This window comes from Zosterops lateralis (assembly GCF_965231275.1).
Source record: "Zosterops lateralis genome assembly, chromosome: 4".
Classification (NCBI taxonomy): Eukaryota; Metazoa; Chordata; class Aves; order Passeriformes; family Zosteropidae; genus Zosterops; species Zosterops lateralis.
This window is the reverse complement of record NC_139765.1, coordinates 17,678,994-18,255,709: the sequence shown is the minus strand read 5'-3', so window position 1 is coordinate 18,255,709 and position 576,716 is coordinate 17,678,994. Positions and strand designations below refer to the sequence as shown.

The 576,716-nt window shown below is 42.1% G+C and overlaps 5 protein-coding genes and 1 long non-coding RNA gene across 15 annotated transcripts in view; 2 read left to right on the top strand and 4 right to left on the bottom strand.

The window, feature by feature from the left end:
- The window catches only part of MYBPC1 (myosin binding protein C1), a 68,843-nt gene extending 38,118 nt beyond the window's left edge, over positions 1–30,725 (bottom strand). Inside the window, exons 1-5 of the mRNA XM_083860135.1 lie at positions 30,496–30,725; positions 10,187–10,219; positions 7,304–7,345; positions 1,226–1,261; positions 556–591 (exon numbers count right to left, since the gene is read on the bottom strand). Of these exons, the coding sequence (XP_083716261.1) occupies positions 556–591; positions 1,226–1,261; positions 7,304–7,345; positions 10,187–10,219; positions 30,496–30,520 (172 nt within the window). The 5' untranslated portion in view covers positions 30,521–30,725. The remainder of the gene's footprint in view (positions 1–555; positions 592–1,225; positions 1,262–7,303; positions 7,346–10,186; positions 10,220–30,495) is intronic.
- A 27,322-nt stretch (positions 30,726–58,047) lies between these two features.
- Positions 58,048–68,164, bottom strand: SPIC (Spi-C transcription factor). Of its 2 annotated transcripts, none has more exons than XM_083859769.1 (6): positions 68,092–68,164; positions 66,683–66,709; positions 65,960–66,126; positions 64,294–64,406; positions 63,260–63,368; positions 58,048–59,723 (listed from the first exon to the last, which is right to left on the bottom strand). In XM_083859769.1, the coding sequence occupies exons 3-6, from the start codon at positions 66,108–66,110 to the stop codon at positions 59,296–59,298; spliced, it is 801 nt and encodes a 266-aa protein (XP_083715895.1). In that variant the 5' UTR covers positions 66,111–66,126; positions 66,683–66,709; positions 68,092–68,164; the 3' UTR covers positions 58,048–59,295. The 2 variants fall into 2 exon arrangements, with proteins under 2 accessions (XP_083715895.1, XP_083715896.1); XM_083859770.1 differs by having other exon boundaries at positions 65,960–66,053.
- A 26,891-nt stretch (positions 68,165–95,055) lies between these two features.
- Positions 95,056–110,065, top strand: LOC310908446 (protein mono-ADP-ribosyltransferase PARP12-like). 2 transcript variants are annotated; one of them, XM_083859496.1, is made up of 12 exons: positions 95,056–95,442; positions 96,065–96,200; positions 97,880–98,174; positions 99,132–99,230; positions 101,390–101,513; positions 102,268–102,463; positions 103,092–103,212; positions 104,542–104,638; positions 105,549–105,627; positions 105,879–106,009; positions 106,642–106,793; positions 107,621–110,065. In XM_083859496.1, the coding sequence occupies exons 1-12, from the start codon at positions 95,126–95,128 to the stop codon at positions 107,929–107,931; spliced, it is 2,058 nt and encodes a 685-aa protein (XP_083715622.1). In that variant the 5' UTR covers positions 95,056–95,125; the 3' UTR covers positions 107,932–110,065. The 2 variants fall into 2 exon arrangements, with proteins under 2 accessions (XP_083715622.1, XP_083715623.1); XM_083859497.1 differs by having other exon boundaries at positions 95,063–95,442; positions 107,663–110,064.
- A 4,421-nt stretch (positions 110,066–114,486) lies between these two features.
- Positions 114,487–376,626, bottom strand: TBXAS1 (thromboxane A synthase 1). Of its 5 annotated transcripts, none has more exons than XM_083859365.1 (13): positions 376,514–376,626; positions 311,993–312,086; positions 283,276–283,328; positions 252,047–252,143; positions 223,585–223,701; positions 216,208–216,296; positions 213,551–213,699; positions 211,469–211,599; positions 181,078–181,392; positions 121,119–121,207; positions 118,560–118,697; positions 116,537–116,699; positions 114,487–115,933 (listed from the first exon to the last, which is right to left on the bottom strand). In XM_083859365.1, exons 1-13 carry the CDS (start codon positions 376,609–376,611, stop codon positions 115,859–115,861), a joined length of 1,608 nt encoding a protein of 535 aa, XP_083715491.1. In that variant the 5' UTR covers positions 376,612–376,626; the 3' UTR covers positions 114,487–115,858. The 5 variants fall into 5 exon arrangements, with proteins under 5 accessions (XP_083715491.1, XP_083715495.1, XP_083715493.1 ...); XM_083859366.1 differs by having other exon boundaries at positions 115,823–115,933; positions 116,537–116,691; positions 118,551–118,697; XM_083859369.1 differs by lacking the exon at positions 181,078–181,392.
- A 22,469-nt stretch (positions 376,627–399,095) lies between these two features.
- Positions 399,096–409,489, bottom strand: LOC310909134. Its single transcript, XR_014590006.1, has 3 exons — positions 408,150–409,489; positions 399,777–399,936; positions 399,096–399,239 (listed from the first exon to the last, which is right to left on the bottom strand). It is a non-coding gene; the product is annotated as an uncharacterized lncRNA (long non-coding RNA).
- Positions 409,490–409,644: 155 nt separating this feature from the next.
- HIPK2 (homeodomain interacting protein kinase 2) lies at positions 409,645–547,864 on the top strand. Of its 4 annotated transcripts, none has more exons than XM_083858846.1 (15): positions 409,645–409,846; positions 450,937–452,032; positions 513,225–513,348; positions 515,436–515,555; positions 516,268–516,354; positions 517,435–517,619; positions 521,335–521,497; positions 524,141–524,267; positions 525,778–525,899; positions 530,191–530,333; positions 530,688–530,864; positions 533,380–533,661; positions 543,954–544,201; positions 545,205–545,365; positions 547,124–547,864. In XM_083858846.1, exons 1-15 carry the CDS (start codon positions 409,828–409,830, stop codon positions 547,589–547,591), a joined length of 3,522 nt encoding a protein of 1,173 aa, XP_083714972.1. In that variant the 5' UTR covers positions 409,645–409,827; the 3' UTR covers positions 547,592–547,864. The 4 variants fall into 4 exon arrangements, with proteins under 4 accessions (XP_083714972.1, XP_083714971.1, XP_083714970.1 ...); XM_083858845.1 differs by having other exon boundaries at positions 524,048–524,267; positions 533,383–533,661; XM_083858844.1 differs by having other exon boundaries at positions 524,048–524,267.
- Positions 547,865–576,716: the final 28,852 nt, after the last annotated feature.

Genomic DNA, 576,716 nt, shown 5'->3' with positions numbered 1-576,716 from the left:
GCTATGCCAGCTTCATAACCATGGTTGAAGTACCAGCTGCTCATTTTGTTCCAGAGGCTGCAAATCCTGAAATCATGAGAGTGGGTGCAATGTGAGTTACTTGCCAGAGTAGGAAGAAAGAGGTTATGATGATTTTGCTATGTTTTCCCCATCGTCCTTTGAGGTGTGAGAAGCAGCCATTCTCCTAAAGTCTTCTGGGACCTGTGTGTGGGATTTGGGTGAGGCTGAATGAAGGAATGGAATTCCTGTAGGCTGAGGAGGAATGGAACCGCTATGTATCTATCTATACAGAAACAGATATAGATAGATATGTATGTATGTATGTATGTATGTGTCAAATACTGCTATACGTGTCCTGTTCTGTGCAGCACAGCCTTCTCTCACTCCTGGTTTAGCTGCTAGAAACCTCTTTGCCCTTTGAAGCATTTCAACAGCTATAGTTTGCTCCTGTCTAAACAATGAAAATAAAGTATTATCTTTTAAAAATAAAGTCTAAACAGTATTTTTATTATGTAATTTTGGGAGTGTTTCATCATGTTTCTCAGGAGGTCTCACCTGAATCTTTTCTTTCCGCTGGCTTAGACATCCCATCTGAAAGGGAAGAGCAATTTAGATGACACCAGCTCAGAGATCACAGCTTAACTGACCTCAGATCACTGGGATTTAAAGAACATTGATTCTTCATACAAGATTAGACTAAATATTTGGGACCATATCAATGAGGAACTACTCGAATACTAGAAAAAAGTGAACAGCTAAGAAAAGTCCCCAGAAATCTTCCTCACTTTTTTCTAGAAAATCTAAATTAGTTTAGTTCCGTTCAAGAGTTTCTTTAGAAAGGTTACATGAGGCAGATGTTTCCATGATTTGTGTAGTTCCAGGTAACAGATGAATTTCTGTTCCCCAATATTTGTCTGAAGGGCAGTATTTTGATTATTTAAACAGTATACTTATTTATCTGGAGTTGGTTTTGGATCTACTAACCGATATTTTTACCTTCCACTGGGAGATCTACTAAAGACCTCAAGACAGGACTGGAAAGGGACTTAACTGATATAAGGGTCTTGTACTTCTGAACAGAGATTAATAAAATATAGGGCATTTTAAAATTTTTCTAAGTTGTATGTTTTGAATTCAGTCAGCTGGTTTGGACTCTTTCTTCATTAATATTCAAGAGAAAAATACATACATACATACACACTCAAAGCACTATCACAGTCCTAACCTGCTGGTGGAGTACTAACTGAGGCGTCATCTTCATCTGTGAAAAGAAATACAAATGAAAAAGCACATGAAGAAACTGAAAGCACAGGTGATCTGCTTTAAAACAACTACATGAAAATGTAAAACCTGAAAAAGAAAGGGAAATAAATTGCAATATTCAGGAGCACTCACAATGGAAGCTTGAAACTGATGAGGAAAGCTTTGCATAATTCAGTAGCTGACATGGTAAACCTTGATGTTTCAAGCAAATAAAAAACAAAATGAGATGTGGACTGTGATCTATGATTAAATCATGAGTTTGTATGAGAGCTGCGGAATGATTCTGTTTGTTAGAGATGTAATCCACAGTAATTACAATAAGAAAGCCACAATGAAATAAAGGAGAATCACATATCTAACCTGAAGAAGATGTCATTTCTTTGACGACCACGTCTGTAATTAAAATGTGCACCACATATGCATTCAGCATTATTAAATCAAGATATGAAAAAATTAAAACTAGTCCCCTCTCTTTTGTAATTTTTATACCATAATATTAATTTAAAGTGCAAGAAATACACAACTCAGTTTTTCCTCATATCAACAGGAGAATAATTTTAAATAAGGAAAGAATTATTATCACCATGCTGGATTTTCCTTTTGATCACACTAAAAGCTGACTATCTTGAGGTATTAAATCACTACAAGCAATTGTTACCCAGGTATTTTAAAATGGTTAAACATATAATATACATTGAGGTTTATATTTATATATATTGATAACCTGAGAAAAACACAAAACTGGCATTAAACGGAAATACTGTAATCATGTTTATTAGAAAACCAGAATAAGGTAAAGACCAGACTCTTACAAGAGTCTCTTTGAATTTTAGATGTTGACCAGAAACCTCAGAGATCAGCTTTGATAAAAAAAAGCAAAAAGTCTTAGTGTCTGAAAAGCCTAATGGTAAAAAAGAAAGAAAATAACCAATGTATCCTTTGAAAGACAAAAAATAAACTAGATATCTTTAGGATTTAATACACAAGTAATATGAAGATAACATGTTTTTATACAGTATCAGAAAATAATCTGTAGAGCATTTCAAAATGGAGAACAAAGTTTAAAAAGTACAACTTTGGAAAAATATTAACCCACATGTTTAAAGCTACTTTTTGTGTCAGTTGGATTTTTTAATGTCTTTTATATCTGTTTGTGCTTCCATAATCAAATTTTAAATCTGAAGTTATCCTTTGATTGTGACCTTAAAGTTATAATTTATCTATATTTTTTCAAGGAAAAATGTAATAACTATGACAAAAGAAAATATATAATATAGTTGCACTTTTATAAACACTGTCAATATTGAGTGTTTGAGTTTGTTTAACCCCTGAAAGCTAATTAAAAGTCTGTTAATAGAATTTATCTACGTCACTGTAATGTTTTACTCATTCCTTTTTAATGATTCATCAAACTTCATTTTAAAGACCTCTTGGGAGGAGGATGGAAGTTGTAAAAGGTATGCCTACACATGAAGGATTAATGTGCTATCTTACAAATATCTTTTCTTATTAATAGAAAAAAAAACAACAAAAAACCCCCCAAAACCCCAAACAAACAAAAAACCACAAACAAACAAACAAACAAACAAAAAACCCACAAAAACCAAGGAAGAGTTCTCATGACCTGCATCAGCCAATGCCATAACCAGATGTTGAAATACTGATTTTCAGTAAAAGCACAGTAATTATTAAATCATGTCGGATGTTTTAACATACTGGATTAGTAACTAAATGGATGCAAGGCTATGTGCTTCCACTCAAATATTTCTCCATATTTCATGAAAGCATTAAGTGTACTTTCAGCTCTTTTTGTCATTGATGTCACCATTATGATTGATGATAAGTCAAAGAGTCTGAAAAGAGGCTGAAAAAAAATAATTAAGACCAGTGTAAAATATTTGATGTGATGTAACCAACATGATGATGTATGATAACTAAGTTATGAAAGGACCACTTAGATTTCTCTTTCATTTAATAATTTGAAATAAAAAATCCAAAAAGTAGCTATTAGTTTTGCAGAGGGATTTCTGCAGTTTTTCCAGGGTAATCTATCATTTTTCAAGCAAAATGTTAACATCAAAGACAAACAAGGGAAACTGTTTAAACAAACATGTCAGAAGTAGCAACATGAAAGCCCAATTTAATGTTTCAGAAATGGTAAGAGTATGAAAATAGTACATGCTGGAGGAATTGTTTTGATAAATGGGTAATTATCAATCCATCACTCCTTCTATCTCAGGCTTCTAGGACAAAATGGACTGACTGTTGGTTCAGCAGCTACAGCCAATTCAGTTTCTTTGACAAATGGCGGTTTATGCTAGCAATAAAGTCTATTTGAAGATAACAAAAAATAGCAAAAATACCAGATCTGTCAGTAGAACTATGATCATTAATTCACTTATCTTTACCTTCTGCAAGTAAAATGTAATGAAATACATTTTTCAATCAGTTGCATGACAAGAGTTTGATATGGGGAAATCAATTGATTCATTTGACAGTAGGCTGATAAGATGCACTACTCCATAGAAATCTTTATTCTTTGTCTGTGGCACACTCTCATTAACATATAGGGTATTTATGTTTCTTTTCCTTGTTTCTAAATGATAACACTAACTGTGGAACAGACTGAGCTACATTGGGAATAGATTCTTGTTGGATGAAAGAACTCTACCTATCTTCAAAGAAGCTAATCTAAAGACGATTATTGTAACCATAACATTAAAATTTCTGCTGGCACAGCAGATGTAGAAAAATCTGTCCAAAACAATGTAATTGCTCATTTATATATGAGCTGCTGATATCAAGAATTTTATACCCTCTTTCCCCTGATCTGAAACATCCTACCTAAAATGGAAGCTGCTATTCTGCCATCAGCTGCATTGCTGACAAACTTAATGTTGTGCAGAAGTGGCAAAAACCTATTAATTGCATATTATTTTATGTTTCTGTTCTATTGTTTATGCTGAAATTATGGAGAACAAGAAGACTGAAAGTTTCAAATTTAGTTGACTTCAATTACCAACCTGATTTTCAAAAGGAGTTCAGCAGCCCCATCAGAGGGACTTGGCACTTTGGAAACGGTAAACGAAGTACATTCTCACAGATGGGAAGTTTTAGTTGGGAGATGAATGGATAAGTGAAACTCGGAAAAAATACAAGAATGACACATGCAATGAACATTTTAGTAGATGGTTGGAAGAAACCTAGAGGAAAGGTATCAGTAAAATATACAGAAATTTTAGTAATTCTCTGAAAAGCTGGATGGGACCTAAAAAAAGGAATGAGCAAATTGGTATTAAAGTCTGATAATTATTCCAGCAAGTGGAAACAAAATTATAACATATTTAATCTGTAAGAAAATACCAAAATTAAAAATTAAGACACAAGCATTTAAATTGAATGAATATAAGACAATATAGTAAATTTGGAGGTATTTCTGCTGATTCACTTTTTTCTTCTGAAAATAAAATGGATGATCACATATATTCTGAATTTTTACATTATTATAGATACTTTAAAACTGGTTTATTTTATGAAAGAAAATTTTATGTTTACTGCTGTGGGCTACTAATTTACAGAAAAATAACCATGAGATACAAAGAATTTACCACACTGTTTTTCATTTCATTACTTTACAGTGAACACAAAGGAATATAAATACGCAATTTCACACAGACAATAAAAAGAAATAGAACAGTAAAACAGACACACAGGTAGGTATACTCTATCTTCCTAATGTTTGTTGTTAATTTTTTCTTAGAGATGAGGCGAAAATGATGGACTATAGGTTTACATGGACTACCAAGATTTCTTTCCTGGATGTCAGGTCCCAGCACAGTCCTATTTCAAGTTCCTACAGTGTCTACAGTCTATCTCATAAATTATCAGCAAACAGGTCACAGCTGCTGGCACATGAATATTGTAAAATTGTTGTGGAATTCAGATATTAAATGTTTCCCATCTCTTTGCCAATCAAGGAAGTACTCAAATCTGCTACTTCTGAAGCTGCAGAAAGTTTTTTACATATAGCTTATGTAAAAGCTAACATCTAGCTGGTTCTGTCACAATTTCCTTGCTGAACTGTTCATTTTCAAGTGTAAATGATTTTGGACAGGTTGGAAGAATGGAACCTTTTCCCTTTTTGTGAATTATGCTCACCATTATAAAGATTTCTTTTTTTCTGGCACACAAATATGAAGGAACCACTCTATGAAAATATGTTTTCCCTTACATGGTGATACTCTGCAATAAAACAAGAGCTGATAGGAACAACTCCACTGTAATTAATTTTTAGAAGTATTGTTGCTGAGTGTCTGGCAGTGACATTGACTTTGCTTTGCAGCGGTGACAGTTTTACTGGAGCATGGCAGAAGGTCATCTATATACTAATATTCAGACTTTCTTTGGAATTTTTACAGAGGCAACAGCTGCCACCATGGACTGAAACTGGGAAAATTTTCCATAGCAGGGTCTTAAAAAATATTTTTTGGTAATAAAATCCTCCTAGCATTGAGAGGTTTCTGTCAGGAGGAACATTTTTCCTCCTAGAAAATACTTGTGTCTTTCACTAAATCCAAAACAGAAACATAATAATGCATAAGAAGATAACAGAAGTTTTGGATAAGTTACCTACCATGTTTTCATTTTTATTCAGTGAAATGTAGGCTTGTAAGCAGTGAGGAAATCACCATTCATGTTCAGTTTGGGAACAAAATTTTCTCTCATATGCAAATTAAAGCAAGCAACACTAACTGTTGGAATAGCTTGAGGCAAGACCTTCATCTTTTTTCCTATCATTAAGCATGCAAATTATTTCTGAATTGCATCTCCATTACCAAGTTGACAGATTTGATTATTTTGTGTGTTAAAATAATTGCGCAATGCAAGGATAACTGGCAAAATAGCATGCACTGAAGCCTGGTTCAGCATTTTCATTTTCAAAAGGGTACTTGAATCACACATTCTTAGTGTTTATATTTTGACTCTGCTGAGAAAAACAGCCATGCATGTCTTTGCCAAATAAATCTGAAAGTATCAAGTATGCATCCAGTCTGTCTAAAAGACAAGATTTTCTTTGGAAGACACCAAAAGCCAGAATACATTTTCAAGCAAGCCATTTCTTGATTTGCCACGAAAAAGCATAACCATGCCAGATAGAAAGCAAGCATTGCATCAGCTGTAAGCATATCTTGGGCTGGTTTAGCCTTTGATCAGAATTGAGTTTAAAAAAAGAGATTATTCTTTTCAAAATAACCTAATGGGGCACTTGATTTCTATTTTGGCAGGGGTCCTACAAAAAGCAGGGGAATTAGGCCCAGTTCCCTCAAAATGCATCCTCCTAACCAGAAGAATTGACAACAGAGCTAGAATCTAATCTCAGCAGATTCTAGCTTTTTTTTTATTCATTCTTTAATATGTATTAAAATTGGAGCTGATTTTTGCACACATTGCTAGTGGAACAGTTGACTATTTGTTCACAGCAGACAGTCCTCAAACACACTTTTCAGAACCTGTAAAGCTCAACTTCTGGGCTCCCAGGGAAGACAGAAAGATGAATGTGTGATTTTTAATTTCACATGACAAAATCTGTGGGGCTTTCTGAAAGGTAAAATATCAAGTTTCTGTGGTAAAACAGAAACAGTTTAGAATGACAGTAGGATATTGTCCCCTTTATTTAAAAGCATCAGTGTGCACAGTATCTGAGTTTTAGCAAGCTCGGTCAGGGGCAACAACCAGGCTCATTTAAACAGCTTTCTGCTCATGCCAGTCACTTGCAATTTGATCCATTGATTGAGCAGTCAATATAAATACTGTTGCTAAAGTATCAGTCTAGTTTGCAGAATTTTTGAAGATATTCTTGAGCATCATAATTTCCTTGTGCTGGCTAAGTCATGCAGAAAAAGGATCTAGGAAGCTTCACATCACACTTCTGAAATTTAGCACCAAAATTCTGAATTAAAGCTCAAACAATCCAGCATCAGAAAAGCATTTAGGAATGTTTTCTTTACTGCCCATTTTTAAAGTATGGTTTCAGACTTACCTTTACCCTTTTCATTTCCACTCTCCTGTGGTGTTGTTTGTTCTGTGTAGGAAGTACAAGTACAGTTTTGAGAGGATCTTAAAGTAAAAAGAAGGACTTACACAGCATTAAAAAATGCAGGTTCTGCTAGTATTGGAAAAACAACATTAAAGCATGATTGATATATGTATATATGTAATATACAGTTGCAATCCTATAAAGCATTTTACAACCTGTGCATATCAATGCAATTTCTGTGTTTTGAACAAGCCATGTAAGATTGATGTTCCTGGACTCAGTGGAAGAAAAATGCTGGGTTTTTTAGTAGCAGCAGTTGTTAGTCTCTTGTTCCTGGGCTAATTCGCAAAAGCTTTTGAAATGAGTTACATATCACTGTTAATTGGAAAGAAATTGGATCAGACATGAGCTACTGCCACTCAGCTGATCCTTAAGACAAAGTACACAGAGAGTGTATTGAGGATGTTCTTTAATTCTTTATCATCATCTTCATCATTATCAACATAGTCCTGCCAGGACTACTTGTACTTAGTTTTCTTGATCAGAAATGCCAGCCTGTGCTCTACTCTGAGCAGGTGAATGTGAATTATTTTTTACCTCATCTGTATGAGAAAACTTGGACTGTGCTTTGAGCAAAACAATTTCCACACTTTCTCTATTTCAGGATTTTATAGGATTCCTATTGGTTTTGGTTTCCTACTTCATTCAATCTAGAATCTTGTCATATCATGTGAAGTGTGCTGTCTTCAAAGTATAAACACTCAGTATCCTATTGCCTGTAAACAATGGCTCTCTGTGACAAACTTACCTGTCAACTGCCTGACAGAACATGGATTTGGGTGTTGGTCAATAGACTAACATTGTCAGGATGGAATTAAGATAAGTTTTGTTCCATGGAGAAAACATCTGCAAGAGCCAGTTGATGATCTGGTTATCCTGATCTCTTGTTCACATATGTGCAGCCATAGTAACTATGAAAATTAAAGCTGAAACCTAAAAGGAATCTCCACATTCTGGTAGTGTGACAGACTTGTGGATGCTTCTGTCTGGATTTCCTAAATTCTCAAGCTCCATTTGTCAGGTTGTCCATCTTGGTCATATGATCCTTTTTAATGGTAATTTGCTACAGTACCACTGTCTTTTCCCAGTAGGAACTGGGAACAGGAGATTTCACTATTCTTGGGAGATGGCAGCATGTCTACGTATTATTTGAAAACTTCATCAAAGTGTTCCACATTTGTGGCTTGACATTGAGATCTGGAAAGACCTCTCACAATGACTTCCCAAAAATTTCCTGGTGAAGTTCAAGATGCTTGATTACGTCCAATAAACTATTTGTAAGTTATAAAATTTGGAATCTTGAAACCAACTTCTCTCTTTGTGTATTAGCATCTTGAGTCAGGCAGAAGGAAGCTAGAAGTGACTGGCACATCCAGCTTAGAAATATCCCAGTTTGGTCTGTGCCTAACCATAAAGGCCTAATGACACACTACTTATTTTTCAGAAGAAAAACAGGTAAGAAGAAAAAAAAAGGAGGATTTAAAAGTGATTTTGTATTTAATTCTGTGTTTTTAAATAGAAAGGAAGATGGTAATTATTCAAAAATGTTAATTGATGTTTTTAATGTAACACTTCAAAGACACTATTCCTTTCTGTATACAAAAACTCGTTTCTCATTTCAGTTCTACTTGAAAGTTAAGATTGATTAAAAACATGAATTCAAGCACAAAGTATATCAGGTAAGATAAGCCCCTAAGGGTGAAATTAATTAGTTTAATATTAACTGTACAAGTTTTATGGTTGAGTAAAATAGCATTAATTAAAAACCAATTAACTTTTCTTACAAATATATGCAATATGAAAGAGTTCATCACATAAAAATAATACGTGGATAATTTAACCATGAAACTCCTTGTGGCAGATGATACCTTTGTCATTTTTTAATGAAAGAGTGTATTGTTGCAACAAAGATATCTTGAGTCAGCCTTGTAAAATGCCAGTGAGCAGGACAGTAAAAAAAGGCAGATTTAACACTTGTAGGGTATTTGTTCTGTTTGGAATTGCTGTTTAGGTCACTATACAGAGAATAAAATCTACCAAATGGTTAAATTAGACATGCATATTGTAGATACATGTATTAACCATTATCTGAGAATATAACTGAAGTTACAAGGGAATGGCTTGCCTGCCCTTCCAGCTCTCACTAAAGAGAACTCTTGTGCTTTGTGGAGCTTCAGCTTTACCTGAAGCCTTCATCCTTACGAACGAGTTTCACCTCACCTAACTTTGGCTTCTGGAACTCAGCCATTGCATCAGACTCCTCAAGGCAATTATCTGCACATGGATATCTAGTGACATTTTAGACAGGTTACCCGGGAAATGCCCATTGCATGAGCATGTATGGCCCAGGATGTGCTCCAGTGGTCAGAGGTAGAACTATTGAACTACTTAGACATGATACACAGTTTTCAAAGGGCTAAGAGTAAGTGAAATGAATCCCATGCTTGATTCTGTCAACTTTACTCACAGTGTACCTTTGAGGCAAAATGAAAGGAGTATTTTGGTAATTAGATGCTGCCCAGCATCAAAGAGGACAGCATAATTTAACCACATAATTTAAGCGGCAATGATTTACCTGCATCCTGAAGGACATGCAAAATATTAAGCAAACTACTAATCACTCACAAACAAAACTGAGTCTGAAAAATCAGTATTCAGGCAAAGTGAAGTGAGGATATCTTACTTGGGCAGGCTTTTTTTTACTTTTCTTACTGTCCTCTTACTTTCAAAGACACAATAAACACAAACCATATTATGGCTATGCAGTATCTAGCCTCATGCAACTGTGTTAGTGCCACAGCTCAAATTAGCATTTTTTACACTAACCTGGAGGCGGTGGTGCATTTTCATTTTCAGTTTCTGAAAAATGAGGAAAGAAGAAAGATATTGAGCTTCAAATACAAGCAAATATTTTTCAAACATTTGGTATACATTTGTTGATTTCAAGTTCTTTAATATTTAAATACAGTCATGAAATTTATTTTGCTTTGACACATGCAACATGTGACAACTTCAGTGTGACAAGGTCAGAGATCATCAAGCTCTTGTTCTGCAAAGAGAAGTCAGTGAAATTTTTTAGTGTGGAGATAGTTAATATTCATAGAAACATAGAGTCTTTTAGGTTGGAAAGGATCTCTAAGACTATCGAGTCCAATCATTAACCCAGCCAAGTCACCAGTAAATCACATCCCCAAGGACCACATCTACACATCTTTTAAATTCCTCCAGGTTTGCTGAGTGCAGTTCTCTAGGCATCGTGTTCCAGTGGACAACAACCTCTCCAGTGATGAAATTTTTCCTAATATCCCATCTCAACCTCCGCTGGCACAATTTGAGGCCATTTCCTCTTGTGCTATCACTTGTTACTTGGGAGAAGAGACTGAACTCTACCTGTCTACAACTTCCTTTTAGGTAGTTTTAGAGAGTTATAAAGTCTCTCACTCATGTGCAAAATTAAGCAAAATTTCCACTAACTGAAATAATATTAGATGTGACTTTAACTGTGAAGTGTAATGGATCCATTAACTTAGAGGGATCACACAGAGTGAATCCAGAGACCTTCATCTCATTTTCACCACACCATTAGATCTAGAGTTCAATGTACAGTGCAAGCAGAAAGTAAAAAACAAAAAAAAACCAAAACAGTTTAGCTTCTCTGAGTAGGACCTGCAGTATGTTTGGGTTTTCTTTTTTTCAATGATGATTTTTAATGTAAATCACTTCCTTTCCAAGGTGTGATACAGAAACCTGGCTTTTTATCCTATTTAAATGTTACCCTTTTGGGATTACATGTTCTCTCATCTAAAAACATAAGAACAAATTGACTAGCAAAAATATATTTTTAAAACAGAAAAGGAAGCTTATTTTCAACATTTAAAAGGTTTAGGAGTTTACACAGTTTGAATACAACAATATTTTTTGGCACTAGCATTGACTTACATTTTAACTACTTATAACAAGCAAAGATTTAAAGGGTTGAAACCCTGAACCATAAGAGTAGATGGCTCTTAACTAACCTTTGTCATGTTATGGACATTAACCATTGGGACCCCACCTCACGTCAGACTCAGGAAAAAAGTTTCAATCTCTGTCACACAGATATGCTGTGCAAGTATAATATATTTCAAATATAATATACAGTGCAAATATAATTTTAAGCGAGTCAGTGAATTTGATATGGTTTAGGAACTTCCAGTCACATACACAGGTACAACAGCAAATCTTTGTAGAGGTTCTAAAGAAAATCCCTTGCTACAAGGAAAGAGCTTGTGTTGTATGTTCTGATCACAGCACCCACCACACAGAATGGAAAGAAGTATTTTAAAGACCATCACACAGAATGTGAAAATAATTAAATATCTTTAGATAGATTCATAGCAATTTTTTTTTTCTGGACGAATTACTGACATACTAAGTTTTGTTTTGTGGCCTAGAAATATATGAAAAATTTTCCTATGAAAACATGAAAATTGTACCACAAAGAGTATGTCTTGAAACCGATTTACTTTGCTGCCATAACATTCCTCACTGTTTCTACTGAGAGTAAAAATATTGTGCTGAGACATCGTTGTGGCATGGAAGTATGTTTCTTGCATGGAAAAGTAATAGCAGTTGTATAATTTCCCCTGTGAAATTTAACAGCTAGAAACAGGGAGTATTCTTATGACCACTGAATTAGAAAACCCTCCCTGGGTCACCAGTAAGAGTTACAAACTTACAATTAAAAACTCAACAAATAAAGCACTTTCCACTCTCAGATGAAAAGCTTATGAGACTTTTGAGGGACTTGCCTTAAATTTTCTTTCATTTTGAGAGGTATTCTGTGGCTTCACCAACACTGTTATGCTGCTCAGTAATCACTTATCTTAGAAGTACTGCCTCACCTAGCACGGATGTTAGCCAAAGTCTATGGCACAGACCAGACCTGAAACATTATTATAGTCTAAACCCCATCTCCTGCATGCAGACAACAAAAGGAGACGTTGAAAACCTGAGCACTCTCACAGGCAACCTATTCTATTGGACCCTGCTCCTAGCAGAGAGTGTGGACTAGACTGTCTCCAAAGGTCCATCTCCAAAGGTCCTTTCCAACCTCAGCTATTCTGCAAATCTGTGATGGGATGATGACTGAAGCCAGATCAAAAAGTCAGTGTTTTTTTACCTAAACCATAATTCAAGGCTGTTTAGGTTATTGCTAAGAAAACCGAGGCAAGAATGGAGCTCAAAGCAGAGACCTTTGAAGTATAATGTGGGAAGAAAAAAGAAAAGGGAAGAGTTCCAGGCACTGGGGGTGGCAGAAACATGGCAGGTACTTCAACATAATCTTTTGGCCATGTGCAAACCCTTTCACGGTCATGCCTGGCTTACGGTTCCATTCCTGAGGACAGCCAGGAAAAAAACCCCAAAACATTAATAGCTCTGAGTAGTTTCCACCTCCCCAAAGAATGATAGCCCTCTCTGGCTGACCTCTGCAACAGGCTTGTCAGCCAGGACAGGGCTCAGCACACACAACCAGCAGCTTATGGTTGCGCTCCTTCCCTAGGAGGCATGCTCCCTGGAGTCCCCACATACCATTCCCCATGGCCTGTTGCCTAATATGGTGCTCTGTCCAGGCATTGTCAGGGTGAAGAAAGTCTCCAGCACACAACCTGCAACCCCTTTGGAGAAGTGCAGTTCACTGGGTTGCAATGTTGCCTCTTGAGTTAAAGGGGAAAGAGGCTGTTGAAGGTCCAGTTACCACTGAATCGACACCATAATGTGAAGTGCACCTTCTATAGAACAAAGTTAACTTCTGCTTCAGAGTGTCTGAAACAAAATGTCTCTTCTTCGCAGCTCTTTATTTGAGAAGCCAAGAATGTTGTATTTCAGCAGGTTGTGTCAGGCTAAACACGGACCTTGGGTTAGTCATTCGTTGGGAAACTGGTAATGCATCTGGCTGGATGTAATTCTACAGAAAGGATAGGAATGAACTTAGCAGTCCTCTCTACATGGCTACTCAGAAAAGAGAGTGTATTAAGTGTAGTTAGGAAATAAAATGAAAGCACAACTGTTGCTTAGATAAGATCTCCAGAAATGCTTTCATGTCTCAGCCACGTCATGAGATGCATTCAGGATCCAGTTTGACACAAGATATGAGCACTTAGAGCCAAGACATTTTTATTTGTAATTTATAATTATATACACACACATACACACTTGAAAATCAGCAGGAGATGCAACTTGACCCATTACCAACAATTTTTCACACTTATCATGTTGCGTTTTTCAGATAAAATAAAGACTTAAAATCTGTTGCTGTGTATTTAGATAACTAAGCCTAAAGTTCCATGGTATTAACTGATGTGCTAATGTTATGAAAATACCTAAGAACCATGTTAAATTGAAGCTATCATTATTTAAAATTTCAATTCCATTTTAGGTTTGGTTGCACTGGCATCCAACCTGCAGCAGCCAGAAGAAGCTTTGGCAGGAAACTGACATAGGGATGTCAGTTTGTGTATGTTCTCATGGGCTCTGGATTCCCACTTCCATTGGCTTCTCTGGCAGCACAAAGCATAGAAACTCCCTGACATCACATACATTACTTTTCACACTGGAGTGCAATTATAATGAGGCATGATGATGGCTCTAAAACAGTCTCCAGGTCCTGCTCTACTGCTGTGCTGAGAGCAAAGTATCCTGGAGACCTGCAGTTCAGACCTTTCAAGAACTACAACCTGTCAGCAAGCATACTGGGAATGAGGTCTGGCTGGATAACCCTTTCCATCATTCAGCTCTGTACTCATGACCAGCTTTGAGTAGGCTTAAGACTTTTCAATCATTTTAGAAAAGGAGTAGTGGTTGGTTTGTGGTTTCTTTTTTTTTTTTTTTTTTTTTTTTTTTTTTTTTTTTTTTTTGTTTTTGTTTTTGTTTTTGTTTTTGTTTTTGTTTTGTTTTGTTGTTGTTTTTTAACTTTAGGTAAGCATTAAATCAGGGCTTGCAGAAAGCCTAAAGATAACATTTCACTGCCATTGGGCTGGAACACTCACAGGAAGGAGGAGGAAAGTCTCCTGCACTAATTTCTCTCTGCAGTTCTACACAGATCAGTTACAACCCAGCAAAGAATAGCCAAAGGATTCAGGATCTCACCCAGTCTCAGCAGAGGACTTATCCCCCATATACCTGGAAAGGAAAGCAGGACTGTGGCTGCACCATCATGGACACAGGTATGATATCTGTCTTTGCAACAGCAACATATTAAAGAGAATCCCATATGTCAAACAACATGAGGATAGTCACGTAATGCTTTTTGTCACAAAGACCTGTCACTGTCAGCTTGTGTCAGATTTAAGTAGGTGGATTAATTTTGTGGACATAGCCTTGAGGGATCAGACCAATACAACTATTACGTAGGCATTCCTAAAGTGCTGACACCGGTAGTCAGACAAAAATAGACAAAACGCTGGTTTGAGGAGAGAGCAGGACTCACCCCAGCCCCTGTGCAGTTGTTGTGTGTAATGACTGTCCCCTGTGCATGGCCCTGGTAAGATACAACAACCATCCTTGGGGCACCAAGCTTTCTCCTGAGGCAGGTGCTCCACTGAAATAGGTGGGCAGGGAAGGATGTGGAACAGTTGCTTGACCAACCTCACGTCCAGATCAGCAGAAGACAAAAGCAGTAAAGCTTATTTCTTTCACTCCTTATATTCCCAGAAAAAAAGGTGCTCTGAGAAAGAGAAATGGCTCAAAATGGTTGGACTATATTTTTATGGATCACTTCACCCAAATCACAGTGGCATCAGCGATGTGGGTAAAAGCCATAGCCTCAGCTTTTGGGAGACAGGAACTTACTCAAAAAACTATAGAGATTACCAGAATATGAGGAGCATTTCATTGGAAAACAGTACTGTTAGCAGACCCCAGAAAAGGAGCTGGAAAAGAGAGGCCTTGGTTCAAAGTCATTTATAATCAATAAAAGTGCATTCAATTGGACTTAAGTTGAAGTAAATACAATTCTTATTTAAAAAAAAAAAAAAAAAAAGGGAATGCTTATCATTCTGCAAAATCTGAGCACAGTCATACACGCAGGGTCTGCCTGGTGCCTCATGAGCCTGTTCTCCACTGAGAAATAACCTGATTTGTCTGCAACTTCCGCAGACAATTCCCAATCTGATCAGAAGCAAGAAACTACAATACCAGATGAAATCATTACCTTTTTTAATTAATGTCCATGGACATTTTCTATGTGATTTTAAAAATATACCTAGAGAAAATGTTCTAAACAGACATTGGTCCTAAATTCTGAAAGCAAATTTGTTCTAAAGGATTGAAGTAAATAAGCTCTAGTGGCTTATTGGTGCTCTATTGGCTGGCCAAATGACTATTATTGTGGCCAACTGTGATAGAGCCAAACTGATACATTTATAATGTATTTCTAGTTTCTGTTTCCACTTGCAGTGATAGATTGAACAGATAAAATGCTGGGTTTGACTTGTGACAGTGTTTAAAGGCAAAACCAGCAACCTTATGTTAAATACTCCCTCCTATTGTAATAAAGTGAACAAATCAGCTTGTTCACTGAAGTTGTTTTATAAATATCCCACAAGCTGAAAGTGTCACAGTCCAGAGACACACATTTAGGTAGGGACTGAAGAAGAAATAAAATTAACAAAGAGTTTGCTAAGAAAATTAGTTTGGCATATAATTAAAACTCAAACAAACCAAACAAGCCTGAGGATAATAACTAGTGCCAGCATATAATCTCACTGAGAGCAGTCCCATTTCAGGATTATTCTAAATGCTTTCTATTATAAAGAATTTTACGGGCCACTGGAGCCAATCAAACTGTGACATGCTTAACGCAAGAATGTTCCCTGACTTGAGGGCTGAAAAATTGAATGAACAATTGGAGCAAAAGTCTGGTAATCAAGAATTCTGTGGAATGGACTAGACACCAAAGAAATACTTTACAGATCCACATGAGGATCTGCAGTGTAATTGGTGAGTCCAGATTTTTACTTCACTGCCATTCATAGTTATAGAAGTGCATAAAATAATCTTTGCTTATTTAGAGGGTTTTCCTTGTGGTTTCCACTTTTCTGAAATGATACTGCTAAATCAATTCTGACCATACATAAGCTTCCACTTATTTCTTATGCTTACACACAGGAATTAATATCTAAAGAACACTGTAACCATGACCTTGAACAAAAGTAATTTAATAAAATATATGTTTATGTGTCTACAGTCTTCTAAGTTTCTTCTTTCTCAGACTCAAAATTTCACATGTACTGTAACAGGGATCTAGAAAGCTGCCAACCATTGACAGCATTTAAGATGGATAGGGGAAGTTTAGTGGCTATAGTCTGGTTTTCAAGTTCCCATGCATTCTTAGATTCATTTTTAGCCTACTGAGTCCAAAAGGCACCAGGGTGGAGTAACTGAATTCCATTCTATTTCCATGATATCTTTCTTCTCTTACTTTATATCAAAGAAAATAATCCATAAAAGTTAGTTCCTGAGCACTTATGCAGCTAACAGAAAATATTAATATCTATGCTGGTATCTCACACTTCACAGAATAGCAGTAGACCACAATTTGAGTACCAAATGCCATTGAAATTTTTGACTAAGTCTTTTTTCACCAAGTTTTTCAACAATTGCAGATTTCTAATTTATTTCATCATTAAAACCATACCAAACCGAAAATCCCAACTTGTGGGGTTTTTTGACTTCCAGGACTAAAATTTTGTGATGCTATCTAGCCTGATAGATAGCTTTTATCTTGTAGATAAAGTTCTGCTTGTTAACCCCTTATCAGACAAAAGGGTTTTGCTGAAATCTGTTACAGTGTTTACCACTGTGAGGAAATTCAGTTTACTGTCATTACTACACCTTCATGAGAAGGCTTTGTACTTGCAGAGCCTAAGACTATTCATACTGTCATTGATTTATCTTTTATTCCATATCCTGATGTGCTAAATTTTATTTCCATATTTAGAAATAAAAACTTTCTCTTTTGAAACGTCACTGCAAAACTTTTTATACAACGAGGTATATGCAACACCAAATGTTGCTGAGAAAAGTTCTTAGTATGCATTCTCCTCCTAAACGTTCATAATGAAAATTGTGGAAATACCACACAGAATCAGCTTCTTCCTACAAACAATAGAGAGCTTCGAATTTTCCTCTATTATGGCACCACCTCAGTTTCTTTACCACCAACTTAACATGAGTCTGAAATGATTCACAACTCCTGAAATTCTGTACTCCTTTCCTACCTGTTCTCAGTCACTTAAGCCACTCTTTAATGCTGTTCCACATGATGCACTACACAATTCTGGCTACGGTTAAACAGAAGGGAGAAAACTAGCTGTGGAAATATTGCCAATGAGATGGGTGCTTCGGTCCTTCGGTCTAAAGGACAGAAGCAGCACTCCTATTGTACGTTGTAAAACCAACACACACGCAGGAAAAAAAAAAAAAAAAAAAAAAAGCGCACTCCTGAAACGCTAAGTGAGCTGGCCTTGTGAACCTCGCAGGTTTACTCCGGCTCTTCTTAGTCTGAAGAGACGGCACAGGCTCCGGGAGGGGCTGGAGATCGGGGGGCCCTGCAGAGCCACCCTCCCTGCCCTACAGCCCAGCCAAGAAAATTTACTCCGCATTTTTGTGTTTAAAAGGCCGAGTTCAGGCCTGTGAAGGGAAGGCCCCCCTGCCCCTGGGGCTGGGCTCGGCCTAATCCCCGCTCCCGTCCCACAGGGGACGATCGGGTTCCTGCCTTCGGGAAAAACCGGGGATCCGCCTTCCCCGGGATATCCAGCGCTTCAGGGTCTGCAGGGACTTGGGGCAGCTCGGCCGCAGCAGGCCGGGTTCGTTCCGATGCTCGGGAACTGCGCTGTGCAAACAGAAAATACAGAAGCTCGCCGTAGGTCGGATTTCTTTCTTTTCGCTCCTACTCGAGCCACGGGAAATTCTTCTTTTAAATTCCCAAACCTAATTCATCTTTGATATGTATATACCAAAATCTATTAATCCACTCATCAGAATAGTCTGATCCCACTTTAAAAGTACGATAACACCTGGTTTTTTTTTCTCTCTTTCCTATTCTTCCTTGCAATAATTTGTTAATAATTTTTCTCTAGAAGCAAATGTTTTTGTTTATCTCAAGACATTCTCATGGGCAAATTAAAAGCAAAAGACACCACAGTGTGAAACCAGAGATAGAAGTACAGTGACTAATGCTAATGTCCTTTCTGAAAGTTTCAAAAGGTAATAAAGTAGACAAGGATGAAAAATTTCATAAACCACTGAACTGCCGCACAGGAATGAATCTGCTCTTCAGGTTTAACAATACACTTTCAATGGCAGTTGCACTTCTAATTATAGGATAAAAATCAGCAATAAAGTTGAAAGGTCATTTATTTCAAGAGATGCGTACTTAACTAGTAATGAACTTAGTTTCAGATTGCTAGATAATTTCCCAACCAGCTCAGGAAACATTTTACCAGTTTGGAAAAATGTCTTTAGTCTTGCCCAACCCAAAACGCAACACAGTTGTTTTGCTAAGCTCTCCTGAAATATTTCACTGAGAATTAAGAAAATAATTTGCAGTATTGTTTTATGGAAATTACATTATGGACCTGATGCTCTGCATAATTCTAGTGAGTTCCAGAAATTACTGTTTCCTGTTGTTCAGTGCACTCAGAGTAGTCCTGAGAGTCATGTGCAGACAGTCGGAAATCATTCCACGCTGGGAGATTGACCCTTAGGGAGAATGACATCAGCATAAGGCTGTGGTGGCATGAATTCATGCAATCTGTCTTCTTTCAGTCAGTTACAAAGAAACATTTGAGACATGCTGATGGATTTAATTTTCACTAAAATTCAGACTGAAACATTTCAGTGATTTAAAATGAAATCGTGCTGGTGTTCCCATTCCATGATTTTTGATCACAGACTTTTCTCTGACGTTCAGGACAAAACCAGACATTCACATGTTGGGATTTGCCAAAGACTGAATCTATCAGCTTGTTATCAGCTCTTTGTCAGAGTAACATATGCTACAACTGGCTCTAAACATCTTCACAACCATATCCAAATCCCAAATAAGAAAAACATTTGCTAAACTCTATTTGACAGTGGGTGACAGATAATCTGATACTCTGTGATCTTTTCAAGAAGGAGGAGTCTTCTCACACTTCCTTCAGATAAGAGCACTGTCTTGTCATCTGCACTTCAGACCTCAGCCCTCTCCTGAGAGGCAGTCTTAGAGAATGGGATTGCAACAGGAGCCCGGGCTCAGGGCTGTCAGGCGCCTATGTGATTAGGGATTGTTCCAAGTAGTTAATTGCTAGTAGTTAATCCATTATTTGTTTCACCCTGAATTTTCTGCCCAATGCTAATTTTCAGTCATCACACTTGTGGAAAACACCTCACTCAAGATGAAAAAGAGGGTAGTAGCGTCCACTTTTTAATTTGCTAAGGGTAACTCAAACTTATGGACTACAAAATTCAAGGGCTACTATTTTCTGTGAGTTTCAATGTCCTAGCACATGCTAAGCAAAATGGATTTGTAACTAAGTTTGGAGAAGAATTAAAAAACAAACAAACAAAAACAAAACCAAAATAAAACAAAACAAAACAAAAAAACCCACAAACAACAACAACAAAAAAACACCAAAAAGGCAAACCCAAACTGGCGATACAGGAAAGCTTTGTATCAGAGTTGCAGTATTGCTGGTAGAAAACACTAAAAGAGTCAGAAATCAACCTAAAACTCAGAAACTTACTTCTCTATTGGGATTTTGATGTACTGACTTAAATAGTTCTCTCTTTTTGTAAGCTTGTTTTTTGTAAGTATTTATTGTTGCTCAGATTCCAGGGATTCAGCATTGTACTGAGAAACCTTTTAGAAGTATTTTGCTCATGTGGAAAGAAAGGACTCTTTCTGTGGGTGGAAATTTAGGAGACCTACATGAAATCATGTATGTCCTTTTGTGGGTGCTCACATATGAAATCACAAACATCCCTCAGTGTTTCTACTGTTAACGTTTTCTACCTCTCAATCTCATCCTGCATCAACAGAGATAACTGTGAGAAGTGTATGCCTGCACTTTAGAAAACCTAAATACTTAGCTCTGCCTTTCAGGCACGTTTGCACACAGCAGGATATTTGCAGACAAGCTGTGGGGGTTTGTATGAGTGAATCAATGATATGTATGAGAGAAAGCTCTTAAAAAGCCTGACAGCAAAATGCATCTAAGATGCTGTTGTGAATTACACTCACAGCTGATGGCATATGGTTTCTCTCCAGCTAAAAAGCTGTTGGGTAAGAGAAAAAACTTCGTTGCAAAACATGGAAATGCGTAACAAGGGCAAAGAAAAAGGGGCACAGGACGGAGGTCAGATTTCCCCTTTAAAAATAGGGCTAAGGAAAGCTTAGATGAAAGATTAGTAAAGCTGGAGGGAATGCCATGGAAAAAATGTCATCAGGCATCTGACCCTCTGTACCCTCACTGGAGTCTGCATGTGTGGGGGAGTGGCAGCCACAGTCTCCATTGGAATTATGCTTTTCTTTGGGTCTAAAATAAGGATTTTGACCTAGATACTATGTTATAAAAACACAGGATACCAAACATGCTACAGCGTGTGTATGTATATCTCTATCTACATGAGTGTCACAAGATGAGACCCAGAAGCTATTAGTCTATAAATGATTCCATCTGCATGGCATTTCTCATGCGGTTTTTCCTAGATATCTCAAGCCATAGATATTCTCCATGCCACCAGGAATAAGTGTTTTCTGTGATTTTTTACAGGAACCATGATTTAATGGCACTGGAAATGAAGAAAACTGTTGAAAAAAGGATGGAAATTCAACGCTGTGTGCATCAAGGAGGTGTAAATAGTTTGAGATATTTCATTTCAGTTCAGAAAACAGTGAAAGGTCATACCACACATGCTCAATCAGCTCAGACTGATTAGAGGAAGTTTTTTATCCTTCTAGAATTGTTGGAACAGGTTCTAGGGGCCATAATTGGTGCATTTCTTTTCTGCAGGAAAGGAAGATCTTGTGGCAGAGAGCTAAAAAAATAAACACAAAAATACCTGAAAGCTGGAATTCAACAGCTGTTCAGTAGTTTTTTTTTTTTTACTGCTCTTTCTAGTCCACTAGCACACTGGAGTAGGTGAGTATCAAGGAGTAAGACCTCTCCCACCAGCCGAGCCAATAAACTTTTCATTTGAGATCTCTTTCATTTTTAACTACATTTATATTCAGTTAATTTTGTCACAGATTCAAGGCTCTGAGAGAAAGAAAAATCTGGAATAGACCTTTGGACCAGATTTGCAGGCTGGCTGAGCAAAGCATGACTCCCCTTTGAGAGAAAAGTAATTGTGCTGTTGTGTGAGTTGCTTTTGCTCAACCACTGCCTATTCATTGCCCCATCCTGTCATTTCAGCACATGCAGCAAATATCTCTGCACTTAATGTCTATATACACAGAGCTAAGATTTATAACCAGAAATCTGTAGGAAAAGAGAGTCTTCATCTCTGTGGGTAGTTGACTGCAGCCTACTCTTGGCACACATGACCAAAATTAGGAAGTTATTCTGGGCCTGCAAAGACATGATGAGTGTATTTTAATACAGATCCGTCTCAGGAAGCATCATGCTACTACTAAAAAATGCTTTCAGATGCTTCCTAAAACCATAATTTGATCCTACAGAGAATTAAATTAGAACAGAACTTTTTGTAATAATCACCTGATCAACTTGCTGGAGCCATTGCATATAAGGACAGCTGCCCTAGGAAGTAGATCACAAGCTATTTTCAATTAATAACAAGGCCAGGGAGAGCAAATTATGTAAGAATTATTTCCTAATCTCCAGAGAAGGGAGAGCGGTGACTGTCTTGATCATTGCTGCACAATACAGCAGATCTCCCTACTTGCTGCACAGTCTGTACACTTTTGGGAATATGGAGAAGGCACGTGGAGGGGCTCTAAACTCTGAAATTGGTTACCCAGACATGCTCCCACCTTCTGACAGAAAAAACACATGCACTGACCAACTTACAAGTTATCATATTTGTGAATGGCCTTTCCTAAAACAAACAACTTAATTCTGTGGCAAACTTCACTCTCTGAAGCAATTTTTAAGATGGTGAAATTTTTTAAAAATTTTTGAACTTTTCTGAGACTCTGTCATATTTGGTTTTCTGTTCAGCAGCCCTTCAACATTGCTCCAGGAGCTCTAATGACCTGAATTAACCTCCACCTAGTACTAAGATAGAGCAAGGCATGCAATATCTCAGTATTATGACATCTAACACCACCATGGCTAACTGCAGCAGAGACCACGGGTTATTTTGCCACTTTGAAATGAAAATACATGTGAAGACACTTGGCCAATAAGCAGAGAGTTGTGGTGTGGTTGGTCTTCAGAAGAGGCTGTTCTAAGCCATGTGGATATGACATCCCCTATCACCTTAGTCTAGGTCCCACTGACTTCTCTAGGGAGATGCTGATAGGAATACAGGCACGGGTAATGGATGAGGGAGGTCAGAGAGAAACTACTCCCTTTGGTGTAGGCTGCATATTTTAGATGTGAGGGGTTTCTGAGCAGAAATTTATCTTCAGACTTCTTGAATCCAGAGTTGCTTTCTGTCCCTCCCAGCATCCCAGGAAGTGGTGAAGATTAAATGAAACTTTCACCAAAGCATGCTTGCTAGAATGGCTTCCTAGGACATCACATCCTGTTGGACACAGAACTGGATTTTTACTTTAGTTCACTCTCTTCTCTAAGCTGCTTCATCTTGGCTGAACATCTGCTAGTTTAGTGAGCTCCAGGAGCTAAGACCACACCAAAAAAAAATTACAGTAAATTCCAGAAACAAGAATTCTTGGAGTTTCCTAAATCTACCTGTGTTTTGTTGAACACTTTGTAGAATATTCAGAAATAATGCATTATTTAACATAAAAAGTGCTTTATTGCCCAAAGGTACAAATATCACTGATGTAACCAATTATTCATCTAACAACAGGAAGCTGCTGGAGAAAGTGAGCGTAAGTTTATATATAAAGGATGAAAATGAATTATTGATTTGAACAGGAATATGACTTTCTGTTTCCTCTCAATAAAGGAAAACAAAAATTTAATTCTGAGTAGATTAAAACACTCAGCCATGAAATAAAATGTATTGATGCCTTCTTATAAAAATAAAACAAATAAAAGCATCAGATTCTCAAAAATAACAAAAGAATGGCAGTAAAACATTTTTTCATTGTATTTTTTTATCTTTATCAATGCACGAAGCAGATTATAGACTACAAAAGGGTGCTTACTTCTCTGCTCAAGGTAATCTTAGGCTAATGTACTCCCTTATTTATGGGGAAGAGCATCCATCACATGCAAATAATAGAGGAATGTAACTCTCTCCTTGTCTTCTTACAAAACTACCCATTGCAAAAAATCCTTTAACAGCAATTGAACAAACTGTAGAGTAGCCCTGCATTCTTATCTTTGTGGTGCTCAAAAAAAGAGAGGCACATGAATGTGTCCATGATGTGAGCTGAGAGTCTAAGCTGCCATTATAATCAATGGAATTAGATTTTTATTCACTGCTTATGGCTGTAAAATAGCTGCTTATGGCTCAATTTTCATACACACAGGTGACACTCAGATCCTGTAGAGTGTCCATCTGTTTTTTAGCTGCTATTCCATGGTGCTGCAGGCCTCCCACGGGTCCTATCTGCTAGCCCAAGATGGGTATTCTGTGTATCTCGGGGCATCTTACGTGGCAGTAGGGCACCTATGTTTAGGCAACTGCTGGCTGGTCAGCTGAGTAGCACCAGACTGGGCAGCTCTGACTTAAATGAGCGGCTGACTCCACTAGGAGCAAGAACAACGAGTTCACTGGCACATACTTCCAGTTAGGTATCTGGTTCCTAACCCAGAGGTCTTCTGTGACAGTGTAAAGACCATTAGGATCTTTGTAGGGTTGCAAAGTTATCAACATTTTCAGTGGACTAACATGGACCTTCATCTCAGGCAGCTCCTCTTGTCCCTAACACTTAAAACACCAGTGACTCTTCAAAGCAAACTCCCACTGTGTTATAAAGTGAATGATGATGGAATGATGAAAAAATGGCTTCATCTATTGATTCCCTAACAGCAGTGAAAAAGAGAAACCTTTCTTTGAAGTCTTCAGAAATAGCACTTCATTTGTGGCTGAGAGCAGAGAGAGTGGGGTAGGTGGGACGAGAAGGGGCTGTTTCTCAGTCACACAGTTCCTCACACTCAGGAGATAAAACTGCTTGCAGTGGGACTGAGAAAACTAATTACAAATGAAGTTAATGATCTTGTCTGCTTGTCTTGTCCTTCATTTTTCAGATTTTTACATTCGGGATAAAGTCACATTAGTGTCTAAATAAGAACAAGCTTTTTTTTTTTTTTTTTTTTTTTTTTTTTTTTTTTTTTTTTTTCTTCATTCCAGGGCAATTATTAAATTAGGACTTCTAATTTACTGGAATCTCCACATTCCCATGAATGATGGGATTAGTATTCATCCCTATCTCAAGGGAAGTTTCCACAGGTAATTTATTTTTGAACTTGGTTTGCTCTTCCCCTTTAAGCAACACTTGCATGCCCCCTGATGAAACATGAAATACATTCCATGACTTATTTTCCAAGGGCTATTGATGCTACAGGCATGTTGAAGCAGCTACAAATGTTTTCACAACTGAAGTCCCCCCAGATCTCTCTGCTCTTGTTTGGTTATGCAACCACTTTGTTTTGGTAGTCCCCTGAAATGAATATGAAAAAACTCATTCAGTTTTTCATGGAACAGAGGAGTACTGTAGCATTGCTGGTTTTTTTCCAGCCCTCTTAAAGTGATATATTTAGGATGTATGAGGGGAAAGAACTGGGTAGGCCTTTATTTATCTTCCCAACAGGTGCAGTATAGGGAGGCACAAAGACAGTGTTTGCTAAATTCAGTTTTGCCAAGTACAAAGCACTCTCTTATCCACTGAAAAGCTGTTCCCTGCTTTCCTCCTAAACTCCATGAGCTTTTCATTTTAGTTTGACAATATTAAATATTTTATTCTTGTGCACAGATGCACTGTTTTTCACACAGGGTGTACAAGTTTTTCAACTCAAGTAAGAACAATAGCAAGTAAGCCAGGTCAGTCTTGCATTATTCTCCTTCAGCAGTATTATGATAAAGTCAATGCACTGTATAAGAAAAAAAGTTAGTGTAGTGCCTTCAATTTACTCCATAGTAAACCAAAACATAATAGCCCAAAGATAAGTCATGGTGACTTTTCAGTCAAATTATTTTGATTGAAAAAGTTGTCAGAAACTTAGCAACGATGGAGATGGAAGGTCAAAGAATAAATCTGAGATGCCGTGGTATCTCAGAAGGAAGTGTGGGAGCTTCACTTAGAAGTTAGCAATGGGAGGGAAAAGGCAATCTAAGAACAACTCAGTTCCCAGCAGACAACACAATCTGTGCAGGAAGAGCTGCTCTATGGGGAGCAAGACGAGAGCACAGCCCACCCTCACGGGTCTGATTACAGCAGTGAGGCGTAAGTTTGCTTTCCATTTGTGGAGGGCTTAAAATTTATTAGCTAGAGGTGATGAAGAGAAACTTTCTAAAGAATCGAGAAGGAAAATAAGATAAGGGGTTAAGGTTTCACTCTTTCATCATGCACCAAAACTCATTTACCTGCGATTTAAACATGGAGCTTTGCAAATTATACATATGGGCCTGAATTTGAGTGTGGTTTGGCTCTGAGACTGAGAATGAAGGAAGTTTAAAATAAGGGGAATGTATTCTACAGTCAATGCTACAGAGGGGCAATGATGATGGCAGAAGATGGATGTCTGTATACTTCTTTTTTGCATCACTATGCAGCAAGGAGAGAGCAGCTGCACTTCCCACCATGGTGCCATATAAAATGGTTATACAGGTCCAGTCTTCTGCACAGAAAGCACCAAACAATGTTGAAAAATGTTCACATGCTGGGATCTTGAATTTTCAGGAAAACTTTCCATCAGCAGTTTTAAATTTGACACAAGCCAAATCTGTATAGTGAAGCAGAATTCCCATTCAGCTTCTTTTTCACCTATGAAAAGTTGTCTAACTTTGAACTAAAAGAAATCTGACTTTAATTACCTTTTAATCAACCTTCATGCTTAGATTATTTTCCCACTGGAATGTTGTTCTACATGTCTACTTATATGATTTATATGACTAAGTCACTTACTTGACAGTGACTATTAACTTGATACACCAGACAGTCGTATTATTTGGAATGTTGTAAGTATAATGCAAATATAATGATAAAAAAGAAAATCTCACAATGAAGCAAAACTAATTATGTTTAAAAGCAAATAGAAGTAAAGGCTGTTTCCACTGGGTGTCTTCATGGAGAGCAGTGCTACCATATCTCCAAGGCAGTCTGCACTGATATTTACATCTCTTTGCCTCCTTTCACAAACTGCTTCATGTTTTACAGATTGTTCTTCTAACAGACAGTATATGCAAGTAGTTTTCTTCACAACTTTTACATCTATGCTATTTGTAGATTGAATAAAATTTTACTGAAACTGTCTAAAGTAGACACACTGATTTTAATTTTGATTCCTTGCCAAAATGTGGATGCTCCAGGCGGCATCATTCAAGCAGAGCTTGCAAACACTTAGAAAATGAAGTTGGCAGACTTCATAAATGCTTTGGCTCAAAATTTGGAATGGTCGCTTAACTCATGGCCACGAGTTGTTTCCTAGATTGGGAGGCAAATTTACAGAGCTGCCTACTGGGGACAGACTTGCACCTGTCCCTGTGGGATGATGCCCACAAATAGTTTGAAAAGGTTGCTCTTGAGAGACTTGGCCCTTTTACAAAAGCGTGTCCAAATGCCATGGCCTGTGACAGCTTAAGAGGGCACCTAATTAATGAGCAGCTCTTATGATGAGTATTGGTTAAAGGAAAGCGGGGAGAGGAAAGATTGACTGAGTGATTGCAATAAATTTCAGGAAGTAATTATATGAGGGAGGGTTTTATTAGTCACCAGGAAAGCTAAAGGCTGTTAAATTTAAATGCGCTAGTTAAGGTCTTTGGCAAGTCAGCCACACCCCAGTTATCCACTGGGATCAGTTAACCCATTGATGTAAACTTCACCTTGCACATATATTTTGAGCCAGTTAAGACAAAACTGTCCTACAACACCATGGCCATCTACTACAAAAAGCTACAGCTGATCTTATATACAGAACTCAACTTTTTAGGAGTACCATAAAGGCCTTAAATAATTAGTCATGGAAGCCTATTTCTACAGTGACAAATTCCATTAGGCTGAAGCTCTCCAGCAACCTTCTGTAAGCTGAGTGGTGTGTTTAATTTGGTTATCCTATTTGTTAAGAGCGCTTTGTGAGGATACACTGTCACCAAGTCAGGAATTTTCTCATGTTGTTAATCTAATAATCTTAAAATAGCTCAAAGACCATTTGGCCTGAAAAAAAGCCTGGGAGATTGTTTCAGCACTGTCTCTGAAAAATTAAGCCATGTACTTCAGGGACTGCAGTGATATAAAACCACAAATCTGAGATTTTCTAAACATTCAAGTGTTAGCCACTTTCTGATTTCTCAACTACTTGCTTGTATGTGCTGTTTTTAATTTGCAGGACCCATGAAAATGAGGGGTATTGGATAATTCCAGTAGGTTGCTTCTGTTGGAAATATCAGAAAAACTATGCTTAGGTGCCCATGTGATGCAGAAACCTTAAGCCTCTTCTTTTTCTTCTCTGTTTTCTATTGTAGTCCTTCAACAAGCTTGTGAAAGTTTTCTCATTCAGTCCTTCCAGTGGTAATTTCCAGAATTAGTCAGTCCAAGGTTGACCTTCATTGATTAATTTTCTTCAACCCTTGATGCCTTGGACATTACCATGGGAATGGGCATTTGATGATCATGCGAGGTTTTGAATTCTTACTGGTAGAGCTCGTATGAGTAGAGTTTGTACGAGTAGCAGTATTGAGCTATTATTGATACCAAATTTTCCTGCCACTAATACAGTATGTACTTAAACTCTACAAGTACTGTCAACAGCTCAGGGGAGTTCTTGATCAACAAAACAATCTTTAGAAAGCAGCTAATTCCTGAAGTACAATAATATAAACCTATTACTCCCCTGACCTCCTGGCTGCAAATAAACTGGATGCAATAGGAACAACTAGTGTACAACCCAATTTTATCATTTATCCAGAGCTCACTACTCCTTGTGAATTCTATTAAGGTAGAATGCTTCAATAATTTTTAGGTCCTGATTATTGAATCACCAAAAACCACATTTGTTCCACTGTCAATATAATGTTGTTCAGAGCTGCTAAACTTATTTTATAACACAAACATGGAGCTGCATTGGTAATCACTGCATTGTAAGAACATCTTTGAAACAATCTAATTTTAAACAGAATAAGAAACATGAGCCTCCAAACTAATTTTCTTCAAAGCACATATCTTTTGAAAGTGCATAAATATTTTAGGGTTGTTTTTTTTTTCATTTGACAGCCACAGAATGCATTCTGATTAAAGTGTATAATGCCCAGTCAAATAACAGATCAAATAAAAAGGACACCTAATACATGTGTAAATAATTTAAATTACAAATAAGACACTCTAGAAGGGGCTTGGCTCTAGGTTTGATATGGAGGATTAGGCACTTGTATTAATATGTGCACTTGGTGTAACTATTTTCAGAAGAATACTTCATCTGTCATTGTCCTCGAGCACTGAGAAGGGCCAGTAAGTAAAGTGATCACACTGGTCTGTCAACACTGCTTGCTTAAGACTCAGTCATCCAAAAAGTTTAGTTTTCATGTGTCCCCAGCTGAAGAAGGTGCCAAAAATGAGTAACATTACTGACAGTTGCTTTGCTCTTGCCTTCCACAAAACCAGAAAATATTTCAAAAAAGCCTTGTAAAATGTTTGTAAACTTGTTAAAAACCAATGCTACTGATAAGTCAGTGTTAAATCAAATGTACCTATTCAAGCTACACACATCAGCCTAGAAGATACTTCAAGACTGATGGGAAGTAAGTGCTAATTAATTACTTGTATACTTTCTATACCTTAAAGATTACCTTGAAGATTAAATTCAGTTTTGCATTTGGGAATGCATTAGGGAAGCTGTGTGTATAGGTTTCATTCACCAGTATTTGAAAAACACATACAATCTGCATATTATGGCTTTGCAAAAGCTCTTTATATAGTCAATGTCAGAAAACAATCACCAAAAATTCTTACCAAAACATACAGATTTGAAGGAAAAATACAAGAAGAGCTATAGAAATAATGTAAATAGAAGAAGCTTATTTGGCTTAAATTTTCAAAATGGTAGAAAAATAAATGTTAACTTTTAAAAAATTATGAAATTATAGGCCCTGAATATTTTTCTCCTTTTTTCTCAGCCTCCAATGAACAATTCTGTGTCTCAAAAACAAATTACATACTCAGTTTCTTTGCTATGAACTTAATAGCACCGCAGAACGGACCAATGTTACTGAGTGTAACTATCCTTCTGAAACATAAAATAATAATTTCTCTAATGTGGCAAAGTGAATTTTTCCAATCTGAGCTGTACAGAATAACTTACTGCATTCTTCAGTTATGCATTTAGATGTATAGTATATATTTTCATTAGAACCGTAAAGCTTGCATAAGCACATCCTTCCAATTCAATAACTATTAGAAAAAACTGCATGAAAAACATATTAATGTCCTGACTCTTTAAATCATAAGAAATGCTTTTTCCCCTCTTTTCCAGAGTTTAGATAGCTTAGAAGAGAGAAACCACAAATTGCACTACAGAAATCCTGTAGTCTTTATAAAATGAATATAACATTTGCCCAATCAAGTAGCTTCTCAATAGTCATAGTCCATTGTCTAAAACAGTTTGTGCTATAAGCCTGCCTGAAAACCATTTCTTAGTCTAAAAACATAGTGATCTCTAATGATTTAGTGATGTTAAGCGGCTATTGTTCTTAATATCATTTTTGGCTGATACCTGCAAAGTGGTCTAAAAGGCGTTTGGGGTGTGTGCATAGTCATAATTCCTGTAATTAAGAAATGTCAGGTCATGTTCTGTCATGCTTACCATCTTTCTTGGTGGGTTCCGGCATTGTTACAAGGATTCTTTATTCCCAGAGAGTTTCAGCCTTTCAGATGTAGCAAGAAGTAGCCCCAAGTCCAGCAGAGAGTATGTGAGATCAGTGTGACAAGCAGAGGGTAAGAAGAATTCCTCTGCTTTATATACTGCAGCTGAAATATCAATCAAAATAGCACCTCCTCTCTTTTCAATGCAAACACTTTGAAAATTGACAGTTATGGGAAACCCTTCACATCTGTTGTCTGCAGCCTCTGCTCCCTTGGCTTTTGGAAGGAATCTCTGCTGCATTGCATGGGGCTGATGAGAACATCTATAACTTTCTAAATTCAGCTGCACAGCTTGCTCTCTGTGTCCCTCTCTTTAACATGCAGACACGTATGCACACGCAGACAAGAGGCTGAAAAAGTGACTGCCATGCTATTAAAGAGCCCCTCCTGCCTGCAAAACTTGTAGGAAATGGCTGTATACATTTATGCCTCTTCCCACAATATAAAAGTGACAAGTAGGCAGAGGCAGCATGCCTGCAGTGTAACCTCATTTTTTTTCCTTTAGGAGAATATGGTGTGCAAAGACAGAGTGAGAAGTAGAGTGTTTCTCAGTAGTAATGAAAAGTATTATTGTGCTCCTGTGTTCAGGAGCAAAATACTCTATATTCCCCTTCTGTTTACATATGCTACACTTTCTTGGGTCCTTTCCCTGTAGCCACTCTCATTTTGGCATTGGTAGAGACTATAATGTTCCTTTCAGCATGAGTAATTCATTAACTGGAGAGACTGCTGCTGAGAGTTGAGATATTCTCTTCTCCACTCATCCAGGAGATCCAACACTGCCTGCCTTTGCCAAGCCAGGAAACCAGACAGAAGGAATGGAAATCCTATCTGTAGCACATGCACAGAACCACTAAACTAAGCCACTGGGTTGTCCTCCTCTTAGACTCCCACTCAAACTGCAAACATGTAGGCAAGAGAAAGGCAGGTGAAGTGAATCAGAGGGTATTAAGATTTATTTTCTTATGCTCTTTTATGATTTTGAGACAAAAGTGTAGTAATTAGCACAACAGATGAAGTGGTCTTCAAAGGTTTCATGCTATTGAAGCACATGTCCATACCATTAATCAGGTATCAATAAGAACTAAGCTACTCAAAAGACTGCTCGGTGTATGAATGCACCCAAATGTTATGGAAAACCTATCTCACATATTTGAATAGGATTTGGAGATGTAATAGCAGTCATGTGCCTGGTTATTCTATAGCCAATGCATGAGGGTTTCCTCTGCAGTCTGTTTTTTTCCTGTCTATTTAGCCTTTTTATAGACATCTTATAAAGGATAGGCCTTTTTACCTTTTTTTAAAGAGTATAATTTGATTTTTTCTGCTCTGCTCATTGTGATGCTTATCATTTGGCCAATTCATGTGCCTATCAAATACAGACATAGGGCAAGACTTCTGCCTACAAGAACTTAAATAAGGAGTATTAAAGCTATCTTCTTCCTTTATTTCACATAATTTTCAAGGTAAAGCTCCTTGTATCACTGAAATAATTCCTGTCCTTGGAAAGGAAAGAGTGCTGCCCTGGAAAGGCAACTGGAGGTTTTGTCCCTCTTTGTGAGAGGGGTGGCAGTAGGGAAGCAGTGTATGAACAGACTTAATAACATGGCAGAGATCACTTTTTATTGTTCCTTTTTCTTCTGCCTGCATCCAGGCACCAAGCTCTGTGATGGCTGGAGCCAGAGGGGGATGAGCAGCAACTGCTGATGCTCTCCAGCCTGGTGTTTTCTCAATGGCCTTTTGTAAGATGCAAAGATATTTTGCTTTGCATTCCACCCATCATGTGCCAAGAGGTGCTGAGTACTATGCCTCTGGAGATTCCTGTTAATACAAACAGGATTAAACCATGGTCACACTCTAGTACTGATGGGTTAGAGAGGACATCCACTACAATCTCGCAGTGAGAAAGGATTGGTGGCAGATGCTTATCCTTACAGCCTTAAAGAGCTTCCTTTATAGCAAGAGGAAGAAGGCTATTCAGGAAGACAGAATCTTATTCATAGTTTACCTTTATGCTACTAAATAAATTGTTGCTTCGCATATCTGTCTCTCAGGCCAGTCCAGCGGTCGGCTGGACCACCCTGCTAGCTCTGATACGCCCAACAATACCTTTGCGTGGGTCTTGGCTCCGCAGTACCTTCGCCTTAGCTGTCACGGCCGTGGTTCGAAAGAGGGGACACTCTTTAAGGCTCAGGAAGAAGGTTTTATTTGGGAAACACAGGGGCAGTCCCTGGTTCCAGGCCTGTGCCTCTGGAGAGTGACCTCGGGCCTGGTTTGCAGGGGGTTTTTGTTTACCAGAAATCTCAGGGGTGGGCACAAGTTACAAGACCAATGAAACAAAGCCAGGTGGGTAAGGCCAAATGCAATACACAACATCAACGAATCAGGTAAATTAGGATGGGGTCCTGGGAGATCCACCAATCACTGTCCAACACCTCTCCGAAGGTTTTGGGCCTGGGGGATGATGGGCATGGTGGGGGGAGAATATACATTTTGATGGGGGAAAATACAATAGGATGACCGAAACTCTGGGCAGAGGATTAGGTTGCCTTGGCAACTCTTATCAACTTCTGATAAGAACAATCCAAGACAAGAACTTTACCTGGCTAGGGTTAAAGTCCAAATCACATCAAACTTACAACTAAAAAACCTATGAAACAATTTCAGCACCCCCACAATAAATCAGTACTGAGACCATATTTGCTGGACCAAGCAAAAGTGTGTTGTTCTCATCTGCACAGCAAAACTTCCTCTCTATCCTTAAATTGTGAGACTGCAGTCAAAATCTATACAGGGAATGGTTATTGGATGTGCCTAAGTTGTGGTTAGGTGTAGGTGGGAGAATGTTGGCTGGTCCAAAATGGTACCAGGGAGCATCTAACCATCCCCCAGGGTTGTCATCATAGGACAACACTTGAAATCATGTCCTAGCCCTGCTTTATTTACAGGTATAGGCATAGACAGAAAAATGGCTCTATAACTCTGGTAGGAAGGAAGGGAGGAAGATTGGTTATGAGTAGGAAAAATAGTGAAGTACTATATTTGCCTTTGTAGTCAATGAAAAGATCTGTGCTTCTACAGGTCTCTGTTTTGTAAGGGCCAGCTGTGAGTGCAAGCAAAAGGCTCTTCAGCTGCATGAAGTAAATTGAAACTGTGGAGCAGCAGCTATCTGCAAATTTACTAGTCCTTTAATTCTTTCCTGCACTTACATTATACTTGCATAGTTCATTGCATTTCATGTCATGTTCTCATTTAGTCTGATAAAACATTCCTGTGTAGCAAGTTTCCTGTAATGTAATTTTTAGTGGTATAGAAGGTGCTGGTGGGGTAGACTTAGACTGTGATAGTTCAGTGTACCTTAGTGACAGGGAAAGAAGCTTATTTCCTAAGAAAGTAATCCATATTTTATTTGTTTCAGTCTAATTCCCAGCTGAGTCCTTATCTCAAGCACCTACAGGTATTCACATTCTGATCTAAAACAATTTAATAATTTCAATTTTTTTTTTTTTTGTTCCCTGCAGAAATACTGTCACAACTATTACTCATGCTGCTACAATTAGTACTTTGGTGCTACTGGGACTTCCATTCTTATACTTCTTTTCCACATTGCCAGAGTGCATGATAGTCATCAAGCTTGTCTTATCACTGCATAGAAAAGATGAGTTGATTTTGGCCAACAGTTGTCCAGGTTGCTTTAAGACTGCCAAAAAAAGAAAGAAAAATACTGAACAGAATGAAATGCCTGGTGGTAATTTCTAAGCTTATTCTTCTTTGATCATTCTTAGAGATGTCTAAACATGCTTATAATTATCCATCCCCACAACCTGTACATTCTCTGTTACTAAATGCATTTCTCTATTAATTTTATGAAGTTTAATTTTTTTACCATTTTTTCTTGCCATCCTGCTCTGCTTCCTTATGTATGGCAACCACTCACCTTATTTGATCACAACTCATCTTGTGAAGAAGCTGAACCAGAAGAGGAAGCAGTTCCTCTGTGCTGAGCACGTGATTTCTGAGCAAGTGAAATGGCCATGAACCACCTCTGGACTCAGCCACAACCCTATTTACCAAATGACTGAGACAAGCCTTCACAGAAATTCTGAGCTGGAAAGAGCTGAGCTCCACCTTGTTTCTAGCTCATCACCTCTTCTTTCTGTACCTCAGCAGATAGAACTAAATGCTCTGGCATCCCCAGGCATCCTTTCATTAACTCACACTACTGCTAAAGCACCCCTGTTTGTACAGGCTGTCTCATGTCTCTGGATGGAAATGTCCCTTCTCATAATTTGCTATTCTCCCTCCACACATTTCCTTGTGCCCTTGTGTTTTACCTGTCTCATAAAGTGAATGTCTCCTGAACAAAATTCATCCTCAGCAGTGTGGCTTTTGTGTACCACTATAAGCCCTCTTCCTTCACCACCTCAGGGGCCAAACATGTGAAACTCTCTGAGCCTTTCCTTTCCATGCCTGCCTCAATAAATCTTCTGTGGTCTCTTTCCAAAGCATGACTATCCTATTTTAACTCTCTTCAGCTCCTTGAGTAGTTTCTAAATGGCTGCTAATCAGCACATCAAATAATTAAATCATTCTCTCCTGTCTATTTTTAATAAATTCCCTTGTTCAAACATCCAGAGCTGTATTTGCAGTTGCAGCTGCTAGATCTGCATCAATAGCTTCATATTAGCTGCTAGTTCAAGGACTGAATTCTCTCACTTACTTCATCCTCTATTCTATGAAGTTCCTGTCTGCTTGTTGCCAGAGAAAAATCTTCATCTTGTTACAAGCTAAAGGATCAGAACACTCCCAAGAAGACCTCAGAGACAAATCTTTGACCAAAGCATTTTACCAAATGGTAGTCATATGATTTAGTTTTAGATATTTCTGTGAGGAGCAGGAAGTTGGACTTTGTGATTGTTATGGATCCCTTCTGACTTGATATTCTCGGTTTAAAATTTTCCCACTTAAAACTTTTATTGATATTGAGAGAAGCTGATCAATTTAAATAAGAATGCCAGGCAAAAATGATCAGTGTAGATGTGAACAGGAAAGGACTCCCAGTCCACCAATATGTGTTTATATTAAAAAAATAAACAGTATCTTGGGTTTATTCTTAATAAAGAATCCAGAATTTTGAAGTCTCATATAAAACAATTCTTCATCAGCCTTAATATCTGGAGCTTTGGATCTTCTGGGAGACAGTCATTTACAGAGCCCAAGAATGAGGGGTGAAGGATGAAACCACTAGCAGAGGAGCTTCCCCTCCCATCTGGAGGAACTCATAAGCACATTTTTCCAGGGGGACACTGGAATGAGGTTTGACAGTGTCGAAGCCCCATCTCAGTTCCAAATCCCCTCCTATGAAGCAAAAGGATGGTCAGGATGGAAAGTTTCCTTTACTCTCCATGTCTACAGCAGAATTGCATAATAGTGATGAATTCTCTGCTCCAACTCTGCCTTTGCCACATGGGACCTTTAAAATCATAGGTAGGACATTATAGATTTTGATGAATTTATTCATTGCAATCAATGATATTTGATATGTGCTGGTAATTCTTTTTCTATTCCACCAATTAAAGAAACAAATACATTATTTCAATTTGTACTATGCTGGCAAATGGAAAGCTAAAAGTGTTCAACCAAAAAATGCAGAACTGTTTGTGCAAGGGAAGAATGTTGTATCTTAGAATATCTCTTATGTTTTAAGACCTCATTTAATTTTTTGTGAAGGCATTCCTTTTTGTCAGGTATCTAAGTTGAACTTCTGATGTTGATGAAAGACATCTGGATTTACCTGGCCAGCTCAATTTAATCACAGCCTTGCACTGTAGACTTGCCAGGAAAAAACTCTCCTACCCTGTCATGCAACCTACTTTTCTTCCATGTAAATGAGACGTGACCTTTTTTAAGAAATACTTTCTATATTGATGTAGCATCCACAAATGGGGCCTTACTCTATCTAGCAAGACGAGGGAAGATTAAACTCTAAAGCCTACACTGGATTTTTTTTCCAAGGCAGCCAGCTTGGAGACACTTCAAGGCATGTACAAGATGTCGTTGACAGATAAACACCACTTGTCAGCTTTACCTTCTGCCTTACAATGACCCAGAGGGTGACATTACTGTGTAAGCAACACATGCCCCGTGGTGTCCTGTAGCAGTCAGAGTGTTTCCTTTCTGACAGTAAATTCCAATGCTCTGAGGCACTTGGCACCAAAGTCAAGAGCTGGTCCCTAGGTCAGGGCAGCAGGCAGGACAGCAGGAGGAGGAAGAACAGCTTCTTTCTGTCAACTGCTTGGCTGGATCAGTCAGGAAAAGTTAGGATGAGGGTTGATAAGGAAGGAAAAGCGATGGGAACATTGCCGCTTCTCTTCAAGGGAGGCAGACCTTATTTCACTCTGTTTTTAGGAGGAATTTTGAAAGACAGCCTTTCAGCCAGGAGAGGAGAGAAACTCCGTAGCCTAGGCTTTTGTTCTTACTTCCACAGGTAAAACTGGGAGCAGCTCCTCACCTGAGCAATACCTAAGTGAGCAAGACCCATGCTGGGTTTACATGCTCCAATTTATTGGAATCTGTCTGATTGGAAATGTCTGATGCAGGATATCAAGCAGAGGTTTCTTTGGCCCTGGTTTGACCTCTTCATTAAGCAGGGGAAGTTACCTCAGCAGCTTACAAAGAGCACATGGTTTGATCCAGCAAATTATGCTGTGTCACCCTGGGACGGTGTGTCCAGAACTGGCCAATGAGGCCTGGGATGAGGTAAACATTCCTTCACCATTGAAAACCAAGGCCTCTGATCTTGGCTCCTCTCTCAGAATTACAATTTTTTTTTTTGCTTGTTTTCTGATATACATACAGCATTTCACCACTGAAGCTGGTGGATTCATTTTAAATTATTTTCAGTTTGCTTGATCTGTCTAACTAGCAGTTAGACAAATTCCAAAATGTGGTTGTAGACATTTAGCCCTAAAAAATCCTGAAATCCATAACTAGCTCAGCAATAGTGCATTTCCAGGTCTGTTTTCCTACTGGCTACTTTTAACATGTTCCAGTTCTAATATTCTGGTGGTACCTCTTGTACCCAAAGATGCACACCCTCCATGTTAGGAAATGTTTGCACAGGGCCTCAAAATGAAAGCATTAGAAATATATTTATATTAAAAAAAAAGATTTTCTTTAATTTATTTTATTTATTCTCCTTTAGAAATTTTTATCTTTTAGACTTACAAGTTTTACAACTTCATTGAGATGGATACATATTTAAACTACTTAGAATGAATTATATAAACCCAAGTGTCAAAGTTCATTAACATTCAAAGAAAAATGTCCAGATCCCACTGTGAAGAGGCTAAAAACTTTGACATTAACTATTTGATAGCCTGGAAATATTGTGAAAGTGGCTGTTCTTATTCAGATTACAGCCGTCTCAGGTAACCCTTGCATTATACTAATCCTATGAAAGTAGTTCACAGAAATGCCTTCAATTCCCAGGTGTCTAAAGGAGTTCATGCACATAAACCTAAACAGCTTCCTTAACTGGGGCATACCTTAGTTCTGTCGTGGTAAATTTGGGTTGATATCCCATTCTTTTAGCCCACAGTTGTCACTCACACCATTTTTGCTTCCATTGGGAACCTATGGAGTGTGTATCAATCCCAGTTTGCACAGTGGAACCTTATCTTAGTTGCTGCTATGATGTATTATTTCTATCTACACTGCCTGAAAGATACTGCTGCACGTGAACAGATGGAATAAAAGGTGCCAAGTGCTGGGGCTGGTATTATCTTGTATCTATTAAAACACTAGCAAAAGTGCAGTATAGTTATAACAGTATAATACACTTGGCTAATTTGTTTGACATATTCATGGTATAGTCTCCTGATGCACATCACCCAGTGCTGCTGTAGACTGCTGCAGTCAAGATGGCCCCATTCTCCTTTCCCTTCTCTCTTCCTCCCTTTTCAGGCATCAAACTCTCTCTCCTAGCTGCAACCTACACACACATAGTGTTAAGTTTAGCGGGAAATTATATCCTTGTTGTGTCCAAAGTCCACTGTTTATAAACATCCACTTCCTATTCTGGAAGATAATAGAGATACGTGTGAATTGTTGTATACTGGTCTCTTAATTCTAAAAATATCTGTTTCATGGAGAGATTTTCTTTATTTATCAAAAGCCTTTTTCCTTTGTATTGGATGAAAAAAGTCAAATTCCTTTCGAACTTCAGTGAACCACTGGGGGGTCCTATTGATTCACTGAGGGGAGTGAGCATGGCCTGCAGGAACTTCACTGAACAGGCAGAACCAAAAGGAAATCTGTGACCAGCCATGAAACTCTGCCTTGGTGGAGGTCTTCACCTTCTCACTAAAAGCCAAGGCTTATTCATTCACAAAAGCCAAGGTTTTTGTCATTTGCTTTGTGAGCCCGGCCAGCCCTCAGAACTTTGTAGTTCCCCTTGAGCTTGACAGGTGCTGGTGATTTACCTTCTTCCTGTGTACATTTTGTGATGAAAAGAATGACATGCCCCTCTTCTGCACTAATGAATGTCATCTTTTATGTGACACACTTAATCTAAATGGCTGAATGACAGGAATGTGGTGGCAACACTCTAGCTGCATTTATGAACACCTTTTCGTTTTAACATAGATACAGTGCGGCTCTACACTAGGGTTTCCAAAGTCTTTGTAAGCTCTATTCACTCTGAGTCAGCACTGAGCTGCATATTAGTGATGTCTTTTTTAAAAGTGATGAAGAGATTTCCTTGGGGGGAACCCTGTGTATGAAAGATTCTGACTCAAAGGTTTTGGACATCATCCAGCACTAATTTTAAAGATAGGCTATAACTCATAATTTACATGCATTGGTAAAATTGAAAAAGAGTGTTAGAATTAGTTAGCAAGGACTTACTGCATTAACTAAGCTTCACAAACAGCCTGGTGAAAGTAGGCTAAACAGCCCAGTTAAGATAGTCTAGAAAGAATATATTACATATAAAGGAATTAACATAGATAAGTAATGGCATTTGAAGATCCATATGAGGTACTGGATCAAAGAGAGGAGCCCAGAGCTGTGATTTTTGGTCTTTGTCCTTGACTCCCAGTCTGAAGTATATGCTGCTTCCTGGATCTTTAAAACCTGGAAGAAATCCCAGGGGGATATATTTCACTTTTGCCCTGGGCTGAACATGACATTCAGAACAGGCACTTTCCTTTGGGGTGAGATCCTTTGTGCTTAAGTTTTACTGAGTGTAGTGCTAGCTTCTGCCTCTGAACTTGTCTTTCCCAGCCATGGAGTCAGTGGAGTTCTGGTCACAGGTCTCAGTTCAGTTGCTTAAAGATGATCTCACATGGCCATGTGAGATTGCCCTCTGGTATCCATCATAGCCTTTCATTGCCCCTGAGAAGTGTTTGGGCCATCAGTGCCAAATCCATCTCTTTCAGATGACTTAGTCACTGCAGGAACCCCTGGTGGCACTGGATACCTATCTTGAGGCACCACCACTTATCAAATGAGGTTTACAGGGCAATGCAGAAGACAATTTTAGGATAAGGTAGTTCATATTTTGGAATTTGATGGTGGTACCCCTTAAAGTGACCAGCCAATACGCCAGTGCTCCAGTGCACACACCCAGAGAACCTTTCTCAATGCATCTTTCACAGGAATTAATGATTATGAGACATTTCTGGGCTCGTAACGGCAACAATATATAGGATACCCAAAAGTATGTCCTCTCATGTGCTCTCCCCTCTTCCACAGGCTCCTCTCAGCTGCCTCATGTGTGCCAAACCCCAGTGCTTATGCAGCTTCTCCCTGAGCAGCCACAGCAGCTCAGCCCAGTTTGGTGTTTCACCCTGGCTGTGTCTGTGCATCCCCAGAATTGTGTGTGAACCAAAGTATTTAATCTGTGCAGACATGAGCCACTCAGCTCCATCTCTTCTCCACTTCTACCTCCTGGACACACTGTTGGCAGTACAGTGCATCTCAGCATACAGACTTTACAGTCTGGCGTCTGACTATCCCTTTCTCAAAGGCACAATGATGTTTTGGGGCAATTTTTAAATTTAATTTGTATGGTTTATAAAAAAAAAAGTTGGTATTGCAGACACTCCTCTATGGGAAAAATTCTTCTTCCAGAAATAAATCCTTCCTATTCAAGTTAGAGCCTGAGGCTTAGGGTATTAGGAGTCTGGAACCATAACAATACAAGCACATGAGAAACCCAAACAGGGTTGGACAGCATTTGTGCACTATGCCATCACTGCTTTCTTCTTATCAGCTAAATTACTCTTCTGGGATTTCTTCCACAGGATTTTTTTTCCCTGAACATGAACTGTATTAAGCAAGAAGCCTGTGTTCTATCTACTGGCAGCTTAACAAGCATGACCAACTTATTTCTTTCAAGAGTTCAATTAAAATAATAAAAAAAAAAGATTCTGTGACTTGAAATATATCAGCAGTAAACTGCTCATTTATAGAGTTGAAAATTGTTTTTTTGTACAAACTTCTCAGGCAGGCAGTGGCAGTCCAGCCCTTTCCCCACCCAAAAGGAACCAGTCAGAGTCCCGGACTGTTTGTTGCAGTGTTTCTTCTTTATGAGTCTTCCTCATAAACCAATTCTATGGGCACATTGGCCAGTTCAGCTGGACAGTGCTGAACACTGAAATGTACTGAAAATAAGCAGGTATGCCAAGAGAGCTTTTACTGCCTAATAGTGAATATGAAGAGCAGAATTTCTAATCCTGCCCTCTATCATTGTCACCCTGAACAATCCAGTCTCTGCTGTAGGGCTCATACCTAAAGAACTGAGGAAAATGGGTGAAAATCTCCATTTCCAGTTGCCAGTGATAATGAAAATAATTTAACTTGGAGAAGTCTGCCTCTGGCTTCCTCATCACTTAAAAATGATGAGGCAAACAACTGGAGTGGACATGGTATCCTTAGGAACTGAGCAGTTTATACAATGGCTTAGAAAGTCAACATCGTGTGTTCTTCTCTCTGTTGCTGGGCAGGTCTGTCACACACCACACAGGTGAGTTTTATCCTGATTTGTATAAATGTCAGGATGACGGTCTTTGTACAGATAGTTGGGTGTCTGTAAGACGTTGTGTGTGCACTGGCCCACATAGTCATAATTCAGAGAGAGTTAGTCTTTTCAGGACAATAAAGGCTCAAAGAAGATTTTAAACAAGATGAAAGAGTCATGAACTACAAATAAGATGTAATTCTATTTCTACCAGAGGTATCAGAGAAAGAGGGAGTTGTGAAAGAAAACATTTGGGTGTTGTGATAGATAGGATAAAATAGATGCAAGCAAAGAAAATTAAGTCTGGATTGTGGCACCTTCAGGTTTGGGAGAGTGAGAACATTAAATGCAATTTTGCATGAAGAAGGAGCGAGTAGTGAAAAATTCAAAGCAACATAAAGTAGCAAACATTGGAAGGATTTTTCTGATAGCTTAAGCCTCTCTTGGGTTACAAATGAGGTTAAAGCATAAAGGGATATTTAGTCTGAAGACAATCCGAATAACTGAATAAGTAAAATAGCTCTACTGTAAGGCAGCATGATACAACTAACATATTCAGTCAGCCATACTCATCACATAGCTCTGGTGTAAGAACACACCTTTGCATGCAGGTGTGCTTCTTCCCATGTACTGATCCCACTGAACCTAGCAGTGCTCCCTGGTGCAGGTGCTGGTGGGAATATAGGAAGAGGCCTTCTGGGAATTCAAAGAAAATGCAAAAATTTGTCTTACTCCAAAGAAACTTTTCTACCCTGCATGTAAGGGTGTAATTTCCTATCATTTGCAGAAAGAAGGGCAAGAGTGGCCAGCTCTTGATTCTTACAAAGGAAGAAAAAGTTTTGTCAAAACAAAAAAATTCAGCTGTCTCTGAAGGTGCCCATTTCTCAGAAATCTAAATAGTTTCATTCACAGTTACAGTAAAAGTACGTGTGTATCAGCCATTGTGTTTCCAGATGTTAAGAAACACCCAGCTGCCCATAGTTAGCCAGAAAATGACTTGAACTATATTTTAACCCTCTGTCTGTGGGATCTTATATGGGCAAACATCATAGACTAAATGAGCTCTGACATGATGCAAGGTTCGTGTATACTTCTAAAGCTGGTTTCTAATCCTGCCCTAGATACTAAATTAACCTTTCCGCCCTTAGCATTTTGCATGGAAAAACTGACGAACTTATTGAGGAAAGGTCTACTGTAAATAATACTAGCCCTTAATTTTGTCACTATTTAGTAAATAGTGCTAGCAGGAGCCAGCAAGCTCACACCAAATACTATTTTGCTTACTCAGCAACTAAAAGCAAATCAAAGAGCAAAGTGTGCTTACTGAGATGACTCAAGGGATCAAAATGTGTTCTTTCTCCTCCTTAATAACAACATAATACCTAAATTTGTAGTAATCCATATCTGGGATGCCCTTTGGACATTTGCATATTTATCTCAGATTACATTTATTGAGCTGCTTAACAGGTTGTTCATACCATTTGATAAAAGCTTATAATGCAAAGAACTGAGCCTTATCTTCCAAAACCTCAAAATTTTCTGATATTTTCTCTATAGCAAAGATTACTGGATTGTGTCTTTAGATTTTAATGGTTTTAATTACCTATATGCTGTTCTGTTATTGAGGGAATTCATCACAGCTGCTTTTTAAAAATTCCCTTCTCTTTTTCGTTGAAGCAAAAATATCTCCATCTCAGAATCTGCTACCTTGCATGTGCAGCCCACCACTTTCCTGCTGTTCATATGTCTCACTTTCCCAGTCCCCAGAGATTTCTCCTTCATAACATTTTATGCAGTGAAGCTGCTGGAAGAAGGCAGTGGAGGACACATTTCTCAGTCCTTCAAACCCACTGACTCTACTACGAGCAGACCTGCACGTCCTCAAGCACATTCTCCAGTGAACACTGTGCAGCAGATATGGTCTGCTCATTCAGCTGGGGAGGCCAATAGTGCCAAAACCAGCTGAACAGGTTTAAATCTACCAACTTCCCTTCTGGGGGATGCAGCTCCTTTCTCAAGATCTGTCAGTGAGGCATATTTTGGCTCAACCTTTCCAGACACCTCCTCTTAACTGACATTGCCTTCCTCATTGGAGATATCACGGAGGTTGTGTTGCACTGGCAGTATCCCTTGGCACAGTGTCAGTCTGACTCATCTTCCATTTCATTACAGGGTCTGAAAACAGCTGCAGCTGTCAGAGGTTTGCTGTTACTTTGAAGCATTATGATAAAACTGTGCTTGCTAAATTATTCTGGTAAATACAGCTTCCATGGTGTCAGAAGAAAGATACAAAAAAATGAAGTCTTTGGATATACAAAAAATGAAGTCTTTGGATATACAAAAAATGAAGTCTTTGCACTCTTGCAGTGCATTGTGGGCACAATTCCCCAGACTCACTCAACTTTGAGCAATTGCCCAGGAACTCATGACCACACAAAATAAAATCTAATACCCCATTGCAGGGTGAAAAGAAAAACAACTTAGACAGAAAATATAACAGAACCACAAAATATAGTATAACGCATATTGTAATGCAGACATCTTTACAACTTAATCTTTTTGCTATTACTAGAATTTATTTTTCTGTACAATGGGAGAATTTAATGACCATAGTATTTTTTCCTTTTATTTGCAATTTTTTTCTTAAGAGTACAATAACAGGCAATACTTCTTACTTCAGAATTATTCCTGGAAGCCTTAACATCCCAGTTTTATGCATGATAAGTACACTTTTTCATTTTTCTCAAATTTAAAAATATGCACATGCAAGCTCTGCAAAATGCTGACTCTGTCCATGCACAACATCAGCATGAACATGTCGAGTGCGTGAATAACTCGGTTTGCAAGAATAGATCCACTAACTTAAACACAAGAACTTGCACTCTAGTGATGAGTGCACTGTTGGTCCTGTGATGTAAACTTAGCCTTTTAAAGGACACCTACCTGTATTTAAACTGGGTAGTGGTAGCAGATTTAGCTATAGCAGGCAGGAATACAGTACAGGCTGCAAAAGCCATACAAGAGGGTAGATAGATATTTGGAGGGATTTTGCAGGCTGTACAGAAAGAGCTCTGTGTTACCGTGACTATACTGTAATCAGTCCTTGAAATAGTTCTCTTAAAGCTGACAGCCATGCATTCAGATTTAATCTCTGAATATCTGGTGGCCCAGTTCTATACTGCTGTTTCTGAATTCCTGAGAACAGTCACAAACCTGTTTCCACCAGCCCAGCCAGCAACTGAAGAAAACGAATAAGTGTATTGTCAAGACTGGGCCACAGGGTATGCCTACTTAAGAGACAACTTTTAAAACTTCAGTTTTCCTAAATTCATCCTTTAAGATTAACTGGATTTATCATGAAAAATTATTTATGCAATTTCAAATTACAATAATTATGGTGTATCAAACATATGTTTCTGTGAAAAGAACTCATCTTTTACAAAATTGTTGAAGGCATTACAGAAAAATAGTAACTCTTTGTTGAAGCATACAAAGATTCCTATATAATTTTAGTATTTTTATACATTTTTTGCCAAGGATAGTTCTGTCATTCAAGAATAGCCCTAGTTTCCCTTTCTGATTGATGTTTGATAATAACACAAAGACTGACTCTCAATTTTTTTATAAACCATTTTCCTCAAAACCAAACAGTGTCTCAAGACACCCACTGCAGTGAGGAAGGAAGCAGCATTTATTATTTTTTGTTTAGGACCATTTTCTCAGACAGAATTCAGACAAATGGATACAGCCTTATGCCAACAACAAGGATCAGCATATGCAATGTGAAACTGGCTGGCAGCAAGAGGTAAGAATGCGTGGAAAATCCTCCTAGCAGTGTGAAAGAGTAGTGGCACAAGAAATAAAAAGTTAATCTGATTTTGACTATTACTTGCATTGCAATATTCTACTTCTGTTTAATTATTTAAAGATACCATCATTTCAGCTGGCCTAGAACGAAGCTGAAGGCTCAGAGCAATGCTGTGTCCTCCCAGTGCATTATGTGCAGGCAGCCAGTTGACATTTACATTGTTTCAGAGTGATATATCACAAGGAGAGCAAGCAGTTGCTGTTCCTGATGATGTCAAGGTGATGGCACGATGGAAGTCTTCATACTATCCCTGGAATCGCGAGGCAGGAGGCACCCAATGTCTGGGCAGCCGCAGGCAAGGGCTACTCTGCATAGTAGTCACTGTGCTCTTGGAAATCAGAGAGGACATATCTAAAGTCAGATAGAACAGGAGTGGGTCCAAGCTTTTGCAACAGCCCTAGGCTTTCCTGCATGCCGTTTTAAATGTCTCTTTAATTTGTGTTTATCACTTCATTCCTCACTGCTGGCTATGGCCAGAGCTCTGGAGGAAGGACAGCTGTTTCCCTGCTAGAAACTAGAAGCATACATTGTGCCAAAAACACAGGGTTTCTATTTAATGAGAGGTTTCATGGTAACTCCAGCCAAGAGGCTCTTACAAGACTTGAATAATCACTGCAGCTTTGGCACTAATTTAAAGTATAACTAGGCACCTCTCTAGCTGTCTAATTCAGATTAAGTATCAGAGAAACGAGAAGCCTTTTGCACACAACAGGGGCAGTTGGGTTCATGGATTCAGAGAGCAGCCTTCAGTAGGGCCAGCTCAGAGCTGGGAAGGAAGAGGCGGTGGCTGGCTCTGCCCTCTCACCATGGCCTGCCCCACAGAGTGGCTAAGCTAGCATGAGAAAGCAGATTACTTCCCCTCCTCCCTGTAACTCCTGGAAGCAAGGGTGATGCAAGGAGGATCCCTCTGCTCAGAGGTTCACCTTCAACTCAGACTGCCAGCTCACTCCTGTCCCAGCCCAGTTCATCTCTCACCTGTTCCTCAGAGCTCTTCACAAAAGCTATATTCTAGTCCTCTTACACCAGAAAAAGAGAAAGGGAGAAAAAAGACAGAAACTCTAATTTTGTACAGGAGGACAGCACAGCACTGATGCAAGAGGATAACAACAATGAGAGATTTAGAATTCATCAGTTCTTAATTCTTACAAGGTTATAATAACGTAAAAGAGAAGTCTAGGCTGTTGTGTAAGAGGTGGTATCATACAGTTGTTCCAGCAACACTGATACTTCTGTACATGTTCAGAAGAAAGCCTAAGCTTCTGTAAATGCCAAAAGCTGGAAAAGAGACGAGGTGAAAGAAATGTTGTGATCATTTAACAGAGCAGAAAGAAAACTGGGTAACTCTAGATCTGGCAGCCTGACTTCAGTTCCAGGTAGAATATTAGCAAAACCTGAGAGGAGCATCTATTTTTACTTGGATAAAGCAGACAAACATCATGGCTTAAAGCCAAGGGAATGAGACAATGCCAAAGAAATCTGATAGCCTGTTTTAATATGGTATCTGAGTGGGCGATTTTTTTATAAAAAAGACCTGTAACCTATGGAAACAGTTTAAATAATGCCTGGATAAGAATTCAATAAAGTAACAAACACCTTACACACATAATGTGTCTGTACAGAAAGTCCTTGTACTTTTTTAAAGGGTATCTTTTTGTCCAGATATTTTCTTCATAACAAGGAAAAATAGGTTTTATCAACATAATTCAGAAATTAAACATGGGATAGACATAGTAAAAGACAGCAGACCCTCCTGCCTGACATTTCTGTCTCTCCTCTCCTCTCCTCTCCTCTCCTCTCCTCTCCTCTCCTCTCCTCTCCTCTCCTCTCCTCTCCTCTCCTCTCCTCTCCTCTCCCTTCCACCCTCGTCTTTCACCTGTTCTCTTATTTTCTCATTTTGTCTATTTCTCCCTTTCTTTCTTTCTCTCTCTCCTATTTGCCCTTTTGCATACACACTTTGCATACAAACTCATGCTTTCATGTTTCCTTTCAGGTTGTTGGAATGCTGACCACAGGCTGCTGAGATGAGCTGCATTGAAGGAGCACACTTAGAAAAACTTAAAAGAAAGAGAAACTCAATATTCAGTGTCCCAAGAGGTGGAATCAGTGCTTAATTTAATAATGAATTATACCCATCGATTATTATGTTCATATCAAGCTTTTTACTGGGATAAACCATGGTAGTACTGAAATGACTCAAAACTGCATCAGGACAGACCTACTCCACTGCACTATGTATGGGATTGTCTCGTTGGAAAGCATTTCCTGGCAAAATCAGGCAATAAATATGTGTAAGCCCCTACCTGCACAGAGCCTGTATGACCTGCCTGGATAGACCTACAGCAAGTTTGGTTTCCTTTTCCTTATGCATGGGTTTTGGATCCACAGTGAGAAGCAGACATGGTTCTTCTTGTGTGGGATCAAAAGAAACTCTTCTTTCTTTCCATAAGCCAATAAAGCAATGGAATGGCATGGTAAAGACTCCTTTTTTTTTTTTTTTTTTTTTTTTTTTCTTTTCTTTTTCAGATTGGAAGATATTAAAACCACCTTGATTTTTCCTTGCAGTACTAAGGGAGAATGCTTTAGAAGCTGCATGTCAGGAAAATTCAATTGAGAAGGAATGTTCTGGTCTCAGCTGCTGCCAGAACTCAGCCATGGGCTGGCTGATCTCCCTTTCCTACTCTCCTCAAACAAAGTGTTATCTATTTGCTGTGGCACAGCTTCATTCCTCACACAAAGCAAGACTCTAAGTACTGACAGGTTCCCATTCTCTCTGCTGTGCTCTGCTTTGCTTTCTCCCTCCTGGCAATGCAAGGCCATTGCACCTCCATTTCATCAAGATTCAGTAAATTTTATTAAGTCTTCCTGAACAGCTGAGCTTCTCATATATCGACAGTTTCTCTGACACAACCTATGTGCTGTAAATAATTTTCATAGATGGATTCTGAGAGCTTTATATATTCCTTTAGGATTTCTGGATGCCTGCAATGGATGGATGGTTGGGATCACAGGCAAAATTTCAGAACAGCAATGTTGTTATAGTTCATGTACTCATGTCTCCATTAGCATACACAGCAGATACAGAGAGAAAGGTTATGGAAATTCTAGAAAATCTCTTGTAATGCCATCATTGCTTATGATGATGAAATATAATACACAGAGACTGCCTGATTAGGCATAGTTCTCTGCCTAACTGCTGCCTTTGCCCTTTAGTATCCAAGGATGGCGGGGCGGGGGGGGGGGGGGGAGGGGGCGGGAAGAAGAAAAATTGAAGGATAAGGTTCTAAAATTGGCTGTGTCTGGCACAGAGAATTTAATCCCTGCTAGCACTGCAAAATTTATGCACTCCCTTCTGTGAGCACTGTGTAGAACTGCAGAGAGCTCTGAGAATGAGACTTCCTGGAAGCACACTCACCTGGGCTGGTTCAAGTGCCAGTTTTACTTCCTTGAGGACAATCCTGTGCAAAATTGGCATTAATGACTCTCCATGGGAATGAGTATGTTGACTGGAGCAACTGTTTGCAGGGTAGTTCTCCCTGCCTTTTACTTAATGCAGGGCCCAGTGTGAGAAGCTGTCACAGCTGTGCAATGGTATATGAAGGAAAGGTTGTGCTCCCTGCTCTGGAGTGAACGTATAATTGCCTTCTTTGCTTAGTTTCAGAGTAGGACTTGCCACTCAGTGAAAACTAGAGCCACAGTTCAGAGGCTGAGGTGAGCACTGAATAATTTTCCACGCGTGGGGATTTTGCTGCAGAAATTGTGAGTGAAGCCAAAGACACGGTAAGATGGCAAAAACATGAAGATCTTTCCCCTCCTAGAAAATCTTGCAAACACTTGAATGAGAAAGAACTGTGAACCACACAGGTATGCTATGTTTTCCCTCTCTGCCAAGGCTCACCTTGAACGTCAGAATCATTCATTCAAAGCTCACAGTCACTTCCAGAGACAATGGTGGAATTTAAATCCTCAAATTCAAGTAAGATCAGTTAGTTTTCTGAGCTTCATCCCAGCAATTCCTTCCCAAATGATTGAGGCTTCATCCCCAGCTGTGCCTAAGCAGGCAGAGCCCTGCCAGACTTAAGGCAGCCTCCTCCTGCATGTATTGCACAGCTAAGCAGAGCAGGGCCTTAGCATATTGTGAGGACAGAACCTACGTTACCCAAATATTCTTTACTCCAGCCTCTGATCTGAGAAGTTAATCTCAAAGGTGGCACTCAGTATTTATGTTCATACAGTTATGCTCTTACACGCAGTCTAAATAAAGATCCCTGTCCATATGTACATGTGTTGTGTGAATATTTACACATATGTATCAATGGATGCTCAGAGCTAAACAGAAAGACCACTAAGTTTCTAATGATCTTCTCAGAATTTTATTTCCTTTAGCTAATCTTAATTCAATTTTAATTAAATAAGCTACTGTAGTAATTTATTTAAATCTTTTCATAAGTTTTGACACCTTTTCCCTTGCTCTTACAGGTTTCAACATTTGACTGCTCCTATCCTGAAGTTATTACTTAAGATAACCTATTACTCCTATCAATTATTTGCAATAGCAAAGGCTGTAACATAAAATTGCAAAAAAAAACAGGGCTAGAAGGAATCTCAAAAGATTGTTTCATACAGTCCCTATCCTAAGGCAAAATCACATACCATTGCACGATTCCTGGGTTTTTTTTCCTAACATGACCACACACACCTCCAGGGCTGAAGGATGTGTACCTTCCCTAGAGACAGTGCTTCACTGCCCTTGCACTTGCACACTTTTTCCTAACTGAATTGAATCCTGCTTGCTAATTTACCTGGTACCATATGGCAAATGCTGACTTTTAGGTGGCAGAAGAAATGTTTTCAGGGAAAATATAGAAGAAAGTAATGCACTCTTGATCTTAGCATTTGAGAAATTACTTCTATATAATTTCTGTAGCTGGAGAAAAAGCCTGAAACATTCACGAGGATTGCTTTTTCTGAAGTTTATGTTATCACTGGTGACATTTAATGATGAGGTTGCAACAATCTCAATAAGTCACACACAGAAGTAAAAAATAAATTCACGCAATTTTTAAAATTTATTTACGAACCATCATCTGTTTTATTCCTGCAGGGTTTTCAGTAGTTATTGTTATTACAGATGAGACCTTGATACTCCTAACAACACCAAATGTTATTTTGGGCATCCATTCACATAATACTTCTGTAAGAAAGAGCTATGCCAGATTACCAGTGGGATGTGATTTGATATGAGCAACTTATCAAGAACTGACATCAGTGTTTCTATTTTCATTGCTGAAAATTTTCTGTACAAAGCTATAAAACATTCATGTCTAGCAAAAGAAAACAGATGAGTTCCTTACACACAGATATGTAGTGCAGTTACTGGGAAAAGCAAAAGCTGGTCTGGCAGCATTGCTAGCACACTGAGCATGGAGTTGTCCTGGATCAAAGTCACAATAAAACTTTTCCTAGGTCTGTCCAATGTCAAACAGGAACCCATCCCATTGAAGGCTGGTAGACAGTGAGGCTAGAAGCTTTTGGAAGTATTGCAGAGAAAGAACATTAGAAAATACTGGCTGATAGGGACTTGGGACTAGAAAGGGCCAAAATATGGGAGATGACCAGAGAGGAGAGAAAAGGATGGAGGGAAAGGTGTTAGGAATTATGTTAACAATATGAGCTAAGCACACACTGGCCTAACATTCCTTACAGAAATTCCATATACATGAGCTCATGGACACAGTTAGAACACTGCTACAATTACTTTATACTGAAAGGGGAATCTTTCCTTCCCATTGATATTTGTGTTCCCAAATCTTTGAAACAAAGCTTTAGAAAAATTAAGGAACATTGTTTGCATCCTATCTGTCCTTCCTACTGGAAATACAATAAACCTAAGGCTGCTAGACAATGGCTTCTAATGGAGCTCTCAGCTCCCTACAAGCAGAACTTGTCAATTAGCTGGCATTTCACATTTTTCCTAAAGAGGATAGCAGAGCAAATTCTTCTGTGCATATGAGTAAACCCATCTTTTAAAGCTGAATCTTAAATGGCATACAAAGAACACAAAAGGAATATCAATAGCTCTACTGTGATCTAATATATGCCCTTTATTTGCAGCAGCAACTCATTCTGGTGATCAAAAGGTCATTAACCTTACAAAAAATGAAGCTTTAACCAAAATTATTTAAAGGGATGTAGTGCTGAATTTCACAGACTGTGCCAAAGTGTAATCTGAAGTCTTACATTTTTGTTCTCATCTTCAGCATGCCAAAGCTTGAATCATAAAGCTAGCACTCAGCATCTTGGCTGTGGGTCAAGATCAACTGAAGTCACATGCAGGGTAAAGTGGTGAAGGTGACATTGCTTCTACCTGGGTTAGACGAAAGAAGTACTGATCTCTGCAGCAACCTGTGAAGGACTTAAGCTCATGAGTTTGTGACAAAGACTCCAATTCCATTTTTTTCACATCTAAATACTCTGTTTAGTATCCAGAGTAAGAAAGTGTCAGAAAAGACTGGATATAAATTCACCACTGACCTGGGACATACAGTGCTGAGCTTTTTGATCACATGATTGACAACTGGCAAGAGTCTGCATTGTTTCTCTGTTACTTAGTGAGTATATTTGCAAGGTATTAGGAGCATGACATGTGTTGCTACTGGGCAAGAGAGAAAATGGCTGAAAAAAATCAAACAGCAATAAATACTCCTATCCAAAAGAATGCTTCCTCACAACATAAAGCTGAAGAAACAATCAAATGCAAACATCAATTTTTAATAACTTTTATTCTCATGGAGTTGGGTCTGAGCAAAGACTTCCCAATGTGCTTGTCCCTAAATGGAACAGACAATCTACAATGCTTTTTGGAATTAGGAACATTGATTTTGCAGCTCCTAGGCCAGACTAGTCATAACAAGATAATGAATTAACTGGGAGTATTCAGATAATGATTAAAGCATTATATGAAGCATTTGTGTGCCTCTTTTGGAAATGCTCTGATTAAACACTTGTGAGTCCTCTGGGATTAGGTAAGAGCTCCAACCCTCCTGCAATGCTGCAGCTACCAAATAGCACCAAAGTGGTGTCCCTGCAAGGCAGGTTGTCCTCACCCTCAAACACTGTCAGACTTTTCTGCACCTTTTCCCAGATCCTGTCCAACACAGGTAAATAATACAAAAGTTTAAAAATAAACGCAAAGGGCAACATGATATGAAAATGATTTTCATGAGATACAGTTCACCTATCTGATGAACCACTAAGACAAACAATGGAACAGCAACAAATAGGTATCATATTAAAGGGCTAGAAAGGCTTCAAATAGCCCATGCCTTTCTCCTGTTCTGTTTCAATCTTTACAGAAAATCTAAATATTTACTATTCTGGTGTCCAAGAATCACACATAAACTTTGATGTGCATGCATATGTACTGTCTTAACATAAATGATGCAAATATATAAAAACTTTAAACACTTCACTTTGAGTGTTTGAGTTAGGCACATATGTATGCCCCAACTGTTTGAAAATCCACATGAAATAAATGTCATGTTTGGTCGTGTAATCACATAAATTGCATATTTCTTGAGCTCCTGATGAGCTGGACTGCATTTAGCCAGTGGCTCTCCTCTGTACAAGCCTGTGCCTAGAAGGACTTAAATTAATTTTCCACCATACAAAATTAAGACTTACAGATAGAAATCCCTGTAGGACTGAAGCTTAATCTACCTTCCCAGGAAGTACTATTGCATTCCAGGCCTCTGAATATCTTTTAACAGCTGCTGTTGAAAAATTAACTATGACACAGTAGGATGAAGGCACATGTCCATGTCCAGTTCCAGTGCAGGCATTCATGGCCTTGTCAGACTGTGACTCTCAAATGAGGGCTCTTCTGCTTCCAAAAGGTTCTGGCCCAAGTCTCAGGCTGATGAGTAATTTCTCTGACCCACACCTTACATATGTATCTGGAAGCATAAAAAACGTAAGAGTGGCAGAGCTTTGCCACTGGAAAGTAAGAAATTCACCTTTCTCATAGTAGATTAGTTCTTCTTCCTTCCAGTCTCATTAAAATATTATTTTAAGAGCTTAAGGTAATTTTAAACACTTTTAAAGTTGTCATTTTTTCAAGTGAACTGGTTGTTATTTTTTCTTGCAATTAAAATGAATGGAGAGATTTATGGCAGGTGGCAACACCTTTCACACCTTATACTGGAGGGTCAGGTTTCATGGATATTTGACTTCAGCTAAGCAGAGGGTGGCAAAAGTCTAAATCTTAGCAAAGGGGAAGATTAATGTGGGTACCCTGGAACACCTGCTGCTGAAGCCATTAGTGCTTGGGACACTCTCATGCCTACTCTGAAGATGGTGTGAACTGTCCTCTTGCCCTTTGCAGAAGGAGAATCAGGCCCTTACTGAACAAAATTAATAGAAGCAAGTTTGCCATTGGTTTTGTGCTGCTGTCTTTGCCATGTCAGAGGGCAGGCCAAGGGCTGAATTACAGCTACCCAGGGGCTCCAAAATATGAGAAGAAATCAAATTGGCAGATACACACGGGAAATTAAAGCATGCTGTATCTGAGAGAAATCAATACAGAAATCAGAAAGACTTATGTTTCCAGTTACTTGCAGCCTGCAATAGTCCAAATCCTGTAGAGTTGTTTCATTAAAACATTTCTTTGCTTAATCCAGATAATGAATTCCTGCTGCTTTGACCACTGGCAGTATACTTGTGTAATGCTTATTGCACAGAAATGTGGATTTCTCAGACAACCACAAGGAATAAGAACTCACACAAGGAGAAAATACTGATGGAACAACAGGGGTTTAAATTTAAAGTCTGGCAAACAGTTCAGCTCTGTAGGCAGAGCAATGTAAGAAGTGACTTTTTTTTTGCACAGAGATAAGAGAGGGAATTAAATGCTTCCCATATGCAAACAAAACCCTGAAGAATCAATTCTTTCATCCCTCCCTGCAAGTCAATAACCACTTGCAGGGGATGAGTTTGCTTCATTATGAAGCATGTTGATGCTTGTACAGAAGATGAAGTTCTTCTCACTATTCTGCATCTCTTCAAATGTGCTGCTTTTCCAACAATCTCAGCTTTGTCAACCATTGGTTCCTTTTTAAAGAGTGTTAATCTCAACATTGCTGGGTACAGACTGGAAACAAAAAATTTAAAAGCTTAAAAACTAGAAGGCAAACCACCTAATTATATATTATTATTATTATTCATTGGTTTTAAGCCATCGCTTGTGTTTTCTGGATCTCAGGATGACTAGAGAGGTTAGCCAGATCTGCAAAAATTTGTGTCTTCTAATTGTGATTGAATTTTTCTGCTCTAATGAGGCAGAAATGTCAACCTAGATCCTTGGACTACTACACACTGTTAGTACTCTAAATAGATTTGCTGAGTTTTCATTTCCTCTGAAAGAAAATCTTGTATGGCATCACCATCACTCTGCTTGGAGATCCTACCATAATGATTAGCTACATTCCACTTTGAACTGTTATTAATATTCCCCATATGTAATTAAAGCCTCTAATTCTACACAGAGATATTCTGACAAACAAGCAGCTGTCTGTCTTTTTTATTTCATTGTGGTTCTTGAACTCTTGGCTCAGGTTATGTGTTTCTGGAATGTCAAATAAGGAATTTACTTTTCCGTCCATCAGTTTACACTCTGCATGCAGTTTGATGACATCTTGCTAATACAGCCTGGTTGCACTGTAATTCACCTTATAATCCATTGTATCAACAGTGACTATTCAATGTATGACTTCCTAACAAGGTCGCTGGTGCCTCTTAGGTGCTGGTTGCCTTGGGAGAGTTGTATTTTAAAATGTATGCCCAGCATCAAAACTGTCTGGCCTGAACATCCCAACTGTCATAATTAGATATAACTTCCCTCATGGGAAAAAAAGCAAAAGAAATGCTCTGCTCAGGCAAAAAGGTGCCCATAGGACAAGAGGAAATTATCTCAAATTGTTCCAGAGAATGTTTAGACTGGATATTAGGAAATATTTATCCACTAACAGGGTTGCCAAGCACTGTACCCGGCTGCCTGGGGAGTTGGTTGAACCACCATCTCTGGAGGTATTTAAAAGACATTTGAATGTGGTGCTTAGGGGCAAGGTTTTGTGGTGGATGTGGCAGTTCTGGGTGGGGCTCGATGATCTAAAAGTTCTTTTCCAACAATTCTATGATTCTGTGATCCCACAATTCAAATCTCATATGAACTGTTGAGTTACACAAAAAGCCTGTGCTGCCTCCAAGTGTACTGCATGAGTCAGTGGGGCACTGCTCACTTCTCTTTTGGTCACTTCCAATGCATGGATTGAGGTCTGTTAATTTCTTTATTTATTTCTTTTGATGCCTCATAAACAGCAGGAAACTGGATCAGAACATGGCAGGCCTGACTGTTGGCTGCAGGACAAGCTCTGGATGCTGGAATTCTCCTCACCTGCCACAGATCCATGCACATCTGACCATACCTCATGGATGCCCAGCTCCACCTGCAGATACCAAGGCTGATATTGGGATTTTTAAAGAGCCCTTTGAAATCTACCAATAAAGGTGATGCAAGAAAAGACAGGACAATATTGTAAGAAAGGCACTGCTGCTGGTAGATGCACATTGGTAAACCAAGGGCATGTTCACAGGTACTGCTGCCAGTTTTTGGTCCAAATTATGCCACATGAAATTAACAGCAAGCCAGCAGGTAAGACAGCTAAAAGCTGGGTGAAATAAGATCTAAACCAGTGGTAGATCTCAGCAGAGGTCCTCACACAAGAGGATGTGAAGACAAGTGAAGAGTCACTTGCAGGAGGCCTGCTGGTAACTCACAGGGAACTCTGCTGGACCTAAGAAACCCAAGAAAACGGTGCCTCTCGGCAAACACCCTCTGCTATCGCTGTCAAAAAGGGATCTTTCTACACGGTGCACTCACTATTCAGTTTGTCAGGTTTTCTTTAATATATGTGAGACCTTAACCACAATGTTAAATGGAATAGTACAGGAAATATTTCAGTCTGAAATGCAGAATGAAAGGAAACTGATCATTGTTGAAAAAAATCTAAAATTCATATTTTGTTTTCTGATCCCAGATTCTGTCTAATTTCTCAATCAAATCTGTTCATGCAGACAGCAGCAGGCACACGCAATCTCACTGCCCTCAGCTTAGTCATGGATGTAGGAATCTGCTCCTGTAGTTCAGAGACAATGTGGGCCTTTGCCTTGACCTTTTCCATAAAAGAAAGTTTGGAAACTAGGAAAATTGCTGTTAATGGAACATAACTAGAAAATAGCCTGAACAGCCAGCTTGAACTTCAGTGTTACCTTGATACACCACTGACTTACAGTTAGTCATCAATAGATGACTAATATGGTTGTTTAGATGTTACCAAGAATGAAGGGGCAACTCGCACTAACCACACAAAAAAAGAAAGAAAAAAAGAAAGGAAAAAAAAGAATAATACATAGTTTTGCTTACATGTGGCACTTAGGATGCTTTGACAATCCATGGGGCACTTTCTTGGAAAAAAAAAAGCTAACTGCTGTTTGTAGTATTTTCCATTCTTTTTACCCTTGCTAAGCAACACACAAATGGTAAACCCACACATGCAGGTCTGTGATGTGATAGAAGATCTCAGCTTATAAGCAGTGTGGATCGGTAACCCAATGTTCTCTGTGAGACAGCCTCCATGTGAGCATGGGATGGCAGGGCAGTATGACCCATCTGCCACCAGAATGCACATCTGGTTTCTGACAAGGTGGAGGCAGCTGCTTGATGGGCGCTCAAAGTTCTACCAAAGAAAAACTTTCACTGGAGTCAAATTCAAGCCAAACTAAATGAAAATTATTTTTCATGGAAGCTAAGAATCTCACCTACATTTGGTCTACTGAACAGCACATACATCTGTAAGTACTGCATAGGCCAGGCAAAATGGGGTAGATAAAATATGTTGCTGAATTGCTCTAGTTCTGCCTCCTTCACAGAGTCTGTAAGGCTCTTGATGTAATTTCTGCTTGTAGGAATCCTGAAGTCTAAATCAGAAAGATCAGCTTTATATCTTCCTCATGCATCACCCTCAGCCATGTTGGCTGAGCCAGATTTATTTTGGAGAAGATACTGAGCTTCAGATGTAAAACTGATCACTCTCCAGGGTAGTCAGCACAGAGCCCTGATCTGCTGGCATAATGTATCTGCTTTAGTTTGTGGGTTTCGTGTCACAACAGTTTGTGTATCTAGCACAGCTGGAACTGGACAGGTTGTGATTTCCAAAGGCAATGTTGCTTCTGCTGCATCTGCAGCAGTGCTGTGCACGAAGATGAAAAAACTAAACATGGTGGGCAAGGGAAAAAACCTAAAGGGACACTGGGAGAACGAATGACCTGGAGGCCTGCAAGTGTGACAGCCTCGGTGTGAAAAGCTGTCCACTGGTGCCATCTTGTGGGTCCAGAGCCACTACCCATTCCAAAGAGGCAGATCTCACTCCACCGAGGTCCAACCCCCCTGCGTTAAAGTCTGGGTCTCTTTTTAGTGCTATTTAATGTGCTTCATGTTTCTAAGGGCAAATATATTCCACCTTACCAAAGTACCAACCCGAAACCTTGAATTTTGCTTAAGCAGAGTGCGTTGTATTGCATCTATTACATAAAATTACAGCCCTGTACAAGTAAACAAGAGTCAGAGCAAGGGGCAACTATCAAAGTCAATGAGTCTCATCAAACATATCAGGCCGCTATTTATACCTCTCCACAGAAATTATTCTTGTCTTTATTAATATCCAAGCCTACACACTGCAAAATGCAGAACTTGAAACTGAACACAATTAAACAGAAACATCTCAGGACAAAAGACAACTCATATGAATATACAAGTTGATCAGGTAACAAGTATGAGAAAAAGCAGATTTATAGGTATTATCCTGACATAAGGGTCCACTACTCTATTTTTGCCTAAATTTAATTCTTATTCCCCAGTGAGAGGGCGTAAAATTACTGAGCCTTTCAGCTACATTCCCATTTAGAAAAAGAGCTGGAGAAGTGAAATTTTATTTATAAATTTATAACTTCTAAAATAAATGCAAAGCTATGTTTTTTAGGTCAGTACAGAACTGCTGGATAAAAGTGGAGCTCCTCATATTAGTGGCGGAAAAACTGTACAAAACTTAATGAAAAATTAATCAAAAGCACAAGCCTATACTAAATGCCTCATAGTCCCGATGAAACCATTGCCAATATAAAATGTGCACTTGGCAATCCTAATACCACATGTCAGGATTTGTGCTAAGATATGTTAATTTAATTAATTAAGGATTAACAACTTGGTCAACAGGTGCACCCTCATATGGACCCTTATTATTCAGCCAGGCATTCACTCAGAAAATGCCCTTTTATAAAGAACATTGGTGAAAAAAACAGGCAGCAGCTTCATGCAGTTGGGAAATCTCTTCCCTTTCTAGTTTAGGGAAGCAGCAACCATGGTACAACATCACCTAAATTCTGATTGGAGATATGCATAAAACTTCCAGTGACTGTTGTCACAACGGGATCTTTGATGTCCACTAATAGACAAAAAACCCTTGGTCCTATTCTTGAATATACCAGCTTGAAACTACAGTAATTATTTTGATTAGCATAATGGAGAATAGAATATGTTCTACAATTGCTGGATTTCTTCAATAGGCAATGACTATATACCACTAACTTCAAAAGGAAGAAAACAAAGGCCAATATAATTTTTAAATCTTCCTCTTTATGTGTTCGTATGATATCTTAAGGGAAAAGCTATGTATAGAGAAGAGTTTCTGTGCTAGAAAGTATTGCTGGATAACAAAGGCCTGTTTATGTGACAGGTAAGTCTAGCTGTTAGCATGCTGTAATGCGTAACCATTGTTGTACATGTAATTATTGTAACTGGTCCAGTCATCTGCACACTGATATTCTTGATTAGACTGAATGTAGGAATGATAGATTGTTTCTTTTCCCAAGAAATAAGACGGAGCAAGTCTCTTCAAAACAACAGCACTGAACTGGTATGTCAGCTTTCTACGGATCTTAATGATTTCACCTGTTCTTCCGTAATTCCTCAGTGCTCTGGCCATTTTCTGATAGGTCATGATCTTACGGTTTCCCTTTCTTTCTCCCCACAGTTCTGCAAGTTTCTCCTTGTTTTTGGAGACAAACTGGAAGATGCCATTTGGCTTATCCACCCACTGGATGCAGTTTGCCATAGCAGGATCATACAGAGACTCATGGAGGTATTCAAATAGCCGAAGCTTTTTTCTACCTATAAAGAAATAAATCACAAAAGGTCAGAACAGAACTCATGCTTATTTTAAAAGATGAGCAGTTGTCTTTTTCCTGGAAAGGGTCTTATAGTCAAAAGCATAGCTGCACCTAGTACACTGTCCCAAATTAAAATATCAGTATAAACTGTTCAGTGGAAGACCATCAATAGCAAATGGGATCACAGAGATATGAGCATCACAGAACCACAGGATAGTAGTTCTGTTGGGAAGGGAGCCAGCAGGATCATCAAGTCCAAACCACAACCTTGACATTATCAGCACCATGCTCTAGTTCTGAAGGGTGTGCAGATTTGCGGTGACAGAAAGGGATTTGATCATTAGAATTTCAAGAGCAGGTCATGTGGGGATCATGACAAGTATCTGATGACTTCACTGTGGTGGGTCCCAGAAGCATCAGTCTTCCTTCAGACACATACTGTGCAGATGCACACTCAGCGAACTCACAGTAGGAAATTACATCTCAGACAGGGCAGGAAAGATGTTCTGGAGAGCCAATATGAATGTTTTTGAATAAACGGTTTCTCTGTTTATTGAAGACTCAGAGATTTTGAGATGGCTCAGTTTTGTCAGATTCATTTCAGGAGTGTTTTGGGGATGCAAGGTAGTCTTTGATATAAGAAAGGGTAAGTGGGTGAGCAGGTTAGTTTTTAACCAGAAATCTCATGTAATCAAAAAGAGGCTAGATCTTCTGGTACCCTGTGATATTTAAAAAAATCTGCAGAGGTGTCAGCTTGCATTCCAATGCAGAATAAAGCAAGCTTAATACTGAAATATTTGCCAGTTAACTAAGTGCTTCTCTCCACAGGTTCAGTTCTCAAACTTCAGTTTCCTAGTGAGGCTTGTTTAGTTTTGCTTAGATCTTGTGGATTCTCCTCTATGAAGTATTTCTAGTTCCCTTCCCAAAGCCAAGAGGGGATCAAGAAGCTACTGTAAGGAGGAAGAATTTAAGATTAACAGACAAAGAGGAACATTTTGAAGAAGAGAGAATCTATGCAGAAGAACATCTTCCACTTTAACCAAAGTAGAAATAAGCAGCTGCACTTCAAGTTCATAAAGTCTTGTCTTAAGTGGCTATTTTAAGCTAGGAAGAGGGGAAAAGTCACAGTTGCTACGGAACACTGAGGTCAAGCTAAGACATCTGTCAGGGATGACAGTAACTGTATCTGGTAGGAAAGGAAAGAGGACAGAAGTAACAGTCGGACTGGGAAGAAAAAGAGGCTGAAATCAGAGGTACTTTCAGAAAAATTAATAGAAGTTTCATTATCTAAATAAAAATTGGCCTGTGACTCAAAGTACATATTCTACTAGAAATACAAATAGATTACTAAGAAGCTTAAAAGGAAACCTGTTAAAGACACTGCCTTGTCACAGTGGGCACTTCTGAGTAGGTGACCTCCTTATGTCCCCTCCAACCTGAATTATCCTACAAACTTATAGAAAAACAAGACCAGGGGAAAATCCACAGACTACTGTGGACTAAATTTCTGCTGGAGAAGGATAGTGTAGCCAGGTCTGCAGCAGCACCTGACTCAGTGCTGTTTGGCCTCTTAGTTCAGGGGTCATTTCTGCCCAAGTTTTTTTTTTTTTTCTAGACACATCACCTTTAGCTGATGTCCTTGTTGGAGAGGGCTTATTTGCTCTTCCATGTTTATGCAGCTGTGTTTCCAGGGTTCAGCTGTTATCCCCAAAGTGCTACACAGTAGTTTGAAATTGGGTCAGTTAACAGATCTTTGTACTGTATCTCATTGCGTAAGCCAGTGATGTTCATTTTCAGGCCCTAAACATCAGTCTAAGCCAGCAGCTGAGGCCCTGCAGATTTCTTATCTGGTGATTGGAGACAAGCAGATTCCTTCAGAAAGTATTTCAGAGCATCTGCATTAGATTTCAGTGTGGAATTGTCCTGAAGCCACCTAATTGTCTGAGGAATGCATCTAATTCAACTCTGAATAACTTCTCTTGACTGCCTCCCTCCACTGAGCACTAGTTCAGATCATGGAATGGTTTAGTTGTGAATGAACTGGACTCTTTTCAGAGGAAACTTATCTCAAAAGATGCTTTCCAAAAGCATATCTAAGTCAGTGTAACCTTCAGAACTTGTGACCAGCCTAAAGATTGCCCTAAATAAAATTTTGTGAAAGACTTCAAACACAGGATTTGGGCCCTCAGTGCTGATGGTTTCATCTACAGATCTATTCCTAAAAAGCCACACTACTTGCTAGCTTAAGGAAAACCTCTTATGTCTCAAAATGAAACTAGGACGACTAAATTAATTTAGTATAGTGGAAATAGTCTCTCAAATCACAGTTTCTGGCAGGAATATCACTACGGACACAAAGAAATCTGTAAGAGGACACAAAATCACCTCATAAGAATACTTAGCCACTCTGCAAATACCTGCAGGCTGTCTTCTGGAAAAAAAGATTGATGACAGTGTAAAAGAAATAGGAAACAGGAAATTAGGTTTAACAGAGCAGCAATAAGTGAAGGTCAAATCAGATACTGACATGTAAAATTCCCCCAATGCAACACTGGATAAGACTTGGAAAAACAACATTTCTGGATTTGAAAGGCTTCCATTTGCAATGGTGAATTTCAGATATCTTAAGTAGAAAACTGAGAAAGAGAGACTGCTATTCCCACTATCCCAAAGAGTCTATGGTAGCAATAGGAGCAGTAGTAGTAGCAGCTATTAAGCAACAGAGACCACAGTGTTCAGCATCAATGGGCAGAGACAACATCAAAAACTGTCACTATGTGGTTAAAGCTGAGAAAAGGGAAATTCAAAAAAGCAGCTAAATCAGGAAGCTACTTAAAAAGGCCTCATGGTCAAAAGTAGGTACAACAGCTCACAGCTGAAGCTGTGAAAATCTCATCTAGCAGTCATAGAAAGGATGCTTAGTCCCTCTCCACCAAAAACCCAAATAATGAACTCAATAAAAAAATGAAGTACTGCAATAACAATGTCACACGACCAATCATTTGCAAAATAGATATCAATTCAAGTAAAGTCACCCAGAAGGAGCAGAAAAATTGCCATAAAAATGCACACTGGAAGTGACAAAAGCTGAAAGATGATTTGAAAAGTAAACTAAGAAAGGCATAAAATCGGGTGTGCAAAAATATTCATGTATGTAAAAACCTTCAAGAAAATCACTGCTTGTTGGGCCACAAGAAATAAAATAAGTTCTATAAATGGATAAAGATGTTATTGATAGCTATATTTACTTCTCTTCATCAGACTTCATCTTAAGTGATTTGAAGTGAACATATCTCTGGTTTGGTTTTCTATGTAGTAAACAAGGATGGAATCATTTAATAATAGATTTATCACATCTTATAAGACTTTGCAGATGGGAATTGAACACTAGCAATTGTATCCTAGTTACTAGCAAATGTTCACATTTTTTTCCTGTTGAAAGTTAAAAAAAAATAGAAAAAGAAGAAAGCATGATTTGCCAAGAGGTTTCTTTAAAGTAACATAAATTACACATCAAGATATAATCTTTTTACTGACCTTTCCCTGCTTTTAACTGGCCAGCAGCAGCATGCATCACTTGACTTTCTGGAGTATTCTGCAGTGTACTGTAGACAGTCTCATCTGCATAAAAATCTGCTGCACTGTTCTTCAAGAATTAAGACAATAAAAAGTTACTAATAGAGTACATTCTCTCAATAAAAATAAACTTGTGATAATTAATTGCCTGAAGCCTTCAAAATGCAACTTTTCATCACCTCACCCATGGAAGAGTTTTCTCAGCCACGAGGGCACTCAGCGTGGTGTACCAATAACAAGCAGCACTAATTCATGTCCAGGGGCAAGAGCTGCCCACCAGAGGAGAAGCTGAGAGGGAAAACAGCATAATCGCCTCACTCTAGACCTTCAACCCTTCTGCTGGTACCAGGGCAGGAGCAGCTTCCAGAGTTAGGAGAAAAACAGGACCACCTGGACAGTACCCCTACAGACTCTGTAGTTCCCATGCTGTGTTGTTGTTAATCTGCTGGTTGAAAATGGGCTTTTGTGGAATCTGTTTCTCTGTGGAATCTCCCCTGCAATATTAATTTTCCATCACTCCTGGAGACCACACTCCCAGTGCTTTTAAGAATGCATATGGACTAATGGCTGAAGCTATGGTCAGATAAAGCTTGTCCTTCTAGAACTTTTAGAACAAACTGCTGTTGGAGAAATCAAAGTCATAGTTCTTTTTCACAGTGGCAGAAGATACATCAGGGTTGGAAGTTGTTGTCCTCTGTCTGTTCTCAGGTAATAAAAAGAAGCCTTTTTTTTTCTATAACTAATTCCATAGTAGGTTTGTTTGTCAGTTGTCATGTTATGTGATTAGCCACAGAAGAGCATCAGAAGCAAACTGCTGACTCCTAAAAAGATATTATTAATCACATTTTGCAAATATTTCTCAAGGCAGTTTCATCTGAATCATGCCTGGCCCGACCAAATTTCTGTTAGTGTTAGCATAATGATTTGTATCAGAAATCTCAAATGAGCAGTCAGTTTTCCAGTTATGTCTGACTATTAGAAATTAGTTCACTCACAATCACATTTCTCCAGCTGTACCCTTGCTCCTCCACAGATGGTGCTGCACAGTAACTGGGACTTGCTCGGAGGTGATGGTGATGGTTGATCACAGCCCAGCAGTTTTTATAACCTGGGAATTAGGAGGAGGGAGCAAAAAACTAAGTGAGTAAAAAAGAGAAAAGAAGAAAAAAGGAAAACCACAACAGCAAATAATTTGACAGGGTGCTGGGCCTGTCAAAAAGCATTTTATCCTGCGGTTGGCTTCTAGATAATACAGTGTCCAGAGCCCAGCAAAATCTGTACTCCTGCTGCTGATCACACCCTTGGGCTAGTTTTGTTTGCCCTCAAAATGAAAAGCAATTTTTTAAAGATAAAATGTCAGATATTTCATAGCATCATGAAATTGTTTGGTTAGTGGATAACAGAGGACCATAGAGACCACCAGGCATAGTGAATTGGATAAACGTAGACTCCAATAATACACCTAGAAAAAGAAAGAGGCTCTCAGGCAGTTCTGCAGGCTATTAGTACAGTGCAAGTCAGAGTCTCCAATGGCGAATGAAGTAAATAAGCATCAGAACATCTGTAGTGCCTGAAAGAACAACACAGGAGGAACCCAAGGACTTGTGATGCTTAAAAGAAGTGGAGCAGAGCAGCAGGCTAAAGACATTTGAGAAAATTACCCACTGCATGTGGTCAAAAGAAGATATTGAAGGGTATGGGTACACCTATTTAAGTGGAAATGTGGGTGCAGCAGGCAATAGACTAAACACTGCATTGCAAGGGTTTAATAACTCCATCAGCCCTAAGAGCAGATATAAGGAAGATGATTGGAAGTAATTATATATAGTGAATCCTCAAGCATGTGTAAATGTGCAGTGGAGCCAAAAATTTGTTAACAACAGCTGAAGATACAGCTCTACTGGTCTTATTTACATTTCATTTTATAATAGATAACTTCCTCATATGAAAGGCATTTCACACAAAAGACAGCAGGTATTTTGTCCTGGGCTTAGAAGGTTTGTAATGTAGCCTCCTATTTTCCTTTCCTTGCATTTATGCTTACAGTGTAAAAACACTAAACACAAATTTTAAATTTCATAGTAATTTAATTATCAAAATCTTGACAGAACTGAAAAAATTTACAGCTTTCTTGCATTTTAGGTTTTGTAAAATATACCACCCTTGAAGCCAATAAAAAAATTATATTCATTATCCAGACTCAAAACATCATTCCTGCATAAAAATATTTAAGATTTATATGTCAGTGTGCAAAAAAATTTAAATGAGGGAATTAATTTCACTTGTTGATTTTTATTTTTTTTTTTATTCATGGCATAGCAGAAGGGCATTTTGAAGTTAAAATATTAAAATTGGCAAAAGGCTGTTGCACAACAGTCATATATCCTCTGATTATGGGAAAAGTGAGCTCAATGCACCTGGGCTCGTGCTGGGGGAGGCCAGTCCAACAGCTTCCCTATGCTGTGACCTGGGAGATACTCACCACACTGGGCAGTACTGGAAGGGTGGAAACCCTCCAAACAATTTTTCCTCCTTTTCATTCTCACAAAACTTCCCATTAATACAAATCTGAGGAATTACTCTCCCACCTGTATGTTTCAAGAGGTGCTTCCCTGTAAAACTAGGAGCTGGGAAATGAAGTAGAATAAGGGTGTTTGTTACCTGGTGGACACTGCATTTCTCTGTCAGAGTGCTGCTGCAGCACTTCTAGAGCATCTTCAAAAGCCTGGCCCAGCACATCGTGGTCAGAAAAGCTCTGCAAGAACATTTTTCTGTCAGGACCCAGAAAAGAGCAGGCTGGTTCTTTCAACATTGTCAATCAGTCCACCCTAAATAAAAAGTGATGACATAGAATACACGTCTCTTGGAATAGATCTTTGGCAGGCACCAATAATATCACCATTATGGCATCACCATAATATTTTACTATTATGAGAAAGTTCTCACTCCTTTGAGGTCAGTGAGAAAATTCACACAGGCAACATTACTCAACTCACCAGTCAAATGTTTCAAAGTTAATTTCCTTAATTTGAAAAAGAAGTTTACATAAAGGGTGTTACTGCTGGTGGAGAGTTTCATAGTCTGTAATACGGAGATGTTTGTATCACTTGTGTAACATTGTTTATGAAGCCAGAGCTATCTTTCAATAACATTGACATGACAAAAATAATTGCATATAATTTCTGAAGCAGTTAAGCAGAGAAAATGCTACACTATGCCACGATGGGAAACCAAGTGTGGACTTTCAGAAAACTATTTATTATAATTTTAGAACAGCTTGTTGTAAAAAGCTAAAGATACCCTCAAATTTGAGTTTGACTGAGTCTTCTGCAGCATATTTGAACCACTCAATAATGAAAGAGAATATAGGTGTTGTAGACTTACCATTATTTCAATGTCAAGACTTGAATCCTGTTTAAAAGAACCAATATTTTTAAAATTGTATGTTTCAAAACAAGTAATATTTCCCTGAGCATAAATCAAAATAACTAAATGAAACAACTCAGTATTGTTTCCAATTACAAAGTAAAATATTTTTAAGAACACAGATAAAAGGGATTTATTATTAGCAGCTGATATTTAAATTAAATAAATACTTGTGACATTGTATTTTTTAAAATTCAAATTATTTTTTGTTAATAAGTCTACAGTTTCATTAATACTACAACTTTTAGATTATTATCCACACCATCACAAATACATTTTCAAAGATGTTATGAAGTGTTATTGTTGACATTGAGTCTCAGTCAACATAACTTGTAATTTCCCCAAGAAAATACTGGCCTACATTAAATGCAAGCGTTTAAGCCCCTTTGGTTCACAGCCAATTGAAACAAACTTAGAGTTTTTTCTAGTATAGATTAGCATATAACTGTATATGAACATAAAGAAACATTCAGACCAATTGCAAGTTCCAGAGGCAAATTTGATTGTTTAATAAACAGTGTAAATAGACACATTTCCAGCCAGTTTAACATGAACAATATTACTCAGAAACATATCCTTAGTACCTCCTTTTAGGTTTATATTTCTTAAAGAAAACTATAATCAAGTATTTTGCCTCGCAGGTTTTTTCCCCATTATCATTTACATTATTATTTCAAAACTGGAAATATAAAAAACAATATATCAGTATTTTACTCATTAAATACTTGATTATTGTGTGCAATGTTTCAAAATACAAAGGAGAGACAGGGTACATAAATATTACAGAGAAAGAATTTTATCCAACATTGACCATGAATGTTCTAAGCTGGGAATTTTGCCTCAGGTAAGTATGTTATAGGGTACGGTCAAAATTTGCAGAAGTGTTTTTAAATTTTGACAATCAGGCATATATGGTGGAATCCTAGTGACTCAGTAAATTGACCTCACTGAAATCAGTGGGATATTTCTCTCTGAGTACAGTGCAATAAATATTTGAATGACCTGATCTAAATCTATTCTAAAATCATAATGGGCAATGTCAATCCTTTAGATGCAATGGTGGCTATAGATTCCTTGGGGCATAGGGCTGTAGAAATTAAAGACAGGAATCTGCTTTGTAAAGATCCCCACATATTGTCCCCATAATTTTAAGTAATTCCCTTTCCTTAAAGTGATGTTTTCTAACTCAGACTCCAAACTGATACCTTGACAGAACATCTATGATCACCTCAATGCTTTCCAAAGTTTAAAATGCACAAGTACAGGCAAGGTACTGTTGAATGGTCATACCACTTACACTGATGAATTCATACAAAGAAAAAAAAGGCACACCTTAAGTAAGCTTAAAAAAACCCCTAGACACTTACCTAGAAATTCAGTTCCGCACACAAGACAAGAATCTGTCTGGTTTTGGAAATGAAAGAAAGACTGGGTTCTCACAGCAAAGGGCTGGCAAACGGGTTGCATTAAATAGCTGATTTTAGGGAAGTGTTTTGTCTAGGGATTTTTTTTTTTTTTTTTGAGTATAGATACAGTAACCTGCTATCATGTCCCCTAATTCTGCACAAAAGGGGGTGATATATACTGATGTTTAAAAAAAAAAAGTTTTAACTATCGTCCAAAATGTGGTTTTTAAGCATTGGGAGAGATTCCTTTTGTCTGTGACACCTTCTAACAAATCTGTCACTGGTATGGTGGTAGGGTGAATCTAAGGCAGAACCCTACATTCCTCATTTGTCCCACACAGACTGCAGTGAACTTTGAACTTTTATCTGAATCTTCTTTTTAGCTCAGTGTAAGAAGTGGACCAAACTAGACCTCAAAATAAGAGTTTGAAGGAATTTCAGAGTTCCGCTTCAAAGCTCATGTTTGTACCCCATACCCAGCTTTAAGCATTGGCTACAGCATTCAGTACAGAATCAGGCAAGCTGTAGTTGGTGGTCTGCCAAACACTTTCTGAGCAGCTCCAAGACATGATGTTGCAGCCTACAGGAGCAGAACTCCGTGGTTTTTAGCTTAGAGCTTCTTATTGATGACAAAATCTAGTCTGTGCCATAGCTCTTTCCAGCCAAGTCTTTCAGAGGCACATTTTGGAGATTTTCCTCAGCATTTGTCACAAAGCTGCTGTAAAATAGCAATCACCTCTTACATTATTTGTGTATATTCTCTCAACCAAGAACCTAATCAAAAACTAGCCTTGTTATGAAAGCTCAGTGAAATTAATTTGAAGCCATCAACCATTTCTGCTGGTTTCAGATGCAAGCTGCCTTTTCAAAATTTGCACCAAAAAGTTTCAGGATATCTTTGTTTAGTGAAACACATTAATATATGTATGTATTTTTTTTGAACTTCAGGTTCTATTTTGCACCACTTCTCTGGTCTGATTTGGGCTTATAAAAGAAAATTAGCTGGCAACCAGAGGGGACAAGGAGGGAATGTGACAATGAGAGAAACAAGGGAATGAGGGAACAGCAAAGTCAGAGGACTTGGAGGTGCTCCATAACTGAGTAGCCACAAAACTGAAGAGATTGTGGCCTAAAGAGTCACCATAGTGGAGTAGAGGAAATTAGTAAGAAGGAAGCAGCAGTGGAATCACAGGATGAGAAACAAGGAGCAGCAGAGAGAAACCACAATGTCTTGACCCCAAACTCCTGTGCCACTCATTGCCTCACCAAAGGAACTGAGTATAACCTGTGGAGATAACAAGAATGGAGTAGATGTGTCTGGAGTGCAGCTGAGCCTGGGAAAAGGGAAGGGAAATGTTTTAATGTTTATCTTTTTTGCTTCCCAATACCCAAATCAGCAACTAAATATACTACAGAAATAATTAAGTTAAATTCCCAAAGTGCACAAGCAGCAGTGAGGGTGTGCAGCTGCTGGCTGGGTGTAGGAAAAGAGGGTGAAGGTCAAGAGATGTAAGCTAATGGTTTTACCACCACTAAAATGATCCATCTTCCTGAATCAAATTGCTCTATCAGAAAGTTGTTGTTTCATATGAGAGGCTACACCAGAATGCAGGTCAGCAAAATGTTTGTTTTCAGAGGAAATAGGAGAGTGCCATACATAGCACAAGCACACAGCATAAGAACAAGAGCAAATGTTTTAAACCCTGCACCCAATTTGTGCATTGAATCTTTGGCCCAACACAATCTTAGAGCAAGAGCCCAGCCTACCTCACTGTAAGTGTTCAGAAGAGGCAGAGGAAGGTACAGCTGAGTGTCAGCTGACATTTACTGCTCACTCAACACATCACAGAGCAGCCAACAATGGCAGCAGAATGACCTCTACTAAGACATACTATTAGAGAAGAAAGCCTACTTTGATTTTTGCATTGGATGGGAGGATGGATTCCAGATAAAAGTCTGAGAAAGAGAACTTACTCTTCACATCTTAATGTCTCAAACAATTGATGTGCCTGATAACAAAATTTGAGTATCCATTAGAAACCACAACATTGAGCTCTTCTTCCTCCATGTTTTAAAAATAAACTTCAAACAACAGAATTATTGTTTAAGTTTCAGAACTTTCCTCCATCTCTGCTTGGCATAAAAGATACTTCACAGTGATGGTACAGCAGAAGCATTTTCACATCTGAATAAAACCCAGAAGTAAATAGTGCATTACAGCACTTTTCAGAGAGTTTGAGAAAGCATAAAGATTCTTGCATGAGGGATTGTTCAAATAAAGAAAAAAAAAAAAAAAAAAGTCTTACCATTCCTAAAGTAATTTAAAACTTGAAATGGCAAGTTTTCTCACTTGGCATTTGTAGATTTCTTGAAGTTTCTTGAATATCAGACAATTTGTAACTGCCCAAATAGACCTCTGAAAATGGAGGGGGCTTCATAAAAAAAATCCTGAATGTGGCAACTACAGAGATTTTCTGTACTTCCATACTTGTTCTGGCCATTGTCAGATGCCTTTACCACTACTCTTCTGACCAAGCAGCTCTGTAATAACTTTTGCCTTAGGTCCTCATGGGTGTAGAGTCACAATAATTACGCCACCACAGATATTGTCTCCCTGAAAGTGGAAAAAGTTGAGGGATCAAATGCCTGTGCTCACCTCCTGAGTCTAACGATGCTGACCAGTGAACTTTAAAATCGCTGCCATTATGCTCCATTCAAGGCTCAACAGAAGCTGGAAAGTTTCTTGCAGCAAGGATGAAGCCTTTGCTCTATGCAGGAAAAACAGGGATCAACACACAGAGAGGCCTCTTTTTTTACATGTAGTGTGCAATGATAATACAGGCATGAATATCTCACAGCCAATGGGTCTGCAGTCTGAACTTCAAATTAGTGGGCTAAGAAAATCCCTGAATTCACATTCCCAGCCCTGGAATATGAAGAAAATTCTCCTTAAAAAACCCCAACAAAACAATCAAAGTCAAACTTCCAAACAAACACAAAAATTAAATAAATGCACCTTTTAAATAGTCTCACTACTATTGTTTACCATGATTTTCGTCAGATAATTTGATATAGAACACATACAAAAATACCCCAAACAAACTGAAAGGGAAACATAAAAACAAACAAAAAACCAATTATGCCATCATATCATATTAGCAAATCAGATTATGAAACTGACTCTAATAGTCTCTCATTTGTGTTGGAAAAGTTTAGGCTATACATTAAAACACAGTTTTTTGGGTTTTTTTAATACCAAAAGATGAGGAATATATCATAATTTCAAATGTTTCACTTGCCTTACGAATAATTCTACAAATGGCAAGCTCTCTCCAATGCAAAATATACACTTTTATTGTAATTGGTGGTGTTATAGTATTGTTTTCCTTAGCTGCTGGAAATTGGTATAGAGCCACCAAAGGCAAAGGACCTGTGATGATTTCTGCAAACAGAGGTTGACACCACTATTTTCATTACACTAAAGGGAAACTTGCTATGCCAGCCTTAAGGTTGCACATACTTCCCTGAATTCCTGATTTGTTCTAATTTTCTGTCTACTTTATAAAGCATTGCAGTTGGTTACCTAAATAATGTAATTTTGGCATTTTAATTCTCATAAGAGCTCTTTATAGTTATTTACTGGGCCTCATTTTTTGAAATAGCTTGCCCAATCATTATCCTCAAGTACATCTCATGTGTGGAACTTTTTAAGAAAGACAAAAGATACTGAAAATGTTTTACAAATTGAATTTTAATACTGAAATGAGACATTATCTCTATCAGGCACGTCCTTGCCACTAAATATGAAACATTGGCATATCCCATTGGAGATGGGATACAGTCCCAATGTGGATTGCAAGTTTTGATCCAACCTTAAGATTTATTTATTTGGCTAACATTAGATCTGTAACAGATTTCACTAAGAACCAATAAATAATTACAGTCATAAAATTAGTTATTTGGATAAATTATTATAGAGGTTAGGTCTAAGCATTACCTCTGGAATTACCTCTTCTAGGGCATATAAAGAGAAGAGCAGCATAGAAGCTGAAGTTGTATGAGTGGGCAGATCATCTTTTCAATGGAAAACCCACATCTAAAGCCCCCATCTTATAACTAGACCCAGATTATTGGTCCAAATGCTCATGTCAGCAAGGCTTCTCAGGGAGCTTCTTCTTTGGCTTCATCTAACCAAAGGAAGTGAATTTCTGATGGGAAACCCCGCTGAGATAGAAATCAGAAACCACAACAGAAGCACAAGGAACTAATAACAAAAAGTGCATTGGGAGAAAAAACAAGAAACAGCCCTAACTAAAAGAAGATTCTGAACTGAAACATGAACGAATAATTTTGATTCAGTTACAGGTCTAATGAGTATTGTCAAATATTGGGATAAATAAAACACAATAATACTTCAGCAGAAAACTATCAGAGAAGATGGGAATGATATGACAGCATTTCATAAAAATAGCAATGAATAATGGGAAGAGTTCTACTCTAGATCTTTCCCACCCAAACCATTCTATGACTTGATGATTAGGAGGTGAGCCTGATAAAGGATAAAAGTGAAAGTTTTTCCCTGAAAAAGAAAGGAGATAGAAAGAAGTATTTAATATAGTATTTAAATAACCCTTAATAGTGAAACTGGTGAATAGCGAATAGCCAAATAGAAACTAACAGTTTTCCAAGTAACTGAGCTATTTGTGGAAGAAACATACTTTCAGATTCAAGGGGCACTTGATCACACAGGATTAATTCAATCCTCCATTTCAATTCCATTGCCCCTAACCCATAAGGCTGAGAGTTGAAAAATGTTAAGTCTTGGTGACAGAGCTTTTTCAGCTACAAAGAATGGAAGGATGCAATTGTGTTTGTTTCTGGAAAAGCTGGAAAGAGAGACATATAATAACTGCTACAGCATCTGCAACCATTTAGAATTAAAGACCTGTAGCAGACATACAGAAGCAAACAGAATAAATGTAACAGTTCTAACAGTTTTAAGACAAGATACATTCCAGGTTCAGGCAGACAGACCATATAGGCATGTACTGAAGCACCGTATTTGTAGCTGCTGAACAGGAAAAAAAAAAAATCAACTTTCATCATTATGCAGGCCCTAAATTATCTTTAAATCCTCTGGAAATTACCAACAATGGAGGAATATGCCCATAAGAAAAAGTGGTGGAAGTAAATCAACAGGCCAGCCTGAGATCTCCAAGTCCATTGAGGATAGAAATAACAAGTCACTATTAATGAAAATGCTGACATTATGCATTAAAAGAATACAACATGCTATTTTCACTATAAGAATACAAGCTGACCTTCACCTGAAATGAAATGCAACAATCTACAGGATTATATTCTAAGGCCTATAAAGTGTATTTATTTCATTTATAACTTCAAAATAGGCAGAAATTGTGTGAGACAGTATAAAAGAAATTTTAAAAAGAGCAGGGAATATTAAGTTTTCTGCACCATCTTTCATAGAAAACATGCAATTTCATCAGAAGACCAAGAATTAGAAAAAACAACTATATATTGACAATGATCTCCTCAAAATTGAAAAGAGAAAATGTTTTAGGCTTTCAACCAAAACATGAAATATTCCATAGGAGTTTTTTTACAGCTATTCCTGCTGCAGGTACTTTTGTCTTAAATAGTTATAAATACGGTACCCTGAACAGGCGAGACCAATTTCTGCCACATGCAACAGGATGTGCAGCATGTGTCAGCTGCCCTTCCCAGGCAGATCCACTGCAAAGCAAATACACTCCTATTTTTTCTCTTAAAGGAAAATTTTGAATCACATTTTGATATCACCTCCATGGAAGTTACTACCATACTACATGACTGGCACTGCAAAGTTTAGAAGAGATTCAAGCATTCAACCACCAAAAGCATAGTGGTTTGAGCCTCTGACAGAATCTTCATTTTCAGGGACAGACATCTACATTTAGTCCCACCTGGGAGTTGGGCAAATATTTCCCACACAGGACTGAGATGGAAAAAAGTAATGAAGACTTGAAAACAGATCATCTGAAATGAAGGAAGCTGTAAGGTTGCGAGGAAGATGGTAATAAATAGGTGTGAGATGCAATCAGTTGACCAAGTTCACTTGGGAATGTAAAAATATATATGATCTTATAACTGAATGCCCTTGAGTAAAAGTAGTTATAATACAAAACCTATTTATGGCCATTCTTGGTGTTTTAAGTATCATATAACAAAAACAAAACCAACAAAAATCTAGCATATTCTGTCTTTGAAAGAGTAGAATGATGTCAGATTTCTGCCAGAATTCTAGATTTAAAATATACACTTTAAGGAACTGCAGAGCAGCAAAGGAAATTCTTTAGAAATAGAATTTCTGTCTCTAGTAAACTCTGAAGGTGACTGAAAAACAGCTGTCCTGAATAATGGGGACTTATGCTTTGATGAGGCAAACAGTGATGTGGGCATAAAGTGCTATGACTAGCAAATAAATGCTTCCTATATTATCAGGAAAGTGCTGAAGAAGTATTTAGACTTTGGGGATTTTTACAAACTGATGTTAAAGAAATCCTGCATCTTGATGGTAAGGTAGGAGGCATGTCAGTAAGAGTTTCCTGGCCTGGAACCCTTTATAAATGAGTATTTTCCAAAACTAAGTAGTTTTTAAATTTAAATTTCAAATGAAACTGGTATTTAGCAATGGCTTCACAATCTTTTCTATTTCCCTTTGAGGTGCCTGTATTTTGAATCATCATTGAATTTAACAAAAAAAGCAAGAGGCCTGGCATTTACATCATACCTTGGCCTTAGGTATGTCCTGGAAATGCTCTCCATGAAATTCCCCCAACCCATACATGATATCACTGAGTTTAGCTCACTTGTGTTTTATGGGATGTATCTGTGTCGTGGTTTGAAAGCAAAACGAATGAGAGGCTCCAAGTCAGAAATACAATTTAATAAGAAGAAAGGTAAAAAGGCAAAAATAAAATAAATGCTATAATACAAAAGACCACTGACAGAGTCAGAATACAATCTGAGCAGGATGGTGGAAGCAGTCCAGATGAGGTGGTCTTCCTGGAGCAGTGATCCTGTAGGAAGGTCTGGTAGCTCTGGTCCTCTGGGAATCCAGTAGGTAACGGCCGCCTGTACTGTCCCAAATCCCAGATTATATCCAGGTGAGAATGCTTGGCTCCTCCCCCTGGGCGGAGCATCTCACAATGGGATGATGAGTTGTGAAGTGGGTCCTTGATGGCCCATTAAACAGAGAGAACTCCTGGAGGGAGTTACCTGTGAGTCATGGGCCAGGCATTGATGGGCCATTAGCAGAAGACAGCCCAAAGGAAGGCAGCCTGGGAAGACACTGCCCCACCTGGTTCCAACAGCTCATGAAGATGGTGATAGAATAAATACTTTGTGTACATCCTACGCTACAACCCAGGACAATCTGCTAAAGGCAAAAGGAAAGAACATTTAAAATAATTTAAAAATCAAGACCAAGAATCCTTAACAAGCTAAGGCTCCTGACCTGTTATTAAGCTGTTGGGCAGTCAAGTGCTTAATTCAGTCATATGTAAAAATCTTCAATAAAGGCAGGAGAGGTTTTGATTTATAAAGACTTTTTAAAAGATCACTTCAAAGATATTTAGAGCAAGGGACCCAGTTCTAGAAAACATTCAGCTATAATCTTAAATTCAAACCTAATCAGAAGCATATTTTAACTTAAAACTGAGCAAGTGCTTGACATGCCTGGACAAGTTAAGCTGATTAATGAGTGGTAAGAGGAAATACTTTGGGTATAACTCCCCAGAAAGATGTCAAATATCTTCCAGAAAAAAAAAATATAGGATTCCAGAGAATGCAGCCCACAAGTTACATTGTTAACACAATGCCTCACAGGAGAATGACACACATTCCACAACAGTCTTCAAATCAAATTATATTTTTCACCTATCTGCCATACTTACCTCATTTTAAGCCAAGTTCTCAACATTACCTGTAACATTACCTGTGTAAAATACATGTTGAACAACTTTCAGATTCAGGGGATATAGCGACTACTCAGTTAAATAAAGTGCAAGAGCAGCATCACATATTTTATATGCACACCCTAAAAGATCAAACTTTACCACTTGTTAAGGAGTTATAACAACATGGGGGATAAGGTTGATTCTAAATATATGTTGAAAAGATCTGTAAATGCAAATAATGTCAGAAATAATGGAGTAGGTGTTATGTTTTTATGCCAATGTGTGTCCCATGTTGAACATTTGTTCAACACTGTTACCTGAAATACATGGCAAACAGAATAGCCTTCTCCTTATAAAAAATCTTTATGACTCTATTTCTGCTGTTCCTCAGATGCAGAAAGTGTGATAAATGTGACATTGGGTAAAAATTTGTGATAAAAGAATATAGCAAGAAATGTGAGATTGGTGTTAATATAAAATATGAAAAAAGTATGGTCCGTAGAAACTATTCCCCCGCCAGGCTTCCACCGTCCTCAGTCCTGAGACGAAGAGAACAGGACAAGGACCATTACAAGAAACAAAGGCACTAGCCAAGATAAGAATCGGCATCGCAACCCAGACAGTGAAATTCCTCTCCGAATGAAAAAGAGAATTCTCTGCCGAGGAATACACATTGAAATAAACATGGACCGGCGAGCTCTATCCGCATGTGAAAGGATCTTCCCGGAATACGGTCTGCAGAGTCCGACAAATCAGGGAAGCCCATCCGAAAATTATTTGGACTATTTGGACTATCCTGGGCACCTGTTCTGCCTCGGGACATGAAAACCCCTATAAAACCCCGAGCTGTGACCTGCTCCATGTGGATTTGGGAAAACCGTGCCTCAAAGTGCGGTCTTCTCTTCCACCTGGCGCTGCGCTGTGAATCCTTTTGTGGTTTTCTCTTTTTATCGGTGATTGGGATCGTTTTATTAATAAATTGTTTCTTTGTTAATCCGATTTTTGCCGTTGCGTTTATAACAGAAAGTGTCACAGTTTCAGTACAGTTAAAGAAACGCAGTTCAAGAACTGTCTTTTTCCTGCTCTTTCAGATCAACTTTATCTTCTACTAACACCTGGACAGTATTGAAACTTCACCAGGTGAGTAGCTGCTTGAATGGAACATAGGCACAAGAAGGGGTAAATTTGGGAGGAAGCAGTGCCGGAGCAGTATTGCTGTGATTGCAAAGATTGCTGTGTAGGACAGCACGTGAGACACATGAAGGAAACTGCAACGGATAAAGAAAAGAGCAAAAGATGCTGGGAATTAAGACTGACAGCTACAGGTCATCATAGATGGAAGGTGATTACATAGACACTGGCTCTGAACTCCAAGGTGCACAGTAGAATTGTGGGGAGAGGTGCCAGAAAAAGATTTAACCAGGGTTTGAGAAGAGAGGATTGGAACCTTTTTGACAAGAAATTAAAAGGAAGGCTGAGATTCATATGAGAACCTGCACTAATTTTGTGAGACCTGGCTGAAGAGTGTAGGATTAGGGACGAGAACCTTGGACAAATATATCTTGGATTGAGCAGGGCAAGAAGAATGGAAGCCAAATACAGTGGAAAGGGAAGACTGAATTTTGAAAGATAAGGGAAGAAGGGAGTAAATGGAGGGGAAAAGACTAATGCCATCTTTCCACTCCCAATCGCCCAAGACTACAGTGAAGGCCAAGATTTCACCTGGACTCAGAATACTTCCCTGCTGCATAAAACATTGGTGAAATTCTTCAGTGAAGCAAGAGGACAGCTACCTGCTATTGCCATCACCTAAGCAGTTAACTCAGATGGTGGAGATGCAGGTGGCAGACTGAAAGGAATTTTTTTAATGTCGGGCTTTTCCCAAATGTTATTTTTTGTTAACTGAGGCATCTGAAAGTGGGGCATGAGGAATCTTTTTACAGAAGAATATGGGAGTACTCCAAAGGCAGAAGATACCAAATCAAAACATAATCATCTGCCTTTCCTCCTCCATGAGTGTATATTTTAACATTTTCCTTCAAAGGCTCCTGTTTTTTAATGTGCATGGAATAAATTTTGCTCTAATAGTAAATGATCCTGCTCAGTAAATGAGATAATCACATGCAGAAACCCTGCTGCATCTGTTGCAGAAGTTATAAACTGTCTGGTGAACAAGGGAGGCAGGGATGCTCTCCAAGTTAAAGCAGCTGAATGCTACCCTGGAGAAGTGGGTTTGGGTTCTGAGCCTGCCTCTACCACAGAGTTCCCAAACAATACAAGGCAAGTCCCTTTGAGCAAACTTTCACAAGTGGTCACTTACTGTATGTTCCTCATTTTTGGGCCTTCTGACTTGTGACCCCAGCATTAGATTTGCAGAAATGCTGAGCAGGACCAGCTGCAAGTGTAGTCACAGAGTGCTGGTCTGACCCTACAAGCTGCCACAAATGCTGAACTCTCCAAAACAGGAGTCCTTGGGTATCATAGACCAAATATACAAAATTAGTGGGTATTTTCCAATTTAATCTCATTGTGCCATCATTCCTGTAAAGCAGGGATAAAAATTGTCTTCATATCACAATGCACTTATAAATGTTTTAGTCATTATGTAGCACATTGTAATGGAGGAAGTATAAAAAAAGTCCACAAAGATGTTTACAATTCTTTCTTGAAAGCAGTATCTGACTATGTAGTGGATAAGGCTTGGGGACACAATCAGGATTGAAATCCCATAGGCTAACTAGTCCTTAAGAGAGCACTGCCCATTTATGTACTGAATGAAAGAAAGAAACTTGCAGAAGAACTGCTGGTGAGCATGTCATAATAGTGCCATAACACATGAGGACAAATTAAAGCTGTACCGGTCAACTTAATTTGGCCATGTTGTAATTAACTTTTAACTACTTTATTTGAAATCTTAATATCCATTTAAAGGAGATGTCACTGCATGCACAGACAGGAGGGCTGGGGTTTTGTTACTAGTTTGTTACCGTAGAATATAGCTTCATCTTCCATTAAAAAAAATAAAATCAGGGACTTCTAAGGGACTTCTTGATCCTTACCAGAGGTGCTTTAAAAGCAGCAATATTTTTTCCATAATGTTTGAAGACTTTTGACCCTGTTAGATGTATTCATATAATGCAACATTAAAAAAAAATTATAATTAGCTAAAAGTCCCTGTCCCTCAATTCTCAGATATTCAGTATTTATTGCTAAAAATGGCTAATACAATGAAATCTCAGAATAATTAGAGTCAAAAGAACATACAGCATAATCCAGAAAATTGTAGGAAGGGGAATCTGTTGGAGTTCGGACACAACAAATACATTGATAGTGTTCCATTGGTGAAGTGGTCTGGGCTGAGCTTGCTTTGTAGAAACCACAGTTTGATAAGGGATGCAGTTAGAGCATGACATGCCTGTGGCTAAGAAGCCAGAGAATTGGTACATCTGCTCTCCATATTTCATGTTTTCATTAATTTTCAGCAGCTCTGTGCCTTCTAATATAAACATGACATAAAAATCTTGATATGTGTAGTGCAAGATCAAGCAATTGATTGATATACTGAGGAGGACAGAGAGAAATAAGGTCTTTTTCTCCTAATAAGAAAAATTAAAAGCAGAAAAAACAGATTGTCTGTATTTTCCTCTGTGTATTATTTCAGAGTAAGCAGACTGTCTCTTAGTACTATTTGCCTACATTTAAATATTAGGCATCAGTGATAATAAATCCCACAAGTGGCAGAGTTGTTTCTTTTGCCATCTCAGAGTACAAAAACTGATGAAAAAAACATTTGCTTGAGAAAATTACATAGACCAGTAATAACTTGGAAACTGAAAGGCACCAAATAGGAAAATAAGCCTGAAAAAACGTCATCAGCTTTGATTAAAATAATCTCTGTTGCAAGTATGGAGTTCCCATGAGAATGCTAGGAAACAATTGTAAATCTATTTTAGAAGACTTATATGACTCAATATAATGCTTATTGCAAATAAGTTCCTCTTCTTCTAATAGAGCTTGAAACTTGCTAACATTACAGTAGTACAATTCCTGCAGAACAAAAGCAGTATTTCCATGTGCATTTCAGCAGACATATCACTTTTATTTTAAGACTCTTTTGAAGGTGTAAATGCAATTGTTAGACCAAAAATACATAGAATGCATTTTTTACCCCAAAATTTTAAGGCAGATTGGTAGATTGCCCTTGTATGTCAAGAGGGCTAAAAAAAGGGCTAAAAGCAATTCAGCTTTTAGCTGAAGCAAGCCATGCTTGCTCTATGTCCATTTAGAACCTTTACCTTGCACAGATCAACCACAGATAATTCATATTAGCCAGACTATCTTGCTAGCTGGAATGGGTACCCAGGAAAAAAACCCTCTCTCATGTGTCATCATTCAACAGAAAGGACCAAAAATGCAGCAGACTTCTCTAAAATGGTGGGGTTTTTGTACACCAGCACTGTGTGCTACAGGTCATATAGGCTTTGATCCTACTGGAAGTATTTTTCTGCAGAATGCCCTTTATCTGATTAATATCTTTGAATAAACTCCCATTTCACTGCTACACTTCCAGTTAAACTATGCACTCTTGAGTACAATGTGCAAGAGAGGTCTCTGTTTGAATTGTGAATCTTAGGCAGATATTTAAGGAAATATGAACAGATTAGTTACACAACTTAATACACTGTTGCAAGAAGCTTTTGAAAGCACGTGACCATTGCTTGCTTTTAATGAGATCCTTAGTTCCTCCCGTTTATCCCCTGCGGCCACAAGTAGCTGCTACTTATCTCCAAATCAATACCCTGTGATATCCTGGGTGATGTGTCAGTGCCCGAACATTTATGAATTTAGTTGGTGAACACAGAGAAAAGAAAATGAATTCATAGAAAGTAAGTCACAAGAGAACTTTGGAGAGTTTTCACTGAAACAAGGAAGTTTCAATGAAAAGTAGGGACTAGAAGCTGGAAAATAAAGCTGGCAGTTGTGGGGATACAGCTAGAGAGCCGTGCTGGGAGCACTGCTCAACTCATGACAGAAATGGACATGTTAGCATTGGTAGGCTGCAAGCCTTGGCAACTGAAAGCGTAAGTTTGAGAAAGGAATGCAAGAGACAGCAATGGGCTTGGTACGATACGTGCTTAGCACGCAGAACTGAGATAAGACAGCACATACCTGTATTGGTTAGTACAAGGCATGTATTAAGCAATGTACTTGGCATTATTACTTCTTATATAATGGAAAGGTATATAAACTCAGCTAGGTGTATCAATAAAAAAGCTCCATGCATGCAACCTATGAAGTCCACATCTCTTTATCAATCATCATCAAATGGTGCCCCATCTGACGGAGCAACAATCGCCTAGCTGAGCGACAGATGATGAGCCCTGCAGAACAAAGCGCTGCTGAAAGGAAGCAGGAATGCCAGTCAGCAAAAGGAACTCCTCCAGGAAACAGGAGGTGAGCTAACACTCTGGAATTTTGGAGGTTAGCCGCTGCAGGGGATGATGGGTCAGGGAATGTCTGCCCAGGAAAAGAGCGTTTTTGAGCTTATGTGCAGGCTGTTGCGACAGCATGGCAAAACTTTGCCTTCGCACGATTTAAAAGCTTTATTACATTGGGTAGCGGTGGAGATTCTGGGAGTCACCGAGTCCACGATCTTTACATCAGATCTGTGGGACAAAGTAGGAGTTAAGCTATGGGATCTTTCTGCCAAGGGAAATAAAGTGGCTGCGGAAATGCTACCCTCATGGAGGGTGACTTTTGAGACCTTAAAGGCTCAAGAAAACTCCCAAGATACGGGGAACGCCTGTTCTTCTATGGCAGATTCTCAATGCTCTTTAAAATCTGAAGAGACTGCTGCGAAAGTTAAATAAACTGCCGCTTCTCCCTCCTGTGCTGTGGAATCTGAATCTAATAAATCCTTGACTGAAGAGATTGCTCTCCCATGCTGCAGCCAACACCACCAACAGCACCAGCTATTGTGGGGAGAGGGGAGGGGGGCCCTCACGCTCTGTGAGGGTTTTCACTGCCGAATATGACAGCGAGGAAAGCGATCAAGATGGTCTGGAGGAGGATCTCTTTGATCCTGGACCTATTGATCCTGACAAGGAACCTGATTTATATCCCCCCGACCCTCACAACAACTGGGTGCAGTTAAAACGATAAGCACTAAAAGAGGAAGACTTTGAAATTGCTGAAAGAATTGTAGCTCCAGTGATATACAAGGGATCATGAGGGCAAAATGCACGGTGGGAACAGCTGTCCTTCTCGGAAATTAAAGAGCTCCGGCGAGCAGCTACAGAGCATGGTATTGGCTTGCCGCATTTTGTAAGCTTGTTGGACTCTGTGTTTGCTGCTCACACAATGACTCCATATGATTTAAAAACTTTTGCCCGGCTGCCGCTATCTCCTATGCAATACAGCTTATGGGAGAAAGAGTGGGAAAGAGGTTTGCACAACCTGCTTTTAACTTACATGGGCCACAATCAGGCAGCTTATGGGAACAGGACCATATACAGATCCTGCTGTTTAGGGGCGAGAGTGCCCAAAAGAAGCCCTTGATGGACCTCGAAATGCAGCTCGCCAAGCATTTTTTAAGGTCCCAGATGTCAAAACACCTCAGAAAGCATTTACAACCATTGTCCAGGGGCCTCAGGAGCCCTATATGCAATTTGTTGATCGCCTTAAACAAGCATTAGAATGCCAAATTGATAATGCAGATGCCCGTGAAATTTTGCTTTTAAAACTTGCTGTTGAAAATGCAAACACAGACTGTAAAAAACTCCCTAAGTCCCTGCTTAAGCAAGATCCGAGTCTTGTCGAAATGGATGAGGCGTGTAACCAAATTGGGACAATAGAACATCAATATGAGGCTGCAGCTTTTGTGGCAGCCAAAGGCACTTTTGGAAGTGCAGAAGTTTGCTATGGCTGTAGCAAGCCAGACCACCTTAAAAAAGATTGCCTTGCTCGGAAAAGGGCTAAGCTGAAAGCCCCTGATTTATGTCCACAGTGCCACAAGGGTCGTCATTTTGCTAATCAGTGTCGATCTAAGTATGATTCTGAAGGTCACCTGGTCCAGGGAAACCAGAGTCAGAGCGCGGGACAGGGCCGTGCCCCGACACAAATTCCTCAGCCGCTGATGCAGATGCAGCCACTGCAGATACCAGCCACACAAGTGCAGCCACTGAGAACACCCAGCGGAGGACAGCCTCAAGTCTTCGCCCAGTAACTGCAGGGAGTGCCGAACTGGACCTGGCAACCTCAATCACAGTAACGTTGCTTGACTCTTCTCTTCATTCACTCCTCACAGGAATTTTTGGCCCACTAGGGCCCCAAATAAGTGCTCTACTGATAGGGAAGTCTTCAACTACCCTTTCAGGGCTTTTTGTTTTACCAGGAGTTATAGACTCAGACTCTGTTGGGGAAATAAAAATTATGGCTTGGACTCCCTTTCCACCCTGCACTGTTCCCCAAGGTACAAGCATTGCACAATTGATTCCATTTTCACACAATTTGTCACCCCTTTCTGCAGAGTGTGATACAAGGGTGGGAGGATTTTGTTCCACTGGCACCCCACAAGTATTATGGGAGCAAGAAATTTCTGAAAAACGTCCCATTTGCAAGTGTACCCTGTCACTACAAGGACAACAGATGACACTCACTGGTATCTTAGACATGGGAGCAGACGTCAGTGTTGTCTCTCAAGCCAAATGGCCCCCCACTTGGCCCCTCACAGAGGTACCCCAAACCCTCTCTGGGACTGGGGGGAGCAGTCGCAGTTACCAAAGTCTCCATCTAATTCAAGTGATAGGACCTGAAGATCACATAGCCTCTGTGAAGCCATTTGTTTTGCCTGTGCCCATGGTGTTGTGGGGACGAGATATGCTTTCTCAATGGGGACTCAAAATTCAAACTGATTTTTCATTGGGGCCATTGTGTCGCGTGACACCCTAAAACTAACCTGGAAAACTGAAACACCTTGCTGAGTGGATCAATGGCCCCTTCCACTGCCTAAACTACTTACTGAGCTTGTTTAGGAACAATTTCAAAAGGGGTGCATAGTCCCCTCTACCAGTCCCTGGAATTCATCTGTGTTTGTTGTTAAAAAACAAACTGTCAAGTGGCGCTTGCTCCAGGATCTCCGAAAAATTAAGGATGTCATTGAAGACATGGGAGCCCTGCAGCCTGGTCTCTCCTCTCCTACTGTGATCCCCCGAGACTGGCATTTGACAGTCATTGACTTAAAAGACTGCTTTTTTGACATTCCATTACATCCTGAGGATGCACCTAAATTTGCCTTTTCTGTCCCTAGCCTCAACATGCAAGCACCCTTGCAGAGATATCACTGGGTGGTTTTACCCCAGGGGATGAAATGCTCACTATCAATTTGCCAATGGTTTGTTGCTAGGGTCTTCAGCCCCATTCGCCAGAAAATGCCTGCGGCCTTGCTATATCATTACATGGATGACATACTTGTCGCAGCAGAAAAACAGGAGATCGTAAAGGAAGCCCTAGCCCTTGCCACTGATGCTGTAACCCAAGCTGGGGTTTGTATTTCTCCTGAAAAAATTCAGTCTCAACCTCCTTAGAAATACCTTGGCTGGCACATTAGGACCCAGAGTATTTTTCCTCACTCTTTGCAGATTCACACAGAAATTTGTACTTTGCATGATGCTCAGAAACTTTTGGGTTTAATTAATTGGGTTCGTTCCTTGTTGGGAATTTCAAATGCTGACCTGAGCCCTTTGTTTGATTTGCTAAAAGGGGAGCCAGATCTGCTATCACCTCGCCAACTCACACCAGAAGCCTGCCAGGCATTGCAACTGGTAGCTGATGCTATCTCAAACTGGCAGGCAGCCCGATGGGCCCCTGAGTTACCCTTTTCCTTAATCATTCTGAATCCGGCTAGACAACCTCATGCTTTGATATTCCAGTGGGATCCTAAAGCACCTGACCCCTTGCTGATCATTGAATGGATTTTTTTGCCACATCAGATGTCCAAAACTGTAAGCACACAACATGAAATGTTTGCTATGCTTATTGTAAAAGCTAGACAGAGAATTACCACACTTGCAGGTGTGGATTTTTGTTTAATCTGCTTGCCTGTTACTACCTTTTATTTACAGTGGCTGTTGCAGCAATCTGAGGTTTTTCAAATAGCCCTCACCGACTTTTCAGGACAGCCTTCCACACATCCCCTGAAGCACAAGCTTGTGGCAACCAGCTTTAATCTTCTGACAAAACCCAAAAGAAGTGAAGTCCCATTGCAGGCTTTGACTGTTTTTACAGATGGATCCGGTCGCACCCATAAGTCAGTACTGTTTTGGTGGGACACCGGTCGCAACCAATGGGACTCTGATGTCACTACTGTATCAGGTTCACCTCAGGTTGTTGAATTAGCAGCTGTTGTCAGAGCTTTTCAGCGATTTGTAACCCCTTTTAACTTGATAACAGATTCTGCTTACGTTGCAGGTCTTGTGGAGAGAGCTGAGGCTGCTGTACTAAAGGATGTGCCCAATAAGGAGCTGTTTCAGTGGTTACAACAACTTGTTTTTCTTTTAGATACTAAAGAGCATCCTTACTTTGTGATGCCTGTCAGGTCTCACACTACTCTACCTGGTTTTATTGCAGAGGGGAACCGCCAAGCTGACTTACTTGCCTTACCTGTTCAACTCCCAGACCGCCTTTCCCAGGCCAAACTCAGTCACTCATTTTTTCACCAAAATGCTGCTGCGCTTGCCCGCACCTTTGACTTGAGCACACGCCAAGCTGCTAGTATTGTGGCTGTGTGCCCAGACTGCCAGAAACACTCCGTCCCCTCCCTTGCGGGGGGTGTTAACCCTAGAGGGCTTGAGACCCTTCAAATTTGGCAATCAGATGTTACTCATTTCCCTGAGTTTGGCAGACTTAAGTATATTCGTTCTTCTATTGATACTTTTTCAGGTGCCTTGTTTGCATCCTGCCACACAGGAGAATCAGCAAAGGACGTTTGCCATCACTTTGCAAGTGCTTTTGCGGTCCTGGGAATCCCCTCACAAATCAAAACTGATAATGGCCCAGCATACATTTCCCAGAGGGTCAAAAATTTCCTCGCCCTCTGGGGGGTAATCCACAAAATGGGGATTCCTCACTCCCCCACAGGACAAGCTATAATCAAAAGAGCTCATGCATCACTGAAGCGTCTTGTTGCAACAGAAAGGGGGAATGGGGAATGCCACTCCGGCAGAGAGATTGCAGAAAGCATGTTTTTAACTGTATGTTTTTAACTTTTTAAATTGCTCACTTACAGATCCTAATCCTCCAATTGTGAGGCACTTTGGCAACAACTCCAAGTTGGAGGTTAAACAGAAAGCCCCAGTCCTTATCAAGGACCCAGAAACAGGTAAAATTAAGGGACCATATCCCCTTGCCACATGGAGAAGAGGATTTGCTTGTGTCTCAACAGAAATTGGCCCAAGGTGGATTCCAGCCAAGAATGTGACACCTTTCAGAGAACCCTTGGACACCTCTCCTGAGGATCCTGGTCACCCCAACACTTCACCTGCTTCACCCTCACCTCTGCTCTCTCAGACTGCTGAATCCAGAACCACAACTGATAAAAATGAAATTTAGAATGTTTATCCTGTAATGTAACAGTGAGGGGCCACCTCCGTGGCACCTCCCCCCAGACCACCTTAAAAACAGACCTCTAAAGCGAGAGCCCGTTCCCTTCAAAGACGCTCGGCACCGCGGCTCCCCCACCCCCGCCAAAACCAGAGAGGGGAAGAGCAGCCCCGGCCCCCACCCGTTGCTGCCGCCGGGGCCGAGAGGGAGAAAAGAATCGGCCGCTCCTCCCAGCCCCGTCCGCAGCCCGAGCCCGGCGCGGGGGATCCCGGAGCCCGCGGAGCCGCCCGCCCCGATGCGGCTCCAGCCACCAAGCAGTCGGCCATCTGGCACGGGAGACCCCGGCCGCCCGCAGCCGCCGCCGCCGCCGGAGCGGGAGAAAGAGGGGCCGGCTGCTCCCCCCCAAGCCCGGCACGGGAAATCCCAGACCCCCGCCGCCGCCGGAGCGGGAGAAAGAGGAACCGGCTGCTCCCCCAAGCCGGCACGGGGAATCCCGGACCCCGACAGCCGCCTCCCCGGCGTGGCTCCAGCTGCCATGCCGCCCGCCCAGTTTAAGCCCAGTCACAGAGAAGCCCCAAAGCCCGCACGTGGCTCAGCCCGCCCGCGGCCAGCCGCCGGATAGCGCGTCCACAGGCCCGCAGGGCCACGTCCCCAAACGCGCCCAAGCCGCCATCCCGCTCCAAGAAGAGAGAACCCACGCCAGCCACATCTAACAGCCCTAGTGCTGCCCAGCCTCTCCAAAACACCATATTGGATACTATAAAAGCACACAGCCCCTGCCGCCCAGGCCGACCCCGCATGCAAATAAAGGACCTTGAAATGCATCTTGGGATACCGTTTAACACCAAAAATCCCTTATAAAACAAAACTAAGCAAAATTGAAACGCACAGAAACCAATGCTAAGCCGTGTAGACCCTGGAGCATCAAAGGAGCTGATTTCTCAGGTTTTTCTTACTAGCTGTAAGTTAAAAAGACCAAACCAGAGATGAGACCCCCGGAGAAAACAAAAGAAACTCAGAACCCTGGGGTTACTCCCAGTGAGGGCGGGTTCTCCAGCTCTGATCAACTCTCTGCAACAGAGCTGATAAAGACTCTCCTCCTCCACGGCGCGCACGGGCAGCCAAAAACCCCTCGAGCAAATATTGTAAGAGCTGATTAATAAAGGCATTTTAAGGAGATTAATATTATCTCCGCCCATTTTATTCATAACAACAACCCAGCCCGCAACCACCTGAACCAGCCTCTGCCTGACCAGGGAGAACGCACTGGCCTCTTGCCAACTTGTGAGCTGCAAGATCAACTCATCCCTGAGACAGCTGGTTCGGCCCTTCTTACAGCAAGCTGGAAGACCCAGAAGCAACCAGAAGACAGGTTTGGAGGACTAGCAGAGTGCTTAACCTGTCACTGCCACAGTACAGTGGTAATAGTGTTGATGATATAACACAAGCATTGCAAGATGCACGTATCCAGGCATAAAGTCATTTAGAAATAATAGCACGGTGTAAGTCACATCACTTTAGCTGTCGCCCAGAAGTGACAATTGTTTGCTTACATTGTAAGGTACAAACTACTCATAGAATTATACATGCTGTAAGCATTTTATGTTATCGTTGCTTTTGTGAGATTCCCAGGTCATTTACTCCATTAGCATTTATTGAAGAGCAATTAGGGCCCGAGGTTTTTGGACAGCATCTTTCTGGTACTCCAGAAAGATGGTATTTTAATTTATCAGGATTTTTGAGGAGAATAGAATCCATAGACCAATGTATTTTAGCTAGTGATATATACCATCAAACATTAGATAGCTTGATTGTTGAATTGTGGAATCAGCAAGCTATACTTAAAACAAGACGTGGAAAATTCAAATATTAGCCCTTCTATGGCTGTGGATTCTTGGCAAAGGAAAGGTGGCAGCAATGCCACCACTCCCAGAACATAATGTGTGGCTTACGCTTGCTCAGGCCTTAAATGAATCTACATTATGCCTGTCTATGACTTCCCCTGGTGGTCCTTTCCAGACTTGTTTAATTGCCATACCTTTGGGAAAAAGTGAATGGGATGCCTTGTATAATAAAACCATGCACATGGATTGTGTTGCTCCAGGTCGGATTGAGCCACTAAGGTGGTGCAATGATCCATATCACAAAAAGAATAACAGGCCAGCCGAGTGGTACTTTGCTAATGATAAATGGTTAGGAGTAAATAAAGTTTCTGACTTTTTTACCCTTTCCCTACCACCCCAGGAATTGGACATTTTTGGATCCATGCAGGCCTTTGCATGCTTCTTTTTAAATTATACCACTGGGCCTTTTGCTAACCAAAAATTTGGTCTTGATGTTTCAGGCACAGGAATCTATGCCAATGCTTCTGCCTGGTGTAATCACACCATGCCTCAGCCCATTATACCTGGAATTATTCCTATTGGTTTGATGGACAATATATTTTTGATATGTGGAAATAGAGCCTGGAAGGGAATATCAGGAAGAGCAATAGGAGGCCCTTGTACTTTTGGCCGACTAACCATGTTTCACTCCTTTAGGGGTAGTTTGCCATCTCTACACAGGCTGGCACGAGCAAAACGCAGCACACACACGTATAGCCCGGATTGTGATGACAATGTTGAATCCTGGAACCTCGGAGCATGAGTGTTTGCCTCAATTATTCCATCTATAGGCACAGCACATGCATTAAAAACTTTGAATAACCTTGGCTATTGGCTTGCAAAACAACCTAATGCTACTAGCTCTGCTTTAACAGATTTACTAAAGATGTTGATAGTGTAAGACACATGACCCTCCAGAACAGGGCTGCGATTGATGTTTTGCTTCTAGCTCATGGACATGGCTGCGAGGATTTTGAAGGCTTGTGCTGCATGAACCTTTTTGACAACTCTTTGTCTATTCATGCTAACATCCAGGCCCTTCGGGACAGTGTAGCCAAATTGAAGGTGGTGGATGATAATGATTGGCTTGGGCATATGCTTGGGGGATGGGGGCTTACTGGCTGGCTTAAGCATTTAGTTAAAACAGGAATTTATATTTTGACCGTACTGTTGCTTATAATGATGTGCTTGCCTTGTGTTTTGCAGTGTGTGCAGAGACTGATTGATAAGTCAACAAAGAAAATCCTGATGGTGGAACAGAAAGGGGGAGATGTGGGGATACAGCTAGAGAGCCGTGCTGGGAGCACTGCTCAACTCATGACAGAAATGGACATGTTAGCATTGGTAGGCTGCAAGCCTTGGCAACTGAAAGTGTAAGTTTGAGAAAGGAATGCAAGAGACAGCAATGGGCTTGGTACGATACGTGCTTAGCACGCAGAACTGAGATAAGACAGCACATACCTGTATTGGTTAGTACAAGGCATGTATTAAGCAATGTACTTGGCATTATTACTTCTTATATAATGGAAAGGTATATAAACTCAGCTAGGTGTATCAATAAAAAAGCTCCATGCATGCAACCTACGAAGTCCACGTCTCTTTATCAATCGTCGTCAGGCAGTTTCTGATTTCTTGCAAAAGCAGCTTTAAGATTTGTGGGTGTTTTTTTTAATATTTGCTTTTCCACATGCAGTTGACTGCCATCTTCAAAGGCTTTGGGCAGAATGCCTGAAAAACACACCCTCTCCTTTTGAAATCTATTATCTTCTCCTACAGTGACAAAGATCTTGATTTTTCCTTGGTGTGCTCAGAGACTCCAGGTCTCACACTTGTTACAAAGCACTGGTTATCTTCCTGAGGCTCAGGGTGTCTGTGGATTGTACTGTGGATGCTTCTGAAACAGATATCTAAAAATTTAGCTGCTTGTGATTATAGGTGGCTAGAATTGAGGATCCATTTGATCCCTTCAGTCTTGTGTTCCCCATCAGCTTGACCTTACAAAAATAACAACCATTAGCCATAAAATACCAAGGATTTTTTGAGCTACTATGTGCAGACATAGCATTTTTATTCATAAGTTTTGCCTGATGTCATGAACACATCTCTTCATAGAGCTCATAGAGGTAAGTCCTTACCAATGGAATTTCATATTTTGTCCAACACAGGATGAAACATCACATGATGAGGGCAACTTCTGTATTGTTGCTGATTGCAGTGCAGAACGAAATGTGTCCTGGTGCCTGACAAGGTACTTTTTTTTTTGCTCACATGAAACTTTGAAAAAGTGCTGAGTTTTGAAAGGACTCTTTAACTGTTATATGTGTATGCATGCTAAGCAAATTGTTATGATAGAAAGATAACTGGTTTGGTGGCAACTCCTATATTAAAGAAAATAGAATTGCTCTTTACTATCTGTCAACAGGGAGGTCTCTCCCATCTGAAAATAAAATGCTTAAAGGAAGAATTAAAAGACACATTGAGATTCAGTATTTTAGAACAGTAGATAATATTGACAGTGGATTATACAGTGGCAAATGCAGGAAAAACTGTGAGAACAGCAATAGGCTTCTGACTTCAGCCAATTTACTGCTCATTTGAGGATTTCTGTAGTTTTAAAGGAGCTTCTTAGGAGGTTTCTGAGAGGTGGAGGAAGACAGTGTACAAGATGATGGGTGTATGTGAATACATTACCTTTCTGAGTGTATGAAAAAGAACAAAAGCCTAAGGGTTATACAATAAACAGACATTTACACTGGCACCAAGTAACAAAATGTTCAACAGAATAAGTCTAGAAGTGTGCCAGTGACAAATAACAGTATCATTAACTATACTGTAACTTCAAAAGCCCCAAATTATTTTTATTTTCACAAACAAGACCTCTTGAAACTTACTTATATAATGAACCAAGCTATATACAATACAATTTCTTGCATGTCATATTAGGCTGGTTTATTCTTATAAAACAGACAATTCATTCTAGATCCTGCCCAGACTATACTGTTTGCATGAGAAAATATATATTTGTATCCTAAGGCGAGAGCAAAAAATGAGGATTTATCCTGCTCTTTGCAGAGGCTGCAAGATCCCTGGGACAGCCAATAGCCCCACAGTCTGGTGCTACTCACATACTGCAACAGAACTGAGTTTCCTGTTTCTTGCTTTCAAGTTGTGGGTGCATGTGTTACCTGTTGGATGGTTGATTTTTAGGCTTGCATATCACTGGGAGACTCTTGGGATTGTAGCTGTAAGCTCCACATGCTGTCAATTAGTACAGCTTTCAGAAACACTAGTTGTAAGTGAAGAAATTAGAGAAGTACACAGAAATAAAAGGTTGATGGGAGTGATTCCAAGTGTACAAGCCCAAAGACTGCATCGTCCTCAGACAAAACAATCAAAACAATTCTGACCAAAGAAAAAATTAAATGTTCCCAACATACCAACTCTTTGGGACAAAATTCTACTGATTTTGACCATATTTGATTATAAACCAACCAGTTGCCGACAAAATAATGGAAAGTTTAGCTGTGTTTAACCGTGTTGCCAGATCATCACTGGGACAACTAACCCTCAGCTGTTTGTTTCAATGTAGGTTGACAGGTAAGCAAAAACACCTGCAAGCAAACATATCACTTTTGTCTTCTTCTGCCAATTTTCCTTACATCATCTTCCATGACAGACAACACAAAGCTAGGAGTTTCACCATGCTAGCTGGGAGAAAGACTGAAACACATGGATGGGGTGGGAAATGGAGGCACCGTGCACCATAATAACAATGGATGTTTTAAAGATGTATATAAAAATGCGCAGGAAAATCATTAAATTACAACATTTTGAAGATTAAGAAATAAAGCCACAGTTCAAATCAACACAATTATCCATAAACTGTTCCTAAAAATAAAGATATTAGACCAATGATTGACAGCTGCTAATTTCTAGAGTAAAGTTTTCATAGCACAATACATCAGATTTTAACAAAGGTGGTTCACTGAAATGCAGTACCTGAAGCCCCACAGTTATTAAAACACTATGTGCTCTGAGTTCAGCAGCTTGTTCAGAAACTTTAGGAACCTCTTAGAAGGAGCTTATTTCAGGACCAATGCACAGAGCAGTCATTACCTGTAGGCAGAATTGCTCATATGCAATTATGCTACAATGACATTTAAGAAAACAGCCTTACCCTTAAATTAGAGTATTTGAGAGGTGAAGAGGAGCCACTCGCCTTAGGTGCCCTTCATGTCTAATGGCACTTAATTTTACAAATGAAAATTGACTTTTCCGTTAGCTAATACTTCTTAAGAACAAGAAAGTACAATTTTGCTTATATATAATTCATAGGTGGGGAAGTTCTATCAAATCAAAGGGGTACTTTTATTCTTCCTGAGGAACATGCCACAAACTACAAAAAACTTGTGTGAGAAAGAATAACCTACGATTTATTTTGGATGTGAATTCAGGGATGGGAATGTGCTGTAATTCAAAGACAGCTCTGCAAACTTTCTCTCTGCATCAATCATTGCTTGCTTTCATACTTTAATTTTTGTTCTCATGAAAAAAGACAGAATGATAGCTCTACTCCAGAGCCTCAAAAAACTCACTCAGGAGTTCCTGCAAAGCAGGAACAGCCATGTGAACTTCCCTATGATACACATACCAACACTTCGGAATGAATTGCGGTGGTGTAAAGCTAACTGAAAGCACCCCTCCAACCGTGACCTTACACTGCTCTTCTTTCTTGGTTCACCTCTCTATATAATGTTGACATCGGTGTAGTTATTCATGCCAATTTTATCATTAAAAAAATACCATATTTCTGCCAAATGTATGGGTGTTTTCAGATACATGAGGAAAGAAGGTGTGAAAAGGAGATACAATTGAAACAGCCACCCAGACAGCACAGTGATGCTGGGACAGGTCTTTAAGATGTAAAAAGTTGAGAGCTGGTTTGATAGGATGGACTTTGGGCACTGGACAGAAAAAGGAAATGGGTGCTGGGGAGAATGAAAGTTATCAAGTACAATGCTGCTTCAATGTTTTTTATGCTAAAGGGTTCCCTGAGTTTTGGTTCAGTCAAGACATCTCCTACTGGTGGGGCAGTATGCAGCTATCCAGTAATTTGAGAACGTTAGACAAAGCACCAAGATTAAGAGTCTTCCACCCATATTCTCTTTCAGTGATAAAATAGCTGTATTAGGGTTTGGACCAGGTGACCTTCTACAGCCTCTTTCCACCTTAACTGTTCTTTGATACTGTCAACTACTGTCAATGGTGTGGGATCTCTCTCTTTAAAGTGCCTTACTACCAGGTGACTGTCAGTGACAAATGTGACCATCTGCAGGTCTGCCCCTCAAGGAACGACTCAGAAGAAGCGACGACAAAGACAGTCCAAGCTATGGAATTGTTCCATAGAACAAATTACTAAAATAGTGCTTTTCCTTTGTTTCAGGAAAGCTAATCAGTGGACACTGAAAGGAAAGGAGGGATGAAGAACAGTAACACTCCAGCCTCTCATGTTGTTTCCTAAACATTTGTTGATGGCCCGTCACAGGTAAGCTACCGATAGATCTCTATGAACCTGTAAGTGACCGAGTAGAGCTGTTTTTCCGTTTAGTGTGCTTGTCTTGAGTCTACTTTTTGTCATTACCTTCCTGATCTCACAGGGCAAGCAGGAAGTAAGATGAGACAAGGGGAAAGGCACAGCAGAACAGGACTGGCAGAAGAAGGAAGGAGGCAGGACTTTTGTTCAATGAGAATCACCATCAGTGAGAGTCCCCACGCCTTCCACTCCTGTTCTGACCGAAGTGATGGCAGTGTGCATCATTGTTCTGCCACCATTTAAAGCATGCTTCTGACTGTGATGCAGAACCAGGAGTGCCTAAATGACCCAGACGAAGGCAGTTGATTAAAAGATGGGCACTCTTATAAAGAGTTTGGGAGTTCCTAGAGGATGAGGACATTGCTTGGCCACACTCATGGCATGGCCGCTGTGCAGGCAGAAGCAGTGGTGTACCAGTGTATCGGGTGGCACTATGAGCACTGCAAGCAGGGCAGTTGTGTGTCCAGATGTGCGACCACGACTGAGGTTTTGATATTGAAACGGAAGAAGTCTGAGAGCGGCCTTCACTATGTACCGTCAGAAAAGCAGTACAGGTCAGAAACCTTAACTGAGATGCTTTTGACGGCAGAATTCACACCTTAAGTTACACTTCCTGTAACTTAAAGTGGTGAAGCTCCATTCACCTGGCTGATGCTCCAATCATCCCTGCGCCCCTTTTTCCTACAGGAAATGTGTGACCTCCCGGCTGCCATCCCTTTTTGGTGGCATGTGATTAAAAACGTGCTATACAGCCAAAAACTCAGGCAGAGGCGGTAGGCGAAGGACCTCGCCCCGGTACCACTGCCTGTGCCTCAAGCCTCGCCGCGTCGCCCAGAGCAGGCCACGCCCTGCGGGGGCAGAGCGAAGGCTCCGGGCCAAGGCTGCCCGCGGCCCTGCTCCCTCTCGGGCGCTTTCACTTTCGTTTCCGTTTCCGTCGCTTTCCCGGGCGGGGTTTCCTGGCCATGGCGCTGGCGATCCAAGCTCTGCGGGTGCTGTGTGCCAGCGGCGGCTGCCTGGAGCAGGGCGAGCTTCGGCGGCGGCTGCCGGGCCGGCCCTCGGCCGAGCAGCTGGCGGCCGTGCTGCGGGACGCGCAGCACTTCACGCTGGTGCGGCGGCCCGGCCAGGCGGCGGCGGCGGCGGAGGCCGCGGTGGCCGTGGTGGTGGCCACCAGCCCCGTGCGGCTGTGCCTGGAGCACGGCGCGGGTTGCCCAGGGCAGTGCGGGCGGCTGCACCTCTGCAAGTACCACCTGAAGGGCTTCTGCCGCAACCAGCTGGCCAGGTGAGGGACGGGGAGGCCGGCCGCCATCGCGGGGGGCTTGGCCTTGCGCACGGAGTGCCCCTTCGGGGGAAGGAGCTCTCAGTAAAGGCCTTGCAGCCCTTTCCGCGTCAGAAGTGCTCATTGCCCATATCCTTTTATTTTATTTGTGTGTGCGTTGCTGCAGACACAGGCAGTGGTGGTTTCACAGCTTTGGGTCGCAGCACTTCCTCCCCGGCTCATCACTGTGGCGCTTCCCTTCCCGTGGGCCGGGCCGTGCCAGGGGAAAGCTGAGTGTCCCCGCAGGTCCCTGTGCTGCGGGACCCTGGGGAATGTACTCATAGGCTGAGAGGGAGGGATGCTCTGGAGCTTTGGTGGTTTCGTGGTTGTGAGCTGCAGGTCAAAAATGCCGATATTGTCAGAGGGCACTGAGCCTAGAATGACTGTAAATCCGAAATAGCGTGGCAATTATCCTCAGAGTAATTACGTAATCTGCTTTGCAAATCACATAATGGCTTTATAGAGGAGCAATGTGGATTTTTCTGAAATTAGCTAATCTGGTGTGCTTTTTCACCTGTTCAGGGTAATGCTCATGGGGTAGCAAAATAATGCCAGTCATTTTGCTGTTGGGTTTCTGGTGTTCTAGGAAGGGATGCAAGTTTGTTCACAACTTCCACTCTGACCACAATCTCCGTGTTCTAAAGCAGTATGGACTTGAGAATTTAAACCATGATGAACTTTGCCAGCTTCTGCTTCAAAATGACCCTTCCCTCTTACCGGAGGTGAGTATTACTCAGACAGCTTCTTAGCCTTGTGTTTCAGTGAGCATCACAAAGTGGAAGAGGTTTGACGGAGATGGAGATATTGGGGGTCAATTTAGTTAGCTTAATGTAAATCTAAAAATAAATCCGCTTCATCTGTTCTCACCTGTGGTGGTTGGAGCCTAGCTGTCAGCTAAGTTCTTGAACAGTCCAGTCACCCGCTCCTCACTCCCCTATCACAAGCAGAAGAGGTGAGCATTAACAAGAAAAACAAAAGTGACAAAAGCTGTGAATGGGGATAAAGACAGTGTAGCAAGTGGACAAAAAGCAGGGAGAAAATTGTTGCAAAGGAACACTTCTGCTTCACTAAGTCCAAGCAGACTGATGCCCAACTAGTCTCTGAGCAAGTGCTACCTTGTAAGAAGGACCCATTTCCCCGTTCCTTCACTTTCCCTCTGTCCCCTTCCCTGCTTTTTTTTTTTTTTTTTTTTTTTTTTTTTTTTTAGAAAATGACATTATGTGGCTTGGAATATCCCTTTGGCCAGTTTGAACTATTTCCTAGTTTTGGCTGGAATAGAGTGAATTTTCTTTCTAGTAGCTGGTACAAAGCTGTTTTGCATTCAGGATGAAAACAATGTTGATAACACACTCATGTTTAAGTTGTTGCTGGGCAGTGCCTGCACTAAGTCAAGGACTTTTCAGCTTTTTGTTATGCCCTGCTAGCCTGTAGACTGGGAGTGCACAAGAAGCTGGGAGGGAATGCAGCCAAGATAGCTGACCCAGACTGATAAAAGGATATTTCATACCATATGACATAATTCTGAATAGTAAAACTGAGGGGAGGTAGGCCAGGGATGGGGACACACTTATGGGGACTGGCTGGGCTTTGGTTAGTGAGCAGTGAGCAATTGCATTGTGCATCACTTGTTTTGTGTATTTTATCATCATTATTATTTCCTCTTCCTTTTTGCTGTATGTTGTGTGTTTATCTCAACCATACGAGTTTTACTTTTTTTTTTCTGATTCTCTTCCTTATTCCCTGGAGGGAGGGAGTGAGTGAGAGGCTGTGGGGTATTTATCTGTTGTGGTTTCACCTGAAATAGAGTTAATTTTCTTACTAGTATCATGAACAGGGCTGTGTTTTGGATTTAATATGAAAATAACATTGGCAACCCACTGATGTTTTAGCTGTTGCCAAGTAGTGCTTACCTTCAGTCAAAGACTGGTTCCCATGCTCTGCCAGTGAGGAGGTGTACAAGGAGTGGAGAGGGAGCATGGCCAGGACAGCAGACCCAAACAGACCAAAGGGATGTGTTAGCAATACTGTTTTTGTCACAAACCCAAAACATTATGTCTGCTATGAAGAAAGTTAACTCCATCCCAACCAGATCCAGTACCTCTTTCCATCAAATTGGGATCAAAGAAATTCCAAAACTGTTCCAAAACTATAAAATCAAAAAGGTGTGACTTAGCATTAGATCCCATTTTGAGAATGTCTATAAGAATGTTGTATGTTGAAAGATATTTCTAAACATTAGTAAAGCAAAGGAAAAGCTATCAAGTAATCATTTGAAAGATAAGAAAGAAGAAATGTTTCTTTCAAAAGCAAATGTATGCACATAGCTAAGAATCATTCAAACAGTCTAAATGAACACATTGTACTTTGATCTTTAAATTAGTTTTTTCTTCTCCTTCCCAAGGTCTGCTTGCATTATAACAAAGGTGATGGACTTCATGGATCTTGTTCCTTTAAAACATCCTGCAGCAAACTTCATGTTTGCCAGTACTTTTTGCGGGGTCAGTGCAGATTTGGCAGCAACTGCAAACGGTCCCATGACTTATTAAATCCAGAATGTTTTGAGAAACTGGAGAGACAGGGAATGAGCTCAGAAATTGTTGAGAAACTACCTTCCACTTATAGAAACATGTATGACATACAAAATGGCAATAGAAGCATGTATGACATAGAAGATGCCAAGTCTTCACCATGTAAAGGTAAATAATATCTTTTGAATACATCAGAAAAGTCATAGTAGCGAATTTAATATTTTCACTGGTATCATTAAGAAAGCTGAATTTACATCTTGATTTATCTTTTTAGGAGGGACCTTGTACCTGTTTCATTGACAGAAATCTTTGTCTTGACAAGTGAAGTCAAGAGAGGTTCCTGAGAAATAGAGTGCTGGTGTTCATGAAATTTTTAAACTTGAGGTTAAAAAAGCATAATAGGAACTGGAATTAGAGAGCTCTATAATTTTGGATTTTTTTAGGTAAAATATGTAAAGGTAGATACTGTTTAAGAATAGGAGTGGTGGTTGTCTGATTATAAACTATTTAATTGTTTTTCCTTTAATGTAGCAATTGTCTAGGACAAGAATTCACAAACAGCACTATCCTTCTTACTTCTTAGAAGTGTAATATTTTGTTTGCACTTTTCTTTTGAAGTTCTTTAGAATTGTAAGTTAAATATAGTTTAGCAGGTAAAAAAAAGAGATAACAGAATGGAGAATTTGAGTGTGTACGCTCATCACCACTATTCTGCCTGCAGTTCCTTCTTCCTTTCCTTAAAGTGCTTTAATTTACTGAAGTATCAGATTTTGAAACTTCGTGTTTTATAGCTGCCAGTGTGATCAGCTGTGTGGAATGCACAGTTAACTCAAGTCCATCTGGAAGTATAAAGCCATTGAATTCTATTCTCGTTTTGTGGTGATAGCTAAAAACTGTATCTGAGGAACTCAGCAGTTACAGGGAGGAAATCAAGCTCAGAAATAATGGATACAGGAAGGGGACTTTGAGTATACAAGTTTATCAAAGGCTTCAGTGTCTTTCTGGAGCTGAGTGCAGCTAGGTAGTTAGAAACATTGCCTTTAGGCATCTTCCCTAGGGATAGGAGTACTTTTAAGAGGCGCTGTTGATGCAAAGTGTATTAATAGTTATAATTCCCCCCTCTAGACAGAAAACTCAGCACTGGACGGGATTCCTTAGCTACAAAGGATGATGAATCAGAACAGATATGTTTACATCATCTGTACAGAAGTTGTGGCTTTAAAGGTAGGCTGTCTCAAGTATCAGTACATGTTGGAAAAAGCCAGCTCTACAGAGATGGGGGAACTGAGAGGCGTTTTTAAAGATTTCATTCCATTATCAATCTCAGAGAAGGATGTGACACAAGAGATGTAAAACTCAATGCCATTCTATCAGAAGCCAAACTATTTCTTTATTACAATACCTTATAAATGTTTTTTCAGTCTATTAGCTTTTGCCATGCAATGATGCTGATATTTCTAACACTAATCACCACCACTGATCACCACTACTCTTGGTAGCTGAACCAAGCTACTGAAAGTCAAGCCTTTTTTTCTGTCCTCATCAAGAGGAAGTGGTAGACATCTTTCACAGAAGTGGGAAACACAGAGTTTTGCTTATGTTTAGTTAAAGCTCACTTCTGTCTTGAGTGCTATAGGAAAGTGTTTGACCTGGTACACCAAACAGGAGGTTTTTTTCAGCTTTGGAATCTGCCTGTGCTGAAGATTGGCTACTCCACCTTTGTTTACCTAAAGGATTGCCAAATTATAGGAGTCACATTTCCAAACAGGAAAGATACAAAAGATACTCTGAATTCTATATTCTCCCTTGTTTCTTCTAGTACTCTTCTGTTCCATCTGTCTTAGCTGTCTCCTTTTCAAAATGTTCCAAAGTGTCCAGGAAAAAGGCTGCTCTGCCAGCTTTCTTGTTGATTTTTTGTCATCCTTTTTCTTTTTGATGTTATTGACCTGTGTACCGAACACTTCCTCACGTGAACTGTGTGGTGCAGTTTCTCCTTGACTTTCCCTGTAGTTAAGACCTTTTCTTCTGCTGTGGAAATTGGCCTCCAGTTTATGCACATGTGTGCTGGTGATGTCACCTTCACTCTCATTGAGGAGTGACTGCACACTGACTCTTTGAACTTGTGATACGTGGCTCACTGCTACCATTGATCTTCTTGATGGGGCCTGGACGTCATTTGGCCTACTGAAGGGCAAAGGACTTTGAGACTAAAGGAATGATATCTGTGTATTTATCAAAAGAGAGGAAAGGTGATGGTTGTTAACTGGTTGTATTGGAAGTTGTGGGACCTTGCCATGGTGTAAATATCCCCTGCTTTCATCTAGGTTTATCTAGAGTTAATTTTCATCTAGAGTTAATTTTCTTACTAAAAGCCAGTGCAGTGCTGTGTTTTGTATTTAGTATGAGAATAACATTGATAACACACTGATGTTGCTAAGTTGTTGCTAAGTAGTTCTTACCCAAAGTCAAGAACTTTTCAGCTGCTCATGTTTTGCAAATGAGGAGGGGCACAAGAAGCTGAGAAGGAGCATGGCCAGGACAGCTGACCTGAACCTGTCAAAGGGCTGTTCCATACAATCAGAAAATCATGCTCAGCATATTAACTGTGGGAGTTGGCTGGGAGGGGCTGATTGCTACTTGGGAATGGGCTGGGCATCAGTCACTGGGTGGTGAGCAATCGCAGTGTGCATCACTTGTATTCCTTGGGCTTTATTCCTAACTTTTTGTTAGCTTCCTTATAATATATGAAAATACGTATGTAAATGTGTGTATATATATACTCTACTTCCACTTATTATGTTGTATTTTATTTCAGTTACTAAACTTTTCTGATTTCAACCCACAAATATAGCTTCTTCCTTTTCTCCCCATCTCACTGAAAGAAATGGGAGCAAGTGGCTGTGTTGTACTTCGTAATCATCTGAGGTTAAACAATGACAGTCCTTCTCCTATCTTAAAACTAAGCACTACTGTGCTTTGGATTTTTCCTCAGTAATACCGCTTTGTGATTTAGTGGTTAATCATAAATACATTTTTTTCTATTAATGAAATAATAGCCTTCTATGAGCCTGTGATCTTCATTCATTTTTTGTCTCTGAAACTGAGAATGATCTGTGCAATTTTAATGTACAAAGAGAGTAAAATAAAGAGAGTCTAGTATGTACAGAAACTGAACTTCTACCTAAGCCCAAAATTTCAAGTGTTGCTTGTTTATGCTGAAAAATTCTGAACTGCTGCTTGTAATGGCTCCATAGGTGAACACTCTCCCTAGCTATCCTTTTGATGATTTCACCAGCTGGATATACAGCCCTGATATGTTGGAGTTCTCTCATAGCCTGTCAAAATAATGCATCTCCTACTTCTTTATTTTAAAACTTTTACAGAAAAGTGTATCAGAACCCATTTTCACTTGCCATATAGATGGCAATACTCTGAGGGTAATACCTGGAAGGACTTCACAAATATTGAAGAAATAGAAGAAGCATATTGTGACCCAAAAAATATCAGGTATAAACTCTTAAAAAATTAATAATGTTTGGAGCTTGCTGTATTGTATCGGATCCATAGTGGCTGTAAATTGCTACAATTTCATTGCAGTCATTACATAGGTAGTTTCATTTGGCATTCTTCTACTGTTCTCATTTTGCATGAGATTTGTCCCTCCTTCCACCTTTTCCCACAGTCCATGTTGTGGAACTGGCAGAATTCCTGGAGAGAGAGAGAGAAAGAGAGAGAGAAATACTCTTGGGAGCAGAGCATGTGAAGAATATGGAAACACCTTTCAGAGTTTGTAACTGGTTATATAGCACAACGAGAGTATTGGAAAGGGCTCATGCCAATGTGCCACATCCCATGCTGGAAAATTACCTGCTCCTCTTATGTTACAGGTTCTTTGAATCCCTTCTTAAGTTATGTCAAGGTTTTCTTTAGAATATAGTTGGTCAGCAAGAAGAAGGCAGTGTCTTGTTTTCCATTGTTTCTGTTCATCTTCTATAACTTCACTGATTTAGGAGAGGGTTATGGTTATTTACAGTAGAACCAATGTGAGACATAATATTGTAGTACAAAATATGTAGAAAAAACAGAGTTAGCATACAGAATTGTTAAAATAGCAAAGTGCAAAGCACACCTTGTAGTGAAAACACCTTTGTGTTCTGCTTTTGGGTGAGATTAACTTAATTCACAAATTTGTAGTTGGCTTTTGAATCCATGAGTAAAACTTCACAAACAGTTCAATTTTTTTCCCTCCTTTTTTTTATAGATTTGATTATGCTTTTACTGAAGAGGTCTTTTTCCCATTCTGCATCTGTTTTCATGATATGTGCTGTGGATTGCAAAAAGTCCGACGTCTTTCTACAGCCTCCTCAGTGACCAAACCCCCTCACTTCATTCTTACAACAGAATGGATCTGGTACTGGAAAGATGAATATGACATGTGGCAGGAGTATGGAAAACAAGTAAGTGTGGAGAAATGGGGAGACTCCTAACTCAGTGTGAGAAGTGCAGAACTACTGAAAAGTGTACAGTGTTTATATCCTCCTCCTCTTTTGCCACCCTCTTCCTCTCACTCACACTGTACAGATGGACATTAAAGGCCTAATGGGGTCTTTTCCTTGAGATTTTGATTGGTTCGGGTAGGGGACTGATCATTGGTGAGTCACAAATATTATCAACACATAACTATTCAGTGAGTCGTGTCAGATAGGATCACAGTAATAATACATTCATTTCATTATATAACTTTCATTGCTTCTGAGAAAAGCCTCCTTCTCTGAAGTTCCAGTAGTACTCTGCCATCTTTCTTGGTCTAGTTGTTGAATGTGTGGTCTGTCCTGGTTTCAGCTGGGATGGAGCTAATTTCCTCCCTGGTAGCTGGCACAGGGCTGTGTTTGCATTTAGGATGAGAATAACATGAGTAAAACAGTTAGGTTCTAGCTGATGCTACATGGTGCTGCTAAATCAAGAATTTCTCATATGCTGATATATCCTGCACCCACCATACATATGAGAGTTGTTGATTTTTAAACTTGCTTGTCTATAACGGACCAGGAGAAACTTTTTTTTTCTCTATTTTTGGCATGACAGGATGATCTTCATACATCTGCTACTGTCTCGAGTGATGACCTGGAGAAAGCTTATTTGGCTGAAAGTTCTCCAAAGCTGACCTTCAAAGCTGGAAGACATGAATATGAAATTAATTTTGTGTGTAGGTTGCGTTTGCTTTGTTCTTCTGTTTTGTCCCTCCCTCCCAGGCCTCTTGTGGTTTTGAACTACCTTATTGCAGGCGATAGAAGAGAGAAATTTGGACTTTGAATTGCAATTCTTACAGAGACAGAGCTTCTATCAAAGTTCTCAGTATAAGATCTCTTCACATAAGCAAGTAGCATTCTATTCTTTCAAAGCTTATATTTTTGAGAGGTTCTTGTGCTAGGTTTCAAAATGTCTGCCAGAAAGTCTAAGTATGACACTGATGCTGGCACAAACACTAATGGTGAGTAACTTCTAGAAGACTTGACAAGCCAGCTTCTGGTCTACTTTAATCACTGGTTTACAGAAAAACAAATACTTGAACAAGGTGTAGGGTCCAGACAATCCTTAGCATTGCAAGATTTTTGCAGATATTCTCTTCTTATCCTGTCTGGAAAGGCTGAGAAATTACTTTGACAAAGTAGGAAGAAGTTCAGGAAATACAAGCCACTTATGTTGGCACTGTCCTCTCTCAGCTGTTGCCTTTCCTGGCATCCTTTTAAAAAATTTCGTAGAACAGTGGTGGGAATCAACCTGTCTGGACTGTCAGTTTGGTGTAGTTGCCTTTGATTCATCTCTCCTTTACTATCTCATTCTGCGTGAATAAAGCCAAAAAAAAAAAAAAACAAAAAAAACCAAAACAAAACAAAAAAAAACCACTCAAAGCAAAAAACAAGAAAGGGTATGTTATCTACTGTTAGTGATTCAATCAAAACCAAAGCTGGGAAAACTTGTCTGACTTAGAAGTGAAAATTACATAGTGAAGCAATCAGTTTTCTAAGGTTTGGGCTTTTTTAGTAACTTAGGCAAATATATGCAGTGTAGATGTCTTCCAGAACTTAATTCCTAGGCTTAGTGGTGTCAAGAGGTTTTTTTTTGTTTGTTTTCCTGTGTATCTCTCTATGAAGCTGAGTCCTCATTGTCCTGCTGGGTACTGACTCTTAATTGTTAGTATGTCACAGTAGCTGCAGAGGTTCTAAGATCCAGAAGGAACGACTCTAAAATTCAGGTCACTGTGACTTGTTTCTCTTAGGGATCAATAAAAATAAATGATCTCTTATAGATGGTGGGTTCTGTTTACAGGGTTTGAAATCTTCAACTAAATGTAGTAAAAAAGTATCTCTTTTGCAAAATGAGGAGGAGGGAGGCTTTTTGTCAGTGTTTTTGACAAAACAACTTAGTGACAAATGTGGCTGCAGTGTGAAGGCTTTCTAAAACATCTTTGATTGTTCATGGGATTTTGTTTGGGTATTTTTGTTGGTGTTGTTTTTGTTTTTTTTTTCCCCAGCCATGAAGCAGAAGAACCTTTGCTACAGAACAGAGAGGAAAATTTGCAGAAGACCTAAATTTGTCTCTCAAGCAGAGGTGGAAAAGACAAGAGCCAGGTAAACCACAACTGCTCATTCTAATGTGATAGATTTAGTGCTTTGTGAATGTTGAATCTTCCATGGGTGTAAGTAGGGTGAAGAAGTAGCTGTTAAGGCAATTGTGAAAGACATGGAGAGGGAAAGGGACATACCTTTCTTACATGTCTAGCCAGGGCAGTGTTGCCTGGCCTGCAGTTTTCAATCAACTCAGGAACCTCTGCAGTGAAGAAAATTTGGGCTTGGCCACAGGAAGGATGAAAATGTAGGAAATAATGCAATATGTAGCAGTGTGTTTATGTGTACTAGCTTTTTCTGAGATGAGTAATTTTGAAAGCTAAGTGCAAGTTCAGAAAAAATCCTTTTCGGAGCAGCCAGGCAGTCTGAAAGGAAAGCAGTAGTTACAGGTAGAGAAAAAGGTAGGGGCCTGCAAGGAGATAGAGTTGTATGTAACAGCCAATTTTTGGACATTCCCTTGCAGCACACAATCCATGCTTCAACACTGAAAAGAGCAGCTAAACACTGATTAAAATCAGGATGGAAGTAAAGGGAGGGCTGTATCTATCCTGTTTCTGTCATACTGATGTGATACTGGATACATTTGTATTTACCTCCCCAGGTGTAGCAGAGCTTTTATACATGCATTCAACTCTGCAAGAGAAATCCTTACGTATCTAGTTCAGAGTATATATTTCTTTTTTTCTTGTTTGGCATCTTGCTTCCTGACATAAGTCTTGACATGATGACTTGGAATAAATATTTTCATGTGCTGAACAAATACGACAGTTTTGAAATATTTTTGAATATGTTCAGTTGCCTGGTTGCCTGTATTCTCCCTAAGCATGACAAAAATGTTTAGTATAATATGTACATAAAATGTCATGTTAAGTTTTATTTTAATTGTCTATTTGTAATGTCTTATCATCTACAGGGGCGTTAAATATACAGAAGGGTTTAAGGGCATTCCAGCTCATTGGGACAAATCCGCCCTGCCGGAACTGGGTTTCAAGGTTTGGAGGTTTTTTCTTTCTGTCAGTTCTGTCATATAAGGTTTGTTCCCTCACAAGTTCAGTGTTTCTATAAAGACCCTCTGGTTTTCTGCAACATAAATTCTCAATTCCTTTTTTATTTATGTGCTCATTTCTGCTATGTATTTGTATACTGTTTGATACATGCAAATATATCCTGACCCAGATATTAAGAGGGGTTCAGTGGCTGCACAAAAGCATGCAAAAGTAACTTGTCAGTCTTTTCCTTGCAGCTGATTGAGCTTGACTGTTCTTCTGAAGAATACAAGAAAGTCAAAGTGGACTTTCAGCGCACAATGCCCAAAGCAGCTATTAAAAAGATTTGTAGAGTTCAGAACCCATCCCTCTGGGAACTGTATCAATGGTATGTGTAAAATACTGCTCTGGTATGTATGCATGATTTTTATTGTTTCTGCAGTTAGCTGTGTGTTCTGTGCTAAAGATAGAACACACATTCCTGAAATGCTTCTGCTTTCACTCTCCCACTGAAATACCTACCTAGTGTCAACATTCAGATAAAGAGTTATCAACAACCCTAAAACTCAGTCAAGACACAGAGCTTAGAACAGTCACATTCAGGGCTGTGTGGGAGGAATCCTTACTCCTGACTTCTGCCAGGCCTGTGTCCATGACAGCTTCCTTCCACTGAAACCCTGGAGCTGGTAATGAGTCACATCTAGCACAATGTTTTGCAGCTGGTTAAAACTGAAACAGCCTTCAAAATTAAATGCAAAACTCATGGAGGGCAGGCCTTAATGTAAACGCCTGTGTTCAGGGGAAAAAAATAACGCTGATATTCCTCCCTCTCTCTTCAAAGGCCGTGAATTAAAGAAAACATTTGTAGGAAAGCACTTATGTATAATCAAAGCATGTTTGTGTGCCCAAATTAGGCCTTACTGTAAAGATTTTCAGAATATACTCTAAAATTGTTTCTGTTGACTGGAACGTGTGCTAACAGTTGCTGTGGAACTGCAAAGATTCTGCTTCTCATTACAGGCAGAAAGACCTGATGCAGAAGAGCAATGGTGGAAAGGCTGCAGATGAGCGATTTTTATTTCATGGGACTAGTAAAAAAGACATTGATGCCATCTGTCAGCAAAACTTTGACTGGAGAATCTGCGGCCTTCATGGGACAGTCTACGGCAAAGGTTGTTTTTCAGCTCTTTCAGTAATCCTAGATTTGCTGTAAAATTCTCAGTACTCACTGCAGAGGTGTAAAGTTTACAAGGTGGTAATTGGCCAATCCTGGGCTTCTCTCTATTGTGATGTGGGCAACAGAGCTGAATTTCACAAGGGTCATTTGGAGCTAAGGCACTCTGAAAGGCCTTGGCCTCTGCTCTCCTAAGTCCTTGCAAGAAAAGACAGGAGAGGTCAGTTGTAGGGATGATTTTCTGCTAGACTCCAGGCTTACTCTTCCCAGTTTCTCCCAGTTTCTCCCAGCTCCTATAGGAAAGCACTCTGGCTTCTTTTTTTTCCCAGGAATCTAAATGCCATTCTGCTTACAGGCTTTTTTGCGTTGTTAGAAAATTATATCCTTTTACATTGTGCTGTGTACAGGTGTTAGCAGCACATGGAGTGGAATAACTGAAATAGGCTGCCTGGCTGACAACACACCTTTTTGCTTGAACACTTTGTAACTTTCAGAATTGTTAGAGTGTATTTTGAGTTGAAGGGGCCTACAAGGATCATCAAGTCCAACTGCGCTGATGAATATTAGTAGCCTCTGCCAGGAGAGGAAATGCAGTGATATTGGGGAAGGTGGATATCTAGGGTCAGGAGGAAATATTTTAGAGGATTATGATAACATTTTAAATATTGTTTTTTAATATGTGTGTTGTGAAAACTAAAAAGTGCATAGTGGTCAGTTCCACTAAGAGAGACAGAAAAAAAAGTGAAAAAAGAAAGGCTGTTAATGAATTGCATAATGGATTTGTTTATTACTTAATTTTCACACATTATCATTTTGTTCCTGCAGTTTTGGTGTCTTATCAACTCTGTCTTGGTGTCTGTTCTGCAGGAAGCTATTTTGCAAGGGATGCATCTTATTCTGACAACTACTGTGGGCCAGACTCACACACCAAGACCATGTTTCTGGCACGAGTACTGGTGGGGGAGTTCACTCTTGGTAGTTCTGATTACGTTCGGCCTCCCATGAAGGACAGCCAAAACTTCTATGACAGTTGTGTGAATAACTCTACAAACCCTTCTATCTTTGTAATCTTTGAGAAGCAGCAGGTTTATCCAGAATATCTCATAGAATACCAGGCATCGGCAAGACTTCTATAGCAGCAAAACCTGTCATCCTTATGTTTAACTGGTTTAAACGATTTTTTAGTTTTGGCTTAAGAGAGAAAAATTAATTTTGAAGAAGCTGTGTGATCAGATAGATTACTGTTCAGAAACGTTTCTCCTCTGTCTTTTCTGTGCAGTAGAAAACAAGGCATAAAAAGACATAAAGGATGTTTTAGAATCCCTAAAATCCTGTTTCTGTATCCTATTTTTAGCAGCTTTCACATTACCCTGCATTATGAGAGCCTTTCATAAATTTATTAGAAGAAATTGCTGATGGTTGTAGCGCGAGGATTGGCCATGCTGCCAAGTTTAAGCAATTTTTAGTTATTGTTTCAGGATAGATTTTTACATGGGCTCATTGGTCAGAGGCACTGTCCCTCTACCTGTTTATCTTTTAACTCAAAACTGGATAAAACACAGGTTTTTAGTAATCTGTCTCCCATAGGAGTGGATATTCAGGTGTTTGCAAATGTAATTGTATAATCTCTGTGCTCAACTCATTGCATAAATTCTTAGTAGCACTCTTCTTTTTTGTCCCTACTTAATCTCTGCACCAACAAAACCTCAAAAATTAAACTTGCTTGTTTAAAAAGAACAGATCTATTTTCACTTCTTGAGTTTATCATTTAAAACAACTACCAAAGAAACAAGCATAACAGGGGTTGCTTGGTGCTGTGTAACTCAGTTGATTACCAAATAAATACTGTATTTTATGTCTGAGAACACAAGTTTTTCATGACTTTCACTGTGCCTACATATGAAAGGGCACTGTCAGGTGCTGTGGAGGAAGCAGAGGAGGAAACTCATGCTGTTATTTAATACCATACTTAAGAGGGAAATATACTGCTTGTCCTGCTTGGTTATCAGTACTTTGTTTCTGTGGATGAACTTTATGGTTCCCTTTCAGCTGTTGGGGAGGATGGTGAGTGACTGTCCCTCATTAAGTGATCTGTCTCTTTGGTGCAGGAGATTGACAGATTTCCTGTGTAGTCAAGCTATTGTACTTTTTTCAGGAAAAATGTGCTTACCTAGGAAGTAGTCTTCAGCCACAGAGCTGAAACTTTTAAAATCTGAAGATTAGGTTGAATATTTAATTATTCCCATCAGAAGAAGATAATAGTGTTGAGCAGTTAGCTTACATGTGTGCAAAATAAAAAAACTTGGGCTGTCAAAATTTTTTTTAAGATTAAAGTTGCTGATGCATAGATAGATACTTTATCATAGGATTAATGTGCTAAAATACCTATAAGTTAGCTATACTGTACTGCAGAGGCCTTAAGAAATACCTTCTATATGACCTAAAAAAGCTCATTTTTTAGCTGCATTCTGTATACTTCTTTTTAATTCAGCTGGATGATGATTGACAGGTGTTCACTGGGTAACTTACTTCAGCACTGTGGGCCAGGAGCTTGGCCATGATTAGCTGGAGTAAGGCTGTGCAGAGCCCTTTTTATGTGAACTGCAGATCTAGAAGTGTGATACATAAAGGAAAATAACTCCTATTTGTGTTTAATCCCAGTTAAACACAGGATAGGGAAAGGCAAATTGATTTATTATTTCTTTTGAAAGATTTGAAATAGGACATAAATGATAAATCTCATGTCAGCAAATGAGCTTGTCAACAAATAGTATATTCATTGAGGAGGATAATAGTTATGGAGGAAAGCTTTCTTATCTCTGCAGAAAAAGGTTTTTCTGACAAAACAAAAACTATGTTCATCTACATGTTAATGGCAAATGAGAATACTGGTCGTATGCATTTCTTCCTCTGAACATAACCAAAATTTCAGGTAAGATCTAGGATAGCTAAAGTCATGTTAATCTGCCAGAAAATTGAAACAAACATTCTTTTTCAGGCAAAAAGTTGAAATATTTTTATTGACATTTTTTATTGTATTTTTAAAATCTCTAACTTGATTCTTGGAGAGGATGTGTGTATGCTTGTATGTGTGTATGAGTGTAAGTTAAAACAGTGAATAAGATGCCTGTATGTACTTTGTCATCTTTTATTTCTCCATTATCACAGAAAAAGAAAAGTTGCCATGTTTTCTACTTTTGAAACTGCAGTGGTAACTTTCTTGTCTATAGTAATAAATAGGTACTCAAACCAGTAAATTCCTTCTGATGGTTTTCTTTCTTTCAATACTGAAATTACAATGTTTCAATACACTTACGAGTTTAGAGGCTGTTGTTTAGCAGTAGGAGTCCTACAGCTGTTTGGGTTGCATTTGGAAATGAACGGATTAAAGAGATGTGTGCATTAAATCCAGAATTTAGGCAAAAAAAGTAATAATACTGAACCTCTTTTCTGAATGAGGAGGAGCTTTTTTGGCTACTTAAGACAAGCAACTGAGCAGGAAGAGTACAATAATCTGTCACTCACTCCCATGCCATGTGAGGAGAAAGATAAGCTGTGAAGGTCGTTTCCTTTTTCGGTAACGGGTCCATCCTGGCAAGACAGACGGCACAGCCAGCAGAAGCCAAACAGCTTTGCTGTGCCAGCAGTGGGGTGTGGAGCATGGGGGTTTATGAACCCTGATCCTCCACCTGCTGTGCTGGGGAGGGGCTGGCAGCTAGACAAAGACAATGCACTGCACTCTGTCATGAGGGTTATCTGGAGCCGGGTTTGTCATGATATTCTGACTGGATTTTATGAGATGTGTGTGTCAAAATCCTGTCTAAGTGTTGGCAGCAAAGGAGTGGCAGTATCTGGTTTAGATACCTGCAGCCTGGCAAAGTAGGGGCTGGTTGGTGAGAGGAGCTTGTGTGGATGGCACATACCAGCTACAATGGTGTCCTCAGTTCTGCTGGGCTTGGAGAAGGAGCTTTGCTTCTAGGAACCAGTGCTCAGAGATGCCTTAGGGCCAAAGGGCAAGTGGGAATTGCAGAAACGCTGCTTGACTTGGAGAACATCCAGCAGAAGATCCAGGTGGGATGGTTCTTATATGGGCAGCATTACTGGTGCTTTCCTGTTTTTCCAAGGGATAGACTTTATGGCTTTCAAAGCTCCATTGTACTTCTTGCTTCAGCCCATGACAAATTTATCTCTACACGCAGAAATCCTAGCAGTTGAGGGAATACACTCTCCTTGAAAGTAGCCACAGCTCCCAGCAGTGCAGGGAGAAAAACATCTTAGAAACATGAGATTTTTCAAGGTCAGGAGAAAGTGAGTGGGGCCAGTGTGTCTGTCACCAAGCAGTGACAGACAGTTTATAAATCAGCTTTAAATTCTTTTACCATGCTTTCTGCTGTAAGCACATGGAAGAGTCTGGTAACAGGTGAAGCTATGTCCAGGATGTTCAACAAAGGGAAATGAGAAGGTCATCATTGCCTGAAGTATGTCACACAGAGAGGAAATTCTGCAGTTTAATGCCAGGTAAGAATAGAAAGTTCCAATTTGCAATCCATGAAGCATAATCCTTTCTGCCACCCAACTCTGTTTTTCTAGGAATACTATTTTTAAAGTACAAAACTGTGAAGCTTTTTTTCTATCAGCAGCCTCATTAAAAATACCATTTTATACTGACAGCTTTCTGTCATCATTACAAAGACCAGAAGAATATTTAATAGAAGCTTTCCTTTACCAAGCAGCCTTTGCTTCATATCAGCTGTCAGAGAATGACTAAAACCCTTTTGTAACACAGACATGCCCAATTTTAAACAAACTCACAGCTCAGCAATGCAAGACAACACATTTACTGTTTCTGAGGAAAGGAATTATTTTGAACCAGCTTCCTTGTTCCTCCCTAGACACAACTACTGCTGACTGAAGCACGTTGTACCAGAATGCTAAATAGTTACCATACTTAAAGATATAAAGCCATGTTTTGCTATTGCAACTATAAACAGTGCTGAGGGTGAGGGTTTTTGTTGTTACTGTTTTTCTTTTGTTTTGGAGGGGGTTTTGGTACCTTTTTTTTTTTTTTTTTTGTGGTTTGTTTTTTTGAGAGTTTTTTTTCTTAAATAATTCTAAAACCAGTTTTGCTCAAGATTGGTTTGGGACCATATTATATAGGTGCACAAAACCACAGTGATTGCAGTGATATCAGTTTCTGTTTTGAACGGCTGCTGGCAATCTAATGTCTTCTTTTTCTGGAAATGTATGCTTCCAGAGGCTCACTGATCCCTGCCACAGCTTACTCTGTAGGTGTGTTGCTGAGCTCACACAGCTAGGGTGAGGTCCAGTGCCACTGAGTGTCCTGGTACAGTGTCTGCAGTGTCTGGTGACTGTATCACCAACCATTAATGAGAAGGAACAATATGGCTTGGGGCTCTTCCTGTATTACTGGAAACTTGGCAGCCTTTTTCCTGTCTTCTCTAGCTGTCTGTCTCAGCCTGCATGTAGAACAACGGTTGATGCACTTCCAGAAATCTGACTTCAAATGCAAAAATAATTTCTCTGTTCCACAGTGCTACAAACTGACAGGTGAAAACACATAACACTTCCTAACCAGAAGGCTGCAGAACAGTTGAAAGACTCTTAGCACAGACTCAAGTGAGTTTACTTGAACACATACTGTCCACCTTCAACATGGATGCAGATGGGAAAGACTATTGGTTCATTTTCCAAGCCTATAAAATGTGATTGATGCACACCTGCAGCCACTTCAGGACTGTTTTATTTCAGTATCTGAAATTATGCTGATGGTGAGGCATCTCAATGCATCCCAGTCATACCAGTTTGATGCCAGTGTCAGCAAGAGATGCACTGGAGAGGGCTCAAGGATCAGCAGGAGAGCACCTGAAGAGCAGTACAAAGGAATTCCAGTCATTCCAGCCCAATCTGAATGCCTCTCTGCAAGTATATACAGCATGCAGAATAAAAAATGGGATTAGAAATGTACACTCCTGCAGGTCTGTCGTCTCACTGGCTTCACACAGACATGGTGGGATGGCTCCTGTGACTGGAGTGCTGGAATGGAAATATACAGGCTTTTGGGGAAGGACAGAGGAGATGAGAAGGGGGTGTCACCCTTTGTCAATGACCAGGTGTACACCTGGGGATGGATGAGGAGCTGACTGAGACCTTACAGGTCAGGTTTAAAGGGAAGGACAAGGCACACAAGAAAGCTTGTTAAAATTCAAAGATCACTTTCTCCGAGATCAGGAGTCATGCATCCCAACAAAGAGGAAGTGAGGCAAAAATACCAGGAGACCTTCATGGATGATTAAGGAGCAAACGAAACAGAAGTCTACAGAAGGTGGAAGCAAGGACAGGTAGTCTGGAAGGAATACAGAGAAATTGTCTAAGCAGTTAGGGATCAGGTTAGGAAAGCTAAAGCAAGCTCTGATGGAAATAAATCTGGTCAGAGATGTCAAGGGCAACAAAGAAAGCTACCATTATGTGGGTGAGAAAAGGAAGACTAGGGAAAATGTGGGCCCTCTCTAGAAGGAAATAGGAGCTCTGGTTGCCCAGAACATGAAGAAGACTGAGGTACTCCATGACTTTTGCCTCAGTCTTCACTGCTAAGTGCTCCAGCTATACCACCCAAGTTGCAGAGGCAGAGACTGGAAAGAAGAGTTTTTACGAAACCATGGGTAAGAAAGGGACAAGCTTGATTTAGGCTTAGCTTATTTTGTCAAAAATGAAGCACATGAAAAATTTCTAATTCATGTACAGAATACAAACAAGCCTTTGACAGATGATTTCAAATGGAATAAACTTCCTGCCCATTCAAGTAGGCGACAAGTTTTAAGGCAAGGCCCACCCAGCTTTTTGCCAACTGTGTATATAAGCTACACAGTAAATCAGCCTCCAGCACGCTATTTTTAGGAGGGGAAAAATTAAGCATAATGTGAAGAAACTAAGGTAAATACAGCATGTTGCTTTTCAAATATAATATAATCAATGTGTCTGCAACAGGGCACTTCTGTTTAGCATGCCAAAAATGCTCCATGGAAAAAGGAACAATACCAAGACTTCCCCAGTTACTACTTAACCACTATTGCCTATACAGATCTGTTAAAAAAAATAAAAATACATGAAACAGGAAGAGACAATCTTTGAGGAACAAGATCCAGTAATTTGATCAGTGTTCAGGCAGCAGGTGGGAAGAAGGCAGAAAAAGATGCTTGCTGGAGAGAAACTCAGGGACCTACCCAGGCATCAGTGAGCAGATGGCTCCATCCTTGCAGTGAAGCTGAGCAGTCAGTCTCTTCCTCCTGCTGCTGCAGCAGCACTTCTCTGTGTACACCACCAAGAGAGATCCTAAGGAACCCTCAAGCAGATTGTCACGCAGGCAGAAGGTAAAACTTGCAAAGAACCAAAGGTGCATCCTTATTTTTATAGTGCTGCCAGAATTTTTGTTATATCCAAAAATTTTGAAGAAAAAATATAGGAATAAATGAATTTTTAAAACGGGTTCTTGGGGCTGCACCAATCTCTTCTCACAGTTCTGTTGTTGTGGTTTAACCCCAGCAGTCTCTCAGTCCCTCAGAGCTGCTCATTCACACCCCCATAGTGGGATGTGGGAGAGAATTTTAAGAATACGAGAACTCATAGATTGAGATAAAGACAGTTTAATAGGTAAAGCAAAAGCCACACACAAAACAAGGAATTCATTCACCCTTTCCCATGTACAGGCAGGTGTTCCACCTCCCCAGGAAGCTGAGCTCCAGCAGACATAACAGTGACTTGGGAAGGCAAATGCCATCACTTTGAATATCGTCCTCCTTCCTTCTTCTTCCCCTAGTTTTATGTGCTGAGCATGGTGCCATAGAGTATGGAATGTCCCTGTGTGCAGTGGGGTCAGCTGGCCCAGCTGTGTTCCCTCCCAGCTTCTTGTGCAACATTAGCTGTGTGGCAGGTAAAGGCTTTGCAGAGGAGGAGGACAGAGGTAATGTGAGGAGTGGAAGCTACAGATGTTTCAGCTAGGAAGATGCTGGTGCAGTCACACAGCTTGAATGGATCCATGGGACTGCTGCAGCTGGCAATCAGACAAGTTCTTTCCTGAGTGGGGTGAGGCACTTGGGACATGACCTGCTCCAGTGTCACAGACGGAGTCAAGAGAGCTGCTGGGTCTGATGATTCTGGATCCCACTCCTTTGCCACTGGCTTTAGTGCATGAATGCTCTTAATTTCCTTGATTCAAGGAGCTAGACAGGGATGGTGCCAACTGCAACACTTAGAAAGGAAACAGATGTGGTAGCACCACCTTCTGATTACCTTTAAATTTCCTCCAGTCCTCCTACTTGCTTTAAATTCGTATCTTCTTTGTCTCCACTTTCCCAACAGCAGTTCAGCAGCCAGCAAAATGGCTGTCACCTCATTTCTTTGGTCTTAGCTGCTAGAACTTTACTGGTAAGCCAGGGAACACTTCATTCTTCCTCTGTCATGTCAATGGAATGTGCCAAGTGCAAATTGCTAATCTAAGTGTATTTAAAATCACTGAAGGCATGAAGGAGGTGCAACCTCTCCAGCTTTACAGACTCTGGTAGAGATTAAGCATTGTACATGGGTCTCAGCTTTGATTGTTAGTGGAGTTCATGAAACTGTGTCCCAGGTTTTCTGCTGTAACTGTGGTGCTTTTGGGGCTGTCTCTAGGGACTCACGAGTGCATGAGAAGGATGTGTCATACAATGAATTGAAATTAAAATTACTGTAAATTGTAGAAATTTAGCATGAGGAAAACATTCTCACAGATAAATGAAAAGAAGTGTGAGGTAGAAAAGCAAATGAAAGTGGGGTGCTTCTTTACAGATATGATTCACAGCAATTTGAAAACCTCCAAAAAGGACTGTGGAGAGCCCATTTTAAGAAGTGACTGGAGGCTGTCCCACAGGAGGGCAGTGAAGAAGCACCTACTGACCATCAGTGGGACTTTGGCTCCTACCTGTCCTTGGAGTTTTGAAAAATAATTATGCTCAGTGAGTCACTAACAAAGGGTCTCATTCCAGAAAACTTCAGGATGTCCATTTCCTTTTAGCGAGATTCCAGCATAATGTAGACTCCATTTTTTGGTCCAAGTGTAGCTTTTGATTTGAGTTGCAAAGGAATCTGAAAGAGAAAATAGCATCTTATGTGCAGTTGTATGTGTTTGTTTATATATGACACCCTCATATACAGACAGACATTTCTGCTGGAGGACCAGTCCATACCAGGGTTACTGTGGAACCTGTAAAGTACTTGTTTTACAGTCACCTGTGGTGGTAAAATATAAATTGGATTTATAGCCAGAAGCTGAGGCAGTGGTTACCCAGGAATGCTATAGATGTGAATGGAAAGAAATTAACTCTGTAAACTCTAGAGCTGGGTGCAATGTCCATAGCAACAGGCATATACTAAAGTGCTGAGATCCTGTGAAATATGTACACACGTTCTCACCGTCTATGAATTATGATATTTTGTCTGTGATCTTGCCATACTGCTCTCCATTAAGGCAGGGCTGTGTAACAGTTCTTTTGTTGGAAAAAATACATACCTGAAATCACGTTTTGCTTAAAACATGCAGTCTATGCCTCATCTCTCCTTATTATGGAAGTGTCTCAAGCAGTTTTCTCAAATGAAGAGAAGTCACAAAGGCAAATCAGTTGTTCTGCCTAAAACACACTGTCAACTCAAGTTGAGAAGTGCGATCTTTAAGCGTCTGCATGTACAAACCTCAGTCTCTGGGCAGGTCTTGAATTTAAACTTCTGCAAAATCCTCAGCAGAGTCATTTTTGTCTCCAACAAACCCATTTTCATGCCAATGCAGCCACGGGGTCCTGCCCCAAAGGGCAGGTATGTAAAGGGATGTCGTTGCTTCTTGGCCTCCTCTGTAAACCTAGAAGGTGCAGAGATGGAAACCAGTTCAAGAAATGCTTTTTGCTCCTGATTCCATGTTTTTCATTTAAGTCTCAAAAGCTGGTTATTTCAATTAATCTTAATGGACTGGTTAAGGGGATTATTGCTAGATTATGTCCTGACATCCTAAGTAAAAAGATAATTGATTTATGGCCATCAGACTTTGTCAGCTGGTGATTTTAGGAGAGAACATGGAGACATGAATTTTGCTTCCAATCCATCTTTAGTGAAAATACCTCATGTCTTTGGATTCAGTTTTCAAGAACTTTAGACTACTAAGGTCCAGAGAACTCAAGCAGGGTAGAAAGAGATGAGAGGTCACACAGGCTATTTGGAGCTTTGGAAAAAAATAATATTGTGTATTTCCACTAATTCCATCCTCATGCTTAGATAACCTAAATAAGATAGAGCCACTAGTCCAAAAAGTACTGTAGAGGCCCCTAATTCGAGACTGAAGGACCATTAACTCATGTACTAAGCACTGTTGCATATCCCACACAAACAGATCCAGACAGTTCTTGCCTTGATCACTCCCATATTTCATTTTAGTAAATTTAAAATCTCCCTTTACTCCTGCTTTACTCCTATGGCCAATTTCAAAACGGAATATTGGGGGCGGGGGGGAGGCTGGAGCTGCAGGAATTTTTTAATTCCTGCTAACATTCCCAAATATACAAGCTGAGCAGAGTGTTAGTAATTATGGATCATTCATCAGGGAAGGTTCAAAAGGGAATTTATCTCAGATTTGTAACAAACAACACTGTGTGAGTCAAGAGGACTGCAGTCCTTACTAACCATTTTACCCTTTTGTGCTACTGTTAAAGTGGTGAGTAATTAAGAATTAAGAAAGCAATTCTAGATAAGCACTGCTAAAAATACCCACGCCAGACTTCCAGTTACTGCTAAGATTCCTCTCCAGCAAAATCTCTGGGCTCTAACCCTGGCATTGCTCTTCTTTGTGGCCAAAAGATTCTGATGGAGCATATGCCTAGATTTGTTCCAGAAGAAGCATTGGGCAAACCCACCTACACCACACAGTTGTCTTACTGGCAAAGATAGTTCTGGGCTGCCTGCCTCACACCCAGTTGTTAATGGAGCAGGCACATTTTTCTTAGTAAACTTTTGAATGTAATGGCAGCTTAAAATGTATCTGCCCACAAAACTAAATTGTGCTTCCACACAGCACCACATCAGCTGAAACTCTCCCTGTAAGCTCAGCCCAGCATCTGTAACATGGGGCATGTACAAAAACGCAGCTTGACAGGGTGTCACCCACTGAACATATAAATGCTCCATGTAAAACTGTCTTGCCAAGCAAGAACCAAGGATCCTAACTTACACACAGAGATCAGATTCCCAGTGGGAGATGAGGTAGGTTCCCCAGTCACAGAGTAACCACACTGTTACGTTTCAGATGAAAAGAGTGCTCTAAACCAGTAAGGAGCTAGATGAATTTCCCAGGTACAGCCAAAACAGTGAATATATTGTCCCACTTCAGAATTTCTGCACCCAGAAGCAACATTATTCACAGTATCTGATTTGGAAACAGGTCTGAAAACCTCTGCCACCGTTCAACCTTGACCAAACCTCACACCTTCTGTGGGATACACTCCTATCATCACTCGCCTGATTTAGTAGAAATTTTAGAATAGACATGTTTTAATGGTCTAAATAAAACTGTGCTCCTCTTGGTGGAAATGCTGCTTTGGATGAATATTGGGTGACTGTGGCTGTGAAAGAGCAGCAGAATCTGGTGCCTGCACTGGACAGGTTGGAGCTCTGTGCCCATGGGCCCAAGTAAGGACTTCAACCTAAGGATGAAAAGCATTACTCCACATACCTCTCAGGAATGAACTTCTCAGGTTCTGGCCAGAATTCAGGGTCATGGTGAAGGTGTCCAACTGCAGTTTCAATGACAGCTCCAGCTGGAATATGCTGCCCCAGCACTACACAGTCTTTAGCTGCTTCCCTAGTGAATCTGCAACAGCATCATGCATCCCAGATGATTAATAAAGGTTAAAAATACAGCAGGAGAGATCTATACAAGTATCTGTCTTCATCTGACCAAACAATTTCTGGGGTAACACTTTCTCATAGATAAATACAACGACTGTTGCTGATGGCAGTGTCTTCTTAGGTTATAATCATCGCCACTTAGAAGTCCATAACTTCATTCCAGATGGTTGACTTCTGCCCTTTTCACAGGAAAGCATTTCTGGTTGTGAACTGTTTTTCAAAGCATTAACTGCTAAACTGCTATTTTATTGTTGATGTTGGGTTTAGGCTCTTTTTTAATGAAAATTGCTGATGAAAAGTGTCAGTCATCTCTAGTAACAGATAGAAAGAGTATGCTGATTTGCTTCCAGGAAAAAAACATAGTAAATACAGCTTTGAGTTTGTTTATTTGAGAAGCTCACCCCTGTTGGTGCAGAGCCTGAAACTTAGCAAGGGATGGTTTTAATATTAAGGCTGACCGTTCTGCTGCTGGTGCAGCAGAATTGGTTGTACTTCCAGAGTACAACCAATTCACAAGCCTTGGAAAACATTTCACACATATTCATCAAAGACAGGTGTGATGTTAAAAACAAAACTCTGCAGTTTTCTCCCACCCTGTGGTGATAGGTGACAGAGGTGTCCTTAGGAACCTCACCATGGCAAGACTGAGAAAAGTCGCCTGCCAAAGCTCAGCTTGTCTCTTACAAAAGATTGTGTGTGGGTGTGTACGTGTGGTGGTAGGTTATGATCCAGATCTTTGGTGTTTAGGTGGTCACTACAGATCCCAAATCAGCCCAGACCCAGGTGGATACCCTGCTGTCTCAGTCTGAGAACTATTCCTTGCCACCATCTGCAAGCACAGGGGTAAGACAATGTGCAGGAACTTCCTTTGCTGCTTCCCACACTCTGCTTAAAAAGTTTAACAAAGATTTCAGCTTTAGGGCTGTCAGTCTGGCATCATTACAGAAACACATTCTTTCCTTGCTGTCACTCATCTTCCTTTCTTATAGACAAATAAATAACAGAGGTTCCAAACCTGGAACAAAACATTGGCATGCAAAAAACCCACAAACAAACAAACAAACAAATAATTGTCAAGCTATCCTTCTCATTCTTACATGAATTAGGTGATAATGGAAACTGGGGGAGAAAGTTCTCTGGATAGTAAGTTCATTTAAAAAAAATGAAACCAACTCATTTTATAACAAACTTGGCTGCTACTGGTTTTTCCCTTAACCCAGCATTATCCTTGTCATAGGCAGTTAACATCTTCCAGCAGCCCTGGGCTGTCCTAATCCATTCCACATTCATCAGAGTAAAAGCCAGATCAGTAAATAGCACTGACAACATGAAACAAAACTTCAGAACAACTTTGATCGATTCGCATTCTGTCTTCCCACCTGACAAACATAGGTTGTTTCCTAGTGATAAAGCCCAAACTCAAAAACCCTTGTCACTTTAACCAGCAAAACAGTTTCCATTTGTACCCCAAGTGTAACGTAGTAAAGTCCCATCATCTATCCAGGAGCAGACCTCTTTGATAATTACTCTCTGAACAATCCTGCAAATGGCCATAAAAAATATCTTGACTTCGAATCTTGCTGAACATATAGAAGAGAATATGATTTTAAGCTTTTTTTGTATTAAAGTGCCTCCAGTCATGGGTTAAATTTTTCAAAAGCTCTCCCAGCAACCTCAGTTTTGGCTTCTTTCCAGTCATCTGATTTCTTCCCGGAGCTTCATGAGAAGCATTGCAACTGGCTGATCACTTTGAAAAATTGTATTTCTTAATATTTGTATTTATGCTTGTGACAACTTGGAGCTTTAACAATTGAACAGTTTTCTAATTTATTTTTCCCTTGTTTTCAGTTCATCAATACAGTAGAATAAGTCATGTGCGATTTGGGACAAAACATTCAAAAGTTAATGGATGTTACCATTAGTTTAGTTCTGTTAGTATGAAGCAGTGCTAAGTGTAAATAGGCCAAAGTTAAACACACATGTAAAATACAGCTTTCAGATTGTGCAACCCTTCCACAGATCAGGGTATAATAAGCAACAGGTATGGGTTTTGGTGCATATTTCCCAAGCCTAAGTCACAAGGAAGCAGCAGCCTTTGGCTTTCCAAGGCTAGACCTGCTTCAAAATGGCTCCATCCTCTAACCTTGGGGGACATGAAGAATGGTGGGGAAGCAACCTTGGCCAATTCACTGTAAAAATGTGCTTTAGAAATACCAGAATTATCCAGCTTTCCTTCAACAGGCCACATTATATCTTTCAAATGCACAAAGCAGTATTGATGTTGGCACAGAGACTGAGAGACCATTGGTCTTCCAACAGCAGATTTCCATTTTATCGAGCCAGGGAGCTATCCTGTGTAATCAGAAGGGGAAAATAAAGATACCTGAATGCAGGTGGGTACATGCGCAACGTCTCTGCCATCACCATGTCCAGATAGGGGAGTTCTTGTACATTTTGGTAATCAGGCACCATCTGAAAGGGCAAGACAAAAGGAACAATTATGTTTTCTCACATGTAAGTGCCAAGCTCATCTCAGATTAGCTTTAAAATCATCTATTTTTTTTTACTGGGCATCTTTCCTGTAGAAGAACTCGATGTCTCATCTAAAACAGTAAATGATAAAATTATACAAAAATGTGGGCAGTAATTAAATGTGTGTATAACATTCCTTTCATCATCAAAATGCTTTGGTGCACAGCACAGCTGAAAGTATAATAATAAATCAACTTGCTAGGAAGTATTAAAAGCAGGTCATTACAGAGAGCATCACTAGCTGTAACAGAGCTATTGTTTTACATGTGTACCAAAATCTGCACAGGCCCCTTGTCTCTTCCCACAGGCAAGAGCACGACTCACAGTTTGTTCACAAGAAACAGCAAGTCCTTCAGTTACTCTTGTTAATCTTGGAACAACCCCTCTGCACTTTCCCAGTTATAGAAATAAAGCAAAGTGCTGGTGCTGTGATGCCTGTGGAGGGGTGGAGAAGGCACTGGAAGATGCTGGAACCCCAATGAGGAACAGCACGCAGTGGTAAATTGCTCTGCCAAGAAGGGAAGTGCCAAGGTATAGCTCAAATCCCACCTGGCGGGACTGCAATAGTGCCTGAGCCGAGAAGCCTGTTTCCTCCAGCCCTTGTTTAATGTTGCTTAATTTTTCACAATGGTCAATGCCCGAGTCCACGTCTTCACAGTCCTACAAAGCCATCCAACCCTTGACAAAGGCTGGTGGACACTAAAACCCCAGCAGGGCTGTAGCTCAGGAGGCTTTGCCCTGTGAGTGGCAACAAATAGACGAGAGACACCAAACAGCAGCACTGGCACGAATCAGCACACAGATGAACAGGGAATTTCTTCTGCAGTTACCTTCCTTGGAAAAAGGACATCTTCCCTGTGTTATTCAGTGCTCTCAGCAGAGGGCAGCCAAAGAACATCGAACAACCTCATCAGAAAAGTAGAGTTTTGTTTTAAATTAGAGCATCTCCTAAAGACTGACAGAGAGTAAATTGGAGAAAAGCACAGCCGTCAGACTAGACTAAACCTTTTATGAAGATTTGAGGCCCTGGCTGTTCACAAAGGGGACTGGATTCCATCCTTCCTTTATTTACTACACCACATTTCATGTATAATGCATATTTTATTGAATTTTCATGCAAAAACATATGGTACATACTGAAAATACTAAGCAGAGAACAACTCCAGATGGTATGCAGAAAAGGCATACAATAGAACAAGGATACCTTGCAGGATTAGGTTATCCCACTTATTCAGCACTAAGCCACCATGCACCATTTCACATCAACTAATCTTTTCTAGGAAGGAAATAGATACATTCTATTTCCCCCATTTTTTGGCTCAGGAAAGAAAAGCAGAAGCAGAGAAAGTAATTTGCACAGGCTGAGTAGAACTAGTGTGCATGTGCTTCTCTCTCAGGGGAAAAGACCCAACTCAGCTTGTCAATAGATGAAGTATTTTGTCAGTATATGACAAATATTATCAATACAGGAAGTATGGACTGCACCGACAGCCTTTCAGTGTGGCTTTTATCTTGAAGTGGTGCCTGCTCACTCAAACCTTTGGCTTAGGTCAGTGGTTATCAGACAAAGGACTAGGAGCCTAAAAGCCACATGAGAACCATAGTGTAAGGAACATTACTCCAATAATTCCAAGAGCTGCAACCAAAGCTAGGAGAATGATTTTTATCACCCTTCCTTTGCTGAAAGAGATCTGAGGGCTGCCTAATTTTGTGGAGGAAATCAGTAGCAGAGGTTGGAAATGCAGTCTCAAATTTCAGGTCTTCACGGCACAACTCTCTTTCTCCGTGCCCACAGAGGTGCTCCACTCTTCAATGCAAATGCACTCTGTAGTGTGTATTCTTTTATTTTTTCTGCCAGTTTTACAATTGTCTTTCACAACTTCCCCCTCTCCTTTTGATAGTGCTCTCCTGCATCTCTTTGAATCCTGAATCAGCATCTGAGTCTTGTTCCTGCAATCCTTCCTGATTTCATGGACAGGCTGGCTGAGAGAAGAGTCCAGGCTCAGAGAAAATGAGTGGTGGAGCCAAGAGCACACTGAGATGTGTTTGATTCTCTGAACCATGCTCTTTCCACTGAGCCTTCCTGTCTCTCTCATAATCCCTCTACTTACTTCTGGAGTCAATAATTAGGATAATTATATAGTAACCTGATACCATAAGTAGCCACTAAATCAAACCATACATCAATGAATAATATAACACTAAATTATTGGAGCTTTGATTTGCTCTTTCAAATAGCTTCTATACCTTCAAGGGATTAGCAGTTCAGAAAACAAAACAAAGGTGTAAAACTAGCTGATTTTCCTTAGAAGAAAATTCCTTTTGCTTACATAAAGAAGAGAGGTCAGTCGAATGGCAGCAGAGTGACCTCTGCTATCATGAGAATGACAGACACATCAGTCATTTCCTACATCTGATGCAACTTAATTATTGGCACTTCCATGCTTTTAGCATCAAAGTAGCTGGACATAATTTAGTAGTTGTTTGCAAGGTCTGACCTGCAGCTGTGTAAAGTACACACAAGCCAAGCATTTCTGTTTAGAAAGGACAGTTTGTTGCTTTTTTTTCCCTTTCTAAGAAAATATTTTCCATTTGTTTTTCCACTCCCTCTCTTAAAAATATGCCTTTAGCCAAACACATTTCAAAGGAACGTAAATATGCTTTTCTCCCTAAATGTCCCTATTTATGTCTATCAAATGCTGGCAGGTCTGCTGGGGTAAGGGTGATGTTGTGCAAACATGCCAGTTTAACCCCCTGAAAAAAAATTGTCTAAATTGCCTGGTAGTCAAGATGAGGTGGTTCTTTTCACTAAGAAAAATTTCTATCTTTAACAAGAAGAGACGAGGAGTGTGAGGGAGGATTGCATATAATAAAACAGCCTGTATTTTAATTTTGCAGCTACTGCTTTGCACAGCAGTTTTTCTTATGCCTTGCACAACCTTGTAGTGTATTTTCCTTTTGATGTGGATGTAAATGGCCATGTAACATCTTGTGGCATTTCTCTGCATGCATGTTTCCCCAGTTGGATTTCTGGAGGTGAGGTGGTACATCCCAGACTATTCAATCACTTCTGGCATCTAGTCTGGCCACAGACTCTCCTTTATGATTGACAGAAAATCATAAGCCTCCATTACTTAGAAAAAGATGTGAAATTAATTCTTCCTCCCACAGAGTACCCTGAGGTGAAATACCAGCAGTGATTATAAAATTGCCTATGTGCTACAAGGATGATGTGTGTTTTAATCCCCATATAAACTCCAAGGGAGATAACTACCTTCAGATCTACCTCTGCTTTTCAATATTGGTTTTAGCATTTTCTAGGCAGGCAAACCTATTTTTTATCACTGCCCTCAGTTAAATTTTAATTCCTCAATGAACAGCAAGGGAATCCAAGTGCTGACAGGAGCGGTCTGGCCAATCACTCTGCTGCAGTTTGAGATGTTACTGTTCCCAGTTTCTGGCTCTTCTTTGCTGGCTGTGGTTGGTGTCACCACAGCCAAGTCAGCAGAAGGGAATATATGCCTGCACCTCAGTTGCTTCCATACAACGTCCAGCATGAACCCATCTTCAGTGACAGCTCAAGAGGAGGCACTAACTTTTCCTCAAAGCAGTTGATGATCATCCTCCTCTACTGCCTCTGTTTTGGAAATGGTGATTCGAGGTACACCTCAGTGAATAAGAGATTTCCACTTATCCTATTGGCCGTGCTCTAGTGATGCTCAGCATCCATAAATGAAAAAAAAAATCAGAAAAAAATTTGTGCAGCTGACAGTGTGATGTGCACCTGAAATCAATTTAGAAGCAGCAAAGCCTGCTGAGACCACATTCCTCACAAGGCGCATTGCTGAGTCATGGCCTGATACTGAACCAGCTGAGGTTTCTGAGAAATTGCAATCCAAATCCAATGGCTCATGGGCAGGTATGGCTGTGACAAAGTCCAGGTCAGAGAGATGACGTGCAGATCTGCTTAAGCACAGATGCAGATCCACGAGTTAGTTGTGTAATGCATAGCTACACAGTCCACATGAGCTCTCTCCTAAAATATAGACTTTGGATAGCAATAAGATAGGAGTCAAATAAAAAAAAGTCAGCATCACCCCCAGTTACTCTCACCCTGCTCCCTTTCAAATTGCCAAACATGTTACTCAGACCGCAGCCATTCATAAACAGGTCAATAATGTTTCTTGATCAAAGGGACCAAAAGCTGCCGATAAATCAAAGAATCTGCCTGTGGTTTTGACCTTTCTTTGGTCACCTCTAGGAGCTGCTCATACTCCAACAGAACTAGAGCCTATGTGCCTCACTTGGCCTCAGAGCAGAGAGGGGGAAGAAATGCAAGAATGTGAGGTACAAGAAAGTCAGATTAGGGTTGCCCCATAACAACTTTGCCAACAACCCTATCAGGAAAGGAAAGGTTAGAGACTGGACTGCACTCAAAATGTAGATCAATGAAAATAAGGGGTGGGAGGGTTTAACAGGCATCTATCTTTAACTTGCTTAAAGAAAGTCTGTCTCATGTTTGACCACTTCTATGACAATATGCTGGAACCCCTGTAAAACACAAAACTAAAGCCTCCCTACAAGCTCAGGCAGCAGGACAGAGACAAAGTTGATGAAGTAAAATTTCTTATCTTTATCTGAAGAACTTGGACCAAACACTTAAAAAATGCTTAAGGTAGTCCTCATGCAATATTTAGTGCAAATTCTCCCTCCCTGTTGTTTGCACCTGCCAGGTGAGATGTGCCTTGGAGCCAAGGCACCAGGCAGAACCAGCCCATGCTGCTCAGAAAACAGGACCCTGAAGGTCCTGAGTCCCACTCACTCTGGGAGACAGATCACAGCCTTAAGACAGAGAGAAGCCTGCCTAAAATCACCAAGTGTCTGTTGGCCACTTCCAGTGACAGAGGCCTACAGAAACTTCTAGCAAAATATTAAGTTCTTGACTACAGAATCAAGGACAAGGTTCAGGAATGAAAAAATAGGACAACAAGCCTGGTTTCCAGATTGACTGACTTTCCAGATAAAGAGACTTTCTGAGCTGCCTAGCACCTCTCAAATCCTTAGAGCACACCTTGATAGCACTAGAGCCTCTCCCATTGGCATTGTGCCTTCTTACATGCTCTCAGAAACCAACATTAAAATTCTTAGCTCCAGCCCCTCTTGCATCTTTCCCCAGAAGCAAGAAAAAGCTATCCAAAACACAAACTCCCAAGATTTCCATTTATTTCTTTATCCACGTGGGTTACCTGCCACCTCTTTCATCTGCTTGGCTTGTTATTCAAATGGAATATTGTCAGGCTCTGACCCCCACCCTTGGTGGCTGCTCACTGGGTTTGACAGAGTTACTTTGAGGCGTGTATCAAGATGTGACAACATTCAGTGCTTCAAGACACCTCAAACAAATTCCTCCCAGCTCCTCCTAAAGACTGTGAGTGCCAGACAAATTTAGTCTTACAGATTTTTGTTCAAATCACCTGCCAGCCACCCTCACCTCTAACTCCACCTCTCTCTGGTTCACTACCATGCAAGTCAACTGATCATGCTCAGAGGAAGGTGCTGATTTGCAGTCTGAGTTCAGAGCTGGTGGGAAAAGCTGGGGCACCAGTTTCACTCTGATAACTACATCACAAACAGACCTTGCAGCCAAATTCTCCCCATCACTTTGGTGCAAATCCGTGCTGCTCCCTGGGGCTGTATCAGTGTAAAGGAGAGAAAAATGCAGTTCTAAGGATGTACCAAATAGTGCTGGGGAAAGGGCCAGAAGGTATAAGGTTACAGCAGTATCAATGCACTTTAATGTTACTTTGCTTTTTGAATCATTCAGCTCCTGACAGAAGACAGACCTGCACTACCACCAGTAGCTTCCACAGTGCTGAAACAGGGTCTTTGTAGCATCACTGCTCACAAGGAGACTTCTATGAGATAAAATACTTCCTATAACTGAACAGTGTCCCAAAGCCAAACAGATAAACATAAAAGCTGCAACCAAAACAGTCAGAAATTCTCTTCCACTTACATTACTACTGACACATGGTGATCAGCAAGAACAGAATGCATGCCATCAGGTAGAATATCAAGAAAAAAGATAGTCAGGAAAAAAGAAGAAAATCTCTAAGGAAATACTTTATGAGGCAAGCTACAAACAAAAAGAAAGGAGAAAAACAATCTGTTTCTATTTAGGTTTTGTAAATTTGTCAACTTCATCTAGTCCCAGATTGCTAAGAGAAGTGCGTGCCTTTAAATGAAAATTGATTAAATAACTCTAAGTGAGGCTGGGTGCCTGGGGTGCTCTGCTGTCACAAAGGAAGGTGCAGTTCCCCAGTGTGATGATACTGCCAGGCCAGGCAGTGTTTTGTACATAAGTACCCTCACTATGCTAATTTTTATTATTTTACTTAGGCTATGTGGGGGAGAGTAGCTCCCCTCTAGAAGTGGCTCACTACCTATATTCAATGCATGCCTTGCTCCAGTTATTTGTGATGTAGTGTAATCCCTGCTCATGCACTGCAGCAGGCTAAGATCATCAGAGGCACAGAGACTGCCTCTTTCTCACCTCCTTAAAAGCCACTCAGCCCCCAGGAAATCCACCCCGGGTTCTCTCCACAGCCCATCGAGTCTCAAAAGTCTCTCTTTCTACACTTGTCTGACACAATCAAAATTTCTGCTTGGGTGGCAGAAATGCTGAATGGTGAGGGATCTCAGTGGGAGAGAAGCAAGGAGGAAATTAAACAGGAGAAAGGACTGCCAGAGGCCCAAAAGACTGAGAAAGAGAATTATAAAACTGGGATAGGTCTGTCCAAAGGGCATGTCACCAGTCCAAAGCACATTAACCACTGAAGTTCGTGCAAGACTTAATCCTTCCTGCTACAGAAGTGTCCCTTGGTGGTTGCTGCAGATCTACAGGAATAAAGAAGGTTTTTCTTTTTCCCCTGTCAGTAGACATTCATGGTATCACATAAGAGCTAGATAATTTAATTTAATCGTTCCTGCTCCAGCTGGTATTTTCTATATGGAGGTGACAGTGCTTTAAATTAGAGCCTTGCATATAAAAGGCCTGTGTGTTTAGTTTAATCAAATGTTCATTTCCTCATGTTATGTTTATATTAAAAGACATCAGCATGAATTTTCAGGCTGCAAATAGGGGCTACCTTATGGTCTATGTGCTGAGGTTGTCTTTGGTTGTTCTTCATCTCTATGGCAGCCTTGTGGGCTGAGAGCTGTCTCAGCCCCAGGCACGCAGCTTGGGGAAATATGCTCTGGAGAGTACAGTCCAACCTATGAGGAGATCAGAGCTTTGCACAAAATAAATTATTTCTGTAATTTGCCCTTCTTGAGCCAGTCACTGCTTAAGTCACTGGCTTCAGCAACTGCTGGATGAGACCTTTACTGATTTAGTAAACAGGAAAGCATTTGTAGCAGAGAAACAGCAAAATTCTCTCATCACTCAGTGTAATTATTATTTGTTCCAACAGGGGCAGGTCAATTTTAATACCATACAATATTTATGCAGTGTCTAATGCCTTGGAAACATCTAAAGTACATTAGGTGCAGCACAACAATAATAAGAATTTGCCTTTCCATAGTTGTTTTTCCCCTGAGGCTTGTGAAGCGTTTAGCAAGCATTAATTAGTTGGTCATCTTCCAAATGCATGTGTGAGGTTCTCCTGGTAAATAATCCCTCCCCTGCACACAAGGGGCAAGCAGAGGTGCTGAAGACTGAGACCATCACTTTACAACCTTAAAAGCTGAGCACCCACAAGCTCACGTCTTCATAGCCTGATTTTTTTTTCAGCCTCAGTGTGAATCCTGTTCATAAATTAGCAAATACTACTCTGAATGCATAGACTTAAAGTGACCAAAAAAGAAAGAAATCCATTGCACAGCATTTAAATAGGATTTAAACAAAAAGGAGCTTCTCTTGCTTTCAGCTTCCAAAATCATAACTTAAGGTTCAGCCTGTCCTTGAGAGGTACTATGAGATGGTACTAAAAGTACAGAATGTGAAGAAGTGCTTCTGGTGCCAAAGTTCCAATCCTTGCCATAGACTTCTGTACCTCCTCTCTAATACAGTAAAATTTACTGGTAAAGGCCACATCCAGTCCTAGCTCCAAATTTTAACATGTGGCCTTTCTACAAGCCACAAAAGAAAAGTTTGTTACTGTTGAAACCTCTCACAGTTTAACTGAAAATATGAAAAATGGACAAAGAAAGGGGAAAAATGTATTTTCTAACCAAAGCTATTCAGTGTCTTTTCCTCTTTTGCACCCTCTGGAAAGCTCTGACTGCCTTGGGTATAACAAAGCAATTTACAACTGGTAAGTGAAAAAATTTGGTAGCACTTGAAATGGCTTTTGTGTTTTCTTCCTCCAGTACATGAAGAAGATCTCTGAAAAAAACAACACAACTTGTCAGCTCAAAATGCAATACCCCAAGCTCAGTGGGGAGCTGGCTGTGAGCAGGGCTGTCTGTTACTCTGACAGTAACCTACAACAAACTTCTGAAGATATTCAGATAAAGGTGTCTGCAAAAAATCCTGGCAGATGCCTATTCAAGGATCTCTTTCCTTTTATTCCCTGACTCTCCATCTGGGAACACAAAAATTTCCCTAAGCCTGTTCATTTTAGTGAACATTTTAGAGTTTCATTTTAGTTTCATTTTAGCCTGTTCAGATTTAGTGAAGCCATCATGGTGTCATGTTCTGGCACTGTTTTGTGTCTTTGCTCTCCTCTAGCCTTTGTAGACCAGCATGACACGACTGTCCATCTGTTTATGATTTACTTCTCACAGTGACTTGGTCCTGATTACACTGATAAGCACAGTAGGTTATTTGAGGGCTAACTGGACCTCTGCAATGACACTCAAGCTGTACCCACATTGTGGGAACATTTCCAGTCAAAAAAAGGCGAGTGGAAAAACTCCACTGTATCCTCCCTGAGGAGAGCCTTCCTGTCCTTAAGCTCAAGACATAAAACAAACAAACAAAAAATTTTTTTATCTGGCAATCTTTTGCAGTTATCAGTGTCCCAATGAGCCACAAAAGAAGAGAAGACAAGAAAAGAAACTGAGGCCTGGGCCTTTCTGACATTTGAAGATGCATATTCGAGAAGACATTATAAACAACAGTGTTTGGTTCAGGAGGCCACATGTTTCATGGTCTCCTTTAGCACAGACATGAGTCCCTGAGTTAGAGGACCTACCCCTACATGCAGGATCCAAGGATAGAGCCTGGAAAATGCAGTTGTTTTGGGGGGGAACCATGTACTGCCAGGGGCAGTAGCCCTCCCTCGTGTGCTGACTCACTGGCCCTCGTGAGTGCATGGAAATGAAGGGGAACAAAAGCACAACTCAGGGAGCTGCAGGATGGAATCACAGGGTCAGCAGTGAGAAAATACAGAATGCATTTGTAGTTTGAACAAGGTCATTTCCAGCATGTTTTAGGATGATATAAAGCTTTACAGGGAAGGCAAATGGAAAGTATTGCTCACGATTTCTTCTGCTTTATGAGTAAGCTGCTTTGGCCTTTATTTATTTATTACCTCACAGTCCCACAACAGTTCTGGTGTGAAGACTAATTTGCTGTTCTTTCTCTCTTGCTTCTCAAAGATACTTCGCTTCTTGAATCTGACACTTTCCTGTCTCAATGCCTGACCACATCACTCATTTACCTCTGTATTTCCAAGAATACCCTTATTATGAAAAATTTGCAACACCTCACTTCTGTGCTGTCATTTCACTTACAGCCATGCTACTTTAATGCCCAGTATTTTATCATTTATTCTTATTTTTCAAAGCTCAGAAGCATCAAGTCTCAAAAGTTCTGGGGTACAGGGGAACCTGGCCAACATGGTGGTACCCAGCTGGGTTTGAGCCAGGCCTGACAGGGAGGCTACCTTGACCCAGACACCACGGAGCCACAAAGGTGGCACCCATAATCTGACACATTTGATAGAATCATTCAACACAAAATAGTACTTTTAAGCCAGAAAAGTGCGTAAAACATAGTGTTCTGTAGGGGATTCACTAGAAATTTTACCCATATGAAATACCTAATAAGGGATGGTATACACTGCCTTTTTATCATGAATTGAGGCACAAAGAACAGTAGATATCTATAGGAGGGCTAATTTGTGGGGAGGGATTTTCTGAGTACCAAGATGAAACTGTACAGCTGTAGGTTTTTTCTGTAAAGGGCCTGTCACACACACGAGAGCAGCTAGCATATTACCAATCCTGATTGCTCAAACATTATGAGCAAGGCCCCAGCATACTTCGAAATCGGCTGGAAAACACATGAGATTTATGACAAATAACAGTATTTTGACCTTCATATGCCTGCTGGCTTCTGACCTGGGATTCATGTTTTCAGTCTTATAAACCTTTTTTCCTTTTTCTTTTCTTTACTGGTAGTCTTTTGTTTTAATAATGAAATATGAGATTCTGGTTATACACCTGACTTCAGTGTTGAGTGATTTGAGAGAGTACAAAACAACAGAGACTTACAGCCTGATGGCAGGATGCTGGTAATATTCCATTAACTGAGCGCCATGAGCCATCCCTGCCTGCCCTTTGGCCATCTGCTGCTAGCACTCAGAGAGAATCATGCAGACTTTTTTTAAAAAGAAAGAAAAAAAATCTACAACACCAGGAGCTTCATGTGAATAAACATCAGACAAACATGAGCTGCCTCTCAGAGTACCCACAGTACAGTAGCACACATTTTGGGGGTGTGTGAGGGGCATTACTACAAGAGGGGCCTCAAGGGTTAATCATCCAACACCTTTTTTAAAATGACAAACTTGATATCTTGGCAAAGCTTGACACAGAACAAAATTGAAACATGCAGACAAAGTAATTGGGGGGGAAACTGCTGAGTTTATATATAGCATTTTGTTTCTGCTGAGTACTAGGGGGGAAGTGGGGAAGGGAGGAAGTGAGGGGGAGAGAGGGAAAAGAAAGATAAATTTTGGTTGTTGCTGTCAGATGAAGATCCACTTATCTATGGCAGAAGCCCAGAGAGCTGCATGACTCTAAATGAAGAAATTTAATTAAAAAGATAAAAAAAATTAATAAAATTAGCAGGCAAAAACCCCCCAGGACTTCTTGCTTCTCATGCCTACCGTGATGTATAAATAGAGACTATGTGATGGATGAAGGGTGCTTATTATTTCTTTGACTTCTATGTGCGTAAAGAAATCTACAATACTCTCTAGTGAATCAGCAGGATGATCAAAAAGCCAATAGCATTGGCTGCTATTCCAACTTTGCTTCTCTAGTTTAAACCATACCATGTAACATTTTGGCAGCCCCAGTCATAGTCCTAGTCATAAAATACTTATTTCACACTAAAAAAAACCAAACAAAAAAACCTGGGGGAAAGTTGGCTCAATTATGAAAGAAAAGATTTTGGAAAGCAGCTTACTTGGGATCATATTCTGCCAGAGCTACATCTCTCATAAGAAACGTGCTGATAAAAACTGTGAGTGGATGTGATCCTCTTTTGCATCCCTTGCATACTTCAACCTGCCTTCTGCTAGCACAACTTAGAGCAACCTCACAGCTTTTCCTGCCTCAGCTCCCAAGGTATTTGCAATATAGCTTGAAAGAGCCAGAGCATCTTGCACTTCCATCCATACCCACAGCTTTTGCTCATACATTCACTTCCTATTTTATATTATGGCACAGTAAGAGAGATTAGTATTAGTACTTTTGACCTCTCTTCATGTGCATGGACACGTGTGTGTGTACTTTCTGTAACACATCTACCTATTTGAAGTGGCATAAATATGACTAAATATATATATATATTTTCTTCAAATCTTGGAAGATTCATAGTGTCACTGCTGCGAAGTCAGAAAATTCATTCCAAGCCATGTCTATCTAGGTCAGGATGTGGGAAGAATTTTTTTGTGTTCTGCATATGCACATCACCGCTTTTGCTCCTTGGTACTACACAGGCTGGGAGCTGAAGAGCTAGGGAAGATGACAGCTTGCTCCCTGCTTCCACTGGACTTGATAGAAAATTCCTTCTTGTGTTCCTTATAATGGAGTCTTGTCTCATTTTTACCAAAGAGATGCTTTGGCCAGTATACTACAAATACCATGCTGTCAGTGCCTATATGTATCTCTGCCACTATGCCACATCATCACTGGCTCTTCTTTAAAGCAGAAGAGTACCCTGCAAAGCAGAGAACAGGTTAACAAAAGGCTTCATTTATCTCCAGCTGATACCAACATGACAGTGGAAAATGTGGGGTCAGATTCCAGGCATATTCTTGTGAGGGCAGAAGGAGTGTGGGGAGTAGCCCTTGTGTGGCAAAACCACAGGGCCTGCTAGCAGAAGGTCAAGTCCTGATTCAGCTTTCTGAGCAAATTTGGGGAAGTCTTTTCCTCTCCTCCACCACTCCTGATAAGACTGATAAACCCTGTAGATACTGATAGCATGCTCAGAGGACAGCAGCATATGATGCTTGTGTTTAAAGCCTGATCATTACGTGGTACTAATAAAAAATGCCCTGCTCTTAAAAAAAAAAAAATCATGTCATGAATAAGGTAAACCCTGGCAGGTAATACCAATATTATACAAAATAAAGGTAAATCCTAAATGGAAAACAAAATTGTGGACAGACTACTAGAACACAAATTTTACATAGTCCTTCTGTGTAAATAAAGAAGTGAACTTAACTTGCCATTAAAGCTTTACTTTATGATGTGAAATTGCTGGGGGAAAATGGTTGTAATGAATGTTATACACTCACCCACACACCAGCAACAAACCAGCAAAGGAACACACACTTTGCCTACCTTTGCACGATAAAAAAATAGCTGGAATTTAAAGTTTAATGGATCTGCACTCAAGATTTATCTAGCTATGATATCCTTGGGGTCCAAATAGAGGCTGTGATCCATGGGAATTCTCTCTGCTCCCTTCACTTCTGCCCTCTCAAATGATGAATTGGGAACTATGCAGGGAAACTACTGCTGCTATTAGACCTGTGGAAGAGGAAATGCACTACAACTGCTCCCAGAGCAGAAACCAGGATAGGTTCCTGCAGCCAGTGTCAGGATGTAGAAGGCAGGCTGGGGCCACTCTCATGTCCTCTGCTCCCCAAAACCCAGAGGGTCAGATGTTGAGACAAGGCAGTGCCACTCCCTTGTGTGTGGTGCTACCAGCACATCTCTGCTCTTTCCTGGATGGTGCTTTTCTATTTGATTATTTTTCCATCATGCATTTCTTACTTCATTAAGGGGAGTTATTAATCACATGGCCCAGGAGCAGTGGGGCTTCCCTTTAACCCAACATTACCACAGTGAGGGATGGAGCCAGCATTTTGCTTGGGGTTGGAGCACTCCCTGCTCTCTCAGGCTGAAAGATGGCTCAGAGTGCTGTGCATGACCAGACTCCACACAGGACGCAACAGGCTCAGCTTGGTGGGAAATGAAAAGGACATAGACTCTTTTGTCAGCTTGACTTGGTCTTAATAATGTTTAAATATCTGAAGGTCACTGAATTAGAGTTCAGAAACTTGACACAAAGGCTTTTTCCAGGATTATCTAGGTTTGCTGAAGTAAGACAACAAAAGAGAATAAATCAAACTGAGGAAAACCGACTGCTGCTGCTGCTGCTGAGACGTTATTCTTCTCATTAAGCCTATATGCTGAGCCTGTAGAGGAGGCAGCACTTCCTGTCTCTCTTGCTGACAGTTCAGTATTAGAACACAAAGGCAGGTCACTGTCCTTGTCAATACGGTAAACAAAGATAAGAGCTGAAAGCAACAGAATATTTTTTTAACCCTGATAATTCACTCAGTATGAATTCCATTGTGGAGAGATTTATTGTTTACTTAGAAGTCCTCAAAAGAGCTTCTTGAGAATGTGCCGGACACAAAACACACATTTCAGCTAAAAGTGCTGGCTAGACCTGCTCAGGGCATCTGCTCCTTGTCCCTGGACTCACATCTGTGAAACATTAGTGAACCTGCCGGAAAAATGTAGTCCCAAACCTTTGCCCAGATCTGCTTGCTATCTCAGGCTAGGAACTTAAAGAGATATCTTCAACGGGCAGTCATGCTCATGAAAATGCTTTGTCAAGATGCCAACAAAAAACTCCATTGCTTTCCTTCTCCACTTGCAAATTGTCTGCAGCAGAGCAGCACAGGAGTGAAAACCATTGGTATATTATCTGACACTCTTAGTAGAAGGATCAGTCTTCCCTCTGGCTGGCCCAAGTAAAACTCCCCATTGCCTTTCCCTCCCAGCTCATTTCCCCAAATGCAGACACACTACACCACTACAGGGGGAGGCGGGAGCAGACATCATCACTGACAACAGCAGAGACAGCCTTATCTTTTCTGTGTAATGGCTCAGCAGCTTAAAGTAAAGCAAGAGTTTAAACACTTGCTGATTAGGAGAGCAGGGCATCAGATGAGAATTTAGGAGCTGTGAGTGCTGCCATAGATTAGGCCATTTAATCCTGCCATGGCTCCCCTTGCCACCTGGGAAACAGAAGTGAAACCTCTCCTGCTACCTACCTGGGACCTCTGAAAAGTGCATTTGGTAATCTTATCCCAGGAATACCAAGCAAAAATGCAAACCCAGCCAGATTAGATTTAGGCAAACTGCCCTCCAGAAAAGTATAGTCAGGACTGGAGGAGCATCCAAGGATTTCTCATGGTTGGTGCTGTACATTTGACCTTCTCTACCTTTTCATAGGATCTCTGGGTTTCAACAGAAACAGCAATCTCTTTTCAAAGAGGACAAAAGAAGGTTTGTTGAAATGCTATTTTTAAACATGTATTTACTGAGGACATTGTAGGATTGCTAGAGATGGATTACCTACAGTCTTGGGCTGTATTATAAAGTGGATTGTGAGTTTTAAATCTTTCCCTTTTCTGAAAGAACTATAAGCTTAGCTGTGCTAAAGTTTCCAACAGCATTCTTGGGCTTAGCTTTTGTAAGCTGATTTCATCCTCAAAGCCCACATTAGTTCTTGTCCATTTTGATTTGCTCCTTTATATTTCTCTGAGCAATTAAGAACTCTCTTTAGCTCTCACACCACTGCAACACCCACAGGAGGTACATGTCCATATTCCTCTGGTTGTGTTTTCAGATCACCACTACTCTTGCTCAGTGGGTACCAGTTGCTCTATTGCTCGCAGCAGGCATGTACTCGCTCTTTTTCAGCTGTTCTCAGAACCTGTTTTTAGCAGATCTCTTGCCAGATAATCTGGCAACTCAAAGTACAGAAGCAAGTTCATTATCTGTTCCAAGGGAAGTTTTTCCAGGAGCACTCAAAGATGCCAAAATCACAGAAGAGTTGTTTACAAAGGTCAATACACACTGCACCAGTATGCCAACCAGCTTCTGATACTCAGGTCAGCCAGGGTTTATCAATGTAAGTAATGGTTCTTGTTAGTTGTGGGAAACTAATTCCATTGAACTCAGTCAGCCCACAAAGAAGCTGACTGGGTGTGGAGTCTTGAAGAAAAGAGCAGTAAAATTAAGCCATTCCAATGTATTATTGTGGACTCATGGAAAAGGAGGGATATGCCAACCTGTGGTCATCACACCCAAAACACACTGGGGATCTTATCTGCTGATTCCTCCTCATTTCATGTTCTTAAGATGACACAGAGGCCCTGAAGCCATGCACCTACACCCTGTGCTATTTGTACAGCATACAGCATGTTTGTATTGATATGCCATCTGATATATATTAGAGCAATATGTATTGACAGGTACAGCAGGGCTATACCTCACTTTCAGAGTTGGAGGAAAATTCAAGCACAGTCTGCTGAAAACCACTGGATTGCATAATAAATTAGGAAAACTCCATATCAGTACAAGCACCGTTCTACCGACCACTTTCCCTGGACACATTTATCCCAACACAGTGAGGAGAATAAACAATATTACCAGGACACTTTTGCCAGGGAACTGTATCTATGCTATGGCACATATCAATGCAGATATACAATAACTAGAGCTGGTTACAAGTGCTGGTGGAAGAACCACACAGTACATGTGTCCTGTGTAGATGTGAGGCTGCTGAAAGGAGAAAACAACTTCACATCTAGATATGAATATGGAATGCACAGTATACAAATAGGTAGGAGCCCTTGCTATTGGCAAGAGGTATTGGTTCACCAGCATCTACCTATTCTCATGGATTAGCATTTGAACATGTGCTCATACCTTGCCTGCCATTCCTCAAAAAAAGCTTGTTTTTAAAAAGAAACAAAACTACAAACTTCATGGCAACATCTGAAAAGAAACATGGTAAATGGATTGATATAATTTCATCAATTTGGGTGAATTGTAAGTCTATCTCTTCATAGGAGAGAAAAGGAATCAGCCCCCTTTCAAACAGTGGTGACAGAAAAGAGCCACAGAGAACAAGAGTAACTAGCCTAATTTAGATAATAGACTGCTTTAGAATTTGTGCATCAGACAAGAAACAAAATAAAAATATGATTTAAAGGCATCAAACTAAAGATGCTGGTACTGAAAAAAAGATGTTATGCTGATAGAAGTAGTTATATATTTGTATTCTTCCACGTATGCTAAAAAGCTGCACAACATTAACTGCATGGGTTTCTAAGTTAATATAGCTATCAGCTCTAGCTATATGATGTGTGTAGATAAGTATAGCTATATACACATGTGTACATCCACCCACATCCTGTTCTCCCTTCAACACCATACACAGAAATTCACTGTTCTTTTCTGTAAGACCAGCCATTTCTGGAATATGGAAAGAGGAATTCATATACTGTATTTTTCAACAAAGATCTAATTTAAAAACAAGACCAAAAAGAGCACAGATTATAATAAAGCACTCATCCACATGGTATTGACTGAAGTTTTCTATCACAAGGCACTTCAGAAATAAGTATCAGAGTCCCACACCATGACATACACTCACACAAACACATATGCATGCACATATACACACACAAAGGCAAGACTAACAGTTATTTGTATTTCTTACTTTGAGAGACAGGAAACCTCCCTTTGCATCTGCTTTTTTTCTCACTAAGAAGAGTAATTTTAATTACAGACACTTGGCAGGAAGCCAAGTTTGATTTTTTTTTTTAAAATGACATCTGTCTAAGCATTTTTAAACTTCCTGTTCAATGTAACTTCCTTCATTTTATAGACCAACACTCAGTTATAGCAAAAAAGAGAAGGGAGTAGCAAATGATTTATTCATTTTTCATGTTAACTCTTATCAGGTATATCAAGCAGTTCATTGTTCTGAGAACTGATGGTACAGAAAGCAGATTTACAGGGGGAATTTAGGACTCAGGCAGTCTGGGAAATAAAAAAAAAAAAAGAAAAACCATGCATGGAAAAAACCAACACAGTTGTAATTTAACTCTAAAAAAATTCAATGGTTACTGTTTCCCAGACTGATTTTCCTCAGTTCGGCTTGGCTTTTTTTCAGGGGGGAAAAAAAGAGGATTGAGAATGGGGTAAGAGTTAGGGCAACATTAAATACTTAAAATATGAGGCATCAGGCTATGGATGCCAGCTAGGTCAGCTTGGCGCCAGGCAAATTTCTGTTGCATCAGTGAAGCTCCTCTGGGCTTGGGCAGTGCCAGACAGGTAGAGCTGTACTCAAAGTCCACATCCCAAGCTGGCACAGCCTCCTGCTTCAGTCAGGCTACTGGGACAGGGACAAGGAATCCTGAGCACCTCTAACAAAACTGACTGCAGAAAAAGCAAACATTTCATTTTCAGATGCTGAGCATTAAGGCTGCCTTCCCTCCTTTTCCTTTCATTCTGTCATTACTCGTGGCTCACAAGGCTGTATTGCACAGCTTGCTGTTTTCCTCCTGTACATGGAGCATGGGGAGCTAAGAGGTGAAAAGGGGGGGGCAAAAACACTGCCAGAGAAGGAAAGCTGAATAATGCAGGAGCAGGGAAAGGAGAGAATGCAGCAGCAGAAAACAGGAGAGATTAATTCAAAGTGAGTACTGTAGGATGGAGGGCAGGAAGCAAGGATAGAAGCAAAGGTGGATGAGGTGGCAAGGAAACCGTCCTGCCAGTAGTTACAGCTTTTCAGTACCTCAGCCTTCCCCTGAGATTTAGCAGGGAACCACAGCTCTTGGCAGGAGAAGGCGGGGTCCAGACTGCACTGGAGCAGGAGAGCTGGTGAGGAGCATGGAGGTCCTTCTGGCCACCCATTCCCTGCTGTGTTGGAGCTCAAGCCACAGGCAGGTAGCCACATCTGGCTAACACAAGTCCCAGAAGAATGGGATTTATAATGCACATCAGAAATGCAGCTATGTCAGCTGTAAGAGTATCTGTCTCGTGCTGGCCCCACTGCTGGGACACAGGTAAACCTAATGAATTGTTAATGCCTTGATACCAAAGCTGCATTTCCATTCTTTGCTCCAGACAACCTAGATTTTATTCTTTTGACTTACATGTTTTCTTGAGCAAGGTAAATCATCTTTCAGGATACACGAACAACATAAAACAAATGGCCTGGGAAAACTGTGTCTCTCTCCTGCACTTTTTCCTCTGTGGAGATGTAACCTACAGCCACCCAGAAAACACTGCAAAAGTTTCCATGTGATTTTTAATTTCCTGATCCTGTCTGGAACAAGAACTGCAAATGCTGCAAGCCTCTGGAGGAAAAATTTGTATTGTCAGATTCTGCCCTAATTTTCCAAGATCCAGGAGTTTCAAAGAATATCTCAGCTCTTTAAGTGTTTGGAGACCTCAGTCTCACAAGTGGCTGACTGCCTTTTGACTTGAGCCAACACAGCTGGAAAATGGAGAAAAAAAAAACAACAACCCTGAAACCTCACTGAAGACCAGATGTTGCCATTGAACAGAGCTACTGTGTTAATAAAACACTAGCACCCCTGCGCTCCCTGAAACAAAATTAATAGCCCTAATAGATTTCCCAAAGTGTGCTTTATGCCAGAAAGAAAGCAGGAGAAAATTTTTTTATGGCTTGAAGGGACTGTGGAGAGGTATGGTTTAGTACTGGCACTGGGATTTTTCCCACAGTGGAGTGGGAAAGGTCTATTTAGGGAGGACAGGCTGTGTTTGCCATTTGGCAGGAAGCAATCAGGACCAGTGATTGCAACATTAGTGCTGGACATGAATGATGTGTCACAACACAGGGTTTGGTAGAGCACAAAAATGTTGCTGACATGTGCCCAGTGTGGTGTACCACACAGTTTAAGCAGGGTCAGGAGTTTACATGTATCCCTGGGGCACACACCATTCTCCCACTGATACTCAAATTGTAGCTGTAAAAGAAAGCATCTTCATGCTGTGGGCAGTAAAACAGAGTTTTCAGAGCCATTTTGCTTAATAAATAGTGGAGTTTCTTTGCATACTCCAATCAAAGATATATTTGTATCGACTATGAATGACTCATAGGATGTAGATGTGATATGGTACACACATAGCTAAGCAGGAATGCAAGCAAGAACTGAAAAGCAGCATGGGTTTGTTTAAACGCCCTATTCCATCTCATCCAGCCACCATCCCATTATGACTCACGGCGGGCCAGCTTTCTGAGGCCACCAAGATGTCAACAGTTGGAGAAAATGTTTGTTCAAATGCCCCTGGGGTTGCTCTGAAAGCAGTCACTGACATGACATCCACAGTCCTTTGCAGCAGAAGCACCAATTTGTTAGCATGTGGCTTGGAGTTGCCACAAACTAGAGAAAACTCATGTCATTGGAGGGAAAACTGACCTCTCTTCTTTCTATTGTGCACAGCATCCCCGTCTTTTCTTCTCCCTTGGCACAGCAGATAAGGAGCAAAGACAAGACACACACTCCAAATGGGCACAGCTCATGTGCCTCAGGCCCTGCAAGAGCAGGCTCATGTCAGCCTGATGTGGACCAAAAGCCAAGAGAAAAATGGGTGTGTTGAATCACTGATATGATTTAGGCTACTGTGAACACCAGTGTCCTTAATCTGTGTGGCTGGTTTATGTTTAGCAACAATAGAAAAAGTAAAGCCAAATTAAAAGTGGAATTATGATGAAGTGTTTCAAATGCAGGGATGTACATTATAAATATTGTGCTGAATGTATTCTGTGCTCTGGTGCTTAACAAAATAAAAATATGGCATCTTTCACCTAGTAATCTCCAACCATTTTTTAAAAAACAGATGGGGAAGCTGACTCATGAAAAAGGTAAAATGTTCTGTGTATGGTCACAGATCACAAATTCAGTGCTAGAAAAATCAGTTCCTTAAGCTAATTCCCTTGCTTTGTCACCAGATTATATTGGCCACAGTACACTTGAGCAATAAATTTGACTTTAAAAAACATAAGGGCAATAGCAAATTATAATTAAGCACACATTCTGCAATGAGATTAATTGTTTTTATAATAAGAAGCAGCAAAAACTAGTGCCTATAAATTACACATTCCAGGAGAGCATTACTCCTTCTTAGAGACAACAACAAATACTTTTGGCAGATTTTGAAGATGTGTGTACACCTATGCATGTTTAGAATACAGTAAAAGCAATAATAGCCTGGCTGCCCTCTCTGCTGTGCACCTTGATTGGGAAGATAACCAATACTAGAATCAGAAAACACTTCAGGGCCTGACTTAATTCAAAAATATGCAGTATTTTTACATTACGATTGCTAAACATGTGAATTGCATTTTTTAGAGTGGATGATTTAAGCAGAAGCCCCAAAGAGGCACCAAATGTCTTTGATAACTGCACAAACTGCATTGACACTCAGCTATTGTTTTTTTGCACTTGGATGCTGAATGCAAAATCAACTATGACATACCATATTCAAACTTCAAATGAGATGCCAGACTGGGACAGCAGCCATAGGTTTTTTGGGGTGGTTTTTTGGTGTTAAAGGCACTGAGCATGTAAAGTTTTCATTCACATAGGTGGAGATTGCTGGTGGTTGGTCCCTTTAACAAACTTTATCACCTATTTAGGTGCTTAATATAGAGTTAGGGGACTAATTTTAGGCACTCATGACTGAAAATACCACTGCTAAATATTATTTGTGTAGGCTGATGCTGAAATACTACCACGAACTTTCAATAATGTCCCAAAAAAGTAGGAGATATACTAAAATTATAATAATATGTTCTCTTCCCTAATGCCCTTTATCTGAGAATCTCAAACACCCATTAAGATAAGTACAAGTATGCTCCATTTACCACATGAACAGCCTGTGGTCTTAGAGCAAGTCAGAAGTTAAGAAAAAAACAAGGAGCTCAAGTAATTTTAGTCAATTACCACTTCCCTTTCCCTCTCTGTTTAGAGATGGAGGAACACCATGACTCTCAGCATGCTCCTATGGTCCTTCTGAGAAAACCAAGCATTGGAACAGACTGCCCATGGAAGAGGTTGGGTCACCATCCATGGACGTATTTAACAGATGTGATTCTTAGGGACATGGCTTAGTGGTACTTGGCAGTGTTAGGGTTACAGTTGGACTCAATGATCTTAAAGGTCCTTTCCAACTTAAATTCTGTGATTCTATGATCATGGATGCCATGGTCAGTCCTGAGACCAAAGTTGAATAAAACAATATTTTCAGCTTAGAGTTTACTAAAAAAAAAAACAACTCCTACTGACAAAGGAAATTCTTCTCACTGTGCTCATTCCTGATTCATTCCTCTTAAACCAACCCAAAGTACCACCTCCCCCTGGCAGGAGGGCTGGTCAAACATATGCTTCTGCAGATGATTTGAGTGCCAGCTGGCACAGGGCAAGAGTGGCAGTCATGCACAAAAAGCCTGGCCAACATCTTCTCCTCACTCTGAAGATGCTGCTGTCTCTGTTACCTACTCCAGCTCCTACTCCCTCCAACTAAGCTGAGATGGTGGGTCTGTGTCCTGACTTGTCACTCTGCTGGGCAGCCATCTCTCTTTTTCAGGGTAAATCACTTAGATGCCACCTGGGTGCAGCTACTAGGACAAGCTTATTATAGATTCTGGAGCAGTACTGTTGATTAAGCAGTTAAAATACATGCTGCTATATAAATCTAAAAAATAAAGCCCTTGTTGTTCTTAGATACACTGACAGCACCGAAGTGGCATCCACCAGGTAGAGATGAGAGCTAAGAGATGTCTCAGCAATCATTAACTTTACAGCCACATGACTTCTTACACACTCTAGAAACTCAAGACACAGGGGTTTACCCCTCCCTGAAATCTTACTCTCTTTCCACTGGAGCCGTACAATCAGAGTTTGACTGCCAGGAGCTCACAGCCAGAGCTGCATGCAGGCTCCCACTCCAGGTCATTGCTGGCACCTTCTTCCTGCCAGGAGAAGGGGCTCTGTGGGATCTCCTGCCAGAGATCTCTGGGACTCTCCCTAGGTCAGTGGAGGGACAGTTGCACTCCTGTCAAGCAGTCTTTTCCCATCACAAACCACCTGGGCTCTTTCTGTGGGATCTTTATCTATGATTAATTTCAGGGAGCAAGAAAGCAGGCCTGTACATTTAATTCAACAATCTGAGAGGATACACATCCAATGCTGGATGCAGAGGCACCCTCCGCACCTGAGGCCAGGACAAATCCCTACCACTACAGCAGCATGGCCCAGAGAATGCACTAAGTCCTCATTTACAGTGTGACAAATCTCATCTCATCTCATCTGGAAAACAGACAGCATGATGGACAGAAGAAGCTACTTCCTCTCATCCTTGTTTTTGCCAGTGGTTACTGCTGCTGAGCCTTCTGGCTTTGATACTTCAAATCCAAATGGTTTTGAATTTGAGTTTGAACTCTCCAAGTCCTGCAGATGTCCTCAAACAGACTGGAGAGTGGGCTGTACACCAGTTATGGATGGCTTTTGGAAAGCACAGCGCTGCTCCACGTGGCATCTAGCTTTTTGTGCTTAAGCAGGGCAGTTTGGGGTGATGGGGACTGTGGATGGAAAAGGGTCAGCCCTCCTTTTCCTGCAACCCTCTCTTCTGCTCCCTCAACCTTCTCCATGAGCAACTGTTAACAACACACACAGACCCTGCTCAGTGACAGAAACTGCTGCAGCAGAAAGATTGAACAAGACTGCTTTTGCAAATACCCAACTTTTAGTAATATAAACAGCTTGCCTTGCTTAAGCAGCAAAGCCAGGCATTGATGGGTATGTCTACTTGCATTTCATAGAGGAATTAAAAGATCATTGGCACCAGTCTTTAAACTGATGACATTTGAGGTCTCTTCATCTGTGCAGCTGGAGCTGCTACTGCAGCACTGAACAGCTGGAACGGAGCTCTGGGGGTTCAGACCTGCCTGACCTGCAGGTTCCTCTCACCTGAATGAGACCCTGAGCCTCCAAATTATTAAATGCTGATAATCCTGCATGAATTTATCATTTTTCTTATGCCCACCATGGAGTGGGCTCTTATCTTTAGCAAGGTGAGGTCCAATCCCACCAGAACTTTACAACCTGCTGTAAAATGTTTGTAGGCTGCATTTGTAATCCCCATTTTCCCCCTGAGGGGATACAGTGCCTCTGGTAGCACCCAGCCTGGCACCACACCAGTGGGAATGAAGCAGGAGCTGCAGACCAACCCGCACTAGGGTGTCCCCTGACCAGTTCAAAGCTCATAAAGACAACATATGACACCATGGCCTGACTGTGAACGTGGCACACTGCAAAACCTCACAAGGTCTTTTACAAGGCTTTTTTGTTGTTTCTTTTTTTTTTTTCTGTTTGCCAGCATATTACAACAAAACATTCTCATCTTGTTTACAATGTCTGTGTAATGAATAAGCTGCATGTTTTTGTTATACACAATAGTTCTTTCTCAAACCTCCATTGCTTTATTTGTACATGCATGCAAGCACATGATCTGCCACAAAATTTGCTGGTGGAATCTTCACCAGTTAAAAATACTAGAGCTACCTCTTGTACCTCATAGAAATGCTATATGGGGTTGGCTCTCACAGCTGAGCTTTATTCCAGTGCTAAATAAAATTATTAATACTTCAGACAGCATAAATAGCTGAATATCTATTTTTAAATATCTGTAATTATCAGTCTGCCAACTAACAGTTTGCTTCTTTAGACTTTTCCAAACAGGCTTAACTAGGACATAGACAGTATTTAGTTCTCATTTAATCCCAGCTATTTCAATTGGAAAAAGGTGTCTGCAAAAGATGACTTATTTGCAATGCCACAGTATCTGTCAATATGACATTCTGATTTAATATGGAGTTACAGAGCAGGTATGGTTTATTATGCTGTGGCCATTTCCTGACACTTGCAATTACAGAAATAATAGTGTTGATCTTATGAAATAGAAATAAACAATTGTTCATTTAATGTTTGATATTTACTGAAAACAAGATTATCTTTAATGTATTTGAATTATAGTTATTGATGAATGGTTCATGATTAATTACAATTTACCTGCCTTAGCAGGATTTTAAAAATCAAGTGTTCATTATTTTCAATGACAATGAAGAAAAACAAAAGAAAGAATATGACCGTCAAACTTCATGATTTCAACACTATGATTTTTAAAAGTAGTTAAAAGATTCCATAAACCTTCCTAATACATTAAAATCAAAGCCTGCCTCAACAAAGATAGTAGACCTCTGCCTCTGGGCTACATCCCTGTCCATTGTGAACTCCCTGAGCTGGAGGCTTTGAGGCAGGGTTTCAACTCGCACAAATCAGCATAGCTCCTTTGAAACCAGTAACACAGAAATGCAGAAAAAAATCAATTTAATCGGGCATTTGTAGAGGTCACTGAGATAATTTACACTTTGTAAGGAACTTGGATGCTGAAATTATGGCATCAATGGAAAAATACCAGATAAATAGTTAAGAGTTGTCATCTAATCGATCAACAATGGATGCATAAAAATTGATTTATATGACATCACAGTATCACATATACATTAATAGTATCTAGGAAGGGAAAAAGGAAATGACCATGTTTACACGTCAACATCTTATGAAGACAGATGATGCTAAAACCCTGGCTAGGTTTTATCCCTGTTGCTTTCATTTCTGCTTGCAGAAGGAAGTATGAAGGAACTCTGATGCTGGTTAAAGAAGCTCTTCAGAAATGTTTTCACGCTTACAGATGCTGCATGCCTTATTTTCCTTAAGACATCCTTTCCTTCATTTTGGCTTGTTAATCAGTGTCCTCAGTCTTAGTAGTCCTTAAGCAGCCCAACAACCTCCGTATGTTTTCATGAGAGGGAAGAGGAATGTCAGATTAATCACCACAGATCTCAACACTGACAACGAAGCAGTTCATTCATTTAGCACAAAGCATCACTGGCTTTCTGTCTGTAGTCAAGAATGAAAAGAGTTATGGGATCCCTCCCAAGAATATAAGAGAGAATCAACTACATGGAAAATAAAGGTGTGAACACAATAGGTTTCCAAAAAGCACTTAACCTGGCTGAAAAAATAACCCTGATGCAGTTGACTCAAAACCTCTCTTAAAATTCTTTTTGTTCTGCAAGACGATTTCTCCTTATCCTTAACCTGCTCTATTCCCTATTTTTGGATGAAAAGTATTTCCCTATGCTCCTTTCTTCCTCACACCCTCTAAGCATCATTTCAGAGGCACATCTTGTCCCTTACCTCCCCTTGTCTCCCAAGAGCATAATTTACAAAAAAAAAAAAAAAAAAAAAAAGGAGAAAAGAATGTAATTTACAAGGTGGAAGTAATATAACAAATGATGCCTTATGGGGAAACCCCACTGCTCTAATAAAGAACCAGTAGGATCTTGGGATCATTCCTTGCTGGGGAGGGTTAATGGAGGCCCTGCTCCTTTGCATCACTGTATTAAATTTGACATTTTTAAAGGAGAAAACACTCCCCACCACAACATATAAGGTTTTGCCCACAGCACTGCCCATATGTGCCACTGCTCTTATGATGCAAAGCTGAAGCATGGGAAGTTATAAACCACTCTGCAGTCACTTCCAGCAGAAAAAGGACTTTCTTCAGAGAAAGCCAGAGATTGTGGCAAGAGTTAAAACAAACTGTTAAGATTACACAGTTTGCTTCATTTTCCCTTAGGAAACTGAAACTTCCCTTTCATTCTACTCCTGCTCTTCCTAAATTAAGTTCAACCCACTCATATAAAAGAGCCACAATATAATATCCTTAAGAAAAACATATTCCAACTGTGAGGTGTACTGCTCCTACCTGAAGACCTTGGAGGTCAAGGCTGTACTAAAAGAACAACAAAAACACACGTGAGCCTGGAGAGTTGAGCAAGAATCCTTTGCAGCAGTCATTGATGGGAATCCAAGGCAAACCTTGCATAAACTGATTGCTTTGGGGAAGCCACTTTGGATTGTGTGATAGCAGATTCAACCACTGCCTAATGGGAGCATCCTGGAAATTAAATTTTCAGAAAAATTAGCACTCAGAAAAGGCCCTCTTTTTAAGACTTCCACTGACGTGGTATGCTGTGAATATATAATTTTCTACTCTAGTTTAGAAAGATTTCACTCACATTTTGAAAGTTAATGTGAAAATGACAGCCATTAAAAAGATATCTGTACTCATCAATGTACTAATAACAGCTTTGATCATTAAAAAAGAATTTTATTTAACAAATGCCCTGCTACTGCCAGGACTTGAGATCTTGATCTCTTTTTCTTTCTTCCTATAATACATCATAATTGCAGCTACTGATGTTTTAATAGAGGTTTCTAGTTTATGAAGGCTTGGGACATCATCTGTGATCCACAATATGTTGGTGCTTTGTGTAGAAGGATCTTTGTTGATCCTTTCAAACGAGATTCTGAGTGTCTGCTTCCTTGTGAAGGCACATGCTATGATGACCCATAAGAAAGGGGTCTAAAAATCCAAGATTGCATTTTCCCTTCATACTACTTCTTAAACTTTCTTAATCTGTTCAAGGCAGACTGGAAATCCGAGTACTTTTTGAGGGTCCCAATCAGTTCAGTGTTGTCTTACTGAGGAGCATTGCCCCACCCATCTTCTTTTCCTGTGTTAGGAAAAGAGTCAACATCTCTAATACCAACACACAACCTTAAATCCATATTGTTTTGTCAGTTTAAGTACACACTGTAAGCTTTTATGAATCTATGTCCTATTAGGTTTTTTGAACATCATATGCTATAATAAAATCCAGATCTAGGGTGGAAATTCTCAGTGGTACTGTAGCAATAATCACAGGAATAAGGATTGCAGTGACATTCCCTCGGGAAGTCTGCTTCATTCTCTGGTTCCCATGAAGCAGGGATGTGTAAACTATTAAAATGTGTCATGCAGGAAAAGAAGGCTTGTATGAAAATAAATACAATTGTTATTTAAGAAGAGAAGGAAATAATGAAGAAGGGGCTTTTTAAATTACATCCGTAATTTTTCCACAAAGCAACAAGTCAAATTTTTACCCAGAACTATTTACTGTGAAAGTCTGTTTTGCTTATTCTGTAAAAAATATTTATTTTTAAAATCACAAGCACCAGAAACAGGAGTACAAAGCAAGTATGAGGGAATTACAAGTGAAAGAGTAGATTTAAAATATGACAGTAGCCAAGAAGCTATTTTACCAGCACAGAACTGTTTAAATTATCGAGGTTCATTTTACTTGGGCTTGCACCCATGATTTCTTTGCTTGTTCTGGCACGCAAGAGAAAAACAAGGAATTACAAATGACCTGGCACAAATCTTCAAACCACATCCATGATAGCATTTACAAAACTAATGCTGTGTGACATGGTTAGCAGGTCAAATGAAAGCAAACCAGCAAGTGGAAGTAAATGATGTAAGAGGATTATTTAACTTCAATTGCTTAGTTGTTGCCTTACAAATAATGCCGAATGGATTCAGAACTCTAAATGGAAGAAAAAAACCTCCCAGCAGCAGCTGCACTTTACAGTTGAGTAGCCACTGGGGAAACCAGGGGCAGGTCCTCAGCCAGGGTAAATTTCCCTCGCTCTGAATGGGACCTGAATTCAGTGGGAGTCTATCTGTTCACCGACTTCAATGAGCTGTGAATTGGACCCAAGAGTGCCAGGTTTCCGCCATTTCAGAATGCTCTCTTCCTCATTAAAATGTACTTACTAGGGACAGCAGTCAATGTTAACCTAATGAACAAGGAAGTTCATTACTGACAAAAAGTGCTAATGCATTTCTATGTACCATTCATGACAAAATCATCTTTGAAGAAAGCAGGGCAAGATCTTCACCCCTGGCTGGCTGGGACAAATTCCTCATCCAAACATTATGAAAGATCTCCAACAACTGCCTTGGAAACCTAAATGCAACTATCACCTTGCTGGAGAAATTAATGAAGTATCAGTACTGTGAAGATTTTATCTGGCCTTTTCCTGAAGATCCCGTTTTCAGTCAGATTCTCAAAGTCTCTCAATATCAAAGAAGGAGTACCCCTTGCCCCAGGGAAGCTGAAATAAGGAAAGGTTCTAAAAAGGCTGTTTGGGGGATTTTTTTAAGAATACAATTTTTAAAGACTTTTTGTTTCTACCCCCTTTGTTCCGAAAACCACACCAATTTTCTTAAAGTCTATACTACAGTTAAGGCCACTACTGTGGTGGATGGACCAGAAGAGGCAGCTGTGAGCCAGCTAAGAGTAGTGCAAACCACACTAGAAGCAGAAAGGTCAGTGAGAGCTGAAATTCACCTGAGTAACTAGAGTAGTGCTCAGGTAATTAACTTGTCCTGTTGTCTGGACCATGGTTACTCAGCTAACAAAAAGCTAAACAAACCCTTTCTCTTGGTTATTCCACAACCACTTCACCACACACAACAGGGTGTGTAACTAATGAGAGCTAGACAAGGACATAGCAAGGGATTTTTCGAGGCATGAATGGTTGTTTGTCTCCCCAGCAACCATTTCAGCTAATGTAAAATGTCTGGCCTGAATCTTCTCTGTCCAGCACCCTGCCAAAATAGTCATACTATTACAAGCTGAGCATAAAATGCACCCTGATGTGCTTACCTCAGAGCTGCATAAGAAGGAATTACACAAAAGACATACTTCAGGGCATGAGGCTCACCAGCTCCTGAATGGAAGATGAGTGATAGCAGAAGTCTGTAAGTGAATTTAAAAAGAACTTGAGTCGCCTCAGGACAACTCAATTCAAACAGCCCCAGACAGACTGTAGAGTATGAAAGGATTACTGCATCCAGACACATCCTTCAGCTCCGCAGCATGCTTTCACTATGGAGCACACTGCAGGCAAAAGTAACACTATTACTGTGCCACACAGATCACACCCAGAAGCTGGACACACCTTGAAAGACTGCTGGTCATATTTTTTGGCTTGTGTACCAATAATAAGGAATGAAAGATAGGACTCTCTTAAATATAAAACAACAAATCCAAATTTTAGCTACACCGTCCCAACACCAAACCCTTAACCTGCCCTGGAAGTATTAAGAGTGTTAACTGCTCTACATCTCCAAGAACTCAACCTCCTGAGAGCACTACATTAAAAGATAATTCTGGCTACCATCTCACAGCACCGTGCTGAGTAAGAAACCTCCACAACCTGCCACAAATGGTGAAGAAATACAGCTTTGTTGTACATACCATCACATCTCTGAGCAAAATCATAGTGACAGGCACTCTGGTCTGCTGCAGTTTTCAATTGCATGAAATGGGGATGTGGGTAGGGTACTGTAAAAAATAACAGGTATATATTTCAAAACAGAGAAATCCATTATTTGCCAGAAAATGCAGGCAAAAGAACTGAAAGGCAAAGTGTATTGATGGAATCTTAAGTCTCTTAGTGTTGATCTTATTATGCTAGATAATTACTTTATCCCCTTATCCACAATGCCATGTTTACTTAGCAGGCATTAAAAAAGGAGGAGAGGAAAAAGGGTAAAAGAACAAAACCTACAATGACTGAAGCTAAATTTATACGCACAACAGAGACAGATAAAGTATCCCAGGGGACCTTATCAGTTTTACACAATAACAAACAGGCTGTTTCCTGTATATAGCAGCTTAAGGTAGGCAGATGTTTATTAGAGGCAGAAGGGAAAGGAAATGCAGTATCTTTGACACAGCATGGATACATGAGAAGTGCTATTTGTGCTTTTGACTTGAATGAGAACCACAGTGACTCATATATGTCTTATACCCAATATTCCTATTAATGGTCCAGAAACATTGTACCAAACACTGTACCAAAAATGTGGGACTTCTTTACTGTTCCTGACAAGACATATTAGAGGGTAGGAAGAATTTAGGCTTCTTCAATCCATTACTATCCCTCAGTTAAGAATCGCTGGGATAGATCAACCTCTTTTCACCTTCTTTGATTTTTTAAAAAGAAACATTAATTATTAAACATTTGTATGGTGTCCAGTGGGAATCCAGTCTAGGTTAAAGCCACACTAAATACAGCTCTGTGGTGTGCTAGGGAAATTGGCTGTCTATGTGCTAATTCCTTTCATTCCTGGAAGCCTTGGGGAAACATGAGAAGAGAGGTAGGCATTTGGTCCAGTGTTTTTCTATGAATCAAGCTAATACATTATTTAAGTGGGAGTTCTGGAAACACAATGGGCATGGATATCCTGTTCAACCACAGCTCTCTCTGCTGTGTGGTTATGTTGAGAAGCTCAAACCAGAGGTGGGACTGCAAGATGGAGCAATTAGGAACATACTGAGGATTTAACTGAGACCCTTCTCTAGAGAGGCCAATAGACATTCCCTTGTTATCATTTCACTGTGGTGGGCTCCAAGAGAAGGTCTGCAGAGTTCCACAGGCACAGTTTACCTCTGCACAGAGCCTGGGGGACAGCCATTGGTGTAACTCTTCAGACTCAGAGAGGTAACAGAGCACATGATGCTTCAAATTTCATGAGGAAATAAAGCATATGGAAAACCACCTTGGCAAAATAGGGCAACTTGCTTCTTGGTTGAAAGAGGGGAGATATGAAGAGAGTGTCTGCTGGAAATTTGAAACTAAAGGAACAATATTTCACTTTAGAGAATATGAACTACCCAGTTGTACATAAAAAAATGCTTCCTTTGCTTTCCCCTCCTCTGTAGGACAGTAGAGCACAATGACACCTCTCTTACTTGTTTTTTAAACACCACTTCCCACAGTGCTGTACAGAAAAACAAATAGTGGTCACACTGCTCTTAGGACTTTACCTGTCTTGGCAAAGGACATGACTTTTTCATGATTCCATACAGAATTTACATAGTCCCTGAGGTGAATGGCACAAAATTTTCCCATTCCCAAAAGCATCCAGTGGGACACAATAGTGAAGGCAGGAACAAGGCTGAAATGGAGCAACCAGTCTTTTCCCCCACCTCCAAGGTTATACAGCTTTGCAAAAAAGAAAGGGCGTATGCCACTGTTTTAGAGGGAGTGTGTAACTGGACACATTGTACAACATCTGAAAAAAGATAGCTGATTATTATCATCCTCTGCAGAAAACAAAACAAAACAAAACAACAAAAACAAACAAACAAACCCCAAAAAACAAAACCAAACCCAAACAACAACAACAAAAAAACCAAAACCAAAAATCCCAAAAACCCCCTTTTCCTCCATTACCCTTGACAAAAAGACAAATATCCACCCTTTGCCCCAATTACCTTCCACAAAAGTTTTTGTGTAAAACTGCACACAGTTTAACCTTATTCTAATACACATTGGTGCCTATCTTCTGGATATGAGTCATGCTTCCTCCATGCTGGAGGCGTGTGGAGGAGAGGAAAGCTGTAGCTGAACATTTTTTAAATATTTCAAGTAATATTTACAATAAATTGGATGAAAACTTACTTGCCTCACAAGGAGGACCTCTGCTCTAATTAGGAACACTGACTTCTAATCCTAAATCTTCACTTTAGAATTGCATGTTTGTACTACTATCCATGTTTGCCCTGGGCATTCATGGTGTTTGATTTCTGCCAAAAGTTTCCCAAGAGAGCTCACCTCCCACCTAGATGTCCTGCAAGGGGCAGCCAAAGTCCTGAGATTCAAAGGGCGTACTGGTATCATACTGGTATTTCTGTGTGCTCAATGCACACAGCTCTCCTTAAAGTCTGAGTCCCATTCCACTATCTAAATGGGGAAAACTTTCAGAGGAATCAAGTACAGTTGGGCTCATACCTTTCTTGCTCTGCCTCACAAGCTGGACATCACCTGGGTAAAACGGCAGCAGGACAGAGATTCAGGCCATCTTGGAATTAGCAGCATGCTCCATAAACACCTTATCCAGAGATCAAATACTCTGAGAGGCCCTGCCACCACTTATGTCTGGACAACCCCCCTAGATCCAAAACTCTGATGGCTTAAGCCCATCTGGTTGCCAGGTGTCCACCCAAAGCTTCTGTATTGCTCCCTTCTTCCACTGGATGGGGGGGCGGGGGGGGATATAATGAAAGGCTTTTAGGTCAAGATAAGGACAGGGGAATTATTCAGCAATTACCATCACAGGCAAAGCAGACTCAACTTGGGAAAATTAATTGAATTTAATACTAATCAAACCAGGGTGGGATAATGAAAAGTAAAACCAAATTTTAAAAACACCTTCCCTGATTCCTCACTTCTTCCTGGGCTCAATACCCTAGAGCTCCCTACCTCCACCTCCTTCTTAGCAGTGCAGGGGGACGAGAAAGGGGGGTTACATTTGATTCATCACATGTTGTTTCTGCTGCTTCTTTCTTCTCAGGAGGAGGACTCGTCCACTCTTCCCCTCCTCCAGCATGGGGTCCCTCCCACAGGAGACAATTCTACATGAAATTCTTCCATGTGAGTCCTTCTGATGGGAGGACTGCTCCAATGTAGGCTTCTTCCATGGGGTAAGTCCTTCAGGAACAGATTGTTCCAGTGCAGGGTCACAAGTCCTGTCAGCAGACCTGCTCCAGCATAAGCTCCTCTCTCCATGGATCCTGCCCAGGAGTCTGCTCCAGCTCAGGCTTTCCACAGGGTCACAGCCTCCTTTGGTCACATCTACCTGCTCTGGCACGGGGTCTTCCACAGGCTGCACATGGGTCTCTGCTCCCCCATGGACTTCCACAGGCTGTAGGGCCACAGCTATCTCATCTTCACCACAGGCTGCAGAGGAGACTCTGTTCTGCTGCCTGGACACCTCCTCTCTCTCATTCTTCATCGGCCTGGAGCTGTTTCTCTCCATGTTCTCACTCCTTTTGTCTGACTGCTGCTTCTATTGCAGAGGCTTCCCCCCACCCACCCCTCCCTTCCTAACTCTGTTATCCCAGAGTGTTATACCATCATCACAAACGGATTCAGAATTGGCCAGCACTGGATCCATTTTGGAGCCAGCTGACATTGGTTCTGTTGTACATAGAGGGAGCTTCCAGAAGCTTCTTACAGAAGCCACCCCTGTAGTCCCCCCCACTACCAAAACCTTGTCACACAAACCTCTCATAAAAAGCCTCACCTCTGTACTAGCATCCTGCATGGATGCCTCTCTAAAATTAGGCCAATATTTGTACCATGGAAAGCCACCAAGGAAATCTTTGGGAAAAAAAAAATCTATTCTCAATTACAGATGTCAAGCACTGAGTGGAAGCCAGCTCCTCTGACTATTTTGGAAAGGGAAGGCAGGTGGAAACCTTGACCTATGGAGCAGTTAGCTTTGGCTGCACATCTCCAGCTTTTCCAACAAGGGGAAGCAATGTATGTCTAGCTATGTCCAAGAGCTCAGCCTTGAGGAATACAAGTCAACCAGTAGCAACAGCACATCTTGACCCCCACAGGCCTGCTTTGAATAAAATCAGGGATACACTGAATTTAAATGATCGAGATTGGAGATGGGAATGAGTTTGCTGTGAATCACATGGCTGCAAAAAGGGTATGATGTGCACAGCCTTCTGTATAGCACGAGGGAGGAAAGACAGGTGTCTCATGAATTATGAGTAAAGTGGGACAATTTAGGGAAAGTTTTAACTTTAAAAAAAGGAAAAAAAAAAAGAGGAGACCAAAAGCCATTAGATACATAACCTTGTATTCTAATATGGCCACAATTTAACAGCTGCACTATATTATGTAAATTTATGTTAAAATATTCACTACCTGTCACCATCTCTCCATAAAAAAATCTATATACTGACATTTATGAAAAATGACATCTTCTGATAATAGTTTTGCTACATATTTCAGTGGCTGCAATTGCCTTTTAACCATCTTGACTGCTGCTGAGGCAAACACTATTGAAACAGAGATGCTTTAGGAGGTCTAATGAATTCATTAGTATTTGCAGATTCACCCTCGAGGAGGGCACTGTCCATGTAAGTCAGTGTCCTTAAACAGCACACCTCTTACTTTAGCTTCAGAACTTGCTGTAGAGGAGCCAGGAAGATCACACAGCTCCCTCCATCACTCCAGCTATGAGCTGGAATTGGATACCCTGTAAAGACCCTGGCTGCACCCATTCAGGGTCAAATCTGCTGGTCACTAAACACAGCAGGGCCGTGTTGGAGGGGCCTCCTTCACCTGTAGGAATCAAAGTGATCATCCAGTAGTGAAAACCTGACTCAGAGCTCTTCATGAGACAAGATGCTTTATGAATCACACCTGGTTTGAGATGGAGCTTCAACTGCCCAGCTGTGTGCTTCTGCTGACTGGAAGTGAAACACACAAGTGGGGTGGCCCAGCAACCCTGACTGCAGAGAGGCACAGCACACAGGGACACATCACCCATGCTTATTCTAAATAGGACATACAGTAAGTTTGGGAGGTAGTGTATGTCTCATCCTCCACAGTTTCTGAAGCAGTGGTATCCTTCCCCACCAATTACAAAGGGAGCTGATGATGTGGGTTCACATGAGCCTGACACAGATTTATTCACCCCACACTGCCACTCTGCAGAGATGGTGAAGCCTGAACAGCAGGCTCTGGCTGTTGGCCTCCTCCTGAAGGGTCTAGGCAAGGAGTTCTGGCTCAGCCCTCCAGTCAAGGAGGGAATCTGGCTTCACCCTGCATTTGCTGGCTGATCTCTAACATCCAGTTAAAGCACAAACAGACCTACAGAGCACCTATTTGCTACAGGTGGCTCTGCTGTGGTTTAAGGTAACAGTAGCAACTCCACTTCACTCAAAGACTTCTACTGATTCACTTTGGAGAAAGCCACAGATAAGGAAAAATCCTCTGTTGTTCACTAAGAAATGGGAAAGAAAGTCGACTTCTTCCGCTTCTTTCTGATAAATATTGAGTATAAGCTAAGAAAAGAAGCAGAGGGCAAAAGATAAAAGAAAATTAAAGTGCCCTCCTATTAAGCCAAAAGCCATGCTATAAACAACTAATGTACTTCCAGGGCCACTGTCCCCAGTTTGACCTTGCAGTTCTGCTCAGAATCATTAAGCCAACATTTCAGAGATGGGAGAAAGGAAGAGGGGATAGACATTAAAGAAAGAAAGAAGGGAAGGAGGGCAGGCAGAAGAATAAACAAGCTTTTGCAACAGCAGGAAGCTCTCTCTTAATTCTGAGATAATGAAACGCTTCTATCCAGGCCCAACTGCTGAATATTACAAGAGCCATCATCTCATGTGGATTGCATGCAGCTTTATTTTCTACTCCCCTGCATGGACTGAGTATGATTCACAGCACAGTCACAGGAAACAGTCATTACTATTTATTTGGAATGAGATGAGTGACTGCTCTAAGCAGCATCAACTTCACCTGCGATAGTGCAGAAAATCTTTTTTTATTAAGCAAACTGATGCCCTCTTTTTTCCCTTCTGCTCTTCAATATTCTCTTCACAAAGAACATTTTATTTCAGTGCTGGCTGCATAGTTGAAAAATGGAAGAGGCAAATTTACAGCAATCATTAGAGAAGATGCAGAAGCATGGAAGCAAATTCTGGCTTCAGCACTTTGGGTGCACAGAAACATCCTCACACCGTGCACAAGCCACAAAAACAGTCTGTATACAAAGAGAAAGAGACAATTCATGACGTATAGCCACTTATAATAAAATTATAATAATAATTGCCTGGCTGTGGGTGAGCCTGCTTGCCCCCATTTTGTACATTTGCTACAGCTGGAACATGTCAGAACACCCTGAACTCACTCTGCTCCAGACATCCCTAAAAAACAGCTCATCTTCCTCAACCTCTGAGCAGCTCCTCTGTTTTCTTTACAAGACGCTGCTCACAATTTTGCTGCAGCAATTTATCTCTGGCTACACAGAGAGGTGAGCAGCCAGCTCTCCGGGTTGCTGCTGCTCTTTCTCCTGCCGTACTTTAGCAGCCAATGCTGAAGCCTCCCCGGCCCCCACATACTGTAGCTATGAGGTGACAGAGCCTCTAGTCGATTTCCACAATACTTTATTCTCCCCTTTAGCAGTCTCTGCTGATGAAGGTACTCTTTAGACTGCTATTTTGAATTTAACACATAATTACAGAGAATCCAGAGTACTCAAAGCACAGACCTCTCTCTCTTCTATAGCCTTTATTGCCCAAGTGCATGCACCTGATGTGCTTACAAAAAATGTCCTTGCTGGCAAAATCGTCTTAAAATGGCTCAACTCTGTTTTCATTGGTTTCAGGCCAGCAGTAAGAAGAAGCTAAGGCCATTTCATCCCTCTGCTATAGGTATCAGTATCTCAAGTACCTGCATCCTGTGATGCCATTAAAAGCTTCAGGAGATTAAAAGTGTGGGTTTTCTTGTTTGTCAAACAAAGTAAGGTACTTCACTATATAGTGGATTGCTCTTGAAAACTAATACTCCTAATAGCAGCAAACAGACACACAGACCAGACTATTTTATCCATATTGAAGTTGGGTACTTATTTTTTGTAAACTATGTGTGGTCTCTGGAGTGAGTGTGATTTTGGATCACAGCAATTAGGAGTACATCCTATTTTTTATTTTTTTTTCTTATTCTCCTATATACTCATTCTGATGCCACATGTGACTGACACAGGAAACTTCCTGACTGTATGAGGAGCAGATCAGAGCCCAGCACCTCCCTGGATGAAGGGCCATGGTGAGATCAAAAATACAAAGGAGAGCATAAAGGAGGTACAGACCTTGGAAGTGAGGACAGGTAACAGAGGAAAGAAGGGAACCAATGACTTCGTGGTGATTTCTAGTCTCTTTACAGTACAACAGTGTGGTAATCACCTGTATATCCACACCCAGATGCTAAAGCAATTGGTATAGATAAAAGATGGTGAAAAAAAGCAGGTCAGGAGAGATAATATATAAACCACTAAAAAATGCTTTTGACTGACTACCATTCCTACATCACATGCTGTATACTTTTCAGAATATAAAGACATATATAAAGTATAAGAGATAAAAAAAATCTTAATACTGCTTCTCTTACCACCACCTACCAAAGGATTACTAAAAGACAAATTACATTCCACCTTGGGTCCCAGCAACTGCAGTCTCTGCCCTCTGAGGAGAGCAGCACATTCTTCTCTTCTACCAGGATGAGAGATCTGCTCCACCATCCACATCAACATCCAAGCAGCAGACGTAGCCAACCAAGAACTAAGGACACTCATTTCATTGTTGCAAGAGTATATAGAAAGTGGAAGCAGTATTAAATCTGGAAGGTTAGAAATAGTCCTGGAGCATTAGGTCTTTTCCTGATTCCAAAGAGAACATTTTAAATTCTAAGGCAGGAAGATCATCAAAGGCAGTCCAAGTTATGCCACAGTTTGTTTTGCAATGTAGATATTAGCTCACTAGGCACTGATACCAAACTCTTATCACTTCACTTTTGCCTTCAATAGCCATTAGTCAAGCATTACCTGGGGACAGATTCTGCTCCTGGTTACAGCACAGTAAACCCCTGAGCTAACAAGGTTATTCCATATTTATACCCCCAGAACTGAGAGGTAGCTCTCATATTTTATTTTATTTCTGCAGCTGCAGGGAGCTGAGGCACAACACAGGAATAGCCTTGTAGACCAGAGAAGCACAAGGCTGTGCTCACAGGCCTGCATGGAGGGGAATGAGCTCTGACTCAGCTGGGAAAGGAACTGCTCCACATCCTCAGCCTGGGGAGCTTCCCAGGGAACAGGTCACTGTCACACCAGCACAGTGAGGGCTCGAGTACCCATCCATTGCACTTGCCATTGCTCTCCTTCCATCCTCAACATTTTCAGGGTGCAGCCTTCCTTATCAAATTATTTTAAGTAAAGGGGGTTGAGACAGAAAGTGCTTCTTGACATGTGAACTCTTAGCCCACAAGCAGAGTGAGCACTACAAAAGATTCACAGGCTCCCCCCTCCCCCACAATGTTTAAATGATAATTAACAATTTCTAGAAAGTAATTCATAAAAGGAAAAAGGGCAGATTTTCAAAACTATTAGCTCATAAATGAAGTAAAGCCAATTCTCTGGCAAACCTTCTAACAAGGTTTCACATTATTTGTTTCATGCTTCCTAAAGATCTGTCCCTAGCCTAAATTCCAGCAGGAGGAGACACCATTGGAGTCTAATTACATTCCATCTTGGGAAACATTCAAGAAACAGGGCTCTAAAAAAAACCCTACAACTTGGTCTAAAAAGAAAAAAAAAGCAAACAAACAAAACAAAAACCAACCAACCAAACAAAAAACAACCACAAAACCAAAAAAACCCCAATGATCTGATTAAAGCAATAATATGAATGTCCTGTACCTCCCAACCACAGGTTTAAAACATTATCTTCTTTTAAGTCTCAAGGCAAAGAGCCAAATGGTCTTGTGAGGCAAATTGAATAATTATACCATCAATTTACAACACACAGTCAGCATTCAGGCCTATGGATTAAGTAACTAGTTATGAGACATGGCATTTTAAAGGGTTTTGGTGCTTTTTTTTTTTTTTTTTTTTTTTTTCTATATGACCTAGGCATGCCACATGCTGTGCTGAAAATCTTTGTGATTTAGGACAGGTTTTATCTTAGAAATAAGCTACAGTTAGTGTTTCAAGGGATTATCACATGGCTTGTGCTCTCCTGGCTGTGGTGTGTGTTTGTTTGCACACCCACCTCCCAAACATCTGCCTGGCCCCCAGCGGATGCTGAGGAATATCTCATCCTGGCCAGGAGGGTGGGCATGAGTCAAGGATGTGCACAAGAAAAGCAAAAGGGAGACTCACTGATCCACAGCCATGGCATGGGAACCTGCTGCCACAGCAGAAGTGTGAAGGAGATGGAAGGAAAACTGCAGGCAGCCTCCTCTAGGTATAATTCTTTAAATGTGGGAAACCTATCTAGCTGAAATATCTTTCTCTGCAGGAATAGGGCAAATGACTCCTGTGCATTCAGCTGGGACACCTGAATGGTGGACTAGGCAGTGGAGGAAAAATACTGCATTAAGCTAAGAGGAAAAACTAGGCATTGCCACTGTTCCCTCTTCTGACCCCTAAATCACCCACCTCAGGGTTCTGTAACTGGCCATGATGAGACCTAACCCCAGCACTCAGAGAGGAGCTCCCATGAGGGCCTGCAAAATGAACAGTGAGCACCACTGAATGTCTGGAGTTGGCACCATGTTCTGCTGTACACAACAGTGAGACCTGCCACTAAAGAAGCACTGAAATATTTTAATCATTCAAAACATTCAAGTGTGACAAAATTATCAATGAAACTAATTAAGAATCTTGAGACAATAAGCATTGATGACAAAATGTTCCACTCTAGTGCCTGCCATCAGGCAGTCAGGATTTATAATATCAGTCATTTACAAAACTTATATCCTGAAGGATCTCAATGCACTTTCAAAACATGTGCCTTCATATCCACATAGTCCTGCTCCCCAAGGTGACTTGAACTACTCATGCACACCTAGCAAAGGTTCCTAGTTAGGGGTGAGGACTTCGCAATGACAGAAATGTGAGTATAAATGGCGTGGTGAGCAGAGAAGCTGGGAAGTGCCAGCTTTGGTGTCTATAGGGCCAGGTCCTGAGATCTCAGACAACCCAGCTCTATCACAGGCGAAGGGCAGGACACAGAAAGGTGAGACAGCAGTGCACAGAGCAGACTCATGGAGGAAGAAGGTCATAGATTTGACAAAAAGAACAGAGCGCCAGTGTTTTATGTACTGGGATTTTCAGCAATTTAGGACAGGAAGTGAACTGGTGTCAGGTGATCAACACTGCAGATGGGTCTTTAGGCAGCCAACACGCAAATGGGTTTTGGCAAAGATACCGCAACTAACAGTCTTTTTTTTTTTTTTTTTTTCTTTTTAGAAATGCCATTTTTAGGTACAGTCAGAGAAATGTTGCCTTCTGCCTGCTACAAGCAGGTGTACAGATGTCAACAGAGAGTTCAGGCAAGTGCCAGGTATTCAAGAATTGTCACTGGGTATGTGAGCTGCCTCACACCATCTCCAAGCTTTTGCAGGATGCAGGTTTGATTTTCTGCTGAGGTTTCCAATGAGCTGGTTCACCAGCAGACCCTATCGCTGGGCTCCACAGCTCAGCACAGCCCCAATTTTTATTTTGTCTTTGTTTCTAAGTGAAGCCATCTGCACGAGGCCAGCTCCCAAGTGAGGAGAATGGTGTATCCCTGTGACTCACCCGCAGGGCTCCCCAGAAGTTGCCCAGGAGACAGGTACAGTTAATCTGGAAGGACTCCTGGTAACTGCAACATCTAATTTCAGACTCAAGGCACCAATTTCCCAGTCACTTTGTAGCTACACTGTGTTACTGTAACAGATTCTCTGCACAATTATCACAACACTTAGTAAGTTATTCATTTTCGAGAGAGCTAAGAAGCCTTGTAAATTATTTTCACTTTAAAGAAAGCAGAGGTAATCCCCTCTGGAGGAAGTAAATAGCAAAGTTTATTGCCAATATTTTCATTATGATTAATGTTTGACAGATAATATTGTCTCATCACTAGTATTAAAATGCCTTTACTTCAAAAGAAAAATGTAATAAGCAGGCAAGAATTTAAAACCCAGGTGCATGTGCCATCGTGGCAATGGCATGTATCAGGCACAGGCAGTTTGAATATTTTATAATTCATAATTTTTTTCTTAAATAATTGAGTACCTTTAACTAGTGATTGTCCAGCCCTACCACTGCTGTAGGTTTAAACGTGCATTTACAGCTGAGTGTTCCTTTGGTGATTCTGCTTCTCTCTGCTCTGAATCCAGGCTGTCTGCAGTAAAGCCCTGCTTGACTTCTAGGTTAGAGATCTGTTTCCTGCCTCACTCTTTAATGGCTGTAAATCCATTTTTTACAGCTTTGCCCCCTGCAGTAGACTCAAGCAGCTCCACCTAAGATCTCTAGTGTTCACTGACTGGACTAGCATTCAATCTAGTATCTCTTAGCACAGTGGAGAAATCTGCTCACTCCAGCTGGTGATGTGGGCTTATTTGATTCTCTGTTTGCCTCTTCCAGTGCAGAAATAAAGAGTTAAAATCTTATACCTTGGTTTGATTGCTGCATTGCTGAAAACAATGCAGAACTGGACCAGGAGACAAGATGTACTGAACCACTAAAGAGCTGTACCCTTTGGACAACTAATTGAAATTAAACCTGCTCTCTCAAAAGCTTAAAAAAAAAAAAAAAAAAAAAAAAAAAAAAAAAAAAAAAAAAAAAGAAAATAAGAGAAAAAAAGAGAAAGTACTACCAAAAATGACTTGGTCTATAATTATCATCTCATAGCATAGTCCAGTGTTGAAGGATATACAAGTGCACATATATTTTGATACATAAAGATGCACATGAGGGCTTGATAGCATTTGCCAATGCACTAACTGCTTAGAATTTGCATATCTGCATGTGCACGGCAAAGATCTCATGGCTGCCACATTTCTCTGCAAAGTCTGAGGCTAAGTGGGATTAAAATTATTAATTCCTTAACCTGAAATGCTAAAAATGCAAAGAAAGTATTCCAATTTTTATTCAGTCTCAAGCAACCACTATGGCAATCAGCTTCCACTCGATAAAAGAGCTGGTAACAATGCTTTCCTACAAAACAAAACCTTAACCCCCAACTTGAGGCAACATTTCTCATCTAATTTCTCTTTGTGCATTTATAGAACTATAGAAACAGAGAACAAATACATTGACAAAAAGATCTAGAAACACTTAACTGCAACAACTACAACACTTGAAACCTGAAGGGCACACTGAGCAAAACCAGGTCTGTAAGATAAGCTCAGTAAGTTTTCACACTGGTGGAAAATTGCTTTTAGAATGCTCTATGCAATTCTAATGCCTGCATTTTTCCAAAGGATGTTGAAAACCCAAAGGAGAACCTCTGAAAGCAGGGACATATACTGTCCAACTTCTAAAAAATATATAAATAATTTTTTTTAAAAAAGGAATCATTTTAGGAACACATCGTTTTAATACAAGGAAACACTACCAGGTGATATCACTGCTTTACAGGCAATATCCTATTCTTTTTTTAGGAGAAGGATAATTAACTCAGGAGAAGAGACAAAACAAAACTGTGGTAAAATCATGAGAAATGTTTGCCAGAAAGATTCGGGTAGGTGGGCATGACATATTCTCAGCCATTTTTATGCAGGATGTCAGGACTGGTGGTGAGATGAACCCATCTAGTAGCAATGGGGATCAAAACAGAGCCCAGTTCCAAAGGTCACCAAACATCCAAAAAGTTCACATCTGAATGTTGTGGCCTGGATCTATCTATGGTTTTTCTTGTAAAATCAGAGCTAGGAAAGAAAGCAGGATGTTCACTTAGCACCAAGTCTCTATGTCCTTGCATTGTTCTCTCATTTAAGTGCACTGCTAAGGCTCCACTGATCATAAAAGATTGATTTAAAAGACCATTCCACAACCTAAGCAAACAGTGAGCCTGGCTAATGTTACATATCATATCCTCTTGTCATTTACTGCTACTCTGTGTGTTTACTGTGCCTCTCACTCCCACTCAGTACCAGCCTGAATTTGCAACAGAGTAACTGGTCGTCTGGGGCTGATGGCACAACTGCAACCCTCAGTCCAGCAACAGCAGCCTCTTGATTGATTGTAAAAACACAACCCTGCTCTCAGTTAGGCTCTGAACCAAAACAACCTCCTCCCAAGGCTTTGGGTCAAGTCTTTGCACATTTCCTAAGTGACAGACACCTCTACACCAAAAGATGAACCTTACCTCTGGTAAGATCCAAAATTTAATCACATTATCTGCATTCCTCTATCAAGGTTCCTGCTTCAGTCCAACAGAGATTATGAAAGTAGGTGAAAGAATGAAAGTAGGTGAATGAAAGAATCAAAGAAATTGTCTCCACTCCAACTTCTATCAGAAAAGGTATTATTTTGCATGGGTTATTCTTCTTGTGTCAAATTCAGTACACAGCATGATGAAAAACATCCATGTCCTTCCCATTAGTACCAGAGGAAAAGTTAATGGAGTGTGTTATGTTTTGCTTTGTCTTTCTCTTACCGTTTTTTGAATTACTGGTTTTGCATTGTGCTCCCAGCCAACATGATGATTATTGCTCCTTTCCCTCAAATAACTGGACTGTAAGAACAAAGGGGTGTGTCTCTGGAGCCTGATCCTCACTTTCACTAAGGTCCTACCAGGGCAGCAGAAACAGGCCTTGCCACAGCTGCAAGCCCTCTGTGGTTAACATAACAGCAGAAATGAGGTGATGATAATCCTGCTGCAGGGGAAGGATGAGGCTGATATACACACAGCTTGATGGTCTGTTCCCATTACAGGAACAGGAAAGGACATAGATGTAAACTGAGAATCTAGCTTTGCAGTTACCCTGGATACAGTTTGTAGGTTTTATATGTTTAATTAGAGCAAAAGGTAGAAATCTCCACAGTCTAAAGAAAACAATATGTTAAACAAGGTTTTGCCCAACATTTCTAGAACACCAGAACTTGCAACAATGGAACAAGAACAATTAAAAAGATTACTAAAGTATTTTATTTTACTTGTTTTTCTTGGGATCCTTCATTTTCAAGTCAGGAATGGTATTTTATGCCACACAATTAAAACAAATGGGAGGGTTTTGGGTTTTTTGTTTGTTTGTTTTTTAAGCAGATACACTAATTAACTAGTAGAAAGAAGTCCTGTGTCATTGGTTGTCCACAAGATTAGACTGCAAAGTAACAAATTCCTAAACATAAAATGTATCATTTAATGAATTCATAGACAATACCTCTTTTTCCTCCACTGCAGAGTGACAAAGAATGTACTTTGTAGGGACTACTCAAAATACTCTTGAAAACAGTTTGCATTTCTGTCCTTGCAGAGGGTGATGCATGTACATCCTTCAATTTGTGCACACCAGTAGGTCTGTTTTGTGTTTTGGATCTCTGATGAAAATTGCTGTATTTTCACTTAAATCCATGGGGGGAACACCAGATAATCTTGCAAAGGATTTCTTGTGGGACATACGTTAACCAGAACACAAAAATACTGCTATGCCAAAACTTTCAAATTGTCTGTGCCTCTTGAAGAAACCGGACCATTAGTATTAGAGGACTTGTAGGTAGTTTTAGAGGTTAGCATTTATGTACCATTTGGATGTTAACAAATGAAAAGTGCTAAAATATCCTAGACTACTTAGAAAAGATACTGTATCTTTGCTCCTGCTGCTGCAAGTCTGCCGTGCTAAAGTGGCACCAGGTTACCAAACCCAAAGAAAAGAAAATCAGTTGTGTGACAGTTCCTGTTTGGATTAAACATTATTGAAACCTGCACCTAAAGCAACTACTTGATTTTATAAAGGAGCTTATCTGCTTGTTATATTTATCCACAGGGACAAGTCAGGAGGGTTACAGCTCCTTTGCAAAGTTGCAGGCCACTGTTGCCATACAAAATGACCAGAAAGGTTTTGTCACAGCACCTGTGGGCAGAGTGGTTTCTCAAGGTAGTGCTCTGCACAGAGCTGTGTGTTCAGGGAAGAAGTAAAACAATCAGAAAAGGAAAACAAAGGAGAAATGAAGCACCAGGCACCATCTCAGTACAGCAAACATAGTTTGGCAAGGGACTTCCACAGCCCATGCTGTTCCACGCAGCTGTGACTGCAAGAGCCATGTCCTGCTGCTCAGTTCCTGCTGAGATGGGCAAAAGGAGAGTGTGAAGTCCTGGTAAATAAGTAGGGTTACTTCAAAGATATTCGGCTCTAAGCCAAACAACCCAAAGGTCCTGAAATTTCAGCTGGCAGGTCAGCTCCCCACAGGTGAGCAATGCAGAAGCCAACAAATTATGACATGGCACAAAATCTAACAAACATTGTCATCTTTCTCAACTGACAACACGGCCACATCCACAGAGGTGCACCTTTCAGTATGGGAGTGCAAACACTCCTTTGGCAAGAGATCAAGCACATCCAGTTTGCACCCAGATTGTGCATTTTGTCTCACATTGAGTTTGCTCAGGCAACAGGCAGTATTTTAGGTAACTCGTACTTCTTGCTCCTCAAATTTACATAGCAAATCGCTGGTAGTCATGACTTTCTTATTACAGAAGGTATCAAAAACATACAGAAGTTTTAAAATAATGAGCTGTTGGGGGAAATCCCCGCAACACAACCTGTGACACTATCTGAAGACACCCATGCAACTGGTGTCAAGCTGTGCCATTTAAAGCATGTTTTCAGCACCCACCTAAGACAGCCTGGCAGAGCATATTTGTGAATTTATCATAGGCAGGGAGTAAAATGCTTTTAAACATCATCTTATTCCCCCAGTGAATCCTCCTCCCAGCAGGGATCTCTGCTGGCTGGGTTCTACCAGGCGCATTGAGCAAGACCACTTCTAAATAAACTTCTCCCACGACTTGACTTCCTTGCCCTAAAGCCTGGTGACATGTATCTGAACACTGGGATGCCAGCAGCATTAAGTACCCACAGCTCAAAGCAAACTATGCTGGAGCAGGATGTGACACCCTGGACCACCCCAGGGGCCTGCAGAAATCCAGCCTTGGGGTTAACATGTTCAGAGACTTTGGTGGTGAAATCCAAGGAGTTTGAATATTTCTGTAACATCCATCACAAGAAAAGCTGGTTGAGAAGATGTACTTTTCTAGAGTGAAAAGGAACAGTGCAAAGCTGGGAAAGTGCTGTAATTCAACAAACTGCAAAAGAGTAGCTGTGCCCCTTCTGTGCTACAGAAAAACAGTGAAAAAACTCACCTTTGGGTGAAGAGGCATTCATACAGCCTGAAAATTGTTCAGTGAAATTCAAGTAACCTCTTGTGACCACTCCCCCATCTTCCCTGATGCTGAAACAACATCAGAGCTATCTGTTGGTGGTGCTTAAATGCTTGTGTTTTTCACATTAGAGAGGCAGGAGTTTTGGACCCCGTGATTCTTATACTTACATACCTTTGGAAATTAGCATAAACATCTCAGCTGGCTACCAATGTGGTTAAGATGTGCCTTCACTTTGCATTTTTTTTTCTTTGAAACAAAGCAAAGGCTTACATTTGTTAAGTGAAAATTCCCCAATGGAAACCTCTCTCTCTTTCCCTCCCATTTCTAACCTCATATTGGGCACTTTAATCTAATTTTGGTTTGAGGTCTTAGAAGCTGAAAGCTGCTTTTGAAGATCACTGAGGGAAAAGAAATCACTGGGAGGAACACTACACTTTGGACTGAACATCCCTGGCACAATGCATATTGGAAAAAGAAAGGATTAAGAACATTTCCCAATCAATGTAGCTGTATTAGAAGAAGAAATGGAAATGTACGGTAAATAATGCTGCTTTGTACAAGTCCAATTACCCTGAATGATAAATTGCCTAATTATTTCAGTTCTAGAATCTTTCCCAAGTTCTTTATCCTTTTCTTTGTAGTAACTGTCTGCAGAACAAGAGTGCTTGAATGTTACTAATTAACAAGAGAGGAAGATGCAGGACATTTAGTAAATTAATTTCTGTTTAAATCCATCTTACATTATTTTCCCCACCAAAGGGGAAAAAAAGTAATAATTTATTTAAAAGCTGCTCTGATGGAGGAAATTTTTTCCATGAATACTCTATGATATTAAAACAGTCAGCTTTTGTTTTTTACACTCTCTCTAAAATGCCAAAAGATTAAAGGCACAGCAAGGTTAGATTAACACCTTGAAATAATCTGTAAAGTTCTCTACTTATCAGGCTATTAAATCTAAATTCATGACTGCACAAAGTCCTCTTCTTATTGTATCCTGAGTGCACATGAACTTGATGAAACAAGTCCCGAAAAACCAAGAGCTTTTAAAAGTGTTTTTTTCCAGTTCACTATGCAATGACTTTCTGACATATTGTTTCTTCCTTTTTCCTTCATTTAGATCAACAACAGCAGCAAGGGATTGTGAATAATAGTGTCATGTTGAGAACTTTTTCACTTCTTGATTTTCTCCTTTAAATTTAAAGTGTAACTAGGAGTATTGAAAAAGATCTTAAAGTTTATTCAAAACCTCTATTGAACCAAAAGATCAAAATCATCTTATTGTATTCCATCTTTAAACCTGACGGTATGTAAAGCATTAAAAAACAAACAAAAAAAAACCAACTCTTTTTTCCCTCCTGCTCTATTACCAGAGTCTTTTCTGAAATCCATTTTTTAAGATGTGTGTAAAAGCAGAATGTTTACATATAAAATAATACTAATGTTTTGTTGAATTCTGAAAGCACAGTTTCCATAGAGGTGGAAAATATTGAGTCAACAGGGCCAAAGAGTGAATTGCTTGCACAACATGCCTAAATGTGCTATGCCTCAGTGACAGGCGGAGATAATTCCTTGGACTGAGAAAATAATTGAGTTCTCAGTCTCACTACATCTGAGACCTGACTAAGGATGGTAAGCCTGCAAGTATCTATTTATCTACTCAGTCTCAGTTAAAAGTTCGACATTCCAGGCCATACAAGCAACTGGAATTTCTAATGTAAAACAGTTTGAAGTATCCCCTGATTGAGGTCCCAAACACCTATCCCAGTGGCTACTGCAGTGGTGAAATTCCACTTCTGGCCAGACTGCTTGCATAGAAACCCTTGTGGGGCACTGACCAAAACATTCAAAACATGACCAGTTATACTGAGGTACAAGTGCTTTTTAAAATTTTGTGGCTTTAAAGGATTTGATTTTGGGAAAGTCCCATAACCTGTGTTATGAAAAGCAGATATCAAATTAGTTGGTAATAAGCAAGACTACAACCATGGACTTCAGGAGAGCTAACTTCAGCCTCTTTGGGGATCTTCTTGGAAAAATCCCTTGGGAACAGGTGCCACATGGAAAAGTGGTTACAAGAATCCCTTCCTCCAGGCTCAAGAGTGATGCATCTGAATGAACAAGAAATCAGGCATAGGGGGCAAAGAGACCTGCATGGATGAATAAAGAACTCCTTTCATTACTGAAGCACAAGCAGAAAATACACAGGAGATGGCAGGGTCAGGCCACTTACTCTGATAACCTCTTTATATTCATTCTAAGCAGAAATGAGACAATGAAGGCCAAGGCCCATCTGGGGGGCAGAACTAAATCTGGCCAAGAACATCAAGGACAAGAAGAAAAGCTTTTCCAAATACATCAATAACAAAATGTAAACAAAGGCAATGGGCAGAAATTGATGCACAGGAAATTCCACCTGAATTTGAGGAAGAACTTCTTTACTGTGCAGGTGACCAGGTACTGGAACAGATTGCACAGAGAGGGTGTGGAGCCTCCCTCACTGGAGATATTCAAGAATCATCTGGACACAATCCTGTGCCACGTGCTCTGGGATGGCCCTGCTTGAGCAGGGAGGCTGGACCAGAGCCCCCCACTGTGGTCCCTTCCAGCCTGACCCATTCAATAAATATCAGTGAAAAATTGTTCTCTGAGACAGTAAAATATATTAACTGATATGGAACAGTCTTCAGACAGGATGTATTTCCTACATTTCTTTGTGTTTTCTTGACTACTCCCTTTGTGCCAGCCTTTCTATCTGGTTAAGTAATGAAATGTTCACTCATATCACTGGAAGACCACTACATTTCTAGAACAAGGGCATACCCAGAAACACCACCTTTCCTTTCTTTCCATGTTAAAAGAAAAGCATAAGATGAAGCACAGCAAACAATACAAAAGTCATCTCATGCTGATTAAAAGGAGCAAAATCATATTGTTAGAAACTGAAAGTATTTAAATACAATTATTCTGCCAGAGTGGTAAAGAAGGAAAAAAAAGGGATGGGAGGTCACAAGAAGTTCAGTCTACCCAAACCTGCTTTACATAATCATGAAATGCAAAGCAGTTTCCACTCATTCTGGCACCACCTCATTCAGCCTTCACTTCAAATGCTTATTGACAAATAAATGGACTAGTTGTTTCCTATTAATGCTTCCTAATTTATGTACATACCTGGAGGAAAAATTCCATTTTGACCTCACATTCATATAAGCTAAGATGATTTTTAAGCTATGAATATGATGAATACAATTTTAATTTCTTCTTGGTTGCTGCTGGGGATTTGCTGTTTCTTAATAAATTAGGCATGTGCTCTCCTTAGCTCAACTTTTGCATCTTATGAATTTAATATGTGCAATACAAGAATCTGTGTGAAACTTTCAGATGGAAGACCTTCTTTTCTTCAGTCATCATTCATTCTCTCCCTCTTTCTCTTTCTCATGCAAGTACAGGTGCGCAAACAGGATTTGTTTTATCAATTGTTCCCCAATATCTCTCCTTCTCTTCCTTTGCCCACAAAATCATAGATGGTTTGGCTTGGAAGGACCTTAAAGCTGATCTAATTCCAATCCCTCTGCCATCAGCAGGGATATCTTCCACTAGACCAGGCTGCTCAGAACTCCATTCAGCCTGGTCTTAAACACTTCCAGGGATGAGGCATCCACAGCTCCTCTAGGCAACCTGTGCCAGTGCCTCTCGACTCTCACAGTAAATAACCTCACCTAAACCTACCCTCTTTCAGTGTAAAGCCATTGCCACTTGTCCTTGTAGAAGGTCCCATGGAAAGTCCTTATCATGAAAGCGGCACTTGTTTTCAGATATCTCAAGAGTGACTATTGTCCTTACAAGGGAAAATGCTGTTAAAGCAAGATTTTACCCTTTGGTCTTGAAAGCCTCTCAGAAGTAGCCAGTTCAGTGGAGACTCCTGTAGCAGATGAGGATGCCAGGGCTAGGCCAACACCTTCATGCTCTGAAGAATCTGCCTGTCAGTCTGGGGACACAGAGGGATCTCATTCCAAATGAATGTTAACCAACATAAAGCTTGAAAATGCTTCTCTGTTTAGCTTAGTATTTAATATTTCCCAGAGACAAGTTCCTGCCTGATGAATGCAATTGGTTGCTAATGCTGAGACAGTGTGGGTCCTGACACAGATATCCAAAGCCACCCTCTCTAATTTGCAAGTTCTTTCAAGGGCCAGATGGTTTAGCTTCTATGTTTTTTTGCATTGAGGTTGTGTCTATTGCTGGCTGTTCTCTGTCTTTGCTAAGTATCTATGATACAGCAGCACATAACTTACGGAAGCATTTAGTGCCTAACTTCCATGAGAAAAAAAGAAAATTAGTATAATACCTTTCTGAGCTTGACTCCTACTTCACATTGAAAAACTCCTGAGGGCTAAACTGGCTGCCACTCAAAGAACAGGCATTTACACCTGTGATGGCACCCCCATTTCTGAGAAGTCATGACATGTTCACCTCTTTTCCTCACATGTCTGGGTAGCCTGGTGAGAGTATGTCCCTCCCAACATCATGGAGAGGAGCAGTGGTGGTATTTTCTGTGGTTTGGGCTTATCTCCTTGCTTCCTTCTACAAGGCTCAGCTGCTTGGTGTGAAAATTTGATCTACCAATTCTACCTGGGACTGTGTTCCACCCTGCAAATGGTGTTACCTATCTGCAGCTAAAAAGTTAACACTGATATGAATATAAAAATTGATTGGACATTGCTTTGGTATTAATTTGGCTTACTTTGTCCCTGCAGGAAGCTTGTTAATTATATACAGGAGCAGTTGGGATACAAATCCTGAAGAAAATTGTAACCAGTTTCTTTCTCAGCAGTGATATTTTTCCTTAAATTAAAAGCAAATATGCTCTTTTCTCCGTAAAAGCCTGAAATGTAAGCGGGGAAAGGAGTGGGACAAGGAATAGAAAGGCATGGAAGAATGCATCCTTCCCTTTACTTCCTCCTTTAAACAAATCTGTCTAATCACATTTAAAGTGCTGCATTATTAACATCCTTACCATTAAATGTTCCATGTCACTAGAAAAAATTACTCTTCTACATGAACCGTACAGCAGTGATAGTGGGTCAATTACTATGAGGATGGCAAAATACCAAAAAAATTCAGGGGTGAAAATGAGTATCTGTCTAGCATACATTACCTGAGACTCAGTTTTGCTCAAGAATAGCAATTAGGCAGAGTCACTGAGCAACATGCGACATTGCAAGCAAAAGACAAATTAGTCTTCATGAGCAAGAGACTGATAGGCCTGAACAAATGGAAAAATAAAAGGTTGAGGTTATTTCTCTTTTATTTCTTTTACTTGGGTGAAAAGGGGTAAATGAACACTGCAGTGTCAACAACAACAAGAAGTTCCTTGAAATAAAGGTACATTTATCATCTCAACAACACCTCATGCCAGGCCACAAAGAATCACCTATTCTCAGCTGTGAAAAAGATCTTCCTAGGAAAGAAGCTTGGTTTGGAAAAGTCAAGGAAGAAGTACAATGTCAAGATACAACTGGGGTTTAAAATGTGGAATTTTTCTTATATGCTAACCATAGAATTTTCGAAATAGCAAAGCCAAACCATTCCTAAAAGATACCCTGACTTACTAGTTGGTCAACTCAACTCTTTGCGTATCATTAATAAGCTGACTTTCCAGAAAGTCTTTACGGTCTTTGAAAGCCTTCATCTCCTTTGCAGAGCAGGCATCTGTAGAGACAGTGTAAGAACTACAAATCCATGGCAAGGAAGAATTGCTCTCATGTGGCTCCTGGCTGGTCACACTCTCCTTGCCTGGTCATGCTTCAGCCAAAGGGTGACTGTGGCTGCCTACAAAGCAAAGCTTCTGTAAAGCAGGAACAAGCAACAGGGATCTTCCAGACAGGCCTCCAGGACAACTTCTTTGCCTGGTGCTGGCAGGGTGCCTCAGGTGGAAAGCAATCTGTGCAAAGAGATACCTGTAAAGGCTCACAGTGAGAAAACTGAGCCCAAGCTTTTCCACCTTGGTGCTTCCCCCTCAGCATTTGAGCTTAGGAACAGGTTCGGGCAAAGTGGAAAAACACTTGGCAAGCTTGGACTCAAGACTTTTCTCAGGAGACCTCTCTTTATACAGCAGATTCTCAAGATGGTAAAGAGACCAAAGCTCTGAGTCTAAAAGATGTTTAACTGGCTGGAATTCCAGAAGAGTTAGAAGTCAAAATAACCTCTGCCCAAGAGAAGTGACTTTGGGTCTCTTCAGTCCAAAGCCTGCATTTAAATCAGTATATTCTAGATACTTACTGCAGAGGAGAAATTCAGGGAAAGGCTTACTGTCTTCTCCTAGCTTAGCAACCTTTGATCAGTATGTACAGAAGTACAATGGAAATAAGATAAGTAACTGATTTCAGACACTGAGCAACTGCTTGAAGAACTGCAGAAATATAACCTAACAGTACTCAGTCTCTACATATTTAAAAACATCTTTTTAAAACAAAACTGATTGTTCACAGCTGACATTCATAAATGATGTGATGCTCTGCAGCACCTTCTTAAACAAATAGAGAAATCAAACTGTCATTTCATTCAAGAGAATAAACAGCAACAACACGCAATATTGCTTGTGCTTCCTGGTTCTGTATGTTTTGTGTATGTGTGTGTATGCATGTGTAACAGCAACTCTCTTCTGTAGACTTTTTCTGCACAGTATTTACAATTCAGTCTCCCTTGATAAATGCAAGCCTTCACCGTCAGCAATATTTCCTTAGTGAAGCTTAGGCTCTGTAGTTGCAAGCTTCTGAGACAACAGTGCCTTGAAATATTGCATGAAAGGAACCAAACTCATGCAAATTGTTGTAGTAATTCCCTGACAGTGACATCTCTCTGACTTTCACCTCTCATTTTCACTAATGCTCAAAGAAAACCGTCTGTGCTACCAAGGAGACTCTCTGCATAGACTGCTTAAAACTCTAAAGTACTCAATCAGGTACCATAAAAATAGTGCTACCTCTCTCTGCTCTGCTCTAGAAATTTTATGGGAAAAGAAAATTTTGAAATGGCAAAATCTCTTTTCAATAAGCCATCTCCATTGGACTGCAGAGGTATTAGTGAAGGAGCTTGTCAATGTGAAAAACAGAATCACAAGCCAGTGTAAAATTTAGTACGATTCCACTCAAGTCAGTGATGACAATTACCCCAGATGAGCAACTGGCACACCCAGTATCTTTGATGAATTACAGCACCAAAATCATCAGTCATAAATGAGGTGTTTATGCATCAGTCCAGTTCAACCTGGCCTATTCACAACTCACTACACATAGCAGTTCAAAAGGAATTAATCAGTATTTTTTCATAAACAAAACCATGGATTGCAATAATTTTGGAGTAGCATAATTCAATATTTTTGACATGAAAGAATACAGACAAAACAGTCTGGTCAACATTTTCAATTAAACATAGTGAAAATATTCCTGGGCCCTAAAGCTATAAAAAACCCAAGTATTTATAAGAACAAGATGTCTTTATATCAAAGAAAAATCTCCAAGTCTCTATTTAGAGAGATGGTGTGGCAGGACTTGGAAGTTTCTTTAAATCTTAGAATCTCTAGACAGACGTGAAAATGTTGGTAAGTCACACCAGCACTGAATTGTTACACTAGTATTTTTTGTTGATAGGAAATTTAATGGAGTAGAGACATGCTGTGTCTTATCCTGCTCTTCATTCCTCTCACACTGATGTTTCTAAATGTCATATCAAGCAGTGATAAGTAAAAGTAGTACAAAGCTTTTTTAGAATAGAATGGAAAACACAGTTAGTCTTGCAGTCTCCAATGAATGTTTTATGGTAAAAGCTGCTCTTTCATGTATTGACTTTTATTTACTTCTCCTGACTCCTGTGCTCTCCTTCACCTTTGTCAGGGCTCTTGAAGGTATTCCTAGGCATCAACAGCAAGGAGTAGTGAGCTGCTACTCTGCCTGTCACCAGACCTGAAGCCTTACATATCAGTCCAGCAACACGTCAGGTTCTTTAATGCTTAATGCAACGTTTTCCTGTGGTGCTTTAAGTAACAACAGGTTTGTATAGATATCAGCTAAGAATTCCCAAAACTTGTAGCACCAAGTCTACCCACTTGTTAATGCAAGGCTTTGTTATCTATTACTGAGAATATGCAGTAAATTATTCCTGAAGGTGAGATTAGAATTCAAGGAGCTCTTGCTCCAGGCTTTTCTATGCTCTGCACTATCAAGTATGGATTTCTTTATTGCATGGAGACAGAGAAGATCATTCTCATAGCTCTTTTGTCCTCCTTAGCTGCCCCAGGCATGCTTGCTTTCCCCCTCAAAAAATGACCTAGTTTCACTGGTTTAACCTGATGTGTTTACTTTGCAACAGATCAGGAGTACATACCTATAGCCACTCACCACATTTCACCTCAGGGTAACAAATAACTTTTTATGAGAAGTTAACTTGATCACCTATGTCTTTGCACTCTGTTTTGTGCCGCCACTCTTCCTGTCTAAAATTAAGCAGTCCAGTAAAACAAGCACAACAAAAAAAATAATAATTGTTAATGATTCAGGCTTGAGAACAGGGAGAAGGAAGAGAGAGAGAGACATTTAAATGCTAAAATGGGAACAGAGGTAAAAAAGAGAGGCCTCACATTAAGGGAATCCCCAGCACGGAAGATGCAATTTTTCATGCCCTAAGCTCTGTGGCTTAGGACATAGCACACAGAGCCGCTCAGAGCACACAGTGGCACTCAGAAGCAAGTGTTCATGTGCTCAAAATGAATATGTGCTCCAGGCACGATATGATTTTGCTAAGTACACACACACAAAAAATGAACTTGCTTTTATGATAAAATAATCAGTCACACGTGCAAAAACTGTTCTTAAATATGTCTTGTGAAGGGCTCTTTAAAAACTCTGCACAGGGATCATTTTTGACTGAAACTGAGAGGGTGAAGGCCTTGGGTGCATTCTTTCTCACTTGGTGAATGTGGATAAAAAGTATCTCTTTCACAACTGTATAGCCTCTAACAGTTCAGGGATGGTTAGCCACAAATGCTGTAAAAATAATCTGGTCTTGAAAGAACAACCTTTCTTTTTTTTTTTTTTTTTTTTTTTTCCCATGCCCTCCTTTACTAGGCTTGCTCATCAGCTGATGCATATCACCATACTTGTACTAATACCAAACATGTACCAGTTTAACCCATCTGAGGATCTGACCCTTCTCTGCTGTCCCAGATCTGTGGTCTCTGCATAAAGTAGTATTATTTTACACAGACACAGAGGTAGGCGTCCTGCCCCCACTAGTTCATATTTAACTCTCTTTTCATCTTGTTTATTTTACTTTCTTGGTATCAAAGCAAGCTGCACACCCACCAACAAGCTTGCAGCAAATAGGTGCATCTTATTTTTATCAGATTGCTCTTCACAGGGCACACACTACACTCCCAAGGGATTTATGAAGAGGGTCAGTCTCTATAATTTGAATTTTTATTTGTGTGTTGGAAGAATTATGCTTGTCTTTTCTAGTACAGTTGGAGCACACACAGGGATTCAAAAGCAGTATGGGAAAATGCCGTGTGTGGTGACAAGGAGTCACCACTTAGTATTTTGTCTCTCTGCTTCCCCAGAGATGAAAAGCTCTGTACACCCTTTCCTTACACCCTAAAGACTCAGACAGAGGTGAGGGGGCAATGTCCCACCCTCTACAATAACTGAGTCTAGAGGCTTCTCCTGCTTGCCAGACTCTAAAATGGGCCAGGTGCCTCTTCTCACTTTGAGGGAAAGAGACATGAAGCCTTGACACTGAGCAATCAGTCAAGAAAAGACCTAAAAAGTCCTTTAGCAAACAGATGAGGATGGTTCTGGAGGTAAAAAGAAAAAGATGACAACCCATGACTCACTCAGACACTGTTTTCTGAGGACGCTTGCCTGGAAGTGCCATCTCCACAGTGTTTTCAGGCTGTGTGGTGGAGATTGGCAGTGAGATCTCCCAAGACAACTCTCAAACTTGGCTGGACACAACAGAGCAGGATAACATGGTCTCTCCTCTGGGCATCTGACTCCCAGCACTCAACTACACACTTCCAGCACCTAGCTTTGTATTTCTGCACCACACTGCAGCAGTCTGCACCACGCCTGCCCAGGGATCTCTAACACAGCAGTGCCTCAGCTTTCTCCATCCCCTTTATGCTCTCCCAACATACCCACTGTGCAAGACAGACAAATGAAGAGAACAGTAAAGGCAGGGATATCCTCAAGTAAACACCCAGAGCCACCAAAATACTTCTGTATGCCCAGATGGACAAACCTTGCTCTATTTTCAGGCTATTACAAGGTCACCATACTTTGTAGTTCTGACTGATGTGCCAAAAAGCTGGAACTGTGCCTGTCATTTATAATACCTTTTCTCAGATGGCTCTCACATGTCTATATAAACTTTGGTAAATGAGTATATAAATCACTCGGTCCACCACCAAAGTACAATCATCTCTGAGATGATACACAGCAGCTGCTGTAAAATCAGCCTGCAGCTCCACATCACAGATTAGGGCAATAAAACATGCTGCATCAGGCAACTGAAAGGGGTGGAGGACAGAAGGGGGACGTGGTGGAGGGCATTTTGTAGTTATAATTACCTGAGTATAAATTTGGCTGTGTTTAATATCTGCAAATCAAAACATTCTTCCACCACATGTCAAAACAATCTGACTGTACTATTCCCCATGTTTTGGCCTTCTAAAGCCCTTCCTTTCTGAAAATTGCAGAGCACCTCGATAAGAACAAAGCCGATGTGCTGAGTACAAGCAGTAACCTAATCAAATTTCTTAGCAACTGACTTGATAACTAACTGTGAGCCTGTAGCTTCTGTGCCCCCTCCCTTCCTCTCTCTTGCATGACAACTGAACACAGCATCTATATATACCCAGTTCTAAAATAGCTTCTGCTCCCATAAATTGCAAACCGTACACATAGATCTCATTTTCTAGGCTAAAAGTAGTTAACTGCAGTCACTAAGGGGCCTGAACTGCTGCACCCTTTTCCTTTTTCTGGGATGGGCTCCTTGAGCAGTGTATTGCCCCCTCCCACCCCCCTGCCAAATCATGAACTGTTTATAAAAGAAAATATTTTGAAGGATGGGATTGCACAGATCAGATGTACAAATTTCCTGTTATCAGGCACTGCAGGTAAATCATTATTCTTCTCTCCTTCTCTTCTCTTTGGCCATGCAGCCATATATGCACCATCTAAAGCTAAACCTTACAGCTCATAAAGTACAGGGAAGTTATTTGAAATGTACTTCCAATCAATATATGACATGGGACAGCACAGTTTGGGATAAGGACACCAGCCTGAGTTGAGGCACCCACATAGCAGAAAATAATTGGAGTGCCAAGTCTCTGCACTTCCATGCCACAAGTGTCTCTACCATCATAACCTCTCCTAGATAGTGCAAAAGCTGATATTAGAAAAATATTCACAGTGAACCAAGAGAGTCAAGAATTAAGCATTTGAATTTGATTATTATTGAGGCATTAGTAATAGTGAGTGGCAGCTCGGTCAGACCATATACAAGCCAGGGTCCATTTAGTTCTCCAGCTTGAATCAGAATCACACCCACATGGGAACTTCTTGCACTAGCTCACACAAGTTCATGGCTAGGGCTCCTTTAACTGGAACTGGACCAGACCAACTGCTAAGGGAAATTTGGTGCACACAGAGCTACACTTTAACTACCCCAGAATAAACTCCTGAGGTGCATAGAGTGTATCCCCAACAGCCCTCACTACCAGCTGTGCTGGATGATGAATCTGTGCCTACAGGAGCACACTACTCGTTCATGTAGACATAGCCATGTGCATGGACTCCCTATGTGGGATACCCTTAAGGAACCAGTCAGCTAATGACTGATTGCACCCAGACTTCTACATACTTTCACTGAAATGTTTACTATTTCATATCCCCTTCTATAGAGAGATATGCATGACATCACACATCTATCCTATAGGGTATCTCTCCCAGCAATTTCCCTTTGGTTTCTTAGGCTGCCAGCTTTCAGGAACTGGTGAGGAGATGAACCATATTTTCCTTGGGGCTGCATAGTAGGAGGTTCTGTGTGCAACTCTGCCCCCAGCATTATCCAGTAAAATGCCCATACTCCAGGCCAAGCTGTGAAGCTGCACCTTCACATCTTGACAGGCCTTAAGGAAGTCAGCTGAACTCTCCAGACATGAGGGAACAAACAGGCCTGCCATATATGAAAGAAACAAGTAAATAACTCCAGGTCCTGGAAACAAAAATGCTCTTGGCAAATACAGATAATGAAGGAGAAGTAATTTGAACACAGTATAAGAGAATTAGACACCATGATTTGTTTTTTAAGCTTATGCATATATTCTGCTGCTAGATAAAAAAATAATTATGAACATTTAAAACAAAATTTTGAAGTTTATGATTTGTAAGAACACTATTTATGCTCCCACAAAGATAAGTAAATAAAATTGACCATGAAAACAATAGAAGCATTTGCACAAGAGGAAAAAACAGAAATATGTAGTTTTAGAGCTGGATAACAGCTGTTTGGTTTCAATAATGTAAAATAATTTTTTAAGGTTAAGTATTCACTATTGATAAAAATGAAATTTAAAATGTTTATCCTGTAATGTAACAGTGAAAAGCCACCTCCATGGCACCTTACCCCTCAGACCACCTTAAAGGCAGACCTCTGGGGCAGGAGCCTGTTCCCTTCAAAGACGCTCGGCGCCGCGCCCCCCCCACCCCAACGACAGAGCGGGAGAGGGAAGAGTCGGCCGCCCGCAGCCGCGGAGAAGCCCCTCCCCAGCCCCGTCCGCGGCCTGAGAGCCGGCGGGGGAAAACCCAAAGCCTGCAAAGCCTCCCGCCCCGACCCCCCACAGTCAGCCGCCGACCCAGAAGCTGCCGACACCCCCGCCGAAACTAGAGGGGAAGAGCAGCCCCAGCTCCCAGCCATTCCCCCGTGCCGGAGCCGAAAAGAGCCCTGGCTGCCCCAGCCGCAGAGCGCCCGCCCCGACGCGGCTCCAGCCGCGGAGCGGCCCGCCCGCAGTCAGCCGCCGCTGCTAGATGACGCGTCCCCGAGCCCGCCGAACCGCCGCCCCATTCCAAAAGAAAGAAACTCACGCCCGCCACGTTCCACCCCCATCTCACAAAAACCTGGCCCGAACCCCCGCAAACGTTGCCGCCGCTGTGAGGCAGCGTGAAACCGAAACGCCATGGCTGCGGCAAAACTGCCACGCGGCCTCAAGAGCTTCCAAGCGCCCGCCCCGGCTGATCCCGCATGCAAATAAAAGACTCCAAGTGCATCTCGGGATGAAGTTTAACACCAAAAAACCCTTATAAAATAAAAACCAAGTAAAATTGAAACGCATAAGAACTAATGCTAAGCCGCGTGGACCCTGAAGGATCAAAAGAGCTAATTTCTCCGGTTTTGCTTACTAGCTGTAAGTTAAAAAGACCAAACCGGAGATGAGACCACAGGAAAAAAAAAAAGAACTCTCAGAACCCTGGGAATGCTCCCAGCGAGGGCAGGTTCTCCAGCTCTGCTCAACTCCCTGCAGCAGAGCTGAAAAAGACCCTCCTCCTTCACGGCGACCACGGGCAGCCAAAAACCCCTCGAGCAAATATTGAAAAAGCTGATTAATAAAGGCGTTTTAAGGAGATTAATATTTTCTCCGCCCATTTTTATTCATAACAACTATGACACAAAGTTTCTAGGCCATCTCTAGTGTTAATATGTTTACATTGCCCTTCTCCCTGCACAAAGCCCCAGACCAGTATATCATACTCACATGTTTTGCAGAGAACTCATCGACTTCCTGAAGCATCTTCTCCTGGCACTCTGGGTTGGTGGCCAGCAAGTAGGTGGCAAAGGACAGCGTGCTCGTGGTGGTCTCATACCCAGCGATCAGGAAGAGAAAAGCTTGGCCTGCTATCTCATCCTCTGTTAGTACCTTCTGAGCCTTCTCAGATGGGGCTGTGCCAACCAGAGGCACCTCATCTTGTCTGGGAGCAGCAGATGGGCTGAGCACACCTGAGCACCCGGCTGCCAGGGAGTCGGCTGAGTCACAGGCATCAAGCATCCACTGGAGAAAATCTCTGCGCCTCTGCAGAACACAGCGGGACAAGGAACATGAAGGATGGGTCACAGAGCAATGCCTTCCATGGGGGATGGAAGCAGAGAGCTACTTCCTATTGTCTCCTACGGAATGGCCACCAGTTTTTCACTGAACAATGAGGCTTCTATAAATCAGTTGGAAATGCCATAACTAACAGCCTGTCATTGCCTTCTTCCCAGTGGGATGAGACTGATCTGCCCCCAATTCCTAACAGGTGTGTTATGTACCCTTCACAGAGGATTGCTAATGGCCAGCTCTACACAGAGCTTCTTTTATTCTTAGGCTGAGTTCTAGGCACTTGGCAGGAGTCAAGGGATTGACATAGACACTGTATATGCAGGCCCCATGTGCACCTGCCAGTGGGAGGAAGCACAAATCATGCTTGGAGCAGTTGGTCCATCTGCTTGGATGCACCATCCTTGTTTCTTCATATGATCCGAAGCATGGAACTCACCATTTAAGTTCAGGGTTGCATCTACAGTACTTTCTGTACCAGCTTAGCGTGACAGGGCAGATATCTAATATCAGTAAATTGGGACAGCCTTTTATGAGAAAGTACAGCTGTGAACACTTGTACCAAGATAGCCTTTTTAAATCACTTTTTAAAAAACATATTTACAAAACTATATTAAAACAGTAAGCATTCCCCAACCACAAAACCTGCTTGGGTGGTTTGTCTTTGCAAAATGCCCACTGAATAATTCTAGTATTATGGAAACTGCTTTCTTTCACACTAGTTTCTGACACAAAAGCTCCAATAAACAGACCTATGGCCAAGAGCGAACTGACTCCAAACCAGTGCGGATAGCAAGCTTGATTAGGCTTTGAAATATAATCCAAAAGGTTTGAATTGACTTTTGAGAGTGGGCATAATAGAATTGTGCTGAACCTAAACCACAAGGCTGTGTGATTGATTTTCAATTCCTCAAATACCAACAGAATATATGATAGCTCAAGGACTTAGAAGTGACTGCAGTGCCAGAACATGACAACTTGTGCAGTGGGATGGACAAAAGAAGGGACTAAGCTTCTCTTTAAAAGAAAAGAATATGCTGTAAACTGTATTTATCTGTTAAAAATAAATCATTTGAATGATTTCTTTGATCTGATGATTGAGAGATAAAGTAGAAAAAAAAAAAGAAGGGCCAGAGTAAAGGACAGGCAAACTAGGTAAGAGTAAGGAAGAACTAATTAATTATAAATGTCAAATGACTTAATCAGGTTATTTATTTTTCACACAACATGAGAAAAGAGAGCAGTGAGACAAGAAAACAGTAGAAATACTCAGTGTCCTGTGCTTAGCTCTGCTGCCAACAAACTGTTCTGATCGATCTACAGGCAAAGAGGAATGGTTATTTTGGGGTTTGAATAACACAAGGGATTGGCACAGTGCCTCTTTAACAGCTCCTTCCCTCCACCTCAGAGAACCTTTCCATTATGTACCTTGTACCCACGAGCATCTTGCACCGTGGCACACCCAAAAATCAATGCTCCAGAGAGCAGCCAGTGCTAATCACTGTCTGCTGAAGGACTCTACACATTCACCAGTCAGACTGAATCACCTCCAAGGCATGGGAGACATGCTTTTCCACCAGAAGGCACACAAAAAAATGTTACAGACATTGTGCTCTGCAAATGAGCTGCAGCTCTGAAAACACTTCCTTGTGCCTAGACTTAGGCACAATTCCCACCAGCATGATAGGATATCTCTGCTCCATTATGTTTCTGTAGATTGGAAGAAGCAAGACTTCATGCAGACTTCAGCTGCGAATAGCTGAAAATCTTGTTTAATTTTTCCAGGAGGGAAAAGTCTATCCATGTCCTGGGAGTTCATATATTGCACAACTCAAGAGCCCAACTCTTTGGCATAACCTGCGATTCAGGGATTTCCCTCGTACATAAATTTGCATTAGGCACTTTTTAAAATCAAAAAAAACCCCAACAAACAAACAACCAAAAAACCAACCAAAAAAAGAATGCCACCTAAACAAAAACAAAAAAAAACCACCCCCAAAAACAAAACAATCCAAAAAAACCCCGACCAAAACCAACCACCAACAACAACAACAAAAAATCAAACAAAAAACCCCAACAAAAACCCAAAAACAATAACACACCAAAACAAACAGAAAAACCCAAGAGAGTCCAGTTCCAGCATGTTCATTAGCATGTGGATAAACCAGTTTGAAGTAGTAATGAACTGCATCTATAGAGACAGTCTCTATCTGCAAGACTAGCCACCGTCATCTAAACCACCTTTATAATGTAAAAATGTTTAATTACATTCCTATTCAGTGGAATTGTAGCACTGTAGCGTCCTGCAGCTTGAAAGGTGTAACATTTGCAACAGTTCTGCACCCATCCTTCTCTAGCTGTGAATTTTCTTGTAAACAAACCCATTGCCCTCTAAGGGTTTGCTGTTTGCAGCAAACTGAGCTGTTAGACGAACCTGGTCTTATGTTTAGACAATACACTCTCTGGAGACCCTGTAAGATGTTTCTCCAGACTTAAACAAAATCAGGTCCTGGCTTTATACAAAGCATCGGGTTATTGCTGTGATAGCAAAGTAATAATCATAATGACTACTGAATAAAATTTCATTCATGAGAATTTTTGCTGAAAGCAAACTTAATGAACACTAGCACAAGTGAATATTCCCAGGAATGTGCTCTGAAATGCCTCTGTGGCCATTTTGAGGAGCTCTTTTTATTACTCACATAATATATTTGGCTAGGAATTTAAAAGCTTGTCTTGTTGCAGAATCTGTTTTTAAGGTCATCCTATCCAGAAACAACTGAATACGTGCTCTGTGCCATGCAATTTGCTCACAGGTGAGCAGGGGTTGCTAAGAGCAATGGCTTCATAAACAAACCTTGCAAAAACAACATTCATTTGTAAAAACAACTTGAATAATAGTAAGGGGGGGAAAAGCATAACAGTAGAGAGAAGCCAGCTTTCTTCCAAGATTATTCTACACAGTGGAAGGAGCAATATTTCAGCAAAGCTTCCCTTCCTTATGCTTCATTCTACTTCACTTTAGGCATCAGTATAGAGTGCCACATAAAAAATTGTCATCAACTCAAGTGAGAGAAAAGATTTCCAGGGTTCTAACAAGTCATAATGAAACATATTTTTTTCTGCACTATCAGGATGGAAAAATTGCTCTGATTCCAAAACCTGACAATGGCAATGGAGGCAAATACTAGCATAAATCCAAATATAATTGGATTGTTAAGTGCTAGAAATAAGGAAAAGGCATCTCATGAAAATTTACAGGGGGGGTTTCTCCACTTCAGTTGACAGCAGAAGGAAAAAAATTATTTAAAAAGGCATTTTTTTCTTAGCTTGACAACAGACCAAGTACTTACAGTGCCACTGCACAAAAAAGTTCTTTGGTCATCACATCCAGCTGCTGGTTTCCTTTTTCCATCAGGGACATTTGTTTGATTATCTCACAAAAAGCAGAAGCCCGTAATAGCCTCCATCCTGTCCAACGCTTGAATAGTTATGTTACAATGGCCTCAGAAACAAATTCCTGCCACAAAAAAATGGTGTGCTAATGCAATGGGCTCTTGATTTGCCCCTGTACAACACAGACCCTGTCATTAAGCCAATGAATGGAAAGCTACAATTTGAACAAAAAATATATAATTTGAATGCAGCGTGGGACAGGGCGAATGTCTAACTTGGTGGTGACACGGACATCCCCTTTGAAATATATAAGACAAGCCCTGCATACAGCTTCTCCAAGATAGACACCTTGCAGTATATTTCTGACACCAGTGTTCTGGGCCATATCATTCCTCTCATTAGCCTCCTTAAACATCACCTGCCCATGCAGAGAAATGGCTCGGCACAGAGCGTAATGAGTGGTGAGCTCTATGCTGGAAGGACAGACAGACGTGCATAGTGCTGGGGAGGGCCAGGCTAGCAGGATCTGCCTCCCCTCCTCAAACCACAGCCTCTGAGTTCTGCAGCTATCAGAAGGAGATGTACTGCTCACACGCAAGATGCAGCATGACTTTTCTCACAGGAGGCAAGGGTCCTGGTGGGCAGGGGATGTCTCCAGCTCTCTCCATCCTAAACAGGGAGTTGTGGTTTCATATGCGATGTACCAGCTGACCTTCTGGCAAATTCATCATGCTTTGGGGATCCAGGGGACCCTTGGGTCATGATTTTGATAGAGAGATTAAGCTGTTCAACTTCTCTGTAAGCTCAAGTAAAAAATTACTTAAAGAAAACTACCAAATATATATCAGTTTGAACTGTAGTTCTTTATGTTTTTATTTCAGTCATGTTTTCTGCAAATTATACTCAATTTTTTTAGCACTCTGTTACTTCAAATTTGCATTTTGAGTTCCAAAGAGCCCAGAAACACAAAAATCTTCTTTATGATGAATCAAGGAATCAAAATAAATTACATAATTGGTCAGTAGTCTGTAAAGCACTTGCTGTAAAAGTCATGCAAATGTGATGCTGCTAACATAATATCAATCACAATATACTGTACAGACCCTTCTGGTCTTTCTCAAATGCTCTGATTCAAACTCAAAAAAAGATAGATTTCAGAATCCTTATCTATCAGGTAGAAAGCTCACATCTCATATTATTTCAGCAAACCTGTACAAACACTGCTATGTCAATGTTTATCCAGGAAGCTTTTTATAAGCTTGATTTGGCAACCCCTTTTTTAGGTGAGACAAACCTGTGTCACCCTGAAGTTATCAGTAAAGCACTGCAGCAGCTACCCAGATCCTTTTGAAAAAGAAGCCCAAAATACAGTCCCACTAAAACTATAATTTTGCCAAACTTCTTTGAAAGGATTGAATTCAACCTCTAACACTTGCAAGCTTCATTTGGTTTCTCAATGAAATCACAAAAAAAGCCAGTTCCTATGCCAATATATCCAATTCCAAAACATCCTAGAGAGTGTCCTTTTGCCTTGTGTTTGAACACAGAAGCTCAAGTCAAATAAGAGGCCCTCAAATTTGTGTGTCTGAAGGTTGAGGATGTGGTGCTCTCGCAGGTGATGCTCGGCTCTGGAAGGACCTGGACTGTTGGACTGCAGGGTATGGCCATTGCTCAAGAGCAGCTGGGAGACTTTTCAGTCTGGCAGATAAAACAGTCTTCTGTTTGCATTTGTTAGTATCAGCAGAAGAAAACACTGCAATGCTTTTATTGTGAATGGGCTGAGTGTCTGAGGGCAGGCAGGTCTTAAAAAGCAATAAAACTTGCATTAAAAAATTTACTACATTTAAAGCAAAAAAAAATTAATCACTGGTTGCTGATTTGTGGAGCACCCTTTTGCCAATCTGATCTGATCTTAATACTTATAATAAAACCCCAAACTGAGAAGATTTTGTATGACTTTGGACTTGCTATTTTCTTACATTATTATCTCTAATCTTGTATGCAAGTTTTTGACAGTAGCTCACATCTGTAAGAGAGCCCTGTGAGCATTCAATAGCACTGTATTTGATGTCAGAAGCCACAGCAATGCCTTTGCTTGCTACTTGAAAGTAATATGCCCCTACAATAACGTTGTGAAAAGGCAAAATGAAAGCTTCCCCCAAGAGGGGCAGGCTCTTCAGCAAATAGATGAAGGCATCTGACAACAGAAAGTGTTAGATGTGACAACAAAATCTATCTTCTCTGTGTGACCAATGCTTCTCTAAAAAAATAAAAAATAAATTTAAAAAAATAAAGCCAAGAGAAAGCCTGAATTAGATATGATCCATACGATATGGATTTTATTGTCTGAGTTTGCCACTAAACCTGCAAAGTGGCCAACATGATTTACTGGTTAAAGCACTGCCCCTCCACAAAAGCTGAGACGCTTTAAGCTGCACTCCCTTTTTTGCCTGTAAAGCACAGTTATAGCTGGTGCAGCTTCTCCATCTGTAAAATCGGTACAACAGACACCAAATGTTATAAAACACCATGAAGAGAAGCTAATGATGATCTCGGAAAACCATTTAAGACCTAGGATAAAAACAGATTTACACAGACTCAAAGAGTTTAAGGCAAAAGCATCATCATAGAGGGGAAGGAGCGCTGGAAGGAACTCAGCAAGTTATCTGCTTCATCCCCTTGCCACAAGGCAACATCAGCCAAACCAGCACTGACAACTGTTTGTCCAACCTGGTCTTAAAAATCCAGCAAACCCTGATTTCCCACAGCATCCTGTGGGCAGTCCACCCTAGCACTGGACCTTTTCTGTCACTGCAAAGGTTTCCCTTCCTCCAGTGAGTCACCACAGATATTGTAAATCATTAGATTTCACCAGCTACATCCATAATGTCTGCGACTCCACAGCCTGTACATATTTATAATGTGTACATATATATATATCTTTAAGAAAGCATGCTGATAATATAAAAATCAAACTGCTGAAAAACACAAAATTATTTTCACATAATAGTGCCTCCATTCACAAGGGAGAAGAGTGCACAGGTATTGGTGGTTTCTTCCTCAAAACTTTTGCACCTCTCTGACCTTCAAAATGCAAAATTAAAGTAAAAGCATTGGTAGCATACAGAGGGTTTAAGCCTAATTCAACCTGAAAATAAAGCTGGAGGGAATTCTTAATACCAAGATTTTGTTAGTGACTCATCTCCCCTCAGTTTATACTGCAGCAAGTGGCAATAGAGGGCTCACGTCTTGAAAGGTAGAAACCGCCTTCTCCATACGGTCCCACACAGACCAGGGACGAAAACCAATTTGAATTTCAGATCTAACTGTTAGCAAATGAAGAGAAAGAACAGAGCTGTTTGTAGTTGATACAATCTTAATACAGATGTTTACAACTCTTTCAGGAGCAGACTGGTTTGAAGATCCTAGCCAAAAGCCAGACTTGGCTGAAGTGATCTGTAGGATATAGAGGCACCACAGTTATGGGTGTGAAAAAATGAGATACACCCCTATTTGGTCATTTCATTAACAGTGTGGGCCCACAGAAAACCCACAGCTTGCCTTGAGAGCTGGAAACCCTCCCTGTAGCTGTTCAGTGTAAAATCAAGGGATTGTCTGCAGCCAGGTCGATTTACATCTCTAATCAACTTGCCATTGTCTTTGACTCTGGTGACTTTCTCCCTAGTACCATGCTCCCTAATACAAGCACTAAGTTTTTTAACATGAAATTCAGTTTAATGGCAAAAGACGTGTCATGTAGTTTGTGGCAGCTGCTAAGCAGCTCTGCCACCCTGGGCTGGCAGTTGTCAGGCCAGGTCACAGTACAACAGCACAAAGAGCAGAGCTCCTTCCCTCTGTTGCACACACACTTGGGGAAGGATCAGAAAGCAGCCCAAAATTCAGAGGCTGGAGAGTCCTATCCAGCTTTCCCAGTCTCTGCATCCTGGTGAGCAAGAGACATTGGCAGCAAATATCAGGGGACAGCAACCTCCTCATTCTGTATCTGCAAAACATTTCAGGTAACACCACTTCCATAATGATTTCTGGCATTAACACAGTACAAACAATAAATATTGGATTTGTCTGTGTGGTAGCTGAGCTTCTCCTGCCCCATACGTTTTGCTGCTTGAAGAGGGAGGGTGACGTTATCAGAATACACAGTGTGGAAAGAAAAGAAATAACTGAGTGATGGGGAGAAAGAATAGCTCGGGTCAGGCCCTGCCATGCATGCCAGCATGTGGAGCAGGCACCCAGCCCCAAACCAGCAGCAAACTGTCCACCCTATTTCACATTGCATGCATGCATCCTCTCCCAAAGCTCATCTGGCCTCCCACTAAACCAGCTGACACTCCTCCCCTCTGTTATTTGCACGAGGAAGGGAGGATGCAGGAAGGGAGTGTTTTAGGCTAAGCGTCTGACACTCAGAAGCTTGACCTTCTGCTGACTCAAATTGCTGACTAAAGGCTGCTATTGCAGGCAGCCCTCTGTTCCTTTCTAATTGCCACAGATTACAATTTTATTTCCTTAAATGTAATTCCTGATCAATAATAACTTCTTGTTTTAGTAGTTGTCTGACATTCAAGAAAATGCACAGGAATCTCATTATTTCTTTCTTACTCTTTGTTCTTCCTGCCCTATATGCTCCTTTTAACATGCTTGCAAAGCCCCACCAATCACTTTGAAGAGCCATCAGGACATTCTGGGGCCATTCAAGGAATTTACTGTTCACATCCTGCTCTCCCTCATCTCTCCCCATCTCTCTTTCTTTCTGCATCACATAACATATAGATTGAATATGTTTTGAGGGAAGGAACAGCTCACTATTTAGTTTTGTGATGGCTTTAAGTAATTTCAGAAAACTAAAAACTTTTTTCTTTTAACTAAACTAATCATGGTTTTGAGACTGACATAAATGGCAAGTACTGATAAAAAAATAGTACAGTAAATGCTATTTATATTCTGTATTAACAGTACGGGAAAAAATATTGTCTTTATCACTTCAAGCAACTGCTCTCCACTGCTGGCAGGCAATCCTACTGCCAGCTTATCCATTCATGATCACACCTGCAACCTACATTAGGATTTATCCCAGATTTTCAGCTATATTAAACTTGCTTTTACCTAAAGTACATTAATCACATCTTTATCTGACTCTTATGACTTGTGTGCATGAAGGGATACAGGTTTCTAACACAGTGGGTGAAAGCACTGGGAAGCAAAGGATTATTTTCAGCTAACCAATGACCAATAACAAATTGTATTATTCTCCACAGTTTCATGGATGTTCGGTTCAGTTATGGGTTTTATCCAATAGATGGCTCCTCAGTAGCAGAAAGGATTCTCCCCCTGCTCTCCTTCCCTTCATGGAGTTTCAATATGACTTTCTAACATTTACACAGGTATTATCTTGCAAATATACGCATTTTGTGCACACTGATAAACACACAGAAGAAGCACGTGTGCATGAATTAAAGAACAAAAGAAAAATTAGATAGCATTTTATATTACTGCCTGCCACTTAGTCCTCTGCCAATACAGGGATGCATACAGGAAAAATGACAGCCTGGAATGCTTCCTAAAGTCAAACTAAAAAATAATTTTAAAAACACAACTATAGAAACATTAAAAGCACACCAAATACAAGCTGTCTTTCTCCCCAAAAATACACGGACACCTCCCACATCTTACATATCCCTGACTGAGCAATACCTAAGGAACTTATAGGCATCATTACTACTCTGTCAAAAAAAGATTTTTCACAAGAAAAAGAAAAAAAATCCTGTGTGTAATTATCAATATAATGACCCAGAAGGGTTCTGTGTAATTGGCAGGGTGCAAGTTAACATCATCATGAGTTATGTTAACATTTTGGAGATGCTGAAAGTGAATATATTTTTGCTGTTTTACAGAAAAACGTAGTTAGAATAATAACCCCCGAAATATTCTGAAAAATCATGTTTATCCCGTATAGGCACTTGTGACTTCTCTGAATCAGAAGAGCAGTTCACAGTAATTTCTGTCCTGAGATCTATCTTACATCTCAGTCAGATCTTGTCAAGATCCCGTCAAAACCTGGCAGTAACCCCACTTTGGGATTGTGATCCTCTGGTCCAACCACATGATGAACAGAAGACAGAACACCCACAATAAATAATAAATTGCATAGAAGACCATGGTTGTTTAAATTCCCATGATTTAACACTTCAATGGGGTCCAAGTATAAGCCCCCTTTACCTGCTGTTAGCATCTAAAATAATATTATTCCTAATAATAACCTTTATCCTTGAAATATTAAGCTGCTTTGAAAAGTGAGGGAAAGGTACCATTTTACTACAAATGTACATATAAATATGTAACATCATGACATTAGCACAATTACAGCCATAATAGCTGTCAAGAAAAAAAGTAACTGTATCATCCCTGTTCAAAGCTGAGCACAATCACTGGTCTTTCAGCATTCCAAAAGCCCAATTCCATGCCTCAAATCAGCTTTTTGCTGGCTAAAACCTGGAAAATTCAAATCAACTGGACCTTGCTTGCTCCAAAAATAAGCTTAGCAGCAGCATGCTTGACCATGTGGCTGTGACACTGCTTCTCTCTTTTACCCCTGAGCAGACACCCCAAGCAACCAACCATCCCTCTATCCTTGATGTGCATTATGCAGAGAAACAGCATGTGTAAAGGTAGCCTTATGATCTGGGATCCCTCTTTGGTTCTTTACATGTTCAAAGACATTGCTCATAAACTGCATGGAGCAGATTTCAACCCTGGCCAGTGTCAATTTTGGTGAAACACCAAAGCTCCAGCTTCCCACTTGACTGTCTCTCCCAGGACGGTGCAGCCAGAAGAATTTACCCAGCCTCAAAGCCAAGCCTGTAGGCTTTCGCCCACCTTCTCTCTCTTTAAGGGGAAAATATACAGGCATGCCAAAAATCAGAGTTCACAGCTGAAATACTGACAATCATTTTCACCATGGAGCAGTTTAAAAGAGGCAGCAGTGATATTCATTAAGCTGTTAATAATGGATTGTGGCACAAAGCAATTTATCAAGTTTCCACTGTAATTAAAATCACTGAATATTTGGGCACTTGCAATGCACCTAGCTCTCCCTGCTTCTGAAGCTTTACATTTTAATGTGAATTATAGCTCCCTCTCCCCAGAGAGCTACTAAAAAGCCCATTTTAATTGGTATGTTTTTAATTGAGATTACATTATTAAAAAGTGTAAATTTCTGTTGAAGAGAGAAAGGAGGTGCTCAGCTCCCCTTTAGTCTCTGTCTCCCTTAGATATAACTTGCATATCCCAGTGGGAGGGAAAAATGAAGGTTAGATGCTGTGAAGAGGAGAAAGCCCTGAACACTCACAGGCTGTGCAGCCAGGGCAAGTCAGCATTGACAGCCACAGACACAGGATTTCTTGGTGGATTTTTGGGAGGGACAGGAATTGCCACTACTGTTCAGGCTGCTCTTAACAAAAGGCAGATGGAAAACACCACGCAGGATTCCTGCCTCGTAGCCAGCTGACATCAAGGGGACATTTCAGCAAGCCTCTCCTCGAGGTTACCAGCGACAGACAATCTGTCACTTTCCATAAGAACTATAATACTACATTCTCCTCAAAATCCAGATACAGTCATGAGCAGATGGGGTCTAGCAAAAGCCTCTGATTCTGCTGGTTTCAGAAGGCTGGGGGGAGGTGGGGGCAGGTAGGGAGGGGCAGCCCCCGGGGCAGCCTGGACACAGTGGCAAGAAGAGAATTGGCCCAGCAAACAGAGCTGGTTGCCTTTGTGTACAGATATGGTCAGACTGACTCTTTACCACGTTGAAAAGAAAAGCAACTTAATGCACTTGGCACCCAAATGGTAGCCACTTAAACGGTTCTCCTGTTGTCAGTGCCTCTTATAAGTAGGAGTATGGATCTGCTAAGGTAAGTAGACACTAGAGAAAAGGGAGAGATATCAAAGGAGTGCAAAGTGGTCGGCAACAGCTAAGACAGATCAAGGGAAAAGCCTCCAGAGATCAAAACATGCCAAAAGATGGACAAGATGGTTGAACAAGAATGAAATATGATGGAACAGCCTTTTCATAACTGCTTTAGAAAAGGTGATACTGTATTGCAAAAAGAAGGCAGTGTGTGTGGCTGAGAGAGGTTACTGTAGGCAAACAAAGTCATGGAGAGACTAAGAGACAAATTCAAAGATCACCTACTAATACCACAAATGCTGCAACTCCCCTTCTAGTTCTGGAAGTGACTCAGGAAGGAAGAATGGTGAACCAACAGCATATAAAAGGAAAAAAAAAAAAAGGATGAAATGTGAAAGACGAAATTATTAAAACTGACAGAGAAACGGAAAGCTCTGTTACTGCAATTAGGTCGGTAAATCTGTGAGTTTTGTTCTAAATTAAGAATTTAGATGCTATGCTCTAGTTACACATGTCAGAGGAAAGCCTGCCTGTAGTGGGAAAGTATCTAAACATGCTATTGCTCAGAACACCAAGGTAAAATTAATTTATGAAATTTCCAGTCCCAGTCAATAGGCCCCTTGCAGATTGAGATCAAGAGTAAGCAAAAACAACAAAAAAACACTGTATAAACAAATATTAGATCTTATATCCACCTTGGCATTAAAGACCACTGCTCTGCTGTACAGAAAATCAATCTCCAGATTATTTAATTTAATGCAAAGTTCCTTTTCCTTGCTGGTTTGAAAACCCTGGACCCAGATCACAGATGAAGCAGGAAAAGGAAAGGCTTTCAGAGACCTCAAGTAGAATCTACTGAGAGAAACTTGTGGGAGCACACTGTAAGGGTAACATAAAGAAGAGATGAAGAACAGTAAGAGAGACAAGTTACAAAAGAAAGGGAATGTGCACAACCTCAGGGTAACAATTTTCCCTTTCATCTGAAGGGGTGAATACTGAGACCATACCATGAAAGAAAACAAATGACAGGAAGCAGGAAAAGACAGGCTGAGCAAGATTTGCTTTATGCCAACAGAATCACAAAGGCAAACTGCTTCCAAGCCTATAGGAAGATGAGCCTGAAAGACAGATTTAACACTGCTTGGGCTGGCTATTTCGCATATGTGAAAACATGCAGCAGAAAGGCCAGATTACTTACTGATTTGGCATGCACCAACAGATACATGACCACATGAGATTCTACTCTGAGTGCTATAAAAAAAGGCAGCTGGATGTGCTTTGCTCCGTTTCCAGAAAAGAGACCTTTTTCTGAGCCCTGGACACAACAAAGTCTCCATTCCCCAAATATATACAGTGACCCACAAGGTTGCAACAGCCCTGATTCAATTTTCTCTGATAAGAGTATCAGAAAGGTCACTAACTAACCAAGGAGACAAAACTTTATGTCTAAGGTCATGAAAGAGTAGCATTGAGTACTAAGTATAAAAAGTATGAAAGCCAATGCCACATCCTCCTCAAACAGATGGCCTTTCAGAAAGATTTAATCAGACACTGAAATGCATGCTGCGAATACTCATTACTAGCACAGGATCAGGCTAGGACAAGCGGCCAGTACTGATGTTATTGCCTAGAGGGAATTACCACAGGCATAAACAGGATTTGCAATGTTTGAACCTCAGTCTGGAAAGCAAGCACAGGGTCTCTTCATGATCATAAAGAAGGGTAAAGCAAAAAATTCATGATGAGGTGGGGCAGGTCTACATTGCAGAAGAGAAGCAAGAGACCCAGGTCCTTACAAGGAGCAACTACCTAATTTCTTTTGCTTTCTTATCCTCTCGTTTTTTTGCCTGTGCTGGTCAAACCACCACAAAGCTCAGTGACAAAGGCCAGTTTTCTCTGGATCCCACCTTCAAAGCACAGTGAGCTCTTGCTCACCTTATTTTAGGGGACACATAAAATAGAGCTGTGACTACTCTGTGCCCTTCAGCATCAAGAATAGTTAAAACAGGACATAGCCACAACAACCAGCACCCAGAAGAATAAGGGAAAAAAAAAAAAAAAACTTTCGATCTTTTAATCTCTCCTTCAGTGATGGGGGTGGCTTCTTTGAAAAAGGCATGTTTGCCTTTCAATTCTTTCCTCTTCCAGTTTTTAAGAGAATTTTTACTGCAAACATTATTTTGAAGAGTCCTTAAGCTATCTTTTGACATAGATTTTCAGTAAACAGTATTTTAAAAGATTGATTTCACCATGCAAACACAATTTTTAAAAGTCACTAAAAAGCTTGACATTACTAACAACTGAGCATGTGAGTTTGTTTATTTTCACTCTAGATGAAAAAGCCTTTTTTCAGTGCTAAAGATCCCACCCTTCTCAAATATAAGATCTCTCTCATATGCTGTAGATTAGCAAAGCTGAATGTCCATCTTCACTTCCCACACTGGCTGGTGAAAACAGCAGGAAAATACACACAAAACTTACTGACAGAAACATTTAAGTCCTTCCTCCTTTTACGTCTGAATGCATCCTGTTGGCTTAGTGACTTTCTGCAGATTAATGCTGCTACAAGGAGCATCTGAACCTCCCCTATTCTCCCCATAAAGGGGCAAACATAAAAATTTTTTAAAGGCCCTCTGAAGGAGCTCCACCACACATCTCTTAGAAAGTGAAGTTAACTTTTCCCGCATAGATGCTCACATTTTTCTGGTACTATCTGCAAGATCATTCTTGGCAACTGTGGGTATGCAAAGACTTAGCCAGGTTAATCACCATGAACAACCTGGTGCTTCAATTCTGTCCATTAGCACAACTCTATGTTCTTGCAAACTGAAGCATGGTCATCCCCTGTACTTGGCACTGCTGAGGCTGCACCTTGAATGCTGTATTCGGTTTTGGGCTCCTCACTACAGGAAAGACATCGAGGTGCTGGAGAATGTCAGAAAAGGGCACTGGAGCTGGTGAAGGGTCTGGAGCACCAGTTTGATGAGGAGCAGCTGAGGGGGCTGGAGCTACTTAGCCTGGAGGAAAGGAAGCTCAGGAGGAACCTTATCACTCTCTAAAACCATCTGAAAGGAAGCTGGAATTAGGTGGGGATTGGTCTTTTTTTCACAAGTAATAGGACAAAAGGAAATGGCCTCAAGTTATGCCAAAGGTGGCTTTTGATTGGATATTAGGAAAAATCTCTTTGCCAAAAGGGTGGTCAGTTGTTGGAATATGCTGTCTAGGGAAGGGGTTCAATTACTAAACCTGGAGGCATGTAAAAGTCATGTAGACGTGGCACGTGGTGGACATGGTTTAGTGGTGGACTTGACAGTGCTGGGTTAATGGGTTGGACTTAATGAACTTAAAGGCCTTTTATTATCTAAATGATTCTGTTATTTTGTGTGAGCATTGCTCCAAGAAGTCATGGAGATGGCTCATGTGCATGATGGCACTTTGAACACCAAAGTGTAGCTAAGGTGGGATGTGGGATTTATGAGATAGGGACATCACTCCTGTCACCTCCTGAAGAAGTGGTGGTACACTGCAGTGGTTGAGAAAGACCAAAAGGGAGTGGAGAGAGGTGGAGGCATCAGAGAAAAAAATCACAGATACCAAGATTATATTGTTAGAGTTGCTGCAGGGTTTGCTGGAGTGGGGCAGATAATATATACATGATATATATTATAATACAATATATACCATCTGCCTATTCCTTGTCTAGAAGGAAGCATGAAGCACTCTGAGACATAACCAAGGGGCAGCAAAATGGTGCATTAGAGCAAAGGGTGAGCAATAACAAGCAGACCTGCTTGTGCTTGCTGGCAGCAGGTAACGAAGCAGACATTTGCTAACTCCTTGTAGCCACAGTGCTCATAAAGTCCTGGGCTCACAGGTGTTCTGGGCTATAGAACTGGGACACATGCAGCAGCAATGCAAAACTCTTTCTGTACACCTCAGGGAGGCAAGAAATACACCATTCTCATTACTTATTCTGTCTTTGATCTCTTTTGAGCAGAGAGACTGCAGAGCTGCATTTCATGATGAAAGAACATCAGCCAGACACTTCAGCCCAGGCTTGAAACCCAAAGATCACATTAGGTAAGCCTGCAGTTCCTCCTTGGAAAGATAAAAACAGGGTGATCAAGAAATTTCGACAGGTGCCCAAAAGTAATAGGGATTTCAAATTCATTTCCATTCAAGGTTTTGTGGCTTTGTTATATTTAAATACTCTCTTCAGAAATCTTCAGAAAGTTACAAAACTCATTACATTTTTAAGAAAAATAAAATAAATATTAAAAAAAAAAGTCTTCAAATGTGGGAAGGAAGGCAATTTAAACCACAAGCAAATGGCTTGACTTTTTAAAAAAGGTGAATAATTAAAATTCCTTTGAATATAATACTACACATTTTTTTCCTCAGAATCACTGCATGCTGCCCAAGCACAGACATTAGATTTAATGTTCAAAAAGTTTTTAACATATTTTAGAGCAATTATACCCTTCTGCTAAAAGCAGAAGTAGAGGTTTGAGAACTGTGTTCAACTCCATATTTAGCCAAAATTTCCTCTATATATTTAAAATATGCATTTGCCTTTCTGGAAAGTCCACACTTCCACCTGACAAAGGTAGTGGATAATAGGATGACCAAACTGTGAGAACAGCCCAGCTGAACAGAATCACAGCATCTCTCCAACAGACTTAGAAAAATAAAAGGACCAGACCAATCCTTTGGTTTTTACTAACTTTATTAATCAATAATAATAGATTATATAATATTGCTATATAGTGTGTATCCTTAAATGGACACCACATTCTTCCTAAGACAAATTTTGCTTGGTTTTCTACAAAGGCAAGAATAGTGCACAGTATTAGAAGGTGCCTAATCCTCCCATCTTTTGTTTCCGCAGAAAAATATTTACTTTTAAACATCTGTACTGCGTTTACACAGTTCAAACACACATAGCTCCTGGAATGTACATAGTATTTAGCAAAATTTTAACTAACTTTTCTTTGTAATTGTATAGTTTTCCCTTGACAAGGAGAGGATCAGACTTTTTCAGGAGGATTACCTCTGCTCAACTCATTTCAAGCAGCTCTTGAATAAAATAGTTTATTAGTTCATGAAAAGGAAAGACTCCAGGGAACTACTGGGGCAGGAAGAGAAAAGAACAGAGTGCCAGAGTAATTAGGTTTTCAGACTGTCGCTTATCCTCCAGAATGCAGGTACACACACACATGTCTCTTTTCCCCTTAGGGGAGATCATTGCAGGTTTTTCCCTGGGAATCAGTGTTCCAGAGATTAAAATTCTAACCCAGCCATAATTTCCCAGAAAGATACTAAAAGATACCTCTTCTTTATAGCACACTTCCATTGCTAGTCCATAGAGCAAGAGAAGTTCACCCCATTTTGCAAGTATTTAAATACCTTAGTTTCAGAGTTACTCAAAATTCAGTTTTCTGACCTTTTTAGGCTCCCATGGCTGATGCTGAAAAACCAAAGGATTTCCACTCACTAGGAATCTCTCATGCCTGCCCAGGTGTATGGGCAGCCTGGGAAAAGCAGAGCCACTGACTGTAGCTACCGGTGATCAGGGAAAAGACTGGCCAGGAATGAGGATGGAAAGCAGGGAAAACTGCAGGAGGTTGCAATTGTTGACCAGAAGACAACCTCTTTTGATCTATACCTGGCACAGCAGACTATAGAGCATGCCAGAGCCACGCCAATTAAAAGGAGGCCAAATTGTCACCAGAACCGACACCACTGTACAGTTTCTATGTGGCTTTATGCCATGGGGCTCAAAGGGAAGCATGGCTCACAGAAGCTCAGCCTTCACACCCTTCCTCTGTTCCTTCTGTCTGCTCTGCATTTGCATTAAAAGCACTCAAGCAATCCTTAACTCTCCAGCCAAACTGACTGAACTGCAAATTGAGATACCAGTGAATAGTTCTGGTGATACTTCCCTGTGCTTTGTAATCTTCTCATTCCAAATTGGCTTGAGAACACCAAGAAGCAGCTGATGGTCATAAGAAACATCATCATATCACTACTGGCCTGGCATGGATTATGTGACCTTGAATTACACATCCACAACAGACAGTATGACTGGAAAAATCAGGAAATACCAGAAGAATGTGTTGAAGCCTCTATGAATTCTCCAATTCTTCTTGTTAAAGTATGTGTATTTTCAATAGTGGATTTTCCCACAGATATATTGTGATTTTCCAAAAATAATTCTTTGCAATAGCCTTAAATTGTTACATTACAGTTTTTATTATTACTATGGATTACAAATTAAACTATGAACTTTCATCTGCTGACAGGAGGCTTTGTTTCAACCCACAGTTTTAGAAAGGAGTCTCAGTTTGGAGTACTATAAAAGATTCCTTCATCTGGGCATCATAATTTAAAATAAACCAGTAGGTTAAGAACTGAGCTATAACAGGATATAAAAATAGCTCTAACACAAAAACAATTTGCATATCAGATTATTAAATGAAAATATATCAAAGTATCATTTATTGAAGTAAACAAATAGTCTATCTGCCCTGTCTTTGGAAACATTTTGCCTCAGGGAAAAATTTAAACCTGGGCAGATAATCAGGGTAAGGTATATGAACATTTAAATCTTCCTCAATTCTTCAAAATAGGTGTTAAGTGGTGCATTAAATTCATGCTGTTTCTTCTGAGCAAGGTAAATTTGCTCTTCTGTAAATAGTGGAAAAAGCCTTTTACAATAATTTGAATCCATGAATAAATGTAATGTATTAAAATTTCTAAAGTACAAGCATGAGATGTTTTTGTATGTAAGCCAAACAAGTGGAATATCCAGGACTAAAATTATTTGACTGACAACAGAAAGATAATATATAATTAAAATGACATCTGCACCACTAACCAAGGGGATGAGAAAAAGTGACATCACAGATCTCATATAAACTGCAAGTGTATTATTAGATCTAAACCTGGCTGTAAAATTACTATCTACCCAAGGGATTATCTTTAGTCATTCAGAAGCATTGTTTCATTTACTAATAGAACAGAGATGATAACAGGCTGACTTTGCTTGTCACATTGTTTTTTGGCCTTTCTTTATTCTATGTTCCCATTAGCTGTAGATGAGAGGAAGACAAGCTTCAGCTGAATTACTGTCCTGGAGATTTTCATTGTTTTACAGTTTGTTCCAAAGGCTTTTTTTATCTTCCTTACTCCCTCCCCTCAAGAAAAGAATCCAAAGCGTTTTTAATGGTGATAAAACCAATGGAGAGTAAAAGATGCACACAATGTAACATCTAGGAATGCACTTCAGGGAGACTGTAAGACTTTGCTTATAGCTCTCATCATTAGCACAAAGAACCAGTGGCTGCTAGTTATATCTTGGCCTTATTAAAATTCAGTGCCAAAACTTCAACTGGTTCCAGTGGGTACATTTCATCGTTTGAAACCTAGGACGGAGGACATAATTCTCCTTCACATGCAGGGCTATCTGGGACACCTAATCTCTACAGATTTAATTTCTGTGTTAAATTGAAAAAAGATGCATTTTGTTCTGTTTCACACACCATTTTTGTGATAAATTTGGGGTAAAAATTCGTGTATGAAATAATAATCCGATGTATAATAAGAGCAATGTTAATAAAGTGTAAAGCAAACCGTTCCCCCCCTCAGCCTGCACGGCTTCAGTTGTGAAACAGGATAAGAATCATCAGACTAGACAAAGACTCTGGCCAACCTTGATAAGAATCACTTCCTTGCCAATGCAAGGAGAAATTCCTTCTTGACGATGATGCAGATTTCATCAACTCCCTGGCGCGACATGCAAACTGAAATCAACATAAGACTGACCTGTGAAACTGACATAAGAAAAGAAACTTCCTGGAATGGAACAACAGGACTTGACAAGATCCGGGAAGACCATTGAAAAGAAATTCGGACTATTCAGCCCGCCCTGGACACCTGGACTGCCTAAGGGCAGAAAAATCCTATAAAAGGGTGGACTGAAAGCTGCACCAGCGTGGATTTGGGCGTCTTGTACCTTGGTGTGCGGACCCCTGTCCACCCAGCGCGGCGCTGATATTCTCCTACTTTGTGGTTTTCTCATTTTTCTGGTGTTCGATATTCTGTTATTAATAAATTGTCTTTTATTAATCCGATATTTGCCGTTGCATTTATAACAGATTTGGTGCCGTGACTCGGATTCGGAGGAAGCTGCGGGGACCTGCGATCCAGGAGGGTACCCCTGCCGATTTTGGCGGCCTGGTGAGTGAGGAGACCCCGCGGCTCCACCCAAACCTCCGAACCAAATTTAGGAACGAGAAAACCACAAAATAGGACAGGGGAAAGGACAGATCCGGGGGCAAAAAGAGCTCAGGAAGGCAAAGGGCCTTCGAAAAGCCGTGGCTGACAATTGCTCGTAAAACGTCTAAGTGCACAAAGACATCCACGCAGGAAAAGGAGCTGTAAGTACTGGTGGTTGAGCAGGTGATTGGGCGAGTGTGTGAGACGTGATCTGATCACAAAGCGAGTGTGGACTTCAAGGTCGCATTTCCGTTTTTCCCGCGAGGGGAACGGTCGGCCGCGAAGGAAGCGATTTCGTGTGAAACTCTCTTGCATCGCTCGTCAAAACCGGGACGAGGGAAGTCTCGGGGACCGATCACGGAGTGGGCAAAAAGGGGAAGGGTACGTCCTGTTGAGCTCGGGAATTGGTAAACCCTTTTTGCCAGCGGACCAAGGTAAGGATCCAAAAAGGAATCCGAAAGGATTGAGAACCGATCAGGAGCCCCCGGCACAGCTCGCTGGAGGGGTGAGTGATCAAAAAAAGCCCCATCCCCTGAGAAAGAACCAGAGACACAACACACAGGCAGAAAAGTCGACTTGCAGGGAATTTTGAAGATTTGGTAAGGAAATTCGCGAAACATGGGATAGAAAAAGAGTAAGCCCCAGAAAAAGACCTCAGAAAACCCCCCCCTCCAGTAAGGGAAAGGGAACCATGAAAATCCCTCGAAACAGTCCCTTGGGGTGGATGTTGAAACATTAGGGAGATTGCCCACAGAGAAAAGAGAAATCCAAGGAAAAAAATAAATGATTTACTATTGCATGGATGTGTGGGGTGGTGAAGAATTGAGGAACCACCTTACGTGGCCAGTAATGGGATCATTTGAAAGTTGGACATGTAGTGAGTTGAATCGCTATGTGGAAAGCAAGAGCCCCTCGGACTCCGAGGAGAGGGAATACGCCCGGCTTTGGCTAAACACCCGAGCGGGTTTGTTCCCGATGAAACAGAAAGGGCGGCCCAGAACTGGGACCGAGCCCTGGGACAACCTTGATCACCTCCCACCTCCCTACAATGGGTTGAATTCCCCACCCTCTCCAGAGCAAGTGGTGCCCACGGCTCCTTTGGACCCTCCAAACCAGCTTTTGGGGGCACAGGCATCCCAGGTGGGGAGCCATGCCTCCCATCCATTGTCCCCACTGGCAATTCCCTTGCTGCCACCCCCCCCCCCTTGCCTCTTCCATCTGGCCTGGGTCCGTCGGCGGCGCCCCCGTCGATAGATGCCATGACCGCGGGAGCCCCCTCTGAGATCCCGTCTGCACAAGCTTGGGAGCACTCTCGTTCACCTTTTCCGCTGCAACCAGGATTGGTCCGAGCGGAGGAGAGACTCCCCTCTGCCGCACAGGCGGCAGTTCCGCCCCCGCAGTCTGGGAAAGGGAGACAACCCACTGCTACCAGTTCTCCCCCTGCTAGCAGAACCCGATTGAAAGCAAGGATGATGAGTGATGAATGGGGAGAGAGTGAGAATGAGGGACACAATTTACTTCCACTGAGGGAGGTACCAACGGCCCCCGGGGTCATTGGGTTTGTGAATGTGCCTCTCAACACAAGGGATGTAAGAGCGTTCAAAAGGAAATAAGGTGATTGTTGAATGATCCTTTTGGTGTGGCAGATAGATTGGATGAGTTCTTAGGGAGCAGCATTTATACATATGAAGACCTGATGGCAATCCTGAGGTCTCTGTTGAACAATGAGGAAAGAGAGATGATAAAACAGGCGGGTATCAGAGACTGGGATAGGAGAAACCCACAAGGGACACCCGGGTATCAAAAGTGGCCCAGCTCTAGCCCGAGTTGGAATGCACAGACAGAGGACGGAAGAAGGAGCACGATAGACCTGAGAAATATCATAATCCAGGGCATTCGGGAAGCTGTCCCAAGGGGTCAGAACATCAGTAAAGCTTTCAATGAATGTCAGGGGAAAGAGGAGTCCCCCACTGGATGGATTGAGCGATTGAGGCGAAGTCTGCAGATATATTCTGGGACAGACCCTAATTCCCCTGTGGGGGAAGTGCTGCTCAAGGCACGGTTTGTAGCGAAATCCTGGGAGGACATTCGAAGAAAGTTGGAAAAGATAGATGGCTGGCAAGACAAAAGCTTGCAAGAATTGCTGAGGGAAGCCCAGAAAGTGTACTTGAGGAGGCAGGACGAAAAACAGAAAGTTCAAGCTAAGGTCTTGGTAGCAGCAGTGAGGGAGGTCCAGAGACAGGAGCAGGCTTCGGGTAAGTATAAAACCTTACCCCAAAAGCCCCAAGGCCCCCGCAAGGTGACCCCAGACACGAGAAGGGAACTGCCTGAGTGCTACTATTGCAAGAAGGCAGGACACCTTCGGAGGGATTGCAAGAATAGGATGAAAGATGAAAAGATTTTTCAGGAGGATTAGGGGTGTCAGGGGCTCTTCACCTTGGGGACCAGGACATCTAACGAGCCCCTGGTAAAATTGAAAGTAGGTCCCCAGCGTCAAGAGACCGTTTTTCTGGTGGATACCGGGGCAGAAAGGAGTACTTTGCAGCATTTACCGAAGGGGTGCACGGTCAGTGAGGAGAAAGTTGTGGTGGTGGGTGCAAAAGGGGATCCTTTTAGAGTGCCAGTGATAGAAAGCGTGGAAGTTGAATCAGAAAATAAAGTCTGCTTGGGGAATTTGTTGTTGGTGGAGGAAGCTGATTACAACCTGCTAGGGAGAGATATGATTATCGCTCTTGGAATTAGCATAGTTGTAAGAAGTTCCGATCTAGTGGTGAAAATGTTTAAGCTCACCGAGAAGGATGAGGCAGACATCAATCTGGAGGTAGGACACTCTAAAGGGGAGGTGGGGAAGCTAGAAATAGACCCCATTCACATCATAATCGAGAACCCCGAGGACCCTATACGGGTCAAACAGTATCCCATTCCCCTAGAAGGGAGAAAGGGATTCAAATGGGTAATCGATGACCTTTTGGAGGGAGGAACAATAGAGCCATGCATGTCCCCCCATAACACCCCTATACTGGCTGTGAAAAAGGCAGATGGAAGTTATCAGCTAGTTCAGGATTTGAGGGCAGTGAATGCTCGAACCAGGACTAGATTTCCGGTAGTGGCCAATCCATATACTTTATTGAATCGGCTCACGCTCGAGGATGTGTGGTATAGTGTGATTGACCTGAAGGATGCATTTTGGACTTGCCCCTTGGATGAGAAAAGCAGAGATTACTTTGCTTTTCAGTGGGAGGACCCCGATACCAACAGAAAACAGCAGTTGAGATGGACAGTGCTTCCCCAAGGATTTGTGGAATCCCCTAATCTGTTCGCGCAGGCTCTGGAACACCTCTTGACTCAATTTACCCCGAAGGCATGGACAAAACTGTTGCAGTATGTGGATGATCTGCTAATAGCTGGATCTTCTGAGGAAGGTGTGAGGGAATGTACTGTGGAATTGCTGAATTTTATTGGAGCTAAGGGTCTGAAAGTTTCAAAATCCAAACTGCAGTTCACGGAGCCCGAAGTGAAGTACCTGGGGCATTGGCTGTCCCAAGGGAAAAAGAAATTGGACCCTGAGAGGGTCGCGGGAATCATAGCATTGCCCGCTCCAAAAACTAAAAGGCAAATAGGCCAAGTGTTAGGGCTCCTGGGATACTGCAGACAGTAGATTGAAGGTTTCAGTGAAAAGGTGAAATTTCTGTATGAAAGATTGAACACCGACAGGGTGAAGTGGACTGAGCAGGATGAATTGGATTTCCAAAAATTGAAAGAGGTCCTCATGACGGCCCCAGTACTGACCCTTCCAGATGTGAGTAAAGAGTTCCAATTGTTTGTAGATGTCAGTGGGCAAACTGCACAGGGAGTCCTGACTCAGGAATGGGCCAGCAAAAGGAAACCTATAGGATTTTTATCTAAAATCCTGGATCCTGTGAGTCGGGGATGGCCTACGTGCTTGCAGGCCATAGTCGCAGTGGCACTCCTGGTGGAAGAGGCGAGGAAAATCACCTTTGGAGCCTCTCTGATAGTTTACATCCCTCACAATGTGAGAAACATTCTACAACAAAAGGCAGAAAAGTGGTTGACCGACTCCAGGCTTCTGAAATATGAAGCCATTCTGATCAGCTCCCCGGGATTGGAGTTAAAAACCACCTCGGCACAGAACCCTGCACAGTCCATGTTTGGAGACCCCTCCGAGGAATTGCTGCATGACTGTGCTGAGATCGTGGAACTCCAGACAAAAGTAAGACCACATTTGGAGGACCAGGAATTGGAAGGGGGAGAAAAATGGTTTGTGGATGGATCGGCGAGAGTAGTGGAAGGAAAAAGAAAATCAGGGTACGCAGTGGTGGACGGCAGAACGGGAAAAGTGGTGGAATCGGGCCCCCTGAGACCCGAATGGTCCGCCCAGGCTTGTGAGCTTTATGCTCTCCTAAGGGCTCTCAAAAGGTTGAAGGGAAAAAGGGGGACCATATTCACCGATTCTCGGTATGCGTTTGGGGTGGTTCACACTTTCGGGAAGATTTGGGAAGAGAGAGGTCTGATAAACACGAAGGGGAAAGGTTTGGTCCACGGGGAAATGATTTGACAAATCTTGGAGGCAATCAGGGAACCAAAAGAGATTGTGGTGGTGCATGTGAAAGGGCCAGCCCGGATTGCAATTTCAAACCCGCAGTAATAACCTGGCTGATCAGGAGGCAAAAAGGGCAGCGTTGCTCGCGGTGAGCGTCCCCGAGGTGGTCGGGGAGGAGGACTCCGAGATCCAAATATGTCCCTCAGAAAAGGACATTGAAGGATTTAAGGAGACAGGAGGGGCATTGGAGATGGGGAAATGGAAATTGCCGGACGGGAGGGAATTGGTCCCGAAAAGTGTGGCCAGAGGGATCCTGAGACATCTGCATGAACAGACCCACTGGGGAACACGGGCATTGGCTGACCAGTTTCTGAAGTTCTTTGGGTGCAAGGGAATCTTTGAATTGGCAAAACAAGAGGTACAGGGGTGCGTGACTTGCCAGAAAGTGAACCGGTCCAGATCCAGGCAAGCGGCTTGGGGAGGTCGTCCTCTTTCATACCGGCCGTTTGAAAGGATCCAGGTGGATTTCACTGAATTACCAAAGGTCGGAAGATACAGGTACTTATTGGTTATAGTGGACAAATTGACGCACTGGGTAGAGGCATACCCAAGGGCAAAAGCCATGGCTCAAACAGTTTCCAAAGTGTTACTGGAAGAAATAGTCCCCAGGTATGGAATCGTGGATTGCATAGATTCAGATCAAGGGACTCATTTCATCTCAAAAATCATAAAACAAATTAACTGAGGCCTTGGGAATCAGATGGCAATATCACACCCCCTGGCACCCTCAAAGTTCAGGACAAGTAGAGAGAATGAATCAGACTTTAAAAATCACAATTGGCAAAACTCATGCTGGAAACGAAAATGTGTTGGGTGAAATGCCTTCCCCTTGCTTTGTTGAATGTGAGAACCATGCCCCACTCCGATACGGGGCTGTCCCCCTTTGAAATGTTGTATGGGATGCCATACAAACACGGAATGCCGGTGGGACATCCCCGAGTCGAGGATGTGCAATTGCAACCTTATCTCATCACTGTAAACAAAAATTTACAGGAGCTTCGAAGGCGTGGACTCATTCCCCAAAGTGCCCCTCTCGGATTTGCAATCCATCAGATTCAGCCGGGAGACAAAGTGTTAATCAGAACTTGGAAAGAAATTCCTCTCGCCCCGCAGTGGGAAGGACCGTTCCTGGTGCTGCTCACCACTGACACCGCAGTTCGAACCGCTGAGAAGGGTTGGACTCATTCCTCAAGGGTGAAAAAGATCAAGGACCCAAAAGCCTCGGACTGGAAGGTCACCACTCCTCCCGGAGAACTCAAAATCAAACTCAGGCGTCAACCTAGATGACCAGTCAGATAAGTTGCAATACCCCAGATTGTGAATGTTTTCCTTTCATTCATTTTGAGTGTGTATACTGTAAACAGGTTTGGGTCACCCATTGTTGGGGAGGGAATCGACCTAGAGGTTTGTGTACTAACTGTCTAGTTGAGGAGCAGGAGAACACAGACTGTCTCTTAATACTTGCCACTCGGGCCGGACTTTTGGAATTAGACTCTCCTGAGTGGTACCAAATTTTCAAAAAGGGAATAAAGGGAAAATTGGACGCTAAAGCAGAGCCTTTAGCAGCTGAGTGCCGGAGGACCATCAAAGTACCTTGCCGAGGGGATACAATCAAATTATCCCGGTGGGCAACCTACAAGAGAAGGTTTGCCATCAGGACCACACGGGCCCCTGAAGCACACCCTTGCTGCCGAGAAGATAGTTTACCCCGCCGTATGTTCACATACGGGTGAAGGGCAAGGCAGAGGGGTATTTTGGTGGGGAATCCTGACAGTCCTGAGTCTAGCCGTGTGCTAGACCAAGGGGGCCCTTCCAGGGGCGCTCCTGGGGGAGAATCCTCCTGCGAAGTGTGAATGGTGCTTAACAGCACCAGAAACCGGGCAGATAATGGATTGTCCTCTGGAAAGGCAGTTGGGTGATTGTTGGGCTAATGGCACTCGATTTCACCTTTGTGAATTGGAAGAAAGGGTCCGGTGCCAACGCTCAGGGGCAAGTCCTAAGGGCGGGCTGTTCAGGGATCCTGTTCACTCATTAGACAAAGGCGCGAACTCGAAATTCCTTACCCGGTGCAAACATGTCAGCAATGTAACAAAACTGTATGGGTGGGAGGAAAGAGGCAATCTACTTTCCTTGCCTACTACAAGGTGAATCCCCTGTGCTACGACAAAACGAAATTGAAAATATGTAACATGGGTGGAAAATTGTATTGGGAAGGGAAGAATCTCAAACATGAGGAAATAGGTTCCTTTGATACTGAACCCATCGTTTTTGACTTATTGCCTCCGGGTGATAATCGTGTGTTTGCAGTTTGATCAGACCTTTTGTTTTTCAAGGAACGAGGAAGGGATGGACCCTGAGAGTAAAATGAACCAGGTGATGAATCCTCTCAGGAGGACTGGGAAGAGTGTGATCTCAATTGGAATTGAGGTCAAAGTAAATAAAAGAAACAAATTTTTAATTTGAGGAATTATTAGGCGGGGGACTGTGATAAATTTGGGGTAAAAATTCGTGTATGAAATAATAATCCGATGTATAATAAGAGCAATGTTAATAAAGTGTAAAGCAAACCGTTTTCCCCCCTCAGCCTGCACGGCTTCAGTTGTGAAACAGGATAAGAATCATCAGACTAGACAAAGACTCTGGCCAACCTTGATAAGAATCACTTCCTCGCCAATGCAAGGAGAAATTCCTTCTTGACGATGATGCAGATTTCATCAACTCCCTGGCGCGACATGCAAACTGAAATCAACATAAGACTGACCTGTGAAACTGACATAAGAAAAGAAACTTCCTGGAATGGAACAACAGGACTTGACAAGATCCGGGAAGACCATTGAAAAGAAATTCGGACTATTCAGCCCGCCCTGGACACCTGGACTGCCTAAGGGCAGAAAAATCCTATAAAAGGGTGGACTGAAAGCTGCACCAGCGTGGATTTGGGCGTCTTGTACCTTGGTGTGCGGACCCCTGTCCACCCAGCGCGGCGCTGATATTCTCCTACTTTGTGGTTTTCTCATTTTTCTGGTGTTCGATATTCTGTTATTAATAAATTGTCTTTTATTAATCCGATATTTGCCGTTGCATTTATAACAATTTTTATGTCTCCGGCAAATATTAGTTGCCTATATTTGTAACAAGACTCATGTCTCACCAACTTAAACAGTCAAAATTCTAAAAGCATGTAACAAAACAGCCAGTGAAAAGGGAAAAAAAGGAAAGCTCCAAACTTTCCAATCACTTTTGAAAAATAATGATCCTAAACTGCAAAGGGGACTTAATTTGCCTTTAGAAATCTGTCCCTAAGTGTCTAACTCCTAGCACTTTAAATAGTTCCCATATGCCAATTTTGCAAATTAAGCAAAAGTCCAGGAGCAGACAAGTCTACAGGCAGTCATGGACCTTGCACTTTTCTCCACAGTGTCCTGCTGTTGGGCAGCTACTGCCATGTGGTATCTTTTACAGCACCTCTCAATAGCCCTTCCAATAGAACCTTAACCCTCTGGTCCATCAACTACTGTAACCTGCAAATAGGCTGCATTAGGCAGATCTCTGCCTCCTGATCTTGTCACTACAGTCTTGTTTTTTCTGTGTTTTCCCTTGTTTAAGGGAGTGACCAGTTCTAGCATGGTGAAGGGTTTAGCCCATTATCAATCCCCTCACTACTACAGCCACACTGCATTTCATTAATAATGGTTAATACAGCAACCACTTTTAATCCACATTAGGCTGCTTCACTGTCCCTTTTATCCTTTCATAATTCATATACAGAACAGACTTTCCAATCAGACCTCTTTGGCATGGATCTTTGATTTAAAACTGTCCATACCTACAGCCACATCTGTATTCCATTAAAAGTTCACACTGGACCTATGCAGTAGAAATAAGGTGCCTGCAAGCAGTTTATACACATCTTCACTGCTGGAAAATATTCCTGCAGCACTCAGCCTGGGCCAAGAACCATGTTTATGAATCACGAGTCAGTGACGCTTACCATCTTTCGGATGAAAAGAAAAAGAAAGACTGATGAAGGTGGGCTGAAGGAACAACAAGCAGCATGTAGAGATAAACTGCAACAAATGTAGAAGTGAGACATCACTGCAGAAATAGTCAAAGAGCAGCAATATCTTTGAATATTAATTTTACTTTTAAATGTGTCCTGGAAGTAATGTAGGGGAAACCAAAATCCATTTTATCCTGCAAAGTGGCAGCCATGGGGTGAAGCTGTGAGAATAAGTAAGGAGGATCCATTCTCACTTGTGTTGTTACTCCCTCAGTATTACTCTTCATCTCAGAGCTGTAAGAAGCATCTCTTAGATTTCAATATTAACAGCTTCCTTCATGTATGTGGATGTTGTGTGTTTCATGCCAATTGTTATGCAAAAATTTGTCTCCGTTACCTAAAAATGGAATTCTCACTGATATTGTTTCTCACTATGCATCCATACTCCTTCATGAAAAGAAATGAAATGAAACTTCATGCAATAAAAGGAAATGAAGTGAAATGAAAAAAAATTAAATGAAAAAATATGAAATTAAAGAAAACCTAAGGAAATGAAGTTAAATGAAATCTCAAGATTTAATTTCCTTTCATGAAATGAATTTTTATTTCATGAAAGGAAATAAAATGAAAAATCAAATAATAAAATTAAATTAAATGAAACATCGTGAGGTAAAGGCAAATAAAAAAAAAAAAGAGAAAAAACAAAGAAATTAAATGAAATCTTGGGAATTCATGTCATGAATGAAAATGAAATGAAAGTCAAGGAATGAAATGAAATTAAATGATACCAAAATGGAATTAGATGAAATCTCCAGATTTCATTTCCTTTCCTTTCAAATGACATGCCAAATCAAAGAATGAAATTGAATTAAATTTAAAAATTGAAAGTAAAAAATGAAATTATATGAAATATAACAAAATGAAATTAAATGAAATATTGAGATCATGAAAGGAATGAAATGACAAGTCAAGGAATGAAATGAAATGAAATGAAATGAAATGAAAAAATAAAATTAAATTAAAAGAAATCTTGAGATTAAATTTCCTTTCTGCTTGTTTTTTTGGACAAAAGAAGAACTTTTGTATCACAGAACCAAAGCACAGGCCTACGTTCCAAATGCTTCACATGTCAAAAATAGAGAAACTTTCATAAAAATATATGTGCATTCACATACTCCATAAAACAAGAGTGATTAGAAACAAACACAAAAAACCTCCTCGGAGTGCCTTATATCAAAAAAAAAAAAAAAAAAAAAAAAGAGGTAACAAATTATTTGCTAACAATGGGTAGCCATTTGTGTGCACACTTCAGGTGGTATTTACTACCTTTCTATATAGCCATCTCAGCATCAAGTGAGTGCTCTAACCAGACATTCAGGTTCTTCCTGTGTTCCAAAGAAGCAGGAACTGTCACAGGACTCTGTGAAACCTGCCTCAGCTCTTAGGGAGAGACTGGGTCAAAACACTCAGTGGAGGCTTCTTTTTCTCTGGTCCTTGAGGAAAAGCAGTGTAGACTTGACACACAACTTTAGGATGAAAAAAAAATTCCACAGGCTGAATCCTTCCTTCTGGGTCTAGAAACTAGGCTGAAAAGTCATCCCAGAAGTAACTTTTCTGTATCCTTATTTGAAGAGAAATACTAAGGAAAGCAATATTGGACTGTGTTAACAATTTTACCTGATGGTACATAAAGCTTAAAATTAATCAAATCTACACTAAAACATTTGAATGTTCAAAGAGGTTGAGTTTGTTTTTCAAACAGAGGGTTATGCCACTTCCAGTTTTTCCTCAAAACATTTGCTTATCCATATATTTATCATAGAAATTGTCTTACCTCAGCTGCATCTTGCTGGTGTCTGTAGACAATTGCATTTTTTATGGTTTTGATAAAAAATCCATTCAGTTCCTTTTGTTTCTTGTTGGGAAAAATGCGTAGCAATGGGATCATTATGAACGGGAAAGAAACTGTAAGAGATTTTAAAGAAGAAAACATTGAATCGCTGTGAGAGCATGTAATAGCCCCCCTCACTCTTTCATAACATTATAAAACTTATCAAGTGGGATGTGTTTCTTTTATGAAAACTGATTTTTCCTCTCTTCCTCTCCCTTGTGCAACCTGTGGGGGTGGAAGTAAAAGAGGATCCCTTTTTAGAGGGACCCTGCTGGCCAGGACTCTTTTTCCAGACAGATGACTTCCAAACTTGTTTCCACAATGCCTCAGGATTTTGGTTCAGATTTTTGGTGTCACAAAATCACCACAACAAAGAGGGGCATTATTTCCCCTGCCTGCTCAGACAGTTACATAGGCATGGTGGGTGATCTTGAACTGGCCTAGCAGCTTACGTTACCAACACGTGAAATTGGGTCGTTTTCATTCCTGTTTACAGCTCCCCATTATTATGGACCTGTATGAAGGATGAAGCTGCTTTGTAGGGCCTCTTGCAATAGGACAAAGACTATGGGGTTTAAACTAAAAGACAGACAATTCAGATTAGAAGTTCTTTACAATAAAGCTTGTAAAACAGGGGCACAGGTTGCCCAGGGAGGTGGTGGATGCCCCATCCCCAGGAACATTTAAGGTCAGGATGGACAGGGCTCTGGGCAAACTATCCTAGTTGAAGACATCCCTGTTTATTGCAGGGGATTGGACTAGATGACTTTTTAAGGTCTCTTCCAACACAAACTATTGTATGATTCTATTTATTTTGCTTCTCTAAACAGACTCAGGAAGTGGGATGCTATCACTAGGATGGTCTCCAGTCCATACTTTTATAGTCAAATCCTAGAAACCTGAGTGAAGTCCTACGTCCTAATAAACCCCTCATTAACTTACGAACAATTTAAGACTAACAAATCAATTGTTGGAAAAAGGCTGTCCTGCCAACAGGGCAACTACATCGTGGAAATGCCCAGCACATTAATGAATGAGCAGAAAGAGATGAACCAAGGAATCCAACTCCAGACATTACAGAAACTTTACTTAACGAAGAACACACTCTTAGATGTATAGGGGCACATTTCTGTCCCTTAAGAGGTGGGTTACAAATCACATTTTGCAATCAGGTTAAATGTTAATCCCAGGGCAATTTGGATACACAACTCCAGAAGTAAGCAGTTGATGTGCTGCAAGTACAGGTGAAATCTGTAATGCCAGCAGGATCAGATGGGCACAGGAAACTTTGCCACTGTGCCACCTGATACTACTGTGTGCAGGTCTAGATAACAATATGATAAAACCTCAAAAGCCTTGATTATGCTGTGGCTTCTTCCACTGTGATTCTTACTGCCCTTGAATTAAGATCAAGATCATCACCACCACAAACCCTTAGCTCTCATGCCCTAGAACTACGTGGCATTATACTCACTCTTGCATTGCCTAGCTATTATTCTAAAATAAATGCATTCTCTTCATGACACTTTATGATCTTTATTCTTCAGAGCCATTAACCAGGCTGCAGACAGTGTTCAAAAAACAAATGGGAGTACTCACACAATCTGTTAATACTCTTCCACCTCTCTTCTTTACTGTTAATGGATGGGATTTCAATCTCTACTAAGCAAACCAAATGCACAAAAATTTTACACTTAGGTTCCAGAGGACAATTACTCTATTTTAGTGAGAAGTGTATTAAAACTATTGTAGAAACTGCAGGACCCAGAAACTTTCCTGTCAGATAAACCAGGAGCATTGTGTTCCTGGACTCAGTTTCTGGAGTAAGTTTCATTAATGGTGACAAGACCTGTAACATACAGTGGAAATCTCAAGGATAAAAGTGGCCTGTAGGTTGCACTCTGAATCCCGCTGGAATAATGTCAGCTATGATACTTCCTGCTCTGACTTCAGCATGTTTTACAATTTGAGAATGACTTCTATGAAATTACCACAAGAAAGCAGACAAATGTAGACTATACTCACGGATTAGAATGAGAAGAGGCTTAAACAAAGACATTTCAAAGAATCTTCTGCAGTTCTTAACAAAGGGGTCATCAGGATTCTTCTGAGAATCCACCTCAGTACCAAAAGCTACACTACCAACAACATCCAAGGTAAAGCAGTTGTAACACCTGCATTTAATTGAAGAATGATAAATCATTATCTACAAATCACATATCCATTAATATCTTGCTTCAATGAACATCACAGTGTATTATTTTTTTTGCCACAGAGTTTCCTTTTGCTTTTAGATTTGAGCTTTGCCAACAAGAGATGTTTCCATCATTCTGACAAATGCTGATGCTTGGTAATGATCACTTTCTCGACACCTACAAAGTGAACATATTTTCATACAGCTCAGTAATTCCACTAAAATTTTATTAAAAACTATTTTATTTGTTATGACTTAGAAATCAAATGTAACACCTTAGAAATACATAAGCATTTTCTTAATATGCATCCTAATAAATAATTCCTTTCTCATTTTTAACTGCAAAACCACACCTACTTCAAGTCCAGTCTAAACTCTCAGAGACAAGACATTCTTAAGTAAAATTAAGGTCCTTAAGGATTTCCTTCTTCTTCTTCTTCTTCTTCTTCTTCTTCTTCTTCTTCTTCTTCTTCCTCTTCTTCATACCTCCTCTGTAATGTAACTCTGGGCAAAATCAAGAGAAACTGACACCATGTGAAATCTATATCTTTGCAGAGGAGCAGCCAGTGCTTTCAGAACACCAAATGATCTGTGGATCACGATCTAGAAATTTCAGAACTTATTAAATGGTTCCTGCACATCTGACCATCTATCCAGTTGTCTTACCATCTTTAGTTTCCTAGTGGGCTTTAGCAGCTCTATTAGGTTTTGAGATAAGTGGACTGAGATTGTAAAATATCTTTGGAATTTGACTCTTCTGATCTGTTGTGAAATAAGCAATGTCAGTACTTCCATGATCCTTACAAAAGGCTAATATGAATCTCTGGTGTTTTAATTTGAGTGAGCATGTATGAAGAGAAGAACAGGAGTCAGGCCCATTATATCCTGATCAGTATTTCTAAACTATGATTGTGATCTGCCATTCTGATCATATCAGAGAAGGCTTAAAAGATAACAACAATACTGCAAAACTAAGTATCTTCTTTTGGTCTTCAACTCTTATACACACAAAAAGCATGATTAGAAGTTAAAATGTTAAAAGAGGGGGCATTCCTATAAAACAATAATTTTAGGACGCTGTCACCTACCACTTCAAGGTACTGAAAAAAAAAAAAAAAACCAAAACTTAAAAACTAAATTTTAAGTTGTTGGCAAAACACAAAATGCCTAAAGACAACTAAGGCCATTGGAGGTTACAAATTGGGTCTTTACATCCAAAAAAAAACAACTCCCAAGGCAATTCTGTAAAACTGCATTGGAGTGAGAGTCATATTTATAAATACATCAAACCTGCTAAAATGGTAGCATAGTAAACCAACTAAAAGATCATGTTCCAAGATGGTCAACATCATTCATTTATACTTTCAAAGGGTCTTTTCCAAAGTGTCTCTTGAGAAGTGAAAACCTATAATGGATCAATAGCTAAAAGACCAGTCAAAGACAAAGGACGAATGGAAAAAAGAGAGAAAAGATTGGAAGAACTGAAAAGATCAATTTTCATCCCAGCACTAGGCTAGTATAATGTATCTTGAGGTTTCATAGCATGTCTTCAGCTGTTTAATAAAGAGATCTCTGTGAGCATGCACACATACACACACACACAAACTTGCATGTGCACGTGTGCAGATGTACTTAAAGAAGATTAATAAATTGTGGCAAAATAACCATTTCTTCTGATGAATCAATATTATTTGTGCTGCTTCATTTTGGGGAAAATCATTAAGAACTTCAGAGGGCACTGACCAACCCAGGAAATGAAGCAAAAATAGTGCCTGTTAGAAAGAATGCATTTGAACTACTACCCTGGATCTTAGAGGAAATTTATCTGCTCAGAGAAGGGACTAGACAGTGTTGGGAACAGTTCAATGAAGACCTCTGATGAAAGCAACAGAAAAGATAATAGGATATCAAATACATAACAAATATGAGAAAGCATAATATGGAAAATATTAAAATGTCATTTTATAAATCAGTGGTGCATTTTCATCTGGACTACTAATCCTGTTGTTTCACAAAAAGCTAGCATCCCATGAGAGGGAGTTATGAAGAATGTGGTAAGAATGATTAAGTGCTTGAAAAAGCCTCATATAAAAAAAAAAAAAAAGCAAAAGAGTGATGGACTAGATAGATTTGATACTAGATCAATTCTTATGTTTGTATATTATTGGCAGCCTGTAGAGAACATACTGGACAGGGACTGATGCAGCCTTTCTTTGTGCTTCCACCTGTTAAAATTTCATTAAATAACTGCCAGAAATACATTAGATGCTTTACCAGAATTACTCTTCAAGTATGCACTGGCATACCCCATGAAGAAAAGACTTTTATCAGACACACCCTCTATTAAACTATGATCTCTACTTTTTAAAGTGAGGGAGGAAAAAACACCTTTTATACAGTAAGTGTGAATTTAGAATAACTGCTGCTATCGATTTTTTTTCTTTCTTTCTTTATAATCTGCTCCTAATTTTTGGCATGTTGAACATACCTCTGGATATCAAAAGCTTTGCCAGAATCTGCATAGACTTTCAAGTTACACAGCAGGATGTCACAGGCCTGGTTTATCAGTGGTGTCATCTAGAAAGGAACATATTGAATTGTGAAAAAAACATTAAAATGCCAAGAAAAAAAAACACTAAACAAAAAAAATTATTTAAAATTATTTTTATCCAATAAATGGGATAGACCTCTCCGGTTCCTCTGCAGATGTTGTTAGGCACTTGTGCACACGTAAGATGAAATGTTGGCACTTTCTGCTCAAAATAAGCCTACACATTACAGGGATGCCCTTCTCCAGCTCTGGGCCTAAATACAAGAGGTTGTGCCACCCACCTGACCAGTGGTTCTTTCCCCAGTGTGGCTACACACACAGAGAGCTATCAGGCAAAAATATCCCCCTCTCTGTTAAATCATTCCCTATTCCAAACAATGATTTATCATGATCTCTATACGGACTACATCACATTTAGGTTACATATGCTGCAGGGCAGAAGGAATAATGTTTTCCAAAGCCCTGTAAAGGCATTGGCACCAGTTCTATCCTGCTGTCTCTCACTTTGAGGGACTTAACATGTACACTAGAAAATGACCCTGGATACCACTGCAAGCTGATGAGGGCAAGCTGCTATTGGTACACGAAGAAAGGCTTTTCTGGAGGTGATGTCATTAAATGGACATTTGTGTAAATTTATTCACCTAAGGGTTCCTTCCAGTCACCGACACATGCTGGTCAGGTAGACTTAACCACAGCTTGGCTGTAGCTAACAGTGCAATGGTCTCTTCTTTAGGGCTTCATGGAAACCATAGCATAGGCAAATATCAAAGCCTCATTAAAGTCTCACTTTCTATCTTTTTAGATTTCTACATATGAGGAATTCGACATCCCTGATTACATCAAATGGGGGGAGAGAGGAAGGGGGTAGCAGCAATCCAGCCATGAACCAAAAGAAATCATATCCTATATCTCTTTTCCATATAGACTACCAAGAGCAGCCTACAACATAATATCAGTCTTGCCTCAACAACTATGCCAAGCATCAGAAATGTACACACAGAAACTTCCCTTTCCTTCCTGAGCTACCTCCTTTAGCATAGGGATGTCAACAAACCTGAGAACAGACTAATCCTACTCCTCTGACATTCTTGTTACCAAAAAAGACTTACTGCAGCCTCGCAGCACACTCTGAGAGCTACGCAGCCTGCCCAGCCAAGTCCATTTTGCTTGGCACTTCTAGCTCTGTGAAACTGGCATAACACTTTGTGCACAGGCACACTGCCATCTTAACACATGGGCAAGACTCTACGCAGTCAAAAGGCCAACGCGGGAGCATCCAATATGTTTTCCAAAGGCACAAGTATGACTCAAGAATGTGTCTAGCTGCTCTTGAGGTCCCGTGCCTATATGAGAGAAATTACATTGCAAAGCTGGGTTGATTTGGGCTTTGCCAGTCTCACAACTCTGGTGCCAGATTAGTGTTTGCTGAAAGTAACTGTTACACTTTTGGGAGGTGCACAGTATGCAACAGCCTTCTTCCCCTTTTGGCTTTCCAAAGAATGTCCCCTGCAGCAAGCTTCTTCTCAAATGGTTCAACCAAATTAATACATTTCTGTTCAACAGATTGAACCAAGGCAAAATACTTCCTTCAGAGATTCAGAGATTTCTGGGTCCAGCCCCCCCCCAGAGAACTGAACCAGCCAAGGAGAACAAAATAAAAATTCGTTTTTTAACAGGTATGATGTTTCTGAAACAGATGGTGATCATTTCAGATTTTCCTTTTATTGCCCTATTTTCTCTTTTATTCCTCATCACATTACCAGATCTGTAACCAGCCAGCTGGTTGCTATCCCTTTTCAACAGCTGGCAGAGACATCAGGGGCATATACGTCTGGCCAGGGCGTCCCACAGCACCTCTGCACTTTGCACATTCCACCAGCCTTTAGAAATACTGTTGCAATTCATTCCTAGCCATAAGGTATTTTTATTAGTAAATCTAACCAGGAAAATAGGGAAAGGGGCACATGGATTTGATTTACTGTTAGCATGATAATAATAGAGTCATGCTATGAAGACAATATTTGTGTATGAAAGCTACAGGGGATATCTACTCTGGAATCCTAGGTTGGGTTTGGGTTTTTATTCCCCTGGGGGACATAAATTAGTCCAAGATTGCAGACTACAAAGACCACAGACTGAAACATTCTCCAGTCTCATAACATCTCAAAATCTTTGTCCCATTGTCAAGAAAAATAAAGAAGTGACAGGGGAGGTGAACTATACCAAGTGTAAGAACTGGCACAGAAACAGATATGTTCATCTACACTGCCCTGGGTATCAGTGACTTCCACACATCCTGATTTGCCAGTCAGAACACAAAACCTGCATAACCTGCCTGAGATTCAGTTCTTGGTAGGTAAATAAACCCCAGCTGCTTTGTGTTCAGATTGGCTGAGAGTAAAAGGATGAAGAAAAATCTAAACAATATGGTCCCTGTAAATATTTGATCTGACAGTTATCTAATAGCAAGAGTAGCCCAGAGTCCAAATTTCTTTCTTTTTGCCAAATAAGAGCATTTGGGGTTAGGGTTTTCATGATGCCAGGGGCTTTGCTGTATAAATCCTGCCAAAATACGCTATTTGGCACATAACAACAATTAGCTTCCAATTCTGCTTATGCACAGTGCACGTGGATCTTTGCACTACTCAAAGGCATCAGAATTACATTCCTCTAGTTATATGTGGCCCTCAGTATTCATCACTATTATTATTATTATTATTCCCCTTATTATTAGCATCCAAACTAAAAACTAGAAGGCTGGATCATATTCATTCTAGGCAGACACACTGAAGACTTTACTGTCCACAGACAGCAAGCAGAAGTCGTCTTGGGCCTCTTGTCCCACCAATGTTATGAAATATAAAGGAAGGAGAAGGAGAAAGAATACATCCCTAGCACAAGAATTGCTTCTCTTCCGATGTCAAGTCCCTGAATAAAACCAGGAAAAGATCAGAGTGCCAGAAAGATATTTTGTGAGAGGATTTGTTTCCATCATGTGAGAGTGGAGCCCTTCTATTCCTGGGCACAATTTACCAAAATGAGCAACTCAACAAGATATTGGCCTGTGGCTCAAGTTTATGCACATTCCACATATCAGTTTTTACATTAGTGATTTGCTTTGCCTTAGGTGAGCACGCTTGCTTAGACCAGCAACAACAGCAGTTTCCAGAGACACTCCCAAAATGCCTTTGAACAATGTGCACAGACTAACAGCAAATCAAAGAAACCTTAATGTTTGGAATGTCAGATCTTATGTCCTAGTGAGACATGAAAGATCTACATGTCTGAGAGTGACACTAGAGGATTTTTCTGCACTGTTTTGCCATGTTATTACAAGTTCTGCTTTATGTCTCCCTTTGTTTGAAAGAAATGCCTCAACACATACACCACTTCACAGGTTATTTAGGAGAATGTTACATTAAGCTGTGCTCTCTTCTTTAATTTTTGTGCTCTGTTTTGTTTAAATGGTTTGTTAATGGAGGAAAGGATCGCTGACATACTGATAGGAGATGACAAGACTACTGCAGCACCATCAGAATAAAAAAAAATCAATAGGTTTTCTGCTGGTGTTGGCTGTAAAAGAGAGTAAAGCTATTTATCAAGTCTGACAAGGGATCCAGAACTGCAGGATCATCATAGGCACCACAGCAAAAGGAAGAGAAACAAAATAAGAAATACTAAATAGGGAATCAAGGTTGGTACAGCAAGATCACTAACATGTCAGCTTGTTTCAATATATAACAGCTGAGTAGAGCATGACAGGAACACTGGGAAGTGTTTCTGTTACTTAGAGCCGCTAGGTATTATAATTCACTGATTCCTCATGCATTACATCTTGGATCAACTTTCAGTGATTGGTATTGTTCCCCCTTATCATATAAAAGTTGTTTCATGTGCGGAGAATTTAAGTAGCCTCTGTCAGATCACCCATAGGCAGTCAATGGCAGAGCTGGAAGTGACATTTCTTGGGTTTCCTGTCTCCTGTCTCTCATTTCTCATTTGTATAGCTCCCACAGTAATGGCACTATGTGGTTCATTCAGGGGTCTTTCTGGGAAGAGTTTATTATTATTAGATCTGCTACCAATTCTAGTGGCATCTCACATAGGATGCTCCCCAATCTTACTGCTGGATCAAGCTTACAAGTCTATTGCTTTATGCTATATTCATCACCACTATAGTATTTGTGTTCAGTGTCATCCAGAGCCAAACCTTCCTTCAGCTGAAGTGGATTCCTTTAGTAATCTGTACATGCTTGTTAGAAAAAGAAAATTAAAAAGGGAGAGCACCCAAGACCTAGAAATCCATAAAAGCAACAGTGAAACAGTGCACAGCTTTTAAAGACAAATTGAGAAAAGAGAAAGCTGGAGAAGATGTCAGAAATTCTTGAAAAATGTTGCAAAAACAACTCTCTGCAGACACACAGAAATCACTATGTTGGCTACCAAACAACTCTATAACCTCTAGTTTCACCTCATTTCCTGTAACTTTGAAAAATTCAGAATTTCTGGAATCATCTTTTTATCATTTGCTGGCTGACAGTTGGAGATATTTGCCATACTACAGAGAAATTCCTCAAGCTCAGTGAACTTCGCAGTGACATTACACTGCTTCTTTGAAATGACAAGGGCAAAGCTTGCCTCTGCCCATAGCCCCAGCTGCCTCTGTGGAGCACTGCAGGTTAAATCTTAGCAACACACATTAGCTCTGTCTTGAGTGTTATCCTCCAGCAGCCAGGCCAAAGCAGCTTCTCACTTCTCACTCTTGCTAGCCCTGAAACTGTCCTTTCTTCAGTTTCTGAAACAGAGATATCAGAAACCCATGCTGAACTCTCTGTCCCTCAGTGCATTTTTCATGTGAAGTGATTGCTATGCGGAGCATGAGGAGCTGTTAACATTTATTGCTCTGTCATAGGCTAATAACTCCCAATTCTCTCAGAGCATTCAGACAGACAAGTCTATGTTTGGAGTGGCACTAGGGGCTGCAGCAATCAAGGGGAACCACTCTCCAAAGATACTCATGAAGTCTGCAGCCTCTCCAGCATCATTGTGGAGTCTGCATAGAGGAACAAAATTAAGGCAGTCATCCAGAGTGAACAGAGTGGAAGACTTTGGTGTGGGATTTTGTCAAAGGAATTGATATTTTGGAAGAAGAAATAAGGAATGTCCAAGTAGTATCTATAAATATGTATAAAGTAGCATATCTAGATTCTTATGCAATAAATTAATACCAAATTTGTGTTTGTAATTCAAAGTAGAGAGGAAGGGTTTATTATAAACAGGAAGTCTTGCAGATAATTCTGGATACTCTGTAGTATGGCCAATACTAGAACATGGTATTTTTGTTTCCATGTTGCTGTAGAGGTTCTGAGAGAGTACCAAATATGGGAGAGTTAAAAAGTGAGATCATAATTAATGAGCATTGATTTCCTTTGAGAAGTGTTGGTATGGCTTCTTAATTAAGCAACAGCAGGAAAAGCACATGGGCAAGGACTTAAGTTGCATTAACTTCAAATCCTAGGACTGCTAATGTATTACGGTAGAAAATGAAATGCAATGAGGAGCACATCCGTTCAACAGCAGTTCTTAATCTCACATGGGCTTACTGCAAGTGTCTGTCTGTGCAGGGATGGATGGACTTCTGGTTAAGGCATGGGAGAGAAAAGCAAAATTGAACTTTCAGAGAGACTTGCCCCACTCCTCTTTTTCCCACTTGCTGTTGAATGGGAGGAGAAAGTGACAATTTCTAGGTCACCCTAAACCCATGCACAGTCACACGCCTTCCCACAGAGCTTGGAAGAAGCAGCATGAGCAAAGCTGATTCTCAGGCTAAAAAGAAAGATCTCAATCTTTGCATGCAAGGCAGCTATTAGGCACTGGCCAGCCCTCCATTTTATCTCCTCCATTATTCCTGCAGTCCAGCTTGACCAAAAAGCTGTGCAAAGGAAGTACCATGACTTCTTGCAGTCTGGTTTGATCAGCCAGACCCTGCAAAGTCGTGCATGCCCAGTCCCAAAGCAGTATCCCTGAGGTTCCACTCTCTTGCCCTCACCATGCTCCTCAGCCAAGCCTGCCCGACTGGTGCCAGCAGAGGTTGCTCTCCACAAATTGAGGGGAGTGTGGCGTTATCTTTTGTTAGTCCTTGAGCAAAGAGCTGATGACCTGCAGCAAGGCAGATTAATTTCCGCTAGGAAAATGCAAAACTCTCCTCTCCCCACCATGCCATGTACAACTAATCACTTGCATATTTAAACACCCTTGCCTTGCTGAAATTTTGTGATGGAGTCTGTGACAGAGCAAACGTCAGGGTGCATAACCAATGGCATTGTCAGTCGTGATTAATCAGCATCTCCGCCAGGCTGGCGGCCAATTAGAATTTACCATAATAAAGAGGTGACAGCTGGCGTTGCTAAGCGACCGCTGTCTATAGAGCTGGGAGAGCCAGACACATTTAGATGTTACTGTGGATTTCGAGAACAGCATGTCAAAACAACACAAGCGTCTGTCCAGTGGAAAATTTTACAACCCAGGACTCAGCATTGGAGTGAGCCATGATTCCCTTTCAGAATAAAACATAAAAAGGAAGAGGTGATTTTTTTTTTTGTTGTGGGGTTCTTTTATGTAGTTTTCCTTGAAAGAAGACTTAACCAGTCAATCACTTATATACATTTAATTAAGAGATATCATTATCACTGGAACAGGACTTGTTACTGGTTAATGGGTTCCCATGGCTGAGCAAATGCTAATACATTTATAGGAAATTAGTAGCAGGTCAGCGCAGAGACATTTATTTTCAGTCAGAGGTATTTATCTGGCAATGACATTCTGTTCCAGAGACTTATTTTATTATATGAAAGGATTAAAGAATAGGAGGAGAAGGGAAGGGAAAGGAGATGGAGAAATGAAAATAGACTGTCAGCAGTTCCTGTGTTAACATGAGAGCTGCTGACTATGCACATCAAGAAAAGCTATGCTCCAACCGGGAACAATAACCTTTCCTGGACTTAAGTTTACACCTAACAGGGCAGGAGAGAGGAAGGGGTAAGGGTCCTTCCTGAGTATGCTACACTTTCATGGACAAACTGACTGAAACAGAGGAAGACAGAGAATCATATCCTCAGATGAGAGCTATTTGGATTTTTACCAGCCTATGATCTGAACCAAGCTGTATGGAAGCTCTGCTGCATGTGCTCTTCAGGTCTAAATAAAGTGGCACAAATTAGCAGGTTTTACCTATTCTTAATGTGGACCTACATAAAGCAGATGCCTGCACAAGTCTTTCAAATTATGAAAGCAGCTATGTCTACACCTTACCTCTTTCAGTTTGGTATTGCTGAAGGCTGGGGTCAGGAGACTCCGCACATACTTCCATCTGTCATCACGAAGACAAAGGATGCTATCAAGCATTGGCTTGGATATCAAGTTCGGTTTCTAAGTTGAAAGAAAACATAATTCAATTTCAATACAAATGCAACTACAGCTACTCAGGACTCTGGAACCTGGGAAGATTGCTCAGGAATAGCATTGCACTGCTGTCCCCTGAAGACAGGTTATAATCAGTCCCACACTCCAAGCTAAACATGGATAAGGCTGAGGAAAATTTCTCTTTTGCAGCACTCATTTTCTCTTGGGCTTGTAAAAGTCCTAGACCAGTCCTGGAACTCCTTTCTCAGACTGCTCTGGTTCTGATGTTCCTGCTGCTCTCCTGAGATCGCCTTCACTAAACAATGGCTTCTTCCCTGTCTTTCTAAGATGACTAGCAAGAGGACTTGTCAACACTCCCTCTCTGTGTGACATGAGTGCCAATGCAGCTCATGCTGGTGTTGGTAGGGGACACAATTTCCAGTGACAGCTGGTATGTCAGACTGTTAGGGTATTTTAAAAGTCTTCAGAAAATATGTTGATTATAAAGCAAGTCCCAGCCCTTACTTTTTTTATAAGGAACACTCTCACTAAGAAGTTGTAGTCTGTGACTCTTACAGCTGCAGCAGTTGGTCAAATATAGTAGCTTTAAGCACTGCCCCATGAAGTTCTGTACAAAAATGACTACTGTGAATTTACATTAAATCTCCCCCACCATCTAAGAAATTCTTTTCCATAGAACAGAGATATTCACACCAAGGAGTAAAAAGGATATAAAAGATAAAAATAAAACAAGAAGCACATCAGAAAAAAACACACTTCTGCCTGAAAGAAGAATCAGATGTCCAGCCCCACAGCAGAAAATATTACATCTAATATTATGTCAGAAGATGTTTCCTAATTGTTCCTGATGACCTGTAATAACAGAGATGCAATAACCTCCCCACTCAAACTCTTCCAGTGCTGTACTTTTACCATGGTAGCACAATCTCTATTGCTGGAACTTTAGTCTTTGTGCTGTCACAGGCAGAGAAACCATTCTCCCCATCTTCGCAGCAGCCCATACATACAGAAGGTTGTAACAACGACTAAGCATATTGGAGCCATCTACCCCACCAAACACCATTTCACTCAATACATACTTATCAGTTATGTTATCTAGGATTGTTTGTTCAGTGTTGGTACTGTTCTTCTGCATAACCTTGCTGATTTACTTCTTTTTCAAGGTACAGTCCTTGTGACTCAACATGGTAGGAAGGAAGCTGCTTTGGCCTTCCATGCAAGGAAGTTGGTTTTTTTTCCCCAGACATTCTGCAAGTTATATTCCTCTCTATTCACCCCGGAATATTACATCCCACAGCATGACACTATACTCATGAACTGGTTTGTGGCTCCCTGCAACTTTCAGACTTCTTTCTGAACAATCACTCCCTAGGAAGTTATTCCCCCGCCTTTATCATTAAAGCTGGTTACTCCCCAGAGTCACGTAAAACATGTAAAACATGTCCCTTTGAACTATGGCTGTTCCCTTTATGATTATTTGCTCAACTTAATAAGATCACCTTGAGGTTTAGCCTTTTCTTTCATAGTGTCTTTCATCCTTACCAGCTTTCTACATAAATTGTTAGCATACTCAGTGCCATCAGCTAAATCATTAACAAAAGTACAGAATAATTCTTGCAATGAAGGCACCCTGTGCCCCTCCCTTCCCTTCCAGCAGTGGACTGTTCCAAAATGAATTTCAGACATTGTACAGCAATGTTCTGCAGAAAAATCACCCTAAGATTGGTGGGTGTGGGCAGAAGGTGTACACTTTTCTAGTTACCAGGAGGTACAGAGATATTCATTTGTACATGTGAGATCTTCTGGATACTGCAGCAGCAGTACAGTCCCCCATGTTACCAGTAGCAACAGTATCCATTTTACTGGGAGAGAGCCAAAAACCACCAATGATGCTTTGGCCATCCCAGTGCCATCTGTTGATCCCTTTTGTCCTCTGACCTTTCCTTTCAGTCTTTCTTTCATTACAACTGTACATGAAAAATGAGCTCTTACAACCTCTTACACAGCTGGATGCTTTAATATCATTTTGTGCCTCGCTACTTTTGATTTTATTGACACTACATGCTATTTTTTTATCCTTTTTCTTGGAAATCTGACCTACTTTCCACTCCGTAAAAAAACCACAACTTCTCTTTGAGAGCCACGGAGAACTGGCAATTTAGCTACACTGATCTTCCACTGCACTTCCTTAACTTTCCTCCTTACTGGAAGAGTTTGCAATTAATATCGTTTCTTTAAGGAGCTGCCAGCTCTCCTTAACACCTTTTTCCTTTACACTTGCCAAATTCTTACTACACTGCATAAGCTTGTAAAATGCAGAAGTCTATTTTATATTGAAAACAGGCTAATGGGATAGTTTTACATTCTCAGCATCACCATCCAGTGTAGTAAACTAATGTCACTGTGATGACACTACAGACCAGTTTTAGCAAAGATAAGCAGCTTTCAAGTAGTAAAGTACATATTAAGTGGAAGGAAGAGATTGGCTTAGGTACTGTCATCAGATGACTACTGTAAAACAAAATAAGGGCACTTTTAAAATGTATTATAGACTATTCTATTTTGTACAATAACAAGGAAAACCTTGGACAGGCTGTCAGAGTTGAAACATCTTGGACTGTTTTCTCTGAATAGCCTCTTTAAATAAATAATCTGTTTCCTAACTTTGCAGTAGGTATCTTTCCTGAAGATCACAAGTGCAGCTAGAAAGCCCATCACTCAGTGGAGTGCTCCATCATTTGTTACAGATATTCAAAGGCACAGCAGAATCAGGAGAAAGAGCCTCTAGATAATTGGAAACGGGCATCATCCTGTCAGAAAGTACTGTACGCTACCCTCTGCTTCACAGTTCTTCTGTGCTGCTAGGGCAGCCATTTACACTGAATCTTGACTCAGCTGGTCACTAAACAGGTATTCCTTATATCTTCGGTCTTCATTTCAAAGCCTGAGACCCAGATTGCAGTGTTCCTGAGCACCCACTGAAATCAGCAACAGAGAATGTGCCTTCATCCTCTGAAATGCATTAGTCCGAGAAAGCGGGTCATTGAGTGCAGCCCCCAAATTAGCAAACACTCTCAGTCCCGTGTTTCAACCACCAGCCTTCACTTCTGCTTTATAAAGTGGAGATATCACATCACTTCCTCAAAAATGCTAACAATATATTTAACTCAGCAACTACAGTGCAAAAGCAGAATAACAATTCCCACAAGGAAATGACCAATTTTGTCTTCCAAGCAAGGTTTAAATAGCATACAGAAACAAAAAGAAAAACAGAAAAAATTACAGGGCAACACTTGGAAAAGTATTTTGCATACAGTCCTAAATTGAAGGCTGCCCAAACTGTGCACTCTGTAAGATAAATCTCCTTTGCAAGACAAAGCTCCACTTAGATAATAACAGATGTGATACAAATCTCACTGCATTTGTCTTGAAAGCAAATTCCCTTCCTAAAACCAAACATTCACCCTAAAAAGTGCTCCTAATTGCATAAAAACTGTATACAGTACATTCACAGCAGGACCCAGTGACTGAACAAAAAGCCTGTTAACTATGATATTATAACTACAACACTAACTGTGGCATTACCTTTTTAGCACTCTTTATGACAGTAATTCTCCCTTAATATATTTTTGGTGTGTATAGTATTATATACATATAAATGCTGCAAGGAAGGAAGGGAAAACAATTTTGGCCATAAATTGCTTTTCTCTATATCATTAAAACTGGGCATGAGAATATATGCTTGTGCTTATTGGAATACCATCAGTATGACTGACAGTGTATAGTGGATTCAATTTATCAGGTTTTCCTTATTGTTTCTGCAAACACTTTCCTCCTAATTGCATAACCTGTGTTACACGCATATATAGCAGGAATGAAAATAGAATTGGTATGAGAATGAGCCTGAAGTATCTCAGTGAAAGATGAACTGTCACCTCTTTGCAAATGGACAAAGGACTAGATGTATATAAAAAATCTTGAGCTGACAAGAAAAAATTACCACAGGAGGCAGATGCAATATTTTCATGGGTGGGATTTTGGTTTTTGGGCAGCAAAGGAGGTTGCTTTGAAGTTAAATGCAATCAGGAACACATTCCACCTAGCATTTTTAAATACTGAACAACTGCTCTGCGCTTCTTTCTCCTGTGTGATCAACCATTTCTGGTACAGCAATGCTCCATGAAACTAACTGGCAGCATGGTAATCTCTTGCAGTGTACTTGCAAGTGCTACTGAGTTCCCACAATCACAGACATGCCATCAACCACAATGAAAATTGGAGGGATTTGCTTGCAAACATATCTTTTAAAACATCACTGCTTTTAAAAGAGAAAACAAAATAATATTTGCAACAATATTTGAGTGGCAACTCTTCAATTGATGCAAGAATTCCCTTTCTCATAAGGTGTTCCTCAGAATGACCCTTCAGATCCAGCTATTGGCTTGTTTGTCATGAGTCAATTCAGCTTCCTCGGTGTTACCAAATAATTCAGGCAAGTGAATCTTTGACTCTGAGGGCAAGTGGAACAGAACACCCCCTTGTCCCCAAAGTTAAACCCCTTTTCCAAAAACAGTGGGGATATCCAAACTGCTTCTTGTTGTAGTACATGTTCTTCTCCAGAACTGTGCACAGACCATGCCTGGGAGACAACTAATCAGTACACAACAAAACTATGCTTAGCATGCCAATATAGACATCTGTAGGACCTATTTATGCACTAATATCCTGTCCCTGTTTTATCTTGGAGTAAAACTGTAGTCTTCTGTGATTCATACAGTACTTGTTCCTTTCCCAAGTTTGTCACTAGCAGACTAGATGTAACCTCTGGCAGCCAGCAATGACTGAACCTCTGGCAGCCAGCAATGACTGCCTAGAGCAGAAAGAAAGGTAACAGCACCATGATGACCCCTTAGACACCACTTCTAATTTTTTTGGTAGAAAAATGAGGGACAAAGTTTTGTCAGCAGAAGGCAGTTAATGCAGCCAGGCACTCTTTAAGTATCCTGAATAGATGAACCTTCCTTCAAAAACCACTCATCTCCACAGAACCAGCTGCTAATCTTCTCCATGTGCTTTGACAACACAGTGAGAAACAAAACTCTATAGAAAACAAAATCTCAGATACTTTGTTATTTTAGAATTAATCATAGCCCACTCTTAACAAAACCAATCAAAAACAATTTACTTCTACAGGAGTCAAATGTCCACACTCAGTCTGTTCAGATTCAAACAAGGAACTAAGCTCTAGAGCACCCAAAATCCCAAATCCAAACAGTAACTCCAACACTAATTCTGGCATTAGTCATCCCTAGAAAACACCATTTGCCTTCATGTAAGCTTTCTTTTAGTCCTGCAACCGTTGTGGCATCCAGCCTTAACTGGAATCCCATGCCCACACTCCCCTGAACTTTAGCCCCAATCTCAACCCTACAAACCCCATTAATGAGAGCCACTTGCTCCTTTCTCCTTCAGCCTTTCTTTGATACACATGGGGACTTCAGTGTCCAGAGTTAAGTCTAACTCTGTGTTCTTCGTCTTTTCCCCTTTTAGGGAAATTTTTGGGGTATATTCCCAGTGCAAGGGGTCATCCTTCTCCCAGCCTTCACAAATGGCATGCAGTTATCTGTATTAACTCTAGTGGGGAATGGCTTTCTACCCAAGGCAAGTTCCAGAAGTGATGAGCAGGCATCGTGATTCGTTCATCTTCTTATGTTCAAAAAGGGTTGCTGTCCTTTTCTTGCTAAAAATGCCCTTGTGATTGGGCATTACCATCCTGTTTAAGAAATTTCATTTTTAAACTGAATTTAATGAAATGAAAGTTAATAAAATATGAGACAGAAAGTTTGTAGCTTGAAGACAAGACACTACTCCCATACCTTAGACAGGAATTCTTAATAAAATCTCTTCTTAAGATTACTCATTTAACTCCCCTTGCCTCACAGATCATCAGCACCAGTTCAGCCAGCAGGTGGAACCAGTAAACCCGTGAACTGCCCATATGGTATTTAATCCAGTCAGTGGCAGTGGCATGACACTTAACAGATCAACAAAACACTTGCTCTTTAAAAAAACAACAGAAAAAAAATCCCTGAGATATCTCCAGGAATACGTCTTACCAAGCTTGCAGTAAGTGGATCATGAAAGTGGGAAGGCAGGAGATGCCTCCATGTATTAGTTTTTAAAAATTCCCTGTTGGTAAACTGATACAATATATTCCTTCCAACTTCCTTGATGTTTTACGTCATGCACAGCTCTCCCTGTATTCATTACATTCAATGACATATTGTGTAGCGGCTTTTGACTGAGCCAGAAAAGCACTGCACTGCATGTTTTTAAAACCCAAAACTGCACATTTATGTCATATACCCTGTAGTTCATTGCTGGTTCCATCTGGAAGGCCCTTGCATACACAGATGTTATAGCCACATCTCTTCAAAGCACGTAAAATTCTTTTCTTCACAAATCACCATCTCATAATGGAGCAAGACCAACTCCACACCCTAAGATCAAAGCAGAGGGCAAAGGGCTGGTATTGCCCACTGAGGGCTGTGTCCCAGTGTGGGAAACCATGGGGCCTCTCTCATCCCTCGGTGAGGGATGTGACTGTGAGGGGCATCCTATCCATATGACATCCGAAGCAATCGCTGCACACAGGAGTTATCTCTCCCAAAGCAGGCTTGCTCTTCCTTTGCCTTTCCAATACTCCATTTCCAAATCACCAGATGCCACATATCCCACACTGCTGCTCCTAGGTAGCTGAAATCAGTCCTTCTTTGCCCATTAAAACTATGGGCACAGACACTACTCCACAAATAATTATTCAAAACCCTCCCATATCAGCAACCTTACTAATAGTCTATTTCAACTTTTGTCCCTTCTTCTTCATTAGTCTAAAACAAGTTTGATTTTAGTATGTACAATTCAGAAGGTGATCTTATGGCTCCAGAGGGGGGAAAAATACCAAACTCCAAAACGCTCATGTTGCTTTGCAATTTTGTAAAAGCATCCAGTAAAAGTTTTCAGCTTAATTTGAAATCAACATGCCTGCAGAGAAGAGGAGAAAATATCCATGGATTGTGTATTTCATTAAGCTTTTAGATTCTCCTTGATCATTAGGGCTCTTCACAAGAGTGTGACGAGACAGAATTTGTTTCAGCAATTACAGCAACTGTCTTCCATTCTACTCTATAGATCAGATTATAAAAAAGGCATCCCCAAGCAGGTTCTTTTGTTATCAAGTGAAGATCTTCAGCAACTGAATAATAACTACTATTCCTAATTACTCACTGGAAAAATGGCACAGTCAACCTTACAAGCAAGCACTGGCTTTTTTCTCCGCTCTGTGGCAAGCAGCCTGGAAACATCTGTTCTTGTCTCTGCAAACATTCTCCTAAGTCATGGTTTTGTTAACAGAAACCAAAGCGAGTCATTGCAATGAGGTAAATATAACCATCCATAAATGCTAAAGTAAACACATATGGCCTCCTGCAGTCTGACCCAAACTGATGCAAGTCACACGTTCCATTTGTTGGTGTAAGCAACACCAAAATTAAGTCCATGCATTCATGAGTTTGCATATGGTGGTCAGTTTGCATATTTGGGATCAAAACAATCAAACCAAAGAAAAAAAAAAGTACTTGCTCTTCATTAATTATGAATTTTGGTATGATAAACAAATTCAGGTTGTACTAGAGAACCCATACTCTATAGACAGTTCCTGCTGAGAAGCTGAATTTAGACACATTTAAATCCACTTTCCAGCTGACATAACTGGACTTTTTAATTTTGGATAAAATTATAAGACTATTGAAAGCCTTTCTTTATACACACTCCTCCTGGAGGAAAGGTTGAGGACCAGAAAGTTCCTTTTACAGATTGTAAGGAGTATTTGGCAAAAAAGCACTCCCCAATAACTTCTGGTACACATGTATCACCATACTTTCAATCATTGGCATGTATAGGAATGACAGGCAATGCCCATGAGAACTTTGGCTAGATCTTTTATTTACACAGGACCATTGTATTCCATGCTCTCCTCATCCAGGGACATACCTGCAGCAACCTTAGAGCTTCTGAGGAATACCAAGAGAGATTATAAGTATCACTTACTATCCCATTGCCTGTCCTCTTGGCTGCTGATCCAGATGTCTTGGTATGCAGCTAGATACCTCAGAAAAAAATTCACCAAAATGAGCACAGAGTTGTCCAAGCTGTCATAACAGAAATGTAGGAGGAGTCCTACACTTCCTTAATGTCTCACCATCTTTCTTCTCGTGGACATAATAACAAAACGTATTCCAGAAGAGAGGTCACTACAGCTGTGATCAGGGATTACTCCCCTTCTTATAACTGCAAAGTGAAAGAAGTTATGGTACTAACCCTCTTTCAAACGATCACTGATAGAACAAAATCACAGTGGGGGGAAAAAAGTTGTAACTCCTTCCTGTGCATAAAGATGGGAAGAAAAGTAAGGAAATAAGAATAATGAAGAAAAGAATTATTACAGCAGGAGTGCAGTTTAGGGGGAGGGACAGATAGTCTGAGGCCTATTAGGCCACAGAGATTCACTAACTTCTCTTTCATGAATGTTATGGACCACATAGAATTTGGCATTGATTCAACAAATAAGGTTGCAAGTGCATCTTCTCAAAGATTCACCTGTAAGTTTCTAGGCAGGGTACTTCACAGAGAGATGAGAGAAGTGCCTTGGAATGACTTCCAGCAGATAAATACATGAAAGCCTTTCTCTCGCCCCCTGGGCAGCTTTCCTTGTCATGGGGAATTGCACTGAAGCAGCCTGGCTTGACCACTTTGTCATTCAAGGAGCCATGTTTATCGTTGCTACATTTTCTGCAGTGCCTGAGCCACCAGCCAGTTTCAAAGGCACATGTAAGGGCCATCTCCTCTCAAAACATCATATTCATAGATTCCTGCATTGGACAAGATTCAAAACTGCTAAGCTTCTGTTTGGTATTTCAGCTGCTGTAATCAGCAGCTCCAAGGGATTCAAGGCACTTCAGAACATTAGCTATGGCTGAGCAAGAGTTTTAAATCTGAATTGTCAATTTAAGCTCCTCAAATAGGGGTTAAATGCTTCTGTTCACTAGCAGAGGTAAGCAAGGCAGGTGAAGGGGAGGCTTACCAATGGCTTAGTTTAAAAATATTACTTGAATGCAACGTTTTTATTCAGAGAAAAGTATATATAAGAAATGTCACTTCTTTATATACTTCATATTTTATTGACAATTTTAGTTTGACCTCTTCCACTCAGGTGTTGCAACACATAAATAAAATTATATACAGGTGTGTCTAGCTTAAAATCTCAAAGCACTGACCAAAAACCACCAAAAATAAACAAGTGGCTAAGTGGCAAACTATGACTGAGAGGGGAAATATTTGAAACATTTGAAAGGGTTTCTATCAGTCTTCCAAGTTCCCATGTAGCACCTAAAACTTGTTGCCTAATACCCCATTTCCCATGTGACAACATCCTGACACACAAAATATATTTCAAACTGTCATTTATCTAATTTGAAACAGGAGATTTGGGATTAATACAACAAACTGATGATCTCCAATATGTGCAAAACAACCCAAGGAAAAAAAAACATTTCACATTTTCTCTCCAATGCCAAGAAGCTGACGTCAAATGAAGCTGATAAAAGTTTTCTTGTGAAGTCTCCTAATTGTCTAAATAACAAAAAATGGGTTTAAGATGATATTTAAATCAAACTACTGGAAGAAAAAGGCTATTAAAAATTAAAAGCACAAATACAGCTTTTAGCTTAGGAAGTTGACCATGGACAGTCAGATGTTAGGAGGATATTCTGCGGGAAATACTGCTCTACACTTGCTCTGCTCTTTCTCTAAGCATATGCTGCTAGTCCAAGTCAGAATGCTCCCCAGCTAAATACTTTACTTTTTATGCTACTTTTCCTTTGAAAAGTCATTCAGAAAGAAAACTCCAGGTCAGCTGTAAATGACAGAATGACAAGCTGTCAACAAATCACATTTGCAGTATATGCTCAGCTGAAGAATTTGAATTCCCTGCTGGCTACTCCGCAATTCTTTCTAATCACATTAAGTGGATATTTACACATCAGGGAAAAAAAAAATCCAAATTTCATATATTAATATTTCCACAGCTATCTATCAAAACATTAATGCATTTTCCTGATAGAAGTAGCTGCTTTCGTTCCTCATTCAATTGTCCCTCAAGAAGATCTAGGCTATAAAACTTTCTCAGGAGCTGAACAGCACACTTTCAGCATTTTATCTTCCAAGATTCCATGTTTGTGGTTATTGCCTGGTTTCAATCAAATTTTAAAAAATCCTAATTTATGAAAGCATGTTTTGACATTTATATGAAATAATGTTTGTTCATTTGCTTCTTACAAATTAATTTGAGCATATCTAGAATGAAATATTTGTCATAAGATAATTTCAACAATAATAAAGTCCTATTGCACACAGATAATATTACAGGACTTATCAGGAGTTCTCTGGAGCTCACAATTTCTGTAAAACAGCCTTACTTCACAAACCACCCGTAAGCAGACTGTTGCTTACATCACTCTTACTTATTTCTTCAAGGAGAGAAATTGAAACACTCCTCTGAGTATCAGCAAGTACCTCATCCAAATAAATTATCAGCTGTTTTTGCATTCTTAAACATTTAGACTTGTAATAGGAAGCAGTGTGGATTATGAAACATAAAGTATGTCACCATATCTTGTTATTGTAACAGTTCTAGGATAAGGAAAAATGTTAAAAACAACAAAAACCCCACAAATTGGAGTCCACACCACAGAGCTCACACATCCCTTTTCTGCCAAACAGAAAGCATTTGGTCATTAACCTTCAGGTGACACAGCATTTAGGGGGGTTTTCTCACTACTCTTGCTTCAGTTTTAATGTATTGTTACCATGGCATGAAACCAGAGGGATGGATCAGAGCCTGAATTCTCCCCCCTCATGGTGCCCAAAAAGCCAGCACAAGCATTCTGGGCACAGACAAGCTGGAAGCTCAGCAAATGCACACAAGGACAGAGTGAGATTTGGGATTTAGATTCTCTTTTATCGAGTGCCCAGGGAAGGAGTGTGTGCCAGCCATGAGAATGAGACACCTGCAACCTTTCATTCAGGATTAAACTCCCAACAGCCAGGCACACACAGAATGGCAAAGGGGAACCTGACTGGAGGCTGCTGCAGTTCAGCCTGCTGGGATTTCCTACGTGAAAAAGGAAAGAGGCTTCACTCTCTGCAAGGACCAGACACCAGTGAAATTGCCAGGCTGTACCCATACTCAGCACACACATCACACTTGACTGCATGCAACCAGCATGTTATTTTTACTTGCAAGTTATTAGAATCCGCACTTCCAAGCCCAGCTTTATTGGTGGGTGGGAGTTGTAGTTCCCAGCCATCACTGCTGGCCAGCACAGCACACATTCCCACAACACAATAACTTGTTTTGCATCTGTACAACTGCTTCTCTCACACTTGGAGTTTGTGCTGAACACCCTCAGCATCCAGCAGCCTGAAAAATAAAAGGGATTTTGAAACTGAAAAAAACAACCCTCTGTGACATGTCTAAAACCCTGCTGATTTTTTACTTAGAATAAACCTTAACTCTAGGATGAACATAAGATACACGTTACCAGAAGCACAAAGGGAAAAGCTGAAAAAAAAAAAAAGAAAAAATGAGAGCTGCCCACTTGACCACAAGGAGAGTAAAACAAAGGAGCTCCATCCAGTAGTCAGAGCATTTAAAGAACATGTAATGTGACATGGTGAAACACCAGCTTGGGAGGGTACACTCCTTTTAAAACTTCAAATCAAACATTAAACAAAAATAAAACCAGAGCTGGTTAGAGAAACTTAATAAAGTCATGAGGTTTGGAAGAAACTGTCAATATTGCAAAATCATTTTCTTTCTCTAGGCTTTCTGGAAGAAAAGATCCAAGAAACTACCTTTTTATAGATGTTTTTGGAAGAAAGTAACTTTACCTTGTAAATTGAAACTACTTTTTCTTTACATTAAAAGCTGTAAATGAAACAAATTATTTCAATCAACTTTTTATTTTTATTTTGGCTTTCAACTCTTCAAAATCAGATATGACATGAAAATTCTGTCTTCCACACATTTCCTAATCAAATCTCAGAAATCACTAGGGCAAAGGTTTGACTTTTTAATTCTTGCTGTTGACAATATAGCATGCCACCAATTCCTACTGCAGTCAATTACAATTATATTAGGAGGATACTAGAGAGCAAAATAAAACATTAAGAAATTTGAAAATCTTAGGCTTAGTGCAGTCTTCATATCCTAAAGCATATGCAGAAATGGGTCCAAATGGATTCAATTCTTTAGCTATGTTATCATATATAATCTTTTCCTCCATAGCAACTCTATCTGATTTCTCAAATTTAAGATTTCTAGAGGTTTTAACATTGCAGATGAAAAAACCCAAAACCATTCATGTAAAATGAATCTGTCACAAACTCCTTCAGACATAAAGCTCACATGAGGACTTGTAGAAATTCTTAGTCATTTGTAGAGTTCTGTCAGCAGAGAGTGACAGGAGTAAGTCAGTCTCCTTTAATAATTTTATATTGAGTCTGTGCTTACTGAGATTCTTCGGGGGCTTATAAACTTAAGCATTTTGGTCAAATTTTCAAAGTGGTTTTCAAATCCAGCCTTTAACACTAGAGGGAACAAGCCAAAACCAAAGCAATTGACTCTGGGTTTATTTTCCACACAATCAATAAATAACCCTAACTTTTCCCTAGGCATCATCTCCAAAACAGCAAGACCATTTTGACTGAAAAATTCTAAATGGAAAATACTAATTGAAGCAGTTAAACTATGATAATCTACTGAAAGGAAAACGTAATGGGAGACATTGGGCAACTTTAATTATAGATCCCACTATTGCCTCTGCGACAGTACAGTTTCTCTAGAACTCATGAAATACCAATATAGGCCTGATGACATTTAAACTTGACTGAAGGTCAATGACTGGTTAAACTGGTATGTTTCTGAGCCACTGTTAAATTATTCAGAATTATTTTAGGAAAGCTGCATAAGAAGTGCAAGAGTGCAGTTTCAGCTTCATCTAAATGCACACACTGAGAAAGGAAAAGGAAATGGGGAAACAGTCAGTTGCAATTGCCTTGAAAGGGGAAAAAATAATATCATGTGTACCTTAAACTTACAATTAATATAGCAGAAGAGAAAACTGCAAGAGAGTTCTTGTTTGTACTACTTATTTCCCCAAACCCTTTACTCCATGAGCAAGCATGAAAGGAAAAGAAGAGGAATGGAACACTATTTCAGTAAAGAATGTAATTATTTTTGTTTCTGTTGCTTGACACCAGTGAGAGGAGGTTGGCAGGAGTAAATAATTAACAATAATCAATAAGGCCTTACTTTTGCTGCAGGACAGCTGTTTACTCCTTCCTGTATATATGTTGCTGAATGTGTGTCTGTGGGGCTAAATGGAGTTTCCTTGAGCCACCAACAAGCCTTCAGAAACAGTAGAATGAACAGGAAAATGTGCAGTGGCCAGGTGTGCTCAAAGTAAGGAGCACTCATTACATCAGAGAGCTGTGAGTGATACATGCAGTGTAAAAACTTGAATTTTACACCCCTCATCCTCTTCTCTTTCTCTTCTAAGCATGATGAATTAAATGTTGACAATACATCAGCAGCAATGGCAAGTGTCCTGTGACTTTCTTTGGTAATGGTCAGGATCTGTGTGTTCACAGCATGACGCTTCCACGACTTCCCCACAACCCACGGCAGCACCTTCCCTTCCCAAGGCTCGGATCAGCCAACAATTTGCTATCAATTATTCACAACAAGTGGTGTCAAGATACATGGTTACTATACAAAGAAGAATTCTCGCTAGAGAGTAAAATAATACCTGGATTTGTAGCTGTGACACACAGTCAGTGGTGAGGAGTGCACAGTCTCTGAACATCCTCTCCCATGGAGGTTTCATTCTTGCAGAATGAATTTACATAGTGTAGGTCACAAGGAAAAAATAAAACAGGGTGGCAAAAATGTTCATTTAGCATAGATCTACCAGAGTTAATTGCTAGATGGAAGAGAACTTTCCACGCTGTGGTCAGAGAAACACTGCAAACCAGTTGCATCAATATAAGATGCTATGACCCCATCAGCCATTCACCACTCTCCATCTATTGGAGGCAACCACCATTGAAATGGAGCTGGTGGAGGACCCTTGTGAGCACTCATCTGCTTCAGTGCTAAGCCAGCCTTCATGGTTTTGAAAAAGTCCACATTGACACAAACTATGATGAATTAGCTTCTGAGCTGAACCAAAGGAGGAATACTCACATGATCCATGTTGAAGGCCTTGATGTGGAAAAGGTGAGTCCAGCTACAACATCTTAACAAAAGGTTGTTAGCATTGTGCTAGGTAAGAACATTATCATTATATATATATATATATAAGGACCTTCCATACTTTTAAGTTCAAATATAAACATAAAAGCAGGCAAATGGATTAAGATATCTGAAGGAATGTCTGAAGAGAAAATTACTCCCACTATTTTGAAGATATAATGCAACCTTCAAAATACTTTAAATGAAGAGCAAAATCTTGCAAGGATTAGTATAATAATGACCATACGTCTCACATTAACTCTTGCTGAAGAGGAATGGACTTGTGCACACACAGGAGCCCCCAGATAGAACTATCACAATCAGAACAAAAAGCGTATCCATGAAAAAAAAAAAAAAAAAAAAAAAAAAAAAAAAAAGAACCTAAACAAAAAAACCCCACCTGCAGCCATAAGAGTTAATAAAAAGGATTCAAAATGGAATGGGATGGGAGGGGATGGGATGGGATGGGGACAGATTTGTAGCCAATGGAGTGAATGGGAGAAATTATGCTCATATGCAATCTCTTTCACTGGAAGTTACCACAGCACTGACATCTGATGGAGGCTGAGCAGATAAGCCAGAAGGAAGATTACTGTCTGTCCTTCTGTTCTGTTTTGAATTCTGCTGCTAGCCACCTTTGAAAGAGGACACTCAACCAGGCTAAACAGATCTTAGGCATGATACATGATGACCACTCAAATATTACATATTGCCATATCACATCTACTGCAGTGCTGAACTACCAGACTCCCAGGTATATGCATGTAAATCACTCTTCTGTGCTGTGAAACATCACTTCCATACACTTAAGAGGGTTCCTGTATTACCAGATGCTTCAAAAGGCCTTTTTGTACATGAGCACCTGAGTTACCTCCAAATGTGGCTAAAGACATGAAAACATAGGAAAGTGCTGGATCTGAACTCTGACTGCTCAAGCATATAAAAAGGACAACTCAGATGCTGTGATCTGAGCCTATGTCAATTCTGGAAGAAGTGACAAACTAATTACTCTTCTAAACAAAAACAGACTGGGAAAGGCAAGAATCAAAGGACATGACAGTCTACTGTATGTCAAAAATACGGAAAATGAAGAAAATTGTAAACAAAACAACCAATCTGATACTGTCAAATAACGGTTTCAGAAGTCAGAAACAAGGGACTGTTAAAAACCTGTGCTACTAGACTGAATAAGTTTCCAAAAAAATAGTCTCACAGCATATGTCCAAAGAAGTAGGATAAGTTGAATTTCCCTTTAAAAAAACCCAACAAATGCACAGAAATCAAAGGTCAGGACCAGCAAAGACCAGCAAAAACTGCATTTGCACTCCACCTACTCATAACACGGTCAGCTAAGGGCATGATTAGATAAGAAAGCAATAACATATTTAAACAAGAAAAAAAATATTCATCAGACTTAAGATTTCACATATTTTATCCAACAGTAAAACACGTTCTTTAAATAAGGAACAGAGCCCTAGGAATAGATAGTCCTTTCCTGCCTTTAAGTGTTGTTTCTCTTCAATGTTATTATTCAGCATTTTAAAAAAGTGCTGCAAACCCAGTAAATAAATAGCCAATGTAGGTTTGATGAAAGATTGGCTCAGAAGACTGCTTTTGGCCTGATTAGAAAGATATGCTTTCATCCTGTTTTGACTATACTCATACGTTTACCTAACATAATTGGATGTAGTTAATATTGCAGGAGCCTTCAAGCAGTGCATATTTCCCTCATTAGTGGGTTTAAAGCCTTAATGATATCTCCTGTGCTGCAGAAAAGCCCAACATAGGCTTCAAAAGTGATTGGCAAGTTTCAACAGGAGAAAAAACTGGGGGAAGGGAAGGCAAAAACTAATAAGACTGATCTTGTTCTCTTCAGTTATTTAGAAAAATAAATCTTGCAGAATGATAAACAAGAAAACAGAGGTGAGGATAAACATGCCAAAATAGATAATTTCAAAAGCTGACCTCGCAGTATCTCAAAGAAATATGTGAAAGGAATATAAGTGGGTAAAAGGGGGGGGTGACCCTTCACATACATTAAGACACATATACCTAGTCCTACACAAACTCCTCACGGCACAAACAGGTGCATAAGCACTGCATATTGTCAAATCAGCATCTTCATACACCTGCAGCAAAATCACCTTTTGGTAGTTTCCTTATGCAGTATTTCTCACCCCTCTCCCCTCTCCCACGCCCCCTTTTAAATCTCAATTAGTTTGCCAGGGAAGCCTTGAATTTAGGAAACAGAATGTCATAATATACCAATAACTAAGCACATGCAAAGGGTTTGGGATTTTGTTGTTAGTTTGTTTTGTTGGGGTTTTTTTTTGACAAATTTTGACCATTTTCCTTGAACAGAAATGTCATAGGCTGATTTAGCTTCAAAAGAAGCATTATGTACAGCTGTATTCAGTATTTCTTGACTGCCTTGAACGAGCAGTGAAAGAGAGATTTGCACACATTATCAGCCACTATCATTAGTGCTGTAAAGTACGTAATCCATCTGGTGTTGTGGTGTCTACCTAGGAGCAGATATTGAACCACGGATGGCTGCAGTATAACAGCATAAAGAGAGAGCGTTAAAAATTAACAAAAAAAAAGCACAGCAACTAAGTTGTTTCTTGATACTGGATTGTCCTTGCATTTGTGTTTTTCCATGGTTCTGCAAAGCACTTTTATGAGTATAGGCATGGAGAGAGGAGAATTAAAAACGCAAATTTCATAGTGTGGTTTTGCAGTCTTCACAGGGGAAGAGGTAGCACGATACCATGGTGATGGCAGCACTGCAGCCCATTAATAAACCAGAGAAAGACTCAAAGACAGATTCAAATATTTAGACTCACACTGAAAAAGAACTCATTTCACAATAACTCCTGTGAAATATAAGAGGACTGTGCATCTCAACATCAGCTGTGGTCTCAACGTGCTGACTCATCATTTCTTCATAGGGGGGCAAAGAGGAAACTTGTTTTTGAGTCTTCTAGCCTCCTTACAGTCAACTGCATTGCTTTTATATTGCCAAGGTTTATGGCCCATAGCATTTGAAAACAGTCAACCCATGCCTGGAAAAGAGAAAAAGTGGAAAGTTTTTATTTTGTATCTCATCTGTGGGTAACTGATCTATTTCCACCATCACTGCCAGCCCTTCACACAGGAGGAATCAGGCAGTTTTATTTGCAATCTTACCTGGAAATGTGAAAAATATTAGTGTTTGTTTACTCAATTAGATATTCATAACTATCAAGAAAACAAATTCATATGACCTACCTGGACAACAGTATGTTAGCCAGTTAAAATAGCAGCCTCACTGGAAGTGTGGCTTTCTCCAAACCCAGCTACAGCCTGGCACCCACTGCTGGGAAATAGGCTGAGAGCTTCTTCTAGCCACAACAACATAGGAAACCTTCTTCAAACAGCAAACTACCTAAGTCACCACTCAAAGGAAATACATTGTCAATTAGAAGGTATCTTCAAGTCAGTCAACGGGACCATCCTCAAATTAATTTGACTTAGCTACAGTCAGTGTTTAAAGACTGACTGCTTGTAAGCTGTTTTGTGGCACTCCAGCCTACTGTTATTTATATCCTTCTAAACTTTCACAAGTCTTTATTGAATACTCAAATGTTTGACAAGAGACTGTGTTCACCCTCTTTTCCATGAGAGGCAAAGAAAAAACCAAGTCTCCCATTTAAGGGAATATCCCAATTCTGGACAGAATAAACAGTGGTGTAAATATACAGTCATAGCCCACTGAATTAAATGAGAATTAAGAACACACACTAACGTAAGGAAATGCTGACATCTTTTTATGAATTATGGAACCGTGGTTTCTTTGCCCCCACTGAGATTCCCCAAACCACACTGTCATCCTCCACTGCCTCTGCTTTCCCCTTTCCCTCTCCCTGTGGCAGGATGGAGAGGGGAATTGGAGACAGGAAAGGTAAAGATCACAGGTTGAGAGAGAGTAATTTACTGGAAACACCACTGAGATGAGAAAATTAACAGTCACAACAACAATATCAGTGAGAGGGTACAAGAAAAGAAAGGATTCACATGGAAACATGTTGGGAAATGTGATAAATTTTGGGTAAAAATTCGGGTATAAAATAATAACCTGATGTATAATAAGGAATAAGGTTAATAAAATTGTGAAATCCAGTATAGGGCTAATCGTTTCCCCCCCCAGCCTGCCAGTCTCAGTTGCAAAGACAGGATGAACCTCATCAAGCTAGACAAAGACACTGGCCAACCTCGATAAGAATCACTTCCTTGCCAATGCAAGGAAGAAATTCCTTCGTGACAACGATACCAATCTCATCAACCCGCTGGCAATCCCATCAGCTCTGATACCAATCTCATCAACCCGCTGGCAATCCCATCAGCTCTCCGGGCGAAACAAGCAAAATGAAATCAGCATAAGACTAACACATGAAATTGACATAAGAAAGAGTTTTTCCCGGAATGAGACAATGAGACCTGACGAGATCCGGGAAGGCCATCGAAAAGAAATTCGGACTATTCAGCCCATCCTGGACACCTGGACTGCCTAAGGGCAGAAAAACCCTATAAAATGCTGGACTGAAAGCTGCATCAGCGTGGATTGGGGAGTCTTGTACCCCGGTGCGGACCCCTATCCACCCAGCGCAGCACTGACCATTTCCTATTTCTGTGGCTTTCTCATTTTTCTTGTGCTCGATACTTTGTTATTAATAAATTGTCTTTTATTTATCCGATATTTGCCTTTGCATTTATAACAGAAAGATGGGACAAGAAGACTTATGAATATGATTGTCTTGTAAGAAATACTAGAGATGTAAAACCTGTAAGTGAAATAGAAATGAAAGCCAGCCTTGAGATGTAGGCATGCTAGGCAGGAAGACGGTGATTAGCTGAGACAGGTTGAAGGACAGAAACAAAAGGACTCTGGAATGTAGCCTCTCTCCACCCTGCCAAGGCATCAAGGAGAAAGCAGATAAGAAAGTAGTCTTTCTTTAGAGTTTAGAATATAGAATGATATGGTAATATAGTAGTTCTTATAGGCTGCATGCAAAGTTTGTCGGTTTTGTATTTTTTGCCAGTTGGTCACTGAAAATTAGAATATTTAAGAGAAAAAGAGATATAATGTATTGTGACAAGGTCCTCACTCTCTTACCTCGCTTCTACCTCTTAGCTCCTCTTCCTCTCTCTTGCTCTTGCTTTTTACCTCTCTTACTCTCTCTTACCTCACTTCTACCTCTTAGCTTTCTTCTATCTCTCTTGCCCTTACCTCTCTTATGCTTTTACTCTTTCTATCTCCTTCTCTTCTTTTGGGGCTTTGCTTCAGCCAAGGCTGGTGGCTGAAAGCAGGCCCTCTTTACCCATGACCCTTGCAATAAAACCACCTGTTTCTAGAATATCTAAGGTATGCAGAGTTCCTTGTCCTTGCCATCCACGGATACTACTACAGAAACACTCTGGGAATAAACAATATTGGATGGCTCCTTCCACCATGTTTACTTGACCAGAAGGAACCCCTTCTCCGAAGAAGAGAGTCCCTTTCCCCCACCCCTGGCAATGATGTGTCATAGAATAACCTCGGGGTCCTGGCCATGCCCCTTCCCAGGTACTCAAAAAATATATCCCAGTCCTGGCCCAAACCAGGACAAGTTGTCATCAGAAGCAGGTGCCATATGTTCCAAAGGTAAACACAAATGATTTCTCCCACTTCACAGGACACAGGTTTCACTTGGTTTCCCATTCTGAATTAGAATCGCAAATAAAAATTACAAACTTGAGATGATGACCCTCAAATACACTCAATTAAATCTGACAATACTAACTTTTCTATTTTAGCTTTTCTTAATACTTCAAAATAGAAACTTACTTAAAAGGGAGGGAAAAACGAGCTTTTCATGAAACCTTTAAATCTGCATTTCTGAAGCTTCTTTTAAGAACAAACAAAAAAATCCTCCCACCACAACCATTTGAAATAACAGATAAACCAAAGCCCAACCCATTGCCATCAGCCCTGAAGCACTCATATTCACTAATGATACTCTTCAGCTGGAAATTCTCAACATACTCTTCTACATTTATTAAGGTGGCTAAGCACTTCCTAAATGCTTTGCCCTTGTGAACAAAGGAATTCTGCAACAAGGTCAAAAACTGAGCTCAGAGCTCCTAAATCCTGACCTAGAGCCCTAATCACAAAACGAAACCCCTTCTCACTGGGATTCAGAGGATCAGATGGCTCACAGAATATGGTCTTTCTTTAAGGGTAACTGGAGCCAAAGTCTAATTAATTTTACCATCAATAGCAGTGATCATTTGACAACATTAGTTTTGTGCTATTAGCTTCAGCATATGGGGAATAAGGGACAATTCGTTGTGCATGCATAAGAAGACTTACACAGTGCAAAAGAAATGACCTCTCAATATTTATTATTTTAATTTTCAAGTGTCTACGGCAAGCATATGCACTGCTACTTTAAAACATTTAAACAAAACTGAATTTAATCAACTTGCAAGCTCTCAAAGCAACAAGGGGAAAGAAACAAGGAAATTCTGGATTAAAGCTATTTTATGAGGTATAGAAGGCAGCAAAATAGTTACATATATATTGACCAAGCTAGAAAGGTATTCTAGTATGTCTAGAAGACAGCCATGAAGACATATTTGGGAAAGAAAGCAGATGTTAGGGTTATTTACCCTTAGTGCTCCTGAACCATCAGGTCAAAACAAGGATAAGAGCCCTTGCTCAGTTTCCTGGCACTGGAAAATCACTCAGGCATCTGAGCTCACGTGGCTGTACGACAACACCCACAAATATGCAGTCAAACAAATTAATATTAAACAGATAAGTGCTATACAGGCAAATTCATTCCCTGCTAAAATGATTCCCTTTCTATACTGATGCTGTACCAGACAAGATTTCAAAACAGCTATGATCTAGAAGTTGTATAAAACGGGTACGCAGAAAAAAGTGAATCTTAATAAATTCACTGCTTGGACACTTTTTCACTTATCCTCCTAAGGCACAGAATGATTTTTGGAAGCACCGAATATTCTCAGCTCAGTGAGACCAAGGCTTACTGTACATGTAGCAGGATTGATGCTTGGATTTGTCCTACAAAGTCAGGGAGCAAAGGAAGAACATTGCAGCTCTGTATCACAAACAACTGGGTGTTGTGGCACAGCCTGCCATCAGGCATGATGGCTTTACTGCATCAGGAACTGAAATGCCACCATTGCATTCACAAAGATGCATATTTTGTGAAGTTTCCACAATAAGATATGGCATAATTGATGTCTATAGCACTCTAGAGGATGGAATAGAGACTTAGCCTCTCCTCAATTCACAAGATCCAAATCAATGTATGTGCATCTGTAGGCATCCATAACTATATACATATATATATTCAAGCTCATATGCAGATGTAGCAACTAATCATAGGACGTGTTTGCTCCAGAGGTGTTATGCCAGTCACCTTCCATGTCCTATATGAACCAAACAAAAACCAAGATGAAACAGGAAGGAGTGGAAAAATGAAAAAAAAAAGTCTAAACAGAATGAAGCAGTGAAAAAATTTAAAGCACATTCCTTCTCTCTGCAGCCACAAAATCCAGCATGTATTCAAAACTAAATATCATAAGCAAACTACTTGCACACACCAGATCATCACTTGAGTACAAAGCCATCCCACTGAATGGTCATTTTAAAGCGTGGAAAAATGAAGACCTCATATAGATATATAAATGTATAGATATTTGTCATGTTTTCTCATTTGTTTGAATCATTTTCCAAGTACTGACTTATCTCTGTCATACTGTGTCACTGGTGCTCCAAACTGTGTGCCCATGCAAATGTAAGCTTCCAGCAAAGTCCATTCATCATCTATTTACAAACTGAGTTCATTGCACTTTACAACAACAATTTCTAAGTAAACAAAGAAATTCACATGAAAGGATGATGATGGCATTGACACAACTGGAAATAATACTAGGAAGTTTAACTTGAAGAAAAGAAACATTTCTAAACCAAACAACCAAAGGGTACAGGGTCAAGGCAGCATGCATATGTGTATTTTGGCAACAGTATAGAACTTGTCATTCCTTAACTATTTTTACATTACATGCTTCCAAGTGAGTACATTGGTGGGTTCATTTTTCAAAATAAAAACTGTATTTATGAGAGAGACAAAAGAAACAGGCCAGCACATAAGCTGGATAAGGCTCTGGGTTTGGATACACAACTGAATTACCACTATTTACTGAAAGTCAGCATGTGAGTGGGGCTGATGCCTGTTCTGTAAAAGTCAAGGCAGAAGGCAGTAAGAAAGATCTTGCACAGGGCATGCAAGTGATCCTTTACTTGCAAAAGGTAAAGAACATAAATGCACACCAGCCAGTTCCTGAGCTGAACTTTTTGAAGCCAGTTGTTACATCCCAGTCCTGCTCTGGAGATACACGATTGTTATCAGTCAGTGTAGAGTCATCTAAAGTTAATATGTTGACTTCTGCTGACTGAGGGCCTGACCCAGAATTCACAGAATTACAGGATGGCTGAGTTTAGAAGGGACCTCTGGAGGGCATCTTGTATCAAATTTAGATAGATCTTTTGATATAGTAATATACTGTTTTCTTTCCCCTAGCAAGAGAGCAGGAGGAACAGCCAGTTCAGGGATATGTCAGGCATCCTGGAGCACAACTGAACAAAATGCAGAAAATAGGTTCCTTCTTACCTGGTGGATGTATTTTATTTGTTTAATGCTCTAGGTAAGCCTGAAGCTTTATAGGTTTACCAAAATAAAGATGGTGATGATGAAACAGCTTACTGTAGCAGACAAATTCTACATGTGAAAAGAATAATCAAATCTTATGTGGATCAACTCAAAGATGAAGAGAGAATAGACAAGCAAAAAGAAAAGAAGCTCAAGCAACTCACTTTTCCTTCAAAAGGGATACAAGGATTCTGTATCACATTATATTCCTGGTATTTTTTTATTCTTATTTTTACCACTTTATTATTATTTCCTGTTAATCCATTATTATTTGTACCACTGTAGCAGCAAAGTTTCTGATGAGAAAACAGTGATGTTTTCTTACAGTGACTGGAATTGGTGTAGTTTTCTGAATTTAAAAATGTCACTCTCTTCCAGCTTGTTGGCAGGTAGATTTAAGTCTGAATTTGGTCTGAATCAACCACTAGTTTCCACCTGTGATAGCCCCATGAATCCTGGCAGAACACAGACTCCAATGGCCTGGCAAACCTTGACTAGCCAGTACTTACCTTTGCCTTATGGCTCACTGAATCCACATTTCTAGGATATATTTTTACAGCCATGCAAATTATTTGAATTATGTACCAGGTAATGTTTCTCTTCACATTGTCCCTACTTAACATTCTGCTCCTACATTTTTAAAAGTACACTTTAATGATTCTCAAGCACTAATTGAAAAACAAATTTTCAATGCAGAAATGAAAAACAATCTGAAAACAGATTATGTATCATTATCCCATCTTGAAGAATGCAGCAAACATCAAAATCCTATCTCACTTGCAACACAGTAATGAAGTTAGAAATGTGTGGGAGTTTGAGACAAGTTCGGGTTGTTTGGCGATGTTGCCAGTAAGCTCAATTTCAAGTGGTTTATTCTTTGTACCCCCCTTCTGTTATCTAATGTTGGTTTCTTCTCCCTATCCATTATATGTCAATCATATTTTATATAACCTCTGGTCCTGCCAGTCATTCTGGTGCCTCACCCCACGCCTGGAATGTTCCAGGAGAGGCTTCAGGTGATTGGTCAGGGTCCAGGGGTCCCCCTCCCAGTTCTACCCTATTTGTTGTTTCTTATGATTGTCACCCCCTGAGCCACTCCCTGGTTTGTTCCCATTGGTTACATGTTCTACCCTGCCCTGAGATTCCCCCCCCCCGCCCCGCTTTATAAGTTGCTGCACCCAGTGGTTTGGGGTCTCTCCTGAGGCACCACCCTGGGAGCAGGTCCCCTGCAATAAACCCAGTTTGGCTGACCTTCAAGAGAGTCCTGTCTCTTGTCTATTCCATGCCATCGCTGCGATCCTGCTCTGAGCACCAAGAGCCCCAGTGTTGCCGCAGTGTCAGGGCTGGCCGTGGCAAGCAGCACGAAGAGGCACTGCGACAGATATGGTCTTATTGCTCTTAAAAGGAAGCTTCTATTCAAGAGACAACACAATTGTGAGGAAAAAGGCGTCATTTACTCTAGCACAGTCCTGCCTAAAAGCTGGCTGAGATTTCCATGGTTAACCTAAATTAAAATTAATTCCAAATTTTTGGCGGAAGTTATAAAAAGTAATTTTCCTATTTTCTTCTTCAACTGTAATTAAAAACATGGGGGAAAAAGGCTTTATATGCCCCAAGTATGAAGGTATATTACAGCAGACATTTTTGGTTTTGAAGGGCTCTAATGATTATGTTAATTGAGACCAAATTAAATGGGAAAGCAGAGTGTCATTATTGCCTTCCTGTGATTATACAGTTACCAATACATATACCCTGTGCCTATAAGGCATTAACAGCCTGTGTGCTAGACTTGGTTGCTTGTTCTAAAAGGAAGTGAACCTTAATGCAGATTTGATCTGCAGTCACCATACACTTCTTTTGCAAGAATTGTTAAACAGTAATTCAGAAACAAGAGAAGATGGTGGGGGAATATGAAAGACTTTTTACAGCAATCTTCAAAAGATAGCCATAGTAAAGATGTGAAATATACAGTATCAAAGGGAAACATGAAATGAAGAGTAGTTTAGCTTGTGTTCACATGCAAGATCTACTTTGTCTATATGATGAGTGAGCAGACAGGTTCAATATGTGAGAAGTGCACAAATGGTCTAGGTCTTTCAGGATGCAGGGACAGGACACAAGATCCTTCCAAAAGAATCCTCTCAGCAGATTAAAACCACTCTCATTCTAGAAAGGCTTTCAGATGACTTCCCAGAAGGGAGTCCACAAGTGCATAATCCCAGATTAAGGTCATCCTGCTGACAAGCACTCAAAGGCGTGACATCACATTGCAGACAGCTTTAATAAAAGCTATCAGAATCCACTGAATCATCCTCTTACTGGCTTCTACCAATATATCCACTGTTTTCAGCCCTTCACGAGTTTGATTTCCCATTGTCCCAATCAAATATGTATATATTCTCCAATTAATTGAAAAAGCAGCGAAATAAACATGGAATATCAACTTTTTCTATACTTAGCTTTTAGAATTAGTCTCGCACATCCTGAAAATCAGTGACAATTTGTTAATATACAGTTGCTACAACTGCTACAGATCAAATAATCTCTATTTGAGGCATTCTAGGTGAGATAACTCACATTTAACTCCGGTGGATGAAGTACAAATCTTGATTTTGGAAATGCACATGGGCAGGTCAGAAAAGAAAAGCACAAGTGTGTTTTCCTAAGACCCATTCAAACCCAATGGTCTTGCCTGCTTTTCCATCCTCTCAGCCTAAAAGGCTGATACTCTTAAACTAAAAAAAAAAGGCTTTGGGTTGAAATAATAAGCACGTGCCATGTTTGGACTGGAATATATTAACCTAGCTTTGTGAACAGCACTGACTCCAAAGTCAGTTCTATAACTACTCTTTATTGGGGAAGAAATTCATAAAATAAACAGGGGGATCTTTTTAGCATTTTAAATTCTCCACTAGCAAATAGAAACCTTCAGTTGAAGTAGAGGAGCTTGCTTTGACTAATTTTAAAATATATAAACGGAAGCAGCCCTATTAAAATCTTAAAATGACATTTATTCAGTCAATGTGATAAGAAAGAATTCTATTACTTGGAAAGTGCTTTTCTCACTCTCACCTTTCAATCATTATTTGCATACAACCCAAATCACATCTGAATAAATTCCACTGGCCTTCCTTATGTATCATCCAGCATTATTTATATTCATGTAAGATTATTAGTGTACAGGGTAACGAAATACTTCCCCGAGAGAGCTGATGCAAATTAAAGAGGAGACAGCTTCTAGTATGAAAACTCCAGAGGAGAAAAGATTCCCAGGTTAGATGTGGAAAGACCCAGAAACAGAAGGCTGCTTATCTGCAGTGGGTGAAAAGCAATGGCTGGAAGAGGGGAGAACAAAGTGAAAATTGAGGAACAATCAAAGATTGTGGCTATTTGAAAAGACCATAGAACAAGCAGATAAGAGCATATAAGATGAAGAAAATTCATTTGATTTTGATTCATGGGCACTAAGCAAGACAGAAATAGCATCCCTGCACAGGGGAGAAACTGCTAATTTTGCTAAAGAGAGGGCTAGGAGTTAAATTTTCTCATCTGTCATAGGCTTTCTGGTTAGTGGCAGAGATGTCACTCCATCTATGTCTCAGTTCATCAATAAAGCAGGATGTTGTACAGAAAAGCCACAAATTATTCAGGGGACAGTCAAGTGATAAGGGTAAGATGTGAACCTGCAGAGACAGTTCTACCTAACAGATCCTTAATGAAAAACAAGAAAAGGAGAGAGGGAGTGAGCAACTATAGCGACATAACCTACCTGAATTTTAGAGAGGAACACAGATGTCACAGACCACGACAGGTGGACATGCAACCACAAGAGACAGAAACCTCTGAACACAAAAAGACTGGAGAGGAAGAAAAATTTCACCAATGGAGAAGCCTGACAATACAGATAAAGATGTAGTCAAATGACCAGGCTGACTAAAGTAAAGAACAGAACAAATGTCTGTGTGTCCCCTCAAAGGAAAGCTTTTTAATTTCAGGGAAGAGTTACTTGATCACCAGCTACTTCTTGGTGTAGTGGGTACAGTCTACTACTACCAAATATAAAGAAGAAAAGCATGGGAAAGTTATAGACAGGAAGAAATAGGGTTCCTGCTTGGGGTGGAAGAAGGGAAGGGATGGAAAATTTCTTCAAGTATAGAGAAAACGGGAGAAAGCCCCTTGTCATATATAACAATTTCAGCCTAAGAAGTCTAAAAATAGATTCTTCCTTTCAAGTGTGAGGTATGAGCAGAATGGTGGGCAGCTGGTACCAATAGTTATTAAGGTACAGGCAGTCTCAAGATGAAACTCAAGTACTGAAAGAAGCGAGCAAAGGAGACAAGCAGTCTGCAAACAGACTGACTAGTTGCAGAGAGGATCAGAGGGACAGAGGAGCCAGACAGCTGATCAGAGAAAAAATGTTTCCCAAAGGGCACAAACAACCCTCCTGAATACACGTGAGTTTGTTTGAGCAGGTTTGAGCATATAAAGTCTCAGAGGGAAGCAGGGAATGGATGGGACTGAGGCAGCATGCCGTGACAGTATTTCCTTGTAACTGCTCAGCAATTGCGGGAGCTCTGGCCATTCACTCTCATTATTTTTCTAACCACCTCCTGAAAATGAGCTTTCCCAGGTGAGTGTAACCAAGAGCATATGTATAAATTCTTGCTAACTCAAACTTCCTTATTTGCTATTTATTATTTTCAGGTATGACTAATATAAAATAGCTGTGGGAGGCATGTCCTTGTCCCATGCAGACTGCTCCTGCCCTGTGAGGTCTAAAAGCACAAAACAGACTATGTGTGGGAGAAAGCAAATAATACCATCTCCATATTACAGATTGAGAACTGAGGAAGAGAACTAGTAAGTGATTTTTCTGAGATTTTACAGGAAGTCAGTGGCAAAACCGGATATTGAACCCTCTCTTCAACATCCATCTGGTGCTTCAGTCACAAGGACAGTGTGTCTTTTAAGGGCACTCCCTTTCATCCTCAGAGTGTTCTGGTAACAAGCGTCTTGACTGAATGTATATATTGAGTGTATATAGCTTAAAGTCTTATTGAACCATGTTGCAACCTTGCGTCTCTATCTCCAGCTTCCTTGTAGCCACTTTTGGCCTGAGCTCAAATTAGCAGTGCTACCAATTCCATCCACAAAGCCAATTTTTATATGTACTTACAGTTCTATTGGTGAAGTTACTAAAATCTGTCACTAAGATTTGTTTGATCATCTCTGGTGAGGAGACTACCACAAACATCTGGCGACCAATATAATACCTAGAATGAAATAAAGAATAACTTTAGCAGATGGTGACCACAGAGAACATTCTCCTTCCCTAAAATATCTCTTTTTGCTTGAATATACATGCAGATCAAATATCACAGAAAATGTATTCCCTTAGGTAAAGCAGTATCTTTCCCCAGCTCTCCCAACTGTTAAATTAAGACACATGGTCCTGGAATTTAAAGAAAACAGCTTAAAATCTTTTACTGATTAATCAATACTCAGCCAACACTTTAACATAAAGGTTTACACACTCTATGCTCACTCTGAATTCTGTGCAAAGTGATGTAGTATCAATAAACCAAACTACAGAGGAGTAAAACATTAGAAACAAAGTGAAGTAATCATGAAAAACTTGCAAAATTGAATTTCCTGCCATGAGCCACATGAAATGTCTTTTCATGGCTAAGCCCTGCCTCTAATGCATCTTTCCAGAAATCCCCCCAGTGTGACTGCAGTAAAGCACACTTCCACCACTTCTATTAGCACTAGACAAGTGCATCTCAGGCTATGCATTTCCATGGACAAACTTTACATTACACTAATACAAAGGGGGGGGAAAAAGGGGGAAAAAGTTTTACCAAGTCTAAGGGAATTAGTAAAAGTTCAGAAGAAGAATAGGTGACTGGGGTGTCTCTGCCTGTACACCCTTTATCTCCCTGCTCCTATTTTAATATGACCTGGTGGAGCTAGGGTCTGCCCTTCTGGGTCCTCACACCATTGTGGATGCTGCAGATGCACTGGGACTCATCCCAACCCTACAACTTCTAGGGGTGCAGAGCTCCCTTCTCTGGCACCATTTCTTCCAAAGCCACAGGCACTCTGTTTGGCTGCTCTGCTGGTGGAGGAAGAAGCACAACCAGCAAGCAGAGGTTACCTTTGTTAATGGCTGGACCAGAAAATCTATTCAGGCAGTACTGTCTTTTTTCCACCAGGAGAGAGGAAGAAGAGGTTGGAGGCAGGCACAGGAGGGCTAGGCAGCTCATAGCAGAACACAAGAGCAATACCAGAGATGCTGCAATACCACAGTAATATCCATGCCTAAACATTTTGGTATGCTATAGCTCAGTATCGATATATTGCTTATCACCTGTCTACACTGCAGCAACTGAATAGACAAGCAACTCTGGGCTGAATTAAATATAGTAACTAGGGGTTCCCATGGCAATGAAGCTGCAGCAGCCTAATTTCTTCAAGGGTCAACAAATCAGACAATTATCTTGATTCCAAAACAAGGTTTCACAGCCCAATTTGACCTCTCTATCACTGAAACTTGTAACAAACAAATGGTGAAGAACAGTGTTCTTCAGGAAGGAAGACATCATCTTTTCCTTTCTCATGGGTTTCCAGAGGGAACTTTTATTTCCCAAATGCAACTCACAGGCTCTACTGGAACATTAGATATGGGTGGCGTGGTCTATAAAGGTAAATCTTTTTCACCCCTCCCAGTTTGCTCAACCACGGCACAAGTAGCTGCTTATGATGGTCAAACTTTTATTCAGAATTCTCATAGGTGCATAAAAAAGAGCTGATGCCTCAAATTAAAGAGTGTTTTGATCACACACTTTAGCAGAAGAGGATAATGCCCCACATGCATCTTCTGCAAGTACTTTGTAAAGTTTTTCTGGCATCAGAGAGGGAACACAAGCTCTCAAGGCAAAGGTGTGCTGCTCTGAACCTATCCAGAATGACCAGCCACAAATACTGATCTCTCATGCTCACACCTCACTTTTCCTCCCTCCAAGTTTAGGAAGTTCCTGGTCACATTTATTGGTCAGTGACTGATGGTCCTGCAACAAACAGCTTTTCACAGGGACCAACTTCCTGACACCAGATTCCAAATCTAAATTAGAAGGTGGTTATGTCAGCCCAGACAGCTTAACTCTGACCAGCAAGGGGCACCGCATGATACACCAGGGAAAAAGGAATGTTTGTGTAAGAGCACAAACATTTCTAGATTATTTCAGATCCGAGAAATTGCAAAGCTCCAGCTCCTGTCCACTGGAATAACATGACAGTACTCACAGCAGGAGTCTTTATGTCACAGTGCACTTTGTGTTTGAAAGCATTCAGGACAAAAAATTTGGAACAGGAGTATCTCCTGTTGCTCAAGCTGCTTTTATGAGAAAGTGACTCAGAAGTCAAGCTTATGCAAACAAATCTATTCATCATCCTCCAACTCAGACCAATCACCCGAACTCTCAGTTCTGTTTCCATAGCTAAGCTCTTTCTTTTTATTTACTCTTCTCTAACTTTCTAGCTATAGGCACCCACTTGTGCTTTCTTTATGCAGTTATAAATTAGGGAAGAGAAGGAGAAGAAGGTGGGAAAAAATCCTCTACTAATAAATAGAAAAACAGGTTCACAGAGTATTGAACAATCCCCTAACTAATAAACAGAAAATGCTGGGGGAAAAAAACCAAAACCAACAAACTACTTAAATTGATTTTTAAGCAAAGGTCTGCCTTTCTTTAAGGAATGTCTGCTATAAAGCACACACATTATTCCCAAACAGCAAAAGCTCTCTTCCTGCCTCTTTTCCATTCTCCTACGTTCTGTATACAATCTTTCAAATCTTTTCTAGGACACAAGAAGATGAGGCTGTGTATGGACATACTTTGGAAGTCAAAATCCATAAGCGAAATGCATTACTTCCACGGTCTTTCCCTGAAGTTAAGGAAAAAGGACAAGTAGAACTAAACACGAAAAAAGATCACCTGAGCTATTTCATTCAGCAAGCACAAGTCTGGAACCTGTAAAGCTGCCAGAAAGATGTTTAACTGAGTTTTAATATATTTTAAATCCTTTGCAGGATCAAGGCCTCAGTCACAAAACAAGAGGCTATCTCCCAACTAGGTGTTTTGGGTTTTTTTCACTTGTTTTGAAATAGCAAGTAAAAGAGAAAATCCTCCTAAACAATAATTTATTCTTCCCATATTCAACCCTGCCATGTAACTTAATTTTGATTCTGTATTACTGGATGAGGATATCACTAGTCTCATATAGACTTAGATTTATTATTGAACAAAACCTGATATTCTTGTCAGATTTTAATAAATAAGAGATTGAGAAAAACAAAAGCCTCTGGGCAAGTACATTGCAAATGGATTCATGAATAATCTAGGACAGTACTTTTTATTAACTTTTCCTAGTTAATCTTTCCACAGGGCTCATTCACACACAGAAGTCCTACCTTCAGCTACTGTACCTTTACACTGTTTGACCCAACACTTCACAATATTTTCATCTAGGGCTTTCAGGGTGTAGAGCAAATACTTGGGAATACCTAGCCCACTCCTGCAGAGTAGCAAGAATTCATGCACGTAGCATGACGCTCTTGGGGCAATGCAACTCTGTCCACATGGAAATCAGTTGTAACACCGCCACACCAGCAAAAAATAAATTTTATGACCCACACAAGGAGATGAATTTTCCTGTGTAGATGAGGTATCAGTTAATTAAGTTAAGCTGTTGGGGCAATTTCTATTATATTTCAGTTTAAACTGCAGTCCTCCAGAACAGCAAAAGAAATTCACATTTTAGACCAGTAGCTTTAGCTCCATTGCAAGGTGAAAGACCTGGTATCAGTACATCAACAGTGTGAACTTCCTCCAGCAGATGAAAATGTGGATGAGGAGCCATTGTCCTAGCAGGCTGCCGGTGCAAATGCCAGCAGCCTTGTGCCACATCGTCCTCAGGATGGCCAGGCAAAAGGGCTTTCACCAACCTTCAGTAGAGGGCATGGGTCTATTCCCAGAAGCTGTGAAAAAAGCAAAGATTGCCAAAGGGCTTGCAGTTCAAGGAGGTGGTTCTGTCACAGGGTGCTTAGCAAACGAAGCCAAACTTCATCAGAAATGTTTCAATAACTGAAGAGGCTACAAACACCCACCACACCCAGCTGCAACAGTTTCATTCCAAAGAGCAGAAAAGCACCTCTCTTAAGACAATTAATGAGAAAGACAGAGATGACTACTTTGTGTTCAGAGTTCACCCAGGATGTTGCTATCTTCTTTACAATGATTTAGTCATTCTCTAAACGCATCTTTCCTTATCCACAAGAATAAACAGCAATCCAGCAATGATATCTGCAGGTTTGCTCATGCACCACTGTTGCTTCTGCAGAGATGTGGCCTAGGTGTCTCAACCCCACACCTACTGCCTGCCATGGCCACAGAAGGTAATCCATGGAGGTAAGAGATGCCTGCCAAGCCCAACTCTGAGCTGAAGTAGGAGTGATGAGACAAGGGGCACACTGGACTGCCCAGTCTCTCCTGAAACACGTCAGCCCATCATCTTCCTTCCCAATGTTTGATAGGGATCTCCCCAAAATGCAGATTTCTGTTCTCAGATAACACAGAGGATTAATCAGCTACTTTTAATTTGAAAGACCAATTTAGCATTAGCCTTTCCACACTCACAAGATCATCCTGGCCACACTGCATGGTCATCTGCTGCTGACAGCATCTCCCAGCTCCTGAGCCATGGCCGTGCTCTCTGAGCAAAGCTCAAAGCAACATTGCCTTATTGCACAGGAAGAGGTGAAGAGCACATACAGTACCTTATGGCAAAAGGCTATATGTTTCTGTCTAACATCCACGTGGGAAACACCTTCAACCCCTTCACCTTGTTTACAGTGCTGCTGTCAATTTACAGAAGACTTTGATCTTCCTATCTATTATAAGCCCCATGTATTACAACCACATAAATCATAAAGCATATATATGCTGTTAGGCAATAAGCAAGGCTTTGTTTTCTGTGCTGTGGTCTGGTTAAGTACACAAATATCATCTGTAGACCCATATGAAAATGGAGTATTTTATTATTACTATTTTCTTCAGGGAAGAGCAAAGGAAAAAAAAGGCAGCAGGGGGAGAAGGAGAGGTGTACAAAGACACAGGGATACAGTGGGAAAAGGCTGATTCTCTTAGGCAACTTTCCCTTAAAAGAAGTTCCTCTATGGCTCTGCCTCTTTTGTTTAGAGACACCCTTTCATTACAGGCAGAGAAATGTAAAAACGAATAGCACAATGCTTGTTTAAAATAGGCCTGAAGCTCAGCTTTACTTACTTAATTATTTCAGAGGTCAGCAAATTGATTTGTCATAGCACTGTCCCCTTTCAGCAGTCGAAGGCGATTCAGATGTGGTAGGACTAAGCAATACATAACGAACAGCTGCAAAACCCAAACACAATCTGTACAAAAAGGGTTAGTTTGGGCTGAGAGGAAAGGAAAGGAGCAGGACAAATTTGTCAAGTATCACAGGTATTATTTGTGTTTTGTTAGCAGCTGAAGGTCTCCAAGAATCCCATATCCTAATCTGACAAGAGATATTCATATGTAGAAATCTCATTCTAAGCCTGTGTAACCTACAACTTAAATAACCTGAAGTGACAGTGGAAGAAACAAATAACATCTTCCATTTTCCATCTGAGGGACTGGGGGACAGTCAGGTATAGAGATGGGAATTGCCAGCAATCACCTTTTTTTTTTTTTTTTTTTTTTCTGTTGACACCCTGTGAGAACAGAATTTCTCAGCTGCTATGTACACCTGGAACTAACTCCTGTGCCACTTGTTCTGCATCCAAGGCCGTGACTCTAGTTGGTAAGGTGCTTGCCTGGACTATTTTTATAAAGCACCCACAAGTTGAATATCTCCAGATTAGAGAACCATGAAACACCAATTAACACTTAAGAGAAGAAAAACAAACAAAAAAACCCCACCCCAAAACCACAACACCCTAGAAAAAGGTGAAATTACTGCACATGAAAATGAAGCCCCGATAGCACTGAGAAGCCTCAGGCACAGAGAAGAGTTTCAAACCACAGCTGTGCCAACACACACACCCTCACACACCTCATCCAGAGACTAATCCAATATATTGGGTAAATTCATGAAAAAAACAGGCATGGCCACACACATTTCTGTGTAAGAATAAATTATTCCTCATTTCCTTTTTCAATGAACTTACATTTCTTTTCATGTTGTGAAAGCTTTAAAATAAGCACATAGGACTATTAATTTAATTCCTGGGTGCATTAAAAATATCATGTAACAAAAAATGCTTGCTCACACATACTTCCTGTTCTGCTCTGTACAGTTATGCACCCAACTCTTTGTTCACACACCTAGGATTAAAAATGCTATCTTCTACATACCAAGAACCTCTGCGCAATCTCAGACTTGCACCTTGCCAGAAGGCCTCTGCCTTAGGGAAGTATCATGCTTAAGGAAGTATCAAAAAAAGGAAGAAAACTCTGGGATTGTTTATCTTCACCCCACTACTAAAAGCACAGCCATTTTTAAAGGAGCCCCTCCCTCGTCAGATGCAGTGAGAGACTTGTGGTACTAAAGTAGTATATTTAATGTTGACAATGAAGAGAAGGAGGCCTGATTGAGGCCACTACAGTGTACAAAGTTGGTAGAGTCTTTCAAGTAAACTTATACCAGGGTGCAAATGATATCTGTTTCTGAGCATCTCTAACCCCAGGGTTTAGCAACTTGAGGGTGTCACACACTTTTACTAATTCCTTCTGTGATAAAAAATAGGGTAAAAATTCGTGTATAAAATAATAATTTGATGTATAATGAAACAAAGCTAAAGTAAAATTGTAAAATCCAGTAGAAGGGTAACCGTTCTCTCTCAGCCTGCTAATCTCAGTTGCAAAGACAGGACGAAGATCATCAACTTAGACAAAAGACACTGGCCAACCCTGATAAGAATCACTTCCTCGCCAAGGCAAGGAGAAATTCCTTCCTGACGACGATGCCAATTTCATCAACCTTCTGGTGCCACAAGCGGAATGAAATCAACATAAGACAGACTCTTGGAATTGACATAAGAAAGGAGCCTTCCCGGAATGAGACAACTAGACTTGATGAGGTCCGGGAGGGCCATCGAAAAGAAATCCGGACTATTCAACCCACCTTGGACACCTGAACTGCCTAAGGGCAGAAAATTCCTATAAAACGGTGGACTGAAAGCTGCACCGGCGTGGACTAGGGCGTCTGGTACATCGGTGCGGACCTCTATCCACCCAGCGCGCGCTGACAATTTCCTATTCTTGTGGTTTTTCTCTTTTTCAGGTGCTCGATATTCTGTTGTTAATAAATTGTCATTTATTAACCTGAAATTTGCCTTTGCATTTATAACAGATTTGGTGCCGTAACTCGGATTCGGAGGAAGCTGCGGGGACCTGCGATCCAGGAGGGTACCCCTGCCGATTTCGGCGGCCTGGTGAGTGAGGAGACCCCCGCGGCTCCACCCGAACCTCCGAACCAAATTTAGGAGCGAGAAAACCACAAAAAATAGGACAGGGGAAAGAACGGATCCGGGGGCAAAGAGAGCTCGGGAAGGCAAAGGGCCTTCGGAAAAGCCGCGGCTTGCAATTGCTTGTAAAACGTCTAAGTGCACGAAGACATCCACGCAGGAAAAGGAGCTGTAAGTACTGCTGGTTGAGCGGGTGATCGGGCGAGTGTGTGAGACGTGATCTGATCACAAAGCGAGTGTGGACTTCAAGGTCGCATTTCCGTTTTTCCCGCGAGGGGAACGGTCGGCCGCGAAGGAAGCGATTTCGTGTGAAACTCTCTTGCATTGCTCGTCAAAACCGGGACTAGGGAAGTCTCGGGGACCGATCACGGAGTGGGCAAAAAGGGGAAGGGTACGTCCTGTTGAGCTCGGGAATTGGTAAACCCTTTTTGCCAGCGGACCAAGGTAAGGGTCCAAAGAGAATCCGAAAGGATTGAGAACCGATCAGGAACCCTCGGCACAGCTCGCTGGAGGGGGAGTGATCGAAAAAGCCCCATCCCCTGAGAAACAACCAAAGACACAACGCACAGGCAGAAAAGTCGACTTGCAGGGAATTTTGAAGATTTGGTAAGGAAATTCGCGAAACATGGGACAGAGAAAGAGTAAGCCCCAGAAAAAGACCTCAGAAAAATACCCCTCTGGTAAGGGAAAGGGAACCATGAAAATCCCTCGAAATAGTCCCTTGGGGTGGATGTTGGAGCATTGGGGAGATTGTCCACAGAGGAAAGAGAAATCTAAGGAAAGAATGATTTACTATTGCATGGATGTGTGGGGTGGGGAGAAATTGGGGGATCACCTCACGTGGCCGGTAATGGGATCATTTGAAAGCTGGACATGTAGTGAGTTAAATCACTATGTGAAAAACAAGAGCCCCTCGGACCCCGAGGAGAGGGAATACGCCCGGCTTTGGCTAAACACCCGAGCTGGTTTGTTCCCGATAAAACAGAAAGGGCGGCCCGGAACCGGGACCGAGCCCTGGGAGCCCCTAGATCACCTCCCACCTCCCTACATTGGGCTGAATTCCCCACCCTCTCCAGAGCAAGTGGTGCCCACAGCTCCCTCCAATCCTCCAAACCAGCTTTTGGGGGCACAGGCATCTCAGGTGGGGAGTCATGCCTCCCCTCCATTGTCCCCACTGGCAGCTCCCTCACTGCCACCCCCGCTCCTGCCTTTCCCGTCTGGCCTGGGTCCGTCGGCGGCGCCCCCGTCGATAGATGCCATGACCGCGGGAGCCCCCTCTGAGATCCCGTCTGCGCCAGCTTGGGGGCACTCTCGGTCACCTTTTCCGCCGCAACCAGGGTTGGTCCGAGCGGAGGAAAGACCCCCCTCTGCTGCACAGGCGGCAGTCCCGCCCCCGCAGTCCGGGAGAGGGAGACAACCCACTGCTACCAGTTCTCCCCCTGCTAGCAGAACCCGATTGAAAGCAAGGATGATGAGTGATGAATGGGGAGAGAATGAGAATGTAGGACACAGTTTACTTCCATTAAGGGAAGTACCAACGGCCCCAGGGGTCATTGGATTTGTGAATGTGCCTCTCAACACGGGAGACGTGAGGGCATTCAAAAAGGAAATGGGGCGATTGTTGGATGATCCTTTTGGTGTGGCGGACAGGTTGGATGAGTTCCTAGGGAGCAGCATTTATACATATGAGGACCTGATGGCAATCCTGAGGTCTTTATTCAACAATGAGGAAAGAGAGATGATAAAACAGGCGGGTATCAGAGACTGGGACCGGAGGAACCCACAGGGGACACCTGGGGATCAAAAGTGGCCCAGCTCTAGCCCAAACTGGAATGCACAAACAGAGGACTGGAGAAGGAGCATGGTAGATCTAAGGAACATCATAATTCAGGGCATCCGGGAAGCTGTCCCAAGGGGTCAGAACATTAGCAAGGCTTTCAATGAATGTCAAGGGAAAGAAGAGTCCCCCTCTGAATGGATCAAGCGATTAAGGCGAAGTCTACAGATATATTCTGGGACGGACCCTAATTCCCCTGTGGGGGAAGTTCTGCTCAAAACTCAGTTTGTGGCAAAGTCATGGGAGGACATTCGGAGAAAATTGGAAAAGATAGAGGGTTGGCAGGACAAAAGCTTGCAGGAATTGTTGCGGGAAGCCCAGAAAATATACATGAGGAGGGAGGATGAAAAACAGAAAGTACAAGCTAAGGTTTTGGTAGCTGCGGTGAAGGAGGTCCAGAGACAGGAACAGGCTTCGGGGAAATATAAAACCTTACCCCGAAAGTCTCAAGGCCCCCGAAAAGCAGCCCCAGACATGAGAAGGGAACTGCCCGAGTGCTACTATTGCAAAAGGGTAGGACACCTTCGGAGGGACTGCAAAAAGAGAATGAAAGATGAAAAAGTATTTCAGGAAGATTAGGGGTGTCAGGGGCTCTTCACCTTGGGGACCAGGACATCTAACGAGCCCCTGGTAAAACTGAAAGTAGGTCCCCAGCGTCAAGAAACCGTTTTTCTGGTGGATACCGGGGCAGAAAGGAGCACTTTACAAAATCTACCAATAGGGTGCACGGTCGGTAAGGAGAAAGTTGTGGTGGTGGGTGCAAAAGGGGATCCCTTTAGAGTATCTGTGATAGAAAGCGTGGAGATTGAATCAGAAAATAAAGTCTGCCTAGGGAATTTGTTGTTGGTAGAGGAAGCTGATTACAACTTGCTAGGGAGAGATATGATTATCGCTCTTGGAATTAGCATAGTTGTAAGAAGTTCCGATCTTGTGGTGAAAATGTTTAAACTCACTGAGAAGGATGAGGCAGACATCAATCCAGAGGTATGGCACTCTAAAGGGGAGGTGGGGAAGCTAGAAATAGACCCCATTCATATTATAATCGAGAACCCCGAGGACCCTATACGGGTCAAACAGTATCCCATTCCCCTGGAAGGGAGAAAGGGATTGAAGCGGGTTATCGATGACCTCTTGAAGGGAGGAACAATAGAGCCATGCATGTCCCCCCATAACACCCCTATACTGGCTGTAAAGAAGGCAGATGGAAGCTATCGGTTAGTTCAGGATTTGAGGGCAGTGAATGCCCGAACCAGGACCAGGTTTCCGGTAGTGGCCAATCCGTATACTTTGTTGAATCGGCTCACGCCTGAGGATGTGTGGTATAGTGTGATTGACCTGAAGGATGCATTTTGGACTTGCCCCTTGGATGAGAAAAGCAGGGATTACTTTGCCTTTCAATGGGAGGACCCCGATACCAACAGAAAACAGCAGTTGAGATGGACGGTGCTCCCGCAAGGATTTGTAGAATCCCCTAATCTATTCGGGCAGGCCCTGGAGCACCTCTTGACTCAGTTTACCCCAAAGGCAGGGACGAAATTGTTGCAGTATGTGGATGATCTGCTGATAGCAGGATCTTCAGAGGAGCGGGTGAGGGAATGTACAGTGGAATTGTTAAACTTTATTGGAGCTAAGGGTCTGAAAGTTTCAAAATCCAAACTGCAGTTCACGGAGCCCGAAGTGAAGTACCTGGGGCATTGGCTGTCCCAAGGGAAAAAGAAATTGGACCCTGAGAGAGTCGCGGGAATCATAGCATTACCCGCGCCAAAAACTAAAAGGCAAATAGGCCAATTATTAGGGCTCCTGGGATACTGCAGGCAGTGGATTGAGGGTTTCAGTGAAAAGGTAAAATTTCTGTATGAAAGATTGAACACCGACAGGGTGAAGTGGACCGAACAGGATGAATTAGATTTTCAAAAATTAAAAGAGGTTCTCATGACAGCCCCAGTACTGACCCTTCCAGATGTGAACAAAGAATTCCAGTTGTTTGTAGATGTTAGTGGGCAAACTGCACAGGGAGTCCTGACTCAGGAATGGGCCAGCAAAAAGAAACCCATAGGATTTTTATCAAAAATCCTGGACCCTGTGAGTCGAGGTTGGCCTACGTGTTTGCAGGCTATAGTTGCAGTGGCACTCCTGGTGGAAGAGGCGAGAAAGATTACCTTCGGAGCCTCTCTGGTAGTTTACACCCCTCACAATGTGAGAAACATTCTGCAACAGAAAGCGGAAAAGTGGCTGACCGATTCCAGGCTTCTGAAATATGAAGCCATCCTAATCAGATCCCCAGGATTGGAGTTGAAAACCACCTCGGCACAAAACCCTGCACAGTTCATGTTTGGAGACCTTTCTGAGGAACTGTTGCATGATTGTGCTGAGATCGTGGAACTTCAGACAAAAGTAAGATCAGATTTGGAGGATCAGGAATTGGAGGGGGGAGAGAAATGGTTTGTGGATGGGTCGGCGAGAATAGTCGAGGGGAAAAGAAAATCAGGATACGCAGTGGTGGATGGCAGAACAGGAAGAGTGGTGGAATCGGGTCCCCTGAGACCCGAATGGTCGGCCCAGGCTTGTGAGCTCTCAAAGGGTTAAAGGGAAAGAAGGGGACCATATTCACTGATTCTCGGTATGCGTTTGGGGTGGTTCACACTTTTGGGAAAATTTGGGAAGAAAGGGGCTTGATAAACACAAAAGGAAAAGGTTTGGTCCACGGCGAAATGATTCGACAAATCTTGGAGGCAATCAGGGAACCAAAAGAGATTGCGGTGGTGCATGTGAAAGGGCATCAGATCGGGTTGCAATTTCAGACGCGTGGGAATAACCTGGCTGACCAAGAGGCAAAAAGGGGCAACATTACTCACAGTGAGAATCCCCGAGGTGACTGGGGAGGAAAACTCCAGAATCCAAATATGTCCCTCTGAAAGGGACATTGAAGGATTTAAGGAGATGGGAGGGGCATTGGAGATGGGAAAATGGAAATTGCCGGATGGAAGGGAATTGGTCCCGAAAGGTGTGGCCAGAGGGATCCTGAGACGCCTGCACGAACAGACCCACTGGGGAACACGGGCATTGGCTGACCAGTTTCTGAAATTCTTTGGGTGCAAGGGGATCTTTGAGTTGGCAAAACAAGAGGTACAGGGGTGCGTGACTTGCCAGAAAGTGAATCGATCCAGATCCAGACAAGCGGCTTGGGGAGGTCGTCCTCTTTCATACCGGCCGTTTGAAAGGATCCAGGTGGATTTCACTGAATTACCAAAGGTCGGGAGATATAGGTACTTATTGGTTATTGTGGACAAATTGACACATTGGGTAGAGGCGTACCCAAGGGCAAAAGCCACGGCTCAAACGGTTTCCAAAGTATTATTAGAGGAAATAGTCCCCAGGTATGGAATCGTGGATTGCATAGATTCAGATCAAGGGACTCATTTTACCTCGAAAATCATAAAACAATTAACCGAGGCCTTGGGAATCAGATGGCAATATCACACCCCCTGGCACCCTCAAAGTTCAGGGCAAGTAGAAAGAATGAATCAGACTTTAAAAACTCAGTTGGCAAAACTCATGCTGGAAACTAAGATGTGTTGGGTAAAATGCCTTCCCCTTGCTTTGTTGAACATAAGAACCATGCCTCATTCTGATACGGGACTGTCCCCCTTTGAAATGTTGTATGGGATGCCATACAAACACGGAATGCCTGTGGGACATCCCCGAGTTGAGGATGTGCAGTTACAACCTTATCTCATCACTGTAAACAAAAATTTACAGGAGCTCAGAAGGCGTGGACTCATCCCCCAAAGTGCCCCTCTCGGATTTGCGATTCATCAGATTCGGCCCAGAGATAAAGTGTTAATCAGGACTTGGAAAGAGATTCCTCTCGCCCCGCAGTGGGAAGGACCGTTCCTGGTACTACTCACGACTGACACCGCAGTTCGAACCGCTGAGAAGGGTTGGACTCATTCCTCAAGGGTGAAAAAGATCGAGGACCCAAAAGCCTCAGACTGGAAGGTCACCACCCCTCCTGGAGAGCTCAAAATCAAACTCAGGCGTCAACCTAGATGACCGACCAGATAAGTTGTAATACCCCAGGTTGTGAGTGCTTTCCTTTCATTCACTTTGAATGCGTGTACTGTAAACAGGTTTGGGTCACCCACTGTTGGAGAGGGAGTCGACCTAAAGGTGTGTGCACTAACTGTCTAATCGAGGAGCAGGTTAACACAGACTGCCTCTTAGTACTTGCCACTCGGGCCGGACTTTTGGAATTAGATTCTCCTGAGTGGTATCAGATTTTCAAAAAGGGAATAAAGGGAAAATTGGACGCTAAAGCAGAACCCTTAGCAATTGAGTGCCGGAGGACCATCAAGGTACCTTGCCGAGGAGATACAATCAAATTATCCCGGTGGGCAACCTACAAGAGAAGGTTTGCCATCAGGACCACACGGGCCCCTGAAGCAAACCCTTGCTGTCGAGAAGATGGTTTACCCCGCCGTATGTTCCCATACGGGCGATGGGCAAGGCAGAGGGGTTTTTCGGTGGGGAATCCTAACGGTCCTGAGCCTAGCCGTGTGCTAGACCAAGGGGGCCCTTCCAGGGGCGCTCCTGGGGGAGAATCCTCCCGCGAAGTGTGAATGGTGCTTAACAGCACCAGAAACCGGGCCGATAATGGATTGTCCTCTAAAAAGGCAGTTGGGTGATTGTTGGGCTAATGGCACTCGATTTCACCTTTGTGAATTGGAAGGAAGGGTCCGGTGCCAATGCTCAGGGGCAAGTCCTAAGGGCGGGCTGTTCAGGGATCCTGCTCACTCACTCGTTAGACGAAGGCGGGAACTCGAAACTCCTCACCCGGTACCAACATGTCAACAATGTAACAAAACTGTATGGATGGGAGGGAAAAGGCTATCTACCTTCCTTGCCTACTATAAGGTGAATCCCCTGTGCTACGACAAAGCGAAACTAAAAATATGTAATATGGGTGGAAAATTGTATTGGGAAGGGAGGAATCTCAAACATGAGGAAACGGGTTTCTTGGACTCAGAACCCATCATTTTTGAATTATTGCCTCCGGGAGATAAGCGTGTGTGTTTGCAGTTTGACCAAGTTTTTTGTTTTTCAAGGGACGAGGAAGGGATGGACCCTGAAAGTAAAATGAAACAGGTAACATTGGAACTCAGGAAAAAGGAAGCTGAGGCCAGAAAGAGGAGAATTGAGCAGGAAAGGTTGAAATCGCTCAGTGAACAGTACGAGCAATTGGAAAGGCAATACGGGGATGGGGGATTTCCGGCCCCTAACCAAAACCTCTTTGTAGAACTAATGCAGGAGATAGCCACTGAATTGGGGCTGACGGATTGCTGGATTTGTGGGGGATTAAAGTCAGCCGAAAGGTGGCCCTGGAAAGGAGAAGGATTAGCCCCGGAACAACTTCTAAAATGGGAAAGCTCTAAATTGTCAAAAATAGTAAAGAGACCGGAGGGATGGATTTTGGAAAAAAGGATAGTGGGAACTATCTGCATCAGCCGGGAGGGGAAGGAGTTCACCGACCTGGTGGGTTATACTCCTTGCATAAATACCCTAACGGTGAATGACAAAACACGGGTCTGGCAACCTGAAGCACCCTCCGGATATTGGAGCCAAATTCGAGAAAAAGATTGTGAGTGGTTTGAGACTATGGGACTTTGTTGGCACAAAAGTCCTGGGGCTAATCCATTTCAGGCACTAGCGGGACTGAGAGAGTACTGGGACGAGCCGGGTAGAACCAATATAGGCTGGAAAGCTCCAGATGGGATATATTGGATTTGTGGAAAGAAGGCCTATAGCGAACTTCCCCGGAAATGGAAGGGGTCCTGTACCCTAGGAATGATAAGACCCTTCTTTTTCACCTTGCCCAGAGCCGAAAGCAATTTGTTAGGAGCTCCTCTGTTCGAAACATTAAACCGACAGAGAAGGGAGATAAGACGGGTGCTACCCATAGCCGGAGGCAACCAGAAATGGGGGGAGGAGGAGTGGCCCGCTGAAAGAATCATTGAGTATTATGGGCCAGCCACCTGGGCGAACGATGGCAGTTGGGGATATCGAACACCCATTTACCTCCTGAATAGGTTGATTCGGTTGCAAGCAGTGGTAGAAGTGGTTTCTAATCACACCTCAGAGGCCTTGGAACTCCTGGCAAAGCAGCATTCACAAATGAGGGCTTTTGTGTATCAAAATCAGCTTGCCCTGGACTACCTGCTAGCAGAGGAAGGAGGGGTCTGTGGCAGATTCAATGAATCAGAATGCTGCATCGAAATCGATGACTATGGGGAGACTATCAAAGGGTTAGCACAGGAAATCAAAAAGGTGGCACATGTGCCAGTCCAGAAGTGGAATTCAATTCTTCAGGCTTCATGGTGGGACCAGCTGTTCGGACAGGGGGAATGGTGGAAGAAGGTAATATTCTTTATAACGTGCTCCATTGCAGGCATTGTCTTCCTCCCGTGTCTGATCCCTTGTTTCATTCGACTGATACATTCAGTCGTCCAAGGGATGCAAATAGCATCCCTTCCCATGGATCCAGAGGCAGCACAAGGGAAAACTGTGTCCAAAATAATGAAACTTGAGGAAGAAAAAGGTAAAAGAAGGGCTGCAGAGGCCCTAAAGGAATTCGAAGAGGAGCGGAAGCTCCAACAAGGTGATGAATCCTCCCAGGAGGACTGGGAAGAATGTGACTTTTTAAACTAAAATTAAGGTCAATAAAGGGAGAAAAGCGAATTTTTAATTTGATGAATTATTAGGTGGGGGACTGTGATAAAAAATAGGGTAAAAATTCGTGTATAAAATAATAATTCGATGTATAATGAAACAAAGCTAAAGTAAAATTGTAAAATCCAGTAGAAGGGTAACCGTTCTCTCTCAGCCTGCTAATCTCAGTTGCAAAGACAGGACGAAGATCATCAACTTAGACAAAAGACACTGGCCAACCCTGATAAGAATCACTTCCTCGCCAAGGCAAGGAGAAATTCCTTCCTGACGACGATGCCAATTTCATCAACCTTCTGGTGCCACAAGCGGAATGAAATCAACATAAGACAGACTCTTGGAATTGACATAAGAAAGGAGCCTTCCCGGAATGAGACAACTAGACTTGATGAGGTCCGGGAGGGCCATCGAAAAGAAATCCGGACTATTCAACCCACCTTGGACACCTGAACTGCCTAAGGGCAGAAAATTCCTATAAAACGGTGGACTGAAAGCTGCACCGGCGTGGACTAGGGCGTCTGGTACATCGGTGCGGACCTCTATCCACCCAGCGCGCGCTGACAATTTCCTATTCTTGTGGTTTTTCTCTTTTTCAGGTGCTCGATATTCTGTTGTTAATAAATTGTCATTTATTAACCTGAAATTTGCCTTTGCATTTATAACACTTCCCCCTTCCAAGTGAGCAGTGCAAGAGACACAGCCTCTATATGGCTGTGTTAATTCATTCACGGAATGAAGTAGATGACATTTACCCACATATAAGAAATGACAGAGATTAAATTAGGCTCATGAAGTGCCATGAATTGGAAAAAAACAACAAACAAAAAACCCCACCACTGAATTATGCAAGCATATTCAGCAATCTACATCCATCAGGCTTTTGGAGGCAATTTGACTCCAGACCTAAGTGCAAGTACAAAAATTCAAGACTGTGTTCATGGGCTGGGAAGAGAAGCATCAAAAGAGATGAGTGGGGATAACAATTGTTTCTTTTTTCTGTTCAGGTGGGCTGCAGCAGAAGCTGGGTTCCAGGGCAGCATAGAGCCACAGGGTTGTGGGCTGTGCTCCTCCACAGTTGGGGAGCTGTCACTTCCCAGTGTTGGCAGGGGTTATTTTTATCCTGCCAACTGGGCTAAGATGATTACCACTGCCGCTCCACATGCTTGCATCATACTGCTAGTGCTGATTAGCTGTATCAGTATTCCACTTCATAAATGCCAAATGAAAGCTGCAAATAGGGTACTGCTCTTACAGGATGCTACTGGAAATGAGAAGTACTGTGATATTAATAAGAAACCAGTCACTCCTGCATGTGTGGTACTATTGTGACCGGGTGACACTGAAAGTCCTCATAGCTCTTCACCTCAGTAAGAGTGCCAGAACAATGTTCCTAAATCTTTTTCCATGGTGCTTCCCATTAAGTTGGACTGTATTAGTCTGTGTTTTGTTACTCGTGTTTAGACTGTGGTATTTTCACCAGAGCTTGTTTTGTCTGCGCTTGCTAAAGCGCGCTATGCCTGACTGACCTCATGTGACGGTGCAGCAGGCATTTCCTGTGGGTTTCAGCATATTTCTGTGCCTGGCCTTTCTGGGGGTTTTTGAGATGCAGCATGAGAACAGTTTCATCTCTTGCTCTCTGCACCTAATTCACTACTAAAGTACTCCTTTGCCATAACCTGAGGGAAAAACCATCAGGTTACTTTTTCCAGAACACTGGATTATGATTTCAAGGGAAGGCTACCTCTGGAAGATAGCAAACTTTCTGTGTCTCCAAACTTTACTTGATACTGTGAGCACAGTGCTCATTTGTATGGATTTGTATGAGCCTATTATTTGTATTCAACAGTGCTACCTATTTTTACAGTGGAATGAAAAGAAAAATCTTATAAGATGGCTGAGGAGGGTAAGCAGACAATGTTACTTGGTCTAAACAACAGTAACCTTTTTTCGATCTTCCGCCCCCCGCCCCACATAAGGAAGAGATAGGGATCTGCTGAATGCTTATCCTGGTTTCTAGTTAGGAGCTCTAAGCAGCTTCCTTTGACAGAAAGGTAAGCAATTTCTGGGAAAAAACCAGCAGCATTGTCCTGGCAAGGCTAAAGCCATTTCATACAAGATAAATGGAGACAAAGCAGCACACTTGCAGAAGATGAGGGATACAACTGTGATACTACATCGAATAATATGGCTGAAACGTGGAGGAGAGGAATGAAGTGCAGGGCTGCTTTCTAGCAAAGTGTGGGGGACCTATCTGAACACGTGTCCATGAGGCCAAGGAGGATCCTCAGTGTCCCAGAAAACAGGGGAGCACATGTGTGTCACAGTGAAGGATCCAAGAAAAATCTGGGGACAGAAGACAAAAGCAGGAAAGCATATGTGCAATCATATGGAGAAAACAAAACAGGAAGGCGGTCAAAGGATTTAAATATAATTTGTGATACTACGACATCACAAGCTACAGCAGGTGATAAAGCAGGTTGAGTATAATAAAAGCACAGGTGTAATAAAGTTTATAGTTACACACTCATCACCAAACTTCATATAAGCAAACATTCCAGGGTGACAAAACCCATGTGATCTGACTGCTGCCTCTCATAAAGGCTTTCTGACCATGATAAAATTGAGGTTTGTTTCATTTTTTCCCCCCTGAGACCTGAAATAACGGTACACAGAAAAGCCATCCATAATTCTGCCTTTCTGCAAGCTTCATCTCATGTATGCTTTACTTATTGTGGCCAGAACTCAAGTGTGGCTGGAGTTCTCCATTTCTCCAGTTTTGCTTAGCCATTTTAGCCCTGGAGGAAAGAAAAGGCTTTCAGAACACACCGAGTATCCCTATCTGCTGAAAAGACATGTCCTCATACATATCTTCAAAAGCAGCATTCAGAACAGAGACATTTAGAATCAGTAGGCTGTTTCTGTTTAATTCTGCATTTTATCTTTCATTTTTTTATAGGCAAGATATCTCATCTGTCTCCTGTAAACAGGATCAGCAGTGGTGGATGAAACAATATTTTATTTTTGAATGTATCTGAAATAAACATGTACATAATTTTCTTTCAGTCTACTCCTTGTTACTGGCATTTTGATCTTAAATCAGTGAGAGAGTTACATTATATTGTATACCAGTCCTCTTAATACCTTTGCTCTGCTTATGTTAATGCAGATGCATGCATTTCTGAAATAATACCGTCTTAATATTAGAATATTTTAATTCTTCAGTAATAGATAGGGCTCAATAAACTAGGGAGGTTTTTTGCACCATAAACATAGCATGATGGAATGAGTAAGCCAAATTGAATTTCATGTAGCTACACATGCAATAGGCCATCTTGTAGAATAAGAAGTGACACTTTGACTTGGTTATGGTTACTAGCCTGAAAATATCTGAAGTTTAAGCAAGTGAAAGGAGGGTTTCATAAGTGGGAAGCCACGAGCAACTCATTCATTTGGTTTGTATGCAGTAAAGACACAGATCCCAGACAACAATGGACAGCCTTACTCAGGGAAGGAAAGGCTTGTCAGACTGGCCATGAGGGGGACAGTCACTGGGATTCGCTTATCTTGCACTATTTGCCTAAAAAAATATACCTAAACAAAGGAAAAAAAAGATAGTAACCACCTACTGAGCTCTTGGGAATATACTTTTTATGCTACAGCATACAAAATGCACACATGAAAGATTAATTTTTTACCTATAGCAGCATGTACTTTTTCTATACATTCTTAAGATAAAAACACACACAAACCCATTTATTTTGTTAATGCATTATTAAATGTACACTAATAAAATTAATTTCCCAATGCTTGATGCATTTATCATGAAACCACTAGTAGAATTCTTTACAATAAAAATGCTAGCAGTACACATGACCAACCTAAATTATCTAGGGAAATGGCTAATATCTGACCGCGCAGAAACATTAGAAAGCAGGGCTTTGTTACAAGATGGAAGGAGAAAAATAGATGTATTTTCTTACAGAAAAATTGCAATGATAAAATTATTTTTAATAGTACAATGCAACAGCTCCAGGAAATTTTCCTGAATCAATTCAATATGTGTTGTGCAGGACTTTAAAAACCCATTAAAAATAACCATGATAAATTTCCTAACCTCTTTCAGTGCACCACACAGAAGACAAAGGAAACTGCAATTCAACAGAGATAGAAAAGAAAGAAAAGAACAGAAAAACCTGATGGCATGTGTATCAGCAGTAACATACTCACTAACAACAATGAGCAAATCTGTACCACAAAGGACAAGAGAAGCAGGAGTGATGTGTACAGCTGACAATGGCACTCCAAAGTAATGACTTCCAGGAAAATCTGCTGTTACAAATGGACAACGCGCTGCTGAGAGGTAGTTGAGTCACAGCTTTCATTACATGGCAAATTATTTCAGCCTGAGAATGAATGCACCAAATCCCAGGGTGTATATGGCTCTGGTATGGCAACTATGGGGATTACATCTTGCAAACAACTAATATGCTCACTTGGTTTAAATTATTAAACCTCACTGAAATACATGCAGGTTCAGGGTTTTTTTTTCCCATATTTAATGTGTAGTCATAAGAGTACAGGTCATGTTTCAAACTGTAATACTAGTGAGAGCACTGCCGAGTTGACCTATTTTCCATTTACCATGTTCTACGTATTATCAATGTAACAAATATGTTTCCTTTGCTTCTCCCTTCTTTGTGGTGGGAGAAAGGGGGCAATTGCATAACAAATGGCATATGCATCACTTGATCATGAAACAACCCAAATCCCTGGGGATGAAATAGTACATGTAGCCCCTCTCCTCCACAGCCATCTCACCTTCATTGGTGAGTCCTGTTCACCCGTCCCTTCTACTGACCCCCAGCCATGTGTGTGAGCTCTCTTTACAGCTGCATTAAACAGCTGTCCCAGGCCCATATCTGGCTGCCTGGAGACATGAGTGAGATGTAGACTCAAGAATTTCTCCTCTCTGCCTCAGTCATAGCTGCTTGGATGGAGACCACAGGATTCCTATGGACCTGCCTCATTTTTGAGTCCAGGTTACCATTCTGCCTTGCTATGCTACTACCCAAACCCTCTGGGTCTCTGGAGTCTGCTAGAGCATTTTTCTAGAGCCCTTGCCTCCAAACAGTTCAATGTACATGAAACACCAGCAGTCATGATTATGATTTCTGAGAAGACCTCTAAAAAAACCAGCATTTCTAATTGCTCAAAGTTTACTTAGAAAAGGGAGGGAAAACAGTAGATTTGAAGACAGACCAATGTAAAACCTCATATTCCTCCTAAATATGAATGTATTAGGCCAATTTCAAGCAACTTGATCCTCATGCTAAGACAGATGTATAGCAGAGATACAACTCCCTGAATCTATTCATTACCCCTATAAACAAAGCAGAAAAAAATACAAGCACAACTGTAGGATGAACCATCATTGAAGTAAATATATTGATCTATCAAAAATGATTGAAGACTGAAGGGTTATAAATTCTTAGAAGAGAAAGCAAAAAACCCCACAAAACCAACCCACTGAAAAACTCCCACCTACATTCACAGGATAAAAATAGACTGGAACAATAAAACACAATGGCAGTGCCTGTACATCTTTGATAGCTGCCCCTCCCAAAAGCTGGAACAATCCTGCTATAAACCAAGCAAATGAAAATGTAAATGCATGAGCAATTGTCTGGGGGATTCAGATGCTTCATGTCCTGTAGGCAAAGAAGGAAGGTAGGAAAGCATGAGAAGGCACCACTTTCAATATCTGCAATTATTGATTAAGCTCTTCTCACTTGGAGCCTTTTAAATTTAGGAGAGACCTGCCAGTATATAGGCAATGCTGCCTGAATGGCACAGTCAGCACTGCCAGCAATACCCCTCGTCCCCTGACCTCAGTTTAACCTGCTGCTTTCACTTCTCTGGCAGCACGGCCAGCCTATGGATTTCAGAAGTGCCAGCCTCTGAAAGTGTGCATACAGCTGCCTGCAGAAATCCAATATCCAAAATGGCAAGCCCATAAAAGGCAAAAGATTGGGAAATATACTGAATGCAATGCCCAGAGCAGTCCTGTGAGTAGGTATAAACACAGTGCTGTATCAAAGGGGTCTGCTCAAAGGCTTACAAATTGTATAGTTGTTTAAATATTTCGCTAAGGAAATGAAGAGGATGAAAATGAGGGTAGCTTCACAAACATCTGTTCCTCACTACTGATGAAAATCCAATTGTATTAGTTACAGGACAAAAGAAAATAAAATGCCACTAAAACAGGAGAAAATATAGGCCTGTCATATGACTAAGTTCAGGTAATTCAAATATTAATATTTTCCTTTTTTAATATACTTATCTATTTCAAAAATAAAATTTTATATTATTTTAATAGAATTTAATATTTAAAAACTAATGTCTTTCTGTGTGATGTTACATTATAATCTGACCTACTTCAACATTTGTCTCTGTACTGTACTTGGAGACCTAGTTTCTCTTTCTCCTGCCCCAAGCAGCCTATTTCCTATTGGTCTAAATGGAGAGTTGGTGAACATATAAAATTGTTAGGGTGCTTTGGTAACATTTTACTTTGGCCCTTCACACAGAGTATTTCATAAGATGTTCCATACAATAAAAGGTCCAGAAGAACCAAGATCCTCTCATAATGTCACTTTGAAAGACTCTGCAGCAATTCCCAGTGTCCTTGCCAAGGTCTTTTTTCAATAAAATAGATTCCAACATTGACAGAAAAGCCTAGATTATTGTTGAGGGATAAAATGTCTGCTGCTAGGCCTTCCAGAGTCAGAACATGGCTCCCAACTCACTCCTTTTTCTGTAAACTACTATAAGAGGTCTGGGTATGTCTTCAAATTTGCTGTACAAACCCTAACTTTATTTGGTAGGTAGGTACCATCATCCAAAAGTTGAAGTTATATAACATGACACAGACCTAAACATTGGGTCAAGATCTTAAAATAGTCATGATTCCATGACTGTAATGTAGCTACACTGAAGTAATCAACATCTTGAAGGCCCAGACCATTATTTTCAGCTTTGTTTGCATGGGGCAGAGAAACAATTCTGGGACAAGACATGATTTGAATCTTAATAAAGTTAGACTAGAAAAAACTCCTATGGGAGTATACCCCAATAATTTTTCCCTGATGCAGTGTCTGTCATTGCAGAGCTTCTGTGTCTCTGCATGGGAGGTTTACTGTCATAACTACAGCTTTTTAATTATATTTGCAGAATTTTATCAATATGCCTAAAACATGTCTTTCTTAAAGACCAGCCTTCAGGTTTAGCCACTAAATTTACTGGAGGGAAAGAAAGCTTCAAAATCCCTAGGGTAAAGGTGGCTCAGCCCATCCCCTGTTCCCCAAGATAGGAAAAAAAGATAAACATAGTAATAGCTGAAAACAGCTTCTTTCTCTGCAGTGGGGTATACCTTTGCCTATTGCCTGATGAAATCATACCCAGTTCACTGCCAGCAGAAGGTCTGACATAAAGCATACTCTCCAGGGAAAGAAAAAAGGTAGTCAATCAGAGAAAAAGGGTAATTTTAGGATGGTGCCAAACCAACAAAGAAAAAGGAGATACTTTGTTCCCCTTTCTACTAATAAAACTTAGTAGACTAAAATTGATCCTCAGACTAATAAAGCAGAGGGAAAAACTAAAATCTAAATATGACAAAACAATAAAAAAGTAATGAAGAGATTTATGGAATTACATAAAAACCTTGGAATGATGTTAAAATTATCAAGTCATGTTACTGTTTTTAACTCAACATAGATAAGAAAAACAGGGGGGAATAAAAATTAGAGCATGGAGGAAGGATAGCATAGAGCTAAAGAGGATGGAGAGATGTAAGAGAATTAAAAACCCAGAGCAAATATTTAGATGGGGAAGGGAAGTATGAAAGAGCATAAACACAGAGCCTACAAGTCAAGGTCATGGATGGAAAAAACCAAAACCAGAACAAACCCCAACAAAGTGGTGGCACCAACTGAACAATGACATTGAAGGCAGCACTTGATAGGAGACATCTCTGTAGATACCTGGAAAAGTGCAGTCATCCTCATAAAGGAAAATACTGCTATTTTTAAAAAACTAATTAATAGACATCCCAAATCCATTCTTGTGCAATGCTTTGTCCTAAGGGGCAGAGGCCCCCTGAGGTCCTGTCTAAGGGCTCCCCACCATGGGCAGAGTGGGTCTAACCAGCACCTGCATCCTGGGGCTCCTAGCTAGTGGCATGAGAAAGGGCCAAAGTCATGGATGCTGCAGCCTGTGCTAGGCTTGCAGACAACAGGCTGCTGATCTGCAGTTTCCTCTCTGCATCCTTCTCCAGACCCCATATGGGATCTGTGGAAACGGGAAATTCCTTTCGCTCAGTACTTCTCAAAACACGGTAACAAAACAGTCAGAAGTTGCTTTTGGATTTTGTTGGGCTGCCAGAAAGAAGGGGAAACTGGCATTAGGGAGTCACCTGTAGAGGCAGTAATTTGATGCACCTGTGAAGTGACCAAGGCATGCTGGAGAAGTTCCTGAGCATTAAAATTGATCTACTTCAAAGGCTGCCAAGAAAGGGGACACATACACACACATTGGGAGGCATGATGCTTTTTCCTCTCTCTACATAGAGTGAGGGGAAATTATTCACAAAATGCATTAAAAAATTATCATGCACGACACTGGGAATACCAGTTCATAATCAGATACATAGCGAGTGAAGTCAGAGACCATTAATAGCTACTGAACATTGCATATTGCATGTATCTACTTTAGGTTTGCATCAATACTTCTGGAGTACTGCAGGAAAATCGAATGAAAGCATTTAATATGCACAGCAAAATCAACAACACTGCTGTTTTCCCATGCTTTCTAGGAGGATTGAAATAATGCCTCAGATTTTTCAGCCTTTTAAAAGCTCTCCACCTACTTCTTTCCAAATGGTGTAAAGAGTTGGGGGGGGCGGAATTACAAGGTGGACTTTATGGCTTGTTAAAAAGTTTAATGAATACAGGCTCCAGTAGATAATAAAGACAGTAGAGCAGTGTGAAATTGAGTCTAAGAAACTAGTTTTTGTAACTCAGAATATTTCCTTCCCCTTCCTTGAATGAGGATGACACATTGTGGTATGCAGGTGTAATATGATAAGAAGAAGCAATATATTCACCAGTTTCATTCCCTTTAAAACTATCATTTTAACCATTAATTAGCTAGGAAGCAGGCAGCAGAGATCAAAGATCACCTGTGCTATATATTAGCTGTAAAACACTCCTCAGACAGTATGTTTTCAAAAGAAACTACACTTTTCAAATAATCCTAGGATGGAGCTCACAAGGACTATGCTTCAACAGCTAAATGCTCCACAGTACCAGCACACAAGGAACCAAAAAGAAACACTTCTGCAGGGGGAAATGGAAGTGAAACCTTCTCCTAGCCAAGGCTGATATACGCACACAGAAGCAGACCAAGATTTAGTCAGGTTCCTCAGATGCTTAGATATGGTACAAGGGCCTGCTCCTGCTTCCATTGTCCGTCTTAGCAGCTGACACAGTTTTGGCCAATCTCACAGAGCTGTGAGACCATGCCTGGCCAAATCTGTCAGTGAAGCCAAACCAACCAGGAGATTTTCCTTTAAAAAAGGAGTAATTTGCTGGAGCTGTGATCACAGCAGTTTGCACATGCAGTGAGTGCAGAAACAAGCATCAGGAACATGGTGCAGGTGACAGGCAGTGCCCTTTGTTGCCTTGCCAAGAGCACATAAAATGTTGTCTGTCTCATACAGTTGGATTTCACACTCTCTTTCCAGAGGTGTAAAAGATTACATCAGATCTTTGACTTACATTGGCTTAAACAGCTGCAGTAGAGCCATGGAAGAAACAAACTTGGGAAAAAACACAAAAGTGAGCACATGCCCGCAGCTCAGCCACCCCAGGGCAATGTCTGGAGCCTCGGAGAGGAGTGGGAGAGCTTTGCGCACAGAAAAGATTACCACTTGCACTAAAGGTTTCCATCCAAATGGCTTTGCCTGCACTGAGGGCTTGAACTGTGATATTGCAGTGGGCTTTTGACTTCTGTCTGTGAATACATAGAACACAAACATCCCTGGACGTTACTGGGGCAGCCAGAGGCTATAGTAACAAATCAAGAACCATCACAGAGTACACCAGCTCAAGTTGCATGGTTCTCATGGGAGGTCACAGTCCACACAGCAGATTTGTCTGTGGCTATGCGCTGCTCATTAATAAATACCTTTGACATTACTAGTACACTAGGTATCAATTTGCAATGTTCCAGAGACTATGAATATTTGTAACTTGCTAAAATTAAACTAGTTAACTAATTTCCCATAAATTTTGCCAATAAACTGCAGCCTACAGATCTGTGTATGCAGAATGTCAAATACTCCAATAATGATCTGGTAGCCACAAAAACTATTCTACCTGTAACAGCGACACAGATTCCAGCTCTCAGAACAGTGTGGTATGCCACCTTTTGGGTAAATCTTTATACATCATTCCCACAGAAGGCTATGTTTTTAAGACCAATTAACTCTAGAGACAAGAGAAGAAACTGATGATAATATACTCAAAAGTAACTCACAGGACTTATTCCAGCAGCTTCATTTAACCACTGGAGCCAACTATAACTAATACCTCATTATGGTCAAGTGTGGGGATTCAGATGGAGATGTAGCATTGTACCATGAATTCTGCCCTGGAGTTTCTGACAGGAGTATTTTTGGGTTTCAGTTCTTTTTTAAAAGACAACTTCTTAAAAAATTCTCATGTGATAATAATAATAAAAAAGGCACCTGAAATTTTAACTTTAAAGCATTAAGATTGTCCTACTGTTCTGTCCATTTATGCAATAATATTTTCCATTTCAGAGGGAATGGCTAACATTTCACAAAAGAGCAACTAAACTGTCTACATGCAAAGTCCTATCAAAAGAGAGGGCGGGAAGGGAGAAGAAATATTTTTCTCCCCACTAACTTCTTCCGGGAACAACAGAACTAGGTGTTTATGCATACCAACAGCACTAAAAATATTTTTAAGGCACAAATGCAATTGTCTTTTATGGCCCTGATTCAGCAAGGTAGACAGACTTCTGGTTAACTTGAAGCATGTTGAGTAATACCATTGACTTTATGTGTTCAAAGTTAGGGGTTCTGCTATACTGTACAATTTGCAGATAATTAATGGAAGAAAGTGATAACTAACCCACATCAGCAATTCTGGGGCTGGTAACAATCTTATAGAGTCAAAAAACCTTATTGCAACACATAAAAGAGAAAGCAGCGAGAAGAAAATAAATCTTGATGAAATATGAAAGACCTGACACCAGCCAAAAAACATACTCCTCTTTAAGAAAACAAAAATCCAGGCAATTGAGGTGACCAAAATTCCTTCTCAGGTTACATGAGATTATGAGGAGCTATAAAGCAGCAACAGGAAGCTTGTTTTTCCCTATCACTGTCCAGGTATGATTTCCTCTAGCTGAAATATAAAAAATAAATTCTTTAAAATATCAAACTAAAGGAAGTACCACAAGAGAGGTAGTAAGTCCATTAGACCTCTCCTACCACCCCACCCCACCACCACCAGTGCAAAAGAGGAAATCAAACAGGATAATTTTTTTTCATAAAACTGAGTTATTTTTTTTAACAGGAGCCTTCAGAAACACAGGTGAGAATACTTTTCCTGGATTTTTTTTCCACAGAAAGCAGAATAAAGCTAGAAATAGAGAGGTTAAAAAACTTTGTGAAATTAAAATAGCAAGAAATACATTTTTTCTTCAGTTAAATTCAGCCTATGATTAAGACATCAGCTGCTCCTAGCAGGATGAGATCCTGCCCTATCCACCTTAGGTTTGTCCCAAGGTATTTGATGACAGCAGAAGGAAGGGAAAAGGCTTTGAGTAAAGCTCCATATGCCCAAATCCCTGAAATGCATGTCCCTCTTCCATCCACAAGAGAGGAAAGCACCAAGACCCCACAGTGACAAACCAGAGCTTCTCCTACAGACATCTTCACACATCTCACAGGAGGTTGAAGTTGAGCGTTCAAGTCAAGGCAGAGTAAGAATAGAGTTTGACCTGCTGCAAGCTATATTTCAGATGCAAAACAACATGAAGAAAGAGTGCCATCCCACAAATTGCACTGAATTTAAAACTGTTCTCACTCTTTGACTGAGAGTGTGTCTATGTTATGATCTCTTAAATTCTGCCCCAAGTCTCAATACATTGCTACAGTCGAAGGCAGAGTAAGTTCCTTCATCCTAGAGCAATCAACTGCCCACTTGGGGCTGGGTCATATTTTCTACAATCACTGGTGTAATGTTGCTGGGCCAAGAATGTATTACTTATTTTGGCAGATTTCTTTTACTCTAAATCAACCATACATGCTTACAGTTCTGTAAAGCCATAATGATGCAGTTGCAGCAGAGCAGTTGAATGCATATTAGGTGCATATAGAAAGTAAAACTAACTTGCTCTCAGATTGTAGAAGTTGCTATTCTGACTCCATAAAATATGTTGTCCTTCTTTATTTCTCTCTCTACTTTTATCACCTATTTCCAATCAGTAGCCATTTATCTGCAATTGAAATAGAACAACTGGGTATGGTGGAGATAAAAATAAAATAACATAGCATTAATATTCATCAAAAAAATGAGTGGCATAAATCACTAATTTCCATAGCAAACAGGTCTACTCTACTGCAGAACTCTTATGGGAATAGGGGAATATTCAAGGCAAATCTTAATATGTATTAGAACACTGTTTTCCAAATAGGATTGTTTTCAATTTCATTTTTGTTATGGATAAATAGCACACATATTTGAAAGGCAACATTTTTATAGAAGGTACTCCATATTATAGCTAAATCTAAGATTCCCACTCTGTTTCAGGACCTCTTCAAAAGTCACTTCAGTGGCTTGGATTACCCTGTTGAATAGAAATGCTCCATCTCTGCTTTTGTGCCCAACCAGAGCAGTTTGTTTCTGCCTTGGCCCCCTTTATATGAAAACAGTTTTCACAGCACAAACTCACAACCAATGACTATTTGTATTGTCTGTCTTTATAAAATATCAGTACCATCACCTCTCCTTTGGATTTGCACATGGCAGAGAGGGGGGAAACTTTTGTTTGTGACCTACAAAAGCCTTACTTGAAATAATTCTCTCTGACTTGAGGCCTTTTGGAATGGAAGGGATATATCGTTTTGACTTGATTAAAGCTGAAAAGTTGATTTGACATCCTGTTGTCAAGGAAACCAATTCACACACAAAAGAAAACAGTTGTGATGGTATCATTCAAACTATTCAAGTGACCTTAGAAAGAAAAAAAGGCTTCAGTTCCAAAGATTTGTATTCAATTCACTTCACCACTGTAAAAATAAAGATCATTGCTCTTTATGCTTATTGGAAAGCAGTTTTCAATCTGGGAAAAGAAAAATGCCACATCTTCTTCCATCTGCCAGATCCAATACCTTGCTGGGAATATGCACATAAACACACCTACCATTTATTTGCCTATTTCAAAGAACCACAGAAAGAATCACACTGAAGACTTATAGGGAAGGAGAAGGAATTTCTTTAATTGTCAGGACTGTGATAAATACCCCCAGACACATACCCCCACCTATTGAACAGCAGCTTGCCAGTCAGGTTTTAAAACATCCTCCTTCAACTACAAATAGATCTTACCTCAAACACAGCATTGTTTCCATGCAGCTTTGTTTTCCTGGGAGACATGAAAAAACAGCATTTTTTTTTCTCTGCCACCTTCCTAGATCCCTCACAAATTGAATTTTCCATGCATGCGATAAATGAAGTACAACTATGCTCACTCTTCCTACCTAGAGAATCTCAAGGAGGCAGAACTATCCTGGCTGACCACAACACCATCATCCAGTTTTGCAATCCATGCAAGCATCACGGCGATTTCATTCCCGTCTTACTAAAGACTACAGTCTTTAGTAGATTGGAGAAATGAAACTTTGTATCTGCTCATACACAGCAATTACATATCTCTTTCTCCAATGACACAGCCTTGCCTGGCTGAGCAAGCAGACAGATGACTAAAGAGCAGCTCGTCTCAAATTCAGTTTAGAAAAAAAAATAAATGTATGATATTAATAAGGAGGGAAGTATACTGAGGAATAAATGCCAGTGTTCTTACATTATTGTCATTTAAGGGCATCACACCAAAGGTCATGGAGATAATAAACCTCAGTCACTTTCCATTTGTTACACAACATACAAATTGACACAGCATTAATGAATATCTTTTCCCATTCCTGGCCAGCCAAGGCACTGTATTATTTCCTCCTAGACAAGTATCTAAGCCTTGAGTTCATTATTTCCATCACTTCTTGCAGCACTTTGTCCTTGGGCTGAGCATAAATGCCACAAGGCAACTTTGGCTGGAGCATCAAATGCCTGAGCCTGACTTCCTTCTCCTAGAGCTTTTTCACTGGTAGAGCACTCAGAGAATATTGGTATCTTTTGTAGTCAAATATGTATACACACAGACATTCTTGTGTGCTCTCTTACAAGTGTCTTAAACTCCTTGCAGACCATGGGGGAAAAAAAATAGACATTTTCATAATTTGTGGATATTGCCTGATACTTATATATTGAAATAATAGTTATGCTAAAAACACCAACTGACCACAACAACAGAGGATATCACAGGACAACTGCATTTCCACTTAAAATGATGACAACTGGAAAATAAGTAGTTCTTGGAAGAGAAATGACATTCACAGAAATGTGGAATGGTTTCTACAAAGGGATATACTGCTTAAACCCTCTTTACTTCTAATAAATTGGTAAAATATCACAGCTGAGCTATAGAGAGAGGAATGCCTCATTTCTAATCTGTACTTCATTGTATTTTAAGTTTAGAAATTTTGCATATAGATAGCAACAGCTGAACCAAATTCATACTATTTCATAAACTGAGGGTTTTTTAAGATGACAAATTATTATTTCCACTGTTCACTGTAAGTATAAAGAATATGCAGATGAAAAGAGAATATTGAAGGCTGGTAGCTTTGTACAGTCCTGAAAATGACTAAACTTTATGTGCATAATTAAAATAAGAGCGAGAAAAATGAAGTCCAATGCCAAATGCTGAACTAAAATAAGCCAAGAGTATTTGCTGCATGTAATCAAACCACCTCCACCTCTGTCTACCAAACTGAAACACTCCACTCTCATTTTGATGTACAGCTTATATTCGTATTTTCTCCTCTCCAACCCAACAAATTCAAAGAGCAAGAGCCAGAAAGAAGAAAGCTTACCCACAAACAGGTCCATACTCTGCTATGAGTTTTGTGTGGCTTTCCCAAAAACCCTGGAAGAAAGAAAAATAACAGTATTTTAGAGAAGTGCTTAGCAGAAGTTCTATTACACACTGTTTCTACCACTCAGACAAAGCTTTGAACCTCAGCCAAGACAAACATGGTATTAACTCATAATCTCACCTTTCTAATACTGTTCATATGTGACAAACATAGGGTCTAGAAAGGATGACTCGGAAAAAAAAAAATCTCAACCTCAAAAAAGATCTGGACACCCATGAAACATGTTTTCGTCAACATTTTATGCTTCAAAATTTGTTACCATTTCATGACTTGTTACTTTTAAACTAACTTCATCCTTTCAGTCCTGACTCAGTTTTTTCAGATATGCAAATGGATGGAAAATTAACAGAGAAATTAGTAAGAGGGTAAGTATATGACTTACTACACAGAAGGGAAGCACAGGGAATATGGCAAGGTCATCTTGTTTTGGTTTTAGTCAGATTATTACAAAACCCCCAAACCTGCCAAGTCAGATTTTAGCACACAGCAGTCAGCTGGTACACTCCGCAGAATAGCAAGGGGATTTATTTTTTAAATTTTTAGTACTTTTACTGTCTCTCATTTTCATAATTGATGAAAATTGAAATCCATTTATCTAAATAAATCTGCCACTATACTCAATTGTTAGTGAATTCAAATTGATCAATCTAAAGAAGGTGTGCAAAATAAATCCCAGAAAGTGAATGATAAAAAATCTGTTTTAATGAAGCTGCAATATTTGAGGATCGTGCTCCATTGTGTTTGCAACTTGTCTATGGAAAAAGTAACACATTTGGTTGCCTTAATCTGCATTTATATTAATGGAAGACAGACTATCATGATCTATTTTCATTCTTCAGAGAAAATTCACTAACAAAGTAGAATACTTATGTCTCATATCAAATCTTTCTTGGTTTTTGTAACATACCACGGAATATTAGCTAGAATAATACAAACTACTGTAAATACATCTACTGCTGACATACATAAACAAGTCCATGTAATGTGTGTATGCTTTGAGAGTATTTTACCACACTAAGCAAAAGAAAATCTGGTAACCAAAAGTAGTGATCCAACTTACCATCCCTGGGGGCTAACTTATTGTCCAAATTAGCAAAGCACTTGCCACCACCTACAGTCCTCCTCTCACAGAGTCCCTCAATTATTTCTTTTATTCTTATAGTACAGTTGTGCTTTTTATTTTTATTTTGATCCTGGACCTGTAATACTTTTATTCTGCAGGACAAATATGTTCCTAGTTTAAGGCAAGAACTCAAGGTTTTCCTTTAGCTACAAAAAAGCAGGGAATGACGTGTAAGAAAATACACTAAAGAGAAAATTATGAAAGAGGTGGATTAGGTGATGGCCTGAGGAGAACGTATATTGCCTGAAAAGAATATATATTCTCCGCTGAAAAATTCTTCACTACGAAGGCAAGAAGAAAAGCCTCATCCATTAGCACACAGAAACTAAGGTGGACAAAGCCTTTGTAAAACCACAAATTCATACAGCTAACTCAAAAAGGCTTTTGCCTGCAGACACCATGGGAGTGGAAAAGGCACATACACATTCACACTGGCATTTTTGCTATAGAGATGCTTCAGCCTTTGCAGGACTTCAGCCTGCAATCGCTGTGATTTTACAGCATTATAAAGGCCATCTACTGCTGCAAGGGGGAATCCTGGGGTCAGATTCCCCCAGCACTGCTCTCCAGGCAACTGTTTTAAGGTGGTACAGCAGGCTCAGCCCACGGGCACACTGTGCCCAGGAGAGCAGCCCCAAGCTGCACAGACACAGCCGACACTTCCAGCCACGCTGCGGCACCAGCGCCACACAGGGCACGGCTCGAGGTCACCAGGCACAGCCCCACGAGGGTGCAAAGCACTGTTGTATCACAGCTGCATTGGCTGGGCAGGACAGAGGAACTTCCAGTCCTAGGGGACGATGCCAAATCAGGTCTGCTTTCCAGCCCACATCCCTGCTAGCCTGAGCCTCCAGCAAGGACACCCACACTGCAGTCTGAACCCTGCCTGCTCGCTTGTGCTTTGGATTGCAGGCACGCATAGGTATTGCACTTGCTGTACCCACCAGCTCCATTCCAGTGAGCCAGCAGGATATTAACATTTTCAAGAAGCCTAGGCTTTAAATGATTCAGTGAAAAAGCCTTCCAGAAATTCAGCTTTTTGGAAAAACTGCTTCTGGCTTACTACAGTAGGGGCGTCAGGCAGAACACATTTTAAATCAGGTCTGTTAACCAGTAATTTGATTTCCACCTCCAGGACTTCTAAATAATTGCACTGGCTTAAAATTAACCACACTTTCTTTCCCCCTAAAGTGAGAACTACTAGCCCGCAAGATGGAGGAAGAAGGAGTTGAAAAGCAGCTGGCAAAGGCAGTGTGAAACATCCTCAGGAATAAAAGAAGCCTTCATTTCCTACACTCCAGGACACATCCTCATGCTATGCAGAACTGCACACACATACTCACCCTACCAGACTCCACTGTTCACCTCTGGGACCCACTGCTGTGCTGGCCTCCTTCAGGGGTCTGGTAAGCACCTGGTAGCAGGTCTCATGGTACCAGGCCTGGGAAAGATAACAGCACACACAGAACCCTCTGGAGCTGTGGTGGCCAGACTGCAGACAAGGCAGAGAGCACATGCATGCATCCCTTACACACAAAAGTATACCTTTCAGCTAGGAGGAAGCTGGAGCCATAAAAAGGCCCCTCTGTTTGCTCCTGATAGCCACGAGGAAAGCTGATGAACCTCCATGGACTCAGAGTGAGGGGACAGGCATAGCTCTGCCAGTTCTGCAGCATCATCCCCAAATATGGCCTCCAGTAGGCAGGTACCCTGAAAATATCCTCCTCTATCTCGCCTGAGTCAGGTTTGAAGCACAGCAAGTCTGCTAAGTGCTTTTGGTAACTTATTTACACTGGCCAAGTTTGGTTTGCTTCAACCAATTATTGCCAGACTATTCCACATTTTATAATTGCACTTGTACATAGTATCTATGACATAAACACATACTTGCTCACAATCAGCTGCTGTTTTACAAGAAAATGGGAGTAGAGACCACCTATCTTTGCTTCTTTTCCTCATATTTGTCCACTGGGTCATCTGCAGTCTAACTCAGAAATGGCACCTGCTGGCTTGTACTGAGTGGCTTTAATCTCCCTAAACCAAGAATTATAACAAAGCAACATGGGGATTAAGAGAAGAATAATCAGGGAAAAATGGAAACATATGTATTCTGGTTTTAAACAAAAAAGAACCAGAAGGTAACAGAAAAGCAGAACAACACCCAGTATTATGGTATGACACCATATGCATCAGGAAGGACAGTTGTGCACTAAACATACAGTAGTGGCAATTAAAAGCTTGGTTAGCAATGACATTCTAAGTTTAAAAAAATCACTTAGGTTTGGGGTTTTTTTGGAAGCTGCAGAATACGAGCTATCATCATCAACTCAGAAAATGGCTGGGCCAGGGAACTTGTCGCATGTGGCCCATACAGTGAGGTACTAGCCTGAGGACAGTCCAGCATCAAACAGGATATTGCGGGAGTAGGAAAAGCTTCTTCCCCTGACGAAAGCATATTTTACAACATCTGGTACACCATGGAAACAGCAGCTCAAGTGGGCTGACTGCTGCACACCCAGAAGGTTCTTTTGTTTACATGGCTGACGGTTGCTTCCCTGCAGGGAATTTGCATTCTCCCCTTCCTCTGAGTGTGTATCATCGCCTGCATCCCTGGATAGAACCACTCACAAGACCAAATCCTGCTTTGAGGGATACAGGCACAAACCCCATGGAAGAGAAAAAGATTTGTGTCTGCATCAGACAAAGCAAAGTCTGGTCATTGCCAACCATTTTTCTTGAGATAGCAAATGTTGAAGCTTCAGCTTGAGTTGCATACATGAAAGGGCTGAAACTGCTCAAGTATCCCCTCTCCTTGTTTTCAATAGACTCTACCACTCCAAGACAGATAATTCAGCAATTTCCATCCTCATTGCATATTCACCTCACTAGCTCCTCACAGCAAGGAAAAAATCTGTGGCAATGTCATCTTCCCTCCTTGCTGAAAATGGTTGTAGGCACTAAGCCAAAGTTTTCAGAAAGAGGCAGTATTTCAGAGAGAAGCAATGCATTTTGATTTTTGAGGTGTTTAACATGAGGCATATCCATCCTATTCCTTTTAGGAGGATGCTTTGAACATTTCAGCTTACTGCAGGTGGAAAACAAATGATGTGGTTTATGAACTTCACAATATTTCTTCAGAGTCATGAGATAAAATGGTTTGAAGAGGGCCACAAAGCTGGGATCCAGCAGATGGATGCTCCTGACAGTAACTAAAATTTTGGACTCCGAAACGGGTCCTAGAGAATGCAATCAGGGTAGCCCTTGAATTTTGTAGTGTACTGAATGTCACAAAAGCTACTGAGCTCTGTGGAGATGGATGTGATGAGCCCATCAAAATTCACTGCAAGTGGGAAACATTACCCATGCAAGAACAGCCAAGGGAAAGGGCTTCTTTTGTTGCTCCCTTCTGAAAAGTATCAGATACTATCTGATGTCAGTCACTTTACCAAGATACCCTGGATTCAAATTTGTGACTCAGAAGCCAAAGATACCACATCCCATAAATAGTCCCATACATGCTCCACCTTTATCACCCTATATCAGATGTGATGCTCTGTTTCATTGTGATATTAACAATCACACCATCATCGCTTGAGCACACACCTCATATCAAGAGATTTAAAAAAATCTATACAGTTATTTATGGTTCATAATGACAATAAACAACATTTATGGATCAGATTTTTAGTGTTCAATGGGCTTTCGCATGTCCTTTTCTTCCTTAGACCACCTGTAAAAGAAAATTGCTAATAACCTAGTACCCAAAATTATTTTTTTAAACACAAACTAACATTTAATTAAAGTAACCTTGTATCAGTCTGCAACCCTCTTTGAAGGAATGACCCCAGACTGTACATCATCTCCAGTAATAATCCTAGTGAAATCACTAGGATGCCAGCAGACAAGTGGAGAAACACAGCATGAACTTCTAAGCATCCTGATTCTGAGCTATGTACATAGTTTGTTTCCTTTGATCATTACTCTTAATGGTTGTCCTCTGTGTGTAATTTGGTTTAATTTATGTGTGTGTCATTTCAGATTTTAAAAAACATATATAGCCCTTCTAAATTTATTAAACACAGCCTTCGTACCCTTAATAGCTATTAAGAGAGGTTAGTGTTATGTAATTAAGTTAATCTCATCTGTAAAGGCTAATTAACTGAACACTAACTGAATCTGCATATGAAAATTTGGACAATGTGTTCTCATTACACAATTTTAAAAAATTACCTGAGCTAAATAATTTGTAATTTATTACAAATTAAAATGTAATTTACAAACAAATTGCAAATTTCTTTTCTTCTACCTTTTCAGATCTTCAATAAAAATTAAGTGAGCAGTTTTATTTCTGTGTGCTGCATTAGTCCTTGTTGTCCTTAACAAAGAGCTGTTGTCTCACTTCAGAGAAACCATTTTAGTCCCTCCCTGAAACATGGATATTTCCCCTCTTGCATGAGCTCTTCCTTTCTCTCTGCCCTTATCCCATGCCTTTCATTGCCCTCCTCTTCTGTCACCTCTCCCACTCAGAGAGGACAAAGGTTCTGGGGTTCAAGTCATATCCCACAAAGGAAAAGAAGGCATCCAGATATAACCTTAACCAACCCTATCACCCAAAAGGATCAGATGGCACAATACAATTCGGTCATGCCCATTCAGCACTCCAGCTTAAAACCACCTTGGCAGCTTTGGCAGGGTATTACCTTTTTGCCCCCAAAGACCACTCTCCAGTGAAGTATACTTATCCTTCTCTGCCTGGGTGCATCGGCATTGCAAAAGCAGGACATGTTTTTGACCCTTTTCTGGGGTTTTCTTTTCTTGAGACAGTTACTGTTTAAATCAATTAAGTTTCCAAATGGGAATTAAGAAAAGCACATAATCTTTTCTGGTATTTGCTGTTTCTCCCCATTAACCAGGTTAATGATTGATTCTAATAGGCTGGCAACTGAACAGCTGGAGGGAGGGGGAGCCAAGGAAGCAAACACAGTGGAAAGCCTGACCTCAATAGCATGCAAGATTTCTTAGTGCATGGGACCCTGAGACCTCAGATTTTCCTCACAAAACCCCACCATATGTTTTTAATGAAAGATGCACACAGATTGCAGTAATGCATTTGGTCTGGTGGCTGGTGAACCATTATGACACCCAAAAGGATGAATATCAGGATAAAAACCAAAAGACAGTAAACATCGAAGTTGTAGGGCAGTGAGTATGGACAGAGTAGAAAGAAAAGGTACATCCAGGAAAGGAGGAAATCCAGTTTTCTCAAGGGTCAATCCTGAGACAAACCTTGTTCAATGTTTGGAGGACTGAGTTTGGCACAAAAGGGAATCAGGCTTCAGTATACGAAGTAGATGCTTCTGAAAAGACAGATCCTTTCCTCAGCAAGCAGAGAGACTGAGATTGTCATACCAGAATTGGATGATCTGAAGAGCCTGAACTTTTAATTGAAAGCAAAGCTTCATGTCTTTAGAGACAGACTATGTTAACTTCAAGAATTTCTGCAGGAGTAGGTGATTGCTGGAAAATAAGACAGAAGTGAAAAACCTAGAGGACATATTAACCATAAGATAAAGATGATGGAAAATGTATGATGGAAAAAAGTATGATGGAAACTACAGATGTAGAGTATCTGGGATTGGCTTTCTCTGGAATCCTGCATGTGAATCTGATGAGCTGCCATGTTCAAAAGGAATGAATTAAAAATGGAACAAGTGGAGAAAAGGTTTACAAGGATCTTTGGGGAGCAGAAGGCCTGTCTTACAAGTCATAATTAGGAGAGTCCATTTTAGCTAACCAAAGGTTCATTTTAGCAGATGAGAGGGAGGAGACATGCTTGCTGTCTTGAACTGTACTGAGAGGAATCACCAGGGAGAGAAAAATATCTATTTAATATAAAGGCCTACATTAATAAAAGATCAAAGTAGTATATATAGCTGTGGCTAAATGTTCCTTAAAATTAGATAAAAGTTATTGACTATCAAAGTAGCAAGATTTTAGAAGCCTTTTAGTCAGAACAGTGGGGACAAGAACCTTGAGAAGGGTTTTGAGGCACAGAAGGCAAGACGTGGATACTTACGAAAAATGAAGTATAGGATGAATAACCTAGGTCATCTACACCAGGCCCTCAAGGAGAACTGCAGTCACTTCTAGAATAAGAGGGACTCTTCTCATGGAAAAAGATTTGCTACACATTCATGTGTACACACTGCAATTATACTTCTTGTTGACTCACCTGAACTTTCCAACTCATTCTCATAGAGATATAGTCTCATAATTTGGCATACTGCAATGACATTCTTGCTTTCTTTTTGTCTCTTTTTTCAATGCCATTTCACTTTACAGACTTCATTTCCACATCATCTCTGGGCTGTTAAAAGTCCATCTGTCACAGGTGGGGAGTTGGAAGTACACAAGATTAAGCAATTTGCCAAATGCCACACAAGAAGTCAATGGTACAGCCAGAGACAAGCTGAAGGTTTCACAATCCTCCTCCTTGATAGTTTACAAAAACATTCTTTCTCTGCCACAGAAACACAGACAGTATATGAGAAATGAAAGGAATAGCAACATATTTGATCTCTTTCTGAGATTTCAGGCCTATCACATGCCTGAGGCTTTGAAGAAAGGCATGAGAAAAAGAACCCTATATGCACAGCTAATTCTAAAATGCTTTAAGTAGAGGGAGGTTTCTTCCTCACACAACTATTAGCTTAAGATTGAATTACTCTTATAGAATGCATAACTACAAATATAATTAGTCATAAAATTATCCAGACCCTCAAATTATTCCAGCTTCTGTATCTGACTCTCTGATTATTGCAATGATCAATTCTCCAGTCTGATTATGGTAGCTAGAATAACATTTCTTTTTATCTATTGTAAAGTTACTGGCTGTTAGCTTAGACCTTATTTATATCCACTATAGAGATATAATTGCAAACTTACTATTTTTACTAAGACTATTGTCTAGAAAACATTTACCCCTGCTAGGCTCTTATTTTGCTTCAGAGTAAATGTCACAGATGACACCTATTCAGGCTTCTAGGAACCTTTGTCCAAACCAGAAAACATGTCATTATGAAGACATGTACAAAGAGAATTACAATTTGTTCAATGTGTGTTCATGAAAGGCTCAATATGCGGTCTTACAGACTCACTGCCATTTCTGATCCTTTGATAAACATATATTTATAATAAATCAAGAAACCAGGAAAAAATAGAAAGGAACAACGGATTTATTATTTTTATTTACTAAAGTATGAAATTTCCACTAAATATCTTCTAAGTTATCTTCCTTCCAAACTGAGTGCAATTCTCTTCTACACAATCTCTACTTACATGTAATTCCACTGGATCGCTAACCACCTTTGCTGCCTTAATATTACTACATCCTCAAATTACAACAGGAAAACAGAGAATTACAGTGTTCTCTATAGGAGGGAGTTCATTGTACAATAGAGGACCACTGCAAAGCGGATTTTCACTGTGAGCTCAATGTCTCAGATGGATTAGCATAAGCATTCAGGACACCTCACTAATGATGAATAAACTTTATTAGTTTTCTTTGCTGGCCTTCCTTAAAAGAAGCAAAACAGTCATTGCATAGTTCAAAGAAATGGAAACACCTTCTTGTAGGACACACAGACATGGTAGCTAAATCTAAGGAAAAAGATTTGGGGAGCACTCTGACAACATAGTACTGTTTCCAGGGGCAACGTGGAATTCAAAGAAATAAAAGTTGACTTCTTTCCCAAGAAAAGGAGGCAGGAACTCTTTTCTCCAAGGAGTTTTTCCACTTCAGAAGAGTGCCCCCTTTCTTCTCAGACCTATCAACAGCAGATTCCCTCAGACCATGAAAATAACATTTTAAAGGATAAAATATATTAAACAAATCCATTGTGAAAAGGTCTGTCTTGGGTGCCACAGAGTGCAAACAGACTTTGAAATCAGCATTGGAAAAACTACACATTCATGTGCAAACCTTCACCTACAGGCTTAGGATGATAATGATTAAGCTTTCTTTTCTCATGCCAACTCTGAGCCATCTCATACTGCTTACTAGTGCCAAAGTGGGTACTATTTAGGTGGGTTTCAAGCAAACCTCATCTCTGGGACACAAGATTTCTCATTCAGTGGGCGGTATCTTGGCCTCCTCAGAGACATTCCCCTTGTGTAGTGTTAGGGGCCTTTGCCATTGTTTATGAACTGGTTATAAAATTCACTTAATTTTCTTATCCATTTAATATAAAATGCCACTTAATTTTCTGTGACCACCATGTTTAAAACTATGAAATGTACACTTAAGATAATCACAAGTGAAAGAACTTAAGATAACCACAAATTCAGCTCCCAAATTTTGATCTTTTATTGTGATCATGCTAAGACACAAAACAGCATCCAAACCAAAGCACTAGACACCATGTAGAATACTGCATCAAGGGAAGAGACCTGGAAAGATCATTACATGTGACAGACATTAATCATGCCACTTAATGCGTTACTGAAAGATACCAGGACTGTTTCTGTATTTTAATGTGGCCACACAAGCTCAGCTGCCTCTTGTCTAATTCCCACCTCGTATGGATGCAACTCTCAAGCTGAAAAGAGAAAAATGTCCCATAGATTGTACTGGCCTCTGACAGAGAGCAGAAGATGCTGCTATCTGCAGCATGGACAAGCCAAGCATAGGTATGACGGTTCCCTTTTGCTCCCATCTATCACATGGCACCTCTGTAAAAGCCACAAGGTTAAGGGCAGACACATCAGCTTGACGCACACAAGGCTTGAGGTGAGCCCATACATTCAGCAGGGCAGGAGGGGGAATATGTCTGCAGAGCAACATCTTCAGCCCAGCCATTGGAACAAACATTCCCAGTGCTTCAGCCTGCTCCCAGATGTCCAGGTAGGACAGACCTACCCCAAAGCACTATGGGCAGAGACAGGCTGTAAGATCCTGTGCAAATAGAATAGTTTTATCCCTTTGGGAATATGACAAACTGTAGCCCCAACAGCCACATTACAGCAGGCAGTTGACTCTTCACCTATTTTAAAATAACCATTCCAGCAAAATCTCATTGTTATCATAAGGTAAGTTACTCTTCATGTTCTGTCTTGAAGCCAAACACTATTTAAGACCCAAGCCACCCATGTGGTATCTGGTAGGATCTGAGCACAAAACCCAGTAACACTAGAAAGCCATATCATGCCTCCCTGGAAAGGGATTAGGAAGAGGCAGACAGAAGCACACAGTGCCAATCCCTGTGAGGGCTGGAGAGAGTATTGCAGAGAGCATCAGGAGCTGAGATAGCACAAGGAAACTAAACAGGAGACTGCAGTGGAAAGAGAATTTGGGAGCTCTAGCAATCAAAAGATCACTGGCTAGCACAGGATGTGTCAAGCACAGTCAGAATTTCAACTGTGACAATTCCATAGACAGAAGAACTCAGGTTTGGAGGTGGGGGTTGAATTGGCTCCTGTCAGCCATTTATTTCTGTTTCTAGATCATCACTCAGGGCTGGATTCTGCAACAGCACCAGAAAAAACAAAACAAAACAAAACAAAACAAAACAAAACAAAAAAAAAAAAAAAAAACAAAACAAAAAAAACAAAAAAAAAAAAAAAAAAAAAAAAAAAAAACAAAAAAACAAACAAACAAAAAAAAACTCGTCAAGCCATCTGGGCTTGCTTTTTATTTTAATGAATGATGCTACACACCTGCAAATAGCAGATATTTTCCAGAGGAACCAATGCATTTAGCTGTCCTTTCATAAACAAATTCATCTCCACACGGGAAAGGAGAAAGGTGATTGGCACCCTCATTTAGGACAAGACCTATGCAGGCCTAGATGCTTTGGCATAAGGCACAAAGTTGAAAGCAACCACTGCTCCTCCCTCTCCCTGTGAATTAACCACATCTCTGAGAGAGTGGGCCACTAGTGGAAAATAATCACTGCCAGGGATATAAAACAACATTTCCATCACATCCTCCCCATAAGGCAAACACTTGGAGGGGCTGGAGAGGAAAACAGCACAACCAAGCTCCTGATGAAGACACCATCTCAGATGGAAAACTGTCAACAGTCTTTCACTTTCCTGCTTTTCTTACGTACACCTGTACAAAGCAGTGGGTTTGCACATTCCCAGGTCCAAGAGGGTCACTTATTTTACGTAGTGGTTTCAAAGCAGGGGCTTTCTTCTGAAGGTCCTCAAGGAGAAGGGGAGCTCTGTTTGGTAAACAGTAAGAAGACAAATTATAGGACATTCGAATGACTAAATCTCTCCAGAAGTAAGAATCAAAATGAAATGATACGCAGTTAGAAGAGGTGCTCAAAATTTAACCTGTCTGACATCAGTGTTTGTCCCACAGAAAAAGGCAAGAAGGAGTGACCAGTAGATAATGTGACATCCATTCATGTCCTTGGAAGTAAAGAGGCAATCCCACCACACCACTGGGAATGGGGCACCCTACAAAAGCCATGGCAATATTTAGCAGCAGTGCTAGATTATCTCTAAACTCAGCCCTTGATCAACAGGAAATACTGGCATGACCAGAAGGAGAACAGACTCCAGATCTACTGCCAGGACCTCAAGGACCTTTCATAGTGTCTTGGGTTGTAGTGTGGGATGTACACAAAGTATTTATTCTATCACCATCTTCATGAACTGTTGAAACCAAGTGGGGCAGTGCTCTAGTGCTGGGCTGTCTTCTGCTAATGGCCCACCAATGCCTTGCCCATGACTCACAGATACCTCCCTCCAGGAGTTATCTCTGTTTAACGGGCCATCAAGGACCCACTTCACAACTCATCATCCCATTGTGAGATGCTCCACTCAGGAGGAGGAGCCAAGCATTCTCACCTGGATATAATCTGGGATTTGGAACAGTGCAAGCAGCCCTCACCTACTGGATTCCCAGAGGACCAGAGCTACCAGACTTTTCTACAGGATCACTGCCTCAGGAAGAGCACCTCACCTGGACTGGTTCCACCATCCTGCTCAGGTTGTATTCTGACTCTGTCAGTGGTCCTTTGTGTTATTGCATTTATTTTATTTTATTTTTGCCTTTTTACCTTTCTTCTTATTAAATTATATCTCTGACTTGGAGCCTCTCACTCGTTTTGCTTTCAAACCACAACACATAGACACAATGGTTTACTTGCTTAAACTTCATGGATTAAACTGGGAGGTTTTACCAATTGTGCTAGTTTTGGCTAGGGTAGAGTTATTTTTCTTCACAGTGGCTAGAATAGGGCTATGTTTTGGATTTGTGCTGAACACAGGGTTGATTAATATAGAGATACTTTTATTATTGCTGAGCAGAACTTATGCAGAGCCACTCTAAAATTTGGCTTCTTCATCATGGATTTGTATTAATGCCTCTTTTTAACTCAAGATATAAATTACAGGGTTGATGTAGAAATAAAGAGCAAGACCCAGATGAAGAGTGTATATGTCAGTCCTCTGACTCTCCTGCCAAAATTTCAGGCTAAAAATGTTATATGTACACCTCCTTACTTATAGTAGGAAAGTAACTCTATATATTCATAACAACCTCAGGTTATTATTTATATGACAATGTAGGATGCACAAGAGAACAAGGTCCCCTAAAATACAGGCAAATATCTCAGTTCCTGCAGAACAAGTCACTCCTAGAGGATGATAGATTAAATTCAATTAAAGGAACAGATATGAAGCACTGTCTTTAGAGCAGAGTTCCTCTCTCCCACAAATCCTTAACAGAGTAGCTGGACATTTAGTTTTGTTACACGCCAAAATCTTTGTGTCTTGTAAAGAAAGAGGCAGGAAAAGGAATGTTAACAACCTCTTTTTACAGCAGCCAGTTGTCAGAGGGGGTGGGAGAAAACAAGCCACATGGAAAACAATTGCCAATTTGTGGTCTTGACCATTTAAAAATGGATCCCAAAATAGTGTGCTGAATTGTTTCACCTGGAGCAAAATTACCCATGAATACATATGCATGCACACACAAACAACATCTCTTGATGCAGTGCTGATGATGACTGCAGTCAAGGAAGAAGCGTTATTGCATTCCACATTGTGAAAAGACCACGATGCAGTAATTATTCTGAAAGGTTTTCACAAAGCACAATTATTAAGTTAACATTATCCTATTATTGTTTGTTGCTATGGTGATAATATAATCAATATATTTCCTGGATTGATTTTTTTAATACTACTAACACATTGCCCAATATAGCAAGATTTAACTCAATGCATTAACTGATTTTAGTTTATGATTGGCAAAGTCTTGAGGCAATAAACTGCAATCCATCTCATGCCTATTATTCTATCAAGACACTTAATGTCAAAATCTCTGCTGCAAAAGCAAGTTTACTTGTTGAAAATGAGAAAATGGATAACAAATCTGTCTGAAGAGATGCAATCTTTTAAGCATGAATTTAACACTTATTTCTGTTTTTCCAAAACCAAATGAAAATTACCAAACTGACTGCAAAAGTAGTAGAAAAGCAGGTTGGGTTTGAAGTCTCAGCTTAAGGTACTTATTTATTCCAGTAAGGATGTTTTGAGGCATTATCCTCCTACATGTAACATAAGCTTTTCCTGCAGCAACAGGGACTCAGGAAAGGTGGCATCAATTATGGCACTGTACCAGAGCCCACTGATTGCAGATGCAGTCCACAGCCTTTGTCACAACCTCTTTCTGCACAAGCTCAGGAATCACTGGCTACCTGCTCCAGGTACAGTGGTACAATGCCCAGTGAACAGGAGGCACTTGAGTCTTTGTCTCAGTGGGTGGTGAAGCAAAATTGTCACAGCCACAGTCCTCAGTTTCCTTGCCCATAAAACTGCAAGCACATTTCCTTTCTTTCAAATCTCTCTCTCCAGATGATAAGTATTCAGCACATTAGGGAAATGTTCCTGTGTTAGGACAGTGATAAGTTCGCACAAAGCTGAGTCTCCGACCTTTTCAAGCCAGTAATATATTAAGAGGCCTCGATTCTGACACTGTTGTTCCAGTCTGTTACCTTGCCTATCAAAAGATGGGTTCATCACTGTGAAATGTCTTAAGGTCTTTTAGCACATATTTGCTATAATTGTTCAGAGAAGGATTTTATCATGTTTTCCCCTCCCATATGGCCACACTGTGATGACTTACTTTTTCATCTTTTTGGTATAGAATAGCTTGGGCTATAAGGGACCTTTTAAAACCCTTCTATTACAACCCCCCCTTCAATCAGCAGGGACACCTTCAACAGGATCAGGTTGCTTAGAGCCCTGTCCAAAGTTTTCAAGGATGGGAAACATCAGTTTCCAGAAACCTGAGTCCCAAAGGAGTGATATTTTCTCAGCATAATATATCCTTAAGACAAAATTAAGTTCAGCAGGCTAGACTTTGCATAACTAAATAAAAGGAGTTATAGCAACATTTAGAAGTACCAACACTTGTTAACTTCTGTGACAAATCATATGGTTATGCTTTTGGGTACCAAAGCATGGCTTTAGCTGCCTTGGGTTAGACATCAGCATTTTGTCCATGGAGCATACAGCTGCTTGATAAAATGTGAAATCACAGCAATTCCACATTCTCCCTTCCCTAAAGGCACTGGATTGGGTGGTCATGTCTGTTGGAGTCCAGGACATCCCCTTGGATGACCTGGGATCTGAGGAAGGGAATTTCAGCCCTGGACAGGGGGGTGTGGAGCTGGTCCAGGGAGCTTGGAGACCTTGGCACAGAGCACAGGAGAACACTGGGTTTGATTTTAGTCCATGGGAGAGACTTCCGACACAGAGAGAGGAACTGTAAATCACCAGGAAGTGAAAACAGTAGTTTAACACAGTAGAAGATTTAGGGTTCTTAGAAGTAAATGGGGGACAAAATGATAGAATTTGGGTGGTACCTTGTATCCCTCTCCTTATTCCTCATCCTCCATCTTCTGGGGTGGTGATGACACAAGGTAGTTAGGGTGGACTGGGTCAAAGTAGAAGTGACCCTTTTACTGTGAGCACTAGGCATTGGTACAAAATAGTAAATAACCTACAGGTAGTTATCTCTATAAATGTAAGGTGATGCCCCATCGATGGGCAGTTGCCTCATGTCTCAGCTGCTGTCCGGACCTTGGCTGGGAGCGGAGAAAACTCTGAGATATCAGATAATAAACAACATGAGAAACCTGAAAACAGAACCTTGAGGACTCCGTTTTTTTATACTAACGCAACTCGAGCCTTTTAGAGGGCCAAGGACTTTAAACAACCTAAATCTTGGGTGAGGAAACCCTCCCCGAGAATGTCTTTCTACGCAAAATAGGCTGGGGCTCAATAATGTAACTTTTGGACTGTCTGGAGGGAATCCATCAGGAATGATCATTCACAAATGAAATATGTTGCCTATGCAATGCAACACATATGGTCCTTCTGGCCCAGGGGATAAGTAATAGAGTTAGGAATGCACATTCACAGCCCATTCGCTGCAAGTCTGCAGCAATACTAATCCATGCACATCTAGGGCTGTTTTTTGAGCCACCTCTGACCTCCCTGCTCAGGTTGGCACAGGTCATTGTCTTCCATCACATTTCTCAGTGATGCCACTTGTATTCTCAAGGATACCAAACTGCTATCTGGCATGTGCCACGGTCTACGAGATAAGCCCATGCATTGGATTGTTTGCCTTCCCACTTTGTTTATTTTTATGCTGATTTATAATTTTTTTTTTCTGCTGGACGGGGCTTAGACAAGCAGGTATGAGTCTGCCCTGGCTACAGAAAGGGTGTAGAGTTTCAGCACTCTGTGGGACCATGCTATTATTCCATACCAGCCACATCATCACTGTGAGGAGTGCTTTCAGCAGCAAAATCAGGCACTTTTTTGGTCCCTCTCTCACTCGAAGTAGTGGGGGAAGGGAAGTGGCTTATTTGGCCTTTAGTTTCCTCCTGGTGTTAAAACTAGCATGGATACTCATACTCATGGATACTCAGGCTACCATCACACGTACAGCCTTAAAGGACACCATCTGCTAGTGCATACGCACAGTAAAGTGCTGCTTAAGACACACCTCTCTGTCAAGTATAAAGAAAAATCTCATTTGTTTCAAACACTGACTGCCTGCTGTCCACCATGATGCCTAAGCATGCTGCAGCCCAGAAATTCTGCAAAAATAAAAACTCATTTAGCTGGAGTCAGGCAGGAAATATCAATTTTGGTAACAGGAATGATACAATTACATTCCTAAGCAATTAGTCTCAATAACAGACAGACAATATATCTAGTATATTGTCTGCAGACCTGATTTTAACCAGTCTCATTCATACTGAGAAAAGCCTGCTAGCAAGACCCCCTTCATCTCAGTGCTGGGGGATTAAGATACTACTTAGCAAAAGTAAAGCAATCAGTGTCAAGCTTAAAAGGTTGAGTTTCATCACATTTTGCTCTGTTAAACACTAAAATTGATGCGTACCACTTTCTAGCCAAAGATTAGAATTTTTTTAAATTGATCAAATCATATTTTATTATTATTAGTAGTAGTATTACTCCACAACACAGAGGTTGAACTTTGTTGCTGAAGAGTAACCTCACCTGTAGTAGAGTCATGCAGCAGCAAAAGACTGCTGATATATCTGAGATATCTGTTGGGAGGAGTCCCATCCCTGCACAGCACGACGTCTCCTGGAGCTCAGATTTGCCAGCCTACCTGCCCCCAGCCACTACAGTGACCCAGTCTTCTCCAGGAAGATACCAGGATCCTCCAACCTTAACTCCATGACTTTTCCTTCACACACTAGGAAAAATTTCTGCACCAAAAGGGCTGTCAAGCACTGAGCAAGCTGCCTAGGGAACTAGTTGACTCACCATCCCTGGAGGTATTTAAAAGACATGTAGATGAGACACTTGGAGACATGGTTTGGTGGTGGATTTGACACTGCTGGGTTAACAGTTGGACTTGAGAATCTTTTGCAACCTAAAAGATTCCATGTACAACAGAGCCTTAGTGGGAACAGTGGAAGTACAGCCTTACACAGGTCCAACCTTGGTGCAAAAGGCTCTTGTAAACTGCCTTCTCTACTGCCTCCACAGCTAAATATAATTGAATGTGAAACACTTGGCCCGTGCTCATGTAAAAAGGTGGATTTGAGATGGAAGGTTGGAGGGGAAGCCTGCACCACGCATTGCAGAGCTCCCTTGTCAGCTCCAGTGCAGTACTGTGCTCTGGGAGACAGGAACTGTTCAAACGTTTTGACAGAACACACCGATTCCTCAGGAATGTTTTTATTCTAGTCAATGTGCCAATTCCGCACAGATTTCCAGCAGAAAGCAGGCAGACTGTCTGGGTCTGCTGAATTAAAACTACTTTGCCCAGAGAGAAGAAAAAGTTGCATTTTCAGACTATTTCTACTCAATCCATCATTGTATTTGTTTTAGTCAGTTTGTTGGATTGTTTTCAATTTTACCTGTAAATTCCATTTTTAGCAGGATCTAAAGACAGGCCAAAAGACATCCAAACACTGTAGAAAATTAAGCTCAAGCAAAAGACTTCTGAGGACTTTTGAGACACAATTTTGTACATAAACAATGCAAAGAGACAAACAGGGAAGCCCAAAAATTAACCATGTTCTAACTAGAACTGCTTAGCCTGGTTCTGCAGCAACCCAAAACCTCCATTTTTGCATTTGTGATTGTCTTTCAAAGGCTTTCTTTTTTGCCTTTGCCTTAGGGAGTTATTTATAGGGCTATTATAATTTGAGGTCTGGTCTTCTCATGGCAGGTCCTCCATCCAGGAAATGAAATAGCATTAGAAAATGAAATCTTGCGTTTATGAGGGCTTAGAGATGGGTCCCTGGGGCACTGGGGAGGAAAAAAAAAAAAGAGGTAGAGAAAAATATAAACACAATATAACTACAAGATATTTGCAAGGTCCTTAATTCTATCTGTGATGAATTTTATGAGATTCTTTATTAAAATAGACCTCTGGTACAAGGTCACCAACAGCTTTTTTTCCCCAAAGCTCTCCCATTTCCCCCTTCCCTGTGATCAAGTGCCTTTTCCACTCCATCTTGGCTGCAAGGTGATTCTGCCCTAGATTGCCTTTGAAGCAGAACAAAAGTAAGGATATATCAAGTGCTACACTTCCTCCTTCTGCCTCATCACACACTTTTCACAATGTACCATATGTTGTAGAGTATTAACAGATCAAGACAGATGTGTTCACATGTCTGCAAAAATCACGTATCAGTCATCAATTTCTTTTCATACCCCTTTGTGCTTCTTTCCTAGACTACTCTCTACAGCCACAACATCCCTTATCATATCTAGGGCTTATCACCCACTGCTTCCTCTCAATATATGGAAATAAAAGCAAATGGAGGCAAATTAGGGAAGACTTTGGGGCTTACCATCCCCTTTCTCTGTGTGTCCAAAGAGAGACTTCCCTCCAACACCTCTTTCCATGCATTTTTTTTCCCTTTTCCCTTTTCCCTTTTGAGAGGAACGGGAAGAGTGCTATTCAGCAGAAGAATAACAGCCATATTTAAAGTCCCACAAAACTTCACAGAGAATATTTCAGCTCATCATTGTATGTGACTTCTTATGGCTCCTTTAGCCTAACTTTCATTAATCCTACTTAAATCAACCTACGCATCATCCTGCCTATGAAAGTTAAGAGTTTTCTATACTCATCAGATATAATACACAAAAACTATGGAAATTCAGCAAATAGCAAAGACTAATTTGCAATTATTTTAATGTTTATTTCTTGCATATTTTATTATGAAAATACATAGTTGAGACTATTTTGAAACATGTAGCTCAGTTTCTTTTTATCTTGTTTATAATTTTTGATTTTCTTGTAGTAAGGTAAAATAAGTTACCAATGTTCAGTGAGCTGTTTTTGCTACCTGAATATTTAAAACTGACCCAGAGCAACTGTCCAAAGAACACTTCACTTTTCCCTCTGCCTTATTATAAATCTTCTAAAATACAAAGAATAGTACAAAATTACAAAATCTAAGCAGGAAAAAAGGCTACTAGTTAATAAACAAAATTAAAAGTTAAAAAGTCCAAGGACAACCCAAGACTAAAATTCAATTCATTCATCCATTCATCAGCATTGCATCATGACAGAGATGGAAAGAAAATACAGCAACTTGAAATACATTTCTTTTTAAAGCACACAGGTTTGTTTAGGTTTTCTGTTGATTTTTCTTTTTGAAAAATCAACCAACCAAAAAACCACCCAACCACAATAAAAAATACCCAGTCAGGTTTTAAAAAAACTTGATTAGATTCCAACTCTAGTTGATTCTTGTTTCACATTACCATCTAAATTTAGACATGCACCAAGGCCTCTGAGGCTGTGGAGAAACAGATTAACTTTTGAACTTTCTACCTCTCTGATAAGATTGGTCCTTTCTTGCTCTTCAATGTCTTTCTAAGCAACTCATGTTTCTGGATCAAGCTGCATAATTACTTATAAAAAACCCAAAAATTCAAAGAGAAAAAGCTCTCAAGAAAAAAGCTTTTCATTTATTTCTGAGAAATTAGGAGAATGCTGAGCACACAATGGTCAAGTTACATCCATGCCACTTGGTAACTATTGAAGCCCTCACAGCCCTGCCCAGGGCCCACTCTACAAACTCACCCTGCCTTTCCATCACTGCATCCATTTGACTACAGGCCACAAGTATAACATAATTTCACACTCATTCACTCTTAGGAAAAGTTATATTTTAATTCTACATCCTGCCTGGGAAGGGGGTTAGTGGGAAGAACCCAGAAGATCATGAGTCTTGTAAAGCTACCAGGTGGTGATACCATCCAAGATGCATCACAGCCAACCAGAAGGCAGCACACAATGAATACCAGGGATTTACCAGCATGTGTTTGAACAGGCAGTTCTCCAAAGCCTTCTATTATTCATTTTAATATAAAGTCTTGCAGAAACCAAGGCTAACTAGATGCAGCAGATCAAACCCACAGCAGCTGTAACTGCCTATTCCCAGAAAGGACAGGGAAGCATCTTGCTTATCACCCTTTCAGGATGACTTGCTGTACAGAAAGTTGGCTTCTTATCTGAAAAGACATGTCATGCTGCAAACACTTCTAGTGGAGCTTGGGTTAGCAGCACTTGTAAGAAAACCCTAACGAAAATAAATTGTTATGTATTTACCCATATGCTGAGGAGCATATGGCTAATGCATTTAGACATGGCTAATGAAGTTAAGACTCTGGTAAATTTGTTGGCTCATGGATAACAACTGTTCACAATACCCAATCTGAGCCTGTGATAATTTTAGCATTACAACTGATACCCGGCCATCATTATACATACTGGTCTTGCTGACACAGAAGAACTGGATTTCTGGATGTGTGTCGTCCCTGCATTTCTTGCTTTCAAATGTTTGAGTCTTAGCAGCCTGATTCTCAGGCTGCTGCATGTAAACAATATTGTATTCTTAGAACTTATCAGTATGTTTTGCATTCTTGTTTTCTGAGAGAGAACTTGACTGATGGTCATATTAACCAATGGAGTCAGGAGGTTGTAACCTCCTTGGGCCAATCTTGGCCCTCTGTACAAAATGTATATAAGCTATTGGAGTCAGATAATAAAGAGCCTTCCATGTTTGACCCTGCTGCTGCTTCCTGTCCTCTGTGAGGGTCCACACCCACATCGCAACGTGTTGCCCCTCTAAAGGCAGGGGTAACAGATGTGATTTCTTATTCACATGCAATAAGAAGGTGAACAACATAGGATGCTTCCAAACTCCAAACTGACAGATAATGTGAGGAAGTTAGAATTTTGGGTAAAATAACAGAGTTGCTTGTCACATCCCTGATTCTGTTACTGTCTTTCCTAATTTCAAGGTCTGAAGGATTTTATCTATTCCAATCCCACTCCTTCCAGGCCAGTGCAACTGCAGGCAAAACTGAAGAGAAGATTGTTACGTCCAAGAAATAGTCCTGCTTTTTTAAGTTCACATGTAAAAGCCCACTGAATTTACTACAACAGCTATTGGAATTGTTCTGTTCAAACATATCCCGACTTTGCTGCTTTTCAAGGTGAGGGTCTCTTCTTCTGGAGCCCAAGCTGAAGTCCAATTTGTGACCACACTGGCTCTACCTGTATGCCACTTTCTTTGCAACTACACATCATTCCATTCTCTCAGCCCAAACACTGTGTAGCTCAGCTGTTTGGGTTCAATGCTGCTGCATGTCAGGCCAGAGCTGGCTTTGATTTAGCAGTACATGCTGCTTAAAGAGCAGGCTGCATAGCAAATTCTAGAGGGTTATGTGATGAACGTGCAAATATACTCTCCAAAAGACGTAACACGTGGCAAAATTCCTTACACCATTCTCACAAGCCAGGTGTCATTTTAATGATAAATACCTCTGCTCTGACTGATCTTGGGTAGTCATTTGGCAGCTGCCACCAAAAACCCATCAGAGGACAGTGGTCAAGGATGGCATAGAAGAGAAGTATTCTTCAGTGCTGTAATCTTGATGATCACCTTACTCAGATACCTTCATTTGTAGGCCAGAACTCAGGCCTGGCATTAATTCACAGAATATTGCTGAAACATATAAACTCCTTCTGGCCTTGGAGCATCCCAGTCCATTCAAGAAAGCAGTGACATCAGCTTCCCCAAATCTAACAGGCCCCAGAGAAGTTGTCCAAAATGTTTCACCATAACCTGATCAAAAAGCAGACCTATTTATTCCAGAACACCATATTTACTGTTTTGCAGGTGGATAAAAGAGGCCCAAGGTGAAGCAAAACAAAGGGATTTGCTTACCCAAAAAAGAAGAAAGCTTTGTCCCAGTCAGACTTGCTCAAGATCACATTGAGAGTCTGAGGAAAGTCAGGAGCGTGATAAAGGAGTTTCTTCTCACTTGCTGTGCTGCCACAGACAATATCATCCCTTCTTCATTTAAGAGCTACCAGTTGCCTCAACCATTGCCTCTTTCTCCCCTATGCAGCATTTAATAAGGCAAGAATGAAGTGTGTGAAAAAAAAAAAAAAAATAACAACAAAGCATGGGTTTAAGGGATACCAAAACCCTGATGATGTTCATCAATGAAGTCCACATCTCCTTCTAGGGGCAACTGATGAGATCTATGGGAAACATTCACATAGTCCTGCACATAAATAAATGTTAGAGCTGCTCTAGGAAAAAGCCATACCATCAGCACACCATTCCTTGTAATACAAAAAGGAATTGTTTCTTCCCTCAAAGGATAAAATGTTGTCGTCCAGAAGAGCAAAGACATCTGTCATGACCACTACCATCTTCATGGCATGGGTCACCATTATTCACCAGCAAAGCAGTGATGATTCATCCCCTTTTTCTATCACATGAAACCTATCAGTTGATTTGTGCACCCTAGTACTCTCTCAGCATCCATAAATGTTCTTTAAAGTTGATGCCACACTCAGGTGTATCTTGCAAACACAGTTATGGGAAACACTGCAAGTGCAAAGAAGCCGAGGACATCATGCCTTTACAGAAGGGTCTCTGAGGTGCACACACTGCTCCCCCAGACACAGGCTCACCCTGCTGAGACCCCCCACGAGTGCAGGGAGAAGCTAGGGTGAGTTACAGCCCAGCTTTACCTGATGCTCATCTCAGAAACTGAGGTCCAGCCCTTGCTGAAGGCTGCAAATAGCATTCAGTCAAGCAGGAGACAGCCAATTGTCTTGATGTCTTGATTTCCTGCTTTAGGTTCCCACAGACACTGCATCAACTTTGTCAGGTTATCTGACAATGCTAACATCTGATCAAAGGATGTAACACAGACTATCAGGTGAAACTAGGAAAATACACATCTTTAAAGGGGAAAAAGACTGGCTTTATAAATGTAGACATATACACATAAACCCACATCTAACCCCAGATTTTCTGTCATGTTGCAGCCAGTGAAATGGCTGGGTGTTGGGAGTTAAATTTCTTCCTTTTTATTTAGGGGATTTTTTTCCCATAAATTGCTAGGAAACCAACTGCTGGGTACTTTTGCTTGACCAAAACGAAGAGGTGTCCAAAAGTCGGGAAAGGAGCGTAGCATTGGGCTACATTTCTTTTGTCTCAGGGAGTTTTCCTCGGAGGGAAAAATACAGAGGTTTTTTTGGGGGGCAGGTAAGAGACAGGGGTGGGCGCAGCTGCACTCTCTCGCTCTCGGCGTCATTGGAAGGAGGACAGCCAAGCTGTTGCTTACTGCTGGGAGGATTCACTGTCATCGCCAAAGTCCTACCTAGGGATGTACCACCATCTGTTCATGTGTACAAGAGTTCTGAGCTCGCCATCTCCTGCCTTGCTGGAGTGGGGTTGCTGCTGTCCCATCCTGCCGTTTCTTCGGTCCTGTTCTGGGTCTTTTTGCTACGCTGTAGCCCCGCACTCCCTGCCCTGCCCTGACATCTGCACAGTTCCAGCTGCCACCGCAGAGCTTCTGATACATCTCATCCATCAGCCCAGGATTTTCTGCCATTCTAGCTTAGTGCTCCTCAGAGTCCTGCAGAGGCACCGGGATCAGATTGGCCCAGGGTTCTGTGAAGCAGAGTCTGTCCTCCATCCCTTCCCATCTCAGCTGAGAAGGCTGCCATGGGATTCCTGGTCTTGATCTGCTGTTAATGCTGCACTTGTTGTTTTGTTTCCATTGTTATACATACTAGTAAAGAACTGTTATTCCTATCCCCATACTTTTGCCTGAGAGCCCCTTAATTTCAAAATTATAATAATTTGGAGGGAGGGAGTTTTCATTCTCCATTCCAAGGGAGGCTCCGGTTTTCCTTGGCATGCACCTATCTTTCAGACTAAGACACTAGGTTTAGATCTGCACCACATGCGTGTACATGCCCCCCAGTCTAGGGTGGTAGCATTCCCAAGACATAAGAGAAGATCTGGATCACCCCAAGAGGTATGTTCTGGCAGTCAGAAGCCCACAGCAGATACACACAGGCATCTGGGGGAGATAAAGACAGGTTGGTTGGTGATGCCCCAGTCAACCTTTCTGGCTCCACACGAATAGCTATCAAGTTGCAAAACACACACTGTCTATCTCATTCCTCTGTTGTTTATCTGCACAAAGAAACACAAAACCATATGCAGGCTTTCACTGTCAATAGAAGTCATATTATTCTTGTAATTCAACCCAGGTCCAGAGCCTGATAGCTCCTTTTCCTCCCTATCCCCCTTTTTGCTCGCCTCACCGTGTGCCTCTCTCCAACCTTGTTTAGGTTTGAAGGTTGTGTCATTAAATTCCAGAGCAGTAAACACTGCAGCCTCTCTCTCTAAGCATCCACACAGTGCTTTCTAGGCTAAAAATTATACATGGGGTAATTTAATTCCTGGAAGGACTCTGCCTTTTATTTTCCTTTACATCCAACTCGAAGGATGCCTTTGGCAGATGTGTAGTGAAGAAAAAAAATAAATTTGCTCTCTGCTTCCTCCCTGCACTCCCCCCTTTTCCACTCCCACCCATAGCCATAAAACAACATAGCCCAGTCAGACTCCAAACTGAAAGCAAGACAAAGCACTCACACAGCCCCCACTTCCATTCAGCAGAAATGGGCCACTCCAGGGTAGTCCAGGATCTACAAGAAGGCCAGACTGAAATAAACAGAGTAAACAAAGAGTATCCTGTCCAAGCTGAGAGAGGCTAAAGAGAGTGATGTCTTTCATTAACATGCAAGGCAGGGATGCAAGCACACAGACAGTCAAAAGCATCACTGGAGCTTGCTAGGAGTAATAGAAGGAAAGTGACACATGATCACGCCATTATAAGGACCCAAAGCACATCGCTCAGCTGCACCAACTGCATATCTCACCTGTCAAGGACCAAAACAAGGCACCAACCCACACCCACCACTGCCCCAAAACACCAGGGGGAGGCCCAAAGCTGCAGCAGCACAGTGTGGCTCCTCAGGAGGCTGGGTAGGGAGCAGTGCGCATAGGTACAGCACCAGGGCCGTGCAGATGTCAAAGCCAATGACATTTAAAAACAGCATGGCTGTCATTTTAGGGAAGGAATGGGAAAGAGGGAGAAACACACTGCACAGCCATAGCAACAGGTCAAGTCAGAGAAAGGGTGATGCAGATATGTGGCCTCTCAGTTATCAGAGCATTTGTCACATAATAAAATCATTAGCGTGGGAATTAATAAAAGCTTGGTTTAATTTTCTTGTAACCTGCTGCTCTAAAGCCCATACAGATCCATGTGTGAAAGTCCATGCTGTGTATACCACTGCATCAACCATTACACAGCTATCACAAACAACCCTCACTTTTTTCCAGACTCATTGGAAAAATGAAGCACATGGAGAGGCAAGCAAACATCAGCCTGTCAGCTGCAAGTCTGCTCACTTATTGGACAAAATTGAACATGCTGCTTTTTTTAAGCAGCCTAATATTTACTATTACATCAGACTTACCCACCACAAATTGTTCTTATGCAATGGAAGAATTTTTAATCTAGTATCTTGGACTCAGATATTTTCCCAGCTGCAGAACTGAAATAATTTCCTATCTTATTATTGAGATAACCCGATTAACTTGGATATGTTTTAGTTTCAGAGTGTGATTATCTCCCTTTATTTTACTTGAGAGAGAATGAGTGACTTACAGTAAAAATAATTTTGTTTTCCCCAAGCCAGCTCTTAAGCTCTCCTCTTCTGTGATGGAGATAGGTCTTTCCTGTTGCATTTCTTTTAGCCGCTTTACTTTCCACACTTCCTCTTCCTCTCTCAGAGACACTATATTAACAGCTTACCTTTAACCCTTATTTTACTCATAGAAAATACACTGCTCAAGAAATCCCTGAAATAATTTTTTTAAAAAATTTAAAATCTCATGAACAAAATATTTTCTTGTTTAAAATACTTTTGAAAGTTTATTAAATTCCCCACAACCCAGCACTACTGGTCAAATCCTGCTTGCACTATTCTTTTGTTTTCAGGCACATTTAAAGAAGAAAAATTGCAAAAAAAGCCTGAAGCTCTGTTTACATACACAGAGCAACAAAACAGGAAACTCAGTTTATTTCAGTAGAAGTGATTTACATCCAAGGAAGGGAGAAGACAAGCAAACCCTTGAATTTATACCATTACAAATTGGAAAATACTGCTTATGCAATTTTGGTGCAATTTTTTAACATTTAATGTTTTTTTCTTAAATTACCAGATCCTAGATTTACTTTATTATGTCAAAGGGACTTCCTCTCCTGCTTTATCTCTTTTCCTTACATTTCTAGCAATCATATGCTAGGAGAAAAGCCTGAATCCATGAGATGAGGTCACTTTTTGGACTGCAAGGCTGCATGTGTTGAAGTCTCTTGATTTCCTTTTATCTCTCAGATCTCACTTGTGTTCAAGGCTTTTCAACCTGTGTTAATTTGCAGACTAAATTCGACATTGGAAAAGTATGAATTACACATATGCAGATTCCCATACGGCACATATCAATTCATTCCTCTTAGTCATCATTCATTAATTCCTTTGAAATAAATGTTCACGGTTGAAAAGCACTAGTTTGATGATTTAATGGGAATGTGGCTCATGTGTTTTCCTTGCACAAGACTAGCAATACTAAGAAAGAGCCAGCTTGTTTTAAAGGGAAAGTCTCCAAACAGCTATTTTGGTGGAAAGAGAAGGGTTGCATAAACATGGAAGGGCAAGAACTCCTTAATATTATAGATGGAACAACAGAACAAATCAGCTTTTCTTACTTCCTATTAAAAAAAAAAATATATATATATATATAAATTAACCCAAATCCCAACAAGCCACTACTCATGGACAGCTGTGTCCCTTGCTGCTAAGCCCCTAAAATCATCCCTCTTTCCAGTAAGGTGATGGGCAAGCCCTAGTTCTCCCCTGCTGGGAAAGTGGGCAATGTCCTCTACTGACTGCAGTGAGAGCACTTGTGTCCCTGAAAATGCTCTCATAGACAAGAGCCTGTAGTATAAAAGCAGGGCTTCCATCACTGGATCATTGCTATGGGCACTATTCTGGGAAAGCAGCCTCAGAAAAAATGGCAAAATACATGAGGGGAGGAAGAAAAATTACCAAGAGCCTGGACTCCTCCCTGCCTGTTCCTACTGGCAATGATAGCATGGTAGAGAAGATGGGTGGTGAAATTCCAAAGTGCTGGACATACAGCCTGGCAGTGCTTGTGGCTTTGCACTACTCAGCTCCATTCCAAAACCATTATTTCTTGGTATCCCAAGATACAATTTCTCAGCTACTTTTAATTTATTTTTTCTTCCTAAAAGGTAGTAAAAGCAAGGTTAACTTTTCCGCATTATTTTGACATAAGTTAACTTCATGAATGCTATTCTAGTAATGAAATTTGCCTAAGAGATCATATGATCATTTTGGGTCATACCCCAAAACCTTTACACTTCAACAGTGGTACAGATCAAGCCTATCTAGAACATACCAAAATAACTTAGTCTCCAGGCACCTTTATGTAACAGCAAGTGTTAGCAGGTAACCAATGATATCTGGATTGCACCACTAAAAAACTACAGGATGAGTGGCTTTCTGCTGAAGTGTGAAGGTGAACTGGTCTGCATCCCATACCACTGGAATCTCTTGTAAATTAAGGTCACCCTGCCAATTCCAGTTCAAGTTAATCTAGAGCGGATTAAGTCACCTTTTATACTATTTTCTAAATGAAATCAGATGTACATGTACAACTGGTATTTAAAAGGGTTTTATCTAATAATGAGTCAGATATTGATAGAACAATCACCATGAAGACCAAGGTAAGAGGCAATATATTCTCATCAATAATTCAAATCTCAGCATGGATATTGATGACCATGCACTTAACAGGGAAAACTGGGTAGCAACTGGAGCTGGCTCAGATTTCCTGAAAAGACTGCAGCAGACACACACTGGAGAGATTTTACTGTAAGATCCAATAAGAGAAATGGAAGCTCCTCATTATAAAGGTATCTTGGGCCCTCAGCAATACCACTGAAATGGAACAAGGAAAAAAGCACAGCATTAGCAGTCTACTGAAAGAGGATGGGTGAGAAAAACAAGGGAATAAAGTATGGAGGCAAATGCCATCACTTCCTCTTCCTCACAGCCCTAATATTTGCAGCACAGAGCAACAAAATTCAGCAGTACCTAATTCCAGTTACTGCTAGGGAGAAAACAACATTAAAGGCTTTAAAATAAATGTGTACAATCAGCAATAGTGCAAACAAACAGAAAGGCTGTAGGAGCCAAAACCACACAGAACAAACCAGTTTGGGCTAGTTAACATAATCTGCTCTATTCACATAACTGTTTCACTGAGGGCATGAACTTTCTTGGAAAAGCTCAAGTAATTACCTGCAGGAACTTACACATTTTCTTTCCCTCAAGTTTAGTTTACTCTGGAATCAGAGTTGCTTACACACAACTGCTTCTACCAATTCATTCAAAAAGCTGAGTTTTGCTTGTCCTTTCCAGAGAGACATGCCTGAAGAGGTGGTACCAGTGAACTGTAGGATTCCCTTCAATTCCTCCTCCTATCCACTCTTCCCATCAATTTCATTGATACAAAAGAAAACATATCCTACCTCATGGAAAAAGAGCAGGTTTCCAATGAAAGGAAGAGGTGGAGGATGTCGGATCCCTACTCTGCTGAGCTTGGAGAATGCAGATGTGGAGTACCTGGAAAAAAATAAGGCAGTAAGTCAATTTTGGATCTTGTCATGATAGGACTTGCCACAGTAACTAGTTCAGATTACTTCCCTGGATTCAGAGAGGGAGAAGATGCTTTTTGTGTTGGTCAGACAGAACTATCAATGTGATTACATTGCTTTGGAACTCCTCAGGTCAAAAGTAAATGCAATATACTGGTGCTTCAGAGAGGGCAAAAGGACCAACTGACTCAAAGACAAGCCTACAAAATTGAGCAGTGGAATTAGAGAGCTGCTCCTCTTCCTACAGAGGGTCTTGTAAGTCAGAAGTGACTCTCCAAAGCTACATAAGGTTACAAACAAGATCAAAAGAAGCATATGGGGCTTGATTCCTGTGGCACTGCTGGGAAAGGAACAAGACAGATTTTCAGATTATTGTTTTCTTCTTCTTCCATCACCTCTACCTATACAGATCACAGAACAAAAATTCAAACTAGTCTCAGTTGTCCATGAGCCAAGACACTGTCAGTACGTTCAAGTCAAGCCTAGTATTTGGGCCAAATATGCTGATTAAGTGATTTTTTAGAGCTGCCAATCAGCAAATTAAACAAATATAAAAAATATGGGGAAGCAAAACCCAGACTGAAAAGCTTCATGTATCCCTTATTTCAGATGAAACTGTGGCATGTTGACAGGGACAATACTGGAAAAAAGAAAAACCCAAGCCCAGAGCCTTTCTTTTGCCTCCCCTCCCCCTTTCTTAATACAAACAATGGATTTAAGTCAATGGACTTCAATTAGTGAAATCTGAAAGAGCAGGAGCTAGCAGCAGCAGCTTTGATTACCCAAAGACACAATTTTTGTTGTGCACTTCTGTTTGCTGAGGTTTCCTGCAACACAGTACCTATTTTCTTAATGGATTTTCTTTTGTGAAGGTATTTTACAAAAATCACAATCAGGAGATAGAGGTTTAATGGTTTTTGAATAGCAACTATTTTCTTTTTTTAATGGGGCAGTACAAACCTTCACAAACACAAACCCTCTCACAAACCCAATAGAAATGATGTGCCCTCAGTCTATGCAAGGACATTATGTCAAGTATGACAAGGTATCATGGACTAAAGGCACAGAAGTCAACATTTATTACATATTTTATACATATTATTGACTTCTTGGCTACTTAACTGCTTTAAAATATATGAGATTTTCCTCAGTTAATTCTCTTGGGAAAATTTTTAACTTTAAAATGACAAAACATATACGATACATTTTCATCCCCAAAGAGAGGATTTTCTTTTTATGCTGCTGCTGCTGTTTGTAATTGTGGTGGTGCTTAAATTCAATTCCAATTGGGTTTTCACTGCTCCAGTTTGGTTTTATAATTTGTGTTTTATAATTTTGTAATTATTACTATTGTTTAAGATGGCCTCTCCTTCCCTCTCCTTCTCTCCTTCTCTCCTTCTCTCCTTCCCCCAGACTTTCCCGCCAAAACCTTGGTTGTCCTGGTAACCCTATCCCATAATAGTTGTTTACCACTTTTCTGTTAAGTGTCAATCTTTAAGTTATATAACTTCCCCACCCCCTCATCATGTATTCCTCCTCCCCAAGTTACTTATTATTGGTTCAAAAGTTGTGCATTCCCTCATTATGCGATGGCAAAAGGTTGTGATTGGTCCCACGCAATCCCACCCCTGTAACCCACTCAATAAAGAGCCGTGCCATCTCGAGGCCAGCGTCTCTCCTCGGAGCGCTGCCTTGGGAACACGCACCCCTTGGTTGCACACCCTGAGAGTCCCGCCTTTCTATTCTGCGCACTATCCGCACCGTGGTCGAGTTTGCCCACGCCTCTGGCAAAGTGGCCCCCTGGATGTAGTGGCGGCAGGGCTGGCCGGAACTGCACCCATTGGAAAGCCGAACCACTGCAAGCTGGCGCCCAACGTGGGGCTGTCACGCGTGGGCGAAGAGCTGACAACTCGACGGCGACGGCACTGACGCTGCGCCCTCACTTTGAGAGCCACGCGGTCAAATCCGGTCCATCGGGACCTTTACAGATTTTTCATTGTCGTCGCGCCTCCTGGTGGCAGGTGCGCTCCCGGGAGGGAGGAGAGGGTAGCTCTGCAGCACCCAGCAGAGTCCTTTTCGGTGCGGATCCCAAACCAAACCGCTGTACCCACGCAGGAACCAGGGAAAGGGTAAGAGTGAGCCCCTAGCCCTCACCCTACCCAAAAAGGGGGATCCAGCCCAGGAGCTGCTGTCCTGGGGGGATCGGCCGCGCGGCGCCCGGGGGGGGGGTTGTTTTCCTCTCTCGGGTTTTTGTTTAAAGGTTCCTGGTTTTATTTCGTTTTGTTGCTTTGTGTTTTGTGTTTTCGCGGCTCCGAGCTGGTGCGCCTGAGCCCAGATCGGGAAACCGCGCTCGGTGATCGGGGGGAGCGACACGGGGCGCGCCGCGGGAGGGACCGGGGCCGCGAGATGGGAGCGACACAGCCGAGCCCGTGGTGTAGTGGTTAGGGTTCGGCGCTCTCACCGCCGCGACCCGGGTTCGATTCCCGGTCAGGCGGGACCGGAGCGGCGCCGTGCTCGTTCCTTGGCCGGCGCGGGAGCCGGAGCCACCCCGCTTTTGGTCTGCGCACGGGCGACAGACGCGGTTTGAAGCGGGCTTTTTTGTTTTACGAGGCACCTTCGGGGCGGAGGCAGTGGGGGGGGCTGCCTGACCGGAGTTTTTCGTGCTGGGATTCGATTTTTAGTTTATTTTTGTGTTGCGGTACGGTTTGGAAGTGAAAAATGGGTGCCAAGCTCTCGGCAGAGCAGAAAGGCGTGTTTCGTTGTTTTGTTGGTGTTCTCAGTTTTAATAATGTTAAGTTTTCCGAGGGAGAGCTGAAGCAGTTCGTGCACACGCTCTTTCTGCATTTCCCCAAGACGAACCCGGAAGCTGTGACGGAGCTCCGATATTGGGAACCCATCATTTTAAAACTTGCCAAATTAGCCGCCTCCGGAGATAAAAAAGCGGCGAAATATCTGTTCTGGTCGCGGCAAATTCAGACCGCCGTAAAAAACATGAAAGGAGTGCAGAAAGAGCGGTCTCCCGGAGAAAGCCCTGCTTTCCCCTGTTGTTCCCGTTCTGTATCCCGCTCCCCCTCACCCCGCCGCGGCATCCTGAAGGGTGCAGCGGGCATACCCCAGCCCGCCAGCCCTGGCCCCTTCAGGACGCCATCCCCCCGCCCGGGGCAGACAGACCCGTCTGCCCGGGATGTCCAACGGAGCACTGGCCACGCTCCCGAGGAATTTTCCCTTCCCCGAACCTCCCTAAACAACCCCGAGTTCAGTTCAGTGTAAGCAGAGAAGAATGCACACAAAATGCCCGCGCGGAGCCACGCGGTGCCCGCGCGGGAGGCGCGGGGGAGAACGCGCATGGCGACTGCATGGCAAGCGCACGTGGCGCTTATGCGGAAAAGCCGCATAGCGACCGCGTGGCAAGCGCACGTGGCGCTTATGCGGAAAAGCCGCATAGCGACCGCGTGGCAGGCGCGCGCGGCGTCCATGCGGAAGGCGCACGCGGCGGCCACGCGGGAGAGCCGCGCGGCGGCCACGCGGGAGAGGCACAGGCACGCGGCGCTCGTGCGGCAGAGGCGCGGAATGGCGGCGGCCGCGTGGCACGGTCGTCTTCTTTGTCCGCCCTGCCCGCCAGCCCGCTGCCGGAGGCGCCGCTCGCCGCCGCCGCCATGGCCCCGCTCCCGTTCCCTTCCCCTTCACAGTCTCCCAAGTTTTCTCCCACCAACCCTTTTCTGTCCCCTTCCACCCTTCCCCGAGGTCGTCCCTCTCCTGAAACCCCTTCCTATGACCCTCCCACCTGCCGCTCCTCCCGAGTCTCCACCCAAAACCACTCCTCCGAAGGCGTGCCTTTCCCAGACCCTGACACGCCCCCCCTCCCGTCGCAGGCCACTCCCCTCGGTGACGCCCGAGTCCCGCCCACTGCCTCCCGGTTCCCACGCCCCTTCTTCCAGTTCCCACGCTTGGGGCTTTGAGGGGGAGGGGTGGGATCCAGGAAGTGATGGCCCCCATGTCCCTTCTCTCGCTCCAGTTACCTACAGGAGGGGTAGGGGAGGGCATGAGGAGGCAAAATGGCAGCAATTGTCCCAGAACGTGGTCAGGGAACTCATGAAGGCCCTCAAGGAGTACGGCCGCATGAGTCCGTACTTCCTTGGATTGTTAGATGGCCAGATTACCGGAAGTGATGTTGTCCCTCATGACATCAAATACCTTTTTCAGTGTTTACATTCCAGAACTGAGTATCAGCTCTGGTTTGCAACCTGGAAAAGGCATTTGCAGGATGCCCTTCCAGGTTGGTCGAATGACCCTGACACAGCTGTGGACAATGAGGGAAACATGATAACGCTGTCACATGTCATGGGCGAGGGTGATTGGGAAACGCCTCAAAAGCAAGCCGCAGGACTTCCCAAGCCGTTGTTAATGCAGATTGCTAAGGTTGCTGTCAAAGCATTTTCCACCATGCAGCCTTCCGGCCCCATGGAATCCTATTTAGATATTTTTCAGGGACCTCAGGAAAACTTCCTGCTGTTTGTGGAAAGGCTAACGGTAGCTGTAGAGCAGCAGGAAGACGATGAGTTGGCGAGGAAACGGCTGGTCACATCCTTGGCATTCAGGCATGCCAACCAGATATGTAAACAGGCGATGCTGACCTTGCCAAGGAAACCCAAGCCAACGTTGCAAGACTACGTAGAGGTCGTCACAGAGATAGTCCCTCTGATAACGCCGGGGCGTCCTGAAAAACAGGAACACCGGAAGAAAGCCATCAACGTTGCAGCAACCGCAGCGACCTCAACCCCTCAACAGGACAACGCGGCCATCACACATAAAACACCCAGACAAGGGAGATACCCGTCAAAGGGCGCAGCAGACAGACCCTGCGCTTTATGCGGGAAGCTAGGCCACTGGTGGCAAGCATGCCCCCTGAGACAGGAGTTTCAGGAATTCAAACAACAAAAAGAGGGGGGAGGAGGAGGAGGTGGAAGGGGAGGAAACTCCCAGTCAAAAAACGAATAAGGGAGTGCGGAGCTGCCCAGTGCGATGACCCCAATCGGGCGGCCCAAGCCGGGGGAGGGGGAATGGGAAATGAAGATTTGAGTAATACCGGACATTGTATTTTAACGGACTTGACTTTTTCTTCCCAGGGACAGCGGAGGAATTCTCTGCAAGGTCCAGGGGGAAATTCACTGGACGAGACAACGGACTCCCCTTTGAGGAGTCTTTCACCTGATGATCCTGACCCGAATGTGCCTGTTCCTTTCGCAGGAAAGTCCTTGACGACAACAAGCGAGGGAGTGCCCTTTCATCTTGAATTATCTGATGCCCTGTGGATCCGTGATGATGAATGGCACCGTGTGGCGGTATTTAAAAATCGAGGTACCTGGCACAAAATTGGCACAACATATGTAGTCGTGGGGGATTGTAAACGTACCCCGCCGGAGATCGAGATTGTTCCCCAAACCACTCCTGCGGATCCCGAGTGGTTTGAACTCTGGCTTCGCTGCACGAGTCCACCCATTTATCTGTCAAAGGGACAGATAGTCGCCCAGGCAATACCATCACTCCCCGAAAGGGTGTGTCCTGAGGGCGACTGCAAGACCTGCCACCCCCAGATAAGTACAGTCATAAAAATTACACGACAGACCTGAGGAGGTGTGCAAATTAAGGGTGGGCGAGGAGACCACCATCATTAAAGGTCTCCTTGACTCGGGGGCGGACGTAACGGTGATCCCGGAACACCTATGGCCGTCACGTTGGCCACTGCAAACAGTGGTTGAGCAAGTTGAGGGTGTTGGAGGCCTTCAATTGGCCAAAAAATCTAAAAACATGGTGCAAATTAAGGGGTCCAATGGGCAATTGGCCAACATCAAGCCCTTTGTTTTAAACTACAAAGCACCCCTGTGGGGGAGAGATGTCCTGGCCCAGTGGGGGGCGACAATTGAATTCCCTGACCCTCCACAAAATTTTTGGGCTGCGGTCACTGAACGGCGTCCCACCCAAAAACTGAATTGGAAAACAGATTCTCCAGTTTGGGTGGAGCAGTGGCCGCTTTCTAAAGAAAAATTAAAGGCGCTGAATGAGCTTGTGGAAGAGCAACTCCGAAAGGGTCACATAGAGGAGACCACCTCTCCTTGGAACACCCCGGTGTTCGTGATACAGAAATCCGACAAGACCCGATGGAGGCTTCTCCAGGACCTCAGACAAATTAATGAAGTCATTGAGGACATGGGCTCTCTCCAACCAGGGATGCCTTCCCCAACCATGTTGCCCCAAAATTATAATCTGGCAGTAATTGACATCAAAGACTGCTTTTTTCAAATTCCTCTTCACCCCGACGATGCTCCGCGGTTTGCGTTCTCGGTTCCTAACATCAACCGAGAGGCCCCGAGGAAGAGGTATCACTGGCGCGTTCTTCCCCAAGGAATGAAGAACAGTCCCGCCATTTGCCAGTGGTACGTGTCTTCCTTGCTGACCCCCGTGCGTGCAGCTGCACACCAGGCCATCATCTTTCATTATATGGATGATGTGCTCGTGTGCGCCCCCAGCGACGACCTGTTAACGCATGCGCTTGACCTGACAGTGGCTGCACTGGTTGCTGCAGGGTTCGAGTTGCAGGAAGCAAAAATTCAAAAGATGCCACCATGGAAATATCTTGGCCTCGAAATTAATAAGCGGACCATTGTTCCGCAAAAATTGGCCATCCAAACCAAAATTAAGACCTTAGCGGATGTGCACCAGCTGTGTGGGGCTTTGAACTGGGTGAGGCCTTGGCTGGGTCTTACCACCGAGGACCTAGCACCTCTTTTCAATTTATTGAAAGGGGGAGAGGGGCTGAGTTCCCCTAGGTCACTCACCCCGGAGGCACAGAAAGCACTGAAAAAAGTTCAAGAGTTGATGTCCACCAGACAGGCAAATCGATGCCATGCTGATTTGCCTTTCCGCTTTGTCATTCTAGGGAATCTGCCGCACCTCCATGGAATGATATTCCAATGGGACAACGGGGTGACCAGCATACCCCGGAAGGACCGAGGCGGGAGAGATCCTCTTCTTATTATAGAATGGGTCTTTCTCAGCCACCACAGGTCCAAGAGGATGACACGCCCACAGGAATTGATGGCTGAACTGATCCGGAAGGCCAGAATCCGCATTAGAGAACTGGCCGGTTGCGACTTTGAGGTGATCCACGTACCAATTCGGTTGAGTACGGGCCAAATTTCAAAGGCAATGTTAGAGCACTTGCTTCAAGAGAACGAAGCACTTCAGTTTGCCCTGGACAGTTACACTGGTCAAATTTCAATCCATCGGCCTGCCCACAAAATTTTTAATTCGGATGCTCAATTTAAATTAAATTTAAGGAGTGTTCAGAGCAAAAGACCGCTCGAAGCCTTGACAGTTTTCACAGACGCGTCCGGAGGGTCCCACAAGTCAGTGGTGACTTGGAAAGATCCTCAGACTCAGCAGTGGGAGTCTGACGTTGCTGAGGTGGAAGGATCCCCTCAGATTGCTGAGTTGGCCGCAGTCGTCAGGGCCTTCGAGAGGTTCTCTGAACCATTTAATTTGATAACCGATTCGAGCTACGTTGCAGGTGTAGTGTCCAGAGCGGAGAACTCAGTTCTCCAAGAGGTGACTAACATTGCTCTGTTTAAGTTGCTCTCGAAGCTGATAAGGCTGATCTCCCACCGAGAGCAACCGTTTTACGTGATGCACACCAGGTCGCACACGGATTTGCCGGGGTTCATAGCGGAGGGAAACAGGAGGGCTGATGCTCTTGCTGCCCCTGTCGAGAAGGCCCCGCTGCCCGACGTTTTCCAGCAGGCGAAGCTCAGCCACCAACTCTTCCATCAGAATGTGCCAGGTCTGGTCCGAGGATTCAAACTGACCCGAGATCAGGCCAAGGCCATTGTGGCAACCTGTCCCAGCTGCCAGCGACATGCAGTCCCAACCCTGCATGCCGGGGTGAACCCCCGAGGGCTGAGCAGCAACGAGGTTTGGCAGATGGACGTTACTCATGTCTCCCAGTTTGGGAAGCTGAAGTACGTCCATGTGTCTGTGGACACCTTTTCTGGAGCAGTTTATGCCTCCGCCCACACAGGGGAGAAGGCAGGGGATGTCATTAAACACCTCCTCCAAGCCTTCTCTTTCCTAGGCATCCCTAAGGTCATCAAATCGGATAACGGGCCAAGCTATGTTTCCAAGGAGTTCCGCAGCTTCCTCCAGCAATGGGGAGTAGAACACAAGACTGGCATCCCCTACTCCCCGACAGGCCAAGCAATTGTGGAGAGGACACACCAAAACATCAAAAGAGTCCTCAATCAACAAGGACAAATTCTAAAATTGGAGTCACCCCAAATTCGATTAGCCAGGGCCTTGCACACAATTAATTTTCTAAATTGTTCATTTGAATTGATGAATCCCCCAATAATCAGGCACTTTGGAGGGAACCCAAATTTAAAATTAGAGTCTAAACCGCCAGTTCTCGTCAAGGACCCAAAGACCATGAGAATGGAAGGTCCACACGATTTAATCACTTGGGGACGCGGGTATGCCTGCGTATCGACACCCACCGAACTTAAATGGGTGCCGGCCAAGTGGGTGAAACCTTATGTTCCCAGGGCCTCCAAAGGGTCAGACCATCAGGTGAAGAATGTCGCTTGGCGAAGAAAAAGGAAGCTCGTTGGTCCGGAGGAAGAGAGGTCCGCTCCTTCCTTCCCCATTCCTCACTGGCTTTTTGTTAACTAATGTATTTTGTTATATTTTAAGTTACAGAACAGCCCAGTCGGATGCCAACTGAGAGCCCCAGGAGGACTGGTTTAACCAACTGTTTGGAAACTGGGGACTCTCAGGCTGGGTCAATTCTGCTGTAAAAACAGGACTCCTAATTTTGTTTTTGTTACTCATCATTGGAATTGCGTTTGGCATCATCCGACGATCCACTCAAAAAGCCATCACTGCAGCCACCTCTTCACTCAGCGTGAACAACGTCTGGGCCAGTGTTCCTCCCGTCGAAGAGATTGAGATGCAGCAACTCCCGCCATGGGAAGACGAGGAATACCCTGACCCAGAGGACTTTTGTACCGGAGACTGATGACGAGAGGTGGCTCACGGAACAAGAACAGTTTCAGGAAATCTATCCCCCGAACAGATACTACTAAAATCCATCACAAAAAAATAAAAAAGGGGGAGATGTGGTGGTGCTTAAATTCAATTCCAATTGGGTTTTCACTGCTCCAGTTTGGTTTTATAATTTGTGTTTTATAATTTTGTAATTATTACTATTGTTTAAGATGGCCTCTCCTTCCCTCTCCTTCTCTCCTTCTCTCCTTCCCCCAGACTTTCCCGCCAAAACCTTGGTTGTCCTGGTAACCCTATCCCATAATAGTTGTTTACCACTTTTCTGTTAAGTGTCAATCTTTAAGTTATATAACTTCCCCACCCCCTCATCATGTATTCCTCCTCCCCAAGTTACTTATTATTGGTTCAAAAGTTGTGCATTCCCTCATTATACGATGGCAAAAGGTTGTGATTGGTCCCACGCAATCCCACCCCTGTAACCCACTCAATAAAGAGCCGTGCCATCTCGAGGCCAGCGTCTCTCCTCGGAGCGCTGCCTTGGGAACACGCACCCCTTGGTTGCACACCCTGAGAGTCCCGCCTTTCTATTCTGCGCACTATCCGCACCGTGGTCGAGTTTGCCCACGCCTCTGGCAAAGTGGCCCCCTGGATGTAGTGGCGGCAGGGCTGGCCAGAACTGCACCCATTGGAAAGCCGAACCACTGCAGTAATCTTCCTGAAGTGTCTTTGTGTCATAGCAAAGTCCTCATCTTCAGTATGTAAACAGTGAAAAGATTAAAATCCCTGTCAATAAAAACCTGTCAGTTTTGCAGTTTGCTATCATGATGTTTTCACTGTAAAATACATGGCAGATCACAAAACACCAGGCTGGGCTACAGTTAACTGCTCATTTCACTGCACACTGGACAGTCTATAGACTCCTGGTTTTCATGTACAGCAAAGTGAAGAGTGACTGCAACAGAGGCTTACACTAGACAAAGTAAATTATGTGATCACCAAATATTTAAAAAGGAAAGAAAATAATGAGTATGGCTTCATAAGGCAAGAAACACAGAGACAGTAAAGACTATTTATACTTAGATGAACAGTTCATTATTGCCAGCTTCTGAACATTACTGGCAGCTTCATACAGCTGAGGATTTGCTTTCCTTTTCCCTCTGCTAATGTGGTTTTTTCCACTGCTTTTTATTCAGTTACATTTGAAGTAGGTTTTCGAAAGGTAGGGAACAACAGTTTACAATGAGATGGGAAAAAGAAGCAGTGTTGTCAAGCTACAGACTGAAATATTGCAACAAAAGGGTGAAGCCAGCAGGAGAAAAAATGAAGCTCATCAATAAACACATCTAGCCCTACTCTATGATTTTACATCATTTCTGGTGTTGTTGAAATATCTGGTGTTTTACAGAAAAGAAAACAGTATGCAAGTGACCAAAGACAGAAGTGGAAGCGTGCACAAAAGAAGGATCTAACACTGCACACGTAGCCTTAAGTTTGACCATTTCTAATGTAACAGCTTACTTTCTGCAGCCTTAAACATGAAAATGTTTCCCCCATCTCTGCAATATTTCACTCATTCTCAGTATTTTGGGCGAGGGAGAGAGAGAGAGAGAGAGGAAAGAGTCGCTTATGGACTTCTTTAAAAAAAGGAAAAGAAAAAAGGCAAAGAAAAATTGTCCTGCATAACACACAGTGAACACCAGCAATACATGAATCTGACAGCTTTGTGGCACAAACCTCTGCCTTTTGAGCCAGAAGAGGCTGATAACTCAAACAGACCAATTTATGTGATTTGGTCAGTCAGCACCCCCATGACACATACTTGGCCAGTAACTTGGAGCTGCATCCTAAGTGCCCTGGGAAAAGCGTGTCTGGGTTTTGTTGCTGGGAGGGGAAGGTAGGCTAGAATCTGGGCAAGTGCAAACAGGCAGGGTGGCCTTGTAGGCCAAGTCATTTGTCTGGAGAAGCTGTACATCTAAATGAAAAAGCTCCAAGCCTGCCTTATCACCAGTGGGAAGTTTTATTTCTCAGTCTGCTGCTTAACACACTTCTACATTATCACAAAAATTAATCTGGTACCAGGAGACCCCCTGCTGTTGCTGAGGGTACACAGTGACTGTAGAAGATCAGCCAATGGACTAGAAAGGCTAAATCGAATGCAAAATGTAGAAATAGAAGAAATACTAAGAAGTGACCAAGATAACAAAAGATATGGAACCACATGTGTACAAAAAATAAGCTAACAGGCTATAATCTTAATCATTGATGAAAGAAGCAACTGATGCAGGTTATGACAAATATATTTAATATCATGCAAGGCTTAAAAAATAAATTAGGAGTCATATCCCAAAAATTTAAAATATAGTATGAAAATCCACAAATGAATAGTCAGGTGGCAAAATTTAAAATAAACACTTTTCCAAGAAATAGATATACTAACTATGGAACTCCTCACCACTGATGATCATCTACTCCAGAAGTTTAAAAATCTTCAAAAGGTGATAGAATAAATCAGTGGGGGATGGAGGGAGAGAATCAACAGATACTTTCAGCTAGTAAACTTAACAAATGTAAGAGAAATACATGGAAAACATTAAAGGAAAGGAAACAAAATTAATCAAATTTATTTTCTTAATCAAGGAACTAGTTTGTAAGCTTCGAATTGCATAGTAAGAGATAAGACTCTTATAAAACCTGAAAGATAAAACCCCAGACACTTCAGCTTTCTTAAGGGGAAGAGAGGAATGAGTCTATGCAAAATGAGGGGCATGAAAAGGATAAAACTTTGATGGCAGCAATACTTACTGGACAATCTAGTACATTCTCACTCAAAAGAGAAACATACCCTAATATTTACAAGTATGGTTTCCTGCACAACCCTTAATTTAAAAGCTTGGCATTATTTTGAATTAAGTGACAAGACATCAAAAAGAACCAGAGGAACAGCAGCAATGAAGTTGATCAATAAACAATTCAATAACCCTTTGAAGACATTCAGATGGCCTCTGTGAGCAAAATGCTCTCTGTATATATTAAATATAACTGTTAATATGCGAAATACATTCCTGTAGGCCAGCATGGCAGACATAGACTCTCTGAAACACTAACTTCTCTCCACAAAACACAGTGGGGAAAAAAAAAAAAAAAAAAAAAAAAAAAAAAAAAAAAGAAAAAAGAGAGAGAGAGAGAAACAGGAAACAGATAATTAATATAAGTTTTGAAGAATATAAATTCAACAGAACTAGCCATCTGTCCAGCCAGGTCAGTTATGATCAGTACTGAAAGAAAAAGTATTATGTGGTCTACCATTAAGGGTCATCGATTTGTGTAGCAGACAAGATGACAGAGTTTCCAATTCCTCATCATGGAGTTCAACATCCTGTTGAAATTACTCCAATTTTTTCCCAATACAGAAAGTGTGTCATTCCTTCTACATCTGAGTAATACATAACCTAATAATAACTAAAAAGCTATAAACTGGGACACAGAGATTAAAAAAAGTGATGTTATTTAATCTCATTGTTGTGAGTTGGGAGGTGCATTATTTTTTAAGACTGACTGGGAAAACAAAGTATTTTGCTGAGAAAATGGAAATCATTCCTGACAAACAAGAGACAATCGCCATGCATTTTTACCTATTTGCCTCTATTTACATATTCCCATACCAGATTCCAGTTAACACTGGGATGTATTTTGCTCACAAAGTAGTGATAATGCCCAGAATAAAGGTAGGCTCCCCAGCATTACAATGATGGCTCATGAAAAAATATACAAAATATACAAGCATCCCTGGGAACCCAGTTTCACCAAAACATCATCCCAAAGCCGGCCACAGACTTCCAGCTCTCAGCCCTTCTGAGAAATTTTGCATTATGAATACTGCAGCAGGGTCACTGGAGAGCTGCCATCACTTAAGTCTTTCCTCTTGTCTTCTCCTCAGAATATTTAAGGTAAAAAGTCATTATCAGGTCCCATTCTGACAAAAGAACACACAGAAAACAGGTCTTGCTAGTGGGTTAGTATTGCAGTCAAAGTGGATACCATCCCAGAAGGATACAGCCTGGGCTGATTATTACCTCCAGAAAGCGTACTCACTAAAAGAAAAAACAAAACAAAACCACAAAATTAAATCAGCTGTCCATCCCCTAAAGACTCTCAGAAAGCAGAAGAGAGAAAAATGGGGAAAGTAAATCCCTCTTCCTTGGTCAACATAGGCTACCAAATTTGCCCATTACTGTTACCCAGCAGTACCTCTGGTGGAAAAGGAGGGATATGTTGAACAAAAATACACTTGAATGTTTAGAATATCAAGCTCAGAGTATGGAATTATTACTATACCTCCAAAAAGAGATCCTGAATATCCACAAGTATACCTCTAAGAATGAACTGAAATAAATCTTCAAGAGACACTTTAGTCAGTCTGGCATAAGGATATTCGAGTACTGCAATTTAATTTTCAAGCTCAACAAATCTCTACTTTTTAAAACATGAATCCGTAGGACTGTAATAACAGTTTCAGGGATAATGAGAACTTCCATGTAACACTTGCTCTCCTTAATCACTTCCATGCACTCACAGAGCCTTAGTTTTGACACAATTGCACAAGAAAAACAGAGACATTGCACACACTTGCACCATTTGCTTCCACAGGGGCAGACGTTTTCCAGCTGCAAAACCAAAATGATCATAGGACATTATTTCATTGAAGTATTTGCTAATGCATCAAGAATAGTGTGCAGAAAAGGCAAGATTATATGCCCAATATTAAATTTATCCTCATTTATCTGCTAACAATCATCTTCTAATCCATACTACTCTGGTCTGTCAAACAATTTCCTTCAAGTCTTTTAAGAGAACTGATAGTGTCAAGAGATTGGTTGTAATAAGGCTTCAGGTTGTCACAGCGTATTTAAAGTTTTGCAGATTGCTTTGATTTAAGTTCTAAAAAATTAGCAGTGAATCAAGGTAAATTAAATGAAAAAGCCCACACAGAAAAAGCAACACTCTTCACCATATTCCAGAGTAGCCCTGCGAGAGACAGATGGTCCGTACTGTAGGTCAATGACAATATTTCATCACCTCTCTGAGAGTGCAACCTCTTCACATTGGGTGGTGACTTTTCCAAATAAAGAGCAAATGAACAAGAGTCATAAATCCACAGCTTCAGCCCTTCTTTGTTGGCTCAACACCTTTAAACAAAACAATGGAGGTCAACAGCAGCAGAGGCCGTTGGCTCCTCATAGCAGTATATAATTGTGGGAAAGGAGGTGAGAGCTCCATCCCACGTGACCACAAAGAGGAGTCTTCTCACCAGGAGGATTGTCCACAGCAGATCTGAGGTCTGGGGCATCCATGAGGCCATAGATGATGTCTGCAGGAACAGCTGGGTCAGAGCTGATAGCTAGGCTCAGCTCATCTCCCAGCCTTGCTCCCAAGCACACACCAAGCTGCCCTTTTACTCCCTAAGACCACTGGCACCATGCCTTCATTAAGGAGTAGTTTCTTCATGCAGCTGTTTATTCAGGCAGATATTGTGGGGCATACAGAAGGAAATTATACCACTTCAAGGCCACAGATGTTCTTGTTTCAGACAGGAAGACTGAAGTTCATAAAAACAGGTGCATTGCTAGAAACACAGTGTTCAGAAACAATAGTAAAATTTCATTACTTTTTTCTTCTCTCTCTTCAACTAATTACATCTCTTAATTGTGCAAATGGACATCTTAATTAAAAGGACGTGAAGTTTCAAGCTTATCAGCCTTCTGAGTTGTTATGGAAGTTCATATCCTAGTGATGCAACTCCATTTGCAGAAAACATGGCATCAGTTTTTGTATGCACCTCAACTGTTCCTACACACTGGGAAGAATTGTATGGATGCAGGAAGTAGTTTTGTACTTAAATTGAGGGAGAAAAGTCTGCTTGGGAGCCTAATGATTCTGTCTTTTCATTGACATAAAGAAGGTACTTATTAGGCCACTGCCTAATTATTTCATGGGGGCAAAAAGGGGTTGCAGTGCTATGGTGGCTGAAGTCCCAAAACGTTCTTTAGCAACATATCAGGCAGTGGTGTGGGTGCAGGCAAAGCCACATTACATTCACTCTAGAGCCTACCAACCTCAGCTGCCTTTCACATTTTATTCCATGTAATTGAGGTCTATCACACAATTTGCCCTGTGTCTGTTGCTCTCAGGGAACTGGTTTTAGAGTTCAGCTCTTGTATGACACTCTGCAACAGCAACAGCACATGCAGAGAGCCACCCAGTGCCATTAAGAACCAGCTGGCACAAGGTTTGCATGATGTCACGCCCTGCCAGGAAAGCTCTGAGAAAAACAAATTTGCTTCAAGAGGCTGAATGCCTCCCAGTGCTTTAGGGCCAGAGACATCTCCCTTAACTGAGGATGAGATGGGGAACATAGTCCTATCCCCTTTTTTGGGACCAGCCTGTCAGCATACATGTGGCAGGTACCAAAGCAGGAACAAAGTAACTGGAGCAAACTCCAGGCACTTTCCCCCTTGTAATCTCAAATAAGCAGTGATGACAGACTGCAGGGACAACTCACCTCCCTAGAGACAGTTCTGGATAAATGCTCAGAACTCATGATTACACAGTGGATGATCTAATTCTATTTATTTATTTTTAAGTTAACATCAAGGAGTCATCATCCATCTAGTCCACTGAATGTGGCAGAGGTCCTATTGACCAGAGATATACGTGATCAAAGTACCAGAGATCATTTCATGGTGTTCAGAGAGCCTGAATTAATGGTCCTCAGCAGGGCTTTGTTCTGGCATTTCCTAACTTGTGTAGGCTTGACTTCACAACCTCAACAATGTGTCTTTAATGCAATTTTCTTTGCAAGTTCTCATTTTAAAAATTCATTAAAAATAGATCAAATTGCATCATTTTATCTCCACAGGGGTCATCAAAATACCCTAGACTATGGCAGAGACCTTTGCCAAGTGAGCGAACAGAAGAACTGACAGAAGAGGCAGGTTGTCTTTCACACAAGGGACAGGCTGTGAGGCACAGCCTGTAGAGAATCTCTCAATACTTCCTCAGAGAGCAAAATTTAAGAGTTCTTAAGCCAAAATGCTAAGCTTCTTTCTGGGTGCTGACATCTTACCAGCGAGCCCTCATCTGCTCCTCTGGCAGTATCACCACAACTCTGTTCTTCCTCATCCATAGAGCTGCCACCAGCCCCAGCCTCTGCTTCTCACTGGAGCTGACTGCACTGCCACCCTTACCCAGACACTGCATCACCTCCTATCATGAGCTTCCCAAATGATCCCTTCCCAACACAGCCCCACACTGGTTTTTATCAGCCATTCACCCTCCTTCACGCAGCAATTGATCCCAGTTTCTCCTTGCCTAGGCTCCCCACTTGCATTTCTTGTGCCCAAATCTCATTGCTGCTATGACACCCCAACACAATCCCATTAGAGAAAGGCTTCTCTCACTCCCTGCTCTCAGAGCCATCAACTGCTCTCAGGGACTTACTGCCTGGTCAGGACCACACACCAAAAGTGTGGGACTATGCTTAGCCAAGACAGAATCAGAAACATTAGCTTAAAATTATATATAAACAGAAGAGATTCCAGTGAATGTGTGCTAACCGTAACTTTTCAAAGACTTACAATTTGCCCAAATTTGCATGAGAAAAGCAAAACATACATCCACTGACAAAAGCCCACCTCGTCTCACCAAATACTGAAACCCTGCTTTAAAGCTAATATAAAAATCAGAATATCACTTCTTAAGAATAATAAAATAATGGAAAAAACCCAACCCCCAAGAGATTCCCAAAATAAAACCGAACATTTTCCTTTAGCATTTGCCTCAGAAATTATGGAGCTCATTCTAACTGAAATTTTTCAATAATTCCACCTAAGACAGACAGCAGCCCTGGAAAACTTCAATCCTAGCTGCTTGGGGTTTGATAAAGCAATAAGCAATTCAAAATAGATTTGAGTAGTGAGAACATTACACAACCTCAATTTGTAGTGCTCACAGATCCACCTATAATTAAGTAAGCCAGACTTAAAATAAAGGAAGTTCTGGCTCTTAGTCTGAGACCACACACAAAATCTCAGCTCATAGCTATTTATTTTATGCAGAGTCTAATCCATTATAGCAGAAGGGTGACAATGACGATGTTGTCTGGCCCTTAATTACAAGAAAGGTGCTATGACGTCTGTACATACCAGACAGCGTATGATAAACTTGAAATTAGTAATGGAGACACTGCCTGCTCCCCATGACTTGAAAAGCAAGAGTAGTGTGAAGCCATGAAGAATAAGATCTTTATCTTTCTTGCTCAGATTTTCATTTCCCCATTTCTCTCATCTTTCCATATAATGACAACAATATAAATCCCACTGCCACAAACTGTTAAATTGTACTTCATACAGACATGTTTCATTTTCAAATCTTTAGGGTTCAGAGGAAGCACACGCACCTCTGGAGGAGTAATCCCATCTCCTGGCAAGTGGCTTTTCCAGGCACGAAGCAGCACAGAAAGACCCACTGGAAGTGAGATTGCTTCAAGGAATAAATGACCATTTGCTACATCATGAAATAGCATGGTGCTGGCTGCAAAGCCTCAGAATTGAACAAGAGTAGCTACTATGCATGCATGTAAATAGTGCAAGTCCAGAGCTCTGCTTTGCTGCATGATTTCATTGCTGCATGATTTCATACCACTAGAATTAAAGTAAAGGGTGCCTGGAGCTCCCTTCATGAAAAGCAAAGTACAGAACTGGAGTCACAAGGGAGAAACATCATTAATTTCTGAAGGGAAGAAAAGAAAATCCTTCCAACCTCAGGGCTCATGCACATATGAACAGAAGTGAGAGGAAGTACAGAAGTGGGGTACAAAGCCTTGTGGCAATACAAAAAAATAAACTTAGCCTCCTTTTTTCCTTTGCATCTTATTTACGACTTCTTGAGTACCTGTGGACTGACAAGAGTTGAGTTCACAGAAAAGACGAGTAATTCAGTCCTTTACATAATGTGAGTTCATCTTATAGAGACACAGTAGACAGAGCAAGGAATATGCATAGCATATTCCCTACCCCAGGACAAGGAGAATATCCTTCAGCAACCACAGGCATGAGACAGGAGGAGCGGTGAAATTATTTTGATCACTTTTCAGCGTGCTTGAGCGGTCTACCACCATCACCAGCCCGAGTAAGCTATTATGGGCCACTAACAAAGGCAGAAAATGGTTCCTACAAAACAGAAGATACTTGAATAGATGCCAAACAAAGCCAAAGGAAAAGCAGAATTTCAAACAGACTTGATGAAAGGATTGCAGGAAGCAAACTTCAAGGAGATCCTCTGAACTTGAAAAACTGCCTAAAAAAGCAGGCTCAAGTGTTACTCCCAAGTGCCATCCAGATTAAAAGCAAAACAAAGGCAACTGGGGTTTCGTGGAGCTCGGAATCACCCATTCAAGCCTAAGGAGACTGAACAACCGACTACACACAGGAACAGCAACACTGTGTATGCATGAAATGTCAAACCCATAGCAGAATGGACTGAGAGGTGTTTTCCTTCTTTAATCACTGAAAAATGCAGTAATGCCATGCATTACTTGTAAAACAGCAGGTTAGATGGTTCAGACAGAAATATACTTTTTAAGCTGACACTATCCTCTCTCTGTGCTGTTGGCTATTAAAAAAAAAAAAGCGCTTGTTTCACATTATCTCATCTTTTTACTGCACTTTGAAGTCCATTCTGGCTATTTCTCCATGACAGAGACAAATTCCAATCCTTAGGAATAATTCTCTTAACTTCATAAAGAAACTCTTGTTCAAGTCAGATAATTTTCATGTAGAGGCTGACATGGAAATGGCTTTCCTGGAACAGAGTTGATTTGCATTACTCGGTGTCATAGCACATGACAGCTTATTCTGCAGCCCACTTGTCTGGATCTTCCATAATCCAGACAGCCACAGTCCCCCTCTCCGGGAAGCAGTTGTGCACAAGAAGAACTAATTTTAATGAAAAGTCTTTGCTCTTGTATTGGTCATGTTCTCTCTCAACCTGTTTATCTGGCAGGCTCCTGGATGCAAATTGTAATCATTGCTCCCTGCTAACAATGGAAAAGTCTAAAAACCCCTTTGACCCTGGGGTTTTTAACATCTGACATACCACTGCACAAGTAATGTAGCATACAAATCCATTAAAGATCCCCTTCCCAGCATCTCTCAAAGGACCTGCTATTGCACCCATCCCAGCTCACTCTTTCTCCTCCAGTTAAACAGCCTCAAACGCTCCTGGCACACGAAAGCAAAGTGCTTCAACACCTCAGCTGCAAATTCACCAAGACAGACCATATCTTTCCATTACATCGCACACCCTTCAGGTGCACAGCAGAGCCCTGATCTTTGACAGGGGTTCATAGCTCCTCCTGAAATAAAAATGATAAATAAATCATTAGCATCAGGTCCCCTAAAGTGGAGGGAAGTCCTGTGCGCTGTCATTTGATTACTTTTTAACTACCACAATGAACTAAAATTACACAGGGAAGTAATGATAGTGAGTCATTAGCATGAGTGATTCACCTGCAAAGAGAGGCTAGAGGAGAGCTGAAGCCCAGAGAAGCCAGTTTTCTTCACTCTCTCTCCAAGCACTCGGGTGCAGATCAGTGATCTTTTTCCAAGGCAGAACAAAGACTCTGGGTGATGATACACAGGGGTTTTAAAAGAGATTACAAAGTTTATAAAAACAAAAGGGTTGACAACAGAACTAGGGTTGAGAGCAGAAGAGAATGAGAGCAAGATGTGATACAAATGACAGAAATCCTGGCAGGAAGAAAGAGGCTTGCTGAGGGCAAGAAAAGGGCCTTTTAGGCAGATGAAGTCTTAAGAGAAGTCAACTACCTACTGGAGAGGGGACACAAGATCTCAACATCACCTTGAGCAAGATATGAGGAAGAGACTGATATTATGAAATATATTATTTATCCCAGTTGAATTTGTGTATTTTTTGACCTAACTAAAACAATGAGGGGTTCTTTTAAGGCTCATTATAGATCTACATCATTATTTCCAGCTTTGCTTTGTCTCCAAGGAGCTAACTGTAAGACATGAAGTTGGATGCCTGAAGAAAAATACTTTTACTTATCTCTGGGGAGTTGAAGTCTAGTGCCTGCTGTAAGAGAGGCTAAATAGGAAGATCCAATAATGGCAAAAAAAAAAAAAAAAAAAAAAAAAAAAAAAGGCAGTGGATAGAAAACTTTGAATTGGAGGAATATTAAAAGAGATGCTCAGGAAAGCATTAGCAAAATCTGCTCAAACTGTGTACAGCACAGTGGTGCACAGGTCTAATACACCATGTGCAACCTGGAAAAATGTGATCCTCCCTGGCCATTGCCAGAGCTCCGAAGATAATCTTTACTTTTAATTTCTTCCCCAAGTGATAAGTGAAAACTGGGGTTGCAATGAAAAGGCCCAACTAAGGTGGTGCAGTCCCTTACTGGCACACCACACTGCACAGCAGCTGCTTTATTTACCTTGACACTATACTAGGAATAGCTAACTCGAGTTGAGATACTTTTGAATCCCTTAGGAAACCATACTTCTATATTTATTTATATATCCATATATTTACATTCATGTGCATGCATACACACACATACTCTAAATCTCTTCATTTTCCCACAGAGCAAAATTAACACTCAACCATTCTTTATGTTTTGGACACTGGTCATTTTCCGCAAGGGTTACTATACACCACTGATGGGGTTTTCACTCTGAACATCCATCTTTAACATTAATCTATCCCTCATAGATGCATCTGCAGAAGAGGTGTGGATGATACTTTGCTATTCATCATTCACACCATCCCCCTCAGAATGGACTGATTTCCTCCTCCATAGGAAGCTCCCATGCTGAACAATGCTCAAGGAAAGCCTAACATGCAAGGCTCAAGATCTTCCATGCCATGGTCCTACTAGTTCCAGTTATTTTTGTTCTATTCTATTATTTGGGCTGCCCACTGGAGAACCTGATCCTTCTCAATTCCTGATATTTCCAATCTATGCAAAGGACCAGAGCCCAACCATGACTACACATTAGCCTAGGGACCTGCAAGTTGGAGTAAAGGCTCCCTACTGTGACAATTTCCCTGTCCTTGAGATAAAATAGGGAAAAAAACCCCAAAAAACAACAACAAAAGAACCCCACCAAAACCCCAAAAAACCACAAAAAACCAAAACCAAACAAAAAACAAATGAACAAAAAACCCCAACAACAACAAAAAAGCCACAAACAACAACCCCAAACCTTAAAGATTCTCAGAAGTGAAAAGGGGAAAATAGAAGTTATATGAGGAAGGAACTGGTGGATGGCAATGAATTGGTTTAGAAGATTGATTGATTTCTCTTTTGCATCTACAGACATCAGTATTTAGACAAAACTTCCAAAAATAATTTCTTGCACTTACACAGTAGAAAAGGTACAATTCATAACTGAAGAAAAAACAAGGCAGCATCCTGCTGAAGATAAACATTTTCAAAATTAAGTAGCATCATATAACATACACCTAACAAAATGGCTAAGGTGCTCTGCACCAACAATACTAGTCTTAAACACTAGCACAATTCAGAGCATTTGAAAGATGACCAGCATAATGTCAAAATCTAGAGGGGCAAGAGGAAAACAGAGGTAACAATAGGCCTGACATCATCCTTACATGAAGTAATGGAACTCTCATTTCAGAATGCCATTAACAAGAAGTTTGAGAAGAATTAATTGAGGATAATGTAATTAAATGCCTTTCAATACTGTCAAATATTGGGTTGTCAATATTGTCAAATATTGTCATTTTGGGGTTGGGGTGGTTTAGGGTTAGTTTTCTTGACAGGTGTATAGGTATGTATAGTAAATACAATTCTCCCAACAGCATCTGCTTGGGCTAGTCCAATGTGCTAGAAACACTAGACCGCGTAACATCTTGCCTGAAAGACATATTACACACTACACAGAGAACTAACATGACACCAACCTGAACAAGCTAAAAGTTGGCTCAATGCTTGACCACAAAATGTGACCCATAATCATGAGGTATTGATCCACAGGACTCTCACTTGCAGGACTTACAGACATCATTTCTTACTTACAAATAAAAGGATTCATGAGTTACAGCTACTTAAATCTGCCCCAGATTTTCACTGCTAAGGAATGTGTCTGCAGCCTCTCTGTAGCATCCTGCTGCCATAGAGCCGTGGCGATAGGCATGGCCACAGGACTTGATTGTCAGAAATCTGTTCCAGCAGCTGTTTGATAGCTATTGGGCATCAAACACCACCAGCAATGGTCCCATTCACCTGAACAGTGACCAATCCCCCCTGGCCATGGCACTTCTAAGGGCACAATTCAGGCAGCAGGTCATCTATTACAGCAGAACTGCAGGAGGCAGCTGAGACAATCTGAGAGCTGACTGCTGCTGAAAAAATTGCAACCTTCTCCTTACTACCCACCTCCACATATTCCTTGCTTCTTTCTCTATGTTCATCTGATCCCTGCTCAAGCTGATGCAGCCACTCAACCAGCAAACTATCCATCAACCCACCACCACCAATTCTGCCCCCAACCATATCCCTAAGTACCATGTCTATGCCTTTTAAATTCCTCCAGGGCAGGTGACTCTTCCTCTTCCCGGGCAGCCAGTTACAATGCTTGACAATCCTTTTGATGAAGAAGTTGTTCCTAATACCCAAACTAAACCTCCCCTGGCACAACCTGAGGCCATTTCCTCATGTCCTACCTCTTGTCCCCTGAGAGAACAGACTGACCCCCACCCCACCACAACCTCCTTTCAAAAAAGGGCCACCAGGTGCAAGTGAGGAAACAGCACATAGAGCATTGGTGAAACAACTCCTCTACTGCTACACAAAGTATAGTTCAGGAAAGACATGGGAGCAATGGTGGAGCTCAAAGGACATTTTGAAAGATATATAAGGATGGGGAAGAGAAAATAAAATGAGCTTTTAAATGTTAGTGCAGTATATTGAACAGAAAGTTGTTAAGTGTCTTGACTGCTGCCTACAAATACTTACACAGGAACAATCTCTAACAGCAAGCAGCTCCCCATCTTCCAGGACAAAGCCAAAATATTCACAGATCTATATATTTCAGAAATGAATCCTGAATTTAGATGGCATTTTTTGGGGCTGAGGGCATGTAAAGTTTAAAACAGTCTACCAGGAAAGGTAATGGACTCACTGTAGTTTTCAGCTTTTAGAAGAATCCTCTTTATTTCTTAAAAAAAAATAAAAATAATAAAATAATAATAATAAAAATGTACAATCAAACAAAAACGCCACACCACACAGCACTTCCCCCTACAAAGTCTAAAGGAAAATACAGAGCCTCAAAAAACAGGAAGTCAAACTAGATGGAAGCATAGGTCATTCTGGTCTATAAATGAACACGTGATTAACTATTGCTCTAATTATTGTTTGCTATCGATTGAAGAGGGACTATTTTCCTCCTCTCCCATCAGGGAGGGATTTGTGTTACCAATAAAAACCAGTGACAAAGTCATGGCACTGACCCCTTCAGCAATACACTCACACAGCAAAAGGCAGCTACAAAAAGGCTTTGGATAGAAATTTTCCACAGCTTATCTGCAAGGACAAATACTTTTCCTCTTTGAATGGAAGCCTAAGCAAAGACACCAAGCCAGCTAATGATTAGCCTAGCAGTCCCAGACATGTTTAGGCTTTTCTGTGCTGAAACATTTATTAGAATCTAGGATTTGTTACCTCATTCTACTACACAGTTTAATTCATATTTTAGGACGGGTAGCCTTGTATCTAAAAACAACACAAAAACCTCTGGGAGGAAATGCAAGTCTCTCTTCCTTACACCAAATAAAGTGTATTTGGGAAAGAAATCATTGTACAAATCTTTCACTCTTTTAATAAATAAATCAAAAATAATTATCAATTAAAAAAAAAAAAACAAACCACAAACAGGCAACTACTGGATATAGTAATTCTTTGAAGGGGAAAAAAACAAAAGAAACTTCTTCACGCTCACATTAGAATATTCATTATTAAAGGGCACAGTCACAGACATACCAGACCACAATGTAGTCATCATTTTGATGTTCAAAACTCCAGCACATCATCATTAGATGTACACCCTCTAGATGTACAAAGAAATGAGCTTTTGTGGATGTATGAACAACTGTAAAGAATAATTTCCAACTTACAGTAACTGCCAGTAACCTAAAGCACCTTTTAAGGAAGGAGGAACAAAGTAACAAAAACCTACCACTTCAAAGTCAGCCACCCAAACACACTCTCCAGTACATACAGCACTTCCTAAAATACATATTGATATAGTGAACTTCTAACAAAGTCTCCTGTCCAATATAAACTGAGAAACAGCAGATTTGTCTTACTTGCTCATAATACTAGACCTTAGAAGGCTTAATGTCACCTTCAAGACATTAGCATCCAGAGGAGACCACACATCCTTCCACAGCCATGACTGCACTGGTTTACTATTCCAGGAGACACAGGCAAGTAGGATTAATTATTCCATTTTCAGCATATATTGCACCTGAGCTTGTTACTATGGCCAGGCTGTCTGTGGGCTTAAACCTCCTGAAAATTAAATTTGAGTTATTACTCTTCTCTCCTGACAGGTCAAAGACAGAAGAAGAGTTGCTTTTTGATTCCGAAACAAGTCTATTTGAACAGAGTTGTATTTTATGGCAGAGCACAGCCCTTTTTTTGCAGGTTTGCCTCTGGTTGCTTGAGCACTGGCACAGCTTTCAAATGCACCCAGCCTATCATATCATATTTTTCCTTGCTATGGAGCACAGAAGTAAAAGACTGATCTGTGATGTTAGAAACTAGGATCTAAGCAGAAAAAAAGGAAGAGTTAGATGGCAGTATATGCCAATGGGGACTGGCTTATCTGAATTGCTTGTGCCTCATCTTACAAAAAAGTTTTTTACAGTTATAGCTGTTGGCATGTTGGTCAAAGGGCGCCTGGGACTTGCCTGCACCTGGTTGGTGAAACATTACAACAAATAGATGGGAGATGACTCAAAGGCTCTATTAAACATCCTCAGACCAGTCATCTGAGGCTACTGTGGTTCCTATTGTTCCATTAGCGAGTTGTGGCTGGTGATAAAATAGGTTGCATCTTTTTCTTTGTTTTTAAAGATAATTTAGTGCTTATGGAAGATGGCATGGCAGCTCAGGAAGCTAGGGAACCCCAGGAATGCAGTAATTACAGCATCCATATTAGCTGCCCCAGTTTATCCACCTTGCCAGTGAATTGGATGTGGTCTTGTTTCTGTTCAGGCAGCAAAACAGCAGTTCTGCACACAAATGGTATGGCACAACTCTTAGCTTACAAAGATCTTAAGCAAAACAAACTTTCCTGGATTTAATTAAAAAACAACAAGAAATAACCCAGAGGCTGCATATTGCACATCACATTATCCCCACTTATTACAAACCTATTTCAGTGTTTCTCTCATTATAAAGTAGAAATATTATATAGTTTGCATTGCTGCCTGCCACCACACTTTTAAAACTTCGGTGTCAAAAGACAAAGCTCCTAAATCAACACTCAGCTATCCAAATAAACAGGCTCTCTCTTAATCAGATATTCAACAGAAATTTTCAAGAAACAAAGGGAAGTGGCAAGCATACAACTTTTCTAAAGAAAAAAACCCCATCATTTTCAGTACATGTATGTGTCCAAATACAGGTACCTGAATGTAGCAGTGTCCTAGGGTGACTACGATGCTTGTATCCCTAATCATCTGTTCTGTGTGTTCTGTACCTTTAAGACTGGTTCTGGAAGTGAGCAGAGAAAGAAGAAGCACACAGTTTGTTTTGAAAAACTATTCACTCCTCTGCACTTCTTCTTCATCCTTGGACTGCGTGTTCATCGAACACATAGACAGCGGTCAGAGTTTTTTTTCCTTTAAGTTAGTCTAGCTAGCTGGGGCAAAAAAGCTTCCTAGACTGCTTTTTTTCCCTTTTTCCAGGGACTGTTTAAATCTGCTCTGGACTGAAAAACCCAGAGGAGCACCAGGAGCTGCACCTGTGGCCCAACGGGGCCTGGACCTCAGCATTTTCCAGTGCCGAAGGGACTGGGACTGACAGAGCTGAGAAAGCTGAGCTAACTCCCAGCAAGGACTTCTCTCAGTTTTGCCATCTCTTTTCGGAGCAGCGAGAGGTTTTATTGTTTCATATTATTCATTTCTTATGCTTGTGGGCAGTTTGTTTGTTAAATGAATATTTTTTTCCATTTTTCTCCAAGGAAATTCTTTTCCCAGACCAGCTAGGGGGAGGGGCCATTTGGGTTTGCCCTCCTGAGGAACCCCATTTGGAGGTTTCCTCCCAAATTTGCCCTAAACCAGGACAAGCCGAGGAAGTAACTTTTGATCACATTGGCCAGAAGAATTGACAAAAACACCCTCCTGAAACTGCTGGCTGCGGTACCAGTTACGCAAGGAAGAAATAACAATGTATAGAAGGAAAATATAAGAGGAAGCACGAGATGAGCAATGAGGGATTTGTCTGCATCTGAGAAATGGGGACAGGGCTTTGAGAGAGCATCCCACCAACACACAGGCCTGTAGGTCACCCCTGAGAAATGCCAAGTCAGCAGGAAGCAGACTGCTGCCTGTCTGCTGTATGTCTGCAAGGCAACAAGTGAACTGCTGGGTTTGCTCTACCTGCTCTGTGTATGAAATTTCTTTAGCCCTCAGAAGCTGTAATTCGAAGAGTACAGACACAATTTTCACACAGCTGAAGCTCACAACTGTCTGTACCATTCTACCAAGTGTGTGCCTACATGAACCCCTAATTATCTGCACTGTCATGTGTAATTATTGAGTCTGAACATGTAGTACTCATCAACATGTGAATGTTAGGCACACTTCATAATTCAATAGTATCCTGTGTTTGTACACAGGCAACTCCCAGTGAGTATAACTATGATCATGCCCTGAAAGGGGAAAGCAAAATAAACAAAAGATTTTGTGTCTGTCATTTATGCCAGGACCATGTACGAAAAAAAGAAAATTTCTTTCTAAAGTATAACATCAAGTGTTTGCAATGTTTTTTTTTCTTTCAAATAATTGGACACAGTGTTTCCACAGCCTGCACAGAAGAGAGAAATTGAAGCTCATTATTCAAGCCTGCCATGATCAGTACAGAGAAACATGAGGAGTCATGAGCAGCAGTCCTATCACGTTATTTTACGTTACTGAAAGTTATTGTGCGATTATCTCAAGAAACAAACATTATAAGATAAATATAAAGGTGGAAAAGGAGGAAAAATGCACATCTCAGCACACCTAAATATTCCTTCATGTAGTTGAACCTCACGTTTAAAAAAATCTGGAACTACTCAAACACAAAACATAGCATATAAAACTAGGGTGAACTGAACTGAAGCATGAAAAGCTGGGTAAATCTACATCAGCCAGATCTCATCCATCTCTTTCTCTTATTCGGAGTATCAGAATGATTGAAGTGTTAATAGCTGTCTTATTGACTCATTACTTTACATCTTTAAAAATCTGCATAAAAATAGATTTCAAAAAAATCTCCTATTCAAATCAAGCATATTTGACTGCAACTACATCAAACAGAGTCCCATTTTTATCAGGGATATGCTGCCTCATATCAGTGAGTTGACACAACCATGCGTCTGCCTCTGTGCTGAATACATGTGTGTGCAGTGAGGAGGGGGAGAGGAGGAAGGGGAGCACGTAATGCAAACATGCCGTTATCTACTTTTCCCCGCTTGGGGAAAAATTGTTAGCACAGCTAGGTGAAACCCATTAAACAGGGATAGGGACTCGTTCAACCACCCTATTTCAACAAGCTCTTTATCCCAGGCCTTGCAGTAAAAGTGCTGAAGATCATGGGAGTTCCTCCCCTGACGTCAGTGGGGTTTGGATCAGACCCACTCTGCATGTAATCTCATTTGATATGGTTGTGTTAATTGGTTGTACTGCTAGAATAAAAAAGTATTGCAGAGCATTAGAAGGACTGACAAAATCTGATTTCTGGAAAGCAGCAATTAGCTTTAGCACCATAAAGGCAATATAAGGATTTTGCCCTTGGTATATAGAGGCAGTAGAGTGACTGAGGGTGAAGCGTGTGAATAATTTGGGTAACATGAATATTACTTATTAATTAACAAATATGTTAATTAACCCACTTCTTAAATTTACTGTGACAACACTGATCATCTTCCCAATACCTACTTTATAAATGCTTTAACCAGATATAGAAATGGACAGTGTCAGAGCTCCAGTTTCACTGCTGTGTTCAGCCATATCCCAAAACTATTTGAAAAAGCCCTTTTAGCTCTGGCCTACACTAATGGATGAACACCTCTATGCAAGACTTTCAGAGAAGTAATGTCCACAGCACACTGTGGACATTAATGCATAAGATCTGCATTAAAAAATGCATTGTCCAACTTGTCATACTGTATCTTACCAATTAGTTACTTCTCCTGTTTCTCAGTAGAACAATTCTGATCACATCCCCCCGACATATGGTCTACACGTATTTATAAATTATATAGATGTAGTACATTATTAACAAATTATGTACATTGTAAAGCATATGCAAAAATGGAAATTAAGAAAGGATGAGATAAAGGTGCATTAATCCTTTTTTTTTTTAATTAGAGGTACAAAAGTATTTCCTTCATGCACTCTAATGGATTATTTTGCACATCCTTTGGGATGCATGCCCCCTACTTTGGTAGAAATATATGGAGGTGACATAGAAGTTTCAGGTATGTTCCCCACTGCCAGTGACATTTCAAAATCTTACCATATACATGCAAACCCTGCCCTGTTCTCCAGGCATGAAGCTCAAGGGTGCTGGGCAATACAACAGATGTTTGCTTTTTGCATCTGCTGGCTGTCACATATCACACTCCTCAGTGCTGGCTTCTGCTCAGTGCTCAGCTTTCATGAGACTCTGCCTGAATTTCCAGCTATAATCAGTGAATTAAAAACCCCTTCTCCTTCAACTGGTATTTATATTCTGCAAACAGAATTAAAAATTAAAGTCTTCCCATCTTTGTTTTTATGGTCTGAAAAATCACACAACACTTTCCTACATCTTTCACTTACTCTCTTTTTGTGTCTTGTCTCTTTTCTACCAAAGGCATCAGTCTTCCCATTTTTTTTTTCTGTTTCCATAGATATGAGAAAGAAATCTACAACTCTGCAGAAGTGTTCACTTCTGCCTACTATGGTGAATATTTTGGCCCTTTTACTTCTTTCCTAACCACAACTCTTACCGGTCTCCTAAATAAATTGCCTCAAATTAATGAGGTTTGAGTCATGAAGACAAGGATGTGTTAAATGGGCTCATTTGCATAGAGGAGCCAACTTCACCTAATAAGATGGAGCCTTAAAGTTTTATGAGTTTATGGAAAGACTTAGGTGCCTGCAGTCACTGAGGATTGGGCTCAGCATCTCAGAAGACTCCCAGACTTCTTCTTTCTCTTATGAGAAAGACTGACACTTTCTCATCCATACCTTTGACTTTCTTACTGCTGTTTATTGCTGCATTCTAAGCAGTGGAAAGCAGAAAACATGCCTTCATTTATATTTTCACAACTGTACTGATTCCTATATTTCACAAGCAATAAAAAGGCCATGTCAAATTTAGCCCACCACACTTATTACCATTTCCAGCTGAATGCAGGGCCTCCACACTTGTCCTCGTGCTGCCTGCTTTCCCTGTAAGCCATCCTCTTATTAACATCAATTGCGGCTCCAAACTCAGAGGTGAAATTAATCACTGTGCAAAGAGTCAGCAGGTAGCCCACTTCAGCCCATCAAAACAGGGTTTACATTAAACTTTAAGTAGTGCTTAAGTCATGTATTAAGCCTTTGTAGAAGGTGTACTGCACTTTTTCTGAGTTACATTTCATGCAAGCCACAACACTATTAAAATGCACTTCAGCACTTAGGCACTATGCAAATATACATTACAAGGAAAAAAAAACTTCAACAGACAGATTAAGGTGCACTATAATAGGAAACGCTAAAATTATTTTTTTAATGCTGTTTTATTCTAAGAATTTGATCATTTTTTTGAAAAATTTATAAGGGATGTAATCAGATAACTTGTGATAAATATATTATGTTCTCAAAAAACAGATCTTTTCCAGTGGAAAATACTTCCAAGGCTTCTTAAACTACATCAGATTCTAAGTGCTCATCTGTTAATGACCAACAGGAACACAGTCTTAAGAAAGACCTGGAAAACTCCACTAATACCAGAAGCCAAAGGTCAACTATGATCTTTCTTAATATGATTTTATAGCAACAGAGCTCCACTGACTTCTGTGGAAAAAAAATTACCTGATGTGTTTTTAAAGAAAAAAAAAATAAATAACAGCTTCTCAAAAAACACTACAACCTCAAATTATCTAACTCTGTGCTGAGCAGTCTTTTCTGTTGAGAGGATTTTTTTCTCTTTTCTGTTGAGAGGGTTTAACCAGAACTACAACTGGCCTGACCCTTGGGTGGGAGAGGAGGCAGCCTACACAGTTTTCATGTCGTCCTGTGTACAGCCATGGCAACAGTATGACTGTAGGACAAAATCTATACTGTTACAGGACTACCTGTATGCCAGATTGATCACACACCTCGCCCTGGCAAAGCTGTGTGCCACTGCAGCATAGCAAAGCCACTGTGCCCAGGGCCAAGGGGAGCTCTGCAAAGGGAACCAGAGCACTCAAAGCTCTGACAGCAGAGCTGTATCCATCAAGGACCACACGACTTCCTCCTCCTTGCCCATCATCATCTTATAGTACAGAATCATACACAGTGTATTCCTCCAAGATCATGATATGAAAATGTGGGACACACCCTACCCTGGCCAGATGGTGCTTCTCTTCTGGCAGAGGGGAAGAAAAATCCAGAGCTCTTTTAATAATTTCACCTCAAATTAAAGTACTCCTCCATCAAAGTTTGAACTCACACTGGAGGGATGACACATCTCTGCAGAGCTTCAGATTCAGGCCCAGCTTCCCTTTGGCAAAGCCAGTGTCTGCCTCAGGCATTTCATTACCACAGGCTCCCACTGCCCCTTCCAGAACTGGACTCTGTGCCCAAGAGCACCAGCACAGCCTCCCTTGATGGAAGGAGAAATGCCCACGATGGTGGGCACATTCTGTGGATGCACAACCAAGCTGATTCATCTGGGCTGTTAACACTGCACTGATTACTGATTACAGAATTACTCCTCTCAGTTAATTAACCATGGTCTCTGCAAGCAAGGGAATCTCACTGATCTTAAAATAAGGGTCACCTGCATGTAAACAGTGAAAGCAGAGCGGAATACAGGAGGAGTGTTGAGCATTTAATTTCAGTAGGTTTTGTCCTTCCCATAAAACTTTCACTGATTAAATTCACTACAGACAAGGTAGTATGGACACCTTCATACCTGTTCTAGATTGATTTATACTACCTTGGCTTTCTATAAAGGGATAGATAAAAACAATTACAAGAACTTTTCTCAAAATTACCAAAACCCCGAACCCACTTTAATAATTCAGCATAAAGAACATCAAACTTCGAGATAAACCTGTGTAGGATGTGCATACCCACAGGAATAGAAAGTTTCTACAAACCACTTTTCCTGTCCATGTGATCCCCTACTTATTTGCCAAAAAAAACCAAAAAAAAACCAAAAAAAACCAAAAAAAAAAAAAAAAAAAAAAAAAAAAAAAAAAAAAAAAAAAACCAAAAAAAACCAAAAAAAAAAAAATAAAATAAAGGAAGAGTTAAACACAACAAATATTACTGTCCTGTTTGACTCCTGACACACCAGTGTGACTGTGCACTTGAAGTCCAGCATCATGTCCCACTGCCACCTCCCTCAAGCACAAGAGGCAGCAAGAGGACAGTCCCTGCCCAGCAGGCACAGGCCAGAAGTCAGGGCTGACAGGACAAGAGGGGGCAATGATCTACAGACACAAATGTACAGAGTTGAGGGTTCTGCCTGGAGTGAGCATTCACCTTCATCAGTCAGCAGAAAATACACAAAGAAGGCCTCAGCTCAAAAAAACCCGTTACCCTACCTCCCGTGTTCCTCACAGTTTATCCCATAAGCACACCTTATGTATTTCCTCCTGCTCTGTTTGCATGTATTCCTCCTCTCCATGCTGAGTGCTGCACAAGCCCATCAGATGAATGAGACCTTTATAAAGCTCACAGGTGCTGTTGTGCCATGCTGTTCATGTAAAAAACAGGGCAGTAAGCCAGGAAAGCCAAATCATTATGTGTACCTTTAACAGGTTTAGGAAGGATGGAAAGGTGTGGGAGAAGGGGAAGGAAGGAGGGACATAAGATTAACACTACAGCATTGTTTTCATGGATAATTTTGTTCAGAAAAAAACCCCAAAACACTGATGTGTATGTGCAACTGAACAAATGAAAACAAGGCAAGTTTCTGGCTTTTTTCAGCATGTGATGTGCTAGGTGAGAGTTGACACTATGCACACCATGAAAGAAATGCACAAAAGGATTAATCACACAGGCAATTGCAAACCAGAGCTCCCACAGCTGGATGAGAGTAAAGACTAAATTGAGTTGTAGCAAAAAATATGTTAAATCAATATTAACCACAGACAGCTGGAGCAAATCTTTATTTAGAGACACTTTACACAACCCTCCCCCCTCTCTCCCTCCACACCCCCTGATCCCATACAAATGCTGTTTCTGAAAGGATTCTCAGTACAGTGAGGCATGGCTGAAAGTGCCCCAGCAGATCCTACTAAGGAAGGGACGGGTGAGGCAGGATTCATGCCCAGCTGGAAGTCATACCTCGGTGCTGAGGGACAGGCACTGCTGTGCCAGAGCTGCAAGAGCCAGAGAGAACACAGACACGGCACAAATGACACCTTGGAGGGTCTGTGGTGACTCATCTGGGCAAGTCACATAGGTGAAGAAGCACAAAGTGCACCAGCAAACCCCAGGGCACAGCCTCCTCCTTTTCCCATCATGGTTTCAGACCACCTCTTCTGGGTACCTGCCCCCCCAGACTGCAAGAGTGAATGCCTGTGTTAGTCATTAGACATGGGGGCCCTCGTAGGGAAACAAGCTACCCAGAGCAGCAGCAGATGAGCAGGCAGTGAAACACCAGAAAAATCTGTTTTCCCTAGTACCAGCAATTTAATGCTGGCAACGCCTTTTCAAAAACAGGTCAGGACGGGCATGAAGTACTCTGTATTCTTCCTTAAAGTTCACATCATTTGCATGGAGACCAAACATGCATCAAACTCACTAGGAACTTGCCTGGGTCCTTATGATGCAGGGCAGGAAAGGCGCAGACAAGCCAAGGCAGCTTTCAGACAGTGACAAGGTGTTCATTGCTACCACAACTTTCCCCTCCTTCATTGCTACCTTTCCCTTTCCCCTCCTTCTGTAATCACTATCTGCAGAATAATTGAAATAAGGTTGCTGGAATTTATTATAGAAGATTCACTTTGTTGTCAATGCACAGGAAACACTGCAGCTACACTGAAGAGATAGTTCCATGCTACTCCTTCTTCACACAAGCCCAATATAGTGTTTAAGAGCTAGCACACTGCCAAGAAAGCCTAAATTTTGAGCCCACTCTTAGCTCTGACATGGACTTGTGCACCAGTGGCAAATAATTTCTCTGTGTACAAGCTCTCCCATCCACTCTCCCACCTTTAGATGGGAAAACACCCACTCTTGCAAGAATTCCTGGTTTGTCTATTGAGCTTTAGAAGTCTTAAAGCAAAAGGCACTTCATAAGAAGTACAACTCTATGCTAAAGCTCCTTTAGAGTAACTCCTCTTCCCTAAAGGACAACCACTTCTCTCTTCTTTCTCAATCACCACACTCTCAAATCTAAACACTTTTCAGTATTCAATTTAATTTTTGGGATCAATAACTTGGAAATGTGGATGAAACTGGTCAAGCCTTTCCTATTCTTCCTTCACGGCTTACAAGGAATACCTTGTAAGCTCTTGACATTTGTCGTAAGTCTCCATTTATCAAGTGTTATTTGAATATAATCTGGTTGGATGAGACAGACTTCAATCCAGAAACAAACCCAGGCAAAGTCTATGCAAAATTTAACCTAGATAGAATGATATACTTGTATTTGGACATGCTACAAGGTAGGGTGTTTTGACAGCAGGATTTTCTTGGAAGCAGAGAAAAAGGAAACAGGGAAGGAGGTTAACAAAAATATTTATAAATATGCTGGGTTGCCAGCTCCAACAGCTAAATTCAGGACTATATTGCAACCAACAAGACTAAATTACAACTTCTGAGCTAATGGAAGGAGCTTTCCACATTGCTTTAGTGCCTCAGCTTTTGAAAGCAAAGACCTGTGGGAGTTGATTAGCTTGGCTGGCAAAATGAAGTTTAACTGGGAATCCGATTTACTTTTTGGGAAACAGAATTAACTTAAAGATATTTCCTCATTCCTCAGTGCTTACTAACAAGTGGCATGTCCCATCAACCCCACCAGTTCCCTTCCAGGCCGTGATTCTAGGAAGGCTTCACTGAGGAATGTGGAGGTACAGATGATTACTTCCATGTTTATTCTTTTATTAGAAATTTGTTTCAGTGAGCACCTCCATCATAACACAGTCTGATTTATGCACACCTTGCAGCAGGGAAGACAAATGAACCAAATTTTTCACAGAATGAGATGACTTCATGCTTTAAAAATAACTTTTATTTTTAGGATTTTTGTAAGGGACAAGACTTTGGCCTTAACAGCAAGCTACAATCCAGAACCTATGTCAGTCCAAATGAATAAATACATTACAATCTACTGATAATGTCTTATTTCAAAGCTCTTCATTTCAAGAACACCTTTATGGTTTACATCTTTCTTGGGAGCAAGCCAGTAACATGGGGCACTGGCAATCTTTATTCCAGCAGGACCAAGGTCGCAATTGCATTTCATTAGGACGTGAGATAGTACAAGAATGCAAAGTCTTTTCATTTGCCTTTATGTGAGCACCAAAGAGAGGCTCTGTACTTGCTTCACAGAAATGGAGCTTCATAGGAGAAATAGATGAGGGAGAGGAACCTGTAGAGGGCTGGTGGATCTACCATTTCATGGCAGGGTCTGAGAGCTGCTTTGGAGACAATACCCTTGTAGCACTAGTCTCACAGTTAAAGACTGCAATGGAAGCTCTAGATCTGCTCCACTGAAGGAGGAAATGAATTTTTCCCCACATCCCTCAGCACTACATGCCGAGATAAAGATTTGCCTCTTAATACTTAGCAGAAGTCTGACTTTCAAACCAAAACAGTACTGTGTCATTTGGCTGTCTAGGCTACACTGTACATGTGGCGTCTGCTTGATCTTCTCAGACTTGGAGAAATGCTGGAGATAAAGTGCGTGCAAATAAAAATAGTTTAAAGAATAATGTTGGTGATAACACCCAGTCATACCTTGTTGCTTCATGCTTTCAAATGTTCTTTAAGAGCTGCTTGTGCTTTACAGGGAAATAGGCAGCGCTTTGTGTTTGTAAAAATAAATGACTGTCCAAACTTCCTCCTGCCTAACACTATCAGAGGAGACACTGGCATATGAACAGGATACATATGTTCAAGGGGCTTTTGGATCTGTAGCAGACCCTGATACCAAGGACACAATAGCCCTCATGCTCCATTTCTAGCCCAGGGACTGAAACAAAGGGTCAAAATGGGAAAAAGAACTGTCAGAATTATCTGTAGCTAAGATGATTGTAAGATCTGAGGGCGCAGATTTCAGATGAGAAAATGAGAAGTACATGACCCACAAAACCCTCATGCAGTCAAATTTCTATTTTAAACAGTGAAGAAGAATGCAGGCTGTGCAGGAGACAATTAAAAAGTGAAAAGAGGTATGGTCAGGCATACCTTCCAAGAAAAGCAAGAGCTGTGTTGCATCATGTGCAAAATAATGCCTTACCTGTATAGCTACCAACACCATGAAGCAAAAGAAAGAGGAAAAGACAAATTATCCAGCTCCATTAAGAGAAGAAAAATACTGAAGTAGTCTTTCTAAAGTCTCCAAACACTAAAATAATTCATGTAGGTGTGCTGCCTTTGACTGGGAGAGAGGTTATTTTCTTCATAGTAGTTGGTATGGGGCTGTGTTTTAGATTTTTGCTGAAAATAGTCTTGATAACTCAGGGATGATCTGGTTATTGCTGAGCAGTGCTTGCACACAGTCAAGGCCTTTTCTGCCCTTCACACCACCCCACCATCAAGGACATTGGAGGTGCACAAGAAGTTGGGAGGGGACACAGCCAGGACAGCTGACTCCAACTGGCCAAAGGAACATTCTATGCCAGAGGGTGCCATGCTCAGCATATAGAGCTGGAGGAAGGAAGAAGGGGAGGATATTGAGAGTGATGGTGTTTGTCTTCCCAAGTCACTGCTATGTGTGCTGAGGCTCTGCTGTCCTGGGGATGGCTGAACACCTGCCTGCCCATGGGAAATGGTGAATTAATTCCCTGTTTTGCTTTGCTTGCATGTGTGGCTTTTGTTTTATGTGTTAAACTGTCTTTATTTCAACCCACAAGTTATCCCATTTCTACTCTTCTGATTCTTTCTCCATCCCACCAGGGGGCAAAGAGCAAGTGGCTCTTAACCTAAGCTTGGGGCTTAGGTTAAACCACAGCAATAGGTCAACAACAATAAAAAATAAATATATGAGAGGGAGAATCACATTAACCCCTCTGATGACTTTTTTTTTCCAAAAATAACCACGGGTACTTCTTTTGCCCCTAAATCCAAAGAGCTGAATAAGATTGTGTTACAGCTGCACAGTCACATTGCAAGATAATACAGGATGTGAGCCAGATTCTCACCTCACGTACATCAGCAGACCACTGCTGGAGTCACTGCAGTTATTTTGAACAGTCCCAGTGGAGTATCTCGCCACACATTTTTGTGTGATATACACAGCTCACAAGCAGCGTGACCAGCTTTATTAAAGTTCATATTTTTCCAATCACAAGTGTCTCACATGCTTCATTATTCAAATTTTATATAAAGAAAACCATTAAGATCTCAAGGTGCCCTGAGGACCAAAGACATTTTAAAGAAAAGCTGTTAGAAGCAAGACAATGAGTGTTAAAAGTTGGGGTTTGTTGTTTTTTTTTTCCTGTTTGTTCTGTTTAATGGGTCAGGACAGCTAGCAGGTTAAGGAGAGGGTTACAAAAGGCCCACTGGAACCAGCTTCTCTCTTTCTTCCTGGGTAGATCAGAATGAATCTGGTTTGTTTATTTTTTCCTGTTATAACATGGGTCAAAGTATTAAAAAGACTGAGAATCACTGACCTCTTGCTTAAAATCTTTGGGCTCACACATATGACAAGACTGGGCAGAAAAGGTTAAGTTCAAAGCAGCTTGAGCCTCTAGGGACACTTTGAAGTACTTTAGGATAATCAAAATTCATAAGGACCCCCTTAATGCCTAAGTAAACTAACAAATATTTTTGGAACAGTCTAGCATCCCCTAAGGAAAAAGAGCTGTGTAGTAATAATCACTGAAATAACCAAATAGTCTAAAAAAATAGTCTGATAAAAAAATCCTATTAGAGCTGCTCCTTTCCTTCAGTAAAGGTAACTGCTTTTTTTTTTTTTTTTTTTTTTTTCTTTCTAAAGACAGCAGCCACCGTCTTCCTCCCAAAGAGAGCTAGTATTCAAAGAGAAGTGCCTTTCCTGGTAATTGGTGACAGACTATCCCAAGGAAGTTAACCATTGTGTGTTGGACTGTGTTCTTGGTGCTGGATGCAGACAACACCATGCTGCCCTGGTCCAGCCATTGGAGAACAATGAGGAATTTAACTCTTCAAGCAGAGCTCATGAACAATGTGCTGTATCCCGGCTTTGGACATAAATATACTTGAAAAGGAGTTGAATAAGTAACTAGTTTGGAAGGTGAGCTCCTTTAGAGCTCTATTGCTGTGTGGTTTGCATATGCACATTTCTGGAAGCAACAGAGGGAACTCTGTTGTATTTCCAGAAGAGAAACAACAGAATATTTTTATGACCAAGTGACCCATGACATGTTACAATTGGGAATCATGCTTCCTCCTCAAAACAAACTCCTCATGTTGTCCAAAGTTACACATAGCTGCTAGAAAAAATAGAATAATTTCACACTAGCTTGAAATTGCATTTTCTAAGAAAAAAGATTACTTCGGGTAGGGAAGTGAAATTACAGCATGTGATGCACAGGAACATTACTTTACATCCTTAATTCTGCGTAATTTCAGAAGGGATCTACTGACCTGCCAGCATGTGGTCAGGAAGGTAAATTCCCTCTCCTACTATGTACAAGGGAAAGAATAGAAAGGCTTGGGTTTTTTCCATTTTCTACAGCAGTGTTAATTCATTTAGGACGAGGCCAGGAAGTTATACATCACATGCTATTCCTGGGAAATCAGCATGACCTTTTCTCACTGCCTCTGTTTCTTAATCCAGCAACCAAATTGGATGGATGTCAGTACAGCAGGCAGAGCCTCCATCCAGAGCATGGACCAGAAGCAATTGGCTGATAGTAAATACAACAGCAGCAGCAGTCCTCTGCCCTAGACCATAGGATCTGCAGAGGAGGAAGGTCTCACTGCTTTGTGCCTCACACCATCAGACACAGGATCCTCATTACTTCCAGGAGGGACTGGAGACCCACTCTGGGACTAGTCCTGTCAGCAGGGGCTCTGACCCAGCCACCTAACACATGGGACCTTGAAGAAAAGGAAAATAGAACAAACAGGCTGCCTGCGACTAGATCATTACAAAGTGGTAACTAGGGGGTAAATGATCCCCTGTGAGGGAAGTCCAGCTGGGGTGTGTGAAGAGCATATTACAGAGAAGAATCTTGAGGTGTGAGTGAAACAAACACGGCAGTTTTGCTAATTTTCTCCCCAAAGTAACACCAAGGCTTCCACTCCTTCACCTGAAGGTGAAAGCAAAAGGGGTTGGTTATAATGGTCTGGATCAGATTCCCACTTAAAGTGGCCTCTAGAGAAGTAAAAGTGTTTCACATCTATGACCAAAGCAGATGTGGAACTAATTGCAACACTTTGCTCAACATTTCATCAACTACAGTAAATACTCTATATCCATATGCCATTAATAAAAGTCAAAAAGAGTAAACAATTAGTACTCAAGGGAGTTAATAACTGGAGTGGATGTTATTATTATTTTTGCTGGAGATAGGCTCCTGGTAAATTCAAGGGGTGGCTCGTAACTAGTTAAATTGTCTGGAGGAGAAGGATCTCTGCTTTGGCCAAAGTGTTGGGAAAGATTAATCAGGGAAACCTTATAAATATGATTGCTTAGCAAAAGATTTTGAAAATATGAAACCTGTAATCGAGATAGAAATGGAAGTTTCCTTTGAGTTGTAGGATACCGAGTTTTAGTTACTATATAACCAGCTGAAGGAGAATCCCTTTTGATTGAACAATACCTTTCTGCTGGCTAAGGGATCCAAAGGTCAATGTAGCAAAACAGAAAAGTCTAAAGAGTAGTTTTTAGAGTTTAAAATATAACACATGGTAATGTAGTAGTTCTTATAGGCTGTATGTAGATTCCATAGGATTTTGTGTCTTGTATTGGTTGGTCACTGTAAATTAGAATATTCATCACAAAAGGAGATATAATGTATTGTAACCAGAACCTCGCTCTCTTCTCTCTCTTTCTTGGCTTTCCCTCGCTCTTCTCTCACTTTCTTGGCTCTCCTCTTCGCTCTCTCTCTTTCTAGACCTCACTCTCCTTTCCCTGCTCTTACCTCCGCTCTCTTTCCCCGGCACTCTGACCCCTGCCACGTTGCTCTAGCTCTCCCCTCTTCTTGCCAGCTTACCCTCTTGCTCTCTCTCGATCCCTCTCTGGGACTTCCCTTCAGCCAAGGCTGGTGGCTGAAGGGAAGGCCCTTTCTACCCACGACCTTTGCAATAAAACCACATATTCTAGAATATCTCAGGTTTGCAGGGTACCTTGTCCCAGTAAGTCACAGATGCCTCTACACAAAGGCAGTGGCTAAATCAATGGAAGGATTTCTAAGTGTGCTGGATTTCGTACTTGTACAGTAGCTGTCCCCTCTGTGCATGAGCTGCTCAAAGCAGGGAGCACAAACTCTGGCAGATGTCCCATCCATCCCATGGCCTTGCATGGAGCAGCAATGTCATGTATTCACAACTGTTGTGCAAGTCACACACAGTATCAGTGCTGGAATTACACCCAGACTCAGCCCTGGTCATTCATAAATATGGACAGAGCCCATGTCCTTGATTATAAATACTCTTACATGCAGTTATGCAAGTGAGTGAATAATTCCGGCTTTCTTCCCAGATACAGCATTATATTGAGCTATGTAAGAAAACAGCTCTGCTCTGGCACAGTCTGACATCTCTGTACATCAGCCCTTTTCTCCAGCACAGCTTGTAAACTGGGGAAGAACAAAGTGTACAGAAAAGCCTACAGAAATATGACCTCTCATGGCATCATCCTCTCCCTCCTGAGCATCCCCCTCTCTCCTGCCTGGTCCCCACTGTGTGTTTACTTTTTGCCTAACACTGGGATCCCAAGAAAAGAGGAGGTATACCAACAGCCTGCTGGGCTGGCACATGCCCACGGCTGGCAGTGTTATGCCAGCATGACTGTGGCATTTTGAACTCCAGGGAGAGTTTCAGCAGAAGCATGCCCATAGCCAAGTACAGCTGTACTGGCTGCAAAAATGTAGCCCAGAGAGAGAGAATCATTGTGGGAATGTGAACTCTAATCCCATCGACTCCATCATGACCCAGCAAATCCATTTCAATATCACATATGCACTTCACAGGGTTGCTATAAGAACCAGATAGCTTAAAGTTAGAGGAGTTTGAATTTAACAAAGTGTTTCCATCTTTAGGAGCAGAATATACTACCAGCATTCCCCACAGTTACCCAACATCCTCTGCTGAAACAGTTTTCTCAGTGACTTGCTCAGGCACCTCAGTATTGACAGACTTCCTTCCTTTCTTGATTCTCCCAATTTTCCCTTCACTACACCATCTATGAAATCCATTTCCTTGACTCATACTGTGCCATGATACCACGTGTTACAGAGAGCTCTCTCTGACTCCAGTGAGAAGTCCCCTGGGCAGCCCAGCCTCACCCTGCACTGCTCCAGGACCCAGCTCCAATGTCCTGCCCTGCAGCCATTTAATGGTACTGGCTGATTTAACACCTCAAGAGTTACATGTGAAAATGCTCTGGCCATACCTTTCCTGCTATATGTGTGTGTATCGTATTGACATACAAGTCATAAAGCAAGTAAACACAAAGTGCTCATTACTTTTCAAGTAAAAGACTGCTCATTCCTTTCCAGTCCCAGTCAAATTTGGCCTTTTAAAAATTTTCTTTGAAAAGTACACTATTATATATGTTCTTCCTACCAGAAAAACAGACAGCAGCTTTTTGCAGGTTTAGTTATTTGATCCCTGCAGCAACACACTCCTGACAGAGTTTCATAGCACTCTGTGGAGTTTTCTAGCAATACTTCCATCTCTCTAACAGTGGAAATGGACACGTGGAAATGGAGCACGCCTCTCATATAGCTTTAAGCATGTTTCCAGACTTTACAGCCAACCCATAGCTGCATAATATTAAGCACAAAAGTAAATTATGTTTCCCTATTCCATTATATGAAAGGGCAGAGTACAACTAACTGCTTAAGCCTGTACATAATTGTTTTAACCTAGAAGAGAGAAAATTCACGCTTTGAAAGCTATTTTTCTTTGAACTGTTCAACTAGGTCTTCTGTTCTAGGTGAGTATTTCATACAGATGATGCTAAGCAGCAGAAATAATTCCTTCCACACTCCTTCATAATGTAAATTCTGATATAAAACCATGTTAGAAGTCAGCCTGATAAGAGCTCAGGTAAGACAGGTACTTTAAAAATGCTCAGCTGATTCTTCAGATATTCATAGCAAAATAAAAATTTGATTTGTTGCCTTGCTATGAACTTGGACTATGTTTGGCAGTTTTTCTTTGGTGTTGTACTATGTTTAGTAATTTGGTTTGGTGTTCAATAGGTAACTACAGCAAGAAACAAAACAAGAGAAAAAAAAAACAACAGAGCATTTCAGTTACTTAATTTTACCACAAATCATCTACACACTCATGAAAAAAATAAAATGCTCCCACCTTAAAGTAATTTATTTTTCTGCACCTAAGGAGCATTTTGTGGACAGGGGAAAACATTCCCAAAAGTGCTTCTTCCAGAGTTTTGTGCACACTTTAAAAACCTGCCAGTGCCTGCACAGACTGTTCTCCTGATCACTTTTTATGCCTGCACTGTGCAAATGCAACATACAAAGTGGGTGAGAGTGTTCTTTAAAAACAAACAGAAAAATCATAAAAAGGAGGTGCTTCAATTCTTTACTTCCATTTGGATGAAAGCTTGAGGTATTGCCTGTATTCCTCAAAAAACCCGATCATCTCTCTACTAAACACAAAATGTACTTTAAGGACCTGTAACTTTTGCTTACTCTACACATGAAAGAGAGTATGAACTAACCTTCACTTCAATGTATTCAAGATTATTGGGCCAGCAACCATCTTTTCATCTTTAGTTTAACACTCAGTACTGCGGGGCCAGGTTTGCTTACCCCATAGACAGTCTCCATAGAAGTGTTTGTTTATGGGGAGAGAAAGCATCATGGGATTATTTTTGCTTGACTTTAAAAGGAGTTGTGATGCCTCTCTGGATGCACTTCATATTTCTAATGCCAGTCCACATGTCTAATCAGCTTTAAACATCCTTAGAATATACTTTCATAGCATGTTCAGAGGGACACAAATGCTCCTACTCTTATGCCTGTGGGGAAAGGAGACAAGCCAGCATGCCTGCAGAGATAGTGTCGTGGGCTCCCAGCTCCTTCCAAGCTCTGCAGCAGCCTGGGTTTTTTGCCTGGCTCCAACTGAGCTCTCACTACTCACCCTCTCTGAGCACTGCCTGCTACTGCTGAGTTGACAAAGATCCTCAAATGAAGAGTTAAAAGCCGCACAGGGAAGTTGGAGCAAGCCTGCAAAAACATTTTGATAAGCTTGTGTGCAAGTGAAAAGGCAACAGTACACAATAGCCAGGAGCCCACGTGCTCTGCCCTGGACTAGACATAAATTCTCCATCCCACTCCTCTGCTCTAAGTGATTCCAGGTCACATCTATACATCATGGAACTTTACTATTGTGCTCGTGGTATTTAAACTTGGGGCAGGAAGCAGCTGGGCTCCAGTGTATGATCTCATATGGATCTGGGCATATATTTCCACGGGAGCATGGCACATGGCAGGTTTAATTTCTGCTCCATACCTATTTTTCTGCTGGGGAAGGAAATGCCATGTGTACTCTGGCAGAGGCAGTGGAGAGCTGATGGCAGAGTATCTCCAGAGAGAAGCACTGTGTTATAGAGATGTTGAAAACCAAACAGCTACCCAAAATTGAGAGAAATATAAAGATTGACAAAAAAATTGCAAAGCACAGGTTCATCCCTGAACAGATCCAGACCACAAGCAGTTTCACACAGAATGGAACCTGAGGCAGACCCAGGTCCCACACAGGAGGTTTTGCTCTGTTTGCTCGACAACAGTAACATGGGCTGCATTGCACAGAGAGGTGCAGAGGAAAGCAGGCATTGAGGAATTGGCATTGAGCATGGGAATGAGGCATCCATCAGTCTCTGTATACAAACCCTGGGAGCCAGAGGGTGCTCTGCCAGCGCACACCACATGAGTCACAGCAACCTGAAGTCACCCATCTATTAGAAGAGACTTTGATCCCTAGTTAGTCGTAGAATATGCTGAGTTAGAAGGGACCCAAAAGGATAATGGAGTCCAATTCCTGGCCCTGTACAGGACCATTCCCAAGAATCACACCATGTGCCTGAGAGTATTGTCCAAATGCTTCTTGAACTCTGTCAGGCTTGGTGCTGTGACCACTTCCCATTCCAGTGCCCAACCAGTGGGAAATACTCATTTTTATAAACTGACACCAGAATAAATAACATAAGTGCCATGAGAAGTTCCCCTAATGCCTACATGTACACTAATGTGCAATACCCAGTAAAAGCAGTTGTGTTTTCACACTGTTAGATCAAAGAGGCTGTGGATCAAGAAGGTCATGGTTTGGTTACAGTGTCTTAACAACTAAATCAGTGGGTACCAATGAGCCTGTCACTTGATCTCATTACCCTGATCTCACGAGCTCTGGAATTTAACAACCTTCCCAAATCAATATTTTGGAAATGACTGAAGTTTTAGATTATGCAGAGATTTTCTCAGAGTTGGCTAAATAATTGTATCAAAAGTCCAGGAAAAAGGGATACTTGTCCCCTCTTTCCTGTTAGCATACATTTTTCAGTTGCTCTAGAATACAGCACACACACACAGGGAGTATGGACTTTCCTTTGCAATTTGAATCAGAGTATTTGTTTTCATTAGAATATTTTGGAGATTTCTTTTTTTTTTTTTTTTAATCAGATTGGTATCACAGCCTCTTTTACATTTTTTACTTGATGTTTTCCAGGACTATGTAAAGACACACAGGAAGCTTTATTAGCCTTTTTTTTTTTTCTCATTTTCCCCTCTGTAAACAGAAAGTCAGGATCCTTGGCTGTCAACATCTAATCACATGCAATTGTATTTCCTTTTGCCAACTTTCATTGTAATATCATGCAAGCAAGGATAAGGAAGCCAAGATCAGTTCATAGCCAACATACCAATGTTACTTTGTTTTCTATGCACCTGACAGGTGTTTGCCTGGTTCCAGCTCACCAAAAAAGCCTACACTGGCCACACAAATTAAATTAACTTGAGTTTCAATCTCCAAACTTTGGGTTTCCTTCTTTGTTTTTAATTTTGTTTTTCATAATAAAAATAACCTACTTTTAAAAACTTGGCTAAGGTTTCTTCCTTAAAGTTTTATTAGTTCTGCTCCACAAGAATAAACCTGGCAACAAAATCTCACAGCTTTATCATGAATCCCTCATTATTTAGACTTTTCTGAAGCCATCAATATTAAAACTTCATGACTGTATAAGAAGTAAAGTTTGGGCACGAACAAAGAGCCCCTACTGGAACTTTTTTTAGGCTTGTTGTTGCTTGGTAAAGTCAGAAGCAATCTCAAAGTCCTGAAACCTGTGAGCAAGCAAAGACATGCTTTATGGCTTGAATAGCAAAAGAGGGAGTCACCAGGGTTAGGGTTACCCCCACTCCTTGCAAAAAAAAAAAAAAAAAAATTGCACAATATTTTGGAGCTTGACTAATGAATCTAAGAATTCAAAACCCTGCAGTTCTGCATTCTGCGGATGGCAATGGCATGCAAGCATGAGAGGCTTTCCTTGCCACCTGGAAAGATAACACCCACCTCCAGCAGCACTGCACCACAAACTGCCATCCCCCCAAGATGGCCAGATGGCTGTCTCATCAAAGAGACAGGTCTTGAAAAACAAAGACTTGAGCCAATGGAAAGTCTCCTGTTCTCCAAGAGACATTTCCTGCCAGAACTGCGAAAGATTCCCCCAACACTTCTGTTCCCAGCATTCACACACTGAACAGTAGGGATGATGGTTATTTAGGAGGTTTGGCTGTTACCAGAGCATTCTGTGGAAGAGCAGTGACATTTCTACTGCTAACTAAGCTTCCCAAGCCTACCTACAATGCTGGAATATACAAGTGCTGAAACTCATTGAATGCAGGTAATCCTGCTGGGACTGCCATACTGACTTGCCTTCTCCAAGCTAAAGTGCATAAAGTGAATTAATTCTGCTCTGTATTTCAGAGGTCACACTTCAATTTAGAGCAACTCCACGGAGTTCAGCAGTGCTGCTCTTGCTTTACAGCAAGACAATAAAGATCATAATCAAACCTTGTACAGTGCTAAGGTATCTCTTACTTAATCATGTTGGGAAAGGTATATTCTTCTCATCACAAAGGCATGTGTAGCTGGATACCACATTGTGTAAAGATTATTTTTCCTCATGTGTCTGGCTCTGATTTTAACTGGGGTATTTCAGCACCCTTGCAGACTGAGCATGAACAACAAAATGCTCTTCAGAGACGAAAACTAATTTTAAAGAATCCATTTAACTTGTATTTGACAGCTAGAAAAATGCTGGTTGCTTCCTTGCTTGCTTTTAGACAGTGAAGTTAATGACTTCAAAAACAACTCCAAAATATGCTGTGGTGACATTCCATAAATGGTGAGGGTTGGGAGTTGCCTTTTATTTTCTTTTTTGGTAGTCAACAATTAGAGAAATTATGGTTTCAGTAATTTATCTCCCTCTTCTGGTGCATGTATATCCAAGTGCCAAACCTCATATACTAAAACAAAGCCAGAACTGTACCCATATTCCCCTGTGCCACTGCTGAACTCCCTGTTCTACCCAGGGATTCCTCATGTAAATCATTAATATCTTGGTGGTTAAAAAAAATTAAAAAATCATATACTTGCATATCTAAATTTATGAACTCAGAATTAGTCTGTAAATAATATGTAAAAGTTGGAGGTAAAGGAAATGAATCTATAAATGAAGAGCACAACAAAGAAACTACTGAAAAGATACACTGTTCATATCACTGCTCTTTGTAATATTGAAAGAAAAAAAGAATGAGTGAACACTTGTTAGAAATGTGTCTATTAAGAGACACATTTGCAAGAATCAATTTACACAATTTTCTTAGGCCAATTTTCAATTTTAGTTTATATGGGCCTTCACCAGGATAAGACTTCAACCACTCTTTAAACCATAACTGAATTTACACCTTATTCTGAAACACAGTCAAGATAAAACATATAATAAATTCAGGAGCTGAAGAAACAGCTAGACCAAAAATTATGCATCATCTAGGACTTCAACTTAGGACAATGCCAATTTGTTTTTTGCTTCTGCAAAGAGATTAACTCAATGCTAAAGGAGTGACCCTAATTACTGGGCCTCCACTTTGATTTTTTTATTTTAGATACAGCTTACACAAAAATATTTTTAAGGAGAGGAGAGAGGGAGAAAGGGAATGGGGGGAGGAGAGGGAGAGAGAAGGGAAAAGGGGAAGGGGAAAGAGAGAGAGATGCTTATAGGAAATGTAAACAACAGCCAGCTAGTAATTGAAAGAAATAATTGTTTCCCATTATCTCTGACAGGCAAAGCCTAGATTTAATGTGAAGTTGCAAAAACACAAATTATGAAAGATGTGGTTTCCACCTAAGCGAAAGAAGTCTGTTTCTCTGAATGTTGCAGTTTCAGAGTTGAGTGCACTCATCTTGGGACAAGCTGCTAGCCAAGTTGGACCACATGTATTCCCACTCGTTTTTTAACACTGCTAAAATGCATTTGATTTTCACACAACTGGTAGTCAAAGCTTTGTCTGAATAGACATTGTCCACACAATGCACACATTTAATTTAAAGTTTTTTAGTAAATTTGAAAACTGCACTACTCAGTGAGATAATACCCTGCAGTTTCAACAGAATAAGGTTTCATAAGCAGTTCAAGGAGAGGGAAGCTAATGGGAGACTAGTTTAAATGAAATAAAGCTTCTGAAAAATTTTAATTACACCATGTACTATCAAAATCTCCTAATAAAAACAGAACAGTCAGAACATGTCTGAAGCAAAGTGGCCAGCAGATACTCCGGGGACAGAATCTGGCCCCAGGACTGTGGCCTGGTTGGCCAGTAGGAAAGTGCTCTAGGCGTGCTGGGAGCTGTGCAAGAGGACAGGCAGGCATGATCAGGCTTGGCAAAATTAGGTCAAGTGAAACATCGCATAAACATGATTGCAAAAATCACATCACTGACAATCTCCATCAATGTATCAGCAGGCTGAGCATTCACAGTTTCACCGTCCTTGTGCAGATCCTCAAGTGAATAAATAGGCATGACCCGCTGAGCTATGGTCCTGTGGTTCCCACAGTGCCTGTGCAACCTGCAGCTACTAAAGTGAGATATTATTCTGTGAGGTTGCAGGATTTTTGTTTAAAAGTTTCATTATAAGTTTAGTATAGTTTTAGTTACCCTAGATGGGCCTCCTGTCTTGGAATTTCTTTCTTATCATAAGTTGATAAAGGTTTCTGTGCCATCTCTGGTCTTTGCCCAGAGACTGTTCCCTATTGGTCCTTTCCCCATGATTTCCCTGCCCATCATTTCCAATGTATCTTTTTTTCTCTGTCCATCACTGGAACTCTTATCTCCAAGGTCCAGAAACGCCGAAGAGATCTGGCCAGTGGTTGGCAGATGCCCCAGGGACCCCTCCCCAATTTACCTTTGATTTGTTACTAGTTGTGTAACCCAGTTGGCATTTATTGCTTTGCTTTATTCTATTGGTTTAGAGCTTGTAAACCAATAGAGCTTGTAAACCCCTTGAGTTTGTCCTGGACAAAACCCCCAAGCAACCCAGGTGCGGGGTCTCTCCTGAGGCATCGAGCCTGAGGTGAGGGGTTCTCCTGAGTTCCCCAATAAACTTTTGTTCCCCCTACCTCCAAGAGTCCCCTCTTTCATTAATACCACGGCCGTGGCAGCGAAGGTCGGGGTGCTGCACAGCCAAGAACCCACACATCGGATCTGTTGAGGTGTATCAGAGCTAACCGGGTGGTCCAGCTGAACAGCGGGCTGACCAGAGAGATACGCACACGAACATTATTCTTACATGAAGGGAATACAGCTGGCTCCTACCTTGGGTCCTGACTGTATCAGCACTGCACGAGGTGTCTCCACCATTACCATTAAAAAAGAACCATTACCTCTATCAAAGGGTTAACTTAGATGGATAGAAACTCATGGCCTTGTCTCTGCAGTTTGAAGCACTGAGCTCTACACCTGGGCTGTTTAAACAAACTCCTGCCCAAGTACAGACTGAAAGTTCTCCCAAGCTAGTAGTGAACTGAAGTTCTTACTGTTCCATAGTTTTAAAAGTCTGTACAAATAAAAATAGCAAAACAAGCAGTGGTCTTGGCCCACCATTTAGCACCTGGTTATACTTCAGCTCAGTTCCAAGCAGAAACTGCTAGACCCTAAAGGTCAAGACAGAGCATGGGGAAAACTGTGATTGATTGAATGTTTAATTGGCTTTTCATAGATCTTTTGATATCCAGCCCCCCAAAATCCTGCAATATTATAGAGCTGCTTTCCAGTTTCAGTGTGACAGGACTCAGTAATGTGCTGCTGTCAATAAGTACATACACTTCATGCTTACTTGCTTTGCCTGAAGTACAAATCATAAATAGTTGTATGTGACAAATTCCCTAGTATTGAACCTTCATGGCTGCCAAGCAGCATGCTGCAGAACAGAACAAGGAGGGCTATAATTTTCTTTTCTTCGTTTTATTATTTGACCTTTAATTTTTCAGTTGTCCTTGGATCAGTCTGGAACTAAATATAGTCTTTTCAGCATTATTTATATGTTTAACCCAAAGCTCCCCACATGTGCCAAGGGACTATCACAACACTCTTCTAAATTGTTTTAACAGCTTATTTTAAATTGAAAAATGTCAGTTTTGAAAAACTATTGTCAATTAATTATGATTCCACAAACTCCTACCAGCTCTCTAGTGTTTTGTAACAATTTGCTCACAGCCTACAAGACAAAGACTCCAACTTGCTCAGAGAAAACTCTTGAAACTGCCCAGTCCTTGAAAATGCTGACTGATCTTTAAATTAACACAATGATAATGATTTTGGCCACCAGCTATTTACAAATGCAATGCAATTTACAAAAAATCCCCATAGATGGATCAGCTGCATCTTTGGGGATCAACAGTCACGGCGGTTGAAACTTCCCTTAGATGTGGAGATACAATTTATTATTTGGAATTGGAACCAAAACCCACCTCATTCAAAGGAATATCATTAGTATTTGGTTACAGTAATTCCTCCTGAACTGAGCAATATATTTTTCAGTCAAAAGTTCTTTCCCAAGCAAGGAAAAGACAAAACAGTCACTGTACTGACCCTCTGTGAAACCTTGAGAAAGGACATTTTCTGCCTCGGGGGGTGGTTCTCTGGTGTCTGTATCAGCTACAGAGCTAACCAAAACAACAAAGAGCTGGGTAGGGGAAAACGTACAGGGGCACACATAGATGCAAACAATTTCTATCACATAAGAGAAATTTCCCCTATATATCATCACATTCTGCAAACAGTATAAACTTTCTTTTATTTACATAACCAGTGTGAGCAACTTCAGAGAAGGATTTATGGTGCAGCTTGGGTTTCTGTGTGGGTTGCTCTTTTACTGTATCAATATTATGTTTAACAACAATGTCCGAGTGAAAGTCGAAAGGTGGGAGAATTGTGTTCTCAGGTAAGAATGAAAAAACCCCACAATACTGTTTTATCACTGGTCTAAGCAATGCAAGCCAAATTCAGCCTATGAATTTAAAGGGTTTGCATTAGTAAATCAGCTTAGACCTGTTTTTAAGAGTCCAGAATTTCTTGGATAATTAATGAGACAGGCTGTCTATGTAAACTTTACCAAAATGGTTTTATGTCTTACAGTCAGCTCTATAACTTGACCCAAAATAGTGTCACTCAGAAAAACAGACTCTGCTACCAAAAATTACAACAAGATTTCCCATTGTTAATCACCTCCTTTAAATCCAGATTTTCAGAAGAACTAAGCACCTAAAATATTTTACTTCTTTGGGGAAAAAAATGAAGTCAGCTATGTTACAACACAGCTTTCATTTCCTTAAAACTCTGAGTTCAAACTCCATAGATACTGCAAGCTTAAATGCTCAGACAAAAGCAAATCACCTTGGGAAACACTTTCACAAATACAAGATTTTTTTTTTAAAAATAGATTTATGTGCACTTCTCAGTCAGGGAAATTTCTATTGAACTTTTTTTTTTTGCTGCTCCCTAACTTTACCAGGGTAATTGAACAAAGTAAACAGAACTTGGTTCTCACACAAGTTTGAGACCCTGTTTTAATAATTCAGCAAACTCAGGTTTAGGGCAAGAAGCCTCTGATCTAAACCATCTCAGCTATACCACACATAGAATTGATTTGGTAGAAAAAAGTTCTTTTAACTGAAATGTGTTAATATGAAAAAATGAACTTCAAACCAGATCAGGTACAGCCTTTGGTCTCCCAGTAACATAGCAGAAATGGTATCAATTACTTGTCTTGCACTCCAGTTAAATAAATCAAAATTGTCTCATGTGCCCAGCCCTGTCCAGATGAGCTCTGCCTCAGAGAACAATCCGGTGCTGATGAGTGTGAACCTGCAGCCCATTAATGCAGTGACAGATCCTGGAGTGTTGGGGAGAGACTGCAGTTTTTCAAAAACACAGAACAACACATCAACACAAAAATGAAGATATCCAAGGCAAAACCAAGGCAATGTCATAAAATACACTTAGGGTCAATAGCTAATGTCTCTGTTACAAAAATTCTATTGGTTTTACCCAAGGTAATTTCCTTAGCTGCATTTGGCTAGAGATGGGATAAGGGGGTTGCTTTGGGCACTGAACATGATCTATCTAACAATCAGATCAGTTACGTTTGGCTGCTTATTTAGAAGCTGTTTGTTCTGAGTCACTTGTTATGTGTTTATATATACGTGTAAACATATACATACATGGATACTTGCAAGGTGTTTACCTGAAAGCTCTCAGGAGCTTTTTGGATGAGAAACCACAATATTTTCCTTCAGTCCTAAATCGTGCTTTATCAAGACAACCAAAAGTAATGTTGCTAAATTTTACTGCCCTCCTACCACCCCACCCCACCCCCCAGCTAGTTCCAAGTTCCTTCACATCTCAGAGGCTACTCTATATGGCAAAAAGCAATGTTCAAACTTCTATCACCTTTCTCTGCTCCTGCAAGGATAGATACTACTCCCTCAGGCTCCAGCTTAGGAACATCTGGCTTGGCCACCCTCCTCCTGTACAGAAGCATGTCTCAGGAGGGGGAGGTGAACAGAAAGATTCTGCTGAAATAAGATATACCTGCAGCTGCACCTCTGCCAAGGGCTGACCTGCAACTATTCCCAAGCTTCTTGATATCTTGCCATACACTTACCTACCAGCTCCTCACCCAGACAACCCTCTGCTCCTTCCCTAGCATGATCTCCTTCCGTGGCACTTTGGGGTCTCAACCCCATCCCCCTTTTGGTCATCCTCCTCAGCCTCTGAGCTGTTCACCATGGCCAAACTAAAGGAGGAAAGCAAGAGATGCCATCGGCCAAAGGCTTACAACAGGCTGAAGGGGCCAATTCCTATTGCCTTCCACCAGTCTCATACCTGCAACAAGCTTGTGCCCAGCCACAAAGCTGCTGCAGCACTGGAGAGGATCTCCTCACTGACAGAGGGACACATGCAAGCACACACAGGGCAGCAAACTCCGAATGAGCTTTTTTTGTTGTTGTACTCTCATTCTGCTGTATTTATGAGGCGCTCAGCCTCCTTCAGATTATTTCTGTCCCTCATCCTCCCGCAGACAATAGTCCAAACCCATCCAGAGGGAAGATGCAGTGGCTGTGACTGCAGAGTTCCTCCAGCATATTCTCTAGCATTGCTAAATTACACTCTATTAAACAACCAAGCATTTCAACTTTATTAGTAATCTTATTATTGCAGCATTGTAAAAGAAAAGAAAAGTGGGGGGTTTTGGTGTTTGTTTGTTTGGGGTTTTTTTGGGGCTTTTTGTTATTGTTGTTGTTGTTTTGTTTGTTTTTTTTGGTTGGTTTTTTTGTTTGTTTGTTTTTGTTTTTGTTTTTGTTTTGTTTTTATGATGAAGCTGCCACTGTCTGGAGGAAACCTGTGTTTTGCACACACAGAAAGGCACACACGTATTTCATATGGTGCATTGCAAGCTGCACGGAATAGAAAGCAGCTGGAGAAAAATGGCTATAGAGAAATGGTTCTCCTGGGCATCATCTGTTGATTTGTTTTGTTTATAGAAGGAATGAGATTTTTACCTCTGTTCAAAATATAAAATGCTTCCATGGCACTGAGCTCACTGCTTGCCTATGCTCTCACTCAGGAACGTAAATAAAAAAGGGGGAGAAGGAGGGAGAAAAAGGCTTTACTGCACAGAATCCCTAAAGATGTCAAAAATTAAATAGAAAATGTCCACTAGTGACACAGTTAAAGCCTGAAAGAGGAATTAAGTCACCAAGCTACCACAAAAATAAAGGTCTTCTTACCACACTTCTTAATGGTTAGAGTCTCCTAAAGCTGAGGAAGCAGGTTAGGGATAAACTACCCAAATCCCCATTCTCAAATCCAAGACTGAGTCTTGGCAAGATGAATATACTTATGTTGTAAATACAACAGTCCTTATGAGATTCATGGCCTGAGAAGGCACAGGTTCCTACAGTCCTTCCACCATCTTGTGCCCACTGTTAAAATTCCAAGCTTGCTCTGCAGCCTTGCTTGGAGAGGTTCCTCAATCCTCTGTGCCTGACACCCAAGATCTGATGGGTCTCTTTCAGTTAATAACAGACAACATCTCTGGGCCCTAGGAGAACACCAGATGACTGCTTTTCCACTCAAATTGAGACCACTTCCATTTATAGCAAATAAAAGTTACATCTCAGGAAAGAAAATACACTGTGAAACCACTGAATACTTAACTACTGCTAAAATTTAAAATTTTCAAAATTGTAAAACACAACTCCCGAGAGACACAACTACAATCTGTAAGAAATTACCTGAGGTCTAAAACTTTCACATTCGCCAAATTCTGTTTGAGTATTCACCAGAACCCTGCTGTGAGATAGGATCAGAAGAAAAGCAAAGCAGGCCCAAATTAAAGGTATAAAGATGACAGATTTATTAACATACACTAAAAGAAAATAAATGAGACCTAAAATGAAACTTTCAAAACACTTTTCCTCCTCCCCCACAAATGTTCACTTTCCTACTGACAACACAATGAGACAAAACCTGTGATTTTCAGTCAGTTTCACCATTTAAAAAATAAGCTTTCATCAGTTCTTGGTAAGAGGAGTCTCTCTTAGTTTACCGTAGAAACACTGCCACAAGAAACAGTCCTCTGATGGCTCCCACGTCACAAGTCTGCAGCCACCCGAAAATCTGCAGTTGTGAAGTCCCTCTCACATCATGCAGCCTTTCCACAGCTGCATTATGGGTCATGACACCCCTGCATACTGGGGTGTCATTTTTAAAGATAAGCAACCCCAAAGGCAAAGGATTCTTCATCTCAGAGAACAGAGATGTCTTCTCACTTTTTCACTAGCACAGAGGGCTTCTTATCTGATCTCTGTTCAAACATCTCATGGGATCACAGCTAATAATTCAATATTCACTCAGTCCATCACAGATATCTTTGCTCAAATCCACAAATCTGAATAATCATCTCTGCAAAATGCTTATTTTTTCCCATAATTTAAAGGGACAATCTATATATATAGTTCATTACCATGGGTCAATAAGAGAAGTCCAGCCTAAAATGGCAACTCCTCAAATCCCTTCTCCCAATTAGTCTTTTCACTCTCCCTTCACTGACTTCCATCTCATGCCATGTCTTCTCTGTGTTCACTCTGCCCCTTTCCTCTCACTTAGAGAAGGGTTAGGGCTTCGGAAGTTTTATCTGTGCAAGGAAAAGAGCTAATATCTTGCCCAGGGCATGCGGTGGTTACATGACCTCTGCAAAGCGGCAGCCTCTCACACCAAGCAATCTCGGAGCAGCCAGGTGTCTTCCCGTCCTTTTCCTCTCTGCCCAGGGGTCACTGGACGTGGAGGGGGTCTCGGCCCCCGCAGCTTAGTCAGAATATTTTACAGCCATTGGAAATCCCATCTGGGCTGGGAAAGGGGGCATATTCTCCTCCCTCCCCCAGCCTGGGAGTCACCAGGCCAGGCAGGCCTCCCATGAAAAGCCTGGGCCCGGGCAGGCTGGGCCTGTCCCAGGCCCCCCACAAGGAGAGTGCTGGGCTGCCTTCTTACCTCCTCTGAGGCTGGAAGGAAAAGGAATTTTCCCGGGATTCTCCTGATTTTTAAGCCTATGTGACTCAGAGGTGTATCCCTATATTTAATTGGTTAATCCAGTTGTCAGTTTCAAAGCCAGCCACTAATTGTTTCTTACCATCCAAGCTAAACCAACATAAACAAATTTTAAAATACTATTCTTCTGAAATAGGAAAGGCTAAAGGTTTGTTGCCATATCTTGGAATAGTTCTCATAAAACTGAGGATTCTTTATCTTTGTACCACCTATTCCTAGGCAGCTCTGAAGAGGGGATCAGAGAGAGCAAGCCACATAGAAGTGAAGGCTGCTGAACGTTACTCCAGAAGAGCCCTGTTTCATTAGCTACAAGAGGGGATCTGAAGCCTTTCTGGAACCACCAAAAGGTGTTTGGTCTTCCTGAAGCTGTTGGCCAGAGCTCTGACCTGAATGGTTACTGAGCAACTATTGGTCAACTCAGGGTCCCACACAAGAAACAGTCCTCTGAGTACAGTTCATCATAGCATTCAGAGACATTAATCAATCCAGTACAAGAGTGTTACACTCACTGAAATTTATCCTAACATAAATATGCAGCTTCTCAGTTTTGCTACTATGAAGCTTATACTGAGAATTCTGTTGGGAGAGATTGTTTCACTTCAAGCCATTATGAGTATTTCAGAAAATCTTAAAACAGATTTGTTAAAGTCTTTGGAGAACAAACAGATCATATTGATATGTTAAAGATGGAAGAGGGCCCTTGTAGTTTTGACCACCATCACTCTCTGTCTGTCATGTTAGCATGCAACTCACTGAAGATCTTTTAGCTGCTCCTTCCTCTCCCAGGATGGTTTTGTTTCATGTCTTTCCCACATTTCAAACCACATGCCTCAACAACCTCTTCAATTATTATAGCTCTACTGAGAGGGTGTTTATATAAAAGCTCTTTGGAGCTTTTTGGATGAGAAACCACAAACATGCTTGCACAGATTACGTCAGATTTATTGCCACTAAGTTAAAACAATATTGAAGGTTACAGGTTTCAGAACTCCACCAAGAGTACTCGTCCAAGGACATTCATTCAACAGGAGCTTGTTATCATATAATTAACAATTACTCCTCTCCTCTAAAGTCCACTGCCTTTTCATCCTTCCCATGCCCCTCAACTCATAAAGAACATCACAAAGTTTTTAGTAGCTGAAAGGAACCATTCTTTCCAAGGAAGTAGACTTTAATTTGTGGACACAAGCAAGCACACAGTCACTGCCCCATTTCCTACTCCCAACATACATCTCAGTTCAGCTCCTCTCTTCCAGCCTTGATTTGCCCAAACATACTTGACCTCAATCTGTAACAACCCACTGCAAATTCATATGGAGTCATATCCTGCTGTTCCCTGTCATTCTTTCCAGTCCTTTCCCAGCCACTGCTGGGCATCCAGCTTCTTTTCCTACCCAAGCAAAAAAACCAATATAACAAGTGTCATTTTCCTTGTTTGTTGCTTCCTTGCTCCCCCAAAAACTTCACAGGTTCTGCAGAACCATGAAAGCAACACCTAGCCAGGAAAGAACCTGCTAAAGGAATGGATATGGAGAATCTCCCACATGCTAGATGATCCCTTTATTAAAACACTTGTATTCCTATTGACCTATTGACATCACTCCAATCATAGATAACACATGTCAAATAAAGAAGTAATGCTTAAAAAAAATTGACACCAGTATAAGCAATGACATATAAAGCAAGGGAAGGAAGAGGCAAACATGGAACATTGTTTTCTCAAGCCCCTCTGCTGTTCCTGGGAAAGTGAAATAAATGCATGTCCAAACCCAAACCAGAAAATATTTTGAGATCTTTCAGCTGTTTCACAGCAATTATTACATACTGAGCTCATGGAACAGTAGACTTTGTTTTCAATAGGGAAAAAAACCAAAAACAGAGCTAGGGAGATAAGAGAGAGAAAAATCCATCTAAAGATTTTTGGTTTGTCAAGGGGAACTGATAAAAACAATCTCTCAATAATATGTCAATATTTTAAAACATTTTTTAAACAGCTCCATTAAATACTGTATAAAACTCCCCTACGGAAGAGCAAGGCATGGCAATCAAAGGCATAAATTATCTGTGAGTCAGCAGTGAGGACAAAACAAACATTAGTATGGATGAAATCTAATGCAAAGACAAAAAGGATTGAAGAAAAATATGGGCAATTTTTTTAAAATTATGGGAGCGATGTTAAAGGAGACAAGAAAAAAGAGATCACAGATCTATATTTAAGCACTCTGAGGAGTTCTAACCTGTCAAAACTACAAACTGTTTTAACTTTTCATTTAAGAGGGAGCACAGGCAGGCTGGCAGGACACTGTGTGCTATCTGAAAGAGGAGTGACAAAAATTCACACACCTTGGGGCACAGGAGGAACAACAAGTCCTCCCAGGTCAGGGCAGTCACAGTACCTGCAGTATGCACCCCTGGGGTTCAGGGAAGAGCAGAGCTCATGGCAGTGTTTGAAGACCTTGCAGCAGACCTGAGAGGCCCCTCTGAGCCTGGCAATTAAATGTGCAGACACAGCAAGAGACAGCCCCAGTGCAATGGATGGAGTGCTACACTGCATGCAGAGACTTCTCTCTGAGGAAGTTGTTTACACTGCCTTCTCTCACCATCTAATTTCAATTCCATTTAAAGTGCCGCCAGCAGGGTATTAAGTTCCTCATGTTCCTAATACTGTCAGTAGATGGGGGCAGGAGCTCCTAGAAGATAATTTGGAGTACTCAACATCAGTTTGAGAGGGGGCCAAATATCCCCAAGCTAATCAAAGGCAACCTGCCCGAAGGCAAAGACCAGATCAAAAGTTAAAACCAAACTGCTGGCCCGGAAGAGCTCAGGGAAGCTCCAGAGCAGGGTCCCACGTAGAAGTTGCCTGATGAGAAGTCAGAGTATACTTCCCTCCCTTGCTGGTCTCTCCTGCCTATGCAACCCAGTTGAGATCAGACCCAGGCCATTTTAAGCCCCACAGGAAGTGGAAGCAGAAATGGGATGACTGAGTCCAGCTCTTGTTTGCTCTAGACCCATTTGTGTGCAGCATCATCCAGCTTTGCAGCTCACTCCATTGGACATGGATCTGGAGACCAGAGCAGAAAACAGGTAAATATACTTATTTCATGAAGGGAAGACATCCTATCCCTGTAGATCTGCCTTTACAGATTATTTTACTATATTTACTATTAAGGCTCCAATCTCTACTCACTAAAATCCAACTATGCTTTAATTTGGGGTTTAATGGGGAAAGACATGAAAAAGTTTAGGGAAAAACAAAACCCGCCAGGAATTAATAGGTTGGGATTGAGATTTTTACACAGAGTTTTTAGGGTAAAGTGCACCTTCACAAAAGCAGAAAACTCAGCAACCACTTGAGAGCCTTCAAACAAACACTGCTAGATGTGTAATCTCTAAATTGAAAACAAAACAAAACTTGAGCAGAGATGGTTTCTGAATTTTGCAGTGCAGTGCAACAACAAAGCAAAACCAAAGCTGCACAGCATGAAAGACCCAACACTTGTCTGGATAACCATGGTGTAACAACAGACTCTGAGGATATCCCAGAGAACCTAGGGATCTGGAACTGCAATAACAAGAGAAAACTGCTCTGCTTCTTCCCTCAAAAATAAGATAATTTTGTTTACCTAAAAGCACCATAATCAGGGCACTGAGTAAACTTCATTCCTTCATTCTGGATGATCAAATCTACACAAATCTACTTTGTTTTCAAAGAAATAAAGTATTTAGTCATATGTGGTATGGCACTTTTCCAAATTATAATTCAGTAATTTATTCTGCTGCTTCTCAAGCTGACCTAGAGATGCTTGATTTAGCCCAAAGACAAGGCCATATATTGCACAGCTGTGGGATCAAATTATGTTTGACACATTAGTGGTAATTCCAGATTCGCTTGATGTGAAACTGCATGACAAAGACAATTCAGAATCTTTTAGATTTTCTTCTGTCATCAACAGTGATTTGCTGCCGTTTCCTGTTGAGTCAGATCCTTCTAGCTTTTCTAATTCATTTTCATTCAAATGAAAGGGAAGGAAGGAGAATTATTTCCACAGAGAATGGCCATTTTAGGGGAAAAAAAAAAGTTTAAAAAACTACCACCAGCTTGGGTTAACAGAATATTAAAAACCCCAAAACTTCCCAGCCTTCTGATGCTGTAAACCTGATGCTGGGTTCCCTGCAAACTGGGAGTCTACAAAGTTGTAATGGGGAAGCCTCATTAGGAACCATAACCTGAGATCCCAGCTCACGGGTCAGAAGGATGTGGGAGAGAGAGACAAGTCTACCAGCCAGAATCCAGCAGCAGCAGAGGAGCACCAGCCCCTTAGCACTCTCTGTCTACAGAGTTGTGCCTTCTGCCACAAAGAGAAATGAGCAGGCTTTGACATCTGAGCATTAGGATGTCTCTCTCAACCTCTCACTCAAAGAGCCTGATATAAGAGCAGAGCTGTATGTCCTTCTGAATGTTTGTTGATGCTCCCACCCAGGCCTGTTTCCAGCCACAGAAATCCTAGCAGCCCTGTGCCTTTGATGACATCAGTGGCAGGTGGAAAAGTTAGAGCCTACCTACCCAAAACAGATGCAAGTTTTGTACTGCCTGTCCCTGATTCTGTTCAGAAGTATTATCTGGATGTGTTAAGGAAAATAATCTACTTCCCTTATGGTCTGCACTCAGACCATAAACCTAGAGCCCTAGCTGCCAAATATCTTTTGTAAATAGTGATCTTTTGAGGGGCGAAAATTGGTCCAAGATCTAGTATTAGGTGGGATTTACTTCAGAAAAAAAATAAGCTTTAGCTAACTCAGCTTGAAACAGCAAAATTCTGTGAAACCAGAATAAAGTTTTTGCTGGAGAAAGATTGTCTCTAAACTTTCCCTTTAGAGCGCTTTCCAAAACCACAGATGCAAAGTAATGCCAGATAAGCAATGGCATTGAAGTCACATGTATGGAAATACTACCTTGTCCTCAGATCAGCTTCTGATGTGCTTTAGTACAGATATGGCACCAACTGATGAACTCTAACATATGTGCCCCATTGTCTAAGTATGTCCCCCATCCAACTGTATGCAAATGACTTAAGGTCAGAGGAAGAAAAATATTAAGTTTTGTTTTTATTCTTTTTTATCAGAGACTGCAAATTCTTTGGCTCAGGTCTGACTTGGTCTGTACTGCCTTGGTAGTACCTTGGTCTAGGGAGATCCCAATCTCTTAGTTTCTCTATACTTGTCTCTAGCACAAGTAATCATTAATATTACTTCAGTGTAAAAATGACATCTTTCTGAATTACTTAGCTTTTCAGAAACAGACAGGAACACCACTAGTTTATGTTTTGCTATGTTTGAAAGCATGCAATTAGACATGGATCTTACAAACATAAACAAACACTCCCATCCAACCTCCATGTTTCTGAGAAATCCCAGGTTTGTTTAGACAAGGGGTTGATAATCCAGTTTGAACACAGGTATTTGAATGCTGTGACAGCTTCTTCATAATGCTCAGCTTATGGTACATTAAACTTTAAAGCAAGATAAACTCTTGCTTTCATTTTATCAAGCATCTACCCAGACAGCAAAAAGAAAGACACAAAGCAATGTTTGCAGCTACAGCCAAGTATGGGATATCCAACTCAGCATATATTTGAAATGAAAATGAACAATATGTTGCATAGATATACTACTGCATTTTTCAATGGAGAGTATCACTAGGATTTGTAAATGTTAACCTCATTCTTCCTTTAAGAGTTTGGTTTTATTTCATGCCTAAAAAAACCCTCCTGAGATTCACAGAGATTAGGCAAATAGAGACAGCAGTGCTTGCAATTGGGAAAGAAAGTGCTCTTAAAAGAAACTGCTCTGATAATCAGTTTGGGTGGAAGAAATCACAGAGGAGAACACAGACAAGACATATTTAAGAGTGCTAAGTGTTGTGACACTGGTATTTCTGAACATTGTTAGCTAGCCATATTATGCCTTTTTATGGTCAATAAAGCAGTAATCTGTCTATCACAATAATAATGATGTAGCAATAGAAATCCAAGAATCCATGATAAGAAGTCTGCAAGAAGAGACTTTTACCTACAGAGGACAAGTAGCAAGAATGGGGAGGGTAGCAGATGACTAAATCCTTCAGGAATGGGGGATAGTGAAGAGGCTTGAGAAGCCTCATAATTTAACAGATTACCAAAAAATCAACTTCCCATTCAAATCCAAATAGACTATGTATCCAAAAAGCTTCATAGCTCTTTCTACTCCCAACATTAAATCAACTACCTTGCAAAGCCTCTCCTTAGAGCTGACTTAAGGTCATGTAGAAGACAAACACTGAGAGTTGCTTCCACTGATTTAAAATTGACACATTACACCACAAGCATCACCTTCATATTACACTGATGACAATTCATGAGAAATCAGAGATGTGCTATTACACATGATTTGTTATAAAGAATTATTGATGATCTTCACTGTGCCACAAATAAAAGCCTAAAAATTATCAAATCATCCAAGTTTCTTCCTAAGAGTTATATCTTCCCTGTAAGTTTATTTTTACACAGCTACAGCCTCTCCTCCCTTTCCCAATAAACTCTTTCTTCTCTCTCCCTTTCATATGACCTCATCATACTCCAAAATGTGAAGAGATTGGTCTTATCACAGTTCAGCAAGATACCACCTGCCAGGTGAACTGTGACAAATCCAGCTGACCTTACCAGACACACACAAATAGGGACTGAGGCTGAGACGATGGACAGCAGCTCAAGGCTGTCATTTAAACCACTGAGTACCTCCACTCACAAAAATTGTGCCAAGGAAAGAGCTCAATAACACAAATATTCCCATCACCACATTCCTATTCTAGTGTGCATTAGATCTTTTAATTCCCTCCTCCACCTGCAACTGCCTTGTTTTGAGCTTTACTAAGCCTTTTACAGCCAACAAGGGGAACAAACTGCCTACTCTCAGTACTCATACAACAGTTGATACAACATGACCCCAATCATTCATACACTACTACCATAACAAAATTTACAACAGCAAATATTCATTCCTCCTTTTCCCCAGGATTGCCATTCTGAAAAGACACAATCCTGGCAGAAAAAGCTAAAATAAGAATAATTCAGTATCTATTAAAAATTAGGATAAGGCTTATAAAGAAAAACTTCAAAGGAACCCTAAGAGTTATTACTTTGTTATTACTCCTGCCATACACAATACTCATGATTTCTAACTCCTAGAAGAGCCAGATAATCAGGTACGCAACATGATGGTAATAAAAGCATTCTCTAGAATTAGAGACCTGCATTTCTATTAGCAACCACTTTACATATTGTTTAAATAATTCCTTGAAGCCAAGGTTTCAGTCATGAATAAAGAAGATGTGAGCATGCATTGAGTTTCACTGATTTGTTTAAACAAGCAGGCAGTAAAAAAAGCTTTACCAAAATAGACTCTCATTAGAAAGTTGGCAAGTTTGAACAACTACCACACTTGCAGATGTGCTTCAAGACTTTAACCTTACAAGCTCAGGCACTGCACTTTACTGAGATAAATGTGAACAGCTCAGCCACCAGGCAAACCTATCAACAGCCCATAACTTATTTTATTGCAAATTTAATAATTGCCAGCTTCTAATTGGAAGAGCGATCTATAGCCATCTGTATTTAAAAAGCTACTTAAAAATAAGCTTGAAACTGTAGATCAACAAGATTGGTAGTAGTAACCATTGACAGTTACAACTATAAAACACTTTTCCCATATAAAACTTCTGTTTCCTTTTCTTGATGCTTTCAGAGAACTCATCTTCAGCCACAAAAGCGGACACTCTGAATAGGGTGTCTCTACTGTTAGACAATTTCCCACCTCACTGCCAAGTTGAACTTTTTGAAACTTCTAAGGTAGGCACTCAGTTCAGCAGTAACTGACCACAGCCACAAGTATGGTTTAACCCTTCAACTAGAGTTAGGTTTGTTAATGGCAAGACCAAATGTGCACTAAACCACCATTTCTTAACTTCAAGGGGAGGAACAGCCTTTCCTAAACTGAACCAGAAAATGAGGCCTTAGGCAAGCACACAACAGACAGTAGCTAACATTTACAAGGTGCAGTTCAGCCTCTTTGGAACTCTCAGCACATCTGGACATGTGCTATGTGGAAGTATCAGGCTACTTCAAATGATTCACAGGTAGCCAGATCTCACCAGCTGACCTGCTGCTTTTCTGAGCTGTGGATGTGCCTCTGTCCTTCCTCTCTCCCCCTTAAGCTCCCAGAGATACACAGGTCTACAGCTAAACAGCATGGTCTTACATAATGATCTAGAGCTACTGTTCTTTTTCACAATAAAATTCAGAGGAAATAGGACATGGATGTTTGTGATGATTTGGGCAGCTCTTGTTAAGAAAGCAAGCTCACCCACCTATTTGATAAAGCAACACAAATCAAATATGAGTTTGACTCTTTTTAATCTCTCTAGATCCTCCCTGGATACAGAAAGCTCAACAGGGTGAAAGAATGACAAAATACATGCAAAGCAATCTGTCATCTACATTGCTACAATTGTGCTACTCATGGTGCCATCACAAGTCTCTTCTAGATTAGCTTTGGATTTTTGCTGGATGTTTATTTTCTGCAACAGTCCCTGAAACCTTTCCTTGAACACTCATTCATTTCAGAAAAAAAAACATTCTTTTACCGGAAGGCAGAATTTGAGGAGATATGCAAGTGAAAAGTCCGAAAAACACTCCCAGTTCAGTTAATATAATTTTTGAAATAAATTTTCAGGACGGGGGGAGGTTTGCATTTTTCATTTCAGCACAGCTCACTGCAAGGCTTACTGTGCTAACCATTGGGGCTGCTGTTATTCTGATTTGTGTCCACTATTCAGTGTGGAAAGAAAAAGAGAGGAAATTCAAGCAGCACTTAAAGTGTCTGTACACTGAAGTGTACACTTTAGCCAAAGAACAAGTGTGCAGCACAGAAGAGAGAAGAGGTCCAACAAGTACTTGGTTTCTTTATGACCTGGACCAATGTTCCTGCTGCCCAAAGAAATTAATAAGAAACCAATAAATACAATAAATAAGTTCTTAACTTTGAAGATAATTTTTGCTAGCAGTTGGTAAAGCACAAGACAATATTGTAAGGAGAGAATTCTCTAAAAGCATCGTGAGTTTTGTGAGTATTTATTGCACTCTATGCACCAAAACCAACTCCCCCTCCATTTCCCTCCTAGGAAATTACCTTCCAATTTCCCCTCATGGATAAAAGACTCTACAGATGCTGGCAGGGCTTCAGCAGGATTTGTGTCTGATGTGCAACCCGACTCACCGCTATCACTTACCAATACAGCAGGACCAGGAAGACTGTGAGCAAAGCCAGGGTGACCGTGGTACTGTTCATTTCTAGGGAGGCAAGTGCCAGAAGATCTACAGGCGCCATTTTCCTCCACTACAGCTCCAGCCTTGAGTGCTGTGTGCAGGGGAAAGCCTCTGCAAGGGCTGATAAAGCCTTCCACAGCTAAATTAATGACATCTGCAACAAAACAGGAACCGAGAGAGCAAAAATATCTCAAACACCAACTGCAAACCTTTCCTCTTCTCATCAACTGCACACTGAGACAGAACTCAAAGGTTCCCTGAATGATAGAATGTAGCAATTTCCCCCCTCCCACTGTTGTTGACTGTCATGCTGGTAAATATTTACATACCCACCACTTGAGACATCAGTGTTGCTGAGTAGGTTTTTAAACCTCAAGTATGGGAAGCTGGGGACTGTGTGGGGAAAAAAAATGGGGAAGACAGCCTGACCATGTTACAGATCATGGAAGAAAAGTATAAAGGCACTCCGGGGGTGCCCTGACATATAAACATGGTGTTCTCTAAAGTAACTAAAATAGAGCATTTCTGCAATATAAAACTTTATTAGCACTTAATTTCCAAGCTGGTTATACCTTTTAAGAATGGAACAGAGTAAACTTTAAATTATCACAATAATGAGGAGGCATTAGAGGAAAACTAGTCTAATGTGATTCCTAGAATGCATATAAAGAAAGAATTTTGAGTAGAAAGCCACAATTTTTTTGGGTAGTACCAGATCCTTAAGTCAGCATCTGCCACACTGGTGAGACCACACAGACAGCTGTTTGGCTGTATCAACTCAAGTTCATGAGGGCTACAGCAAATTTTCCTGGCTCAGCACAGTGTCTCCCTTGGATGTATCACTAACCAGTCTCTCCAGAGACACTTTGGCTATGCCTGTGTTGTAGTTCTAGTATCAGATTTATCACCAATATGGTCAAATCTATTATCTCTGCATTGTGGCACAGTCAGGCTGCCACAGCCCCTGGGACAATCTGCATACAACAATCAAGTTTTGACCACAGTTGTGGAAATGGTTTGCTCACTGTATATGAATTGTTCAGCTTTCTTCCATATTTTCCTGCCTGCAAACCTCAAGCTCATTTTAAGCATCTGATCCAGTCTATTTAGAAAGGTAAACCAAAGAACACAACTAGAAGCACTTCTATAAGAGAAGTCCACCAACCTGTTATACACTAAAGTAGCTAAATTTCATGATCAAAAAAATCTTTAGGACAACAACATCAGAAGCAGCAGCTTGTAAGTAAACACCTCTGCCCATGACAAAATTCCCTGAACTGTCCACTATCGTTACTTATGAAATTATACGTTCTCATATATATGCTTCAGAGTTCACATCCATCCTAAACAATTTATTTGAAAGACAAGGAAATCAATGCTATGCAAAAAATTGGTTTGTGAATTACATGGTAACCTTGAGAACCAGAAATTCTGTAAAATCTGATTCTTATAACACATCTGATGAAGAGTGATTTCTTCTCTTACTACCCCAAGATAGTAGCTTATATTTAATGTGTAAAGCTTCTCCAATATCACTGTATTACATTTCCTGCTTTTATCAGAGAAGTTAATAATATAGATATCAAAAAAGTAAAGTCTCTAACACAATGGAGTTTAACTTTAAGAAGATTTGACTCTAAGTGAATCACTGCTATTTTGGTTCTCTGTGCTTCACAGCTGCATTAATTCCCCTTCCAGCCTCAGATCCTTACAGAATAAGTAAAAGGTGTTAACCAGCTCATCAGCTCCACAGAACAGCAATGTAGTTCACAGAAAACCTTGCTTCACGTAATAACTCCACTGCTATTCTAGGTCAACAACAGCACTGCTGGTTTGCTGCTGCTGGCAAGTTCTCCAAGAACAACTGCAACAAGATTCAAGACCAGTTACACAAGGAATTAATCAGTGGGTGCATGCTAATCCCAACTAGCAACCAATCCTGTGGGACTTTCAGAAAAAGGAAAAAAAAAAAAATCAAACATTGATAAGCATTAAAGTCTTTTCTGAAATCTAAACCAACCACCACAAGGGTAGAAGACAAAAAATAATATTCCGATTTCACTTTAATTTATTTGGCTTTTTAATAAAATACATTTTTCTGAACATAAAGGACAAATGATCTCCTATTAAAATCAACTGCACAACTCCTATCAGCACACACAGGTCAAGTACAGATCTCACTTGTTTTTTTATGAAGCACTGGAGTCTTTTCCCAATCACACTGAGAGACAGGAGGTATGAATACTGCTTAAATATATGCTTAAGAAAGAAAATAGGGTCTCACATCAGAATCTGGTTTGGAAGAGAACACATAATTGAGCTTATTTTTTCTTTGCATCCTTTTCTGTTTTTGATGATGGAGTTTGTTTTGTTTTATTTTTTAAGCCTCATCATCTGTTTTTGCTGAAGGATTTTAACTTGGCACCTCTGACCATTAAGAAGGGTGGCAAGTATTGACTCTAAAATCTACCTGGAACACTTCTCATCACAGACAGGGTCACTTACAGCTACCATCTTGGAGTTAGCGACCGCAGCTCTGTGAAGCACCACATAAATCCACAAGATACTTGTGGGGGGGAAAGGAGTCAGGGATGCAGAGAGCAATGAAAACAAGCTATTTACCAATCCTGAGAGCTCTCTTTACAAGTGTTTTATATGAGAAATATCATCCTCATTAACACTTAATAGTACAGATATTTTTCACCAACCTCCAAGTTCCTTCTGTGGAGTCATGCTTGCCAGTATGGTAACAGTATTGAAGAACTAGTGAGACAGATAGAAAGTCCCCACTAACCACACGCTGGAGGAAGCCAGAGGCAAGCAGAAGAGAGCCTTTTCCTGTCAGACTGCTGTGAGTCAGCAGCAGTGCCTCCATTTACATCCACAAGGCTTCCCTGAAGATTTGCATCTACCAAGGTTTGCAGTTCCTTGATGTTATGAATAAAAATGGGTGGAGATAATATTAATCTCCTTAAAATGCCTTTATTGATCAGCTCTTTCAATATTTGCTCGAGGGGTTTTTGGCTGCCCGTGCGCGCCGTGGAGGAGGAGGGTCTTTATCAGCTCTGCTGCAGGCAGTTCAACAGAGTTGGAGAACCCGCCCTCGCTGGGAGTAACCCCAGGGTTCTTAGTTTCTTTTGTTTCTTCCGGGGGTCTCATTTCTGGTTTGGTCTTTTTAACTTACAGCTAGTAAGCAAAACCGGAGAAATCAGCTCCTTCGATACTCCAGGGTCCACACGGCCTAGCATTGGTTTCTGTGCGTTTCAATTTTGCTTGGTTTTATTTTATAAGGGGTTTTTGGTGTTAAACGGTATCCCGAGATGCATCTGGGGTTTTTGATTTGCATGTGGGATTAGCCGGGGCGGGCGGCTGGAGACTCTTGCTACCGCATGGCAGTTTTGCAGCAGTCATGGTGTCTCGGGGGTCTCACGCTGCCTCACAGCGGCGGCAACGTTTGCGGGGGTTCGGGCTGGGGCATCTTTGAAGGGAACGGGCTCTCGCTTTAGAGGTCTGTTTTTAAGGTGGTCTGAGGGGTGCCACGGAGGTGGCCCCTCACTGTTACATTACAGGATAAACATTCTAAATTTCATTTTTATCACTTGACACGGTGCCATCCACGCTCTTCTCTTCCGTAGCAACTGAAATCTACCTTGCTCATCCTAAACAGATGTTGGCTAAAACCTACACTGAAGACACCCATCTCATCCTTCATTCCCCACCACTGTCCGGGAGCTCCCCAGCAAATGACAAAAGGAAGTTCAGTGCTGAGCAGCCAGAGCTACAGCCTGCACATCCACTTGCAGCAGTAGCTATTAAAGAGGGAAGTACACAATAGCATTCAATGTCTGAGAGGCTGAATTGTTCCTCAACTGAAAAAGGGCAAAAACCTGGCACCCAGACAATCCAGGTTTTACAGGAAGCCTTCGTGCCTTGGAGCCCTGTCTGAGTCCAGCATTATTTTCTGTAAATGCTCTTCCAAAACAATGCATTTCAACTTCCAAAGGAATACAACTGTGGCTGTGAGCCTCAGCAATGCTTGACATACACAAGTATTGTTCCAACATGAAATACAGAGTTTATTTAAAAGCAGGATTATAGACCTTCCCAGTAAACCTAAATCACGTTAAGGATTTTGACCTGTCTTCAAAGCATATCAAATGGAAAGTGTAGTCTCATATTTCAGGAGCTACTGACTACATCAGCTAGACTAACCACACATTCCTGATAATGATCAAATTGTGCTATTCTACCCCATATATTTTAGGTCTATAATAATCTAATTAAGGCTGAGCCACACCAATTCTATGATAGATGAAGGAAGTCCAGGAAGATGTTACATTTTCATTTTCTAGCAGTTTGTGTCCATAGAAATTCATAGCACAGTCTTCAGATCAACAGAATTCTGCTAAAGACAGCTTAGCCACAAAATACTGTACACAAAATATCACAGAACAGCTTAAAATAGAGATTAATTAGAGACTAGTTTAAATATAAGCTTTAATAAAGCCCATGTAACAAAATGTGTAAGCATATATGATGATAATTTATCTTAATGCAAAAACCTTTCCAGAGTCAAAATGAATTCCTAATGTCTTGAAGGTAGAGCAATCCCAATCAAAAAAAAAAAAAAGAAAAAAAAAGGAAAAAAAAAATCACAGAGGGTTTTTTTGGGGGGGTTTTGTTTATTTGTTTGTTTGGTTGGGTTTTTTGTGGGATTTTTGGGTTTGGGTTTTTTTGGGGTTTTTTTCGGTGGGTTTTTTTGTTGTTGTTGTTGTGTGTTTTTTTTTTTTTTTTTTTTTGTTGTTGTTGTTGTTGTTGTTATTGTTTTATTTAAAACAACTTTAATATCCAAAGTACTGGGAATAATAATGTATCAGAATAGAAGGATTTAGAATGGCCACCTGTGACTTAATTATTGCTATCCCTGTTCAAAGATTGATTAAGCAGTTTAATCAGAAGTTTCTGTACTCCTGCATGACAAACTATGACAAACTACCCAACAGATAGACCACCAAGGCATCAGGCCCTACTAACAAAGATCCTGCTCTACATTTAAAACAGACAGGAGCACCAAAAGGACACCATGACCTCATGGGAGATTCTTGAGTCACCTTGAATAAAGCAACTCCAATAAAGGGGATCTCAAAAAGCAAAAACAGTAACAGTAAAACCACACTAAAGAGGCCATCTTCATGACACTTCCAACTGAGAAGCAGAAAAACACACTTTTGCACCTAAATTGTTTTGCCAAGTCAGAAACTGGTTATAGTAGCCTAAATGCTTCTCAGGAAACAGCATTCAGTTTAAAATTCTAGGAAAGTTAAATTACACAAACTTGTACTTCACTAACAAATTTAATCTTAGCTTCCTAAAAGTTATGGTACTTCAAACACAGTGTCTTAGAGGCTAAAAAACTCATTATGCTAACTAAATGTAGTGCCACTGTACTGAGTCCCCTCTAAAGCAACAAGCTGTGAGATATCCTAGTTATTTCAAAGAACTCCTGTTAGAAATGGCATAGATTTTGTGGTCAAAAGAAATGACAGTTTCTTCCTCTTGCTGTGAGAGTTTGGAATGAGTTTCTAAATTAAAGTTACCTTTGCTAATAGTGACATTAAGATCTTGCAGCCTCTTAAATTCCAGAGAAAGTGGAAATTAGTGTAACATCTGCTGCCCATTGCCAGGCATTTCTAAGCAAATTGACTTTATTAAATAATTGGTAACTTGTTTATATTTCTATAGCTTGCTTTAGAAACATTGATTGATTCAAGCAATCCTATAATTTCATTGTCCTATAAACTTGACTAGAGATAAATAAGGATTTATGTTCACAGATCAATAGCTCCACATTCACAGAAAAAGCCAAATAACTCTGCCTAGACTACTCTTGTAGTTGCAGAGAGACATATAAATGTTTGCAAAAATATCAGGGTAAGAGCTATTAAGTTTTTTGTTTTGTTTTTTTCTTTTTCTGAAGCTCAGTTTTTAAACACCATGAAAAATACCTAACCTTCTTTGTCTGATTGAAAAGCTACTCTAGATAACAAATTCCAGGCTTGAATTCTCCAAACTATATTTTGGTGCTGGATCACAGATCAAAGAACTGTGAAAAACTTAACAGAAACACCTTTTTCTATAACTTAATTAAACAAACTATAGACTAATACGATGCATTTATCAGTACCCAGTCAGAATTCAAAAGGACAAATGGGAAATGCACCAAAAGTCTCAAAAACCTTGAACCTCAGACAAGGCAAAGACAAAAAAAATTCTTCACCTGAGGTTCACCATTTTTTCTTTCAAATGTCTCATGCTCCCAGAAGAAACTCCACAGATGTGAATGGAGAATGTGCCCATGGGTTATGGCCTTCAGCCTGACAAGAATGGTAGAATTCTTCCCATCTGGGAACTGTGGGCAGTATCAGCTGTCCCTTTACAGCTTATCTCTAACTTTCTAAAACCAGACAGAGGGTTTAGATGCAATTGTCCCTCTGAGATGAATAAGACAGCAAAAAGAGAGAGCAAATGTATGTGCAATGTATTAGATGATACGAACATGCCAAAACCAGAACAGGTACTACATCTCAGGCACTACTGCCACTAGTCTCTGGACAGAAGAGGCCGTAAATTTGCAAAAAGGAAAATGAAGAGTGGCAATGAAGCAAGTCAGACTAATACTACTGCCACAGCAATGGTTCTCATACCTCAAGGAGCCCAGAAGCTTAGTTTACATCCACATGTAGAAACACAACCTGAGTGCAAAGAAATTCAAACTGGCAGCAAAAGAAATCACTGAGGACCAGTTCTTCTGCAATTCTTCAGTGGCATCTATAGAACCACTTCTTGAGATGCAGAAACATCCCTTCACAGGACACTCTCCTGGAGATCACCAGGTGCAGGGTTTGGTAATGCTGCTCTGACTCCTGCAGATGTGGCAGGGGAAGCTGTTGCCCTATTGCCTCTCTTGCCTCTGAAAATGTTCCCCATGACAAGCATTTCAAAATTACAATAACTGAACTGTGAACAACCATGATGATTATTCTCAGATGGCAGTAAGAACACAAAATCTATGGGGCACTGGAACACACAAAGCTGGGACAGGAAGACACACTGAACCTTCACACTATGTGGCAAATGCAGGGACAATATAAAGTATCTTGAAATGCCTTATTTTCATTCATGCCCCTATACAGAGTGTACTTGCTGCCTAAATGTATGCATCACATGGTGAATAATTCTTGGTAGATCAGGCCAAATATTCCCAAAGGCCTTCTTACCCATATGAAAGGGAGCACAGATAACTGACATGCAAATTGCAGCCCCCTTATACATGTCAGAGAAACACATGTAACATATGGGGGGTAGCTTTACTCCAGTTCAGCCTTTTGTGCTTTCCCATTCATTGGGCTTTTTGGCTGCAGACCTTTCTGCTGACCACTTGTACATTAATTCACCAAATTAGGAATCCCTTCAGCTATCTAATTCTCAGCAGATATGTTGTAACACAGACGTGCATAATAAGTGAGGGGAGAGGAAAAAAAGAAGAAGTGAAAAAAAAATTATGTGATCACAAAACCAGCACTTCCAAATCTCAAGCTTTTTCTGAACTCTTAGTTTAGTTGAGTTTTTTGTTACAGCACTAGTTGTTCATTTGTGCAATTGTGATAAATCCAGGTTTTACTGGCGGCAAGGACTGTCAAGCTCGAAGCAAGGAAAAAAGTGCTCAGAAGCTGTGAAAATCAAAGGATCGGGGCTAAAATTCGAATTAAACTATTTTAATTGCTCAATTTAAAAAAATGGATATTTTTCCTGCAGCCTCATGGATCTGAGTGTAAATCTGTGATTTCTGAATGTTTGAGGTTAGCAATACTTGCAAAAGGGCATGAACCTAATAAGCTGACCTGTTAGTCAAGGGAAGAGGTTAACTGGAAGACTAAATAACCTGACATTATGAGTTGAAACAGCAAGAAAAACTTAGTCTCAACAAGATTTCAACCCTGCTGACACTTCTTTTAGCTTCATCTCTCAAAGAGTACTGTAGTTGGGATCTGAGCCTAAAGTTTACAGTGTCCAGCCTCTTTCCTACTTTCTGATGTCTTTCACCAAGCGGCAGATAAACCCAGCCTTATATTGTAGCTGGACTAGTACAAAAAGGAAATACCTATCTTTCTCAGGGTATGGGGAACTCTCTTCTCAAGAGCCCCAGCTCTGCCTGAGGCAGCTCAGGCTAACTAGAAATTCCCAGAGACAAAGAGAGGTTTTGATGAGCAGTAATTCAGAGGGGGCCCCATGGATGCATGTGAGCATTTTAAGGGTCTAGCAAAGAATTTCTGTAAGTCTGGTGCAGGTAGATGTTCTCTGTCCTCGTGTGATGCACTCAGCTCTGTGGACAGAGAGCACCAACTCCAAACATAAAATACTGGTTTTCTCTCAGTATATGTAACTCCAATGAACCTTTTTGGAGCACTGAGGGTACACTGAGAAGATTACACCCCATAATGTGCAGTTATGGCTGTACTGTAAATGCAACATTACATGCTTTCTATTATGGTTCAAGACCACTCTGCTCTTCAAGACTGTTACAAACCTCAGAAAACAGAGGTTTATAATGGAAACACTGAAACACACAACTCTAAAAACCTCAGCAGAGAGGAAATATAGCTATAAATTCAGCTTTTCTTTTCCAGTATACACATTGGCAAGTTATGAATAATATGTATTTCTACACTTACAACAGACAGATGCGCACACTGCTGAGGGTAACCTTTGCTGTAAAAGTGAAGGATGGAAAGAACTCAGAGTGGAAAGAGCAACCTTCATCTTGTGTTTTACAGAGTTACTGCAATGATGACATAAACCCAGCAATTGAAATCTAGTAGCCTGTGCACCAAGGCTGAATTTCAAATGCACTTTTTTTAGAAAGGGTGGGTTATGGTTCTATGGGCAGCAAGAAAAAGACATGACACCCTCAAACTCCCTCAGCCTTTTTTGTTTTTATAAAAGACTTGGGTGTTAGGATGCTGTTTAAATGACACTGCAAATCAGCTTGCTACCCATTCAAAAACAGATATTCTATACATATTCTCTTCTGTGTAAAATCTGGTCATTATCTCCTTAACACTACCAAGAAGCAAAATTTGGACTTGTAAGTACTGTAAAAAACCCTGCTCTGTTTGGCAAGAGAAAGGTGGCCAGGCAACTACACTGTGGCTGAAGCATTTGGGGGTTTCTTCGGGTATTAATAGCAACTGCAGAGGTGGGTCAATATAATCCCATTATCCATATCACACTGTGTGATTTCTGATGTGTAAAACCAACACGACTGCCATTTCAGAGCCGTGCTGCTGTTGGGTAAACAGGGAAATCCATGCCTGTTTTAAATATTGCAGCCTGACTGTCAGATGGAGAAAGACAGAGTAAGGAGGTCCATCCTCCTTCAGCACCAGGAGGGCGGGGGTAGAGGCCCCTACCACTGTTGCTGCCTGCACAGGGCTTGGTGCCACCATCACCATCCTCCTCCTCAGTCACCTGCCCTGCCCCAGGGTTGCAGCATTATCCCCAGCCATCACACTTCTCTGGAGACATTCTTGCAGGAGTTCTGACACCCTGGCTTAAGTTACCATATGTACTGTCCGTGTACAGAGAAACACTCAAAGCTCAGCTAGGCTGTATGCAGTTATCATCCCTGTTTATTATATTAGTGCTGTCTACATTTAAGAAAGTTTTTTGAATGTGCAGAAAATGCTTCCAGATTGACATGCCCCTATAAATTAATTTCTATTCCAATTCAGATGCACCCATAAGTTATTTTCTATTACAAATATATCAGTAATGCCACTAATCAGTCTATGAGTTACATGAAAAACTTCACCTGGAAAGCATTTACAGCTGCTGGTTTTTAAGGTAATGGATTAATGGGTAGAAGGTGTAGAACTTCTTACCAACACCTCTAATACTAGCTATACATTTCAGATCTGAGGGCACTGTGTTTAACCTTTCTGCATGTTTGATTCATGAAGGACACCAGCTCCTCTGCTTTCTGCCTTCTGCCTGTCCGTATGAAGGCAGTCTTGATGCCTTGGTGTAAAAACCCCACACACCCAAAACCATACCTCACTGGCCCAGAGCTGCCAAGCCTCTCAACAGGAAGGGAACTGCCTCCTTGTCCAGACCTGTTTAGTTCAGCATTTGGCAACTTCTGCAGAGAACAGCAAAGCTTCTTTATTGCCATTAAAAGGGCAACACAATTCCCAGCAGAACACCTTTACCAGGAGGGTCTCCTGTCTTCACTTCCACCTTTTTTGTTTAAATAGGGTCTTGCACCAGTAGACTTAGCTAAAAACTCCCACTCTGCTCCCACAATTTTCAGCCTGCCCACTGCCTGCTGCTTCACCCCAGAAGCAGTAGCTGAGAATCAGTGACCCTGACCATAAGCAATGCATACAACAAATCTGTGGTCTTCAGAATAATAACTAAATTATTTACAGGAAAGGATGACAAGGGTATAATTGTGTCATGGAACCGAGTCTCTATGCACAGGGCATTACTATTTCACATACACTTAGCCCTGGGAGGCCTGCAGTGTGTCCTTTTGCAAGGTACTTACCACAGCTCTCTGGCAATTTACACTCAGGTGTAAGGACCAACAGCAAGGCTGGAATAGATTCCCAGTTGTTTGCTTGCCAGAGGATCACAGCCAAAACCTTCAGAAGTGTTTTACCTTACCCAGGAAGCACACAAAACCATTTCTCCTCTCCCTGCTCTCTGACCACTGCTCTGTTTTATTAAGCAGCAGGGTGAAACAGAAACATTTCCAAGGATTTTCACTGTAGTGGTCTGAAGAGCCTGAAACTTTGAGTTGCCTCCAGTTGAGCAAACAACAGATACACTGGAAGAAGGAAATGTACACAGATAGAGTCTATTGCAGCCACATATGCGAAATATGTATTTGTCAATTTCCCTCTACTAAAACCTAGAAAATCAACATAAAAGAAAAAAAGTACTTTAAAAGCAAGTTTAAATTCAGCAAAAAAGCTGTATGCTATAAGACCCTTATTCATTAGCGAAAGATTTACAGCCTAGGGGAGTGGGATTCCTACCCTCACTTTTTCTAAGACTGAATGATTATTTATTCCACTAATCTTTGCCTAGAGGAGCCAACACATCTAATCATGGCTGCGGGGAAGAATGGCATCTCTCCCTGATCCCACACGCTGACACGGCAGACAGAGCCGCCAGCCAACCCAAACTCCGATGACTCTACCCAAAGATGTGCCACAGGAACGAAATGGCAAAACATTCCAGCAAAAGAAAAGGGCAAGGAAGACTAGGATGGACCACAGGATTTACACAGGAGATCCTTACCTTCAGAGGTCTCCAGCGGTTCCTGGCTGGGGTGCCAGTCGCAGCTGCCCTGCAGCAGTCTGAGGCAGCAGTGAGGCGCGGAGCGATCGCCGCCTCCCACAGAACAGACAGGTGCTGGGTCGTGGGACTACAACTCCCAAGAGTTGTACAACTCTCCCGCGCCTCCCTGCCCCGTCTCCCTGGGCTGGCCCTCGCCACGCCCTCTGGGGGCTGTAGTTCCACCCCCACCCCCAGCCTCCCCGGCTGGCATGCTCTTGCTGGGAAAGGAGGCTTTGCGTGGCCGCAAACGAAGCTAACACTCTGAGACCTTTAATATGTTTCTTTTTAAAAGGGTCTATACATGTATGTCTGCATTACAAATAACAATTAAAAAAAAAAAAAGTGCAAAACTCAGCAAATATTTTTTATCTCCAGCAAGGGGGAAAATGAGAAGTTAGTGTACTTCCAATTGGCTTTCTACTTCTGGTGGGGGTTCTTTGTTTTGCTGTGAAGGGAGAAGGGGAAAAGTGAAAAGTAAAAGCTCATAAGTAAGTGTTGCCAAATAACTTTGCAAATCAGATGGGAAAAGCTCAAAAGTTCCCATACACTAATTAGTTAATGACTGGCCTCAAGCCTGCAAACGTGCCGATACTTAACTGTATACTCCACTGAAGTGAATGCAATTGAACCTCATACTCCAGTTGTTACAGAAACTCAAGGCCTCTAGAAATTATAAGCATGGCTTAGTAATGCAGAGATTTTAAAAGTAATTAAGGCCTTATCCACATTGAGAGTTGCTGCAGAGCAGCTTCTCTTGTGTAACCCCCTCCTTGAGCTGGACATGTATTTCACACTAACACTGCTTTACTCTGAATTAGTTTGCCCTGTTCAGGCTTTCAGTTCGCAAGCAACCTTAGCCCACATTGATGGACTCATGCAAGGTAAGCCTAAATTGCATGTTCTGTTTAACCTTGTGCTCCCAAAAGCTAGGCATTTCTTTTGAAAACTAGAGGTGAAGTTTCTCACACAGTCACTGCTGCCCTGAATTTGGGAGATCAATAGGATCACTAAATGCCATGAGACTCACAAAAAAAAGTTTGGGAGCGTGGCCTATTTGCCTAACTGTGAATGTTTGTTTTTCTAACACAAGGCTATGCAAACGAAAGAAAGTTCTCCTTTCAGAGTAAAATCTGCTCTTATTAATTAGTCCTTGTGGGTAGCAAGTTTTAACAATACTTCACAGAGAACAAAAAAAAATATCATAATCTGTCCAGAATATAGCAAAAGCTTTAAAGTTTTGCCCAATTTTTATTAATTGTATATTCATGCAAAAATATCAACAATGTTAATGTACAATGAGCCAGACAAGTTCTACCAAGACCAGTAGGTATTAAACCCATGGATATATCAAGAAGTCCCCTTTACTTGAGGTGAAGAAGAGGAGAAGAAAAGGTCCTAAGTAACAGGAAATAATAGTACATGTGTGATGCAGGAGGTTTTAGTGTCCAGACAGGAGGTACCCATAAAGACTTTTTAGCTTCCATGCAGGACCATGCCATGGCCATCTCTGTGCAGTTTCTGGGCAAGGTTTCTAAATGAAGAAGACTTCCCAGATGAGGAGCACATGATGTAGAGGCAGATACTAAGTCCTGCCAGAACTACAGAGGACCCGCACTGCTCCATGGCTCTAGCTCTGAGACACAGCCCAGCTCTGCATGGAACTGAAGGGAAGCTGCAGGACTTCTGCACCCTAATCAATCCATTAAATGGCTTCAGGATTCCATCTGGCCCAGGGAAGGGTTTAGCTTCTTTGTGAGGCACTACAGCTTATCTTGTACTTCTAGAACAAATTGGCAGCACATGAATAGCACACTTAAGCCATAACCCGGATAAGCCTTCCAAGATAATTGAGATTCTACAGTATGTGACTTTTTATAGTAAGTTTTCATAGACTTGCTAGAAAAATGTGAGTTTTGACCCAGCACTTTTAATTCCAAGAGTTCTGAATAATCTATTTTAATGCAGATTTAGAAAAGAAAAAGAAAGAAAGAAAAAAAAAGCATGTTCTTTTGACTTCAAGTTCAATTGATAGAAGATTTATTAATCACCACCATGCAATTTATATCAGAATGCCTGTATTAAAGCAGATACATGGAAGAGCTGGGATGGATTGCTTCCCAAAATCTTGTGGTATTAACAGTTGAGTTATGTTTGCTTTCCTTTTTTGTTTTGAACTCTGTAGCACTTGTGTCACTGAGGCAGTCTCTCTTATTAAAAATGAGATGTAAGAGAACTGCTTTTGTGAATGCACAGGGTAATTACTTATTCCAACAGGTATTTTGCTAGTTTCTGACTTGCATAACTACAAACAACATGAATAAGTTTACTGAAACTGCTAAGGTCCATCTAATGTTTTCATCTTCCTATTTCCCAAAACAATAATGGTCTCAGTCAGCTATTATTTGCAAGAATTCACAGATAATATCAGAATAAAGAGGAAGCATGGATAATACAGCACAAGACCCTCCTATTGTTTCATTGGAATAGGGAAATCCACTGGAGAATATACTTTCTGTGAACAGTGGTTTGATGCTGGCTGCCTTTCTCCCCTCCCTGAGGAGCCAGCTGATGTGGGTAGGCTCAACCCACCCCATCCACCTGACTGCCTGTAACCCAGAGGTGAAAGACTTGCCATAAGGGCCACAGCAGCATGAACACGCTTCTTTTTCCATATGGAAAATAGATGCAAATCCCAGGTGCAGATGATTTCCCAAGAGCAGAACACAGGACAGGACAAAAAAGCATTTAACGCCCATGGTGCCAGAGCTGAAAAACCTTTACATAGGAGCTGTGAACACCCTGCATCTCCATGTACAGAGAAGAGTGAGTCAAATTCACAGTGCCACGCAGGCTCATACATGGCAAAAGCTTTCTATGTTGCTTTCACATTTTGAAAAAATCAGAGCTTTCCTCAGCCTGTTCTCTAGACACCTAGTAAGCAAGGGAAAAATGGAGACAGAGCCAAATTAATATCCTTGAAAAGTGCTGAGCAGCAAAGCAAAGAGCCAAAGGACTCCCATTTCCCTCTGAACACCTTTCACAGCTGCACCCTGGTTTCCTGGGTGAGGCAGCAGCTGGTGCTGCCACCTCACTCCATTCCCATCAATATCCCAATGTGCAGCCTCAGGGGATTTGCAGGGTATTTCCATTGCGTTTGACTGACCACAGGTGAGCAGAGGAACCAACTTCCTAGTCAGCAGATTGGATAGTAAATACACTGCATGCACAGTACTTAATTTGTAAGTTCAATGACATATTAGAGGCTAAAATAGAGGGAAACTCATGGGAAAGCAGGGATCCAAAAATAGGGGTTGTTCTCCCTCCTGTGTCTGGAGGAGGCTTTGCTCTTCTCTCCCTCGGCACTTGTGGCAGATGAAAGGAAGACATGGAGTGAATCTGGGCTGGGGAGGAGGACAGGAGGGCCTGGATCCCGGCGGGCAAACGGCAGCGGCTCCGCATTGTTCCTTCCAGCAGATGGAGCAGGGCTGGCACGGGAAGGGTGAGCGATAGGAGTGGGAGGCCTTCGTGCCTCTGTCCATGCCTGCCCCTCTCCCAAGAGCTTCTCCTGAACTAGACGGTCTCCCCTTTCCTGCAGGAGGTTTCTTGTTCCCTCTCCTGACCAGAGGATCCATCCCAAAGTTCTCTCCCGATGAAGGTAAGCTTCTGCCAGGGCTGCCTCCCTGCAGTGATGCCTGCAGAGAGCTGAATACAGCAATGAGGGCTGATGAGTAAAAAAGCACCTATCTCTACTTCTCCACTGGTGTCTGTATGTCCATGCTCACACGTCCACAAAGATTCACTCTTTTGCTCTAAAACTGTGGACTACTGTGAGCACACAGAGACCTTCTATATACCTGTGACCACCTTCCATTTCTTCTGAACTAGTTCAGTGTCATTGTCTCTAGCTGCCAGAAGGGTTATTTTCCACTCTTGTGTTTCTGCTGAGTTTAAGCGTGAAAGATGGATATGTTCATGTCAGGTCAGTAAATTAAACCTAGTGAGCTAAGAATAACCAGATTCCAAAAAACAGAGATAGGGTGGAAATGAAGAAGTACTGTTTTACTGCTTAGCCCTGGACACAGAAATGAATGGAAAAAAACCCATGTAACCCTCCACCTCCCCTTAGAGCCCCTCTCCACGACCAATTCCCCTTATCCCCAACACCCATTTCTTCATTCCTTTCATTTGCTTTTTTGAGACACAGGTCCTTCTGCAGCTCCTACACATCCTATATGTTTCAGGCTTTTAAAGTTAGATATAATCATGGTCATCCCTTGATAAGCACCCATCAGTGTGTTGTTCCCATCCTAAGATTCCTGCAGATGTGGGTCACACAGAGGTGAGGACAAAAAGAGCACTGGCCACTGCATTTTCCTCTGCCAGTTTGAAGAGGACATGTCAAAGTCCAGCTCAGGATGCTGTGTCAGAGGGTCAGTTCTGCACAGGTAACTCTTCTGCAGGTAGCAGGCCTCCTCATGACAAAGCTACCTTTCTGTGTACTTACAGTTAAGATTCAATGCCTATTTTTCCATAGATAATTATATGTGTGTGTATACACACACACACACACACACACACACACACACACACACACACACACATATATATATAATGTGGACGAAGTGGGTGATCCATGTGTCATTTTATGAATATTGCACATGCATTGGATTGAGAAAGGACAAGCAGGCTCTCATGGGTGGGCAGTGCTCAGTGAGAATTATACTCAGGCAGTTTAATACAGATGTAGTGCTGCTGGTAGGGCATCATTCAGTGCACATGAAGAGACAAGGATACAACAAAATATACAGAATAAATACTTTCTGGTTTGCAGAGGGAGACATTTGCAGGTAACTTCAATATCTACATTGGATTCTTCCTTCTTTTGCCTTTTGGTTTTCATTATCCTACTTTTTGGAATCAGTTCATTCTTTTTCAAAAGAGATGAAATATTTTGCTCTTCTCTTTTTTCTTATTATTGTTTAAAAGCAGCTCTTTTGTTCATGTCACATATATGATCTTCACCATCATTAAGACATCACCTAGTGTTATGGCCATAGGGGAAAATCTAAGCTTTGTGAGTGGAGAAGTACATCAATATCTCATTTGCTTTATAATAGTCTACATTTTTGAAGCCAAATGGTAGTTGTGTAGCCCTGGTATGTTCCAAAACCGTAATTCCAGTGTAATTTATTTTAGTCTGTTATAGAATAAAATAGAGATGATTGAAAATCCTAAAGCTCACACCTGAGAAAGGACACAAAGAAATCAGCATGGATTGTACTCTTTCTTACACTTTTTTAGGGGCAGAAAGAGATTTTGTTGCAGTAAATGCCTTTGACATAGATGTTTAAGTGATCTGCTACATAGACAGTAAAGAATAATATTTTATAAGGTTTTTATGGGGTATTAAAAGTGCAAGGTGGCCAAGTTTCCTAACAGAAAAAGCAAAATACCTCAGGGTTTGAACAGAGGCATCATATGCACCAGAGTGACCCCAGATTAATTGGCTGTGAGTGTGCATGTCTCTGTGTGTGTGTGTGTACACGTGTGTGTGTGTGTGCACTTCAGAGGGACATTCTTTGCTTCAGTTCCATTATAATTCCTTCAAATATTTATTACTGGAATGTAAATTCTGCTGAAAACTGAGGCCTTTGCTTTGGAAAAAAACAGACCATCACATATCACAGGTGTTGTCACTCCAGTGAAATAGGCAAGTCACTTTTGGAGAAACAAAAGGATTTGGTTATATAAACAACTCACTGTACTGAATTATAAGAGTGGAGAAAAAAAAAAAAACAAAAATCTGCTGACTGCTGGTTGAACTACTCCTTGGCTATGTGTGAACTAAGGTTCTGCAGATCTAGCAAGAAGCAGGAGCAATATTAAAATGAATTGGTTACTAATAGTGGAAATAGTCCAGCAAGAATGTTTACAATAAGGAGTGCTAAGGATGGCTTTCTTTTCAGATTGGTTTGTCTTTATTTTCAATGTAAAGCATTAATAAGCTTCTTAAGGAGATTAGGGATGGGACAAAACATTGGCTGATCACCTTAAAGCCCAGGGAAATAAAAAAACTTTTCAGGTTGCTGGATGAAATAACAAACTAGAATGGGTTTATACTTCTTACATTGCTGTGAAAGCTTTACTTCTAGATCATTTCCAGACATCAGAAAGTTATTAAAATCCACAAAGGGAAAAAAATTCCTTTATTTATATAAGGGAATGTCTTATTTATAAAAGACATTTATATAAGCTTTAAAACTTTTTTTGGGACTTCAGCTTGATACTTGTGTATAGGAGAATAAACCTGTAATGTGAAAATGCTAGTCAAAAAGAGGAACCAAGGACTAGTGTAGCACTACAAACACTTGGGAAGGGATATCAAATATTATCAAATAATATTTGGGGTTACACTTTATTCTGAAGGATCAAAACTGGACCAGACTGCTGTGGATAGTACTAGCACTTAGGCTCAGGTATTTGTATCACTTTAAACCCTACTGTCATTTCAAGGATATAAATAGGCTTGGAAAACTCAGATTATTAGAAGGATTAAACTGGGATCGGTGTCAGTAACAATCTATTCCTTTGTCATGAAACCAGTTGAAACAGGGAAAGTTTGGAGGAGAGGAGTAACGCTATACAACATTGCCTATGGTTTTGTGGGAATGAGGAATATAAACAAAGGGAAGGAGGGTCAAATAGCACAGCTCTCATGTGCTGAACAGGCAGGGTATACATAAGGCCAGAGAAATCCTCCCTGAAAATAGCACTGGCCAAGACACTGTCTCACAGAAGGCCAGTGACAGTGATGGAGTGCCAAAACACACCAGTCTTTCTAATCTCTCAAGCTAATAAAGTCTGTCTGTGTGCTGTGCTTCCACACTTCCAGTCCTACCACCCAGCATGCTCTAAGAACCACAAAAAAAAAAAAAAAAAAAAAAAAAAAAAAAAAAGGAGGAATCATAAACAAACTTTTATTTCCTTTTTTTCAATCACATTGCCTGAATCTATTCCCTACAGTGTCACTCCAGTAATCTCCTAACTAGGCTGGAAAAAAAGGCAGCACGTACCTGGCTGCCCTGTCTCTGAGGATTCTGAATTATCCCAGGCTGAGAAATGTCAAGCACCAGCTCCTCCATCACCAGCTCAGTGCAATTACCCCATCCAGCCCTCATTCAGCCAACCCCATTGTAATCCATGCAAGTATGGTCTACATAAAAGCTAAATGAGCAGCAGCTGGCCTAGGTTATCATTGCCCACAATAAATTTCTACAAGTACAATCCAATTTATTTTGCTCTTTTGGATCCAGAATGATTTTGATAGCAGTGTCTTTAATTTGATGACAAATTGCCCACAGAATTTTCTTTCAGCCAGAAACATGTGAGCAAGGTACACAAGGTACCTTGTGGTGGTTGAGCAAAGAGAGCATATTTAGATTTGTTTTCCATCTTGTCTTTCAGAGAAAATTAAAGACTGAGTCTTCAGTCTGGAGCTCTCTAAGTGAAATCTTGTCTCCATGATAAGCCATTTTCTGCTTAATCTGAAGATGATTAGAGGGCTGGAGCACCTCTTCCATGAGGAAAGGCTGAAAGAGTTGAGGTTGTTCAACTAAGTAAGAGAGGGCTCCTGGGAGACCATATAGTGGCCTTCCAGTACCTGAAGGGGGCTTATAAGAATCATGGAGACTGACTTTTTAGTAAGGATAGTAGCTACAAGACAAGGAGCAACGGTTTTAAATTATAAGAGTGTAAATTCAGACTTGATAAACAGAAGAAAATTTTTACAATGAAGGTGGTGAAACACTGGCACAGGTTGCCACGAGAGGTGAAAGAGCCCCCATTCCTGGAAACATTCAAGGTTAGGTTGGACAGATATCTGAGCAACCTGATCTAGATGAAAATGTCCCTGCCTGTGGAATGGGAGTTGAAGCAGATGATGTTTAAAGGTGCCTTCCAACACAAAGCATTCTGTGATTCTATGGGAAAGGGTATTTCCCTGGATAGGAGTCTTTATCCTTCCACTGACTGCTGAGTGGACAGTGCTGGGAGACTGATGGCAGTGCATCTCAGGGCTTTGAGCAGGTTTCTATAAACACACCTGACTATAAGCAAGGTAGTGGTGAGAAGAAAGGAATTCAGTGTTTCTTGGAGTAAATAACACTTATACTGCCCAGTGACAGGAGCAAAAATCATAGAGTGGGAAATTCCCAGCACTGTTCCCAGGTGCTTTTCCAAAAGCTTGCTTTAACTCTGTACAGAATTAATTATTTGGGGGTTTTTACTGTTGAAGAAGAAATGGTTGATATTTGGAATTGTGCATTTATAGCTTTGTCTCTTCAGAGGCTTCCTCATAAAAGAGGTTCTTTTCACATTTCCCATTGGATTTTTTTCCTAAATGCACATTTAAATTTCTTCCTCTGTTTCTTTAGATGTAAAATGCAAGCCTCTACATCTACAAAAAAGCTCATGCACTTCTCTTTTCTTTCAGTCTTTCAGCTTCCCATTTTTACTTCTGCTCATTTATAATTATTTCCCTCTTTATTTACGTGGGCATGTATTTTCCCTGGGAAGCCGGTGCCTGGTCTTTGGGAGTCAGTGTAATCTGACTCCAGCCCAGCTTCCTCTCTGTGAACCTTCTGGCGTCACGGAGCAGCTCTCAGCAATCCAGAGGTAGGACCACTGGCTTGCTTGGCCCTGCGCGCTGAGCGCTGGGTGCCCGTTCCCTGTTTGCCAGGTGCACCTAAGCACCTGGAAATACTCTATTATCCCAAAAGAGCCTGGCCTCAGGTGGGTTGTGAGGCCTGAAACCCCCATGGGAGCAAAACAGGAGCGGCATGAGCGACTCAGGAGGGCCGGAAGGTGGAGGGCATCTCAACATTGCAGCCTCCATCCCTTCATCTCCCTCGGCTGCCGCTCTTCCGCTGAGGAAACCAAGCTGGCAGCAATGGCACTTTGTGCTTCAAAGGGCCCCTGACAAGCACGTCACTGCTATTTGTGTAATGGGCTGAAATTCTTGACTTAGTGATACATAACAGTGATACAGCGTAATTACTGATCCTTACAGCTTTTCATTCTTGAAAATTTGAGGGTAAGGAAATAACTGTAAGGGTAAGCAGGAGAAAAATATTGGTTCACAGCACATTCCTTATTTAAACATTTTCAGCATGTCCCAGGGTTGCTGTCCCATAGGCAGGGCTTACCAAGGGTGCGATTCCTTTCTTCTTCATCTCTAAATTATCAAGCTTTCTCCTTGGACATCAATTACAAACATCAGAGCTGATCAAAAAGAAGAGGAAAAAATTTTACACAGATCCTCCACCACAATTTCCTTTCTAATTTTTTGCTTTAATTTTCACATTTTAAAAAACTAGTTTTGAACACTTCTTTCTTGAGGTTGTGAGAAAATTTCCCTTTAGCCTCCCACAATCAAGTAATAATAGAAACAAAATAAGTCCCCCTTCTATATCCGTATTAAAGGAATTTATGCTTGTCCCACTTAAGAAGTAGCTGCTACCAAGACCTGCATTTTTTCATCTCATCTCCACTTTCTTGTGGGTTCATACTAATTTCTCTGTAGTGGTAGAAATGGAGTTCCAGGCATGTGTTTTTCTCAGAATCAGGCTGAGACTGACTCTCTGCCCACAGCTTTTGTCAAGATGGTCAAAGGGTTGAGTTTGTCTGAAAAACAAACTGTCTCTTCAGTACCAGTAGCCAGCAGAAATTCTTCCCATTAGTGCCAGCCAGGCTCCAGCAGCCCTCTGCTTCATGGCAGTTTCTTTCTCCAAAGAGATCAAAGCTTTCTATGCTGCCTGACTGGGACACCTTCTGTGATCCTGCACATGCTGGGAAGCAGCACCTCAATTGATTTCAGTTTTTCCAGCTGACACAGTTTGCTGGATTTTGGAAAACATTCTATGGAAAAGAGTTCAGCAGCAGCTGGTGTGCAGGCTCTGTTGGCTCTGCTCCCACTGCCACCAGTCACAGCACTGGTACCTTGGGTGACACACCAGCATGAGGAACGGAAGCAGGATAGGATCCGAGATGGAGCCAAGGGTACCAGGTACAGCCTGGCTGAGGTCACAGGCCAGGGTTGTTCCACAGCAAAGCACAAACCTCACTTTTTCTCAGGTGCCCTGCATCTGAGCATGGGTGAGAGGACAAAGTCTCCAAGTCAAAGGGGCCAAGCACTAGGGTGGGAAGAACAGAGTCCACATTCAATAACTTACCTGCTTATCTCAAAATTCTACCTGGCACCACGGTACTGTAATGATTGGAGCTCCATAAATACCATTGACAGATAGTACATAGCACCAATACACACCATTAACACATGATCTTGCCACTAGGAAGCAAGATCAAGTTTTTCATACCCAACTGGGTCAGCAAGCTTGAAGGTGAAAATAACAGGAAGATGTAAAAAACACTTTGAAAACAAAGATCTCCCTTTGGAGCCAAACTTTTTAATAAAAACAAAGCCTAAAACAGCAGCCTTGTACTAGTAGCCTTTGGCTCCAAAATGCCATAAGTTAGTTTATATCTGGCTGATAAAAGGGTAGTTGATTGATTCATTACAGCCAAAGGCTCAGCTCATAGGAATGCATGGTGCTTAATATTTTTTCTGGGATCTCTTTGATCTCTGCTGGAGGTTGAGGAGCAGGCTCCAAATTATAAAGTATTTTTGGAATTATATTGAGACCATTTTTCAGAAAAGTCACCATCAAGTCTCCAAGATTCTCTCTAGAGACACAGGGATGATGGAAATCTTCTAGCATGATAGTTTTATCTGAGGAAAAGGAATATGACCAATCTTAAAGGAATGGTTATCCAATCACATTTGGACAAACACTTGAATGTGGACCTAGGACCTAAAGTTTTCTACACACTAAACCTAAAGCACAAGTTTCTATGAGAGTACCTGGAAGCAAGAATAGATTTACAAATCTCTGTAGATCAGCTAGAGGAAGACAGGCATCCTACACACAGCACATAGGAGAAACTCACCTTTCAATCCAGTGTGCTGAATTCCACAGCTCTATTTATTTCAGGTTAACAAAACACAACAGAGGCATGGCATCTGCCTTCTACCCATCCCCCTCTACACAGAACCCTTCCTGTCCCCCCTTGTACCTTGGAGCCCAGCAGGTCTTTCACTTTGTCCTGTCTGCCAGATCCTGGTAACATTTGCCGGGGTGCTGGAGAGCTCCTGCGTTCAGAGCAGTGGCTGAGAGTCTGCTTGCGTCTGGGGGTCTTCTCATCACAGACGCTGGTCAGCAGGACTGGAACCTGCAGTTCAGTATCTGATAAGTGCTCTGGCAAAGCAAGTCATGGAACAAGGAAACCTCCTTCAGCATAACTCTAATAACCTCCCCCACAATACTATAGAAACATAGAAGGCTCTACATTCACTTACTGCATTTACCCAAGCATCACTAAATATTAAATAGCGTATTTAGCGAAACAAGGGCTTTCAGGTATTCTCTTTGGTAGGCAATTGTCAAGGGCAGAGCTGCAGCTCGAGTTTGTATCCATGTTGAAACCTCCACTGACTTAATTAGGGTAAAATGCATGAAGTGTAGTCATTATAATCTGCTTTGCAATGACAAAAACATATAAAAGCCATGTTCATATGACAGGAGCGTCCAGGTTTTGCATCCAAGCCTTTGACAAGATTTGTTGGGGAGAAGAGGGAAGGAGGGGAGAAGGGAAGATCATAAGAATTGCTCAGCTGATATTTCTAAAACCCTTGGAAACAGCCACTAAGTATTTTGCTGCCTCCACCCTTCCCAATAGTCTCATTATGGTAAGTAATGTTACGCTTACTTGTAAACTCAGGTTTTGATGAGGCTAGGTGTGCAGAGGAGGCAGCAGCACAAGCAGTGCTGAAGATCTCTGCTCCCAAATGCTGAACTCCAGTGCTCATGCCCCTTCGACTCCCAGGAGCGTCTCTGTTTGCTTTCAGAAAGCAGATTGAACTTCTGCCCTAAAGTAAAAGCATATCATGACAGATACTCTAATCACAAGGTCTAAATATAATACAAGGGAAGACAATTTAAGAGAGCTCAGCTACACTTTTTAAAGCAACTGTCAGGAAACTGACTCTGTGGCTTGCTGCTTTAGAGTAAGATTAAATGAATCAGTCTCACCATTTGAATGTGTGGGAAGTCAGAGACAGAGAAGTGACAACTAAGGACAGTTTATTTATAATTGCACCCTCCTTCTATAGCTGTTTGTGCACTAAGTACAAAAGTACCTGCCCTTTATGTAAAATTACTCACTAGTGCTATGTGTACATCAGGGAGATGGCTATGCTGGTTTGGCTGATTACAAAGTTTATGTGTTGAACTGTCTAGTGATGTTTGGTAAAAGCTTATTATGCAGCAACTTCAAAAGGCTCTGACTCCACAGTCCTTCAGCCAGGAGTCTTTCACAACAAGGAAGAGCCTAAGCTGCGCATTGCTGCCAGGAGACATCTGGAGGGATGGCATGGGGACTGAAGCACCATCAATAAACAACTTTGCAGTCAAGATAGGTCTGTGAGGGCTGGAGGGTGACACTGAGGCAGCGTCAGTGGACACTTTATGAGCAGGAGCCCTTGATACTTAAGCTGCAGATCCCCACTCCTTGAGCTAAAACATTTCTGACTTTAACCCAGAGGTTTCCTAAAAAAGAGCTTTGCCACTGTGAGTCAAGAGTGCTGTAGCTGCAGATGCAATCACAAGCTTCGGAGAAATTCAGTAGTTTATGGTACTGTCTGATTAATGAGCTCAAGTAGAACAGCATCACAAAAAGAAATGGGTTGTCAAAGGAAAAAAAGGTGGATTTCTCATCTCTACCTCCTCAGGATGTGGTCCTCACCTTTTAAAGTGTCATTCTGAGTGAGTGAAAGGCAAAATCCACAAATCTCAGATAAAGCTGCTGAGAGAAGTAGCAGGGAGTGGCTGAGTCCCTTGGAAAAAGTGCAGCATTGCTCTTTGCCCAGCCTCCAGGTGGAAAAGTCAGTGGAATGGAGCTGACCTCAAGCTTTTATTCCTCCCCAGTTTGGCAGGCTTTTGTCTATACCATCAGCCTGCACCCCTAACTGGGAAATATTATTAAAATGACATTAAACATTAAGAGAGACAACACAGCATCTCTCGCAGTGAGGGAGCTCCTAACACAGCAATCTTCTCCTAATAAACCGCCTTGACAAACAATTTACTTATGTTCTTATTTCAATTAGATGAACTATTCTGCAGCAGTGAGTGTGACTGGGTGTTATTTCGAGAACTAGTAAATATTTATTCCTCTCTCTCTGCGTGGAAGAGGATGGGCAGCAGGGTCACAAGACAAGACCTCATGATCACAATTCTTAGAGCTGTAAAAATCACAGGCTGTGACTAATCAGCAAGGCACAATGCTTTTGTGTCAAACTTTCACCAATTGCTTAGCTATTGGTACAACATTAACAATGATGGACATCGTGGCCAGGTTTGGCTCTCATAGAGATCTGGGCTGGAAAAAAGGATAATATCCACTGCATAGCCAAATAAGTGTAAATACTAGAACAGTTTTCCACCCCTGGCCAGAAGGCTCCCACCAAGCTCAGGGCTGTGTTGTGGCTGGCACTGCTTGTACCAAATGTACTCCTTGGCCCACTGTACCTAAACACACAGAGTCCCCAGACAGATGCATGGTCAAGTCATGGGCTCAGATCTCCAGGCTCCCAGCTAAGCAAGGGAGTGGTACAAAGACTGGAGAAGGACTGCTGGAAGGTACTCGTAAATTTAAAGCAAAGAGAATCTCCATCTCGGCTTTCTTGGAAACTTTGCCTGCAATTTCAAATATTTTCTGTTGACAGCATGAAAGATGTGGAAGAAAGCACATGTGTTTGTCTTTGAAACACTGCTGGTCTGATGGCCATTTTGGGAAGGGGGATAAAAATGTTTAACTTCGGAACACCAGTTGCTTTCCAGAAAATCCCTTGAGGCTCCACACAGTGCACAGGTTGGAAGCCACGAGGTTTCTGTCAGCATATCTGTACTTATCCCTGAAGTATAGCATAGAAGATCAGCTCTGTCAAAATGACAGAGAAAGTTTTATTACTTTAAAGTCACTGAGTTTGTTTTATAAAGCCTGACCAAAATTTACCTCAGTCTGTATAATTTTTTTTCCCATATAATAAAATGGGAAACAGCCTTCTCTTTGAAAAGGCTGTTTCAGAGGCTGGAGTAGAGGGAAATCCCTTCTCTTGTTGGTGATGACACGGCTGAGATGAAACATAGCTGCTCTTCACTTGAAAGATTACGCAATGGGATTTTTAAGGTGAAGAGTGAAATGGAATAAATAAAGCTGAGCAGTAAGGTGGCATACATGAGTGGGCCAGGCAAACATTGCCCAGGAGGAATTTGGCTTGTAAATCATCCTGTTATTAACTCCATAGAGTCTGTAATGATAGGGAACCTCACCTAATGCCTTGTCAAAAAGTCAACACACTTTGCAGAACTGAGCATCCCTCACACAATCCTCTACAGGACTTTACACAGTGAATCACAGCCTTGTATGGAACATTTTCTTTTTATATGTGTTGCCCTTTTAATCTGAAATAGTCCCTTCCTTTCCCTTTGACTAGTGTTCAGGAATGGATTTTAAATGGGCATTAGATATAAAATCTCAGATCCAGAAGCAGAGAATTTGGAGTGCAAGGTGATTCCTCATGTGTGCATCCACATCCCTACAGAAATGATTTGAAATCTGCAGAATGTAATTTAAGAGGCTGAGCCAAACTGTCCATTGTGGTTGTATTTAAAGCTGCATATGTGTCTAGGGGCATCAGAGCATCACCAGTACCAGTAGAGCCACACAGGCTGGTAGGAGTTCAGGCTCTGCCCACAGGGCCCTGCTAATGCCACTGGCCACTAAAAAGGTTGAGTTGATGCTGGCAGAGACTGTTCCTCCCTTGGGAATGGCACTTTCAGTAAGACAGAGAGTATGAGTCAAAGTTTAGGGGATACGCTGATGATTTCACCAGAGGAAGATGAGGAATTGCAAAGTGAAAACAAGGTAAAATTTAGAAAGAGATAATTTGAAAAATTTTCTGTTTAAATTTTTTTTTAATGTTGGGGGGGAAAGAAATATGGAAATAACTACCAGCAGCATACGAGGACTACATTTAATTTTTTTCTGTGTAGAATAGGATTTTTTTTGCTTGCTCTAAGTGTACCTTTTAATACAGCTTTATTGATGAAATAATTAACAAAGCCTGCATCACAAATGTGGTGCTCTCAGGAGCAAGGTACTGATGTGCCTTTTCCTACTGCAGCAGAGGTAGGAGGGTTTCCAGTGAGCTCTCAGAAGCAGGAGTCCCTCAGGAATTTCTCAGCACAGCAAATGCACAAGTAGGCGCTATTGGCGGTTTTCACCAGAAGGATTTTCTTCAGTGAGTTTTTCTCCCTTCCAGCCAAGGACAAACCTCTGACACTAGCCCACATTATTGTTTGAAGACAGATTGAAATCTCGTGATTCTGACATCATTTTACTCTTAATTTCCACACTGCAAATGTCAGGGGAAAAAATACCCTAAAAATTATACTTCAGAAAAGACTATAATTACTTCCAATTAAATCATGGCCCTGGTTGTTTGAAAGACAACCACCATTAGAATTTCATTATCTGATAAGCACTTTTCTTTAAAATATATTTCAAAGTTTCTTTTATTAATAATAAGAAGAAAGGGATCCAAGATCCTGCAACAATACTTGAGCCAACTGCAAAAGCTCGATTATGGGAAATTGTGTTTAACCCCTCAAATGGAGAGGCCACATCATTTTCAGGGCATTTATTTCAGTGATACTCCTGATAAGGAAGCAAGCTCAGGAATGAGATCAGATGTGGTGTTAGGCATGGGTGAGGTGACCCAGATCTCTGCCTTCCCCAGGGCACTGATCAGGCTGTGCATTCACATCGCACCTTCCCTCCATCCATGGTACCTGAAGCATTTTACAACATCTGTCCTGTTCCTCATTGCCACACTCCTCTCTCTATCAGGGTACATGTGTTGAAGCCACTGAGGCTTTATCAGCATCATCTGATTTTATAGTGGGAATTAAGTCTCATCCCTCTGTATGCTTGTGCTTTAGATCCTGTGCTGTAGATTTTTTACCCCCTGAAAGGGGCACTTACATCACATGAGCTGCATTGAGGAAGCCACTGATGTTCAGACTGAGTAAAAATATCTGAGTTCTGATAAAGCCCCACTCACTGGTGCATGGGATAATTGTTCTTTAAGTTCTTGTGGCCTTATTTTGAACTCCAGCTGTGACAGAGCCATGAGTCCCCAACAGTATGCAGCATATTTTCCATATGTGTTCAAAGATAAGGGCCTTCCCTCAGAACCTTACAAAATAAGCAGGCATAGTCCCAGCCCAGTATGCTGGCTGTTTTCTGATGTGCTTGGAAGTCCATCTGGATCATTTGCCATGAGGAAGAGGGATGCCCGAGCTTGAGGGAAGGGGCAGGGGGGCTTCCACAAAACACCTGCAAAAAGGCTTGTGTGTGGAGGGATAGGTGACACTGAAGTCACTAGCAGTAATCCAAAATCCCTGTCTCAAGGGACAGGATTTTCTCCAGGTGATGCTCACAGAGGCAGCCTATAGCAGGTGTTTGCTAATGATGATCCTTGTGGGACCCTTCCAACTCAGAATATTTTGTGATTAGCAGAGATGTAATGGGCATACCATAGCAGGCTGCCTGGGCATCCACAACTTGCACACAGAACAGACATTCCTGCTATCCATGGAAAAATCCTTCCCCAAATATTCCACATCACAGTGGCTACTCTCTGAGCTAGTCTTAGTAGGTGGTAAGAAATTAAAAATTGCAATTGACTCACTAGTAAAAATATGTGAGTGTACCCAGCAAATAATATAGCTTCCCTCAGCACTTACCTATTAATTTTGCTTTTAATTAAACTGTCCATTCCCGCACTGATTTACATTTAAAAATAAAACAACTATGTGTATTTCATTGGGAAACCTTCCCGTGGTGTTTTAAAAAAATATTCTGCTTTGCTTAATGTGAAAGATTTGGGGCCTGATCCTTGCTGCATTCCAGCTCTACCATGAAGGCAAACAGGTATGAAAGAATGTCACTGAAAGGCACATGCTCAGCTTGTGTGCTTACAGACTTTCTCTTCTGCTTTTCTGTTTTTTTTTTTTTTGTTGTTGTTGGTTTGTTTGTTTGTTTGTTATGGTAGTGGTGGTGGTGTTTTTAATGTACCATACAGTCTTATATTAGTAGGGTTTTAGGCTCAATCTCTCCAAAGAAATAAATGCAGTGGATGAACACTGAACCAAAAAAGCTGGGAGCCACAGACACCCCAGCTTTGGGGGAAAGAGGAATAAATTGCATCTCAGCAGCAGGCACCTCTGGCAATGCCCCTCATATGCTCTTGGCACAGCCAGTGTTTGGCAGAGGCACCAAAGAAGAGGAGGTGATACCACCATAGAGTTTCTGGCTCTGAAAGACCAATAGGGCATCTTATGTCCACTCACACAACCTCCATAAAATGGGAATGCTGTCCAAAAACTATGTTTTAAAACTTATCTGCCTTTCTTCTTAAACCTGATTTTCAAAATCTGTAGTAATTTCTAAGGGAAAAGAAAAAGAAGTCCAAACTTTTGCCATTTCCAGCAAGAAACAGCAACTCCTGCTGCTCCCACCGCAATTAAGTATAGGCTCAGGCTGTTACCAGCAGGCCCCTGAGACACACTAGTGCAACGCCATATGCCTTTCTGAAGGAGTTACATGCCAAGACCACTAAGATTTGCATAAGTGGAACAGAAATGGAGCTCCTTTGAGTGCCAGCCCAGTGCTGTAAAAAGGCCACCCCACCTTTCCCTGGCTTAGTGCCTGCCACCACCACTCAGCAGTCACACTGGACATAGCTGGGCATGCTGCTGCCTCGGTGGCACATGGCTCCATGGCACAGCTGATCATGCTGACCAGGGCTGTGTTTATGGGAGACCCAAATATACAAATGGAGAGATGAGAAAAACCTGCAGATGAGGCATTAAAAGGTGCTTCTCCAGTGCTGGTTTGCCATCCTCCTACAAAGTGAAGGGGACAAAGAGAAGAGGCAGTCTGTTGAGGTGGGAAAGTCTCTCAGGATTCAAAATTCCAGTGACACCCCCTGGAGTCTCAGGCACAAAGAGAGTGGACCATAATCTCTCCAGCAGAACAGCCTTGCCTGGGAGCTGTTGCAGCTGCGCTGCTGACGCTGCTGTCTCTCGGCAGGTATGTTCACACCACAGGTATGTTCACACCACAGCTCTGGCCTTGGCTCAGGGACCCAGATGACAAAGGGTGTAACATCCTTGCATGGATGCTCAGTTTTGGGGAAAATGGAAAGGAGGTTATATTCTCAGAGATGGGCCATCTCCAGAGTGCATCCCCATCTGTTCACAGCAGTGGGGAAGTAGAGCAAGGAGTTGTACCCCCTTAGCTCCAGTCACGTGCCCTAAGTCCTTTCTTAAAAAGACACCCAGGGGGAGACCCCTGTGTGAGCTGGGGAGGAAGACTGTGCCCAGTTGAGCAAATCCCTACTCCCTCTACATGCTCAAAAAACACCAGCATTGTCTATACGCCATGTTCTCATAGCCAGTCTGGGGCCAAGGTCAGGACCTGTTTGGACTGGTATTTATTTACCAAATGTGGCCTCATTTGGTAACAACATTTAAAAACATGTAAGACCAGAACAGTCCTTGTTGGTGAAAACATGCCCATTAATTTTCCTACCTTGGGACAAATTGTAAGTGGCTGAAAGTCTATAATGTCCATGGTGATATTGAACCTGAGAGGCATTCAGGAATTGTTGTCCTGGACCAGCCAAGCAGTCCATCAAGTTTTCCCTAAGACAAGCAGAATGACCTGTGCTTTGAAGCCAACAGCTTTAGCACTTGCCTAAGTACCTCACACACAGGTTTGGATGTTCCTGTGTCTCCCTTTGTGCTCCACCCACCAGCCACAAGGCCTGGAGTTACCACTTCCATGCCCAGGGCCATATATGGTGAGTCCTGCAGACATCGCTGATGATCCCTTCCTACTTTTCTTCTGGCAAGTAGTGAGCTTGGTTTATATGTTAAGCTCCTGTGTCATGCCAGCTTTGACAGACGTGGAGTTAACACAGATCCCTCAGACTATGGGATAGCCCAGGGCAAAAGAAAGAGAGAAACTATCAGTGCAGTCTCACACAGCAGAGACTGGTACATCTGCCCCCCATTCTGCAGCTGGGGAGAGTGAGGGTGATGTGACTGACCCGGAGCCATCCTGCAGCAGAAGGAAATGCCAAGAAGTGAAGCTGGTTTCTGTAGCAGCCCGCTCCTCTAGTTTTGTCCTCTGCTCTTCTCCAACTCTTCTCCACATCTCCTTTTGCGTCTCCCCCTGCAGGGACGCAGGCTAGGATCAGAGGCATCAGTAGCCTTGGAAAGTAGATAAGGTTCTCCATCATAAAGAAGAGAGCAGTGCAGAATTACAATGACCAGAAACATGTTTTAGTAAAATATGAAGCTTTCAATTTGTGCCTAGAGCTGAACCCTGAGGGTCACCATAGCTAAATAAAAGAGGGACAAGGGACAAGTTCAAATACTGTGCTTGCTGTCATCTGCGTGCTAGCCCTCCACCTCTGGCCTGGCCTCCCCCAGTGGTCCAGCTGCAGGCAGATCCATTTCTTTCCAAGATTTAGTGATGGTTGATCTAGGGATCACTCTCAAAATGAAGCAGGGATTGAGAAGGGAGCAGGTTTTGCTCCCTCTGCTGTACATACTCCTCCCGTGCCATCCCAGCCCATTTTTGAGTCCTCAATCACCTCCACCAGCCCTGCGCGGCACTCCCCATTTTAAATGTATCTTCAGCTTCGTGTTGCAAACAGAATGCTAATGGAGCGTGAGAGAGCTCTCCTGTAGTTCCAGGCATTTTTCAGGGGTGGGAGGAAAATCATGCACAATACCGAAGATACCTTGCAAACAAGATGGCCCACAAGAGCCTGGGGATCACATCCTCCACAACCCAGCCACGGGCATCCTGGTCCATCGTCTGGTCAGCTTGAGTTGTTCCCTGGCCTGCTTTTATCTGCCAGCGTAAGCACCCGCAGCACCCCGAGAAAAGGGCCAGGCTGGCTAGAACGCTTGCCTCGCACTGAAATCCCCAAGTAAAAGTTACCTCTTGCTTCGTCCTCAAGACATCAGGGGGAGTAGCTGGGTGTTGAGCCCTGCTGCGACCAAGTGCTGAGGTGGGAGAGGTCTGGGTGGCACCAGCAGCAGCGAGAGGCAGCGTTTTGAGGGATCAGCAGTAGCAGCAAGCACAAAGGGAGTTACGTCTTCGCCAGTCCAGTCCCAGACTGCTCATCTGAAAGGAGCTCCAGGCAGGCAGATCCAGACGGCTTTTAATGCAGGATCACAGCCCGAGGTTTTGCTTCCACCTTTGCCAGAGGCTTTACATGAGTCTCAGCTTCCTTTGCCTGCGTAATGGGTACCTGGTGACTGACCTTCCTTTGTAAAGCTCCTGTCAGGCAAAGGAGGTTCCTGTGGCTTCACCTACAGCTTTCCTCTATGCACCGACAAAAATGATGCTTGTCGGGTTGGTGCTCCTACAGCAAGAGCTCAACCGGAGAGACGGATGATTTAAAATTTCAAAAAAAAAAAAGGGGGGGGGGGGGGGGGGGAGGAAGAGAGGGAGGGGGAGAATAAGCTGTCAATCTCAGTTAGTAAACACTTCTTTGATGTGGTTCCTTTTTTAAACAAAAAACCCAAAAAACCAAACCAAAACAAAAACCCAACCTGACTCCTAAAAGCAACAACGTATGTTTATTTTAAATGCATCTGCTAAATATTTACACTGCAAGTAAGCTAAACGAAAAAAAAAAAGATAAATTGGAACTTTTGTCAGTGAACCAGATTGTGAAATGCCTTGAGGGAATAGAAGATTTATTTGGGGAGAGGGAGAGAGGTAGGAATTTTCCATGCTATTGTAAAACATGAGCACAAATTATATGATCCCCACAGCCAGTGAGTTGCAAAGCTTCAATCAGCTGCCTTTTTTTTTTTTTCCTTTCCTCTCTTTTCTATAAAGAGGAGGGGAGGAAGACAGAAGTGTTTCGCTAACTTCTGTTGACTGTTCCTTTTTTCTCCTGATTGAAATGTGTTGTTAAACAAGATCCCACATAATCTCAGCAGAGGGTTTCTCTCGCTCGCTCCCGCTCCTTCTGGGAAGCCGCGATCGGTGCCATCGGCGCTTGATTATTTGCAAACTCCCTTCGCTTTTTTTTTTTTTTTTTTTTTTTTTTTTTTTTTTTTTTTTTTCCCCTCCGTCTCGGTCTCCGTCTCCCTCTCTCTCCCTCCGTCTCTCTCTCCTTTTCTGTCACCCCCAGTGCAACTTTTGCAGGCGCCCCGGCACACGCAGCCATGCCGCGCTGAGAGCGGGGGCACCGCGCCAGCCCCCATCCTTCCCTCCCTCTCCTTCCCTCCCTCCCTCTCTCCCTCCCTCCCCAGCGCCGCCGTCCCGAGCCGGGGGGGGCCCGCCGCCCGCCGCCCCTGCCCGGCCCCGCGCCTCGCCCCGGCCCCGCGGCCCGGCCCGGCCCGGCCCGGCCCGGCCTGGCCCGGCGCCGCCACCCCCCGCCCGCTCGCCCGCCCGCCCCGGCCGCGTCGGAAGGCCGGCAGCGGGGCTGGATGTGCTCGGCTCCCCCCGCGCTGAGGTGGGCAGCGATGCAGAAGGCAGGCGGCAGCTTCGCCTCCGCCGAGAGACACCCGCTCAAGATGGCAGATGTGTGTTGAGTTTGGGGGGCTGCGATCTCGCGTCGTTCGTGGCGGCGTTGCCATGAATAACAGGCGTCCTTGCACCGATGGCCCCCATGTACGAAGGTAAGCCCCGGCCCGGCCCGCCCCGCCAGCACCCCTGGCCCGGCCGCAGCGGGGGAGGGAGGGGGAGCAGGGGGTCCCCGCCCGCCCGCCCGCGATTCGCCGTTCCCCCGGGCGATGTTGCGGGGAGGCGGCGGGGCACCCCCGCCCTACCCGCGCCCGGCAGCAGCAGGGCAAGGCGTGGGTCACCCCCGTCTCTGCCCGGCCTCGCGGTCCCGGGTGCTCGGTCCCCGGCGGGCGGCGGTGGGTGAAGTCCGTGCCGGTGCCGAGCAGAACAATGAGGGGGACGGAGCTTGTCCTGCGCCTCCGTGTGTGTGTGTCTGTGTGTGTGTGTGTGTGTGCCTGCTGCCTGCCTGCCCCTCGCCGCAGTTCGCTTTCCCAGGACCGGCTATCCCTCTCCGTTCGCCGGTTTCCCAGGAGTTCCCCCCACCGTGGCTCCTTTCCTCCGAGGCGCGGGGAGTCCGCGGGCAGCGGCGGCGGGGACAGGGCTGCTGGAGCCTTGCTGTCAGCTCCTCTGGCTTCTCCTTCAGCCCAGCCCGGGCTGCGGCGAGAAGCCCAAGTACCCCAACTTAGTTTCTTTCGGGTTAAAAAAAATCACAATAATTATATATATAGGTATATAAATATAAATATATATGTTTGTATAAGTGTGTATATACGGCTGTGTGTTTTAGACTGATGTGAAGTACAGGGTATCTGTTCAAAAAGAAAAAATCAGAGATGTATCGAGGTTAATTTAAATCCCCTCGCGACGCATTTACCCTTCCCCGTCACCCCTCCCGGCTCCGGCGCTGCCCGGGGAGCGTTACATAAAGCGGAGGGACATCCCCCGGCGGTCGCGCCATCCCGCTCAGGGCCCGCTCGGCGGAGACACGGGCGCGGAGGGGGCGGCAAGGGGACACGGTACTTTCCTCCCCATAACGAGGCCGGTAAAACTTATCTGAGGAGGAAATCGAGCCCAGGCTGCGGCGCCCGCGCGGAGGGCGCTCGGCGGGCGGTGTAAAGTTACCGGTGGCCCGCCGGGTTATTTCTGGGCAGCCTCGGGCTCACCCGGTGTCGAGAGTTTGGACCCTGCCGGAGGCGGGCAGACAAAGAGAAGCATTTTCGTTAGCGCAGGAAGGACAGCCGGCCCTCCCCGCGCTCGCCGCGGCCGGGCACGGGGCTGCCGGGGTGCGGGGCCAGAGGGGAGCCGGGGGTCGAGGCCAGCCCGCCGGCGGCGCCCTCTGGTGGCCGCGTCGCGCCGCGTCGCGGCCCCGGACCGGGCAACCCCCCCCTCCGCTCCCTGCTCCGCGCCCGGGCCGCCGCCGGCGCCTCTCCCGGTAGCGGGGCCCCGCCGCGGGTGGGGAGAGCCCGCCGCCGCCGCTGACCCCCGCGCGGCGCGGAGCTCGCAGCCCGGGCGCGTACCTGCCCGGTCCCCGCCAGGCGGACCCCCGGGGCCGGGGCTGACCCCCCGCGGTGTGACCGGGCCGGTGAGGCCTGGCCGGCATCGCATCCCCGTTGCGATGGGGTCGTGCAGCGATTGCTCCGAAGTTCGCTCCTCGCCGGGCTACATCCGGCGGGCGGTGCGAGGCCCCTCGGAGAGCGGCGGCGCCCGGCGGGTCCGTAGCAGCCGGGGCGGAGGGGCCGCGGGGCCTGCGGTCAGCCTGGCCGCGCTCCTCTTCCCGGCGCGCCGCAGTGGCCGAGCACGGCCGCCTCCCCGGAGCCGGGCAGGGCAGCGGAGGAAAGAGGAGAGGAGAAAAGGCCTCGGCCACTGCCGGGGCGAGCTAGGCGCCGGCTTCTTCCTGGGGCGGGGGCGGCAGTGCTGCACCGGAGCGTGAGGTGGAAGTTTAGCGGTTCCTTAGAGCATCCTAACTTCAGCGGCGCCCCTGCTTCTGCCTGACTGGAAAATGAGAGCAGATGGGAAAAAAATACCGTGAAAGTGACCCGTAGAAATAAATTCCCCGCAGCAGATACGGAAAGGTCTGCGGCCAGGCTCTGCAGCATGCCTAAAGCCTCAAAATAGGTGAATATCCTAACGGGTAGGAGCCAGAGATAGTGTAAAGGCTGATAGAAATTGTTTTATCTCTGTTGTGTTGCGGTATGCTTGCGAGTTAAAATGCTGCTCGAATGGCTTCGAGGGAGGTGGAGGAAGGGTTAATGATTGTTTTTCGCATCTTAGTTGCCGTGAGAGGAGAGCACTGGAACCGAGGGCTCGGATCAGCACTGCGACGGGCAGGCAGGCACAGCTCTGCTCCTGCCCTTGGCCGAGCAGTCTCGGGTGGCACACATGCACACCCACCGCCACCACCGCAAGGCAGGCGAGGGGAGGTGAAACCGTATCCTCACCGTACCGATTTCAGAACTTAGGCTCTTAGACAGAAAAGCGCCCTGGGAGGAAATGTGATACCTCAAAGCCCTTATGAAGTGGTTCCAGTAGAAATTTAAGTGAGTGATAACATAGAGCACATGCAGAAAGTCAGCCAGCATTCTTGACGTGCAGGTGAAGGTGGTGTATGCTTGTGCAGAGCAGCTGGCTTAAATACCAGTTCTGGGAAGCAGAATGATGCCTCACCTGATATTAATAGACAAGGCATAATAAATAATGAATATTTGGCATGAAATCCTCTCCCACACATAGTGTACCAGGATAATTTTCCCATTTGTTTTAAAGAATTTGGAGGTTTTGCTCTTGTCTTCTCCTCTCCTGGGTTTTTCTTTTTCTTTTCCTTTTTCTTTTTCTTTTTCTTTTTCTTTTTCTTTTTCTTTTTCTTTTTTCTTTCTCTTTTTTCTTTCCTCTCCTCTTTTTTTTTTCCTGGGCAGTGGAGAGCTTAGTAGTAAAATAAAGGACATAAAAATTAAACAGGTGAAACAAAACAGAAGTAACACTGCTGCACAGTGTTTGACCTGGTTTTTAATTTTGTTTGTGAGCTGTACAAGGAAATTAGTTGAGTTTTAAAGCAGACCTCATCAGGTGTAATCCTATATGACCTCTGCTCCAGAGTTGGGGCAAACCAGTGGCTGCCATACTTCTGAGAACCAGAGATGTGGCCTCATAAGGAGTGGCTGTACTGGCTTCAGAGGAGGTGAATCGCTTGAGCCAGGCAAGAGTCTGGTTCTCTGGACCTTCCTCTAGGCAGTGTTAGCCTCACCTGTGCACTCACCTTGTGACATTTCCTACTGTGCAGAGAACAGAGCCAGGCTCTATGGTCCAGGGGGAACCTCAAGTTTAAGACGAGGTCTGCCAGACATCACAGGCTGTGGGTGGATTTTTGCCTAGGATGGGTGCCTCCAGTGATTTCCTTGGCGTCTCATACCTAGGATCCTTCACAATTGTGTAAAGAGAGGTATTTATATGTATTAACCTTTATTTTCTAAACAGTGATTACCTCTGTTTTGGTTTTGTTCCTCTTTGCTGTGCTTCTTACTTGTTCTTGACAACTTTGTTGCGATTCAGTGTGTATTTTTAGCAGCCACATTGGTAGTTTTCTATGTGGGTGGCTCATGGAATTAATCTTGGGTAATATTTGTAAATTGCACCTTGCTATTGTTGTGGCTGCTAGAGCTGAGCACAGGCAGGGACCTGCCTGCATGCTATCCTTGTCACACGTGAGGCTGGGAAAGCCAGAAAATCTGACCCTGTCCTCGTTATGGATCAGATCCTATTAAATGCTAGAAAAAGTCAGCCCTGCTGGGCTTTGAATGCATCCTCAAATCTCACCAAAGCATGCAAAACTTGCTCATCAGGGAGGTGGCCCCAATGAGGCAGAGTGAAGGTCTTTACCCCAAAGTTCGTGCACGGAGATGATAACTCAGAGACGCTTCCTGTTTATGAAATAATAAGCAGAACTTTAGCTATGTCAGTGCTGGGACCAAAAGCCTGAGTTTTTATTTGCTCAGGATATGGCTATAGCCAGGATAACAGGAAGCCCCCTCCAGTTAAAGTTAGTGTTCTTATCATGCTGCTGTGTCTAGTGATTAAACAAGTTTGCTATGTAATGGGTGAAAAATGCTGTTTTATTTTCAGAAGTCCCCATTGCTGGGACTAGGGGCTGGGGTGAACAGTCAAAGAGGTAATCTCAGTTACTCACCACAGTTGTCAGCCCTTGGACTCTGTGCAGTGCATTTCTCTTTGTGGCTGTGACGGTGGGGAAGACCCAGTTGGCTTCAGCTGGACACCTCTGGTGGCCTAAAAAGTGAAATAATTTTCATTTTTCCATCACTGGGTTTCCCCATTTGCTCAGTACTTGTTATTTACTGCCCAGTTTTACATGGTGCTTTGAGACCACTGAATTTGGTTTCATCCCAAATGAATAAGACTTGCCTGTGCTCCTTGTTCAGTGTAGGTTCTTCTACTGATAGAGAGCAGTCTAGAGACCTCCTTGGTGCCTGTGAGGCTTTTGAACTTAGCTCAGCCCTGAGAAGTTAGAGTGTATATTTGGAGATAGATAATGGACTTGGGTGTCTGAAAGAATAAGGCCCGATTTTGGCCACATCACAGCAGTGGTGCATAAAAGTATATGAATATTTGGTCAAGAGGGCAGCTGGGAAGTCAAATCATGACAAGATTGGTGACCTGGGCCTGGAAGTAAATCCCTGTCCTGACTGTGGGCTGCACCAAGTGATGGTGTTAGAACTGTCCTACCAGATGGTGAGGTCAAGGGAAGTGCAGTCGCCTTTTGCTCCAGCTAAGACACCAGTATGAGGCAGATGAGATAGCTTCTTCTGGCTGCAGGACTCAAGGGAACTGTGATAGTGCTGCCCATGGGTAAGACTCCTGAGAAAAGTTTCCAAAGGCATTTAGTGGTGAGCTGACAGCTATTATGGTGTCTCCATCCCTATGTCTGCAGTGAACAGGTAGGCTAAGACTGGTTTGTTGGAGGTTTTTTTTAAGGTTCCATGCTTTTCCTCTCTGATCCCAATTTAGGAAGATATTTTCAGGTCTGTGCCTAAATTTAAGCTCACAGACAGTGCTTCTGACTTCATTAGGATTGTTTATGTCTTTAAAGCTGGCCACATGCTGAAGTACGTTTCTGACTCATGGTCTCTATAGCTTAATCACACCATTTATAAAATAAGGTTGTTTCCTCATACTTACTAGGAAATCTCTGCCCTCTGAATGTGAAATATTATTTATAGGTCTTTCTCATACTTTTGGAAGGATAACTGGTCAATAACAAGAAGTGAGAAATAAACATTATTTAGAGAAAAGGTTGTTTCTTGAGCTGTTTACATACTCTAATGTGGACTAAGGAAATTAATAGGAAGCCTTCTGTTTTGAAGCTATTTCTCCTAGCAGAATTCACTTTTTCTTTTGAAAATAAACACAGGTGATAATGTCACTCCAGACAGGGCATTTAGCAATTTGTTTGTCATGTAGGAAGAGTAGAGGCATATTACTGCACCCCCTCATTTACAGCATGGAGCACCCCTGAATACTCCCTCATTTGACCATACCAACAAACAGAGGTCCATCCTCAGGAAAACACAAGTGCCTCTATTTTGGAACCACTCCTGAATTCAGGTAACCTTCAGAACTTGGTAATTTTGATGGCAAAAATACTTCTACTGAGACTTGTCCACACACAAGAGGAGGAGCAGCCTCTGTCTCCGTAGGCAAAGGCATTGCCACATCTCAAAATACCTAGGGAAATCCAGAGTCAGGACTAAATTAAAAAGCCATTAGGATTTATTTATTGAGTAGGAGTAACAATAAGCTGTAATAGTGTATATTTATACAACATTGTTTATGTCCAAGGGGCTATATAAAGAGTGGCTGTCTGATCAGGCCACTGACAGAATGATGCCAAGGAACAGTCTTTTGCTCACTCACAGGACATGTATAGAATAGCCAGAGGAAGGGAAGTATTTTCCAGACATAAACCCCTTGAGCTGCTCCTGAGCTAGATTCTGATACAGATCAGCAGCAGTGTCACTGAAACCCGGGGAGCTACACAAGGGGAAGCATGGTCTCCATGTGATGAGCATCAGCCTGTCTATGTCATGCTCTGGAGGCAGAGGGAGTTTTATGTTGGCTGAAGGATTCCATGGTTTGCTCCCTTGGTTTTCTTCAACATCACCACTTAATGGGACATATGTTCAGAGAAGCTGAAGCTAGCCCTATTTACACATTGTTCTCTCTCCTGCTCACCTTCCAGAGCCTGTGCTGACATCTGTCTCTGGAAGGACAAAGTAAGAGCAGTCACATACAGCTCCTTCCCTGAAAAGTGGGAAAGATCATTCCCCAAGGCATTGGTATTTGCCAGAGATACTTGGGAAACTACGAAGGGTAGCTGCCTTCTTTGTTCTTTATAGACTTCAATCCATAAAGGTGCTAGCAAGACCTGGAACCATGGTGTTACCTGGTAGAACCCTGCAGGCTAACATCTCTTTTGGTCCTGAAGGCTGACAGGTTGGGCTCTGGGCTATGCTGAAATGCCAAAGAAACTTACTTCTCACCAAAATCTTTTAAGTCGTAGGAAGTGGGCAAAGGAAAGATTTTTAAAAGTGTTTTAAAGCAGACTATCAAAAGCCTGTCCAGCATGTTCTTTAACAGGCTTGCCCAGCATATTCTCCATATATGGACAGTCCACAGCATGTCCAGGCCATCATCGTTGCCCTTGGCTTTGTCACTGAAAAGATTTTACCCCCTCTGTAACTCCTCTCTGCTTTACTTGGTCTGATTCATTGTGCTTTTAACTGTGGCTGTAGGAAAACTCTGTCTTTGTCATGTTTCTCCTTTGTGTCCCTTAGGCTAAATCGTATCTCAAACACATTCTTCAGATCTTTCTCTTGTATCTTTTCTCCTTCAGCTCTGACCATTTTCCTGGTTCTCTGTGTTTTCCCTTCAGCTAGTCCGTCTCTCTCTTGAATGGCACTACTAGAGCACAGTGCTGGGTCCTGTGCTCGCCAAGGAGATCAGAAGTGTTCCTTCATGTCTGTTACAGTCAGTGCTCCTGTTTGGTTTAACTTCTGCACTGTAACATTGTGTAACATGTGTGCAGCTTGTGATGTGCTGTGGCTCACAAATCCTGTCCGAGAAGTCTGATGCCTCATGAACCATTTTCTATCCTGTATGTGTGGAGGTAGACTTCCCTACTTAAGTGTGTGATTTTTGTGTCTGTCTCATTTGAATGTCATCCTGTATCGTTCAATTTGTCATGATTGTTTTGAATTCTTATCTAATTCCCCCATTTTACAATCCTGCTTAGTGTCACCTGCCAATTTAAAAAGCACAACCTCTGTTTCTTTACCACGATAAGCTTCGTTGTCAATTCTGCAGTCCCAAATATAAAGTGCAGAAGAGAAGAAATGGTGTCATAAAAACCAAAAAGAGAACCTTGCCCATGAAATATAAAAGAAACTGGAAATCACACACAAGACTTGTCATTGTTTTCATACTTATTCTTTTACTCTACTTTGGTGCTTTTGAGATGTTCTTAATAACAGATGTATTTGCTGTCCTAAGCAACTGTACTAGGCATGACATTGACATGAAGGGGTAGGTAGTTATCACTGCAAAGGATTTGCATTTCATATAGATGCAGACACAGGAGGGTGCATCATACAAATTGTTGGGACACTTTCAGGAGAGGAAATCACAGCCTATGGGTTTTCCGCAACATTTGTGACAGATGTTCCTCTGGGAAAGGAAAGGGTGGGCTGAAGATTGAGAAGGAGTAAGTAAGTAGGTCAGGAACAAGAGTGAAGAGGATGAGAGACAGGTCAGGATCAAAGATGAGGGCAAGTGACTGTAAGGGAAGAGAGGGAGATGATCCCTGAGAACTTCAAGGGCTGAGGCTGTCACAGCCAGTGCCAGCAGGAACGGAAAATCTAGTGAAGTGGTGAAGTGCTGAAGATCCCATCTTGGACTGTCTCTGCAGTTGCCCTTACTGACTTCAGTCTCTCTCACTCTTTTCAGACTTTGGTCTCTCCCAGTTTCTTTATCCCCTGCAGTTGTCTCTAACATCTTTGGAAGGGAAGGTGAGCAAGAACAGGAGACGCTACCTATATTCTAATGCTCACAAACAAAACAAAAAATCTGTCTGGGGATTCCCCATCTGGAGCTGACACCAGAGGCAAAACTGATGCTGTGGCATTCGCTTAAAATCTCTGATCCCATTCACCATGCTCAGGAAACTGATGGGACAGAGATTATCTGAAACATCAGCCCTTTTCATTCATCTGAGATCCTTGTGGTTTCCTCCTTCTCTGCCATTGCTCTTCTCATGACAATGGTGTCTATGCAGGACAAATTTGATGTGCCATCCTCCTTCCTCCTCCCCATCAGGCAAATTCATGTTGAATTTTCCCTCAGCCTGCGCTTGATGTCTCTAAGCACACATGTGACTGCCCCACCTTCTCTGTCATCATGTCCGCTCTACTCTCACCACCAGTCAGGGTGGCCAAAAAAGGTACGAGCGTGGAGACCCAGTTACCAGCACCCGAGCTCAAGGGTGAGAACCACATGTGCATCTTTCTGCACATGGATGTGCATGGCACGGAGACTGGGCATATATCAAGCATGCTAACATGCTAGTATGCTCAGCATACTGTTCTCTCTAGTAGCAAGTCAGGTATGTCAGTATGTTTGGCAGTGAATCTGTAAGGTTATGGTCTTTCTCTTGAGTGAAGAGAGCAAGAAAAGCTTTTTTTGCTTATAGTTTGGGGTCAGGGTGTTTATTTGCTACTGGATGTGATCCAGTGGATTCAGTGGTGATGTCTTTGCACAGAGAGGAAGCAGCAGAGAGGAGGCCGTCTGGGAGGTTCTTGCAGTGTGTGTAAGATAACTTCCTGACACAGCTGGTGAGTGAGCCAGCAAAGGAAGGCTCCCTGTTGGGCCTGTGTTATGCAAACAGAGAAGGGCTTGTGGGCGACTGGTGTTTGGAGGCCGTTTTGGATACAGTAATTGGTTTTCAATTCTCAAGAAGTAAGGAGGAGGCTCAGCAGAAGAGCTACCTTGGACTTCTGAATAGGGCAGAGTCTGGCCTGTTTAGGAGACAGATTGATAGAGTCCCTTGGGACAGTCCTGAGGGATGAAGGAGTCCAGGAAGGCTGGATGTTCTCCAAGAAATAAATCTTAAAGGCACAGGAACACTGTAAGAAAGACATTGAAGTGCTGGTGCCTGTCCAGAGAGGGGCAACAAAGTTGCTGAAGGATCTTGCACACAAGACTTGGGAGGAGCAGCTGAGGGAGATGCATTTGTTTAGCATGCAAAAAAGGGGGCTCAGGGGAGACCTTATCTACCTCTAAAACCACCTGAAAGGAGGTTGTAATGAGATGGGGAGCAGCCTCTTTCCACAGGTAACAAGTAACAGGACAAGAGGAAACAGCCTCAAGTTGTACCAAAAAAAGAATAGATTGGATATTATGAAAAATTTCCTTATGGCAAGGGTTTGTCAAGCACTGGAACAGGCTGCCCAGGGAAGTGGTGGAGTCCCCATCTCTGGAGGTATTTAAAAGATGTACAGATGTGGTGCGAGGGGGCACGGTTAGTTGTGCACTCGGCAGTGTTTAGTCAACAGTTGGTCTCATTGATTTTAAAGGTAATTTTCAACCTAAGGGATTTTATGGTTTTGTTTATTTTTGCTTTGTTTTATTTTTTATTTTGAAGACTTGAGGTTTTTTTCTAGTTACAGGTTGTAGAGGCATACACAGGGTGGGGGTGGCCAGCAAGCTCCCTGACTATTAGCTGCACTGATGGGGTGTTACATTTCGGGAGGGAGTGTTACAGCAGATGATGGAGTGGCTTGGTGGAGACTTGGACTCTAGCAGCAATACTCAGAGAATATCCAGTACCAGAGAATATCCAGTACAAGAAAACTTGCTGAATATTTCAAAGAAAGTTTGTTTTTTTTCAGGAAGGTCCTTTAGCTTGCCCAGAATATTTTTACTTGTAGGCAGAATTTGTAAGCATTCTTTATTTTTAAAGTGTGGTTTATATTCTGCTCTTGTCTGCAACAACTCCAGCACTGTCAATGCAGTTACCTTTTCCTTGTTAACACTTGCCATTCCTGGACCATCTCCTGCTCAGCAGCTGTTTGTGGGTGGGTTTTTTTTTTCCTCTCCCATCATCTTGTACCTTTCCTTCCTGTTCAAGGCATCCATAAACCTCTTGTAGTGACCTCATAGCTGTTTCCATAGCAACAGATTATGATACTAGAACAGAGGATAATATCAAACAGGAGGAGGAAAAGATAAATTATGGTGTTTGTGTGCATGTGTCTGAGGGCTTGATTATATTCCTACATCTCTTCCAAGGATGTTGTCTGCCTAGCTTCTTCTCTGTTTATCTTACATGCCTTTTAAAGGTTAGGAAAATGTAAAGGAAAAAAAAAATATCTGGTGGTCAGAACAATACAGACACGTATTTTTTATGGTCTCTCTGTAAACCTAATAGGCTGAGATTTATTTTTTTACCTCTGGTATCTCTCTTGTGTCTCCTGAGAGTAGTCTGGAGAAAACTTAGAGGCACAACAGTCCCCTGGTACTTTACTTTAATTACTAATTATTCATAGCCGCAAGCAACTGGGATCCAAAGTCAAGGATTGCTGTGCTGCAGATTTTCCAAAATACGGACAACTGAGACATGGCATTGCCCCAGAGAACATACCACCTGTATTTGAGAAGGGATGTGACAGGTGCTCTAATCAGCCAGAGGTGGCATGAGGAGAAGAGGGACAAGTACTCAGAAGGATATTAGGGGGACTGTTATCTCTAGACTGCTTCAGCCCGCCCAGAGAGTGGTCTGAACCTCATCCCATAAAAGCACAGTTAGCTTTTTTAGCTTTTCACAATGGTGTTTGTGGAAGAGCTGTGCCAGGAGTGGGTTGTCGGCTGGTTTTTGGCCATCTGCATGGTTCTTCCATGGCTTTGGGCTATCCCTCTGTCAGGACCTGACAGCAGCATGATTGCAGAAGGGTGAGTGCCCATATTGCTCTATATGTATGGTGGTAGGAAGGCTGTTCGCTTAAAGCAGTAGGTTGCAGTAGGTTGTCCAGCTAAAATACATGGTGTTTTATTTTCTCCTAGGCAGCATTTAGTGTTAACAAATTCCACATAGTTTGGCAAGGATTTTGAGCAAGTCTCTGGTTTACCTCCAAATAGTGGTAATTTCCAGCCGTCATTGCTACTTTCTCATTTAGATGTTTGACTTCAAAAGCTGTACAAAAATTTCCAAGAAAACTATCTTTGATATCCTCATAGCTCTGTGTGTGTGTGCAACCTTTAATCTTCCTTTGGTGGCAGAATTTCTGGAGCTAAATAGCCATTACTAGTCTTCAAAATACCTGGAGCAGAGTCATCTCTAACTTGAAAATCTTTGGTGACACACTTGAGCTCTGTAACATTGACAACCAGAACTGATCCCATGTTGAGGCACTGTGGTGCCCCAGGGAGGAGTGAAGTAAGGGGATCTGAGCACAGCAGTGCCAGGTAACGTGTCAGCTTACCTTGGCAATGCAGTTGGCTCAGGCAGTGTGTAATGGTGCTCTCTCCATTACGGGAATTCACTGCATGATGAGCCCTGGGTCAGCAACAGAGCAGTGCTGGGATTATTGCCCATCCTCCAGCTCCCAATATGTCAGTGCACAGGAACTTTCTGGTAGCTGGGCAGGCTGCTGTTGTGCTTGGTGGTGATGCAGAGTGAAGTTTTTTGGTCAAGCTTAGTGTTGCCAAGATGGAGAAAAGGTGGCAGATCACACAAATTGCCTGAGTCACTCAAACTCTGCAAGGTCATCAGGAGTTGGAGCTGTACAGAAGGCATGTGAGCACACAAGACCTTGACAGGAATTAATAGTTAGGTCACTTTAATGGAAGCTTATTGGGAGCCAGTAGAGACTACAGAGCATTGGTTGGGTGTGCTTCCCCTGCAAGCACCCACACAAGCACACTAGGCCCAGCTTCAGAAAAGGCTGACAGCATTGTCCTGTGGGGAACACACTGCCACAATCAGGCCTGAGGGTGATGGAGGCTAGGGAAATGGCAACAACGTCTTTGTGGAGAGAAGTGAGATCACAACCTTTTCTCTGAAACTGAATTAAAACAAAAGTACAGCTCTTGGCTATAGCCAGTTTGTGGATAGCATGGAGAAACCCAAGACCTCATAAGTCCTCCAAGTCTACAAAGAAACTGGTGATCACATATTTTCATGAATGCAATACAAAAATTTCGTCATCTGTTCTAGCACAATCAATGGCACCACTGGAAACCTGCCTTCCCACCCAAGTCCTGCTCTTCATTTTTTCAACAGTAGAATATGTGTGTATTTAGCAAGTGGAGATAAGAACCAGATTGCAACCACCTGAAAAGGACTTGTGAGACCCAGACACAAGCATATCCCATTGATGATGACAGTACTTCTCTTGCAGTCTCATTTTTCTGTTGCCTATCTGAGGCTGTGTAATGTAAGTGCACCTTGCAAAAGTCTGTGCTGCTGAAAGCACGTGCAAGTCAGAAGGGACCGCAGGTGCTGTTATTGAGCAGCATATGTGAGAGCACAGGTGGATGAATATCTGTGTGTATGTGTGTGTATGTGGGACTCCTTCCATGTTTCTAGCACACGTAGGAGTGTACACATGTGTTTATCATGGCTTCATCCCCTTTATCTATGGAGACAGCATGGGCTTGATTCTCCTTAGAGCTGTTACACCATTTTTCTAACAAATTGTATTTGTAGCAGGGCTCTTTTCCACTGCAGCGAATGAAGAAGGGAGATCTATTATAAATAAATATAAATATAGATATATAATAAATAAATATAATAGAAATTACATTTATATTATAAATATAAATAAATTAGGCTTTGTGTGTGTTTGTGAGCTGTTGCAGCCTGTACAGGAGGAAATATAAACAAGGTGAATGCAGGGTGTTTATGTAGAGCAATGCTGTGACAGTGTATGTGTTGGCAGGAGTGCTGTCTGCAGTCTCTGTGTAAGGGCTTGTGTTGTTGCTGGTGTGAGTGGGGAAGACTGTAAATCACAGTGTGTTCAGGAGGGGACACTACCACTCTGCCTTTAAAAGGCAGGAAGAGATTTTTATTCCAAGCAATGTGACTTTTCAGGCTGAACAAAAGGGTTACTAGAAATCCAAGCTTGAGAAAAATATCATTCAAGACATTCTGACGGAGAATGATCTGTGATCCACATCCACCAGCTCATCTCTATCCTGATCCAGAACAGCTGCATGGCAGGCATCTTTTATGCATCTTCTGCCAGTGCCAGGTTTTAGTGGCCCAACTGGACATGTTCTTGGGTATGTCTTCAGCTCTAATTCGCCTCAGGTCTATCATTGTATCCTCAGTTATTTGAGACTTTAGCCAGTGGTGTGATGTAACTATGGTCTGTAAACAAATACAGTATCCCCTGGGGAATCTGTGTCCTTTCAGATGTGTTTACTGTATCATTTGCAATGTATCTAATGTAGGTGAGACTACCTCAATAAAGTGGCTGTATCTTTTCCAGTGTCTCTGCCAGTGGGCACCTGAATCCCGGCTTTGTTCGTGTTAAACCATGAACTCAGGCTACAGAGTGTGGAGTTCCCCTCTTCAGGACTAGACTTGGCTTAAAAGTTATTTCATGTTCCTCTGAAATCAGTGCTGTTTCCCAGAAGAGCACTTGAGTCATTACCAATCCTTGCATTTCCTCTCAGCCAGGAAGGGTTTGAAGGGGTTTCAGGAAGAGGATGCTTTACAAGGAGATGTCTACTTTCCCTTGCCATGCCCTGTTGCAAACATATACTGAGACTCTTGCCAAAAAGCTGCTGCCTGTAGAAAATAAAGTGCAAGGGAAAAAAAAGATGGGATATGAGTGAATGGCAGGAGAGGTCATGATTTCAGGTGGGGATTCCTGATGCTTTTGATACCATGTACAATAAAGCAGATGCTGGTGGCAGCACTGATGGAGGGGTAGGAAGTGTGTTTACCAGCCACAGCTGTTACATGGCATCACTGCAGCAAGTTGCCGGTCGTAGCTTTTCATTTGGGTTTTGTTGTGGTTGGTACTCCTGTCTTTCTTGCCTTCTTGTTATTGCAGGGCTTGTGAAAGGGATGGGGCTTTTATTGTCCTGGTGTATTTTGTGTCCTTTCTCCTGTTCCTGGCAGCTTTTTCCCCTGTGCTGCCCCATCCCCAGTCCAGCCCTGTCATATTCAGCTGACCTTGCTGGAAGGTGACCAGCTCATCTGAGGTGTTCATGGCCACGGACATAGCGTGCCATGTATCCAGAACAATGCTGACTTCACATCGGAGCTCAATACTGCATGTCAGGCATCCCAGCCCATGGGTTGGGAGGGTGGGGATTCTGTGCTCACAGCTCAGAGTGAGCTGTGGGGGGCCAGCAGAGATGTGGAGGAAGAACAGCACAGGCTTGATCACAGAGGTAAAGCACTCCATGGTTACCATGAAATGCTTGCTGAAAAGATGGATATTAACAAGGGAGTTACTTGGCTAGCTGAGGCAAGGGAAGCAAGAGCCTGTCCTGTTGATTTCAGCTCCCCTGTTTTACCCTCCAGGGACATGGGAGGGGCTGTGGGGATCAGGTGCTCCCCATCCCCTGCTCAGGGTATCTGGGTGGATGGACTGACTGCCAGGCTGTCTGCAGGACACTCATCCCCTTTTCAGTGGGAAGTGGCAACCCAGTAGCACATGAGAGCTGTGAAATCCAATCCTGTGGCTGCACTTAAGCCCCGTGTAAGCCCTAATTTGAAGGCTTAAAGGGAACTGAAGTGTGACATGGAGTGCGACACTCTCACCCTTCCTGAGCCACAACAGCCTATCAGGAGGGGAACCAAGGGGCAGGACAGCCTCTAACTTCCCAGCTGGGCCAGGAACCTTCAGCTGAACTTCTTGGTTCCAGCAGAAGTGTTGGATTTGGTTGGATTTTAAACTGTAAATGTGATAAATCATGGCTGACAGTTCTGGCTGCTGTCGCTTGCACTGTATCCCCAAAGAAGCTGTTGCAGTAACAGGCCTGTTCTGGCAGTCCAGCAGGTCTCCATCTGTCTAAGTATGTTTATCCCTATAGTCCTATCCCCAATAACTGCTTTTCATCACCCCAGCCTGGTCAGTGCTTCTCTTTGCAGCTGGTAGCACATAGCAGCTCCCCTGTGACAGGCTCCTAAAGACCACATGGCCATTGTGGTGGGCCTCAGTCATGTGAGCCCACCCATTTTCCTCTCATGCTTGTGTCCCCTTCTCCCCACACTTACTGCAAAGGGATCCCTTCTGTCCGGTGCCCCTTGGGGGGATGTGTGGCTCCCCACACTGCTGGAGAGGGTGAGCTGCCCAGCACAAGGTTAGTTACAGCAGAGTGATGAATCTCACTGTTTCATCCTTTTTGATTTGCAGCTGTGGTGCTTGTTTATTTATTTGTGCCAAGTATTGTTGTTTTTACTTAGGGTCACTTCAGCAAGGCATGTCTTCATTTATTTCAGAGCCCAGTCGCTGCTCAAAGCACAGCCATAGTTTTAAGAGAGCCACAGAGCATGCAATGCTCTTGGAGGGGGATTTTGACAAGGGGCAAATCTGTGTCCAAGTAGTTTGTGAAGGTGGTGGCCCCCAGCATCATGCCTGCTGTATTGATGGGAAGCACAAATGTGCATCTGTGTGTCCATACAGACCTGTGTCTACACATCTCTGGGAGTGCCCTATGACATTGTGTCCACCTTCCTCTCCCAGTCAGGGCTGTGGGACTTTGGCCAGTACACCACAGAAAATGTCACTGGTGTTTTTTAACGTTTACAAGAAAACAGATTGTTTTTAAGTCAAAGCTAAGACTGTAGCACTTGCTGGAGGCTGGAAGGTAACTGTAAATCCTGGGTCTCATTTGCACAAACACATTTGGTTCCAATCTTTAAGGGCATTTTCCTTTTCCCTGTTCATGCATTTGTTTCAGAAACATGTAAATTTTGTTTGGATTTGTTTTTTTCAAAACCCCGCAAAATGTGGGAGGGGGGGCTTTTAAATTACATTTGACACAGAAGAAATATGAAGTCTGGATACGCCACTGAGTAGGAATCTGTGGATGGTTGTCATTTAGGCTTTGTCAGTGGGAAACACTGAAGAGACTGGATACACTAGGAGAGTAGTAGTGATATTTGCAGTCTCTTACTTGTAAGTCTGCTGCTCAGATCAGACCTCTCAGCTTTCTTCTGCCCCAGCATATGAGACCCCACACAGTGGGGTCTTGTTTCAGGTGTGAACCTTATGTGCAGGGTCATTTGATGGATAAATGTCCTGTGATGTGAAGGGCTACAGGCTCTGTCGCAGGCTTTGCCACAGGAGTGAGAGATGACACTGGGCCAGTTAAGCTCCTTCCAGGGCAGAGACCGGCAAGATGCCCCTGCTGCTGTGGCTGTCCCTTTTGTGTCAAGGTCCATGGAGCAAAGAAAAGGGACTTCATTTTTGCCCTGAAGAAGTTGGAGGAGCAGATCTACCCAAGAGCTCAGGAGGAAGCAGCATGATAGTGATTGCCAGGTTCGCTGGGGGTCACCAATGGATGGCGCATTTATACTGCTGGAGGCCTTACCCTTAGCAAAGGTTTTGTTCACGTTTACTACCTGGTTACCAAAGATCTCAAAATTGTTTAAAAGAGCAACAAAGTAGCTGAGACAGCCTGCAAGGTGAGGATGAAGCTGGGCTACCCTGCTGTGGCTCCCTCTGGGCAGGCAGGAGGACTGTGCTGGCAAGGGTGTGTGGTGGGAGCTCTGCACCCACATGGGTCATGCAATGTGTGCTTCATGCTCTGTTTCCAGAACTGCCAGGCTGGTGTTTTTCACCTGCACTGGCTCCCTAGGAGGAAAGAACCAAAGAAGGGTTGGTGGCTTTCTACACTGGCTGGTGTAGGACCCATCTCAGCCTGCCATGACTGTTGGCAGATGAGAGGGAGAGGTTTGTGTCCTCTCCTACCTTTTAGCCAGAATGAATGCATGTGCCTGGGGGCTTCTGCATGCTCTCTTGCCATGCTGATGGGTTTCATGGCACGACTTTTAGCACCTGAGGATAGGTGTGAAAAGGGAGGAGGCAGAGAAGTAGGAGGTGGAGATGGTGTGAGGAGGAGGTCTTAATACAAGACCCAGTGGGAAGCAGCAGCAGGCAGTACTATTTCTGTGGTTTGAGCAAAAACTTTCTCTCTCTCTTTCTCTCTCACTCATTAAATTACAGCTAATGCAAGTAGCATTGTGAAAGAGGAATTTGAGAACTGTCGTTCATCATCCAATCTCTCTTGTAATGAGTGTGCTGCTCAGTGCCATAGCCCATAGCCTCACTGAGAAGTAATTCAGTTGGTATTTGCAGGCATGATATGCATGTCGTAAGAACTCCACTGTTAGCATTATACCAGCATTAGTGAGAGGATATGAAAATAAATGATGAGCTATTGTTTTTCATTATTAAGTCCAGGCTTTTCACTCATCTTGCTTTTTTCCTCCCTCCATCTGTGAAAGGGGGTGTCTCTCTGTTCTTTTTGCTTGCAGAGCAGGCAGGTTGTGCCCTCACTCATCCCAGATCCTCCATCCTTCCAGACCAGCACCCTTTTGCTGCTCCCTCCACGTGTCTCCTCCTGGGTTTGGAGATCAGCTGCAGCAGTCATTTAAATTGCTGTAGGATACCACTTCAGAATGACATGATATCAAAGGGGATCTCAGTATTTTGTTACAGATCTGCAGAACTGTTTTGCCCTCACCATCCCTCAAGCAGGCCAAGCCCTGCTCTTCATGGTTGCCTGACAGGTTCAGGCTTTGGTAGTGGGTCAGCAGTTTGGTACTTTCAGGTCATCCACAAGCCTTAACTGACTCTTCTATTATTGAAAAAGAGGGAGAACTCTTGAGGCAGCTGTCAATCTGAATGTGCAGGAGCAGAGCTGAGCCACAAGGCAGAATGAGAGAGATCTGTGACCCACAGTTGTGAGAGGCATCCCTGTCCATTCCAGTGGGCCTTCCTGTGTTTCCTCCAGAGCTCTGTAAGTGCAAAGGACTTAAACGTTACAGGGGTGTGAGGTGGTCAGGTCTTATTTATCCCTGTTTTCTAGTGGGAGTGACCAAATAAGAAAGCATAGCAGTTTCAGAGGTGACCCCTGGAGTTTCTGGAGTCATCAATTTGTGGGGCTTGTTTAAGCTGTCACACAAACACCCACCTGTGCAAAATAAAAGGCTTCTTTGGAAAATTTGGCATAAATATCCCCATGAAATCCTTGAACTGAGTCAGTACCAGCACTATACAGGATTCCTGTGCTCGTAGTCTTATTCTTAATCAAATAACCCTGGCAGTCTTTCATGTCAGTGAGTTGCTGTTCACTCCAGTGGCTCCTGCCCACATTGGCTGTTCAGCAGAAGGCCTGGCTGAGCTGAAGACAGATGGCAAGGGAAAGAGCTTGTGCTGATCCTACTGCTATTAACTCTACCACTCCTCTGCACAGAAAGCTGCTCCCTTTGAACATCAGCAGAACTGATTTTAAAAGCCCTACAGCCCAGCCTTGTGTGACAGAATAGCTCATTTTGTCAGGGAAAAAGATGCCTTGGTAAACTTTTGAGTGGAAGCTGTCAGGGGTAACCTCAAGATGCTGGAAGAAGCAGCCACAGTCTTTGAGGAAGAGCAGCAGCTAGCTGCAGGTATCATGTTCCCACCTGAGAGAGGACACGTGAAAGCCAATGTTTGCTTCCACCGTAATCTTTATGCATGTACCCACAGGAGCAGTGTAAACACCAGTGTTCTGTGACGTTGCTTTGCATGTAGTCACGATTATGAAATCCAAAGCTTCTGGGTCGCTGTACTTGTCCCACCCCACACTGTGTGCCAGCACACCCTGGCACACAGAGACCTGTGCTACCTTGTGGTTATCCAGGTGTAGCCATGACCTGTGGGTCTCCCAAAATGTCTCAGACCAAGTGACTCCCTCCCCCACCATCTGCACTCACTGACATGCAGGCAGGCACACACCAGTGCACAGCCTTTAGCACCCATAGCATGTGTGGCTCTCAACAGGTCACTTCAGGGCAGTTGCAGAGTCCCACGTCTTGGAAACAGGCAGGATGTGTTCCTCTGCCCAAGCTCCTCCACATGGCCCTCTCACAGCCTTTGCAGTGATTAAGTCCTTTCAACTGGGAAGTGATACCTGTGTTTGATTCTTCTCGAATTTTGCAATATGCATAAGTAGGGTGGTGGTGACACTGGGCTTGAAGCCATCAACTCACATTTACTTGTGATCTAAGACAGTGATTTCTGTTCAGACCTTAAAGGGCAAGCTGCTGTGTGATTTAAAGTGGTGCTACCAGCAGGAGCATATGACCTCATGGTATGAAAAAGCAGGAGGAGATTAGCAAAGAAGTTTCTAAGTTACACAAATGTCCATGGGGAAAGAAAAAAAAAAAAAAAAAAGAAATACATTAACAGGAGAATCATTCTGTCTGTGTAAGAGAAGGCTGGCGAAATGACTAATATGTGCAGTTTGATTCAGATGTTCCTTCTTTGATTCAGATGTTCCCTCTTTGATTCAGGCCCCCTCCTTTGCTTTCTCTACCCCCTACCTCGCCTTGGATTTTTCTGCCTTTTAGAAGAGAGTGAGCAAGGGAGGGTGGAAGGACTCAGTGAGGAAGGAGTTAAGGGAATGCTCACTGAGGATTATAAAACAGCCAGACACTTGGAAACAGTTAAGAAGGGAGAAACAGATCTGCCAGGAGGGAGTGTGGCACTGGAGCCAGTGGTTTATTTTCATGCCTCCCTACACAGCAATGCAGAAGGCTCTCCTACAATGGGGATGGAGTTAAGACTGGTGAGAACTGGGTGTGTGCTGGGGTGAGGGTGTCAAGGTTAAATGTGAAATAAACTTCTCCACCACCGAGTTCACCAGCTTTCCCCACTGCTCCTTATTGATGGGCTCTTCTCTGGATGTGGGCTGTTCCTGTGTGGGTGGCAGCAGGTAGCACCTACCGTCGCCTGAGGGCATGGCCTTGTCCCGGGGGAAAGACATCCTCTTTGCGTGTTGGACATAAGGAAGCGTGGTCTGTGTGCTCTTGGCATCACCCTGGAAAGGTGGACACAACAAACTTGCTGTATGCTCAAGCACAGCACGGAGAGCACAGTGTGGGCAGGTCTGCGGATATGCCTGCATGAGCATGAGCTGTGTGCGAGGCCTTCTGTAAGCGGGGCTGAGGGTGGGCAACTCGTGCAAGCCCACCTGGCCAGGAGGAGCCTTCTGTCATGCTCTGATGAGATGGCTTTGAGTCACAAGAGCTGTATTTTCACTCACCCTGTATCCGTGCCTCAGAAGCCCAGCTGAGGCCTTCTGCATATCATGTCAGGCACCAGGCGCCGTAACGGGGGCAGAGACTATTGGTCCTGAGAAGGAAAGGCTAATGCAAAGGCAGTGTCACCTGACAGACCAGGTGGCTGGCAGGGCTGCAAAGAGAAGCCAGGTGGCTTCAGGCTTCCTCCATTGTGCTCTCCATGTGCCTGTGCTTGGGGCAGGAGCTAACTTCTTCTTTGTTTGAAGGACACTGCTACTGTGGTGGTGAGTTATGAAGTGACCTGAAGGCAGGCCCTGCCATCACCTCCTGGGCTCTTCAACTCTGTGCATGAAAAATGGTGGCGTTTACAGCCTCCTGGCAGCAGGAGCTCAAAGGGAGTGACCTGTCACCCTTACAGTGACCACAGGGAGAACTGCCCATGTGCAATGCCAAGATCCATTTTTCTTGAGGAAAAGAAACCAGATGCAACTATTAGAACCAAAGTGCGTGGGGAGAGGGTTAGTCACTCTGCAAGTGTCAGGGTCTTGTGAGGAAATAGCAGGAGTTTGCTGACTAATGCCAATGACGCTCAAGGAGTAAATGAGAAATACGGAGGGAAAACCCTCTGTTTCTGAATTTGGAGGAGAAAAAAAATTGAGGGGGAAAAAAAGGAAGGAAGATGTACAGAGTTACTAATCAGCCCCCGAAGTCTCTGACCTATATCTCCCTCCTTTCCTTGGAGCCATTCTTGAAATGAAAAATTAATAGAGAACAACCAGGTTTTACCTCCAGGGCACCCTTTCGGGCTGCCATGTACTATGGGCTGGGACGAAGGGATAGGACTTTAGAGTCCCTCAGCATGATGCAGAAAGCAGAATAGTCTCAGTCCAGGATGTTGCAAGGATGTCCAGGGAGACTGAAAGCAAGAAGGTAATCCCCTCTCTTGGGAGGATGGTCTCTGGCTTCAGGTGGTTGGGAAAAGGATGCTGAGCTGACACATTAGGTTAAAACAGATCAAGGAAGAAGGATTGTCCTTGAAGATACTGTAGCTTTAGCAGGGGAAATGGAGTTGAGAAGGGCAAAAAAAGTATATCAGATCATTAGTCCTCTGAGGGTGAAGTTCATTCTGTCTACATTTTTAGGTTTTTGATGAGGAAAGAGAATCCTTATTTAAGAAGCTAAAACCTAGGTTTGTGGGCCAGGAGGTTTCATTTCCCAGTTCTGATGCTGCCTTGCTCTTTAAGCTTGAGCAAGTCACTTTACTTTCTTCTGGCTCCATTTTTATCTCTATAGGATGTGGATTGTGATACTCTGCAAAATATTTTCAAACTCATTGAATATAGGAAGGTCTATGTTTTCTGAGGTGAGGAGGGCCTGGGCATTTCATGTCATGTGCTTTGTGTTGTGCAGCAGGAGGAGGGCTGATGCTGTGGAGTTTCTGCCTGCACTGGAATGGGCTCTGTGCCTTCAAAACACACCCACAGCTTTGGGCACTGCTGGATTCGCCCTCCCACATGACATGGGAGAGATGGAACCATGTATCTGTGGAGTGCTGTGAGAAGAGGTGTTATCACCCACTGTGGCAGATGGGCTAGGCTAGTGAGGGGATCTGAACATATGTGAAAATCTGGGCCTTTGCCACCTCCTGATGTTGGATGACCTGAACTTAGGTGCCCAAGATTACTAGCTCTATTTTATGTATAGGTCTGGATGCATCATGTTGTCTTTGTTGTGGTCCTTCAGAGCCTATCTCCTTAGATCTTTGCAAGATACCTCACTTACTGCTGTCTTCTGTGATAAATATCCTCCATAACCCTGAAGGGCCAGAAGCTGAGCCATCCGTGCAGTCTCTGCATGGACTTCTGCCTCTTCAATATTAGGATGCCTTATGCAGCTTGAGAAACTAGGTTATATAGCAGCTTTAATGGGGCTTTTTCCAGACACTGATTGACCTGATTCCTCAGACCAGCTGTTTTATTTATTTAGCAGAATAGGAGAAGAAGAATGCATCTCCTACATAAATTTGTTTAATTGTGGAGTATGTTTAAACTATGTTTTTTCATAAATTGATGTGGAGCTTTTACTTTATATTGATTTTGTCGATATTAATTTATGCACTAGGAATGAGGAAGATTTGTCTCTCCATCTCATCCTATTTCTAGAGAGAGATTTATTTAATGCGCAGTATAATTTGTCTAATGTGCAACTTTGTATGTAGAGTGTACCCAGATTCAGCAGAAACAGTGGGTATAATAAAAGAGAGCACTGTAGTGCAGTGCTGTAAATCCCTCTGTAATTAAAAATACTAAATTAGTCAAAGTTTGTGTAGTCAGGAGACATGACTAGCTCAAAAGCAGGCATACACAGTGAGAGTTTTCAGTGCAGGGCAGAGAAATTGGGTCTGTATTCCTCTCTGTGGATATGGTATCTGTCAGGGGAAGCAACTCTTCATAACACCGTTTGCCAGGAGTACAGCTTGGGTGGTGAAGAAGAATTGTCCGGAGTTATCCTAGGGTTGTCCTTGCATGTTCCCAAGGTGATGGAGGAATCAGTTCTACCAGCTCCCACATTGTCTCACATTGTCCAGTGTCCTCTGCTTGTGTGTGTCTGTGCGTGTCTATGTGTCCTGAGTCCTGTGCACACTTGCAAGGTTGGATTTTACGCTCCTACAGAAGTGTCTCTAAAATTACTTCATTGCTCTGAAGCAGGCTGGCACCAGCAATTGGTTGAATTATTCCCACCCACCCCCCCCCACCCCCCCCCCGTCTGTCTTTTTGTCTGTCTGTCTTTCTTTCCTGGTGTTGGCACAGATAAAATTACTGCCTGAAATTTTCAGATGGGATTTCTTTTTCTTATTGGAATTTGTGAATCTCCCTGCAAATAATGAGGGGAAGAATCAGTTTATACCAATGTAAGATTCACTACCTCTGAGTACTGTCCATCTGCCTGTCCTATATCCAGCTTATGACCAGCACTGCCTGCAGTGCCTAACACTTGCTTTCTCTTTCTGAGAGAACAGGAGGAAAGGTGGGGCTTATGCTCTAAGCAAAAGTCCCGGTTTGGAACTGAGTAACAAGACTTTGTTGTGTGTTCAAGTTAAAAATAATTTGATCTTGTTTATCTGAACAGAACCAGGATATAAAATAAAGTTCTAGTTACAGTTTGGGTTTCAGTTTGACTTGATTCTGTTAGTGTAACATCTGTTTCTTCAACAACCCAGAAGAGAAAGAAAAGTGTATGTTATGGCAATGACCTGCCATTGAGGTCATCCAACAGCTTCCCTATTTTAAGACCTTCATTTTTCGTTGTTCACAACTTTACTAAACTTAAACTGTCTGGGCAGAAATTTTCCATCCCAGCTACCTGCCTTAGAATGTATATTTAGAAAACAGCTCTTTTATGCCTCTCTTGAATTTTTGGATGTGCGTTAAATATAACAAATATATAAAGAAATGAGACAGCAAGCCTCCACATTAATAACCAAATAAAATTTGAATGGTATAAATGTAAAGGATACCACTTCTGCTGTCTGAGAGCATCAGCCCAAAAAAATGGTTGTAACCACAGCCTCAACTGGCAAAACATATCTCTGAAGGACTTCTACCTAAGAGTTTCAATTGAGCATTTAAAACTAGTGGAAGCTTTTCACATTAATCTCCCTGTGCTTTGCTTCCCTGCTCATGACATAGGGATAATACAGTGTCTCACTTTATAAGGCCAGTGTGAAAACGCATTCCTTTATGTTTGTGAAACAAACTCTAATGATACATACTGTAGGAAAGGCCATGAGTAAATTGCTAATTCCGTCTGCAGAGCGGAGTGTGGCAGGTACACAGTAAACAAGGCTCAGGGCCACACCTCCAACAGCGCCAAGAAAATGAAATAGTAACTGGGTGCTCACTAGGTGAGCACCCCGGATCCTGTTGCACTGGGTGAGACCAAGGTCCTGTGGAAAAATAGCCTATGATTATGTGATTAACCCTCTGCTATAGTGCACAGGCAAGAAAGAGGGTCAAAGGTTGCACAGGTAACCATAGAGCTGAGTTTTCCTAAGCCTTATGTTCTTGATTTGCAGCTTTAAATACAAATATCTCTGTTTTCTGTGTAGTTGTTTGATCATGCAGGGTGGGAATGAGGAACAATAAACAGCTGTTGCTCTGGGGAGAAGAGACAGGAAAACATTTGGTGCTGTTTGTCATCAGAGAGGAAAATTGGTGAAGACTTCTATCCAGACATTCTGTGTAGGAGCAAGTGTGACCCTCAAGATAGAAGTTCAGAGTTATAGGAAAAACTCAAATGAACTGAGATACATTTTTCCCTTGTGACAACTGTCTGATTTGTGCTGTTTTTCTCTAATAGTGCTTTGTACCATTAACCAGCAATGCCACAAACCAACAGACTTGCAAGTTATTTTGAGGAAAAACAAGATCATGCCACTGTTCTTTCTTTGGGTCTTGTGGGAAGGTGTTTCCTGATTCTACCCTGGGTACTCCCAGCTCTGGTTGCTCCCTCTCCCAGATCCTGCTCTGTGGAAGTCCCAAATGATACTCATGAGACCATAATCTTTAAGCTTGGGAAAATAATGCCCTGACTAACAGGCAGAAGCAACCCCAAATCTCTCTGCCTTTGTTCACTTTCATTCCATTTGTGTTCTCCCCTCAGGTAGAATGAAGCACTGCTGCCCACAGCCTGTTCAGAGTTGTATGTGGGCAGCAGCAGCAGGGGAGGAGAAGGCTCTGGTTGAAGATTTGCAGTTGAGGTAGTGATAATGCCACCAATGAGCAAGCTCTGGGGTGGCTGCAGTGCACACCTCAGTAGAAGTTGGCCCATGTCACAGCAGTTATCAGCTATTTCTTCTGCACTAACTTAGGATGGGAGTAAGCCTGTCACTCCAATCCTGTGGAGGAGTTGGGCATGGAGAGCAAAGATTGCCATCAGCTGGGAGCTATGGGATACAAGAAAGTTGTATGCATAAAATGACTTTAAAGGGTTACATACTCACTGAGCTGTTTTTAGGTTGAGGAAAGTTGTTCATTCTCTGCCAGCATTATGAGTCAAACTAGGATGCATAAACTCCTTAAACTCTAAAGTCTGTGCACAAGAGCCTCTTCTTGATGTGGTTTTCATAATTGATGTTTGGCTATTTCACAGTTGCTTTTCCCCATGGAATTTCTCTTTAAAATACCCTATATTTCTTTTTAATTTTGACTGTTAATGTCAAGTTTATATTTCAGAAAAAATATTCAAACATTTTTTTTTTGTAAAGCTAGGATATCATTAGGGTACCTTGTGGAGGGAACTGCTTATTATCTGTGATATCCCCAGAGAAGGTGATAACTGAAGTCCTAGCAGTATTTCCCTTTCTTCTGCATGCGAATTTTCAGAAAGGTTTGTCAAGACAGACATCAGTTTGCCAGCACTAGCTGGTTATTGCAGTTGATCAAGCATTAGGGAATTGTGTTCTAGCAGGCAGTGACAGTTCCTTCCTTCCTTCCTTCCTTCCTTCCTTCCTTCCTTCCTTCCTTCCTTCCTTCCTTCCTTCCTTCCTTCCTTCCTTCCTTCCTTCCTTCCTTCCTTCCTTCCTTCTCTCATGATGTGCTACTTGTTTAATAACCATTGTTAAGGGGTGGAAAGTGCCTAACCCATAAGGTGGCTGTATGCTCCCTCCACGGAACTCAGGAATGCCACAGCCTGAAGATGTTCTGTGAGGCAGAAGGTGAGATAGTGAAGATAATATACCCCTCTGAAGATCTGGTACATTAGAACATGGGATGCATTACTCCATTTCTGACCTCTAAAAGTGACTTCTTTTCATCTCTTACCTCATGAAAACCTCTTTGCCCCTTTGCCAGCCGGCTGGCCGAGTTCAGAGTTAGACAGAGCACATAAGGCAGGGGAGATGGGATTGCTTTTGTTTCCAAAAATGAAGGCAACATGAGGACTTGTTTTGATTTATTCTTATACCTGGGTGTAATAACAACCTCTGGATTTCAGTGTAAAGGTGGAAGGGAATGTGGTTGAATGGAGTTGGGTTTTTTTAAATTGCATTAATACGTGATCTGTATGAAAAACAACCACCTTCACACAGGAATGCAGGCAGTATTTGCAAGTTGCCTGTGGATTAAGGAAACATTTGGAAATTTGCATTTTTTCCTGAGACTTATTTCTTTACACAGCAATGCTGATTGCTTATTCTGGGACAATGACCAGACAAGAAGGTTTTTAAAACAAAGGTAAAAAAAAAAAAAAAAAAAAAAAAGAATAGAAAATGTCTATTTCAAAACCTTAAAAGGGTCCCATTTTTTAACAGAACAGAAACAAAATGACAATTCTTTCTGTACTTTAGTACTGAATTCTTTAGTTGGACCTCAGAGATATTTGCCTAGAGAGAACTCTATTTTTCATATATTTATACTTCCTTGAGGAAACTGTAATTGTCAGATGTTTATAGATACTTCCTTCTTCCCTCCCCCCCCCCACTTTTCCGTGAAGGCTGTTTACACCAAAATAATATCTTTATTTTCAGAGTTCATCTGCTCCTGCTGCTCCTTTTGCAGCTGAAGACACAATACTCAGTCTGTGCCATCACTGTTGGCTGCTGTGACCACGGACAATTTTCACTCCAGGTGAAGAATGTGCAGCAGCAGCAGCAGCCATTATGTCAAGAGCAGAGAGAATGTTTTTCTATGCATATAGCTAGTCATGGAGAAGGAAGGGAAGGAAAAATCTGCAAGAAAACCAAATGTAGATTTTCTGAGTGTGCTGCTTGAGGGGTGGGCACAGTTACTGGAGACTTTACCTTCCACAGGATTTCTTTTGAAATCAGTTAACAGCAGTTAACTACAGATTATGCACTTGTAGAGAAGAACTTTCTTTTTTTGAAGAGAGAGTGCAGGAGAGGGGTTTAATTTAGATTAATGCATTACTTGGATACCTGAATTGTACCCACACGTTTTATGGAGTTCTTTTTTGCTTTTTTTTCTACATCAATTCCCTTTCAAAACCCAAGGACAGATGATTAATGCCCTGTTCCTGCTAACGTTTACACATGTAGTGGGCTTTCAGTCTGTGAGTTGTCCTGATGAAGTCAGTTCAGACAATTCATGTGCTTACACTCAGACACAGGCACACGTGGCAGTAGTGTGAGGGTCTAGCCAGCAGTCCTAGGGGAGCAGTTATATAAAAATGTTAGAGAATATTTTGTGATGCAGACACTGTCTTGAAAGACACTTGTCACCTGGAAAAGCTGAAGTCTCTGGACTGAATCTGCCAGGAAAAGCAAACAGACTGGCCATAAACCTTTCCCCTGTGCTTTTGTCTGCCTAATTCATCTCATGGGTCACAGCCTTGCAGTTGCTGGTTGGAAGGTGAGAAGTCTCTGCAAGCGTTTGGAGGACTGTGGCTTAAGAGGCAACACAGCAAGATCATAAAAATATAAAAATAAAAATAGCGGGGAGGAAGACAGAATGGAGAAATGGTCACTATACCCATTGACTGTATTGCAGTGATACAAGTGAAAAATACATGTACATCCAAAGTGTAGTCACAGGTTCATGGTATGAAATGGTATGATGGCCCACAAGCATGGATGGAGCAGTCATCCACTCCCAAGGCTGCCCTGAAGGGTAGAGGCAGCATGCAAGTCCCTCAGATGCACCTGTAGCATTATTTCCACACTTCAGTCTCATGGCTGTACCAAGGATTACAGGAAAACATTAAGGAGGAAAAGATGCTCTGGTTTCTCCTTCATAACTTCCTGGCCAGTGTGACAGAAGCAGTACTTCCAGCTGACTGAGTGCACTTGGAGATGTATTTTCCAAAAGACCCTGAGCAACCTCTGCAGTCACATTCCTCAGGGACTGATAAGCCTTTGCTACAGGTGTTTTCTCTCACTTCCAGCATCCTGGGAAACCCAGACATTTCCTTGGTCACGGTCCAGTTTCTCAGTGAGTAGAGACTGTGTTGGTCCTGCCTTCCTGTGGCCCCCTGCTACAGCTCTGCTGAAGCATTTCTGAGTTGTCACAAGTCAGTAGAAGAATATATTTTTCCAGGAAGCCTTGTAATATAACTGCACTGGCAGCCTCAGGAGAGTGCCTTTCACCTACATCTGTATTTTGAGATGTCTTAGGATTGTTTATTTGTTTGTTTATGTGTTTGTTTGTTTTAGCAGGGCTGCACACGCTGGGTCACTGTTGCGGCAATCCATATGATTCATGTCTTGTGCAGCCTGACAGGTTTATTGTAGCTGAGTGTGCTGAGCTGCTCATTGCGGGTGCTGCTCTGCTCATGCCAGGCCAGCCCATGGGGCCAGTGCAGGGCTGTTTGCAAGTGTCAAGACCCAGAGGGTGATGTGCATGGGAGGGCCACTCAAGCGAGCTGCTTGCCTTAGCTTTGGGAAGTGGAAAGGACGTGAGAACACTTGTTTGGGCTTTAGTTTTTTAAACTCCTCCAGGAATAGCATGTTCTTTGGAGCAGGCAGAGCAGAAAGCAGGAGGGTCAATTTTGGGATCTACTGGTGCTGTCAGGATCCAGTTTCACATTTATTTTCTGTCTCTGCAGAGCATGGAATAAGTTAACATTTCAACAGCTTGGAGTCTCTACTACTGAGCCATTAAAAGACTAAATAATACCAAGTTCTTAGGTACTCTGGGATCAAAACCCCATAGGTTTTAGGTATTTGAGTAGCTTTCATATCTTTTTGCTTGAGTTTCACTTAAACCTGTTTTTTACACCAGTTTATACCAGTTATACCTGCTTCTGTCTGACACCTGTCTTCCTTAAGGCTCAAGCATTACTCTGTCTTGTGGAGTTCATCAGTTCATCATCCACTGATGCCCACCTGAACCTTTCAGCCTTTTTGCCTTTCTTTTTTTTTTTTTTTTTTTTTTTTTTTTTTTTTTTTTTTTTTTTTTAAGTGCTTTTATTTTTTTTGTCAAAGGAAATAGGAGTGAAGGCGTAGAGAGCTGGGAGAAGAGGCACAGCAGGGTGAATGCATTATGGCCTTGCTGAAACCCAGGGATGAGCTGGCATGAAGAATCAAGACAAAACAGGAGTGACATCATTAGTTGGGAAATTTTGAGCAGTTTCATGAAAACCTGTTTGGTGCCATTTCTCATGCAGTCTCTGAGCACCCTTTGCTGGTGCTTGGCCAGGTGAAAGGAGTGTCACTGGGAGCCTCCAGCCAGTGGTTTTTCTGGGTGAGCCCCAGAGGGACCTGTACTGTTCATGTGCTACATGTGCTGTTCCTGTAACCCCCTGGTGCTTCAGGGTCCTCCATGCTTGACTTAGCTGTGGCTTGTGGCATGAGCTCTGCAGGGTGACAGTGAGCTGTGCAGGAACAGGGTTCCCTGAGCAGCTGTGCAGTGCGACCCAGCCCTTGCAAATTGGGGATGTTTTTCCGTGACAGCACAAAGAGAACAACTCTCCTGCATTTGCTTGTTAAACTTCGGTAAACACCATAAAAAAACTGCTTAGTAAATACATTTTCTCTGCCCAAAAGCAACTGCCCCACTCCTTTTTGTTCTGCAGATAACAGACATCAAAATGAAATATGGACCTGTGTTCTTAAAAGGTCACAGTTATTTGGTTGTCAAGGAGATTGCATATTGAAATAGGTCTTGTTAAGGTTTGATGATATGCTAGAGGAATTTAATGAATTGGGACTTTGGTTCATAGAAGTTGGAAAATGGGCTAGAACTACCTCATGATCTTGAAGATGGAGATGATTGTCCCTTTCTCCTAATGCCACTGGAATGGGGAAACTGGATGGAGAAGGGCTTTGTGTCAGGTGCAGAACGAGTGGCCATAGAATCATTGAGGCTGGAAAATACTTCTAAGATCCTCAAGTCCAGCCTGTGGCTGGACACCACCATGCCACCTAAACCATAGCAATGAGAGCCATTCCAGTAGTTTTCTGAATGCTTCTAGGGATTGTGACTCCACCACTTGCCCGGGCAGCACATTCTAATGCTTACCCACCCTTTCAGGGAAAACATTCTTCCTGATGTCCAGCCTGAACCTGTCTTAGCACAACTTGAGGCCATTTTCTCTTGTCCTGTTGCTGATTGCCTCAGAGAAGAGACTGGCCCCCTCCTAGTGTGCTACAACTTCCTTTCAGGTAGTTGTAGTGATTAATGAGGTTACCCCTGAGCCTCCTCTTCTCCAGACTAAACAACCCCAGCTCCCTCACCTGGTCTTCATAAGACTTACTCTTTAGACTCCTCACCAGCTCCACTGCCCTTCTCTGAACATGCTGCACCTCAGTGTATTTCTTGTAGTGAGGGTCCCAGAACTGAATACAGGCTTTGTGGTGCACCCTCACCAGTGCCATGTACCGGGAGGAATAGTCATTGCCCTGGTCCTGCTGACCACACTGTTTCTGATCTGGATGCCACTGGCCTTCTTGGCCACCTGGAGCCACTGCTGGCTCATGTTCAGCTGCCAGTCAACCAGCGCCCCCAGGTCCTTTTCCATTGGGCTGCATTCTGGCCATGTTTGTCAGCTCTTGTTTGCATTGTCCTAGTTTCATTTAAGGCATTCTTCTGCCTGGCTCAAAGCAGCAGCTCATAGTGTCAGTGGTCTCCAACCCTTTCTGCCTAATGCATGGTGGGTTGCTAGGGGTGCTGCCGTCATACACATTTTAGTTGAGGATGCGATGACTACACATTTTGTATTGCTTTCCAAGATTTGGCTGGATGAGTCAGCTGGTCCTCTGATGACTCATTTCAGTCTCCCATGAGCCCAGGAAGGACTAAAGAGGGAAGCAGGGCTGTTTTCAGATATGAAAAATTACCAAAACCATGGTATGCACTGCAAACATCAAATTAATTGGGCATTTATACCGGGTGTTAACTTGTTGCTTCCCACTGAAACTCTTTCCACAGTTATTGTGCTTCTGCTGAATCTAGTTTTCAGTCTCTTCTTACTTTTCATCCATATGGGTGTTGGAAAGCTTTTCATGAGTTTTGAGTACATAAATGATGAAAGTTTGCAGGACTTTCGGTACTAAATTCCTCTGGCTGGTTTTTCTTGTTGTGTTTTTTTTGTTGTTGTTGTTTGTTTAGGTTTTTGTTTTGTTTTGCTGGTGTTTGTTTGGTTTTGGTTTTTTTGGTGGTTTTTGTTTTTTTATTTTTTGGGGTCTTATTAAAATTTGTTTGGGTTGTTTGGTTTGGTTTGGTTTTGGGGTATTTTTGTGGCAGTTTTCCCCTCTGATGTGCTTGGAGTGTTGCAGTTTTTCTAGCAAAACCCATAGGCCCACCCCGGACAATTTTACTCCCTGGTCATTCCTATGACTGTGGAAAAGCTGAGATGCCTGGTGTTCTCCTGGACCTCCTGAAAGCTCTTGTGATTTCACCACAAGTTGCTACTAATCTTTTTTTTCTGGAACCTGTGGAAACAGTGGTGTATTTGCTCCTTATGAGAAAATCATACAGAGCTTTTTTTCCCAGAAATTCTTCTTTCCTTCATGACTCAGTTTGGCCATACTTCCCTTACATCATTAGTCAAAACCCATAGGTGTGACTGTGGATAGCTTGGCTGCAACACCACCAACACATTGGTGATTCTAAACTCATTGTCCCACTGCATCTAAGCTGAATCCTTTCATTTCGTTGTGTAGGAAAAGGAAAGAATTGAATGTTCTGAGTCGAAAGCACATGGCTGCAAAACAGTTGTAGTTGTGCCAAAAAGATACTTCTGAAGAGGTTGGACAAGTGGCTGTATGCTGCTGGAAGCACAAAGTCACATGTCAGTTCTTAAATGTAGGATCAGGAATGAGAAGAAGGCTTGACAGCCTCTTTAACTGGTATGTCATCTGCAGCCATCTCTCCTTTCTACTGTGGATTTTTGGCTCTGCTGCTTTAGTTTCAGCATTTGTGCCATACCTGTGCCACACAGCAGGTACTCATGATCAGCACTTGAACAGGGCCTGAGGTGCACTCTGGTGCCTGGGTCTCTGCAGGGCACTGTGCAGGGTCTTGAAAGCACTGAGTGATCTGGAGCAAAGTTACACCAAGGGAGTGTTTATTGTCCAGGCTGGCTGTGGGGTCTCCCAGTCTAGCCCATCTCAATGGTAACATGCCTCAGGCTGCACTGCAGAAGGCATTTGGCTTGTGTTATACTGGGTCTCGGCTTGTGTTATACTGGGTCTCTACATTTAGCTTCACTCGTCTTCTGTCATGCTCTAATTTTGACAGTGCAGGAAGCCCAGCAGCCATGGTGTTAAGCACTGCAGAGCTGAGTAAATAAATATGTCAATAAATAATCATATCCTGCACAAAAGAGAAACCTGGGGGAGAGATTGATGGTAGCCAGGGAGTTCTGCTGATACAGGTGGAGATTTTTATTATTTTGTTTCTCCTAATGACTTCCCTTGGACTGATTTCTTTTCTTTTAAAGCTTTGAGGGGGAGTAGGCTGTTAGTGCTGTCCCTGAACTTCATCACACACAAAGGCCTTATATTCTCCTTTCTCGAGTAGATAGACTTTCCTGAGCTTCTGGATGTTTACTCTTCAAGGCTCTGAAATCCTTCATTTAGTTTATCCTCATGCCTAAATCAGGGTTTTCTTCTATGTAAGCAAGAGCTTTGTACATCACCTAGGCTGTCCTTCCTTGGCCAAACAGTCTCTTCCCTGCACGCTGACCTGGCCTCTGTCCTATTAGACCTTGCTTAAAAATGAAGTTGATGTGAAGCGAGTGGGAGATCAGGTGTGCACCAGCCCCAGCAAGCCAGTCAGCGGTGGAGCAGGCAGGTGTCCAGAGGCACTTCTGTGGAATTGCTTGGGGTAGCATCACTCATTTCTTTTGGAGATTAAGAAATTCATTGCCTTCATGGGTCTTCTGGCTGTGCAAATGTTTACTTGTCTATGTGTGCCTGAGTGTGACCCTGTGTTTTGTATGACAGAGGTCAGTACAACCCCAAATATAGCAAACAGAATCACTGGTTCCCATAGATAAACCTGTCAACACACTGTTATCATGGAGGCTGCAGTAGCCTTCTTATCACCTGTGGTATCACACAAGAGCTAGTAGCCAGTCTCAAAGGTGAACAGACCAAGAGAGACAATTGTTTTGGGGAGAATTGAGTTCACATCCAAATCCTGCACCCTGTGTCTCCATGGTGATTTTTGCTTTTGGGCCAGCTGGCTCAGTCCTACTGTGCCTGTTCTGGTCCCATCTCATGGCCTGTTTCACATCATGCATTTCTGGGTTTACAGTCCTAGTTTGGAATGCAAACCAAAAGCCACAGGTGACAGCAAGAAAAGGTTTCTGACTATTTGGCTGTAACTTTGGGGATGTTTTCTTGGCCCTAAAGCCTGGAAGACAAGGTGAAAAATGCTCAAGGTGTTTCCTTGAGGAGCTGAAGGCTTTTCTCTGTGAGGGTCAGGTGTGTGTTTGTGTGATGATGTGAAGGCATTATTTACAGAATTGTTGCAACTCCTTAAACTGGAGGTCAGGTGATCAACCTGCACTATCCTTTCTCTTCATTTCCTAAAATACCCCACACGCTCAATGTTTGAGAGTGCTGTAGGTCCTGTGAAGGTGCCTGTCAGGCGGTCAGCAAATCAGTCTGTCTCAATTTGCTGCTTTGTCAGAGCCCTGTGCCCAGCTTCCCTGCCTTTCTCCTTGCATCTTCATCTTCCTTTGCAGCCAGATCCTGTGTATTCCATCCAGACCTCACCAGGGGCATGTCATGCCTCATTTTAAGTGGTGCTGTGGGTGTTGCCGCAGTCTTCAGCTCTTTAAACAGATGTAATGCTGCTCATGGGTTCCCCAGCAGCCTGCAGCACAGCCCCAGCCGAGCATTCCACACTTGCCTCAGTTCTGCTGGGTCTCTCTCCAAGAATTCTGAAAGAGGGATTTCTTCAGCAAAGCATTTGTTAGACATCCTTTAGTGTCCTCCAAAGATAAAGCTTCAAAGCAGGACTTCTGTCAATCCTACCTGTCCGATTTCATCTTTTTTTCTGTTCTTTCTTTCTCATCCCATCTCTGACTCCCATGCAGACTTTCTTCTCCTCTGAGGCCCTTGGGAGTACTGATCTTTTGGTTGTAGAACTTCTTCCTGACTTGACTGACACCCACTTTCCTAAAATGTCTTTATGCTTACATTGTGCAGAAGTTCCTTTACACGCTCATGCGCACCTTGAAGGCTTTCAGGTGCTGCCCCCGCCTCCATCTTTATTGTTCACCACCTCATTTTGTTCTTGGGACTCCAGAAGTCCTCCCTGGCTTGGAGGACTGTTGCTTTGCAAGGGAGGGCTGTGATCTGTCTTCTCAAGCCCCAGAGACTTGACATGGGTGCCACGGACTCCCAGGTTTCTCACTTTATGTCTGGAGAGCGCTTTGATGTCTTGGTAGGGCATTTGCAGTCTCATTTCATGATTTCTGTAGAGTATTTCTGTCAGCTTTGACAGATTGCTGAAGGGGGTACTAGGGTCTGGCTCTGTTTTGTCGAGGCTGTAGACGATTAAATTGTATTCCCTTGCTGACTTCATTTGCTTTCCACGCAGTAACACTGAGGTATCCTGAACAGAAGTTTTGCACTATTCTAACTGTGCTGAGTTTTCCCATAAGAAGGTATCTAGGGGTTATCTTTCAGTTCAGGGGAGCACGGACTGGACTGCTGGACCTTCTCACACCAAGATCTAGAAATTGGTGTCAGGTGCAGTTACTGTAGCATCTACAGGGAAGTGATGGGGCAGTCTTCGGTGAGATATATATTTAACCTGTGTTCTCAGGTGTTGCATAGTTAATTAATTATAATGTGAAACATAAACTAGTCATGTGATTAACTGAGGAAATCTGCAATATCTCTTGTCATTACTGCAGTGGGAGATGGAGGAAGAATCTTGCACTGAGATGTAATAATGTATTGAAATGTAAATGTATGTATTTGTCTCTGAGATTTTGCTTCATGTGCCTAAAACCAGGGATATGTCAGAGGAGCCCACAGCTTGTTATTCACACTCATCTGTCCCTGAGCCCACAGCAAAAGGATGAATAAGAATTGTAATGTTTCTAATTACAGCTAAGAAAGCTTTCAGTAGCCAGCAGACAATTTGCCCTTGATTTAAGGAGTTAAAGGGAGAGTGAGGAAGGGAATAAAGATGGTTTGTGAGGCAAACAGCAGTATCCTGAGCCACATGCCAAAATAACCTGATCAGGCCATGATAGGGAGTAACTGCCTACACCAACTCCATGCTCAAGAGTACTGAGTAAGTCCTGGTTGATAATTTTCATCATACTTACAAAGAAAACTCATGATGTGCAGAATGAAACAGGAGGCAAGGTTGTTGATGGTATAAATGCAGGAAAAGGATATGTAGGAGGGCAGTTGGGGTGGCAGGGAGATAAGGGATTTGAAGGTGATGATGATTAGAGTGCCCTGGCCATTGCACTAGAGCGATGTCCTTTTTGGGTGGGGGTGAGAGAGAAGGAGATGGATGCTTGGCTTTGTCTGTTTGATTTTGTTTATGGCTACTCTGTGCATTGGAAAGTCTTGCTTTTTCATTTGGCCATAAGACATGGATCAAACATAGCAGGTTGGAGCTGTGTGAATCCAGGTCTGGAGTAGTGTAGGGGACGTGCTCTGTCACATCTTACATCTGTGGGAACTGCTGTGCGCTACATTTAGAAAACTACTAATTAGGCTGAGACAGTTTTACTAGCAGGACAGGAAAAGCAGAACAGGGAGGCAGGGAAATTTTCACCTGGAACAAAGACCTCTTGACATCTTATGCTCACCAGGAACAGGAAGGAGCTGAGGCTGTTGAGGTCTCAGCTCTGCTTTGAGGTTGTCTCCAAACATTTGGTAGCACAAGGGAAAGAATTTGTATAGCCTCCAGGGACATAAATTTTCAGGAGGTTCTGAGAGTGCAGTGGTGCTGGGGACAATGCCTTCAAAGGAGCCACACAGAGGCCACTGTGAAGAAGAGTGCTGTGCTTGAGACATGGCTATTTTGAAGAAGCAATGCATTACCCACACCTGGCTGATCCTCTTTTCACTGCCTTTTTAGCCTGGGCGTGTATATGGGTTTGCAGGCTTGTGCCTCTCTGGGGAGAAGGGGAAGATATTTATTTCAGTATTGTCTTACGAGCATCATTTATATGCTGAACACACGCCATGTGCTTTCTACAGTATTTTTCAAGCAGGCACTGCCGTTCTGGCAGCAGCCAGGAAGCAGCCTCTGGTTACAGAGCACTGGCAGCTCTGCAGGTACTGCAGAAGGTCTGACTTCCTACTTAATATAGGGCACTGACTTGGTCTCTTGCCACCTCCAAGGCTACACTTAAAAATCAGCAGTAAGTGCTGGGAGTAAACCAGAAGAAAACATCAGTGACTTTCAGACTGTTCCTTCTTTAGTCCCCAAAGTGTATTTTTTTGCCCTTTAGGGTGACATGGGTGGATAGAGAACTTTACCTCATTTGCTTTCCTGAAACCTGTTAGAAGTACAAGTGAGGCAGCTGCGTGATTTGTGTGTGCATGCAGAAGAGAGCCATCTGAATTGTAAATAGCACCTGCTAAATTATTATTAAGTGAAAGCTGACGTGGGAGGAGTTCTCAGGAACAAAAAACCCTCAAGTCTTTTATTAAAAGTCATTCCAGCTGTTTTAACACTGTCCCTTGGCTGCACCTTACTTACTTCAGCTCGTGTAGATGCTATGGGGAGATATGTGAGTCGTATCAAGGAGAGGGAAGGCCCCATTCAATCCAGTTACTGTCAGTTTTATGAGAGCTTTAAATGACTACACTAAACTCATTACTAAAGAAATGAACTACCAATTTTATTTAATGCATGGTGCCTAACCCTGATTCTGCTCCCAGCCCAGAAATTCGCCGTGCTCAGGGATGATACAAAACTTAGACTTACACTCCTCAGGTTATGTATTTAGCTGTTGTGGCATCCTAGCTTCATCCTGGCTGGCCAATAGAGGCCTGCCTTGCACCCATGCCAAGACAGGGACCAGGTCAGTTGGAATTGCCACTTGGCTTAGTCCAGCCAAAGCTTCGGGTGGTGTAGATGGGGCTGCAGGAATGCTCAGTGGGTGAAGCTGCTCATGCCAGGTATCCTTACCCCCTCCACTCCTGGCAGAGTGCAAAAAAGGTGAAGAGCCTGGTGCCAGCCTTGGGCATTCCATGCAAAATGCAGAAAGGTGACTGCTAGGATCTTCCTGCAGAGAAGGGAATTGATATGAGAGGCCCAGCCTTGCAGAGGAGGTTTCTTGTCAGACCTGTTAATGGGGTGTTAGGAGAACTTTTCCCAAGTGAAACATCCCATTTTCCATCCCTCCGCAGCTTATGGCCCCTCTGTCTTTCCAAGACCCCAGGAGCAAGAATGCTCCCTGGGGGCACTCCCACTGTCTCTGAGACATCAGTGCCACTAAGTTTGGCTGGCATGGATCACCTCATTACTGCTGGCTTGTTTCCTCATGGATGTTGTGGCAAGCTGTTGTCAGCCTATGTAATCAAAAGGCTGAAGGTGTAAATCATATTACAGGCTGTAATGAGGAATTTGATTCCTGTAATAAAACCATCCAACTTTTATTCACATTTATTACTATTCCTAATACTGCCTTGGAGCAAAAATCCTTTTTGAAAGAAACAACATGCCACCAGCACAGTTTCTCAGGAAATTTAGGATTATGTTTGTCTCACATTTCCTGTACATTAACTGTACAGGAAAATTTGCAATAAAAATTACTTTGCTGCAGGAGCTGCCTTTTCCCATCACCAAGCTGTCAATCAGCCTGTAATTTCTTGGTATCGGACTATGCTGAAGAACTCACTGAGTTATTTTCCTTACAATGTGTGCCCTTAAAACCTCAAACATGAGAAAATAATTCTGGATGTAAGGAAGATGATTTCATAGTTCTTTTTTTAAGGGAAAAAACCCAGACCTTTTCTGTGATGAGATGTAACCTCTGAGGAGGGCAGCACTGGCAGCAGAAGAGTCCAAAGTCCTTGCTTTATCCACAGAAGCACTGCTTCCTTCATCCCCTCCATTTTTGGGGTGCCAGGGTGAGTCAGTGTTTATCCCCTTTTCTTGTCCTCTGCTGAGGCTGCCAGTAGTGTTTCAGGGACAGCAAGGGGCTGGTTGTCGATGTGGAAACCAGTCCCTAACAACTCGTTTCACCAAAGGGCACAGGCAACCATCTGACATTGACAATGTTGAGTGACTGCTGACCTTGTTTTTAGCATCAGCTGATATCGAGTGGAGCCCTGCCAGTTTGCACCAGTTGAAAGCATGTCCCTTAATGGTGGCATTATCCTGATTTTTACAATGGTGCTGAGAAAGTTGCAGCTGCTGTGCTTCACATCCTTGACTTTAATTTGCTATGCCTCAGTCTTTGGGTGTTATCTTTAGAGAGGCGTGCAAGAAGAATGTATCTCCTTGTTCTGCGTCAGTCATTTTTTCCCTTTTTATTTTCTACAAAGAGAGATTTCTCAAGCACACCATGGAATGAAAGCCATAAAACTATAAATTACACTTCTGCTAGGTCCATAATATGTTACCAATTACATCTGCCATATTATTTGCATCCAGGGGGAAAACATACATCAAACCACCCCCTCTCTCCAGGCAGGTCAGTACTGTACTAGAAGGAACACCATGATTCTTCTTAATCAGTGGAAAAACAAGCACGGTTTTGGCTCACTCACATACGATTTTTGTATCCAGGATGACAAGTTGAGTAGCACTGCTGTGGTTCCCCGAGCTCACTGCCTGCCACATGCCATGGCTTTTGTGACAGCATCATTGCCCTGTGGAAAGGAGAGAGGAGAGAAGTGACGTTAGCAGGGCAAGGAGCTGAAGAGTGTCTGATACCCAGCTGCAGAGACCTTGGAAATTGCCCAGGAGGATGGGGGCGCATGGGGTAATGGAGTTAAAAGGAATGACAGCAAACAGTCATAAATCCACTGAGAGATGGGGATCATGTCTGCAGAGGGCACAATGCTATGGTTTGCAGGGTGTTGTTGCTAGAGTGGGATCAGTGGGGTTTTGTGTGCCGTGTTCAAGCTCAGGTGAGGGTTTCCCCATGTGTCCTGAAAGGGTTTTCTTCTGCGTCTGCTCTGCCCTCCTAAATTCATCACTGCCGCAGGGGTGAGGGCGGGGGTGGTGAAGCAAAGTGGAGAAATTGCTTGGTCTGTTACTGCTGAATAGGTAGCTGAACCTACTCATGGTAGGTTTTGGCTCACCACAGCACCCCTCTCCTGAGCCACTCTTGGCCTTTGGGCTGCTGGGAATTAACTGGAAAAAGAGTGTTGGGTGTGTTTAGATCTGTTAACTTGATTACTGAGCTTTGTGAGTGTGGAGTGACATTCATATTTTTCTATATGAGTGTGTAAGTTTATGCATGCATGTGTGTGAGTGTACACAAGCTCCAGAAAATCTTCTGAAGAGGATCATGGACTAGTGAAGTATGAAGAGGCCAAGTCAGGTACTGTCATGCTTCCACATGAAGAAGTCACCCATGTGCACTGCAGAATTTGTTGTGGTTTTATTACTGAAGCATTCATTCAGCTTTTAACTTTTTAAAGTTGAAAACAAGTCAAGGTTATGATTGTGTTTAATAATTCAACAATGGTGCCAGCTCAGCATATTGTCTTATTCTTCCATAGTCGTTCTGGTTTATTAAAAAGAAACACTGATGACAGAGAGAAGGGTGAAGTAGGCTGTGCCTTTCTGCTGTAACTCCTGCTGGGTGCTGACTCCTTCCCCAGAAGTCCCCATGGATTTGTGTTCTTCACAAAATGTCTGCCCCAGCAGTACTGTCCCTACCCTGGGCAGGGAAAGCCATCAGCAAGTCAGAACTTAGCTGTCTCCTTCTCCATGCACCACATCTTTTTTCTCTAATAGGTATATTTTCTGTTCCAGTGGAATATTACTCAGAATCCTTCAGTAAATCTGTCTTGGTGATACATTATTTTCACTTTGGTTATGAGGTTGTGGGATTGTTTTTTGGTGGTCTGTGGTTTTTTTAAAAGATTTAGATGATCATTAATTCTTCTGAAACCAAATAAGCTTGCATTAAAATAGGTTTGTGACTTTTCTGTAAAAATAAAGCTATATTAGGACCTAATTCTGCCACATGCTAATGTGAATGTTGCTTCATGAACAATGCTGTTCATTTCCAGAGGATCTGCTTTCCAGTGATGGTATTGCCACTGTGAATAAGAATAGATGAACACAATTTTATAAATCTGGGAGTCCTGAAAGCACACAGTGAAGCTCATGTTGTGTAACTCCCATCTCCAGTGTCCCTGAGCACAGACTAGCATTGTGCACAATTCCCACTCACAGACTTGGCAAGCAATCTGAAACATCATCTTCTTCTGTCCTGGCTCCTCAGCTTTATCTATGCACCTCCATTTGCTCACAGTGTATCATCTCCTGGTCCTGTCTTCACTGTGTAGGCCAGAAGTTACGTAGTGGTTTTGTGGGAATAAGTGGAGGGCTTAAGTCCAATCCACCAAACTGCTTAAGATTGGATGAGGCTGAGGATTTGAGATTTGGCTTCTGTAGTCAGAATACTTTGCAGTATTTGACATGAGTTCTTCCAGAGAGCTAGATATATTCCTGGAGACAATAGGAATAGAAGTCTCTTTCGGCAGAGGAGGTAAAAATAACATGTACATTCCTGTTATTAAAAATGAAAAGAGGGAGAGCAAGAGAGCAGAAATCTTGAATGTTCTTAGTATAATTCAATCTGGAGTAAGGGTTTATTTTAGAGCATAATATTTTATTTATGTCAAATACACATATCTGGAAGAACTTGCTTTTTGTGTGTGCATGTGATGTATCTGAAGCCTGTATCCCATTTCCCTTTCCTGCCACCGAGAAAATGAAAAAAGCTGGGGAAGGCAGCTTGACACTGTGGTTTCACTCTGATGTTGTATTGCAGGTATGGCCTCGCATGTGCAAGTTTTCTCTCCTCATACCCTTCAGTCAAGTGCCTTCTGTAGCGTGAAGAAACTGAAAGTGGAGCCGAGTTCGAACTGGGATATGACTGGGTACGGCACACACAGCAAAGTCTACAACCAGAGCAAGAACGTGCAGTCCTCCCAAGCTGCTGCTGCAGCCGTCAGCACCTCCCTCCAGATCCCCAACCCAAGCATCCCTTACGAGCAGACCATCATCTTCCCAGCAAGCACGGGGCACATTGTGGTTACATCTGCCAACAGCACTTCGGGTGTGGTTGCAGTGTCTGGGCAAACACTGGGCGGGCCACACAACCTGATGCGTCGCAGCACTGTGAGCCTTCTGGACACCTACCAAAAATGTGGACTTAAGCGCAAGAGTGAGGAGATTGAGAACACAAGCAGTGTGCAGATTATCGAGGAGCATCCACCAATGATTCAGAACAATGCCAGTGGGGCCACTGTAGCCACCGCCACCACCTCCACAGCCACTTCCAAAAACAGTGGCTCCAACAGTGAAGGGGATTACCAGCTGGTGCAACATGAGGTGCTCTGTTCCATGACCAACACGTATGAAGTGTTAGAGTTTCTTGGCCGTGGAACCTTTGGACAAGTAGTCAAATGCTGGAAACGTGGCACTAATGAGATTGTAGCTATCAAGATCCTAAAAAACCACCCTTCTTATGCCCGGCAAGGCCAGATTGAAGTGAGCATCCTGGCTCGGCTGAGCACAGAAAGCGCAGATGACTACAACTTTGTTCGTGCTTATGAGTGCTTCCAGCACAAGAATCACACATGCTTGGTATTTGAAATGTTGGAGCAGAACCTCTATGATTTCTTAAAACAAAATAAATTCAGTCCCTTGCCCCTTAAGTACATTCGACCAATTCTCCAGCAGGTAGCAACTGCCCTAATGAAGCTGAAAAGCCTGGGACTAATTCATGCTGATCTCAAACCAGAGAACATCATGCTGGTAGACCCATCCCGACAGCCATATAGGGTCAAGGTCATAGACTTTGGTTCAGCTAGCCATGTGTCTAAAGCTGTGTGTTCTACTTACCTTCAATCCAGATACTACAGGTAAGAGATGGGAATTTTCATTCATTCATTCAAATGAATGAGAGTCATCCCTTAATTCTAAACAGAGATGGCTGTTAGAATGGCTTGTTGATGATAAGAAAAAATGATGTCCTAACCTATTGGAGTTTATTTGCATTGAAAACCATTGTAAGTTTGTAAAAAAAGTGTTGTAAAAATAGAGTTTGCCAGTTAAAATTTAGAAAGTCTTTCAATTGTATCAGTTTGTTTTCTCTGGAACTTTTCCAGAAGAGGGGATGTCCACATTTCCATTCCAAGTCTATGGATATAGGTTCTTGGTTTCAGAATTACTTTAACCTAAACAATCAATCCATATTTCAAATGTGTCTTCCGGTTGGTACTCATATATGAAACCTGAGACTTAACAAGTGTAAGGTTGGCCCACAGGAAAACTCTATGGATGCAGAAGAATGTTTGTCAATGATTAGTTTTCACACAGGCTCTGAGTCAATGGGAGTCTTCTGGCTGGTTCTTTTCAGCTCTCCTCCAGGCAAATATTGTCAGTGATTTGTGTTGGACTGAGGACCTGTCGTTGTCTGTTGATTCCCACTCACAATCCTTTGTTATATGCTAGGATGGAGTTGTGACCTCAGCATAGGTGTGCCTGGAGTGAAATGTGTGAACTGGATATATCCGTCTTCAGCTGGTTGAACAGTTTCAGCAGAGCAGCCTCTTTTCAAAACCCTGGCAGGGCATCCACACTCTCTGTCTTGACTCCAAGACACAAAGTCTCTCTTGTTCTTAGATGTTCTCAGACCCTCTCTTTGGTACCAGTTAGCTTGATTCAGCATCTTAGGGACCAAGAAAAGCAGTTGTACTGCTGCTTCAGGAGTGGGGAGAAATAGTGAAGGGGGTGAAAGGAATTTGTCTTTAGATAACAGCTGAATTTAGAAATGTTCAGACCACATTTTTGTTGTACTTCTTTGAAACAGGGGCAAAGAGAGAAAATCCTATCCTTCTTCATGACTGATTTAATGAAAATCAGTCTTGGCAGCATCCACAGCTCACAGGCCAGGGATGAAAAACCAACATGAGTTGATAACAGACCCTTTTCCTACTTCATGAATTTCATGGTAGCAAAGCCTACCTGAACTCTGAGCCTGGAGAGAGTTAATTTTCACAGGAACAGGAATTTTAACTGTGTAGCACTGAAGCAGCTGATCTTTATCTGCTTGTCCTTTGCTCTGAAGGAGGCCAGGAAAAAATCCCCAGCCCTAGTTTATACCTCAGAAGAGGCTTATTAAATAAGATATTCTACCTGATGACAGTCCCATCCTCCAGGAAAACCATGTTTCTGTGGTAAATATGCAAAAGCTTTTAGAATTGCAATTACCTGACAGACTAGGAAAAAAAAAAAAAAAAAAAAAAAAAAAAGGAAAGATAATACAGGCATTTTGTTGTAACACAGAATCATACCATGACTCTGTGTTAGCAGCCTAGGTCCCTACCTGAAAGACAGAAGGGGCAACGAAAATGAAATATATGACAGAAAGCAGAAATGAAAGAGAAAATGGTTCATTCTCAGTGACAAACAAGGAATATTTTTGTGGCAGTCTCTGAGGAGGAAAAAGCTTGATAAAATTTGCTTTTTATATCTTAAATGTTATTCCTGCCCAGTCTGAAGTTGCAGCTTGATAGATAATAAGTTCTGTCTGTCTAATTCCTCCCTTGTTTTCCATGCCTGAATATGGAAGGAGGGGAAAAGGGGCAACAGCTCACCAGGGAAAAAAAAAAACCAAAAAAACAAAACAAAACAAAACAAAACAAAACACAAAAAAAAAAAAAAAAAAAAAAAAAAAAAAAAAAAAACCACACACACACAAAAAAACCAAACACACACACACACAAAAAAACCAAACACACACACACACAAAAAAACAAACAAACAAACAAAAAAACCTCGTTGGGTTTAATTACATCAGCAGGGGACTGCTAATTAAGCTAAATTCAAGTCATGAGGAAAATTTATGTTCTTCTTCATTTTCTAATGGGGAAAATACAGCACAGAGTAAAGACCCCTTCCACTCTAGAGTGAAGGAACTTTCATGGTAGGGGGAACACTGGGCTTTATAAAGATTTCATGTGTCTTCCATTTAATTCACATTTGTTCTGCTTGCTAGAGTGTAAAAGACAATGAGATGACTTCAAGAAATGGCACATTTAAGTTGAATGTGAAGGAAAACCTTCCTCAGACTAGTAAAATCTCTCAGACTTTAAGCAGTCATGCTAAAGGAGTGACAGAAGCCCTGTGCCCCATGTATTTAAGGAAAGATGAGGCAGAGCACAGGGAAATACAAAGTAGAGGCTGGATCTCAGCTGGAGATTTTTTATCATGGACTTCTTCAAGCAAATTCCTAAATTGTCTCCATATTTTATTAACAACTTACTTTTTCTTTTTCCTGTCACTACTTTTGAGAATGTGATGGCCAAATCCTTTGATGGATTGAAAGGTGTGTGGGATCCTGCTCCTCATCAGAGCAATGTAAGGCCTTTCCTCTTCCTGTAAATGATAGGCCCATTTTCTTTTCCCGAAGGTGGAAGACAGAATGTCTTTAAACAAACTCTGTGCTTTTCCTTTACCTGGATCTGCATAACCTGGCATAAACCAAGAGGACCCCTTGGCTGCTTGTGGACTTTCCACAGGTGATTTGCCATTGCTGCCGTGTAATGTGCTCTGAAGATGAACAGGATCCCTCAGCACACTTTCTTGTGGGAAGAATGGTGGGCAGAGTTTCTGTTGTGCTGCTCACACTGCTCAGGGGCCCTCACTGGCTACCCCAAGCCCAGAACAGTCTCTGTCCCACCAGAGATATTTCTAAGCAAATGCACTCTGGAGGGATGGTCATGGTATTGAGGTGACAGAGTGGGATGAAAATTATCAAAAATGGTATCAAAATGTCTTTAATCCAGCAGAATTTAGCTCCCAAACCTCTTATGAGGATACAGTCTCCTCTGTTGGGAAAGAAGAGACAGGAAAAGCTTACAAATATGATTGCCTGGCAAGAAGTACTAAAAATATAAAACCTGTGAGTGAAATAGAAATGAAAGACAGCTTTGAGATGTAATCATGGCAGGCAGGAAGACGGTGATTAGCTGGAAATAGGTTGAGGGATAGAAAACAAAAGGATTCAAGAGAGTAGCCCTGCCAAGGTATCAGGAAAAAGATAGATAAGAAGGTAGTCTTTAGAGTTTAGAATACAGGGTGATATGGTAATACAGTAGTTCTCATAGGCTGTATGCAAAGTCTGTAGGTTTTGTATCTCAGGCCGGTTAGTCACTGTAAATTAGAGTATTCAACACAAAAGGAGATATAATGTATTGTAACAAGGTCCTCGCTCTCTTACCTGCCCCATCGCTCTTAACTGGCCCACCTCTCTTACCTTGCTCACCTCCCTTACCCCTGCCACCTCACTTACCTCTTTCACCTTTTACCCTCCTGCTCTCTCTCTCCCTCTCTTTTTGGGACCTCCCTTCAGCCAAGGCCGGTGGCTGGAGGCATAGCCCTTTTTACCCATGACCCTTGCAATAAAACCACGTGTTCTCTCAAGTGTGTCTCAGGTCTGCAGAGTTCCCTCTCCCTGCCATCCATGGATGTTCCTACATTCCTCCAAGCTAGATCTGCTGCCACAAGTGGTACTCTCTAGATCTTTCTTCCTTGCTCCTGACTATAGTGAGTCCACTATAGGGAGGCAGAACACAATGGCCTAAGCTGGGCTTTGCAGGAACTCCTGTGCTGCCAAGAATCCCTCTCTGGGAGGGCAGTGCCATTGTCACCAGTGCCTGCTGCAGGCCTCAAGAGAAGGGAATGAGCCCCAACAGAGTCACACCCTGCCTGACATGACAAAGGACATCACAGCCACAGTCCGTGGTCAGAGCTGTCATCTAAAAGGGGAGGGTGCTGTGAAGAGGATCATCCTCCTGCCCACCCATCTTCAGCCTCTGGTAGAAAACTTGCTGTGGTGCAAAGTGTTTCTTTCAGGGCATCCTTAGCCAGCATGTGTAGGACCTGACTTGTGGCTGTCCAAATGTCCCTTGCCTAGGAGAGGGGTCCCAGCCTGTCTCCCTGGTCACCACAGTCCTTCATCTTGTCCCTTACCATCAGCTGCATCAAGCTGGGCTGATCACTGACCCTTCAGGGAGATTTGTGGTGGTACAGCCGTGGTCTGGAGGTGCCTGAAGGAAAAGGTGAGGGACTGAAGCTGACGGTGGAGGGCTGCTCTGCCCAGCTCACAGTGCAGGAGTGGGGCTCTGCACTTGGCAGTTTTAGCCAGACATGCTTAAGCTAGAAATGAAGCCGTGTTCACAGAGCTGTGATAGCCTCTGCATCACAGGGTACCTTCCTGGGATTTTATTTCTGTCCTTTTTTCTTTTCATACTGCAGTTGGAAGGGGAGATCATTGAGGTAGTTTCTATGATCTCCACTTTGCAGAGGGTCAGAGGAATGAATCAGAGAGATCCCTTCTAGGCTGATCAGCTATGTATGAACAGCTTCCTGGTAAAACCCACATCTTGAGAAATACAACAGATGCAACAGATGGCCCCTTTGTTAGAATCCCCATTCATGCACCCAGGTGGAAGAGGGGGTACTGCTCTGGGAGGCTGGGGTGGTTGGGGTGGCAGAAGGAGAGTTGAGGTCATCCCTTGTTGGAACAAGAGTGCTTCCCCATCATGGGGTGGCAGTGTGGGGGTGCTTGGAGCAGTTGGGCTGCTCATGGGGTCACTGCCAGTTTGTTACCTTGCCCTCTTGGCTTTTCTTTGCTGTTCAGCTGAAACAGCTGCTGTGTTGGCACCTCAGGGATAGAGTGTTTTGCTAATTAATGGTGTAATTACCTTATGAGATTTAAGTCTTTCAGAATTGACAAAATATTACAGATATAAAATAACAGCTGTCACCCCTGCACTATTAGCAAATAAATTCAGGTTTGGTTCCTTGTTTTCAAAAGGCTTTTGGTATGTGGCTTGTCTGGCTTGGGTTGAGATGTCTCTCTAAGCTTTGTAGGGAAGTGGCCTTTAATGAAATGTTTGGATAACAGAGAATGAAGCTGAGTACCAGTTTGAAGAGGTGTTTATCAGTCTGGTTTCAGACACGCAAGAAAATATACATGCATAAAGGCTATGTGCATGTTGTCAACCACCCATACAGAGTGTGCAGTGAGGCTGTGTGCAGGTGTGGTTTTTAACTGGCTGTACATGCTTAGCTGGGTGAATGCAGGTCCTGAGGGATGCAGGGGGCTAAACTGGATCTGTCCTGCTACATGTGCACATTGTGCCATGACAGGTGTCAGTCCTTCAGCCATGCTGACAGGAAGCCAAAGCAAGGTAGATTTCTGAGCAAAGTCACAACCTGTTCCCTATTGTGTGACTCACAAATGCATCATTCTGGTCAAAACTGCCCTTTAAATGAGACAGTTGTAATGACACAGGGATGGGCTATGCTTTTTTGTTTACTCACTGAACTGGCATCTGCTATGTCCTTGTATAACAGTGTAATGCACTTATATTTCAAAATCTCCTGCCATTCTGGACTTGCAAAAACATCTCTATCTCAGATTTGACTGCATTTGCAGCTGTGGGAGCTGCAGCCACATTGTTCTGCCAGTCTGTTTCACTCCTACCTGCAATATTCACTGCTTTAGTGACTCCGCCTCTCTAAGGTAAAGAGCAGGATGGTTTGAGGAGGAAAGTTTCTTGTGGGGACTGGACTGAAACAACAAAGTTCATTGCTGAAGTCTAAGCTCAGTTTCACTTGGTGACGATCACACCTGGTAGGACTGCAGGCTTGCAAAGCTGGCAATACATTGCAGAAGACTCTGTGGAGGAAAGCAATATTACAAGCTATACTATTTTAAGCAGTTGTTAATTTCTTTCCCAAGCACCCTTGGAATTCAAAGTTGGTTTTTTCAGAATCAAAATTCAGCAGGATTTTTTTTTCAAAACCAACATCAGTATTAATTGAATCTCAGCTTTATTGTACCCAGATTAACAAGTCTTGGAAAGCAAGAGACATTTAGCTGAAAGCTTTTGGCTTTGGCCCACCTTTGCGATAGTCAGGCCGAGTTGGGTTTTGGTTTTATAGAACTTAAGCAAAGATAGTTCTTTGCTAAGTTGCTTTGTGTGTAAATCATCTCAGAGAAGGGATGATAAACCAACATTGTGCTCATGATGCATCCAACAGAGATTCACTGTGTCTCTACCCCCTACCTAGGGTCTAATTTAAAACAGAAGAGCCTGTATTTCAGCCTAAACAATCTCCTCAGACTAGACTCTCCCTTAGCATTTTCTCTGCTGAAACCTTCTTACTATTTCCCTAAGTATTTTTTATTTTGCTCTGAGCAGACAGGCCAGCTTCTCCTTTATCTTCTCAAAGCTTCCTGCTCCAGCTCATGATACTGACCTTGCTCTGAGAGGAGCCCTGCATCCCTGTGTGGAGTCAAAAAGGCTGTCTGTCACAGGAGGGGTTTGTTTATTTATTAACCAGGTGGATAAAATATGCCCAGTTACATGCCTCTGGGCCCAAGAAGATTGGTAACAGAGGGTTGTTTGCAAGGAACCTGACAGGGAGCCTTTCCCCAGCAGAGAAAGAGTCTTTGGCAGACCAAGGAAGGGAGAAGTCTCATGCTGTTTCCTTTTACCTCATCTGCAGCTGAGAGGTGGAAAACCAAATATCGCAACTGAGTGCTGAGCCAATTGCTTAAGTCCCCTCTCCTCTCTCTGGAAACAGCTCTTACATGGCAAAGGTGGGGCACTGACAGTAATTATTCCTGCAGATCTCAGTTTTGTCTTGGTGGCTGGAAAGGAAGGAACCTGTGTGTCCAGGGGCAGGGATCAGTTCATTAAGGGTGTTTTGGATCAGACATGAGTATGTGAGCAGCAGCCCGAGGCAGGTACCAGGGCTGGAAGTACTGTTCTTCCATCAGCTGGTGCCACCCCTCGGATGAGGGGCTCTGTGGCTCTCATGTAAAAGAGCAAACAAAACTTGAGGAGAAAAAGATAAATGTAATTTTCCCAAGGCTGTTACAGCTTTTAATGCATCAGTGATTCCCACAAAGGGAAAGGCAGTCCTCTGGATGCAAGCAGCCTCATTCACCCTCAGGGGCACTGCCCACAGCCCAGGCAGTGCTGTGAAGGCAAGGAACAGAAGCAGGAGCAGAGCCACGGTGATGTGGCTCCTGACGAGGGCTCAGCAGTCAACCACCAGCTCTGACACAGGTCCTGCCCAAACTGAGGTAACTCGTCTCATCCTTCTCCACATCACCTCCAGAGTTTAGAACTGTGCTCCCTTTTCCATCCACCCCCTCTACTCTATAATTTACTCGTTTAAGCAGACCTTCCCTCTGGGCATTTGCACAACCCAGTGCCGCATAGTCCCACGCCTAGGGCTAACCTCCCCAAAAGCAATACCTTACAGTTTGGAAACAAATAACACTTCAAATGGGGCTGAGATGGAGTTCCCACATGCTTTCTTTCAGGGTTTGCAGAGAGGAGGCAGTGTGCAAATACACTTGTTACCAGTCCATGTGCTACCACCTGAAGTCATCTGGAAACTCTACATGAACATCACAAAACTTCTTCTTTTAAACCCAGCAGAGAATCCTAAACTAATCCCTACCTTCTTTATGCTTGCTCTCAGAGTAGTTTCAGTAGCATTGTGATGATCAGGGAGTGGTTTGGAAGTCACACTCTCTCCATCTGCAGGTTGCCTACAGGTGTTGAATTTATGGGGTTTGGGGTGGGTTATTTTTTCCTTCTCTTGCTACTGTTTCTCTCTCATCACCACCAAAACAAGCCTGTGACAGGATTTCCTGCTGCCTATTTTTCTTGTCTTAAGCTTTGTAAGCACAGTAAGTCCTGTTAAGACTGCAACCTGGTGAAATGATGTGAAAAATCAAAGTCACTCTTGTATTTACTGTACCAGGGCAAGCCTGAAACAGGTACAAATAGCCAGGTTGTTTTACTTAAAAAGAGCTATTTACCTACAAGAAATCAAAACCCTCCTATTGCAGCTACTGGCTGTAGCATTTCAGACTCTGTCTCTGTAGTACATAAAAGACACGCAGTGTTTTGGTAAGGAAACCTGTGCTCAGCTAAGGGGCTGGGACATAACCAAGCTCAGTATGGTGACAAGCAGCTGCAGCGACATGTGAGTGAAGGTACAATTCACAGGGCTACAACAAGAGCCAGCTGCAATCAGAGCCTGCTGTTTGCCCATGTATGAAAAGCATGAAGTTTGGTCTCTGCTTCTAGTTGCTTACTTCTGTGGTTTTATGTTTGCCCCTCTTTCTCTCCTCCCACTCAAGTCACTTCCTCACCGAGTGCAAAGGAAGCAGAGCAGGGAGATGATGCTCTTCCTTTATGCTCCAATGACAAAACAGCAGCAGCTCATAGGAGCAGTGGTGTGGTGACTCACAGATGTTACTCCAGCAATAGGGGGCCAGTGAAAGAGAGTGCACTGCAGTCACAATTACACAGTAGGAGCATTTTCTGTGTCTTATTACATTTATTTCAATCCGTACTTGGGTCACGGCAGTAGCTGGCCAACGGCAGAGGTGGCTGCTGAGAAGCAAAATGAGGTGAGGGGCTGTTGGGATGAGATCAGTGCTCCAAGTGTGAAAATAAAGAATTATAAGCAGTGAGATTCCTCATCCTCTCCTGAGTATGAAAAAGCATTAGCAACACAGTTTACACAGGATTTCGGGATACTTTGCTCAAGTACCATGTGTTTAAATCCTTTCAGGTTTTTACCTCCCCCTGTACATTTGCTCAGTGAGGCAAGAGATGTAAACGTAACATGGAGGAAGCTTACTGTGTATGTCTGTGCATTCATTAAGTTCACAAGCTTTAGGCCCCAGCACAGTGGTACTGGAAAGCTGTATTACACTGAAGAGCATTTTCTGATTAGAAAGTATTTCTGCTCTGGTGCTTATTAGCAGTGAGGTTAGAAAAGTGACTGGTGTTGGTTTATAAATGAATGAGTCATTACCAGAAGAGAAAAATTACCTGAAGATGCGACAGTTAGTATGGGGTTATACATTCCTCAGCTTCAGACTCCCGAATGATATGACTCCAGTCCTCACTTTCTATCTTTTCAAGCCATTTGCTGCACTGATGCCTCAAATTAGCCTAAGCTCATGTAAAGGCACCTTATTCTTAGGTGGAGGCTCAGTAGCTACCTCCTTCTTCAGGTCATGCTGGGGAAAAGGAGTAACTCTCAAGCAGTTGAGAGTGGTTATCTTGCTTGAAAAACACTAATCTTGTGGCCTGATTTAAGCTGAGTTCTAGCCACAGCCGTTACCTGTTTAAGAAGAAGGTCAAGGAAATGTCCTTTGCCTTTTAGGCCAGATCATACAACAGTTGTTCTTTGGTGCTTTACAAGGAAAAAAAGAAATGCAGAAGAGAGCCATCCATATAAAAATATATATACACATGCACACACTGTGAGAGATTCACAGTTCTAAGAGGAAGAAGTAAAAGGGAAGTGTCTCTAGGAACTGAGAGAGGAGAGGGACAGAGGAGGAATCCTCTTACGGACCATGGTTTCCTGGAAGTTGCTGTTTCCCACATAAGGAAAGGTGTGGAAGGAAAGATGAAGTTTCATGCTTCTTGCTATTTGGAGACTTCAAGGCCAGAGAACCAACTTCCAAACAGGACAGCATCCCTCTCCTGCAATGGGCTGGAAAGTAATCTGTGAGTCCCTGAGTGGCAGTTTGACCTTTGTTTTTTGCTTATTGAAGGATAAAAGTAATTGCAGGCATTGTTTTACCTGCACAGACATGAGTAATTTGGCTTTACAATTAATTTTTTGTTTTACCTCTATTTTGTCTTTGTGACTGCCTGGGACCTGTACTTGGGTGGACATCCAGGTTCTGTCCCTGCTTCTGCTGGTTTGCATTAGCCAGAGGGTAGCAGATTTCTACCCACTACCAAATCTAGTGTTTGTCTCCAAAGGCTTCTGCTCAGGGAGAGAGGCAGGGTAGATGTGGGAGAATTGACCTGAATCTAACTGAAGTGACTCTGAATTGGAAATTCTGCCATTCAAAGAGTTGGGTTAACTCCTTGTCATTATTTCACTTTTTGTCAACCACTGCCATTTGTAGCTGATTCGAAGCAGAAGTTCTCAAAAGCAAATGTAATCCTCCAGGCCTGATAAGACATGAAAAGTGCTGAAAATTTTATACTGTCATCACTGAATTTCTGCCTTTGTTAGAGGCTTGGGGCAGTTTTCAGATAACTCTAGTGCTTTACACAGCTTTTCAGCACAGGAAGGTCACCCGCTGAAGCCTTTAGAGGATAAAGAGAATTGTGTATTGTAGCAGCTGATGCTTGTGCTCACATGGAGGCAGACAAGGAGAAGTTAGCAGTGCTTCAGTTAAGTTCACATCAGGAGGAGCTGTACTGCACTGAGTTGTCTTAACTGCACATAGGATGGTTGGATGGCTTGTGGTAATACTGCTAGCAACACCATGTGTTCTGTCTGTACTCTCCAGTCTAGATGTATGTGTCTGTACCTTGTGCTGTTCTCCTGGAGTGCTGTGCTTGCTGAAGCAGGGCTGTGTTTACAGCACCTTGTGCAGAAAGATATTTGTGGCTGAGGCCCTTAAACAAAAGGGTAATAGGGTATAACAGTAAATATGACAATGAGGGGTAGCACACATGTTATTGTGACAGCTGGCATACAGAAGGAAAGCTGATGGCCTTTTTTGGATTCACCAGGGTGAGAATTTGTCTTTCCAGTAGTTGCTTCCACGCAGAGCTTTGCACTCAATGTCAGGGGGGGTTATGGGGGGAGAAGGGAGCATCTAATGAGTTAAGAAAAGTTTCAATATATTTCGTCGCAAGAGTATTTTACTTTCCAGTTACAAAGTGCGGAGAATAGTCATCCAAGAGAAAAAGGGAGTACTTCTTTGATGCTCACAAAAGTATTAAGAAGGACAGATGAAATCTAAAATGTAAACAGTTCCAGCTGAGACTAGATGAATTTGCTGGTTACTGTGCTAAAAAGTTAATGATGAAATACTACCAGTTGATTTTAGTAGGTAAAAGGAAGTAATGGCGATGGCCTGTATCAGAAATGAAAGCTTATCTAAGTGATCTCATCACCATAGTTGTCAAAAATACAGCTCATGTCATTGTTAGTCTGTTAAATTAGTGGACTGGATTCTGAAGGGCTGCATGAGCACAAGCAAGAGCAGGAGATAGTCATACTGCTGTTTCTGGAAATGCTTTTCTGGAGGCTCATTTGATAACCTATCTCCTCTTGTCAGGTGCATGAGGGAGCAGAGAAGAGAATGGCAGTATGTGCTGGATTTCAGTTAGCAAGGCCAGTATGGGTACAGGGATGTGGTGGCTCCAAATGTATTCCTTTGTCAGGAGGTCAAAGTACAACTTGATGTGTAAGATATGTAATGAGCGATAGAAAGAAAGGCATGTTAGCTGTGTTGGAAGATAACATTCTGTCTTTTGAATGAATTATTGTTATTGTCACTGATGTTACTTTCAGCCAAAAAAAAAAAAAAAAAAAAAGTTGAAATTATTCTTTTTTATCCATTGTTTAGTTCTTGTTTTCAGCTTTGTTATGGCCACAAAGAGAGGATAAAAATGGATTGGCACAAAGTTGGGTTTCTTGTATCATTTAGAGTAATGTTTTCAGCCCTTAGCACTTTGGTAGGGTCTGTTCTTCATTTTGAAAATAGCAATAAAAGAGCAGAGAACATAAGAAAACACAATTCTAACTTTTTTTTTCCTAATAAAATTGTCAGTGCTAGCATGAACTCTGATCTGTATGAAGTCTCTGTACTGTGCCATTGGAAGAAGGCAGATCCAAAAGGAGTGATAAAATATCCATGTGCCTGGCTACTTTAGAAGGTAGTAAAAAGCTCCCAACGTCTTGCTTGTTTTTGATCTGTATGTTTATGTCTACATAAATCTTTTGGGAATAAACTTTAAACATTTACATTGGATTTAGAGAATTTCCTTCCAGCATCAGTACCTATGATACAGCAAGAGTAATTAAGTTTATGTGAATGGCCCTCTTGGCTTTCAGAGGCATGAATAATGCTAAGGCATGTATTGAATTCCTGGTCAAATGGGAAATGGTAATGATGAGCATGAAGTGTTGCAGTGGATTTGCTGTTTGTGTGTGGTTGTTGGAGGTATTGGGTGTGCAGGGGGAGATAGCTTGTGTCTTGGGAAAAGGATCTGTCTGCAGTGTGTAGCAGCTAAGCATCATGAAACAGTTGACAGTCCCCACCCTGTGCCACTTTGGTGGGGAGCTGCTATTGAGTGGCCCTTGAACAAACCCAAGCCTTCGGTCCCCTCATCTGAGAAGGGAAGAATTGCAAGCTGCTTTTCCAGCAGCTCTAGAAGTGCAGCAGTGTCTGCCCTGTGTAAGTTGTCAGGATGTCTTCCTAGCACCTTGATGCCCATCTCAGCCTCTGAAGGGCAGCCAAAGTAGAAGCTGGAGAGAGAAAAAGCAGCAGCAAACCCAGGATATGAGAGGTGAGTTCAGATGAAAGCGGAGGATGGCAAAGGTCAGAGTTGCTCTAGATGGCCAACACAGCCAAACAGACCACTACTAGCCTGTGGTTTGATCTTGCATGGGATTTGAAGAGGTTCATTTCCAGTTCAAGATGTGTGCTTTTGAGCAACTGTTGAGTTCTAGCTCGTAGATACTCACAGCTTTTACCTTAGCCTGGGGTTACAGAATCTGATTACTGCCCACAAAATGACATTTGAAGTTGTGTAAGAATCCTGTGTGAAGGATATAACTCTAGTCACTGCTTTTGTAAGGGGGCTGTCACAGCAGCCCAGTGACAACACAGAACGAAGAGCACAGTACTTGGGTTTTGGCGGAAAATGTCCCTGACTTGCTGTATCACACAGATCAAATTAAATGGCAAGTGAGGGCTGAGGGAAGTGGGGATGGTTGCAAACTTTGGCTGAGGTTTTTAGAGCCAAAGGTACGCTCAGGTATCTTGTGAAATGGCCACTTCCATGGTACTTCCTCCACACTTTTGCCTTTTGAGAGATCCACGTCACTGGGTTTTTCCTTCCCGACCAGGAACTGTGCATTTGCTTGATCCTGCATTGCCTTGCCTGGCATTTCGGAGCTGTGCCACGCTAAAGCATTTGCTGGTGTCGTGGTGGAAAGGTCTTCCATGCTCTGACTGTGCATGCCCACCTGTCTCACAGTGAGCCAGGGTTCCTGCTTGCCCACGTGGTGGCCAGAGAGCTGGCAAGTAGCTGGCATTGGCAGCAACCGCTGTGGCAGCCAGAGGGGAGCAGGAACCCTGGCAGCAAGGGCAGGAGGCTGCTGTGGCTACAGCCTGAGCTTACTTTGCTTGAAGCTGGCACAAGATTTTCCAATGAGGCCTTGACTGACCAGGAGCTTAAAGGCTTTCTTATCTGTGGAGAGTGACACAGGCTAGTGGCAGCCTGTAATTAATAAAGATACTAACCCTCCTTATCCAACTGGGGTAGGTCTGACAGCATTACTAGGTAGTTGCTCAATAACAAGGCATGTTACAACTAACCAGCTGGGACCAATTATGAAAGCCTCACTAATGCTAGCAAGCACTTGCCTGTTGGCATTGTTGGGCTGAAGCTGAGGAGATGAATGATTGCTGTATGGCACGCGGGCAGGCTCAGGGTCAGGCAGTGCATGGTACACGGCTGAAGCACAGCCAGCTCATCAAGCGTGGAGTGTCTCTGCTCTGGGATGTTTGCTGGGCATGGATGAGCCTCAGTGCCCAGCACAGTCTGTAGCCTGTTCTCCCAGATGCAGGATGAGGAGGCACCCACCCTCAGGGCTGCAGCACGTTCTCCATCCCCATCTGCAGCTTCTCCCACCTCCTTGCTGCTGCGGCAGCACCAGTATGTATGCCCAGTACCTCCTCAGCTGCTTGCTATGGGTAGGAAAAGGGGAGGAAGGGAAGCGGAGGCTCCTACATAAGGCTGCCTCATGAATTTTTAGTCACTACATGAAGATTTCAAGAATGTGCAAATAAAACATAAAATGAAGCAAAATACTAAGTGACATTGCACAAAAGGAGGAAAAAAAAAGCCCCAAACACTGAATTGTTGTCCACAAGGTGCAGCCATTAGAGAATAATAATAGTTTTTATGTGCAGTGCAGCTGGGTCCTCGGTGCCCTGTGTGATGGCTCTGTTTTTATTAATGTGCTAAAACAAAGAACTGAAAAGCAGACAGGGTCCTTGCAGATAGTCACGGGCTTCTCTCACAGTTCCTGTGTCTGTGCCCTCTTTCGCTGTGTGCGTGTGTGTCTTCATGCTCTAAATGCAACTAATCACAGCTCCATGCTCTAGGATGCCTTCTGTTGTGCATCCCTTGTCACTGTGCCTGGGCACTCCCTGGTTGTTGACTCGCTATTTTTGTAATTTAGAAACTACAGCAAATAATAAAAAGTCAAATGGTTACTATTTTATTGTCTGTTTTTGTAATTCTTTGTCCTTCAGAACGAGCTCAGCATAATTACATTATTCCCACCCCTCCATCCTGACCTCAGTCTTTTTCTATCCATTTAGCAAATGCTACAGCTTGCTCTGCTTTTATTGGGTGGGAATCAATGTGGCTTTTTAAAATTGGATTCTCTCTGCCTGTACAAACAAAATCAATGGTGTTATTGAGCATGTGCGGGTGTGTGGGAGCAGGAGCAGGCCAGCAGGGTTTGCCACCTCAGCAAGGCTGGAGCAAAGCCTGTAGCTCACACAGGGAGGATCACTCTATTTCTCTGTCATTTTGGTAAAGGTTGATGAGCAGCTTGGTGCTGTTTAGAAAGTAAAGCCTAGGGTGTACTTTTCACCAGGTTAATAAGCGTTTTGAAGTGGTCAGTGCGAGGCTGTTAAAATGGGCTAAACCAGACTAGTTTGAGTATCTGTAGGAGGTTTGAAGATCCTCGTAAAATGAGGTTTAATCCAAAGCATGCTTTATTTCAGTATGACTTTACAATTGGTTTTGCCACATCTTTTGGGGTTCTCCAACTGTAGCCTGATTAGATCTTCACTCTCAAAAGTGAGCTTCAGGCAAAATAGGGTTTTGCTTCCTTCAGGCTAAGCATTTATATACAAACAGGATGGGAAATTTATGTATCTGTGTCTGTCTTTTGTAGCAGATTGAGTGTACAAATATTGAGCTGTTGTGGGAAAGTTGACTGGCAGGATTGGTCATGGTCTTGGGAGATGGAGGGAAAGGCAAATTCCAGATAGATGGTATTGGTTTTGGGGCTTTATATTTACTACTTCTTTAAGTATGATCTTTAGATTTAACAGTATCAGTATTTTATTGTGCGATGCTGAAGGAATGGGTTCTTCCAGCATGTTCTTATGGAGACTGAAGTGTCATCCATAAGATCATGAGTCTGTGGTAGATGATTCATGGGATTGTAGGAACTGGTAATGAGGAGAATATTTTCAATTAAAACTTAGCTATGGAGGGTGTATCACAATCCATGCCACCAGTGTTGTCCTGACTGTGCAGAGCACCCCAAAACAGCGTGTATATTTGCCTTCCAGGGGATAGAGTGATACTACTGTGTGAGACGGAACACAGCAGTCTTCCTGCTGCAGCCGGTTCCAGGCACCACTGACACAGGTCAGGTTCAAACCGAGACTTTAGTTGTATGTGAAAGACTCCAGAACCATTTATCAACCTGCAGTGCCATTCAGCCATCTCACATAAATGTACATGCCAATGCTTGTTTAGAACACAGCTTTCTTCGGAGCACAGTGAGCTCAGTGTTTTGAGTGAGAGCAGAAATTTCTGGCTGTATAACAGAATGGGTTTTCTAATTCTCCTGGCAGCTGAGGAGCTCTGGGTCCTGAACAAGAAGGGACCTTCTCCTACTGACTACACTACCAAAAATGTTTGTTCAGTGCTCTATGTTTTCAAGATGAAATAAGAGTTCATTTAAAAATGCTGGAGTACTGATGACTTGAAAAGAAGATTTGTGTTTCTAATGTCTTCATATCTCCACAAGCAGGAGGAAATCTTAAACTGGCATTTGGTTCCTCACAGTGACTTCTGCTGGGGTGACAACCCTAGGATTTGCTCAGTGAAATCCTCTTTGCTTTTCCTGACCCACTTCTAATTTCTTGATTTTTTTTTTTAATTTATTTTTTTTTAATACTGTAAATCCCTTTCACTCCTAGATTTCACTTGTAAATGGGGTTGGGGGTGGAGGAGCATGTTTCTAACAAAACAAAGAAATTAATCTTCTCCTTCTGTTCTCTGTTTGAGTGAGGATTTCTTTATGGCCGTCCTTTAATTGTGTGATTTTGAGTGGCCTGGACAAATGAGACAGTTTAAGTATCCTGCACTCTGTATAGCTCATCCATGCATACATTATGAAATACACAGAGTAGTTATAAATGATGCACGACTCGTTTCTCAGTGCAGGGCTGGGTGCACATGTGTGTGTATACTGGTGGACTCCCTTTTTCATTAGGCAAATACAGTTCTATCCATACAAGAAACTTGGTGATCATTAAATATCATTTAAAAGAAGCTAAAAATGTGACTTTATTGGCTTATTTTCTTTCCACAGACAACAAAGGTCCTACTTAATTATTTTCAAATGTTGGCAGCAGTGGGGTTTTCTGCAACTTGCAGATCAGTGCAAGAAGTTTCCCTTGGCGGAAATGTGTTCAGCAAAGGGTCCAGTCCTATAGCAATTCATTAACCACCTAATTTCCACAAGTAATATTATTTTAAATCAACACAATTGGGGTTTTTTCATATGTGCTGGTGTGCTGATTAACTCTGCAAAACCTCAGTGTATTCTGGAATGGAATGTGCCAGGGTGTGCTTTTTCCTCTTCCTTTGTGAAGTCTCTAGGACAGATGGGTCATTTTTATTGTGGAGAGGCTTCTGTTAACTATGAGAGCAAGAAGCTGCTTGTGCTGCTTCTCTCCAGTGACAACAGTATGCTCTGCTGGGAGCGCTGGGCAATGTTTAGACCCAGGCAGAGACTTCCAAATGTCCAAGCAGGAGGTTCTGCTCCTTCCCAGGCACTCCTGCTATCCCAGATTCCCCGTGTCCTAGTACAGGACTGGGTGAAATATGTCAGTCAGTCTGTGTGTAGGGGAAAAAATAACAGCTTCTTCTGAATTTCGGGTTGGGATTTATTGAGTTGGTGCCTTTATGATTAGAAGCTTAACTAAAATGAAAAGCTAAGCTTCTTCGATGAATCTATAGCTGTGAATGTAAAAAAAAAATTAAAAAGTATTGACTGAAAGATCCATCAAATAATAGTAATAGTAGTGTTTGGTCTTCTCTAACTTGTTTTGATGTGAATAAGTGATCACATATAAGGCTAATCAGATTGTGATTTCCCTCCAAAATTCCACTTTTTCAATATTTTTATGAAAAAAAACAACAACAACAACAAAAAACATCCACAACCCTACCTTTTTCTTACATTCTAATTGCAAACCTGTCACTATGAATGAAATTAAGTAAATGAAATTTAGAGTTTGACTTTACTGTAACATTTTTTGTGGCTGAAAAACCAATTCAGTTTTACTTTATCAAAAGGACAACTTTTGGTTGGGTTGGTTTAGGGTTTTTTTTTGTTTTGGTTTTTGTTTGTTTTGTTGGGTTTTGTTTGGGTTTTTTTTACAAAGCAGACCAAACCCTTATTCTCTTACTACCTTCCAGACTGTATGCTTAAACATTCTTCAACATTAATCTTTTTTTTTTTTTTTTTTTTTTTTTTTTTTTTTTTTTTTTTTTTGCAGTGGAGTAAAAATAATAAGCTGCAGTTCTGAAATAGAATTGTTGCTCTTCAACTTTTCAAAGCAGTAAGGCAAAATAGATCACACAGCGAGTTTTAAAAATCAGCCAGTGTGTGGGATATGCTACACTGAACCTCTTTTCAGAAAAGAACTGGATTGCAGCCTTTAGGAACTGTGTTTACTGTGAGAGAAACTGAATTTAGACCAAGCAAAGGATGTGGGAAGCACCAGTTTGATACTGCTGTGATGGCTGGAAAGCAAAAAATTAAAGGCACAGCCAAACCAAGGATTTTCCACCATGTGGAGAAATTACTGGAAATGTCTGAAAACCATTTGTTCTGGGAAGGTGCACCTCGTTGTAATTTCTACTCTCCATCAATCCAGTAAAGGGTTAAAAGTTTGAGCGAGAATTGATTAGGGAGAAGATTCTTCCACAATGCTGAAGACTCATTTATAGGGAGAGCGTTATGCTGCTTACTGTAATTGCAAGAAATTAAAAGAAAGCAAATTAGCTGGGAGCTTTTCAGAAGTCTTCCTCCTTTTGCTGACGTTAATGAGATTTTCCCTGTACCAAAGCAGCATTAATAACTTCTGCTGTGTGGCTCCTGTAAAAGCCGTCGCTTACAAAATGAAACAAACCCGGTGTGACGGCGAGGTGGGAGCAGGGAGGGCCAAGGGGACGAGCACAAGGGGCTGAATCCTTTGGATAGATTATAGATTTTGAAAATCCCCGCGCAAGGGCGCGGGTATCTCCAGGCCGGAGCTATGCCGGTGGGATGGATATGTGTGGATCGCCGGCTGTGACCCGCACCGCTGCTCCAGAGAAGCGCGTCTCTCCCCAGCTGATATCGTGTGCTGGCTTTTGCTGGGATGGTTTCGGCGAGTGGAAAGTTTGTGTAGTAAAGGGAAAAATGTCACAGGCTTTTCTGAGGGATGTATTTATAGCCAAGGCATTTCCAGGAAGATGGGTTTCCTAAACTGGGGTGGAGGTCGAGGCAGAAGGGAAGGGCTTGATCGGGATGAGCTTCTGTAACAGGAATTCCTATATTAAGCAAGAATCTGCTGCTTTCCAAGAAACTGGGCTTTTCCACAGCTAGCAGAAGGGATGCTTCAGAGACAGGGAAAGAGAAGAGTGAAATTATCCACATTTGGAGGCCCCTCTGTGGGGAACCGCTGAGTTGCAAGCGAGTTGCATTGCAGGGAAAGGCTTTCAGCGGAGCAGAAACCCATTCTGCTCCTCCATCTGCCCCAGGAGGGAGGCGACCAACAGACTGTGCAGAGTGTGGTCCCTTTGGAAGTGAGGAACAGAGGAATTGGGATCCCAAAGTACTTTTGGGATGAGGGGAGTGGATGAAAGCAGTGAGGATGTAGCTCTTTCTCTCCTCCAGTGCAGTTCTTCCGTGTGAAAGGATGGAAAAATACCTTTGTTTTTCTGAAAGCTCACGGATGCAAATGTTTGTTTATGGTGGGTATCTCTGTAGCTATCTACACACAGACCTAATGTATACACACACCAGTGCATGTTGAGTGGGAGTAGTATTTTGTAATTTCTAAGGCACTCCTACATGAAGAGATGTGGATGCCTAAGAAAACATAGCTGAAAGCAAAAACAACATGACCTAGTAAACAACAGCTATCTAGCACATGTGTGCCTACTGTAAAGCAGATCCTCTGCCTTCCTCTATGGAAGCACAGTCTGTGTGGGCTCTACATGCTTTCCCAGACAGTGAGAGAAGCCAGCATCCTCTTGACAGAGAACTCTCTGTAAGATTTTACTGAACTTGGATGATTTTTCTGCAGATTTCCTTTTGCATTACTTTACATTTAATACCCCACTATCTGAGTAGAACAAATTGACACCCAACAGCTACAATGCCTGCTTTGTGGGAAGTGGTACCTGCTTGGTGCAGTGGAAGTGGAACTGGTTTTTGGCTGTTGCTGCTTGGCAAAGGCACCTTCCTGGTGCTGTCCTGTGGGTGACAGCAGAATTTGCAAGTTATTAAAAGTTGAGGAGAATTCAGAACATCTTATTCCAAAAGTTTCTAAATATTTCATGCCTGTTGTCTAAAGCAGTAGTGCTTCAAAACAGCAGGAGCAAAAAAAATATGCATTGCATATTTATAATACATGATTGTTGATATCTGTTGACATTTATCTCTGCTCTAGAGAAGAGACCAGATAACTTGTTTGTGGCAGGGAAGCTAAATGTCATATCTAGGATAACCTGCTAGAGATGGATATTAACCCTTTCAATTAGTTTTCTTAATCCGGGCTTCATGAAGGATCATGTGATGAATCAGTCTTGTGCTTTTTTTCTGCCATGTAAAGGGATGCACAATAAAGTTTGCACTGTTCTGGGTACAGGCACAGAGATGTGAAACATAAAGTTGCTCCCAATGGATGATGGCAGGGAGCAAGAAACGTGTAGGACCTCAGGAGTCCATGGCTCTGTGTGCCTTAGCAATCAGTGTGGCCAGGTGGGAGATAGTTTGGAGAACAAATCCTTTGTCAAGGACCCAACAGCCATGTCTGGGACATTCCAAGGGGTGGCTGATTTGGACTAGGTCTTGTTCAGTAGGTGAATGCTCATTTGTGCGCTCTGAGAACACTTTGCAGTGGGAGCAGCTGAGCGGTTTGCTTTGAAAGTGCCCAACTGAAACACTGGTGTAGATGCACTCTATTGTTAGTTTATGCTTTCATCAAGTCTTATAATAGGGTTGTTTTTTTATTATTATTATTTTTAGTTTTGGTGGGGTTTTTTAGTTTTTGTTTTATTTGGGGGTTTTTGTTTTGGTTTTTTTTGGGGGGTTGTGTTTGTTCAGGGTTTTTTTGAGTTTTGTTTGTTTGTTGTTTTGTTTTGTTTTGTTTTGTTGGGGTTTTTGGTTTGGTTTGGTTTGGTTTTGGTTTTTTGGGATTTTTTTCCAGTAGGACATTCTATCTACCTGAGAGAATCTGGGTTTTAACTCTAAAAAAGATGAGCATTTCTAGATTTCAGTGTTACTTCAAAAAGGAGTTTGAAAACAAGCTTGATTTAAAAAAAAAATAGTATGTTCCTAAAAAAAATGTTACAATCTCATGATTTTGGGGATTAGCAGGTGACTTTTTAGGTTATCCTTTCCTGGGAGAAGACCTGCAGGAAAAGCCTGGGTGGGCTGAGTGGGACAAGAATACCTCTCTCGACTCTCCATGATATGGAAGTTAGAGAAATTGCTTCTCTCTTGATTTAAAGTCATGCATCTCCAGTGCAACAGCTGTGGAGTTATTTGTGGTTCGGGTTCACTGAAATAACAGCTCTTGGAAAATCTGCTTTCAAAACTTTCCTGAGTTCTGGAAAGGAGCTACTGAGGAAGTCTAGGGTATGGCTTTTTGGTTGGTTGGTTGATTGGGTGGTTGGGTTTGAGGGGATTTTCTGCTTTTCTTCAGTTTACAGACCAATCTCCCTTTACATTGGGGATGTCCCAGGACCTGTGTGTTTGTTGCACCTTTTGCTTTGAGCAGGCCCCAGCATATCTCCTGTGAAAAGGGGCTTGGGGTGGTTGATGTTATTTGCCAGCCCTGGCGAGTGGGAAGATGCCCATGGGGGCATCCTTCCTCAGTACACAGCTGCCCAGAGCCTTTCAGATTCTTAGAATCCTCACCATCCATTGAGGGAAAAAAGTGAGAAGAATCAGGGGAGAAGGTTATGCCCCCTGTGCCAGGAATCCCTCATGGTGGGGTAGCCAGGTGCAAGACAAAACTCTGGCGCCAGGAGAGAAGTGCAAGGTCACTCCTGTTCTGTTCTTTTCCTCAAACCTCTTTGTTTGCATGTGCTAAGTACCAAACCCTCCACTGCCTCCCTGCATACTCACCCCTGCACTTGCTGCTTTTCTCAGAAATGTGCTTGCAGTAAGAAGGAATTGAAGAGACCAAAGCAATGAAACACAGAAACCACAGGCACCCAGGAGGGACAAAACCACCCCACAGTCGCAAACCAGTTGGGAAGGAGGGGTTTGGATGAACCTGGTGTTACTTCATCTGTGCACTGCCCATACCAGGCAACACATGGCTTACAACCCAGAAGAGAAAATCAGGATGGGCTGTAGTGGCTTTGAGGGATTGTTGCTGTGATGTGGAGAGCTGCAGCCAGCCACTGGAGTCCTGGAGAGGGAGGGACAGGCTGGATTACCATGACCTGGATCATGAAGAGATTGCCAGTTACTTATTAAACACATAAAAATCCCACTAGGGATTTTTGCTTCTCCTTTCTCCCTGCTACTCTGAAAACGGGGATTTCACATGTAAGATTTGGGTGTTTGTACCTTCCTTAAATAATACAGAAAATCAGAAGTCCAAAATGCTTTCTATAATAGCAGATCACCACCCATCTGCTGAGATAACTTCTGGAAAACTGTATGTTATGGCCAGGGTTTTTTTTAAGTATCTCCACATAAAATTTTTAAAAGGTGTTAGTATTTCAGACTCAAAAGGCATCCCAATTTCTAACTGCCTGGCTAGTTCTCTGACTCAAGAATCTAAATGCTTTAAATATTAAAAGAAATTTTTTTTTCAGATCTAACACTTCACTTGAGGACTAGCCTGAAAGAAATAATCATATACCATTGATTTTTTTTTGCCTATGTGTGAGGGCAAACTAAATATAAAATATTAAAAATACAAAAATACAAATTATTAAGTAATTAATAATTTGTATTCCCGAAAAAAATTCTAGTGTGTTGTAGTGATGCAAACTGCAAAGCAATACAAGTTTTAACATCAAACTTCAGGAAGAGCATGAGTAGGGAATGGGTGTTTGCTGAATTAAGTGAATCTGTACTTTGAAAATTCCCGGAGCACTTCAGAGATAACGCTGCTGAAAAGTTAAACATCAGAAAAGGGCATATTTGCACCAAAGAGGAAGGTAGTTCCTTTTGACTTGTATCTCCATTAGCTTTGTTGAAGGCATTGCGGCTGTGGGAAGTTGCAAATCCACACTGTATTTGGATAAGGCATCTCCTGAATTCAAGGCAAGCCTTTCCACATCTGCAGTCCATATTAATTTATTCCATTAATAATGGAATACAGGTGAAGGTTCATGCTGCTCTTGTCGGTGCAGTTGCTGTCTGCCGGGCTGAATGTCAGCCACTCCTTATTCTTGTGTCTTTGGGATTTTTTTTCTCTCTAAATTGATGTTTCTCAAGAAGAGGAATACTTAAGAGTGCAGCTCATCCTGGCTGGGGAGCTGCCCACACAGCTGGGGTGTGACTCTGCTTGGTTTCACTGGTTTTCACTTGCATTTCCTGTGGGCATTTCATTCTGGGATGAGCACCTACCCTTCATGGCAGCTTTGTTTGCTCAGCTCAGTCTGTCGCATGGTGATCCATGGGGGTCAGGTGATCCGTGGGGGTCAGGACAGAAGGCTGGGGCTGAGGCAGATGTGTACTGCAAAGTGACCAGGCTGTTCCCACTGGTTTATCCACTCCCATCCTGTGCCACAGTGGTGACAGTGAGTGCCTTGTGTTCCTCCACCAGCATTGCAGGAAGGTGGGCATGCTGTGATGGGCCATTTCCTAGGCAGCACCTCTGTGGAGGAATGCAGTAGCACAGCTCCTGTGGAGGTCACCAGGGGTAATGGAGAAGAGTGGGGACAACCACCCTGGAACAAGAGGGTCTTGAGTGGCTGCTGAGGTCAAAATTGGTATCAGTACTTGCAAAAACTTGGAGAAAAAGAAGGTGAGTGTAGGATGTGAGAGAAGCTCAGAGGCAGAGATAATCTGCAGGATTATCTTTGTAAATTAGAGAGAAAAGGGAAGTAATATAGATGTTGCAAGTTTATACAGAAGTTTTCAGTCTGGAAAGGGCCCTCCCTAAATCAAAAATAGCTTCCCTTTACGGAACTACGGAAGAGGCTTCTTTGTTCATTCCTTATGTATTTATATCTGGCTCAGTGGACAAAATGTTCTGTACTTATTTCCTCTTTTTTTTTTTTTTTTTTTTTCTGAATGAAGGCAGCCATCAAGTGCAGGAGAAGTGAAGCCATGGGAACTTGCTGTATGTGCCACACTAGGGTTGTCTGGTCCTCACTGGCTGGGGACAAACACCATTTCTAAGGCAAGAGCTGCCACTTGATGGAAATCTTTTGTCTGTACCTTTGTGCCTTTGCCATCAGGCAGGGAGAAAAGAGCTGTTCCTCTGCCTTTTTCTCTAGGCTTTTTCTTTATGAAGCAGAGAGTGTCCACCTCCATTGTGATGGAAACAAGGGCAGAGGTGAAGGATGGTGAGACCAGCAAGGCTAGTATGAGGTAACCCTACAGGACTGCAAGAGAATGTGTGGAAATCTCCCCCTGACTTCTATCAATTAAGGGGAAAAGGGGAATAGTTTCGTCATTGCAGTTTAAAAAAGGTAATAGAGTCTGATTTACATTTCAAAATGTATTAGCTCGGTTTTAATTGGAAAATAATTTGAGTTGCAAGTGAAATAATTAGATTAGAAAGTCACTCAGCAATTTACTACTCGTATTCCCTAGAACTGGACTCATAGAATACTCTTAAACATTAAGGGAAGTGCATTTGATTTCCTTCTTTTTGCCCTCCCCTTCATTCCTCTCCTAATGGATTACATTCTGGAAGTAGGGGCACATCTTCAGCATTTTATATGTGAGCACTTGGTTGGTTGCAGGTGCTTTTTGGAGGTATGAAATTTGTGAGGACTTGTGAGAAAAGGGCAAGGGGTGTTATTCTGGATTCCTCCAAGCCATTTATTCCAAATCCATGTTGTAAAAGAAAAGTAACTGTCACGCTCTGCTTGATATCCCTTCTTGAAGTGATCAGGGTCATTCTGGAGTTATTAATTGCAGGAAAACTGGTACTGAAGACATGTAGTCCCTGCAATGAATGCATCCAGCAGCATAGATGTGTATCTGGTGCTTCATTTCCAAGAGGCATAGCACATACCCTAAGCATATTTCAGGAGCCCTAGTTCTATGCACTTGTACACGTGAGTGAGCCCAGCCATCGTTTCCCTCCTCCTTGTTCTGGGTCAAACACTCAGGGATGGGGACAAAGGCAGGCTGCAAACTGGGTTTGTGTCCCTGACAAGTACACAGGGCTTGCATTTGTGGTTACTGGATGGTGCTAATGGTTTCGTGAGATTCAGTCTTCTATTAGAAAGGAAAATCTTTTCCATCCCTGTCATGGAGAAGAACACAGGGGAATCATATTTGGAGAACTTACCTATTGCTGCTTATTAATGTTATAAATCATTGTTTACTGGATGATAAAAGCAATCTGTCATAAATTACAGGTCTCAGAAAAAATCCTCACAGATGTGAGACAGAAAGCAATCCATTACTGTTCCTTTTTCTCATTTCTTCTCTGATAGACCTCAGCAACTGCACCATCAGCCTATGTTTATTTCTAATTATTTATTTACACACGAAGCCCCTGCCTTCTCTTCTAGGTCAGGAATGCTTCTTTCACTTGAGGAATAACTTAAAACCAATTTGATTTGGCATGAAGAGTAATTGGATGTCATTTTGAGAAGCAATCCCTCTCCATAATCCATCACTGTTGTCACGCTAGCCTGTCTCTGAGGCAGGGCAGCATTCACTCATCCTGTTGTTCCTCCAAAGTAGAGGCCCCTTTTCCATACTGATTCTTTTCCAGCTTCTGTTTTCCATTTCTTTAATGACTGAGGCAAAAGCAGATATTGTTAGATAAGTGTCTATAAATTATTCTGGCAGCTTTGTATAAAGGCGTGTGATAAATTTTCAGTAAAGAATTTGTTGCTTCTGGAGCCAAAATATTGGTGCCAAACTAAATGGGAAGAGCACATATGACATACCAGTTGGGGTGCTACCCTGTGGGGCTGCAGCCTTTCTTCAGGTAGGCACCTGTCTCGTGGTAATGGGACAATGCTCTAGGCCCTGACCTCTTCACCAAAGCTATCTGCACCACTTCCTGCTGTTTCCTCATCCCCTTCAGTATGTGCAGTCCTGTCTCATTCTTGGGGGTTTGTGTTTTCTTTTTTTTTTTTTTTTTTTTTTTTCCAGCAATCCTTAACCCTCTAATTTGATCTCAGAAGCTGTGCCAGGAGCCCTCTGGATGTGCTGGTGAGATTTTACATACATGTCCATTCCCAGTGGTGGCCTCTCCATGTGACTGGGACGTGACTGGGACGTCGACCACTGGGTTGAGGATGCTGCAGGTGCCCTCCTGGAGCTGGGCAGAGCCACAGGAGGTCCAGCAAAGGACAGTAGTGGGGCTTTGTCCTGAGCCTGTGATTCCACCATCAAGAACTGCTTCTCCTGCCTTCCCTGGCATAAGCACCATAACCCAAGCCTCACAGTATTGGGGACTAGGCAACAGTTTGAATTCCCAAGCTCCATAGCTGCACATTCTTCCATCTTAAAGAGCTGTTCTTCCATCTGTAAGCTGGGAACTAATTTGATTTTTAAATTGTGTTTTCCTGTTGAAAGTAGAGACGCAGGGGAAAGGCCCCCATGGCAGGACCCTCACCTCTAGCAGCAATGTGCACACATTGAAGTTCCCATTAGTTCTTGTCCTGTCCAAGTGGATTTAGCTTTCACTTTTAAATGGCAGTATTTGAAAGGCATATAGGGCTGAGCTAACCATGTAAGTAATTAGACTAGGAATGCAAGCAGAGGGGGCCATCATCACTCATTATTTAAGAGCCAGCGTCATTATTTTTACTGCTTGGATACTTATCTTAACATCAGCAGCTGCTGTTATTTAAAGGGGCTTTGCCTTACAGACTTGATGTGCCTTGCTAGGCTCGCCTGGAAGGGCACTCAGAGATTGCAAGCCTTCCTCAGACAGGTGAAACCAAAGTAGTTTGCTCCAAAAAAGATGCTTCCTAGTGTTGAGATTTCCAAAGTATTTACACCCTGTGCAGGCTCTGTGGGGATTTGTGCCCCCATACCTGGAACAGTGCTCCCACCACGATAAAAATAAGATGCTCTTTTGCAGCACATGGTGGTTTTTTATTAGGTCAAAGCATGAAAATTGTCCTAAGCATCTAAAATTAGAAGATTATGAAATCTGTAGAGAAAAGCAGTGTCAAATCACACTGTTGCAGTCCCTGCACCAAGGTGCTTGCAATTAAATACTCACCTTTGGCTCCAAGCTTCCGTCAAATCTGACTTAATATAAGGGAGCTGATGAAACTGCACAGTCCAGGGTGAGCCCAAGTGCAGTGGTAACTTTTATTCTGACACCTTTCATTGCATATGCATGTGCCTAGAGCTGTATTTTGGTAGGAGATTAGAAAGCAGGAAAATAATGCAATATTGTATACCAAGTGGTTGTACCACTGTGCTGCTGCATCCCTTGCCTGAGCCCTTTCACTCTCTCTCTCCTGGTTTTTATCATCATTGTGTGTGTGATGGATGCCTGGGCTCTGTGAGTGGCCTGTAGACAAGGGTGGGTCATGAAGGAAGAGGGATATACTGCTAGTCTTCAGTAGGAAAGCCTAATCTAAAATGCTGAACTCCTTTGTGAGAGGTTTGAGGTCTCTAAGTGTGTGTGTAATGCTCTGGAGTTCTTCTCATGCCACCCAAATCTGCCTGGAAATTTGAAGACATCTTGCAGGAGATGGTCTGGCTGTTCTTTCAGTGAACCTCTGGGTGCTGAGCAGTGTATTTCTCCAGGCACCTAGGGAAAGGAGAGAAGATTCTGTCCTTTACCTATTCAGTTTCCTGCGTGCTCTGGTCTTTTTTCTGCAAATTTGTGCCCAGCCCGGCAGAGTTAAATGCTGCCATGTTGCGTGCGGGGCTGCTATGCTGCCATGTCAACTGTGCATGTCATTTGTTTACATTTGATTTAGCACAACATTTCATGATAAGAACCAAGGCCTCCAGCAACTTTGAACTGGGGATGACTGGGCAGGAGCACAGCAGGATGGGGAGCAAGGAAGGAGGTCTGGATCCACCTTCTAGTCATCGTAGTTTCCAGGAAAACAGGAACAGGGGAAATAAGTGTTGATTCTCATATTAATATCAGTAACAGCGTACATGAATTCCCAGGTGGCTTCTTGCAGTTTGACCATGGAGTGTGAAGATTATTTCACAGCCCGTTGTGGCCAAGGTTGCCGCAGCTAGGTAATTTCTGTGGTCCTGCCAAATTCCCAACAACCAGATCTTGATTGTTTTCATGTGTTAGTAAGTGATGGGAAGAGATGAATCTTTACAGGCAAAGACTCATAATTTGAAACAAATCTGTGACAGACTTTCCTGAGGACTTTCCCCAGGACTTTCCCCAAGTAAAAAGAATACCAGGGCTTGGCCCAGAGGCAGGGAGAAAATATGTCTGAAAGAAAATCTGCAAAGACTGGAGTAGTGTGTGAACTCTCGAGTCAGTGCTAAAACAATTCAAGAAAAGTAGGTGCAAAACTAATTTTTCAAAATTCCATCAACGACAGTGGATTGATTGATTTTTTTTTTTGTTGTTGTTGTTGTTGCTGGGGTTTTTCTGTAAACAGAAGCAATCTGGGAAGAGGTTGGTAAAGCATGAGAGATTTTTCTCCAAAGTACTTCTGACTGTTTGGCAGGGATGTTTTTCCCCCATATTTGTTACCTGATCAGGAGTGCTAAATTTTCCATTTCCCTTTCAGTGCTATTCTTTGCCTTTTGAACATGAAATGCATTGTTGGTGCTGTTGGTGGGAAACACATTCAAGATGTGAGTGCTGGGAAACTGGAGAGATGATGAAACTCGCCCCTTCCTTCTAAAAAGAGATTTAATTTACTCTGCGCTAATGTGAAAAGCCAAGCTCACCTCCCTGGTGGCCCTACAGGTGGGGACAGGACAACACAAGGTCTGGGATCCCTTATGAGGTACCTGCCTCTGCCAGTCCCTTCTCTGGGTGCTGGGTGAATCACAGCCTCCTCTAGCAGGCTGCCTTTGGAGGGGGTTTTTCTTTCATGAGAGAGAAAATACCTTTCATCTGCGATTAATGTCCAAATCACCAAGCACTACCTGAAAGACCATGGTGCCAGAAGCGTAGGAGAAATGAGCCATGGGCCAGCAATGCGTTCCCCCACTTTGATCTCCATCACTCTGCTCATTCCTCTGGCTTCATTTTTACATCCTTGTGTGTGATAGCTTGGTCCTGAGCTCACCAAGATTTCTTCTTGGGGCATGCTCACAAATGTGCCCTTTGGTGACAGCGGCTGTCTGAGCACTGCTGCCTTACTGTCCCCCTCTCACCTTCCTGCTGCATCAGAGCCAATCTACCCTCCTGTGATCTGCTGAGAATTTGTACCAGCTTGTCATAAGCAGCAATCTGGGCAATCTGGGGTTGGGGGCAGAGACTGGTTAAAACAGCAGTGCCACCAGGAGGAGATGCATCTGGAAACCACAGCCTCCACAGCAGCCAGGCTGGGGTGGTGCTTTCCTGAGCTTTGCATGGAGGTGAGACTCCAAGTCTGCAGATGGTATTTGCTCTTGATGTCTGACTAGAGTTGCACAGGAGTTGCCTGTATTGGTAACTTCTTTGTTACTCATCTCTGTTAATCAGGATATCTTCCTCCAATCCAGAACAGCTAAGCTCCTGCTGGGGATGCAGACAGGGAAGGAGAGGAGTTTGGTAGCATGACTGGGGTTGGAGCAGGGGTAAAATGCCTGTTTTATTTTTCGTCTTGCATAGCGTAGAGAGATTGTATCAAGGTAAAGAGCTAAGCCAACCCTGTGACTCTCTTGGCTTTGGCCTTTCTAGGGCTGCACAGCAATGCTACCAGAAGTGACTATTCTTGTAAGGTGGGTCCAGCTTTTGGCCATTGACCAGCCATTTTTTGAGATCCATTCCTTCAGGTCCATTCCTTCTTGAACAAAGCACCTAAGAGTAAAGCCTGTTAGGTACTATCAACGTGTGTAGGGTTCAGTCTGGATCCCAGCTTGTGTAAGGTTTTTATTGGGCACCACTGATAATATGGTGTGCTCCAGTTTTTGCTTTTTAATTTTCTACTCAAGGGCAAGACTAGGTGCTTTTCTCAGAACATGAGATTCTTTAATTTTAGACACAAGGTCTGGCACCCTTTGTGGCAGCCAGCTGTCTTCTCATTTTCTTAGCAGGGCTTTCATTCTTCTGCGTTGCAAGCCAGCTCTTTTTCTGTGTGGGATCCTTCTCACCTCAGCCCTTTCCCAGTTACATAAAGAAGGAAAAATGCTAAAAGACTGGTAGCACCAAAATTTAAAAAATAAAAAGAAAATTGTTGAGGCTCTTTCTGATGTATTGCTACGTGCCAGATGTCTGCCTATGGATATTTATAAATAAAAGCCCTACCCATGGAGCAGGCATGGATGTATAGCTTTATCTGTAATAAAAAACAGTATGTGGGATAATAGTTAACAGCCAAAGTAACACATCGTGGGCTTGAATCAATGATAACCAGAGACAGGATGTTGCTTTGTAAGTATTTCAGTTGTGATATTGTTTTGTAGCCTTCTTCTCGCTCGCATTTTGAAGTTGGTATTTGCAAAAAATTGAAAACCCAGTGCCTGGAAGAAGAATGTGAAGATAACTTTGACAAGCTCTTCCTCCAGGCTCGCTGATGAAGTGATGTCAGCAGTAAGAGATACCAGTAAGGGATGCAAGGTGTTCGTTCTGCTCAGTTCTTTCCTGAACACCAGCTCCTTGGAGACTCCTGGTTCCTATGCTAAGAGCAGGGACATGTTGTTTCAGTATTTATTGGGCAAGACAGATGCCCTCGTTCCTTTGCCATTCCTAGCAGATGAGATTTCCAGCTGGGAACCTCATTTCCAAATAGTTCTTCAACAAAAATCACATTTCTTGGACTGCTTGTTCTCAAAAAGTGCTCCAAGTGACCTTAATGTGTTCTCAGCTGTCCTTTACAGCTGAGAAGTATTTCTGAATGCAAGGTCACCAATTTCAGTGATATGCATTACTATTAAACTTGGCACTTGTATCCAAAGATGATCTTTTGGCTAACATACAAGACTGGAACAAAGGAAGTTGTTTTCTTGTTTGCTTCTGTGAAGTTGTAATTATTTTTCTGCTACATCTCTTAGTCTTCCCAGCCGTGAAGTGGGATTAATAAATTGCACTTGCCTTTCTTGGGTATATTAAAGTTTCTGAAAATCCAACAGCTGTCTTCATGGAAATGCAAAATGCTTGAGTCTTTCTGATGCCACCCACATTCTAAGGGCTGACCTGCTGGCTTGCTTCTCACAAATAGTCAAATGGAACTTCATTCTGCTTGCAGGCAGCTATGGTAGTTTCCAGCAGCTCTAAAAACATCCTTGATCTAGATCCTGTTTTAAGGGCCAGACAACAAATGTGTCAAAGTAAAATTTTCATTCTGTTCATTGTCTTCAGCACTCTGGGTTGAAATGCTTCTGTTCCTCGTCAGTGTTTTACCTGGGAACCTGCTGATTGCCAACAGCAATTAATGCAATATTGGTAGCAGTGCTAGGGAAGGAATGGAAGTGATTGACTTTCAAATTCAGGGTTTCTGTTTGCAGGCCCATGCTTTGGAGAAAACCTGTAACAAGGCTTCTGTCTAGAAACTAAGTATATTTGATGTTGTCGTGCTTTGAAAGCAAAACGAGTGAGAGGCTCCAAGTCAGAAATACAATTTAATAAGAAGAAAGGTAAAAAGGTAAAAGTAAAATAAAATAAATGCAATAACACAAAGAACCACTGACAGAGTCAGAATACAACCTGAGCGGGATGGTGGAAGCAGTCCAGATGAGGTGGTCTGCCTGAAGCAGTGATCCTGTAGAAAGGTCTGGTAGCTCTGGTCCTCTGGGAATCCAGTAGGTAACGGCTGCTTGCACTGTTCCAAATCCCAGCTTATATCCAGGTGAGAATGCTTGGCTCCTCCTCCTGGGCAGAACATCTCACAATGGGATGATGAGTTGTGAAGTGGGTCCTTGATGGCCCATTAAACAGAGATAACTCCTGGAGGGAGTTACCTGTGAGTCATGGGCCAGGCGTTAATGGGCCATTAGCAGAAGAGCCCAAAGGAAGGGGGCCTGGGAAAAACACTGCCCCACCTGGTTCCAACAGCTCATGGAGATAGTGATAGAATAAATACTTTTGTACATCCTACACTGCAACCCAGGACAGATGTGAAATACTAAACAGAGAAATAATGTACAGGAAAGCTGACTCTATTCCTTTAAGTGAGCAGAGTTGTACTTCTAAGTCCACTTTAGAATTTGGTTTTGCAAGACAGAGCCTTAGATACTTAAGAGGGCAATCCTCTCAACATCCCAAAGAGAACATTGCAGCCTCTAATTAAGTGAAGTATTAACTACTTTATCTCCTTGATGAAACTTGGTAAACTCTGCCCTGACAGACGTGCACACATGGCTTTCTTCCTGGAAATTTGGAAGCTAAGACATGCTTTCTGTATCATCCATATGATTAATTTTTCCCCTGGCTATTCCTCTGGAGTTGCAGTAAGCAAGTGCAGCTGTCTTTGCATTGAACTGTATTTGTGTTGAGCTGTATTTGCATGTTGTCTTGTGCTGCTGTATAATATTAAGATAAGGTATTAAAGGAGAGCAGGGAAGGGGGAGGGGCATGTTAAGATTTCAGTCTTGTCTAAGCAGGGCCATACAAATATGTTCCCTTTTATCCAGAATTAATGTCTAATATGTTAACTGGCCTCAGACTGGGATTTTGCTTTCTTGGGAAAGATGTCTGCAGCAAGAGGCTGCACACCTTTGGGGACATGAGTTGGTTTGTCCATTTTGGATGGAAGCTGCAAGACTGCTTAAACAAGGAAATCTCTCTGTTTACAAGCATGCATGTCTCTGAAAATACATGCAGCCAGTAGAAAGCCAGAGCATGAGAATGGATGAGAAGGAAGAAAGGGGAAAGGGGTAGGGGGTTGGAAACAAAGAAAGAAGTCTGGTGGCTGTCTTGACATCTGGACTATCCTTGCCCCAGAGTTAGCCTGGCCTAGGCATCTGTTCTACCTGGTGTGCTGGGCTCAGCAGCAGTGTGTGCTAACTGAGGAGATGGTGCCAGCGCCTCACTTGGCAGTGCTGGCTGCGGCATCGTGGGGAGTGGGCAGGGAGCAGCAATGGAGGTGGATCCCTTGCCCAATGAATTGCCAACAGAGGCATGCCACTGTGACCAGGAGAGCCAGGGAGGGACCTTGGAAACTCAGCGTTTCACATAGTTAGCTCTTAGTGATGATAATCTGATTGCAGGACCCTGGGAGCCCAAATAGTAAATAGCTCCTGTGGGGGGATTAGTGTGATCTCCAGGCAGGAGTCACCTTTAGTCTGCAGGGGAAAGAGCACCCCTGGAGTGTCGCACCTGGTATATTTTTATTAACAGCCTGAGGAAGAAGGGAAGCTGTTCTAGAAGGACCTGTTTATAATCAGGGCTATATTAAGTTACTCTATTCTGAATATATGGATGATTACAGAGGGCCAGAATTCCCATGTGTAGGAAGAGAGATGCCTTAGCCCCAAGCAGGTTTTGCATTACCTGTCATTGGGTTTGGTGGCCCAGAAGTTTTCCAAGCCTAGCTTATCACTAGTGTAATTGCCTCCTGTGCTAAGTCTGAGTCAGCTTTCCTTAGGGTGCCATCCAGCTGAACCAGGTTGGCTTATCCCAAAATCTTGGTGTCTTAACTCAGAACGGAAGGATAGCCAAGGTGGTAGCGGGGGTGCAGTGCTCCTGTCTCTATGCTCAGTTCATGCTGTGGACATTTTGGTATATTCCTGATATTCACACAAGTCACTTGGTGGAACAGTTTGATCTTGTGTGGAGATCATGCCATATTATAGGGGAAGCTCTGTTCTTAATCAGTGCAGAAGCCGTGAGGAGAAAAACAAGTCTGCAACATCACTTGGCAACACAATTATTATAATAGGGTTTGCTTCTTCCTACACTGCCCAACTGAATTATTTTCTCCATATGGTGGAACTACTCGGTTTTTAACCAGTTCTTCCTGCCCCTTCACCAGATGGCTGTTTTTCTGCAGGACCTCTCATCTCTTGCACATTGTGCCTTGCTGAGCTGAGAGCAGGGAGAGGAATTCTGATGAAAGCAGGCTCAGGACACGTCCTGCCAGCTCTGCCTGGTCAGGGGGAAGGAATATATCTGGTTCATGATGGACCTTAGGCATCAGTGAGATGAATATTCAGTGTTACCTAACAGGATAACTCAGAGTAAGCATCCTGTGTATATTTGGTGGTGGTGAGATTTTGATGAGATCACGGAGTTGTTATAAATGCAACGGCAAAAATTGAATTAATAAAGAAACAATTTATTAATAAAACAATCCCAATCACCAACAAAGAGAGAAACCATAAATAGGACGTGCAGCGCAGCACTGGGTGGACAAGGGGTCTGTACTCTAAGGTACAGATTTCCCAAATCCACATGGAGCGGATCGCAGCTCGGGGTTTTATAGGGTTTTTCGTGTCCTGAGACGAAACAGGTGCATGGAATAGTCCGGCAAATAGTCCAAATAATTTTTGGATGGGTTTCCTGGATTTGTCAAACTTTGCAAATAGTATTCTGGGAAGGTTCTTTTCACATACGGATGGGGATCGCCGGCCCATGGTTATTTCAACGTGCATTCCTCGGCGGAGAATTCCCCTTCTTTCGGGCAGGAATTTCTCTGTCTGGGTATGATGCCAATTCTTATCTGGGTTGGCTAGTGTCTCTGTTCATCCTGATGGCTCCTGTCCTGTTCTTTGTCCTGGGGCTGGGGAACAGCAGCAGCCTGGCTTGGAGGGAATTTTCTACAGACTATACCTTTTCACATTTTTTATATTAACACCAATCTAACATATATTTCTATATTCTTTTATCATGAATTTTACCCCAATGCCACATTTATCACAGTCCCCTACCTAATAATTTTATTAAATTAAAAATTCGTGCTTCTTTATTATATTTGTTTCCTGTGAAGAGGACTATTAATACCAATTGGGATCATAGTCCTCTTGAGAAATCTCACCACATCCCTGGAGTGTCTCACTTTCTTCATTTATTTTCCCTTCAAATCTTTTCAGGGTCTCTGCTGCTCTTCCACTCCCTCCTTTCTCCTCTAGTTTCATTAATTTAGATATTTGGGAGACAGAGGTCGGCTTTCCCGAGGCATTTTCTGGGTCCATGGGCAGGGAAGCGATCTGCATTCCTTGGACAACAGAGTGGATTAGTCTAATGAAGCAAGGGATCAAACAAGGAAGGAATATGATACCTGCAATAGAACAAGCTATGAAGAACACTAATTTCTTCCACCAAGCCCCTTGTCCAAATAACTGATCCCACCAAGAGGCTTGCAAGATAGAATTCCATTTTTGAATTGGCACATGTGCCACCTTTTTAATTTCAGCCACCAATCCTCTAATTGTCTCCCCATAATCATCTATCGCAATACAGCATTCCGATTCATTGAACCTCCCACACACCCCTCCTTTTTCGGCTAACAAATAGTCCAGGGCTAATCTATTCTGGTATACAAAAGCCCTCATTTGTGAGTGTTGTTTTGCCAGAAGTTCTAAGGCATCTGAAGTGTGGCTGGAGACAATCTCGACCACTGCTTGCAGCCGGATAAGCCTGTTAAGGAGGTAAATGGGACTCCTGTATCCCCAACTGCCATCATTTGCCCAAGTGGCCGGCCCGTAATATTCAATGATTCTTTTGGCAGGCCACTCCTCTTCCCCCCATTTTTGACTGCCTCCTGCCATTGGTAATTCTCGCTTTAATTCTCTTTTGTGCCAATTCAGTGTCTCAAAGAGGGAAGCTCCTAGCAAATTACTTTTTGACCTAGGCAGAGTAAAGAAAAAGGGCCTAATCATTCCTAGAGTACAGGACCCCTTCCATTTTCTGGGGAGTTCACTGTATGCTTTTTCCCACATATCCAGTATGTTCCATCAGGAGCTTTCCATCCCGTATTTGTTTTTGTGGGTTCATTCCAGTATTCTTTCAGGCCCTCTAGGTCTTGGAAGGGATTAGCCCCAGTACTCTTATACCAACATAACCCAATTATCTTGACCCACTCACAATTGTTTCCCCGACTGCGGCTCCAATAACTCGCAGGTGGTTTAGGTTGCCAAGTCCTTGATTTGTCATTCGAGTTTACTGCAAGCGTGTTTATACACGGAGTATAACCCACCAGGTCAGTGAACTCTTTCCCTTCTCTGCTGATGCAGATAGTGCCAATTATTCTTTTATCCAAAATCCACCCCTCTGGTCTTTGCATGGTTTTTGATATTTTAGATCCTTCCCATTTTAAGAGTTGCTCTGGGGTGAGTCCTTCTCCCTTCCAAGGCCATCTTTCGGCCGATTTTAATCTTCCACAAATCCAGCAATTAGACAATCCTAATTCAGTAGCTATCTCCTGCATCAAATCTATAAAGAGATTCTGATTAGGAGCTGGAAGCCCCCAATCACCGTATTGTCTTTCTAATTGCTCATGATGTTCACTGAGAGATTTTAGTCTCTCCTGTTCAATTCTCCTTTTCCTGGTTTTGGCTTCTTGCCTTTTTAATTCTAGGGTTATTTGCCTCACCTTACTCTCTGGGTCCATTCCCTCCTCATTCCTCGAGAAGCAGAAGGTCTGATCAAATTGTAAGCATACACAACTGTCATCATTTTTCATCAGATCAAGAATGATAGGCTCATTGTTGAAGAAAACCTTTTCCTCATGTTTAAGGTTTCTTCCCAGTATAATTTTCCTCCCATGTGCACATTTTTAATCTAGTTCTATCATAACATAAAAGGTTTACTCTGTAATATGCCAAGAAGGTTGATTGTCTTTTTCCTCCTACCCATACAGTTTTGTTGCATTGGTCACAAGCTGGGGTTGGGGAAAGAATCCCAATCTCACGTCTGCGTATGACATGGGGAGCTTTTTCCCCTCCCACAGCAGGAATTCTTGACTGACCGTCCTTAAAACTTACCCCTGAGTGGTGGCACAGGACCTCCCCCTCCAATTCACAGAGACTGAATCGAGTGCCATTAGACCAACAATAACCTCTTTGTTGCCCTGGAGGGCAGCCAATTATCTGTCCAGTTAATGTGGCAGTCAGACACTGCTCACAGTTATCTGGGGGATGCAGCCCCAGAGGCACCTCGGGGATGGCCCCCTTGGTCAAGCACACGGCTAGACCAGGACAGTCAGGATTCCCCACAGATGTACCCCTCTGCCTCGCCCTTCATCCGTATGTAAACATAGGGCGGGAAAACCATCTTTTCAGCAGCAGGGATAAGCTTCAGGGGCCCTTGTTGTCCTGACAGCGAATGTCCTTTTATAGGTCGCTCATGGAGACAGCCTAATTGTATCACTTCTGCACGGTACTTTGATAGTCTTTCGGCACTCAATTGCCAAAATCTCTGCCTTGGCATTCAATTTCCCTTTTATCCCCTTTTTGTAAATTTGATACCACTCAGGAGAATCGAGTTCCAAAAGTCCGGCCCATGTGGCAAGTATTAAGAGATGGCCAGTATTCTCCTGCTCTTCGGTTAGACAATTGGTACACAGCCCCCTCGGTCTGTTCCCTCCCCAACAATGAGTCACCCAAACTTGTTTACAATAGACACACTCAAAGTGAATAAAAGGAAAGCAATCACAGTTAGGGGTGATACAACTTACCTGATTTGTCATTTATGGTGACGCTGAAGCCTAATTTTCAGCTTTCCTGGAGGGGTGGTGATCCTCCAATCCGAGGTAATGGAGTCCTCAACCTTTTTTACCCTTGATGAATGAGTCCAGCCTTTTTCTGCAGTTCAGACCGCAGTATCAGTGGTGAGGAGGACAAGGAAGGGTCCTTCCCAGTGTGGGGTGAGGGGAAGTTCTTTCCAGGCTTTGATCAACACTTTATCTCCCGGCTGTATCTGATGGATTGCGAATCCCAGAGGGGCACTTTGGGGGATAAGTCCACACCTTCGGAGATCCTGTAAATTTTTGTTTACAGCAATGAGATAAGGTTGTAATTGTGCATCCTCGACTTGAGGGTGTCCCACCGGCATTCCATGTTTGTAGGGCATTCCATACAACATTTCAAAGGGGGACAACCCGGTCTCAGAGTGCGGCATAGTTCTTATGTTAAGCAAAGCTAGAGGGAGGCATTTGATCCAAGACATTTTTGTTTCCAGCATAAGTTTAGACAATTGAGACTTTAGGGTTTGATTCATCCTTTCCACCTGTCCCAAGCTCTGAGGATGCCAAGGGGTGTGGTACTGCCATCTGATGCCCAAGGCTTCTGAGGTTTGTTTAATAATTTTTGAAGTGAAATGTGTCCCTTGGTCTGAATCAATATAGTCAATTATTCCATACCGAGGGATAAGTTCCTCTAGTAAAATTTTTGACACGGTCTGGGCCGTAGCTTTTGCCCTGGGGTAAGCTTCTACCCAAAGAGTCAATTTGTCTACTATCACCAATAGAAATTTGTATTTCCCAATTTTTGGTAATTCAGTGAAATCTACATGGATTCTTTCAAATGGCCTATATGAGAGAGGACGACTCCCCCAGGCAATTTGTCTGGATCTGGATCGATTTACCTTTTGGAAGACGACACGCCCTTGTACCTCTTGTTTGGCAAGTTCAAAAATCCCTTTGCACCTGAAAAACTTTAGAAACTGTTCTGCCAACGCTCAGGTTCCCCAGTGTGTTTGTTTGTGCAATCTCTGCAAGATTTTTCTCGCCACTCCCCTTGATATTAATTCCCTCCCGTCAGGCAGCCTCCACTTCTCCACTTTTTAGGACCCCACCGATCTTCTTGAATTCCTCGGTTTCCTTTTCAGAAGGGGGTAGAGGGAATTCAGGGGCTTCCTCCATTGTCACCTCAGGGACACTCACCATGAGCAGGGCTGCTCTTTTTGCTTCCCTGTCGGCTAGATTGTTACCACGGGTTTGGAATTGGAGTCCAGTTTGGTGTCCCTTAACATGGACCACAGAGATTTCTTTTGGTTCTCGAATGGCCTCTAAGATTTGTTTAATTATTTCTCCATGGATTAAGCCTCTTCCCTTTGTATTTATCAGCCCTCTTTCTTCCCAAATTTTCCCAAAAGTATGTACCACTCCGAAGGCATACCGGGAGTCGGTATAGACAGTTCCCCTTTTACCTTTCAGCCGTCGAAGGGCCCTTAAAAGAGCATAAAGCTCACAGGCTTGGACTGACCAACTCGCTTCTAGGGGACCTGATCCCACCACCTATCCCGATTTACCATCCACAACAGCATATCCTGACTTCCTCTTTCCTTCCACTACCTTTGCAGAACCATCTATGAACCACTTCTCTCCTCCTTCCAATTCCTGATCTTCCAAATCAGGTCTTACTTTTGTCTGAAGCTCCACAATCTCAGCACAATCATGTAATAATTTTTCTGAGGCTTCTCCAAATAGAAATTGAGCCGGATTCTGTGCAGAGGTAGTTTTTAGCTCCAAACCTGAAGAGCTGATTAGAATGGCCTCGTATTTCAGAAGCCTGGAATCAGTTAGCCACTTCTCTGCTTTCTGTTGCAAGATATTTCTCACATCATGAGGGGTATAAACTACCAAAGGCGCTCCAAAGGTTACTTTCTTAGCCTCCTCAACCAAGAGAGCAGCAGCCATGATTGTCTGCAGGCATGTAGGCCACCCTCGACTGACAGGATCCAAAATCTTTGACACAAAACCTATAGGTTTTCTTTTTCCTGCCCATTCTTGGGTCAGGACTCCTTGTGCTGTCTGTCCACTCACATCCACAAATAACTGAAATTCTTTATTTATGTCTGGTAACGTCAGTACCGGAGCAGTCATGAGGATATTCTTTAATTTCTGAAAATCTGATTCATCCTGCTCAGTCCACTTTACTCTGTCACTGTTTAACCTTTCATACAGAAATTTTACCTTTTCACTGAAGCCCTCAATCCACTGCCTGCAATATCCCAGGAGCCCCAGAATCTGCCTAATTTGTCTTTTGGTTTTTGGTGCAGGTAATGCTATGATACCTGCCACCCTTTCAGGGTCCAATTTCTTTTTCCCTCTGGTTAACCAGTGTCCTAAATATTTTACTTCGGGCTCTGTGAATTGCAGCTTGGATTTTGAGACCTTCAAATCCTTCTTTCCCAAAAAATTCAACAAAGCTACAGTACATTCTCTCACACTTTCCTCATTGAGTCCAGCTATTAACAAGTCATCCACATACTGCAAAAGCTTTGTCCCCTCCCTCAGGATGAATTAGGTCAACAATTGTTCTAACGCTTGTCCAAAAAGGTTTGTGGATTCTACAAACCCCTGGGGGAGGACTGTCCATCTTAACTGCTGCTTTCTGTTTGTGTCCGGGTCCTCCCACTGAAAAGCAAAGTAATTTCTACTTTTTTCGTCCAAAGGGCAAGTCCAAAAGGCATCCTTCAAATCAATCACACTATACCATACATCCTCAGGTGAGAGTCTATTCAGCAGGGTATAGGGATTTGCCACCACTGGGAACCAATTTCGGGTTCTGGCATTCACAGCTCTTAAATCCTGCACCAGTCGAAAGCTTCCATCGGTTTTTCTCACAGCCAGTATGGGGGTGTTATGTTGAGACATGCACAGCTCTAGAGTACCTCCCTTCAGGAGATCATCTATTACCTGTTTCAACCCCTTTCTCCCTTCCATCGGGATGGGATACTGTTTGACCCTTGTGGGGTCCTCAGGGTTTTCAATCTCAATGTGAATGGGTTCGATTTCCAACCTCCCTACCTCTCCTTTTGAGTGCCAAACCTCCGGATTAATTTCTTCCTCGTCCTTCACAGTGAGCCTAAACATTTTTACCACTAGTTCTGAACTTTTTGCCATCACACTAATTCCTAATGCAATGATCATATCTCTTCCTAACAAATTATAATCAGCTTCTTCTACCAGCAACAAGTCTCCCAAGCAAATTTTATTTTCAGATTCAATTTCCACATTCTTTATTACAGGCACTTTAAAGGGAACCCCCTTGGCACCAATCACCAACACTCTCTCCTGACTAGTCTCACATCCACATGGAAAATTCTGCAAAGTCCTTCTTTCTGCCCCAGTGTCTACCAAAAAAATTACCTCCTGTTGTTTGGGGCATACTTTTAATTTTACCAGGGGCTCTCTTGATGTTCTGGTCCTCAAAGTGAAGAGCCCCTGACACCCCTAATCCTCCTGAAAAATTTTCTCATCCTTCATCTTTTTTCAGCAGTCCCGCCAAAGGTGTCCTGCCTTTTTACAATAATAACATTCTAGGAGTTCCCTCAGAGTGGCCGGGGTTGCTTTGCGAAAACCCTGAGGCTTTCGGGGCATTGTTTTATACTTACCCTGTACCTGTTCTTGCTTCTGAACTTCCTTTACTGCAGCCATTAGGACCTTAGCCTGTAACTTTTGTATCTCCTCTTCCCTTCTCATGTATACCTTCTGGGCCTCTCTTAGGAGTTCCTGCAAGCTCTTGTCTTGCCACCCATCTATCTTTTCTAACTTTCTCCTAATGTCCTCCCAGGATTTAGCAACAAACTGAGTTTTTAACAGAACCTCCCCCACCGGAGAGTTCGGATCGGTTCCAGAGTACATCTGCAAACTTCACCGCAATCTCTCAATCCATTCAGTGGGAGATTCATCCTTCCCTTGACATTCACCAAAAACTTTGCTAATGTTTTGGCCTTTGGAACCGCTTCTCTTATACCTTGAATTATGATGTTTCTTAAGTCTACCATATTCCGCCTCCCATCCTCCGTTTGCGCATTCCAACTTGGGCTAGTGCTGGGCCACTTCTGGTCGCCTGGCGTCCCCTGCGGATTGCGCCAGTCCCAGTCTCTAATACCCGCCTGCTTTATCATTTCTCTCTCCTTGTTGTTAAACAAAGACCTTAGGATTGCCATGAGATCATCACAGGTATAGATACTACTTCCTAAGAACTCATCCAACCTCTCTGCCACACCAAAAGGATCATCCAACAACCATCCCATCTCTTTCTTAAAAGCTCTCACATCTCCTGTATTGAGAGGAACATTCACAAACCCAATAACCCCGGGGGCCGTCGGTACTTCCCTTAGAGGAAGTAAACTGTGTCCCTCATTTTCACTCTCTCCCCATTCATCACCCATCAGCCTCGCTTTCAAACGTGTTCTGCTAGCGGGAGGAGAACTGATGGCTGTGGGTTGTCTCCCTTTTGTGGGCTGCGGGGGTGGAACCGCCATTTGTGGGGCAGAGGGATTCTCTCCTCCACTTGGGCGGACCCTGGTTGCGGCGGCAATGCCGGCAAGGGCGAGTAAGGCTGTTCCTGTCTTTGTGCAGACGGGATCTCGGAGGAGACTCCTGTGGTCATATTGTCTGCAGGCGGGGGCGCCGCCGACAGACCCAGACCGGACGGTAGGGGACGAAGAGGGGGTGGCAGCAGGGAAGCCGCCAGTGGGGACAAGGGACGGGAAGCCTGTGTCATTACAGACATAGAGCTTCCTGCTTGGGATACTTGTGCCCCTGTAGGTTGGTTTCGGGGGTCCAAGGGAGCCATAGGCACCACTTGATCCAACAAGGGCGGCGAAGCCGGCCCATTGTAAGGAGGTGGGAGATGGTCTAAAGGTTCCCAGGGCTTGGTCCCAGTTCCAGGCCCTTTCTGCTTTATCGGGAACAACCCCGCTCTGGTACTCAGCCAAAGCCAGGCATATTCCCTCTCCTCAGGATCTGAGGGTTTTTTTTTTTTCTACATAAAGATTCAATTCATTACATGTCCATTTTTCAAATGTTCCCAACACCGGCCACATAAGGTGGCTCCTCAACTCTTTGCCTCCCCACACATAAACACAATAATATATCATCTTTTCTTTGGATTTTTCTCTCCTCTGGGGACAATCTCCCCAATGCTCTAACATCCAGCCCAAAGGGCTATTTCAAGGGATGTCTAGCGTTCCCTCCTCCTTTTCGGAGAGAGGTTTCCCTGATGTCTTTTTCTGAGGTTTACTCTTTTTCTGTCCCATGTTTTTGTGTATGTGATTTCTTACCAGTCTTCGACTCCTTCCTGAGTCAGTTCTCTGCCTTTGCGTTGTGTTTCGACTTTCTTGGAGGGATTGAGGCTTTTGCCGATTACTCACCCCTTCAGCGAGCTGTGCCAGGGGGTCCCTTAATCGGCGTTCGATCTCCTTCTGGATTTTTTTACTTGGACCCTTACCTTGGTCCGTTGGCTAAAAGGGTTTGCCAATTCCCGAGCTCAATAGGACGTACCCTTCCCCTTTTAGCCCCTTGTGATCAGTCCCCTGAGACTTTCCCTAGTCCCAGGCTTGACGAGCGATATGAGAGAGAACTTTCACACAGAATTGCTTCCTTCGCAGCCGACCGACTCTCTCGTGAGAGGACGGAACTGCGACCTTGAAGTCCACACTCGCTTCGTGATCAGATCACATCTCACACACTCACCTGATCATCCACTCAACCAGCAGTACTTACAGCTACTTTTCCTGCGTGTATGTCTTCGTGCACGTAGACGTCTTACGAGTGAAATCAGCCGCGGCTTTTGAAGGCCCCCTGCCTTCCTGAGCTCTCTTTTGCCCCCAGATCCGTTTTCCCTCTGTCCTTTTTGTGGTTTCTCGTTCCTAAATTTGGTTCGGGTGTTCAGAAGGAGCTACGGGGTTTCCTGACTCACCAGGCCACCGAAATCAGTGGGGGTACCCTCCTGGACAGCAGGTCCCCGCAGCTTTCTCCTAATCCGAGTCACGGCACCAAATCTGTTAAAAATGCAATGGCAAAAATTGGATTAATAAAGAAACAATTTATTAATAAAACAATCCAAATCACCGACAGAGAGAGAAACCACAAATAGGACGGGCAGCGCAGCACTGGGTGGACAAGGGGTCTGTACTCTAAGGTACAGATTTCCCAAATCCACATGGAGCAGATCGCAGCTTGGGGTTTTATACGGTTTTTCGTGTCCCGAGGCGAAACAGGTGCATGGAATAATCCAGCAAATAGTCCAAATAATTTTTGGATGGGTTTCCTGGATTTGTCAAACTTTGCAAATAGTATTCTGGGAAGGTTCTTTTCACATACGGATGGGGATCACCGGCCCATGGTTATTTCAATGTGCATTCCTTGGCGGAGAATTCCCCTTCGTTCGGGGAGGAATTTCTCTGTCTGGGTATGATGCCAATTCTTATCTGGGTTGGCTAGTGTCTTTGTTCATCCTGATGGCTCCTGTCCTGTTCTTTGTCCCGGGGCTGGGGAACAGCAGCAGCCTGGCTTGGAGGGAATTTTCTACAGACTATACCTTTTCACATTTTTTATATTAACACCAATCTAACATATATTTCTATATTCTTTTATCATGAATTTTTTACCCCAATGCCACATTTATCACAGAGTTGAAGGAGCTGTAAGTGGGCTACACACAGGAGTCTTTCTCTTCTTAGTTTCTCATTTCAGGCCTGACCTGTAAGAGCTCATTGTCATCCTTGTCTTGGGTGTTAAGCACAGCTTCACTAATACATTGCAATCCTGTCTGTCTTCTTGCTATTTTCGTCTTCCTAGGGAGGGCACCCTACCTGTAAGCTTCTTGTTGCTCTCCAGCTGCCAGGGGATCCTAGTCCTCCCCACAGCAAGCCTCTGCTGCTTGAGTGCATCCTCGTGATGCCAAAGAGGAGAAAAAAAAAAAAAAAATAGAGACATACAGAAATTCCAACGGAGGAGGTACAAGTGTTTAAGAGAGATAAATCACTTCTGTAATTTACACCTCAGGAAAAAATAACCCACCAGGGTTCTGGGTAGCTGGACACTCTGCATCTATATTCAAGGGCTTTCCTCGTCTGCTTTTAGTCTGCTATTCTAGAAAAATGAGGTGTGTGTGATCACACAGCTGCTTTGTTCCCCTTAAGTTTTGAATCTGGTGAACAAATTCAGCAAGTTTGATGCAAGGGGGAGAGGTTTCAGTGGTATTGAGTTCTACATGTTCTGTGAAAATAGGCAGCTGGGCAGAGCCCCTCTTAATGTATGGCCCAGAGGAAGAGCTGTGGTGATGGCTTGCCAGTTAATATATCGTGTTGGAGGAGTGTCTCTGTACAGGAGCTCAGTCCTGAGACCTCTGTCTGTAGGAAACGCAGAAGTCTTTCTCTGGCCTTTTTTTTTTTTTTTTTTTTTTTTTTTTTTTTTTTTTTTTTTTTTTTTATTATTATTATTTTTTTAACTTGGTGAGACTTGAAAATAAAAATAACACTTTTCATCTTCAAAGAGCTTTAGAAATATCAGCTAATTAATCCTTCCCTTGTCTAGTATGCTGCTTCAAGGAAAAATGGGAAAGCACAGATTTTTCTAAAAGTGAATGAGACAGGTCCTCAGAGGACCCATCTCAATTCTGAAGGTTCTGTGGCTGTTGCTCCACTCTAAAACATGTGACTCTGTACCATATTGTTGATTGTTCTTTGTTTCTGTAACAAGTAAGTAAAAAATGGAGTTCAAAAAACAACCAAGAAGTGTCCCCAGGTATATATGTCCCAGTTTATGGCTAAAACATCAACCTGAAAGAACTGTAAATGGGCTAAATCAAGAGGGCAAGAAAATTCCCATCATTAAATTTTAGATTTTTTTAATTGATTATACATGAGATAGTAACATTTTATCATAAATTTTCTCTACAGTGAGGGCATTTCCTGCTCTCCTCTTGATGTCCCTGAGGATCTCAAAGGCAGTGTCAAAACCAGAAGATTAGGTAATCTCCTGGTCACTCTTGACGGTCCTCTTCCCTCTTAGTCCAACAAAATACATGTAATACATGTGGGCACAGTGTCATGACAGTCATGACAACTGACACTCCTGTGACAAGTCAGTGTTGCCTTATGGATTCAGGGGGTGATGAGCACTGCATTGACACTGCCCTTCTCTACTGGAAGAAAGAATGTCACTATAAATGAAGCCTGACTGGAGAAGTCAGCACAAATGGTATGGATGGAGGATGTAGGTGGCTTTCACTTTCTTGCATTAAAATGAGCTCTGCGATCCATGTTTTCTGCTGATGGTATTTCTGACTTCTGGTCAGGAGCAACGCGGGCCTTGTCTCTGTGTGGGATGGGCCTCAGTGCAAAAAGCCAGTGCTTCTGATGGGTTTTCCCTTGCTTTCAACCATCAGCCAAGTCTGGCAAAGATGCCTGGATCACCTCCAATCTCAGGGATATGTTGTGGAGCCCATTTCACACAGTGAGTTAGCCTTGAAGGGCAGCAGATAGCAGATACCATGCTTTTGGTTTTTCTTGGCAGTATGAAGGAGGACTACACCTCCTTGGTTTTTCTGGATCCTACTTGTGCCTAGAACTTTGCTGAAAAGATCCTAATGTTAGCATCTCCAAGCTCAACAGCATTAAAGACCTGCAGAAGCTTTTGCTCTAGGTTTCTTTCTCAAGAGAAATTCTGTAGTTAATTTCCTCTTGAGTCTGTCCACTCCTACTGGCGTTTCCAGGGTGTTTTCATTACCATTCAATCGATATGAACTTCTCTGGGGTACAAAACAGGACATACACGCAACTCTGTCGTTGTGCTGGCTTTTGTCATGCAGTCTTTTTTCTTTTGTCAGCAATTTTTTTTTCTATTGCACTTTGCATCAGCCCTGAGTTCTATTGCAGAAGTGGTTACAATTAGAAAATAATGAGTTTAGAATTGTTAGAACATAAATTAATTGTAGTTTCTGGTGGGACAGAAAAAAATCAAGAACAGAAAATAGTTCTCAATCAAGCAGAAGTTTTCTGTATTTTATACATACTTACTATTATTCTACAGCTGAAAAGCCTGGATCCAGAAATACTGCAGAAGTCTGAAGTGGTGATTACAGAATACGTGTTCTCAAAGGAAGCTATTTTAGGCTTCCTCAAAGCAAAAAAAAAGAACCCTCAGGCTCCCCTGAATCAGAAACGTGATGCTGTACTTTGAGTAGAAACATATCAAGTTCCTTGCAAATTTGTTGTCTTCAAATCATTGTCTTGCACTTTCCCTGCCCATCTCTGCATAACTCTTAAATCGGCTGCTCATGTCTGTGTTCATAAACATGCAAGAAATGAGTCCAGAGTGGCTCTTGAAGCCGTGGTTGGGTTTGCTGGACTGGTAGATAAAAAAAAAAAAATTACTTTTTTTTTTTCCTCTTTTTCCCTTTAAACTGAGACATTCAGATCAGGCATCAGGAAGACACAGTAAACAAGGAGCCTGGTGTTGCTGTTTTTAGCCAAGCACTGTTTGGAGTAGGATTGCGCCTTAGGAGGTGCTAAGTATGTTCAGCAATATTGGCATTTTGTTTCAGTTGGATGAAGATCCAAGAGAAATCTGAGCCCTTCATGAATGGAAGCAGTCTTGGCTATGAAGCCTCATATGCCCCCACATTGCTTCTCCCTCTTGCAGGGCAGATGTAAAGAGCTGCATCCCTCCTACCTCAATGGGGTATGGAGCTGGTTGCTTCCCCTCTCGGGTGAAGGAAAAACAGGAAAGCCCTGAGGTTGCCTTTAGCTGGCCACGCTGCCCTGCGGAGATCACAGAAGTTGTACCACTTAATCCTGTCACTGCTGTAACGTCTTGTGGGGCGGGGACAATGGGCATGAGCAAAATACGTAATTAATAAAGCAGCAGTGGTTGGCATTTGCTGCCTGGCCGTGGGTAGGATGTGAGGAGAAGCAGCAGGGTAATTATAGATGTGAAAAATGAGGCAGGATCATGGCATAACCTTTCTAGGGTAGCTGTCCTGGTGATTGATGGGCTTACATTATGTTCTTGCTAACCTTTAGGTGACCCTCCCCTTAGAACAACAGGGGAAATACAGTTATTCCCTTCCCCCTCTTGTTTGTTGGTAAAGCACTTTGTGTAGCACCTTATTATTGCACCCTAAATATTGCTGTGTGCTGGTAGTAAATCACAGGTGGGCAGTGAGCTGCCCCTCACGCAGGGCCCTTCTGGCCTGCCCCCATCCAGCTGGAGGCCCCTGCCTGATGTGCTGTGGGCACCAGCTTCGTCACAGCTTTATTTAAATTACAGCTTTCCACAGCTAAAATGGGTGTTGGGGGAGCTGCAGGCATAGGGCTGGGGAAGGGTGCAGTAAAGGTAACAAAACGTACACCAAGGTTTTTTGATGGAGGGACAGAGAAGCTCCAAGACATTGGGAAAATATGTTCAAGGGCTTAGAACTGTATGAAAGTGTCTTTAAAGGGAGGCATTGGTCCATTTGCATCCCCTGCTTCTTGAGCATGCTGTGGTTTTACCTATCAAAGCCAAACCTGCTCAGTTTTCACTAGTTGCTTACACAGCTCTCAAGTGATAAGGTTTCTGAGGGCTGCAGTCAAGTTTACCAAGCCTGAACTCCTCTGTCAGGAGGGATAGGGTTCAATTCAGGCTTTTTGGGAGAAGCATATGATACACACCAGATAAAATTGCAACATTATAAAAAAAAAAGCAAAGAATGCCAGGAAATGTTCTTGAACCCTGCAGTTGACTTAACAGAGAGCTAAATGTTACAGGCAGTCACAATAATTGAAGATAGGAATGTGTACATAAGACAGCCCCTTCTTTCAAGAAAGGGTGGATCTTTGCGTTCATGTCCTGGGAAGTACTTTTGATTTATTTATTTATTTATTTATTTGGAGTAATTTATTTAGTATTTATTTCTTTGGAGTAATTACTAAACTTCCTCTCAGCCAAAAGCATTCCTGATATATGGGGAATTCTTCTCCCTTTATAAAGACAGTACTGGCTACTTACAAAACAGTGAAATTAAAAAATTACTTCGTACTGCAGTGTGATCAAAGGACAAATTAGAAGTTAATCAGATGGGAATCAGTTCAGATTCCCCTTATGTATCGTGAAGTTTCTTCTGTATGATTTCTTTTTCCTGCAAGATTTGTGTCTCCAAAGTTTCTGTCATAGCCACCTTAGATTTTAACATGCGGAAAATGTTTATGTTTCTTCAGAACATTGGGATAGCTTTAAGAATTTGTTTTGGCAAGAAAAAAAATGAAACGGTAAAAGGAGACATTTGAAGAGTCCCAGAAACAAATATATGACTATGTGTTGACATGTTATGAAGGTGTTGGGAGCGACTCCTTACTTAAAATTGTGTTGAAATTTGCACTTACTATGAATTTAAATTCATCAGCTTCACACTTCAATGATTGAATTTAGGTTCCTGATTTGGTACAGAGATGCGTTAGAGAACAATTGAATTTTCTATGTGATGGTTTTAAATAAAGAATGAACTTAACTTTGCCAAAGACTTTGTTTAAAAGTCTTTCTTCTGAAGTGGTGCCTTTTTTCCTGCAAGCACCATGGTTCCTTTAGGACTATTTGCACACCACACTTGCGTTCTTGCTGGTATCCTGGTTTTCTGTTTGGCTCCACTAAGATGTGTGACATTAACAGTTAAAGTCAGAGTGGTTCCTCTGCTACAGCTACAAGGGCCTTCTTCCATCTCTGGACAAGGGAGCAGTTGCAGTTTTTGGCCCTAAAATATGGTAGCTGAAGGATCTAGATTCATAGTGGTCACCCCAGTGGGTCAGGGATTCCATTTTGTTCAGGCTTGGTTGCAGATCCTGTCTTAGAAGATGCTGAGCAGCAAGTCCCAGAGCTTTTATTTCCAGGGTCATGAAGGATCTCAAATTAGGCTGCAAGTTTTTTAGTGCAGGGACTGTTTTCCTACATTTTTTTACATCATCTAGTACAGTAGGGCTCTACTTAACACTTCCAGTTGTTAGCCCTAATAAAAATATAATAAAAATCAATTAAATTCAGTGTGGATTTGTGCTTCTGCAATCCTTGCTGTGCCCCACTGCTTGTATGCGGGACTGTTGTCACCTGCTCTGCTGGCTGTGCTGACTCGAGTAGGGCTTGAGTTGAAAGTGGAAATTTTTAACTCCCTGCAGCAGGAATAGCCAAGTGGGGCAGCTCTGAGGTGTCTCTCCCGTCCCCTGCTACGCAGATCTCCACGTGCAGATGGGCAGGCATTCCCAGGCTTTTCCTTAAACTCTCTGTGGACCAAACAGGTCCTCAGAGCGTAGGCAGGGTGCTGTGACTCACCAGGCGGGGCTTAAAAGTGGGCCTTGGATTCATGCGCTTTTCCCGGCATGGCTTCTGTCTTGCTGGGTGACATCTACAGGTCATTTTGACTTAAAATTTGCCTTACCTCAGTGATACCCATCTCTTTTGAAAGAGCCTTCACATCCATGTATTATTATTGTTGTTCCCTGCTATAATAAGTAAAAGTTGTGGTCTGATGGATAAGGCACACTGTTCACAAGCACCCTGCTTCTTTTCCTGGCTTTGCTGTGCTCTCACTGTATGATCTTGTGCGAACTGCTCCACCAATCTGTTCCTCTGTCACCACACATTGCCTTGGATCATCAGTTCTCTGGAGCAGACACAGTCCCTTTAGCACGTTTTAACATCTAGCATTGTGAGGCTTTGGGCTCTGCTGAGGCTTCTGTGTGCTATAGAAATACAAATAGTTGCAGCTAATAATAATATTAAATCTGTGTGGCTTTTCAGAGATAAGTAAAGGGCAATGATCCTTTCTCCAACGAGCAGGCAGGATAAGTACTTTATTTTTGTTTTTGTCTTCTTCTAATTATAAAAAAAGGAGGCAGGCAGTAGACATAATTTTAAAAAAAGAAAAAAATAAAGGAAGGTTGCAGTAAATTGGTATTTTTAGCCTCAGATCTGCCACTTGTTCTGTGAAACCAATCTTAGGATCGTGGCCTGAGTCTGGTTCGTATCCGTGTTTGCCAGGGATAGAAATCTTTTGGAGCCTTATATTGACAGTTGGCTCAGTATTCAGGCTAATCTTATAAAACCACCGTGCAGCTTGGTGCAACTTTCAGTATTTGCTGTGAACAAAAGTGTCAGGAATGTTGAGATCAGACATGAGAAGCTTCACTTGGCCAATACGTGGCAAGGCTCTGGGCTGGAACGATAAGGGCTTGGGATGGAACTGAGCATGGCAGAATGGCTGGAGAGGGGAGAAGTCAACTTTTGTTTGTTTCTATGTGCTGTGGGATTTTTTTAAATTATTATTTCATTTCCAGAGAAACACAACAGCAACAACAAAAGGTCTTAAATATTCAGCAATGAAAACAATAGATTTGAAAAGGAAAACGAAGTTAGAGCCAGCTCTGGCATTGGTGGACATTTGGCTCTGAGGGAAACAAGAACAGCTTGGATTTGCATAAATTGCATACTGTGGGTCAGAAAGCAGAGTCAGAATTATGCTTTCATTGCAGTGGCATGAATGGGAGCACATAATTAGCATTTTTCCTCTCTTGATCAGATGCTTCCTTCAGGGGATTTCTGCACCCAATACGTTGCGGCTCATCCATTCACTGCCTGGCATGGATAGGGCTTTTGTTTTCAAATTATGATTTTTCTATTCCCTGATTTCTTCCATAACCTGGAAAAGCCCTGACCCTCCCCCACGCATGGCTCTTTGTTTGGGAGAACAACCAGAAGTCACGCTGAGCTGAATGTGGCTGTTGTTGCATCACCCCCTCTGTGTGTTTTTGTGCTTCTGGCTCAGCGTGGAGATGTCGACCCCTGGGGCTATGGTCTTGGTGCTCTCTGTTGTGCACCTCCTCTCAAGTTTATGGAGTCCTGCATTTCTGAGTGCAAAGAGCTGAGTGTGATTGTGGTCAGTCCAGTAGGGCTTCCTCCAGGGATGTACAAAGATGCTTGGCTGGGACAAGCTTAGCAGGCTCTTGGTCAAACCCAGGGCCTGGCTCTCTTTTCCATTATTGGGCTTACGAGCATTTTTTTGCCTTTTATGATTTCCAGCCCAATCACAACAAGTACCTGCTAGGGGATTCAGGTACAGCAAAACACCAGTGCATGTTTAGCCTGAGCTGCAGCCAGGCCCTTGCAAGGACTCAGGCATATATTTGCTTCAGATGATGCATATGGTAAATGGTTCCAGCAAGTGCATGTTGTGCTGCTAAAAGCTCACAGAATCACTAGGTCCATCCAGACCTTGGAAGCCACATGGAAGCCTGTCCAGCTGGTTATCCCCCCTGTGTGGTTCCTTCTCAGCACTGCTCACCGAGGGCTTCCTATCCCACCTTGGATGCATGGTTGCAGTTTCCTTCTCCACAGAGCCACTTGCCAGACCAGGTGCCTCGTGCCCCTTTGTCCTTTCCTGGGACCATGCCCACCCTGCTGTTGATCTCAGATCTGTTCAGCAGCAGTGACAAAGAGCAAACAGCAACTAACAGGTATTGATGGCTGAGGCCTGCTTCTTCATTTATTCACAGACAAATGTTTTAACCTGTCAGTGTTAAGAAATCATATTGATTGGAGAGATTTTGTTTTATTCCTTAGGTCTGTTAGTCAAAAGGACAATTCCTCCTTTAATATCTTCTTGCCATGGGCTTGGTTCCACTGTACCTTTTCTGGAAAATCTTTTATTTTCAAGGCACAGGGAAAATGATCTTCATAAAATATAAACTATGGGAATTTTCATTCCCCTCTGGCTTTAGGAGGAGAGCAGCTGGTAGAGAGTGGATGAGAAAGGCTTTATCTTCTGTATTTTGGTTGCTGCGCTTTGAGTGATGGGTTTAATAATTGATAGAGCAATTTAGCAATGATCCATAATCCTGAAAGAAGCCTACACTCCCCTCCCTCTCCCTCTCCCTCTCCCTCTCCCTCTCCCTCTCCCTCTCCCTCTCCTTCTCCCTCTCCCTCTTCTCCTTCCCTTCGAGACTGACAGGCTGCTCTCAGTGGTTTTGTCTGCAAAATTTCATCCCTTGGTTTCTGTAAACAGCCTGCCATGGGAGAGGGGGGAAAAAAGCAAATGTTTTTAAATCTTTTGTCTTGTTTCTACAAACAGCTGCACTGTCTTCTCCAGCTCTGGGCTTCAGTCATTTATTTGCTCACATGCTCTTGCTGAAGAGAGCAGGAGGTTTTCTTTGAGGCCGTAACATAAATGAAGTGTGTATGTACAATGTATATAGGAGAACAGAGAGGTGCTGAGCCTCCCAGCAGGGACCTCTCCCTCCCCATTTAAACCCAGGCTTTGTTCATGTCTGAATCCAGCTTTCTTAATCTCAAGAAAGGTGCACAGGGAGGACAAGTGCTTGATATGTAAGTGTGGTTTACTTGAAAGTCTTCTAGGATTAACCTATGGAAATTGCTTTTTCCAAGAGCCTCATGTGGATGGTGGCAGTAAACAGGGGGATCCTGTGTCTTTGTGACTCCTCATTTTTTAAGATGGATGCAAACCTATAGCAGCATAGGGTTGTGTTTCCAGGTGCAGGGTGTGCCCCCCCTTCACAGGGATAGGGGGTTCCTGTGTGGAATGTCCACAGTAAGTGTGGGAAGAGAGCAGAAAAGATGAAGCAGAAAAAGGAGACAGACATAGTGAGCAAGAGAGAAAAAGAGACAAAGTTATAAGTACTGAGTATGTGTTGAGGCCAAGGCAGAGTGAGGAGAGGCAAGAGGTGCAGCCTGGCAGAAAGCCAGGTATAAGCAAAGTCAAGCGAGATGTATTAAATTATGTTTTTCAATATGTATTATATCAATGCCAGATTGACAATGAATTGTAATTAAGCATGACATAAAGTCAGCTATGCACAGCTGTATTATTCCTTAAAATTACAAGGGGTGAGGTCCATTGGGGCATAGCAGAATTTATGGGTGTTCCACCATGGGAGGTCTCTAAGACAGGCTAGCTGAATGCCTGCCAGGAGTGACACAGGGATAGCTTGGATGGCCCAGGATTGGGGCAGGGAGGGAGTGGGTGACTTCCCTGAGGTTCAGGCTAGCCCTGTCTGCCTCTGACACCATCCTCTGGAGTATTTTCACCCTTCCCAGGCAGAACCCTGGTGGAACATGAGAAGTGGCCAGGGGCAGGTAGTCTAGTCTGCTTCTATAAGTTATTTGCTATTAAATACCCTTAGCTAGCAAGGAGAAGCTCGCAAGGCTTGGTTGACAATTACTCCAGTCAAGTTCAGAAGTAATTGTTGTGTAATTTTATCTCTGTTTTTAAAAGACAGAACTGTGTGTATGTACACTTGATTAAACACCCTGGGACCTGCACCTGTACCATGAAAAGCACTCCCAGCTGTGTAGGATTTCACCTCTGTGTAGGAGGAGCTTGGTGACCTTCCTCTTTGGAAATGTATGGTTACTGGACCGTATAGACTTAGAGAAGTAAAGGTGACAGGGGGCCCTGGGAGGTCATTTAGTCCAACCTGATGGTCAAGGTAGAGTCTGCCATGAGATCAAGATCAGGACTTCATCTTGCTGGGTCTTAAAAGCCTCTAAGGATAGCAACTGCAGAGTCCCTCAGAGCAGCCTGTGCTGGTGGTTCATTTATCTGCGCAGTGGAGGTGTTTTCTCCATTCCCAGAGGGATCCTCTCCTGTTTCAGTTTGTGTGTCATCTCTGCCTTCTGCTGCCCACCTGAGGGAAGAGCTGGCACCATTTTCTCCATGTGGCAGAGGAGGAGGGGCAGGCTGCTGTCATGGACACCAAGGTTATCCCACACACCCACTGAGATCCCCAGACCAAAGGTGGTGTCCAGATGTGGCTGTAGGTGAGTCACCACATTCCTTGGTCTTCTGGCCCTGTTCCAGAGAGGCTGTTGGTCCTGCTGCTGCCAGGGTCTTCCTTTCTAGACCACTGCCTTTTGAGTCAAGGTTCTCATAGCCATTCCAGCTGAGCAGTTCCCCAGTTGTCACCAGCACTCGTCTGTCCCAGGGGCTAGACCTGGCATTTCTCCTGGCTGTATTTCAGAAGGTCCCTATCAGCCCTTGTCTCCCACCTGTCCAGGTAGCACCCCTGCCCTCAAATGCATGGCCAGGTCTCTCCAGTGCGGCATCACCCATAAACTGGATGAGAATGCACTCGGTCTTCTCCTCAGGTCAGGGATGAAGATGTTAAATGAGATCAGTCTGGGATAACCCCCTGCGGTACTTCACTGGTTACCGGTCTCCAGTTTATATTTATGCCCTGTAACATAAACCATCACCGAGGGCTGAGTGGATCCAGCTTCCAGTCTTTTGAGCTGATTCAGATATTCTTTGAAGTGTTGCAGACTAATCTTGAGGAATGGGCAAGAGCAATGTGAGCAGTGCAATGTTGGAGCTCCCTTCTAGTGGTGGTTCTACACGTGGCCTGGCAGCCCTGGAAATGGCTCTGGTTAGATCCACAGTCCTTTGCAGAAACCAGGTGTATTTGTCTTGACCTGTGAATTACAGAGCCTGCCAGAAGGCCCTGTAGTGGCTCTGTCCTTCTTTATCGCTCAAACCAATACATCTTTATGGGCAAACAGTATACTGTGGACAGATGGGTGGCATTCCTCTGTGGTCCTTTACCTCCCTCAGAAATAACTGAGTGCTGACTGACCTCTCCATGGTTGGAACTTTATGCTGGAATCTGAAAAGCATAGTCTACCTGCATATTCTCGGATGAGTCTTTACCCAAGGGCTGTCCCTTGCTCAGAGATGCAGGAGAAATGCAAAAGTCCGGCAATGAGGGTGAGCCCAGCCTTTCCCTGCTGAGAGACACAAGGGGGGCCTTGAGCTGCTCTCCTTTCTACTGCATGGGTTGGGCAGTGAGCAAGCAGGAGCTGTTGGTGCTTGTAGCTGTGTTAAGCTCTGGCCCTGGTGGCTGTTTTTATCACAGACACGAAAGTCTGCAGATGCCCAGCTCTGAAGCAGAGGGTGGCGTTAGTCTGGGGATCATCCATATTTGATGTCTGTGTCCCTTCCAGGTGTCTGTGTGAGTGGAGAGGTGGAGGGGTGAGGGAAATAGCAACTGTAACCTTGTACTTCCAGAATATGAGCCTGTCTCCTTTTACATCCCTTCACTTAAGAAATGATTTGGAGTCTGAGAAGTACAGAGGAACAAAAAAAAAAAAAATACTCTCCTTACATTCCACCTCCATTACCTAAGAGTTAAAGGTACTCTGCATTCTACAGTACATAGCAATAAATATGGACACCTCTACAAAATACAAAAGAGTCAAGTGAGCAGGTATGAGAAAGAGTCCATAAAGATGCCAAAGAAAGGGTTCATCTGAGAGGAGGACAGAGCTCCATCACTTGAAGAAAAACCCCTTTGTAAGACACACAAAAAATGCAGTTCCTTGTCCTCACAAGAGGTATCTTGGTGCATGGGAGAGCATGAGCCCTGAGTGAGTGAAGCCCCGGGTGTGCAGCTAGTCAGTACATCCCTGCTTGGGCAGAGGAGCTCAGCTCCTGACTCTCTGCCTCTGCCCAGGGCTTCCCTGAGTGGAGATGTGAAAGCTGCTGCTTCCCAGAATTCAGGCTTTGGCAGGTGAGACGAGCACATAGGGCAAGACAAGAGCTATGTGTACCATCTCAGAGACATCTTCACTTCAGTAGGTCTGTCTGCACTGCCTGCAGCTGCCCCCAACCTTCTTCTGGAAGCAGGAACCCACTCTGCTCAAGGTGCCAGCAAGTATCAAGTTTTGAGTTATATTTCTGTCTGATGAGTACACTTGTCCATGAAGGACTCTGCTGAGACTATCACACTTGGCCATGGGACTCTATCAGAGGTGGTAAATTATCCCTGAGGAGGGCAGTTTGCAGGGAAGTTTTAAAATTCAGAAATATCCCAGCTCTCTGAATCTGAGTCTGTGGAAATGATTTTTTTTTTTTTTTTTTTTTTTTTTTTTTTTTTTTTTTTTTTTTTTTTTGGCATTTGTTTTTAATGTCCTGTGATGTGTGGGTGAAAAAGCCAGTGAGCTAGACTGGTAATTAATTTTCCTGACAGAAACACCAGACAATGAAATTACCCTGCCACAAAGCAGGGTTGCTAAAGTAAATACTCTGCCAGTAGCAGGCCTGAAAGCAGGATGGGGTTGTGTGTGAGGTGCAAGCAAATGATGAGATGGCTTTTCTGCCTTTGGGACCTGCAGGTGCTGCCAGCACAGGGACCCTGGTGCCCTGGAGCACTAGCACCAGCAGCTCTCTGGCATACACAGGCACATTCAGGCTGAGCTCCAAAGGATGGGAGACTGACTGGACTCACTGCTGAGCTAAGGAACAGGTCAGCCTTTGCTGTCCAGGCAAGTAAGTTGGTCAGAAAGGGGTAGGAGATGTGGGATGTAGGGATGGCTGCTTTTGTCCTGGAGAGAGAGGCATTTGGCAGGGCTCTTCAGTCTTTCCCAGGCTGGTGGCAAATGGTTTCTAAACCTTTGGTCTGTGCTGGTGAGATTTGTGTGAGCTGTAGAACAGGTTGTGCCTGTGCATGCAAGAGGGGAGTGCCTTTTGTTGGAAGACATCGAGGGCAGCTCATGGGAGAGGAAGGACAGGAGGGCAGTTTTCTGTTTTCTTTGTGTGTGGCTTGTACTGGAGGCAGGAGTTACTGTGCCAAGAGTGTTGCAGATGCACAGCCAAGAAATGGGTGGAGAGCAGGAAATGGGGGTGTTCTTACATGTATTGAGGTATCTGGCAGCTGGCTCCATTGTGTCCTGTCAGACAAGATCCTCATCACAATCAAAAGGTTTGTTGAGTCTGTGTTAAACAAAACTGTATTGTTGGTACAGAATATACTTCTCTGTGCAGTCATGGAGAGATCTGATGAAGATCAGAGTGCTGTTCAGGAGGATCTGCTGCTATTTGAATTATCCTTCTGATTTATGATTGCAATACTCGGATGTGCACACTTTCATAGGGCATTTTCCCTTGTTACACAGTGTTAACAACTGCAGAATGGAGAAATTCCACACAAGAACTGTTTAAGTCATGGAAACAGTTTTCTTTCCCTGTGGGAAAGAGAATCACACCATTTTTATTGCTGAGCTAAATCTGAGTGCTTTTGGGAAAACAAGGGTCATTTGTGGAGTAGACTGCATGCACATTTTAGGACCAGAGTTATTTAATGTATTAATTATCTGTAAAAAGTGCTGGACCAGTAGTGAAGTAGTCAAGCATGCAGACATCACAGACTTGCATAGGTTGGGCTGCAGAAAAGAGTGAGGAGCATTTAAAGGACTTGATCTAGATTACAGAAAACATTATGCCAGATCAGTGCAGTATGGAAAGGCAGTAAACATTTTAAGATAAAAAATGAACTATTTCTGCATAATTCTATGTCCTAAATTAACTGCAATTTCTCTGGAGAAAGGACTGTGTGTCTCAGAGGATCTCCCAGATAAAACATCTGCTGAAATGCCTCGTGTCACTCCAAAAGCAAACAAAATATTAAGCTTAGGGAAGACTGGAAAATGAAAGCATTCTGCAAATAGTGTAAAATAAGTCTGGGGAATATCCCTGTGTTTAACTCTTTCTAGGTCTGTTCAGCCTGTCTCCAAGCAGTCATATCAGGAAAGGAGCTGTAGGGTCAGGCAGTGGCAGTGGATTGAAACATTCATGGGATGGTACGCTGAGAAGCCAGAAGCTGCTGCAGACATGGGAGTACAGGGCAGAGATATAAAAATAGTGTGTGTTAAAGGACAGGTGATTCAATCACTTCCATCCTCACTTCTAGACCAATCTGTGTGAACATGAAGCGAGAGGTGACAAATTTAAACCTGATGGAGGAAAATCAAGTTTTAAACATCTGAACTAAGATGCTATTGAAAGCAGAATGCCTGTGGAACTCTGTGCCACAACATGTGATGGAAGTCAAGATCTTACCTTGTCTTAAAAAACTGACATGCTTATGTTGAGAGAGGAGTTGCACATGTTAGATACTATGTGCAGAAGGATGTATGCATCCATAACTGAGCATAAAGAGCAATATCCACCACAGTAGAGGTTCAAAGGTATTTTATCTGTGGACAGATTATTTCATTACAGAGCTCTAGCATCCTGCCCCAAAATGCTTGGCATTGGTCATCTCAAGCATGCAGAGCACTGCTCCTGGTGATTCCAGCTCCTTCTTTCACCCAGGAGGTATCTGCTGGCTGAAAATCTGAAAGCCTGTGTTGTGTCAACTACCTGTTGTTCTTGAGGTGTTTTAATGACTGCTTAATTAAGCTGAGATCTTTTTCTCTTAGGGCCACTTCCTCCCCGTGGAAAAATTGCAATTATGATGTGAAGACTGGGAGAAAACCACAGCAAGTGGTGGCTGTGGTATATATAAAGCCCCAAGATCTGGCCCCTTCTCAAAGGCATTCTCATTCTCAATGTTAGAATTCATAGAATGAGCAGTGTTCTGTTTAGTTGCATTTTATATGTTAAAATAATATGGACATTGATTAGTGCTTTTCTTCCCAATTGCAGAGATGGAAAACTTCTGCATGTAAAAAAGAAATTATCTCCTAATTACTGCACTCCAGAAAGTGGAGCTTTCAGCAAAACCCACTGGACAGCCAAAGACTCAGGAGAAAAAAAAAAAAAAGAGATTTTGGAGCCTCAAATTCTAGGTCATCCCTTCTTGCAGGGGTTTGAATGTGTTGGCAGCATAAGTGTGGGGAAAGAGGAAAGGAGGTATATGCTGCATATGACAGGAATGAAAGTGATTTTTATGAACAGGGAGTTTTACACAAAAAATCATGTTGGGAATATCCCTATAGTCCACCCCTCCACTTGAGTTAGTGGAAGGGATTTGAAGTTGAGGTGATTTGTGGCTGAGCTCCCATTAGTGACCAGAGAAATTTCGTTCACAATGTGGAAGGCAGGCAGGGAGAGGCAGATGGCTTTGAATGCAGTATTTACATAGTAATGAGATTCAGGTCACCATAGATGTCTTTTTCTCTCTGCATTTTGTCTAGGTGTGGAGTAGTGTGTAGGGATGACAGGGATGACGGGATGACTGACGGAATAGCGAGGAAAAGAGGAAAATTAACCCCTTGTTCATGAAGAAAACAAAGTTTGTCACAGTGGGCTAAAAAGCAGTAGCATATGACAATGACAAGCACAGATGAAGCTAGAAGGGGTAAAGGTAGCCACTTTTTAGGTTTCTGACTTGTTTTTTGTGGGAATGGCACAAAGATTTTCAACTTTAAAACCCCAGAATTTCCTGTAATTTTTATGTTCTGCATTGCTGGTTTAAGAAGGGGTAGTATGGCAATTTTATCATTACAAGTATCCCCAAAACTGAAGGAGTTTGTGGAGTGAAGACAGGGCATGTGTTCTTGCTACAGGTCTTTGCTTCTTTAGAAAAAAATTACCATTTTGCCTGGTTTCTTGGCTAAAGACTGTCTTGACATGACTTTGTGATGGCATGATTACAACATGATATTTTCCACTGCAATTGGTAATTCTTAGTATGATCTCACTAGTGTCAGATTTTATCCTGATGACAGATGGGGAACTGGGAACCATGGGCCTATTCCAAGCTTTGGATGGTGGCGCTTGATTTGCTCAATAGCTAACCCCAGGCATTCCCAAAATATCTATGAGGGCCTGAGAAATCCCAAGGCTATATTTAAAATTATGGAAGTTTTAAAGCAGTGTGTGTTTCTTTTATCTATCTTCTGCAGTTTTTTGCCTTTTTAGTTAGAGGAGTATGGGAGAATAAGTTATTCTTCCTTCTGTACATCCCATGAAACCAGAACCTGGAGCTTTAGAAGTGTCGCAAGAACAGGAGAGAAGCTTTAGGAGATCCTTGTATAAATAGGAACTGTGTCACATAACTGCATGTGGACATCTAGGCAGATGTGGGATAAGTAAAGAAGGTGTTTGTGTGTATAAGATTTTCAGTATTTGGAAAATATTTTTGGTTCTTTCACACAGGAGTTTTTGAAACGCAGAGTGTTTGGGGCACATAGGTCAGGATTCATCTCATCTCACCTTGGCCACTAGAGTTGAGCAAGTTCATCTAACCTCATCCTACAGACCTTTTCAGCATCAGTGGAGAAGTATTCCTACTACTCCAAGGCAGTGGGACAGATTCCCCCTGGAAGGGGAGAGAGCAGAGGTGATTTGATGGCATCTCCTGGAGCCAGCAATAAATGCATAGCCAGAGAGCTGCTGCATTTTGGTCTTTGGGCTGAAAGGGAAAAGGAATCTAATCAGCTGCCTGGGACAGACTGGGAAAGGAAGGCTTCTTGGCTACTTTCTCCTCAGGGAAAGGCTTAGGTCTAATAGATCTAATTACATTATTTCTCTGGTTTTTTGTTACAGCCATTTGTTTAAAAAGTCAGTAATCCTTTTATACCAGTCCTGTAATGATTATTTAATGTCTGGCTGTTTGTGAACCCACGGAGCTGTATGAACAGAGGATGCTTCACTGCAGGGGATCTGCACAGCTCATAGGACAGTGAGCTGGGCCTGAGAGCCTCGAGTGGGGGCCTTGATTGGTTGCCTTCATATTCCCACTTGCTGGATGAAAGCAGTGATAGTTCTCTCCTCTACAAAATGCTGCCAAATGTAGGGCTGTCTCTTTGCTGTATATGCCCACAGTACTCTTCTCTAAGGATAAATATTCACCAACTAATGTTTGTTTAGCAAGCACTGTGCCGGTGGCCAGTGTGTCCCTCAGTTCTGTCAGCAGTGACACTTGTTGGCAGCAGCTGAGTGTCACAATGGGCACCAGCTGCCCTACACCAGCCAAGTGGTCCTGCTCCCCTTGCTGATGTTTTCTGACCTCTTCCCTCACAGAGCCCCTGAAATCATCCTCGGTTTACCCTTTTGTGAAGCAATCGATATGTGGTCATTGGGATGTGTCATTGCAGAGCTGTTCTTGGGCTGGCCCTTGTACCCAGGAGCTTCGGAGTACGATCAGGTGGGTGTGGATATTGCCCTGCGTGCTGGTAAGTGCACACATCTTTTCCCCTTCTCTTGTCAGAGTGAACAGGTGCCAACTTTTTCACTTTTGCTAATGATGAGTCTGTGTTTCTTGCTTTCCCAAGTCAACATTGCCATTATGCACCTGGATATTTATTCCAGGTAACCAGTGTGCAGCTTGGTACGCTGGCTTTTAAGACCTGGCCACCTGAGTGAAATCTCAATTGAGAGTTGAGGCTGCCATTGACCGGAGAGCTCTGTACATGTCTCCTCACTGAGCAGAGCAGGCACTCATTCTCTGCTGTAACAACAAGTGCTGTATAAAGCCTTATTTGTTAGAAGAAACTACACGAACTCGGCTGCATTTCATAACCCCTTTTATGTGAAAATGTGTATTAAAAGCAATGACAGGGAGAACGTTGGCATTGATGTAGGTTTCCAGTTAATATAAGCTGTCGTTCCTTTTCTCCCTATAGGCTTTTATGCTCTTTTTGTAGTCCTAAAACTGATACTGCAGTGGCAGCTAGAGTCAGGGCTGTAGAATACTCTGCATTCCCATAGTATTCTTCAGGCTGATCTTAGCTGTCTGCAAATGCAGCCTGAAAAGGGTCTTTTTTTTTTTTTTTTTTTAGGAAATAAATTTTTTTAAAAAAAGAAGAAAACCAGGCAAGATAATAAATAACTTTTTCACATACTGAAGTGTTTTCTTGACTTTTCTTTTGAAACTAGTATTTTTTAATCAGAGCTCTAAAGGTAAAATTTGGCAAGGGAAATAGCTTGCAGCAAAGAGCAGGGCTATTCATGACTCTAAAGGAAATCAGATGAAGCTGAGAAACTTACAAGTGTTTGAAAATCACATACCAAGCATGAAGAGCAGATTTCATTCTCTTCCCTGTTGCACCCCAAAAGCCATAAAAACACGCAGCTGAAAAAGAAATCACCATAACTTACTGGCCAGTTTAATTGCCCAGCACAAAGCTGCCTCTGGTAAAGTGTGACGAGGCTCCTGGGGAGCTGGGAAAGAGGTAGGGGCTGAGTAGGTAGCCCACTGGTAGTGGGCTGCAGGCAAGATCCTGGTGCCTCTCAGGTATGTGAGCTCTGATGGACCTAAGGAGCTGCAGAGCTGAGCAAACCATGCACAGTGAACCAGCACCTGAGTGCTTGAAAGTGATTGAAACCATGACTGCTTTTTATGCCCTTATTTATTTAATGTTTTTATCCTTCTCTGTTTCTTCTCTCAAAAAACATTTTCCTTTCTTCCCTTGAATTTTGTAGGTGATTTGTTATAGTAGTTTTGCAGAGTTTGCAGCAATTTTGCAGAATGAAGCCATTCAGGGGTTGGGAGGTGGCAAAGTTAAGGTTTTGTGTGGCACCTCAGGCACGTGTGACATCGGTCTTTAATTGTGTAATCACAGACCCTTTCTCCTTTATAAATAAGTAAAAGTTTGAGACCCTGGAAACACAAATAGAGTATCTTTTAGCTGTGTGGGTGCCAATGACATCATACTTGTGGATGCAACCCAAATAATGTCATGTAGTCAGTAGAGACAAGTACTTTGCATACCATGAGGGCATCAGTTGCTTTGAGTGTGTATTTCACCTTAGTTCAAAGGCAGTCACTTCAAAATCCTCTGGTTGGAACTTCAAACTGCTTGTAGGACAGGCAGTGTGCTCAGGTGGAAGAAAACGGGCAAAAGTTAGAGAGCACATATCAAATTGTGGAAATGACTTCCTGGAGAAGAGAGGGTACAAAGTGTTGAGACATCCCATTGAAATAACTGTGTGAGTTCTTCTCTTTGACCTTTAAAAACTTTGGGACTTTCCTCTTTTCATCCTTAGGCCTTGTGGGAGTGCACTCTAAGGATGAGTTTCCAGTCATGTGGGTGATAAATGGAAGGAATTCCATACAGAAATTCTCTTCTTCTCATACCTTGCACAGAGTTTTTTGGGGGTGAAGTCTTTCTACGTGCTACATCTTCTTTAATTTGTCTGTTCTGCTGGTTCAAATGCCTCCTGCATTCCTTCAAGGAAGACCTCCAGAGATCTTCACAAGATTAACAGTGACCTCTCATCCCTCTCTTGCAGATTCGCTACATTTCACAGACACAGGGCTTACCAGCAGAGTATTTGTTAAGTGCAGGGACAAAGACTACGAGGTTTTTCAACAGAGATACAGACTCACCATATCCCTTGTGGAGGCTGAAGGTAGGAAGACATTCCCTTGTTTCTTTTACCTTGCAGTTGTTGGTTGGAAGTGCAGAGGCATTCAGGTCACCTCAGAGCTTAAGTTTCTGGTTTTTGCAGTGCAGCACAGACATAGGAGTGGGTGCTGCCCAAGGTAAAACTGCCATACCCAAAATTTGGAGTCTATAATACACCTGTTTTGCCATTGCGATGTAAGAAATTTAAGTCCAGAATTGACCAGGAAATCTCCCTCTAAGTAGTCAATGAATTGGTGTGTAATGGGCAGACTTTGCTCTAATATCTAACTCACTGTGGGGTGGGGGGGGAAGGCAAACATTTTAATTTTACAATCAAGACCTCTAGTAAATCTAGACCTCTAGTGAGCCCTGAGTGTCCTGTGCCAGAGTGTTTGGCTGCATCATGTCCACAAGGAGAGAGGCCAGTGGGCTTCTGGCTGGGATGGGATGCTGCTCCTCACGCCAGGGTGGATGTAAGAAACCCACTATTGTTGGATTGGGAGGACCCTCAGAAGTGGAACAGAAGAGATAAGCCACCTTGTGACATAAAAGATGTCACATAACCATGGTAGAGATCTTTGAAAGGGTGTCTAGTCAGGCAAGAGAGACACAATGGTCCCTGATGAGGACAGGATGAAGCACATGTGGGAAGTGGCACATAATCTGCAGCTGGTTGCAGGGCAGTGTTGTCAATGCCTGTGTCTTGTTTTGAGCAGACGCCAGATGATCATGAGGCAGAGACAGGGATTAAGTCAAAGGAAGCAAGAAAGTATATTTTCAACTGTTTGGATGATATGGCACAGGTAAGAGCGTTGGTGAGTAGCCAGCAAGACTGTTCACATGCTTTCCAGCAACAGTAACAAAAGGGAATTATAGAAGTTTTCTCTGTATCCTATTCTTGGGCCAGCTCCTGAAAAATACCAGGGTTATGTCTACCAAATTAGCTGTTACTTGCTGCTTTGTAGCAGTGACTGCATGCAGGGGTATGCATGCTGTAGTAAAGCAGCCTTGGAAAGTAGCTACAGCACATCTCTGAATGTTGAAATTCTGCATTTTCTCTTGTCTCTCCAGTGCTCTTCTGTATGACACCTGGCAAGTCACTTAGTACTCTGTACTTTAATATTTCCATTTGTTAAAGGGTGACAATGGAAATATTCATTGTGGGCACAGAAGAATGCTTGCTGTAAAACGTGTCTGGATGGGGGAAGAATGGGAAGTACTAATTTGCTGTGTCACTTCCATGTTGTTGTGAGAGCTAATCCCAGCATAACCACTCCTGTGATCGGAGTTTGTGCTGACAAACAAACCAGTGGCCCAACACTAGCACCAAACTGGAGTTTGTACTAGCAGGGTCTAGATATTGTAGCAAGTAAACATGTAAACATGCAGGAGTGGAGGACTGGAATCAGAGAAGAATGGATAATACATGAAATAACGTAACACATCTTTTTTTTCTGGCACCTGATACATGAATGGGATATTTCTCATAAACCTACTGACAATTTTTAAGGATTTTATATATTTTTTTCTCATAGGACACATTGATAAGTATCTGATAGCACAGTATATGATAAATACTCTGATTATCAGAGCTTGCCTGCTACCACATGGAAGCTGTTCATCTTCAGTGGAGGGTGACTAAGTGTTTCATTAGCCACTGATCCAAGCGAGCCGAACACTTAACAGTCTGTCTGGAGATGTGACATGCACAAGCCAGATCAGTAGCCACCATGGATCTGGCATGGCTCTTCAGCAGCTACTCCTTTAGACAGGGAGGCTCGCAAGGCATGTGCTCCAACAAGGAGTAAATACAGTTTGCTGGAGACCTGACCTGACCATCTGTTCTTCCCCTTTGGCGCTCACTCCTGTCATTTCTCCTCCAGGTAAACATGACAACGGATTTGGAAGGAAGCGATATGTTGGTGGAAAAGGCAGACCGGCGGGAGTTCATAGATCTGTTAAAGAAAATGTTGACAATAGACGCAGATAAGAGGATAACACCCATTGAAACTCTGAGCCACCCTTTTGTCACCATGACGCACTTGCTCGATTTCCCTCACAGTACACAGTACGTGACTTTTGTTCCCCTTGGGTTTTGGATTGAGGGGTAAAGAGGATAGCTGGTTGTGGTGGAGACCAAATGTATCTAAGGGACTTCGTTAAGATGTTTAATCTGTAAGTTTTAATCTTTTCCTGCTTAAAAAAAACCAATTTCCAACCCAAGGTTGCAAGAATTGTGTTGTAGGTGCTTGGCATTTAAAACGCTGCACTGTGTGCTGCATTAATTATGTAAATATTCAGTAATTACATATTTTTACATTAAAATGCAGAAGAAATTATACAATTAGTGCTGAAAGTATCAGTTTATTTCAGAGTAATATAGTCCTGATTGTTACTGGAGTAATCAACCTGATCTGCAGTGGGGAGGCAGCCCTTCCTCCCAGAACCTTCCCATCATGGCAGGAGTCAGCTTGAGGCTGTTTGCTTTTTAAGGGAAGAGCTGTTCTGCAGCAGGCTGTTTTACAGGCATAAGCAACAGGAAAAGGAGTTCAGTTTTCAGTTTGGTTGTTGTCCACCTGTGCCACCTTAAATACCACATTCTGACCTCAGCTGACACATATGGAATGGGGATGGGCTTTACTGCCTGATGGAGATGAGAAGAAGTCACATCTTCAAGCCTGACTGTGCCTTCTCCTAAGGCTGCACCACAGAGCACAGCAGCCTAAAATGCAGGATACCTGCACCCAGTCCACGGCCCATGCCCAGTTCACATAGGGACAGGCTTCTCAGGTGTAAGTGGAGAAGGTAGATACATAGTGGAAATTTTCCAGAGGCTTCAGGACACTTAGCTTTGAACATCCTGCTTACAGCACTTGGCAGTTCAAGGTGCTTTAGCAGGCTGTCCCATCCCCTTGAAAGGAGAGCAATTACTGGCACAGTGCTGTACTTCATTGGGTGCCGTTTGCATGAGTGTTTTAAAGGCTGTCAGGATCTCAGGTACAAAATTAAAAGGGGCTGCTTGAAGAGCTGCCAAGTGTATTTTTTGTGCTGCAGAGCAACAGGTAACTCTGTCAGCTCCCCTGCCTGTATGGGTGGCTGCAGTATTTTGAGTTTGTTTAAGGTAGCTTTCTCCCTTTGAAGGAGCTGTAGGTACCTTTTTGTCACATTTATCACAAGATAAGAGCATCTGCTTACCAGAAGTTAGTGCATGCATGATCTGTGTAGACCCAGACTTAGCCAGCACAGCCGTCTTTGAGCATGGTTACCTATAAATAGATAGTAAGTGATAAATGAAAACAAGATGGGGGATAATTGTGCTAAACAGGAAGAAAGTAAAGATTCCTATAAAAAACAATCATGAATAAAATATGACAGCAAAAATACTGAGTGAGCATCACAGACAAAAGTCTTTTAATTTGCAACAGTCCTTCTGACTGTGCAACAACTGATTGTGTAAGATAGGAGAGATTTGTGACCTAATGCATTGCCGTCAGAAATCTTTCCACTAACGCAACAGTCCATAACCACGTCTTTATTTTTGAAGTGCTCAGTTGTGGCTGCCCAGGCAAAGCCCCAGAAAGACTAAAAGTATCACTGGGGCCAATAGCAGTGAGAATTTTAGCCAAATAAAGAATTCAGCATCACATCTCTGAATACTAAATGTGTGTCAGCTGGGTGTGTAACCCCACAAGCCCCTCCATGCTGGAAGCAGTGACTGGCAAAGAGAGCAATAAGCTGTAACCAGCATGGCAAGTGGATGGAACTTTTGTCTGTGATGACTTGTGGTTTGGAGAATAGAAACTTCAAAGCCTTGAAAGATGCAGGGAGCTATAATCTCTCTTGGAAATAAATTGGGCTGCAGAAAAAGTGAGACTATATGGAAGCTGGAGCTTCTGGAAGGAATCTCTGCTGTGGCATGTTTCAGGGAGGCTGCAAGTTCAAGCAGCACAAGAAGAGGGGCTGTTCTGCTTTCTTACAAGCAGACAGCAAAGTGTGTTTCGCTTCCCATTTCAAGTATTTAACTTCCTGGTTCTTAAATTGCTGAGTACTCCTCAGCCTTTCTGTCTGTTTTGCTTTGTCCCTATGGGTTTTTCCCCCACCTTTTTTTAAAGTGAAGCCAGAGAACATGGTATTGCATTTGTAGAGCTTACATCTTGTTAGATAAAACCATTTGGTAACACACACTATTCACAATGTACAGAACCTATACACTTCCCAGTGCTTTCTTCTTTATGCAGTGGGAATTATATTCATACTTGACTGAAAATAGGTGATCCAATAGCCTTCTGTATTTATTTGATAAGTGTTTGATTTTGCTGGATGTTTTGTGACCAATAGGTGTAGTTCTGGAAGTGAATGCACATAATGGGCAGCTGTGCAGTGTCCTGAGCCAGGCTTGTCTGCAGATGTTTATGGCCCAGATCCAGTTACCAGGATATTCCATGTAGGATAAGAGAGGTGACCATTTGAGTAAGAGATAAGACAGGGATAAAAAGATTTAGGTCCTCTTCATCAACCTTAGGGATCATATAAGGTTGTTACTTTTGAAGGGACGCTTCATTTCTTGAAAATGATGTGAGGATATACCCCCTACCTCCAACAGTTTAGATCATTACAAAATGGTCAGCATACAGCTGATTTTCACTGCTTGGAATTTCTCTTTTTTCATGTTGGGATAATGGAAATAAAATTAATGCCTTTATACTTTCTGAGATTGTGTTTCAGACGCTGAGGTCACATTTGTAAAAACAGTATTGTGGAAGAATTGTGGAAAATCTGTATTGTTTTTCAGGTGTCAGAAAGTGAGATTGTACTAAAAATACAGTGTTGTCCAGGTTCACTCTGTTGTTGTCTCTTAACCTCTGTACGCTTTGGTATTCTAATTAATGAAATATGGACAGTTTCATTTACCAGGTGCCTACTGTGCTCTAATAATGTAGAGAGTATTTAATCTCCTTTACTGGGGCACAAAATAGGATACTTTTCAAAATTTTCATTGCTATATCAATAACATTTAAGGGAAAGTCAGTGTAGAGGGAGAAGCTGTAATCATTCCCCCAGAGATCCAGTTCTCAGTGTGAGATGACCTCAGAACCAGATTCCCTTGGGGCATTGAGGAATTTGCTTTGGAGTAACTTTCTGATATGAATTGTCCTGTTGACTGCAAGAGGAGATGTCATGCTTCAAGACAAGCATCTGCACAAGTGTTTTGTCAGACAGGGACAATGTTTTAACTGCTTAGCTGGACTCAGCTCTTGGTAAACAACTACTAAAAAGGAACAAGGATGACTTTTTTAGGGGTCTCAGTGATCAAGAACAATAAAATTCTTCCTTGCAAAAGAGGTGTAAAACTACCTTTACGCTTACACTGAGGGAAAAAGTACAAGTTTTCTTTTCCTCTCAGGCTCCATCATCAGGAAAAAAACAGTATCTCTCTTTCTTGCTCTCAGTCTTTTAATATAGCCTCTTTGTATTTCTTGCCATCCCCTAAAGAGCAACCAATTTGCTTGCTTTTGTGACTTGTATTGCAGTGCAGAGACCCTTGGGAGCATACAGGAGTCCCAGGGCAGCTGGGACTCTCATCTTGGCCTTCGTCAGTACAGGGTTAATTTGACTCTCACCAGTTAAAAGAGACCTGCACGAAATAGCAAAGGGCTTTAAGAGCCTGGAAAGTACTAAGCCTACCATGGAGACCTATTGCAGGGCCACTGTGATGAACTGTTACCAGTTTGAGTCGCTTGGTTGATTTTCTCTGCCTTCTTTGCCCCCCTTTCTCTGTGCAGTGTCAAGTCCTGCTTCCAGAACATGGAGATTTGCAAGCGGCGGGCGAATATGTACGACACGGTGAACCAGAGCAAGACGCCATTCATCACCCACGTAGCCCCAAGTACATCGACCAACTTGACCATGACTTTTAACAACCAGCTGAACACAGTCCACAACCAGGTGAGTGCATCAATCACAAGCAGCCAGTGCTTGAAACATTTATGTCAGGAGGCCCTAGAAGATGAAAAGCAAAGTAACATCCCATTAAACATACCTGCCAAGAGATGGTGCCTTTTTACTCTCCTTCCTCTGCTCTTTTCCTCATTCTCTTTTCTTCAGGCAAACAGTAATCTTGTGACATTTTGTGTGACGGTGAAATGTTGGCCTTGTTGTTTATGTTGTTGTTGGGGTGATAAACCCTGCTTACTTGGGAAGTTGCTATGGGGAAAAGCTCATTAGCCCCTTAATGCAGCAAACAGTACTTCACTCCCTGGGTCAGGCAGAAGTATTTGTGATCTTACAGCTCTTCTTCAAATTGGTATTGAAGTAAAATGACTTTAAACCCTCTGTAACAGACACAGCACTGTAACTGATCAACAGGAAAGAAGAGTTTAGCAATAATGTTTATTCTTATCTCTCATTGCTTTTACTCCAGGCGCCACTGTTGATGTGGGGACTGTGTGCATGTGCCCCCACTGCAAACACATTGCACTCCAGTTTAGTGAGCTCTGGCTTTATAATCATGCCTTGTATTAGTTTTACTTGCCCCAGTGTTGGAGGGTGCTGTGTTAACAAATTTTATGTGACTAGCAGGCTAAGTTGTGGTACTGTATTACTGCAGCAAAGGGAAACTCTCCAGGGAGAGCACTCTAGGAGACTGAAGCTCAAGAAATAGCTGCTGTCTTTGAAGCCTTTTGGGAATAGGCTCTTCAAGATTGACTCTAGAGATGGCAGGTGGCATTGCAGAAATGGTGTTTGGAAAGCAAGGAAGCTAAAGGAGTCTATGTAGAAGTGCAGGATGCTCCTGTGTCAGTGAGAAAACCAGGCTTCTTGACTTAGGTCTTGATACATGTGATCACAGAAGGTTTTTTGAAACAATTCAGGCAGGCACAGACAGCCATAGGTCATGACTTGGTGTGAGAGGGTATTAGTTACGAACACCGGTTCCCTTTCTAGGCTGCTTCTGAGATGTTGACTAAAGAAATGCATGCTACATGCTCCCCTAGGCCCCAGCTGCAGGGCAGAGACACCATTTGTATCAGAATTACTTGTAGGAAAGGCAGACTTGCTTTCATTTCCTCACATTTCACTTGACATTGCGATCAGTTGTTGGCTGAGGAGATCCATGGTGATTTCTGAATTCTCGTATGAGGCATGTGTTCTGAGCAGAACCAGTATGCCCAATGTTCCTAGAAGAATTGGTAGACATATTTCCAGGAAGGTTGTTTTAATTTGAGCAAGCTCAAAGCCTTTCACAATTCTCTTCAACATACCACTCATCTTGGCTTTCTTTTGTTTCCTGTCTCTGCAAAATATCTGGGAATTGCCTCCTTCCAGTTATGGCTTCTGAGATTACAAGTATGGGAGCTCTGCTGTGACTCCTGCTCAGTATGTTGCATGGGATAGCAGATAGCACTTCACAGCCTCTGCACCGAAAGGGGATAAAGAGAAGGAAGACATATTTTGTTGTCACATCCTTCATGGCTGTGGCTGTGGCAGTGCAGCATGAGTCCAGTGGCAACCAGGGCAGTGCAAAATGCTTATTAGACTGCTCTATCCTGTACCTTGATCAAACCTCCTCCTGGGTTTGTACATTCACCAAGAAAAACTGTTGTCTGGCCTATCTCCAGCAGTGTTGCTGGCATGTTAGGACAGAGGGGAAGGATTGGCTCTGGTCTGATAGTGTCTGGCTCCCTAGGCATGCATCCTAAAAACATATATTCATATATTTAGAGCAGTGGCAGAGCTGTTTAGTTGCCTGCAACTGTAAGGCTCAGTCCAAAAAAAAAAGAAAGTCTTCAGATTTCTAGATTTTTGCAGAGCTCTGGGCTTATTTTTCTGGCTTTGAAACATTCTCTACTGGAGTTTCTGCTCTATGAGATTTTAAAGACGATTCAAGTGAAGTTTCGACTTTGCAAGTATTAACATTACCTCCTGTTATGCCTTCTGACTACTCAAATTCCAAACATAATTCAAGGGGCATGTGCCATCTTAGATACAAGGTATCTCAGAGAAAAGGCCAGAATGGATTTTCCCTCTCAGGATGAGATTTCACAGTCTATGTTACCTAAGAAATGTGAGCAGTTTCTAGAGCTAGGTACATGGTAAGTGAGCAACATGATTTGTGGATAGCAGCATTTTCTGAGCCCATCTTCATCATGCTGCAAATCAGAGCCAGATGGGTGAGAAATGGGGCTGCAGTTCTGCTGTAGGAAACATGCTGTGTCTCTGAGCAGTACAAGAAGAGCTGTATGGCTGGAGGTCCCATGGCATGGTACAGCAGTGGTTACTCAGGCAGACTGTGATCCTTCCCCCAGCACTGCCCTTGTCTCTTTACTCCTCCGTGTCCTGTTCTACCCCTTGTCTGCTGTTTTGGTTTGGTTTTTATGGTTTTTATTTTATCTTACACTATTTTACTTTATTATTTTTTTTCGATTTTGCTTCTTCCAGCATACCCATCTCCTTCATTTTTTGTTTGTTTTTTTGTTTTAATTCCCACCATTCCTTTAGACCACCAACCTGGCTCCCACCTCCTCCAGTGCCACTATTTCCTTAGCCAACCCTGAGGTCTCCATACTAAATTACCAATCTGCACTCTACCAGCCCTCAGCGGCATCCATGGCTGCGGTGGCCCAGCGGAGCATGCCCCTGCAGACAGGAACAGCGCAGATCTGTGCCCGGCCAGACCCCTTACAGCAAGCCCTCATCGTCTGCCCACCAGGCTTCCAAGGTAAGGGACAGCTTCACCAGATCTTGGCCTGCTGCTTCCTCCAGCTCTTGTTGGAAATGAGTTTCCTCAGTGCAGGTCATATGGCAGGAAGAAGGGCTGGCCTAGTAAATCAGAGCAGTGAGGTTGTTGCAGATGGAGGTGGCTGTGTTGGCAGAGTATCTTGCAGGCCCCTTTAACATCCTGAGTTGGAGGCAGCTGATACTGCGAAGGGGCTGGGGTAGAATGTGTGATACTTGTCATTCTTTGCCCTTAACAAAGTTTAGCACTTCTGCCATACTTTAGTAAACTTGAAAGCTTTCCCACACAATACCAGTAAATCAGTACATATGTAATGGGTCATACTGCCACTTCTCAGTGACTCGATTGCTAAAAGGGGAACTTGGGACGGTAATGCAGCAGGGAGCATGGTACTGGTGGAGACAAGGGTTCTCCCCCATAACAGATGCTCACGACCATTTATGAGGTCAGTTCCCTCAGCTCCAGCCCTGCTGCAAACTGCTCTGCCTGTGCATACTAGCAGTGAGTACTATTGTCAGACAACTTGGGAAATGCTCAGTGTTAACCGCTTCTCTTTCTGTTAACTTTACATGCTGTAGCAATTTGGGAAAACTAGCCAAGTATCTGTAGAAGTGGTCTAAATAGACCTCAGTTCAGCTGGTGCAACTTCTGCGCTTCATTTCTACAAGTCTGTCTGTGCGTTAGTCTCCAGGTACTTGTTAAATGTTCTGCAAGATTATCAAAGCTCTTTTGAACTAGAGAAGTTTAGCTAGACCTCTTCTGTGTAGTTAAAATGCATCTCAAGGGTTTGACTTCCGAAGTGGAGTGTGTAAGCAACCGTCTTCAGCTTGCTGCCTCCAGAGTAGAGGAGGCAGCACAGGCTGTGCCATGCACTGAGGTGCTGGCAAGGGAAGCTTCCTCTAGCTCAGTTAGACTAATGTGAGGCTCAGCCAGTAGTGGCTAGAGTTTAGGGTGTGCTAGAGGTTTTTAAATATGAGTCACAAGAAACTGTGCTAGAGAAAATCACCTATTTCCATCAAGGCTGAGAGACTATGGAGTTCTGAATTCCCAGTCCACTTTGGTGTAAAGAGGTCATTCTCAGATAGCAGTGGGTTTTGGCTGTCAGAGACCATTTCTTGTTGTTAAACCAGAGATTGTGGGGAAGAGAAGCCATTCACTCCCCACTTTTCCTTTTCTGCCTGTGCACATTCTATTGCAATATTTCCCATGCACTTGAAGTAAACTCAGCCAATCCCTTAGTGCCTTTGGAAATGTCTTTTCTGCACCCTTATACACGTATTGTGTCTGTGAACATTTGATGGACATCTTTGGGGCAGGGTAGAACAAGGCACTCTGATGGCTGATTATTCAGAGGGACTGAACACTGCAATTTAAGTGGAACAGTGCAATTTAATTTAATGAGCGAGTGTCTTAGGCTCCTCTGAGAGCCAGCCCCTGTTCCTGGCAATGCTGCTGATGGCTTATGCTGTACCTTCTGATGCTGGTGGAACAGGGTTACAAGCCTCCCCTTCGAAGCATGCTGGGTACTCGGTTCGGATGGAGAACGCTGTTCCCATTGTCACTCAGGCTCCTGGGGCCCAGCCTCTTCAGATCCAGCCAGGACTCCTCACACAGGTAAGGAATTCTAAAGGCACCGAGCTCAGCAGGTATTTACTGTATTGTTTAGCTCTTGGAGGCTGTGGAGAGAAGCTTTCTCTGAGGGCCTTCTGTGGTGCAGTTCAGAGATGTGAGCAACTGTATATGGGTCTTCAGTTTTCTCTGAAGTGTCGAAATCTCCCCCACCTCATTGTTCAGCCCAAAGACTATGTCGGAGTTGCAAAAGCCACTGGAAAACCCCCTTCTCTTTCTGCTTTTCTACCAAAATCAGTGGGAAGGCCTCAGGGAAAGCAGTGTCAGGCCTCTGTTGAGAAGTAACATATAATAATCTCCTGCATCCTCCTGAACTCAAAATCTTGGGGGTAGTTTGCAGCCAGGAGTTGCATTGGTGAATTGCATGCTGCTGAAAAATACCTTTCATGCTTTAAGTTTTCACTGTTCTGTTTTATGAGCACCTCTGCCCTTGAGGTATGAGAGGGATGTAGGAGGCAGAAGCAAGGGCCCCACGCTCAAGGAGCTTGCCTTGTCAGCAGTTCTTATTGGCACAATTGTCTGAAATATTCTCACAGGAAAAGCATGGTTCCTCCTAGAAAAAAAACCAAACAGGAATGGGTATTAGTGATTACATGCACATCCTCAAGGGGTACCCCAGCTCCTCAAAGCAGAGGAGCAGTTCATTCCTCCTTGTGCTGGCTTCAGTGAATTTGCCTCAATGGTTTTTGAGCTGGCACCATGGTACCTCTGCTGATACCAGACAGGGAAAAAACAAAAACCACCTTTAACTTTAAACTAAGTTGTGCAAGCTGGAAAAGATGACCAGCTAGTTACAAAGGCATGTCTTTGTCTCAGACTTGTTTGATTTGCCATGCCAGCACATTCATATGCAGTCAGGTACCAGCAGACTTCAGGGTTTATGCCTGTGTGTTGCACTGCTGGGGTAAGACTGTTGGTGTTCTTGCCTTCCTTTTCCAGCTGCCAGTCACACTTACCTGGTGAAGACAGATTAAAATGCAACTTGCAGCCTGTGTGATTTCCATCAGCTAGCCTGCCCTGCCCCTTCCCAATAGCAGAGCCTTTGTCAGTGAGCTGTCTGAGACATCAAACCGATCTATCTGCTGTAGCCTGTTGTAACAACTGACATGGGCCACCTCCCTTGTTTGGTAGGAAGGGAGAGCCTAAGAGGCAGGGAAACAAAAGCCATGGCAAAGCAAGGAGCAGTCTGTGCAGGCTCAGTGGCTGGCACCTCTTGCTTGTGCAAGAATTCAGCCAAGGCAGTGAATGAAGGAGGTCACAGAGCTTTACATGCCCCCACCATTCTGCTAGGCCTCCTGTGGTGTGTTATCCTTTGGGGCTTGAAGGGGTGAGGGTTGGATCTGAAACATCTCAAAGACAGCAGAATCCTGAAATATCTTAGTACCTCCTGCTCCTTCTTTCTTCTCGTCGTGGCCTTGTTGGGCTCTACGCAAGTAGTAAAGCTCCTCCTGAGCATCCTCCTGCTCACAGGTACCAATTTCAGTGCTGCCTCTGCCATGTGAACACCCTTTTCATGGGCTCCCCCTTGCATGCTTTCTACTGACATTTCAGTCACTGTCACTTCCAAAGGGGAATTTTGGCTGATTCTGGGAAACACTCCTCACTTGCATAGCTTTTTAATTTTTGATGTAATAAAAGAGAGATGTGCCTGTTGCTGTGCCTATTTGTCTGGCGTGATGAGAAATGTGAGCTGTCTCTGATGCCAGGGCATTCTGATTGATGCCAGTGGCATCTGGTGTCCGTGGGCCTCGCTCAGTTTGGGCTGAGCAGCTGGTCTGATAAACAAATCTGTACTCAATTTCAGTTTCCTGAATGGAAAAACACAGCTTCTTTGTGATACATTGTAGTCACATCTGATATTGGCGGCTGCGTGTCTCTCTCCCAGCAGAGAGCTGCTCCTCTCATGCACAGGTGCTTATCTAATGCTCCTCAGCCTGGGCCATGCGACTGCTGCTATTTCGAGACGGACCGGCTCCGGCAGAGAGCGCAGTGCCTCCAGAGCCCACTTCTGTCTGTCCCCTGCTTTATTTGTCCCACTGATGAGGCAGGGTGCTGCTCCTTGTGCTCCCAGAACTGTGTAGTGCCATTAGGCTTTCTTCCCTGCCCAGCACATAGCACAGGTTTCTGTGTTTGCACTCCTCAGGCTCCTGTGGCTGGTATAGCCTTACAGCATCGCAGTGCAGCTGGCATCCAGTTCTCCCTGTGCATTTTGTACAAGGGAGAAGTAAGCAAGACCAGCTATCCCAGATGAAGATCCAGGAAGGATCCAGGGCAGAGACACTGACAGAGCTTGAGCATCATGTCTGGCAGCTATGTGTCTGCAGCCTGTGGCATGGAGCTAGGCAGTGCAAGGCAGAGCAAGCAGCCTGCAAGATGCAGGGTCAGTGGCTAAAGTAACTTGTTTGTAACTTCTCTGGGTCTTTTTTCATCCTCTCAAGCAAGCGTGATCCACATATTGTGTGCACAGAGACTAGTGAAAGGACACTGATCCTGTCTTTACTAATAGCTCACTGCAGCGTCAGATGTCAAAAGAGGCAAAGCTGTACAGTTTTTCAGCAGGCTTCCATGGTGTGACCCAGAACTGTCCCCTGCCCTTGAATAATACCCTGGATTCTTGATTTTCTCTCCTTTTAACTCCTTGCCAACAACACTTCCTACAGTCTTGCCACTGGCTTTCAAAACATTATTCTGTTAGTTGTTCCTGCTCTGTACCCAAAGTATGAGCTTGGTCATTCCAGAAGGCCCATCATCTCCTGAGGACCAGAGCATTGCTCTACCACCCCAGCAAAATTTCATAGTAATGCACTGACTGGGGTCAGGCTGCAGCTGCCAGCACAAGCCTTCCATGTATAAGCACAGCACACTGTGCTGGTGGATCAGCCTAGACAAGTCTTATCTGCAGATTAAATGATTCAGTGGTCCGTACCTAATGAGTGAGGAATTTGTGCCTAGGCCCTGACACTGTATCTAAATTTATGCACTACAGTTGGACAGGGAGCTGAGATTTGTTCCATTCCCTTCCTGAAAAGGGAGGAAGCAGTTTTGTCTGCAAGTAAATCCAGGTAGCCCCCTAGGATTGACTGCAACAGTAGTTATGTCTCCTCTTTTAAAGCAAAGCTGAGGTTAAAAAAATAAAATAAAAGAGAATAGTAAGAAGGCCTTTTTTCTCCCTGATCTTTTTGTGCCTTTGCCTCATCCTTTTACCTGCTCCAAGCATCACCAGTCCATGGTTGTGGTTCCCTAGATGAAGGGCTCTCAGGAGCCTTGTGACTCTCCATCCTTTGCAGATGTCACTGAGGCCTCACTATAGCAGCCTTTTCATGTAACTCAGCAACACAAAAAGTTACAAGATGGTCAAACTTAGGAGTAGAACTGGGAAAAGATGGCTTTTTGTTGGGTGGATTGTTTTGGGGTTTGTGGCACTGTGGGATGGGAGGGAATCATGGGGACAGTTAACACGATCCTTGTGAGGGTGGAGAAGGGGATAAATGCATGCCTGGAAGAAGCCTCCCTTCAAATTTAGCCTCCTCAGAGTACTGACAGAATACAATACAGGTCCAGTACAGTAGTGCAGGTTGGGACTAAGGTGAGCTGTAGCTGTTACACCTGAGTTCCTCAGCCCAGCAGTGAAAAGATGCATTCAGGCAGCACATAGCTAAGGAAGTTTCCCAAGTCTGAAAAATCATCATGTGACTTACGCAGAGTCACTGGAGCAGGACAACCTGTGTCACGCCTATGGCAGCCCAGCTGGAGGGGTGATTGCATAGCAGAAAGATGGCTCAACTCACAGGGCAGAGATTTTCACCCCTGTAAGAGGGGGGAAGAAGTTGGAGAACACATTGAGAGGACAGACATGCAATGTGTAGCTGTGCATTACTTGAGAAAGTAAGCTGGCTTTAGAAAGGGGAAATTAACAATGGAACCACGGTGCCTAGCTGATCTGGAGAATCAAAATTAGAAGGTGCTAAAAAAATTGATGTTTGGGTTGAAATGCCAACAAGTTTTGATCCCTTCCATTCCCAGTTTAATCTAAACCACAGCTGCTGCTTTGTACGGCAAGGATTTTTTTGCCCCTCCTTTGTATTCTTTATATTGATAACTATTCCTGCTTAAACTGTGGTTTCCTAGCAGTGTTTGTCACCTGTGACTGAAAGGTGGTAAGAGCTGTGTAGTATGACCATGATCATTTTTAGGGGCCCCAGCTGAGCATGGACCATCACTCCTGTTCAGTGCTTGATGCGTTTTGCTAAGGAATTGCTTTCCCTCTGTCTGACAGCAAGCATGGCCCAGTGGCACTCAGCAGATCCTGCTCCCTCCCTCCTGGCAGCAGCTAACTGGGGTGGCCACCCACACTTCTGTCCAGCACGCAACCGTCATCCCTGAGTCCATGGCAGGCACCCAACCGCTGGCAGACTGGAGGTAAGCTGCAGGTGCTTGGAGGTGGCCTGAAGTACCCACAAGTGCTGGAGGAGGCATGAGGGCTGGGGTGTTGCAAGGCTACAGGACTGAGGGGAGAAGGGCTGCAGCCTGTGACCGCACTGTCTGAGAGCTGTGGGAGACTTCTCTGCTCCATGCCCTTGGAGTGGAATGCTGTGCCCACACCACTCCTTCAGTCCATTCCCTGGGGAAAACACTCCATCCTGGTGAGGCTGACAACCCAACAGGCCCTGGAGGAGAGGGCACCTCAGTAAAGGGTGATGGGAGGCTGTGGAGGAGCCTGATGAGCAGCCACCGGTTGCATTTTCACCGTGTGCCTGTGTCTCCACTGTGCAGAAACACGCATGCCCACAGCAGCCACTACAACCCCATCATGCAGCAGCCCACGCTGCTGGCCAGCCACGTGGCCCTGCCTGCCGCCCAGCCCGTCAACGTGGGTGTTGCTCACGTCATGCGCCAGCCACCTGCCACCGGCTCCACCAGGAAGAGCAAGCAGCACCAGTCAGCTCCACGGTGAGTTCCAGGGGCTCCCAGCCCGGCTGCTTCCCACTGCAGCCCCACCATGCCAGCCTGCTGACAAGAGAAGGGCTTGCTGACACCCATGGGGCAAAATCGGCTTTGTTCCACAACCTATGAGGGATTAGATCACGCATTTTGGGCTCTTCACTACCTCACCTCTTCGGTACCCAGGATGTAGTCAGGGGTGTTTTATACCCAGTGTGCATCATTTTGTGTGGGAGTTAGTGGCTGGAGAAGATGCAGAATGGGAGGCTCAGGTCCTGTGCATACAGCTTGTTACACTGCTGCAATTACCTGGAGCCTTGTAGTCCCGATGATTTAAAAATGTCACTGTATTCTTAGGTCAGTGTGGCGCAGAGCCCAGTTGCCACAACTTTTCTTTTTACATCATCTCAAAGAAGCACTCCTGAGGTGCAGCATCTGCAGCTTGAGGGGGCTGCATCTTCAGGAACGTGTGCCTGACATGGACACATCATCTCCCTTTTCAAAAGCAGTAGGGTGATGACAGTCTTCTGAGCTGTATTGCCACGGGAGTGGAGGACCAGGGTGGCTTTAGGCCACCTGAGCTCTCTAGCTCCTAACATAGGTCATTAGCCCCTGTCTTCAACAGTGCACACCAGCAACAGTTACCCATTATTATACCTTGGCCTTATTATAACTATGGCACCATAAAACAGGGAGCATTTTATAAGGATATCTCATACAGGGCAGTTCTTAGAATCTGTCATCTCTTGGTAGGACCATTTGGCTCTGGAAGGGGGAGTCTGGGGTTTCTTGCACAGCTCAGATGGTAGGATGGTTGCAGTGCCTGTCACAGTACTGTAATCTTGTTTGGAGGACAAGGCTGTTCAAGGTGTATGTGCAACTGCTCTGGAGAAGGTCCTCTGGTCTGTGCAACTATCACATTTTTTTTTTTTTTAAGATAAAACACAAAATACTGCAGGGGAGAGAACCAAAATGGATCACCACTTGTGCAGTGGCAAAAATTTGATCTTGTAGTTTTCCTGGGTGACTGGACTGGTGCCAGAGGGGCTCTGAGCTTGTAACCAGTTTGACTCAAGTTAAGAGGCCACTATTTAAATCCTTCCCATTTATCTGCTCTCTAATATTGGATTTACTTTGGGTAGGCTCCAGCTGCCTTAGTCTATTCATAACATAGAGAGGCAGCTCTGTCCCCAGATAGCCAGCAAAAGAGAGTGCCTGTTGCAGCCAGTGTGCCTGTGCAGGGCCTCCCCTCTCCTGTCACTTCCCGGGCAGGGTGGCTGTGTCCAGGAGGAATGGGGCACTCTCAGAGCAAAGGGTTTCTACAGCTTCATTGACTGTGACTCTTTTTGTACCAAACGAGGAACCCTGCTCCTTTGGAAAGGAGGGTACTCCACGCTGCTTATTGGTATTCAAAAAGCACTTTGAATGCTACTGTGCAGCCATTTGTTATGCAAAAGAGCCTGTGTAAGTTGGTATAGTGTGATATACTACCAGGGTGACTTCCTTTTGATGGATGCCACCTATTCCTTTTGTTAGGTTTCAGGCCAGGCTGAACATGCAGCCCAGGCCCCACAGTAGAACAAAACCAGAACTTGGGGGTTTTCTTCCTTTTTGAATCTCCAGATGTTTTGCAAGAGCAAAAAGAAACACGACCAAGAAAGGAAGTGTGGGAAATGAGTGAAATGAGCTTTAGTCAGTGTGCTTTGGTAAATAACCCCATCTGTAGACCTACATAGCACTGTTTGGCTGATAATTCTGCATTTGGATCCCTGATCCAAGTGGGCCTTTTCTGACTGGTCAGGCAGGGAAGCTGAAGTAGGAAGACTGGAAATGTTTCTCTACTGTCTAATAGAGATATGGTTTATTTCTTTCTGATATTTATATGTCATATACTGCTTCACACAACAATGAAACTGAGTATATGTCCTCCCATCTGCCTGTTTTCGTCCATGGGACACCACTATCCTAAAGAATTAAGTATTGAGCAGGAAATGTTAATTGAAAAAGATTCCTAAACAGCAATTCATTTCCATTTAAAAAACTTTTCCTGATAAGTGATTATTGTTTTCCACAACAAATTCTAATTTTACCTCTAGTTTTTTCTGGCCAAAAAATATCTGGTTATGATGCATCCATACAGGATACGGGAGGAAGGGATTACATTTGAGTGGTTCCTCCTGTGTCAGCCATGCTGTGCCTGCCTTTGTTCAGTATGTCTGGGCTTTGTGGCTGGCATTTACCCTCCCAGTGCAAACTCCTGAGAGGCAGCAGTTCTCATCTGGAAATTTCCAGGAAAAGCAAATTTGAATTTTTTATTAAAAGAAACTACTTTTCAGCCAATTATATAAATAAGTCATGCAAGGCACTGTCTTCTTTGAAGAAGTGACTATGCCAATTTTGCAGTTTTCCTAGACTCCGTAAATCAGTGCTACTGAATCAGAGACCAGGACTCGCAAACCATGGCAACGGGTGACTTAAGCATGCAGAGTTTTAACCAACTAACACTTTTTCCCATTTCTTCCAGCAGTGCATCCACCTATGAAGTTTCATCCTCTCAGTCCATCAGCTCTCCGCAGCGGTCAAAGCGAGTGAAGGAGAACACCCCTCCCCGCTGTGCCATGGTGCACACCAGCCCTGCCTGCAGCACCTCGGTGACGTGCAGCTGGGGAGACGCGGCCACCAGCAGCACGCGGGAGCGGCAGCGGCAGACGATCGTCATCCCTGACACCCCTAGCCCTGCCGTCAGCGTCATCACCATCAGCAGCGACACAGATGAAGAGGAAGAGCAGAAGCATGCGCCCACCAGGTGAGCAGTAGTCCTGTGCCCTTCTCTGTGTACAAGAGGAGAGAGGGGCATAGAAGTGCTGGAGTTGCTGTAGGGTTCCAGGAGCTATGTTTGCATCTTGTCAGCCAGGTTATCTTTGATTTGTGAGGAAAATTCCTATCTGAGGACTCTACAGATTCAGGTGATGCTCTTCTGTGCTGTACATTTGCTGTGTGACCTTGGAGAAGTGCAGTAGTCTCTCTACACCATAGTGTCTCATCTGTAAGAGGAAAGACCAGTTTTCTCTACATCCTTTTTGTGGAAAGAAGACATTAGATAACCTGTGGTGATGAGCCTCTTTAAGTGAGACATCTGTTTAAAACAAAGACAGAAAGAAGGGCTTGGAAGGAAGGGACCTAAAATTTGCCTTTTCTCTAAGTGATCCAGGCATCTGTAAAGAGCATTAAATGACATCTTCCATATGCTTCTTCCATATTTTCTTTTAAAAGCTCTCAAAAACAGCGGTTCTATCATAAATACTCAGTAATGATAAATATATTGCAAGAGAGTTGCTCAATCTTGATTGTGTTGCCAAAATATCCTTGAACTATAGTAAAAGTGGCAGAAACTGCTTTTTGTCTGATTCTGCAGAGAGGCATAAATGAGGCTAGAAAGTGGTGGAAAATCTCTAGTTTGCACCCTAGAGATAACTCATCCTAGTGAACAGCATGGCCCAGGACTGCTGCCACTGCTGATCATCCCTTGTGGATCAGAAAGGACCTAATTTTCTAGGACTGTCCTTTAACACCTTTCATCACATGCAAGTGCTCTAGGTTTTCCCATCTGATGCCAGTCACAAGACATCGCTCTGCTTTTTAAGATGTAGAGAAGTAGCTTTGCAAAAAGCAGAATAATTATATCATCTCTATATTGGTAACTGAGATAGGAAACTTTTAACCTTATCCTTCCAGTCAAGAGAGGATTACTTTTTAATTTATTTAGAATACGCTCCATGGCAGATTTTCCTTCAGTCACAAGAGATACCTCTCTGTATCTCTTCATCTTTTCAGTGTGGTGATAAGTGAAGCCTGCAAATGTGCACAGAGCAGATGAGACACATTTGGCCTCCAGGAGCTAAAAATCTGTAAAGAAAAGTCATAGGATTCAGGCATCCAGACTGGAATTTCAACATGCTTCCAAACAGCCGTCATTGCTTCCCATTGCTCTCTCTATGTTAGTGAACTCCACTGGGCAGCAAGAGCTCAGTGCCTCTCAAAGTCAGGCTTGCCATGAATACAGTGGTTCACAGGACAGTGTAACATACTTCACCTTACAAAAAAAAAAAAAAAAAAAAAAAAAAAAAAAAAAAAAAAAAAGTTCCTACAGCATTCCTTGCTTAAATGGGGGAAGAAGGCATGTTTCCAGAAAGAGTTGCATGAAGACCAGTGTGAAAGTCAGGGGGACTGTAAATAAGGAGCCCCTGCTTCTGGGGCTCTTCTGGGAATGAAGGGCAAGACAAAAGGGATGCTGAAAACTCAAGGGCCGTGGGAGGTCTTTTAAAGCATGTTTACCCATAGTGCTGATTCCAGACTTTGAGACATTATGTGTAAATCCTTAAATTTACCATCTGGGTGCCATTCTTGGGTCCAGAGAGGGGTGAAGGAAAGAGCTGGGATACTGCAGCCACTTCAGCCAATGGTTGTCTCCTCTGCTTCAACTTTGCTGCCATCTGACGAGTTTCTTTACTCAGCACCTCTCCAGAAAGACAGACAGAACAAAGTTCAGGAACATGTCTGGAAACTGAGTTGGGAGTTTGAGGTATTAAAAGATTTGGGTCTGCTGAAGGGCTTGGAAAGTTGTCCTGGGAGCCAGACTTACATAAACAAACTGACTTTGATATGACTAAAGCATATTCCAGACATGTTCCTGCCTGGGATCAGATCCCTGGCTACTTTTTGTATCCATATGGTATATCTATAGAGTGCCAGGGTGCCAGCATTCCAGAAAGGCCAGGATGTAAGAGCTAGATTTAATTTCTGAGCCACATAGAGACATTTTGCATGGACACGAGTGAGTTAAAATGTCTGTGCAGATGTAACCAGAGCAAATGGAAACTTAGAGGTAGAAACACAGGTGGAAAACAACATAGCCAGAATAAGAATTTTTTTTAGTTAACATCTCCAGGAGAGCAGAATCATTTTGCTCAGTACCTTTTGACATGGGTAGATGTAAGACCAGATTCTCAGCTGGAGTGAGAGTATAGCTTCCAGTCAAAGAAGCTGTATCAGCATATAATGCCAATGAACTTTGTCCTCACTGAAGTTGAAGTCTTTCTCATTGAAAGTTCGTCTCATTCCGGAAAATGCCTCTAAGTTTTCTTTTCTTGTCTCATTCAGGAAAATGCCTCTAAGTTTTCTTTTCTTGCCTATTTTTTTGGCTCCAAGAAAAATGGGAGTGACAGTGAAGTATGTGCTTAATGTAATCAGGGCCCAAAGGTTCAGGATCTGAGTCGAAAATGAAACCATGCAAAGAATGCATTGTCTGGCTCATATATGCAAATATTACCATATTGGGCAATAGCTGTGGTGTGGGGGTGAAAAGTAAGGAATCACTTGAAATGTGCTATTTTTCACATCTTAGAAACCTTAGCTTTTTCTAGGTTAGAATATAGAAATCATATGGCATTTGGCAAATCAAAGGTAATTGCCTGATCACATCTTATTGATAGCAGTGGTAACTTTGCATTAACTTTGCTGTCATTGAATCAGGTCCTGAATTTGCTACGGCACTTCTTTCTTCTACTTCGTACAGGGCTAGAAATTACCCTTTGACCCATGAGACGAAATATGTTTATTTTATTTATTCCTCAGTGAACAGAGATTGGTTGTGAAAAGTAGTAGATCCTTTGATGATGTAAGAGTTCGTCAGTCTCAGTTTAAGAAGTACTGGTAATGTTGCTGAAATATGATACTGCTGATGCAGTAAAGGAGCCCCATAACTTGGATTTACTCAGACAGAAAAGCCTTTCTGTAACACCAGAGCGGCGGCGGAGAGAGCTCTTCTCATACAGGGAATGCACATTTTTTATTGGTGAAAGAAAAATCTAAAAAGTTGCGATGTGGGTAGGATTTTCCTTTTCCTACTGAAGGATTGGAAGTCTTATGTGTTTATGAAATGGCAGCTGAAAGATCAGGAAGGCAGGGCAGCACATTGCTCGTTTTGCACTGTTGGTGAGTGTATCTGGGTGTAATCTTTATAAAATCAATAGTCATCTGAAAGTATTGGCCTCCTGTTGGATAGAGGTGCTGGGGAGATGGTGTGAGATGAGCTCTGGAGGACCTGCTTGGTGGAGCCTAGTCAAAGGGGGCCATCTACTGGGCCCAGCCCCGTGCCTAAGGCACAGTCACCGAGGAGGAACCTCAGCTACATATGTTCAGCAGGCTCCATCCTCAGAGAGATGGCCAGAGATCCTCAGAAGACAAATTCTTGATTAGGAAAGTCAGTTCATCAAAAGCAAGGCATTTTTGCTGGCTAAATTGATTTTTTTTTCCTAGTAATATCCTCAATACAGTGAAATCTGGAAAAGCTTCAAAACTGCAATAAGTTTTGACCTTTGTTTAAGGGAACAAAGTGCCAGAGAATTAACTAATTAAGTAGACTTCTCATTTCTGGTTTAATGGAGGGTTTTGTTTCTTCAAAATGTAAGCAAAAAATAGGAAAATTAAATTGAAATGGTCAAAATAAAAAGGGAACATTTTTACCAAATGGTGCTGTTTTTACCTGGTTTCTGTTTCTCACAAAGTTTTGTATGTGATATTTTGTTCTATAGAACAGCAGGGGGGAAATGGCTTATAAAGAACATTATAAGAACAAGAAACAATTTTGTCACCATTTTTGTTTAATGAGCTTGTACACTCTCGGCTCAGAATACTTTGCAGAGAGATTTCATAGGGCAAAGAGACTTTCAGTGCTGTGCTGTAAGATAACTCCAAATGGTTTTTATTCTGAATTGAAGATATTAGGTCTAACCATTATTTGTAAATCACTGAGACAGAAGGTAGATTGATATTTATTTTTAGTTTCTCCTTTTTGTTTTCTCTACTTGCTCTTGCAAGAAAGTCTAGTGGGCATAGCAGCTGACTGGCAGTGCAAGTGCAGTCACAGTGGTCGGAGCACACACTAAGTGAGTAACATGTAGTAGGGGTTAACTGCTCCCCAGCATGCAGCTTCACCTGCTGCACTGGTTTAAATGTAAATCCTCCCTTGATTAAATATTTCTGAAGCTTAGAAGTGGAGAGAAAGCAAGAGCTGAGATGTGGTACAGTGAGGCACAAAGGCACCTTGGAACTGTGGAGGGAGAGCACACAAAGTCCTGGGGAGGGATGCACTGGGCTGCACTGGTGGTCCAGGGAGGGATATTTCTGCATCCATTCATTGCAGAGCATGGCAGGAAGAAGAGGTGGGAAGAAGGGCAGTGGACGTGGCTGTTGTGACATGCCCACATGACTTCCCCTCCCAAGCAACGAGTGCAGCCAGGGAAACATGACTCTCCTTGAAACAATACAATGATGGCTTTCGGCTGAGTGGTTTTGGGGATGCTTCCAAAGAGGCAGGAGAGCCCCTCATTTCCCCACTGCCTGTGCTGGTATCATAGGTAACATCTCTCCAGCTTGGTTTTCCATGGGATCCTGACAGTAATCACTGTATTTCTGGACAAGGCCGAGTGACAGCTGCTGTTGGTTGGCATACTGAAGAACTGCCTCATTGACCGTCTTCACTGGCACAAAATCCTTGCTGGGTTGTGGGGTTTTTCCCTCCCTCTTAAGATGGGGAGCTCTGTGGTGTAGTCTCTGTGCGAGTCTCAACTCTGTAAAAGAGCAGAGTGTAAGCTGGTGCAAGTTTTTATTCACCTTGTTCATGTCATAGGGTAGTGGTGGTGGAGCCCACTTCAGAAAACTTACACACAGAAATTGCTGGCAGGCACAAACCAGGTGTTTTTGTCAACTTGCTGATGTGCATGTGCAAGGGGCAAAACACCATTTGTAATTCTCTTCTGACATCTAGCCTACTGTGGCTGTGTTCTGCTGTGCATAGTAATAAACTGACTCTGCATAGCAATACATTCACTAACCACAGTCATTTGGTTAAAAGATTGCTGTCTTCCATCTCCAGAAGACACCGACATGCAGCTAACACTTAAAATCACAGAGATAGACAGTAGCTCTGTCAGCAGACCTTCAGCAGCAGGGCCTTTATAACCTGCTAAGCAATTCAGTTTATATGACTTAAATAGCAACGACACATGCTGTATAGCCTAATAAAATGGCCTCAGTGTAGTACTTGATAAATATTTCTTACCATCGCAAATTTACAAAGAAGGTAAGAGCAGATTAACGGGTCAGGATGGAGGTTGAGCTGAAGAGAGGAGGCACGTTCCCAAAAATGAGCTATGCATGGCAGAAATTTTCAACATGAGGAGACTGATTGCAGTTGTGGTGTGAGTTTTTGTTGGCTGACTCCATGCTTTCCTAGAATAGGTGGATTAATCTGAAGCAGCAAACTAAAAGGGTTGCATGTTATTAAGTTTTCAGAGACCTAGAACAGAGCTTTTGTAATGTGAGGTAAAGCTAACATGCCCTGGTGTATATGCACACCAGTTCAAAGGTACAGTTGTGCTATGGCTGCCTTCATCCTCAAATTGGAAGGCCAAGTTGGTGACCTTGGGAGCTAAAATAGATTGTTGCTACAGTGTCAGCAGCACTGAAAGGTTTCTAGCTTTTGGAGTGAAGCACAAACTGAAGAATTGCTTGCACTAGACATCATTTAGTTTCTCTGTAATTGTGCTGTAATGCAAGGTATTCAGGGGAAAAAAGATCCTGTTCCTGCAGTGCTGCAGCATACCAAGCTTTTGGGCTGGGCCTTTAACAAGTAAAAATCATCTCAAGTTGCATTGTTACAGGAGTTGTTATCTCTGTCCTTGTCTTTGGCTATTGAGGTGGATTCAGCAGTTTTAACACCTTGTTCAGCATCTTTTTTTCCTTAATTTCCACTCACTTTTTGTTCTCAATGTCTGTTTTCAGCACCTTTCCATTAACAATATCTCAGATGACTCCCTTAGTTTCTTGCAGGGTGCCTGTGCACCGTCTTCCTTCCCTTTCTATCAGACTTCTTCTTGCTGGAGGGAATAGGGACCCACATCCATCTCTGCTGGGCACTCACAAGGATGGTGTATGTTAGAGAGCCATCTCCAAGACCTGCCTTTACTTAAAAGGCTTGGTCATGCTCTCTGCACATTGGACAGACACTGGACCTCAAGGGTCCAAGCTTGAGGATAAGCTCTTTAGGACCAGGTGGGAATGGAATACTACTCACAAACTAATAATAAATGTACAAAGCAATGCTTGTTTTATCTACTGATCTGAAAGGGAAGACACAAACCCTGGCAGTAAGGGTTAAAAAGCCTACCTGGCTCAATGCTTTTCATTCTGTGTAGATAGATTTACTGACACTTTACCAGTCTTTCCCCCTCCCTCCTCTGGAGAATTAAAATATACCTCCCCACATAATGCAGGCAGACTCACGAGCTGCCCAGGAACACAGACCAACTCCCCAAACTACTAAATCATGTTTGCTGCTGCTTCTGTGCGTGCGGGAGGGAAAGCAATTACCAAGCTTGGAGAGAGCTTAATAGGAAGGGGGCAAGGCTGTTAATAGTATTTTTCTGTGTAGGCACAAACATCCCCAAAAGCTGTGGCTGAGTTATACGAATACAGTAAGCTTGCTGAGTAGGCAAATGCTGTGTCAACAGGTAAAAGCTCTCAGTCCTGATAGTTTGTGAGCAAGGAAAGTGATCCCTCAGCCTGAGCCTCACACAGATAACTCCTGGGTTACTGTAAGGTAGGAGCAGCTGAGAGGGAGCTGGAAGGGGGAAAGCTGCTGGCTACCAGGAAGACTTTGAATAGGGGGAATGCTAACTGCTGGGCTGAATTTTCAGAAGCCTCTGTTTTGGGTTAAAGTGTATCTTTAACCCCATCTTTAAACCTGTTGTTGCCTTTTGCCCAACTTGGAAATGTAACTCAATATAATTTTAATAAGGAGGTAATATAAAAGAGGATCTTTATTTGAAGACCTTTAGGAGCAGTTATGGAAAGATATCCACAAAAGCCCACCCCCGCCCAGGATTGAGTACACATTTATAGGTTTTAGGAAATTAGCATAATTGATAAAAAGCACTAATTAGGAGGACGAGTGATACAATTCCCCCCCCCAGGTCAAGCCCCTTCTCTGGAACCCCCTGCTTCAGCACAAGCTGTACTTTGTCCATGAGAATGTATCTCAAAGAGTTGTTCTCAGCCTTGGTTCCCAGAAAGAACTGAGATAGCATAGAGCCTTGTTCCTCCCAGGGCTTGGAGCTCTGGAATTTTGTCTTTCTGCTTAGGGAAAGGCCATGGAAAAGTACTGGAAAAACTAATACAATAGGTGACAGACTTACAAATATATGTATGAAAAATACAGAGAACATATAAAAGCAAAAAAGGCAAAACCCAAATGGCATTGCTGTGAATCAACTGATTTTTAGCATGAGTTGGGCCTTTGATGTTTCTGAATTCCCACCCTTAATCTCTGGGGCAGGCTCTGGTACAGCAGGTGCTGAGGTCTAGGCACATGTGATTAGTCCGAACTGACTTCTCTGCCTGCTGTAACATTAACCACAGTTGTTACCTTTCCTAGAGACAGAAATCCAGTTGCAGTCAGTGTGACTCCTCATGTGCTTGAAATGATACAGCTTGCTGAATCGAGAGGCTGATCACTTGGGCCCTAATCCAGCAAATATTTACCCATGGGCTTTAGCTCTGTTACAGGAATAGTCCAGTTGACTTTGGGAGATGATGTGGATTAGCAGTGCTCAGCACTTGCAAGAGGCCTGGCAGGACCATAGCTCTGGTCCCTTTCAGATTCCCATCCATTAAATGGGTTAATACCCTGATATGGTCCCTTTCTCTGGAAAGGTTTGTGTTTGGGGTCACTTACTTATTTAATCAAAGAGTTATACTTGATTTTTGTTTATTTTAACCAAGGAGCTGTAACACTTTGAAGGAGAAAACTTCCCATGGTCCCTGCTTTGAGAAGCCTTCAATCAAACTGGTGAAAAATGTGCCCATACTAAAACAATAAATAGCACCGATTACACAGAAAATTACCCTTCCAGTTCTACAGCTCAACCTTCTCATGTCAATTGTCAGCTGAGAGCAAGTATTTCCAGTTCAGCAGCTCAGCCACTTAGATCAGGAAGGGACTGTAAAAGAACAGTTAGACCTTATCAGTTGTCAGAAAACTCTTTAATGACTTGATTTTTCTTTATAAAATGTAATAACTGTCAGAGATAAAGAATATATCTCTCTTCCCAACTGGCAGCCAAGGGTAGCTGCAAAGGGCAAGTAGCGTGGATACGCATAAATGTGTGATTACAGGCCTTTCTACTGATGGAGAGAGAAATATTGATGCAATATTAGTCTATTTTATTGGCTTAATATTCTTCTTTCATAGCAGCATATCCAAACTGCTACATCTTTCTTCACACACAGTCATTGTCCATCTAAGATGCACACCTGCTCTCTCCATTTCTAATCCAGCGCTCTCCAGCTCCTTGTGAAAAGCCAGAATATGAGAGTTTGCTGTTGTACATTTTCCTTGCCAATCCATCCCTGCCCCTGGAAGAATTGCTTTCCAACTGCTGTGCAATAGCTCCCTCTACTTCTCTATCATCTGCTCTCTTTCAAGTGACAATTTTTCAGGATGGCAGGGGCCTCTTGAGACATTTTTTTTCACTGTTAATAGAACAACGTGGTCTCCTGTCCTTCTCAGGGCACACCAGGATCCTGTGATGATAGCTGAGGGAAAGTCTGTGTGATGGGAACTTGTTTATGAATGCAGCAACCCAATGTGTTCTTTAAAGGGAAAAGAAAATAGACTTTGAACCCTGAGTCTTGGGATAAGGGTGGTGAGTTGCAGTTTGTGAATGCTGACAGAGAAACTTTGAAATGAGGAGTTGAAGGGAACCCACCAGTGCTCCTTTAGGACTGTGAAAAATAAATAAGGAAAACAATGTCCTTGGAAGGAAACTGTTCTCAGTATCTGCTCCACCTTCCTTTGGGCACGATGTGATGCTGAGACCAGGGAACAAACAGCTCCATCACAGACTGAGACCAGATTAATCAGCTGTTCCCTGGACTGGACTAGCCAGACTGAGAGAATGGAGGGGATGCTCCATGGGAAAGAGATCTCCCTCTGTTTAAAGTGCACACTCATGAAGTTAAGTTTCCTTTTTCTCTATGGTGTTTTTGTTGGGGCTGTTTCCACCATTAAGCCTAATTACTTAGCTTTTTATGTGCTATCCATTTCTTTTCATCATTTAAAAACTTCAGTTGCCATAACAACATAATGCAATCAGTGAAACATAACAGCTATTTTCTGTAGTCAAGGTCTGTGCACTGTCAAGGATGTGAGGCATTTAAGCAAATCTTCACCATCCCCCTTCCTCCCTCCTCTTTCTCACTCTCTCTTCTTCTCCCTAAACAAGCTCGTAACAGGAAGAAGAAACCATGAGGACTAATTAGACACAATAGCAGAGCAAATCCCAATCGTATTCATGCAGTCTAGTCTAATGAACTTCCAGCACTAATCTTGGAAGTGTTGATGTGCCTTTTTAATCACTTTTTTGATGTCATAGATAGATTAGTTGCAGCAGGACCTTGAGTCAGGAGACCCAGAGCCTGTTCAAAGAAAGGAAAGAAAATCAAAAGCATTTCATACTTTGTTCATTTCTTATTTTTTCCTCATTTTCAAATGCTTATAGAGAATATATGTCCATTGTACCATATTAGTAAATAGAATGGTGTGTGTTTTGTAGATTCATGGAATTTAGAGTGAAAAGTCATAGCATCTATTATTAAATCATTGCTGAAAGGCTGGGAGAAATTGCCACATTTTTGTGTGGGTGGTGAGACTTGCAGCAAAGCCTAGTATAACTGCTGGGCTTCTACTGCACACATACATAAAAAACAGTCTAAAAATAAATCTGGCAGTCTGGTTCAGTGCTATTCTAAGCAGTGTAAGTATAAGATCTATCCACATTGTCTTACTCTCTCCTTGACCTCCATGAAGGCTTTCCTGGAATAGTAATGAGGGAGTTTTGAAGACCAGGATTTGGCTTAAGCAGCCTCTCTCTGGTGGAGGACCGAAGGCTGTGCTCTTCTGCCACGGGCAGGGCCTTCTAATGGTATCAAGACGATCACTGCCCATTCACTCTTTCCACTTGTCTGCTTGTGTTGCAGCACCTTGTCCAAGCAAAGGAAGAATGTCATCAGCTGTGTCACTGTGCATGACTCTCCCTACTCCGATTCCTCCAGCAACAACAGCCCATACGCCGTGCAACATCGCACAGGGCAGAATAACGGGAACAGCTACGACACCAAAGGGGTTCCAGAGACTCACTGCAGTGGGAACCCCCGAACGATCATCGTGCCACCACTGAAAACCCAGGCCAGTGAGGTGCTGGTAGAGTGCGATAGCCTGGCACCAGGTAAATTGCACCTCTTCCATCAAGAAAATTAGTAAGAAATAAATGATTTATCTTGGAAGAATCTCATTGTTCAGTTTCATTTTCTTTGGTTGGTTGGTTTGTTTTCCAAAGAAACTGTGCTCCTGCACTGCTCTCAAGTGACACATCTATTCTTGGTAGCCATGTTGCATTATTTATGTGCCCTGGTTCACTCAGGAGTCATGGGGCAAGTGTTGGTCCCAGTTAGTTCTGTACAAACCCGAGAACAGAATGCAGCCTTTAGCTCAATGTTTGACATGAAAGGCACCCACGTGCAAGTGTGAACTTTTGCTGCCTTGCCTTTTCATAGGCTTTCTTTAAAACAGGTCAGAGATTGAAAACACCTGTGAGTTTTCACCCAAACCTGTTGACGTTCCTGGGAAGAACATTTCCCCGGGATCTTCGCTGGATGAGGTTTGCTCATCCAGAGTTTCTGCAATGCTAGATAGTGCGATGTGTTGAAAAGAACTTTATGATGGAAGTCTGGCCCGAAGCAGTTGATTTTGAGCTACTTGGCAGTCCTTGCTTTGGACACACTGCTGGTGAACACAAAGGCTTGAAGGCTGAGCTCCCCACCAGCTCCTTCTCTTTCCCTTCCCACTCACCTGACGTTAGGCAAACCAGGGCTTTTTTAGGCTGTGCACATCATACTTTCCTTCCTCTCCTTGGGATTTGTACCGGCATTGTACAGTTCTGCTGGCATAACATTGTCTCATGGTTCTGAAGGATCTATAAAGCCTGCTCCAGACCTCCTTCGGGTCCAGTTAATCAGGTCTCTTTGTCTGCCTCTAGGATAACAGGCTGGTCGTGTATGTCAAGCCCTGCTGAGGTATTCTGTTAATTGAGAGAAATAGTTTTCTTAACCTGCTTCTGTTGTGTGTCTCCTCCCAAAAGCCACTCTGGAGGAGACACGGTGAGGAAAAGGTAGGGTGAGCAATTAAACAATGTCATGTAAGCTACAAATGTGTTTCCTTTCCTGGCACAGTCACCACCAGTCACCACTCATCCTCCTACAAGTCCAAGTCCTCCAGCACCGTGACCTCCACCAGCGGTCACTCTTCAGGGAGCTCGTCTGGAGCCGTTGCCTATAGGCAGCAGCGACCAGGAGCACATTTCCAGCAGCAGCAGCCTCTTAATCTAAGTCAGGTAAGTCAACCAAGACTGATTTTGGTGATGCATCATCCAGCTGCTACCTACCTCTCCTACATCATGGGCTGTCCTGTTCCAGTCTAGTGATAGTTGGACCCTGTGTTGAGTTGGATCAACTTGTTTCTGCTTGACTGCAGACCTTGATCTTCCACATCAGGCACCAGAGGTAGTGCAGATCACACACCCCTGAGTGGGCTGGGGGTACTCTTCCTGTGTGATCTGAAGTCTGATGGTCTAATAGTGTGAGTGGGAATAACGTGAGAGGGGAAATGCAGTGGCTTAGCCACAAAGGAATGGGGCAGGAGCATGTAGGGAGGACTGAATTTTCCTTAGCTGTAAGTAACAGTGGGAGAGTATCTTCCAAGTGAAGAGAATGCATGAGCCTGGCTGTGGGACTGGGAGAGAAGTCCCCATCAGATGGGACAAGGCAAACCAGAGCTTCTATGTATATAGGTGACCTCATGTAACGAGTTTGATCCATCCTGTGATAAAGCTGGGCTGAGATCTAGACAAATCCCATTTCTTGGCAGCATGCAGTTCTTAAAGACGTCTCCCAGTCTGTGATCAGAACTCCCAGGAGCTGCAGGAAATAATGCCCTTTTCACATCCTGCACCTGGGGCCTCTCTCTTCCCTGAAACAAGTTGAGAAGAGTAGGGAAGTTATAGCTCAGTTACCAATGTTTCAAGAGGAGAAAGTCTGGAGAGCTTAGAGGACAGTGCTGGTATGCATCCAGAGCTGGATATAAGCAGAACTGTTTTTTAAAAAGAAAAATAACTTGGTGGAGAAGAATGTCTATTCTCCTTCAATATGCAGAGAACATTTAAAAATGTGAACAAATTTGAAATAAAAGTGTGTGAAAATGGAGGAAGTGAGCAAGATGCTCTTTGCAAGTGTTGGGGAGGAGTTTGGCTACCATATTTCCACAATAACAGCACAGAGAGTACTTAGAAAAAGGATGAAAAGGTTTGGAAGAATAGAAGGAAATAGCATGGAGCATTTTCCTTCTTGCCTTCTAATTCCTGCTTTATTGGTAATTTAATATTCTGACTACAAATGACTGGGAAAACTCCTTACATTTATGTGCAATGCGAGAAAACAACTTAGAAAATCCCTGGGGAAAAGAAAGAATATTGTTCCCATTCCACTGCTAGAAGTTTCCTGTGCTCAAGTAATTTTAGCTGATGACAGTGAGGGCACCAGGCACCTGCAGGATCTAATCAAGCTGCAGGTTTTCTCTTAAAAAAATAACGTGGTTATTTTTACTAACCAAGGAAATCATTAACTGGAAATACCCAAACTGAGCAAAAATAAATTGCCTGTTCCAGGCATAGTTAGGCAATTTCATTCCCCTGAGCTCTCTGTGCACCACAATTTGTCAGGAGAGAATTCAGTAAAAAACACTTGTTGCCTGAGCAATTGGACTTGAGGAAGATGTTCTTGGGAGCTGGGCATCCAAGGTTGTGTCTTTTGGTAGCTGTATCACAGGTTATAGCTCAAACTGCAGGACTTAATGACTTTCTAGGGGTCATTTTGGTGAAAGTATGAAACTACAGGGTCTTCCTAGGATTGTGAGAGACCCACTGCTGTCACTCATTTTCAAGGGAAGACTGGCAATGGTGAGGGTGTTAGGAGGAGCTCAAGAAATTTTTCTGAGGTTGTCCTGGTGTTGCAGGGAGGCTCTCAGATGCTACTGATGAGGCAAAGAGCTATCTCTTGTCTTGTAACTGCCTATCCCTGTTGCTGTCTTTATCCAGGGCCAGCAGCACATCTCGACTGACCGCACAGGGAGTCACCGGAGACAGCAAGCCTACATCACTCCAACGATAGCTCAGGCCCCGTACTCTTTCCCACACAATAGCCCCAGCCATGGTACAGTTCATCCCCACCTGGCTGCGGCTGCCGCTGCTCACCTGCCCACCCAGCCCCACCTGTACACATACACCGCCCCCGCCGCCCTGGGCTCCACGGGCACTGTCGCGCACCTGGTGGCCTCGCAAAGCTCCGCCCGGCACGCGGTGCAGCACACCACCTACCCTGCCAGCATCGTCCACCAGGTCCCTGTCAGCATGGGCCCGCGTGTCCTGCCCTCACCCACCATCCACCCGAGTCAGTACCAGGCTCAGTTTGCCCATCAGACCTATATCAGTGCTTCTCCAGCCTCCACAGTCTACACTGGATACCCACTGAGCCCCACCAAGGTCAACCAGTATCCTTACATCTAAACACTGGAATAAAGAACGAGAGACGCACCCACCCCGGGGGGAGTGAGGCAGCTGCTTTTGTATTGAAGAACATGACAAACTAGCAATGCAATGGGAGGCTCGTGTGAAGCTTGAATGAAGGAGACTTTAGGAAGAAAAGAAAAAGAGGAAAGAACGGGGAAAGCCAATTCTACAATTTTTATTTAAAAAAAAAAAGAAAATGGAAAAAAAAGAACAGAAAAAAAAACAAAAATCCACAAAAAACCAACCATTCTGCACCAAACTATAGAGAAAGAGATAAGGAGAAGGACCCTCCAGTGGGTCCTGTCTTTTGAAGAACTTCACCAACAGACTTAAAGGTTATTTTCATCCAATAGTGAGCTACATTTAGAAATTTGTTGTCCAGAACACCTAAAATGAAATCCATTAGGTTTTTAATCCTGTAGGTATATGGATTAGGGATTTATCCAGCATTTCAAAGGGTTTATACAGCAGTTTTTGTATCCCAAAGTATACATAGGTTTGGGGGATTTGTAATGGAAAAAGAAAGTGGGTAAGGGAGGCTGAAGGTGGAAGATAAAACGTTGTCCCAGTGGTCTAAATTTGGGCCTAACACTGCTACACTTGAACAGACCTGGAAAAAGAGGCTGTGCAGCACTGGTTGTGAGCAGAAGCAGTGGGGGTGTTTCTCCCTCTTCTTGAACACACTGGATAAATCCCTGAGAAATGCTATTCCTAAACAAGACCTCTAATAACGTATGTTGGATTTCAGTTGCCTTTTTTTTTTTTTTTTAGGGTTTTTTTTTTTGTTTGTTTGTTTTGTTTTTTTTGTTTGATTTGTTTTTTTTTTTCTGCTGTTTTTTTGGAAGTTTTCCTTTTCAATCCCTAGCCATTTTAGTATAGGAGGAGACATTTTAGCTGCCCCCAACCCCCTGCCCTCAGCCCTGGTAGAATGTAGCACTATACAGGTCATACCCCTTTTTACTCTTTTGTGTTGAACTTCAACGATACCAATAGACTATTCCTCAATGTGATTGCACAAAGAAAAGTGATATAACATAGGCATGTAACAATGTGATTGTCCAGGTGTGTGTGTGTGTGTGTGTGTGTGAGTGCAGATGCTGCCTTCTCTCTGTGGTGTGTTCCTCGGCACAGCCTTTACAACTGTCACAGTCTTAGTTTTACATCATTCCCTCGTAGTGCCTTACCAAACTACAGATGTGGTTTAAGGGTTTACTTCCACTGGTACTCCTAGAAACTGATTGAGACTAGTTGGAATTTACTCTCAGCTCTTTTTCTTTCTTTTTCATTTTTGGGTTTGTGGTTTTTTTTGTTGTTGTTTTTTTTTGGTTTTTTGTTTTTTTTTTTTGCGGGGGGGGGGGGGGAGGTGGGGGTTGTTACTGCCGATTTTCTCCTGCTGGTGGTGTTGGGTTTTTTCCCACGTTGTCAATCATAGCTCACTTGGTGAGGTGTTGGGGAGGCTCGTTGGGGTCAGAAGTGAATATAACTGGGTTATGTTGAGCACTGGATGGGCTGGGAGCAACCAGGTCAGCTGTGAGGACCCAGAGACTCTGGGCACTCATTTGTGAACTGGTCTGTTTCTGTCCTGTTGAAATAGCAGGTTTCCTCCCTGGAAACTGAATTCTCATTCTGCTGTTTGCCAATGTTCTCAATGGAGCGGGAGGGCAGTGTCCATCCTCATAATCAGGTTGTCCTGATCGTATGTCTGAAATGGGAACAAAAATTTAGTCCTTGACAGGGAGAAACACTAGTTGTTGCCAACATCTCTCACTGTGTCTGTTGATGAGAAAGGGTCAGGAAAGGGCTGTCTCCAGCCCTCCTCTCATCCCAAAGCAAGCATGAGAAAATCCAGTTGAGAGAGTCAATCTCAGGTTTCTTAAGTGAAAAGAGTATTATAATACATACAGCCTTAGCCACTCTAACATAGCTGTGACACTGTGTGCCTCGCCTGCTCTCTTTTCACCTACACCCCAAAAAACTGCCTGCAGTGGAAGAGTGACCCTGGAACTGGAGAGTAGGTTGGTCCTCCACACCAAGAAATGCTACATGGTCGTTTTGTTTTCCAACAGTTTCTAAAGAGAGCCTTTCCTGTTATTGGTTTGGTTCAGCAGGAAGTTTCCCTGGTAATGGCACTTGCACTGGTGCATCAGTACCATCATGCCTGTGGGTGTCCTGAGGAGGAAGCAGAGAAAGGAGTTTGGTAGAATGTTTCCATGAAAGCTGAAGTCTATGGGCCTGCTCAGTTCCTCTCTACATTTCCTTGTAACTAGAGCATGAAGTAGTCAGGTGTTTTGCAAGATGCTGGAAAATAGCAGGTTTGTTGGCAGGGTGGTGAGGGATGGGTTCCTTGAGTGGCAGTGAGGAAGTAGGCTCTCTCAGGTTGGAAAAGCTGACAGAAAAACAAGCACAATTACACTGTTTTGTGCTAAGTGCTTGGCTGGGCTGGAAGACAAAGGAATCCTGCTATGCATAGGGTATTCAACAAGGCTATTGTCTTCTGGCAAACCACCAAACAACCTTCCTGGTTGCCAGCTCTGGCTCCTGGGCTACTCTTGCACAGTTTTCTTCTCCTGCCTGTCTTTCATTCCACGTCAATATACTGTAGATGAGGATGCAATCTCCCAGCAGCCTATGCACCTTACCCCCGCTCTTCTTTTGGAAAGACATGTCCCCTTTCATCTGAGGCAGGAAAATAAAGCCCTGCTCTCTCTCTTGCATTCCTCTCCTCTCTCACCAGTTTGGGAGCGAGAGCGTCATGCTGCTTATGTCATGAAAAGGAAAGATAATGTTATTTTATTGTATGGTTGTTATGATTATGATTATTATTTTATTATTATTATTATATTTTACTCTGGGTTTTAATTGCACATGCATTCCTAAACTTTGTGGGGGTTTTTTTCTCTTATTGTTGTTGTTGTTAATTTTATTTCTTTTCATCAGTGGCATTGGAAGGGTTACTGTGATTGTGAGAACTGCAGAAGGAAGGAGAAATGAGATTATTCCAATGATGAAAACTCTGCCACTAATCTGGGGGAGTAGAACCACTCAGTGAGAGTGGTTACAGCCTTGAGGAACAGGAGTTATCCTCTGGGTCACATCTGCATTTAAGAATAAGTCCAGAAATATTCATTCAGAGGCCAACACCTGACAGCAGCTAACATAATGATCGGTTAGGAGAGCTGGATCAAAGGCAGGTAAGGACCTTAGTGCCCCAGGGTTTAGCTCACCATCCCTTAGTTTGAAAGGACCTTTATATAAGATTAAGACTTACTTGTGCTCCAAGCCGTGATCATTCAGCCCTCGCAAAGAACACAAGGCCCCACTACATATTAAGGGTTTGTTTTTCCTAGAGGAGGACACAGATGGATGTCTCTACAGAAACAGGGCTATCGAAGGAGCCTCAGCAGAGCTGCAAGGGTGACTCTTAGTCCCATCACTGGATAAAGAACACTGGCACAACACAGATGGCATTTGTTGGGTAAAGCATGCTGCAGACAGGGCAGTGTTCCTCACCTGCTCTTCCACTTTCACTGAAGACTAGGTGTCCACAGGCCAGAATGCTTGATTTGATTTTTCTTCTTTGTTTGCTCCTGATGTAGATTTTCCCTTATTTTACAATTATTTGTTGTGAAATTTTGTTATGCTGTTCTGGTTGCTACAGTTTAGGTATTTATGGTTTGACTTGCATCACCTGCTCTTTTAGAATAGGGGGAAGCAGTGACTGAATTTAAATTCCATCAAAAAATTATAGGACTTCAGCAGAGACTGGAAGTTAATCATGCACTTGAGTGCTTTGCTAAAGAACTTCAAGTTAAATCTTGTTTATGTGCTCCTCTGGCCTAAGATTAGCGAAGCGTGGAAGGTTGCAGTCTCAATCACAGTAACGTTTTACTTGTATTAATTGCATTTTCCCTGTGTACCCATCTGGCCTGCTCTCCCACATGGGCTCAGATCTGATTTTGGGGGGTATTTGGCAGTGGAACTGTTACAACAGCACAGGCTGGCAAAGAGAAGGGTTACAGTGCACGTCAGAGGAGCCACCTTTCACATTGTCCATCCTGGAGTTGCTGATCTGCCAGACAGTCATGGTGATGGGGTGCTGATTACAAGAGATGCACAGCACAGCAATCAGATTGCTTTGAGGGTGCAACCCTGTGTGAGAGCTGTGTTTTCTGGTGGGTATAAGGGAGCTGAGCAATACCTCCTCCCTCACACCTGTATAAAGGAATTGTATGGATGAAGGTGTGGTTGGTCATAGGGGAAACACAGTCATTTCAGCAGAGGAAGTAAAAGCTTTGCATGCTGTTAGTACAACACACATAATAATAGCCAGCTGGTTTTGCTTGCAGAGTCCTTTGGAGAGGAAATGGGATTGGCATGGTTTGGTTCAGTTGGTGTTCCTTGTGTGCATGGAGTAAATGGTGTGGAAACTTGACAGGGTAGGAGAATGTTTAGATACTGGAATTTTTATGGATGGCCTATGGCTGGCAGAGTGAAAAAGTGGTCCTTTCCTCCATCATGTCCTCTTGCATTCTCCTTGTGCAGGAAGCAGAAGGGAGCACAGACATTGTCTCTCTTCACAAGGATATTCTGTTGCCTGCTGTGAGGTCAGAATGCAGGAGGGAGGGTAGAGAGCCATTAACGAGCAGACTGGAAAACCCAAATGGAAGTGCATCTCTGTGTAGAGTGGTCAAATCCAGTCATTTGAGAGAGCAAATGCAATTGCATCTTCCTTGGCAGGTTTTATCTGTTTGTACCCAACAAACTGGGCTTTGGCATGTCTCTAATTCTCTCTTTCTAGAAGTTTTGATGTAATATATAAAACATTCCAAGAAAGAGACACTTTTGACTGTGACTTTTTTTTTCTCTTTTTATACATTCAAGGGACTGTGTATTGTAATTTGGTTTGAATTAGCAAATTTGAAGGGCAATAAACCTGTTTTTTTCTTTAACCAAAGATACTTTATTTAAAAAAAAAAAAAAAGAGAAGGAGATTCCCATCTACTCCAGAAATTAAATGAAGCCACGAGTCATGAGCACCAGTCAATGAGGATACACCATGGAACTCAATCTTTCCATTCACTTATTTTTTTATTTTTTTCTCTCTCTCAAGTTTCTGACATCTTTTCAAGTAGCTAGCTTGATGAGCAGAAAAATTCACACTAAATACTGCTGCTATCCTAAACTGTAGGGGATGTCAAAAACTTTTTTCTTCTCTTGTTATTGTTCACATTGATTTAGGTGTTTTAGTGGTGACATTGCAGTGTGCAAATGGTGAGCTCTGTAGTGGGGATAAGTTTCTGGATGCTCTGCATGCTTCTGTAGTATCTCCTCTGGATTTAGGACACTGGTTTTGTTCTATAAAATCATAGAATATGCTGAGTTGGAAGCGACCTATCAAGATCAAGTCCAACTACTGGCCCTGCACAGGACACTCCAAGAATGACACCATGTGCCTGAGAGCATTGTCCAAATATTTCTTGAACTCTGTCAGGCTTGGCGCTGTGACCACTTCCCTGGGAAACCTGTTCCAGTGCCCAACCACTCTCAGGGTGAAAAACTCTTTCCTGATATCCCAAAGAGTGATGCCATGGTCAGGCCAGGCACAGCTGGGTGAGGGTGTTGGACTTATACTTGTGTTCTTCCATGGCTTTGAAATCATTAGAGATCTGCAGTGCTACTTGTGGGTCAAATCCTGGATACCTGTATGCGAAGTCTGCCATGGGTAGGCAATACAGATGGGAAAGGTGCGGGAAGGGAATGCTTTCCCTCTTCCTGTTCACATAGCTGTCCCTGCCATCTTCTCATTCGCTGTGTGAGCTTCAAAGCACACAAAGCTTCAAAGTTGATCTGTAGTCCTGGGCACTTACCTACATCACCCTACTGGTGCCCCTGTGAGAAGCACCTTTGTCCAAAGTACCTGGAATCCCCAGCTTAATTCTTGAGGCCCACTTCTGTGCCAATGAATAATTTTTCTCCCTCCAGACATAGGGAGGAGATGGTTCTCTGCTGCTGAGGCTCCCCCACTGCCATACTCCAACAAAGCTGCCTCTGATGACAGTGACAATTTCACCCGGGGTTGCAGATGCTGAGTGAGGTGCTCCAAGAAATGGTTCCAGTCCTATTGTCAGTGGCTCCTTGCAGGAGCCTTGAGTAGACTCCTTGCAGGAGTACTGCACTGGATAAGAGGAGCTGGGCTTTCCAGGCTGGTCTCTATCCCTGTGGTCCATCCTCCTCACCACTATCTGTGTGTGTATTGCTGTGATGCCACCATGTTCACCAGGCACCCCAGGCACACAGCAAGACCTACAGCAGAGGTGGCCCCTGGAAGGCAGGCCTGGCAGTGTGCAGAGGAGCTCTGCTCACCAAGGCTCTGTGCTCAAGGGCTCCTTGTCCCCTGGGACAAATAGGATGGCTGTGAGGGACCCTAGAGGCAGTGGTTACCTGTGGCGAGCTGCTGATGCAGGTGGAGGTGTGAGAACTGGTCTGGAGGTAAAGTGAGCTGAGTTCTGCATGTGTCAAATGCTTTCAGTGGCAAGACGTGGTTTTAGAGCATTTGTGTATGTTGAGAGTGAAATTTGAACGGTAGATTGGCTTGGTTTTTCAGAAGTCTTAGGAAGCATACTAGGATGTTTTGCATTCGACATTTGTGGTTTGAAACTCCTGTTTCTCATTTACGGGTTAGCTTTGTCCTTCCAGTTTTAGCAGTGCTGCTATAACAGACTATTCATGTGTGTTTGAAGAGAAAGTTTTTGGTTTTAATCTTTTGCTTATCATAGTTAATCTAAGAATGGCAATACTAAAGGTATATTTTTTTCCAAAAATGATATTTTTTACTGCACTGATAAATATTGTGACATCTCTGTTCTTAACTCTTTTGCTGTGAGGGGAACTGTGTGCAGATTCACACAAACCTTATAAATACTTGTGTGTACTTCTGACAGGCAGGGATTATTTCCCTCCCTCCCTCCCTCCCTTATTTCCTTTCTGATTTTCTTCCTTCCTCATTTCTTTCTTTCTTTCAAACATTTTTCCTCTTTGAAACAGAAAGCAACGGGGCAACAACACTCAGCAAAAGCAAAGCTTATCCCACTTTCAGAACATAGCCAAGGAGTTTTTGCAGTGCTGGAATAGAGTTAATATTTAAGCCAATGTATTTTGATTTTTCAGCAAACTGTTTGGAAAGGTATAAGACAGATAGAAAAGCTTTGGTCTGGAATTCTGATCAGAAAAGTTACCCATCTATTTTATGGCATTTTTTCTTAAGTTTTCCTTTTCTTTAAAAAAAAAATTAAAAAGGCTTTTTGCAGGCCTGCTTGCCTGAGCTCTAGGCTGGTTGGTGGCTGTTCTGGGAGTGCCTTATACTCCAGGACCGCTGGCTCCTTTGGAAGCAAACCCACTGATCAGGATTCTGGATTCTGATTGCTTCAATGGGTATCCCCCAGTACTGTGGGATACTTTTGCTTTTTAAAAAGAAGGATTTAAATACACTTACATTACGCAAACTGTGACCTAATGGCAATAATTACCTCAAATGTGGGCATTCATCCTGGTTTTAGCCTTTCTGAAATCATGTAGCCAGCTTGAACTTTGATTCAAAGACACTGAACTCCATAGGGGCGGAATAGCGATAAATGCCCACCCTGGTCATTGTTGCTTGAGTGAATTCTGAAGACAGTGAATCTTTAAAAAGAAAAAAAAAGTAAACCAAGGAATAGATTACTCTTTTATGTATTTTAATCAATTATGATGTTAAAATGCACATGTAAGTATATATGTTTATAGCTACTGTAAAATGCATTGGCCTTCTAGAAGTTATTTAATGAGTCACATTTTAAACCAATATGAACTGAAAAATAGACTGTGACTACTTAAACAGTTTTCTGGCTACAATTTATAGTTATTACAGTGTTTTATATTTTACATTTAAACTGGTACTTTTTAAGGGAAATCTTGTGTTTATAAATGATACCTTCAAAAACTCAGTACAGCTGCCTCTTTTTTAATTTTGCCTGTTAAAAATGGAAAAGTACAAGTGTGTTTTTAATATGTATATTCTGTTTTGAGATATAACATAGTGTTTGAAAGTCAGTCCAGAGATGAAGTAATCCAATGTATTCCAAAATCTGATTGAAAAAAACACTCCACTCGCTTTGAAGATTTAGTTCAACAGATAAGCTATTTGTTTGTTCACTCGTTTTAATAAGATGCTTTATCAGGCCTCTCTGGGTTGAAGCAGGGAGCACTATACAAAATTCACTGTTCTGTGTAAGATCCTCATCTGGATGATGACACCCACATCAGGAGAATGAAGGATATTCATAAGAGAGATTGTATTGTACTGTTGATAAATCATTAGCCAAACAAATAATTCCTGAGTTAGTGAATGCCTGTTTTATTGGAGGAGGGGTTGTCCGTAAATGTGCGCGTGTGTGTGTGTGTGTGTGTGAGCCACTCAGAGGCAATGCTGTAATTTGGCTTTCATCTGTTCACTCCTTTCTTAAAAATGATGCTTACCACCACAGAAATGTTTTAAACCAGTAAACAAAATACAAAATTCACTGACCATCTCCTTGTCAACTCTGTTTTCTCAGCACATGCCAGTCCCCATTAATGCTGTTACCCACTGCTGCTACCCTGTGCTTTGCATTTTGATATATCATATTCCTCACTCCCTGGTCTCACTTAGCTGTCTAGTTTCTTCTGTTGTGTTCTCTCACTTGGGTAATCAATGAACATGGTATAAATGTCTGCTAGGCAAAATGGTACTTTGAGGTCCCAAAAGTACAGGAATTGGGATTTAAAAATACGTATGTGTACATCTGGGCTTCAGCTGCGAAGCTGAGGTGCTCACGGGAGGACTCCTTTCATGTTTCCACCGTGCCTGAGGGGGTTGTATTTGTCAGCTCAGCAGAGGTGGTGGAAAGGAGCAGTCGGCGATGCTTTGCAGCTGGGCACCGGTGGAGCTCCCCGTACAATCAGAGCCGTGGGGCCAGGGAGTGCAGCCCGCCTCCTCCTCCTTCAGCACCATTTCGGCAGTTGCCCTTCCTGCCTCGCCGGCCACATTGCCAAAACCATCAGGTGTCATACGGGCAGCCAGGAGTGCCAGCAGCACTCGGGCCAGCTGGAATACATCCACCTTCTCTCACTGTGCACCCGGCTCCCGCCGGTCCCCTGTTCTCCTGGGAGGAGTCACATTCACAAATACCAGCACACTCAAGGAGCCACAGAGTCTTGTTGAATACCTTGGCTTACAGCTCATTAAGCAAGAAGGGGTTTCCAACACTGGCAACGCACATCCCATAGGATCTGGATGGTTACATACAGCACCTCTGCCCTCAGCAAGGAAAGAAAGCGCTTCTGCAACACTTCCACCTCACATGGTTACATACAACACTTCTGGCTTTTCTTTTCCCCTGTTATCCTTTATGTGTTTGATTTTTTAATTTTCTCTGTATTTTATTTACTCTGTGTTCTTGAAACTAAACTTCCACAGATATTCCAGAGCACAAGCATTTCAGGTGTAAAAAAGGATCTCCACATCCCATGTTTCACCAACAAAGCAATCTAGGCGTTTTGGGTACCAGATTCTACTTGGGCAGAACTAGAATGTAGCTTGTATATTTCATACCAAATCCAATTTCTGAAACGAGAGGAAGTGTCATTAATAGCTTTAAAAAAGGAGTGTGTGTGAGAGAAAGAGAGGGAGTGAGAAAGACAGAAGAATGAGGGGCATCTTGGAAGGTGAAAAGTCTAGATTTTGGGTAGTTAAAAATGAACCCATGGGTGAAACATTTTTTTTAATGAGTTGTAAAATCCTTTTAAAAACAGGATGGGTGAAATGGAGGGAACATTTTATGCCTTTCAACTGCCCACAAGCCTAGTATACTCTGGATGGAAAGTGGAAGTTAATATACACTGCACCAAAATTATTAAGGGAAGGTGGGGGCAGAGCTGTGAAACGCTATTGCAGTCGCAAGAGAAAAGATGCCCCTGCCCCACCTCTGGATGTCAAGTGGTTCTTTCTCTACAGTATCATCTCAGCCCAGTAACCCCACAGAAGCCCTGAGCCATTGTGTTCCTTCACTGTATGGTTTCTGTAATAAGAGTGTTAATCCATGTTAATCTTTGTGAAAATTATTGTGTGCAACAGTATTTTCTTGTGTACTGCTTTTTACCTATGTGAATTGTCCCTTTCTGTTTTCTTTTTTTTCTTTCTTTTTTCTTTTTTCTTTTTTTTTTTTCTTTTAGTAATATGTCTTTCTTCTTTTAAAAGAAAAAAACAAAAACAAACTGATGTGTTGTAGACCTATATGTAACCTATTCCTTAGTCTCATATTATAGGTATAAGAATGGATATTTTACTTGGCTTTAGAATGTTTTATAAGAAAACTAATTCTTAACCAATCAAGTTCTTGCTACTAAAAAAAAAAATGCTTGTGTTTTTCATCATGACGTTGTGTGCTTCTAATTAATAATCATTTTCGTTGTAGAAAAATGGAGTGAATTTATATTAGTCTTGGAAACTAATAATAGCATTGTAAATTTATGAGATGATTTTAACAGAAAATACATTATAGAAGAATATAGTTATTTTAATTGTAATATTACTAACTGTAGGGTGAGAAAGGAGGTCCCGTTGTGGTGAACTATGTTATAGCTTGTTATTCACGGTTTCTTTTTGATCATTTTTTCGGTCTTTGAGGTGAAACGAGTTATTAATCAGAATTTTTCAACTCACATATGCATATTGTATATGTGTAGAAATGTAATCACACTTTGTCTTGGAATTACATTAAACTGTTTTAAGTCACTGCAAAGTTTGTGTGTCTCTGTCTTCTCACTAGTTAAAATTTGGTCTGAACATTTGGTTAGTTTTCAGACAGTATTATTTAATCTCCTCGGTCTGTTGAAAAAACAGCAGTAATAGTATCATTAATAATAAATAGTCTTCTCTTTGAGGTAACATGTTTAGATTTGTGAGATGTACTTTTTTTCCCAGGGCAGAAGAGCATCTGCATTCAGATGCTTCACTGAAGCACAGGAGGCTGCTCAGAGCTGCTGTGTTCAGCTCAGTGAAGAGCTCTCTGCTATATCCCACTGTGCTAAATGGAGTGTGGTCATCAGCAAGTACAGGTCTGGATTTTCTTTTAGCCTAAGCCCTCAGTTCATTTGCTCCCTTTCTTCTCTTTGTGAAATCCCAGCTGACCTTTTAAAGGCTTATATAGACATTAAAGTGCTGAAACTACCATGTGTTGGCAATTGCCATACCTGCCCTTTTGGGCTGTGCCTGATTTTCACCAGGAGGTTTGTTCAGGAGCAAGCTGTTGAGGTATCTGCAAAGGGTCTCCTATTACACCATAGTTTCACCTTGGAAGAGGCCAATGGCTCCTCAACAACCTCTCTTAACAGAGGAAGAGTAAGACCAGCTTGAGTTTGTTGCTGACTTTTCCTATCATGGTTACTCCTGCAAAAGCCCAGTGGGTTTCCAGCCCATGGGATTCCTCTTGTTAGGTCAGCTTCTCCCTTCTTAGGGATAGCCAGAGGGATGATCCATGAGCTGTACTGCCTGCCCATGGTCCAGGGCCACACTCTGTGTTCAGTGTCTGGTGAATAGCTTCTGAACACAGTAACTGCTGGATGGCCCCGCACAGCACTGCCAGTCACGGAGGTTGCCTCAGGATGCAAACCTGGAGTTAGCACAGGAGGCTCATTTTATCAATGAGTACTGGCACCTTGGTTTTACAGCCTTCTGTCTCATGTTTCCTTGAATAAGCAGAGAGTGCTGCAGAAACTGTTGTAACGAATTTCTAGGTAGATATGAAACTTCTGGTAACAGGAGGTTATGGACCCTTTCTCCCCACTGCCTTAAACTGGCTGAGACCCAACTGAGCAATAGCAGTTAAAACTGTCTGTCCAGCAAAACAACTAAGTCAGTGTTTAATTTAAAATCGTGTGTCCTATTAAACAGCTAACAGGTAATTGCAGTGTTAAGTACTGTAGGGGAAATGAGGAGTTTACTGGGTCATGATATGAGACATTAGTGAATGATCTAACCTCAGCAACAGATGTAAATCCAAAACAGATAGTTTAGCTAGTGTAGTTGCTCCATGTGCATGTTGTCTTACTGTGTCTTCTTTTTGTAAAACTTATCAATAAAACTGTAAAACATATTTGTCATTCTGTTGTCCAAGACCAAAACACATTAAAAATGCATTGTAGGTGGGAGAGTGTACTTTCTGACCCTTTTTTTCCCAGGAGGGGAGAGCAGTTTCTCACTTTAAGTAGGATTGCTTTTAGCAGAGCCTACAGTGCCTTCTGAGAGGAAATAGCAAGGGGTTCAGCTACTATATAAGAGGTTGGGTCTTCTCAAACCACTGGAGCTGCAGTAAATGTCAGCACCTGGAGACCACAATCTTGAGCAGCTGGTAAAAATTGCCACCAACAAACTTGAGCAAATCCAGCTCTTTCTGGGCCACAAGGAATCTCTGCTGATGCTTTCAGTGTTCACCTCAGCCTAAGCAGTTTATTTTAGGTGAGTATGGCTCTTAAAATTGGCAAGGTGGGGGGACTCATGGATGTAATGTATGCACAGTGGTGCTGCTGTTGCTGGCATGTGCTGCTTGTGCTTTCCAGTGCAGCAGCTATGTTTTAACTCATTGGGGACCAAAGTTTGGCACCTAAATTAGTATTTATACATATGAGAAGAGCTTGTCTTATGTACAGTGCAGCTCTGCCCTCCTGGTTGCCATTCATGTCAAATTAAACTCTTAATGGGGGTCTGGGAGAAGGAGAATGGTCCTGTTCTGTGAAACACAGGCTGTTGTCCTTTGGTCACCTGTGTTGGATCTCCACAGTAAACCCATGCTGGAGCACTGTATCTGTAGCTTGTAAATTCTTATGTCCTCTCTTACTCTGCTGGTCAGGCCAGGGCAAACATGCCTGCATCTGCATTTCCTGCAATGCACTTTTTCCTTTATGTTTTCTCCTGCAAGGTGCCTGTGGAAATAATGAGCAATAAAGGGTGTTATTTAAAGGCCTCTGCCCTGCACTATATATCAAAGGCTCTGCTGTTCAGGGCTTGTGCTCACAGGAAGGCAGCCACAAGAGGAGCTTGATGCACAGATCCACACTTAAACCCATTTGGCAAAGCAGCAGTTCCAGGGACAGGAGCAGGTTTCTTTAGACAGGGCTGCCAGCCTTGGGAACCCAGCACGAGCAGCACTCCATCCCCATGGGGACTTATCACCCCTGTGTTAAAGGTGTAAGGAGCTCCAGTGAAAAGACACACCAGATAGCTTAAGTACACTTAACTCCAGGCTGCATGTGTGCACAGGCTTTTCTAGGCACATCCAGACACGTGCGTATGGGGTGCAGGAAGCCACAAATCCAGGAGCATCTGAAATGCTTCCCGTTTGTACTTGGACAGCATATTGCTTCAGGTGTGTGAACTCCTTAAATGCAAAGAAATTATTTTATTCACCTTCCTTTCTTCCAAGCTCATAAAAAAAATAAATTAAAACTTGTAGTTATGTCACAGAGGAAGAAAAAAAAAAGTGGGAGGGGAGAAGTAGAGTTTAAAAGAAGGACTTACTGTAATTCACAATACTGTGACTGGACCCTGTGATGAAAATTCTCATCCCCTCTTGACAGTCAGGGCCAGTCTGAAAACCACAGAGAAGAAGTCATGCTCCCACAAAGAGCGAGGCTGCTACTGAATTGGACTTCCAATGACTAGGGTTTGGGGCACGGCTGCTGGGCTGCTTGAGAAAAACTTGCTTCAGTTCTCTTGAAATTGTTTCTTCCATACCCAAATATCCCTCAATCTGCCTCTCTCTCCATCAGACACCAACAGGACTCCCCAGGAGTTTACAGAACAGGAGTGACAGGAACAACAAAGGGTGGGTCTGGAAGGAGACTGCAGGAGGATTGATGAAGGTTCAACCACACTTCACCTGCATACACCAGATTATTTGTCTGTTCTGTACTCTGTTCTTTGTGATGTGGAGATGCAGATGCCGGAGTTCTGCTCTCGTCTGCTGGTCACATATCACTGCTTTATCCCTACTTTCCCTGAGTTAGGACTACCCCCTCCTTTTTTTTTTAATACCCTCTGTCCTGCATGATCTCATTTCCTCACCTCTCCCCTCACCTGCTTTCCTTTCTCTCAATGTGGTGCTGATCCCAGGGGCACGGGGAGAGGGCTTGTGAGAGGCAGCTGTGTGTAGTGAAGGGTGACAGGAAAAGCACCTGGCTTTGGGGTCTTATGAGACTTTAAAATAATATCACGACTGAGGGTGTTTGCAGGTAGGTAAGGACTGGAGACACTGCCTACCATCACAAGATGTGTGAGGGGATCTGGAATTACTGGGAATGATGGATAAAGGGGATTAAATGCTTTGAGAGCAGATACGAGGGGAAATAAAAGACAACCGAGGGGGAAGCAGGCTGTAGGTTAAAGAGGAGTAGAAAATCGATGGGAAAGTGAAAATTTTTTGGCATTCCGAGTTTCCACTGCTGGGAGACTGCAGGGGAAGGTTGTATGCTCAACCCCTTGAAAAAATCTTGTTCTCTCGCCATCAGCTTTTTCCATGCATCCTATGGAGCAGCGGTCTCCAAAGTCAGGTGTGCACACAGCAGTCCGTGGGAGTGCTGGAATAAAGTGATTTTCTCCCAGCTCTTAACAGTGGAACCTCCGGGCACCTCAGAACTGCCGCTGTTGGCGGGCACCGCGGGCCCTGACGAGGACGAGGGACCCGCAGGCCGCCAGAGGGCGCCCGCACCTTCGTTCGGCTCGGCTGAGTGAGTGAGGTGACTGAGAGAAGTGTAAGGCACACGCTGTTAGTACCAAGAAGTGAGGGGATTTAAAAACCCTGACTTATTCCTTAGCCGTAATTAAGAGGCACTGGAATGTTAGTCCTGGCCAGTGTGCTGCGCTAGGTGCTGTACATGCGTATGACACAAAGTAGTTTGGTGTTGGATGACATTTTTAAGAGCTGAGCATGGTGGAAATTGTCAACGACATAAGGGTGAAAGAAAGCTAAGTTGAGATAGAGACCTTCATAAGTAAAGAAGAACATAAAGTGATGCAAGGTCACTCACCACCTCCCACCAGCAAGGCAACTACCCTGGAATCTCCCCCTTCTCTACAATTCTTATTGGTGAATGTGATGTTCCATGGTATGGAATATCCTTTTGGTCAACTGGGGTCAGCTATTCCATCCCAGCCTCCTGCCCACCCCCAGCCTTCTTGCTGAGGATGCAGAGGGAGAAACAGGGAAGGCCTTGACCCAGTGGAAGCAATGCCCAGAAATAGCTAAAACACTTCCATGTTAGCACTGTTTTGGACACAAATCCAAAACATAGGACTATATGGGCTGCTGTGAAGAAAATCGACTCTATCCCAGCCAAACCCTGTAGAGCTGGGAAATGTTGTGAAAGACATTATAATCCAGGGGCCTTGAAACAGAACTAATGAAAGAATTCGGAGAACATACAATCACAAAAAAAATGCACTCATGGATTTCAGTAAAAAAATAGTTGATACTAGAGAGAAAGCAAAAGCAAACAGAATATTCATTCAGCACTCAAGTAAGGATATCACTGGTGCTTTTCTCTAGAAGGAGTCAAACAGATATGTTTGATCACAGGGCTTGCTTTTGATCACAGGCAATAGCACTGTGCCTGCATAGAGGGTGTATAATACCTTAGCTGGATTTCAAATATTAACAGCTCTGACACATCTAGTGCTGGAACCATTGATTGTGAGATTCACGGCAAAATGATGGAACTGCCTGAATGCAATCTCTGGATGGCAAAAGGTCACAGGGTCCCATTCATCCATTTCAGTTGCCCTTCCTTTGTATCAGAATGGGAATCCCTGGCTTCTTAAATCCATTGCTCCTAAGATGCTTTTGGCTACAGTGAGGAAGATGAAGAATATAACTTCTGATGAAGGCAAGGAGCTCTTTGGATTGTTGAGGTTTTTTCGCACCTTTTTTCCATTCCCCAGTATATTTCACCTCAGCTCCAAAGGCAGCATCTTCATTTCAGCCCCATGAGAAAATAAAGAAACTGTTTTGGATTTTTCTCATTACCACTTTCAAAATTTTCAAAGGAGATCAGGCTTTCACCAAGAAATGCTCTGAGGTTTTGAGCAATGTGGAAACACTTGAGAAGCCAATGATCTGCTTTGCAGAAAAAGTGTCACTTATAAGTAGTCTCTGAGAAGCAAACTGCTTGCAGTTTCTACCTTATGTTGAATGCAAATTTGGGGAATATTTTTCAGAACCATATATTACTTTACCGCAAGTGAAGGTTACAGACAAAAGATCTTGGGCTTTAAAGAGATTTTTAATAAGGTATATGCCTCCTTGCTCTCTAACTATACACAGACAGTGTCACAGGTCAATGCACACACTTGCTATAAAGCTCAATGTTCTGTGGCTTCCTTCTCTCTCACTTTTCTTCTTCCTTCTTTTATTTGTTTTCTCCCATCATCTAGCTTTTTCTCTTTGTGATTAGCTGAATTATCAATGGTCTGAGCTGGTCTGTGCTGAGTCTCTGTAACTGAGCCATCTCGCTTCCTTGCCCAGGGCACTGTATTTACTCTCTGAACTGTGAAGCAGATGTTTTTGAGTTTATTATGGCCTTTGTCTCCATTTATTAATAGGTTTTCTCAGCAAATGGCACTTGAAGTGCTTTTCTGAATACACTAACTTCATCTGAAACCAACTGTGCTACATCTATCCTCTGTACAGTGCAATGTGTGATTCTCCTGTGCTTTTTGTGGCCCGAAGTACACTCTTTATACAGGCTTATACGGCAGGTTTACCTGGGCAGGACAGCTCTATGATCTTGACCCTGTTTCCTCATGAATAAGCACTGATTTCTTTCAGGACTTTGGGAGAAAATCTATTTTAATCCTCTGGTGAATCCTGCAATCAGAGAATCTAGCTTGATGGAAAGGAGCCCCACTGGTGGCTCTCAAGCTTCATGCTGCATGAAAGGCGCCTGGTGAGTGCAAAGAAACCCTGTAACTCCTCTGGAAATGCAAATGCTGCTGCTACTGCTGTTCTGCAGGGGAGACCCGCTGACCCTGCTGATCATCCCAAAAAGGAAGAGGAGGAGTGCAAGCATCTTTTACACCTCCAGGGAAATGCAAGCATAAACTCTAATCTGATGCTGATTGATGCTAATGAAAGGACTCCAGCAGACTTTGGAATAGGCCTGCAAGTAAGGAGGAATTATATCATTTGAACCTTGCTTCTGATAACAACCAAAAGGATGATACTATGCCATCATCAGTCATGGCAGTACTGTTAAACCTTTTGGACACAGATTAGAAGAAGCATAACCAGAGGCAGGAGAACTCCCCAGCTCCACCTTTCTCACTCATCCTCCTTTTCTGGGGCAGTCTGGTCCTTCTTGTGACCAGGGCTGTCTCTGTGGATCAGACCAGCACATTGTGGAGGTGCCAAGGCAGTACTGTGGGCTTGCAGATCTCCACAGCTCTCTCTCTTGGCCTCTGCCCTGCCAGAACCCAAAGTCTGATGCATTCAATAGCTCTGCAGTGTTTTGCAAGGGAGAGGAAGAAGCCTCAACCCCTTCCTCTAAGCCTCTCCAGGAGTGAAAGAGAATCTGCTACTCTGTGGAGGAGAACAGTCAGAGAAAGCTGGGGTCAGGGCACATTAAAGACATGGAACAGAGGAAAAGGACTTGTAGTAATTTTGCCCCAGAGAATGAGTCTGGTAGTTGGAGGCTGGCTAGACATAGTTCCTGGGAAAGTAAAGGAAAGCTTGTATGGATCAGTCAAGAAAGAACTAAGTGAAAGTATACAATTAATGCCACTGACAGAGTTTATAAGTCTATAAGCAAACTTGTCAAACAAATCTGATTTTTGTGCTCTGATGAGACTACATGTTTGGTTGACAAAGGAAACTGCATAGTGATAATGTATATGAAACTGTGTTGGGCACATGAGTCAGCAATACACTCACTGCATTTTCAGTCTAAAAACGAAATCAATACAGCTTGTGTGAACAGCATCAAGAGGAGGCCAATGACAGAACTCAGAAGAGCCACTGTGAAGTCCAGGAGAGGCTCATGCAGACTAGGGCAATGCTGGAAGCTGTTTAATCCATTAATGTAACAATTTATTATCTAAATGAACATTAAATCACTTGCTAACAGCAGGGATTGGCAATGAGTAGCAGGACAGAAGACAGTGATGTAGACAGTCACGCAAAGTGATCGAACATGGTCTAACAGCAAGGGGCTACTTAGGCTTGGAAAGCTGAGAGATGTGAGTAGGAGCAGATAGGGAAGTTTTAGCATAGTAGGTGGTGTTGATGAGTCTGAAACATTCCAGACCTGAGAGGAGATTTAGTGAAATGAGCAGGTTTTGATCCAGAGTACATAAAGGGTCTGTCTTGGATCCAGAGGCAAGCTCCAGGACACAAGACCTCCATGATCAGGACCCTCTCTGGCTCCCTCTCAAGCTTCCTAAGTAGCAGAAAGCCTTTTCCTCTCCAGTGCATTTGCAGACAGGGATGTGAAGGGGACACTGCTACCTGCATCCCATTGCCAAGACTTCCTACAGTGCAAACAGGAGTTGAATAGTTGCAGGCCCATGTGGACAGAAAAAGAGAGCACCGTCAGGTTCTGCCTCTTGGTGCTATTTGCTTGATTAATGTGCTCAGGTCTGCCATAGAGGAGGACTTTGAGGAGTCTGTGAGGAGTAGGATCACTCTCTTTTTGCAAACTGACACCCTTCTCCCTGCCATCAGCCTGGCAGGGACAGGCACCAGCAGAAGAGCAGTTGCCTTGGAAATACGCAGCACAAACCCAGTTGGAGAAATGGTAGTCAAGTGAGAGTAAACCTTTCTCAGGTTCACCTGTTTTTGGGAGGCTTTTCTTGGGTTTTATTTTGTTTCGTTTTGTTTGCTTGCTTTGTTTTGTTGTTATGGAGTTGCTTCTCTTGTATGAGAATAATGAGCTCTCACACTTGTGTATTGCTGCGTAGGGGAGAAAGCACAGGTTTGTGAAGCAGCTGGCATGCTAAGTCATGTCATGTCACTGCCAGGGATAGTTTTTTCCCTCCACATAGTCCCCTCCAGGGTAGTTGAATACAGCACTCAACAGGTGACTAGAGAAGCCAGCAGGGCCTGCTTTACACTGCACTGACCCAACACACTTGGGTCCAGCAGCTGATCCAGGGGGGCTCAAGAACATCTTTTTTTACAGAAAAGTTTATTCAACCAAAGGAAATCAGAAGATGAAACGTGAGATGCAACAAAGACAGAGCATTTGTTCAGAAGTCTTACCAGAAAACATGTTTGTTTCAACAGTTTCAACAGAGCATAAACATACCTGTTGGAGGTCAAGTGCCAAGCCCAACTTTCTCTTAAAGACTAGTATTTTCTGACTCATCTCAACACTGCTGTTCATCCATTCGTTTGTCTAGCTGTGCTTTTCAGTAGTTCAATGTCTTTATTCTCCCTGGACTCAGGAGAAATTAACTCTTACCTGCCTGAAGGTATGTGGAAAGATATTTCTCGATAAACTACTCTTAACAGCACTGTGATATTTGAAACTGTATTAGTACATTGTTGTTGTTTTCTTCCTATTTGCTTCCCTCTAACATTCTTCTGTACAGCCTGACAGGAAAATAATCAAAAAGAAAACTGAGATATTGTTGACATTCATAAAAATGACTTGTCTTCTCCATCATTTTTTTCATGCAGAGATCTTACTTCTTCTGTTACAACCACCCCAAATCACTGGCAAGTGATTTCAGCAGAAAAATATTTGATTTTAGTATGGTACCTTTTTCTGGGCTACATTTAGGTGCAATGTCTTAAATAAATGGAGCCAAATGACCAAAAAGTCCAGATTTCCCAAGCTTGTAGTGAGCAATGGCACAGCTCTGTCCTGAGGTGTAAGCTGAAGGTCCCAGAAGAGGCACAATGGCTCTGGTGCCAGATCTACTGAACATGTGCTCAGTGTTTCCATGTTGGTGACTGTATGAGAACATCCTCTATGTATACATGCATGGTTTGGCCATCCTCAGAATCTTCCTGATAGGCTCATACACACATAGAATAGGCTCATACACACACACAAACCTCAGCAAGCTCCAAAAATGGGTGTCTAGAAGAGGAAGGGCTCTCATTATAAGAAGCAATTGTTTTATTAATGTGGTCTACCTTGTTGCTCTCTCCCTAGAAATATACTCTGAGAAATGTTTCAGTTTCTAGGTATCTGACTTTTGGTCATCTGATATTTCAAAGGTTTGCAAGGTACGTCTGCTTGCCTTTAAGTGAGCTATTTATCGTTAGGCTACTTATAAAAGCATGACAATTACTCTAAGTGGTGAATCAACAAAATGTGTCAAATGGCAGCCCTCTTCCCCATAAGCTTTTTGTGAGTATGTGGCTTTTCTTTCCCTTCCTGCAGTTGCTGTGCTCATCCTCCCTCTTGTGCACACTGATATAATTTCACTGAATTTGAGGGGAATACCTCAAATTACAAATTACATTGGTGAGCCATCCTTCTGTCCTTCACAGAGTCACCCTGATCAGAGCTGTATTTAAAGGCATAAAATCAGTCAGAATTGTCAGAAGCTATGAACTATCCAGGTGGAACTCATTAGACCTTAGGGGACCACGCAGATCTGTAGCTTGCCTGAAGGTATCCAAGTTTAACCTCCTGAGACTCCAAAATTTTCTCTCTGGCTGTGACTTCAACTAATTTATTCTCTAGTTGATACAGGGTTTTTGCCTTCTATCTTCCTTCTACACAGTTTCCCCTCTTTTGCATCCTCCTTTTTTTCTTTTTTCCTCATTATTGCTTTGCTCTTCAGCTGCATGTTATAGTAAAGTGTGCTGTGTTCCCCAAAGCATTTCTGCATGAGGTTATAGTGAAGCTAAGGCTGTGGTGAAAGGAAAGATACCACAGATGTATCAAGTGGTAATTTAAATTACACTGCTATGTCTTATATTAGTTAAACAATAGAGCATTTGATAAGCTATCTGCATCTGACAGGATCATTTTCAGAGGGCTGTCCACCTTCAGCACAAAACTCAAGGATAGCAGGTAAACTTCAGACTGATCTCCCAGCCAAAGATCCTTGACACCCTTTCCTTTTCTTTCTTTGTGGTGGAGATCAGGATGCAAGAGCTAGAGACCAGGACACTTGACAAGATACTTTTTATTGTAGCGAGAAACAGCAAAATGGAAAGGAGGCATAAGAATGGTGAGGGATGAAAAAGATTGATAATTGTTTCCTTGGCAACTGAAACTGTGGAGCCTCATGCAGGAATCCCTAAGAAAAATCCTAGATGATCATAATCGTCTCTCTTGCCGTCAGACTCTGTTCCAGGCTAAGTTTACACATCACAGTGTGGTGCTGCATAAAGGGATCAAGTTAGTGCTAAATGGAAACCAGAAGCTGTATGGTTGTAAGAAATCCTTGGGAAGAAGAGAAGCACTGTTGTCTCCCCTTCATAAATGGGGAACGTTTTATAATGCAAAAGACAAAAAGATTGAATAACTTGGCAGAGATTATTAAAAATGTCTTTTCAACAGAGAAGACAGCAGCGTACAAGTCTCTGCTATTTCTCACATCCCTGCAATGAGAACATAACCCCCCTCAACTGAGACTGCACTGTCCAAGGAATTAGCAGAAGGGCTAAGAGAGCAAAAAGCAGGTGAAGTGGTTGCTGTTTAATAAGTGCTGTTTACCCATCATGCAGTTCACTGCTACACAGGGCAGCACAAAAGGGTCCCAGTCCTGCAGTGTTCAACTCCAGCAGCAGTGAATCCTCATTAGTGGATTTAAATGTAAGAACTGGGGCATATGTATGAATAATGATGAAAGAAAGATTGACTAACTTCATGCTATTAAAAGATTTCTAGCTTCAGAGAGTAGGTGGAACCTTTTGAAAAAGGTATACTGAAATACAATATGTGATACACAAGAAGCTCTAAGAATGTGGTTTTTGATCCCTTCCAATTTTCTGTTTATATAGTGCTTTGGAAGTGGGAAAGATACTTTCATTTGAACATTTTTATTTTTTCTCCTCCATATCCCACATGCAGGTGTTTGTTAATGCAGAATTTCATGGCCATGCATCCTGGGGAGCCACTTGGCAGTGGGCAGTTAATATTGATTTCTGCTCCAAAATAGGGTGTCAAATGCTTGTATATCTATAGATGTATGGGTGCATGTGTATATATGTCGTCCCTGAATTTCTTGCCTTCAAGTGTTTGAGTCTTTGCAGCAGCTTCTCACGCTGCTTCATGTAAACAATATTGTATTCTTAGAAATTATCTGTATGTTTTGCATTCTTGTTCTCTGAGAGAGAACTTGACTGATGGTCATATTGACCAATGGAGTCAGGAGGTTGTAACCTCTTTGGGCCAATCTTGGCCCTCTGTACAAAATGTATATAAGCTATTGGAGTCAGATAATAAAGAGCTTTCCATGTTTCACCAAGCTGCTGCCTGCTGTCCTCTGTGAAGGTCCACTCCCACGTCGCAACGTGTTGCCCCTCTAAAGGCGTGGGGTAACATATATATATATATACATATATATATATATATGTGAATGAGTGTTGCAAAGGTGTAAAAGACTGAGAAATGTTAAATCAGAATAGTGATTAATTACTTGGCACTGTTCTAGTGCAAACTTTTGTGCCAGCAGTGCACGTAACAAATAAATGCTAAAAAGCTTTTATACCTTTTTTCACAGGCAGTTCCTTGCCTGTGAAAGGCATTCCTGAGAAGAGGCTGGTGTATTACTACACATTCACTAGAAACCAGAGATTCAGGGCAGCAGAATTTCCAGACAGTCATGTGAGAATGAAGTGCTGCAGCATCAAGACAGCCAGTCCACTTATTTCTGTCTGTTCAAAATGTTAAATAATTGCCAAGGCCAGCATTGCTATCAGTTACTTCTTAGAGAGGCTTAATGAGACGAAACCAGCTTTGTGAGTGATTCCCTGTACAAGTGAGCGGAGACACTACACATGTCTGTCTCCTGCTCTGCAAGGAGCAAGCAATTGTGGCAGCTCTAACAAAGCAGAGAGAGAAAATGAAAGGATCTTTAGAGAGCCAATATATATTTTTTAATTCTTTGACATCTGTGATAGGGATGGCAGGCACATAGTATAAAATGAAATTTGTTTTCCCCAAGACATTCTTCTGGGCTAACAGGAATGTCATAAATAAATACCGTGTAAGCAAAATGCCAGAGTGGCCATGTCTGCAGTTTCAGTGACAAGGGACTAAGGTAGAGCATGCCAGCCAAAATAAGATGGGAGAGTCCTGCCTTACTATCTGAATTATTCCTTAAAGTTAATTAATAACAGGGTATCTATGTGTGCTTATTAGGGTGTGTGATTATATAAGTAGTATATAAAAGGTGAAAGGCAAAGGTAAAAACAATGTGTTTATTCTTTATTGCTCCTGTTTAAAAACTTTTTTAACTACTTTTTTTTTCCTTTCCTCTTTTTCTGATTATTTCTCATCCTTTAATAACCAAAAGATGATGTCTCCAATTCCTCTTCTTTGATGAAGGTCATTTGGAGACCTGAATAATGATATCAGATAAATGTGTAGCTTTTATAAGGAACAGAAATTTCACTGCCTGGAGAGACAGCTGTTCCTTTAGGGTAAAAAAAGATGGAAGATACTTAAGGCAGCAAAAATTATAAAGGAATTTAATTTTACTATTTTGACTTATGGATATCCAAAATATGACATCAGGGTTGAGATTAATTTCACGTAACATTATCAGTGTAGAAGAAAAGCCCAGGTTGTTGAAGCCTTCCTCTATAGACAAATGAGACAGCCAGGCAAGGCCAGAGGCTGATATCTACCCTATCTCATAATGAAATGAATATTATTTCTTTCAATTCAAAACAAAGGAATGGAGTTTAGAGACTGAGTTTCAAAGAAAGGTATGTAGGTAACTTCAGTTAAAAATGATCTATTACATCTGTCCTGGTTGAATCAAGCAAGGCAAGTTCTCTCCAGAGTGGATGTAAGAATGGTTTCCTCCTACCCAAAAGGTCTGTAATCAACCAAAAATACAGGAAAAGAGCACCAATGAAGAAATGCAGGATAGGTACTTCAGAGGAACAGTAAGAGAGGGATGTACTAGTGTTATGAATAAAAATGGGCGGAGAAAATATTAATCTCCATAAACGCCTTTATTAATCAGCTCTTATTAATATTCGCCCGAGGGGTTTTTGGCTGCCCGTAGTCGCCGTGGAGGAGGAGGGCTCTTTTCAGCTCTGCTGCAAGCAATTCAACAGAGTTGGAGGACCGACCCTCGCTGGGAACAAATCCCAGAGTCCTGACAGTTCTTTGTTTTCTCCTGTGGTCTCATCTCCGGTTTGGTCTTTTTAACTTACGGCTAGTAAGCAAAACCAGAGAAATTAGCTTTTCTGATTCTCTAGGGTTCACACGGCTGAGCATTAGTTCTTATCTGTTTTAATTTTACTTGGTTTTTATTTGATAAGGGTTTTTTTATGTTAGATTTCATCCCGAGACGCTCTCGGAGTTCTTAATTTGCATGCGGGATCACCGGGGCGGGCGCTTGAAGCTTTTTGCGGCCACGTGGTAGTCTTTGCCGCAGCAATGGCATTTCGGTCTCACGCTGCTTCACAGCGGCGGCAACGTTGTGGGGGTTTGGGCCGGGGCTTGTGCGGTGGGAGGTGGAACGTGGCGGGTGTGGGGTTTTTCTCTTGAAGCGGGGCAGCGGTCCGGCCAGCTCAGGGACGCTTCATCTGGCCGAGGCGGCTGACCGCGTGGCGGCTGCGGGCAGACAGGCGGCCGGGGCTCTTCTCCGCGCCGAACCGGGGAACGGCTGGGGCTGGGGAGAGGCTTCTCCCCGGCGAACCGGAGGGGCGCAGCTGGGGTTTCTTCATGCTGAACCGGCGGGGGGGGACAGCCGGCTCTTCTCCCCTCTGCTCCGGCGGCGGCGGCCGCGGGCGGGCGGTTCCGCAGACTCTGGGTTTTTCTCTGCCGGCTTCCGGCCGCGGACGGGGCTGGGAAGGGGCTTTTCTGCAGCGAACCGGGGGGTAAACGGGGCGGCCGGCTCCTCTCTCTTTCCCTGTCGGTGGCAGAGCCGGTGGCTCCGCTGCGGCTCCCTCGCCCCGTCTCTGACCTGGGATGGGGGGGGCGCAGCGCCCGAGAGTTTTTCTACGGGAACAGGCTCCCTGTTTTTAAGGTGGTCTGGGAGGAAGGAAAGGTGCCACGTGCCACTGAGGTGGCTTTCCACAGTTACATTATAGGATAAACATTTTAAATTTTATTTTTATCACTAGTACAAAACCAAACCTTCCAAAGTTTCAAGGAAGTACACCTGGCAGTATGACATTATCCACATTTTTCAAGATGCACCTTTTATTTCCAGAAAGGCAGGTCAGTTGGCTAGGTTAATTCATTAACTTGATTTGAGGAACATAGCACATTGTCCCCGGGTCTTTTAAATTCCAGCTTCCTTGGTATTTTCCTTTACGTCCTAGTTCCTGGAGTCATGTGATTTAATAAATCCTGGATTTTACTTAAAAAGAAAAAAAATCACTTTTTTTTTCATAGATTGTGGAATAAAACTTGCAAATACAAACTGTAAAGGCCCCCAAAAGCGAAAAGTACTAAACCAAACATGTATGAACCCTTAGCCGGCTTCAGGATATCTGAATACTTGAACACTAAGTTGGCACTAATGGAGTGTTAACGTCATCCACTGCTTGCCTTCCAAAAACTGTGTTAGCTGTGTTAAATATGTAAGGAAAAGAAGGATGTAATTCTCTGTATGGCCTTCCTTTTTTTTTTACCCTTCTCCTGTATATTCATAAAACCACACTTTGCCCCAAATGTGCAGCTCAAGAGACATTTAGAGGTACAATTATGGTGCAAACACAACTGCGTCATTGCCATAAAAATACAACAAACTTCTCTAGCTAAAGTATATGTATTGCAAGCCTGTGATGTTAAAATCAGATTTCCTTCAAGTGCTTTTGGTTGCAGACAATGAAAACAGCCTGTATGCCAGATGACCACTGAAAATGACTTCTAAAGAAAGGTTACATTTTTACAAGAGCAGCATTTCATCTGATCTGCGCAGGCCTTGGTTCATAATTGAAAGTGAGACAGCCAAGGGAACTAGTAGGATTAGGTTATGGGAATTCAAAGGAACAATGTTTTGTGTTCAGCTAATTGCATGAAATTGTGCTATTAGTGTAAATTTTGTAAAACAAAGTAAAATATTCCCAGTGTATACATTCAACTAATATGCTGAAAGAGAACCCCAACTGACTTCAGACACAGAACTTCCATTAACTCTTCAGAGCTGTGTCCAAATATTGTTCTCAGTTTCACAGGTTCCTCAAATGGACTTTCAAAGGGAAACATTTTATCAAACAGTAAGTGAATAAACATAATGTAGTAGTGAACTCGTGGTTTTCACTGGCTAGAACACTATTAATATGTACTTTATCTGACCTTAATTTAACATTGCATAAAATATTGCTGAAAAGAATTGGAGGAGCAAAGAGTTTTGTCTCAAATTGCAGCTGGTCACTCCAGTAGCTCTCCTAACCAAACTTTGGCAGCTGCTGCAGCTCATGCCTTTTTAACTTCTTCCATGGCACTGGATTATTCTGTCCTGTGGTTTTCCACTAGCTAAGCAGAAAGGTTATCAGGAGAGTGTCCCAAGTCCTCCTTTGTCTAAACTTCTTGGTCTTTCCTTTTTTTTGCTGCATTTTCCCTTGGGACTCAGCTTCAGTGCTTAGAAGGAGCATTTACAGAGGCCAGTTTTGGAGGCAGCTTTGACAACACAGCTCCACTCCAGTAAAGTCATCACAGCAGACAAATACTGTCCCACCAGTGACTCAGGCTAATTATTCTAATGCTTTAACCTCAGTCTGAGTAATGCCTGAGAAGGAAGACCGCAATTAGTCATGCATTTATCTTTATGGCAGGCTTGGCTGCTCAGGAGCATGTGCCAGCCACATGTCTCGCTGTACTGCCGAGGCAAATGCCCATGTCACTGATGTCTCCATGTGCTTCAGAGGCAATTTCACATTTTCCTATGCCTTCTCTCCCATTTTTGAAGGAAGGAAAATCTTTTTAATGACTTCTGTGAAGAACATAGAATATGATAATATCAAATAACCAACTAAGGTATCTGTGTCAGTAATTCAATCTTGATCACAGGGTTTTTCAGCTTAAAATCTGTGTCAGAGTACAGAAGAAAACACCAGGTCAGCATCCTGCAATGAATGTTAAACATAAAAGAGAGTTGAGCTGTGAATAATAAGTACCTTAGTAACACCAGAGTTTTCAGCTCATTTCTCTGTCTCTGAATTTAGCAGCAGAGTAAGCCTTTCATGTTGTTCCCTGGATTCTGCTCTGTGCCCAGTCTACATGAGCCTTGAAACTCCAAAGGAAGAGAGGGTTATTGCTGTTCTTGGAGGGTGATTTCCACGCTGGTTTATCCCACTGCCAGAAGTTTTGCCTGGAGGTTCTGACTCAGGTCGGCCTTTTTTGGATTAAATTATTTCTCTTTCAAACATTGTCCTTAACAAACTCTTCTTTTTCTCAACAATTAAGGCTTTTTAAGTGTTTTATGCCTCCCTATTATGCCTGCCAGTCACAAGTTTGTACAATGTCTTTTAAAGTTTACTTAGGGCACAGCTGCACCGTAACACGCCATGGTGCAAATATCCCTGAGGCAAAACTGAATGAGATGGCTCCAAAACTGGGATTTGTACTCTGGCTGTTTAATAGAGAGAGACAAGGACCATCTCTTCTGGCTCACTTTGCTCTGTGTCTGTTGAATTTGATACAAAGGGGTTGTGGTTTGCAGGCAGAGTTTGTAAGCTCTGCTTTTGGAAGAGAAAAATGTAATGAACATAACAAGGAGCTGCACATCACCCTGACTGCAGTGTTCAATGCTAACCAAGGGTGTTCAGTGGGGGACAATGCTGTCAAAGCAAATAATGTGAAACATGGCTTAGGAATTACAGAATTTGGGTTTCAAGTATAGTAATAGAAAGTAAGTTTCTTGCTTAACAAAGATTGGTATGGTGACATTTCACTGAAAGGTGGGAAAGCAACATGGGGAGAAAAAGTCTTTAGGGTGATATAAAGTTCGGAAAACTGTAGGAAGATGAATGTGAACAAAGGAGAAAGAGCAGAGAACAGAAGTATAGGTATTGTGTGATAGCTATTGAATGGGAGGGAGCCTGGGGTTGTAACTTCTAGAGGGACAAAAACCATCAACACTAAGAAACCAAAACAGATTTGAGGGAAGAAAAAAGGGCTGCTAAAGTGTTTCTCTTATGAAGATCAACCTAGCAGCATCTGTCAGCAGGTGCAAAAGCTCACTTGAGGGGAATACCATTGGCAAGATTTTGAAAGTGTTCCTTCCAGCTGTTCCTGCTAAAATCAGGCAAAGCATCTACTGATCGCCTGATTTAATTATTCTTACTTTCCAAAAGACACTGATCCTTGACTCTGGAAAAACTTATTGATCTGCCTTGTTCATCATATAAATTAGGATAGCATTTGATTAACCTTTGGTATAAACTATATCTTGGCCAGACAGGAGAAAGCCCTATCATTTTATATGAAGTTCAAATGGTTTCTGGAATGGGATGGGAGATGTGTCCTGAATTAAAAAAGGGACAACAAGAAACACATGTGGAGGAAGATTTTGCGGAGTCTGGGTATCTTTTGGAAGTATTTATTGACATTGCATAAAGCAATAGGAAGGTTTGTTTATTCTGTTAAGTGGGAGGAGCTTAATGGATATATGTGTAAGTGACCTTTTCAGGAAGCACTCTGTTCAAAATGGGATTACCAAGGATATTTTATAGTAAATTCATTGTAGTTGAAAATTACTTTTCTTAACTTCCAAAGCTACAACAGAAAGATCTGGCTTGCTCTTTTTTATGTTTGTGTCATTTCATAACACAGTAAAATAATCTAATTGGTGTTATGATCAATGCTATAGCATTATTGTTATTACAGTATTATTTTAAACAGGGGAAAGTAGCCAAGGAGAGATGGAATTATTTGCAGTTGCTCGGTGAATAAGAATAAAGGATAG

Excerpts from the sequence above, each read along its gene's own strand:
- SPIC (XM_083859769.1), bottom strand. The coding sequence starts at position 66,110 with ATGTTGAAAGAACCAGCCTGCTCTTTTCTGGGTCCTGACAGAAAAATG. Across the intron at positions 64,407-65,959 it reads AGAAATGCAGTGTCCACCAG|GTTATAAAAACTGCTGGGCT; the intron begins GTAACAAACACC and ends CCTAATTCCCAG. Across the intron at positions 63,369-64,293 it reads ACAGCTGGAGAAATGTGATT|AACAGTGCAGCAGATTTTTA; the intron begins GTGAGTGAACTA and ends TAATTCTTGAAG.
- LOC310908446 (XM_083859496.1), top strand. The coding sequence starts at position 95,126 with ATGGCGCTGGCGATCCAAGCTCTGCGGGTGCTGTGTGCCAGCGGCGGC. Across the intron at positions 99,231-101,389 it reads CAGAAGTTGTGGCTTTAAAG|AAAAGTGTATCAGAACCCAT; the intron begins GTAGGCTGTCTC and ends AAACTTTTACAG. Across the intron at positions 106,794-107,620 it reads TGGGACAGTCTACGGCAAAG|TTTTGGTGTCTTATCAACTC; the intron begins GTTGTTTTTCAG and ends TTGTTCCTGCAG.
- TBXAS1 (XM_083859365.1), bottom strand. The coding sequence starts at position 376,611 with ATGGCGCCTGTAGATCTTCTGGCACTTGCCTCCCTAGAAATGAACAGT. Across the intron at positions 252,144-283,275 it reads GAGTATGGACCTGTTTGTGG|GTATTATATTGGTCGCCAGA; the intron begins GTAAGCTTTCTT and ends ATTTCATTCTAG. Across the intron at positions 116,700-118,559 it reads GAGAAGTTCATTCCTGAGAG|GTTTACAGAGGAGGCCAAGA; the intron begins GTATGTGGAGTA and ends TGCACCTTCTAG.
- HIPK2 (XM_083858844.1), top strand. Across the intron at positions 452,033-513,224 it reads CTTCAATCCAGATACTACAG|AGCCCCTGAAATCATCCTCG; the intron begins GTAAGAGATGGG and ends CTTCCCTCACAG. Across the intron at positions 513,349-515,435 it reads GAGCTTCGGAGTACGATCAG|ATTCGCTACATTTCACAGAC; the intron begins GTGGGTGTGGAT and ends CCTCTCTTGCAG.